The 576,716-nt window shown below is 36.0% G+C and overlaps 1 protein-coding gene and 1 long non-coding RNA gene across 10 annotated transcripts; one reads left to right on the forward strand and one right to left on the reverse strand.

Annotated features, from left to right (window-relative positions):
• Positions 1-12,520: 12,520 nt before the first annotated feature.
• Positions 12,521-472,227, reverse strand: ESRRG (estrogen related receptor gamma). 9 transcript variants are annotated; one of them, XM_087963929.1, is made up of 9 exons: positions 472,120-472,227; positions 464,740-464,861; positions 198,081-198,157; positions 160,627-161,042; positions 141,702-141,818; positions 78,976-79,086; positions 71,134-71,295; positions 24,028-24,297; positions 12,521-16,415 (listed from the first exon to the last, which is right to left on the reverse strand). In XM_087963929.1, the coding sequence occupies exons 3-9, from the start codon at positions 198,152-198,154 to the stop codon at positions 16,171-16,173; spliced, it is 1,395 nt and encodes a 464-aa protein (XP_087820055.1). In that variant the 5' UTR covers positions 198,155-198,157; positions 464,740-464,861; positions 472,120-472,227; the 3' UTR covers positions 12,521-16,170. The 9 variants fall into 9 exon arrangements, with proteins under 9 accessions (XP_087820055.1, XP_087820051.1, XP_087820071.1 ...); XM_087963925.1 differs by lacking the exons at positions 464,740-464,861; positions 472,120-472,227 and adding an exon at positions 440,404-440,531; XM_087963945.1 differs by lacking the exons at positions 464,740-464,861; positions 472,120-472,227 and adding an exon at positions 205,399-205,606 and having other exon boundaries at positions 198,085-198,157.
• On the forward strand, positions 205,672-222,106 carry LOC148132799 (uncharacterized). The gene is made up of 3 exons (XR_015749329.1): positions 205,672-205,753; positions 210,388-210,430; positions 215,321-222,106. It is a non-coding gene; the product is annotated as an uncharacterized LOC148132799 (long non-coding RNA).
• Positions 472,228-576,716: the final 104,489 nt, after the last annotated feature.

Below are 576,716 nucleotides of genomic sequence, written 5' to 3' on the forward strand. Positions count from 1 at the left end.
AAGTTAGGTATGATAGAAAACCCAGATTAGAATCTTAATGCTACAGTAGCACAACCGCTGTACTTTTTAATTTTAAATATAATTACTGTATGATTGTACCTTGCAGAAAACTGTGAATCTAGCCACTGTCTGCTTTGTAATCTGAATCCAGCAAGTGCTTATTTTAAAAAAAAAAATGACACTTTTTTAACACTTTAAAGTCATTTTAACACTCCATAACTGTTCTTTACAGACAGAAGAGCACAGACTTTTCTAGTTCTAATTTTGCCTCATGAATGCTTGTTCAAGTATTTAGTTTTTAGTGTTTAGGGAAAATATAAATGTCAAGTAGACCTTTAGAATAATAGCTACCATACTGGTAATGTACAAATCACTTTTAACAGCCACTATTACTATGGTAAAGAGAAGCTTGCTAACTGCTCTTTAATTAAGTACATTAAATGACCTTAAGGGGGATTAGTAGACTTGTCTGATAATCAATAAGCATGGCACGATTGCTGTCCCATAAACTGGGGCTGGAGAACAAAATTAATCTGTGCAGATTAGTTCTCCCTGGTATGCTTTCTTTGTTGAAGATTGGTTCGGAATTGCTACGGTGCAACTCATTCATCAGAACTGCAACGAAGTCTTTTGCAAGTGTGGATTCCCATTTTTCACTTGCGGTGGCAAAACAATATCGCAGCTCAGGAACAAAGACAAAAGCGATTTCGCAGGATGTCTCGCAAAGCCATAAAACCTCATTGCCATTGGCTAAAAAAATTAAGGGTGGCAGCCAATCAGATCACAGTAGTTTGCGCAGATTCTTCTCAGGATTGTGTATCATTGGTCACAAAATAGCATTTAATTTTTCTCTCTCTCCAAATCAATAGCTCAAATACTGACCAGTAGATTTAGTAGATCCAGGTGGCTTACAATGCTAGTAGCTCATTTTCTTCTTCGCAAATGGAAACTTGCAAAAAAGCAATACAATCTATTCACCGTGCTTTAATCCCGCCTGTCTAGTTCTACACTGGTCCTCCTTTAGTGACATACCAGCTTTTTAAAAAATAAATAAATAAATAAACGATAAATATAAAATCTCAGCCTTTTTAAAAAAAATTCTTACATTTCGAGCCCGCACGACTCCCCAAAGACTTTGAGCGGCTTACAAATTGAAAGTTACCCACAATGCCACGTCACTCCGAGTATTTAGCCTGTCTCTGCGACGTCTTATTCTCCACACTGTGCTCCGCTTACTCAAGCTATAGCACGCGGTGGAAATATATCTGTCCTTCGACTTAATCCACCTTCGCCACCAAAGACGAAGAGCATTTATTTATGCTGCCCAAACGAGGCGCTTTACGAAACCTGGTGCGCTTTAACAAACGGGGGAAACCTTACTGTGCTCTTAAAATCCGGAAAACCTCCGGACTGTCATAATTATCGACTGACAGTTACCGCAGATGTATGACTTATCCACCTCAGCCAAGTCCTTGAACGATAGCCAGCCTGAAGTAGCAAGCACACTAAATATTCCTTCCCGCGTTTCCTTAATGGGGCAATTATTCAATTACTTAATTAGTATGTTTAGCTCCGCCTCTGGTTTCAGGAAGAGGATCCCTTTTCTTTATCTATTTGCAGCTAGAAAACAGGCCGACCGTTCCTCTGAAGTTTGAGAAGGGGAAAAAAAAAGAGGTGGCAAAATTTTTCGGTCCCCACCGGATACCACTTCAGCTGGTGGAATGAAAATCTCTTCTCTGCTTGGCTCCTTTACCTTGCCTACATATCTTACAGGAAGGAATAAAGGCACCAAATAAGAGTTCAGGGAGGAAAAAAGTTTTTTTTTTCTTCATGAGTTTTTCAAATTGCTAAGCAACTCAAAAACTCTGGAAAAAGCCGAATTATTGGCAGATTTCTTACTGTTTTTCAACCTCTTTTTATCCAGGAAGAGTCTCTAAGCAGAGGTTTTGCTGAGCAAAAAATATGTTTTCTTAAAGTGCACAATGTTGAAAATGAGTGGGACCTCATTCTCAAGGTAGTCCCCCTTTCTTGCAATAATGTTGCATTATTCTAGCTGTTGTCTTGTTACTTTTGTTGCATTTTTCCTAATAGGTAGTGATCCCATATTAGACCCCCGCAATGCCTGCCTCCCACTGCTAGTGATGGATAATTTATGCCGACTTGTATCATTTTGAGGAAACTACAAACTTTTACCATTTTGAGGAAACTACAAAAATAATGGAAGGAAAGAAAATGAAAACATTATAACAATATACACAACACTAAATATTGACATTAGTTTTAATTTGCTGGTTGTTTTGGTTTTTCTATTCATGCAATACATGAATAGTACTTTATGAATACATGAATAATACTTTATGCCCCCTTATGTTCTTGTGAAAAGGTTTTGTGGTGGTAGTACTTGACTTTTGCCTTTTCACACTGGGAACAGGAGGGTTTTTTCTCTTCAGTTTTCATGTTCTAAGATCCCATTTGTATTCAGTATGTATGTTACAAGTGTCTCCCTCCACATATTATTTAGAGGTAGGCACATTTGATCTTTTTTTTATAGGAAATGGATTCTCTCTTTCTATCCGCCCTCCCCTCTCTCTCTTGCAAGGAGGGATTATAATGATAATTATTAAAGTTGTATACTGCCAATTCTCAAAAAGGGAGAAACAAACAATAAAACCAATAACATATAAAAACAAAAGATGTACACTGAAATGAAGGGTCTCAATCTCCCTTGCTAAAGGCCTAGGATGGAGAACCAGGTCTTTTTAGCTCTTCTGAACAACAGCAAAGTCAGGATCTTAAGTTGCTGATACAGAGAAGGGTTGCTTGTGAAGTTCTGCTTAGAGATGTTACTTAACCAAAGGAACCCAAAGTGTGACAACCTTGCAGGACTGAATTCATGAGGCAGATGCTATGGGAGATAGGAGAAAAGGGATGGCAGAATATCCACAAATTGCTACCTTAAATTATTCCACATTAAATTATGTGTGAGTAGCCATACTGTCTAGCTTCATATAGAGGCAATTCTATACGTTTGATTAATAATACTTCATGTTGGTCTACTTCTCTTCCAATGCAGGGATAAAATATAAGTACTGTGAGGGACAGTTCTTAACCTAGGAAACGTCTGTTGTATTTTCACCTATTTTAAGGAGATGATATTATGGCCCTTCCCCAAACTTGGTGCCCTACATTTAATAGTATGTTTCAGACCTTGCACCTGCACAATACATCCCAGTTATTTATTAAAGCAATCATTTTTTCAGGGTTTGATTCAAGCCTGAAAAATAAAAAAGATGTAGCTATGTTAAAGTCAATGAGATACTTAAAGTAGCCACCTCTTGTTATTTCCTTTTTTTCAGGCTGATATGGATACTGAAAAAGATTTTAATGAAAGACAAAAGTTGTAGATGTGCAGCCTCTAAATGAATTTTCCAAATATTTGTTGAAGATCTACTAACCATAAATGTTTACATCAGTTAAGGATTTTTGCACCAATAGATCTGATTACTACTTTTCATATAAATGGCATTTAACAGTAAAAAATGTTCCTGAAGCTCATATTTTTTTTAAATGTTCCTTTGCAAATTAGTAGGGGTTTTATGGTCTATTTAATTCTCCTTCCATGAATTTCATTTTTCCAGAAGTCCTTCACATCATAGATAGTGCCAAAGATGCTGTGAAAAATAATCAGAGCACACGGTAAAATGATTTGGACAGTGCTGGGAGTGAGAGTTCAATGTTCTTCCTGTTAAACTGATTCCTATTCATTTCTCTCTCCCCCTCCATTATTAGTACAATTAGGAAAACCAATAAATTATTCCCACAGGACTCTCCAGAAGATAGTTAAATTGTAGAGTGACTTGTTGGTGATATATTAGCTATAGAACAAATCATTGTTGCCAGAATAGCATTTATAGGGACCATCAGTTAAAAGAGATTTTTCTATTTCCAACACTTTGCCATATCTAAGAATATGGACAAGCTGTTGGAAGTTATATAGGACAATGTCTAGATGGAAAGTTACTATACTTAAGATGCCTTATTTAATGACTGACGGAAAAGATTCTTCAAGTTCAAAACAATTACTATTTTTTTATCTTAAGATGCTTTGGTAAATATGGGCCAACATTGGTTTGTAAGAGGAGCAAGAGTGAGATGGCTTCTCAGATTCTGAAAATCCATGAAGACTGAATATTGATATTGTTGGAATCAGAATGGGCCACTTTACATTAGAGGAACATCAGTTTTATTTCATATAAGAAAATGATAGAAAAAAATAGTTTGCACTCACAACAAAGCAGTAGGGATTGATTAAATACTAGAAGAACTGTTTAGAACCTTACAAGATGCAGTTAAATACTACTTGTTTGTGGTATATGAAAAACACAATAATGGCTAAGGAACTAGAAAAAATATTTTTTAAAAAACTCAGTGCTAAAATTTATTTAATCTACCAACAATTCAACTTCCTAGGAAAAGACCACATAAGACTTGCAGATTTCAACAATGCATGAAACAACAAATGTGGAACTGAGAAAAGTCAGAGGTACAAAAGATAAGAGAAGATTAGATAAGTTGATGATAGGTGGAAGTGAGGAAGACAGAGAAGAAACTGAAGTGGTAAATTCACATAATAGTATCTGTAGCCATGAAATAGGAATCTGCAGATTGGGAGAAAGCCTATAAAAGATCCAGACAAACTATTAAAATGCAGGGACAGCATATTGTCAAGAAAAGTACATATTGCCAAGACTATATTTTTTCAGTTGTAACATGTAACTGAAAACTGGGTCATCAGAAAGGCTGAATGAAAGAGTGATGTCTTTGAATTGCAATGCTGGAGCAAACTGTTGAAAGCATCCAGTGGTGGGATTCAAAATTTTGTACTACCGGTTCTGTGGGTGTGGCTTGGTGGGCCTGGCAGGGGAAAGATACTGTAAAATCTCCAGTCAGAGGTGGTATTTGCTGGTTCTCCGGACTACTCAAAATTTCTGCTACCGGTTCTCCAGAACTGGTCAGAACCTGCTGAATACCACCTCTGAAAGCATCATAGATTTCAAAAACAAGAAATCGCTACTAAGGAAATAAAATCAAATTACTGATTGGAAACACACCTAAAAGTGTTTATTTGAATCTTAAAACACATCTAAACAAATTTAAGCTTTAAAATTCTTAATATATATTGTAAAAGCAAGAGTCTTGGGCAGGGGTATCAAGGCTGTGGACCAGATGCATCCCATGCTGGCCATGCCCACCCCCAGTTTAGCAAAGGGGAAAAAAAGTCACAATGATGATGATGTGATGATGTGAGTTTGACATTCTGGTCTTGGGCATAGTCCTTGTGTTTTGGCAAATCAGACAAACAGAAAAGAGACCAACATAAATCTAAAGTGGCTAAATGTCTATGGAGATTCTCAGTCATTCAGTTCATGGTTCTTCCAAAGATGCTTTTTAAGAAACAACTGAATTTTCTTTGTTTTTCCTTAAGACGTTTTGGTTCTCATATAAGAAGCTGCTTTAGCTGAAGAAGCTTCCTGGATGAGAAGCAAAACATCTTCAAGGAAAAACAAAGCCCAGTTGCCTGTTAAAAAGCACTTTGGGACAAGGTGGCTAAATACAGACCTTGTTGACACTGATGACACAGGCATGAATAAAGAACTCAAAGGAGGAGCTAATCTCAGGTAGATTTCCCCTAGTGACTTTTGGAGATAGATGCTCCTCAGAATGAGAATTATGTTATATCCTCCTGTGTTGAGAATGTGATTGTATGAGTGATAAGTGCTTGTTTCCTGGCTGGGCAGAAAGTTTTCAGAGTAAAGAGGGGAAATCAGTGGTCGGATTCAAAACATTTTACTACCAGTTCTGTGGATGTGGTTTGGTGGGTGTGGCATTGTTTGGTGGGCGTTGCTTAGTGGGCATGGCACAGGAAGGATACTGCAAAATCCCCATTGCCTCCCACCCCACTAACCTGCTTTCCAGCTCTGTTCTCCTGTGCAGGGCAACAAAAGAAGAGCCAGCCAATCAGCTGGGACTCGGGAGGCAGAGAATAGATGGGGGCGGGGCCAGTCAGAGGTGGTATTTGCCAGTTCTCTGAACTAATCAAAATTTCCACTACTGGTTCTCCAGAACTGGTCAGAACCTGCTGAATACCACCTCTGGAGGAAATGCAGGAAAGTCTTGAACCTCCAAAACAGGACAACAAAGACTAAATTTGTAGCCAAAGGGTTTGACAGGATGAAACAAAAAACAGAGGAGAAAAGTAATGAAACAATCCACAGAGGCACGCACCAAATTACATCATTTACTGGCAGATCCATGTGGCTTCATTTATATCTCATTTTTCTCTAGCACAATATACCAAAAGATGGCCATATTGTTGTTTGATGGTATAGTTCCCCAGGAAGTAACAACCAAATATTGTATTTTTCTACATCTCATGCTGCCTCATTTTTATGGCACAATTAATTATTTCCTTGACTCTCATTTACAGGAACCGAAAGAGTCCCGAAGCTTTCAGACCACGTTCATATTTGCTCAATCCCATAACCATCCTATTCCTACAGCTGTGATTTCTGTTAATAAAGAATATTTAAAAACTGGCCAGGAATCTTAAATTTGCAAAATTGCTGTTTATTTCAAAGATACTCTGGAGAAATAATAATGCAGTTCCTTTCCCGGTTTAATTTAAACAGGAACAGGCAAAACAAATCTCGGTGGAGGGCATTCAACAATAATAAAATATTTCTCCCAGCGGGTGAGCTGGTAGCAATTCTATTGCTGCCATCAAAGACCACGTTGAAGCAGGTCATTACCATCATAACAAGCCTTTGGACCAACTGGCATGGACATGCAACATTGAGCCCCTGATGGGCACATTATTTCAGACCTTTAACTTCACCAGGAACAAGACAAATCATCTAGGGAAAAGGAGGATTATGTTTTAAAGTTCTTTTCCTTCTTTCTCTCCGCCTTCCTAACCCAGTGTAGCATAATAATAAGACGCCCCGTGTAATCAATCGGCTGCTACTTGCGAGATTGCTCCCTCTCTCTCTGTTTCTACACATGCACGAAAGCACACACACACACACACACACAGTATTCGCACATTATGGAAATCACAGTTTTGAAGCTTAATAAAGATAGTAATTCTCATGGATCAGTTTGAAGCTTGTAGGAAAGCAAACACAAGTAAGAATGAAATCAGAAAGCAGGCAAATAATGTGATTATTTTTTCATTTAGATTTCTGAGGAAATTTAAACAGTGAAATGTACCGATGCTGAATGAATTCAATTTTTTATTAAATGTGAGACAGTTATTTGATTCCTGCTATATGCTTGAAGTGGGTTCTCAGAGCTTATTTTCCATATTATATTAATCATGCTTTTTAACAGATAGATTTGGATTTTTATTTGAATTTTAGGTTTGAATTTTTATTATAGCCCAAATGAAATTCTCTACTAAAATGTTTGGCTAGTTTTTGTGGATTAAAGAAAATCTCTCTCCCTCCCTCCCTCTCTCCCTCTCCCTCCCTCTCTCCCCCCCCCTTTCTCTGTGTGCAAACAAATTCTCCAACCAACACTTCCAATTTTCTTCTAGAATATTTTCTTCCATGTCGGACAAACCAACAATAGAACCCTTTATTTCTGGACCATTCCGAGAAGATGATGTTGGTTACTAAACAATGAGAACAGCTTTACTGCCAGCACTTGTAAATTGCCCCATTATTTTTACCAATTTTGAGGGGATTGGGGATTTTAATTTTACTTAAAACTAGTTCAACTATTTCTATACAATAAGATAGGTGGTTAAAAAGGTAAATGTTTATATCTGGGATATTTTCTATGGCAAAATATGTAAAGGAGCACAGTGAAATAAAAACTACCAGTCTTTCTACTAAATTTAATAAGTCTAAGAGTTGGAAGCTGCAATCTTTTTACTGTTTTTTCCAGAAGAGTCCTTGATTAAATTTAGTGGAATGTACTTGTGTATAGACATTTATAGATTAGGATGTAGGTCTTGATTTTGAAACTGTATTTCTTTGAAGTAGCATGTGCATGAAATATATCAAGGATCTCTACAACCTGGAAAATTAAATGATGATGATGAGGATGAGAATGCATTGGCTGCCCAACCCCAGTGACCTTTGTGGAGCTTTATCCAAATGCGGCTTTTGTGTGGCTATGTCAGCATTATCCAAGTAATACTGCTGGTGAGAGGATTTTCTATAATCAACATTTTTCATAGCTGTGACTACATAGATGTAGTCAGTCTGTTACTTTGGAGCAACATCAAGCTGCACAGCTTCTAGTTATTGTTCCTAAGTTGTTATGCATGGAGAGAAGGGCAGAGAGAGTCTTTTTTCTGTCAGTATATCTCTGCACAAAGCAGAATATTAGTCTTTTCTCCTTTATTGAGATCTGGGGTATTAAAGAAAGCAGCCTTTAGTAATCTGCTCTATATCAATGGCAACACACTGCAAATCTGTACCATTGCATAGTTTCAGTGAAAGAAGGAATGTCACAGCTCTAAGTCTGCTTTTCACTTGGGTAAAGAATATCTCTCATGATACTTACTTTAATAAGCTTATATACGTTTTTAAAATTGGTTTTAATATTAAAACCACAGTCACATAAAATTACAGAAGAAAATTAAATGACATTGTAGAAAGCTACCATAGTTTAGCAGCACAAATGTATATAATCCAATGTTCACTTTATCTTGGAGTTTTCTTGAATCCTATAAATTGCTTTGTAGCTGATATGAAAAAAGAAGGTTGGATGGTAATATTTGTAAGAGTTTCAGATCCTGCTTGAAAACAGTCAGTTTTGGAATGTTGTTTTTACTTTAACATTTCTGGCTGTTATATCCAGAGCTCAAAAATTAGGGATGCATACTGTCTACACCTACATAGATTATATCAAAGGCAACTTATTTCTGTGTTATATTCTACTGAGAGAAACTTAGAACTCATTTAATGTTCATAATGGGGTACTCACATAAGCAGCAGGTAACGGTATATTTTTAAAAACAAAGAAACTCAAACATAACCTGGAGTCATAATGACCAAATAAATGGCAATACTCTGGATATTTAAGCCCTCATTTTGAAAACTTGGTGTCATAGGAAGAAAAAATGGGTCTCTACTGTTTTATTTGCATATTCCACTATTCACTATATTTTCCTATAGGAATAGTTTTCTTCACTTGTAAAAGTGCAGATACCATTCCTAAATTGCCAAATAAGTTTAGCTTAAAAACTAGTATAAATAAGGTAGATATTCCCTCCAAGGTTGTATTATGGGAATTGAAATATGAATCCTATTTACCACTCCCAAACTCAAACCTATATGCTGGTGAAAAATGGAAAATTAGGAGTATAATAGAAAGTCTGTAACACTTCAATTTAAAGCAAAAAAACAAAACAAAAAAAAAACCCAAAACAAAACAGCAAGACAATACTTACACTTGCACACTTGATACTAGATTTATTTTGAACCAATTCAAGTGCTCTTATTGCCTGTTTCCATGTTAACAGATAACAGATAATCAGAGTTGGAAGGGATCTTGTAGGTCATCTAGTCCAACCCCTGCACAAGTGGGAGACCCGACACCATTTCTGACAAATGGCAGTCCAATCTCTTCTTGAAAGTCTCAAGTGATGGTGCTCCCACAACTTCCGAGGGCAAGCTGTTCCATTGGTTGATTGTTCTCACTGTCAGAAAGTTTCTCCTTATTTCCAGGTTAAATCTCTCCTTCTTCAGTTTCCATCCATTTTTCTGGCCTACAGGCACTTTAGAAAATAGCTTGACCCCTTCCTCCCTGTGGCAGCCCCTCAAATATTGGAAGACCTCTATCATGTCTCCCCTGGTCCTTGTCTTTACTAGACTAGCCAAGCCCAGTTCCTGCAACAGTTCGTTGTATGTTTTAGCCTCCAGTCCCCTAATCATCCTGGTTGCTCTTCTCTGTACTTTTTCTAGAGTCTCAACATCTTTTTTATAATGTGATGAACAAAACTGGAAGCAGTACTCTAGGTGTGATCTTACTAAGGCTTTATCGAGTGGTATTAGTACCTCCCTTGATCTTGATTGTATCCCTCTGTTAATACAATTTAGGATTGCATTAATTTTTTTGGCTGCTGCTGCACACTGCTGGCTCATATTTAGCTGGTTGTCCACTAAGACTCCAAGATCCCTCTTACAGTTACTGCTATTCAGCCTGATTTCACCCAGTCTATATGTGTACTTTTGGTTTTTCTTGCCTAAGTGTAGGACTTTACTTTTCTCTACATTGAATTTGATTTTGTTAGATAGGGCCCAGTGTTCTAGTCTGTCAAGATCCATCTGAATCTTGGGTGTTAGCTATTTCTGCCAGCTTAGTATCATCTGCAAATTTGGTAAGTTCCCCTTCTATTCCCTCATCTAAGTTGTTAATGAAGATATTGAAGAGTACTGGGCCTAAGACGGAACCTTGTGGCACCCCATAGTTTCCCTCCATGTAGACTTAGATCCATTTAGGACTACTCGTTGAGTACAATTTGTCAGCCAGTTGAGAGTCCATCTAGTGGTGGTGCTATCTATTCCACTTTTTTCTAGCTTACTAAGAAGTAGGTTGTGGTCTACTTTGTCGAATGACTTGCTGAAATCTAAATATATTATGTCCACAGTATTTTGCTGGTCTACTAATTTCGTCACTATGTTGAAGAATGAAATAAGATTGGTTTGGCATGATCTGTTCTTAACAAACCCGTGCTGACTGCTAGTTATTACTTTACTTGTTTCTAGATGTTAGCAGATCTGTTTTTTTATTATCTTTTCCAGTATCTTCCCAGGTATTGATGTTAGGCTGATTGGTCTATGTTACTTGTACATACTATTTCTTTGATCATGTTTTTGACTGACTTGATACTCAGTGACACTGGCTGTCTGATTCTAAAATTTATGTTGCTCATCCAATTTTATGAAATATACTGACATGTAATTTGTATATTTTATTCCCTGTAGAGGCATTATTGGTAGCATTTTGCTGTTGTGTAGAACTTTTCTATTTAAACCAAGGATAGGTTTTAGGTATTAGTGGGTAGAATTGGCTATTTTCTGTGTTTCTCCTTTAATCTCACTCTTCACATTCACATTTCTATTCAATATTTTTGTTGTGAATTTTAAAATTCTGTTCTGTATTTTGGGCATGATTCACTAAAAAAAGCAAGATAGAAATACATTAAAATACCTTCTTGGCTTGACAATTATTTATTAAGTTAGAGGAATATTAAAGGAAATACAAGATGTCATGAAAGTGGTTTAATATGGGCAACTTTGGAAAAAAATTATATAGAAGTGGTCATTAAAATTGGAAACATGCCAGCAACTGTGAATGTATGCTGTTTCATTTAATTTAGCAGCACCTGGAAATTAAAAGTGACATTATTTCTCTAGATAAAATTTATTTCAAAATACAAAACTACATGGATTTTATTATGCTATCTCTTTGATTTATATATTGATAATTTAACTCAGTTTTGTTTCACAATTATTTTATACTGCATAGATAATAATGTTTTGTCTTGAAGACAAATGCAGAACTGAATTTGAATAGAGGGCTGTAGTAGCTTCTTATTAGTACAGTTACATGAAAGATGTAATTTTCTTATTTGCCAGTTAATAATGCCAAACTTAATATTATATCCACATAAGTCCAACTACTGCTAAAGATGAAACACAGCAGCAACTTTCCTGCTTTATTATATAAGGGAGAATTATATATAATATACAATCTAAATGAATATATCGATATCATGAGCTAATTTATGATTGGTAACAATTCTCAATAGTGTAAGAGACACAGGGAGAGGTGATTGTCCTTAGGAACATACTAAGTGTTTAGAAAATACATGTCATTGAAAATGACAAAGTTGTTGAATAAAGACAGTGGTGCTATATTAGCAGAACAGGGCTCAAACCTCTAAAATTGTATGATGATTCCAGAACTTTTCATAAGCAGATTATGACTGTTGAAAAAATTACAACTTTTCTGATCAAGTATGCCATTTTCTATCCTGATACTTTTAATTTTAAACTCTTCTTCTGATCCTGGAGAAGTGCTAGTGATTATAATTAATAGTTGCCTATATTAGCTATCTTCAAACTCTAAGCAGTCTTATAATACCTTTATGAATGGAATGAATTCAGCTGTTGATGACATTGTAGATGGTAATAGAATCTTAAAATTGTGAAAAGTTTAACTTCTATGCTAGAAAGATATTGATTTTCAGTAATGTGGTTTAAATGTGGAGATGTTTTAAGATTAAGCAAGTGCTTGTCAGAATGAATTTTGTGCCAGTTTGAATATTTAAGTTTATGCAAAATGACTATACCACATCAAAATTCATTTTGGCAAGTCTTTAAACAGCATAGGGCTACATTAACTTAGGGGTGTACAGCTTACCACTTTTCTAAAGGTGGGGCTTACTGATTTCATTTCTTCATATAAAAAAATCAAAAGAAAACAAAATCCACAACACAAAAAATTAAAAGCAATTAAAAGTGGAAGCTTGTTTAATATTGCTCTACCATCATCCTGAAAGGCATAATAATTTGAGTTACACATCTGAACTGATTGGAGTTACAGAACCATTATCTCCTTTTTTTGCATTTAACAATATATACAATATAAAATAAATACATTTACACAAATGGACATTGTTTGGAGCACACATTATGATACACATCACAAAAATATACAGTTGATTGCTTTACAGATGTGAAGCCCATCTACAGCTTTAAACATGATTTTTTTTTCATTTGTGTTTTTACTACTGGTTATTATGCAACTCCTGGATTATAATAAACAGCTTAGTTAGGTTTTCCCCTTCTTTTTGAGATCTTTGCACAATAAGACTGCCATAAAGTGTTTTCCTAGGCAGGTAAACAGAGACGTTTAAATAATTAAAATACAATTACTAACACCCATTTTCTCTTCTATAAGAAAAATAGCAGTTTTACTTTTTTTTTTTAAATATTTTTTATGTTAGCATTTAAATGCAAAATAGTGGAATAAATACAACAATCTGATTTGATTGAATCAAATGTGCAACTTCCAGGAGTCACACAATCATATTGCTTTAAATAAGAGAGAAAGAAAAAGAAAACAGTAGCCCAGGCTACAATCCATCTGGAATGTCTGCTGCACATTGAATTGAACGGACAAACTGGATGAGAGCTGCCACCGCACCCTTTCATTTCAATTGCTTGTGCAGGAGAAATGCTCTATGGATGTTATGCCCTGAAATGAAACATGTTATACTAAAACATACACCTCTTGAAATTCTTCCCCAGTTCTTCACTTTAAATAAGTGGTTGTGGATGTTTATTTCAGCAAGGTTTAAGAAGAACATTATTCTAATGCCTGTGCAGTGTATCTATGTTTCAGTTAACATTTGTACAGCCACGACATATTTGTTCATTGCAGCTCTAAAAATTATTGGGGAAAAAATCAAATTAAAAATTACACTGTGTTCCTTTAATGTATCTCATTTCCTCTTAAGTCTTGGTAGATTTGTCCTTCTTTCTGAATACGATAAGGGGTTATTAACCCTACAACCCAAGTTCCTCAGTGTGATCCAGTGAAAACAATATTTATATTAGATATTTATATATACATATATAATGTAGGTAACACTTGCAACTTAAACCCTGCACAAATTTTCTGGAAAATAATTATCTTCAACTCTTACATATATATATAAATAATTTTATAGAATCACGTTTTTTCTTGCCCCCCCACACACCCAGGAGTTGTATGGTTTTACCATATTTCAAAAGGGAATTCCAATTTCCAAACTCCTATCACACCGTGAATTTCAAGATATTTGGCCAACTGAATGAACTGCTAATGACAATTTATCTAGGATCACATAACAGTCACTTCTCTACTGAGAAAAACACAATCTACAAGAAAATTCCCATACAGCTAATGAAAGATACACAGTTTTTCTAGCACAAGGTTGCTGCAGTGTTAACTGCAGTATTTTGTTTAAAGCACACAAGTAGCGATACTTTTGGAAACATGTCTGCATTAAAAAAAAAAAAGACTCAGCAACGACACAGAGCAAGTTAATAACTTGGGAGAGATGAAAGCTATATTTACAGCATTTAAAAATTAGACTTACCTATAATTTTGCAATATTCAAAGTTTATTTCTAAGCTATACATATTCTATATTAAACTGTTACAGAAATTATCCCTTGTTTTGAAAATATTTCAATGTGACATTTGTCCGTAATGAGTACTTGGTTGGATTTTGTTTTTCAGTTTCTTAATTATTACTATGAAGAACTTTAGTTACCAGAAGGAATAGAATATACTACTGTAGTCTCCTGAGGAAATTTACATCCAATATTGTCTCTAATTCTACCCTGTGTCTATAAGCACACGCCACAAGAATCCAAACACCACAAGAACAAGACAACAGTCCTTGAATGCAACTTAAAAAGTTCCAAAAAGCACAGCAAACATGAAACATTGAGAAGCTGAACTACTTTTCTTTTGTTGGTTAGGAATACAATTTAATTACATTTGTGTACATAGAATAGGTTGTTCATATAGCACAGAGAGCAGCTACTAACACTGGTGCATTGGCATAGCATTGGAAGGAGATTCCTGTTCCCAGGTTTTTTTAGTGACTGTACTTTGGGTGGGTGGGTGGGCATCTAATTAATTTAAATATTAGATTATACCTCTTAGCAGTCTTGAAATTGACCAGCTTTCATGTCCTGACAATAATGGCTGAAAAAGTAGGTATACCAGTTAGGCTGTCTGTTTTAAAAATGGCATTTCTACAGTTATATAAAATATAAAGTTTTATAAATTGATAAATAATGTGTACAAGTGCTAAGTCCTAGAGGTTGATCAGAGGCTGACTACTCTGATTTTTCTTTCCTTATTGCTAGACGGAGTAGGGTGGACTTTATGCAGAAGTCCCAGTTTTGTAAATGATAGGCCACCTTATAGAGTAACATAGAATCTCATGGCATAATTATGCTTGGCCATACAGAAGCACTTACTAACTCCTTTTTTAAATTCCTATTTGACATGACATATATAAACTATTTGGAAATGTAGGTGTAATCTGATTTGTTGGTTTCACTTGGTTACATAGAAACTGGAGCTCATGCAAAGAAATGGGATGTCCTAGACCAAACTGGCACAAAACATAAATTGCATCCGTGATAATATGCACCTTCCCTTCAACTATTGCTTGATTAAGATAAATCCCCACATTAAGAAATGGCTGAAACGTGGTAAAGCTGGTAGAAAAAAAATATTCCATTAGTAAGAAGAACTAAAACATTTTTTTAAAAAAAATCTTCCTGCAGGATTTATTTGTCCTTAATTAAATGTTCATAATTGTTCACGCCAGCACACAAAAAAGCAGTATTTATCTTTCTTTTCTTTAGTATTGCATGAATGAATAAAGCTCAAACTATTCCCTGAAAAAGTTATATTGTAGCTAACCTAAGAAATAGCTGGAAGACTTGAAAAAACAATGAAGGAATCAAATGGCTGTAACTGATCAAGATGGAAATGCAATGATAAGGAAGAGCCAAAATGTTGCCGTAGAAGTTGTCTAATTAGCGGCTGCTCTTGTGAAACATAATACTGCATTCAGTCAGTTCACTGTGTTGTACTGTACTGTTAGTTATGATGCTTTGCTTTTGATTCCTCTGTCATTGGGGTATGGTGATTCCCAAGAAGTCCACTGGCATATATCATATATATACCATACATACATATATATATATATATACACATATATATGTGTGTGTGTGTGTGTGTTATATATATATATATATATATATATATATATATATATATATATATATATATATATATATATATATATATATATATATATATATATATATATTCAGCAGCAAAAGGGGAAAAATTACAAATAAATGAAAACTAATAACATTAAGAGAAATGAAGGAGAACCTCATCAAATAAGACCAAGACTAAAAAGAGATGCTGCTACTCATTCTTGCTGCTTAATGATCAGTGCAGTCAGTTTCATTGCCTTAAAGTAACGCTAAAGGTTCTTTGCCACAGTTTTCCCATTCGGTTGTCCCTCTGGTTACGGTTTCAGCATACCCAACTGAAAGGACCCAAAATGTTGAGGTCAGACCTTGGCCTCCAGCATTTCCAAAAATAGTTTGTGCATGGGGACTTTGCCTTCCAATTTAATATTGTAGAAATGCTGCACAGCCTTGGTGGAGGTTTGCCTAAGTAACGGCAGAGTCATCAGCATTTTGCCGGCCCGACGTGGATCTTCCATGTGCTGTCCGGCTTCATAATCCTGCAGTGCCTCATGTAAGACGTCTTGAAGTTTTTGGACAGCTTCAACATCTTCTATATGCATAGAGTCTACAAAACAAACAAGAGTTATAGCAGGTTATCATGCCAGAAAGAAGGATTACAGTGCCAGAACTCTTTTCTATTACCTGAATTGTATAACCTCACTTTCAAAAAGCTGTAATTTACATGGATTTAACTACCATTTGCTGAGCTCTTTTACATATGCAAATTAAATAAACAACATATTACCATATTCACCTTCTAAAAAAGAAGTTTGGTATAGTTACAATCATATGCTTACTTCTTTTTTTATATATCTTGTTTATTTAACTTAAGATATAACTTTGAAATCTGCAGGGATAGTTTTAAAAAAGTATTTCAGAGAAATGCAGAAGGCTCAGAACAGTAGAATGGTTTTTCACAAGTATATTTCCAAGAAATTATAACTACAGTTCCCACGTTAGCTGGGAATTCTAGGAGTTGCAATCCATCATGCCTGGAGAGTCTATTGTCTAGGGAATATTATATGAAAGCTTGCCTTCAGAAGTGATGGGTGCTGTATCACTGATGGCTTTTGAAACGAGACTGGACAACCATTTTTCTCAAATAATATAGTATCTCTTGCTCAAGCAGGGGATTGGGCTAGAAGATCTCAGAGGTCCTTTCCAACTCCATCATTCTATGTTCTATCATCTAACTCTTAGGGCATAGGAAGCTGCAAGTGATCTTAAAAATATCTATGGAACTTTGAACTAAAACCCATATCCCTTGTGGCCATATTGGAGGTTCTATTAAAAATTATATAATCAAAATTACTTCATTAGAGCTTTCTAACAGAATTAAGGAATTAAAAATTAAATGGGTTGCACATAATAGTGTCTTATGGGGATTCTGTACATTTAATAATTAATCTGTAACCATTACTTTTAAAATTTAAAAAGGTATTTAACAATTTAATGTTAAAAGTTCTGACCCAGAACAGGAAAGACTACAATTAGGATAAGCCTTGTTATATATTAGAAACTCCTGGAAAGCAGGGAATAAATCACTATTTCTTACAACAGAGAGAATGCTATTTAACTTCTTCATAAATGATCTTGAGTTAGAAGGTCAATGGTGAAGTAGCTAAGTTTGCTGATGGCACCAAAATACTCAGGATGGATTAGAAATCAGAAAAGCTCACACAAAGTAATATCTAAACTTGGTGAATAGGCAGCAAAATGGCAATTAACTTTCAACCTAAGGGTAAAATGATGGCCACTGAGATTAAATAAAAAGACTAGGAAAAACTGACACAGTAGGATTTCAGATTGCCACATATCAATTTTCACCTAATGTGGATAATTAATAAATATGTTTGACCTGGAGGTGGAAAAGGTAGGATGAAAGTTTATTGAATTTGCAGATGAATTTGATAGCTTGAATAACATCCCACTTCTAATTCTATGAATCTCTAAGAACTTCATGCAATAAGTAATTAATTCATGGAATTTGCTGCTAGATGTGATTATGGGATTAAAAATGATTCAGTGACCAAGTCATAATAACCATACAGAATCTTTGCAGTATATCAAGTTGTTACAGAATATCAGTTTTTGGATACAACCAAGACAGTGAAATAACAGCTGGCTATGCTGAAAAATATAATGTAAAAGACATTATGTGTCTTTTACAAGAGACATCAAAAGTGATAAGGCAATTTTTTTCCAAGTAGTTTATTTTACTGGCTGTATGTTATGATAAGAATAGTTCAAAAATAGCCATGTGGTGCTCTGTCCATCTGCAGGACCCATTTATTTGGCATCATCATCCAGTCCACTTCAGCCTTTAGAGCGCCTCAGAAATTTAAGGGTTTTATGAAACTGCTTACATTCCACACAGAATATGTATGAAAGATCTGCCATATTCACCACTAGAGATGTCCCAAATATTTAAATTTTAAGCCATTCCGTGGGATGAGAATCCAGAAAATACTTCCTGAGTGGAATATATAGAATAGAAGATTCTATGGAGAGAACAATCAGCAACATGTCCGGGACTTAAACCATTTATAGCTTTATCAATCCACTTTATTAGCATCACTTTAAATTGGGCCCAGAAATGAATCACTAGCACAGGTAATGAAGCACTGTGGTAAATCCTTCTAAAATGGCTGTCTTATATCAGGAAGCAAGCAAGCTGACACATTCTGTAGTAGCTGAAGTTTTTGAGTCATCTTTAAATGCAGCCGCAAGTAGAACAGATTGCAATAATCCAGTTTGGAGCTAATGAGGACAAAAGTTACTGCCATGGTCCTTTGCACCAAAAATAGCCAAAACAGGTCAAAGGCTCCTATAATACCAGGAGAAGCCATGTATCCTGCTGAAACCCCAGACTGTGGGCCTGTTCCTTCATGGAAAGTTTAACCTCATTAGAGCTAATACTGGTGTCAGCGTTCCAGCAAACCTCCATATTCCAATCAGTAACTCCAAGACAAGCATAATCTCAAAAGTACGTTTATTAGAATAACACCTGGCACATCTGTGGAATCTTGAAACTAAAAATTTTCCGGATTTCCCACAATGTCCCAAATTACAATCCATTCCCTTTTTGCCGTCATCACATCACCTGGACCAATCATGATCCATCCAAGAGTAAGATCCTTTTTCCCTCCTGCACCACACTTAACCCTGAACTAATAAAAGAATTTTATTTTGTCTACTTAGAACTATTCAATTGAAATCACCCCCTTCCCACTTTCTCAGGCTATGTGGCAGCATGGAATATGGCTTCCAAAGCTGACAACTGGTATTAACAATCAATTTAAAAACAAACAAACAACCAAAAACAAAGAAACAAAAAACCCTATACATTTGGCTTCCTGGGATTCAGTATAAATTGGTTTTGTCCCATCCAATCTCTTATAATCTCCAAACACCAGGTAAGAGTAACTGAAGCATTTTCAGTACATTTATAGGTACAACTGGGCATGGTATCTTTTCATGATCTGTTGGATGATCTCTGTGAGTAGTTTCATGATCTGTCCCAATGATTTAGATGCTAAAGGACATGGGAGGGTGGGTGGGGAGAGATTGTGTTCTCTGACACCACATAGATGGAGTTGCAAAGGACCTGAATGTTTTCCCTCTATGATTACCAAATAAAATCACCTGCTTAAAAAAAGAAAAAAACCTCCCATCCCTTACAGGTAGTCCTGAAGGATGCCATGGTTGATGTTACCTTTAATAGGACTTGGAAGGAAGTATTTCCCACAACTAGGTTGCCCTCAAAAATGTTATCCACTATAGAGACCAATGCTGTTTCTATCTATAATCAAGTAATCTGACTAAAATGGGTTGCAATACTTTGTCCAATTCAAGTTTCTATGTAATTGGTATTCCCACTGCCTAAAATCTTTTCAAATAGAAAGACTAAAATTCAGATAGAAATTATTCAATACAGCCAGATCCAAACTTTCTTAATCTCAGATTAAGTTGGGATTAAGAGTCGCTTTCAGAGGCATTTGAGATTAAATCACAGCTGATTACTCAAACAATTATTTGCATTAGAAAATAGTGTATATATACATATGTGTGAACAGGCTGCATCTCAAGGATCACAGAAAGTTCAGTATAATTGACAATGATCCTTTTCTTGGCTGCCTATTCTGGATGGAATGATCTATCCTGTTCTATTCTAATGACATCTTATAAGCAAACACAGAAGCAAGGACAAGCAAAAGATTGTGGTCACATCACAGTCACAGTAGTAGTTCAGTGTAAAAACTAAAGAGAAAAAGCAGGAACTGGAGACAGTGTAAATACTGCAAATAAAAACAGGGCAATGAAATTAAGCAACAGTAGCAGACTGTGAGGAATCATCATAAGTCAAAGATCTGAGAGTTTAGACATGAAGAAGTTTATACAAGAGTTGGGCAATTAGGAAACGTTAGGGTTATTATAGCTGCAGCTCAGCATTGGTCTGTCCCAACTAAAGACAAGCAATGATGGATTTACAAGAGCAGCATACACTATATTATACTGGCCAGTATTGTTAATAACTGGACTCACTGGAGAAGAGCCTAATGCTGGGAGCGATTGAGGGCAAAAGAAGGGGATGACAGAGAATGAGGTAGCTGGATAGAGTCACTGAAGCAGTTGGCATGTGCTTAAATGGATTCCAGGGGATGGTAGAGGACAGGAAGGCCTGAAGGAACATTGTCCATGGGGTCACGATGGGTCGGACACGACTTCACAACAACAACAACAACAACAACAATATTGTTAATAACCCTCACTATGGTCCATCAAAATTATCCTTTGAACTGTGTCTCAGACTGCTGCTACATACATATAAGGAAAGCTCTAAAGTGGTCATTGAATAGTTTATTCACATAAGAGTCATAAACAAAACTTGTTACTTGTTATAGATGGGTAAAACTAATGCAACTGATAAAAAGTCTCCAGTGTGTCTATGCTTGTAGTAATATAAAGGGGGGGGGAAGCACTTTTCTAGAGCCTGAATCAAAGCAACCTAAATCTAGAGAGAGGTAGCTTGTTTAGATCAGGGGTCCCCAATCCCCAGTCCGTGGCCCGGTACTGTGCTGTAGCCAGTTTGGAACCGGGCCATAGAAACATGTTCATGAGCTCCATTTGTGCAAGTGGCATGCATGCATGTGTTGCCACTTACATAAAACTATCCCCCCCCCCTTGCAGGTGTGGCAAGCCAGAAAGTTTGGGACCGCTGGCTTAGATTTTCTTAGTCCAGTGCCACTAGCTAGCCTCTTCAATGTTTGCCTGTATTATAACTGTTCACCCCATCTCCATATCCCCTCTTCTGCAGATATTGAGTCTTTAGATTATTTTCCCACCTCCTTACTCCAGGTAAACTTACAGCATTCCAAGATGTTGCTTTCATAAAAACCCTAAGCCTCTCCTTTTTAATGTTCCAGTAAGGAGCAGCATTTTAAAGGGTTCAGTCAGTAGGGAAAGATACTACAGATTAGGTGAGCAGAAAGAGTTAGAAATTCCGTGGCAGTTCAGCTGATTGGGACACAAAGTCTTTTAAAAAGCCTCTAGCCTAAAAGTACAAATGTCTGCTTCTTGATGAAATAATTAAAAGCAAACAAACCTGCGAACCTACAGTCTTCCATTTGGCACTTCCCAATCAATACATGGGAACACTTAGTAAAAGCACTGCGACAGAGAGAACACCTTTTATTACACAGCAGAGTTCACCTGCCTGAAGTAATTGCTCCATACATGCTTTAGAAAATATTCAGAGATATCCCCCCCCCCCCCACTCTCTCTTTCTGTGAGCAAGCAGAGCACTCACTGATGCATTGGGACTTCTTTTTCCATTTAGCATTTTAAGTACCTAATTAGAAACCCGGCATATGAACCAAAGAACACATCGTTGTTTTAGGTTATACAAAACCATCAATTATGATTATTACCAATGATATATTAAGAGTATCAGGTGATGGTTTTTGCTAATATCTTCCCTTTTATCAAAATAAGATTAATTGGAGATGATATGAGATAGAATGTTTATTTCTGAGTCTCAGAAACATAATAGGAATTCCTATTTTTGGAGAAAACATGAAAGAGCAGCAAGGTTTTGGTTTTTGCCTGAATCCAGGACTTTCAATATTCTGTTCATTGCACCTTATTTCTTAGATACCCTAGATTTCCTCTCAATTCAATAATTGAAAATCTGGGTTCAGGATAAGGGAAACCATTAGAAGAACATCTGCACCTCTTTATATTCTGAATCAGAGCTAAATTCTGTCTTTTCAGATATCCCTTAGTTGTCTTTTTATTTCAAGTTCCTATGAATTGGGGCTATAATACTGGTGATGTTTGTTCACTTTATCTTGTTTTATCTGTTTGCGCATGGTACAATACAGAGGAAGGGGAGGCAGGAAGGTTACTGTTAAATCAGTTCACTGATTTAGAGCACAAAAGAGCATTAATTATTATTGAATCAAGCCAGATGTTTATGCAAAGCTGATGATTTTAGTGAATGTCATTTTAAATCTCTGCAGGTCAGAGTAAAATACTCTCTCAGTCATTTCCAAATGTGCAAAGGTTTGCTGTCATTCAAAATGCTTTTAAAATGGGTATTTTTATACAAACTGTGCATGGTTTCTGACTTATCTATTTTATCAGTAAAAATAATGAATTATGACAATTATATGAACATCTCATCATGTTTTATAACTTTAATTTGGAGAAGGCTTATCCAAATAAGATGAGAATCTGAGATGACCACTAGAATGTGTATTATGACAACAGCTGCTGACACCTAGGGCAATTGATTAAGGCATTTATATTTCTTATGGATATTTTTTATTCTTCATTTTTGTTTGTTTTTCAATTAAAACACTAATTAAAATGCAAAATGCTAGGTCCCATTCTGAAGACAAATCGGAAAGTACAACTTCATTGTTGAAAACAATTTTCCTCCTATCAATCTGAAGATTCATGTGTCAATATTGTAGATGAACTGTTAATTACAAAATCAATTAAAAAATTATTTCTAAAAACAGTCACGCATCCTGGCTCTCGTGGGGACAATTTGGGCAGAAGGCCTCATCTCACTAGGACCGCACCGAATCACAAGTCGTCATCCACAAGTAAGCAAAAGCAATCTGGTTTTTCATTTTTCAGCCCGGCTGAGCCCAGCCTGAGATTGATCGTCACATATGGCCCCAGAAAACAAACTGTCAATACCTTGAAAGCTGCAGAATTTGAACAAATAGCCATCCGCCCATTCAAGCCACTCATTGCATCCCATTTAACAGATTTTATTGACAGTTTCCTTCTTGTAATTAAAGGGAAAACTACTGGCCAGCAACCAAGATAAAGTTCAAAGATAGGGTCAAAACAAAAGCAGATGGAGGGGCACCGTGTGACTGTCAATGGTACATAGCATCAGAGCATGTTATCGACACACAGGTATCTAATGATCGGCACATCATTACAGAGGGATCTATCATGAACTTTATGCAAATGCTAAGAGGGACTTAAGACCACAATAAAATGTTAGAGAGGCACAAAGGAAAAAACAACAAAGAACAAACGATTTTTCACTTATCAAACACTGGCTCATGGCTTCAGCACTTTTGAGTTCAAATGCAGAGAAGAATCCTTTCTTGAATTCTTAGCCCCCTTCTGCACAAGTTACATTAGGCATTTAACCAACTAACATAAAACAGTCAAATCTATATAGTTTCTAAAAGGTTAAAAAAAATGACTTGCTCTCTTTCCTAATGAAACCAGAGTTCACCTTCGGTATTGAGTTCATGGCATTTAGTAGCTAGATTGAAGTAGATCCTATATTACATTTAGTCATGGGCCCTTCCATTCTATTGGGTTTTAGCAGACTGATTAGACTTATCTGGATTATGAAATGGATTTAAACAGAATGACATTTATGTTTATTGAAAAGCATCTTTGCTGTTAATACTGCCTGAATTTTATAGCATCTTTTAACCAAATTGGAAACTCAGTATAACAAATATTTATAATCATAAATCCTCCCTTAATTTGAACTATCTTGTTTCTAGCCATTCAGCCCTATTCTGCCATAATATGATTAAGAGTTTCTTATTCTTAGACAGTTGTATTTAGAAACTGTCATGCAGAAGGTATTAAAGGAAGGGGGAAAATGACATGAACCATCATGCCAATTTGCCAACCTGAATTAGCAAGCGCGATAGCTTTGAGGGTGACAAACTCTTCTTTCTCCAGCTTCATGCTCTTGTATTTTTTTACCAGTTGCAGGATGGCATTGTTGAGGTCAAGAAGGCCTGCTAATTTAGACTGGTCTTCATCCATAATATAGTCTTCAGCATAGACAAGCTCATCCTCAAAGGAAAGTGATCGGTACACTACTCCCAGAATTAAAATCTCCATCCAAGCACTCTGCAGAAGGCTCATCTGGTCAGCAAGCGATAAAGTGGAAAATCCTAAACCGGGAAGGAAAGTACACAGAAACATAATTAAAATTGTACTGGACCCTCATAATTCTGCATTATAACTTTACCCTTGTGCTTGTTTTTATTATGTAAGTCAGCAATGTGTATTTACAGATTCTTCCCTCTCAGGTCGCTCCTATCAACAGACATAAAATAGTTAAAACAAAAGTACTTCAGATAAAAGCAATTCAGAATATCTTAGGCTTGTTGTAATTTTAAGCCTGTTGTATTTTATTCAGTATTTAAGAATGTATTTCCTCAAATAAATTATCGAGACACATTCAGTAGCATCTAATATGGCCTATATCAAATCTGGAAACAATAATTGCCATGGCTGTAAGCAAAAGAATAAAAGGTATGACAGCGCCTGTAATCTTATCTACACTGTTACTTACCACAGAATTAGCCTCACTGAATTCAGTTACTTCTGCATAGGCTTCATACCATATTTTAAAGATTTCAAGGTCTCCTTTAAAGGCAAAGTGTGTTTTTAAACAAAAATGGGAAAATCATTTTAAAGGAGAGGTAATTTGATACCTTAATAGAATTAAGTGATGATCACAACAACCAAGCAAAGTGCTTTTTGAACTTCAACCTCAGTAAGACCTATCCTTTCCAGAAAAGACGCTAATTACTTCTATAATAGCTTCTCCCTCCACCACACTGCTCAAATAACAGAATTAAAGTGCCAAGTGAATAGTAATCACACCATCACTTTGAGAGAGAGAGAGAGAGAGAGAGAGAGAATATATATAATAACGCTTCTTAATGAATTTAGGTTTTTGCTTTTGTTTCACTATCTTTCCTTTCCTTTTTAATAGGATCACTAAGGGCAAAGCTCTATAGCCATACCTTTTCAGGCACCTATTTACGGTAGCTGTTAATTTATTATCTCTGCCTGACAAAGCTCCTATCACAGGAGGTCCCAGTGAAGGAGAGATTTCCTGGCCTATCCATGAAATATCGTACTTTGCCAGTTGGCACCTGCAACCACCCAGGAGTTAATAAAATCATCAAAAGGGATTAGTCAAGCTTTTCTTAAGGGGGTGGGGTGGGACTTAAGACACGTCTAAAGCTCTCTGTGTGTGACTTATGGAACTGCTGACATGCGCATTGACAGGGATCTTACAGAAAGAACAGGCCTTGGTTGTTGCTGCTCATTTATCTTAAAACACACATAATTTTGCCAAAACACTGTGGTGAAAACAAGAGGTACAAGAATTAGACATCAATTTAGATTCAGCCTGCTGCAAAACTTGGAACCAAATGCCTTCCAATTAAAAGAAATCAAAAGTCTCCCCAGGCCAGGAGACATGCTTTAAAAGTGAGGGACTTTATTGAAACACTGCCTCCATTCCTTTTCATTATTTCTTAATTCTTATTTACATTTCCCATACTGTATTCTGTTCTTTATTTATAAGAGGGCATGTGTCATGTCCCCAAAAGGAGATCAACCACATCAAAGCCAAGCTCTTTGAAAAATGACAAGGGGCTAGCCCCACGCTTCTTATGGGAAATGGAAGGAAATGAAACAGAAATAATAATTTGAAAGGGTCTTAAAATGGAAGGCCTATTTGCAATTAGCTCCAGCCTCTCTCTCAAGAAGCAGATGGACAGAGAACGTTGCCTGCAGCAGTGTCCTGTGTGACAGGCCCATTCTCCCTCCCAGACACTGCTGTTAGTAAATAGATTTACACATTCTCCAATCTCCACACATCTTTCTGCCGAATAATTAAAAGCAGGGATGATTAGTTTATTGAGTGGAAGGAGGAACTTTTTTATTGAGGTCCGTCCATGATTTTTATCAGGGCCAGCACTTTTACGGTTGTCATGAGGGTGCAGGCATCCAATTTTTCTTATCTGCCTGATTAATACAAACGCTGTTTCAGGACGCATTAATTAACAGATACAAATCTACGTTCTCATGGAAGGATCAATAAAGAGAAGAAAAGAGGCATCAATGTGAATTTAGTGCTGATGATGGAGAAGGCACTCTATTGACATATACGTGCATGGAAACTTTAAACTCAGGAGAGTCCTTTGTCCCTACGATTTACAAAGTAACAGTGCTTTTTAACTATAACCATGTTTCACACACTTCAGGGGCATTTAATTAAGCAGATAAATAAATAAAAAAGCTATAAAATCTCTAAAGAGGTTTCAATTTCAATCATTTTCCTTTCTATTCCTTCCAAAGCTTCTCCACTTTCCTGCTTTTTATTTATATGCTAATTTGTGCATTTTACTTTTTATTTTTTTTTAATTTAAATTACAGCGGGCTTTGCTAGCAATTACAGTAGCTAACAGGCATTAAAACATTAAAAAGAACCCTCCAATGCTAACTCCATTTCTTTATGAAGGGATATTTGGTCAGACTTTTAAAAAATGTGTAAATGGCTTCTCATTTTTTCAGTTTTTCATATTTCTACACAATTCCCCAGGACACCTTTTTCCTCCTGCAGGAAATACTTTTCCCCTAATTGTGAATAAAACATTTTGTTTATGACAATAGATAATACACAGGTGTGCACACATGTGCAGTTTCTTCCTTTTTCATAAAAGGAAATAAAAGGGAGGAGACAGAATTGTGGAAATGTGGGATTTTTAGGCCATGTTCTTTAAGTATGTTTAGTAAAATCATATTTTATTACTAGGCATTCAATATAAACCTTTATTCTTGATGGTGGTGGTGATAGAAGGGAGATTTTTTTAAAAATGCCAGAGCTGTTGTAGCTATATTTGTGTTTTAATTAATAAAATGAAACTTAAAACATTTTTCTGTTGTTTAGAAAAGCAATCAAGAACCACAACAATTTGGTAACATAAACTACTGTTACTGAAAGTAAAAAGGGCTGCAGAATAAACCAAAGTGAGGGTTCATTTAAATATGCTGCACTCTGTGAAAAAATAACCAGCCATTGAAATAAACCACTGTACAATAGGGGGGAAAACCAGACATCCATATTTTCATAAAAAGTGATCTTTTAAAACTGTATATAAAATCTCCAAACACTATATGAACCCATTTCCCATTCCCACTTAACATTTTCCAGCCACACAGCCCTGAGCTCTCCCCAAATCTAGAAGATAGTGCTTTACTAGTGTTACCCTGAATTTTGAATTTTGTCACACTCGGTCTCTTAATCCCTAGCATTTGACAAGTCATAATTTTAAAATGTTCAACTATATTATGGCTTTAAAAAAATACATTTCAATACACGAGGGTGCATTCCCCCCACCCCCCAGTGCAGACCAATTCCATGCATGCTGCTGACAACTTTGATCCCTCTTCATCTCTCTCTTCATGTCAGTGCCATTTAATGTATCTCAGGCATTTTGCTAGCAGAATGGCTCTGTACCTTGACCTGCAGTTAAATAGCATGTTTATTTGCGAGACAGTGTGCTCCGAGTAAACCAGATGACAGTTTGGAATAACATCATTTGGAAGGATTGAAAAGCTTCTCAAGAATCAGGTAGCCAGAGGTCATAGGCTGGAAGGAAGCATGTGCTGTGCCAACCCCTCCTGCCATCTTCTACTTGAAGCTCATATATTTGATGGTGATGCCATGGGCACTTGTCAAGACAACCCAGCCCTTTACCCATTCTTTTTCTAGCTTACTTTCTACCCCTTCCTTCCCCCACCCCAAATCCCCCACCATCTCTCTTTTAGTCTGGCAAACTGATGCTCTTTGCAGTCAACTTAGAAAAAAGGCTAAGCATTTGAAAGTGTGAAGGGCAAAAAATATCTGACGGCTAGTCTTCAAAAATACACTTCCATTTCACAAAGCATAAATGTTTGTTTCCCAAGTCCAGTGTTGACAGAAATAGGCTGCAGTGCAGGCATAAGAAGTTAACCCCTACAAGGCATTTTCTTCCATTTTAACTATGCTGAATGCAAACCACTATCATTCTATGAGGTTTCTTGTAAATAGCCATAAAACAAGGGCAATGATTTGTGACTATCTCTCGCCTCTCCCATCTACCTCTCTTCCTCCATAGATTGCACTGTTGCTATAAATAGAGAGTTCTGAACAAAAAAGGACCTTCCACTTTGTTGGTAATTAGAACATAATGAGTCTCCGTTATCACAAAGTATGCATGGAGGGGAGGGAGGCAAGTTAGCAACTTGCCTGATTCTTTCCTTCTGTCTTTATTTCCCTATATTCGTAAAGCATTATAAGAAAATAAAATATACCGGGTAGATGAAAACAAAGCCCTTGATGTTTTTACCACATAAACCCTTCACAATAATCTGTCTAGTGAAATTAATTCTTTAGCTGCTGTGTATTTGTGTGTCTATATACTACATATTCTTTTAAAACAGACTGTTTTGTCCACTTGCTTTTCATTTGCTTCTTGCATAGCAGACGTCCCTAAGATAACAAGCCTAAATCATTATCATTCCCAAAGACACTCTTCTACAGTCTGTTTAGGATTTTATAGACACTGGAGGCATATTTGTGGTTTATCTACAGTACCCTTAGTATGCCATTTTTTAAAAAAAACAATTATACTGTTACAAGAGCACTGGCAAAATATTATGGTATCAACAATTGGAAAGGAATGCCAGTTGCTGTATTCTCTGCCTTTGTCTCTGATCCTTTCCATTTATTTGAATTCTTTTGTTCCATTCTGGAAATAAAATACACTACAAGCATCTAATACCTATTGGTCACAGTCCAAATCCTCAAAGCGTGCAGAGAATTCCTGCTTTTTTATGTGAGAGAAAATGCTCTGCATGAGCACAAATTTGTATTGTGTGCACCACATATTTGTCTACTAACAGAATAGGTCTATGTCAAGTATAATGGTAGGTGCCATTTAGATATTTTAAATGATAACTTTAACCAGTTATATTTTGTCTTGGTTTTTTTCCACCGGAAATACAAGGATTAAAAAAAAAAATCATTTAAATAACAAGAGAACAAGTTACTTCAATTCTCTAAATAAAAAAAAAATCTAACAGAATCATGCTATCTAGACAGTGTTGTATATTATTTAATTTGCCCAAATGTGTTTAAAAAAGTAGAATCCTAGTTTTCTGTCCAGAAGTTTTGTTTTCATACGCTATTGACCTGGAAACAATGCAAAGAGTATCTAAGCAGTAGAAAATCAGGAACCTGGTAAGCACCTTTTATGGCAAACAAATTGTATTAAATGACATAGCTTCTGTGAGCTGTAGCTCACTTCATCGAATGTATAGCCTAGAGGTTCCGTTTCAATTTGGAGCTTTCCTGACCTGTTTCTATCAAACTATAATATTTATAAAAAGAAATGAGATTTTAGATAAAATGATATAGAAGAGACATATGAGATTCATTTATTTATAAATAGATGTTTGAAATTGGGTCACCAATGATTGTCCCAAAAGAAGCAGTTGGAATTGAAAATATTTATGTTATCACTTCTTCGAACTCAGTCATTGAAATAATTATGAAATGATTTGTTCTGAGGAGTTCTGTGATTATGTTTCATGAGCTGCATCAGCTAGCTATGTTATGCCTAGAAACGTATTTATTTTATGGAAAGTAGCAATGAGTTAATCCTTTATATCCTTGGTTCAGGAGGAGGGACATCATGAAACTTTATTAACTTTTTAAGTACAAAATTCTAGCTATACAAGAATGGTCCGCTCCTTAAGAGCTCTCAACATTGACAATTTCATCTTCATGTGTCCAAAATGCATATATATACACACACACACATTTCACAAAGTATCAGCCAGCTTTCATACTTACAATAGTATGTGATTTTGTATATGTAACATGGTATAATATTTAATGTAACATGCATAATATTACATACAGTCAGGCACAGAATATTGCTCTATTAAGAGATCCTAAAATCTCCTTGTATAAGCAGGATCCATTTATATGTCAATCACTATTTGATAAGTAAAAAACTTATCAAAAACCTACAGACAATTATTATTTAGTAGCTATTTACCTAATAGTCATTTCTGCATTCTGAAAGTATATCAAAATTAATTGAAAGATAAAGGGATAGTATTCTTCTACAATGTTGTAGTCCAGGGCTCTGGATAGGATTGCACCTATGCAGCCTCTCTTAACTCATCCCTTCTGACTCTCCCAATGGTTCATGGAGGAGTTGTAGGTCTTAAAAGGGGTTAACAGATGCCTAGAGCCCTGCTAAAGGAAAATTAAGGAGGACTCCAACCAGATACAACTTAGAGCCACAATTAAGGTCTATCTTGTGGTGGTAAAGGGAGAAAAACAGCATTATTTATCTGCTTTTATTGCATTTAACAGAGTGTTGCCTCACAACTCTGTTCTGGGTCACTGGGTCCCTTCTGGGAAAGGAGAGCTTACCTGACCATCTTCAGAATCACACAGTGGAATCTGCTGAACACCTATTGGACACAGATTTGGAACCCACACATGGTACAAGTCCATGTGAGATGCCCATAGAATGGTCTTGCCCAGTTATCTGGGAACAGTTTGATCCTGTTGAAATGGACAGGGTCCTTGATGCTATCAGTGCGACCATTTGTCAATTAGATCCTTATCCTGCTTGGTTGGTGAGAACTTCCAGGATGTTGACTAGCACGTGGGTTCAAACAGTGATAAATTCCTCACCCTGCAGGGGACATTCCTCTGGCCTTTTAAGGAGACCCTGGTTTTGCACCTCTTAAAAAAGCATATCTTGACCCCCCTGCATTGACAACTTTCATTCAGTTTTCCATTTCCCATCTTAGGTGCTTGCCTGGCAGCTTCAGAGGGCACTGGATGGAATGGCTTATCTGGACTCCTTTCCAGTCAGGATTCAGGCCGGTTAAGGGACAGAAATAACACTGATCACACTTGTTGAAGATCTTTGGCAAGAGCAGGATATGAGTAGTGCAACCATCCTTGCTCTTCTTAATCACCCAGAAGTTTTCCAAACCATCCACCACAGTGCCCTTTTGGGTAGACTGCCAGTTTGTTTTCATCCAACAAGCCCAGAATTTTGAAGTTGTAGTATGATATACAAAATAAATTCTGTCCTCTACATTTATCTTTCAGGAAGCACATGATAGAATTGTACAAAGCTTCAAAAAATTCTCAAAATGTTTTCATGAAGAATCCATTCAAAGCAAAATCTTTCTACCAAAATCACCATTATGCTGCTTAATTTCAGGGTCTGATTCTTCCAGTTTGTTACTAGAAGCATCAGAGCAGGCTCATAGTATTTAGACTTCACACTGCAGAATTCTTCTAATTATTACAATTATCAGACAAGGCTGTAAGATGATGAAACGTACTTTACCAACAAGAATATTGATCATATTCGTTGTGTCATATCTTTGCCATTATATTACCTCCGAGGTATGATACCACTGTTGAAACACAACCAAAGCCATCAACATGGCCAAGAGATTAAATACACTACACTATAACAAATTGAGAGCATAACAAACCAAGATCACTAACACAGTTACAGAAGATGTTTGCTGGACCTTTGTGATTTCTAGGAAAATCACAGCTTTGGGAGATGAAGAAAGTAGGGATTTGGTTACTGGATCTATTGATTAACTAATGTGTCCTCAGTTCAGAGTCATGATCGAACTGTTTGCCTTTGGGACGAGTGGTAAGAACACTCATGGGAAAGGCAGTGACTAACATTGGTCCAAGTTCATTTGGAGAACTCTGGGCTCTGACAGGACTCAACTGAGCAGTGAAGACAGATTTCCTGGAAGATTTAAAACGTGGAGAACACGAATACAAATACCTGCAAATAGAAATAGAATAACTGTGGCAAAGCAAGCAAAGATGTATCAATAATGATAGATGTCTTAGCTGCAATCCCAAAATATCTGGAGCGTCACTTGAACATCATTGGCAATGACAAAATCACCATCAATCAATTGCAAAAAGTTAGCTTTACTCAGAATAGCTTACATCTTCTTCTTCTTCTTCTTCTTCTTTTTCTTCAGCGTTTGTCTCGCGCTCTGGCGAGGTCCGCTAATGTCCTTGAGTACTGCTTCCACGCCTCTCTATCTGCCACGTATGTCGGGTCTGCCTTCGCGATCTCTAGATCGGCCTTGATCGTGTCCATCCAGCGTTGCTTAGGTCTACCACGCGGTCTCGCTCCTCCGACAATCACCTTCATCGCAGATTTGATGATGGATTCTTCCTTGGCGCGACTCACATGGCCGAACCATCGTAGCCGGGACTGCCTCATGACTGTGGGGATGGGCACGACGTTGAACCGTCTGCGCACTTCTTCATTCCTGATGCGATCGAGTAGGGTGAGGCCTACCGACCATCGGAGCATTCGCATCTCCATTGTCTGGAGTCTGCTTTCGACTTCTTTGGTCGTCGGCCAGCACTCTGTGCCATATATGGCCACGGGGCGCACCACAGAGTTATAGATTTTCGCCTTCAGGCGCATCGGCATCTTCTTGTCACAGAGGACGCCCGTGACGGACTTACTCAGAATAGCTTACATCCTGCAAGAATACCTTTAATACCATCAAACATCAGCCTTGATAAGGATTCCATAGACAAGTAAAAATGTCATATCCAGTTTAAACAACTAATTGACTATGTGAGGAATCATAACAAATAAAAACCATTAGAAGAATTATTTAGATTGGGAAATAATTTATATAAACCCTGATTGTACCAAGGTTACCGTCATCTGAATATAGGTTTATGCAAAGAATTATGAAAAGAATTCCTCCTTTCTTGCACAACTGACCAGCTATTTCACTACTCTTTTAAGATGAAGCTCTCCAAACATGAAGCTCAATTTCTTCAAAATGCTTTGACTTAAATGAGTGATTAATTAGGCATTGCCAACAAAGCTATGCACCTATCTACTTAAAAGATCAACAACACAATATAGTAATGTTAAAAGAGTGAACTTTAGTGTAATATACAGGGTTTCCCCCCCCCCATCATTATGGGATGGGATGTTCTAATGATCAAGCCCTAACTACTTCTCAGTAAATAAACAGGGGAGAGGGGTTCTCCATGAAAGAGATGGATTTTTATAACAATACAAAGAATTATTCTGTAAAAATGGTGAACTATGCCAGGACCAATTTCAGGCAAAATGGATTATTCCTAGAATTCTCTATTTCAGTTTTAAAGAAAGTTGGATGATCTTTGTAAAGTTCTAGCAGAAAATAGAGAAATACGATTACCATTACCATCACTTCCTTGTCTATAATACATAAAGGCAGAATGGCTGAGAAATTTGCTTGGTAGTTATGTTCTTAAAACATCCAATAGAAATGTGAACCAGAAGATACCAATATACTGAAATATCACTTTTCCAAAGCTTGTGATTCAAACAAGAATTGAAAAAGTGCAAAATAAATTATTCATTTAAGAAGGTGTGTTCTTAAAAAGATGAATATTGGGGAAAGACAAATTAGATGATAGGAAATTGCTTCCAAAAATATGTTTTTTTAAAAAGAAAATGCATACACCCAAAATGTATGTTTTATCAAATTACATAGGAAAACCCATATACATTTTGTAAATGCCTTGTTTACAGGGGGAAAAAACCTAATACGAAAATGAAAGCAACAAATGTTTACTTTAGAAAATGTGGAATTGAGACAACCTGATAATTTTTCCCCTAACCAACCTGATTGGAGTTGTTTGGATTTGAATAGCTTTTTAGAACCACACAAGACACCCAATCATTAACTCTGGAATCAATTGCCTACTGAGCATGTACCAAGTGTAATGTCTGAGCAGATGAAACATAAACACTCTCTCAAATTCAGGTTTTTTTCTGTGATTTCTTGGCACATCCATGTAGGGTTTTTAAAGCAACAAAACAAAAGCAGTTCGCCATTGCCTCTTCTGAAATAGTCCCATCCTCCCCCCAGCTTCTCAGTCTAACTTAGATCCTGGGATTCACTAGTGATCTCCAAGTAGCAACAGTTCAGTCTTATTTGGGATCTGCCAGACAGCTGACACCTGCCATAGTTTGAACATAGTAATTCTACATTAATTTGAACTGAACCAAGCTTTATTTAAAAGACCAACTCTGATAGATTCCATTTGCAAGTGAGTATAGAACTTGTAGTTCATCATAACATTCAGTGCACATGCTTTCAAATTGGAGATTTGGAAAAGGGCATTTGCTCCTGAGCCTTTTCAAAATCTCTCCATAATCCCAGGTAGTGGAGCATTAGCTGGGCCAAATTATTTTGTGGTTTTAAGTGGAATCTAAAGGACATTTGTCATCTCCTAGGCTTTCTGCATAAATAAAGTTAAACGCCTGATTCAGACACTGAATCCTAACCATATATTTATCTGGGGAAAAAGAGGGACCAATTATTTGGGATTATTAATATTAATATTACATGGAGGCTTTTGATCATTTCATTCAGGACATAAATGTTATAGTAAAACCCTTTATCTCAAATATATTTCACACAGAGTTTAAAAGTCCAATTGTGTCATGGTCTATTTTTTATAATCTAAAAACATGGTTTATATCCCTTTTTATTTAAATTGTACCTTTATGGGTCCTTTCATCTTTCTTTATATGTAGGTTCACAGAAAATATAAATGGTTTCTAACAGAGACCAGGAAAACTTCTGACCATAAACACCTTTCCAACAAGCCCCACAGCAAGTGCAACAAAAGAGATGGAGAAACCCAGGGCTTTTATCGCCACACGATTTTCATCTCCCTGAAACAAGAGCAGAGAGCTCGTATGGCAATGAAAATGCATTCGCACTGCACGTCCTTCTCATTCCATTAAGAACAATGGATTCTCACTAAGCTAACATCCACTTGTCAGAAATATCTGCAACAGTGAATTCAGGCAGCAGGACTAAGTAAGGAAGATTCACAGCAATTTAAAAACAGCAAATTAGACATTTACGAACAGGTAAGACGCTTGGCTAGCATGATCTCTCACTCTGGCTGTACAAAAAGGTGTTAATGTAATTTAAATTCCAGTTAGATATATTTCAGTGGACACACAGACACAAACCTTCTATTAAGACTTACATAACAAACTTCAGTAAGAACAACTTGGAGAACAATTTGAGTGTTGGGGAGAAAAGGACAAGGAGGTGTCCCAAATATGCAGCATTCAAAGTTCATATCGATATATTAAAAGTTGGATAGCATAGCTTCATGCCTAAGTCCAGCTGCTGAGGTCCTTTGGGTCCTCAAATAGCATAAAAGCAATTTTAAAAAGTCTATTTACATTATTTGCTTTTATAAAGAAGCTGTTTAGGAAAGGAGGGAATTACTTCTTCCCCTTCTCTTCAGAAAGGAAGATTTCAGGCTAAATATCCCTGTTGTTCTATTACAATGATGCCTATAAACTTAAAAGTGCAACAACTCCTAAAATACCATTGTCTTTTTGTAATTTAAACTGGACTATTTTTAATAGTGCCCTGCTAAATGGAAATTTCCCCTACCCAGTTTGGCTGATTTAGATAGTAGGCAGGGCTGATCCTGATAAATACATCAATGGAGAACTGGGACTGGGAAAATCTGGGTTTGTGGGCTGCAATTGAAAGTTGGAGTAGGGGGACCAATTTTGCTATTGGGTCTGCATGGAGGAATCTATATAAGTCACCATGAATGGAGTATGAGTTAATTCATTTCATTGCAGTATTTTCTAAGTGCTTAAGACTAAAAATTGAACAGTACTTTAACAGAATTATTATCTGAGAACAGATTTGAATTTATTAATCTCTGAGTCAGGAATTCATAGGGAACGCTTGTTGTAAAAAATAAGATAGGGTGGTACTATGAGCAATTGGCTTTAGAAGATTCGTGTTATCCTGTCTTCTATTAAGGAAATGGTTCCTCCAAGGGATCTAAGTTTTAATTTTAATAAGATTAAATTCCATTATTTAAAAGAATTAGTCTTTAAAAAAGTAGAAAACAATGTTCAATATAGGTATAGCAGAAGTATACTTATATTAGCTAAGTTGCCAAGAAAAAAAAAGGAAAATGTTTTTGTTTCCAAGAAACAAAAGCAAATGTTAGGATTGGCTGATGAGCATGCTGTAAATGGACCACTTTTCAGGCATGGTCTTTCTCCTGGTCCTCTCTACCTCATTTTCCCTGCTCCATTTGCTGTCTCCTTGGTAGAGGCCCACTGGTGGCAGATATCTCCAGTAGAATTCAGAGACAGATACTAGATTGTCTAATTTATTGATTATTTAGTGACACAACATTATCTTGTGATTATGGGTAGAAGATCTGCCTTATGTTTCCATGCAATACATCACAATATCTAGATAGCATTTTTCTGTGGCTGGATTTCTGCTCATTTGTATGTATTGGCACAAAACAGATCCTCATATGTTTAAAGACAAACATCCTTACTTATTCTAAATGTTCTGGCCAACTCCCCCACCCCTTCCCTCACTAGATGAAGGAATAGGAAGATGGAAGTAAAGAATGGGACCAATTTTCATAAATTTCAACATCACGATTTAACAACTTCATAGTTTGGAGATATTAAAAAGCCACCTTACCAATAATCATGATTTGTGTTCTAAACTATAATACCATAAAAACCACTACCACCCCTTGATTCTAAGACAGCCCCATTCTAAACTGTTAAAATAATCTTAATGGACTGAGTTACTTTTGACCATTGACCCAGGGGGGATTAAATTAACCTTTTTTTTTGTTTACCTGGTTTTTAAAAAATCTTCTACGTATAAGCCTTTTTAAAAAAAAACAATAAACTCTATAGATTTTCTAAGGACTATTTGGTAAACTTCACAGGAAGAAACGAGAAGGATCTTTCAAATAACTTAGGCTTTTTTTCAGTGATTTCAGGAAGACTAGGTTACATTAAAAAAACAAAACCCTGTTTAAATGTGGTGTAGAATTTCATCGCTCAGCATCTGCATCTCTAATTTCAATTCTGAGCTCTGGGCATCCCCTGTTGGAGACCAACCCTGTCTGACTTGTTAAGCTACTTGAGAAAGGAGAGTATCTGAAGTCTGCAACAGTTCAAGAAAAGAAAATGTGTGTATGTGTGTGCCTGTGTGTGAGTGTATGGAGGGGGGAGCAGCCTGATTCTAATACACCTAATTAGCCATTGGCAGACTCTTAATTGCATACATTAGGATGATTCCATAGTGGAGATTAATTCTAAATATACCCAAGCAGCTGGTTAAGATGCCATGGATTACAGTGTGGACTGTACTTTTCCACTTAATTAGATATCAAAATTAAGCAGCAACAAGCATTTTGACATAACGGGGATCAAGCCGCCGCTCGGCATCCCAGAGCTGCACTAAAGTGACCGCTAAACAGAGCCGCACAGATGGAGAGATATTAAATGCCGCACTGGAAAGTAATTTCAAATAATAAAATATCAATATTTACATTTTAATTACCCCTACTGAGAGCCGCTCTGTCATTTTCACTATTGCCGACACAGCAAGGGGTAGTGGAATGACATTGCAGCTCTGACAGCAATGACTATTTTGTTTCCATTAAAGAATGACAAGTGTTTTAGAGGCAGTGACACCCAGTAGGTGAACAAGAATGACAACCAATCAGAAAATTCCTATTAAGGGAATAAAATGATTCGACAAAAGAACTTCAAGCAGCCAACTCCTCGATGAACCAAGCATTTAATCGGTTCTAAATTTTCTGGCAAAAGTTTATAATTAAAAGGCACCCAAGGGAACCCTCAGCAGAGCACAAAATATTTAAAAAACATAACACATATTATGTGGAATCCATAACAAATCACCAAGAGGAGGAGGCAGTATTCTAGGCGTTGAGGAATGCAGATGGCTCTGTTTTAGAAGCAGGAGAATTTCAATCTCAATAGTGTACTTCACAGGTTCTTCATTTGAGTTTCTTCAGTTTTATTACCACCTCGATAAGTTCCTTTCAGACTTGAGCCATAAATTGATTTTTCAAATGGTCACACAAGAAACCCATCAATATAAATGTGACAGGCTATAAGTTGTTTTAAATTATCATTTTTAACAATATCTAGACAGCACATATTTATTTCTTCATTTATTTTCATTTGCTGGTCTTTCCTCATGGCTCAGTTAAAATACAGCATTTTAATAAAATCAAATTCAAACCAATGATCTTCCCTGACTTCAGTGTCATCGTGTAGATAGAAATAGTGCTTGGCATCATTCTACTCTTCTCTATCACACCTACCAGGAATAAGATTTAAGCTTGCAACAAAGGACAGAAATATCAGTTGAAGACCTCTGCAGGATGGCAGGATAGGTCCCTTCAGGAGGTCAGATAAAGAGAAATAAGGCAGACAATAAGAATTATGGTACTTTATAGCTATGTTTTAATTCTTGGAGGAGGCTTGGGGAGGGTGAAAAACGGGCCTCTCCGAAGTTCAGGAAGGCTGGAAATGGGCCACTTTCCAGCTTCCAGAGAGCCTCTGGAGCCCAGGCAGGGCAAAAACGCCCCACTCACCACGGTGCAGGAGGCTGGCTAGGCCACGCCCACCATGGCCACATCCACCGAGCAACTGGGCAGAGAAACCTTTGCTAAATGTTTTGAAGCCCACCCCTGGACAAAGGTGTGGACAAGCCCACCCTTGTAGGTTAGCAACAAAGCCCCACAGCAATTTGCAGAACATAGCTGAGTTTCACTGATCCACCAAAGCTAAATAATAACTAACCCAGGCACAACCTGGATGGGAAACCACTAAAAAAATAAATAAATCCCAAGGCTCTTGACAAATCTGGAAGGTTGAAATAGTATTCCTAGATGAAATAAATCCCTTCTGGCTTATTGCCAAGAAGACAACACACATATTAGTAAGACCACACCTGGAATACTGCATCCAGTTTTGGAGACCACATTACGAAAAAGATGTTGAGACTTTGGAAAAAGTGCAGATACATGCAGAGCAACTAGGATGATTAAAGGCCTGGAAATTAAAACGTTTGCAGGAGTTGGTTACAGCCAGTCTAGAGAAAAGAAGGACTGGGGTTGACATGATAACAATATTCCAATATTTGAGGGACTGCCACAAAAAAGAGGAGGTCAACTTATTTTCCAAAACACCAGAAGGCAATACAACAAACAATGGATGAGAACTAATCAGAGAGAAGCAATCTGAAATTAAGGAAAAACTTCCTAACAGTGAGAACAATCAACCAATGGAATAACTTGCCTTCAGGAGTTGTGGGTGCTTCATCACTGGAAGTTTTTAAGAAGAGACTGGACTTGTCTAAATTGTATAGGGTCTCCTACTTGAGCAGGGGGTTAGACTAGAAGACCTCTAAGGTCCCTTCCAGCTCTATTCTGATTCTGATTAGATCATCTTGAGGAAGTTTTTTTTCTTTAATGTCAAACCTTCCAAACTTCCATAGCTTAGTTAAAAAAAAAAAACCATATAGAAGGAGATGTCTCTACTTCAAACTTTCAAAGTGTAAAACGTTTCCCAAATCCGTCACTCCTACAGGGATTGATGCCATACTTCCCAAGATCCCATTCACCACACTAGCTCACAATTCAGAGAGTTGTGCCCCCAAAATATCTGCAGGGTAACAAGTTCAAGAAGGATGGAATAGAGATTTTTAAAAATGGTTCAATAAAATATAGTGCATAATTATACAATTTTCCCATACTGTGTAATGCCTTAGGTAATATTAATGCAACTGAGTTACAAGTGTGACAAATTACCAGGCAAGACACGCAGTTAAGATTCCAGTCTAACAGGGTGGAGGGAGAAACTTGCTGACATTTGCTTTGATAATTTTCAAACAATGAATATAACTTAATCTGAAGAGTAATTCATGGATGCTAGTTCCCTACAAAGTTAGTTACCTAACTAGTATTGTTTCACTCATTTTACTTCATGGAGACTGTACTCAGGAAGTGCTTCAAAACGACCCTTAATGCTTTTAGAATTAGATATTCCCCCTTCGCTGTGTTTTCAGCCACCAGCACCTTTAATTTCTGAAAGAGCCACGGTTGAAAATCTTAATTAATTGTTCCATACTGCTTCAGGATCATTATGCAATGTAATAAAGGCTGTGTAATTATGAAATTTTACAGCCATTACCAAGGCTGATGGCTCGTATTTCATCCTCAGCTGGACCCAATGGCTTTTAGCCACTCAGCTTTTCTTTGATGAACTTAGACAGATCTATCAGGCCCAAACAAAATCCAAGGCAAGGCAACTATAATAGCTACCTATGGATGAAGCCACAGATAAAGATAAACTATAAATCTACACACAAATGCTTCAAGATGACAGAAGGAAGAGAATGCAGTATGTACTTGGAAAAGATTTCCAAAACCATAACTTCAACCTTTTTTCTTCCTTTTTTAGTCATTGTAAAATTACTTGGAGTTCTGACACTGTGAATTCCTCCAAAAGTTCTCTAGAGTAAAGTGAGGTGGGAGGCAAATAAACAATTTTTTGGATATATTTCTGATGGGGGCTTCCTCATAGAGTAATGAAGTTAGAATGGACCTTGGAGGTCTTCTACTCCAAGAAGGAAATGCTGTATTTTATTTTATTTATTTATTTTAGAAAATTTATATAACCACCTACTCACTCACAGCGACTCTAGGTGGTTTATAAACATTTGGTCTGTAAGCTCTAGGCAGCTTACATATCATTTCAGACAAATGATGGTCCAATATTTTCAGTATATATACGTACAAATATGTACTGTATGTACTACCTTTAAAAGACCTGAAAACCTATACACAATGGAGAATACAAAAGCCAATAGAAATAAACACTAACATAACTAGCCTTTGTAACTTAGAGCATTTCCATATTTCTTGCTGGCTAAGTGTGGTAAATAAAATATAGCATGAGACAAGGCTATAAAGGCCACTCAGGAGTAAGTTGCTTTGAGGAGGATTACAGAGAATGGAAAATGAGCTAAACAGCTAAAGCTACAACTCATTCATTCATTTCAAATTATATATGAGGCTATTCCAATGTAACCAATGTCCATCAGACAAGTCAGGTACTGCACATACTCAGAAGTGGATTGCCTTTGAACACCTTAGATAGTTACAGGGAAATGACCTTTTCTGAGGCTTTTAAATTGACAGTTTTTATTAGAGCTATCATTGATAAATAAATGATTTAGTACCTTCCTTTGCTATGAAAACTGCCAATACCACAGACAGACCAACTACAGGTTATATTCTCTGTTATGTCAATACTGGATGAGTCCAAAAACCTTTGGAAAAACAACTTTTTTTTGACCAATCAAAATTGGGTTACATTTACCAAGCATTCATCAAATGACTTCCAAAGACATCTTGAAACTTTCCTCTCTTAGAAGAAAGCATATGGGCTTCAGTTTTGTTTAAGGACTTAAATGTTTCTTGCGGATTTTCTTTTATTGTACATATTCTGATCTAATTATCCTGGTCAAGCCAAATCTCCTTCCTAGCTATCAGAACAAAATGACAACACTAACAGTTGAACAGCTGCTACTACTAAATACTTGTAAATAGAAGTAAGTATTGCACTGTTTATTGTTATGTATTACCAAATCAGTTCAATGTATTATTTGGAAGTTAATGGATAAAGTATCCTAGAAAAATATTTTTGATATATTACAGTTACTATAAAGCTTTGACAATCGGTATATTATTTTTAATATCAAAATCATTATATCTTGTTATAGACATTAACACTAACTGAATGGCTTTGGGAATTTAGCAGCACCAGTTATCTCTCTACATATCTCTTGCCAAATCAATCTTTATAGTTTCTTTTCATTTTATTTTGATTAATGATGGCATTAATGATTTTCCTATTAACATAAGGCCAAAATATCCCACAAAGATTTTTCTGATCTCCATGAGATGATAGTTGATCATCTGTTATCTTTTTTGTGTGGTGACTGACCATAATAGAGATAAAATGATAACTTGTGAGTAGAATAGGCAGATGGGGAGTGATTTTTAAGCTGGCAGCCCTATTGGAGTACACACCCACATTCTAGCTCAATGTATTTCTTTGCCCATATCTCACTTTTCTTTAATGGTTCCCACATATCTTAAAACTAGTGCCTTCTATAGTTTGCTGCCCATTGTGCACACTCATCAATGACTCCATGAAAATTTACAAGAATTATTAAGACAAGCACAAATAAATAAAGAAACAGGGAGGGTGGAGGTCTTTGATTTATATTCTTCGTCAATAAGGATGAACAGCAGGTCAAGTGTGTGCATATGTTTCCACAGCATTTCTTATTCCGCTATTACTAAAAACATGAAAATTTGCATATGATTGTAAATCTTTTCCTCTCCATACCACTCTCCAGTAAATTACAGACTAGATTGCTGCAGATTCAAAACCTCAATGAAGTCATTTTAAAACATGCCTCAGTGATTATTCACTAAGCCATTATTTACTGATACATATGAAAACATGTAAAATACCTTGATGTTAAGACTCTGAGTTGCAAAGAAACTTAGAAAATTTAGTAATAAGAACAGACCTATGGAAAAAAACTATACTATTCAAGGCTCTGTGCAATCATTGGGCTATATTTACACAGAATATTTTTCTATGGGTTCTGTCTTGGCCAAAGGAAGAATCTAGATAGAGAAAGCCTCACATTTGTCTTTCCTTCCTCCCACTCCTATTTAAACATGTGCCTTTCAGTCTGTATTGGCATGCTTGATTTCAAAATATGAGATTTTAGAAGGATTTAGAAGTTTGACATGAAAGGGCATGGCAAATATTGAGCCATTTACTTGTTTCTTGGTCTACCGGGCATTGCAGTGGTTTGACCAAGCACACTGAAAAAATTGTAATCCTTCCCATTAAATATTAAAATACATGTGACAAGTTAGAACCACAGTTTATCATTTAATCCTGGCAAATTTTGACCATCATATGCATATGACCTTATCGGTTTCAATATGATAAACCCATAGTCAATATAAGTAGAATCCTAGAATGTGATTTTGTTGTAAATTATTTTGAAATGCAGTTTGCTCTTGTATGACCCATATTATCTGAAACAAAATATATTTGTTTGGGGAAAACATTTCTTTGTTTATCAACATTGGTCAAATTGTATTATTTTGCTGATGCAGCCAATTGGGAGTTTGATTTAAACAAAGGCACACATGAATGATCCACAAATGAACAACCGTAGTTAACTGATGTGACATTTTACATAATCATGCTTTGGTTTTTATTCAAATAATTCTTTCTTAACATACACGAGGCCTTTATCACCTGTGGCATGAATCAGAAGTATTGTAATCACCATGAGCAAATATTCTTCTAACAAGCAAGGAAAGTTGTGCAGCAAACTAAATCTTGATCGAAATTATATGTTCAGTATGTCTGATGCAGATGTCTGCAGCTCTTGTAACTCTTAAGCTTGTGTTAAGAACGTTTTACACATCTGATTTTATATATGAAATATGCCACAACTGAACTATTTCTAAAATATGCAGTGATTTCAAAGCTCCATGCTCCTTCTCTCCATCAGCAAATCAGCAGTTTTTCAAAGATATCTGGATAACCTAGGAATATGACATTCACATTCACCACTGTGTTGAGATTCAGGGATTCTCTTTTTGGAGACAGCACCATTAATAAGAAAGATATGGTTCACTATCTTGGGTATTCTTCGAAGTGTTATTAATTAGGTAGAAAACGTTTCCCTCTGGGATACAGGAAGATACTTGCTACCATTATGGCCCAGAAACTACAGCACATTTACAGCAGCTAAGTTAATTGTTACTCATTGCAGCTTCCGTTATCAACTTGCCAAAGAGAAGTTCTGAAAGGTTTTTAGATTGTGATCTTTTTCACAATATTTTAATTGTGCTTTGTAATCTGCTAAATTAAAGAAGACCTCTGCTATCTTATGAGATCATGGACAAAATGCAGATTGTATCCATTTTAATCAAAAGAAGAGCAATTTTTTCTTCTTCTTCTATTAAACAGGGAATTCAGGACATGTAGTAGTGAAATCTAATGAGACCAATGACCCCTCTAGTGATTTTCCCCAAGCCTAGAATCTTCCAGTTGAGTACAGATATTACTACAGGTAATCCTAAACTCACAACAGTTCATCTAGTGACTGTTCAAAGTTACAGTGGAACTGAAAAAAAGGGACTTATGACCATTTTTTACACTTACGACCACTATGGCATCTCCATGGTCACGTGATCAGAATTCAGAGGCTTGGCCACTGGTTCATATTTATGATCACTGCAGTGTCCCAGGCCCAGTTGGACAAGCAAAGTCAATTGCAGTAATTCACTGAACAACTGTGGCTTTATTAAAAAAAACTGTATGAAGAGAAAAGTATATATATTTCTCTGTGCATATACAGTATTTGGCAAATGTGTGTGTATGTGTGTGTCTGTTCACGCATATGTGAGGCAGACAGAACATGTTTTTTTAAACTCATTTCAAAATAAGCTTGCAACAAAACTGACAAAAAGCAGTGCAACAGTGATATCTGACTATTTTTGACATCTTTGGAGTCATTCTGATCTTTCCAAAAGAAACATATTATACTAAAATTTTATTTATATCCCTTATATTTTATTTTAAAATGTTAAAAATGCCTATTATTTGCCAGGGTACTTGGAATATCTCCTGAAGATTTAAAAAACAAACAAACAAACAGAAGGTATATATTATCTCTGTGAATAAAAATACCTTCAAATATCCGTTCTGGTCTGTTAAGTAAATACATATTTATAAATAGCTTCTAAAATGTATATTATTTACCCAGTGGACTGCAATGGCCCATTCCATGCCTGTATACTTAAATACATAATTACCCAATGTTATAAAGCCATTATAATAGTATTCTCGGGGGGAGAGAGAAAACAGTAGATGCCCATAAAAATGATTTTAACCTATTATTTTAATTTTTGCTTTAAAATTTATGAAATATTTGCATAATGATAGACCATCATTTCTAAGTTTTCAGGCTACAGCAACAAAAATCAGACTTAATATTTTCCATTATACAATGGCTGAATAGTTCCAATTTGACTTATTCAAGAACAAAGCTTTATCACAAGTTCTTACCACAAAGATGTCAAAAAAAAAATGTTGAGTTGATATTTCTGAAAAGCAAGGGCTAAAATACATGTTAGAATGATTCACATTGCCCTACTTTTCACTACATCCTGACAAAATCAAGACTTTGGGTCACAGCAATGTGTCAAATTCTCCAGCACTATCTTCTGCTAAATCACCATCAGCTAGGAAGAAAGCCTGGCATATTTTGGTTGTGTTACTATGCAAATACAATTCTCCCATTATGTGATAAAGCAGATAAATACATCAGAAAGGATGGATATGGAATGAATGATGAGAAATGGGCTAGTGATTGAGCAATGATTGAGGGAAAAAAATAGTAGAAACACTTTTGTATACTTCCTAGTGCTAATGTGAGCTATTAAGCACAGCACTCATTGATATGTAAATGTGAATCTTTATTTTGAAGACCAGATGATTAATTCATCCTGTATGATGATCATTGTATTTAAAGATACTATACCAAATGAACCATTTGGTTCTGTACATATTGTACAGGAGCAGCATTATGATACATACTTCTTGCACAGTTGAACAGTATTTCTGAATTCCTGGAAACATGAGATTAGTATTCAAATGTATGTGTTTCTGCCATTTTTTTCAATTAGGTTCATTATTGATTTGATGAAAAAACAAATTAAACACACTGTGGTGGTGTGTCAATTGGTTAGATAGTGAGCAAAAGGTTCAATCTCTGAGCTTTCTAACCACATGATTTTATCCTTTTTTTGAAACTATGTTTTTACAGATTTTGAGAAATAAAAATGGAAATTCAAGATGCTTTTATAGTCTTAATTGAAGAATGTAACATGAGGTTCAATTACCTGAAAAAATGCAGAGTGATGTGAGGTTTTGTTGCAGTAGATTTTATGTATGTATGTATGTATGTATGTATGTATGTATGTTTGTTTGTTTGTTTGTTTGTTTGTTTGTTTGTTTGTTTATTTATTTATTTATTTATTAGATTTATGTAGCTGCCAATTTCTCAAAAAGTAACTCTGGGTAGCATACAACAATTGGATCAAACCACAAGTACATATAAAAATCAACCATTACACCATATAAAAATCATCATTAAAAAAAGAAAATATAAAAAAATTAAAATATAGGTGAAACTCGAAAAATTAGAATATTGTGCAAAAGTTCATTTATTTCAGTAATGCAACTTAAAAGGTGAAACTAATATATGAAATAGACTCATTACATGCAAAGCAAGATAGTTCAAGCCGTGATTTGTCATAATTGAGATGATTATGGCTTACAGCTCATGAAAACCCCAAATCCACAATCTCAGAAAATTAGAATATTACATGCAATCAATAAAACAAGGATTGTACATAGAACATTATCAGACCTCTGAAAAGTATAAGTATGCATATGTATTCAGAACTTGGTTTGGGCCCCTTTTGCAGCAATTACTGCCTCAATGCGGCATGGCATGGAAGCTATCAGCCTGTGGCACTGCTGAGGTGTTATGGAAGACCAGGATGCTTCAATAAGCAGCCTTCATCTCTTCTGCATTGTTCGGTCTCATGTCTCTCATCTTTCTCTTGGCAATGCCCCATAGATTCTCTATGGGGTTCAGGTCAGGTGAGTTTGCTGGCCAATCAAGCACAGTAATCCCACGGTCATTGAAGCAGGTTTTGGTGCTTTTGGCAATGTGGGCAGGTGCCAAGTCCTGCTGGAAAATGAAGTCAGCATGCCCATAAAGCTTGTCTGCGGAAGGAAGCATGAAGTACTCCAAAATCTGGACTTAATGAAGCACAGTGGACCAACACCAGCAGATGACATGGCTCCCCAAATCAACACAGACTGTGGAAACTTCACACTGGACTTCAAGCATCTTTCAGTGTGTGCCTCTCCATTCTTTCTCCAGACTCTGGGTTCTTGGTTTCCAAATGAAATGCAAAAGTTGCTCTCATCAGAAAAGAGGACTTTGGATCACTGAGCAACAGACCAGTTCTGTTTGTCTTTAGCCCAGGTAAGATGCTTCTGACATTGTTTGTTGTTCCGGAACGGCTTGACAAGAAGAATACAACATTTGAAGCCCATGTCCAGGATCCATCTGTGTGTGGTAGCTCTTGATGCACTGACTCCAGCCTCAGTCCACTCCTTGTGAAAGTCCCCAACACTTTTGAATGGCCTTTTCCTGACAATCCTCTCCAGGCTGCGGTCATCCCTGCTGCTTGTGCACCTTTTTCTTCCACACTTTTCCCTTCCACATAAATTTCTATTAATGTGCTTTGATACAGCACTTTGGGAACATCCAGCTTCTTTTGCAATTACTTTTTGAAGCTTTCCCTCCTTATGAAGGGTGTCAATGATGGTTTTCTGCACAACTGTCAGGTCAGCAGTCTTTCCCATGATCGTGATTCCTACTGAACCAGACTGAGAGACCATTTAAAGGCTGAGGAACCCTTTGCAGGTGTTATGGCTTAATTAGCTGATTAGAGTGGGACACTTTGAGCCTAGAATATCTAATCTTTTCATAATATTCTAATTTTCTGAGATTGTAGATTTGGGGTTTTCATGAGCTGTAAGCCATAATCATCACAATTATGACAAATCACAGCTTGAACTATCTTACTTTGCATGTAATGAGTCTATTTCACCTTTTAAGTTGCATTACTGACATAAATGAACTTTTGCATGATATTCTAATTTTTCTGAGTTTCACCTGTATACCAGCTACAGAGAGAGTGCAAATATGAACTACAATGGAACCATCTCAGAATGTTTCCAGTTTCCTGGAACCGTCAGGCCTTGTGACAAAGCCAAGTCCTGAGGGACTTCCAAAATAATACCAAAGTTGGAGCTAACCTGACTTCATAGGGGAGAATGTTCCCTAAGATGGATGCACATCAAAGAAGGCTCCCCTCATGGGACCCTCCAAATATTAAATTGCTGGCAGACAGTACCAACAATATGTATTTTCTGCCAAATTCAATGGTGTAGACTGAAATAATCATGGAGAGACAGTCCCCCATGAAGGGCTTCAATGGTTAAAACCAGCACCCAACTGAACCTGAAAACAAATGGCAGCCAATTTAGCTTATGGAGCAGAGATGTAATATGTGCTGTTGTAGGAACACACATAACTGCCCGTGTCACTGTATCCTGACAGTTGAAGGTTCCATATATTCTTCAAGGACAGCCCCATTTCGAGTGCATCACAATAGTGCAATATGAGAAAGACTAGGGCAGGATTGAGCAGAAATTCCCAATTCAGGAAAGGGGTGCCACTTCACACAAGATGAAGCTGTTCAAAGGTGCTCCTACCAAAATTGCCAGCTGTTCATCAAGCAGGACTTATTAGTCTAGAACCACTCTCACATTGTGCCATGGATTGGTCTGGGACCCTTGGGCCATCCCATCTAGCACCAAAGAGAGCATAGTTGGCACTAAATCCCAGAACCACTCTGTCTTGCCAGGGATTGACCATGAACTCACTTTTCTGAAGAGCCCTAGTGGCACAGTAGTTAGAATGCATTATTGTAAGTTAACTCTGCCTTCACACCAGGAGAATTCAAACCTGACCAGCTCAAATTTGACTCAGTCTTCCATCCTTCTGAGGTCAGTAAAATGAGGACCAAGATTGTTGGGGGCAATATGCTGACATTTATAAGCCTAAGGAATGGTATATAATGCTATTGTTATTTGTATTCCAATTAAAGAAAAGACAGAAAGAAATATTTTTTCAAGGCAGCTTGAATGGTTTCTTCCAAAAAATGGATGAGTAGATTTATATAGGTAATAAATATCCTTGCAGCCATCCAAAGATCAAAAGAAAGGCCATTAGCAGTCCTTCTATTAAAATGAAACTGTACTAATGCAATTTGAAGCCACCAGGTCTGGGGGTCAGGAGGTGTGGCTGAACCTATATAATAGTTATGCTGATTTGTCCCTATTGAGTTATGTTTTTATTGTTTATGCATGCATTATTTCCTGATTATTATTTTTTTGCTTTTTTAAAAAAAATATTGTCAGATATCCAGTCCTGAATTTGAGATGGGCATACATATAAATTTAAATAAATAAATAAGAATACGTCCCGTGTTTCAAATGTTATGCATGTGGATATTGTTTTTCATATAGTTTAAATGGCTAGGAAGCAGAAATAATCCCGCCTGTGGCTGACAAGTAATTCTTCACACTGTTCCATAATCTACTTCATTGATACAACTGCTTTGCCAGGAAAACAAGGAAAACATCCTCGTGCCAAGAATGAATTACAAAACAAGGAAAAATTTCCCTATGCCAAGAGTGAATTACATGCAGCATTTGTGGAGCAGTTCACATTTTCATAGCTGCAAAGTCTATATTCTATGTCCCTGACATTTCCACTGGCTAAAGGACTCATTGGGATTTGGCTTCCTAAAGAAGTGAACCCTCCTACCATAGAAAACTTTTACCTAATTTACACTTAATTTATTTTGAAAATCAAATCAAAAGGCTGCTGGGCCCAAAATTACCCTGACTGTGGTTGCTGCTGCGAATATTTTTTATTTTTTGTTTGCAGTATTTTGCCAGCATGTAACCTACCACATATGTGTGTTATTTATTTTTTTCTTCCAAATGGGGGATGAGAACAGTGAATGGCATGACTGCAAAAGAATTGTATCAGTGGCTAGGAAAATGTACAAATAGAGGATTCAAACTTCAGATTGATTTATCAATTTCAACATATACCTTTCTGAAGGTCAAATATAGAAAAACCTAGTTTCAGTTCACTAATAATCTGTGCTGGGGATGTGTGATGCCCTCTCAAGGAATGATCCTAAGCATGGATTTCTAAGAGAATCCATCACAAAGCACTGTCTTTCTGGTTATATCACAGTTTCCCAATTGTTCACACCCTGGCTGACTTTTTCTATGTAGGCTCAGCTGCAATGCAATATCTTCTGTATAGTGCTAGATGTACGGAGAACCTAATTCTCAATTCCACTGAAGCAAATCAATATTTGTGGAGATAGGTGATATTTGAAATTGGGAAATATGATCAGGTAAACTTGAAAGTTAACAAGTCAAGCAAATAAATATGTAGCCAGAATGTAAAACTGGTGCTTCAGTGTTTCTGAGGATGCTTGATTATTTCCAGATTAAAATATACCCTCCCAAAAGTGATACTGTATTGTAGAAGAACTACATTCAGGGGATTGTCATACATTGATAGAACAAAATTTATTATAGACATGCACATTTTTAATTATTCACAAAATAATTCAGCCTAAGACTAGGGAAAGAGTGTAAAAAAAAGCATTGACTGAAGTATGTAAATAAGTGTTGGCAATAACATGCTTCAAATCATAAACTCAAAAATTCTTAAAAGTTTACCAAGTAATTTTAAAACAGATAAGACAGGGAGTCTAGAAACAGCATGTGATATTAAAAAGACAGTTTAGGTTTTAGATAAAAAATATATCCATATGATTCTGTCTAGTGATGCACATTTCTCAGTGGGTTAATTAGTACTTATGAATAATTGAAAAATCCAGTGACAATTGCAGCCACCCATGTCCACATGGATGCATGTATTGTTTCTCCAATGGCAATAAGATGGTTGTTGTAGACTCCAGTTACAACTCAGAAGAGAAAAATATTTATAGGTTTCTGGTTATATAAGCACTCACTTTCTGCTGTGTGTTTTGTTTGATAAAAGGGATGTTCTTTAGCTTGTTTGTTAAGCCATTGGAAACATAATCTAATCAGAGTAAATTTTATTTTAAAAAGTTAAAGTCTAGAAGATATACTTTGGCAATAAGATATATATTTTGCATCAAGGACACAGAGAACAGGAATCTATTCCTTTCTAAATGTTGCTGAATTGCAACTTCTCAAACTCGCAACCACATAATTAATAGTGTGAGATGCTGAAAGTTATACTTTACAAGTAGCTAATAGTGTCAATGGAGAGAGATATATTTGGATACCAGGGTCCATGATTACATAGAAAGATGGAAAGAGCATCTTAGTTCTCAGGACCAATTTTTTCAAGAAATATTCTGAATTTTTTTTAAAAAAACCAGTAAGTCACAGAGTAGATTCGACAGAAAAGCTAATACCAGTTACAGAGAGCAGATCAAAGTGCAAGCAGGAAAGAAAATAGTTGGTAAAATCCACTGGAACAAGAAAGCAGGAAAATGATTGCAATAACATAGCAGCAGAAGTGAGGCTCTAATTCAATGGTAGAGTACATGCTTTGCATGCAGAAGATGTTTGTTTAGTGTTTGGCATCTCCAGAATGCCATTTACAGGTGAAGGATAAGGTACCTGCTTGAGAGTCCGAAAAACTGCTACCGATGAAAGAGAATAGTATGGAACTATATAAGCCTATGATCTGACTAAAGGAATGAAAATATGCAAAGCCTATGACTTGAGAATCTTTGCCCTCTAGATATTAAATTACAAGCCCCATTATTGCTAGCCCCCATGGCCAAGAACCAGGAAAGAAAGGTGCTATTGTCCAATGATATCTGGAGGTTTCACATTCTTCATTTAGAAGCTGTTAATTAGAAAATTTGCTATTTAAAGAGGATTTGCTCTGAAATATATCTGAACAAAAGAATGACGTTTTCCAGAACTTTGCCATCACCAGATTCCCTTCAGAAGTACTGTATGAATTAAGCTAATGTGGGAGATTTTCAAGTATTAGCAATTGCTCAAGTTTACTTTACTATTAACTCTATTTTACAATCATCTAGTTTGTACATAGAACAGAATGAGCTGGAGGGGAACTTAGAGGTCTTCTAGTCCAGCCCCCTATTCAAGCAGGAGAACCTTTACCATGTACTTGTGTATTATGCCCCCCCCCCCCATTTTCAGCTCATAAATAATATAAAAAGTACCTGTGCAAGAAGGCAATATATAACAACTCAAAAATTCAGGAAATTCTTTTGGATACATGCCATTAAAATGTTGAACTCCCACACCAATCATTACATCTTATTTGTATCTTATTTGATGTAAGAGAAATCATATTACATATTGACTTATGTACATACAAAATAAATATCAAAGTTCATCACATGACAACCAAAAAAGTAACTGAATTTACTTAATTTACCTTAAGGCAAATGTAAACACTGAATAAAAATAGACCATTTAATGGAAAGGCCCACACACTCTAAGTAAGACAAAAGAGCTATTAATTAATTCTTAGGATGCACAAGAGGCAATCAATTATATCAAATCCCTGATCAATTAGAAAAGGGAAACAATTTGAATTTCTATATCTTTGGGATGGGGGAAGGATGATTCAATTAATATTAGGTCATCTACAGTTTTATTCTGTCTTCTTTATAAATAGCTATATGCTAAATAAGTCGTGAACAAAAGAGAAAATGTATTAGTTAAAAATCTTAATTATCTGGACACTTAAGGCAACACAAAATCACTTTTTGGCAAACATACCAAAACAGATGACATTACCATCTATCATTTTGCTTCAGAATAGCTGACACAAGTTTCTTAATTCAAAAAGTGTAAGTAAATAGACTACTCTCTTCTAAATAAGAAATAAATAAAATAAGACTTTATCCTTTTTTAAAAAAAGGAATACAGAATTATATGTCTCTCTCTCTCTTTGTCTGTGAGCATGGGTATGTATATGTTGTATTTATAGATATGTATGTATGTATGTATGTATGCAATATGTAGGCAATGGACACATACATGTTCATGATCCCAAGCCAATTTTCATGAAATAACATACCCATCAAACCCACGTCTCATTTCTTGATGCAAAAATGTCATTTTCTGGAAAGAGCTTGTAATTTTTTGTGTGCGTTCTCTTTCTCTCTCACACATACACATTAGAGAAAAAGACACGGAAAGCAGTGTCCATTTGAAGCTTGTCTATGAACTTTGCATGAACCGCCAGAAATAATGTAGTGTGATGACAAGCCAGTTATACCTTCCACTAAATTTGCTGTCTGGAATGAACTGAAATAGTGTTTGGTTTGTGTAATTACGTCCATCTATCTTTATATTCCAGCGGCATATCGCAAATTGAAAATACTAAAAATTGACTGTTGGTTCTGATATTTAATGATTGCCAAAGACAAGACAATGATTTATTGGTTACTTACTGATGTGACACATTTGCATCTTATTAGACAGAGATTACTATTCTTTAAAATGCGGATGAGGCCTGATCATGTCTGATGGATTGATTTGATTTGCAAATGTAATCAAACTAATAAGAGGGAAAAAATGAGCAATAATGCCTTGTTTTTCAACTGGCAATCACTCCCCTGCCAACAACCCTGATATCCCTGACTAAGCAGCCTTCACACAGTCTTCCTGTCTCCTCAAATAAACAAAGGGAAGCAAAGAGGCTGATAAGATGATAACAAGCCATCTACCCTAGAACAGACGCTCCAAAACTATACAGAGGCATTAAAAGAATTGTGTTTTGGAAAGGCATGGAAATAACTGCAAATGGCACAATTTTCTTAAACATGAAACCTACTAAGTAGAATTAAATCTCTACTTATATTTTAGAACAAAACCTAGGCTTCCTAGGTGCAGTCAGTAATTTTGGACAAAACAAACTGGTTAATCATATTCTTTCAATACCTTTTGGAAAGAAAAAAAACTGTTGCTGTGAGGGGAATTGATAGGATTCGCATTCTCAAGCCTCAGTTAAGTTTGTATGTATGTGTATGGAGAGGACAGGGGTACATACAGGAAAGTAAACCTGCCATGTTGTTCACTATCTACCATTTCATAGATGTATATGCTTGAGTTTAATTCTAAATGGTTTATAGAACTGATTGTAGGACATGTTTTAGCTGCCACTGTAGATCAAAGGAAAGGCCATTCTTAGATCAAAGGAAAGGCCATTCTTAGCTTGGCAGGTTTACTTTCCAGTATGCATCACACAGAGAACAGCCCTAAGTGGTGAACAGTTAACAACAATTCCTTGTAAAGGTTAAGGTAATGCTTCCCTTGAACTGTCTTCTTTTATGACATTTTTTTCAATTTCCAAGGCTAGCTTATTACCCTAAGTTATCTTGTATCCAAGTATTAATTAAGTCCAATCCTGTTGCTGTTAAAAGCACATCTTTGTTTTTTTAATCTGAAAAACATCCAAGGGTATGAGAAAGGTGGAGGAAAAGTCAGAGCGGTGTAGACATTAAAGTGCTGGACCAGGTTCAGATCTACTCCCTGCAATGATGTCTCAGAGCCATGAGGTTTTTGTAGTTTCCATTTTGTAGTCTAATCTGTTTTACATGGTTCTTGTTAAAGGATTAAAATAAAGAAGACAGAACAATATGTTTGCCTTCTTGAGCCCTGGAGAAAACATAGGTATTAAGTGTTAAGGAATTAAAAAAGAAAAATAAACAATTAAGATAAGATGATAAATTCTGGAAAAACACTGAAGTGAAATTGGATTTGGAACTATTTCAAGTCACAACCTACTTGTGATAAATCATAAAAATGCGTTTACATTTTTTTTCCTAAAGAAATTTCAACATATAAATCTAGTTTATAGTGAAGCAAATTTTGGAGAATGACAATTCTAATCCCAGGATAACATCTACTTTAATTTTTTTTAGCCTATCACAGATGGATCAATTTTCCGAAAAGAAGCTCAAAAGACAGCTTTTAGATGGAACCCTAACCTAGTTCCCCAAAATAACAGACCAATCAAGTGTCAGTTCTCACAAGGCTTTATCACTGAAAATCAACCCTTCCCATCCTAGATTCTACCATGTACAAAATAAGACAAGGCAACCAGAGAGAAGAAAACCTTTCCTCTTACTTGCTGGATAACAGCAGGATGTAGGTAAATACACAATTTAGAAGAATTCTAATTTTTATTACAAGAGAAGACCTAGGGATGATGGCAACCTCTTGCTTTTTTTCTTTTCTTTCATTAATCCAAAGTGCTGCTAATTCCCATTTCCAGCAGCATTCAAAATATAAAGTAATGGCTTTTCTATGCCCCATAAAAAAGGGGGTGCGGTAGCTCAGTGGCTAAGATGCTGAGCTTGTCGATCAGAAAGGTTGGCAGTTCGGCAGTTTGAATCCCAGAATGAGCTCCCCTTACTTGTCCCAGCTTCTGCTTACCTAGCAGTTCGAAAGCATGTAAAAATGCAAGTAGAAAAATAGGGACCTCTTTGGTGGGAAGATAACAGCATTCCATGTGCCTTCGGGGTTTAGACATGCCAGCCATGTGACCATGGAGATGTCTTCGGAAGTGCTGGCTCTTTGGGTTTGTAACAAAAATGAGCACTGCCTCCTAGAGCCAGAAACAACTAGCATGTATGTGCAAGGGAACCTTTACCTTTTATGTCCCATATAAGATCTCTGGAAACAACTGGGCTGGGTTATCATCTTCCAGGATCATTAGAGTCTACCATTCACAAGGTGCATAATAACAAGCATTCAGTTGTAAGTAACTTGCCAAGCATATCTTAGAATTAATAAAGTTTAATAAGATAAGACCACAACAATCCATGGCTCCATAACCATCCATGGTTTTCTTCACCTCACAATAAAACATTCCCTTGAAAAGCCTATTTATTTTTAATTTAATTTATTGAAGAAAGTGATGGTTAATAATTAAGGTAATAAATTGGAGGAGAGGGGATTTTGTAACAGGACTGGGAGGGAGAACTTGGGATAAATTAGTTGAAAATAAGTTGATTTCAGGTGAAATAGAAGAGGGCTGACACTCAATGAAAATATTATTTTGTGAAATTTAAAATTCATATGAAATGTTGGTTTTGGGCCAGTCGTTCTCTCTGAGAGAAACCACCTCACAGGGTTGTTGTTGTGGGGAAAATAGAAGGAAGGAGCATTAAATATGTTTGCCACCTTGAGTAATTTATAACATAAAATTAAAGGTGGGTAGGATATAAATAAAATAAAAAATAATAAGTGTGTAGTGGCTCTCTCTTTTAGTAATGTATGAGTAATCAGTTATATCTCCCCCTTCCCTTACTTTGTGTAAGAGTGACTGATATTTCTGACAATTTCTTTCACAAAAGTTTCTGAGGTTTACCAACTAAGGGGAAGGTATTAAAAAAAAGACACAAATTGAATGGAGAAATTTGTTCCTTCAGATGCGTAATTTAGTGCTCATTATCACATTTACAAGATATTCTCCATACATTGATTTCTGCATTTCAAGTCACTAAAGGAATTTATGTGTGGCTATCAATGTGCAAAGGATAATACTGACTATAAAAAATATTCCTATTTCTCTTGAAATTCAAAAAGTACTACTTTTGAAACTTGTTTGGATGTATTTGCATAAATTATGTCAATGCAAGAGTTAGAATACTGGTAGTCTTTGACTTACAACTGTTCATTTAGTGACCGTTCAAAGTTACAACAGCAGTGAAAAATGTGACTTAGACCATTTTCACAGTTAGCACCCCCATGATCAGGGGTGGGATTCTACAGGTTCGCACCTATTCACTAGAACCAATTGTTAATATTCTAAGCAGTTCGGAGAACTGATTGTTAAAAGAAATTACTGACCTAATCCTGTAAGGAAGGCAGGAAGGAAACATTCTGGTGTTGCTTACAGAAACTGCCTCTCAGTTAACCCTTATTACGTTCTTGGCAGGACTAAACTTCCTGTCTCAGGTACTTCTCTGGAGTTTTTTCCCCCTCCTTTGCTGGTACTTTGCTTGTGTGGAGTGACCATTCAAAGTTACAATGGCACTGAAAAAAGTGACTTATGACCATTTTTCACACTTACAACTGTTGCAGCATCCCCACAGTCAAGAGGCCAGGCGAGGAGATGCGTGCCTTGATGTGAGTGATATTGAGTTGGCCACATCCAGCCAATAACATGACTACCAAGCCATGTCCACCCAGTCACATGACCACCAAGCCATACCCACCACCTAAGCCACGCCCACAGAACCGGTTGTTAAAAAATTTGAATCCCACCCCTGCCCATGATCATATGAAAAGTTGTGTGGCAACTTTTTCATATTTATGACTGTTGCTTTGTCACAAGGTTATGTGATCACCTTTTGCAACCTTCTGCCAAGGAAAGTCAATGGGGAAGCCAGATTCACTTAAAACCATGTTACTGACTTAACAACTGCAGTGATTCACTTAACAACTCCATCAATCAGAAGAGAGCTGCAAGGAATCTTGGAGGTTTTTTAGTCCAACCGACTGCTCATGCAGGAAGCCCTATACCATTTCCAACCAGTGGCTCTCCAGTCTCTTCTTAAAGACCTCCAGTGATGGACCACCCACAATGTCTGAAGGCAAGCTGTTCAACTGGTTAATTGTTCTCACTGTTAGAAAATTTCTCCTTAATTCCAGGTTCCTTCTCTCCTTGATTAGTTTCCATCCATTGTTTCTTGTCTTGAGGTTGTAAAATAGGGCAAAACTCACTTATCAAATGTCTTACTTAACAACAGAAATTTTGGGCTTAACTGTAGTCATAAGTTGAGGACTACTACTTGTAATTTATTTTCACGGAGATGCACCTGGAGGCTACCTGGACTTCTGATTCAAAATATTTACACGTTTATAACTTGTAGACCCAACTCTCCCTCCTCCCCCACATAATTGCTAAGGCCCTTTAATTTAAGTTACGTATCTTTCAATAATAACAATGGCAGCTGTGCCCATATGTGTAGTGTGCCCTACCCATTCTGCATCATTGTCTGCAGCCCTCAAATCCTGCACAACCTTAGCCACAAAAAGATTGGCTATCTTTGAATTAACAGTATGGTTATTCTTGTTAAACAAGAATGAGAATATGGTATGTCAGGTCTTGGGAGAGTTTAACTTTTCTTTATTTGTAATAATATTTACATTTTACTACCAGGAATATGACATATGGTTGTGCTTTTCAATAAATCTAAATCACATTGAACAAGTTATCCCAGAACTTTTTAGGACTGCATTGTTTAGTGAGTTTTGTCCCTAACTTGCAAGAACAAAATTGAAAAGAGTAGTAAGTTTGTATATGTTACCAGCATTATGCTCTGTCAAAAACAAAGGTGACATGTTTATTATCACAGTGTTCTTATAATTAGCACTGGATGGTAAAATAAAAACAAATTATAATTGATAATAGATGAGATGGGGAGAATCAGGTGATAGGTAGGACTCTTTCATGGTAGGTTGGGAAATGTGTTTCAAACTGTAGGCCAAACACTGAATAGTCTTAGAAATTAGAAATAATTATTCTGAAAAGTTGCAATAATTTAATATCTATTTCTTTATATAATTTACAGTTTGGGCTGCCTGATTCCCAAATTATACAATGAAAAGTGAGAGAGGGAATGCAAAAGAAGAGGGATAAATCATAAACAATTCAAAAGCAAACAAACAAAACCTTCCAACAGAAGCTCAACCAACAAATTTCAAATCCCAACCTTATAGCTGGTACTTAGAATTCAACAATTAATTTTTTTCAATATTTATTTTTATTTATTTGCTGGGCTAGGCTAGAGGTGTCATTCTTGTTCCCCTGATGGGCACCTGAGCTGTTAGAGTAGGACGCACCACTTTCTACATATATTGATGACCATATTTCAAGAAAAAGTAGAGTATGGGATGAATAGAAAACTTAAATGAAATTCAATGGTGAGAAAAATATACTTCTACATTTAGGCAAGAAAAAGCAAATGCAATGGTATAGAATAGGCAGTACCTGGCTCAAAAGTAGTAACTGTGAGAGGAATCTTGGAGTCCTAATAGATAAATACTTAAATATGAGCCAACATTATGTTGCAGCTGCCAAAAATGTCCAAGGCTGCATTAACAAAAGGATTCAAGATCAAGCAAAGTGTTAATACCACTTTATAATGTCTTGGTAAGGCCACAGTTGGAATATTGTATTCAGTTTTGGTTTCCACAATATAAAAAAGATGTTGAGACTCTGGAAAGAGTGCAGAGAAGAGCAACAAAGATGACTGGGGGGCTGGAGGCTAAAACATATGAAGAACAGTTGCAGGAATTGGGTAAATTATATTCTAGTTTAATGAAATGAAGGACTAGTCACTCGGGGTGACATGATAGCAGTGTTCCAATATCTAAAGCACTACCACAAAAAAGAGGGGGTCAATCTATTTTCCAAAGTTCCTGAAGGCATAGAAGGAAGCAATGGATGGAAACTCAACAAGGAGAGAACCTTGATTAGAACCAAAAGTGAATACAATTTTGTCAGTCTTTATTGTGTTGTTAGAAAAAAATAGGGTAACACAATTTTAGATGGGCATGGGGATACAATTCTTACACATCAGATTATTAAACTCTGTGGTAGCACTTTCATGAAAGTTGAAATAAGTATGTTTACATTTCCTAACCAGAAAATGTTGAATAGAAAGATGCTATAATTTTTGCTGAGAAGACTCATATAAAATACAAGAGTTCTGTGAGAGAAATGTTGGCAAGCTGGAATGAAATGCCAGTAGTTTTTTCCCCCTTGCTGGTAGAAGTATTCCAAAAGCAAATGAAAACTTGTTGGACTGACCTAAGACTAGATTACCACTTCTAACAAATCATATATTATTGTATTGATTAAATAAATGCAGGTCATTAGGTGAAAAGGAAACTCAATAATTTTATCTGATACTATGACAACTAGATGTTAAAGAATCACAGTAATCAAAGTACTCAGTTTTTTCCTTAAATTTGCTTAGCGTGTTTAACACACTGCCTACTTAAAGCCCCATTTTCTTCTTGCTTATTAGCTTTCTGTTTTTTACTTTCTTGTACTTTGAAGTAAGAATTATTTGCTTATTAATTTATTTAGCAAACCTCAACTTCTATGTGGGCAAATTACTCTTCTAAAAGTAAATAAGAGATACTCTTTAAATCAAGATATATATAAAATTATAAATTGTATATATAAAATGTATATTGCCACCTATTCACCCATGGCAACTTAGGGCAGCTTACAGAATGTAAAAAAATATTAAAAATAAAAAATAAAAACTAACAAAAAGAATCAAATAAATTAATAAAGTACAATAGAACAAAATCTGGAAAATAAATAAATAAATAAATAAATAAAAATAAAACACACACACACACCCAACTCCCAACTCCTGCCCCGACAACAGCAGATGACACGAGATATAGTATTTGTATGTACTATATATAGCAATAGTAGCCCTTAATAAAAAGTGTTATGGGCATCTAGAAGACTTGAAATTCAAGTAATTATTTAATTTATTTATTTATATTTATTTGTCAATCACTTACAAGATAATAGGTATAAGTATATACATAGTTATGAATACATGAAATGGGTACATATAAGAAAAATAAAAGAAACAATAGGACAGGGACGGTAGGCACGTTGGTGCGCTTATGCACGCCCCCTACAGACCTCTTAGGAAAGGGGTGAGGTCAATAGTAGACAGTCTAAAGTTAAAGGTTTGGGGGTTTGGGGAAGAAACCACAGAGTCAGGCAGAGTATTCCAGACATTGACCACTCTGTTGCTGAAGTCGTATTTTCTGCAATCAAGTTTGGTGCAGTTAACCTTGAGTTTATATCTATTGTGTGCTCTTGTGTTGTTATGGTTGAAGCTGAAGTATTCATTGACAGGTAGGACATTGCAATGTATGATTTTATATACCATACTTGGATCAGACCGAAGACAGCGTAATTCAAGGTTTTCTAGGTCTAGAATTTCAAGTCTGGTGGCATAAGGTATTCTACAACGAGTAGAGGAGTGGAGAACTCTTCTTGTGAAATATTTCTGGATTTTCTCAACTGTGCTAATATCAGATACGTAATGTGGGTTCCAGACTGATGAGCTGTATTTGAGTATTGGTCTAGCAAATGTTTGTATGCTCTAGTTAGTAGTGTGATATTACCAGAGAAAAAGCTACGTAGGATTAGGTTAACAACTCTTAATGCCTTTTTGGCTATGTAGTTACAGTGGGCTCTAGCACTTAGATCATTAGAGATGAGTATTCCAAGGTCCTTTACAGAGCTTGGATCATCAACAAGATCTTGACTATTCAGCTTGTATTTTATTTTCTAATTTTTTTGCCAATATGTAAGGCAGAGCATATTATTTGTTGAGATTTGAAGTTGCCATTTGTTTGACCATTCTGATACATGGTCAAGATCTTTTTGAAAGGTAGCAGTATTGTCTGTGGTACTGAACAGCTTTACATCATTAATTAATAATTAATCCTATTACAATCTAAGTTAAATATCTAGGGACTTTACAGTATCCAGAAGAAAGTGGAAGGTCACTAAAATATTTAACTGGGCACTGGAAAATAGACAGTTTCATTCTCCTGACCTAGTCAAGTAAGTATATATCTCTCATTCCTGCAATTAATGGTTGACTTGAGATATTAACCAGGGCTTTACCTAATTACGTTCTTTACCATTATGCTAACAGAAGCATACTAAGGAAAAAACTGAGTGGATAGGACACTTTCTTTTCAAGCAGAAAGTACTGGATATAAGCCTTGTTATTTCTAGTTAAAAAGAATCAGGCAGTCGGTGATAGAAAAATACTTTTTTCTGAAGACCCAAGGGAATTGCTGTCAGAAACTGTAGATAATAATGGGCTAAGTAGATAACAAATAATTTGATCTGATATAATCCTGCATTTTACAATTATATAGATGTGTTTCTGAATAAGTTTAGTTGAAAGGAACATATAGCAGGGGTGTCAAACCCTTGAGGGCTGCATCAAAGTTGTGCTTGACCTCAGGGACTAAGGGTGGCCAGGGTGGGCATGACCAGCTCGACATTACTTGTGTCAGAGGGGCTTGTGGTGGCCCGAGTGCTCTGCCAGAGAAAACAGGCTCCCAAGCTTCATTTTTGGCTGTGATAGCCTCCCGCAACCCTCTGTCAGAGAAAATGGAGCTTGGGAGGAGACGCATGTGCCCTCCCAAGCTCCATTTTCACTGGAAGAGGCACCTGGGGACAGTCCTTTGCTGTTTCCAGGGCAGCCCCATGGGCCAGATCTAAGCACCCCATGGGCTGGATCCGGCCCCTGAGCCTTGAGTTTGATACCCCTGATATAGAGAATGTAAATAGCAGAGAAAAGAGGGCAGGGAGTAAGAAGACAGTGCTTCTCTTCAAATCCTCTGTGTCCACTCAGTTGTTTTGTCTTTATACTACAGCACTGTCAGTACATATCCAAACTTAGATATAAATGTTCATCAAAATGCCTATTCCATTGAAAACAGTGTAGAGAAGTCTATCAACCACAAAATTCATTCATTATTTAGCTAGCAGTACCTCTGCTTTACTTTTAAGTTTTAGCTGATCTTCTTTGGCAGGAGAAGATGGTAAGCCAGAACCAAAAAATCAAGGAGAATTTATACCTGTGGTTGGAAGAAATGTTTCTGAAAGGGAAAAAAAAAACAGTAAAGGGAAGAAACTTGACTGCAAGATGTTGCTTTGCCTGCTCTTGTCATACAATTAAACTGATACTTAAAAATTCAAGCCTTACAAAAGTGTACTAGCAGAATGAAGAAGAAGGGGTCAACTTATTTTCCAAATCAGCAGAAGACAAGACAAGAAACAATGGATGGAAACTAATCAAGGAGAGAAGCAACTTAGAATTAAGGAGAAACTTTCTAACAGTGAGCACAATTAACCAGTGGAACAGGTTGCCTTCAGAAGTTGTAGGTGCTTCATCATAGGAGGTTTTTAAGAAGTGACTTGGAGAGCCACTTGTCTGAAATTGTAATTGCTTGAGCAGAGGGTTGGACTAGAAGACTTTTAAGGTACCTTCCAGCTCTGTCCTGATTGATTGATTGAAATCTGAAAGGCCTCCAGATGCAGGAATGGATGTAATTAGTACACAAACTGATCTGTGCAAAGGAGCTATGAATCTAGAGCTCAGTCCCATCCTGAACTGCACCCTAGTCCCAATGGGGAAAAAGTGTATTTATACTGTATATAACACTGGATTAGTAGTCATCATTTTAACATCAAACACAGTAAGTTGAAAGTCTGAAGGTGTATTGATTCTGGTTCATGCTAATGCAAAAATAGAGGAAGTTCTAAATATGTTCATAGTAATTTATCCTTATTTAAACCATGGCTTGATCAATATTAAAACATCTGGAATAAAGACTGAGGTTGAGATTCTGAGACCTGATTCCATCCTTATATTCTATAAATGTCTTTACAAGATTTTTATTTTAACAGAAATAAAAGTTGGCTTGTTCACAAATTGATGTTCATCACTTGATCGGAAGATCAAGTTGATGAATTGCATATTAATTTGAATAGGCAGTGGGACAGAACACACAATAGTATATTATCACTAGAAAACTGATGTCTTCCAAGAGCTGCTAGTGATCAATAATCAACTTTACATCATCTAGATGAACGAGCCACGTTTTGTCATTTAACTTTTATCCCACCAAAGCCAAGCTCTATTACAGTAAGAACTACCCAACCAAAACATTAAATATTTAATAGTATCATAAAACAAAATCTATCATCTATATAATCACATTTTAAAGGAAAAACAAAAACTAACATAGGCTTGTTTTTATCCTAACCTAGATGGCATCTGCTTTATTTACAATTAATATTGTTTGGTATGGCTGAATGTCTGCTATCAGAATAAAATACAATTGTACAAAATTTAATATGTAGATTTTTTTTTTTTTTTTACTGTTGGCCACAAGAGCTAATGAATGAATCTCTACAATATATCTAATTTTAGAAACCAAGTTTCATTCTATTTGGATAGATACATTTTAAAGTTAGGCTTTGTTTTGGTTTTTCTTTAAGGAAACATGTGTCTCTTCTATGCTTCAGGTCTCCAGCTGCCATGCAATTTATATCTCTCTTTCTTCTCTTCTTTGTTTTTCAGCCATTTTCCCTGAATGTCAAAGTCAATTTAGTGCATTTCACTTTGCCGAATAAATCAGAGACGAAATCCTTGCTAAAAGTGAAAATTTGATTTGCTAAAAGGAGCTTAGGGCAACTATTAATCAATATATCCAGAGTGTCAAAGCTCAGGCCATGATAGGCATGCATTCATTTGGAGATTGGTTGAAGCAGATAAGGGGGGATACTGAGGGAGGGAGCAGTATAATCACCTCTCTCTCTCTCTCTCTCTCTCTCTCTCTCTCTGTGTGTGTGTGTGTGTGTGTGTGTGAGAGAGAGAGAGAGAGAATGAGAGAAATACAGAAGGAAATCACAGATGTCAATATATTGAGTAAAATAAAGAGAATATGAAAAGAGAAGAAATGATAGAAATATTGAAAAGCAAACAAAAATAATTTTTTTGCAAACAATGCATAATCATTTTGGTTGTACAAAAAATTATGAAGTATTGGAATACTGTAATTTGAAAAACATTCAATCCTTCCGTGACAATCCTTTTGTAAAAACATTTGCAATAACAAATCATTAAAGATGATTATGTGGTTTTTTTTTACATTTTTTAAATCTAATTTTTATTATTATGTTTGTTTATATATATATATATATATATATATATATATATATATATATATATATATATATATAATTTATTTATTATATTTTCATTGACAAAAACAGAACTAAGAGGAAGGAATCTCTAGCTATCAAACGCCCCACGCAAGTGCCTATATTTTTCAGCAATCACTTATTTGCAAAATCTGCTCCTGAGAATCATCTATACCCAGGTCCATTGTACTGGTGGGCCATTCACATACTCTTATATTTCACTATATTTCTCAAATCTGATTTACAGATAATTAAATGTATTCTTAAGGTCTGATTTTAACATGAAATCTAGCTTATAAGTCTTAAACTGACTGAAATTTCCAAAGACTTATACTTATGGACTAATTAAAATAGACATTTCAATGCATGATAGGTTCAGTGGGCATTGTTTAAAGCTAACTTCCCATTTAAAAACTAAATACAACAGTAAATCCCTATATTTAAAGTGTATACATATGGATGTTTCCCTATTTTAAAATGTAGTTATATTTAAGCATCATTGCTTTATAAATTGCTGTATTTTCTCATCTGCACTGATTCAGCAATGTAGCACTGTTAAATATTGTCTATTTATTTAACTTAAAAGACGGTTTGAGTTTAGAAAGTCTAAATAAACATTGATTGGTGGCTAAAATTTCTTTCCAGTACAGGAAACCTAAGCCAGCCTTGTTTGAGCATATCTAGATTATATCTCTATCTCTATCTCTATCTCTATCTCTATCTCTATCTATCTATCTATCTATCTATCTATCTATCTATCTATCTATCTATCTATATTTTCAACAAATAATGAACTGAAGCAAGTTTGTGTCTGATAGAGAATACATCCAGAGAATTATTTATGTCTTCAATACTGCATCATTAAATCTGTCCAGGAAGGCCTTATATTGTTCCTAAAATATCATGCTTGGTTCTGAATGCATGAGGGAAAGAATAATCTTCATTTGACATGTTTATATTAATTAAAACTAATTTTAAGGACTTACAAAGTCTTTGGTCCAGGCTGATGAGCTTTGTGTCTGCAGAATGACACGGAACATTTTGTCTCTTAAACTTCCTGTTATGCACATTTAAAGAGCTTAATATTTCCTGCCTCCATTTAGTGAAAGAAGAGCAATGCACATTTTTGCAGAATGCCAATGAGATAGTTGCATTACAGAAACATTGCCTAAGTGACTTTGAAAATGTGGTCAGACATCAGCAGAATCTCATTTAATGAATTTAAAAAGAGAGAGAGAAAACCTTTCATCTTTATAGATGTCCAAAAGCAACTGACTCCTGTAAACACAATGCACGATAAAATCACCCAATGCTTTCTGTATTCAAGTTAGATTCTATAAAACTATCACAAGTTTTTATTTAGGTCAGCTAATGCAGGAGTTCTCTCACTAGGAAAAAAAAAGTGGGGCGTGCGTAGTGCCTTCCTAAATACCTGTTGTATTTTACTAACCGAGTTACAGTACATAAAAATATTTTAATCTGACATAAAGGGCAACAATAGATCTGACTGCTGGGCTGATAATCTTCTTATCACCCTCTGCGAAACCTAGCTCTAATATTTGACAGTGTGAGTTTCCATTACTTTGCATCCCATTCTGTAAAGGCCAACAATGGAGAAAGAATGAAGTGGAGTTTGGAAGAACCTCCATATCTACATAAAAGAGATTAGAGGCGACAGCATTCCATTTTACAGCTCAATCATATTGTGTTAGCATGCGCTTATCCGAGCGCGGATGAAATTGAAAGAGAAATAAAAAAGAGTCAGTCAGATAGGAACCAGAACAGCGAGGCAAGAGCAATTTCCAAGGATATAAAAGGATGCTAATGGTAGGGCCCTGTCATTCTTAAAAAGGGCTATTAGGGCACCATCATCTGTTCTTCTGCCTTTACTCTCTTCTCAAGTCAAGAATTTCCTAATGCTATCATGATCATTCTCTTTTGCAAATAAGAAACGGTCATGTTTCACAGCAACCACTCTTTTCATTTCTTTGATTTATTAATGCAAGTAAGCTAATTCGGTTACTGATAAAGCCTATCCATTCATATATAAATGTTACATTTTTTTTCTGCAGAAGAACAGAAAGGCTTATTGTACATGCACGTTACAGAAGCACGAAACTATTAATGGAATTTATGGACATATTTAATAAGATCAAATAGTAAACTAAAAAGACTCATTCAAAATGTTCAGCACGATGTTCCAAACTTGAAAAGTAGATTTTTATGGGATGCAGATATTTTGTCTAAGTTCAAAATTTTAAAGTCAAAATCCTTTAGATACAAGTAATTACAAATGACACTCTATTATATACCTTCAGCTCCAATCTTATATCTTCCTATCTACAAAAAAGTTCTGTTGAACTTGATTTAAAAAAAAACATCATTATGTATAGAATGGAACAGATTCATTTTTATCATAAAAATTAACAATGTTAACTCAATAGCATATGCATACATATGCAGTGTATGCAATGTGCATTTGTAGCATACACACATTAGGTACACCTAAGAATATATGTGTATACTTTTTGCCATGCTGTTAAAAAACCTTTACTTAAAAAACAAATGCAAATTTCTAAATAAATGATGAAAGAAGGTGTTTTTGTAAAATATCTGACTGTGAAACATTTTGAAAAATATATTACAGATAGAAGGCATCCAAACATAGTTGAATTATTTTGTTCTTTTGTTATGAAAAATAATCCAGCCAGCTTTTCATTATTTTTTTAATTTAAAAAAAAATACTAACAATTTTTGAAATAAAATTTTTAATTTCCAGCAAATGGCCATCATCCCTTGGTAATCCCATCAGCCCTTGGATTACTGTTAACTGGTCTGCTGTTTAAATATTCCACAATAGCTCTCGAAACTATTTCTGATTCTCAATCTGTAATTGAGAATGTCTAAACCAGTTAAAAAATCACTGCCAACTGTAGGACTATGCTGTGGTTCTCTTCTTTCTTTGAGTTACTTTCTTCTATTCCTATAAGCAAATCTCAGCCCTGTATTGTATTTACAATATAAATAAAATTGATAAATACATTTTGCAGTCCCCAAAATGTGTTATTGACTAGCCTCTAGGGAGAATGCCTATTTATTGGTAAGACCGACTAGGCATTGTCTAGAGTTGAAACTCAAGTTCACCTATTTAACTATCTTTGACTTAATCTGGGGTGCTTTATTAGCAACCAGTGTAAGACAAAGTAGCTAGTATAATACAGAGTGATGTTTAAATTAGTTTACAATTTGCTTGGGCTCATCTAGACCCACTCTGAACAAAGCCATTCAGAAATGTCAGCTGTGTTCCTAACCACTGTAACAAATTGTTGCCTGAACGCTGCACACCTAATGACTTCAAATTAGCTTCACTGCGATATTGCCTGACAGTTCGTTACGTCTGTTAGTAACATAGCTGGTGTATCATGACCAATAAATTGGTTTCAGTGTGGGCTGGGAAAGGGGCTTCCATCAATTTGATTAAAGAAATTACTGTAGCATTCAAAGCATAAAGACAAACTAGTTTAAGGAGACAGAAATAAGTTAACTGTACCAGAAAAAACATTGCTCATGATTCAAATGCTCGTTTATAAGCCATTGGTGAAGCAAACTCTGAACAAGTAAATTTCTGCAGCAAAGAAAACATGGAATAGCTTAGGGCTGCTTCCATCCCACCGAATTAGGATTTAGATGTATATTAATAATTGTTTAGTATGGTTTCAGAAAATAATTAAAATAAGTGAGAATTCTATTTTATATTGTTTACATTTCAGTGGGAAGGGCAGTTAGCTAGATCAGCATTTAGATAGCCCTAAAGAGAAAACAAACAAACAAACAGAAAAGCATCAGAGATGAAGCTACACACAAAACTATCAGTTATGTACTGAAAATGTAAGGATAAACGCAATTACCCTAAATGAGTGAGAACTATTTACATATACATGTGGATTTTTCCTCTAACTAATTAAAGAATCACAGAATACAGCATGCATTTTCCCAGAGGAAATTTCTCATCCATGAGATATCCTTGATCAGAGAGCATGGGATGGACATCCTATGCTAAGTGTCTAGTCACAGTAAGCCATGTAACATGGAAAGCCATATAACTAGGTCATGTAGATAACAAAAGCATTAGTGTTACTATCTACATGACATTGTCTACATGTTCTGTCCCCAGAAATCAAATCAAAATTAGTAGATTAATTTTAAATTGTATCCAGTATATGGGAAACTTTTACTCCAGACAGGATTTTTTTTTCTTTTCTTTACTTTTGATTTTTTTTTTTCAAATATTAATAACACAAGTTCTTTCTTTTCCCCCAATTTACAGCTATGCTATCCCAAATGGTGTTTTTATGCTCTGGAACAGGTTTAAGTGGGTAATGCATATGGAAAGGGGGAAAAACCCACCCCAATAGATGTAGTAATAAAAATAAAAAGCAATTTAGTTGTACTATAGTCACTTCACATCCTCAGTAGACAACAAAAATGCTAGCAATAAAATTCCAATAAAATTAAGTAATATAACCCTTAACAAACATATTTTTATTCTATTTAAATTCATCTCATTCTTTCTGAAACAGAATGCTTGACAAGTAGACCAAAGGAATATTACAACTTCCAGTTAAAATATAGAATTCTGGTCCACAAATAAATAGCTAATAAAAAGATCTGAACAATTGGGGATTTTGCAAATCAAAGGATATGACAGTGTTATTGCAAAAATTCTTACAGAAGCAGCATTACAGCAATTTTGATTACACCTTTGCACAAGGACAAAATCTTTGTAAGTAAACATACAGTTAAAACATATCAGTAAAACAGACCATGCCCAATAAATTAAACCTGACATTAACAGTCAGTCCAGCTTATCTCCCAAACGCCTACCTGATTTTTAAATTAAATTAATTTTATTTTATTGCCTGCTTGCAGAAGGATAACAGAGAGGGAACTCAACTATGCTGCTTTGGCAGTTAGCTGCAAAACCTGATAGCAACCACCAAAAATTCCCTTTCCATGTGGGATGGTAGAACAAGAAAATGATCTAGTCTTTTATGGACCTAAAAAGCTGAAGGAGACTTATAATGGCAACCACAACCTTTTGGGTAGGAGTGCTTCTGAACCATTTAGTGTTCTGAATTGTGAACCCTCAGTGGACCAAAGGAACTCCTTGGCAACAAACCCAGTGAACAGACGATCTCTGGTTGGCTCCAAGCATGCTTCAAAATCAAGTTCACCAACAGTGCCCTCTGCTACTTAGTCTTGACCTGCAAAAAGCCTTGAACCAGCTCTGAGTAGTAAGATGATTGCTCTGAAAGTGGGCTAGATCAGGGTTCTCCAACCTTGGCAACTTTAAGCCTGGTAGACTTCAACTCAGCTTTGCTGGCTAGGGAATTCTGGGAGTTGAAGTCTGCCAGGCTTAAAGTTGCCAAGGTTAGAGACCCTGGGCTAGATATCACATAAAGTTTCAAAAAAGTAAAAACTGCTTCACTATAGATTGTTTATCATAAAATTGAGGTTGCTTTTTCTCTTTAAAAAACAGTCTGAATAGATGGAAGTAGAGTGATATAGCTATTTTAGGGCACTGAGTGAAAGGCACACATCCAGCCTGCTATGGCATGAATAGGTATTTCATCTCCTGAATTTAAGATCTTTGAAAAGGGGAGGACAAAAAAAAGGACAGCTCTGCAAACTGTCCAGTCTATTAATTTACTAAGCAGTTAAGGGAATGGAAAGCTATATAATGTCTATGCAGGCTTCTCAATACTCTAGTGGGAAAACGATATCCCAAATCAGAGCTGACGTATCAGCATGTGCATGTCCGTGTGTGGATGGGGTATGTTTGCAAGAGACCCCATCCACAATTCCAGTGAAGGCAGTAAATGGAAAGATGACATTTTTTCCTTACACATCAGTGGTGGGTTTCAAAATGGTTTACCACCAGTTTGGTGGGCGTGGCTTGGTAAGATGCGCTTTGCGTGCACACACACACACTTTGCACGCATGTGCACATACTTTGCAAGTGCGCGCATGTACATATGTTGTACCAATATATGAGCAGAACAGTTGTAACTAGCTTTATTGTCTTGCAAATGGTGGAAATAACATGGTGGGATAAGCTGGAGGAAAACCACATCCACTTTAATACTTCAAGTGCACTTTTACTAGATGTTTCTTTAAAAAATACCATCAGTTAGTTAGATACCGCTAGATTCCCAATAAAACAGAAATATGGGATGCCTTAGACCTATCTTTGATGTCATATTTACAATCCCATTTGTTGTAATAATTATTAAAATAATATGCAAGCCAGGTTCAAGCCACTCTGAAATAGCAAAAGCATACATTGAACAATAATGTCATAAAAACGATAAAAATAGCATTTGAGTAAGATACACAGCATGTACCTGGAATATGTTTAGCCCATCCAATTATGACCACCAGTTCTCTGTCTGCCAAATCACAGAGTGTGGTGAGAGCCTTGATGTCACTGTCAGGCACAGTGGGATCAGGCATGGCATAGATCTTCTCCGGTTCAGCCACCAGCAAATGGGAGACAATCTTGTTATCTGTAAGACAGATAAAACATAAGTTACTCTACTTCTGTAACAACCACAACTGCTGCTGTAAAAGAAATGGGAATTTACTCCCTCCTTACATCAAGACATCTAGGTACTTTGGTGGATAACAAGGTGAATAAGAGCCAACAACATAATGTAGTTGCAGCAAAAATAAATCCAGTCTACAGAGTGGAGTTATGAAGATGGAAATTGTTGCAATTCTATGGATGAAACAAATAAATTGGGGCTTATGCAATAGGCCCATGATGGCAAACCTATGGCAAGTGAGCTGCAGGCAAACTTACCTCACTGTGCATATGAGCACCTCAAAGCTGATTTTTGGCCAGTTTGAGGCCTTTTTCGGCTTCCCAAAGGTTTGAGGAAGGCTTTTGCAGGCTTCTACAAGCTTTGTAGGCCAAAATCTAGCCCCGTTTTGTCACTTCCGGTATTTTCAGGAAGAAGCCTACAGAAGCTTTTCTCAAGCCTTTGGCAGGCCGAAAAAGGCCTCAAACTGGCCAAAAATCAACTGTGAGGCACAGTGCAGGTAAGGGGGCAGCCGGGGGGATTGCGCACACATGTGTAGGGAACATGGGGGCACATTGCCTTCTGGGTGCTGGCACGCAAGCGTGAGCGTGCAAGCGTGCACACAATTTTTGGCACAGGAGTCCAAAAAGGTTAGCCACCACTGTAATAGGCAGTCCTTCCACCCTCCTATGCAAATGTATCCAACACTGCCCATCAGTCAGAGAGAAATGTTGCTTGTCAGCTAAAGCCACAGTTATAAGAAATAACTGAATTATTAAATTTGTGGTGATTGCATTAAAAAAATCAGAATTCTTTACTGGAAGCTCATCCAAGAAAACATTTTGATCCAGGAAATGTTGCCACTGCATTAAGCTGGACCTAATAACACCTGCATTCAAGAAAATTAGTTTGTTTGGAACATTTGAAATAACAGGTTGTCTTCAACTTACAACCCAACATTGAGCCCAACATTTCCATTGCTAAGTGAAACATTTGTTAAGTAAATTTTGCCCCATTTTATGATCTTTCTTGCTACAGTTGTTAAGTGAATTACTGCAGTTGTTAAGTTAGTGTCATGGTGGTTAAGTCAATCTGGTTTCCCCATTGACTTTGCTTGTCAGAAGGTTGCAAAAGGGGATCATATGACCCTGGGAGCTGCAACCATCATAAATATGAGTCAGTTGCCAAACATGTGAATTTTGATCACATGACTATGGGGATGCTGCAATGGTCATAATTGTGAAAAATAAGGCATGTTTTTCAGTGCCATTTTAACTTTGAACACTCACGAAATGGACTGTTGTAAGTCAAGGATTCCCTTATACACTTTTCCATATGGAAAAAGAACGATAAGGATAGATCAGATAAAAACGAACTCTATAATTTGTAGTAACTGCCTCCAATTAGCATTTTCTATCATTATTACTACATTTTACCTAATGTGAAGAATTCTGTTTGTAATATCTTACAGCCCTTATTCTTTTGCTCAATTTCATTTTTAATAAACATCTTTTATTTTGAGCAGGAAAAAAACTACAGCCAAGCTGTGTAAATATACATGATTCATGGTAATTATCATATTATGAACAGAAGACATTATTCTCATATAATGGAAGCTAAAATTAAGAATATGCCAAATGGACACCATCACAGATGCAAAACAAATTGAGTTTAATATATACAGGTCTGTATTTACTAATTATACCAGTATTAATTTCATTGCAGTTTTAGCAAATCCATTTTAATCAAGAGCAAGTATTCCAAGGCTTGGATAGTCATCATGCCAGATAAATATACAACATTTTATGCTTCTTGTAGAGAGATTCATATATCATTTATACCTGCTATTTACAGATTTGAATCAGAACTTATGCAATGGAAATGCTCCATTCCAACGAATGGAGAAAGTATTTACTTCAGTCTATCAATGCTTTCTTCTTTTCAGTTTAAAAGTTCATAAACACTCTTTACCAAACATCTTGGTTATTATAATTTGTTTTATCTTAAACTGTTATTGTTATATCAGTATGATTTTACTTCTTTTACAATAACTAAATACCATGCTATAGTTTGTACAGTATGGTGTAGTATCTCTTCTAATCAGGGGTGGGCTTCAACTGGTATTACTACCGGTTCGGTGACTACGTTTTGCGCATGCACGTGTATAAAAATCTTAAGCTGTGCCGCCCGGACAGCTGAAAAGCACTGCGCACAGGTGCGTAGCATTTGAAAAGCCACGTTTTTCCTGTTTTTTCAACCTCAGCTGTGCAGTGCAAAGCAGCTGAGGTTGAAAAAGCAGGAAATAAAGGAAATAAGAGCCCAGGCAGGTAGGTGGGCCAAACAGCAGCAAACACAGAACCGGTTCGGTGTTTGCTGCTCTTCAGAGCTACCGGTTCTATAGAGCCGGGCAGAACTGGTACCATCCGATCCCAGCTTCTAATCCTTCTTAGATACTTTTAGATTAGATTAGATTAGATTAGATTAGATTAGATTAGATTAGATTAGATAGATAGATAGATAGATAGATAGATAGATAGATAGATAGATAGATAGATAGATAGATAGATAGATGCAGGTCTTTGTATGTTCGGGTCTTTTCCCGTGTAAGATTGAGAGTATCTTGGCGACATTTTGATGAAGTCCCACTTGCCATCTTCAGGCTGGTGCTTTTGGCTTCGTGCTTGTGCAAGCAAAGTGTGATCGGAGCTTCTGTCTCCTGATATATACTGGTGGGGAGTTTGGCTGTGTTGTCATTTCTTGATTAGTTGATGTTTGCAGATTGGCTGGCTTTTTAGTAAGAACATGTGTGGCTGAGGTATTGGCTGTGTGTCTATCCGCCTCCTATGTTGTAACGACCTGGGTAATGCGCTGTGTAATGACCTTCTGATTTCTATTGTTTTGACATCCTGGGTCTTGTGCTGTAATCTTCTGGGTTGTAATGACCTGGGTCATGGGCTGTGTGATGACCTTCTGAGTTCTATTGTTGTGACATCCTGGGTCTTGTGCTGCAATCTCCTGGGTCGTTGGCTGTGTTGTAACCTCCTGAGTTCTGTGTTGTGATATTCTGAGCGGGTGGCTGTGATGTGACATTCCGGGTTTTGGTTTGGCTACAAGTTTGAGGCCTGGCTATGTGTTCATGCTGTGTGTCCATTTGCTTGGTTTGGGGGTCGGGGTGTATGACAGCTGGTGATGCAGCTGTGGTCTGGTTTCTGGACGGTGGTTGCCTTTCGTCTATGGGGTGGGTTTGGGTTTGAGTCTGGTGAGGGAGATTGGTGGTGGCATCATGTGTTGTTTTGGGTCCGGTGTTGGTTTTCGTGGTTGGGACTCGTTTGTTGATAAGGGCTAGTTTCCAGATGTCTGGTAGGTGGGAGGCATTGTCCCATTTATTCACCCATAGACGAAAGACAACCACATTTCCATCCCAATTCTTCCTCATCATTCCCTTTTTTTTTGCATCTTTTATCTCTTTTCTTATCTTCAACTAAAACTCTACCTCAATTCTTCTTTCAAATTGCCTGCCAAACTTCCAGTTTTAACAAATGCCACATGCCTGTCCCCAGTTGCTCTTTTCTCTGCATAATCTGGCTCTAATCTCCTTTGTCTGACTAGTATTCCATGGCTGCTGGACTCATTCAATCAATTCTTCCCATTCATTCAGCATCCCATATTTGATCAGGAAAAGATAATGGAAGTTTTATAATCATCATCCTTCAGGAATGTATGGCTAATTATGTGATCAGCTAACGTAAAAATTCATTTACCACCAGCTGTTATGTGGGGGAAAAAAACCCAAGGGAGAGGTTCTTGATGGTACTTATATTAAGATGCCAGAAGTCCATATTTTAACCTTTGGAATCTGATAATGGTTACCAATTCTAACACTTTCTGAAAGAAAATTTTAAAAATTAATAGAGTTTAAGTTTATCAGTAGGTATTAAAATGTACCTTTGCAAGCTGTTCGCCTTAGTCTGAATCACCAACTATAAATCTAAAATATTTGTTGCTAGCTAACTAGTGGGAGAAGGCTGATGTCTTATTTCTGAACTTCCTAGATGAATTTTATTAGCCAGGAGTGTTCTTCTGTTCTTAGAGAAATCTGAATAAAACCATCATGGTACAACTTATAATATTCAGATCTTTTTAGACATAAAGTTAAATGTAAAATTAAACCACTTTATAATGCCTTGGTAAGATCACACTTGTAATATTGAATCCAGTTTTGGTCACCACAATATAAAAAAGTTTTTGAGACTCTAGAAAAAGTGCAGAGAAAATCAATAAAGATGATTAGGGGACAAAAAAACATGAAGAATGGTTGCAGGAATTGGGTATGTCCCATTTAATGAAAAGAACAAAGTTTATAACAAATATATTTAGATATGTAACCAGTATAAATACCATGAATTGAAAACATTCACAGCTTGGTGACAATAAGGCACAATTGCTGATTGTGTTCAACATTGCACACTAACTGTGATCATCATCTTTATGCTTTTTATTAATTGGAAAGAAGCAAGTTAAGGAAAGGTGACTTAGTTCTCCAACTATTTAACTGATTTAACCAACAACTTACATACATAGGTTTCCACCAGGTTCAGCTTAACTATGTATAGAAATTGCAGCTCATTTTTTTTAAGTGACAAAACTCATCCCAAAAAGGGTTTTTTTAAATGCTCTGTTGTGTAATTTATTCTGGAGTTCTGATCTATTTGTCTCCAGCATTTTACAAATGTGTATGTCAGAAAGGTGAAGTATGTCAGTCCTTTATAAAACAAATGCAAAAGCCAATTGCAAGGCATTGCATCAAACATGCTTTATTATTATTAATAAGGGCTTCTTTGAAATGACAAGAGGAACACTAAGCCTGTAATGCATCACTTGTGAATGCTATTGATGTAGGGGAGGTAATGGAAAAGAGCTGTGTTAAAACTGAGGGTATATTCTACCTATTGCAGATCCTATACTCACATTAACAGAACAGGGAATTAAAAAATGGTTTTAATCATATTATTAAGAAACCCTAGGAGCTAAATGTTCTTATGTCTCAAAACTGCAGGAGGTCTGGCAACAAAATAAATATTCCACCCCACCCATGAGATGTGGGCCATGCTATCATTTTCAAAATTGATTAATGATGAATATTTATATGATTTACAGATAGTGGCATTTCAGCAGTTTCTGAAAACCAATAAAGAGTTTTCCAAAATTTTCAAAGTATTAAACTTTGATTTGAAAAATTTGTAGTGAGATGGGCAGCAAACAAATTTAATAAATAATAAATAAAAACATATATACAAATGGATATATTTTTATTACTATAGTTGATCGGCCTATTATCTAATATTGCTTTTTTAACAGTTTGACTTACTTTCTATTGGTGCGATGGCTCAGCAGTTAAGAAAGCTGTGATTTGCTCGAAAAGGATGATACGAATTTACAATCAAAGTCTAACAATGGTTTGATAGTAATATAATATGATATGAATAGCTGATTTACATAATAAAAATCTTAATTTAAATTTAGGAGGGAAAGACTGTTAATATTGTGCACAAGAGATATGTACCAAGCAACACACTGTATAATGGAAAGATGATTTTATTTGATGTTTTATGTTTGTGTTTGTCTATGTTTGTTAAAAATTAAAAATTATTTAAAAAAAAAGACGCTGAGCTTACCAGCTGGAAAGCTGGCAGCCCAGGTTCAAGACCCGAGTGTCACACAAAGGATAAGCTACCGTCCTCACCCCAGCTCCTACCCACCCAGCAGTTTGAAAGGATGCAAATGCAAGTAGATAAATAAGTACCAGTTCAGTAGAAAAGTAACAGCGCTCTATGAGGGCCACACGGCCAGAGAAATGTCCTTGGACAGCACTAGGTCACTCAAACAGAGACGAGCACTGCCCCTTAAAGTCAGCAACAATTAGTGGAGTAAAATCTGCAGGGACTCCTTTACCTTTATCTACCTACCATCCATAACAAAATTAGCACACAAAAAAACTTGCCAGAATCCAGAAAATCTCTCTACTTATTTGTTAAAGGCCATTTTAGGGTTTCCTTGTTATATTTGCAAGAAGTTGATTCCCCTACAGTTGTGTTTCTATTCCATTGTGAAGTGGGGAGGGGAATCAGGAATCTCTTACATTATGTGAAAAGCTGTAAACTGGCTTATCTTCGTAGCAAATTAGAATTGTACTAGTTACTTTCTTACATATAACACAACATACTGCTGCTCTGTTAATTCCAATGAACCTACAGAGAAGATATCATTTGAAATTAATAGGAGTTGTAAAAAAAGGCTGGTAATATTCTTTAGACAGTGCCTGTTCATTACAGTATGCCTTTCTCAGGACTTCTCACTTCTGTATTGCTCTCTTTCAATCTCCTACATTTTCAATCCGGCAGCATTAACCGAAGTCTGTGCTAAATAGGCTTAATTGTGTGTGCATGGCCGAGCTGTTGGCAATTCAACTCAATGGCACAAGATAAAATAAATAAAAAGCTGGCAATCTGTGCATCCAGAAAAATCCAAACCTCTAATGAAATTAAACACTAGAGCTCATTGAATTTTATTGTATTATCAGAAAGTTTTTATTATAATGCGCAAAATCTGCTTAATGCAACTGTATATTGTATTTACAGAGGGGCAGAACAGCTTATGAGGACTGTGTGGAAGATGCCAGATTGGACAATTGAAAGTATAATCAGCATAATGATTTTTGGAAAGGCAAAATGAAACCATGCCATATGTTCACTTAAGCCTTAATTTTATGTAAAACTGGTTTGTTTTTCCTCTGACATCGCTAAAATGCCCTTTCACTTACAGTTCAGAACCTATTTATTTGCTTTCCAGGTCTCCATATGTCTCATGCGTATTGTACCCAGCAGAGTTCTGCACTGGGAAATGGCAGGTGAAAAACAAAGTACTGCCTTTTGACACAACCAGGTTTGGGCTTTCAGTGCAGCATTTAAAGCCCTTTATTACATTTGTCTCAAATAGGGCATTTGTACCCCAATGGTTTATGCCACTGCTTAGTGGCAGCCAGCCACTAAGTACCATATGAAAGAATTTGTATTTATTGCCAATTCCTCTTTGTATAGGGTATGCAATTGATTTTTATACCATGGAGTGTTATTACATTTTCTTTAGGGAATTAGCATGCATGGATTTGTATAATTTGCAAAATCTTTAATTTTAGTTTATATCTTGCTTTTTAAGTACCATCTGGATGTAAGAAAACCCATACCTGTTTTAACTACACACATGAACAAACCCCACCTTAATATATTATATATTTGTAGCACATTGCTATTTTATTGAAATACAGGTAGTGTTTCAACCTTCTATTGCTATAAATTAATGAGGCTCCTAATGCATTTTCATTGACAGGTTGAGCAGTCAAATTCATCTAGTTAGTGAAAACTACAACATTTCATTCTTGTAAAATCTGAGACTAGAAGCTTCAATGAACTAATGATCCCAGCACAACCCATTTTATGTACCAGTGAAAATAAAGATCACCTGGAAGTGTAAAATTTGTATAGCATAAATTGGGCATTATCAAACTCTTACCCTCAAAGCATATTTTCTTCAGTTATTCTGAAAAAGGAACAAGGTGATAAAAATACTAGACAAAATCATTTCAAATCAATCTTCCTAGGTACTTACATGGCTTTTTGGCTGGCTGGACTAGTTGAGGATTCAGGTATGGACTATTTTCTGCATCTATTCTGCGCTTGTACTTCTGGCGACCACCACGTACTCTGTCTAAGCGCACTCCTAAACATGAAAAAAGAAAAGAAAGGAAGGTTCAATACAACTGAAATATTTTGTGCAATTATTTGAAAAATTTCAATAAATAAGCCAAAATTTCAGTTCACTCCCTATTAAACTACAGCCCTAATTCCCCACTTGAAAAGCACCAAAAGGGTCTGGATATATTGTAAACCTGGAATGTTCCTTGATTTTTTTTCAATGTGAAATGTCGGGAAAGTGCATCAATTTCCCTTTTGTCATCAGTCTTCCAACATTTCCCATTACTCCCTTTCTTACTGCAGGGTGTGTTCCTTATCTGCAAATTCTAAACCATGGTAGTGTTTGGGCATTTTTATTCTGTAGGTAGTTCTGCTTGTTCTTTAATCTTCCCACCGTGAAAAGAAGCACAGCACAAGCATAGGAGAATGGGGGCAGTTCCACTGGTGGTTCCTGTTTATAATGGTTATGATAAGAACAACAGAAAACTGTGACAACTTGGCTCTGAGAGTCTGGGAAATGTTGAAAGACTGATGACAATGTCTTTGGGCAAGTACCCTTTTAGAATTGGCCACATTGCAATTCCCAAATATAGAACATTTCAAATAATCAAATAGCAATGAAATAATAGTTAAAATGGGCTAAAAAACTGTACTCCCAGAGCCTGGAAGAATGAGAACATCTTCAATGCCAGATATCTGTTTCTTGGGACAGAGCAACAGAAACATAAGCAGTGAAAAAGTCATCTGCTTTGGTTGCTGCTTTCATCTCCTCAGATGCTGGATATCCAAAGCAGAGCTTTCACCAAGTCATGGGAAGATGCAACCTGGGAATGTTTTTTTTTTTTTTTCAGGTACCATGGATCTGAGCAATGTAGGACTTGAAAGGGTTTGAATCATCCTTGGAAACTGAAACTGGAAATTGGTTAATTTTGGTTCAGCTGTGCTATTTCAACACTGACATTATAATATTTAAACTCTGCAATAGTTTTCAAAAAGAGCTCCATTGTAATAGTCTTTCCTTAGTATTACCAGGATATAAATTGTAAATCTGTCCAGAGAAAACTACACCTAGTCTCATGATGCTCTAATATAGAGTATGTAGGTCTTCAGTGGTAAAAGTGAAAGTATTTCAACCATGAATGTTTTTGCTCTTCAAAAGAACAAAGTCTTCCTAAAAGAGTATAATCACACCTAAAAAAAAAATTGTGTGTGTGTGTGTGTCTGTTGTCATGTTTGCTATTTCTCTCACAGCTGAATAAGTCAAGAATTAAAAAGATTAATAAAACACTCTACAACTCTTTCTATAGATATAATAAGTGTTCTGTAGGAAGAGTTATAGTATCACAAGGAATGTCCTGATGTCAAGGAAAAGTAGTGGTGGTGATACTCGAATGACATATACTAAGCATAATTCAAAACAGGGAGTCCAGTTGCAATTTAGCCCTGGTGAATGTCATTCTTGGAATTAATTCCATTGTACCATTTTGAAGAAATAAGATAAAGAGGAAATAAGTAAAGTTAGGCATTTCTGCCAACAGCAGTGTATAGCAGAATGAAGTTCAAATTTAATTCACAATTGACTCAATTTAGAAGAAATAGATTTTCGGTTTGTATGTCAGAAATAGTACAGAATAAAAATAATATTTTAAAATTATATCCAATATTTTGGAATAGCATTTCTAGGAGCACAGAAGTGGCAAGTGACTAGCCCTGATGCTTGAAAAAACCAAGATGAAAGGCAAAAATTGCATCACTGATGATGCAAGCTTGAACTTAGAGGTCAAAAATTCAGTTAATCTTGATAAAATGATGTCCATTGGCTGGCAAGTAGAAATACCTGGACAACAAAAACAATTTCCTTCCCTGTTTTTATTAAACTCAAACAAAAATATCAATTTCAACACATTAAAAATATTTTTGTTTGTCAAAAAGTAATAATGAATAATATTGTACATCACCCAGGGTCACTTCCTGTGAGATGAGCAGCCATATAAATTTGATTAATTAATGAATAAATTCAAAAAATTGACATAATGTTAAACAGGTCTGAAATTATTCAGCTCTGCAATGGTAAAACTAAATACAGGTAAAGCTAAGAAGCAATGAAGTTACAAAAAGTGCATATCTATCAGCAAGGCAATTTTTTTGGAAATAGAATCCTAAGTCATCAAAAAAGATAAAAGCTACTGATAATGTTAAAGGTTTCCTGCTCTACTGCTGAATTAACAATTAGCAAAAAGGAAGTTGGTTTCAGTCTCTTGATAGCTATCTGCAGTCTGAAGCATATTAGTAAGGGCAGTGTAAAAATGTGGAGTGCGTCCATGAATGTGTCTATGTACAAAATACAATGTTCAGAGGAGAAAGGCAACAATATTTTTGGAACAAGGAAAAGATACTCATAATGCAGAGAACAATGAAATTGAGTTCAAGACCTAACCACTGGGTTAGGCAACTTTTTAAGTAAAAGAAGATTTGATATAATACTGCACATAACAATATGAAAATCAAATGTTCTTGGAAAAATAAGGCACAATACGGATCAGTTTACTGCATTTAATCTCAAAACTACAGTATGCCATGATATATAATTCCCTGAAATGGAGAAGATGCCTCTTCTTCATCCCAATCACATTTGTTTTACAAGGAGAGAAAGAGAACAAAACCTTTTAACACCCATGTTCTTATCTTAACAATATGTGTTGTGAACTTATTATAAGATATTGTATGTTTGTTTTAATTCTGCTTTCTATTTAGTTTCTTGAAATTTTGTATTATTATTCATTGATTGTTATTAGCTTTCTGGAGTCCATATGCAAGATGAGTAGCCTTATACATTATCTAAAACAATGGAATATCTGGGGTGTTATTTTCAAGTTCCTAGTCTAGCATTACAATGTTGGTATTTTCAGTGGTCTCTTATCCAAATATTAATCCTGTTCAACTCAATATCAGGCAAGTTCAGTAGTTTTTGCTACCTAGCTAAGTGCAAGTCCACATAGAAAAGTCAATGGGACTAACTGCAAAAACCTTCTTCAACCCCACTACTAGGAGAGTATCCATTTTCTAATTAAACACAAAGAGACAGCTTAGGGATGTTCACTGATGCAAAGGAACAAATGATGTGAGCTGTTAATATTGGCCTCCACAGACACCTGTAGGACCTGCTGTGTAAGATGGTTACTTAACTCTTCCTAATGGAAGGGCTGTTCCTGCCAAGATAACTTGCTTGAAGCATGGATGGAAAAATAAGCAGGATAGATTTGATCTTAGAAGCCCTGACAAGGACCTTGGAACACATTGTGCATAAGTAACGATGCTTCTCATATGCACACTTTTCCTAACATTTCCAAAGGGATTACTATTCTACATAATTTCAAAAAGATGGGGGCACGTGAAGCTTGGCATTCTAATCTGTGCCATTTACAATACAAATTAGATCACAAGTAACAGGTGACATGATTTAATTGAATGTCTTCCATCTGCAATGCTGACAAAAGGTAAATGGAAATAAATGAGTCTGGCAAGGCAGCCCTTGAGCCTTATGATACCCAATATCTTTTTTAAAAGAAGAGTTATCTATAAAACTGATGCTGACAGGCCTCCAACATTTTATTCCTGGACAAGATTAAATGAATGTTTTAATATGAGGAAAAAAGGACAAATAACAATGTTGCCTTGAACATGGAGAATTGCCATTATCTCCTCTTTAATGTAATTAAAGGAAAGGCATTACTCGTGAAATAAAATAAATCCTTTTATTATCCAGGAGACCAAACTTTATCAGGTCCAAAATTTACAACCACTGAATTATTAACAAGCAAGCACTAAGATTTCAGTTTTACACCCAGTTCTAATTACCCATTTACTTAGGATGATAAAGCATAGCTGGATTTGTCTCCAGAATTTCAGAACTATTTTGTATAGCTTGCCTGAATTCCATTGGTAAATATTTTTGCCACTACTGGCCAGCTGTTAAATTTATTTTTTTTAAAAGCAAATATAAGCAACCATCTTAATTAATTGCTTTATACAGTAATCCAGTGCAATATTAAACTATGTTAAGAATCATCATAAATGTGACAGACCATTTCCCAACAGATACTTAACAAACCGCTTCACAAGGTTTTTGATGCTATAATGGATACATTCAGGGATTCCTGAATTCTAGGGCTGAAATTGGACTTTTTTTCCTGACCTACAAAATTATGTAGAAATAAGAATATTAACCCTAACTGTACAGAGTAATCAGCCTTTCACTTTGCAGATGTGATTTCAGACACTATTTATCAGAGCCTTTAGTTAATTCCAATTTAATTGGATGATGTAAAAAGAGATGTCAAGCTACCAATGGCCACTAGCCAGGGTAGCTCATGATTAAGAAGTGGTACTGGACTCAAGTCTTGTTTATGACCACTGGAACAACAAAATGATACTGTAAAATAATACAGCTGATCTAGCAAGGGTATTCTTATATTCTTAAATCCAAAGGCTGATGTAACTGCTCAAGAAAAACCCAAAGCAGGATCTGAGTAAACAAGTAATGATAGAGTTGGTGTGGAATTGTTTCCTTCAGACAATCTAACTAGGGCTGTCAAACTCCCAGCCCATGGGCCAGATGCATCATGCTCACATCTGGTTTAGTGAAGGTTAAAAAAAGTCCCAATACGTCACATGACACTGCTGTGATGACATGAGTTTGACACCCCTGATCTAACCGGTCTGGGCATTTCTCTCTTCTTACAGAAGGCAAAATGGAAAAAGACAGGGATCATTTTTTTCTTAATGACTGATGCAAGTAGCTGATTTCACATCTAAAACATTAAGCTTGACATGAACATTCAAGTTTTGATGTGATTTTTGAAATATTCTATTAAATCCTGAAGCCCAAGTAAGTAAAATAAGATGACAACACCCATAGTTATGCCTACGTTTTAAGGTTGATTATCAAAGTTGACGTGAGTCTCCCATGACCCCCACTGCTCTTTCTCTCAAAAAGAGCATGGGTTCACTTGGAGGAGAATTTCTGTTCTCACCACCAGAAATACTTGCTTATGCTGTTGATATCCCAAGCTGACATGTAAACATTTGAAAATATCTCCTTGTTAAGAATTCTCTGCTGGTACCAAAGTAGTACAGTATATTAGAAAGCATTTTAGCCTTTCTAGAAAGCTAATCTCCTACACTGAGAAGGCATTTAAATGGAAGGGGTATAAAGGCAAGTAATTAATCATTTACCCATGTTCTGAAATCAGTGAAGGACCATAAGGTAATGAAGTTGTGTGCATATATTAACTAAGATGTGTCATGAAAGAATACTAGCTAGGCTCAAGAAGCTTTGCTAAGAGCCCATTCAACTGCATGTCCTTTACTTACACTATGATGAATCAACCAACTGCCAATGGATATTTGGCCAATCAGTGATCACAAATGAAAAGTGATACATAATGTAAAATAAACCTTAATCTTAAGATGTTTTTTTGCTACAGTATTTAAACAGAACCTGACTTCTGTTCTTGACAGAAGCCAGGAAAAGCACTAGGGCCAAAACAAGATAACTCCTTCTTGCTTAAAAGTCTGTGCTTACCAATTGGCCCCCATCTTCACCTGAATCTTCAAATGTTCTACCATCATCCCAGCGCCAAAGAAGCCCTCCATCAAGGAACTGAATGACTACAGACCAGTTGCTCTAACATCTGTAGTTATGAAAATCTTTGAAAGGCTTGTGCTGTCCCATCTGAAAATCATCACGGATCCGCTGTTAGATCCTATGCAGTTTGCATACCAAGCAAATAGATCGACAGATGATGCTGTTAACATGGCTCTGCATTACATCCTACAACACCTTGAATCTCCAAATACCTACGCAAGGGTCCTCTTTGTAGACTTCAGTTCAGCATTCAATACCATCATTTCAGACACGCTTCTGTCATGTTTCTCCAACAATAAGGCCTCCACCAATAGGAAGGCCCAGCATATTTTATCGGCATAAAATCAAATTAAGCCCCTCCCCCCCAAATTAAGGCCTATATTAAACATGCAAAATGGGGGGGAATGGTGGGGGGGCTTGCCATTAGGAAGTACTTTTGTTGCATACCCAGATATGGTTCTGCCTGCGTTGACTTTGGCATTGGTGGGGCACTCCGTATCAGGGACCTTCCTCCACTGTTGCTTTCCTTTCTCCCCTGCTGCCACAGCGTTTAGAGCAATGCCGCAGCATTTGGCACAGCCATGCGCAGCCAGGCAGGGTACCTCCCTGCAACCGGAGCCCGGTGGAGACACTTGGCTTCAGGTGCTTCTGTCGCCGCCTTCCCTTCGCCTTCAAAGGCAAAGCCAATTCTTTTAAAAACGACACCCTACTACCGATACAACAAAGCCTCCCCTGCACAAGAGGGCAGCCCAACCCCACGTGGGGAGGCGAATCTACCGGGGCCACAGCGCAGGATTGGCCCACCCCGGGAGAAGCACCCAGCTGCCATCCCTGCCTGATGCCAGGCAGAGTGCGAAGAGCTTTGCCTGGTGCGCCCAGTGCAGCTGACACACGGGCCCTTCTGCCCGGCGGCAGAGCTCTTGCCAAGGCAGCGAGCGCCTCCCCACTGGACCATCTGCTCATCCCGTCAGGGCCACGCCAGAGCCGTGAGGGCTGGGCAGAGCCGGGGAAGCAAGCCGCAGGTGCATGCCCGCCTGCCAAGCGAAAGAGCTGGGCCGACCCAAGCTTGGCTTCCTTCCCTAGTCCCTCCAGCGCAAACCCAAAGGGCCCCTGGGAGAGGCCGCCCGAGGCAGTGATAGCGCCCAACCATCCATGGACAGGGAGGCAAGGCGACGGCCTGCGCCACATCCTCCTCTGAGCTGAGCCCCGCCGAGTCAGTGCCTCTGCCTGATGCCTGTTCCGCTGCAGCGTTTGGAGCTGCCGGTGCATTTGGAGATGCATGGGGATGGGGATGGGCTGGGTGATGGGTGGAAAGGCTGGGAGGCTTTGGGCTCTCTCCGCTGGCCAGGGAAGCAGCGCTGCCATCACCTCGCCTCCCTGTCTGTGGATGGGTGGGTGCTATCACTGCCTTGGGCAGCCTCTCCCAGTGGCCCCTTCGGGTTCATGCTGGAGGGACTTGGGAAGGAAGCCAAGCTCAGGTCGGCCCGGCTCCTTTGCTTGGCAGGTGGGCGCACACCCGTGGCTCGCTTTCCTGGCTCTGCCCAGCCTGCACGGCTCTGGCGCGGCCCTGGCGGGATGAGGGGAGGGTCCAGTGGGGAGGCACTCGCTGCCTTGGTGAGAGCTCTGCTGCCGGGAAGAAGGGCCTGCCTGTCAGCTGCGCTGGGCGCCCCAGGAGAAGCTCTTCACACTCTGCCTGGCAGGGATGGTGGCTGGGAGCTTCTCCTGAGGAGGGCTGATCCTGTGCTGCGGCTCCGGGAGATTCACCTCCCCACATGGGGTTGGGCTGCCCTCTCGGGCAGGGGAGTCTTTGTTGTAGTAGGGCGTCGTTTTTAAAATAATTGGCTTTACCTTTGAAGGCAAAGGGAAAGCAGCAACAGGAGCGCTTGAAGCCAAGTGTCTCTGCCGGGCTCTGGTTGCAGGGAGGAGCCCTGGCTGGCTGCACGTGGCTGCGCCAAATGCCATGGCGTTGCTCTAAATGCTGCGGCAGCAAGGGAGAAGGGAAAGGAACGGTGGCGGAAGGTCTCCCGATATGAAGTGCCCCACCAATGCTGAAGTCAACATGCAAGCTGTCGCCGCTCGCCCACCCGAGGATGCAAGGGGGGGAATTAAGTTACCCCCGAAAGGACGGCCTAGCCGTTTTTTCAGAGGTCAAAAGAAAATAAGGCCCGGCCTTATTTTGTGAGAAACACGGTTAGTAAATTAAACCAACTAGTGGAACCTGAACACACTTGTAAGTGGATCATAAGCTTCCTAATAGACAGGAAGCAGCAGGTGAAGCTAGGCGGAATCACATCCGATACCTGTACAATCATCACGGGGTCTCCCAAGGCTGTGTGCTATCTCCACTTCTCTTCTCCCAATATACCAATGACTGCATCTCAAATGATCCATCTGTTAAAGTACTGAAGTTTGCTGATGACACAACAGTGATTGGTCTCATTCGAGACAACGATGAATCTGCATACAGACAGGAGGTTATACAACTTGCCTCGTGGTGTAACCAGAACAGTCTGGAACTGAACACAGTCAAAACCATAGAAATGGTGGTAGACTTTAGAAGAAACCCTCCCATACTACCACCTCTTACAATATTAGACAACACAGTATCAACAGTAGAGACCTTCAGATTTCTAGGTTCTACTATATCACATGACCTAAAATGGACATCTAACATCAAAAATGTCATCAAAAAAGCACAACAAAGAATATTTTTTCTGTGCCAATTCAGAAAGCTCAAACTGCCCAAGGAGCTGCTGATACAGTTGTGCAGAGGAATTATTGAGTCTATCATCTGCACCTCTATAACTGTCTGGTTTGGTTCTGCAACCCAACAGGACAGACACAGACTTCAGAGGATAATTAGGACTGCAGAAAAAACAATTACTACCCACCTGCCTTCAATTGAGGACCTGTATACTGCACGAGTCAAAAAGAGGGCTGTGAAAATATTTACAGACCCCTCACATCCCGGACATAAACTGTTTCAACTCCTTCCCTCAAAATAATGCTATAGAGCACTGCACACCAGAACAACTAGACACAAGAATAGTTTTTTCCCGAAAGCCATCACTCTGCTAAACAAATAATTCCCTCAACACTGTTCAACTATTTACAAAGTGTGCACTACTATTACTGTTAATCTTCTCATCACTCCTTATCACCCATTCCCTCCCACTTGTGATTGTAGGACTGTAACTTTGTTGCTTGTATCCGTACGATTTATATTGACTGTTCCCTAGTATGATTTGATTGTTGATTCTACCCTATGACTATGATTAAGTGTTGTACGTTATGATTCTTGATTCTTAATGAATGTACCTTTTCTTTATGTATACTGAGAATATTTACACCAAGACAAATTCCTTGTGTGTCCAATCACACTTGGCCAATAAAGTTTTCTATTCTATTCTATTCTATTCTATTCTATTCTATTCTAAAATAAATCTTTGCTTTTGAAAGAATAAAAACTTCCTTCCTTCAGAACTATCAAGAACTCTAACATAGAAAAATCAAGAAAAATAATCTAATAACCATTGAGATGATTTGGAAAGTCAAAACATTCGAAGCTATGATTTTTATTGGTGGGGAGAGGAGATAAAAAACCACAATGCTAAAAATTAATGGATGTCATTTGAAGGACAAGACGAGGTCTCGATTTCAAATGACCTTAGAAAAGTCTTTCCATTGAAAAGAATTCAAGTGATAAGCTAGTGACACCTCAAAAGAAAGAAATCTAACAATTAAGTTCTGGACCATTTACTAGCAAGTCACAAGAGATATGAGGAGATCGAAATAAAATTCATTACAGTAATCCAACTGTGAAGTACTGATAGTATGAAATCAGGATCTCAGTATCAACTCTGAAAATAATATGCAGCTGAGCATTTTTTTTTTTCATTTATAAGCTAGAAGCTTTGGAATGTATTCGTGGATCCAGAAAGGGGGGGGAGGGAGATCCTTGTGATTAACATGAGTAGAAGAGCACCAAATTCATGCTCCCACTACAAAAGTTTAGGTTCAAAGCTCTGTCCAGAAAACAGCACTCACTGCACATAGCAAAAATCTGCTACTGAATTGTCTGAGTGCATACATTTCAAGTAACATATCTACTCTTTGAACATGTATTATATTTATGTACAGAAACCTTTTGAATTTATGGAAAGCCTAAAATTTCTGTCTATATGGAGATCACAGCTTAACTGACCCATAAAGCACTATTGGCCCTGTTTATTTATGTAGTAACTAGAACAGAGTTCAATTGCAGCCTTCCCCTTCCCAAAGGTTGGTTTAAGAAAAGGTAAGAAAAAGTAGAGATGGTAAAATCAAAGTATGAAGCACTGAATAGTATAATTATTCTCATAAAACTTTCATGGATTTGTAGACAACTACAAATATCTAGTAAAGGCAGTGAGCAACTGAAATGATTTTAATTTGTTATATAATTTATTTATGTTCAACTTAGTTTTAATAAAGTACAAAAAATGCCAAGTGCCCACCAATTTGTTCTCAAACTAGGAAAATAAATATCATGTGTATACCAATTTGTTCTCAAGCCAGAAAATCAATATCACTCCACCAGCCAGGATAATGCAGCCATGGCCAACTGGAGCAAAAAATTCTTCATTGATCAGTGCACATAAAGGAGGGAAATGAGGCAGGACATCACAGTTTCCTTTGCCTTTCAATCCCTGCAGTTCCTTCATTAGGATTGGTCAGAAAGCTAAGGGCAGGCAGTAGATTTACTCTTTCATGAATAACCTGGTGGAATCCTTCCTGCATATTTCATTTGCACCTATAAGTAAAATGATGTACCCACATGTCTATTGTTTGTTGCCCATTCAATATACAGTTCCATCAAGATCTATTTATATAAAATAGATAAATTATAACATTTCACTATTGTCATGATTCATTTTACAGTACATCTACACGATCCAATATACAGATCCACCAAGATCTATTTATATATAAATAGAACTTGGGGGATCTGTATATTGGATCATGTAGAAGTATTGTAAAATCAGTCATGACAATAGTGAAATTTTATACATGTGATATAGAATATGTGTGATATAAAATTTCACTATTGTCATGATTGGTTTTACAGTACATTTAAAAAAAGAATTATAGGACAGAAAAACAAAGCTAGAAGAAACATTACACATATCTATAGTCAAAGACAAGAAAAAAAATAAATCAATTGCCAGAATTATTATCAGTTTAATAAAATAAGACTACCTCTAGTAGTAGCATTTACTTATAACTGAATAAATAAGTCAAAAGAATATGCAGTTTGCAATTTTGAGGCCTCTGACTTTATTGCTTTGAAATAATGCTTCAATCAACCCCCTCCTTCAAATTTAACTATGGCAATAAATGTTCATTTCATTTGCATAATATACTGTACATATTCCGAATTGTCATAACAAAAGATTAGGAAGGAAATCGATAGTTGTATGTGAACTATCAAGTTTTATGTAATGAAATATATCTAACTTTACATATATGAGAGATAGAAACAAGTCTTTAAATCAAGGACATATACTCTCACAAAAATATGTTCTATCACACTATCTTTTTCCAGTTAACGTTAGAATGGCACAATTAAAATTATTTTAACATTTGTAAGGCAGTATGACATAAGCAACTAGCTTTATATATAATAAAAATACATTTGACTCAGCACTTTCGTTCTATTATGTAATCATGAATCACAGATTTCATCTTATGAAGAAAAGAAAAAAAATCAATTAAGACAGAATAATAATGAGAACAGAAAGAACTGGAAAAAATAATAAAAAATAGAGACCTGCAACTAAAAATAGAATGTCTATAAAAAGAGAAAGCAAAGCAATAATAATAGGTCCTTAGGTGCAATTGCAAAACATCTGGAATACCACTTAAACATCATCAGCATTATCAACATTATCATCAGTCAATTGCAAAAGACAGATTTACTTGGAACAGCTTTGGAACTACAACAATACCTTTAATACCATCAAACAATAACATCTGCTTATCCCAGGTTTTAGGATAAAAATCCCAAATCTAGTCGAAATATCTGCATGACTATGCAATAAACTATAATAGCAATAGCACTTAGATCCATACACTGCTTTACAGTGCTTTACAACCAGTGGTGGGATTCAAATATTTTTACTACTGGTTCTGGTACTTGCCGGTTTTCCAAACTACTCAAAATTTACACTACTGGTTCTCCAGAACTGGTTAGAACCTGCTGAATACCATCTCTGTTTACAACCCTCTCTAAGTGGTTTACAGAGTTAGCATATTGCTCCCATCAATTTGGGTCCTCGTTTTACCCACCTCAGAAGGATGGAAGGCTGAGTCAGCATTGAGCCTGGTGAGATTTGCCAAAAAAAGAGAGAAGCAATTCCTTTTCACTCAAAGTAAATTACAGTAACTAGGAGAAAAGGGAAGAGGGACAGTGGAGGGGCAGGAGGATAGAGGTGTGCATCACATCCCAAATGAAATGATTTCTCCTTCAATTTACTATTATTATTGTCTCTGTGAGTAGACTGATGTGTATCCTTTCTTTAGCTTGGATTTCTATATTTTTTCAAGTCATAATTTGTTTTCAAAAAAAAAAAAAAAAAAACCTAGCCAAACTCTAATGAAATCTTTTTTGATTTAATTAAGACAGAACTTTATCTATATGGGAGAGGAGTGTCTCTCACACACAAACACATCAACCAACATATTGTAAAAATGGGCCATTTGAAACTTGAAGCAAAGCCTGCTTGATGGCTATTGGAAAACCAGAGATGGTTATAAAAGCATTTTAGGTCTCAATTTGAGTTTCATAGCAGCTTTGAAATTTATAAGTACCAGAGTGACAATTAGTTCTTTATTTTGTCCCTTACCAATAATTTAGAAGGCTTTGCTTTGTGAATGCACTCTTTCCCACACAAAAGAATTTTGGATTTTATATTGGCTTGAAAAAGGAAGATAAACCTTAATGAAGACTAAAATGCAGTAAAAGGAAGCGGGGGGAAAACTAGCCTCTTCCCCAACAAAATATAATCTACTCTAGCGAATGATTTTTATATATATTTTACCACCATTATAGTCTGTCACCATTCCTTTTAAAACAGAAATTTTAGGCAAAATCTTCAATATATTTCTAATCATTTATTATTGTTGCAATGAATATTTTAAAGAGCCTTTCAAAATGTATTGCTCCTGCATATTGATATGCTTTCTTTGAATGTTTAAACTGCCAGAAGCAATCTGGAATTAGCAATCCTATTCTCATGGTCTCTTAAATACATGTAGGAGAAATCAGGATCAAGGTAATGTGAAGACCTATAAAATGTCCAAACTCTAATCACTTATATAGAGTCTTTATGTCTGTACAAAGATTAGATCAAAAACAGTTGGTATAATACTGTCTTGACTTCTGCTTAGCAGTCTTGTGTTCTGCATGAGAGAAACAAAGAGATAGAAAACTATCTCATATAAAACCAAAGTACTGATTCTCATGGAATAGCGAAGGCTATCTAAACTTTCAGATAAAAGTTTTCTCAGTCATATTCAAGTTTTCTCCATATTCTGCACACAAAACTCAAGTTATGACATTAAGCTATGGAGCCTTCGTAGTGATGATTGTCTTCCATTTCAGTTCGAATATATTCAGGAATTATGGATGCTTCTAAGCCTCACTCATACAGCAGGAAACCATAATTTCCTGTTATAGCTCAACGAAATAAAACAAACACAAACAACCCTATTATTTCTTTTGTAATTGCCTTGACATTTATATATAAGCACATGCAGCAAAATTAATTGTTTCTGTTTTGCAAAATGGAAGACTGATCTTCAAGAAAAACAACTTGCCTATTTTATCATTGTTCTCTCACATTACATAACCATTGGACTTACCCCTAAAGTAATAGGAAATTTAGAAGCTGAAAACTTTTGACTGGGGTGTTTATGAATTACAGTCTCTGCCTTACAGACATAAAACTCCAAGAGCATGTTCCTTCTGCTGATGGAAAAAAACTTCCAAGATTGGACTAAGTTGTAAGCCACACAGAGTTGCTCAAGATGGATGGCCATATAAATCTGTTAAATATATAAAGATTTGTTTAAAGTCTAACATGCAAAGTGCTAGGGAGACAGGACTTCTAATGCCAATTCTTCAATGTAGTCTGGCTGGCAATGTCTCTACCCTTCAGTGTGACTGTGATGCTCCTCAACAAAATATGCATCACATTGTGTCCAAATGTCCATCAAAAGCTTACATCGGCCTAATGTCTGATTTTTTTCAACCCTGTCTTTGAATGGCTGGGTGGACTGGACATTAACATTTGAACTACTATAAGTCCATGTATTTGCCATACACTAAATAAATAAATAAAACTTCTAATGCCTCATTATATCTGCACAGAGCTCCCCAAAACAAACATTTCTGACTTCTTTCCACAACATAGGCAGCCAGAACTGGAATTTACTGTGCTTTCAGTGATTTCCATAAAGGATTCTCTGACTTGAACCACAGGGTGAATGCATTGCTTTAACAAAATAAAACCGTGTTTAGCAGCAGTTCTTGGTGAGCATAGCTTTCAGGCAACTAATCTGCTGACCATGGTCATTTAAATTTAAAGTCCTTAGTTTTGCCCTTTCTCTTTTGAACACTGTTGATTCCATGCCATATGGTGCCTCAGAGAACAAGCACAAGTATGATTATGTAATGCCACCCTTACTTTTTCTTCTATATATTTATATGCAGTCCACTTTTTTTATTCCGTACATCCCCCAGGGTCAGTAGGATCACTGAGAAAGCCAGACTCAGAACAACACAAAACATGATTACTCTTCTAGTTTCCCCTAAATGCTCTAGGTAGCCGTCACTTTATCCTGTATACACCACATTCCATTACTGCCCAACCTAATAAAGACTTCTGTCACTGCAATAGCTTTTCATCTTCAGGGCTCCTTTCTCTACTCCTGATAATGCTGCCAACTCCACTCTCTGTAAATGAGCTCATGCGAACACTTAATTTTCAGCTTGTGAAAACAAACAGGCCACTGTTCAGTGCCAGAGCTTGAGGGGGTAATGTTTTGTCTTCAAAGCTTGAACAAAGCATTTGAAATAGGAAGGAAGGAAGGAAGGAAGGAAGGAAGGAAGGAAGGAAGGAAGGAAGGAAGGAAGGAGGGAGGGAGGGAGGGAGGGAGGGAGGGAGGGAGGGAGGGAGGGAGGGAGGGAGGGAAGACCATAATCAAAGTATACCATAATTAAACTACTAGATAACACTCACAGAAGCATGCACTTTTAATCCAGCTGCAAAAATAAGTTAACCTTTGCTATATCTTCATAATGCAAGCAATAAGAAAAATTAATTTTCTTGTAATTAGAAGCTTATCACTTGTTTACTTTTGTAGCAGCATATATTATTTATTTAATAAATTATCAACTGTTTAGTAACTGGAATTCTCTGGGTAGTGTACAAGTAAGTTAACGTATACCTTATTACAAAATATACTGAAAATATACTGAATTCACAGACATAAAATATCTGTCAATTTGTTTCTATCTTTAGTTTCTTTTCAAACAATCTTTTCCCCATATTTTTAAAAAATACTTGGCAGACCAAGAGTCCATTTACCTTGTCAGTTTATTTATTGACAGTGGTCAACTCAGTTGCCTTAGGGCATTTTACAAGTATATTCACGAATATTAACTGCCAGCTTTCAACAATCATTTGCTGCTCAGAATGTATTTTGCATATTGCTATTTATAGTTTGGAGTTCTGGAAGGATCATTCTTCTCACCTCTTGATTTTGAAAGACCACATATATACATATACTGACTTATGTATGTGCAGAAGGTTGTTGTTGTTTTTTTAAAAAGTTATTACATAAACAGTTTGAATCAGACTAATATATTCTTTTCCCTATCTTCATATCAACTGACAATAAGAACAACAAAAGCCTTATAACCTAGGCAAGCTTTGCCATTTTGCATTGTCACGTTAAATACAGAACTGTCTAATGCTTGATTTTCCTCTGAAAAGTGCCTTCCATCAGTTGATAAAGCATTAAAACTGGGACATGAAATCTACATTTAAAGTGCCATAACCTGCAATAGAAGGCTGAAAAAGTTGAGGTGTTCACAGTATTAACAGTAGGTCTACACTGAGAGATCTGATCAGAGGAGCTGAACCATCCACCAGCTCCTTTGAAAAAAAAATACTTTTTATATATACTTCAGGCCAATTTTATGTAAAAGAAGTGATTAAAGACTACTTAGTAAGAAGAAAGCAGAGGGACTTGTCTTAATCCTAACTTTAAAAGATAACATTGTTACTATAACAAATATTAAACAGCAAAAGAACCTGGTTGTGGAATTAAGTTTTTTGCAAGATTATTCTGGAAATGACCATCAAAGAAGTAACTAAGAAAAGCCCAGACAGCACTCAACAGTGTAAAAGAAAGCCAAGGAAGCAATAAGACAAGGTTGGAAAACAACAAAAATTGTATCCTCCCTACCACACCATGATTCTCATAGTTATAAGTATTCCCTTGCTTAAAAACAAGTCTGCTAGTTCAGTTCAAGAAAGCAAGACTCTATTTTCTCCCCAAAGAGGGTTGATGAAAGACTAGGTTCACCTTCCTCTATGTTATCCAGCAAGGTTCCTTATAGCCTTACCTCCCATCAATTATAAAACATGGCAGAAATAGAAAGGAAAAGGAAAAAGCACACCAAATCAGGCTGTAGAGACTACTCCAGAAGCACTAGGAGAGGTCTGCTTACTCACAAGTTCTACAGTTGTAGCTATTTTTATTTTTCTGAATTATATTCAATCCAAATTTGATAAACTTATGCAGGCTTGGACAATATCGGTTGATGGTAGTTGCAGTGTTACAACAACAATAACAACCAATAATGTAGGGTCTGTTAATAAAAATTATTCACGAGCCAGAGTACTTCAAAAGAAAGCCTTGTTGTCTATCCTTCTAAGAAGTTTGCTTTGCTAGGGACTTTACATACTGGAAAGCAGTAAAAAAAAAATCTGCTAAGCAAGCTTCTAATATGTCATCCCAAACATATAGATATTAACAGTATATAGAATTTAATTTTCATTTCTCTGGTTGAAAACTATTGGGCCTGATCCAACTGAATTGTGCAGTTTGAAGTTTAGTAGTGGCCATGGGGAAAGATGGATAACTAAAAAAAAATTCTGTATTGAAACACAGTTTCTGTGACACTGAAGAAGTTCATCCAGGAAAACCAAAAAGGTCAAGGTGCAATAATGTTTTCATTTCAAAAAAATTCTTCATAAGCTAATTTTTTAAAAAATGAAGTAAATAAAAGAAAAAGAATGCAGAAAATTATAAAAGAAAAAAACAACACATAAGCTGCAGAGATGTTGAATCAGGGGAAAAACATATCAATTAGGAGAATTTTGAAGCAGAAACTTCCCAAATTGGGATTTCCAAGAACTCCTCCATCAAGACCCTCCCTAGGGATAATGTTCCTTTATATCAAGGGCTTTATACTTCTCAGAATCTGCTTTCTGTGCAAATACTTTTTTCTATGAATGAAGAAGACTGACTGATATGCTACAAAGTGCCAGCATTCAAGCCCTGATTGCTAATTCCTTTAAAACCTTGGCCTTGTCATGAAAGGAGTGAAGCTTTGAAGATGTAGCATGACTTGAGAAAAATAAAAGAGCTGTCACATTCCAGGAATTGTCAGAGCAAGTTGTCTGTTCAGAGCTGTCCAAGGTCCTGCAACTTCAGCTTCACTGTATCTGTCATAGTCCATAGACTCATTTCATGATGAAGAAAGAACTCTTTACTTTTCCTTTCTGAGCAGCTGTATTGCTAAAACTGGGAACTTCGATGTGTATATTCCATTTTTATAACTTTGTTCATCTAAATAAAAACACTAATTAGATCAGGTTGTATGTGCCTTTCTAATACTTGTGCAGTGCAATTTTAAGCAGATCTGCTAAGAAAAATGTTGCACTATGTAAGTAAACATGTAATTAGGACAACATCGCCTTAAAACTCTGACTGTGACAGAAGTTGCAAAATGAAACTACTCTTCTCCTACTGTTGCCATCTCTCCCTGTAATTTGCCTCTTCACAGTACAGTTGTGTGAAAGAAAAATAATGGGTGGTATTTACAGAAATAAAGTGAAGGGGGAATATGTAGTTTGCCTAAACATAGAATCATTCAACGACAAAAGGAGGATTTTGACCTATGCTTTTCTTCCCATCCATTGCCACCTAAATGCTCCATACTGTTACCTTTTTAATAGAACACACACTAAGCTCTATTTTCTTCCATTTTTAAGTGCAAACTGTTCCCTTTTTCTCCCCTTATTTTTATAAAAGAAAAACTTACTACATGTAACTGAAAGAGAGGGAATCATTCTATTTTAGCTCTCAGTGAGTACAGTTTAAAGTGTCTTCCACATTTTCAGCTGTTATCCTTTTCTTTGCAAAGAGCCTACTTAATAATGTTCATTCTAACAACCTCATTTATTTTCCACAAAATTAACTCAGTTTCAACTCTGATTAATGATTTCATCTAAATGAATCAAATTAAAAATTGAAAATTATATTTCAGCCAAAGGGAAAAAATTGACAATTTCCAGTGAACAAATTATCCTTTCAAATATTAAAAGATGACCAAGAAGAGTATGTGATAGTAATGAAATCTAGCTGGGGCTTGGGGCTTATCTAAGGTTCAGGAAGGAGTAAAAAGGAGAGCAAAGTTCTATGCATTGTTAACATAGAATTGTCTTGGGATACCAAAATGATTTCCACTATGTCTTTGCCTGTAATGAGCCTGACAAAGCAATATAAAGAAATTCAGATTTAATTAAATGGGCAATTGTGGAGTTGCAGTACTGCTAAGAAAGAATAAGGAGGACAAGTAACTGTCTTTTAACATAGCTATTCACAAATACTAATGATATTTAGGATAGGAAACTTTATTTAAGATAAAAAAATCAGATAAAATATGGAAATTAATTTCATACATACACAGGTTAGCAGGCAGAGAAATGGTCTATTTAGATAGGCTGTAAAAGCTGTGTTTAAAATATTCATAAGGAGAACTCGTGAAGAAAATTTTGAACAAATGGAATAGCTTTTTAAATCTATAAATTTGACAAGTTGTTCAATATTCAAATTCATTTTTGGAACCTTGTTGCTTTGATGCTGATATAAAGGATTTTGAAATTATCACTTAATGCCACATTTATAATATAATATAATATATTATATAAAATGCAATATAAAAGTTAAATATGATATGTAATATAAATATAATATACCAAGTACATGTTTCTAAATATTACAATTAGCAATTTAAATCTAAAAATATGATTTTGTCTCTGCATGTTGTGCTTGTGTGTGCACTTAAAATACATGCTTTACTTTAAACTTTATAGGAAAGTTTCTCATTTCCTATAAAATACATTAAAGGAAACGTGTAATTATTTCATGAGATCATGTTGTTAATGTCAACTTGTAAAAAAAAACAATATACAAGAAAAAATAATATGTATAAGGGCATTATTAGTTTGACCTATGAATTTTTTTGTAGATTGGGACTTTGGAAAGAACTTGTCCCATATGTGTCCACCTGAACATTGAGATTATCTTCTGATAATCTTTCCTTCTCAAAATTCTATCTTCATTCTGAGAAAGAACGGTTTATATAGAGTAATCTACTTTTGAGGTGTCTATGGAGATTCTCAGTCATCTAGGTCAGGTCCCAACCACGGTCCGCGGACATCCTGCAACAGGTCCGCCTTTTGTCCCAAAGATGCTTTTTCAAGAGGCAACTGGACTTTTCTGGTTTTTCTTTGAAGACATTTCACTTTTCATCCAAGAAGCTTCTTCAACTCCAGAGCTGAAGCAGCTTCTTGGATGAGAAATAAAACATGGTCAAAGAAACACTAAAAAGTCCAGTTGCCTCTTTTAAAAAAAAGCACCTTTAGGCATACTTTTGAGACTAACAATAAAAAAGTGAAATTTTATGAACACATTAATAAGAAGAAAGGAAGAATTTTGGTGGACCTCCCATCTATGGATCAGTTTTGACAGGAAAACTGCTTCCATCCAATATCTCTATCAAATGACTATCTCAATTGCAAAATGATAATAGGTTTTAGGATGCATTTATGTTACTCTCCTTTACATCTTTGCAGTTTTAACTCTTATTTTTTGGGATGTTTTAGCACCCAAAACATTTGAAAAAAAAGTACAAATACCAGTGTCTGATTGATAGATCTATAGATCTACAATTGTTGGATAAGTATTGTAAATAGATAGTATTGTAAACCCATTGACTTCTAGGAAAATATTCGTTGATTTCAGAATCGTTATATCTCTAGATCAGTTCTGTTGCTACAGATGTATGTACATTGAAGTTGGAATAACATCTAGAATTTTCATAACTTGTCATATTATTAAATATATTTGCCTCTTAATAATTAGTCATCCCAGTTTAATACAATGATAACCCAAACTTGTGGCTATTTGTACATGAACTACTGATATAACAATTTAAAGACAGGAAAAGAACAAGCCTCTCTCCTATTATTTCAGTTAGTGAATGAGGTCTTAAGGATGGTGTATTTTAAAGAGATCTGATAAAGAAGCCTCATGAAAATCCACATGAATACATAATAGAGGAAGGGTAAAAGAATAAACAAAAGACAGCTTGTCATCTATACAAGTTCAAAATGTGTCAGCAGTATAAATCAGGAAAGAATCCTTAAAAGGCAGGCAGGAACACCGAAGTTCCCACTATCTGTGTAATAACATGAAAGTTGATTTTAGTTTATTTGTTTTTCCTTCACTGTTTCATAGATAGTCATCCAAAGTTAAAGGAGGGGGAGAGATATAAAGTGCATGAAAGCAAATTCACATCAGTAGAATAAAACAAATCAGAGGGCAGTAATAAATGTCAGTGCTCTAGCAGCAAAGACGAACCACTGTTTTCCTCATACTTAAAGTGAAATACCCAGCTGTTATCTTTGTGCCTGCAGAGCCTCTCTATTGTAGATTCAATAATACAAGAAGCTTCTTATCAGCAGTCAGGGTGACTGATTGGAGCTGTGATATGTTTAGACAATGCACTGTGTTTAACTGAATTTACAGATGCCCCAACTCAGACCATAGTAGTAAACGCCAGAGACTAATAGGAAATTAAACATGTACAATGGACTAACTCCATTTGCTCTCTCACAATGTAATGTGTTTAGTTAACTTACTCATAGTCACACTTTATCTTTTTCTCTATGGATTCGTTGGGTTATGTTTCAAATTGGTCAAAGATTAAATCTTCCTCTCTATTTTTTGTCCCTCTTTTTATTGCTGCATTCCCTTATTATTTGGCACTCTTTCTCTCGCACAGATAAGCTAAATAAGATGACCCCAGGTATATATTCTTCCAAACCAATTATCAGATAGCCAAGAAATAAAACAAAAAAACCGATGGAAGACAGCAGAGTATTAATATTAATATTAGCAAGTGTGAAACAAAAATGTTCTAAACTAAAATATATGGTGCATTTGAAATTAAAATATGAAATGTTAATATAATGTTGAGTAGCATAACACATATAGAGCACTATGGACAAAGTACAAGATCAGTTTTAAGTGACTGCTGTACCTTTTAATTAAAATAGCTTTCATAAGGGCTTATCTTCATTTAATAAAGATATTATTACAGAACATTATTTAACAGAAATTATATAGTACAAAATATCTTCATCTGGCATGCAGAAACAAATGATTTATTCTTTGATACATTCAATAATTGATTGGTAGATCATAGTAGGGTTTGTTGTTAAGAGGTTTCTTAAACTGAAAATAATATAATAGCAAAATAGAAGACATTTAACATCCTCAAGAATGAAGTGTTTATCTTATTAATGTGCATTAGCTGGAAGTCTTTTTTTTAATATCTCTTCTTTGAGGAAAAGTATATAATTTATTTTAAATGTGTACAAAGTACAGGTAATCCAAGAAAAGAAAACAATATAATTATCTATTCTGTATTTTTACAAAGACAAAAAAATAAAATAAAATATTAAAATAAAATAAATAATAAAATAAAATAATCCTTCCTGATGAAAAGGATTTAATTCCTGTGTGTTAGGATGCAAATCGATTATTTGGGAACTTTAATATTCATGCCAAAGTATCATAATCTACTGCAACTAAGAATTATATGGCAATTATGGACCTATGTCAAGGAATATCTAGTTCTATAAAGAATTATACTGTCAGTGACTAATACTATTTAAAAAGTAGTAAGGTTTAGATTAATTGAAATGCAACTTCCATACAAAATGGATTTGGCAAGTCCTGGTACAAATATTAAAATATTCCCAAATATTCAGAGAGCTTTTCTTACCATTAGAACAAGTTAGGCTAACAAACTCCTATTTAATCTGTGCCATGGGGAAATGACTTAACCAGTTTTACTACTAAAAATCCTCTGCTTCTATCCAGTGCTCCATGGGTTTTCAAAGATCTCAAGATGAAGGGAGCTTCCAGTTTGAAGGGCTTTGGCAACAGACAGAAATCTGCGATCATGCACGGTTTCTGTCTGGGCTCGCTGCTGGAGCACCCCGAGTCGGCTGGTTTCGGGGCTAAGCCACCTCGTAGAGATGGTGAAGAGTGGGGAGACTGCCAGCAGGGTCAAGGAGAGCCACATCTCTCCTCCTCAGCTGGCCCTTTCCCGAAGGCGGTTGAAGCGGTGGTCAGAAATGGCTACCACAAAGAAGAACTCGACCGGAAAAGAACGTGCAGGAGGAAGATAAGAAGTGAAAGTTTTGGCTGACTGGGTTAAATTGTAAAAGTAACAACCAAGGTACCCTGGAATTTAAACTTACAAAAAATAACATCGCTCCCAAAGAAGAGTCGGAAGCAGCGAAGGAAAGTGAAAAGGGAAAGGTTTGGCTTTTTTTTTTTTCTTCTCTCTCCTTCCCTATACTGACAACTAAGAGACTTAAATAAGAAATTGGAAAAATCTGCTTTGGCATCAATAGACAACTAAGCTGAAAATAAAACAAAATGCCAAAGGGATAATAAAGATTTCTGGACATTAAAAACTTTCTTTTTCATAAGCAGGAAGGGAGAGAAAAAGAATAAGGGCAGGATCTGGAAGAGGGAGGAGACTGCCTGGAATTAAAAAGAATCTAAAGTAAAACTTCAACAAGACTTCTAAAAGATACATTTTAACTGAAACTTTGCAACTAAATAGTAACCCCAGGAAGAGAGTGAAAAAAAAGAGCAAAAAAGAAACAGCTTGCGTGTATTTGGATTGTTTGGTGATCTTTGGATTTTTGGTTATTATATTTGAATGACTAAAATCAATTGGGTGGTTGTTTAAAAAATTATACAATGGCACCACTTCTGGATGAATTGAAAATGGAACTTAAAAAGTACAACGAAGATGCACAAGAAGGGAAGGGTTCTTTTGGCTTCGTTTTTCAATTCTTAGAAATGGAGATTTGGAACTATGAGAAACAACAAGAAAAACTGCAAAACAAGAAGACTGGGACAAAGAAGAAGCCATCTTTAATGAACAAGTAATTCTATGTGGGGAAGAAAAAGGAAAGGGGGGAAAGAGAATGGAGAATTTAAGACTTAAAAAAACAACCAAAGAAAAGAAAAATAATTCGAAAAATAAGTATAATACTGGAAAGCAACAGAAAAGGGGAATACAGAAGAGAGAAATAGAGGTAGAGAGACAAGGGGGTAAAAGGGGGAAAGAGAAGAAGAGAGGGAAGAAGGAAAGGAAAAGAAGTTACAAAGGACCGGAGCAAGATATAGAGAAACAGGACCTATTTAGAGATAAAGGGTGAAAATCTACCTGAAAAAGGGATTCTGTAAAGGTACGTAAGATTGTATTGTTATATTAGTAATAGAAATAACTTTAGAAAATTGGAAACAACGTATGATTAAAATGAGGGATAAAATAGCTAGTGTAATTTAGTGAAATGTTTATGAATAAAATAAGTGAAATAAAATAAATGAGAAAATTGAATTAGGAAGGAATGGGAACATTTTAATTAGTTAATGTTTTATAAAATATAAGTGAAGAGAGGGGGGAAATTAACTATGGAAAGCTTATAATTGTTCCCATAGAAGTATGATATTTAATTGAAAAGTAATGTTAAAGATGTTAAGACTTTAATGAATATTAATATTAATGATAGAATTGAATTGGAATGGAATGTTGTTTTAATTATATATATATATATATATATATATATATATATATATATATATATATATATATATATATATATATATATATATATTGTTTTCTTAAGTTTTCGGTACTACATGTATGGTGTTCGGCTTGGTTGTATTCTCCACGTCATTGTAGTTCTTTAAAGTTGTAGCACGTTTCAGCAGAATCTCATCTGCCATCATCAGGCTTCTGTATTGTGTCCATCTGTGGGTCAGACTTTTACAGTGGTTTCAGATTTAAATTGCATCATGTGCAATTGCACCTGTGCATCATGCCCGCCACATACATTGGACAGACCAATAGAAGAATAAGGACCCGCCTGGATGAACACAAAATGCAGTCAAAAAGCTGGAACACACTTCCTCACTAGTCCAACACATGGAAGCTACAGGTCATAGCATCAACTTCAATGGCACCAAAACCCTGGCCACTATGGAAAACCCTAGCCACAGAGTCATCAGAGAAGCCATAGAGATTGAAAAAGACCAGAAAGCATGAACAGAAGAGATGATTCCACCAGGCTGTCAATCATTTGGAAGCCTGCACTCACAACAAAAATCTCCACACCACAAGCCAGGCAAACACCTGGGCACAAACAGATCCCCCTGATACCTCCAGCTCAAACACACCCCCAACCAGGCACCCAGATGAAACCCAGCTTCCTAACTAATGATAGCCGTCCATTTACCCGAAGCCAAGCTGCACTAAAGGCCTCCATTAAAGTAACACAATGCTGCCAGCCAATCAAGATACAAAAAGAGCCAAAAACAGACAGAAGATATCAGAGACACCCATCAAACAGAACACAGCAAACTCCGAGACCAATAAACACAGACCAAGACTCCCAACCAATCAGGATGAAGAAAAACCATTCTGGCACAGCAATAGGCTGCCCCAAATTTAAATCTGAAACCACTGTAAAAGTCTGACCCACAGACGGACACAATACAGAAGCCTGATGATGGCAGATGAGATTCTGCTGAAACGTTGCTACAACTTTAAAAGAACTACAATGACGTGGGAGAATACCCGAACCAAGCCGAACACCATATATATATATATATTCTTTTTTTAAGAATATAGTGTGTATTTTAGGAATGTACCAAGCAGAATCCGAATGGAAGTTATGTATTATATTGAATGTTACAACTTTAGGGAAAAAATATAAAGGTGTCATACTCCAATCAGTAACTACAGGAGAAATTTTGTTTAGTGAGAAAAGATAATAGATAATTGAAACAGGACAGACAAAAAAATTTAAATACAATGATTTGAATTGAGATGAGATAATTAAAATAAAATTGAGAAAATTAAAAGAGGGGAGAAGCTATGCAGAAAATGTAAAATAGTAATAAGATATGGAATAGAATATAAAAATGAGCATGAACCTGAATTTGTGTCTGTATGAAGAAATGTAACCCGGGATTATGCTGCTTTCAAAAAAGATGTTTTATTTGTTTTTGTTTTTTTCTCTTTGTGAAAACTCAAATAAAATTTATATTAAAAAAAAGATGATGAAGCACCACAGCAAATGACTAGAGTAATGGTGGATAAAAAATCAGATTAAATCAGAGTCCATTTATGACTATTGTGTGGCAGTATAGATAGCAAATGTGTCTTCCTTTTTCCCTTGCCTCAATTGTAACAGTACATAGATTCCCAAGAGTTGCTTTGGGTGATTAAGTGGCTATTATACACTAATTTCCAGGGAGGGAAAGGGAAAATGGATCTTCCAAACCTCTCTGTATCATATTTACAAGAGACTTTGCTGATAATATTGCTCACATCTGTTCTGACTTGGATGCTACACTGAAAGCAGATTCTAATTAGATGGCTGAATCAAGTGTTTGTTCAACTTTGATAAATGAGTTTTATTTTGCTCAACCTGAGCAAGTAGACAAGTTCCTTAGAGTGCATCCAGACAGCAAACATATAAAATGTCCTTTCATGTTGTCCACATTTCCAACATACATTTGAAATGCTTTTATACATTCTAGATAATTTCTCTGGTGTCATATACCAATTGTTTTATAAAAAATATATTTAAAATTGTAATGTAATGTAAATTTCAAGTCTTTTAGTCACATATTTTCTCATTGATCCATTAAAACCAAAGTTCTTATTCCAGTTATCATATATTGCTTAATCTGTTCTTTCTGATTCAAATTTCAACAAAAATTTATACATTACATAGTTATCATCATTGCGCAACTGTACTCCAAATTCTATCATTTTAGAATTTTAGAGATGGAAAAATTCAACACTATTTACTATGAAGGAATGGCTAAACTAATTTGTTTGATTAGAGAAAATAAGATATCTACATTTATTGCTGATGGGAAAACTCTTATGGACTTTTGCATAAAAATGAAAAAAATGAACTAAATGATTTATGGTTTTGATGATTAGACAGGACAGATTATAGATGGAAGAATATTATGATGTAACTTTAGAGAGATAGATTAAAATACAATTGCACTTATAACTACTATGAAAACTAGTGGAAGCCACTTCATAGTATTTTTTTCTTTCTTTCCAATTTTTTAAACTTTTTTCTTTTCATTCATTTTTTTCTTTCTTTCTTTTTCTTTCTTCTTATATTACTTTGTATTAGTTTTTGTCTTCTTTTTAAAGTTTTAATAAAAAAGAGGGGGGAGAGAGACAGATAAACAGATAGACAGACAGACAGAAGACAGACTATCCAATCACAAGTTCTTTGGATTTAATTACATAAACTAATAAAAATGGTTAATTGGATGGTAGAAGTTGTAAGTGCTTCTTTGGAATAGAAGGAAGGCAGAATTTAACCCTTTATTAAAGAAATTATCAGGATATCTCACCATATCATTTTAACAACTGCTTGTTCCAAAAATCACTTTTCTCAATGAACTTCTCCAACTTTTTATCAATAAAACTCAGTGGTGGTAATTCTACCAGTTCGGCCCACTTCTGGCAAGCCAGTAGCAGCAATAAGCAGTGGAGACCAAATCAGTTCTCTCTGCTGCTCTGCTGTTGGGCCCATTGGCCCTCCTGGGCTCCCATACTCACCTTTATCCACTGAATTTGAAGTGCAGCTGCTTTGCACGGCACAAAATAACTGTCTGCTTCTGAAGGCCAAGAGGCAGTGACTGGCCCAAGATAATCCAGATGATTTTGTGTTTAAGGTGGGCTTAGAAATCAGTTTCCTGGGTTCCACCTTGATGCTTCAGCCACTATATCAAACTATCTGTCTCTCTTTTTATATATCTGACCTATCACATGCTGACAATAAATATAGTTATATATAATAAAAGCTCCATCAAGTAGTATTGTTTATAAAGCCTTCCTCAATTAACCCTAACAAAACCTCTGGCTATGTCTATTCCAAAGAGAAGGAACTAGAACTAAAAAGGGTTCCATCTGCAGCCACATAATAGGGAAAATTCCTAAGCATCCCTTCCCAAGCCAACCATACATGAAAGGGATACAGTTTTATATGATGATCACAGGTCAAAACATAATATTGACACTCTAAGTGAAACAGGCAAAGGTTCCCCTAACCGTGACTTCCATTTTGACATCAAGCAGTAGTCAGGGGACAAGTCTACATTGCAGATCTAGTCTATAGAACAGAGGTCTCCAAACTTGGCAACTTTAAGACTTGTGGAGTTCAATGCTGGCTGAGGAATTCTTGGAGTTGAAGTCCACAAGTCTTAAAGTTGCCAAGTTTGCTTTAGATAAATGTCACCCATCTATCAGTTAACATAAGCATTATCCCACAAAATGCCATAACTTATACCATTATGTCAGATATCATGATGGACAGACTTAATGATGGCATCTACATATTCATGTGATGCAGTGGTGGGATTCAATTTTTTTTACTACCGGTTCTGTAGGCGTGGCTTGGTGGCATGGCATGGCTTGGTGGGTGTGGCAGGGGAAAGATACTGTAAAATCTCCATTCCCACCCCACTCCTGGGGGAAAGTTACTGCAAAATCCCCATTCCCTCCCCACCCCACTAACCTGCTTTCCAGCTCTGTTCTCCTGTGCAGAACAACAAAAGAAGAGCCAGCCAATCAGCTGGGACTTAGGAGGCAGAGAATAGATGTGGGCGGGGCCAGTCAGAGGTAGTATTTGCCAGTTCTCGGAACTACTCAAAATTTCCACTACCGGTTCTCCAGAACTGGTCAGAACCTGCTGAATACCACCTCTGATGTGATGATGTGATTGGGCATATCATTCTGACACCATTGATTGATTTATATATCATTTTTGTCTACCACTGCAACCTGACAAAACTAAGAACTGCATAGCAATAACAACACAGACTTAAAATAATTACTATAAGAATAAATAACATTAAAAACAAAATTAGTCAACACTAACTGAATGTACCCTTCAGGAATGATAAGAAAGTCAGCAGCCAATGCATCTCCTTAGGAAGGGTTTTCCAAACTATTCATGACATAAGCAGAATTATGCTTGGCACATCCCAGTTTCTACTATAAGCAATTGATTTCAATATTGCATTAGTACTGCTGTAGGGAATTTCTATGAAGTAAAAAGCATTGTCTGTCCAAATATTTGAATGCCCATCTGGGAATGAATTGTTATGTCTTTATTATATCAACAAATACATTAATAGTCCATATAATTCTACTCATCTGTTTTCAATAAATGATAAATTCCTTTTATTTCTTCTGATGGGAAATGAGTTAGTTAAATTTGATTCCACAATAAGAACATGAATTCCAGCTCAACTAAATTAAGCAGTAAACACATGTTCTAGTACTCAGTGCCCACTGAACAAAATTATTGATCAAGTAGAGATAATCCTATAATGTTGGTGTTGGTCAAAAGTAAAACAGTCCATTACAACTATCCTGCACTTCATGGTTTTGCTCTGCTGCTTTCTTTCAAAATCATATGGGTTGAATGTGAGCACATGATAACATGCCAACACTGGAGACTGAAATCCTTTAAATATGTGGTTCATTATTACATACAGCAATTAAATATTACTACTTGTATAATTCTCCAATGATACATTTTTCAGGCAAAATAATATAATGAAACAGGACTGTAATAATGTAATCCTTTCTTACATGATAGTTTATATATATGGTAATCCTCTTTTTCAAGTACTGAGCAATACTATAAAAGTTACTTTCCTAATCAGGTCTGGTTGATATTTGTAGTTTGAAATACAGGCAAATTCTTTAACCAGTCTTTAATTATTCCTGATGAAATAGTTATCATTTTATTTTAATCCCCAAAACTAAAGAAACTGTATTTACATCTTCAAACAATTAAATATCCTGCTTTATTGCTTTTGTCTTTCTAGCTGACATTTTGAAACATTTTTTCACAAAGAACATTCCCATTTTTGACCACCCTTAACGTATTTGTAACTTTTACAGGCGTATCTCTGATTTGCACATCACTACTTATTTTCCGAGGAAGTAATGCATAGCATATTGTTACCTAGTTCCAGCAATCTGCTTGAAAAGGTAAAAATGAGCTTGATAAACCAAAAAGTGCATCCAGATAAGACTGCTAATCACAATGTTTGAAGGTGTTATAGATTTATGTTTTATATCCTGCTGTTTGTAGTGACTGTGTCAATATGGATTTCTGGTTCATCCCAATACTCAGCTTGGATAATACCCAGACACTGATGAACAAAAATATATTAGGGCATGAATATTGTACAACAATAAGTGGGCAAATTCTGGACAAAAATGACAAATACTTGCTAAAATACTTTTCAAAAAAAAAAAAATCAGACATCCAAGAGCAGCTGAGGCTTGTATTTCAATAAAACGAAGTAAAAGATTTTCTTTCCTTTAAAAAGATGCAAAATACTTTTTTATTTTCATTTCTTCATGATGATATTCAAAGGATTTGTGAATCACCATGAAGAAAACTGAAAATTACTATAAGGGTTAATTAAGGAATAGGTGAAAAGAGGAGTGTTGTCTGAGCTGGAGTTCAAACTCAAAGGAGGCATAACTTTAGACGTGTGCTAATTCTATGTTACTTAAACTATTCAAAACTATGTCTTATGTTTTGAGGGACCTTGTTTTGTTTTTATATGGAAACATTTTTAAAGAACATGACAGGTAAAGGGCTGAAAGGCATAGTAATCCAACATCACAAAGAAAAGCTTGCTGGGATTTATGGTTTATTAGAGTCCCTATTCCTCTGGATAGATCTGCAATGTGATCTGAGTTTGATGCATTGAATTGTATTGGGGATAGAAGCTTAATGCCTTTTGAATATCATTTTCAATTTTGAAATAACACAATACTAGAAATAACATTTATCCTTTTTTGTATTCTTTTATAGTTGTTCTGAATTCTTCCCTGGACCCTTGGATTGAAATCTTGGATTTTGATAAGACTTATTTTTTTTATTCTTGCCCCTTTTGATTGAAACTTGATTATTTGCCATAACTGATTAATGGACTACCTCCAAATTACATTTTCTACCCAACTCAATAGTTGCATGTTGATCCTCAGTAGCTCACCCAATTGCATCTTTTCAACATTGCAGAGTCCAATGACTGAAGAAGGACAGGAAACATTTCTTACTCTCCTACATTTACCTTCTATGACTACTTTGGGACAAATTATATGCTGACTAAAAATGCAAAACAGTTGCTATTTAAAATGTTTTCTCTTGGACAGTTATACTATACTGTGCATTCTCTTAGGTAATATATTATACTATACCAGGGGTGTCAAACTGGCAGCCCGTGGGCCAGATGCGTCACGCAGGCCACACTCACCCCAGCTCTGCGAATGGGAAAAATGTCACCAAAAATCACGTGACAGCAATGTGACGCCATACGTTTGACACCCAGGTACTATACCATCAATATTGTCCTCAATAGCAGTCAGTACCAACAGAGCAAGGTTGAGAATGTACGTAAGTCAATATTACATTTTCTTTATTTCTTTTCTTCCTTTATTATGGAAGAAAAAAAATGGACAGCATCATAGTGGATCATTTTCTGTGGCTGCCCTATATTTGGGTTATATTTTGTCCCATCAAATCATCTCTCTTCAATAATAACATTAAATAAATGCTGCAAATAGGTACAATATTTAGTAGAACAGTTTCATTTTATATTTATCCAACATATGTTGGATTATTCAAAAAAAGACTTTGCTTGACATTAACCTCATATTTCAACAAAGAATGGAAACATTTTCAAGTCTGCTTCTAGATCTGCTATGAAATTTCAGCAGGGGAACCTAAGCTAACTACAAATCTTTATAATCAGGTGAAAATATATAACTAGATAGATATGGCAATAGATAGACAGACAATGAGTTTTAGTGATTTGTATTACTACTTTACCAAATTTCAAATGTATGATGATTTATTACAGGATGGCTGAAGCTAAGGCTGGGTACTCTGATGTTTAATCACCATTCACTTGTTGTCATCCTCCACACAAGTGAAGTCACCTGTCACAGAAGGCCAAAGCCATCACTTATGCCATGTATAATACATCTCAGCATGTGTCTACACAGGAGGTATTACATGATAAATTCATTAGCTGCTATCCTGCCCCCAAATTGTTTTCGTTTCTCCTGACCTATAGAACTTGCTACTAACTGTGAAGGGCATATAGTCTTCTGCTTGCATTCCAAGTGACAATTTTGCCTTTGGAAAAATACTTCGGAGTCTTTTTTAGAAGCAAGCCTTCTGTCTAATGAAAACGAAATCTGGAAGGTTGAGGACTGTCTAACCAATACAAACTAGGAATCTTTAAAAAAAATTGTCAATATTTCTTTCTAATATTTATAGTTACACCATAGATTGCTACAAAAGAACAGAATTGGTTACAGCCTGTACATATATGTATTGCAATTAAACATTACCAAATTTCTAATCGAATAGTTCCATGGTAATTCTGATTTAAAAGATCTATCTTGCAGGATTTTCTTCAAATTTGAGGTAAAATTAATTAATTAGAATGATTGTTTTTTCCTTTTAATATTCATGCCGATATAACAGCCAGGAGATTCAGATTGTTTACTACCCAATAACTCAATTCTCAGTCTTGCCTGAAGTATAGAGAAAAACTCAGGACCAAATTTAAAGCTGCTGAGAGGAGTAAAGGGGGGAAAAAAACCCTCAAAAAGATGATTGCATAAGAGTTCTGTTCTCATATTTGATATAACCTGAACAAAACTGTTACAAATAGGCACATAGGAGGATAAAGAGAATGACAAAATTCTTATTTTTATTTTACTTCGCTTTCAACCAAGTGACTGAGGGCAACTTACAGTTCTAAAACAATACAACATTTAAAACCTATAAAACATTCTTAGGAATGTTTATTACTCCTTAAATGTGTGTTTTAATACTTTCTTAGGAATACTGTATATCTGAATTATTTCACTTGAATTATTTCAGATCAAAGTCAACATTAAGAAAGAGAATTTTAACTTTATTTGGAAAGATGGAAACATACTGATAATTGAAAAAGTTTTTTCTTCTGAAGCACCTACATCCTCTAAAATGCTTCTAGGAATTTGAGATCCACTGTACTATTAAATCTATTTTTCCCCCTGTGAACCTTTGCAAGTCTGTCTGTCCTTTTCTTGTTTCTTATCCATGAGAATACCCACAGCAACTTCTTGTCTTGTATTTTGGATAACTTACTTGGATTGACATCAGGACACGGTAGTATTCCATCATTTCAATTATAATATAAGCTTTCTTTTTTATTATTTTAAAGCAGTAGAGCAGCAATTAATGACCAGACTCTGGAGCAGCTATGTGACTGTTACTCCCTCTTCAAAAGTAAAATAAGCTAAATTTTCCACAAATCGAAGAAAAATCAAGAAAATATAATATATAGGAGACATGAGGGGTGGGCTTCAAAAAATTTAGCAACCGGTTCTTTGCCCAGTTGCTGGGTGGGCTGTCCATGGTGGGCGTGTCCATGTCAGCCTCCTGCAATATGGGCGGGGCGGGGGGCATTTTTGCCCTCCCCAGACTCTTTCTTCAAGCCTCCAGGAGGATGAAAACTGCCTCCCAGAGCTCTGGAGGCCAGAAATGGGCTTGTTTCTGGCCTTACAGAGCCTCCAGGAGGCCTGTTTTTTGCCCTCCCTGAGTCTCCAAACTGGCCATAAAATTAACAACTGGTTCTCGCAGTAGCTGACCTGATGTTAATAGGAAACCAGTATACCAATTTGGGGGCATGTAAAAAAAAAACCTCAGCTAATAAATCCAAAATGCTGTGAGCAATTGAGGAAAGTAGTAAATTTATTTATTTATTTATTTGTATGATTTGATTTATATAGCTGCTCATCTCACTTATGTGACTCTAGACAGCTCACATTTCAGTGTAATCAGGCCATTGCAAAGGTAATATAAAGCCAATCTTCATTAGTGATATATTGCTAGTGTAGTAGCTGGATGCCACTATAAATCATTAATGTGGGCATGCCTATTCAATATTATTACTGTAGATTGTTGTAATATATATCGTTATTGTTATTCCAATATTCTGCCATTAGCAATTAATTTTATAATATCCAAATAAATCTTGATTTTTTTTGTAGCTTTTTTTTCAGAAAGTAAAAAAAAGTAAAAAGCAAAAAGGGGAGGGGGAAGGGGAAGAGTGGAGTGGAGTGGAGTGGAGTGGAGAGGAGTGGAGAGGAGAGGAGAGGGGAGGAAAGGAAAGGAAAGGAAAGGAAAGGAAAGGAAAGGAAAGGAAAGGAAAGGAAAGGAAAGGAAAGGAAAGGAAAGGAAAGGAAAGATTATGTTGTTGTGACTGAAACATACTGAACCAGTATGGGAGCCATAATGGTATTGTTAATTATCCCATTATCTTTTTTGAAAATTCATTCTCTGCAGATTTTGATCTTTAAAATTACCACTTTCATGATCACTTATGGGATCCTGTATATTCCTGATGAAAGCCAGCTTGGTGTAATGATTAAAGGCACAGGAGAACTATGACTTTCAGTCCCACTTTGCACACGGGGGTCCTTGGGTCAACCCCTCTCATTTAGCCCTAGGAAGAAGGCAAAGGCAAACCACTTCCAAAAGTGTTGCCTTTGCCAGGATATGCACAGGCCATCATCAGGAATTGAGATTGACACAAAGATACAAAATACACATATTCCAAAAGGGTCGTCTACAAGGCATGTAGTGTGTGAGGAAAGCACTTCTCTCTAAGTGTTAAAGCAGCAGCAACAGCAGCTGCAGCAGCAGTAACCTCTGGAAAGTTCAGTGGAAGCCTTTAATACAGCAGTGCCAAGCCTTCTGTAGGACACTGCTGTTTTAACTGTCCTAGTTGTACTAAGACCCTTTGCCCAATGACCCCACTGAATGCTTTGTGCAGCCCCGCTAAACACCATTATCCCAGCCTCTTCTTTTTGACTTCTTTCTAGAAGCAAAATGGTTAAAGTTTTACAAAGTGCTAAGAAGCTTCAGATATTCTGTTTTCCCCTTTTAAACCTGAATAATTGATAAGTTATTAATCAATACGTTCCTTTACTTATGGCCCTGCTTTTTCTCCAACTAACCTGCATCACGGTATCAGTTTACACAAAGAGCAACTTCCTGTTTAACTACTATCCTAAAATATCACTTACAGGTCCTTTTCAGCTTCACGTGGTCTGTCCTGCACTAAAGGCGAAGCCCGTCTCCCTGATTCTGCACCCTGCTTTACAAAACAAAAACACACACACAAAAAATCCCACACACTGTTTGCAGATCAAAGGAAGACAATTTATGCTTTCATCCCAGCTGACGGATGATTAAATTAAAGCAGATCAGCAGTACAGTGCATGGGCAGGTGGCTTTAGCGACACAGCCAGCCTCAGAGCGATTAAATTGCAGGGAAGATGGAGGGCCTTCCGCTCTTATTCCTCCACTTCCAGATCAAACGGTGACAAATGAGATGTTACTGCTCTTGTAAAGCAAGGCTACAATCTGTCAAAATCCAACATAATTTGTGACCCTCTGTGACATCCTCCTCCTCTTTTTTTTACCCTGACATTTGAATACAGTGATTTGCTAGAGTCAAGTCCATTTAAGTGAAAATAGTCAATTCTATCTCAAGGAATACAGCTCATCGGCCATAACGTGGGAGTTGAATGAATGAATGAATATATGTATAACTAGGTAGGTTGGTGTATGTATATACATACTTAGTTACACTCCTTCCTGCCCCAAAAAGTGCTATAATTTGATGGGATGACAGCTAGAATATAGAAAGCAAAGGTACTGCTTTTAAACAGATTTATTTTTACTCTTATATGTATCCAAATAAGTTATTACAAATCTTTTTCATTGTTGCCAGCCGTTCCCGCACTGGACACTGCTGATCAGATTGTTCTAAGAATTGACTGGGTCAGTTAAAATTGCTTAAATGTTTGGTAAAGTCTACTTAATGTAGCTTTCCTTTTCTTTTGAGCTTAATGGGTGAGCTTCCTGACATGCCATCCATGAACAATGAACAGATTGCAATGTATTAGTAGAAAACATGCTCACACTAGCAAAAGGCCAGGACAAAGCGGGTGTGTGTGTGTGTGTGGAGCGGGGGGGAGGATTGGAGAAGAATAAAGCAACACATTAGTTCTAATCAAATACCTCTGTACTATAAATAGGGATAATGCTATTCTAAGACCTTACAGATATAAACTCTGTATTTGACAGCAACAAACAATGAACATATGGCCATGTGCAATATAGCCATGTATGTCTTTGATTACAGATTCTGTCAACTGTGTATTACTTGGAATAAGAAATAATATACTATTAGTAGATATCAGAACATATCTAATAGGAGATCACCAAGGTTAACAACCCTTCCTTTAAGCCTTCCAAGAATTTATAGCATTCTTTTAACCTTTTAAGGTGTCTACCTCAAAGCAGTCAAAGATCTCATCCAGAAAGGTTTTCAGGCTTCTAGTGACCATTGATCTTTGGATGGACAGCTATATCCCTCAGGGTATTGAAATGGAAGCATTATTATTTGCACAGAATAAAGCAGCATATAAAATTTATCAACTGTAAAACTTTGGAGGAGGGATGGATAGGATTTATTATGGAGACATTTCAAAAGTAAATGCAGAGTTAAGGCATTTGAGATTTATAACTTATTAGGAGGTGCTTTATTCCAAACCTGGAAAATACATTTGTGCACCTTTTCCCTTTTTGTTCTCTACTGCTGTCTGGTTTCATTATGTTATATCCTCTTTTATTTTCTTTCTTAAAAAAAAAACACCCCCATGCTGCATCTAAATATCTTTAGGAGGGGCAGAGGTAACATACATTTAGATAGATCAGATAAAGGGGGAATGGGTGGGAATGTTTAGGAAGTGTCCAAATTCTGCACATCACAGCATCCTTATCGTGATAGACCTCATGCTTGAGGGCCTGTCAACACCCTATTGTTCTCCAGTTATAAAATCAGAAAGCTCAGCCCAGAAGCTACTTTACATTCTTCTAATCTTGCATAATAAAGACATAGCCTCTGCAGATGTCTGACCTGTCAGAAGGGCTCCTTTATACAGTTTACATAGGCAGCAAAAAAAAAAACATTTCAGCTTAAAAAAGGTGCCACAGAGCCCATGAAGGTCAGTCATGTTTTAGAAGCATTGAACCTTGGTATGGGTTATACACGTTAGCCCCAGTGCTATTTTCCAAGTTGATATCAGATGAGACACTTCCAGCAGAAACATACTAAGAACATAATGCCACTCTTATTCTATAGCAGAAGAGAGAAGCTCCACTAATGGAGTTATTTCCCATTCAAATAACAATGGCTAACAGTTCCCTTTGAGGAATTAGCCTGTCCTTTTGTCTTGTTAAAATTATATTTTACTGAGCCTGAACTGTATAGTTGTAAGTAAATATCCCATATGCAAAGAACTCCATAAATGTTAACAAACTTATTATTTATCAGAACTCATTAGCATTAGATAATACATTTGTTAACATTTATGGAGGTTAACATTAGCATGAATTCGGGGGTGGGGGGGAGAGACGGGGAAGAGAGAAGAGCATTAAAAAGCATTTTATTTTAAAAATGAAATAAAATTACAATTCACTCTCTTGACTCCTTTTATCTTGCAGAGATCGAGGTGGTAAAGTGGTCCAACAGCAGGCAAACCACAAAAGCACTAAAGGACTGATAAATATTAACAGAAGTATTTTGCTGCCAGTGATTACCTATGAAAATAAACTGGGAGCCTTTTGTTGGTTTTGCAGTCCTATTGTCATGACAAACAACCATTACTCAGGGTTGCCAACTGGCCCACATTGGGAACAGATTACTAGCTTTTATGAGATATGTCTGGCTCCTGGTTTTGTAAGGGCTTTTCTGCTTTGATAGGATGGCACAAAGCACAGACCTGATCTCATTCCTTCACTTTCCCATTCATCCCTGCTCCTCCCTTCTTCTGATGCAGATTCTGTACTACTCACAGGGGGAGATGAAGCAGGCTATCACCTTTGGCTGTGAGCATGATGGGAGGAGAGAGCAAGGTGGTGAAAATATTATGAACTTAAAACATCTCTCCCCTTTCTCCCCAAATGAAAATAAATCGTCCACCAAAGACATGCCAGGCTAAAGATAAACCATTTCTATCCCTTAAAAATCATTTTGCACATCAGGGGACAGATTTTTAAAAAAATGAAAATAAAAACAGAAGAAAGGAAATGCTATAAATCTGTTACATTTTTTTTTGTTCTTTAGACAAATCTTCTGCATTATTATTACTTTCCTGTTCATTATGATAGTCCAAGCGTGCATCTTGGGAAAAAAATGTATTGATTGTTTTTAAGGGAGAAATAGATACATGCTTAAACTGAGATTTAAACATGGATCCCTGAGCATTTTGATTCTATAGATTAATTAATGAGAGGTTTAAAGACCTGGGTACTCTCTTCCTCTGTTTTCTAAGACAACAAAAACTGAATGTGTAAAAATGCTAATGGGATAGGCAATACAGTATGACTGTTGTTGTTCTTGCTTATAAATAGGCATCACCATTTATAATACACAGATAAAATGTATTAAATGTATTTGCCTCATGATTTGTAATACTAAACTCAGACTGTCCTATTCTGTGTGTATGAAATACCTAATGTCTCCAGAAATAGCAGCCAGCTTGCTCATGACTGTCGTTGCTATCATACAGGCACAAGGGAGTTAATATCACATGCCAACTCATTTGCTCTTACTTATATTTAAGTAGGGAAGTGACGGAGCTGGGCAGGCAGGGAATGGGGAGGAAAAAGTTTGCCTGGACTAAAACTATATCATATCATACTTGCAAAGCTGAACCAAATCCAGGTTGGATTTAATGTACAGTGTACAGTGATGAATGCATGTCTATTAGCAAAATATTCTGATTAAAGGAATGTTTAGCTGTTGGACTCAGCTACATCCAACATTGGTTGTTACTGAAAGATTATTAATGTAAGAGTATTAATGTTGTCACTGGATATATCTAACTTTTGTATACAGACAAAATCAGAATGTAATGTGCTTGATGATCATGACATATAGGGCTTGTTTTATCAACAGTTTTAGGAGCACTTGACTGATGCAAGCCATGTGTTTTTTAATGGTTAATATACAATAAAGAGTGTTGTTAGGAAGAAATAGTCTTTGAGAAGAATGCAACCTTACCAGTGGTGGGATTCAAATTTCTTTTACTACCAGTTCTGTATGTGTGGCTTGGTGGGTGTGGCAGGGGAAGGATACTGTAAAATCTCCATTCCCTCCCCACTCCAGGGGAAGGATACTGCAAAATCCCATTCTCTCCCCATCCCACTAACCTGCTTTCCAGCTCCATTCTCCTGTGCAGGGCAACAAAAGAAGACCCAGTTGATCAGCTGGGACTCTAGAGGCAGGGAATAGATGGGGGCAGGGCCAATCAGAGGTGGTATTTACCAGTTCTCCAAACTACTCAAACTTTCCACTACCAGTTCTCCAGAATTGATCAGAACCTGCTGAATACCACCCCTGAACTTTACTCAAGATTTGAAATCGGGCTTACAAATTGGATACCTCTTTAGTAATTCCACCATGCCCTGCCAGTTGTTTATCCAGAATCCTGGTGAAGCCAAAAATGATGGAGGTCTTTTGACAGAATAGGAGTCAAAAAATGGACTGTCTAGAAATAAAATTGAAAAGAGCACAGTGTCTGGCTCCTCAAATATGTCTGGCTTCCAATGCTGTTGGAATGTGTTTTTTTCAAAGGTATCTTTATCAACGGCTATTTCACATCCCTTTTATAAAGCCTTTTCCCAATATTTCTATTAAAGTCAATGGGACCACTGTTGAAATTTCCAAACTGGCACAAAATATGCCCCCCTAGGCAGCTAATCAGTGCAAGGTTTGGAGATCATATGAAAATCTGCCCTGGTTACTTGCTTCCCCGTTGCTATCATTTAAAATGAGTTGGTATTGACTTATAAAACAGGATCCAAATTTCTCTAGATTCCCAATATTATTAGATTGATGAAGAGAGTAACAATCATCATTATTAAAAATGATTTGAATCCTTATACACAAATCATTCATTTAGCAAATCATTCATTTTGGCCAAGAAGTGGAAGCTATTGACATTTGACTGCAAGTCAAAGGATAGTAATTTTTTAATGACATAATATAGCACTAGTGACTCCTGTAATTAATTCACCTGCAATAAGCTTTATGTTGTAAAACTAAGCTTGCCTTTATTAGTATGAATGAAGTATAATCTGAATTGAAATAAACTCTTAAGGTTAATTTATTGTAATTATACACAAGACAAAAATACTTGGAAAATCAATAGAATTGTTCACTTACAATTTATAGCAAGAAGGCCATGGTAGTTCACTAATGTCAAAGAAATTGCTACCAACAAAACATATGCAGAAAGAATATTGTGGTCTTTTAGTATTAGAGGACCTATGCATTTATTAGAGTACAAACAAAATGAACTATTTTGTTTTCAATTCTGGCTTAGTCTTTTTGCCACTAACATTCAAACTAGAAACTTACTGATTCATAGCTTAATTGCTTAGCTCTATATATTTGGTCTGAAAATTTAAGGGAAAAAAACCTGTTATACTAATATTCCCCTCAGAAGCACAATCACTATAATCTGACATTCTTCTCCCTACCATTTGTTCTTTCTCTGGCACTGTAGATTGCAAGCCTCATTGGTTCATTCATTCAGCCACTGGCTACGCTAGAAAGGCAGGTTGAGAATGGCACAAGCTCTTGCTTTATATCAAGCATTGGCTAAGCACAGGACAGATGGAATTCAAATCTTATTGCTTTTCCTCCTTCTAAAAGGGAATAGTATGAACTTAATGAAGAATATCTGCATGGTGGAAGGAACAGTTTTGACATGTTTTCTACTATACCTTCATCTAGTCCTTAGCTGAATTGTAAACTAGGACATTATTTCATAGAAATCATTGTTTAGGTTCTGAGTATTGTGTAAATATTCAAGGGTAGAATTACTTATTCGAGTACAAGTCCCTTGTAGTGTTTGCAGATATGTAGAACTGAAAATTTGAGAACAGTCATCCAAAATAGGTATTGTGGGAATAATGCTCTCAACTTATCTGGAAGCATCTTGTTGGAAAAGATTGTCCCATAAATACTATTTTGAAATCCAAATTCATTTCCACCCATACTGGAGATTAAAATCACAAAGTCACACATAGACAAACAAGGAATTCAAAACAACAAACTTTCTGTTTTAGGTCTATCTGTGGTGGTTCCCCCCCCCCCATTTTTTTCTTAACCAAAGGGAAGATCACATTCTAAAACCAGATAGCAATAGCACTTAGACTTATATACTGCTTCACAATGCTTTACTGTCATCTCTAAGCAGTTTAAAGAGTCAGCATATTGCCCCCAACAATCTGGGTCCTCATTTTATTGACCTTGGTAGGATGGAAGGCTGATTCAACCTTGAGACTGGTGATATTCGAACTGCCAAATTGCAGGCAGCCAGCAGTCAGTAGAAATAGCCTGTAGTACTGCATTCTAACCACTGCATCACCACAGTTCTTGTTGTTGTTGGATAATTATAGGATGGATTCATGCAATGAATTGGTTTATATCATCTGAACCAAAAGTAGATTCCAAAGATAGAAAATGCCATTGCATATCTATCATTTTGACAGATATCTCTTAGAAGCAGAATAGTCATTTATTCTAAGCCTTATAGCCACTCTTCAATAAATAAGGTGCCTTAATAGTTAGTTGATGATGTCCCTTTCCCATATAGTTTTTTTAAAACTAGGGCTGCATTCAAAAATGAAATATTAGGAAGTAGTCTTACAAAAAAGGAAGCTATTAAATAAATGATGAAATCAGCAGAGTATGTATTGCTTTGTTGAACTTGCCCAATATTATGTAGTGCTTGTCAAGAAGCTCCATCCCTTTTATAAATTTCATGAAGTCACACATATTTACAAAAGGGGCATAGCTTGCACTATTGCATAGACAAAATTGTTGGATGCTGCCTATACTTTTGAATGCAGAGCACATTCATACTAAAAGCCATAGTTTTTTTAAAGAAATAATTTATGAAAATCCTTAATTCTACTAGATTTTTTAAAAATTAGGAATACTGTTCTTATCACAAACACAATGATCTATGCAGCCACTGTTAACTAAATATAAAAATATATTGACTTTTGCTAAAAGACTTTTAAACTTGATGGCACAGTATTTTAGGAGTCACCTCATCTGAGTAAGAAAATAATATCAATGACTAAAAGTTGCAGAATCAATGGTTCCTTGAGTTATTTAAAATAAATTTACCATTCAACGGCTCTTATTCTCAAGGATATTTACATGTTGCACCATGAGACGTGAGATTTGCTTAGTTCAAGCATGGAGGTAAGACAATTTGCCTCCTCAAAGCAATTCAAATCTCTTCAAGACCTCACATGGCAAATTTAGCAGTCGTGAGGTAATTTTGTGGATGTATTGTTCATCCACATAACTTTTCTCTATTGGAGCAACTAGATGAGGGCAACAGAAGTCATAGCAACACAAACTTTGAACCTTCACCAAGCAAAACACCTCTCAGAAGCTTTGTGTTGATCTAGTCCAGGGGTGTCAAACGCATGTCGTCATGTGATGTATCAAGACTTTTTTCCCTTCATTGAACCAGAGATGTGCATGGCCAGTGTGTGATGCATCTGACCCACAGGCTGCAAGTTTGAGGCTAGGCTTGTATGCTACTTTTAACTGGTCTGTTTTTTATCAAGAGTAATCTGCTTAATATGAAAAGAACTGATTGCAATAAAAATGAATATACAACATTCTAAGTTTTGTTCCAGGTTTACACTTTGCTTTGTCAGATTAAATCTTTTTCCTCCTGAGTTATAAAACCTCGTAAGCCTAAGAACATTTATATCCTCTTGGTTATGCCTCAGGGATAATTTTCTTTTTAAATAAAATATACAAATTAATTCCACCATGTACCTCACATATAGAATACTTTCCCTCTCCATCCAATAATATTTTTGGGTGGTGGTGGAAGGACTGACTAAATGCAAAATGTGACAGACCCCCGACTACAGTGTATGATGGTATAATTTTTTTTAAAAAAACACCAAATTAATGTAGTCAATTTGTACAACTGTCCTTATAACAAAAAAGCTCCATTTCAACAGAAATCCTTTCAATGACTGATTGGCAAGGCTGTCCGTTACTAGTCTGTGGTGTTGTCACTCGCCTCCAACATGATAATGAGCCTGTCACTATATTCAAATAGCCCCATGACAGGATGTTTTGTGAGCATGACGTCCACTGCAAAGGGTCTGTCAAAAGCACCTTTCAGAAGATGAAAAGAGAATGCTTTTCTCCCCCATCCTGGTGATAAATCTAATTTCTTCTTAGATAGAGGGCTGAGATACTCCCCACACACATCTGATTATGTCACAGTTGTGTTGTATTGTCATATTGTGAAATGACCCTCCTTTTTAAAATAAAAAGTACAAATAATGTTTATTTAAAAAAAATTAAAGAGAAGGGGAATCCTGAAGAGTAATTCACCAAAAATGCTCCCTAAAACAGTGACAGATTAAAACATGGTTTGTTATCAAAGCTAAACAAAGCTCAGAGAACAGCATTGCTTTTACATTCCATTGCTTAAAGATTTCATTATTTTGCTATTAAAATTCCTTCCCCCCGCCCCCATGTAGTTCTTCTTATATATCAGGATATTATACAGATTTTATCCTCTGAGAAGGAGAAAAAAGAATTATAGATATACAGGCCTTTTTTCAGCAAAGTCAAAATCCATATCTGGTGTACCGGCTATGGTACAATACAATCCACGGTCTAGCTGCCACCAATATCACTGATGATCTGTGAATGGTTTTTAGATCATTCTGGGACACTCAGTGCATTGGTGCAATGACCAGGACTGGACAGCAGTATCATTACAAATGGGAAATAAATCAAGGGAACCAATTTTAGAGGATTCTTTTCTTCACTCCTCAGTATAACTTTTATTATAGCTTGCTGATTCTGATAGTTTCCTGTGCCCCACATCTTTTAATAATAGTGGGCTTAGTCTGTCTGTCTTTTTTTTTTGTTAAAGAAAGGTTTGTGAATATGTGTCTTTGTGTGTGTGTGTGTATGTGTGTGTGTGTGTGTGTGTGTGAGAGAGAGAGAGAGAGAGAGAGAGAAGAGAAATATATAGGAGCCTTTATCCCTGTATGCAACTTTAAACTATGTTACATTAATTTATGAGAAGTAAAGACCAATGTTAAAAAATATATGAAGCCATAGTATTGTTAGCCTTTTACATCAGAAACCTACAACTACATTATTATATATTATTCTACAAACTTCTTTGAACCTCATTCACTTGACCATTCCAATGAAATGTGGATTAATTAATAATAGATTATTATTGGCTGGCTACAAAGAGGGGAGCAAATTAGTATTTGTAGTATTTGAAATTGTGTAACTGACTGCCTTAAATTGCTCATTAACAGCTATACTCAATATATCCCTAAATAAGAAAATCATGTTTACATTTGTCATACAGGAAATATTACTTTCAAAACAGACAGTTTTAAAGCCAAATGGGAAATATTTTAAAACCTGAATACAGTCAGCTTAGATGTATCCAGAGAGTAAACATTATCTTCCAAATTTTTCAGAAATTACTGACTGGAGAATTTTGGGAGCAAAAGTCCACATATTTGCAGTTAGCCAATTTGAGGAAGGGCTGTCCTACAAATTCTCCCCAATTCAGACTGAAAAAATTCCCCTGAAGTTGTTAGGTACTGAATGTCAGATGTTAGGTACTGAATTCAATGCAACACAGACTAATGCTCCAAATGGCCTTTTATGCTAAGACATTATTTGATTTATATTCCATGTTTCATTTTGGTGCTCAGGGAGGCATACATAATAGATCCTTCATTTCCCACCCATACAACAGCACTATGTGGTACTTTGAGAGAGAAAGACCCAAAGTCACCCAGGTAGGTTTTGCAACAGAGAATGAACTAGAACCTGAATCTCCCTGCTTCTAGTCCGGTACTTTTAACATTATACGCCATTCACCCAAGTTTTCTGAAATTCATTACAAAGTAGAACTTCTCCCTAAATAATGTTATTTCTCATTTCTGAAGCCATTCAAGTTAAGCAATCTCTTTTTTATTTGTGTATGTGTTCTCAAAAGTCTGACTCCTGACAACTCCCTGGACATTCAGGCAGATTTCTTGGCAAGGTTTTTCAAAAATGACTTGCCATTGTCTCATTCCTAGAGATGAGTGAGGGTACTAACACAAGGCCCCCTGGCTGGTTTTGTACCTAAGGTAGAATTAGGAATCAGGGTCTCCCAATTTCTAGCCTAGTGCCTTAACCACTACACCAAATGGTGTCTCTATCATTTTTCTATGTATTTGTTATTTTTCTCTCCAAACATTTCTCTACGTACTTGTTATTTTTCTCTCCAAACATTTCTCTCACATTGAGATACAATAGCAATAGGGTGGCTTTGAAACACCAATTTGACCATCTAAAAGGGGGTTTAAGCAGCAAGGGAATCTCCCATTTTATGACATAAAGCAGAGATTATTTTGTTTTAGCAATGTGTAGGCTGCCCAAATCCCAATGGCTGAGCATTTTACCATAAAAAAAGCTAAAAAATAAAAATCATAAACAGCCTGAGGACAGACATATAAACAAAAACCATTGAGTACGGGCTCCACTCTCAATCTACCCCAAGGCCTGGGAGAACAGCCAAGTTTTCATTAGCTTTCCGAATGTCATAAGGGTGGGAGCCTTCTGGATTTTTGGCTTGCAAGCTAAAACCCCAAATTTAATAAAACCGCAACCATAAATATATTTTCTAATGGTAGTGTGTTTATTGAATGGTTGAGTGATCCTTCTATGACAGGATATAAATACTGTTAAGACAAAAATGAGTTTCTGATCCAAGGCAAACCCTAGACTATTCTATTTAGATACAGCAGTAGCCATTTCAGATTCTCATCTTTCACTAAAATCATATACTAACTTGTAGAAGCAGAGCCATCTATCTACTAGCCAAATCTAGTGCTAAAAAATAGAGAGCCATTTTACTGGGATATTTAAATTGGATTCCTACACTGAGCAGAGGATTGGATTCAATGGCCTTAGTGGCCTCTTCCATCTATATGATAAGAAGCAATCTGTTCTTCCCAACAACTTTCAATAGCTAAAAAGAACAAAATAAATTATGAGAAGCGTAGCAGACTAAGAATAGGTAATTCTTCCTTAATGACCATAATTGGGACTGAATTTTCAGTTGCTAAGTGAACTGATTAAGCAAGATGTGATGCAACTGCCACATAACTGCTTTGCTCAACTACAAGCCCAGTTGTTGTCATTAAGTGATCGTGTGGGTTGATGACTCCTGGTAAGAAGTGGAGGTCCCTCTGGCGTCTTAGGAAAGACTCTGAGAGGCTCCATTCGGAAGCTGAAAATCCTTCCTGCTGAAATCCAAGCAGGATTTCTGAGGGAGAGACATTCATGCAGGCCCTGCATGGGGTTTACTACCCACTTGAGATACCCCCACTCCTTACCTTACCACACTTACTCTCTACTCTTTGGTTGGCTTTTGGCACTCCAACATCTCTAGGGTTGGTTGAAAGTGCTGCCTGCCAAAGAAGTTCATCTCCCCTCTGCATGTAGAAGCTAATGTCTTCTGTAGGATACAGTAGAGGGCTCAGGACTTCAGGATCTGAGCTCCATTTCTACATCCTGCCAAAGGAATTCATCTCCCCTCAGCAGGCAGCTCTTTCAGCCATACCCCCAGAGTCAAGAGGAAGTCCTCTCAGCAGATGGCAGCAGCTTGCAATCTTCCCTGTTGGCTTCCCCATTGATTTTCCAGGGAAGCCAGCAGAGAAGATTGAAAATAGTGATCACATGATTGTGAGAAACAAGTTGTGCAAAACAGGTTTCCAAGCACTCCAAATTGTGATCACGTGGGCTTGACATTTTACCACAACCAGAAGTAATGGGACATAAAGCTCTCCTTCCAAGGCCATTGTAACTTTGAATGTCTGTCAAATGACCAGACATAAGTCAAGGAGCACCTGGATTGTCCCCTGCATATACACAAAACAGTGAAATCAATATTTGAAGCACAGCGCAGTTGTTACAGAAAATTAGCAAAATAGATTAAATAGCAAGTGTTATATTTTATTTTGTAACATTTAAAAGGATATAAAGTGATGTTTGGAATGTGGAATGAACAAGAAGCAAATTTTGTATTGGCAAAGATTAAAGCATATAGATATCTCTCTCTCTCTCTCTCTCTCTCTCTCTCTCTCTCTCATTCTCTTTCCCCCTCCCCCTCCCCCTCCCCCTGTCTCTGTCTCTGTCTCTCACACACACCCACACAGAAACACCCACACTCACACCCACTCACCCACAACATACATAGCATTCTGTACATTTTCATCCAGAGGACACACAGCTCTGTCCCTAGGGAACATAGCAACTGGAGGACCCGTTTCCGGAAGTTTCATGTGCCTAACAGAGCATCTGCAGAGGTTTAAGCAAGGGTCATACTCCGTATTTTCTAGCAATAAGGCCTATTTGAAAAGAAAGTGCAAATTCAGTTATTTTAAACAAAGCTAAATGAAGGCAAACTTTCTATTACAAAAACTCTAAGCATGGGCGGCATGAATAGATAATCATCATTTAACAAAAAAAAATATCATTGATTACCTAAAGGGAAGCAACACAGCTAGCCAATGCTGAGCACTGTGGACAGCTGGCTTTGTACAAAACTTATTCTTTGCCCAAAATTTCAAGCCATTCATGCCTCTACATGAAAAAAAAGAGAACAAAAATGAAAAAAGAAAGACCCTTTTCAGATGCACAAAACAAGAGACTTCTATTGTCTCAAAAAGTCATCTCTACCCTGATCCCTCATTACGGCAAGGGAATGGCCAGAATGACATGACGATGAATGCAAACCATTTCCGGCTATCATTTGCTCCTACCATCTCCAAATGAAGGCAGGCATTGCATAATCTAAACCGCAAGGGCTCTTGACAGGTGGATGATTTATGCTCATACTCAGAAGAATCTGAGAGCCTGTGGAAGAAATCAGCATGAACAAGGTGGTGGCAAGGCAGATGATCTCAGTGGGCTTGCAGAGGCTGGCAGCTAACTCAGGTGCAACTGGAGCACAGAGGACTGAACTCTTATGGCTCCGATTCCAGCCCAGTAAGGGTCCATTTACATTATTATGTGCATTGCATATATTTTCAGTCACTTATAAATGTTATTTGTGAATGTTTATCCTCAGGTCTAGTTTGATTAATTTATAATAGCAGCATGAGCAAATGCTGGAGAATATTGTTCTGGAGAGTGGAAAGTGTGCTTCTGATTATTCTTACTTCCATCCTATATTCAATAGCATTTTGCATATAAGATTAGAAGCTGACTTTCAGAAAGATCTAGTTGACAAAGTTACATCTGTCTAGAATAAATACACGTTGTCTGACGTGCTTGTTTAAAATGTGGATTTTTAAATTGATGAGCATACCTGCAAAATAGAGCTGTTCTCTTAAGGTTTAGAAAAAAAATGTCCCAATCCAAAACAGGTTTTTCTCCTTCAAACAGGAAATAATATGAACTCACTGAAGAATATTTGGTAGAAGGAAGAGCTTATGACATGTTTTCTACCATAAATTCATCCAGACTTTAGCTGGATTATAAACTATGGCATTGTTTCACAGCAATAATGAAGTATTATGTAAATATTCAAGAGTAGGTTGACTTATTCAAGTCTTTTCCAGTAGCTACAACTTGGTAGAGCTAGAACTATGAGAATATCCAGCCAAAATAGGCATTGTGCACAGTAGTACCTAATGGATTTAAACAAATAATAATATAGCTATTTTGTAAAATAACTCCCCAGTCTCATGGCTTTGAGTGGAGTAGAACAAAATGAAAATGTAAAATAAAGTAAAACAAAAAACAAAAATAAACAAGGAAAACCAGTGTAAGATTTAAAAAGAGTAATAGTGTGAACAAATGTAACAGACGAATGCCTATAACCAAACACATGGAGCTAAAAGCTTGATGAATTTGGCTTTATAAGTAATAAGCACCACTCCAAAACAGTAACTTCATAATCAATGTTACTCTGCAATGGCAAGATTGTTTTACCAACAATCAGGTTGCTTTCTCCTGGACCAGTTGCAACTTCAAAAACAAATCCAAGGCTGCACTACAGCCTTGCATAAAGAAGCTGTGGTGGCTCAGTGGTTAGAGTGCAAAATTGCAGGTTAACTCATCTGCTCATTGTCGGGATTTCAATCTTGACTGGCTCAAGGCTGACTCAGCCTTCCATCTTTCCAAGGCTGGTAAAATGAGGACACAGATTGTTGGGGGCAATATGCTAACTCTGTAAACCTCTTAGAGAGGCACTGTGAAGCCATCTTCAAGCTTAAAGGGGAATAAAGACACATTAAGCCAAGACCTGGCTCTTAAGCTCAATTAAAGACTGATTCTGTAAGAATTCCTGAATGGATATTGTTCAAGAGATCAGGTGCAGCAAAGATATAAACATAATAAAGTTATATTGAAATACAGTAGAACCTCTTGTCATGAATGCTTCTGACCACAACCAAATTGGGTTCTGACCAAAAAATTCACAATTCCTTTTTGCAGCTGATTTCCTGTTCTGTGCCATTTTTTTTGTAAGTGCCAAATTTCCAAAATTAGGTTTGGACCATGACCAAATTGGGTTGCAACCAAAGTTATGGAACAAATTATGGTCGTGACCAGAGGTTCTACTGTCCTTGGAATATATATTACTGTCAACAAGAATAACATTTATGTTGAGTTTTTTGCATTGATTGCCTGTATGCCTCTGGACCCTTTCCTCTAAAACTCACTAACACCCATGAATGCACTACTACAGATTATTCAACCAAGGTACTGATATTTTTGCAAAAAATGACAGTTTGCATACTCTCTAATTATCTTTTAAAAAATAGAATATCTGCCAAGGTATATCACTATTCCTATTTCCCATAACATTGTTAAATTTACTGACCAAAACTTTGTAGTTCAATTCTATTTTTGGCCAGATTAATTGACCTACTCTCTCACCACACTCATTCTTTATTCCCCTATTCTACCAACCAAAAATAAAAAGGATTGTCAATTCGTTCTGCTGAGTTAAAGATATGGTGTGCCCATGCATGTTTTCCTCCTCTTCTCCCAGTTTTGACTGTCTTTGATTGAGCATTGGCTTGCTCAGAAATAACCAACAATTCCAGAAGAGAATATATGTAGTTCAGGGTTCAACTATGAAGTCCTTGATGCTCACTGAGCTTGGTTGCTTTATTACCCAATTGGTTAACAGGTGGATCTCAACATATGACTGTTTTATGACATTTTGAAGTTTCAAAGTGACTTAGGTCCCATTTTTGAATGTATAACCATCACCACACAAAACCACAGTCACATGATCACAATTCAGATGCTTAGCAACCAGCCTGTCAGCAATATTTTGTGATCACATGATTGCAATTTGAGACCTGGCCAGCTAATTTCTGACAAGTAATGTAAATTGAGGTGGCCAGATTCACTTAAGTAGTGCATGATTCACCAAATGACCATGTGCTTAATCGCTCACAGTTATTCTCTTAATAACCATGGTAAAAATGGTTCCAGAATTGGCTCCAGTCATGTGATGACTTGCTTAATGACAACATTACTTGGTGACCAAAATTATGTTCCCTATTATGGTTATAAGTGGAAGGCTACCTATACAAATACAAAGGAATTAATAGACTAGCTTAGAAATGATTGTTCCTTTACTGATTTCTGTTCCCCAAAATAGATACCAGTGGTGGGATTCAAATTTTTTTACTACCAGTTCCATGGGATGGCTTGGTGGGTGTGGCGTGTCTTGATGGGCATGGCTTGGTGGGCATGGCTTGGTGGGCATGGCAGGGGAAGGTTACTGCAAAATCCCATTCCCTGATCACCCCACTAACCTGCTTTCCAGCTCCATTCTCCTATGCAGGGCAACAAAAGAAGACCCAGCTGCTCAGCTGGGACTAGGGAGGCAGAGAATAGATGGGCCAGTCAGAGGTGGCATTTACTGGTTCTCCAAACTACTTAAAATGTCCACTACCGGTTCTCCAGAACTGGTCAGAACCTGATGAATACCACCTCTGATAGATAATCGTGGCAGTGGAAGAGTATTAGTACCTTTCATTCTACTAATTATTTACTTCCCGTTTTTGCACAGGGAGTTATCAGTCTCTTCAGAAGAAAGTGATTGAAAGGAAATATCAATCTATTGTCAAGTAGTATTCATTTTGTAGGTTCCATAAAGTGAACTTCAACTTACAAACTAATATACCAATCACTTCCTTTACATTTCATGAAAAAAAATCCCACATCTATTTTTCAGCATAGTCACAACTTCTGCTATGACTGTTTTGTTAAAATGGCAAATTTTATTAAATTAAAAAAGTGTGTGTGTGTGTGGGGGGGGGAAATGAACCAAAACAGAATCCTTTCTTCTGATTTGGTCTTTAATTCTGCTTTGCTGGTCCCCACATCATGATGTTATGCAAATACCACTTAAGGAAGGGCGATTCAATCAGCAGCAGACAATCTACAGAATGTTTTCCAAGGAAAACAAAAATGTTTCTTTTTTTCATTGACAGAGCAAAAAGTTTTATTTCCCCACCTCTAGCTTTTAAATTCATTACGCAACTGAAACTACTGCACACTTTGTATTCAAGTAAAAAAATTTTTTTGTTAATTTAACAGTGCTGGTACTGCTACATTTGATTTGTAAATTGTATTGTAATTATTTCTATGGATTTTATTTGACTATATATCACACTAATGGATTATAATAGATATTATCTAAACAATCAAATAGACAGGTTGCATAAGAATAATGTCAGAGTGTTGTCTAACACCAGAATGTAATGGAAGCATTTTTCTTAGTAATAAAGGAAATCAAGATAAAATCATCATTATTATTATTATTTGCAAGGAGTGAAGCTTGTATTATTTGACTTGAATCTGAAACTTTTCTGACTCTCAACACCTTTCCATTTTAACTGATAGGGTCAAAAGTGGAGCTACAGATGAGCATTAAAGACACGTACATCCCTTTAATCAGATAACCCATTCAAAGACTTTTAAATTCCCAAGAAGCCACTTTACAAGGCACGTGACACAGCCAAATCCATTCTAGAATGTAGAGAGAACACTGAAGGAGTATGGGGGGGAGAGAGAAATGCTTATTCCAGCTAAATAAACTAGATTTCAGGGTGTTTTTTTAAAAAAATAAGAAATTAAAGAAATATATGGCAATGAAAGAAAGCTGGCTAGCAATTCAAAATGACTTCTAACTGCACAGTTCTCCCTCGAGAGTAACTATAGCAATTGTGGTTTCACAATCTGCCTTTAAATGCATTTTTTAACTTCATTAAACAGCTTTATTTAAGAACTCTTCATAAAAGTAATTTAATTAAAAATGAGATACTGGTAAAAACATCTCATCTATTTAGATTAGGATATAGAATTATCAAAGAGATGTCCAAGAAAAAAGAGCTTCTTTGGTCTAGCTGCAAAGGCATCAGACTATCAAGCCTGAAACCAAATCCTGCCTTAGCCATGAAGCCAGCTGGGTGACTTTGGGCCTGTTACTGTCTCTTAGCCCAACCCACCTCAGAGGGTTGTTGTTGTGGGAAGAATAAAAGGAGGAAGGTGTGTTGGATATGTTCACTAACTTGAGTTATTTGTAAAAATAATAAAGGTAGGATACAAACAAACAAACAAACATTAGCCTAAAGAATAACATAATAAAAAGCTCCCTCAAATTTGAGAGGAATAAATGAACGTATATTTCCTGATAATAATAAAAAGTTTGCATAGAGACGGTATTTTGGTATAAAGTGACTCCTTATCAGGATACTATATGATTGTGAGATTATCAAGGTAGACTGAGGAGACAAAGGAGAAAGAAAGAAAAAACAGTGAAGATGAAATAAAGTATAAAGCAAAATAAATTCTACTCATTTTATTTTCTGGTAAAACTTCAGAACATACAACACAACTACATGCACTATATTCAATAAATGCCTTTCAAAAAATAAGTATTAATCTAAAAATAGATTATTGACCTATTATTATTGTTATTTGTGGTAATATTTCAAAGGGTGATACTTTTGATGCAGTTCAAAAAATAAAAAAATAAAAACATTCCCAAGAGTAAAAGAAATAGTATGGTAATAATATATTTGGTTAGCTGAGATTTGTAAATTTAAAAAAGTACAATTCTGATCTATGAAGCATTTCAGAATAAACTGCAATAAAAATAGAGAAAGTCTATATTAATATGTAGTAGTGTCAACAGGAAATGTCTCTTTGGGAAGCTCATGGTTTGAGTTATCTAGATGATAGACTACGTAATATGTGTTGTACCTTCCTAAGATAGATAAACATGTACTTTGCCAAAGCATGATTAGAAGAGCTTTAAACTGAATCCTGTGGGGATGGAAATATAACTTCTGAAGTAAGGATCTAAGATAAAGTCTTGTATATTGCTGAAAATCTCTTAAGTTACTAATTGAAATATCAGAAGGAATTTTAGCTCAGAAAGTCCACAGCCATCATTGTCTATAAATTAATGCTCGATGAATGGGACATAGGCAAAATGAACTTGAACTCCTAATAGAGAAAAGCAAATATGATTTAACAATGTAACAGAAACCTGAGGAAATTAGCCTCATTACTAAATTATTACAACTGAAAGATACTGTATAATTTGTTCAAAACAACACAAAGAGTTAAAAAGTTGGCAGAGTTGCACGATTTGTTAAAAATATTATTTCTATTCAGAAATCTCAATCAATGAACTTCATAATGCTAGAGAACTTGGGTAAAAGTAAGCAGAGGAACTAATGAAAGAAATATTGTTGTTGATGGTTATTGTTGTCCATCCAGTGTAGAAGAGGTAGATAATTACTATCTTTAAATGAGGCATAAATTTGTAGTGATATATTTTAATTACTCTGTTTAGAGATGAACTCTGCCAAGCATGGTTCTTCAAACACTCCTGACTGGTCTTGATGACATCTTTTTTCTTCTATCTTCAGAAGATAGAAATTAAGTTATCAATTCACAAAGAAAGTGAATATAGGAGAGAAACTTAAGGAAAAATAAAACTAAGTTTATCTTGGACTTCAAAGTAAACTCAGGGAAATAATTAGCAGATTTCACAGCATGAAAAACTAATGGGAAAAGGTGCTCCTAAAGAAATAGACAGTAAAAGCACAATTGCAAACAAGTTCCAATGAGGGAGAAAATGGAGGACAGAAAAGGAAGCCAATAAGGCTACAAACACACACATACACACACACACACACACACATCTACCTTAGGGCATGGGTGTAAAACTTGCAATGTCAGATGATATATCATCACTTTTTTTCCCCTTTGGTAAACCAGGGGTGACTGTGGACAGTGCAGGCCGTGAGTTTCACACCCCTGCCTTAGGGAAAAATTGAATACAGAGGAAAAAAAGGGCATTCCTAAGAATGGCTTTGGGGTGGGCTCATTAATAGGCAAGAAGAGTCAATGTTATTGGCCTAAATAATGTATAAAGATGGGGGGGGGGCAGAAATCTAGTTGTTTTATTGCTACCTACTGAAGGTATGTAATTCAGCTACAAAAGGATGTTTTCTGTATTCAAAGTATAAATAGTTCTATTCTCTAAAATAAGTAAGAAGAATATTAAAGCAGTTTTCAAGTGAAAGCAACCAAAATTCAAAATTGTCCAGCTCTAATTTTAATTATACTTTATTTGGAGTATTTGCCCTAAAACGAACTACCAGTATGAACTACCAATGACTAGGAATGCACAGTGTGGCATCTTGTTCTTCTTGTTCTTTAAAAAAAAAACACACACAGCTAGCTCTTGATCACAGTACTCATGTTGCAGACTGCAAATAAAATCATAATCTGGCGCAGACAAAGAGTGTCCCAGACGGTGGAAAATGACAGATGCTAGTAACTGGCAGAAAGTCCAAGCAGCTGACTATTGGCTCAACTGAAGAAGTGTGGCTTCATTTGTGACTAGTCCTATTAAATGTTACTTGAAACAGTTTCTATAGTGAGGAAGAGCTTAATATACAAGGAATATCTGAGGGACAGTTCCATGAGATCATACATGTGATATTTACAGCTTGTAATTTTAGTGTTTCTTGATACCCTGTCTGCTTTGATTGATTGAGCAGGTCATGTGTAGTTCCACATCTTTCAGCAGATCTGGTGCCAAGATCACAAAGCTTTGCCTGTTCAAACATTATAAGAAAACTATGCGATGTTACTGATCTAAAGTTAGTCCACTGAAAGAAATAAAGTTCTGCCCCAAAATTGGGTGAGATGTATCTATTTTAATTTTGGGGAATTTGTTGGGCCAAATTATGCCAAACTTTTATGGTAGGGATTAAACACACACACACACACACACCCCTTTGTAACTTTTTTAGTCTCAGAACATGATACATCTCTCTGCACCAAGACTAGTCAATCTTTGAAGAGTACATACACTGACTGGAGGAAGAAGCAAAAATAATTTAGGCAAATAGCTTTCTTCACAATACACGGATGAGCTTTGTTAATCTCAGATATTTTAAACAAATGTGTTTTGTATGCCAAAGATGAAGGGCCAAAGACACTTGTTTTTCTACAGCTTGATGAGAAAGATGTCACATCAAACCAAATCCTGCATCATTTCACCAAGTTGCTGACTTCCCCTTAGTTATCACTGACATAACTGCCACTATTTCTGGTACATGGACAAAAGTTCACTCATTTACTTCCCTCTGAGCTAACTCTAGTGAATATATTTTAAGGAATAATATTTCTTGAGTAAGACAAAAATGCTAATTTTCTTTTTAGCCTGGGAACTGAATATATAACAAATGGGGATATTCATTAAATCAAACAGGGCCACTATATTTTTGTTAATTAAAAATGATGGACTTCTAACAGTTATATAGTGCAAAAAAGACTTTTGAACCCATAGAAGCTTACATCTTCTAAATTAAAGGAGAAAAATAAATACACAACGTATGGAATAATCACAAAGGAGAAATACATTAGAGAAACATCTGACCCAAATTAAATACATTTTCTTCTCTACAGGTTAATTTGAAGCAAAGCTCCTTAATCAGACACTTCTTTTTTAAGATCTATGTTAAATAATTCTTGCAATACATCAGCAGTTTGCATCCATTTTCTACCACACTGCCACCCTTTTCTTCCAAACCACAAGATTTGTACCAGAGCATAAGTCATTTAGGGACACAAAATAGAGCTTAGATTGTCTAAATTGGTGTTTGCTAGTTCACAGGACAAGATAAACTAGATTATTAATTTCTGTTATTACAAGCAAAATATAAATCAAACTAAATATAAGTTAAACCCAATTATTATACATTCAGGGCTTGCACTTAAAGGCAGATACCTTTACATCTACTGGAAACTAAGAATCCCTCCAAATTAAAAATGCATTACTACTTATTATTTTTAAAAATGCTGCATTTATTACAGGGAGACAATATAAAAAATATCAACTGAAATGAATTTCTTCTTTTCACTTTAAAAGTATTGGAAATAGTTTTTCTTGGATATTATTAAAAGCTTGTGCTTTCTCTTCCTCTCCAGTTTTGAAGGCCACAGCAAGTTACTCTTCCTTGCACAACAACTTCTGTTTTCTTCTTAGCAGAGTAATGTTATTAGTCCATGAAATAAATCTGCCATTGAAAGCTATTACACACAAGTTCCTTGCAAAGAAGAAGGTTGGCCATCCCTGGTAGAGATAAAATCACACAATCACTGAATGCTTTGCTCCACTCTTTCTCAATGTTGCTAGTAACCAGGAGAAGACTTCTGGATTTAATTGCACATGATTTCTACAGCTAATTACACTGGAGCATACATAAAATCTTTGTCAGGAATTACCAATCAGAAAACCTCTATGTTCCATAGAGTCATTTGGTCATTCTACATAGGATTTTAAATGTCTGGGGAAGCACTTTCCATTTTTGTTTTCCTATACTCAATATTGTGTGCATACACACACAAATATAAATATATCCCTTTTATTTGCCACTCTCTGGAGTGTTTTAAGTGGTAGCTGCTCTCTAGGATCTGAGACACATACATCAGGCCAGCTTTTTTGTTTAACCTTAGTAATGAAAACTGGCAACAGAGCAGTATTCCCAGTTAAATTGATTGTACTGCCCATATTTAGAAAATCTTGTATTCCATTCAGAATGGAATGATAATACCTGCATATTATTAATCCTGTGTGTTTTAATCAGCAGCAGAGCTCTTGGAGGAATGCTGAGGAATAAACAAAAACAGAGCTATTTTTCTCCTGTCTCCATGCTGATTGATTATCAAATGAACTTATGGTATACCATCCAATTAGTGAACATGCATTCTTCAGTTAACAAATGAGCCTGACTAGGCACTAAGAGAGTTCTCAAGAATTTCAAATGACAGCAGAGCATAAGTAATTAAAGATAAGCAATCATAGATGCTGCAATGCTAATACACATGAAATATCTTGGCAGCAAAAAAATGTAAATGATTAGTCTATAGTTAAAGCAGGATGAAAAAGACAAACCTAGTAAACCTGATATGGGGTGTGGCATTCTTTCATTCTGAGGAACCACGGCATGTGAAACAAGGCTGTTCATGTTGGACAAAGTCAGAGGTTTAAGCGGAAAAACTTACAATGTTTTGCACTGTATGCTCCCTCTGCCTATGTTCCTTACAAAAGAAGCAGTGTGTGTGCTCCCACTGCCTATGTTCAATGCCTTTCTCCCTCTGCTGAAAAGAGGCTAAGACCCATGGAACCACAAAGGGGCATGCATAAGCGCACAATCGTGCCTACCATTCCTGTCCTATTGTCCCCAATTATGAGTTCCTATTGCTTGTATTTAAATTTATGTTTATTCTTGTTTCTATTGTATTGTAAGCTTTTGACAAATAAATAATAAATAATAATAATAATAAAACTCCCCTCATCCCCAATTCTAAACAATATTTGGCTTGGGTTTGGACTCTTGGCGCTCACCTCAACTTGCCTGTATATTAAGCTCAGAAAGAGGGATCCTTCACCAGATGTTTCTGCCATCTGAGGTGGGATAAGGCAGAATGGCAAAAGGCCCATTCATGCTGGCTATTTTTAATTGCTGATCTTGCTTATTTATGCATGTATGTCTATATCACTTTGTTTGATGTTATTTGCCTTAGAAACAATTGGTGGAAGGCTGTTGCATTCATCTACTAAATACACAAACACTTGAGGGTTCCATCAATAAGGAAATTTATTTTGGACTATGGAAGCCAAAACAGTAAATCATATAAAATGACTATCTTTAACTTACTCTTTTGGTTATCAACACATTAGTCACAATAACATTGTTTCAATGCTATTTTCCTTCTCTTTTTTGCATTTACTAACCTTTTCTCTTTCATTTTTATGTTCTCATGTTGTGAGAGGCATGGCAACATAGAGGGGTAAACTTTCTAATAAGGAACTTTGTGGCATTCATTTTGACAAAGTATTTTCTGATGGGACCCTAAGACAACAATTCATGGGGACATTTTAGATCAGCGTTTTTCAACCTTGGCAACTTTAAGATGTGTGGACTTCAACTCCCAGAATTCCCCAACCAACTTTAAATGGTTGATGAATAACAAATGGTATTTCTCCCCAAACCACAAAGATAGTGTAAGGTCCAAAAGAAGCCTAAAATGTTAAGAAATGCACAACCAACCAACCAACCCAAACTTTTAAGAAATAGAAAAGATCAGTGGTGACCAACATGTTCAATAACCATTAAAACATGAAATTGCTGAGCAGGGAATTGTATATATATATACAGCAGCAAATGCTACTGTGCTATGGATGTATACATCTGAACATTCAGATATTCATTTTCTGACCACTGATTATAATTGCACACTTTTGGCAATAGCTTAGGCCAAAACACCTATGCCCACAGACTGAGGTCTCCGCATATTTCAGCATGTTTATGTAAGACTTTAATGTCTTTCAAAAAATCATCAACTTTTTAAAAACATCGGAGAGATTTGTTGAGCACAATAGCAATGAGTGACAAATATCCACAAAAACAACATAGCAGGCTGGCTGCCTGGAACATAGAACAGTAATATTTTAGATAAATGCAAAGTCTTTCTGTCTGTTGTCTATATAGTACTGGCAGAGGACTTTGGGAACTTAGACTCTGCCATGGAAAGGTCAAAACCTGGCATTTTACAGCAGCATCTGCTTGGACACTGAAAACAGATTGTTACTGTACTTGTTTGGATATAGCAAGGCTTCTGCCTTGTTCACACTAATTTCTGTATTAATAAAATGTTTACATAAGTACCATATTGTCCAATATGCTTATCTATTTTCCATGAAGGAGATACTATGTTTTTACGAAAGCTAGAGTAATTCAAGTCTTGCAACCATTTTTTTATAAAGTAAATAGATTTAGGCTGTCATTTTTTATTCATACTGTGCCATCAGCATGTAGCAACTGCTGTAGCCAACATGAAGGTTGCAACAGTAAATTTTATTATAGACTGGTAATTTAATTGAACAGATTTACATTTGAATAAATGGCCTCCTCTGGCATGCTGCATGGGAATAATTTTTTTTTAAGTATACATTAAAAACAAACCTGAGACATAGCTACTCAATCCTGTTCTACAATATACCCAAAAAGGGTTATAGCAAGAATAAATATGCTTGATTTTGTAATTTTGATTTTGATTTTTTTGATTTTGATTTTGATTTTGTAAGTACCCCAAAGTAGCAGAAGAACATATTTTCCATTTTTGTAAAGTACAAACTTTCATTGTACAGTATTTGCTTCTTAAATATAATTTAATGACTACCTTTATTTCACAAATATTAAACATTTAATTTACTGAGCATTGAGTAAGATTGAATAAAGATTAAGGGTGACATCTCCTGTTAGCCCCTGAAACTAGCTCTTAATATGTTGTTTAGTTCAAATCTGTGAAACTTAAAAGATAGTTAAGAAATCTCTGATGATAGGACAGATATTCGCAATAACTAGCTTTTTGAAGGAATTTCTAGCATTGCTAATGAGCCTCAACTGATTAGTTACCAAATATAAAACTATTTCTTTGAGTAATCAAATTGTACATTGATTCATATTATAATGAGTTTCTTCCACTTCTCTGAAAATTGGATCAAACAATTGTCTCCCTGAAGCTCAGTTAAGGAAAAAAAAAAACAATTCATGGTAAGATTTGGAAATCAACCATTTAACAAACAAAATAAGTCAAATAAAGGTAAATTCCTGCACATGCCACATATTGTCCTCAATTTCATGTTGCCATCTCAAGACTAGATAATTAGAACTGCTGAACACTCTATATGGAACCAATTATACATATCTGAGATAACACACTTTAAAGTTGTATTCAGCCTAAAATGAAATAAAACAAGAATTATTTGTTTTGGGAACCTCCATCAGTCTAAAAATTGGTATCTGCAGAAGCATACTCTATCAGGTGCCAGCACCTACATAAAGAAGGAAAGGAAAGTTGTCTCAAGGAACATGGGGGATAATTTTTGCCACGGTTATCTTATTGTAACTTCATTTTTAAATTTCATTCTGTTTTCCAAAGAAGAAAGAGATTAAACAGTGAGTGTTTAACCTTCAATATTTTCCTAGCTTAAATTGCTGTTTGAAGCTGTCATTAGCCATGCTGGGGGAAAAGAAAGGCACGGTTAGCACTTTTATTTTCAACTGTGAAATGTCGCTTTGTTGTTTGATGATGGGAGATCCCTAATCCCTAGTTTGGGGTGAATTTTCTATGAGAATACTTATCTTGAAGGTAGAGGACAAAAAGCCTTCTATTTACAAAACAAAACAAAAGAGGAACAGCAACATAAATAGCTTGAGGAAAAAATCAGCGTTGATCACTTTCACAAATCTTGGTTACTGAGATGACAGGGAAAAACAAAAACCTATTACATGAAGGAAAAAAAATGGTACTATGACTCAATCTGCACAATGCCTTTTTCCTTCAGCTGGACAAATAGATTTAGCAGTAACAATTGACTGAAAAAGACTCATACTCAGGATGTTGTTCATGTTGACTTCGTGTTAAGCTTCCATTAAAGGTTTTTGCATTATAGTTTCATAACATGAAACAAATTAGGGTTTCCATATGGATGAAGATCCAGATCCAAATAAAAAAAAGTGAAATCCCGAATCTGTTAATGAGGTAGAGTCCCCACTGAATTAGAAAGGAATTTATCCAGCATAAAACTAAAGGCAGCAGGATTTGGCTCACAGGACCATCATGCCTGCCAAAGCAACCATACACAGAATGAGGTTTATTCTAAGCAAGTATAATCCAATAAGAGTATGTTTGAAAGGGTGTGATAGGCCTAATTTTTCTGCTATTGCTCAGTTAGTTCATGTTTGTTTATTATATAGATTTGTAAGGTCACCCAACTCAGGAATATCTCTACACGCTGACTTGTGAACAATGGTCATAGGGAAATTGGTTTCTGAGGAATATAAAATGTGAACTTCAGTTTCTGAATAGAAAAATCAAACCTATTTTCAAACTGCATTTTAGATAGATGCTTAACCTACATCATGGCCTTTTGGGGGTATCTCAATATGGATTTCTCTTGATAAGACTGGAAATTTGTGATACTATATGTAATTGCATCATATTTGCCTGAACCAGGCATACATGAAAATATAAAATTGCATTCTTCTTGAGGAATACAACCTAAATCCCAGTAATAAATCTAAACTGCTATTCTATAGGTACATCCAGCAGTAAATTCTACTTAATTCAAAGGCATTTCTAAATAAACCTGTAAATGACCAAATAGTTAAAATCTGTAGTTCCCATTTTTCTTAACTTTTCACCAATACCAATTGCTTTTTTTTCTAGGACTCTCTTTTTGTAAGGACTATTGAATTGATGGATCAGAAATCTATTAAGTTACAATCCAATGGAAGATTAACTGAAATAATTCTAATATTTGACAAAGAAGCAAATCATGAAAATCATGTCTGTGGAAAAAAATGGGTCCCAATCTAAGAGATGGGAGGCTGCTGCTGCAGGATGATAGGTGCATTACAAACAACTTTAGATTTCAAAACCTCAGGTTGACCCACTGCTGTGGGAGATGTGTAGATTATATCATACTACTCAAAAGAAGGCAAAAAATAGTGTCTACTTATTCAATATTTTTATATTTAGGCAAGCACAATCAAAATATGTCTTAAAATTATAGGAATTATGTATTGAATCCTTAATAGCTGAACAAGCTGGGTTTTGAAGAGGCAGAGAAACCAGAAATTAAATTGCCATATTCACTGGATTATGGAGAAAGCAAGGGAGTTCCGCAAAAACATCTACTTCTGCTTCATTGACTATGTATTCTAAAGCCTTTGATTGTGTACTGTAGATCACAAAAAACTGTAGCGAGTTCTTAAAGAGATGGGAGTACCAGACCACCTTACCTGTCTCCTGAGAAACCTGCATATGGGTCAAGAAGCAACAATTAGACATGGAACAATTAATTAGTTCAAAATAGGGAAAGGAATATGACCAGGCTGTATATTGGAAAAGATGGAAGGCACAAGGAGAAGGGGGTGACAGAGGATGAGATGCATCATTGACACAATGAACATGAATTTGGGCAGACTCTGGGAGACAGCAGAGGACAAGGAGGCCTGGTTTACCATGGGGTCACAAAGAGTCAGGCACAACTCAACAAATGAACAATCTGCTATTCTGATTTCGCTAACTTCAGCAGTTATAGGTTGAGGACTACTGTAACTGCCTGAGTTTTTAAGAACATTATGTACATTGTATGAAGTATTTTCCCTCAGACATTCATTTTATGGGTATTTCTATTGTATAACATTTGAAAATGTACAAATATCAAACTATAATGTTCAGCTGATGTATCAGAAAAGAAATACAGTATGCTTGCATTAAAATGAAGAAATTGATCTCCATCTGTTTGAAGCATTTATATTTTATTTTTTTAAACAATCATAACATCTGAAAATGATACATTGCATTTCTCAGATTAAATTATAGGTCTAACAGTGTTTATGAACAATTCTATTAAAGGGGTTTATCAGCCTTACCTTCTTTCAGCATGCCAACTTTTAGACACTTCATAAAACGACAAGCTTGACAGGATTTGCGTCTGCGCTTTGTGATTTCACATTCATTTGTTGCTGGGCAGCTATATTCTATGTTACCTAAAATATTTAAAGTACATAAAAAGAAAAGTCCATTAAGAAATATCAGGATTAATTTTGTAAACCAACTAGAAGAAATACAACTGTAACTGTAAATCTAAACAAGAAAACCATGAAATTGAAAAGCAGCTGGGCTTAATTTTTTTTTACATACTTTCTTTTGTTTTTTTCAAACAGTATCTTATTCTAAAGAAACCTGTAAAAATAGAATATTAAAATCACATATCTTGACACAGTTTAAAAGTTTAAATGAGTTACTGCTTAGCATATTTTTTCCACAAAATAGTAAATGCAGAGTTGTGCACACCTAAAGGCAGAGTTGTTCTGCCTAAACATTTTAAATACTTTGCTATTGTATACTTCTCAAGAAAATCTATCTGTTTCTGCAAACTTTTATTCCCCAAGGTTTTGATGTGAATGTAGCACCCAAATATGCTTCAGCCAGAATTCATGGTGGAATTCTTAAAAAGAAATTCACTATACCTTCAGAGATTTATATAACGACATTTATTTATTTATTTTATATTCCTGTCTATTCGCACATGGCATTCAAGGCAGCTTACAGAATATAGAACCTCTTTTAAACAATAAAACTAATTTAAAAAATAAAAAAAAAAATAGTATAGTATAATATAATAACATAAATATAACATAAATATTATATAATGTAATGTAATATAATGTAATATAAATCACCCTCACTTCTGTCCTGGCGACAACAGATCACATGAACTATTTAATGGGCTCCATCCCGCTTTGGGTTCCCCAGGTATGCTGGCAGAACCAGGCCTTTAGTGGCTTCCAGAAGAGTGTTAGAATGGGGGCCATTCTAATCTCTGAGGGAATGATGTTCCAGAGAAAGGGAGCCACCAGGGAGAAGGCCCATATTGGGCTGGATAGTACAAAGGAAATATATATAATCATTAAAGGTAGAGAGAGAAATTTTCTCCTATTTCTAGACTTCAGAATCAAATACTGGAAGAATTTCATTTAACTTATGGAATTCACTGCTATCATATAAAATGGTGATAATTGCTTAATATGTTTAAGAAGGCCGAGATGCATTCAGGAAGAAAAGTTATCAGTGTCTTTTTATTAAGATACATTTTGTTGAGAAGGGAGAATTGGGTTTGAGAGGCAGAATACAACTGAATATCACTCCTGGTGCCAAAAAGCATGAACCTTTTCTTGATATTATATTCTGTTTAAAGAATTCCTAAAAGCATCTGACTTTATGAAGTAGGAAAAAAATTCTGCATTTGCCAGAGCATCTGTCTGCTTCTGTTTCGATATCATATGCTAATTCAAGCACAGGAATAGTATTTTTAAGATGAATTTAATTGTTTGACTAATATATGTGTTCATACTGACTTGGATATTCGCAATTACATTTAGCAGGTGAAATCTGTAGTGGTAGTTGTACTTCATGGAAAGAATAAAAATGCTTTTCCCCAACAGTGTTTCCCCATCTTGCTTTAGAAGTATTTGTTACTTTCTAACCCTTTCCCCTTGTGATTAAGTGCATTAGTATCTTAATGAAAATGCATTCTCTTTATTGCTCTCTTGGGAAGTGGCAGGTCATCACACCAAATGCATAAATTGCCATCAGAGACAGCCCAGGCATAATTGCAATTTTGCTGCTCCATGTTTGCTGCACTCTGAGCCTCAAGACGTCCCCTGAAACATGCACAGATTCTAGTAATTAGCATAGAGTATGCCTGAGACCAGAGCATTGATGAAATATTTCAGAGTTAATCACACTTTGTAAACACTGATTTATATTGACTACCTTTCTCCAGACTGATGTCTCCTCATTAAATATCACATTAGCAGGTTGCAGGATTGTACAGATTCAAATTCTCCACAACTGCTAACTTAACGAGGAGTAATACTATGCTCAACACTATGTCTGTCTGTTATAACATATAAATGATGAACTAGAGTAAAAACAATGCATTAAGAGGGAATTTGGTATCTACTGAAAGAGCACAATTTAAAAAATATTGCACTGGTGGCATCAAAAGTTTAGACTGAACTACATAGTCTCGTGGATGCCCTAATTTCCTATTTTGAAAGAAACTGTTTACATATATATTACAGCATTTCTATAAAACACTAGAAAAATGTACTCTTAAGAACACCTACATAAAACTGAATTCCACTAAATCTAATAGATACACCTGTGTATTTATTAAATATAGCAACAATGATTTCAAATATACAGTCACATCTTTGTTTTAAAAACAAATGACAGAATACTTGTACCAAACCCTAGCAATGCTGTCTGTCCTTTTTCTGCTTTGATGGACAGACAGACAGACAGACAGACAGACAGACAAGCAGGCACTCCTTTGTCAGTAAAAGTACTGCTTTAAGTTGAAATGTGTTACTTTGATTTTTGTACCAAGGATTAGATGTTATATTTAATACGTATACTTATTATCTTCATCTCCATCTCTACAGTAATCATGATGACTGTTAGTCCATGCACACTATTAGTTAGAAAGAAAACCTGACAGAAATTTCAACATCTGAAGAAGTCATTTAGGCTATTAAGCCCAAATCACTATTCAGTATTGGAATCCAAATTAGAACATTCCAGACATAACCTACCATAGGATAACTGAATTCACCATAGGCCTACCATTAAAAAGAGGGTTTTTTAAAAATGATGTTAAACCTAAAATCTCCCTTTCTATATCTCAAACCCATGGGGCATGATGCTTAGTGGTTAAAGATGCTGAGCTTATCAACAGGAAAGCTGACAGCCTTGGTTTGAGATTGAAGCACCGTGTGACAGGTTGAGCTCTCCTTACTTGTTCCAGTTCCTGCCAACCTAGTAGTTAGAACACATGGAAATGTGAGCAGATAAATAGGTACCACTTTGGTAGGAAGGTAACAGCCCTGCTGGTCACATGACCATGGAAGTATCTTTGGACAATGCTGGTCCCTCAGCTAAGAAATAGAGATGAGCTCCATACCCTAGAGTCGGGCCAGATAGGACAGGGAAAACTTTTACTTTTGTATCTTAAATACTTCATTCCAAATCTTGTATTCTGAGGTGAGAAAAAACAAGTCTTAATCTTCTTTAATTGACACGCTTTCAGATGTTTAGAGTACGATTATATCCCTCCCAGTCATCTTCTTTCAATTTTATACTCTATTCCTTCAGTCTCTCTTCAAATGGTTTCTCACAGGAAGCTTATAATTTCTTAACTCTTAAGAAATTAACAATGTCTTAATTCATTGTTAATCATCTCTCAACTTTTTCTAATTGTTCTGAATCCTTAAAATGTAATGTCCAAATATGGAATTCATGCTCAAGGTGGGAGATGATCAAGCTTAATTGAACAGAATATAGTAGATGGGTTAACATCAGGGGTGGGATTCATTTTTTTTAACAACCGGTTCTGTGTTTGCATGGCGTGGCTTAGTGGTCATGTACCTGGGTGGACGTAGCTTGCTGGTCATGTTATTGGCTGGGTATGGCCAATTCAATATCACTCACATTGAGGCACGCATCTCCTCGCCTGGCCTCTCATGACTGTGGGGATGCTGCAACAGTCGTAAGTGTGAAAAATGGTCATAAGTCACTTTTTTCAGTGCCTTTGTAACTTTGAATGGTCACTCCACACAAGCAAAGTACCAGCAAAGGAAGGGAAAAAAACTCCAGAGATGTTCCTAAGACAGGAAATCTAGTCCTGCCAAGAATGTAATAAGGGTTAACAAACAGGCAGTTTCTGTAAGCAACACCAGAATGTTTCCTTCCTGCCTTCCTTACAGGATTAGGCCAGTAATTTCTTCTAACAACCAGTTCTCCAAACTGCTTAGAATGTTAACAACCAGTTTTAGCGAATAGGTGCGAACTGATAGAATCCCACCCCTGGTTAACATATAGAATAGTGCAGTACAGGTAGTCCTCAATTTACAATAACAATTGAGCCAAAAATTTCTGTTGTTAAGTGAGACATTTCTCAAGTGAGTTTTGTTCCATTTTACAACCTTTCTTGCCCCAGTTGTTAAGTGAATCACTGTGCTTGATAAATTAGTTGCCTGGTTGTTAAGTGAAACTTGCTTTCCCATTGGCTTTGCTGATCGCAAAAGATGACCACATGACCTTGGGACATAGCAACGGTCAAGAATTTGAATTTTGATCACATGATTTTAGAGATGCTGCAAAGGTTGTAACTGTGAAAAATGGTCCTAAATCACTTTTTTCAGTGTTATTGTAACTTCAAGCAGTCAGTAAATGAACTGTTTTAAGTCAAGGACTACCACTATTCAGATGAAAAATGGGCAAAGCTTTAGATCATTGTCCTTTTCAATAGTGTCTTAAAAATGAATCAATAGACTATACTGTAGTTTCTATAGCCGTAATATAGTTATATAGGCCTATATAGTTGTATACTAAATTATTGCATGGGAAAGAACAGAAGTCCATGTTTAGTTCAGTAAGGACAATTGTCCTTGAAAGTCCTCCTGGATATATTTTTTCTTGGCGTTCTATAAACGAAAAAAGAAAACTTGTACTAAAAATGTGCTGTTCAAGCACCCGTTACTATTACATCAATTTTAATTAGAGTTCACATTTCAAGTACACTAAGAATCAAAGGTTCCTTGTGTTATTTTTCCTTCTTTTTTATTATTAAAAATGTTTTTAAATTCCCAGTTCCCAGATACATACAGTATAGAGTTTTATAGAGCTTGGCATTTTCCCTTTATGCTTTCAAAGATAAAAACAATGGGATCTGAGAGAGTATATTTTTAATCAAATATACTATATTATTTGACGGGGAAAGTTTTAATGATAGAAATTGGAATTTGCCTAGTTTTTCTAGTAGTTGGAAAAATGTTCTGTAAGGAATAACATATCAGCCTGGTAGCTAAGGCTTTTAATTCAGGAAACAAGAATGACAGTAGTTTATAATATCTTCTGATTGCTCTTTAGAAAACTTAAAGTTTAAATTTAAAGTTATTTTCAGGCAATATAGTTTTCTCATTTACAAGCTTACATATAACTGATTGAAAAAATAACAACTTATGTGTAACTGAAGTGCAAAGGCATAATTTGCATTTTATACTTTGGCAACAAAAAACTCAGCAACATAAAATATAGTGTGATGTTTTAAAATGAAAATTCTTGCTTCTTGCAGACAGTACCCTGATAAGATTCATGTCAGCCAGAAGTTTCTATACTTAACCCACATAATACAGGAAAAAGAACTGCCTTTGTGGGCTTTCTAGAAATGTTACTAAACATACAGCTTTAAAATAATACAACCAGAGATAAGCTTGAGGAAACAAATGAAAAGATGTTTAAAATGTCTTCAATCTCTCTAAAAGTGCCAAAAGAAATAACATTTCATGTACCTTATGATAAGCTTTCCTCTCATTAAGGTCCATAAAGTAATTGTTGACTGTTAATGACCATATAGATAGATCTTTTCCAATATAAATGGCAAAGCTACTATTGAGATCAATGTAAAAGCAATCCTAAAGGGTGTTGACTTTTAGATAATGAGGAAAGTAGGTCATTTCCCTCAGACCCACAATTATTTTATACATGTGGGTACATGGGTGTGTATATGTATATTGAGGGTGAGACACTTATTTTTTTTCTGAAGTAGCCAAGTTTATATAATGACAGCAGACTAAGGAAGGAAGGAAGGAAGGAGGGAAGGGATACTATCCTCTATTTTATGTCTAATAAGCCTGTATTTGAAGGAGGATATGCTTCTAGACTATATACTGATACCTCCCTTATCATAAGCCACTTGGAACATTATGTTATTTTAGGCTCCAGAACAGCTCAGTTTACTAGGCAGCTCATTAATTCTCCTTGATCTATCTTGGTTATCAATACTTTCTGTGATAAAAAGAAGTTGGTAAAATAGATAAGGAAGTTATCCATATTATAATGTAAAGAAATTTCTTTCACTACAAAGGCTCCAGTAATGAAGTCAGCTACTATGAATAATGTATATGTGAAAAATAAAAAAGAGGCTTTGATAACAATGTTGAAAGCCTTAGTGCCACATTAGTTAGATGTGTGATAAAATCAAAAAAAATGAAGCAGTGCTTACATTTAATTAGGGAGAATATGCTGGATCATGGGTAGATTGCATCGATATCTTACGCTTTTTGTACTAACAAATGACATGAGAAAGGTATGCCCCCAAACAAGAAGAGTATGAAAATAAAATCTGTTCAAGTCATATTTTATCTTTTGAATGATACCCATTCAAGTTAGTATTTGCTAGAATTAATAGTATTAAAATTATTGAAAAAATGTATAAGGGCAAAGTGTAGATTTGGTGATTTGCAACACTAAAATCAGTGCTGGGCATATAATTAAGCACTTCACCCTTCTATAAACAAAAAAAAGTATAGTTACTGAAGGAAAATATCCTTCAATATTTAAGAGCAATTCACTGAATTACAGAATGTATGAAATGGAAAGGATTCTATCGGGCAGAAGAACTGATTGCTCAGCGCAGGAATCCACTCAGCAATCGCCAACAGCTGGCCATCCAGACCCATCTGAAAATCTCCAGTGAAGGAGACATCAACATTTACATGCAGATTGTTCCATCACTGCATGAAAATTATTAACAGGAAATTCCTGCAAATTGTACAATGGGTAAATTAGAATCCCATTGTGCAATTACAATAGTAACTGATTCAATATGTGTGGAAAGGCTATCCTTATCTACCAACTGCAAAGTATCCCATGAGACTCTCATTTGATCAGCTCAGAAATAACCGGAGCTTCTAAAAAAACCTCAAAAGTATAACTATTCATGCCATTAGGCAGAGAGAAATCGGCACTTGAGCAGCAGATACTGAGAGGAAGAAAGTAGCAGTTCTGTGTGTATGACAGGAATAATATTCAGGTATGGTGGAAAATATTGTCACGTGTCTAGCTAAAATAAGATTCAATTATCTATTTCCCTTCTGGATATGAAAGAGAGAGTGGCCATTTCTGCCTGGGAATTATGGTCATCTTATGCCTTTTGAAAGTTTTTGTTTCCTTCTGCTTGTCCATCCCTTAACTCTATCAGATCCTCAATTTGAAGAGCTAAACTGTTTTTTCCTTAATCTGTCTAGGTTGCCCTTGATTTACAACCATTTGTTTAGTGAGCATTCCTTTACAATGGCATTGAAAAAAGTGATCTAAGGTTTTGCACTTTACTACCATGGCAGCATCCCCATGGTTATGTGATCCAAACTCAGAAGCTTGGCAACTGGTTCATATTTATGGAGTAATAGGATCACCTTCCACAACTTCCTGACAAGCAATGGGGAAATCAAATTCATTTACAACTGTGTTACTAATTTAATGGCAGTGATTCACTTAACAACTGTGGCAAGAAAGGTCTTAAAATGGGTCAAAACTGACTTAACAACTGCCTCACTTAGGAGCAGAAATTTTGAGCTCAATTGTGGACATAAGTCGATAACTATCCGAATAGGTAAGCTATACATGTCCATTTTAGGATACATTTTCTACATGACTATTATGTAAATATTTATTTATTTAATATTCTGCCTTTATTATTTTTTACAAGTAATTCAAGGCAGCGAACATACATAATACTAATGCAGACTCCAGGCTACCACACAGTGGCATTTTGCTCGCAGTGAAGGAAAGAGACTGATAATGACCTCAAAACACCATAGAAACCAGGGAATAAAAACTGCCCCTTTGTCCATTTCCTCTTTCTCTTCATTGTTTGGCAAAGCTGAACCCAACCTTAGTCTAGATTCCAGTTTGATTAATGCCACTTTCTCAAAGATTGATGAAAAAAACCAAGATATTGCTAAAGACTATGAAATATTTTTCTCAGTTTTAGAGAGCATTGAGATTAAGGGAATATTAATATATACATTTTAAGTCATGGGTAGAACAGGTGCAACCTAGGAGCAAATAGAACCCACAGCATGTCTTTTCTGGTCATCCACAATGGATGTAGGGGGGGAGTTTTTTGCATTTTGAGATATTTAGAGGGGTTTAACTGGGGGGGGGGGTATGTTACATCTTGCAAAGACATGTATTTTATCCCAGCTGTGTGGATAATTGGTTGGATGCCAGATGCTATGCAATTTATGTATATATTTTATTTATTTATTTGGTTGATTAGTAAATAATGCTTTGGATGTCTGATAAATGCACGACAACCGCCTCTACCATAGAATGAAAGAAGACTTTCAGAATCTTTTTTTTCAGATTCTTATATAAACTTGAAGAATAGTATGGTTGCTTGAAGGAGTAAACTCATTAAAACTAATGTGAACCAATAAGTAATCACACAGAGATTGAATAGCAAAGAGGTGTTCTATTTAGATATATGGGAATGTCCTGAACATTGGGGGGAAATGTTATTTAGTAATGAGAAAGAAAATACACACAGAAGAATAATTTACATAATAATTACATAATTTACAGTCACCCACCTGTTATGCGTTATGTAGCAAGAGGATGCCAGTCCCAATTTGAAAAATGCTGAACTAAATAATAATTTCTGAAATAATTGATGTTTACTGTATTACAGGTAATAGCAATAATACTTATCTTTTCTGAATTAATTTATTTATAATAACTTATAAATTATAAATTATCAGCTAATACAATCTTACAATCTTAGGGGAACATTCTTAGGGAGGAAATGGACAGATAGCAATTTATTCTTTAGCTATAAAAGCTTCACAGATAAGGTGACACCTAAATCAAGTGCCTCCTGCTTAAATAAGAATTTAAATATTTAAAAAGTATTAAGAACATATTTAAATACCTCTAGTTAGATTAATGACTTGCAGTACACTAAGCCAGTCCAATGAATTTCAACAGGACTTTTGGTAGGTTATATGTCTATGAGGGTTAGTATATTGAATGTACGATGTATCTATATAAGGGCTTTCTTTATTAGAATACTTGTTTATATCTCACTTGTTCTACAGTAATTACTAAAATTTAAAAATTTAAAGAGGAGGAAACTTGTTTGGTAGTTGGTTAATCAACTTGGAGAAATAGGGCAAGACAGGCAAAACAAATCTGTCATTTCTTCTTTAAAAAGTTATTCGAAGGAAATGCTGATGCAAAGAGGTTTTTTTTAAAAAAAAACTTATATAAGGAAGGTGAATAATTTAATCAGGTAATGATGAATTCAGGTTACACTTTTTGTCAGGTTCATTGGACATCTGCCATGTTTGTACTGAAGCTAAGAATGAAGTATGGGCTTTTCTTTTATTTAAAAATATTACTTACAAAAATCTGCAAACCCAAAACTCTGATTTAATTTTTATGTTCTTCACAACAATCTTTTAGACTTACAGCATATATCAACTGATCATTGTGTAAAAATAACTTTTGAAAGATATAAAAATTTTTGAAGACAGAAACAAAATATTTTCCCCTCATTTCAAAGTGTTTTTCCCCTTTTTCCCTTCTATTCAATCTTGTCCTGTTCTCAAAGACTGCCTGGATAAACCCCTACAGATTTCTTTGCAAGGTTTCTTCAGAAATGGTTTGCCATTGTCTCCTTCTTAGGGCTGAGAGAAAATGACTAACCCAGTTAGTCCAAAACTAACCCAGTTAGTTTTGAGCCTAAGGAAAGTTGCTAGGCATCTGCCAAAACTCTGCAAAGTCTAAACTCTATTTTAATTGACCCATTCCTGAATTAATGCTGATATAGAAAATGATAATTATAAATCCACAGTTTACACTAAGTTCAGAGTGGCATCTACTTCCCACTATCACATCTCAATTTGTATCAACAATTGGCTTAACTTCCTCAATTGTTACTTTCTAAAGTCAGTTTTTTGCACTTTCCCTATGTCTTGAAGAATATTTAATGATTAACAATGGACTCATTTTAACTAATCCAGGCAACACTTTGAGTATCTGTCCCATCCTGTTTCCTTAAAATGTATTAGACCATACCTCCCATAATACAATAACAGGACAGCAATATAGACAATATAGTTCTAGATTTTGTTTTTCCTTTGCCCTGGATATCAAGGCTAGACTTCCCAAAGGAAGGAAGGTATTCCATTTTTCATAAGAACTTGGTTCTTCTATAGTCTAGGGCAGTGATCCCCAACCTTTCTTATGCCGCGGCCGGGTATCCCCAACCTTTTTTATGGCGCGGCCCGGTACCGGCATTAGCTGGGCGCCATCTTGTTTTGATGAAAAAGTGCTTCCGGTGACCTCACGGAAGCACTTTTTCATCAAAAAAAGATGGCGCATGCGCTTCGGTGAGCTTTTCCGGGTAGAAATGGCTTTCTACCCGGAAAAGCTCACCGAGCGCATGCGCGCCATCCTTTTTGATGAAAAGTGCTTCCGGTGAGCTTTCTACCTGGAAAAGCTCACCGGAAGCACTTTTTCATCAAAAAAAGATGGTGGCGCCCAGCAAACCAGCGGCCCGGTAGGACTTGTTCCACGGCCCGGTACCGGTCCGCGGACCGGTGGTTGGGGACCCCTGTTCTAGGGGGAAGCAGGAGGAAGCCTGAAGAATGGCATTTGAGGAATGGGAACAAGTATAAACTAAAAGCATTTTTCTTACATCAACAAACCATGGATGGGAGAGAGTGGATCTAAATGATTATAGTTTCTTCAATTTAATATTGTAAAAATTGGTAATCACTAAGATATGATCAAGCTGAGCTTGAGGAACAAGTCAAATGTGTCATCAGTCATGAATCCCTTAGCGCCCACAAGAAATCTAAGTCCAGTCCACCTTGAATTCCTTTTACTCTTAACTCCCACTAATTTCCCTTGGTCATTAGTAGTTCATATTCTTGTAGAGAGCTTAAGCTTGCAGTAAATATCTATACCCATTTGAAATGTTTGGATGTCTTGATTTTCCTGGCACTTGACATTAATGTACACCTAAGTATTGATGTCCCCTCCTGCCTCCAATGATGCTGCCCATATCTTTCTAACTGCTATTGCCAGTGTGCTGCTCCAAGAAAGGCATATGTGGGATACATGCAGAGGTGGCATTCAGCAGGTTCTGACCAGTTCTGGAGAACCGGTAGTGGAAATTTTGAGTAGTTTGGAGAACTTGCAAATACCACCTCTGGAGATTTTACAGTATCTTTCCCCTGCCACGCCCACCAAGCCATGCCCACAGAACCAGTAGTAAAAAAAAATTGAATCCCACCACTGGATACATGGGGAGATTATTAGTTTATATGCATAGTATGTAAGTAAACAAGTAAATAAATAGAGATAAATCTAAACAAGATGAAAACTAACAGAAGATTTTGGCTCCCTTTGTGATCTGCCACCAAATTGCCTTGCCTTGCCCTCTACCAGTTTGGTAGGAACTCAAGTGGTAGTCCTCCATGGCAGGGTGCAGATTAGCTATTCTGGGTGAGGAAATCAATTGGCCAGTTCACAATGGAAACATTGGAGCCAAGATTTATTTTAAGTATGAATAATACAATTAAGGAGAAAAATTGGTTCTATTGAATTTCTTTCGACAATAACTGTGTCTTTTGTTTATGAAATCAATAAGTAGTGTATCACACCCACAGAACAGAGCTAATCAACAGTAGCATAGCAGGAAAAGTAATCTCATACAGGACATAGTGAAACACACTACATTGGCTTATATATTGCTGTCTCATACCCAATATATATTTAGCACATGATTTCCATGCAAGAAGAAACAGATTATATTGTTAACATCTCAAGGTAAGGTTTGGAAAGATATTTGCTGTAAATCTGGGAAATTATTTGGTAATTACTACATATCAGTTGGAGTTATCCAGATATTTGGAATTACATTAATCAGCATTTTCTTTACACTTGATAAAGATATATGAGAATGATGGGATATGTCTCTCACTCATCTTGATGGCTGCTATAAACAATATAATGTAATGTAACATTGACAGGGTATTATCTGATTAACAATAGTGTATCCTCCCAGATTCCACCTCTTAGGGATGTTACCAGCCATGGAACCATTGTCTTTTTTTGCATGAAGAACAACACTGCCTTGCAGCCAATGAAGTAATCCACATGCAAGACAACAAACTCTATCAGTAAGTTAATTTAATTCCTCTAACACCACAGTCTTTCCAATATATCAGCTTGTAAACACATGAAGGGTGATCACAGACTTACAGAGCTTAAATGGGGCAGCACCAACTAAGATGGAAACATTTTTTCTACTTTCTACAACTCAGTTCCCAGTGTGCAAATCAATGAATTATATGACAATACTACCTGACTGAGCTGTATCAATGAGCTTAAATAGGACAAACCTTGAAAACAGCCTTAGATTTACAATAGATACAAAGCTACAGTACAGAAATTAATTGGGATGGATCATATGGAAAATATACATACAAATATGGATCATGTGGAAAATACAAATTTAAATTGTTCTGACTGTTCCTGCACTTTTATGCATGAGCTGTGTATGTCATGTTTAATAAATATAATACTTGGATTATCAAAGAACTATCATCTCAGTAGGGATTTTTTTTTTATCGATGAATCAAATTCCTTCTTTCTCATAAGCAGGATTCCATTCATCTAACATTCACAAAACTAATGAACGTCTTCTAATTAGAACCATAAAGAGGACATCAGAATCACCATGCCATAAACCAGTTCTAATATGCCTGCCATCTGCAATGACTATAAAGTGTTATTTGGATGTAGTTTATTTATTTTTTATTTATTTTATTTATTTATTTGATTTGTCAATTGCTTACAAGATAATAGGTATAAGTATATACATAGTTATAAATACATGAAATGGGTACATATAAGAAAAATAAAAGAAACAAGAGGACAGGGATGGTAGGCACGTTGGTGCACTTATGCACGCCCCCTACAGACCTCTTAGGAAAGGGGTGAGATCAATAGTAGACAGTCTAAGGTTAAAGTTTTTGGGGTTTGGGGAAGAAACAGAGTCAGGGAGAGTATTCCAGACATTGACCACTCTGTTGCTGAAGTCGTATTTCCTGCAATCAAGTTTGGTGTGGTTAACCTTGAATTTGTATCTATTGTGTGCTCTTGTGTTGTTAAGGTTTAATTGAGTTTAATTGAGGCAATATCACTACAGGGATAACTAAATATCCATATACTATGTATTTTATATGGATGGGAGTAGATAGGAAGAAGTAAGATTATGGGTGCGTGGAAAGTGAACCTATTGGTTTCCATGGCTTTATTAGCAATTTCACTAATCTGGGGTTAGGAAAAGTGACAAGGTACAAATAAAACAAATAAATATATCAATAACTATACATGGACCATTAATGGCACTAAAGAGTTCACAAGCTCAAAACCCGTCTCCCCGAATAAGCTTAAAACAATGATTCTAGCTATTTCATCCTGCGAAATTATCAATTTTGAGATTTCATATCTGAGGCGCCTCAGGCTGTGGCAAACTTCAACAATGAAGCCTAAGCCCAAAGATAACACAGTGATATTCACTTGAGTTCAATTCTTTATTTGCTTACACCTAATCAACAGAATCTCACCAGAGTAAAGCTATAACCTTCTAACAGATATATGCTGGGAAATTATAGGTTGAGGCTACCCTGAACCTTTTCCTTCTCCCCCATCCAGTTCAGGACTGCAATGTCTCTTGTCTTGGCATCCTGTATGCCTCCCTGGGAAGCCATGTATTGCTGGCATTCTGCCCCATTCTTTTTCTAGCTGCACATTCCATCACACCACTTCATCCAGAATCAAAATTGTGAAATGTTATCTGGATGAAACGAGATTGTGAAAAATTTGCCCATACTCTCCTTCTCTCCCCCTTCTCTCTCTCTCTCTCTCTCTCACACAGAGACACACCAATTTGGTCAATCAACTAAAGATTGATTTTATAGCATCTGGCAAAAGTAGGAACAAGCTACCATGACGTTTAAAAGGCTGATTAGAAGATCTGATGTTAAGTCTGCCATGAGAACTGTTCCATTTGGCATGTAAACATATCCACCGACTTTCATTATACAAAGTTATTTCCCTAATTATGTATCATTCTGTTAGTTCTATCTAATTAGTCTTCTGACATGCCCAAGAACTAGAATGTACCTGTATCATGATTTGCTACTGAAACTACTGTCAACTTTAACTGGTCACTACAACATAAAAGGTCATAAGTTCAAAGCTCACTTAATTAGGTGGAGCTAGTTCTATGAAATTAGCATTCTGTAATAAAGGGACATCTTTCTCTGTTATAATTCTAGGGCATTGTGTTTTATACTTACTATCTGTGAAGAGAAAATTTGAATTTTATTTACTTCTTTATTTAAAGCATGCCATTTTTCAAGTTTCTACCAAATACAGATAAAATTGATAAGCTCCAAAAATCAATGTACTATTTTTAGAACTTTCTAGTTTTTACTTTTCTATGATGTGCAGTCATCATACTTTGGGTAAGATATAAATTGAAAGGATTACACTACAATATATTTTGAATAAATGGGATTACAATCATAGATTGTATGCAGAAAGAGATGCAGAAAGAGAAAGGAAAATAATATATTGCCTGTAGAAATTTTTGGTTAGAGCATGCAACTTTGGGTAGCCTTGATATAGTCACTTTTTTGCTGTTATAATAGGACATAGTTAATTTGATTTATTGCTTTTGTTTTCAGAGAAACAAAAGTTGAACAAATCTAGGTAATTAATGTGGCACAAACTATTACAATTCAAGAAACAAATGGTCCTTGGATGGGATCCTTGATGCTCTCTGAACTTGGTTGTTTGCTTGCTGTTGCTTTATTGCCCAGCTAGAGATCATCATACAAGTTAATGTCTGTGAGTAATCAACCAAGTTTAAAGAGCATCAAGACTCCACACTTTAATCCTGAGTATGCTGTCTGTCTGTCTCTCTCTCTCTCTCTCTCTCTTTCTCATATACACATTAAACACACTTGTTAAATAGGAATAACGATCAGATGATTCAGCTATCTTTATCATCTTATGCTCCAAATTATAAAATAACAGTATAATCCCATACTGTTAAAAACTATCCATAAATACAAGAACTAAAGATTCTATTCATACCCTTTATTGAACACAACTTTTATCTATAAAAAAAATGAGAATTCAATATTTTTGATGTTACTCTGCATTTAGCATGAAAAACCTGGGCTCACAATGTTATTATTTCTACCACTGAAGATCTGTTTTATGCTCTGTTTTATTTTTGATGCCTCCACTTGAATTATCAAGAGCAACATGTTCTCTGCAGGGATTTTCTGCAGCTTAGCAGGGAGAAATCATAGCTCAATGACAGAACATATGTTCTGCATTCATAAAGTCCCAGGTTCAATGCATAGCATCTGTAGCTAAAAGTGTCAGGTAGCAGCTGATGGCAGATCTTTCCATGAGCCCTTGGATAATTATTGTCAGTCAAAGTAAAAAACACTAAGTTAGATTATCAAGTAGTCTTAAGCAAGTGTCCTATATTTCTTTTTTTTTGAGGTTTTTTTTTCTGGATTACCATCTGATAGATGGCCACATTAAAACAATCTGATGACTTTTGGTTTCTTTTCTAACTATATAATTACACAAAAGATATACTAGAATCTATAAACATATACTAAACTGTCAATATTTGATTAGTGACTGGAAAATTGTAGCCTAATTTAGTGGGCTTACCAAAATGTGACAGTAGGAATGCAGAGAATGTAAACTAGTATGTATTATCAACAGACACTACAAGAGCTACAGATAAAAAGAAATGTTTTTTTTCTCTTCTTTGATAGTGGCATTGAAAGAGAACATGAAGGGTGTGAGAGCTGTCCAGGTTTAAATTCTGAATGACCATTCAGAATGCTAGCTAAGAAGTTTTCAAGTAGTGTATGCACTACCATTTCTTAACATGCAATAAAGATATAGTTTTAGCAATGTTCATCCTTGTCTAAGTTAGGAATTGATAGTCACCTAACAGTTGGGTTGGGAATATATAAACCAGGATAGACATTTAATACTGTTTCTTTAAGGGAATGCTAAAGTGTAATTGGGTGTGGTTCCTAAAACGGCCATAAGATGGAGCTAGAAACCTGGGTTGTTTAGTCGTGTTGCTGCTAGTTGCTAGTTGGTCGATGTTCTGATGTTCATTGTTTTTGGTTCCTGAATTTTTTCCCTATTTACTGTTGCTGATCGTTGTTCTTCTTGGATTGCTGTAAGTCTGTTACTGAACTGTTTATGATACTGGACTTTGATATTTGGATCATCCCTGGACTGAAAAACTGACTGCTTTAACTGTGTATGACTTGGACTGCTTGTTGAACTTTGCTTAACTGTTTACTAGAAGTAAAAACCTACATTTTACTATACAATGTATCTGTGTGGTGGTTGTGTGTTATTCCTCACCATTTTCACTACGTCTCCCTGTGTGCACTCATTCTCCTAACGGGGAATTACCTCAACAGTCTTTATCGGAATCTGTGAACATTTTCTTTCTTGTTACTGTCATTTAATAATTAAATAGAGAGCAGTATTTTTCATTAGTAAGAATGTCTTAAACAGTGAAGCAGTAAGCAAATAAACTGAAACTCTACATATTTCAGATGGGATACTATTGTTTGATTATTTATTATTATTCAATAAAAACACTTTTATAATCTAAGGTAATGCCTAATATCCTCAAGGAAACCGCACAACAATCCAAAATCTATCTTACCTGAAGATGCAAAAAGATCTAGGACAGAAATAAATAGTACTAGTACTGCACTATAAAGCCTTAGTAAGACCACAGTTATAATACTGCATCCAGTTTTGGTCACCATATTATAAAAAAAGATTTTGTGACTTTGGAACAGTGCAGAAAAGAGCAACATAGATAATTAGAAGGTTAGAGGCTAAAACGTATGAAAAACGGTTGCAGAAATAGGCTATTTCTAGTGAAAAGAAGAACCAGGGGTGACATGATAGCAGTGTTCCAATATTTGAGGTGCTGCCACAAAGAAGAGGGAGTCAACCAATTTTCAAAATCACCAGAAGGCAAAACAAAGGGATGGAAACTAATCAAGGAGAGAAGCAACCTAGAACTAAGGAGAAATTTCCTAGCAGTGAGAATAATTAACCAGTGGAGCAGCTTGCCTTCAGAAGTTGCAAGTGCTCCATCACTGGAGACTTTTAAGAAGAGACTGGATAATTAGCTGTCTGGAATGGTATAAGGCAGGGGTGTCAAACTTGCGTCGTCAAGGTGGTGTCTAGTGATGTGTCGGAACTTTTTGCCCCTTCACTAAATTGGGCATGGACATGGCCAGCCTGTCATGCAGGGGTGGCATTTGGACCAGTTCTATAGAACTGGTTCTGTGCAGTTCTTCATTCTGTGCAGTTTGGAGACCTGGCAAATCCCACCACTGGCTGGCCCCAGCCCCTCCCCGCTTACCCCTCCTCTCCCTGCCCAGTCACTCCTTATCTCACATGCATACCATCCTACTTGCCTGCATTATGCAAGCAAATTTTATGTGACAGACTCAGGCAGCAGATTTCAGAAAGATAGATCTCTGAGTGAATCTGTGCTTCTGCAAGCAACTCAATCTGACTGACTGCTTTGCCTGATTTTGGGTAAAAGTTGTTCTTTTTTTAAATAAAAATTCAATATTTACATAAACATTTACAATGTTTAAATACAAGCCATGCCCAGCCAGTCACATGACCACCAAGCCACACCCACAAAACCGGTTGTTAAGAAATTTGAATCCCACCCCTGCTGTCATGCATCTGGCCCATGGGCTGCAAGTTTGACAGCCTTGGTATAAGGTCTCCTGCTTGAGCAGGGAGCTGGACTAGAAGACCTCCATGGTACCTTCCAACTCTGTTATTTTGTTATTCTGTCAAATTTCATGAGAGTAAAATCTCATGTGATTGTTTCCTTGTGATTTTTGGCAATTTCACATAAGAATTTGCCTGAATTCTCACAATATTTCTTATAAGATGCCTGAGCTAGCATAATTGCTTGATGGTACAAGAGCCAAAAAATTGTTCATCTCATCATAGCCTTTAATACTCAAGCTGTACCATTTCTATAAACAGAACTACTTAAGGTAGGACATGAAATTACCTTATAAATAAAACATAAAAAAATTACACAATAACCTGATTCACACAGTATATGATAAACTATACCATATCTTATTTGGTTTTGACTTAGTGTGTTATGTGATCTGAATGATTACTCTTTATAAAGTATGATTTAAAGCTTAACATCTTATGGAAACGAAGACAATGAATGAATGAACAATGACAATGAACTTAACACAATGTGAAAGCATATCAGTTGTAATAGTAGGACAGCAATCACTACAAACATTTTAAAATTTAGCTAAAATATGTAAAATTACTTACAAGGCTTATTTGCTTAACTAGCAACAAAGAGGTAAATCAATGTGTTAAATGTATTTTGGAACTGGTCATCTTATTGTTCAAATATGCTTTTCACACACACACACACACACACACACACACACGACAAAATGAAGGCTAAGATATGCATGACAGAGGGTATCAGGAGTTATTTCTAGAAAGTTGTATTAACTTTTGTTAAAGAGTCTCCTGCATCCAAAGAAGGCTGATAAGAAAGAAAGATGCTTCTATGGATAAGACATCTTAATCTAAACTTTTATATCAAAATGAAAACTGGCAACGTAAACCGTGCAGCCTTCACTCACATAACCATATCAACAGACTGTACACAGGCATGATTTGACTCAATCCAATTGTACAAAATGGCTCCATAGAAAACAAAGGGAAGGGGAAGGAGAGACAGAACTGTGCTGTGTTTTTCTTCAGCTGAGAAAAGGGTAATCAAGCACTGACCTTGAATTGTCCTCTTGAAGAAAGCCTTGCAGGCCTCACATGAAGCCACACCATAGTGATACCCTGATGCAATATCACCACAAACCAAACACAATCTTTTGGGCATTGAGTTCAGCATGTATTCACACTTGGTTTGTGAATCTTCAGCAATGGTACTAGAGCAATCGTCGTATCGTTTCCTGACAGACCCATTACCCCCAAGACCAGGGGCTGAAGAGTAGAGTGGTGGTGAATCTAACCCATTCTGATGTCCATTCATGGTTGAACTGTAGCTTCCACTGGCGTCAGAGGAGCCACCAGGGCTGTGATGGTTGATGCTGTCCGTCAAGGAGGCGGGGCTTGATGGTTCCGTCTTGATATATGACGAACAGCTAGAATCAATGTGTCGATCCTTGCTTGACATTCTGCAAAGAAGCCTGCATTGTAAAGAGAATGGGAGAGAAAGAGGTTTCTGTGCATTAAAGACAATGATCTTTAAAGGCTGCAAGAGCTAAAAACTGTACATCATTCATTCATTAGTCAATACCTCTTGTTTTACATGAGATAAAGCACATGACAAAGCTATAGCAAAGCATCAGACTGGCTGTAGACAAAAATGTTAAAATATATAATGCAATATTTTTCTTTTAAATCACCTCTCCAAATTCTAAAATCGTCATAAAGAGTAATAAATGAATTCACTGCCAAATTGTTCTTAAAACTTCTTTCCCCTATGACAACACATTTATCCCTTCTAGTAACAATAAAAGCAAAGAACATCAAAATTGTTTCTATATCAAATGAATGTTTTGCTCAGTAAAAAAAAATTGTCAGCAAGTTTCATAAAGCATGACTGTACTTTCTGTATTGATTGAATTTCAGTATGAAGGAATAAATCACGTTTAAAGAAATTTATAAAGAGATTTTTGATCTCAGATTACAGTGGATAATTAAGCTTGATTTCTGTTTCACGAAATCTAAATGGAATAATTCATAAGCTTTGTCTGCAATTACATTTTAGCTGTTGTCCATAGAATTAATCAATGATAATGTAAGCATCCAGTACAACTGGAAAACTAAATGACATGAAAGCTAATATTTGACTATTTGGGGGGGGGGGGATGCTGTTGTTGAAAGAAAGAAACAGAAGTTTTACTTGTCAGATGATAAGATCATTGATCTCTTCTTATTAAAAAGGAGACATTCAAAGTAGTAAAAAACATCTGAACTTGCACATTTTCTGACTGTGAAAACTGGAAAAAAATTCTGCTAAGTGGCAGATTGATTGCTATGTGCTATTTAACTGAAGAGACAGTGCTGTCATGGCAAACACCATGCTAATGTACTCTTTGAAAGATTTTCAAGAATGCAGCAAAATCTATTTCACTCATGACAGAGGTAAATTTGAGTTGGGTCAATATTCAACAAAAAAATAGCTTCTAATCCTGAAGAACATATCAATCTGTCTGATTCATCTATGTCATTCTTATACTAAATTTTAGGTGAAAAATATACTTTTGGATAAATCGGCAGAGTTCTTGACAGGCTTCACGAACTGTTACCAAACTAGAACACGTTGCCTTCTTAAAATATGAGTATTTAATCAAATTTGGAAAGGAAATGTTGCAGTGAATCTCTTAACTATCAGAACTTCGGTTCTATCATCTCAATTAGCCAACCATTTCTTGTCATGATATTTTATATTGGTTGATTTCAGTAGAGTCAAAGAAATATATTTATCTTGTTCAACACATAGACAACATATAAACCTAGAATCCTTTCCAAAAACAGAAGTATAGCTTTTGTTTTGCATTTGTTAGATGCATTTGTTAGAATTCTCATATTCTTTTACTAAATCAAGATTATTTAAAGGCTAAATAACACATTTATTATCATCTATTTACTAACTTATTAATTTAGCAGTCCTGCTAGCTCAACAGATCAGTTTGAGGCAAAGATATGCACTACAGTAGCCTAAATCTATTACCTCAGCTTGGAGAAGAACTTAAGAAGAGAAGCAGTTTCTTAACTTGTGAACTCCAACAGGAAATAAAGTAAGTCCCCACTTTTGCCCAATCTTCTAACAAAGAACTTGAAAGGAGAAATAACCTTTTAGCAAGTTCATTTAGAGATTTTAGAGATTTTGTTAGTAACTAATAAAACCCTGTCCTAAATATTTCCAGTAAACAGCTCAAGAGGAATATGTTTTCTTTACCTGCCTGGTTATTGTCTTAAGGCAGTGTTTCTCAACCTTGGCAACTTTAAGATAGGTGGACATCAATTCCTAGAATTTTTCACTCAGCCATGTTGGATGCAAATTCTGGGACTTGAAGTCTATCCATTTTAAAGTAGCCAAAGCTGAAGAACACTGGTCTAAAATGTGATTTTCTTCTGTATTGCCTGTGATAAAAAGACAGCCATAAAACACAGATATTCCTTTTAAATTACCTCTTCGGGTTTCTAAGGGTGATTTTTCTTTAGCAGTTAATAACTTATTTAACAATATGGTTTTAATAATTAAAATTTAATCTGAAGTTTATTTTATTATCTGTTTGGTGTACTGTCCAAAGCTATTTGCATTTTTAAAAATATGCATGGATCTGTAAGTATTTGCCACATCCCCCTCAATCATTCTTCCCCAAAATAAAAGAGAACATGGGCCAAGAACATGGCACCTAGAGTATCAATTTTGCTTAGGGATTCCAATAAAGATGCAAAGGCTGGAATAGATTTTCAAGTCCAAAGTCAATGCAAATTCTGATTGTTAATCAGAGAGTTTGTCATCAGATACCTGGAGAAATATTAAGTTAATAAAGAGGAAAAGAATCAATATGATATCCAACTAAGGAAAAAGCCCAGCCAAAAATATACTTTTCCATGGTTTAGAGGAAATAAATATTTATTTATTAAATAAATAAGTATTGTATTCAACTGGGTTTCCTCTCCATTATCTACGTTATGGTGACTAGTGTAATTAATACAACTATAATTAATAAATCCCTCATTTTCTTATTCTCTAACATTTTCTCAAGACCATTTGAAAGAATTACTGAATTACTGCAATCTTATGAATTTCTTTCAGTGTAGTCTTTACAAAAATACCCCATTTATTAATTTATACTTGTTTGACAGCTCTTAAATACATTACAATCTGGGATATAGCATGAAATATCAGGCTACTGAAGCTTGGCTTTCTTCTTGTTGTCTGTCAGAAAGAAGTCTATGTCTTCATTCTGACACAAGATTTTCTATGTCCATAATTAAAATATCAAATAATTCTCTCACAATACAGAACTTGACTGTAAGGGCTGGATGCCTCTGAATAACATTTCTCTAGCTTTGAAAAAAAATACAAACTGTTTTAAAAATGTTTAGGAATTTATAGCTGTGTTCTTTTTTTTTATATATATATAAAAACTTCATATCCCACCTGCTTTCTTTTTTAAAAAAGAAAAGATTTGGTATGAGTGAAAATTTAGGGCGCTTAGGATGAATTTTCTTTTGTCCTGAAAAAATGGATAAAGAAAAGATCCTGTGCTCAGTTCTCTGGAATTGGGCAAATTAAACTGGAAGAACAACTGCATGATATTTACTTTATATATCATATTGTTTGATTCTGGAGATGTATATCTGGCTCCTCCACCTAATTCCACTTTGCTATTCTAATAATCACACCAACCACATCTTGCAGGAGTTCAAGAAAGAGAGGTAACACACATTCCTTGAAGCAATCTGTTGGAAAAAAAAAATACTATCTCTGGCTACTGAAGGAATTAAGTGCTACATTAGAAAGTCCATTAAAGCCACGTGTATTTCCTTCTGTTTAAAATTCAGGTAAGACTATTAAAGCAGCAAAATGGTAAGTTCCACTTGTTAGATATGAAATCTTAGCTACTGTAGTTGGGGGCTTAGCATTACCTCGAAGCAAACCTAAACCATGTCTTAATCATAAATATAAATATGTGTGTGTGCGTGTGTGCGTGTATATATATGATGATTTTTTTGTTTGTGAGTGCAGGCTTCCAAATAATTGACAGTCTGGTGGAATCATCTCTTCTATTCATGCTTTCAGGTCTTTTTTCAATCTCTATGGCTTCTCTGATAATTCTGTGGCTGGGGTTTTCTATAGTGGCTAGGGTTTTGGTGCCATTGAAGTTGATGCTATGACCTGTGGCTTTCATGTGTTGGACTAGTGAGGAAGTGTGTTCCAGCTTTTTTACTGCATTTTTGTGTTCATCCAGGCGGGTACTTATTCTTCTATTGGTCTGTCCAATGTATGTGGACAGGCATGATGCACAGGGGACTTCATATATGCCTTGGTTTTCCAGGTCAATTTTATCTTTGGGGTTTCTAAGGTTGGCTGCTATTTTTCTGTCTGTTTTGAAGGCAGTCTTGATGTGATGCCTGTGTAGTATCTTACTGATTTTGTCTGTAGTACCTCTTATGTAGGGCAGGACACCTGTTCCATAGGTCTGTTCATCTTCTAGGTCTCCATTATGTCTCAGTGTGTTTTTGTGGATCAAGTCAGTGATTTTGCTTTTGTGGAAGCCGTTGGCTGTCAGTACTTTAGTCAGGGTGCATAATTCAGTCTTTATGTGTGTCTTGTCTGCCAGGCGTTTGGTTCTAGCAATTAGTGTTTTGGCCACGGAGTTTATCTGTGCTGGGTGGTGGTGGGATTGGGCGTTGAGGTAGCGGTTGGTGTGTGTTTTCTTCTGGTATACTGTGTGTCCTAGTGCGCCATCTGTTTTTTTGTAGAGTAGTACATCTAGGAATGGTAGTTGTTTGTTTGTTTCCGTTTCCATGGTGAACTTGATTTTGGGGTGTGTGCTGTTTAGGTGTGTTAGGAAATTGTTTAGGTTTTCTTTTCCATGGGGCCAAATCACAAATGTGTCATCGATGTATCTTAACCATAGTTTAGGTTTGTGGGTGGCGTTAGCCAGGGCTCTGGATTCGAATTCTTCCATGAACAGGTTTGCAATGACGGGTGACAGTGGTGATCCCATAGGGACTCCTTCAATTGGAAAAATACCTGAACAAAGCTGAATACCATACATGTAAGTACCCGCGAAAACTTAAGAATATATATATATATTTCCATAGATTTTCATGGGTACAGGTATGCAGGTCTTGGCGTGTTTTTTTCCTGTGTAAGACTGAGGTCTTGGCAACGTTTTAGCGAGATCCCACTTGCCATCTTCAGGCTGGTGCTTTCGGCTTCGTGCTTGTGCGAGCAAAGCATGATCGGAGCTGCCGTCTCCCTATATATACTGGTGGGGAGGTTGGCTGTGTCATCATTTCTTGATTGGTTGATGGAGTTGATGTTTGCAGATTGGCTGGCTTTTTCATAAGAACATGTGTGGCTGAGGTATTGGCTGTGTGTCTATCAGCCTCCTGTGTTGTAACGACCTGGGTAATGGGCTGTGTAATGACTCTCTGAGTTCTATTGTTTTGACATCCTGGGTCTTGTGCTGTAATCTCCTGGGTTGTAATGACTTGGGTCATGGGCTGCGTGATTACCTTCTGAGTTCTATTGTTATGACATCCTGGGTCTTGTGCTGTAATCTCCTGGGTCGTCTGTGTTGCAACATCTTGAGGTTTTGTGGTGTAGCCTCCTGAGTTCCGTGATGTGATATCCTGAGCAGGTGGCTGTGATGTGACGTTCCGGGTTTTGGTTTGGCTCTGAGTTTGAGGCCTGGATATGTGTTCATGGCATGTGTCCATTTGCTTGGTTTGGGGGTCGGGGAGTGTGGTCAGCTGGTGATGCAGCTGTGGTCTGGTTTCTGGACAGTGGTTGTCTTTCGTCTATGGGATGGGTTTGGGTTTAAGTCTGGTGAGGGAGAATGGTGGTAGTGTCACATGTTGTTTTGGGTCCAGTGTTGGTTTTTGTGGCTGAGACTCATTTATTGATAAGGGCTAGTTTCCAGATGTCTGGTAGGCAGGAGGCATCATCCCGTTTATTCATGTTATGGAGGTGTTTCTCTATTTCGATGGCTTCCCTGATTATTCTAGAATAATCTAGAATAATCCCGCCTACCAGACAACACGTGACACCACCACCATAAATGAATATATATGGTCCAAAGTTACATAGCCAAGGAAACCCGCTGAAACTATTTGGACCAGTTACTCAGTCTCGATCCAACCTAGTTCACATACATACATACATACACACATACATACATGAATATATGTATGTATACATGTATTCAATTTACATCCTGGCTTTTACTTAGGTGTACTCTCTTCTTGTATTTTTCCCTACAGCCACCAACCTGTGAACTAGGTTGGATCGAGACTGAGTAACTGGTCCAAAGACTTTCAGTGGGTTTCCTTGGCTATGTGACTTTGGACCAATCTCTTTCTGACAGCTTATCAGACAATTACCAGTATTCTGGGAAAAATGGAGAGAAAAATATATAAACACAGTTACAGGAGATATAGACTACATGTACATATCATATTAAGGCATAGTTTTATCGTGATTTATTCAATAAGCTACCATTAATTCAGTTCACACAAGTTAGATCAACACGAAGAAACAACATTTTGGCCTGGTACAATATATGAACCTAGTCACACTGTCCCACTCCAAGATACTCTAGGGATAAATGGCAGCGGAAATATACTAGCAGTAGCACAAGTATATCACTAAAATAAAAGGGAGGGAAATAAAGGCAACAAAAAAGGGAATTATAATTCAAAATCACCACTGTTGAAAATTTTGTCTTGCTCCCTGAAAGTTAATTTATCTCTTTTCCCTCTGTTTTGTTCCTGTAAATGTTGAAAAAAACCATTCCAATTGCAACTACCAGTAGTTAGCACAATACTAATATGCATATTCCCAACCTTGGGGATGATATTTCTATTCTGTTGTTGCTATAAACTGTTAGCACTCATTATTTGAGCTTGTTATAAGATGTACAGTATTGACAGAGCAATTATTTCCTAATCATAACTTACTCATTACATTTCAAGTTGTCTTATTAACCCTTCCCCCCAAAAAGTGTTTGATTCCCATTTCCTCTCTTTACCAGATTTCCTGCAGCCTTTTTATTTAAGTCTGAAATATTAACAATTGTCTTTAAATTCAACCATCAGACAGTGATTTTTATTCTAGACTTCACTTCAATCTAAAATTAAAAGCACTAAAATTCATATTAAGTCTAAGAGGAATATAGTGAATAGAACTTTATTTCAAAAAGAACACTTTTTTTCACAAAAAGCTAATCTTAGAATGATGACTTTATCTTCAACCTTAATTTTACATTGTACTGTTTTTATAAGGGGATTTTGGTCATAGGAGATTAATAAAAATATATAATTGTAGTTAACATTTACAATGAGAAATATGTCTCTTATTTAAGTGCACATTATTTATTCTTAAAATAAATATAAATAAAATAAATATAAACATAAATTATTATTTTTATTTAATAGATTGTACCTTTCAGGCATACCTCATAAGGACTGAAATCAATCCTTTGTTCTGCTAGCAAAGGAGCAAGGAAATGGACTTTTGAATAATTCTGTCAAATTTTTGGAGTTATTTTGTAAGTAAAATAAATTTACAGCTTATTTCAACAAATATTTGTTTTAAATCTTCCTGTATGAAAAAGGGAATTTTAATGTTGTGTTTGTATATGTAATTTGTTTTCTATGATGTATCTTGCAGGGTATTTTAATGTTGCTTCTTTAAAATAAAAGACTGAGAGCATATTGTAGGCCATTAGGGAAGATCTATGGCAAGGGTCTTCAAATTTGACAGCTTTAAGACTTGTGGACTTCAACTCCTAGAATTCCTTCTCCAGTCATGTTAGCTCAGGAATTCTGGGAGTTGAAGTCCACAAGTCTTAAACTTGCCAAGTTTGAAGACCCTTGATCTATGGGAAAACAAAATATGTGAATTAACCTATCTTTATATGTAGCATTCTAAACAGGTTTTATGATTATTCTTACAACACAAAATACATATGTTTGTAAAAACAAGAATGCATTAAGATACTCCTTGACTTACAAAAGTTTGTTTAGTAACTGTTCAAAGTTACAATGGCATTGCAAAAAGTGACTTATAGCTGTTTTCCTCACCTAAGAAGATATTTGGCAACTGAGTCATCTTTATGTTGGTTGCAGTATCCTGGGGTCACCTTTTTGCAACCTTTGGACAAGCAAAGTCAATGGGAAAGCCAGATTTACTTAACGACCATGTTACTAACCTAACAACTGCGGTTATTCACTTAACAACTGTGGCAACAAAGGCCCTAAAATGGGGCAAAACTCACTTAACAAATGTCTCACTTAGCAACAGAAAGTTTGGACTCCATTGTGGTCATAAATCAAGGACTACCTTTACAAACTATTGTAAGTCTTTTTCTTCCCAGGTTCTATTTTCCATTTGAGCCTTGCCACATTTTATACAGTAAAAGATTTGTGTATGGAAAGAAGGGGTGTTTTTTAGCTCTAAAGATTAGTTGGGGACATTTTGAGTCATGTTCTGACTTTCACCTGTGTTAGGGATAACATTGTTTACCCTAACTGGTTTGGGTAAAAAATAATAAATAAGGTATCATGGTTTGTTAGTTAAAGTGTGTGTAACTTTAACTGCAAGAATGTAATTAAGGGTGTGGTTGTAAAAGCACTATATAAGAAGCGAGGCAATTCCAGCTCTCTCTCTCTGGCTTACTGATCCCTAATTACTTGATGGATTGATGACTGCGTTCTTGCCGAAGGAGTGTTGATTCTTCTCAACGGAGAGAAGATAAAGATTGGACAGATTTATTGTAAGTGAACTGACATTGGCTATTCAACACGGTCTTTGCAAATAGAGTATCCTCGACAAGACTTGACTGAAATTGATATATGACTAATGGACCGTTTATTTTACTATGCTATAATTCTTAAATGGAATAAACTATATTTTTGATAGCACAAGCGTATCTGTATTTTTACTGCGTGTTAACTAGAAAACTTATCTCACACATTTACCTGTCTTTCTATCTGACTTCGCTGCACATTCTGTTTAGTTTGTTTTCCTTAACACCCGTTGGGGAATCCAGGCTTAACAACCTGTACTGACCATCAGTTTCTTTTCAGCATTTTAACTGGGCAATAGAGAGAAATGGCAAAAGTTCAACCAGAACCCGTCACAAGAATGTGCACTAATAGTGAGCTATAATCTGATTTCCTTCAGACTCTTAAAAGAATTAACTTGCAATCTGTACCGACAGCCATCAGCCAGATAATACAGACTATGTAATAAACAGATTTTATCATAATAAAGTAGCATGGATCTGACACTGTAACACAAACAACTACACCAGTAATCAAATTTATTTACCAAATATATTTTAAAACTTATTTATTATATTTATGTCTTCTTTCTTCTGACAATGCAAAGGAGTTTAAAAAGTAGCTGATGCTTTCATGGTCTGAATAGAGATGGGAAGAGATACAAGAACAAATTTAACTACCGTAGTCACTGCAGAATTTCTGGGAAGACATTTCTGGGATGACTTCATGAACCATGCTAATAGAGAAGCATATATTCCATCCTTGATCGCCACTCAGAATTACTACACGCTTCCAGGTACAATGTAAATGGTTGTATTAACCTTTAAAGCTCCCAACAGTTTAAGGTCTAGCTTTGGGAGACTGTGTCTCCCCCCCCACCCCCCAATTACAAGCTGGTCTGGGCATTCAAATTTGCAGGAGAGACACTTCTGAAGACAGTTTTAGAAGTCTTTCCTAGCAGGCGCACAAGGAGCATAGGTTCCAGACTACAAAATGCAGCTTTGCTTTTTCCTATTTTCTCTCAAAAAGCTAATGTTATTGTTTCCAGGGGACATGGGGGAGGGCCTGCATGGAAAATTGTATTGTTTGGCTTTATAAGCCACCTTGAGTATTCAGCTTGAGCAGAAAACATTCATAGAATTAAGTAAATGTTTTATTTATTTTAATATGCTATAGTTTCATTTAAATGCCACCCATGAAAGTGACTCTAGCATAATTTGAAGAAGAGGAAAAGAAGAGGAAGCAGGATCTAGTTCTAGGGCTAGAGATTTCTCCAGCAATACAGAATACATGTGCATCTCTAAAATATATTAAGGCAGTCATGGTACACGTATCTAGCCCAAATAAGTTGGACCAGTATCTCGTCACCCACAGAATACTATTCATGTTATTTATTTACTCAACGAATATCTCATTTTACTTCCAGACAAGAATGGGAATGTGGTGGAACTGCTAGAATGGTGATTATATTTATATATTTATTATTTAATTATTGAATGTATATGCTACTTATTTCACTGTCCCAAAAGACCTTGGGTGCTTTATATTTAGCATAAATGCATAAATATAAAAACTTTAAAAGTATTAAAGTTAAGGTTAACAACAATTAAATAAAAAGTTAATACCAAGGGTATGGATGGTATAGGTATGGAGTTTTGTATGTCTCTCTCAATCAACCACGTCCAGCATAGCATGCCCCTATCAGGGTCCTAAGACAACTAGCAAAGCCAGGTTTTAAGGCCTTTCCAGAAGGCCAGTAGAGTGAAGGCAGATCTCACCTTTGGGGAAAGAACTTCCATCCTCTGCTGAGAATCAAGGCAGAGAAGACTCTTCTCCTTTTGTCCATGGCTGACAGGGTCCAAAGAAGGCCTCTCCTGCCAATGTGAGTGGGAATGGTGAATCCCACTTCAGTAAGAAAATACCTCAGATAACCTGGTGAAGGGCTTCAAAGGTCCCACACCTTCAATTGGACAAACTGGCAAACAATGCAGCTCACCTAACAGCGGTGTCAGATAGGCCAATCTGTACTAGTAGTAGCTTCTAAATACTCTTCAAAGGCAGCCCCGTATAGAGCACACTGCAGTAATCCAACCAAGATATGACTAGGGCATGAAACAGTTGGAGCTAAATAGGTTCAGAGTTCAGTGTCTGTACTCTCAGCAAGACTAAATCTCAAATTAATCTACAGTAATAAAATACAGACACATCACTATTGAGTAAATTAAAACAGGATATATATTTTAAATTTCTGTTGCACAAATGAGGATGAGGAGGTGGCAGCGGTGGGAGTAATTTGTAATTTATGTTTGGAAATAAATAAAGCCAACAATGAATGAGAACATGGAGAAGACCAGAATCCAAAGGGAGTGATTATTGTACTTCTTGTGAGAAAAAGCAAAATGTCTCAAAGTTGCCTCCTCTGCCCAAATACGTTGCTCACCTCAAGGCACTGATTCACCAGCTCTCGTTATGGAGTTGAGTTACAATCTCAGCTGAGCTACTTTACAATGAGTCTTTTTTTTTCTGCTTCAGCTAATTGCACTCTAGCAAAGTGGCAAAATGTGAATCACTTAGTAGGAAAATGGGCACCAGCTGCTATTGTCAGAGAATGGCAATGCCGAAAAAAAGGAAAGCGACTGAATGAAGTGTCATGTCAGAAATCAACGGTGCAACGTGTGATTTGAGAAAACATGACTACTTTACAGAGACAGGGTGTCATTATGGCATCACTGTAATACGATGCTTTGACAACTGCTGTGTCTAACATATCATCATTGCATTAAGGTGCACTGGCTTAGTTGAGAAAGGAATAGAAAGTTTTTTCCCCCCTCTTTTAATAAGAAAAATCTTAAGAGGTCCCTGGTTAACCTTAATGGATGGGACGATTACTAATCATAACAAATCCTATTTCTAAAGGACATTTCACTATATTAAGGTTGTCCTTAATAAATATCTGTACAGAAATAAATAGGAATTTTTTTCTTATTTCATTTGCATGTGTGTGTGTGTTTGTGTTTGTGTGTGCATACACACATACACACACATATCCTCTCTTGTGGGAGATTCATAACATCCCTTTCATACAACTATACTGAAAAGCAAGAATACTGCATTACACCCTATGTTAGTATTACAAATGAACACTGAGGAGACAATAGACCCCATTAAAAAGAGGGCACATAAAACGTTTCAAAACTATCCTTCTCTTCACCCTATTCAATCTCTCTCTCTCTCCTTCTCTTTATCTTGTAACACTAATTAATGTGGGGACAGTTTCAAAGTGTTCCTCAGATGAAAAACACATTTGTAGTTGGCACACAAAGGTTATCTCAAATAAGCAAGGATGAATCCATCCCATAACCACAAGAAAGCGAGAATCTAGTGTGATGCAACATCACAGGATTCAGAAAATTAGGAACCACAACAATATTGTAGCAGATATGGGTTAAATCAAAAGCAGGCATAATTTGTTTTCAGTTAATTTCCTTGGCCCTCTTTGTCTTCAGATTTAGTTTTGCTAAAACCTATGGTTGCAAATAAATGTTTCAATCAATTCTGAATTAGCTTGTGTTTATGCACTAAATGTTACATGTAAACAATTGATGGATCAATGCTATTGTTACATGCATAATAACAATATGTAATTATCTATGCAATGTTTTATATGCATAATTATCCGGCAAAAATATTCATCAACATAATTATTTGGCAGTAGTGAGAATCTATATGCCTACAAACCATGCACATTTTATATATATCAAATTTACAAAACTCTTTTATCTATCATCTCAGTTGGGTTTTGGCATTATATGGAAAGAATAAGAAAGGGAGATATGTGTTTTCTTTTCCTGCCAAATCCAGATCAATTCTTATGTCATTATTCTATATCTGATGTATTTCACTTATAGTCGCCATTATCCTAATGACTTTTAAGTAATGTAATAATTGAAAAAAATACACTTGCATTACAAACTACTGCTGTTTAATCAATATTAGTGAGACAAAGTGTTTTAACAAGTCTGTACATATGCACTAATGTAGCTTTCATTAAATGTGTCTTCAGATATGCACCATCACTGTAGTTGTTGGGGCAGACAGATCTTTAAAGGCCATGACATGATGCTAGATTTTACTTGCAAGGTCAACATTAGCAACAATAGTTCCCTGTCCTTATACCACACAAATCATGACTAGGTCAATACAAAGAAAACCAAATTACATGGCTTTATGCTTACAGTGGGGGAAGAAAATTAAGGCAATATGCAATGATTATGTCTTTATGATTTAAATATAACAACCAATATTAAAATTAAATGTAAACAGGTAGTCCTCACTTAACAATGCTATTTGGAACCAGAATAATTCCATCACTAAGCGAAGAGGTCATGGAGCATGACATCACGTACGTGTACTACTTAGTGACAGAAATTCCAGACTTCCAGTTGCTGTTGTTTAGCAAATCACCACGGGACATTAAGTGAGGACATCAGATGATTGTCATGTGTAGCCCTCAGCCTGCTTCCCCATTGACTTTGTCTGTAGAAAGTCAGCAAAGAAGGTCACAAATGAGAGGTCTTTGGTGCTCTCTGAGTTTGCTTGTTTTCTTGCAGATGTTTCATTACCCTAACTAGGTAACATCATCAGTGCTAGTAAGGAGTGCAGTTTGCTGAGAGTTTATATTCTAGTGTCTGCGTGAGTGGAGGTGGTCTTAAAGATTATTTGGTTGGGCTGTTTACTGATGGCTCTTTGGTAGTTTCTTGACTGGGGTATTGCTTACTTGATTGTTGGTGTGAAGTTAACCTTGGAGTTAATCTATGCTAATCTGAGTGCCAATTACTGGTGGAGGAGTCTTTTTCTCTTTTTCTTTAGGCTGGTTAAAAGTGGCAATCATATGACCAGTACAACTAATATAAATATGAGGACTGGTGCCTTTGTAAGTTCAATCAGAGTGGTCAATAAATATTTGAATGGCATTTCATTTAGATGCATGCTAATTCATCTCTATGGTGTTAACATGCTTCTTCTGAGGTTTTTTTTTTTTTTTTGTAATTGTAATTGTAATTAAACATTAGCTTAGAATAAGGTATAAAATACATTTTCTTCATTCTGTTTCATGATTGTTTAAAATCAAAGCATGATTTTACATCACAGTTTAAAATCAAAGTTTCACTTATTCTCATCTGGTTGCATGAGAAAATATGATGAGGAAACAAATGTCTAGGGCTATGAAATGATTCCTATATTCATAGATTTCAATTCTGCACTGCAGAAAAAGTTCCCTTTTTTTAAAAAAAAAAAGACAACCTAGGCTTTCAGTTTCTTCCTTTCCTTGCCCCCAAAATAATACCTCAAAGAGAATAACAATCATGCAAACAGTCATCTGGCATCTTTTGTGATATCTGGATTGCCCAGTCACACAATACAGGCCAGCTATCAAAGGTGCCTTCTGCCTTTTGAGCATAAAGCTAACTGATAGATACATCCAAGAAAAAAGATTCAGACAACTAGGCTTTTCCTAGAATTAAAAAGAAACTTGCAGAGATCCAGTGATCTTCTGATCCTTCCCATCCTTTCCCCATCTTTAGAGAAGCGTTGCCTTTCCAATTGTCGAGTTTGTTCATAGTTTGGTCAGTTCAAACACATATAGCTGGGTTAAAGAATACATGACCACTGATTTATAAAGCAATTTTTGTGCAGAAAGGAATGTGCAGGATCTTGAGTCACATGCACTTTACTGCATTCAGTTCCTTTAAACTATTTTATCCCATGTCATGCTGTGGAAAAAACAGCCTGCAGCAACTGGGGGGGCAGATTTCACTCCTTTTCTCTGCAGGCATCTTTTAGTATAAATAGTTAACCTCCTACAGCTTAATAGCCAAAAGGGCATTCAGGTGTTTAATAAACATGCACAGCTTTAAATTCACTGCATCACAACCATGCATTGGGCAGCAATCACGAGGAGGAATTCGGACTTAAAGGTCAGGAACATTTGTGCATAGACCAGTCTGAGTTGTAGTATAGGTGGTTACTACACAGTAGTATGAACAACTCACGTTATGCAATGTTCATTCCTCTTTGCCTCCCTGTTTATCTAGCATGTTGCTTTTTTACATTTTTTTCAGTCAAATGTTTCAATTTTTTAGCCATATTGCGCTGCTCCTCTTCTGTATCATGGTAAATAATTGGGAGCAATCAGCAAAAAAGTTCAGTTTTTTTCCAACCCAAGTCAGCATGTGCCTCCTCTTCTTTTCCCCTCCTGCAGGCTCAAAAGTTCACCTGCTAATTCACAGATGCACACTTGGAGCAAGGAGGAAGGATAAGGATAAATCTTATAAACAAAGCTGAAACCCTGCCCCCCTCAAAAAAAAAAAAAAAAAAAAAAACACCCTGCTCACCCTGCATCCTTTTAGACAGATGAAAATAGCAGAAAGCAATCCAGCATTGCATTCAGTCAAGAAAACAAAATAAAGATACTACAAAAATAACGGAAGATTTATTTTAGGATGTAACAGGCTTTTCAAATAAGGATTATATTGAAGTGATTACAACATCAAAAGCAGTTACTTGTGCCAGTCACGAATCTGATGCTTTGGATCGTGTGTGCCTATTTGTCTGTCATTTTCAAAGAAATAAGAAAAGAGCAATAACATAAAGGAGGAAAAACAGCCAAGAATCTCCAGGCTCAAGACTTTAAATTTCAATTGTTTGCACTTTTAAAAACTGTTATTATCTACATATTGGAAATATTAAAGAATAGTTGAATATTATAATCATCACCCCTAGTTATTTACTCTGCCCCCCCGTCAAACTACATCGTGCATTTATTTTATCTATTTATGAAATGAATCAAATGTATAAGCTGTCACTGTCTATCACGACTATGAGTGGCTTAAAAAAAAATCAAACAAGACAAAAAATGCAAATATAAATAACCTAAAATAGAAATCCAGAAAAATAAGCACAATCTGATAGACCAAAACGTTGAACAAAAGAACCAAGGCCCGTATATGTTAAATGCTCTCTTAAGAACCAGTTATAACAAAGTAACAGTATACCCATGAAATAAATTGTTTTAACAGAAACATAAAACAAAATCATCCCCAAAAGTGGTCAGGATTTATCCCCAAATACTTTTGTCTACTTCCCTATTCTTAAAAGGAAAAGAGGAAAAGAAATAGCTGGACGGGAGTAGGGGAGAAAAAGAATGGAAAACTAGCACTTGGGAAGTTTGTAAAATGACGTTTTCCTGCAATCAGCATTTAAGTGAATGTTTGCCCCAGTATGCTACACCATGCTGTCAGCAAGCAGCAGGGAGTCGTTGAGTTGTTACTACATTTGATTTGACTGCCAGGAGGGAGCTTTATTTCCACTAACTGTTAGTTGCCAGCTCTGAGGCTATTGCCTTCACATCTTCGGAAAGGATTCCCTCCCTGTTCTGTATCTATTTCCCTCCCACTCCCCACTTTCCCTTTGCTTTCCAGAAATCATCCCAAATTAGCCAGACAAGGCATCCCACTCTGGCCAAGTGTAAACTTACTGTAGTGTTATTAGCACCCAGGGGGCTTAAAAGTGGATTTTCCCTTTATGAGAAGAAGCAACAGAGCTCCATATTTACCAGTGACTTGGTCAAAATAAAAATAAGGCAAGTTCGTTGTTTACTGTTCTTTCTTCAACTCACTGATTTTGATCCTTAAGAACTAATTGGAATAGATTTGACAATAACTGCTAGCAATGAAAAGCATTTTTTTTTTTTTAAGAAAAATGATAGCACGTGTATCTGCAAGGGGAAAAAAAATTCCTCCTAGGAGACAAGACTAAAGAATTCAGACTGAATGGAAAAGTAATTAACACTAAAGAGCTATAAGTGTAATTAAAGACATTTTATTAAAGGAAGACAGGTGATCCTGCTTTCCTAAATGCGACAAAGTGCTGTATAAAAATGAAAGAGAAGTCAGTTTCAGTGAGTGGAGCCGGAAAGCCATGTCTTTAACCAGATCAGATTCTCAAAATTGGCTGTCAAGACGGGATTGTTGTGATTTGTACCCGTCTATCAAGTGCATGAAACAGAAAGAAGGAGAGAAAAGAGGCAAAGCTGCTGTCGCTCCCATTCGCAAAGCACCTTTAATTTCCAATACACCATCTGTTACAAAATCTAATTCATACTCTCCCCACTACTCCTTTAATCTGATTTAGTCCTGTAATACTAATTCTTTTACTATCCTTATGAGCACGGCTCTCAAGGAAAAGCTTTGGTTCTGGGTTGCAAAGAAATTGAATATTCTGTAGTTAAGGTTCTAGTGACTTAAGTGAAGCACACCCTCCATTAAAATGCACCCTGGTAAAGAGATTTGTCTCCAGCCAATGCAGAGATACTGAATTTCTTGCAGTTGGGAAGAAGGAGGAGGGAAAGACAGAAGGGGGAAACACACAAAAGGGAATAAAAATTATGACAGGAAAGTAGGTTGGGGACATGAAAGCAGAGGTTGTCATAAAATACAATTGTTGTCAAGTTTAGTCACTTTCAGTCCTAGCTATAAAATCTCTTTTTCTATGGTTTCATAAAGAAAACCTAAAACTGAATTTTCATTAAAGGAACAAAAAAAAATGAGTTGTAGATATAATAACAAGGGAGTAAGAAAAAAAATGTAACTTATCTTATGTGGCATTTTGAAAATTGTTTTAATTGTTACGGGACCCAAATCAATACAAGAATTATTTGTACTGTAATTGCCTCATGTACACCCAGGCAATAACATATAAGCTCTACTGTAGGAGCCCACAATGAATGAAGGGAAGAAATCCAAATCCAGGACAGAAATCCAGGATGCAATGTTCAGTGCACCTTCTGGCTCAGCCAGTCATCTAAGAAGATCCCTTCAAGCTTCTTTTATACTTAATGGAAATGTCATGTCAGAAATATCTGAGGATTTACAGTTCCTCAGTAACTGTAGTGTATGTAGAACTGGGAGATGTTTAACTGCTTATAACTTTTTCAAGAAGAAAGAAGTATATAAAGTGATTCCCCAGCCCCCAGTGTTTGGCCAAAGGTTACAAAATTTGATTATCAAGTTTGGAGGTGACAAAAAAAAAATAAGCATGCACCTTAGAAGGCAGTTATCACAATACAGAACGATTTTGACTCTGTGAACAGAAACCAGAATGATTGAATTTCAACAGGGACAAATGTAAAGTCCAACTTTTGGATAAGAAAAATTGAAGGTGGGGTGGAACAACACTGGGGTAGCAATATGTGCAAGTAAGATCCCCTTCAGGGATCATAAGCTGAACATGAACCAACAGTGAGATGAAGTTAGGAAGAAAAGCAAATGCAGTCCTAGATTACATTGATGCAGGGGGTAAGATTAAGATCGCTCATTATTCCTCTTATATTGCACTGATCAGACAATAACTAGATCATTATATCCAGTTCTGATACTGAATTTTAGGAAGGACACAGAGGACAGCAGAGGACAGAAACCAAGATGTCAAGGTACCCGAGAGGAAAGATTTAAGAAGAATGGTTGGAGATATTGGGTATGCTTATCCTTGAGAACAGAAGGCTCTGGAGAAGACATGACATCTGTCTTCAAGTATCTGAAAGGAAGTCATTGTAGAAAATGGTGCAGCATTCTTCAGAGCTGTTTCAGAAGTCTAGACACAAAACCAGTGCAAAGGACTGGATCTCACAAGCACATTACCCAGAAGCATACTTTGGGGCATTGAGATAAATGTCCTTATTCTGAAAGCTGTTCAGCATCAGCACAGACTGCCTCTAGTGGTGGTAGACTATATTTAAAAAAGAAACTAGGTGGCCACTTATCAGGAAATCCTGTAGAATCTGTGGAATCCTGCATCTGGCAGGAGGTTGGAGAACTCTAATGCCCCTTCCAACTCTCACACTCAGTTATTTTAATGCAACTCAAAACATCACATCTGACAAAATAATATTAGCTTAGTCCAGAATATCAAAGATTGGGAGACAGGAGAATGAAGAATATACATACAAAAAAAATATTGAAATGTTGAAGAGCAAAAAATCAGATATGGCATCACCAAGGAGTAGAGCCTGATCTGGGATGCAGAAGGGAAGTGAGGGATAAATCATAAAGAGTACAATGCATCATTTTCCAGCCAAATCCAGTTTGTGGTAGTAAATATGAGGCATGTATTATGTATTCTTTATAGAATACATCTAGCTAAATAACTATCCATCCACAATTTGTTTTCTATGTTCCATCCCAAAGAATATCCCATGAATATATACTTTTCCATAGAAATGCAAGGATTTAAAGAACTAATCAAACTATCTGTGATATATTTACCTAGAAAGGTTCACTGATCTCCACTGAGTCTTAAAATATACACACATATATGTGGAGGATTACAGGAGGAGATACCTACTTTGTCTACACCTCTTTATTGAACAACTCAATATTTGAGGCCAGTTTTTTTGCAATTTTTTTCTATTAATAATCAGCACCTGCTTGATTCTTTCTCTTCAGCCATTCCAGAATCTGTTCATCTTGTACCTTTATATGACAGCCATTTAGAATTATAATTTCAATCATTGGCTTCTCCAGGGCTATACCTTCAGATCATTTTTCAGCTTGCATTTTATCATACTCTAGATGTCCCCTCCTAGGACTAACAATTTGCTAAAGTGGTTGAATGCTCACCTGCTGATTTAGACCTAGCAATCATCACACCTGTCTTCAGAACTTTTACTCTTGCAATGTATTCTGAATATGGAGCTCTTGCCAAAAACTCTTTAAAAGTTGCAGATGATACAAAATATCATGTCTTGCATCTTAGAATGGATAACCAAGAATATATGACATCAGAACTGTATCGTGACGTACAATTTTACAGACGCACCTGTGGTAAATAATCAGGGGTGGGATCCGACCGGTGTAACTATCGGTTCGGTGATTTTATGTTTTGCTCCACACGCATGTATATCATCATCAGCTAGTTGCCTGGACAGCTGAGCAGTGCTGCGCGCGGGTGTGCAGCGGTTGAAAAAGCACTTTTTTCCTGCTTTTTCAACTGCAGCTGTGCCACGCAAAGGAGCTGCGGTTGAAAAAGCAGGAAATAAAGGTCAGGTAAGAGCCCGGGCAGACAGATGGGCCAAAACAGCAGCAAACATAGAACCGGTTCTATGTATGCTCTCTGTCTGCTGCTATTCAGAACTACTGGTTCTACAGAGGTGGACAGAACTGGTAGAATCCCACCCCTGTAAATAATGTTATATGCACTTTCAATGAATGGCTTTACCATGGTTTAGCTTGTATCCTGAAAGACTGTCATATATAATCACAGCACGTAGGAGCAATAGTCACATTCTGCCCCTGAACTATGTATATCTCTTATTCAAATTTATGTCACAGCTTGAACTTTAAGGGAATTAAAAGAAAAAAGCATTTGGGATAAGTGTGTTTCTTTTAACAAATCTATAGTTTCATTCTGAATATATGTTAGGACTCATGTTCAAATCTTTCATCTGAAAAATAATTCCTGTAGGAATTATACATATAATGAAGTTCTAGCACACACGTGTCAAACTTGCCACATCACATTGCTGTCAAGTGACATTTTGCAACATTTTCCCCCTTTGGGGAGTTGAGGTGGGCGTGGCCTACGCATGATGCATCCGTCCCACAGTCTGCCAATTTGACACCCCTGTCTAGCACATGTGGCAGGGGGGGGGACGGGACTGGATACACTCTATATTAGGGAAGGGCACAGTACAGATGATGCTTTGCTGATTCAGTTCTTAATGAATTCTGAAATAGTCTTTGTTTGGGATCATTCTAGAAGTGAAGTAATCCTGAAAATGGACTAGTTTGTAAATTGTAAATACTGTAGGGCATTGTGGAGAATCTTGGTTTTAAAATTATAGTAATTATGGAAATAAATCAACCAAATCAAAATTTGAAGCCATTAACGTACAAATGACATAAAAGTGTATGGCCAAATTTTACACATTTACCCCATAGGGGTAAATGCTGAAAATTTTCTGAGAATGAAATACCATTGTTTTTAACTGAAATGTTTTTTGTTTTTTTTCTTGCAATGGGTAGTCAATGTAATTTATTCTCTAAAAAAAATTCCCAAACAAAAGCAACTAATGGCACAAGAAGATATAATTAACAGAAACTTGTCAGCAATGTTGATCCATGTACAATCCAAAATGTGTGTATGTGTGTGTGTGCATAGCCTATGTATATGCCAATGATGGCTGGAGAATTCTGGGAGTTAAATTCCATGTTCAGGGTTGAGAAACACTTAAAAGTGTATGCCAACTGTGTATATACATACACATAAGCATACATATATACCTGTAGTAGTGTTTCTCAATCTTGATCATTTTAAGATATGTGGTATTTATCTCCCAGAAATCTCCAGTCAGCACTGACATATGCATATTGTAAGAAATAAATATTTAATAGGAACAGCATTGTGGATAAAAAAAAACTGTTCAAGGAAAATAGCAGATCTGCCCACTTAACACTCAACTACACAGAACATCAACATTTCTTTGCCTTCGTTGTCTGACTTTTAAATTGCTGGAGTGTTTGATTGTATTAATTGTGTATTTGCTTCAGAAAAAAAAACAAGTAAACTTATGTATCATAATAGTGATATTTAATGTGACTATTTTAATGCTATAAGGATTGTACTTCTTTATGTCTTGGAAGATCAAAATTGTTTATAATAGTGAAATGGATTCAGTCACAAGGGTTTTGTATATAGGAAAAAAATCAAAGCTAGTTTATGCACCTGACGCTTTAACTAAGTTGGCATATACTTCTCAGATCTCATAAATTGACTGTAAATCACATTGATTTCAGTTTAACAGTCAAACACATAACTGCTTGTGCTCAAAACTTTAGAGGTGAAACAAGCAAACAACAAAAAAACACAATTATCAAAAAGGGGCTAGTATATAATATTAAATATGGGCATGGCAAATGACATTTAATTGAAGAAAGGATTGATAAATAGATAAATAGCATGAAACTTTATAACATTCCAAATAAGGCCATAAATTGCAAAATCTTCCAATACATTTGCAAATACACTTAAAGAAGCAGCATTGAAATAAATTGCTAATGATGTTACAAGTTCCTATCTACCCAAATGTTACCCACTGTAAATAATCTTTCTACCTATTGTCTTCTAAATAAACATAATAAATGTAATCTGAAGACATTCTGCATCTTCCATTTCATTTACATCCGGAAAAATCCAGATACTAAATGAGGTATCTGATATCACTGTCCCAATTCTCATTTTGAAGTCTACTTAGCAGATGCATACACCATCAAATTCAGAATTAGACTATAAATATGGTCTCTTTCCGTTGCCTGGCTGTATCAAACATGCCATCAAATTTAAACGGGGATATCTTCTAAAACATCTGTCACCACAAAACAAATAAATGATAGCCAGATGATGGTGTGTGATTGGTTTACTCTGCATTACAGAGAGATTGCTAGTCTAAAGGTTTTTATTAAATATGAAAGCTTAAGATTTATGTTATGGGTGATGAGGCCAAGAATGCTGTGAAAGTGAAAAAATATGGCAACAGTATGCAGTACATCACTGGCAAGATAATTATTTATATAAAAAGTTGGCATTCTTAGACTTCCAATACAGAAGAGATGAAATTCATATATTCAAAGGAGACATAATAATAACCTGTCGGATGGTAGTGATGGATATGTTTTTAATCCAAATGGCCACAATCTTCAGTCTACCTGTCACAAAGGAACAAGGGAAAATGGATTTTTTCTTTCATAATTCTTAAAGTTGAAAGAGAAAAATCTAGAAGCATGATAACTAGGACCATTCCAGTGGACAGATGGACAGGTAATAGCATAAAATGAAGAGTTCCAGTGCCTTCACTAACCCTGTTTCCCATCTTATATTCCTGACAAATATAATGACAGGAATAGCTTTCTTTGCAAACAGCACCATTGTTATTAAAGCAAACCAGACAAACATTTAAATTAAGAGTTTAAGCAAAATATAATTAAAATATTGGAGTACTGAAATGAAGCTTCTCTGAAAAGAAGAACAGAAAATAACTTCAGGTGATTTTCTTACTAGTAATGTGTGGCTTTGATGGTCTCCTTTGAAGCTTCAATCTGCATGCTACTGGACTGACCTCCCATTCTTTCTTTAATTAATCAAATTCATCCACTTAAACAGGGCTGATATGTACTATGCATATTCTTCAAATTCCCTCAAGAGAAAGGAAAGGATTAAGGCTCACAAGTGTTCTCATATTCCACCCACACACTTTTCTCCCAGAGGAATTCACCCACTCCTCACTCTTCCTCCCTCCTTGTGTAGGAAAAATATTAACTGAATCCAGATGATCATACCTTGGTTTAATAAACTAAGATATGACAAAAGCTTCTGTTTGCATGAGCAATTTCTTCATTGTTCCCTTTATATGAATCCTTTGAATTTGCCCAACTAGAAAAGAATAGTCTATTGGTGTCATGCCCTTGTTGGAGTCTGATTCTGAGAAGGAGATTGAGCAGCTGACAGGGAATGGGAGTGTGGCTCCGGTGGCTGTGGGAGAAATGGGGGAAGGGCACAGTCCGGCTGGGTATTCAGAGGAAGACCCAGGGTCACCCCCTCTTCATCCTAGGGCACTCAGGGAAGAATGGAGAAGGGAGCAATGTGGCTTACGAGAGAGAAGAAGGCCCTGATCCCTTTCATTAGTTGCAGCTAGGAGAATAGGATATAAGTGGGGCGTTTGCACATGGCTCCTTGCTGGAAGCAAAACGTGCATTATCTTGGTCGAGGCTTATCTGGGTTTTGGCGTCCTCCCAACTGTGGGTGCTGCATTATCCTTTGAAAGTCTGCAATTTATCATCGTGGCCTGTGGTGTTAATTACTTGGGTGGTTTGTGTTGGCTTTTTATTTTACTTTGGGTTCGGACTGCATTTCTGCCCTTCGTAGACTGTTTTTTGAAGAGTTTGTTATCCAGCTGAGGATAATTGGACATTGGGACAAAGGGAATTTATTCTACTTTTGTGACTTTGTTATTTTTGTGTCATGCCCTGGGTCATCACAATTGGTTTTAATTTTAGCTTGCATGAAAGGGACTGTTATCGTTCGCTGGCAGCCATTGCAGACAGCAGAGGTATCAGACAGTGAGGATGAAAGGGAACCAGTCAGGGAGTCTGGCGAAGACTTGGACAAGGGTCCTGCATCTGATGCAGGGATAAGGCCAGGACCATCTGAGAGTGGGGTGCTGCCTTCAGAGCTTTTGGAGTCTGGCAGCAGCGAAGCAGTGGACCCCGGGGAGCCTGTTCACAGTGCCCATGTACGCAGAGATGCTAAAAGGCGAGAGCAGCTGAAGCAGCAGGGGCAACTCGGGAATAAGGCTGGGAGATTGCCCCTCCCATCAAGGATAAAAAGTCAGCCCTCGGTAATGTGCTCTTTGCAGGAAGCAAAGAAGTTCATTAGATTCTGATTCCTCATTGAAGCCCTGCAAACTCTGGTTTGTCTTTGCTGGAATTTCTGTCGGTTTATATTCTAAGTAATTGGACTTCTGTTTCTTGGCAGCTTTCTACAACCCTGAAAGGCGTGAGCTTATCTCAGAAAATTGTGTCTTATGAGTTTCGGCTGGGAATGCAAGAAACCCCCAGCGCTGCATTAAAATAGGTTTGATTTTACACTCATTGTGTTTCCTTAATTTGGACAAAGCCTGGGTAAGAACAGGGACTTATGGGTAAAAGTGGTCAAGACATTATTGTCTGAATAAAACCATGATCTGTAGGAAACAAGAGATACATTTTTCCTATTTAAAGTTCTCCCTATTTTAGTAAAGAATTGTGAGCAAAACATTTTAAAGAAAAAAGATTGTATTTTCCCATTTGTTGTTATATCACTTTCATTGTAAATTCACAGCAAAAAGGTATGTTCTTTTCATATTTGTAAGCTACAATAGATTTGACCATAAAAATAATATATATGGGGGAGAAAAATCATCAGAATAATCTGAAATAGGTTTGGGGAGGTGGGATTCAGCTAAGATGAATGAAAACCTCCACCATTGGATGGCAGTATAATTGCAGTTATTGACATTTTTCTGAGGTAGTATTCTGATTTTCTGATTAATCTTTCAGGCATCCAACTACAAATTATGATGGATTCTTAAGTCATTACAAAGCCTTTATGCAAAATGAGCAAAGACTTTGCTTTAGTCCAAACAAGCGGAAGATACAACAGAAATTAATATTGCTCTATACTAGTGGAAACTATTCTTCTCTACCTTGCTTTTCTCCCTCAAATTATTATGTTTTTAAATTAGTGAATATGAAAAACATCACTAACTATAAATTCAGGTATCTCCTTGTTTTCTCAGTATTCAGCTCACAACAATGCGCTGAAACCAACCTCAAGATTGGTCCAAATAGCTTTGTTTGCTGAACTACCTCCTGCTTATACTCTTCACTAATTTCTGAAAATGAATTCAGCAATTAGAAAAAGTGAGAGATTGGCAACATTAGAGATGCAGTATGCAGAAGGGAGAAAAAAATGTGTCCTATCCCAAACTAATTTTTAATATGACTCATTTCTCCTGATGGAGATCAAGAGCAAATGTGTCATTTGAGGTAATACACCCATTTGGTCTCCCAGAGAAATTAACTACTCAGTTCCTTCCAAGCTTTCATTCAAGAATGGCTAACAAGTAAAATAGAAGGAAGGAAAGAAAGAAAGCTTTATTCTTATTCATCTGGTCTTTCATCTGACCACTTTACTTGTTATTTGCTCTTCTTTTTATCCCAGACAAACTTACAAAATCAAAATCACATACACTTGAAATATTTTAGCACTCCACGCTCCATGCTAATGGGGAACATGTATTTCTAAAAAGGAAGTTTGAATATATAATATCATTAAATTTTAATGTATGTATGTATGTATGTATGTATGTATGTATGTATATATATGTGTGTGTGTGTGTGTGTGTGTGTGTGTGTTTTCTTACGTTTTTGTGGGTACTTACATGTATGGTATTCAGCTTTGTTCGGGTATTTTCCCACATCATTATAGTTGTGCTTTTAAAGTTGTAGTAGCAACGTTTCGGCAGAATCTCATGATGGCAGATGAGATTCTGCCGAAACTTGCTACAACTTTAAAGCACAACTATAATGACGTGGGAAAATACCCGAACAAAGCTGAATACATACATACATACATACATACATACATACATACATACATATATAGTATATAAATAAATAAAATATTATTTTGCATCTCTTCCACAGAAAATTATTCTAATTGTAAATGGTTTTTTTAACTAAAATAACTTGAAGTGTCCTGAAAACAAAATTGATTATCAGGTATCTCTTTATATTTATTTAGAGATATTTATTTATTTTTCTTATTCAAACCAATCATTAAGTGTTAAGAGGAGAAATGAATGTCCAGCATTTAGATCCAATTGTATAATGGAAATAATGGAACACTGTGTAACATTGTTAAGTAGTCCCACAGATGCTGCATAATCTTATAATTAATAAATAATGTCAATAAAGAGCCATATTAATGCTGACATCAGAGTTAAAAGCGAGCTTTTAATGCAGTTCAAACTGACTGCAAAAGCTTAAACTTAGTTGTTACATGAAGCCTAAATAAAGCGCCATTGTTTACATTCATAGGAACTTTGTGCTCTTAGCTAAAATGTGTAGGTAAATTTTAAATCCTTAATTTCTGCTTAATCTTCAGTGTTTCTCTTCAAGTATAAGAAAGTCTACAGTGTGCAACTAATAGTACAATATATCTATATAAAACTGTGCTAGATGAAAATAAGTATGGCTTTGTTATTTCGGAGCGAAACAATCTGGGAATTGCTTATTTTAATTGCTCTATCATAGCAGGCTATTTTGGGTATTCTGCATTGCCCTTCACCCGTAGGCTTTGTCACCTAATTCCCATAAAATGAAAAAAACACAATAACAGAGCATGGCATCTATCTGATAGAGATGCATATATTATATATATATTCACTTGTACATGCATACAGTATTAAATATTCTTCACGTCCTATGTTAAGTATTATTCACCATATACATATGCATACTTACATACATACATGAAAGTCATTATTAGGCTTTTTTGTAGGATGCTGCTTGCCAATATAACAGATCTTTCCTGTTTGTTTGCCAATTGTAGCCACAAAACTAAGCATTAATAAAATCAAATAACTACAACAGTTACATTTTCCAATATAACAGCTCTGTTAAAAAAAGTTTAATTGGTTATTTGAGTATATTAACAGAATAAGTAAATAATCTGTGGTGTGGATGCAATATCAGGTATCCCAAATATTTTATGGATTAAAAATTACATGAAACTTGCATAGCAAATAATTGAAAGAATAGTGTTTTAATTTGAAATAATGCAAGTAAATTCTTGGAGTATTTTTATGCATGCTACTGGAATCATTCTCATAACTATTTATTACAAGTATGTGAAGTTATCCTAATAATAGCTACCATCTTATTGACTTTAAACAACATTAGAAGAGTTTTGCATAAGAACTGAAAATAGATTTGACAAGAACTAACCTTAAAAAAAGAAATCCACTCAAAACCCTTTGAAGACTGTGGCTGAATTTCATGCAAATCTTAGAAAAGTAGGTAGGCAGCTAAGACATCAAGATACTATGTATTCTTTTATGTTTGGCTTGAGAAAAAAAGCCAAACAAAATTAGACCTGGGTGGGTATTGCTAAAGAACTGAAATTTCTCCTGTTATAGAAATGCAACATCTGAGCTGTCTTCATTCTCTGTGTCATAAAAATTACATTAAACAAGTTTTGTTTTTAATTAAAATTGGAAGAATATTTTTACAAACTTCACAAATAAAGCCAGTATGTCAAATATACCTAATGAAAATTTGCATGATTTGATTACAAAAGGATAAGTAATTAAAGGTGAACATAAATCGTCCAATTTTGCAGGTTAATTTTAGGAACTCTTTTGAGCTGATTATATTATAACCACTCTATTACAATTGTTCTGCAATTTTGTCACTTAAAAAAACTATTAGCTTACAACAATCGCTGAATTAAATTATATCAGGAGGTAGAAATAAGATTTTAAAAGACACGAGAAAAATAAAAAATCTCTGATACTTTTTCCCAACCGAATTAGCTTAAAATAAGGGTAGCCAGGACCATTACATGAGTTATAAAAGCTCTAATACCTATAAAGTCCTGGTAGACTAAGATCTCCCCATAGCTCTTAAATTGTATTGGTTAAATTAATTCTCTAAGTGTGAAATTTTAGCAGCTTTACCTGGACAAACGCTTGCAATCTTTTTCACCTAGGAAGAGGCTACATTTTAATGGTTAGCCAAGATAAAATTCATTAGAGTGTTATCTTCATAATCACCTGTACATCTCAATCTAGATGCGAATCAGATGCTCTCATGCATTAAACAGATTCCAAAACATTCCATAACAAGAGGTTCTTCCCGCAAAACACCTAACCTTGCCCCCTCCCCTCACACTTTTATTTTCCTTCCTTTATTTACACTAGAGGTACCTAAATAATTCACACTGCCTTCTTTTCAGGCTGAACATTCTTCTGTTGAAGCTTGCAATGAGCAATTGCAGTAAGCAGATGGACACATGAATGGAGCAGGTGGGGCAGATGGCAGACCGCCCTGTCTGACGCTGGCTGCCTTGGCTTGCACTGCCTTTTCCTTCCAGGTACATTATCGTCAGCGTAGCAGAAAGGGGCATGCAAGAAAGGAGAAGGGAAAGGGAAGAGAGAGAAAAAATCTATGTACAAACCTACGGGTTACGGTTAAATAAGCGACCAGCTGTTCGCTTGCATTTTCTAACCAAATTCCACTTTTTTTTAATTTCATGGAAGATTCTCAGATGCCCTCCATAGCCTTTTACTGACATATTTAGCAATAGAGTTATCACATAAGAAAGGGATAACTTAAAACCTTCACTGGCAGGGAAACAGCTGATGCATTTGAACTAAAAAATGCATGCTGTTGTTTCCAGCCCTGCAATGTATTTCTCCACTTACAAACTATTCTGCATTCTGTGGTGTCAACGGATCGCTTAAAAAATGTACTGGGTTTCTGCCTGAAGTGCACTGCTTGTTAGAGTCAAACCCCAAATCCCCGCTGATTTCAATAATAGTGGATTCAGCGAACTTCCACGTTCAAGATACATAGAAAGGAAATACTGTAACAATGCAATTTTTAAAATCTCAAAATGCAGGCAATACATTCAAAATGTACTGTAGTAACACCACGCAATACAACAAGCACATACAGCTTTTTCAGTATTGTCATCAAATCTTTTTCTCTGCTTTTGCTCATGGTATACCTTTGGCATAACCAAAAGGTGGCATCAAAAATTTATTTCAAATCCCATTTATGTCCATATTTCTGATGCCTTACTTGATTTTTAATGGCCTTAAGGCCCTTTAATGGCCTTAAGGTATGTACATTATGTTTATATTGAGAAATAAACTCTATGCCTACATCCTTAATCACTACTTCTCTTGAGATCTTTACCAAACACATAAAGCTAATTCCTGTCTATATGATCAGTTATTTTTACGTGTTTATCAATATAACAAAATAGAGTTTATTTCAAGCTTCTCCATTCAAAGGATGCAGGAAGCATTTTTGGACTACTGTAGGAACAGGAGATAATCCCAAAGAGATAGGAATTGATTGCTTTATAGTTGATCTGAACTGGCCAAAGCATTTGGGAAAGTGTTTATTCAAACTGTATCTTTGCATTATATATAAGAAATTATTATCAGGAAGGATTGAGGATTAGTAAAGAAAAATACTGAAATTCTTGGTGTATTTCTGATATGACACAAACAAGGGTCTATTTAAAAATCTCACAAGACAGTCTGCTCTCATAGGATTTGCAGTCTGATTTCGAGGCCAGAAAGGTTAAGCAGTTTGGATAAGCTTCAGATAAGCATGCAAACTGTTACATACTTATGTCCAAAACTTGGTCCACAATTCACTGCATGGTAAAACAATATGGAGGCATACCAAAAATCCTTTGAAGGGGATGGGAAATGTGTGCAGAAAGAAAAGGAGTAACTTTATTTGATCTGAAAAATCCATCTTTCAAAGTATTCTTTATTCTTACAACTAGAGGTCAATATTTTTGGATATTAATTAATTCTAAAATTAATAATAATTTTAGAAAGTTTTGTCCTTGCTTCTCAGTTTTTCAATTTTTAAAGTGCTTTGGGAGGGTTTTTGCTTTTAAGAAACAAGTAACATACATTAAACAAAAATGAAAACGGGAAGATGAAAACACCTGAAATGTTAGGAAATGTATCCTTTTAAACATGGCCAAATAAATAAATAATAAATAATCATTTCTGATAAGGCAAAGCTTTTCCTAGCAAATTCATATTTCCTACATGTTGCAAGGACTATGTGTATCCCTTTTTCTACATCTGTTAATCTATGTATATTAATTAAAATCCAAGTAAAGACTTAAAAAGACTTAATTGCTTTTAAAATACAGGATTTAATCCAAAACTGGAAAACTGAATATTGCATTTTTATATATGGAATATAGAAGCAAGTCCATATATGAGAATTATCTCATAATATAGGTGCTCCATGTGATTTTTTAAAAACTCTTTTAGCCTTATAAAAATACATTGTTCCACCATCACAATTCATATTTCACAAATATTTTGAATACTGTATTATATTCAGATAGATTTTTTAAAAAGTATGTATTGTATTTATTTATTGGCATTCTATATAGATTATGTTTCAGATGCATATAAATGGAAACTTTTTTCATTTTGTACAGAGCCAAAATACATATACCCATTGATTGTTCAAATCGCTATGCTTCTGAGTAGAAGAACATTATTCATGAAATTCTAAATTTCGCTAATTTATTTACTATGCATATTTCTTCTCCCAAATCACTAATGTATTTAAGTGGCACTATAAAATGTCCCGAATACATGCACTACATTGTAAAGATCTGATAGCATGTCTACTCTATAATTCTGTGCAGGATTTTGTTTTTTAAGTAAATCCACAGAGTCCAATGGGACTTAATTCCTAGATTTTAGAGTTTAACAATACAGACTCAACTCTATTAACTTAACAATGTTTTCAGGCACAAATTATGAAAGCTAAGAAGAGATCTGTCTGATCATAGATTATATTTAGAATTGTGTATACCAGTGCTATCACGTTCAGGTACAGCGAAAAGAACATCGTATTTGAAAAAAAATAATTCTTATTGTCCCCGTGCCATTTTCAAAAAATGAGATGTTTCCACAGGATGGGAAAAGAGCTGTACTTTTAAATTAGCTACATTGAATCTAGATACCATAATTCACCAAAGTGCACAGCTGCTACGATTGGGGTCAGAATTTCAAAGGCGCTGAAACTCAGCATCCCTTATTTTTTTCTCAATGGGAGCTGCAGGGTGCAGAGCAATTTTTAAAACAGTGCTTGCTTTGTTACCAACCTGATACACAATATAGCTGAGTATTCTCCAAAACCTTTCCTTATATTCTAGTCTTGAAATAAATCTCGTACAGGGGTTATCAAGAACACTAAGAATTGTCATATGGAAAAATAATACCTTAAAAACTGTGTATTTATATATCAGGAAACACAGACATCAAAATAAAATGGTCAGCGTATATTTTGTTCCATACATATAAACTTAGTAATGCTAAAATGTGAAATTAACCACTAAGATTTTAACATTTATTAATTTATGATGTTTTTAACTTCCTTGCCAACAAAATTGTGCACGTGAGCTGTATATCTATGAAATCTGTAATGATAAAAGCATTTTAAAAAATAGAAATTAAGAGCAGTAACATATACATGGGGGGAGGACCAAATCAAGCATAAAATAGCTCTATCACAATGTATTCCCATCATTGCTTTTTTCTCATTTACATGTTCATTCTGAGAACCAAGAGAGATAGCCACTTAAGACGTGTGAAATAAAAATAAATAAAAAACTTTGACTATTGCACAATTTAACCTTATAATATATGTAAACACCATTAGTCCAAATAATAATAATAGTAATGATTTCTATTTCAGACTATATTTGCTTCTGACAATATCTTGGTTTCCCCCATTTAACTTAACTTCTATGGGACTGAATATAATTATACTTTGGGATAAAAGACCTAATGCTAAATTCAGAGAGGTCCATTGACTCTAAGGGTGCTTGAAGTACAGACTACTCAATGGTGAGGACACTTAAAAGCAGGTATAAAAAAAATACTTATGGCAGCAACTGAACAGCATCGTTTACTTAGCTTATTGAACAGTGTTTAGTAAACTGGATGTGCATGGCATGGGACTGTTTCTATTTGACTTTCCTTCTGCAGCCAAGGCAGGGCTTCTGTTTTTACTGCACACTTTGGTTCAATGCTAATCCTGTTTTATGTTATTCACACCTGCTGCTTACTGATGGTTTATGGTTTGTGCTGCTCTGGGTATATCTATGCTAACCCCGCCTAAATTGTCAACAAAAGTCATTCTGCTGAACTAAAAAACAAAAGCCATTTTTTTTTTTAAGTAGCATGCATATATTTGAAGTGCACATGTATTTTTGCAATGATGTTAGTACAGTAACGTTTTCCTTAAAGGCTAAAATCCTTGTTGCTGTTCATATATATTCAGTATACATTTTGTCCCAAATATGGAAGTTTCACTCCATCAGAGACCTCATTCTTTTTCTATAAATATTTTCTGAGACGTAAACAAATATATGTATCCAGCAATCTCCTACTTTATTTCTAAGTGTTTCTTTTGGTGATCACATCTTTTCATACAGAATTTTCTTATGATAGTTTGGGGGGAAAAATAGCAAGAATAATGAAAATTTTATATAATTATGCATCATTATAAATACTTACATTTCATATAAAACTTGAATCTATTTTCAGTTTCAATTATAAAAGTGTTATTTAAAAATGAAAACATACCATATGATTTTTTGTGTTAAGTCTTCTGAACATAGATGGATTTTTTTTGTTGCTTCACATTGACATAATGGCTACCAAAATCAAATCTTATATGTCTAATCAGTCTGAACATTAAAGAGAATGATTCTATGGAATTTAACCTAGAAAGTATCACTGCTGTTTTAAGCAGCATAAGGTTTCTCTGATATGGTATTAAGAATTTCAGCAATAACTATAAAAAACGAACTATTTTTGCTGAAATGTATAACATTAAAAACCGTAAGTAGCACTTTTTGTCCTTTGTTCCTAGGTCACCAACCAACCCCCAAGTTTTGTTTTTCTTTTCCTCTTTCCCTGGGATCCAATACACCACCGTTCCCACTGCAATTCTTTAGCAAAGCCAAGAATTACAAAAGAGAAGTGACAGCACTCATCCATCTTTCTTGGCATTATTAGTACCAATAATGGGCTAATAGGCTCTATACTAGTGCTTTAGTTTGTTCTCAGTTTGAACCTCAAGGATCACTACCATACAACAGCTGCAGAACAAAAATGTAGGTAGTTTTCCTAAGAATTCAAAACAGTGTCATATCCTGTGCTAGATCAGAGCGCCAAGGATCCTAGATTCATTTGTGGAATTTGCAAATAGTCCCAGAACCAATTTTATATGTACTTTCATTCAAAAAGTCACGCAGTATCCCCTAAATTAGAAATGAAATTTAAAAACAGAATGATTTTAGTTTCTGGTATTACCAGTATTATGACATATGTAGTTAGAAACCTAAGCTATTTGCAGGAAATATCTCTGTGTTCTATCACTATAACTGTACATTATAATGTACAATAATAATCAATACAGTACATTATAATCAATAGCCTTAATGAAACAAAAGCTGGCTATAGCCTTCTGGTTTTGCAAATGCCACTACTTCCCAGTTCTAAACAGAAAAATTCAAAACTGGCCCAAGGCCCTGAAAAATAGGTATTATAACTCAGCCCTAACCTACAGTATACTGCTATTGAACTCTTTCAAACAGAGAGCCAAGAATTTATTTGGACATATATACTGTTTGGAAGATGGTTGCATAACAAGCTTTCTGCTTTAAAGAAGAGCTGATTGTACCTCACTTACTTCCACAGCAGTTCATTTTTGTGAAGTGACTGAGTTCAGAACTTCACAACTGACTGTTAAGAGTCCCCACAACTTTAAAAGTTTAAATCAATCCACAAAGTAAGAACTAGATAGGCATTTATGACTGATGTAAGTGCAATTCTGTAGTCTGTATTGGAGTTAATGCAATATATTCCTTCTGAACTGCAGGAGTATGGAATGACAGAATTCATTCTTAGCTAATTCCTAGTCTTTCCCTAGCCATATGTGAAATTAAGAAAAACATAGGTGTTTTTTTTAAATAGCATTAAAAAGACCAAAAAAATTGAGAGGTCTTCAAAAACTTCTCTTATGTATCTCAAATTGACTATGGTTTAAAATCTAACCATGTGACTAGGATCTGAATTCACAATCCTATATAATAGCCAATTCTGGAAAAAAAATCCAGGAATCTAAAGCATTATTTAATCAATCAATCAAATTGTAGTATAGAATGTGAGGTTGCTTAGTTACATGTTATATGCTTCACTGGGAATACCATATAATTATTTATTGATATATGTGGATTTATAGAGTATTGTTTTCTTACAGTTTTCTCTAGAACTAAGGAGAAATTCCCTGATATTTAGAACAATTAATCAGTGGAATGACTTGCCTCCAGAAGTTTAAAGTCCTCCAATACTAGAGGTTTTTAAGAAGAGACTGGATAACCATTTGTCTGAAATGTATAAGGTTTCCTGCTTGAGCTGGGGGTTGGACTAGAAGACCTCCAAGTTCCCTTCCAACTCTGTTATTCTGTTATTCAGTGTGGTTGAAAGAAAAGTGTGGCGGGTCCTATTGTTTTGACTCACTATTTCCAAATGCTTTAATAGAAGGAAAGATTTCTCTTTTATTTTTCATGGCACTATTTTCCCCAGGCAGGGAATTTTATTTCTGTTTGAATCTTAAACTGCTGTATTTTCAGTGATGCATTTTTATATTTACAGTTGACATCTTCATAGAATGAAGATTTTCAGCGATAGCTCAAAAGCATGAAGTTTGCCTCAAGTAATCAAATTACTTTACACTCAAATGAAACCAGTGATTTTTAGCTAAAATTTCATAAATCTAACAAAATGTTTTTCTTTAAATGCCTTAAATTGCAAAAATGAACCTACCAATAAAATGTGTGCATTGAAAAAGCGTGCTGAATTTAGACAAGTACAGCTGCTTAATCAACATGTCAACATTTTGTTCTCAAAGTCCCTGTCTCAGTTAGAGGTACAGAACAAGGAAGTTATTGACATAAATGGGTACAGTGATTTTACGGAGTACAATGAATAAAAATTCCAAATCAATCTATTGTGGTTTTCTCTCCAATTTATCAACCAAATACACCAAATTTATCTGCATGATTGAGAAGAAATTTAACACTGTTAAAAACACAATATTACAACAGTCTCAAACTATCATAGTATCTAAAAGATATCTAAGTCAGAAGCAAAACATGATAAATATTATGTTTTTATTATACTATCATGGAAAGTGAGTCAAAATTCTTTTAAAAATGATAATGCATTCAGTTTACTGTCTCCTCTGTTTTCAGATTTTTTTATTTATTTTCGTATGTCTTTAAAAAAAAAACCTAGGATATATTTTATTGTCGCCACTAAAATTAACCTAAATAAAATCATATTTCTGCTTTATTTTCCTTTAAATGCAGCATTTTGTTGTGGATATCAATATATTCAGCAGTTTCATATCAGATACTGATCAAAACTTAATTTCAGATCTCATATATTAAAACACAATGGTGAAATTTAGAATTATGAACTTAATGCTCCCCTATCAATATGGATATGCACTGAACAGGATGGAAGTGAGAAACATTCTAAAATGTTCTGAAAACTACTTTAAATAGATATATTCTACTTCCAAACAGCTCTTACTGTTACAAATAGGCCTCTTTCCCAATATAATTTGCAGTTTAAAATAGGTAATAAGTTCTCTGCTTCATAACTGCATACTTAAAAGTAACCTACTATTCAATTTAAATGAAGGGGGGGGGAGTCATAACTGGTTTTAAACATTTACTTTTGCTAATGTAAAAGTGTTGGCATTTTGCTCCATTTCTGATAAGCTGGTGCCTATGGAAATGATTATACTTTCCTTATTCAAAACGTATCAGCAGTCGAGAGTACTCTCAATCTTATCAGGTGTATGAACAGCACAGCTACTGAAAACAGATTGTCCTGTTTTTCTCTCTTTCTGCCAGGCTATCAGATAAACCCAGCTAACTAACTGTATTTACACACAATCAAACACAAGCTGTATCTTGGAAGAACTGTTGACTGATTTCAACATGCCACAAGTTTACTGTTTGATATTAGAATCACAAAAATATGGAGAATGTGTACAGTATCCCCAAATATTCTCAAATTACAGCCAGGAAGAAATCTATATAAAAAGAACTACTGACATTAGAATAGAGGTGGGACAAAGGTGGCATGAATGGAGCCAGAATTGTACTTCAGATTTAATCCGATTTTCCTATAATGGGGACATACCAACACTGTTCTAAGTTTGCCATATGTGAAAATTTTGGTGTATCAGCTATGTTTGTATGTGTTGTTTTTTTATTTTGTGATTGCCCTATAATTAAAAAAAAATATTGCAGCACCTTAAGTAACTTATTAATTTTGTTCTGAATGTGTCACAAGTTTTTGACACATTTGCTTCAAGGTTCTGACTCAACTTACAGTTTCTTCAATTTGTATATTTTTTAATTCACTGATGAGTAAAGAAAGCAATTACTTATACCATAGGAATATATAGTCTACAGTCATTGTTCCACCAAATACCAAAGAGAATGGAGAAACTACTTTATCTCCAATTACTCTGAACTAGTGTTGTTGTTTTTCAGATTAAAGGCTGGGACATGATCTCACTTGAGCAGAACTCAATCTTGTGACTTAGTCTCAGGAGCAGAGCAAGCCATTCTCTAGATTGGTAGGAAAACAATGAGATGAATTAAGCCAAGTGTGCAGTGCTATGTAATTCACATGATTGTTGTTTCTCCATCTGTGAAACTATGGTCCCTATGATTGATGGGACAGGTGTCACTCATATTAATGTAAATCACTAGCTGTGGGCGTTAGCTTTTACTAACATGACCTACTTCTTAAGTAGAAATCATTCAGTGATATAACCATACAATGCCTAATGTATGTCTTTTAGATGCTAAAAATCTCATCTCTCATTTCTACAGTTTTTAGAAAAATGTTTTATAAAGTGTACCTTAATTCATTAAGGCCATTTCAGATCCAAGGATCATACCTCTGCTATGAAAATGTTAATAAGAATAAATGTTGTAAGTTGATAAAGTAAATACTTCATAATGAAAAAAAAATATTAATACACTAAGTTGGAAAATATATGTCTCCATGCAAATTTTATACAGAAAATATTGACCATTGCATTTATCTGCATATTTATATAAATATGATTCAAAATTCATTTTCTTATCTTTTCCTTTTTTCTGTCTTTGCTCAACTTAAAGTAAACAAAAAAGAAAACAATTTATTTATTTGTTGATTCACTAACCTACATGGACCAGGCTTGCCAAAATGAATTCCTCTGGTGTATATTTCAGCCATAATACCCTTTTCATCTGACATCACCTGGGAATATTTAAGAAAAAAAGAGAACCTTTAACTTACAAATCAAGCTAAAACCTACAGCAAGTCCCAAGATATTACAAAAAATGGAAATGTATTGGAAATAAACAAAATAGGCAATTATATATACAAACAGAAAAGTCAGTGCTTGCTTTCTGATACTTATATGCGGAACATTTTTAAAGAGCAGATTGAACAAGCTATGTCATCCATGATATATTATTTTTCTAATTTTTCAATATATCAAATGGTATAAAACTCCTATAAAACGTTTAAAACATCACAGATTTTAGAAGAGAGTAAGAATTGTCTTCAGTATTATTTCTATGAGGAAACAAAGGAACAAAATCCCAAACACCTTACTTTTCTTATTCACTTGCATATATATTCAAAAAGGAATTTAATTGTTGCCCAGAAGTCGGTCAACTTTATTCCATGTGCCTTTTCTGATTATTTCTTAGTGTCTCTAGATCTGACTTTTTAAAGATCAGGTATGAATAGAGGTTTTCTAGGTCCTGAGTTCCTATTTTTTTTTTTCATGAAGGCTGAAAACAAGCCCCTACACATTGGCAATGTGTTCTGATTCTAAATAGCCACAGCCTTCAATCACTGATCACACCTATTAAAACTCTCTTTGTAGCCCTTACAATATCCTGCAACAATTCAAACAGCTGTTTAAGGAAAAGTCGTAGGATAGAGCAAAGCTAAATTGACATATCTGTGATACTTCAGATGCCCCACAGCATGGCTAATATTAATTTGTTTTCTTTGGCTAGGTAAGCGCTGCCAAAACACATTACATATGGCATGTAGTTCCAATCAAAATGATGAAAAGAAGATGTGCATTTCTGTCTCACTCTAAACTTGAAAAGACACAGAAGAATAAGTGAGATAGCAGCTTGCAAACTAATACAAATGTTTTTCCCATTTTCTTCAGGTGGATTCAACAAATAATGTTTCATTTATTTCAGTGGCTTGCATCCAAAAAATCTACCACACAGGTGGAGGAATTATCCTATATGTGGATGTTACTGGTTGCCCATCTATTTGTGCCCTTCCTTTATGGATTTCAGAGGCATTCCTGATCAATCCTCTCCTTATACAAACACAGCATCTTATATAATAAGTAATTTGGGTCAATGTTCATATAATTTCCAAGTATTTATGCTTACAAAAAGTCAATCTTTTAGATTAATCTTCAGTTTGATGAATGTACTGTACAAATTCAGCTTGGATAAAGAACAGACTTACTTAATCTCATATATTTTGGTTAGGCATAAAAAAGGGTCCCTTGGACTAAGTTGCCATAAATTGCTACCACAAGTTAAGCTCCATAAGCAAACATGCATAATTATGAAGTAATAACATCTATATTAATAAATTATTTGTGGAAAAAGAGCCTCTGATTTGAAAAATCTGAAACTTGACATTCAAAGTCAAAAGTGTGTGGACAAAGCTTTATTTGCACATGATAATAAGTGAACAGATTAACAAACTAGTATATTTTCCTCTTCAAGACATGATTTTCAATACAAACTTCAGTGAGAGACAATTAAAACTCCAATTCAATAGATGTCTTATGCCAGAACTGCAAATAAAAGAGAAAATCATAATGCAGAAGTCTAATATACCCCCAAGCACACAAGACGTATGTGTGGTGTGTATGTGTATTACAATTACACACGCACACATATTCTCTGTGGTATGTAAGCACATACACATTCAAAAGTAATTAGCAACAGAATAAAGCAGAAAACTTAAGTAACAATACTTAAAAAAACAAACTCTAGGCAAAAAAATTATTTTAGGAAATTAAAATAAATTATAGAAATAAGCCTATGTTTAAACAACAGACAATAGCTGTTTCACGTGTTTCCAATTAGAATTGAAACAGTGTTACAAAATATTCTTTAGGGTCTACATGTTATTTGAATAAATCAAACTCTTGAGCTCTTATTTCCTAGTATAAAGTTTAATTGTAAATTTGGTGTTTTAGAACCTACATTTTTTCTTTTTGCTTTTTTTACAAAGCATTTAGAGTTTAGGCGTACAGTAAAAAAAAAATACAATTTTATAGTTTAATTTTAATTACACTTTACAATTTGGAGAAATGTAAGCAAAATCTTACAGTTGATTTTCTTTAGAATATGAAAACAGTAAAAGCCAATATGTATCAGAATATTAACAAATGTTTGTTTGTTTTTTTGTTCAAAAAGGGATTTTCAATTTTCCTTTAGACCAATGTTTCTAATATTAAACTAATTGCACATTGGAAAAGTGATGCCTTTTATTATATCTAGAAAGTGCAAAGATAAATATCCTAAATTTTGTTGTACAAAATAATAAATGTGAAAATAACTGAATCTGGATTACCTATCTAAAGGAATGCACCAGCAATTGGAAACAAAGAAAGACAGAATCAGGATAATCTAATATCTACATTGTTCTTGCAGAGTTTATTTTTTTAAGATAAAAAAGTTTCAAAAAATGTTTGCACACACACTCTGTTTATAACACACAAATATAGGCAAACAGATATAACAGTGAAACATGCACAGAGCAAGCAGCCACATGCTTATGCAACCATTATCAGCTGCGATAAAATGTGGAATTGTTTTATATCAATTTAAATAGATGCTGATATGCCTCAGCCAAGTAAAACTGGAATTCAAGGAAGACAGAAGGAGAATTGGTTCCCAAACGATGGCAAAACTTGTATAATGGAGATGTCAGACTAACAGGGATTGCTGGTTGTCATTCCAGCGCTATCAAACATGTACATATGAGTATGATTTGAGACAGAGAAGTTAAATATTTCACTGTCAAAGAATGTCAAGAACTGCAATTCATTTCCCTCTCTCTCTCATGTGCTCTAGGACAATGACAATTTAATACAAGGCCAATGAATGTAAAAGAGATAAAAACCAAACCAGCCTAGCATAATCACACATTTCCTCTTGAGAGCTTGCTAGGGCTAGAAAGAACTAGACAGAGACCAATATGTTTTTGTCTCTAGTGTGTATGCTATAAAGCAAAATCCAAACTATATGGAAAATAATCAAGTTGTTTTAAGCTTCTAGAGGAGCGTATCCAATTTACTTTAGATATCTTATCTTAACATTCAGCATTTTTGCTGATTGGTAACAGGCTAACAATATTCATAAGAGGGCATTCATTTAAGACTGTCAATAAATATTAGTGCTGTTCATTTCTATTTGTTTTTGCACCAAGACAAAGGTCACTGTGCATCAGAAATGTTCAATACCAGGACATTTGCCAAGCTATTTGTGTGCTGTTATTTAAACAACACAAACCAAACCAAACCTTGTGTTATAAGAATGTAACACAATTAGGCTCGGTTTTGAGAAGTGGCTTCAAGAATTACAAAGATAATCACAAGCAAGTTATCTTCTATGTTTGATGTACAGTTCCATGTGTTTTTAAATAATTGCAAAAGTGAGGTTTGGCTAATGAGGCAGCCCTTATCTGTCCTCAGCAGTCTAAGCAGAAGCATTATTTTCCTGAAGGCTTAATATGTTTTTTTTTTCCTTCCAGTGCACAAAATGTTGTCCAAAGTAACTTCAGATTCAGATGAAAAGAATAAAAAATTATCTCCTAATTTATGATGGTCATGAAATAAAAAAATGACAGGAAGGGGGGGTCAGCTTATACTGATTGTATTATTTTTTAAAAAAAATAAAATAAACATGTATTGAGCTCTTCCTTCTTGCCTGACATACTTTCACACAACTATTCAAGAATGCTGTTTTTATTACTGTTATTTTCAAAAGCATCAATTTATCAATTTTCCAAAAAATTTTTAAAAAATCTTAAGAAAAAAAATTAAACTATGTCAGGGAAGGGAAGAAAATAACAGTGAAAGAAAATGATCATCCATTCAAGAGAATTAATGAATATCCACAAGGGCTTTGCTAATAACACAGGTTAATTACTGCTGGAACACACTAGGCTCAGTAAATAAAAGAAAAGAACCATAAACACATTAAAATGACTTTGGGAAAAAAAAGGTTAGGCCTAGCAAATAAAAAAGCTGTCAGATATTTCAGCACCAGCTTTTGCACTTTTGTCAGCTGCAAAAATTTTGCAGGAAACATGTATGAAAAACAGAAACCAGAAAAGTTGGGAGTTTCGTAATGAGTCTATAACAAGGTCTATTTAAGTAGACATATAAGGATCCATTTTGAAAAGCCCTCCAAAAAAATCTCACTTAGACAATTGCCATGCTAATATCTTACAGAATTACAATACATATTTAGATTTTAAGACAATGGTTTTTAAAGTAATTTTTCATGTATAAGAGTTACATATTATATTAACAGATCGGCAGAAATTGTGTCACCTATATTAGATAGAGAGATTTTATGTAAGGAGAGGTGACAAAACAGTTTTAACTTTCTCTTCACTTAATTACCCCTCTGTGCCAAATATTGTTCCTCTTTCTTGATCAAATTTTAAGATCACTGCAGCAAAGGAGGGGATATTAAAACAAAAACAAAGAACCTTTAATAACTATTTAAATAATATTAAAGCAAGAAAAAAACCTATACAGCAGCTCTCAAATTAATACCATTTTAAAAGCTAAATGTGCTAAAATCTGTGCACAGTTTTTGATTCCATGACTCTAAAGCATCTTTTGTCTCCTCAATTGTGACATCAGGGTTCACTATTGAAACCATCCGAAGTTTGTTGGCATCTGTGCATTTTATCTTCTTTACTGATGACATTCACAGTTGCTTTGTTTCATTTTAGAACTGTTGCACTTTGGTAGTGTGATAGAAATTGAGGATTCAAATTAATGAAAGGATCAGAGGAAAAGGTAACGTGCACAATACAGAGAATATATCTGAAGTCACAAGCCTATTTGCTTTTGTATGCTTAACATTCAGAGATCATGTTTAAATGTACTATACGAGATGTCCCCCTGCCCTTTTTTGAATGTTTCAATTGTCTTTCCTTCTTCCAACAGCTGTGACAACTGTTAAAACAGTAAAATTAAGTCTGCTCTAGAAACCTTTAGCCAACATTACATTTTAATCAGAGGTTAGATGAGGTTTTGTGTTATGATGAGTTTCATTTATAGTATTTAAAGTCACATACATATGCATACATCTGCACATATAGCTGTTCCATTCTCTTATTAACTATTTTTTGAAATTATTTGCGTTCACTCTCTCCTTTTACTGAAAAGGCAAACGTGAGGGCGACAGATGGCTTTAAGTTTTTCATTCTTCAAATGTGGGCTACCTAGAATTTAAAACATGCTGTCTTTTTATCACTCCACATTCTGTAAGTATTCTAACAAACACCCCCTCCCCAATGCACACACAATAAAGCTCAAACTCTAGAAATATTCGGCTTCTTTATTTCATTCTTGTAGCTTAATTCATAGTTTGGTTTGTATAATGTACCACAAAGCCAAAGTAAAATTACCAGCAATATTACTAGTAAGAGTTTGTGGTTTATTAATTGAGACACACACACACACAGAGGGAGAGACCGCTGTGCTCCTGGGCACTAGATAGCTCTGCCTGCCCGCTGAACCACAGATCCGTCCGGAAGACTTTAAAGGGGGGGCAGAGAGAAATGGAAGTAGACAGCTAATTGTTGCAAGGTGGGAGGAATAATAAGACCCTTCCACCAGAGCTAAAAAGGCATATGCTCTGATTTCATTTAAATACATCTACTTTAAGAAGCTTATCAAAATTAATCATTCAAATTCGCTCTAAGAACAAAAATCAAGAAAGGTCTCTGAAAAAAGAGCATCTTCCTAACTTCAGAATCTCTCTCTTCCTCTCTCACCTTTTCCACAGGAAAAAAAAAAGCTAACCATTGCAAGTTGGAACAGTGACAACTGCACTCAGCCACAAATTAAGTCATTTTAAATCACACTGTACATCAACGGACTGATCTAGAAACTGCATTTCAATTACTATTCTAACATAATTTATTTACATTCTTCTGCAGATGAATAAGGAATCCTTTCTCTTTCTTTCCTTCCATGTATCCAAACATTATAGCACCCATTAGCATACTCTTTTTGTGTGTGTGTGTATCTATACATTTACCAATGTCCAAGACTCCTTTTACACACACCCCTCAAATTTGTGACTTACTAATTTAACATGCAGATACTAATGGCAGCTAGTAACCATATATCTAAAATATAGAGTCACTCCTGTGTATTGTCATGGTATGCATTCAGTCTAAGGCTGAGCCCCTTGCCAGCTTCTGCCGCGTCGGGTTTTTTAAGGCCAAAATTAAGTTTGCAGGCTCTCAAAGTTGTGAAGTGAAATCCTGGTTTGGAAACCTTCTCCCCCTTTGGTTTAATTAGTTCAGATATCTGAGAACATGCATGCAGTCAATAATATTAAATGTGTTAAATAGCCCAAATGTTTATTTTTATTTATACAAAATATTTTATTGGATAAGGTTGCATTAAAAAAATAATAATAGCTGCTTTTAAATTCCAGTCAAAAGCAAACAAAGCTCACACTGGCTTTAGAAGTGGCACACACACATGTGCACATATGCACAGACACCCCTACCTTTGCTACTTAATGGACCTATTTATCAGTAAATGACTGGAGCCTTACATTAAACCTTAATTACAGAGCACTATCCTTAAAGTGGGATTAAACTCTTGAGCTGGTCCCCCACTCCCAACCGGGCTTGGCAAGAAACCTCAGAAAGAGGAAAGATCAAAAGATTATCTAAATCTTGTTTTAGACCGGAGCTTTCTTCCACTCTTCCACTCATTTCAGGCAGGAGAAGGGAAGGAAATGTATCTTTCTCAGAGATCTGCTGAAACAATTCACTCTGTCTTTGGGCCAAGCCAAGTGCCTATTCTTAGTACCTGAATAAGAAATGATTGTCACTCGCACAGCTGTTTTACTGACAGCCACGCCGCTCCCCACTCAAAAGGTAACGTTTTCGAGAAAAGAAGAAGGAAAAAACAACAACACACACACAATTCCTCCACTTACTGAATTAGCAGATAAAGCACAGCACAAAAGAGACAAGACGAACACATACAGCTCTACTCATGCACGCAAGACGCCAGGAGGCATTACCTGAAAGCGGCTTTTCACGTTGTTTATATATAGATATATATTTATTATTACTTCCCTCCCCACCATTAGGAAGAAGGAAAAAGTGCGGGGTGGGGGGGAGATAAGAAAGGAAAGCGGAAGGGGGGGGGTATAAGAAGAATGGTAGGTACCTACTCTTCTTCGTAGTGCAAGGAAAAAGATTCAGGAAGGCAAAGTTCTACCGAATCCATGTGCGCTCGGCAACCATTATTTGTGCACCCCAGCTATAAATCAAAGTTTCCTTGACACAGGCACAGTGCAATTAACACAAATGTTCTCCTGGTGACAAGCCTATGGGCACAGCCAGTTGGGACCAAAAGCTCACACGCTCCTAATCAAGGACTTAAAGCCCCGATTGGAGCTTATAAATATGAAGTAGGGCTTTACATATGCATTCCCTCTGGCCCAGACAGAAACGCGATTGGTAGGGCGTCGGCCAATCAGCGCCAGCAAGGAGCAGAGGCTGCACAGATTGAGCGCCGCTCGGCAGGTACAGACGGGCGGAGGGGATTGGAAGGGGACGGAGCAGGCGAAGCGGGCGGGCGGGGGAGAGAGAGAGAGAGAGAGAGAAAGGGAAAGCGACAACTGAGAACGCGCCGCAGACCTAAAAGACGCAGCGCCTTAAAAAAAAAAAGTGGTTTGCAAAGCAACCCCGGCGCGGTTTCAACTCTTAACGGGGGGAAGGGGGGGTACACCGGGGCTTGGGCAGGAAGGTGTGCAGCCTCGGGTTTTTATTATTATTATTATTATTATTTAAAGAAGATATCGTCATAAGGTATAATTTTGTACTGCTCTTCTCTTCCCTTTTCTCTCTCCCCCTTTTTGTGTCTCCTGCATGTGTGCGTGGGGTGTGTGTTGTGCGCGGCCAACTCGGGATGGTCTGTTTGAACCACTCTTATCCACTCCCGGTTCACTCGGAGAGTAGACTTACTTGGAAAGGTGGAAGACAGGTAGAACAAATCCCCCACCCCACCCCCAAACTTAGTGACACTTCCTTCTGAGGAAGCCTGCATACGTTGCAGGTAGCTCCCGGACATATTTCTGTATAAACAGGTCTGACTTGCTCGTCTGTTGACTTAAGGATCTTATGGCTAAGATCGGACCGTTAATTTTTGTCCTCCCCACCCCAACCCAATATAATTCACTTCCATTCTATTTCACCTTTCTGAATAGCAGGTTGAGGAATCTAAATAAGTTTACATTACTGACCTTTATAAACATAAGGTTGGCAGTGTTTGCATTTCAGCACTTGTGTGTGTGTGTGTGTGTGTGTTTTACAAAAAGTGTGATAAAGAACTTGAGAGAAATTAATGTTTGAAATCAAACATAGAAATGGGTGCAATGCATGAAGGGGCAAACTGATATACTGCTGGGTGGATGTAGACCCATAGCATATAAACATCATGCAAGATACAACAGGTATATTTTAATTGAAATAATAATAGACCCACTGTGTTTTGAACAATTAATTCTTTGGATATTAACTGTCTTAAACCCCACTGATTACTTCCAGGAATGCAGTAGATAAGACTTTTCAGCAGTGTTAAAATTCAGTGCTGTGTAGCTTTAACAGAAGTGCCACTAAAAGTCAAGATTCAAATCCAATTCTGAATAAATGAATAAATTTGATTGTCTTAATTGTAGACATTTACAAACATGCCCCCACACACACACACAAAATCAAGGATCAACATGGATGTAAATATGTTACATGATTTACATCCGTCTGCAAAATTACCCAACCTTCTAATTCCCCACTTCTGGCTGCCTTATGCCAGAGCTGATGACCTTCTCTGAATACACTAATGATGTAAATAGTGTAAATATTGGCCAACACTACCCGTTTTCTAAGAATCTGCAAAAACGAAGGGATGGGGGAAGAATTTGTATTCTGAAAGTGTCATTAAAAATTAAATATAGCATAATTATTCTAAAGCAAGAGTTCTTTATATTTATAAAAATATCTCATACCTGGTGATGAAATAATTATTTTAATCCTGGAAAATACTTTGTCACTAAATCAGCCGAATTGATCCTCCCTCTCTCCCCCTCTCCCTCCCTCCCTCCCTCCCTCCTCCTCCCTCCCTCTCCCCTCCTCCCTCTCTCCTCTCTCTCTCTCCCCCCGTGAAGCACTCTGATGAAAATAACCTATTTTTTAGATCAAAACTAATCAGTGCACCTCCTCTAACTGTAATAATGACATTCACAAATGGGAATACAACAGCTGTTTCCAAATCTATTTGATGGCTTGCTTTTCACGATAGTGAAATGACAAGTATTTGTAAAAGCACAGGACATGTTTGCCTCTCTTTGTTTTATTGAGCTTTGTAGCCTGTGAGATCTTTATCCTATGGACAGTTTCAAGTCTGCTTTTCATACATGCAGAAAATGCAAGTATTGGGAGGGGATCAGAAATACACATGGCAAAACTAGAGTATCCACCATTAATAGAAAAGCAGGTAATAAAATCTTTATTACCAGCAGCATTTTTTCTATGTACGGAGACTCTAATTAAGATGTAAATTTTGATTTTGAGCAGTGAGACAAAACCATGCTACAGATATACTAAGCAAGTCTCTCCATACTATATAAATGAAGCACCTTGAACATCATTTGAAGCATTTTAATGAAAAGATTGACTTTGTAACATGGATACTGTTTGTCTTCATATCAATTACAATAAACATCATAAACTTTTGCAAAATAAGGATGCACTATCCTGTACCATGGTGTAGGCTTATTCCTTGGATTCTAATTATATTTATTTACAGCTCCCTTTTTTTCCTCTCAAAATCCTCATAATATATACCACAATGTGACATCATACTCATTAAACTGAAGTGAGAAATACAAATTTACCTCATATGTTTATTATACTCTGCTGTGAATAGTCTTTAAATTGCTGTTTTGTTTTGTGCTCCCCACCCCTCACAGCTCAGCTTTCATTGTCTACAGTCCTTTTGCTCATCCATATCATTTTGTGTCTTCCCTGTCACCAAATTAACTATTGCTATCTTTCGGCCAGACACCTTACAGACATGGATCTTCGCTGAGGGTAGTGCTGCTTAGGGGAACACAATCATAGTATTATAATTTATGCATTCATGAAAGGCAATTGGTCTTCTCCCCTGAGACTTAAAATGTCACCTCTAGTAGACCTGGGCCTGGAATTTCAACAGCATTCTTCAACTTGGGTATGCTGGTTACAGTTCAGTTATTTTATTAAAAGAGAAAATAAATGAGGCAAGTTAGAATCTATTATTACAGCTCCCTTTTTTTCCTCTCAAAAGAATGCTTGAGGAGGAAAGAGTTGTGAAAATAAAATCAAGGTGAATGCTTATTTCATAATCTCTAGGTTATGGAAAATACAACACAGAATAGTGCATGCATTCACCTTTTCTTCTTGCTCTTTGCCAGAGGTTGCAATATAAAATCTCACCCCAAAAGCCTGCACAAAACAATAGTTATAGAATCAGGCCTGGGGAGGTTGAAATAAGTCAGTAAGTACTCTGAATGGAGCATATATCTTCACATCTCTTCTATCTTTATCAGGATGCTCATGTAAGATACTGTGCATCTTCAAACAGGAAAGTGAATTTGTGAAGTAAATATATATTTTTATTGATGCTTGTATCCTCAAAGGATATTATAGTCTTTTTATACCAGCTAATCCTATCTTTTTAATTACATTTGGAAAAAAAACTGTTAAACTGATTTTTGATTATATGACATTAATCAGAATAACACAGTTGTTATGGCTAGCTTTAAATATGAGAAGGTTAGATGGAAACATGTCAGAGAATGGTATTTTTAAAATACTATTTCTGAATAAAAAAGGGCTTATGTGCTTCTTTATAAAGGCCCAACACATAACCAAATCCTGTATTCATTTATTTGCAAGTATATATTGTGCCAGCTTTTTAAAGAAGAAGTTGAATGAAATGTTTGTTATAAAACCACATTTCCTTCAGAATGTACAGCATATCACTGGTTACAATATACTTTTTACACACACACACACACACACACACACACACACACATTTACAAAGGAAGTGACAAGCTTACTCTTTGAATTTCTTTTCATGCTAGCCTACTCTTCAGTAAATGGTAGTAGATTACTACTTTAGAACCATCTGCTGCTTTCATTTATATTTAGCAGAAGTAATGACCACCCTGCCTGAATTTTAGACAAGCCACAACACTCAAAACTGCTTTTCAATATAAGTGATACTTAAGCATACATATGCATACATATACATGTAATTCCCCAAACAGCCTTTTTATCCTTTTAGATCAAAAACACAAAGTTTCTCCAAAATAACATCACAATAATTTTATCCTATCAGCACAGTACAGTGAATGAACCACTAGCATCCTGCATCAGTGATTATTCAGGTCTGGCAATCTCTGTTTAAATTGCACAGTACAGAATCTATATATGGTTCACCTTAAAATCCTGGCTATAGTCTTTTGTAGAAAGTATAAATGGGAAAAGGTTTTAAGTGTAATACAAAACCCATACTCTCTCCCTCTTTATGAAACTCTTCTGGCACATGTTTTCCTTGGAGAGCCACATGGTGTTACTGTCTAAATAAGCCAAGGCAAAGATGATTGAGGGAATTCAATCACTCTTTAATTAATACAGGATTATTTCACTTGCATTTTGTGGAGCTAATAATACGAGGTGGAATGTCAGTAAAAATTAAATCGTAAACTAGTGGAGGGCCAAGGGAGCAGCTCACTTTCGTTATGGAGTTTTCCCACTAGATATTGTGAAAAATCTTACAGCTATTTACATTGGTAATGCTGTTCCATGGAACAGTAAAAGATTTCAAGAATCTGAATGGCACGGGCATATATCACAGAACAAGTGAACATTTTCAGATTATCTATTAATAAGTGAATTGAGGCAAGTTGTTTCCTGAATGTTAAAGGACCACATGTTAAATCGAGAAGTACACTCAAGGTCAGCACTGCATTTTGGACTATCTCAGTCTCTGTGATATTATGGTAATCATATTTAAAATATTCGTGGAGAAAGAACAAATTAGGCTTTTCACTAGAACGATTATTATGATAACAATTCTGTGGCAACAAATTCATATTGCTTTCTTTCCCACAGTAAATTACAACTCCTTATTGGGCTTGTGGTGCTTCTAAATAGGGTGAGTACATTCCTTCATTTGCCTTGCTTTCTTTAGAGGAAATATATTCAAAGGGAAAGTACGATAGATATATAGACAGACAGACAGACAGACAGACAGACAGACAACAGATGTAGTTTCGATGAAAACATTCTGGTTCATACAGAAATCAGAAAAAGTTAACCTCACATAAGCTGCTAATGTGAAATAAGATGAGAACTGTAAACCTAAGCAATTGTGGGACAAGATTAGAGGGCTGTTGTTCCCTTTTCCCTCCATAGCTTCCTACCTAACTGGAAGCTCAAGGCACTAAAAATAGAAAGACGATGGAGTGCAAATATTTCCCCAGTGAAAACACCAATAATCTTTACTGTGAGTTGACACGAATTGCTTGTTACACTGCCCTAGGATATCATGACCTGAAGCAACAATGTATGCACACATACACAAAGACATACATACAAAGTTTCTCAACATCTCTCCAAAGCCATGGAAATATGTTTGTATATGCACATTTACAGTATCCAAATAGAATCAGACTTTTAGCTAATACCTATTCAACAAATCCATGACTTGGAGACCGCCAGGTATTCCCTCCCCTCTTCAGAATGCCTTTACTCACTCACTCTAGTGTTTTTATTATTAACATTATTGTTATTATTATAGTTCAAGAATAAGCTAATTCACTAGAGACTTAACCCCTGAAGCACTAAATTTCTTCACATCTACTAAAGACACAGATTTGTTGTTACCTTTAGCAATATCCCAAGAAAATGAGTGATGGTGGTGTCATATTACCATATTAATGACTTAATTTATTGTGACATCAGGGGTGGAATGCTACCAGTTCCTCCCGGTTCTATAGAAGAGCAGCTGACACGTTCAGTGTTTAGCCCACCCACCTGCCCGGGCTCTAGGCTATCCTTTATTCTCTGCTTTTCCCTCCTCAGCTGCTTTACGTGGCACAGCTGAGGTTGAAAAAGCAGGAAATGAGGATTTTCATGCAGCGCTTGTCAGCTGTCCAGGTAGCACAGCTGATGATTTTTTTGCAAATGCTGCACACACGTGTGTTATGATCACTCCATTGGCTGGCCCCTCCCCTCCCCGCCTACTCACTCCTTACCTGGCATGTGAGCCATCCAAATTGCCTGATTTGGTAAGTTGCTATTTTTCTTTCTCCCCCCCCCACCCATCAGCTGTTCTGCTCTGCCAGGAGATTTAGATTAGCTAGAAAGCAGGAAATCATTGCTTTCTAGCTAATCTAAAAGCAGAACCTAACCTTCCTTAGGACCGAAGCTTCTACTTTTTAGTGCAGACTAAGGTAGCTGATTGCAGATAGATAGATCTCTAAGTGAATCTGTGATTCTGTGAGCAACTTAATATGTCTGCCTGCTTTGCCTGCTTTTGGGCAAAAGTTGCTTTTAAAAAAATAAAAAAAAATGCAATATTTACATACATGGTGTGTTGTGAGTTAATTTTGTGAGTTTGCTTGCTAGCAAATTTCATCAGTTTGCTTGCAAGCAAATTTTATGTGACAGACTCAGGTAGCCAATTGCAGAAAGATAGATCTCTAAGTGAATCTTTAATTATTTGAGCAACTCAATCTGCCTGCCTGCTTTGCTTGCTTTTGGGTAAAAGTTGATCTTTTTTTTTTAAAAAAATCAATATTTACATAAATATAATATTTACATACAAGCCATGCCCACCCAGTCACATGACCACCAAGCCACACCCACAAATTAGGCCACACCCACAAACCAGTTGTTAAGAAATCCACCCCTGTGTTACATCCAGGGAATGGGCACCTACAAAGATTTACAAACAAGTCATTAAACTACATAGAAATGTATATTCCCATTTCCTAATAAGCTTATCACCAGGATCAGACTGGAAACATTTTCACTTACCTTCTAGTTCTAGTTCTATATAATAATCCCCCATGTCATGCAATTATCCTTTTTTATTAGTTGAATTCCCAAGATAAAGTATAACTGAAATGATAAGATTTTTATAACATGTTACTACTTGGTACTTTTCATGTTTCTTGACTTGAACACATAGCAGGTTGAATTGTTGGACAGTGCAAACTTTTTAGTATGATCATCCCTGCATCCAAGACAGAAAGAATTCTTCCTTCAATAGCCTTTTCAAATTATCTAACATCAGAGACTAGTATCAAAACAACTTTTTAAAGCTGGGAGGTATGTTTGAATGTTATCTGTAATGTTGAGTGCTAAACATTATATACAATAGATTAAATATAGTTGATCCATGTTTTCAAAATAGTTTACTTGCACCCAACAGTGTGTAATGGTTCTAGGATTCTGGGATTAGGGTTCTTTTTTATTTCTCATAAACTAAAGTTAGACAACTTCCTCTGTTATAAGAGAAAAGTTTCTCTATTCAGTCAGACCAAGTGATAGAACAGTTCACCATCTTCTCTTCCAGATCAATTCTCACATTAAAGCAGAAGAATGGAAGACTTTCTTAGTTCAAGGGTCCAATTAGAAATAGTCCCAAATGCTGCATTCCAATGTTTCAGAATAAAATACAAAGTGCACGTCTCAAGGTGGTTAGCTATCGCAGAAACAATTATAGACACTTCCACTATTTTATCAAAAATATATCTGCAGGGCTCCCCAAAACAGCAACTGAAAACTCAAGGGAAGAGCAATTTTAAAATGCAACTTAAAATTTTTCTTAAAAATAAGAATAGGCATCATATAAATATCATAGTCCTGTGCATGTTTATTCAGAAGTACATTTGAGAAGCAATTTAAAATCCAGCCTAATCCACATTTACCCAGAAATAAGATCAAGTATCATATGAAAATCCCTGGCTTGTAACAGTGAGAAGTAATATCCTATCATAGTGTGCTTATTTGGAAATAACAGTGAAAAGGAATTCAAAATCCCCAAATAATTACGGAAGCAGGAGCACTTAATATTGATTGCTGTACCAAATACCAAGAAGCCACTGCCACTTAGGAGGTGCAGAGCACTTCAGCAGATGCAAATTGATCTGGCAATCTCCACTTTAAAGATCTAAGGGTTCTTTAACATTCAAAGACAACAAAGCCACTCCAGAGAAATAGATCCACTCCGGAGATTAACAAAGATTCAGCAACTTTTTGGTCTCTGAAGTACATGAAGCAGCAGAGAAGTACAATACTTCATGAAATATATGCAGCACTGATCTTGTAAGGTATCCAGAATTAACAAGTCACATTGTAAGAACTGTGTAAACAGGAAAATAGATGTAACAAACATTTTTTTTGAAAAGATACAGTATTCCCAAGAGACACCAGAATGACAGGGTAAGAGTGGGATTACAGAAAGGGACTATGTATAGTAATTCTCCCTTATCTGGGTTGGGACTCCAGAGAGATCTTTGGCCTAAATACCCTTCCCATACTTTTCAAAGTCTTCCAGGTGCTCTCATTTCTTTTTTATTTGCTTCTCTATATTGTGTTGCCCATGTACCAAAAACAGAAGTTGAATCATGTGGATTTGAGGCAGAATACATTCTTTAGACTGTGAAAAAAACCAGAATTATCTCCTTACACTCCTGTTATTCACATCACTTCTTAGTATCAACTAAGAAATTAATATTAATGGATAAAATCTATTTTCATACAGGACTTTTAATATGTCAAACAAAAATGATGTAGATAACACTTTTTCCTATTTTAATTTGTAACTAATCCAATAAACATCTTTATATTTTAAAAATCACATTAGCAAAAATGATTAAATGAAACAATATAATTTGATCTTTTGTGGCTAGATATTTACATTATTTATTTCCATCGATCAGCTTGTTAATCTTATTATTTAATGGCAATTAAGAGAATTAGTTTTATGTGTCAAACATGTCATATGCCTACTACTTTGGGAAATAAACTATTAGCTTCTATCATTATGAATTCCCAGGTTCTTTCTTATTTATCAATATCTATCTATCTCTATAATCTACAGTTATCTATCTATCTATCTATCTATCTATCTATCTATCTATCTATCTATCTATCTATCTATCTAAAAAACAATTGCTACCAACCTGCCTTACATTGAGGACCTGTATACTGCATGAGTCAAAAAGAGGGCTGTGAAAATATCTACAGACCCTCTCACTTCCTGGACATAAATTGTTTCAACTCTCAAAACAAGACTATAGGGCACTGCACACCAGAACAACTAAACACAAGGACAGTTTTTCCCCCCCAAATGCTATCACTCTGCTAAACAACTAATTCCCACAACACTATCAAATTATTTACTAAGACTATATTACTATTATTCTTCTCATCCTTCCTAGTATCTATCTCTTCCCACTTATGACTATAAATATGTTGCTTATATCTTTACAATTTATATTGTTTTATTTGTTTCCTGGTATGATTTGATTGCTTATTAGTGTTGATGAATATATTTTTTTTAGTTTTTCTTTATGTATGCTGAGAGCATATGCACCAAAGACAAATTCCTTGGGTGTCCAATCACATTTGGCCAATAAAGAATTCTATTCTCTTCTCTTCTATTATCTATCTTCTACATTTTCAGATGTTTATGAAGACGATATGACTTTCAAAATCAAAAACAAAAATAGTAAAAAATAAGTAGCATTGTCAAAAAAATTATTAAAAGATTTTCAGAGGTAAAAACATTAATGATCTTAAGAATGTTTCTGTTTTTAATCAAGAGATGCTACAATTAATGGTAAAAATACCTGTATCCAACCTAGGAATGACCACAAAGAGGGATCAGAACATGAAGTATGGAGACTGGGACCATGTGATAAAAGTCCTGTTTCTTTTTATAAGTTGTGGAACATGTTAAAAAAGAAATAGCATTTCAATTCTGAAGTTGCTGAAACCAATGTGACTTTTTAAAAACTCTTTTCTCTCACAGATGCATCTGATGGAACTTGATGTAAGTATTAAGACAAAATGTTACCTTATGCAGTTGACCTCTTTCAAATATATAAACCATATTAAGTGTTTTTTTTAATATTTCAAATTCTAGCCAGGGCCAACCAAACCTCAAAATCCAATAGCTTCCTTTGTATGGAAAACAATATGGCAAATTGATAAATGTCCTTCCTTTAAGGATAAAATCAAAGCTATTGCCTTTCAAACTCTTTTGTATAGCTACATATTAGAGAAACTGTAGTCATGTATCAATATACTACTGTATTCCTTCCCTTCAGTGTTCTGCTTGTTGCCATGTTCCTTCAACTTAATATCATCAATCAAAAGAGACCTTTCTTAAGCTATGTCATCATCAACTCTCAATTGCCCAACCCACAATATCCTTCTTGGATAAAATTAGAGGTTGATTTTAAAATGCAAACCATTAGCCTTTTGACATAGTGGCAACAGAAACTGTCTGCCTTTTTTTCTACACATACCAAAAATTGACTAGTATGAATACAACACATAAAACATGAATAAAATTTGGTGGAATTTCCAGAAGTAATTGAATTTAAAACCGTGCTTTGTATGTTATACATCTCTAAAGGTGTGCTGGCCAACTACTTGATATAATTTCAGCAAAAATATAAACAACACAGTTTATTTCTCAAGGAATTGTAACTTCACTTTTTCAGTTTAAGGGTTATTTTTAATTCTATTGATTTTTTTAACTGTGAAATTGAAATGTTTTATTTCAATGTAATTTGAAAAACTGTGCCATACATAACTATTGCAAAAATGACTGTCAAGATCCATGCTATATTTTAAAATATTATTTCACAGTATCCATTACCATGTTCTGAGAAATTAGTTCAAATGTCAGGATTACCTTGCTTGACTAATATGAAGATAATATAGATATAACTCAGCAGAGAGCATTAAACAATTTGTGAGCATTTTTTTTCATTTATCATCTTATTCTTTTTCCCTTTCAGTTCTGTCATTTGATGAGCATCCTTATCTTTTAAAAAATATTGACAATTTCTACATAAACTATTTATGGAGATATGGTAATAAATGTAACTGTAAAGCAATGCACACACCTTGTGACCTTCTGGGTCTGTTTTGTTTGGAGAACAGTTCTAAGCAATGGCCTGATCACAGTGGCCACCTGATCACAGTGGCCCATGCTGAGGTATCACGAGTCCTCCTACATTTATTAACAGAGTAGCTTTCCTATTCCTGTTCTAGTTGGAATTAAATTCTTAAAACCTTTTTTCTTTTCCACATTCAGCCAGTGAAGCAGCAGAGATCCAAGTTGAAAGGGTTGTCTTGCCATTTTTTTTTTTTTTTTTTGACTTACATGGTACCGTTTCTTTATTTTCCCTGTAGACATATTTGCAGATCAGGCTTACAGCTACACTTAGGTTGGGTTTCTGACCTCAGTTAAGTTACTGTATCCCTGCTGAAGTACAGCCCTTTAGGTCATAGACTTGCTATTATTCTGTGGTTAATAGACCCGATCGGGGTACACATTAGAAAGAATTTGGCTATAGTCCTATCCCTAGTTTTAAATGTAGAGGTAACTTACACAAAAGGTCTACTGATTAATGAGGAACAAACAGGGAAGGAAGGAAGGAAGGAAGGAAGGAAGGAAGGAAGGAAGGAAGGAAGGAAGGAAGGAAGGAAGGAAGGAAGGAAGGAAGGAAGGAAGGATTTCCAGCATAGTGGAGGATATACTCTTCATTTGATAATGGACAGTTCATATAGCACTCTGCAGATTGTACAACTAAAATCATTACCATTTAAAAATCAAGGCATCTTGTGACAAAGGTTCGTTTCAATCCTATATCCTGGAAAAACAAATATTGACACTTACGAGAATTTTCTTACACATAGGAATCCTGTTGGAGAAAATGACAGTGCCAGGCTCACTCTCCTGTCCTCTCCACCCACAACTACAGTACCCTAACCCCTTATGTCACATTTGCATTTCTATTCAACTGAACTGCCTGACAATGAGGCAAATGGTTTTGCCTTATCTGTACAATTCTGGACAACGGAGATTTCTATGCCATACAAAAGAACAGCCTTACCATTCAGCATTTCAACAGTTTCTACTGAAGTCCATCAATATACCTTAGGGAATCCTGCCTTATAAATACGTTTCCTTGATAAATTATTCACCCCCCCACACACACACATTAATTGTAAAAATGAAGGAAGGGAATGAAGTAAAAAGAGAATCTCCTGGGAGACAAAACTCCCAGAATTAATTCTGTACTTTGGAAATATACAGTCTATTGTATATCTGTAATATAATTGAATAAACAATGTCTAGAGGTCGAGGTGCAGAAAATGTTTTATTTTGAACTCAGAATAAAATTGACCCTCTTGAAGTATTTCATCAAAAGGACAAAATGATTCAAATTAGCTCCATTCTGACTGAACAAAACTGAAAAGAGGTTGTGAGTTTCATATTTATCAGAACAAAGCATGGCATTTTTCAACTGTTCCAGGTTTCGTAAACAATGAAATATACTGCTCAGTTACACCGGTCTTGCTTTTTCCACCAGGGTTACAAGAATATTTGAGATGATGTTCTGTGCTGAATACTGCCTACCATTCAAATTCTTGAAAATATGGCCAAGAATATGATTTTTAAAGAAATTTTAAAACATTAAAATACATCTAAATAAGAAGCTATGAGAACACAATTTTGTTCTCAATTATGAGAAAGGAATTTGTTATCACCTTCTCAAGAAAACAGAAAATATTCTAATTTCTTTAAACCGTTAAACCTCTTGGTCCCTTAGTCAAAGTTTGTAAGGACAAAGAAAGCAGCAAATTCATTTAGTTTCAATTAAAACATCACTTATATAATTTTTCTAACATTCTAGTTTTTTTCCCCTTGGTTAATTTTTCTATAGTTGCTAATATCACAATTATTTATTAAAATCCAAAAATATGTCTGCTGTTTCTTCCCCCATTCTGTTTTCACAAGCCCGTCAAAAAACAACAGTATTTTTATATGCTGATATTTTCGCTTGCATAGAGGGATGGCTGCTGACTACAAAAAACAGACCCGTTATTGCTTCTTAACAACATAGATTAATAAAACACAAGAGTACGCATATTACACATACATGCCAAAATGCAACAAGTCAGCCTGAAAATCAAAATTAACAAGATACAAGTGCACAAGACCATGCAAAAAGCTACGCAAACACTAAGGTTACATTAACCAAGCAACCAAATCAGCACTCTGCAATTAGTTTTTACAACCTCAGTAGCATTAGTAATACTTCTGAGTGAAGCACAGTTATGCACAACATAGGCACATACCTGTTTGCATTATTTATTGCAAAATAAAGGCATAATACAACATCCAGATAATTCACCCACAAACTTATGGTGTGGATCTAGCAATTTTTTTAAAAGTATGATGGATCTCTGCTGCTATATTTGTTAGGCAGGAAAAATGGAAAACAGCACCTAACTGCAAACAACAGCACAGCTGAAGTGATTGGAATACTAAAAGCCATGCTGCTTTATAAGAGTCAAGTTTTGTTTAACATTTAGTACAAAATAGCATCTTAATTAAAGACACTCTAAATTAATTTTTACAATGTACATTTGTTGAGTATTTGGAACACTTAAAATTCTTTGCATCCAAAAATCTTTATAATTTTTAGCATTTCATTCCCATGTGCAAAAAACATTTCAAATTTCAAATTAATTCCTTTAAAATTAACACCCTCTTACCAGAACTGACTTATGAGCCCCAGGCAAAGCAGTTTCCTTGGGCTCCTATGACAACTACTCACAGGAATAAAAATGTAAATGGTCGATAAAATTAAACATATATTTTCATGTTAGTATTAAGAAAAAATGCAGTAAAATGTAATAAATATGTTGCTGTATTTATATGATACAAGGTGCATTGAAGGGTTAACAATTAGTATGGGGCCCCTATGCTTGTGGGGCCCATTAGACCCATGCATTAAGAAAGCCCTGCTTCTTACTGATATGTTAGTGAACCCAGATGAAATCTCCAAATGAGCTTGAGATTTCTATCTATTATATAAAAAGCTTACAATTTATAAAAAGCAAAAGAAGAGAAGAGTTCTTTATGCAATAGAATATCTCTATAAAATTCAGAGGATGTCTTGACAATTTTTAGCAATACTGAACCTATCAAACATAATTTGATGAAATAAGTAGATTGTTTTAATAAATTACACCATAATAAGACAGGATCTGCTTTCTTTTACTAGATCCCATGGCTTTATGGGATGTGAGGGATCCTATGGCTGTCAAGGATTTGGAGAGCCATAAACCTCTAACTCTTATGCTATAGTATAACAGCTAATTTATACGAGTGTCCTCATGACAAAAAAAAGCAGATAAGCAGTAAAGGAACATTTCAGTCCAGAGACTAAAGTGATTCCAAAGAAGGCATTTCCACTTTAATCAACCTTTCTTTGGATAGACTAAAACATTTGTCCTGCCCTACATCAATGGGACCAACTAGAGCAGAGGTCTCCAACCTTGGCAACTTTAAGCCTGGAGGACTTCAACTCCCAGAATTCCCCAGCCTGTTTTGCTGGGGAATTCTTCAACTAGGAGTTGAAGTTTGTCAGACTTAAAATTGCCAAGGTTGGAGACTCCTGAACTAGAGAGTGGATATGCCTCCTGTATTTAGTTGGTGGGCTCAGACCACCATCAAAGGCTATCTTACATATGTTCAGCTGAAATTTATAATTACTTCACATGATCAGGAATTTTATCCAATAGAAGTTTAGATATAAGCATGGAAGATACTTTACAATTACAATTAGAGTTTGAGAATCTCTAGAAAGAAGGATTAATGGAGGAAATCATAAATATTTAGGTTTATTTTTTACCTTTTTGGAATTTAGAATCATTGTTCTCAAACTACAATCTAGGGAATTGTGCAATTCTTCAGAAACCTGCTTTAGAATATTTATATGAAACCATAAATAGTCATAAACTTTCCTGGTTTATTAACCTAGTAATATGCAATAAGTAGAAAAAAACTACAGAAGACAAAGTATGCCCATGACTATGAGAGGCCCTTCCTCTGTCATTTTCAAAAACTTATTTCCTATCTCTATTCTGTCCATCTTTAAGCAAAAAAAGTCAAGATATTTTTATAGTTTGGCTTTTTAATTTAGCCTCTGAATTGCTTGAACTAAGATTTTAATTATGTTTCCTTATTTTATTGCATTATTATCCACCTTACGCATTAGTGCTGAAGAGAAAGATAGGATACAAATCTAATAAATAGTAATAGTAATAATTCTATTGTTGATGCTATAGTTCAACAGAATGTTCTTTGGGCTCTCTGAGAATTGAATCAGCACCATCCACAGAACCAAACAAAAAACAAAAAACAATGAAGAATACATTTAAAAGCAATATCAACTTAATATAAATGTAAGCATCTAACAAACAACATTCCCAATAACTGAGCCAGGTTTTAATGGCCTTCTGCCAGGTAATCAGGTTAGGTCTATCCAGATCTCCAGAAGAGGTTGTTCCGTAGGACAAGCATCATGACAAAGAAGGTATTTCCTAAGTCCCACAACATTGCAGGAGGCCATTCTTTTTTGATAATTTGTGTTTAATGCTAAGAATCCAATATTAACTTGCAAAGTTCTCAAAAACTATTATTTTTAAGAATATTACCTAAAATTGCTCCTTTGAAACTATGAGACAATCTATACACCGAAACCATCCTATCCATTTCAGTTTTAAATATTTTTTCTTTGTCAAAAGATGAACTGCTTATTAATTAATCAAATTAAATGCATAATTTGAATTAAGGTAACATCAGGGGACATATATAAGAGTTTTTAAGATGATGAATTGCACACTAACTATGTGTATGATGTATTTTTTGTTGGTAGGTTGGCTTAGTTATGAACAGGTGCCATTTTCTATCTGCTGCTTTGCTAGCTTATTTCTATTACAGTTTCAGTATTTCAGTTTTTAAGATGTCATTCTAGTTTGCTTGTTTCATTTATTTTGTTCTCACTATGGCATCCAGAGGTTATCCCTTTAGTGTTCTTCTCTGTAGCCTTCTGTGACTGTTTACATGTTTATTCTGCATTTCTATTCCATTTATCATTGAAACATATAAATGTTAATATTGTATGTATATTTACAATTGCATGTGAATATTCTAATTTCTTTATATAATTACCTAGTCAGGTAATTTCATACCTCTGTTTTCAGGTATCTCATAATCAAAGAAATGTAGATTTTCACTTTATTTTCATTCCTCTTCAATGATAATTGTTAGATAATTCTCAGAAATGTTTACTCTGAGTATTTTAATTATTTCACTCTGAACGGGGAAGTATAACATCAGATTTTTAAAATTGCATCTACAGTTTGAGTTTTAATTCATTTAAAACTAAAATCTCACACTAAGGACTAGATATTGAGAACAAATAACTGACCCAAATTCTACCTTTAGCTGTTTTGCAATATGTGGGCTTACTATAATGTTTGTCTGAGAATAGTAGAAGCAAACCAGGTGACAGTTTTTATGAGATAAATGCTTGCCAGTTAACATCACCAAAAATCTTCTCAACTTGATACAGCTGGTCCACAATTGTGTTAAGGTTACAAATCTTGAATTTAAGCCTGTTTTGTTCAACTCATTTTGACAAGGCTAATTCAGTTTAAATGAAAATATTTTCTCTCAACTGGATTATGTATAGAAATTAAAGAAAGATGTTATGTTCGTGAAAAAGTTGCCTGAAGTATCATATTTTGCACTAACATATAAAAACAGAAAAGAGGGAACACTTTTTCATATGAATCACAAATCATACTGAGGTACAATACAAGGAATAAATAGCTCTTAAGAGCTCACCCAGCCCAATTCTCAACATTGTTACTGCTTAAAACCATAGCAAATTGTCAAGATAACTAGTAATGATTTAGAGTTCAAACTGAAAAAAAAGTATTGTAGACAAGCTCAATTCACTGACACAGTTTTGTGATTCCAAATATAAGCCTACTCAGTCTTTGGGTACAGAAAACTAAATGTAATGACAACTGAGTTTCAAGGTAGGAATGAAATGTTCAGATAAACTATTTCTTGTTCAGTTCAAACTGTAGAATATGTGGCCCACATATAATGCACTGATAAAAAAGCATATGAACGGGATGCGGTCTACATCAGAATTCCCCAGTATTTGGGGACCAGTAGTGTTGTGAAGAGGGAGAATTGTGGGAACCATCCAAAAATGGCTAATAGAGTGTCTATGATTTGGGTACAGACAGGGCTATCCATCAATACAAAGGAAGGGATAAATAGTCAAGTGAGTTCACAAAAAATAATATGTAAATCAGTATTTTTCAACCTCAGCAACTTTAAGAAGTGTAGACCTCAATTCCCAGAATTCCCTAGCCAGCATATTCTAATATAAATGATACAAATAGCTGACACAAATTGTATAATTGTATAAGATTGTATAGAACTGTTATTTGTTCACATAATTTCCACAATGATGTTATGATGCACATAACATTTCTATGGTTTGCACCAGCCAGCCATGTTTCAGACATCTGATATCAGACATATAAAAACCAAAATTATAGCCAGCAACCTGAAAAGGTACAGAGAAATTACTTAGCTAGAAACTTAAAACAAGGTAGAAAAGGGTTTTGAGTCAAAGAAGAATAGAATAGAATAGAATAGAATAGAATAGAATAGAATAGAATAGAATAGAATAGAATAGAATAGAATAGAATAGTTGGAAGGGACTTGGCGGTCTTTAAGTCCAACCCCCTGCTTAGGCAAAATCCCTATACCATTTCAGACAAATGGTTGCCCAATCTCTTAAAAACTTCCAGTCTTGGAGCATTCACAACTTTTGGAGGCAAGTTCTTCCACTAATTAATTGTTCTAACTGTCAGGAATTTTCTTCTTAGTTCCTGACAGTTAGAATAATTAATCCATGGAATAACTTCCTCCAGAACTGGTGAATGCTGCAATAAAAATTGCTAAGAAAGGGGGGGAAGCTGCAGATGCTTGTACATATACACACAAAAAGAAATATGACAGTGACTCACATCTACCAATATGTATACACTACACAAAAGAGATACTATACCAAAACAAACAGATAAACTACCTTCCATTGCACCACAACAAGTACAGGATTGTCGTCTCCCAACCTGCCAACCAGCTAAAGCTTCTCTCCAAATTCCACAGCCTTCTAGGAAGCTCCCAACATCTGCGTGTCAATCAATCTTTTCTTTCTTGTGTTCTTTTCAACAAAGCTGGTCCTGCTTCAGAATGGATTTGTGGACAGTCTGTTTTTGCCAGGAGACTACACATGGAGTCCAGAAGCAGTTTAGAACCAAGAGTGACTCTGATCTGCTGCACGCTACATTTCTTTTTCTTTTCTTTTTGTTTAATAAACATCAGAAAGCCAAGAAGCCTGTCTAATGTCAAAGAGGTTTCACCAACTTACTTTCTGTGGAAATCTCACCTTTAGATTATCTCATTGCATTTACTGTCAATAGTGCCTATGAACATAGCATTTCAATAAGATGACTATCAAATAAGATAACATTTGTAGAAAGACAAAGCAATGGTAAATTATGAAGCATGTAGCTTACACAATAATGTAAGGATCCTTCCAATCATGTTGTTGCTATATATATATATATTTAATTGCCTGCAGTTCTAGGTAGATAACATTTTTTTTTCAACCCTTTGGCAAGTTTTGCAATAAACCAGTGAAACAACTCTCTTCCAGATGACTGAAATACAGCTCTCCTCCTTTGCAGCCAAAATAGGTGGTATTTTCCAAAATCTCAAAGCTGTTACTTCAAACCAGGTAGCATGAAATGCTGCAATGCCTTGGGATCTGCTATCAAGTACTTGGAATTCTTCCTCAGACAACCTTATATAGGGTACTTATAAGTGGTGGGATGCTGCCGGTGTAACAACTGCTTCACTAATTGCTCACTTTGGACATATGCGTGCCTGACACGCACTGCGTGTGCATGCACAGCTTTCAAAATTACTTACCTTCGATGTTACTTCGGGGAAGTAATACACCAGAGGCATGGCAATCTGCTCTGCAACGTGAACCAGCTGAGCAGATATAGGGGAGTACAGCATGAGGGGAGTACAGTAGGGCCGGGCCCACGTGATCGTTCAGATCATTGGAGCTAGGAGTTTACCCGAACCAATCCAAACCAACAGAATCCCACCCCTGGTACTTATGTTTATATGATTTGAATATAAATAATTGGGAAAAAGAAAAACTTTTATACTTCCCATATAAAAGTTTAGGTTCATTAATTAAAGGCCCTACTGCCTTTCTCTTCTTTGTATAAACATTCTATTTCCCTTATTTCGTTATTTTTGGTAGCAGCCCATGGTTTTGCAATTGAGTGCCATCATGTGCAATGGGGTAAGTCCTTCCTTATTGACCCATGCTACATATTTATTTGTATTGTCTCCCTGGTTCAACAAGTCTGCATTGATGGCACCTGTTAAAGCTGCCTCAGCTAAGCTGTTCCGCATTTGTCTAGCTGGATTTGGGTTTTCTGGATCCCTGACTGAATACAAAGTGAGCAGAAAAAACACTGTTTGGCAACAAGCACAGTAGGGGATATGCTGTCTGTTGGTATACAAATGCGTGAATGTATTCCTCATAACATTTCTAAGGAAGCGTGCTGCTTGAGTCTCGTTGCTGTTGAGATCAAAATGATCTCTTTTGTTGTCAGTTGTTTAACAGCAGCTGTTTAATGTAACTTCAAATGATCTGCTTGAATGAAGTTGTCATTTTTGCATCCATCCTTAACGTGGTTGGAAAAGCAAAAGCTCAGCCACACTATAGTATTTGTCTATTGTTCTCTGAAAAGTTTTATACTTTTTATACATTTCAGATATCCCAGCAAAATAACAGTGACCAAACAGAAGTATTAAAACAATGTTTTTTTTTTAAAAAAATGTTTTTCTTCTGAAAGCATAGTGTAAACAATTTTGGGTTCACCTCTAAAAATAAATATGCCAGAAATTACAAGTGTTACAGCAACGTTTTCTTAATACATGTTGTCTTAAATTTATTTTTTCATTTTTTAATACAGCACAGATTCATTGATTTTTTTACTATTTTTTTCAGCACAGGAGAATTTGGCAAGGTTTCTGGTTTACCTGGATAATGAACCAATAGCATATTGTAGTACCTGGTCTTGAAAAATATTTGCAATCCTCTAATGAACAATAGAGGGCACTAATGCCTCTAATCTGGAAAAAAAAACCTTGCACATCATAGGAAAGAAATAAGAAAACATCATATGGCTCATAAAACTTATTTGCCAAATATGTGTCTGTGCATATGAATGTATATGCATGCATTTCATTTTTTCTGATGTCGTTAACAATTTTCCTTGTTCTCTGAATGTTTATCTTTCTTAGGGTAACAAGAGGATTATTGCTTGTATCATTCCAACATTTTAAAAAGTATTTTATATTACCTTTTTTACTCAATATACTCAAAAGTAATCAGAATATTTTCTTAAACCATTCTTAGCCAATATCTGCAGCTCTTATTGTAAAGTTGGTGTTGTTTAATACAAAACACAGTAGGTGCTTTTCATAAATATATGTAACATAAAGGCCATTCAGAACAGGGTGTGTTGTCCTTTTTTCATGGTGCCACTTGCACTTCACAAGCAAATAAAGCTGCTCTAGAAAAGTGATGCCTATAGAGCAGATGGAATAGTTTAACATAATAATGCTGTTTGGACAGATGCAAAATAATAAACACTATTTCATACCCTTCCTATTATTAGTATTCTTTGGGGGGGGGGGAATCAAGGTAAGCATTGCAAGAAAAAAAGTGTTACAAAAATTTAGATATTCCTGATCATCAAATAGTTGTATTCAATTTGCTTTGTAAAGCACCTAAAGGTCCATATTATAGATGTGAAGCAACATTAATTTTTCACAGTGACTAAAGTATTCTGCTTCTGTATAGCAACTCAAGATACCTTGGGCACAATTTTTGACATCAACATGATCCATTAATTTTGGGGGCCCTTGCTACTTCCTGTAAAATCAGTATTTAAATCAATTTACAACTTTAGCTTCATCACAGTGCAAAAGGTGCGTGTTGTCCTTTTTTCATGGTCCTAATCCATGGGTACTAATCATTGTGTGTTTCATTAACTTAAAACAATTTCAAAAGAAAACTTCTATATTTTTCTTTTTTATGGTAGCATGCAGTATGTTGGTTTCTGGATGTGTTTGTAGCTTTCTTATGAAAACTGTGTTTACAAGTCTTTAAAAATAAATTGTTGAATAAACAAGATGAAAATATGCACCTTGTGGCTTTTTGTTTTACTGAATTAAAGCAGAGATGGTGGCTAATGGGATACTAATACATTTGAACACTATATATGTAATTAATAACTATTGATATTACATATCTTACACGATCATTTTTCTTCAACATGCCCATTTTAACTATATTTTTTTCAGAAGTAATGTAGGACAAGAGCATAGGTTGGTTCTTTGTGTTTGACCACAAGTCTACAATAGCTGACTAGCTACAGAGTGTGAGCCTTTAGATTGGCAACTATAGATGTACCTGACAATGCCCATGTTGCACTTGCACTGTCTCCTAATTTGCTTTGGAATGCAATTCACGATGCTGGTTAGTATCTACATAGCCTTACATAAAATTGGATCAGGGTATGTGAAGGACCACCTTACTCCCATCATTTAAACCCTCCCGTTATATTAAGGAGGAGGGGCATGTCTATGGAGAGTCTCAGTCATCCAAGGTCATGGTTGTCTCAAAGGTGCTGTTTCAAAAGGCAACTGGACTTTGAAGAATTAAAGAAGCTTCTAGGATGAGAAGCAAAATGTATTTCTAAAGGAAAAATCAAAGTCCAGTTGCCTTTTCAAAAAGCACCTTTGAGAGAAAGAGTATGCTTTGGGACCCATCTGTCATCTAACAGGATACAAGAAATGCACCTTTCAACAGATGCTCTTGGTCGTATAGTTTTCCATAATCATTTTGAATCACTTTCTTTTTCTCCTCATTTTGATGGTAAAGATTTCCTTCTTCATCCATTAATTGATGTATCAAAAAAAATTCTCTCTCCTTTTTCAATTTGTATGCCAGCCATTTTCCTGGTTTATTTGCATTTTCAAAGAAATTTTGTTTAGCGTTTTTAATTCTATTATATTTAACTTGCGTTTTATTAATTCCATTTGACTTTTTAATTTTTTTGTGGTTCTTTTTGTAGTTTTGTCTCTAATCTCTACATTCTTCTTCTTATCTCTTTTGATTTTGTTTCTTCTTATTATTTTTCTTTCCTATACATGTCATGACTAAACCTCTAATAGATGCCTTGGCTGTATCCCGTACATTTTGTAGTGAGGTCTCTTCTTCTCTCTTCTCTTTGAAGAAAAACTCTAATTCTTTTTGGCCCCGACTCTGCTCAACTTTCAGAAAGCTTTAAAGACATAAATGCTTTTCTGGGAATGAGGGACAGGGGCATAATTAAGCCCCTACTGTTGGTGTATAGTGCCTTTGACAGTCACTTTGTACTGTAGTTATGTGTCATAACTAAAAGTATATTTTTATTGTATTTATATATTTTTAATCTTCAATAGCAGCAGGGTAATATTTGTGAGACAGGCAGCCATATAACTTGATTTAAATAAATAACTGCTCAAACAAATACCACCAATAATGAAGAGGCATAGAGTATTAATACTAAGTCCAGTCTTGACCAAAAAGTAAATTTGTTGGTTCAAATAATGAACATCTCTGAAATAAAAAAAACAAATAAATTTAGTGTGGAAATTTAGTTACACACAATTATAACTTCCACGAAACTGTAAAGCACAGAAATATTGACACTTGGGTCTATGCAACTGTCTATCACCTATTTAATAAAACACAAAGCCTCTACCATGAATATTTATTTCTGATTTTATCATAATTATATACTACCAAGATAATCAGACTCTGGATGATGCATGACACTAATAGAACCCTGACTAATCCACTAACTCACATTAAAACATCAAACCATGGTTCCCCAGAATTTTTAATTAAGAGCCAAAGACCTATTGACAAACATTGAGGTTGAGTATCTTCTGAAAAGAAAACAAGCCCAGAACAGCAAGAGTTAAGTATACTTCTGGGAGAAGTACCTTCCCCAAATACAGCCAGATTATAAAAAGCCAGTTCTCATGCTTATGCAGGGTACTGGCACTATTTTTAAAGGCATTGCTCCTACATAAATATAATTCAGTTACATATTGGAGTTCATTGCTTATTAAATGAATTATTTACAAAATGGAATAAAGCATTACTTCCTAAATAGTAATTTAAAATACATACAGTAACTATAATTAGTTTGAATATGTTTGGTCTTCTATTACTTGAGCCATCCCACTCTTTTAATGCCTTTTCTCTCATATTAGATTTTCCTAAATTCTTCCCTGTCAAAACCCTCATAAACAGAAATAATGCTGTACCACAAGCATCCAGAAAGGCCCAAGAAGAAATAAACAATGAACATGCCTGATGTCATCGTTTTGCAAATGCCATCATCTACCTACTTGCAAAGACACTGACATTCAAGTATACAATGATGGCATTTATTATCTACATTGTTTGCTTTAGATGCTACTGGGTTGCTTTCGGGGGCTTTTACCTTGGAGGGTAATTGTTTGTTTATACTTTTGTGTTTCCAAGTCTCTGTTAAAACTTTGATCTGAAGAAACCTTCTGTCCATGGGAGGCATGACTATATTAGCCATTGTTTTGGTCACTTTAACCAACAGATCAGAATGATATTTGTCCTGTTTCTGCTCCCTCCAAGCACAATGATTTTAAACTTAATTTTCCTGTCCTATTGAGTTCCCATCTCAATTATTCATAGCCAACAAGCAACCATCTTTTTTTTTAATCCTCCCCAGTATTTTCAAGCAACTTATTTGTTGGACTCTTAATCATCATAACTGGAATGCTACTGTACTTTATCATATCCTAGTCCAGCTTTTCCTAACCTGTTGTTCTCTTGTACTGTTAGTGTTAAATTACCTTCAATAATTAGTTTTTGCTTAATTATGTCCACCATATTTAGAGAGTAACATTTTCATCAAGGTAATCTGATCATTTTTAACTCAGTATGCATTCCATAATTGTTTATGTCTTCCAAATCCAAGTATCATCCAGTTTTTTGCCTACTTATTCATATTCCAGTATAACTTATTTTAGCTAATACCAAGATTGCTGGATCAGTAGTTGAAAAGAAACAGCTTGGACAACAGACTACAAATATTAGAGGCTTATTCCCTTTTTCTATAGCCATCCTCCCCTCCCTGTTCTACATTTAATATTGCATTTTGATGTTTGTTCTAGTAATTTACTGCTTTCTAATGCCAAGGTGGGAAATTGACTTGAGTGATTTAAACAAGGATCACATGTTGTTTTTTGTTATTCAATTCTTTATGGTTTTTTTTTTTTACTAAACTTAATGCAAACTTTAATTTCTTCACAAGAATTCTTCATACAAATTAACTTTTTAAAAAGTAGTGGTTGGACTCATTATATAAATTACTTTAATAGTTACATATATGTATCCTTCAGGAGAATCTTTTTAAAAGACTGGAAATACCCACTTAAATTGGTTGGTGCAACAAAGATAAAATTTTGTAAATAACATTTCCATTTCAAAAGGTTTCCAGTGGATTTTAGGAAGCTGCCAGGTTGAACAAGAATAACCAATTTAAGAAATGTTTGAGTAGATGCTAACAGCTGTTAATTGTTTATATACTACAAGAAATCAAAACCACACACAGAAGCTGCTATAAAATATGAAATGCAGTACCTTCACTTTATAGTTTGAACAGTAAGAATAATTTTTAGCTTGAGGAATCTTTTTGCATCCTTAGAAAAACTAGGAATAGTTTTTCAAAATTAATTTATTTCAATAGTAAACTTTAAAAATATACAATATATGACACAAATGTAACCGTGTGCAATTGTTTTCATTAGCCCAACTAATGAAATTAGTTACTATACTTATTATAATGGTATAAAAGTTTTCACACAAAAAAATTGAAAATCATCCTTAGTATTGTGCACAAGATATTTAGTCCCAAGGCATATCAAGCATATAGGAAATGTTTTAGAATATAACATTTAAAATGGATTTCTAATGTACATGTGTGAGGTAATGCTAGATAGAGATCAGTTGGGTTTTTTTTTATTATCATTAACAGGGAACTACCATTAATATACATTATTTATGTAGTAAGATATGAAAAGAGAGGACAGAGGATGCAAAATTGCTTCACCAGAATTATTTTCAATAATTAGCAAAGTAATTAAACAAGAATCCATAATTGATAGAAATTTAAATTTTGAAGGAATGTCTTGAGAAAAATGGAGAAGCTGCTGCTTTCATAAGGCCAACATTTGCACAGCAGTATAAAATAATAGCTACAATAATAACGGAATCACATAAAATTGAGGTTTCCTAAACTTGTCTATGCAACATAAATTCTTTTTCCTGGCCTTCAGCAGCTCAGCTATGTATGACTGCTCCTACTATTATTATTCTATATGTCATTTGGCTGTCTTGCCATTGTTGCTTGGAGGCCCTATGCAGGTCAGAAATTATACTGGTTTTCAGTGTTAGTCTTTTCCCTGAAGTCATAAGTGCGGTAAAAAAAGTAATTTCATTACAAAACTGCAGGATACATAAAATCATAATTTTGAAGGACATACAGGATGACTCATCCATACAATCTGACCCTATTCCTCCTTTCCTCCCAAGGCATTGTCCACCACTTCTCCATGTGGATCAGCTGTCTACCTCCATCTCAATCACAGAATGACACAATGTTATTTTCTTTTCAACCCACAGATTTTAAAAAATAGTGCATTTAAAGTAATGCAGAGACCAATCTTCCATAGTCACTCAGACTCCTACATCGTGATGGCATTAAAAATCAATTCAATAAATTCACCTCAGATTGTATTAATTTTATCCCAAGCAACTGCTATGTATAATTATAACATAAAATCTTGGGATACATAAAGATTACAATATTTCAAACTATATTGGAACCAGCTTCCAATGAAATTTAGCACCTTTCAGATACATTTCTCAAGATGTACTGATTGCTCCAAAGGGAGAAATATGTCTTTTTAAAATCCCACTGCAATCCCTATACTGCATTACCTAGGATATTGTTGGCAACAGCAGAAGTCTTATGAATGGGCAGTAGTTTAGTCTACCTGAGGGCACAGAGAAAAACTAATTAAATTGTCCTGTACTATACTGCTTTCTCTTATTCTCTTTTCTCTTTTACCAAACAAAATTTAACTGGTTCCCAGAATGGGTCTAATCTGGCTAGATAACACCCCTGCTTCATAGTGGACTGGAACAACTTAATACTCCTATTGGGAATATTCTTTTTCCAGTGAGTACATTTTACATATTTAAATTTGATTTGTTTGTGCTTAAGTTTTCTTGCATAAATCAGATTTATAAGCCGAAAACAGTCCTAACTTTCAGTGATGTTGGAATATAGCCAGTGATGAAATCATCAGACATACATATCCAGCTTTGTGTGTATTTTGTCTCAATTCTTTCTTCTCTAATTAACTCTATCTCCATTATTGACCTACAGTAATTCATACTTTGTTCTCAATGTTCTCATTTCTTCAACTTGTAGTCTCTGATATGCCTCAATTTTCAAAGTATCTTCTCTAGAGAGATAAAATTGTTACAATCTTTGAAAGTCCATTCTGAAACTATTCCTTTTTGTGATTTAAATAATAAAATAACTATTACAGTAGTTGGTTTAAAAAAAATTAGGGCATATCTATCATCAGCAGGAAGGAAAGAGCATATATCCATGAAAATGTTTGACACTTTATTTCAGTTTTTGAAAGTGACACAATTCTTTCCATGCTCAATTGGGGAAATACAGAATTTCTTAATCTGTAAACATTTAAAAGGCCTCTGGCAGTGTGTGTTTGTGTGTGTGTGTGTGTGTGTTTGTTCAGTCTTCAAAAAGAGACATATAGTGTAATTGGGAAGAAGCAGTTCTTTAGTAGCTTGGAGCAGTTACTTGAATCAAGAAATACTATAAGCTGAGGTTGTACCACTCAAAAGGTCAAGAAGTAGAAGGTAGCACTGATCAAAGACAGCTTTTTTCAGGACCCTGGACAGCACTCAGAGAAGAATCTACTGCTAACTTTTCTAAACTTGAATATCTTCTTCAGGATATATCTTTTGTTATACAATGGATAACCTTAAAAGAAATAAAATTATCTCCATAATTCCTTACCCTCTGCACAGAAGGAGAAAATGATTCTGCTACTTTTATTAATCTAGTCAGGGGTTGTTTTCTCTTAGATTTTGACCTACTGCATTGATGTTTGAAACTATTTTGCCATTTTCTTCTAATTACCACCAAAATGCCTGCTAAATCTGTAGATCATCAGAGTGAAGTAAGGATGTAATCTGGGTTTATTGCTATTACAGAAACTGAGGCAATATTTTCCAGAGCAATTACAGAGACACCATCATTTGTTAAGTTGAAGATCTTTGAGTGAGCATTAAAAAATGTTTGGTTGGCTCTTCAGATTATTGGACTAACTGTTGGACTGTACAAGAATTTGAGAAGAACAGAATGAAAATTATTCTACTTCTAATTCTTCTGTTATTGCCAGCTATGGCTGCTATAAGATAAAAATTCATTCACACACAATTAAACACAAAGAAAAGAAACTGGACACTGTGATAGAAATTATACCTATGTGGCAAATGTTCAAAAATAAAACTTTTTTTAAAAAAATGGGCTGAACATTTTTGTGTTTGGAGAATTTTATGAGATATTTCTTCATTTCCCAGGCTCTTTAAAAATAAACATTAGTATATAAAGAATTATTTTTTGAAACAGTAATATTTCTTTGTTTTGATGGGGAAAACATTATTTAGAGGAGTGTATGTGTACAAGTTAGCAGTTATGTATACGGTATCTGCTCCAGATTAGTCCTGCTTGAATGGCATCATAAATGGGTCCATTCCTCAGCAGTTGCCTACTTCAGATGGAAACTTGACAACCTCTACTTAATATGTCTTTCATAGTACACAATGAAGTGTAAAACTGTTACGAAAAAGCCTGTGTTTCAAAACAAACCATCTCTGTAATAAGCACTTAAAATATTTTCATTAATATATTTATGGATATAAACAAAAACTTAATATCACCATAAAGAAGCCAGGATAATGGTGGAAACAGGGACTATATTTCAGGTTTTATTAAGTTCTATATATGTATTTAAGATGGTTTTGGCATGTCTGCTTAACAGTACAGAATTTTACTAACGTACACACTTATACTTTAAAGCTTAATCAAAATTCTAAATTAGTAAATATTGAATTTAACCATGTTTATATCTCAGGTATTAGCAAATACTTTTGGTCTATAGAGATACAGTCCTTTTAATCTTTATCTGAATTTGCAATTAAGACTTCAGAGCTAGAGATATCTGTACACAGTTCTATATGCAGCTCTGCTCTCTTATATTTAAACGAGGGGTCCCAAACCATATCAGCCTCCCAATGCATCAAAAAGTAAATGTCTGATGTCTAATTGAACTAAGAGATAACAGTCTTTTAAGCTACGCTATGAATGCCTAGTGCAGGATTCCTTTGCCCAGAAAAAAAAGAGAGAGAGAAGATAAAAACATGCAAGAAATTGTATAGTTACAGAGTATATTTAGCATTTATTTGCCCAATATTCAGTCATAATAAATGCATGGAAGGAAGTCTCCTATTCATTTTACTAATTGTCACCTCCAGGAGGACATTGTAGGAGTTTCAACATGAGCACTTAAAAAAGTTTTCTTTTCCAATCTCTTGTAGGCTTATATCAGTTTATCACAATTGAACAATTTTGTTGAAAAAGCCTCGGTCTGTTTAATGTCATTAGTGATTGTTCTATAGAACAAACAGCCGCTCTGGCATTCTGCTTATGTTAATCTTAAATCTAAAATTGGCGGCACTTGGAGAGAGTCTCAAACATCGTTTGTTCTAACCAACGCATGTCTTTTAATCTATTGCAAGTCAAGGCTCTTATCTTTTTGTGCTCAAGTCAGAGCAGTGCTTTCTTTCCCCAAATACTAAACAAAACCCAGTTAATGTATTTGAAGTCTTTTTTTTTCACCTGAAAATCCTTCCACTTCATATAATCATGCACCAGACTTCAGTATAATCTGTATAACTTACAGACTATATATATATATATAAGTTTTCGCAGGTACTTACATGAATGGTATTCAGCTTTGTTCGGGTATTTTCCCACGTCATTATAGTTGTGCTTTTAAAGTTGCAGCAACGTTTTGGCAGAACTCATCTGCCATCATCAGGCTTCTGTATTGTGTTCGACGAACACAATACAGAAGCCTGATGATGGCAGATGAGATTCTGCCAAACGTGCTACAACTTTAAAAGGACAACTATAATGACGTGGGAAAATACCCAACAAAGCTGAATACCATTCATGTGTGTGTGTGTGTGTGTGTGTGTGTGTGTGTGTGTGTGTTATATATATATATATATATATATATATATATATATATATATATATATATATATATATATATATAAATTGCAAAGTTAAATTTGTTGATGAGCTATGGGGTTATTTTATAGAACTAGCTCAGTAAGGAATAGTGGTTCTTAAGGAGCAACCTCCAGAAAGTTTACTTATTCATGTTAAAAAATCATTTACTCAACCCAAAACCTAGAAGTAAAGGCCAGTGCAGAAATGAGACTGTGCATATTTATAGATAAAGCTAATACTATGGGCACCCTGATTTAAAATGTCATTTACATTCCTAATTCAGAAAAGTAAACTTTTTCCTCTCAGGATGTGACTTTGTGTCTCCATATTAATTCAAACTAACATCATAGGCTTCCTATGAAACCCATCATCCTAACCCACCATCCCAACATATATGCAGAAGTACCTACAAGAAACCGAATTATTTTTTCATGCTAACATGCAATTAATCATTACACAGTCTAGCCTTTAACATGATAATCTCCTTTTCATCTTAGAAATGATTTTATGTGCATATAAACATTAATTGATCCAATATTTTTCTCAATCCTATAGTTTACTGTAGGTTTTTACTTTAAGTGAGATCTTTAAAAATCATTTCTAATAGTTTCAAGGGATGAAACTAAAATACTCAGTTTATCATATCAGTCGCCTGGCTGACTTATTTGAGACAGCTGCCATCCATCCAGCCATAAACATATATTCCACATACTACTACCTCAAATACTAATTCAGTAATGAATACATCGTTAATGTAAGTGTTTGGGAAATTACAATATAGAAATGCTATCATATTTCACTCCACAAAGATGATAAAAACTTAGTGTACACTGTAATTTACATGTTGATATACATTTATTCAGTTTGCCTTGGTCTTTCAGACCAATAGTGGATTGGGAGAGATGTATCTTGGCAAAATCTCCCTGATGCACAATTTATGATGCAATCCCGTCCCAAAATTCTAACTAGTGTAATAAATATCAAGCATTTCCACAACCCAGTACTCTTCAATATCTTAATGACATCTTAATGACTTAGATGAGGGAATAGAAGGAGAAATTACCAACTTTGCAGATGATACTAAGCTAGCAGGAATAGCTAACACTCAAGAAGATAGGCTCAAGATCCAGAAGGATCTTGACAGACTAGAACACTGGACCATATCTAACAAAATCAAATTCAATGTAGAGAAAAGTGAAGTCCTACACTTAGGCAAGAAAAACCAAAAGTATACATATAGAAACAAGGCTCAATAGCAGTAACTGTGAGAGGGATCTTGGAGTCTTAGTGGACAACAAGCTAAATATGAGCCAGCAGTGGGCAGCAGCAGCCAAAAAAGCTAATGCAATCCTAAATTGCATTAACAGAGGGATACAATCAAGTGAGGTACTAATACCACTCTATAAAGCCTTAGTAAGACCACACCTAGAGTACTGCATCCAGTTTTGATCACCACACTATAAAAAAGATGTTGAAACTCTAGAAAAAGTACAAAGAGCAACCAGGATGATTAGGAGATTGGAGACTAAAACATATGAAGAACGATTACAGGAACTGGGTATGGCTAGTCTAGTGAAGAGAAGGACCAGGGAAGACATGATAGCAGTGTTCCAATATTTGAGGGGACACCACAGAGTGGAAAGGGTCAAGCTATTTTCTAAAGCACCTGTAGGCCATACAAGGAATAATGGATGGAAACTGAACAAGGAGAGATTTAACCTGGAAATCAGGAGAAACTTTCTGACAGTGAGAACAATCAACCAATGGAACAGCTTGCCCTCGGAAGTTGTAGGAGCACCATCACTTGAGACTTACAAGAAGAGATTGGACTGCCATTTGTCAAAAATGGTGTAGGGTCTCCTGCTTGGTCAGGCAATTGGACTAGATGACCTACAAGGTTCCTTCCAACACTGATTATCTGTTTTAACCATTCACAATCATTTTATAGGACCAGTTCTTCCACATCTGAAGCAAATTATTTGCAGCCATATATGTAGCTTGCATTTTTTCAGTTTATATCTAGTTGTCAAACTCTAACAGACATTTCTGTTTGAGATCATTCATTTGTAGAGATTTGGCCATGAATGCCATAATAGCATGTGAAATAGAACAAAGTCTTGGCTCCAGAACACATATGATAATCGGAATAATCTAACCTTAGTGTTTTTTAATATTGAATTTGCATGCATTTTTAAGAAGAACAATATATCAGTACAGTTTGAATATATGTGGAAAAAAGCAGGGGTGTTGATATTCAAGAACCATTAACAGAACAAACAAACAAACAAAAAGACAATAAATAATATCTCTGCTTGGGGAAAGATTGGAGTGGAAAAAAAAGAGACTTTAAAAGGGGAAAGAGAGAAACTCTGGCAGGCTTTCATGATTCTGTTTTTATATGTTATACTAATAGAATTTCAGTAGTCCTTGCAATATCTGTTTCCTAGCCTAGCCTACCTCAAAGGCTGACGATAAGGTTCCACAATTTAATCTGGAGCTTCTAGCAACTGTTAGTGATGTATGTTCTTCTTCCATTTAGGGAACTACTCAGCACACACCTCTGGTTAAAACAGGAAGACTTTCAGTCAGAATAGCTTCCAGAAGCCAAAGTCTTTTCATACTTCTCTTTACGTATTATTCTCCATTTCATTATCAAAACTATAGCAGCAGAAATAAAATACTGTTAGAAATAAAATATATGAGAATTCCTCAAAATGGGAACATATCCTGAAAAAAACCCATTGCCCAACCTGTTACCCTCAGATGTGGTAAAATCCAACTTCAACAATCCTAGGTTAATCTAATCATTCACTCTATTCTCAGGGGATTACTGTATAGAATTGAAATTCAACATATCTGGAGTGCAATAGATTGGTAGGCTATTTCATAAAAAGGTTGAATGTATTCAATCTGATCGGCTCCTGTTCAAAAACATACTGTACAATAATTTGACCCTGACAAGTATTTCAAAGGCATAAATCTTTATTTGTCAGAGACAAAAACAAGTCCCTTTGCTTAAGATTTCTGATATGCTAACCGCAATCTAATCGCATGTAATGTCCAATTATTGCTTTGTTAAAATAATGTGATAAAAATATTCCAAGAAAGCTACACTAAAATTCTATAACACACTATGGACTGTTCATTTACAGTGTATTTAAAATAACATAAAACTGGATTTATTTGCATCAGCTATTATAAAATTCAAAATATGAAATGAATAATGTTCCAAATATTGTTGCCATAAGAGAATATTTCATAGGCACAAACTTAATTATGTCCAATTTACAGTAACCTATGAATACAATTGTTTGGAAAGCTAAATATCTAACACTGTTAGTTTATAGAGCATAACAGCAACTTCCCAGCAAAAAGCAGCAGGCAAAAGGCAAAATCAACTGGTTAAACAGTTTGTAGATCAGTTGAAATCCACCGTGGTATCTATTATAATAGCAACATTAAACTATAAAAAAATAAAATAAAATGGATTCCTTATTTCAATTATTTTCTGAGGTAATTCTCAAGGGCATAGTTATTGTCACTGTAGCTTAAGGTAAAGGTTGATATAGCTTAAGATAAAGGGGGATATTTTCAAATTCATAAATATGAATACATAAAAACAATCCAAGGTAGTCTAAATTTGATTTGGGCAGGCTAATACTACTTTCATGAGCTTTTAAGCCTAAGAATTATGCACTATTTTGTGCTGATAGGATAGGTTCAAGTCTAATTTTATAACATAATTCCAAATAATAGTGATATATAAAGCAGAGACGAAAACATACTTAGATAAATTGATGTCAGGAATCAATCTAATTGAGATAAAGCTGACAAGGTTCTTGGAAGGCAGAAAGAGCTATATATCTACTTAGAACTCTGTAACAGTAATTTTAAGAGGCTTACATCCTTTTTTAGGTTTCTGTTCCAACAATCACAAATATTCTGCATATATACAGTTGCTTGATCTCTACTTCATTTTCCAAGAACAGAATATCCTGTTGTCTCCATGAGGTCAGCTAAGAGGTAATGGTATAATAAAATGAGGAAGATTTTAATTCATATTCCACCTTCTTGTCTATGCAGAAAAGTGGAATATAAATCCAGAAGGCAGTCAAAGAAAAGAGGTTAAGGGAGAAAGACAGACAGACAGACTAAATATACATGCAAATGCGCTGGATATTTAATTTAAGAACTAATCTGTATTATATAAAAGCCTTTATAATTAGACACACTGAAGGTCATAATGTTCAAATCTATAGATCTTGAACATTACTACATTTTCTGCAAATAAAAAATCTGCATGGTTTGTGTGAAGGATTAAGAAAACAAACAAACTTGCCACTATGGACCTTAGCTAATAAAAACAAGGGGTCTTTTGGTTAAAATAGATGCATTCGTTCTGCCACTAAAAGCAGGCTGATCTATATTGAAGTATGTAATGAATTCCAAGACCCAAAGAGAATTTTGGTTTGTACTTCTCCAGAAGTTTTTCCTTTCAATGGTACATGAAATATTACATGAAACTTAAAATCAATTTTATTCTTTCTTCTGATAAAGTTTCCCTTGTCTTCTTTTTAGAAAGTCCCCTGCTCACACTGGTTATGGTAATTTCCTTACCCTCAAGAGAGGGTTTTGGGAGGAGCTGATGGAGATAGATTTGCCAGAGGATGAAGAGGCTGGAATGTCACCTTCTATCTTCTGGCACATCTACAGATCAAAGCCATTATAAATCTAAATATAACTACTACATCATCATTATTATAACCTGCTGTTTCATTGCCAAAAAGGTCAAAAATTCCTGGGGCATTCCTAAATTAACACTTCAGTAACTTTTTATCAGAATTAATGAACTAGAAGAAAAAGTGATGAAAGACAGAGAAGACAGAACAGGTGAATGTAAAATAAGTAGTAGCTAATTTTTCTCTCTATATAAACAAATTGTCCTAAGTAACAAAATCCACAGTCTTTGAAACCAGGATAGATCTAATTCCCTTCAAATGTTTTACTGAACCTTGAGAATTTTCTCTTTAATTTGAAATAATTAAATTTGAAGAGGAAGAGATTTAGGATAGTCACTCTCTGGAATGTCCCAGGGTATACCCATTACATTAGGGAGGTATAGATTTAATCTGGCAAGTTTCTATTTATATGGTATATGCAAATAAAGAATTTTGGCTGGATTGTTTCACATTGTTCTTGGGCTAGGTGTGACATCAATCAATCTCTTGCCAAGATCCAATCAATCTCTTGCCAAGATCCAGTTCCAGTCTTTCTGTCTCACCCCCACCCCAAAGTGTGATCCTTTGCTTCTGAAAACCTGCTGCATTATTGTAGTCCATCACATCATCTCCTTCTTCATAAACACATTCTATCACAGTAACTGGGGTTAACTTCAGTTTTCTACCAAAAGAGTTGCACAAAGAAATAACTAAAGCCAATGTAGGGTGAAATCCCAAAAAGGGCCACATCACGAATGACATTAGGACCGATACATCTTTCACTTGGCTTTCTATTGGAAACACTCTGGTGCGTTGCACTTGCCAATAGAAAATCCTTTTTTTACTTTGTAAACATCATATTGTTGTTGTCTATAAAATCTGAATGAAGATTAGCAATTTACTTAAAGTGAGTAAGACAAAACTCACTTCAATTTACAGGTAGTTTGGCCATTCCGTTTCATATGTTCACTGTTTCCTTACTATGTGCTGATGAAGAGCTGCAAATAATACATGAGTAAGTCTTCTTACAGAAATGGGACTGTTACAGTTAAATGTAATTATGCCAACCCAGACAAAGGATGGATGGTTATATAATTCACTTCAGCTTTGGCCTTAAGCAATTATACAGTCCTCCATTATTTTAAAAAAAACATTAGTACAAAAAGACTAATTATTAGTCTGAAGAGTTTTAATGCCACTTTCTCCATAACATGTTTCAATATAAGAATCTTTCATTAGCAAGCACTTCACCAAATCACGTCCTGTTTTTAGTCTGAAATATAGTTAGCCCAACAGGTTTATCTTTTCATCTTTGAGTTGGGAGAGGTAGATTTAACTCATAAAGCAAACATATATTTAATGTGGATCCTTATATGCAGTACATGTTTTTAACATTCAAAGAGAACCAGATAAGTATTTTTAGAAAAAAACTTTTTCTAAAGAATTGTTCAGAGTTGCCCATTTGTTATCCACATACTTAGCAGAGGCAGTTCGATCCTGAGACTGTAGTTCCTAAAGTTTCACATCATATTTTATACTCTACTTTACTAAAATGGAAATTACTAAGCTAGCTCTGCCAGGCTTACAGCACTTATCACTGTAGGAAAGCCATGTAAGTCTCCTACAGAAGGAGTCTAGTAGCATTTTTTCTGCTGAACAGGTTTTATTAAAAGGCATAAGCTTCTGTGAGCAGTAGCTCACAAAAGCTTATACTTTTTAATAATTTTTGTTTGTTGTAAAAAGCACTCATTCTGTAAAAGTAGAGCCAGGGCTGCAGAAAAGAGCTACCCACTTTCACTGGCACTTAATTATTCCAAGCTACTCATCCTAAACATGTTCAATTAATCTTTTATCAGAATTTGAAACATTAATTTATCTGGTTTGGGTTTCAGTTCTAAAACCCCAACCTTGATATATCTTTGACACCTATCAAGACGCCTGATTAAGAGCAAAAGTGAGGGAGTAAATCAGTAATCTGTTCCTTGTTTATTTACTCTGTTTTAAAAACACAGTCACTCTCTGCTTTTATAAATGAGAGTATTACTCTGAATTATCAGCATAAGAGAACATTACAAACATTTTTTTTTAAAAAGGCCTATACGCAGGTAGAACAATTTGCCACAATGGATAAAGTATACTTAGGCAAACAAGTGACTTCAATCTTTTCATTTTAATCTGGTATAAGTTGCCGCCTTGTATTTCTCAAATCAAAGATATGGAAATCCATAGACTTGCTAGATGACCCAAGACTAAATGTATTACAGTATTTGTTCTTTTGCTGAACTCTTGCTTTGTTTTTTTTTGTGACTGTCATAATAAGATATAAATGAAATGATTGTATCAACATCTCATTGAGTAGTTATTTCTTAATCAGTTTTATAAAATAGAGTTGGTTATATCACACTGGGGATTTTTAAAGGGTGGTTGTTTCTTTTTTGCAAGTTGTTAGTCTAAGGAAATCATTTTTAAAAACATCATTTTCTTGGAAAGTACTGAATTCTGATTTTATATCTCAAGGAGGTGATCAAAATCTAATTTAGGTATTTGTTCTCTTGATAACTGATCCTAGGATACTTATGTCTCAAATAAATCAAACACAGATATCACTGCAATGGAATGGGCTGAACTGGGATTTTCATTTATTCTTGATCCTGGAAAGGGAGACCTGAAGATTGTCACATTCTTGTTTCATTGCTTGATCTCCCTGCCTCCTGTAAAGCGTATTTATTCTTCACACTTCTACATTATCCTAAGTGACTGAGGGTGGTTTACAATAAAAATGTCTTTTTTATGCCTTGTTTATTAGACAGAAAGGTCTGCCGGAACAAATAACACTCTGAAAACAGGATAAACATACATAAGAAATTTATTTTTCCTTCTTCTGAACTCCCTTTTAAAAGAGAAAGAAGAAAGTTGGACAAAACTAACTTTCAACTAACAAGAAATATGCCTGCAAAAAAAAAAGCATGAAATTAACTATGCTCAATTTCATTGAATTTTTTTAAAGATTTTTCAAAAACATCTACCAACATAGTCCTGATAGTAATCTGTACAAATATTCACCCCCTAATTGTGATAAAGAAGCATTCTTAAAAAGTTCTCAGTCTCTTCGGTGGAAAGCAATAAATCTCATGGCATTACCAGGTTTCCTTACACTTTTTAATTTAGCTTTAATTCAGTGACTAAATAGGGTAGCCGCAAAACAGTGTCACTGCAGTAATATGCAAGTTATCTCAGAATGTTTTTAATTTTAAAACGTACCATTTTTTACAAGTTAAGTTACAATTAGACCATCAAATATGATGTGATTTATTAAAAGTTACTAATGGGAATGCTAGCCAGCTGGGTTCAGAATGTACAGGAAAGGATAATGAATGAAATGATAGATTCATAGTTCATTCAATCAACCAATCCTAGCAACAGCTGCAATGACAGTTTTGTAAGAGGCTGTGCAGTGAAGCACAATTAACAAACAATAATTTGCACATCTATAGCACCAGGCATCTTGAAGTTTTCTCCAGCATGCATAAAAATAAAGTAAAATATTAAATCAGCATGTGCTATAAATTCATATCCTGGTTACATGTGAAACTTTGGTGTTCATGTTTCTTAACTAAGTAGGTTGTGACATTACTAGAGCCACATCTTGAAAATATTTGCTGTCTAGTCCTTTTCATTTTGGCTGGAAATATAAAAGCTATTATTCTCAACAGGATGTATTGCTAACCAAATGGCATAGAATTTTAGCTTAAAATTACAGTCCTAAACACACTTAAAATAAGTACAGCCCATTAAACTCAGGAACTTACTGTATGATATTTCTGTATTAAAATAGACATTTAAATGATTGAATCATGACTCAACATAGATTTACAATACTTTATTTTGGAGGCCTGTAAGGTAATGTTTTCAATCTCAATCTGCAAATGATTTTTCACAGCTAACATGCCACCATTTGATCTACAAGCTTAGATATAGCTTTCAGGAATTTTGTATTATCTCCATGAGAAGTATAGTTGTTCGTCAACTTGTGACTACAATTGGGACCAGAAGTTCCATTGCTATGCAAAGCAGTTGTTAAAAGTGAGTCATGTCTGATTTTTATGACCTTTTTTGCTATATACGGTCAGCAAATGAATGTACATAAGCAAACACAAATATACATGCTGCAACTAGAACTACTATATTCATTTACAAGGTTCTTAGGAATATACCCTTAAGGGATTGTCCATGCACTTAGGAACATTTCTCATGCCTTCTAATTTCGGTTGACCCATGCCTATTTGTTGTGATAAAGCCATTTATGTTCTTGGCTATATTCTTTTTTTTTTTCTTTTCTATTTTTTTCTATTTTCTTTTTCTTTTCTGATCTTTTATACTTTTTAGTTTGTATTAGTGTTTTATCATTGTGATTGTAATTTTTAATAAAATTATTATTAAAAAAATAAACCCATCAAGTTACTGGGATCACTATGCTTTATGATAATGAATTCCACCAGTTAATTATATGTTATGTGCTCTTGTTTTTTCTTAATTTTCTTCTAATCAACTTCATTCACTGGCCCTGTGTTTCAAAAGAGGGAGAAAAAGATATATTCTTAGTATCTTTATTTTAAATCCCTTTCCAATGACCCGTACAATGGAATAACCCTTTGTTACAACTGTCATGTATTGAGTTGACATCTTTGTTGATCTATTGTATTCTTTATCCTCATCACATCAGTATATGTATGAAGTTAAAGGTTTACATTTATTTATAACTAAACCACATTTGTCATTTGGTTGACCATTTACTTAATTTAGAGATATCCAGCAGGAGTTTTCACAGTCATTTTTGTCTTCATTCTTTGAATAAACTTGGCCAGATCACAGATTACTTTTAAGCCAAGATCATTTAGAAACAAATTAAAAGATACTAGTCTCAATAAAGATCTAAAACCATTTTGGCTTGCTGCTTCTATTTCGCTTTTTGTTGCTTAACCAGTTACTAGTTCATAAAAATATACATCACAATATATGGCTATTAAGTGTGATGAGGAGCTTTCAAGGTGCACTCTCTCAAAAACTATTTATACAAAAACTATTTATACTCAAAAACTAAAAATTCCTGAAAGTTGGTGAGTTAGGATTTATTTTTAAAGAATTCATACCGCTTTCCATTTAGCAATGCTTGTTCTTTTCTATGCTTATTGTTCTTCTTCTTTGCTTTCCAAATGTACTAGAACAAATGGTATAATATATAATTTCTTGGATCTCACTTTTTATTCAATTTTAAAAACTGATATCACATGGGCTATTTTCCAGTCTTCTGGCACTAAGTCCAATTTCAGAGACATGTAATTGCTAGAAGGTAAACAATTTCACATTTGAGTTCTTTATGAACTCTAAAATGGATGCTTCTAGGAACTTGTGATAAGTAAACTTTTAAGATTTCACCATATTTATCTTGAAACATCTTTCTTTTTAGATTTTTTAAAATTCCATCTTTATTTTTAAAAATAACTCAAGGTGGCAAGCATACCTAATACTCCTTCCTCCTCCTATTTTCTCTACAACAACCTGTGACTTAATTTGGACTGAGAGTAATTTATTCCTGAAAAAATCAGCACAAGGTCAATTATTTTTCTTTCAGATCTTCTGCAGCAAAGACAGATGCAAATAATTCATTGTATGAATGAATTTGTATCTATTTGAATATCCTGTTAACTTTGTCATCTAATTGCCCATGACTTCTTTTGAATGATTTTCTGTTTCCAATACTTTTAAAGACAGTTTGCATTCCCTAAAATTTGCAAAATCCTGATGTGAGATATCATTGCTATGGAGAAAAGCTAGTTTGATGGATTATAGCGAAGCAGCAGTTTCTCAGGAAAAAAAGAAGCACTCTATTAGAGTGAGAGTGGTTTAGTCTGGCAAGATTCTGTCTATTTTGTGTATGCAAAAAAGAGGAAAGAAGGAACATAAGGAAGCATGAACAGGGGAAATTATACTACAATGAAAGCTTAGATGAATCAATTACAAATTGAAACCAGTAAGTTTAAACAGGCTGGAAAAGCTAGTTTGGACCATTTCAATCAGAATATCATACTGTTCATTATTCAGGATGTGAAAAAAAACCCACAAAAACCAACAACACTGCTTCCATTTTCAGGAAGGATATAGCAAGGACTATACTTGTGTACAATGAGGTCAATTACAGAATAATAGCAATTAGACTTTGTGGATAACCCTTTAATTTTTAAATCTATCCATATTTATGCTCCAATCGCTGATATAGGAGGTTCTACAACTGACCATATTTTATTGTCAAATTCAATTTGCAAACATGCAAGCAGTATATGCTGATGTACATGAAAACCTGAATACCAAAGATGGAATTCATATGGAGGGAAATATAGTTTGTTGTATAGCCTGGTAAACAGAAATAAATCAATTAGGTTAACAGCCTGTATTGTTAAGCTTCATCAGGGAATTTCAATATAATTACATTAAACTGTAATGTAAGCTGAACTTTTCTAGAGCCCCAGGTTGCAACTGTATGTCATTGTCATCACCACGATCATCATCACTACCATCCCAAATCAATCCATTTACATGATGAAGCTTCTCCATTGGGTTATTATGGACTATAATCTACCATGCTGGTCCAGTATAGGTTGGTAGTCAAATATTTTTTCACTTCCGAGCTTAAGGTTAAGAGAATGCCACTGGCTGAAAATCACCCAGCTAGGACTAGAACCTGTGTCTTTCTGCTCCTGATGCAGAACTACTTCATCATATTGGTAACCTGTAACAGTATATAAAAGTATAAAAATTATGTACATAATCAGACTAATTTTGATGTAAATACTTCTGCATTAGAAGTATTTAGAAGTAATTCCACTGACTTGAGTGAGCTTACTTCAAATAGATATGAATAAGAACCACAGCTTTTATGCAACATCTCTTTTCTGTTTCATTGTGACAATTTATGACAAAATAATTAAAGACTGCTTGACCAGGTATAAGACATATTATAATTATTATAACTGATCTGAAGTTCATAAATACCTTTTCACAGACTGCTCACAATATACATAACATATTGGGTTCTTGTATGTAAGCATAGCACTTAAAGGAATAGAGCAAATGCAACAGCAGATGGAAACAATGCAACAGGAAACATTTTAGGCATACATACTTTGATATTCCATCTCTCAATACATCCTAATAAATATGTATGTTTTTCTGTTTCTGAAAGAATGTGGGTGCTTTTGCCAATATGAGCCCTAAAAATACCCTACTTACCTATTATTGTTAGAGACTTATATGTAATGTAACTCATTGTGTTAACATTTTTCCAATGTTTTACATAAGTAAAGAGGTAGGGGAAACAGATGGAGAATACTATAATGAAATGAAATGTTCTATTTAAAAACTGTTTGTCAGCTGTAGTTAAGTTGATACCATCATCATAGCAACAAACCACAACACTCCACATTGTGGCATATGTTTTAGTTAGCTACAAACACAGGAGTGGTTGGAACTTAAGATCCAAAAACTCAGTAACTGGAATGGCTTAAAAAGTTGGGAGTAGATAAAATGGCTTATGTCTTGCTGGCAGTAAAATGATCTTCTAGACGTATAAGCATTTGTCCAACTTAGTGCTATATTTGCTTTCCTCTAGAACCTCTAGTCTCATGTTATTCTTAAGGATCCTCTGCTCTAAAGACCCATGTTTGGATCAAAAGCTGGTAAATGTTGAAAAATGGCTATGGTGTTGCAAATTTAGGAAGCAAAAGAACTTGTTCACTATTTATAATCATACTTATGTAGAAAGGATACACTGAAAAACCATTTGTTCTTTGAAGAAAGGGATTTAAACAAAGGATTTGTCATATATAAACTTCACAAATAGATTGAAGAACAGTGACTTGATTTATTAAATCTTTAAATAAGTTCCATGCACTAAAGATTGTCCTAAAGAACATCACACATTTTTTTTAGCAACTACTGAATTCCGTGTACATAATCCAAATGATCTAGAACTTTGTTAGCTATTCTAATGCATTGCAGGGATGGCTAAATGACTAACTGTGTATACTAGTGCTTTAAACAAAGAAATAAAACGTTCAAAAACAGCTTTTTCTTTTTCTTAAAAAAAATATATCTGAGAATAGAAGAAAACCTTTAAAGATTACCAATAAGTACAAAAAATATCAAAAGTAGTGTAAACTGAATTCAAGTATATATTTTCCTGAATTCTTGCTGTTTTTCCACTTTTCCTTTTACATTAGTAATATCAAGCTAGGAACATCCAATTCAATATCAAGCTAGGTCCAATTCAACAGCTTTAGGGAATGGGCAGCCCCAGGCCTATACTTAACTTCCTCTCATGCTCTATAAAACCACCAATCACTTTTTCACTAACAGCTTTTAATCCTGATTTAAGTTATTTCCTCTCCACTCTTGCCAACTCATTTCATATAATCCATAAATATTGTCATGCAAAGCAATTCCAAGCAGGTTTTCTCAAATCTATTTAGTTCAGTGGGACTTACTCCCATGGAAGCTTGCACAGTAATGCAAGTTAAGCAATTCTTCTTGCTCAGTACGTTCTGACAAAAAATGTCATTTTCCCAAAGGAGTTGGTCAACTTTTTCTCTGTCATGCTTAGCCTAGAAAGACACATATTATATGTCAATATATTCACTCATGTTAACAGCCCAAATAAATTATGCAGGCCATCTAAAACTATACAAAACATTATTAGGTAGTCGGCGTGATGTTTTGGAAAGTTGCATTTGGAGTGAGACATTAATTTGAAATCTTCTATGAAGCATTAATAGGCATGATTACCTCAAACAGTTGTAATTTAAATAAGTACAGGATAGTAATATGTACATGAATCTCTCTCCCCCCCCCCCAATCTCTCTTTCTCTCGTTTTAAAGTAGAAATTATATTCATTACAGAAAGCAGTATGGCAATGACTCACAACTGCAATCCTGAAATAGCATCTTGGAATAATTATTTTCACAAAGAACTAGATTTATGGCAAGAAAAAAGGGAAGAAAACATGGTTAAGATAAAAAAAGCCAATTTCTGAGAGCCCCTGGTTATGAATATACGGATTAAAGAAGTTAGAATTGCATAGAATAGTATGTAGCACAAATGAAGTATTTTGGGAATTGGCAGGGAAACAAATAATGTATCTTCAGTAGAAATGTGCATGCCATGCTGATGAGAACAAGATTTGGTGACTTCTCAAAATGGGAAAAAAAGTTACATTCCTCTTTTACAGTTTTATCTTTATTAGTCAAATTCAATATAATAAATAGTGGGGTGTGTTTTTCCTCACATTTCTAATAGTAACATAGAACTTTTTGTCGTTTGTTTATCAGACTCATCACCAAGATAAAAACTACAGAACTACATTCATGTACTCTGTTATCACCTCATGGTTGACCTACTACAGCTGATCTCAGAATAGCTAAGTCAGGTTGGTATGGTAGATGAAAGACTAACAAATGTGAGGACTATATGGGATGACAAAACAACACCCCTGTATAAAACAATGGACAACCAATTCAGTATGCTTATGTAAAGAAAGTCACCTTCATTAAATGACCCCATTTAGAATTGTTTTCAAAATTATTTGGAAAAAGAGTATGGACAGAAGATATTCTTGGTGTCAAAATATGACAACAGTGGCACTGGAAAAAGCAGTCATTCTGTATGCTGCCCTGCTCCTTGCACACACATGGCAAGAGTTCCGAACCCCCAAACAGATCCTCGGAAAGCACCTTGTTGCGCATTTCCAAATTCCAAGCTCGGTACAGCAAGTCACTCAGTAACCGAGTCCTATGGGCACACACAAAGTCCAGGAAAGCAGGCCAGGAGTCAAACAGGCCAGGATACATGGCATAAGCACCCAAGGCTCAGAACTGAGCACATTGCTCCAGCAACAATCAAGTCCCCAGGACAGGGTAAAGTAAGCAATGCTGGTGTCAGCCTTTCATGAGAGGTGAATTTGCCTCCTCATGAGTGAGTCTAGATGACTGACATTGTGCCTGTCTGCTTTTGGATCAGGAGGAGGTGTGGACTTCATCTCCTCCTCACTCTAATGGGCAGCAGCTGCTCCCAGTCCTCACCTAGAGTCTCCTGGCCAACGTGCTGCAGCTGTGGCTTGCCTGCCTCAGACTGTTGCTTATCTGATCAACCTAGCTGAGACTGCTCCCTCAGGCTAGCACGCTCTGAAGTCTGATCCTGAGCAATTGCTCAGCTCCACACTTGCCTCTGCAGTCTCAAACTCATCTTCCTCCTCTGAATTTGCATCTAGAGATGGGTTGGGGCAGAAGTGGTATTCAGCAGGTTCTGACCAGTTCTAGAGAACTGATTGTGGAAATTTTGAGTAGTTCGGAGAACCGGCAAATACCACATCTGACTGGAGACTTTACAGTATCCTTCCCCTGCCACAGCCACCAAGCCACGCCCACAGAACCAGTAGTAAAAAAAATTGAATCCCATCACTGGTCTGGGGGCAGATCCATGACATTCGGGATCCTTAACACTGTTTTTTCTTATGAATACATACTTCCAATCAGAAATAAAACATATTTTTCAATTATTTTAAATGACTTTATATCATATCTTCTTCCATACATTTATATTTACTGTCCTTGTGTTACCCTGATAATGAAGGTTATGGAAAGATAGTAAAATTAGGCTGAAACATACAAATGATGCAGGTCTACCACAAGTAAACCCAAGGATGCTTCTAGATACTCTGCAGGAATGAACTCATAAGAACATAGATTTTTTTCAAAGAAGAAAACTTAAGAAAATAGCACATCATGTAGGCCCCTATAATAAAACATTAGAGTTAGACTGTTGGGCCCTCAGGTGCTTCCCTTAAAATATGCATCCTTCATTTTATGCTTCACTTGCACAAAGATTGCTTATCTGTCAAAACTGTGAACACTGACTTGGAAGAATAAACTAGAAGGAATAGTTCAGTGATGATCTAACTTTTCTGAAAAGTGCTTCAAATGAAGGGAACATTTACAGCTGTCCTATCATCAGAAAGGTACGTTATTAAATTTGCCTTAATACAAATCTTAACATCTTTAAAGTAACAGGAATGATTTTGACATCCTGTGCTCTGTCTCTTAAAATAATCTCTATGCCAGATGAATAGCTTAATCAAGATCAATATTAATCAAAGACTGACTGAATTAGGGGTTCAAACAACTTTCAGAATAGCAATATTGGCTATTAACCACGATTAAAATAGGAATAGAAGTTACATTAAGATAAATAAAGCTGTTGAGAAAGAAACTGGTTTAAAATTGGGGAAGAATCTTAAGTGAAAAGAAACAATGAAGCCCATTTTCAATTTTGTAGACTTTCACAGAAATTATGAGCATTACTGTAGCTCTACAGTAGGGTTATTTCAACAAGAAAGAACATTTTTTAAAAAGTAAAGGTTAAAAAAAACCCAGCAGAATATAAGATTATATTTCATGTTAAATATTTATGAGTACGGAGTTGAAGGAAAGAATACATGTTAAACACTATTTTAGGTTTTTGTAAAAACAAAAGCAATGTTTTCTAAATTTTAGCTCATTTTTTTCACAAAATGGTTACGACAGATCTGATTTTCACATATGAGGACATATTCGCCTTAGAGAAGATGGTTGCAGAACATTTAAAAGGGAATTGTGAATTATGCTTATCTATGAGAAGGGATAAATACACATGGCATCATCCAGTTATATGTCTAGATAAAAGTTTCCTGAAAAAATTATACGAGAATCACAGATACCAACGCTTTTTTAGGGCTTAATAAAAATCTCTGCAGTACTGTGAAAAATGCAGCAAGTTGTTTATAAAGCAAGTTGCACTTCTGAGGAAGCTAGCCTTGAATCCAAACTGTTCTACATTCCAAAAAGCACTTTGGCACCGTAAAACAGAAATATTTCATTTATATATAATACTGTATTAGGCTTGCTCATCATTATAGTGAATGACTCATCCTGATCACCTCATAATTGGCACTGGATTATTTTTTTTTGAATTCCCTGAAAGAACTCTTGGTGAGTACATTCATAACACTGATACACCCAAAGGAGCTAGCTGCCAGTTTACCTTGTGCCAGCCTTCCCTTTCTCATAAATTAATCCTGCAAAAGAAAAAACTAAGGAACATCTAACAGCATTGAAGAAAGCTTTCTGTTTAAGAACAGAACCAGAAATCTCTTTCATAAACTACTCTGGAAGAACAATAGATATTTCATCTAAACATACATGCCAGAGAAAAATGTATTGCACTATCGCAAACTTTGCTTAGGCTTGTAAAAGCACTAACACCTAGACTTCCTTGTTTCCTGAAAATACAACCTACTCCGAAAGTAAGTCTTAGCTTGATTTTTGCATGTGTGCCCAATATAAGTCCCCCAAATAATCCCTAATTAAGACCCCATCCACTCCAGGGTGCACAAGTAAAAATTAAGTTAGGATAGGGTTGGGGTAGTGGAGATACCCTATTTACTTTCGGACAGTTGCAACCAGGCGTTGAACACCTAGGTTCATTTCTTCTGCAACTGGCAATGCTTTCCTGAGGCCTCTATCACTGATAACAGAGCTCTGAATTGATCTGGAGCTCTGTTATCAGCTACAGAAACCTTCAGAAAAGCCTTGCTAGCATTGCTGGCCTTGCTGGTGGAAGAAGTTCCTGAAGGCCTTTAACAGCAAAAAGGAGGCCGGGGGTGAAACGTGCAAGTGAGGTGAGTCAGTGGATCACACACACACACACACACACACACACACACACACACACACACACAAGATAAGACCTGGTGCCTTTTTTATTGGCATAAACAAGGTCTTATTTTCAGGGCAACATAGTATATACCACTTCACAGTGCTTTACAGCCCTCTCTAAGTAGTTTACCGAGTCAGCATATTGCCCCCAACAATCTGGGTCTTCATTTTACTGACCTCGGAAGGATGGAAGGCTGAGTCAACCTTGAGCCAGTGAGAATCGAACTGCCAAACTGTTGGCAGCCAGCAGTCAGCAGAAGTAGCCTGCAGTACTGCATTCTAACCATTGTGGCACCACAGTTCTTAGCAGTGTATTGTCTTAAACAGGAACTTTGGGAGGATAATCACCTATAACAAACATGGTGCCATTTCTAGATAGAAACTAGCAAAGCTGGGTTGGTTGTTTTTTTTGTCTAACAGGTGAAAATGGTCATAGTTTAAAATGTCACAGATGACTCTCGAGCCAAAGAATTGATTCTGTGATATCCTAGATTGTTAAATAAATTGACAGGTATGGACACAAAAAAAAATGATTAATTTATTTGCCAACCTTTAGTGTGATAATTAAAGATCACTATATATTATCTTCATGATCAGAATGAAGTTGACACTGTATGCTATCTTTGGCCTTGTGTGATCTTGAACCAGCATAGTTTCTATGTTAGCATTGTATGAACCACTCAGGATGGCTTTTTAATAAATAATGGTTAAAGCAAAACTTCAGTTTAGAGTGACATATAGACGCATGTGCCTTTTAATATTGACTGTTAGCAGACATGAGCTCAAACTCAGATCTTGCTTGTGGGCCTTCCACAGGCATCAGTGGATATTCTGCAAGCAAAATGCTAGACTACATAGGTTTCTGATCTTAAGCATTACATTCCAATGTTCTTAAACTCAGGGCTTGCTGAAAAATGAGGTAGAGACAATAAGAAAATATTAAACTAAAAGAAGAAAAGATTAAACCATGAGAGCTGAGTGGTTGTTGGAGTACATAGACTGGGGTTTTCTTAGAACAAGAAACTAAGAAGAAAGGAAGAGTTCATTGTTAATATTTGTTTAGTTTTGATATGTTGTAAGGAAGTATACTTTAGAAGGACAGTATAACAAACACATTGAAACTGTCTTGTTACCACAATAAATGCTTTGCATCTGAAAAATCCATATTTTTCAGCTTTTATATATTTACAGATGGGAAATTTGAATATATATCACTGCTATGAATATTAACTAATTTACTTTTTTTCCCCCTACCCCAGTCATCTCTGTTCTTCCCTTTGAAGTCAGGTTCAAATCATATTCTTAGCTGCAGGATTCTTCTTGTGTGCTGTGTGATGACATAAAAAAAGATTCACAGTGATTTTTGCAGTTGAAACCTTAATGTGAAAAGGCCTAAGTGTTCTGAATGTGTATTGGAAATGTGTGTTTCATTTCCAAAATTATTCTGTCAATCCCTATTTTTTTTTAATCTTGCACTTCTTGACTCTGTTTAGCAGGCAATGTCTTGTCAATATCTCATTCAGGTGTAACATGGAAAAGCCGAACTACCCCGGGGCTAACAGCCAACCCTCCCTATGACTGACGCTCACTTAACTGAGCAAAGAGTACCTTTGCTTGAAGAAGGAACTTGACTACACAAGAACCAGTAGTGACAGCAACGGTATAGACCTGAATTCTAACATCACAGTTTGCAGCTTGTGCTCAAGCAAGTGGAACCAGTACTTTAGCTGAATGTTAAAAGGCTTCAGTGCTGTGCTTTATATGAAACCAGGGCACTTAGTAAAAGCAGCAGGACAGGTGCATCATTCATTCTGCTATAATTTAAAGCAATTACAATTGGATTAATTTTTTGATTGCACACACTCATACTCATTAAGTTATGGATATAAATAAGCCACTGCTATTTAAACAGAAATCATAATTTATTTGTAAATGTTAGAAAAGAAAATATGCAAAACTGATTAAATAATATATCCAACTAAATGCTACAATTATCAGTTATTCTATACAGGCAATATATTGTAAGGACCAAAGTCTAGAAGTTTTTTTTACTCCAATTTCTGTAAACATTTCCAATATTTTCCAAATTGTGAATAATAACCAGCATTCTGTATAATGACCAGCATTCAAAAAGGAACATAAAATAAGTTAAATGCTCATTCTGGAAAAAACATTATGTAATGATGATGCTTCTAATTAGTCATACATATTTGGAAATATACAAAGTTTGCTTTTTCAGATGTAATAGAGGAAATATCAGAGAGCTTTGAAATCATGATAGTGAATAGAAGGCAGAACTCTTTGTCATTGTGTGGTTTTTATGATCTGCCAAACAGCTGGTTCTCCACTCTTCCAAAGAGTGGAGCATGATTAGAGAAATCAGGCTTCTAAATTATATGGAGAGACTTCATGGTTAGGGGAAGCTTCCTATTACAGTCATATTCCATATATTAATGGGATGCAATGGGACAGAGGTAGAGCCACTTTGGCTTGTAGAATATCCCTTCTTACTCTAAAAACTCTAAAAAGGAATCATGGAAGGCCAGAAGGTTTTAAATTTTATGAAAGAAATAACAGATACAGATAATCAGAGTTGGAAGAGACCTTGTAGGTCGTCTAGTCCACACACCCCTGCCCAAGCGGAAGACCTACACCATTTCTGACAAATGGCAGTCCAATCTCTTCTTGAAAGTCTCAACTGATGGTGCTCCCACAACTTCCGAGGGCAAGCTGTTCCATTGGTTGATTGTTCTCACTGTCAGAAAGTTTCTCCTGATTTCCAGGTTAAATCTCTCCTTGTTCAGTTTCCATCCATTATTCCTTGTCTGGCCTATAGGTGCTTTAGAAAATAGCTTGACCCCTTCCTCTCTGTGGCAGATGAAATAGATGAGTGTTACAGGTAGTTGTTGACTTACGACCATGATTGAGCCCAACATTTCTGTTGCTAAATGAACAGTCATTAAGTGAATCATTGCAGTTGATAAGTTTGTATCCTATTTGTTAAGTGAATCTGGCTTCCCCATTGACTTTGTCTTGTCAAAAGATCACAAAAGGGAATCACATGACTCCGGAACACTGCAACGATCATAAATAGGAGTCAGTTGCCAAGCACCTGAAATTTGATCACATGACCATGGAGATGTTGCAACAGTCATAAGTGTAAATAATGGTCCTAAGTCACTTTTTTCAGTGCCATTGTAACTTTGAATGGTCACTACATGAACTCTTGTAATTGAGGACTACCTGTATCTTCTAAGGACAGTGCATTTAAATTAGACATATTGGAAAGAAAAGCTTATATGGCATCAATAGAAAATTTACATAGCAGAATATGTGAGATGCCCGAATGTCTAAGATACACCCATATTTCTCTGTCACTGTGCTTCCACTGTGAAAACCAACAGTATGAATGGCATTACTGCACAATTCTTATTCATTTCAAAAGGAATTTCTCAAAAAATATGTAATGGTTGTGTTCTCCATCATATAAATGTAGGTCAAACCCACTCTGTTCTTCTAAAGTTACATGGAAATATACTTCAGACCAAAATAAATATATTAATAGAAATGATTAGAAAGACAAGGGGTAGTTCTGAAAACAATGTCATTGTGTCTGGGCATCACATAACCTGCGGAGCTCTCAAAGGTGGTTTTGGTTAAGTGGTGAATTTACACCTGTATTTTAAACAGCATTGCAAGATCTGGAAAACCATTTTTCCCTCACCCTCTCACTCCTCCATACCACTGGATGCACCTGCATCTGCTCCGTGTCACTGAATGCTCCTGAATTAAAAACCATATGCCAAATGTTGTTAATAAGCATCCACATCCAAGACCGAATTCTAAGAACTCTGTTTTCTGATATTTTGTGCAAGCAAGTCGAACTGTCACATGCGATGCATGCTAAAGGCCATCGCCTTTGTCTTTTCCAAGTTCTGTCTGTTTCAGAGGCTAACATGCTGCAATTAGTCTAATTAATGTGAAACAATGAGCTGTGTTACCACTTATCAAATTGATTGTTCCCCTATCAAAACAAAACAGGCTGGCTTTTTGATGTAATTTCAAGAGATGATTTGAAATGTCATGTTGCTGCAAGCCAATTACCTTATGACTGCAGTCACGGTCAACAGAATACATAATTAGCAAGAGTTTGGGAAGGCTGCTTACTGCTAGTATGCTAATTAACTGTCTTTTGTCATAAAACAAAAAGGTTGTAGCTAGGGTTGTGAAATAGGTCTTTTTTATTTACATTTCTTTGTGCTTATCAATGTGAGGCATGACAATGCAAAAGAATAGAAAATTTTAATTCTGCTACTTCAAATTAATACTGAGCCACAAGGTCAGGCTTAATGTGGGGCTACAGTAACATTCAGGCTCCGTTTCATGCAACACTCAGCTGCATATAATAACAGTCACAGGGGAAAATTAAACACAAAGTGAAGCTCATCCCCAAATCTCTCTGAGACTCACCTAATGAATCACAACATTAAACCAGTATAATACTACCCCTCCCCAATTGTCTAAACATCCTAAAGTCTATCCTGCCAGTTCCAAATTGTTCTGTCATGCCCTTGTTAGAATTGGACTCTGAGGGAGAGGAGGAACAGCCTATAGAGAGTGGAGGTGTGGCTCCAGAGGTTGTGGAGGAGGCTGGGGAAGGGCAGAGGCCGGCTGGGCAGTCAGAGGAAGAACCAGGCCCATCCCATCTTCATCCTAGGACACGCAGGGAGGAACGGAGAAAGAAACAACTTGGCTTACGAGAGAGGAAGCGGCCATGATCCCCCTCATTGGTTGCAGCTGGGGAAATAGTATATAAGAGAGACAGTTAAAACACAGCGTTTCCAGAAGCAAAGCATGTTTTATTCTGGGCTGAAGTTATCTTGGCTGGTGTCTTTCCAACAGACTGTGCCTTGTTATCTCCTTGAAGTTGGTAATTACTTATCCTGGTCCATTGTGGAAATTCCTTCATTGTAGTTTGTTTTGGTTTTTTATTTCACCTCTATCTGCTCATTAAGTTCAGACTGTATTGCTTTATTTTGAAGACTAACTTTGAATAAGTTTTATCTCCAACTGAGAATTATTGAACAATTGGGCCAAGTTGGAGGCATTAAAGGACATTTATTTACATTTTGGATTTTGTTACGTTTGTGTTACACTCTGGGTCATCACATGTTCAGTAGCTGGTATCCAAACTGCTTTTATTACAGAACATAAAATAGCATCTTGATTTTGTATTCATTTCTTTTTCAAAGGTCTGTTAAGTAGCTCTCCCATAGAAATTTCCCAAACTACAGATTCTTGACTTATTACAGTTTGTGTAGTGACCATTCAAAGTTACAACCATACTGGAAAAAGTAAGTTATGGCTGCCTTTTTACGTTTATGACCATTGGAACATCCCCATGGTCACATGATCAAAAACCAGACCCTTGGCAACTGATTCATATTTATGACGGCTGCAGTGTCCCACAGTCAGGATCACCTTTTGCACCCTTCTGACAAGCAAGTCAATGAGGAAGCCACATTCACTTAATATCTTTGTTACTAACTTTAACTCCTGCAGTGATACACTTAATCACTGTAGCAGGAAAGATCATAAAATGGGGCAAAATTCTACAACTAACAATTGTCTCACTTGACAACAGAAATTTTGGGATCAATTGTGGTCGTAAGTTGAGGACTACTTGTACTGACTTATTCTGCAGTTCAGCCTTTGGGCTGTGTATATAAATTTTAAACCATGCTAAAACTTCAGCCTATATTTATATTTAATGCAAGAGAGTATTTTTTAAAGTACAAGCCCTGATTTATGAGTTAGCATCTCAGCTCATCGCACTCCAAGCATCTATTTTTTCGTGAAAGGGCCAGACTATGTTACATTAATATCAGTGATCAAATCTCCCTTAATTTTCTTCTCAACACAAAAGTTATGCCACAGTAAATTGGGGGAGACTTGGGAACAGATGTTAAATATATTCTTGTCACATTTCCAATCTAAAAGCTTGGTTCCCTCTGGACAGTTTTTGTATTATTCTTAGTGGTTTACCTAACTGTGGATATCTTGCACCTAAAACACAAAAGTACCATTTCTGGTACTATAATAAGATCATTATATATAATATCATGTTCATAATGAAGGTAAAATGAAATATAAGATGATCCAGATTGTTCAAGAACCACCCAGGTAGGTTCACTGAAGGCACATTAAACATGACAATATCATGACAGAACATAATATGGAACAAAACACACAATTTTTGGATTGAATAGAATTAAGGTGTTCTATAATATAAATGGAAATACTAGGAAGGTCGTACCTTTTGTATTAACCAATTATGCTTGTATAAAAAATGGAACAAAAAAAGGGCCCCAATCACAATAAATGCATAGATTGATAGAGAAATGAGACTGTTCCTGAGATATTCAGAAGCTGGGCTTAAGGGTTTGAAAGGGCATTATTGACACTGTGAATTTTGCTCAAACCTGTAACCAAACCAAACATTGCAGGATAATATGGCCCCAGATTCTTCAAGCAGTTTTCCCAGTTTGAAAAGCAGTTTAAAAAATTATTTCTGTGAATGAGAACCTCAGTGCAGTGATATCTAAATAATTAATTGTCCAAAACAGTGGCTAGAAGAATTTCAATTTACTTCATTGTAGTCATATAATACACACACACACACACACACACACACAACACACAAGGTTGTATCATAAAATTGAAGGAGTCCTTTGTGATTCTCTCTCTCTCTCTCTCTCTCTCACACACACACACACACACACACACAGAGAGAGAGAGACAGACAGACAGACACACACACACAAATACACACACACACGGGGGGGGAGAGAGAGAGAGAGAATAAGAAGGTTGGCCCTTTATGAAACAATTATTACTATTTTGAAAAGTTGTGCTTAATTTTAAATTAAAACATATTCCATTTCAGGTACCTCTTTCTTCAGTACTTAAATATATGGATATATATTTAAAGTATAAATATAAGATCTTCCTGTATTTATTTTTCCAGTTCCTTCATAACTGTCTGTTCAACTATCTGGAAGTTTTTTCACCTCCAGGTTTTCATTTGAAAACCTATAACTTAACACTAATTTATCCTGCTGCTGTCATTTACTAAATATAATCTTTTCTGCCTTTAATGAACAGAAGTACCAAAACTAATCCAAATTTCTACAGAGTTAACTAATAATGGGTAAAGAGATAATTAGTTTAACTCATTTTTGTTTTCAGTTTATATTTCATTATGCCATTACTCTCCATAATTTTAATTTTTATATTCCACGAAAAACTTTTTAACATAGACATTAAAGACATCAAATGCTTATTACATATAATCAATCATAATTAAGAAAAGTCTCTTGCGCCAAATCATAAATGTAAGCAAATCTTACTTAACAATGTTTTATTGACATTTGTATTATGATCTTTGTGTTCTATCTGCTCTCTAGAATTGGCAAACATTACAATACATTTATTTTTCTCTGTAACATTAGGATGTTACTGTATTTTTTTTTGGTAAATTTGTGGCATTAATGTTCTGCTACCAGAATAGACTTGGAGTAACACCAACATTAAAGGAATCTGATTCTAAGAAAAGAAGAAAATACATAGACATCTTGGCTTTCAGTCTCACGTCTATAACAGACATAGTGTTCAATTATATCTATCTAATACTATCATGTATCTGCTGGTTTTATTTGAAACAGCTTCATACTGTAGAACTGAATTAGTATTTGATCACAAATAGCTGAGCTTCTGGAGATATGCAAATAGAAATCAATTGAGGATTTAATTGTATGTGTGTGAGAGAGAGGGGGGGAGGGAGGGAGGGGGGAAGGAAGGAAGGAGGGAGGGAGGGAGTGGGTGGGAGGGAGAGAGGGAGAGAGAGAAAGACACTATTTTTATGGAAACTGCTGCAAGAATTAGGGTGATCTGGGAAAGATATTAACAGGAAAGCAGCATTTCGTTTATCTCTGAGTCCTTGAGGTAATTCCCTTTGGAATGTTGCTCCCTTATGCAGCTTCAGGACAGCCAATTTTGATCTACTAGTTCCAGTTCAGTGTTGGCAAACCTTTTGGGCTCAGCGTGTCAAAAATTTGGAACACGCCTAACTTAACTCTGCTGTTGTGTCGCATACATACTGAATGTAAGAGAAACAATTATCTATCTTCCCCCTCCCCATTCCACACATCTAGGACAGCCTTAAGTGACCCTCGGCAGTGATGCTGAAGCTAGACCTGAAGTAAGAACTAAAGCTTCAGCCATACCACAACCACTGCCACTCAAAATGTCCACATTATGCCATTCATGAGTCTTGGAGAATGGTACACTAGCTCAATGGCCCAGCACTCCCCACCCCAGTATCTGCCATGAGCTACTTCAGGCAATGCTCTCTTTCTATTCAAGGCTCCCTGCAGTCTACTCATGGCTGTTCAGGTCACACAAGGCCTTCATTCTTAATGCAGTTTTGGTGAATGCTTTCCTATACCCTCCGCAGTTTCTGAAAATCACACAAAACATACCCTGTTCTCTTATGATTTAGAGGGTCTGGAGCTCACATGACAGCATACCTTATTCCCATGCAGCCTTCAGTGCTTCTGAAAATCATGAGAAAACAGGGTGTACTTTTGAGAATAGTTGTTGAGTGTTGATGAACACTGGCATGTTACCCAAAATATTGTGGCATGTCACTTTTGACACATGTGCCATAGGTTTGCCATTACTGTTCTGGTATTCCTGATGCCTACACATGGTAGCTGATTCACAACTTGAAGCTCACTACAGAATCCAATGTAGGTTGGTCACTGGGACCAGAAGTTTAGTCTTCCACGCTTTCAGATTCATGTTGGAGCTCACCCACAGGGAACTTCTCTCACAATTCTGGTGAGAGAGAAGTTCCCCAAGGATGGGCTCCAGCATGAGTCCAAAAGCTTGGAAGACTAAACTTCTGGTCCTGGTGATTGACCCTGACTAGATCCTCCAACATTATCCTGAGACAAGTATATTTGTCTTCATTCGTTGAAGCTCATACTTTCTCAGTTCTAGAAAGAGAACAAAACAGAGGTGGTATTCAGCAGGTTCTGACCAGTTCTGGAGAATTGGTAGCAGAAATTTTGAGTAGTTTGGAGAACCGGTGGTAACCTTCCCCCAGGAGTGTGGACAGAATGGAGATTTTATAATATCCTTCCCCTGGAGTGGGGTGGGAATGGAGATTTTACAGTATCCTTCCCCCACGCCCACAGAACCAGTAGTAAAAAAAAATGAATCTCACAATTGGAACAAAAGCTAACATAAATGTTTTTCTCTGCTAGCGTCAACTAATGCTCGTGGAAGCAAAGTTTTGTATGAAGGACTATAAATGACTGTTGCCTATAGTTTCATTCTTCACTCACAGAGTGTAAGTAAAGTAACAATTACTAAAATTTTCATTTCAGATATTTACCTCTCAATAGTTTAGAATAGATTCTTCCTGTTTGGTAGCATCATTGATATATCATTGATCATGATATATCATTCTTTAAATAGGTAGGAAAACTTTCAACTAAACCCATATACTTTGAAAAGTCATGCTTTCAAATTTAAAGCAAAAGCAAAATAAACAAGTAATATGATTGCTCAAAATTCTTTTTAAAATAACCATTTTTTTCTACCCTTTAAAAATATGTCCTCTTTTTCCATTCTAGATGTTATTACTACTCTCATTATGCTCTTGTGGTAACCATAGCCCTGTTAATAGAAAATATCCTAAAAATAGTATTTGGGCTTTTAAAACACCTGAAAGGTTAAGCAAAAATAAATGCTAAGTCCAGACCTATGGCACCATAAGCCCTGTCTAACAAAGTGTTGAGCACTAACTCCCAAAGGACAAACAGTGTTTTCATTGTATAGATTAAACACAAGTACTCACACAGGACACAGAGGAAATATGATGGGATAAGAAGTGAACAATCCCAGAAGACAGCTTGTTGAAATGTCACTCAGACACAGTGCTTCCACCACCTTTCACAGAGCTAAAGATCTCTTTATGTCAGAACAAATTGGGCAATTCTTAAATCTTTTTGCATTTCTCTGACTTCAGTATGATGAGTGCAGGGAATGAGAAAGATTGGAGGGGGCTGGAAAAAGAGACAGAGAGAGAGGGAGTGTGAAGAGACAGTTCAGTTCACATGAAAGCATTGTGACACAGTATAGGCCTGAATACTGATATGGACACCTCATACAATCCTATTATGAAGCTATATTAAGAATAGCAATTACTAATCTTCCTATAACTGAATCAAATTAGTTCTATGTTTTCTAAATGCTCTAGAGATTTCTTCAGGAATATGTTCATTCTGTATAAAAGACCAAAAGGATACTAATACATAATTTATATTTCTTTTGTTCTATTTTCAAGAATTCATATCTAAGTCTAATATTTGGCACTAAATGTGGATTGTAAAATCCCAGATATTTTTCAACTTCATAAAAGCTTCTATCTCTCAACCTCAGCTCCCTCAGTTAATCTAAAGTCATATTATTATTTACTGGCCTTAAATGTATTGCAGTAATTGCTGAACAAATATAAAGTATTGTGGAAGTTGTGACTATTTCCAAATCGTCTATAGGTTAGTTTTAGACTCAGATGCACAAATGTAACATTTGTTTCAATCAAGAAAAATGAGTTTAGATCTAACCCTAGGATTTTGTCTAGAAACACCCAAGTAATGCAGATAGGTAGATAGATAGATGATAGATATTTGATTGACATCTTGACAGTAATGCAAATACTTGACAGGGAATCAATATAGACCACTAGACAATATCTGAACAGAAGCTGAATGATCAGTAATAAATAAGAGAGTGGGCTTTTAAAGTCCTGGCAGTGTCATCACTCGAAAGCCATGCAACCATGATCAGTTCAGGTAGAAATTATGCAAGAAATATTTTAACATATTTCACAAGGGATATTTTAACATATTTCTGTTCTGCCTTGCTTTCCTGAGGATATAAATTCTGTTAATAATCTACAGAAGACTTTAAGAAACTAAAATAATGACCAAATTATAGTTAAATAAATATAAATGGAAGTAACCCAATAGTTTATATAATCTACAGGTATAAGTAGTTTCAATGCATGGAAATGTTTCTATTTAAAACTTTTGAGTTTTCAGTCTTTTACAACGTATTGCTTATTTTGTTAAGAATGATTCATTCTTAAAGTTTCATGTAATGATTCTTTCAAAATGAATTTATTCAACTAGGAAATTGTTAAATACCTTCACATCTCATTTGTAGTTGTACAGCCATTAATATTGACCAACAACAAAAACAGCATATAATAAACCATGCATGAATTCTGGTTTTCTTAAAAGAAGAGTCTTTATAAACAAAACAGCATTCATTTGGCAGGTGTTTAACAAAGATAAGCTGAAAGGGGAATGTCTACTTTGAATTTGGTTATGGCAAAAAAAAATTGAAGATGCTAAAAATTCTTTAAAAATCATTATATAAAGAGCATAATGATATAAATAACATTTCTCATAGTGAATAAAAAGGGAATAAAAATATTCCAAAATTCAGAGTGATGCCGGAGCATTGTATTTAACTATTTTATTCTGGAATACTCAAAAATGATGTGCCACTTATTTGTCTGTCTGTTTTTAAATCTATTTTGAACTTATCAAGACATAGCTACAATCCTGAATAGGAATCAATATACATTTCCAAGAAAAAGAAGCATTTCAAAGGGAAACCATTTATTTGTCCAGAGAGCCTTGGTTATTAAGCTATGTAGAAAATGGTGTAAACTAATAAACAACACGAAACTCTTTCAACTTCTTTGGATAATTGAACAGGAGGGCTCCTGTACTTCAAAGCTAGTAGCAAGAAACAACACTTTTGGATTCATTTAGAATTATCTAGCTTTCTATTTTTGATAACAATGACCGAATATATTACCACACTTTCTAACAAAGAAAAAAAAAGATATTTTTTTTTTAAAAATCAACCTATGAAAAAATTCACCTTAACTATCACAGTAGGCTATTTTAATTAAACAAACAAACAAAATGTGGTGAGGCAGCCAATCTACACCATTGTTAAAATGGACTTCATGTACAGGTAGTTCTTGACTTAACAACAGTTTGTTGAATGACCATTCAAAGTTATATGGCACTGAAAAATGTGACGGGGGACTATTGTTCAGAGTTACAACTTTTCAAACATCCCAATGATCATGTGATCAAAATTTATATGCTTGGTAACTGGTTGATATTTATGCTGGTTGCAATGTCCTGGGGTCATGTGATCTCCTTTTGCGACCTATTGACAAGCAAAGTCAATGGGGAAGCCAGGTTCATTTAACGACCGGCTGACTAACTTATCATCTGCAGTGATTCACTTAACAATGGTGGCAAGAAAGTCATAAAATGGGGCAAAACTCCCTTAACAAATGTCTCACTTAACAACAGAAATTTAATATGCATTTAATATTATCCTTTTTTTTCTTCGACAGAATTGTCACACAAGTTCATTTTCATTCAGATTCTGTCTTCTACCTGCAATTTCCCAACTTCAGTCCAACAGAATTTGGGTTTGGTGTAAAGGACTGCCACTAATAGGAGGGAGGGAAAAATGAATGTGATATCTGTTATTGAGAAAAGAAAAAGATGACTTCCAAGCTAATGACGTTAAAGTAGAACAAAATGCAAATAAATAAAATGAATAATCCTGGAGGAGAAATAAGACTGAAAACAGACAGCTTGTTCAAGACATCCGACCAGTTTCATGAAGGCATGGAGTTCTCTCAGCTATCCAAGGCACAATATGAATTCCTGCCACTGGAGAGCAGTCCCACAAGAAGTAATATGCTTCATTTCATACTCGTCCCCTTCTGCCTTCTAGCCCTTTAAATCCAGAGCTTATCCTGTACTTCTAAGTCTGCCAGTGTTTCATCATAGTTCAATTTCAATTAAACCACTTTGCATTTAAGGGCAGCAATGTAACTGAAAGTAGATTGGGGCTCATTATCTCCATAAATCTGAAGTAATATACTAGTCTCTCAAGACATTACTTCATTTTCATAACTAGGAGAAGATTTCATTTCTGTGGATTTGTGTAAAAAGTAATTTGGAAACTTTGCAACATATTACTTACCATGAAATCTAAGTATCATGAGTGGCAACTTCATGTGTTCTTTGTATCTAATTCTTCCATCTGAATTACTGAGGGAATTAAAGTGCGCTGTATTCTTAAGCACGCTAAAGAATTAGCTCATTTAAGAAATTGGTGAGAAAATATTGTTTCAAAATAACCTTTTTACTTTCCCGTTTCCATTTTTGTTCTTAAAATTATGGCCTCTGTGTTTGTATCAAGGGACCATATATAAACTGCGATTTATAAATATGTTTTCATAACAGGAACAAATCTGGAAGTTCATCACAATCCATACTATGATTTTATTCCAATAATTATAAATAAAGAATAGATAATTTCTTGTACTGCTTTTGAAAAATTGGGTAAAACCCCCCGATTAATCCACAGTACTGTACCCAAAAAGCAACAGTACTATCTATAATATACTTTATATGGTCTTAGCATAAGCAGCTGGTGAACCGCTTATATATATTTGATTTCCCTGATACAGGATTATTCTGTTAATTCCAGTTCTGAAATTAGATACACAATTTAAGATATTCTAATCATATTATGGTTTCTCCCTCCCCTTTTATAACCAGTCTGAGTGAGGTTTCAGATATGCTATTCTTGAGTGAGCATCAAGAATTGAGCTAATTAAACACATACTATTAATATAATATTGAAAACAATTGATCTTATATTCCTGGAAGACTAGTTCTTGGCATTAAGAATTGGTTAAGCCTTTTGGAGTTGATAAACTCTAGGATCTAGTCACTAAATAATCATTGAAACATTGAGAGTAGATGTTCTGTGAAATTTAGCAAAGATAACTGATATTCTATAATTTTTATAATTGGAAAAAATGAAAAGGAGAAATATTGGAGAGAAAATTAAAATGTAATTAAATATGCACAGAAATATGAAATTAAATAGTATTGAGAAACTATGTTCTTATATTTATTAGGGTTCTGTTACTGTCATCCATTGCCCTAAGACAGTGATAGCTAACCTTTTCCTTGTCGCGTGCTGAAAGAGTGTGTGCATGTGCACACACGTGCTTGCACCCATAATGCAATGCGTGTGTAACTCCCACCCCTGCGCATGTGCATGTGACCCCCACGCATGCACTGCACACCTCTGTGCATGTGCATGCGTCTCCCACACATGCATCTTCCCCTGCACATGCATGGCAGATACGCAACAATCAGCTGGCTGGATGGCGCACACACTCATGCGCAGTGGATTAGTTTTGGGCAACGGTTCCTGTACCGGCAGAAATGGCTCTGCGTGCCACTTCTGGCATACATGCCTTAGGTTCACCATCGTGGCCCTAAGAGGAACTTTATAATGAGACTTTAAAACTTAAAAACATACTGGGTGATGGAAATTTTTGGTTCAAAATCCACATCCAGTTATAAGGATTGCTAACTTTAATATTATTTTGAAATTAGATTAAATAAATTTAATCCAAAAAATGATGAAAAAAAAACAGTTTAAAGGAGAAAGGGGATTTTCCCATTCCCACTTCCCAATTTAAACTATTATCATCTGTCAACTCTCAGACAGCCTTACTAGCGTTTGAGAAACAAAAGATCCAAATCCCATTAGTACATGCAATTATTTATGAAATTATTTATTACAGAATTTTAGCACAATTTCTCAAATTATGCTTGTCTTTCCCTCAATATGACTTTTCTGAAAAGCACCAGAAAATACTAGACTGTTTTTTATTATTATTATGGTACCCTTTGTAATGTTGGGACATTTATCATAGCATCAATCTGTCTTGTTACCATCTTCTTTCCCCTGTGAAATATAACTTTTTTCCCCTTCAGTTTCTTTATTCCCCTTACAGTAAAAGACCAGCCATTCATTCATATTCATATATTCTCTTCTGAAATCATTGTTATTTGTCTACCTGCTATAGATAGATTAAATATTTATCTCAACTAGAAATTCAACATAACAGCCCTGTTTGAATTAGAACTATGATATAATTTCAAAGGATATTTTTGCCACAGTCAATACCTATTTCAGTTTATTCCTTTTGCATTTCTCTCGTTCAAAAAGGTCATAAAGCACCATTATTTAAACTGTAACAAAAATCTATGTTGTTGCTGCTGTTGTTTCATCCATTCTCTGTGTTAGTAACTGGATAAAGACTCACCTGCGTGGTTTATGGAGTACTGGTGGTCATGAAACTCAAGCTACATAGAAGAAAGCAGTGTTAAATTTATGGGGTATTGTCAATGTAATGCCCATGCAGAGCTAATTGGGAGGAACTATATCTTAGTGAAGTGTTTTCCTAGTAATGAGGAAATATTTTTTCAATATTAAATCACTGATGGAGGCAAAATATCTCATTGAAATCCAGGACAGTGGAATCAAGATTCAGTGCTGATATATGACCTGATATATTGACCTGTTGGGCCACTATTTTGACTTATATGATAACCATTAGTAATAATTAGATTGAAAACATTCTTGTAAATGGGATGATATGTATTAGTAGAAATACATAGGAATTGTAAATTGGCATTGAAGATCCTATGACATGATTGTTGCACCTACTATTATGTTGCACAATATACTATTTTTTCCTAAAAAAAATCTGTGATCCTAGATGCAAGATTTTCAGTTTTGGTTTGCTTTCCCATCAATATGTAATATCAATATCTAATATTGCCATTTTCCTTGATGGGCTTCCAAAGAGTCTTAAAGGCATAGATCTTTGAGAAAGCATTTGGGGACAATGAGTATTAACTTATTTCAATGGGTAGCGACAGTAGCGGATGCAGTGATTTTGATGAGTGTGGTTTTATTTTAATAGATGTTGTTGTTTGATTTAAAACCACTAGAACTGTTTGGAGTTAAGTGTCATATAAGCTATGGGGAGTAAACAAACTATATTTAGATTAAAACACTTTTCCTATAAAAGCTGATCTTTAACAATTTATATATCCCACTGTTAATTATAACAAATTATGTATATAAGTATAGTTAAACTCTTCACATATTTATACTTCAGATACAATTGGGGTGATGTGAAAATAAATTATTTAATCTGTTAGTTTAAAAATGCACTAAATAAATATGTAAATGTCAATAGAAAATCGTTTTTTAAAAGAAAAAACTGTAATGATAAACACATAGATGCTATACTCCAGATATGTTTTATGATTTCCTCTACTAATCAGAAACTGCTTTTAACCTGAATAAGGAAGTGAATGCTCTCTTACATGAGAAAAAAATGATGTTCTCTTTATGTCTGTCTGTCTATATTTTGAAATTTTCTTCAGGATAAATACTTAGCACACTATCAATGCTATTTTGGATGGTCAACACAGTTTAAAATTATTGGTCTGAAAGAAGTGGGCAGAGCCCTCAAACTGTGCATGCAAACACTTGTTTATTATATCCATCTTATTCTGGCTGGTTATGGCATCCCAGTGATGCACATTGGGTCCCAGGAGTAGCAAATTCATCCTTGAAGAACATTTTGTCCGTGCTTAAGGATGCAATTATCCAACCCACCTTAAGGAGACCTCATTGTATATGACAGGGTGAAATAATTTCCAACACAGCTCTTTATTTTGGAAGAAAAGGTAGAAAGCAAGCAGCTTCAGTGGGCCTTGGAGAAAATGGACTATGTGGATCTTTTCAGACAGTTTTCTGACCTAGGCACAGTAGGTCTGAATGACAGCATTAACTGTACTTGTAAATGACCTAATGATGGACTGGATAGAGAAGTGCAGCTATACTCAGGGGTGGGATTCTACCTGGTTGGACCAATTCTATAGAATTGGTTGTTATGATCCTGCACAGTTTGGAGAACCAGCAAATCATGCCACTGGCTAGGCCACCCCTCTCCGCCTGCACCTCCCCTCCCCTCCCTGCCCACTTACTCCTTACCTGGCATGCACGCCTTCCAACTTGCCTGCCTTGTGCCTTCACCTAATTTTTGGTAAGTTCCTATTTTTCCTTTTTTTTCCCCGACCATCAGCTGCTCCGACTAGATTAGCTAGAAAGCAGGAAATTATTGGATTTCTTGCTTTCTAGCTAATCTAAAAACAGAGCTGAACCTTCCTTAGGACTGAAGCTTCTATTTTTCAGTGCAGGCTCAGGCAATAGATTGCAGAAAGATAGATCTCTGAGTGAATCTGTGATTCTGTGAACAACTCAATCTGCCTGCCTGTTTTGCCTGATTTTGGGTAAAAGTTGCTTTTTTAAAATAAAAATTTAAATATTTACAATATTTGCAATATTTACATAAGCCCTGCCCACTCAGTCACATGACCACCAAGCTATACCCACAAATTAGGCCACGCCCACAGAACTGGTTGTTAAGAAATTTGAATCCCACCCCTGGCTATACTGACTTCCTTTGTTCTCTTGGGGAAAAAATATCCTTCTGAATCAGCTCAAGGGATTAGGAAAGGAGGGTTGGCACTATGGTGCTTTTGTTACTTTCTTCAGGGCAGATTCCATAGTTGTTGAAAAAGGGGAAAGATCCAGCCTTGACTCTTTCTATAGAGTATCTCAGGGAGCAATTGTCTCCTTGCTTTCATATAAAAACAACATGGTGGCACTGAGTAAGGTATTCAGTATGAGGTTGGGTATCACCAGCATCCTAAAATGTTGTCTAATTATATATCTCATCCTCTGATTGCCCAGATGAGGCTGTCAGGGTTTTGATTTAGTGTCTTAAAGTTGTGAAAGTCTGAATAGGGAGAAACACACTGAGGCTCCATTCTATAAAGACTGAGTGACCATAGATTTTGAGGCCTTCTTGGTCTGGGGATTTCCTCTCTCTAGTTCAGAATGTAGTTGTACTCCTTTAGACAAATCCTGTGAAGAATCTGGAAGTCCTCCTAAATTCACATCTCCTGGTAGAACAGGTGGCAATCATGGCTTAGAGGGCATTTGAATAAATATATCTTCTGTGTCAGCTGTGACTATTCCTGGTTTGGGATTGCTGCTCAGATATCAGTCCTTCGTTGTTCTATTAGACATATAGGTAGAAGAATATTGATATAAATAGCCACTCTTTCTTAACCTGATATCAATTCCATTTCCACAGAATGAAGATATGGGATAGGGAAAGAAAACACTCAAAACAGTTTTTTTCATTTTTTGAAATTTCATTTAATACCAAAATAACTGGTATTATTATTATTCAAAAGATAAAATTTGAATAAATTGAATTAGTAAGTATTCCTTCTCTATTTCCTATAAGAAAAACTGTATTTAAAAAAAGCAGGAAAGGACAAAACAAAAAATACTGGAATGCAATATAGTGATAACAGTGTCAGTTATAAATATTAAATGGACAAAACATAATAAAGCTAAAGAAAAAGGTTAGCATGACTCATTTTCTGAAATCTTTTCTGATGAACTTGGAAGTGTTTTTGTTATTATTATTTATTATTATTTTCCTCTGTTATTGGTTATTTCACTGTATTAATCACTTTCCCCCCCTCACTCAGAAGTATTAACAGGACCAAATCGCAAAATTTAGTCTTTTTCCCATTTAATCCTAAAGCTAGAAGATTTTTTTTCCACATATAATTTCTCAAATTAAAACTGGTTCCTAAAGAGAAAAAGATATTCTGAAAGAGCTTTGTGTTCTGCCAGCTTCCTTTTAACAAAATGCAACTCAGATGCATGTGCTGCTGGCTTGTATGCGGTATTTGGAAAAAGACATTTCAAATCATCCTGAAAGTACACCAAAGAAGATGTAAAAGCATCTTGAAAAATTAATTAAAGGCACATTGCTGTTAGTGCCAAGAAAATAATAAAAGTTCAGAGATTAGGAGAGAAGCATATCTTTTGAATTGTAAAATAGGTTTACAGATCTTCTAATAACAACTTTCACTCAAACCTTACATAAATAGGCTTATGCGGTACAAATATTACATGGGGTAGGTGGAAGCTACAGTGGCCATAATCATGTTTAGGGATTACTTGGCAGAACAGAGACATTTCATTTCTATTGGACCTGGGGATTACAGAAAAGAAACATCTAATATTCCATTTTTTAATTTCATGCATTTTTTATTTACTTTTAATGATGCTGTATATATTCATCATCCTGAAATATTAAAACAGTATAAAAAAAGTAATAAATTGGTGGAAAATTTAGGGAATGGGAATGCAACAGCACGCAAATCATACACTATCAAGTGCTTTATACACATTTAAAATTACTGCCTAGGACGGCAAAGCCAAATTCCTGGCAGATTTCTGAAGCGCAAAGTCACAATAAGAAGATCAGCAGAACAGCCTGAAATAATAGAATATTCATCCCCCTAATCCATATGCAATTCTTTAGGGCTTTTTTTTTTAAAACAATGCATATGAGGTCTGACTGTATTCAGGATTTAAATAAGTTGTCTCTCTCTTCCTCTCACATCCCCCCCCCCTTCCCCTCTCTCGCTTCTTTCTCACACAATCACACTCTATTTTTGTTTTAAACATGTATATACAGTTATCAATTCTGCTCTGCTGCACTTACAATGACAAGGTTAGCATATCTTCTCACATCTGAAATAAAACAATAGCTTTTTTAAACAACAAAAGTGTTAAAAGGAATACATTTATTCACTAAAAAAAAGATGGCTCTGTATTCATTTCTGGGGGAAAATATTTTCTTCTTTCCCAATAATTAGAAAACCATGTAATATTTTAATTTTTATATTCAGGTTTTTCTTTTAAAAAATTGGGAATAAACTCCTATGATGATTAATATTTGCTTGCCTTTCCAGTTACATGTCATTTTAAATATGGTTTTAAGGGAAGGAATAGAGGCCTAGAGAAAAAAATAAATCCAGGAAACTCAGACATGCCAGCACAGTAAATATCAGAGTGGATATAAACACAATAAAGCAAGTGATGTTTGTGTGGCATAAATATATTGTTGCTCTAGATCTGAAAGGAAGAATGAAATGTGCCCCTCCCCCTAACCTTTCCTTTTCAATTTTCAAAAGAGATCCTAGAGCTAAACCTCAAATTCAGTTTTATATTCATTGAGTGATCTTCTTTCATTGAACTAGAAGTATATTCAGCACTAGAGAACTATTGGTCTGGTCAGCTCAGGAAGATTTCCATGAAACATGAACAAAATGGGCAGTTACCAAAGAAAAATTGTGAAGAATGTATTGTGAGTCACAAACAGTTAGTGGCAAAGCTGTCATGGATTGCTATTGAACACTGCTACATGCAACATTTTAGATGGGAAACATATTGGTTAGTGAAGTGGGAGGACTAGGCATGACACTTCTCATCTCCATCTTGGTCCTACGCTTTTGAAAACAATGTAGGACCAAACAAAGAAAAGACAGATTGGGTTCTGCTTACAGATGGTGAGTAAGTATCAAATCAATCAAAGATTTTTGAAGATTAGCAACAGAGAGCACACAAAGTCCAGGAGCCAGCCAGAAAATATAGAAGGAAAACAGAAAGAGCAGCCTATATAGGAATCCCCTTACTTAGCAAGAATCACAGAATTATAGAGTTGGAAGAGACTATTTAGGCCTTCAGACGATATTCCTGTCCTGGCTACAACATTTCTGCTCAGTGGAAATGTTAAAAGAGAATATGCTTGTCTAGTCTTTAAATAAGTTAATAAAGTTAAAAAATTTACAAGTTAATAAATTCCATTATTGAACTGCACTTACAGTTACAAAGTACCCCAACTCAATATTTAAGAAAACTGCCTTCCTGTAACTTAAATCCATTATTCCATGTTTTATGTTCTAGAACAAGATCTAGATCTAATCCTTTCATGAAAGTGCTATTGTATTTCCCCTCCGTCATCTTTTCTCAAGACTAAACATATCCTCAAGGCTTAGTCTCTAGTTGCCTAATGTTGCTTGTTGACTACTCTTAAACTATCCCATTTTTTATTAATCTTTCTTTATCTTGGCACTGTTCACAATACTTGAAACAGAGTCTGACCAATGCATTCTAGATTGGAACAATTAGTTCCTTTAAGTTAGAAACTATATTTCTGTTTAAGGGGGGGAAAAGCTTTAAAAAAATGTGCCTTCAAGTCAGTCTTGATTCCTGCTGGCAAAAATCCAGGCAATTTTCATGACAATATTTTTAGGAGTGGTTTCCCAATGGCTGCTTCCTGGGCTGAGAGTGTGTGTCAGGCCCAAGGTCACCTAAGCTTGCTTTGTACCTAAGATAGGACTAGAACTCAGTCTTCCTGGGTATTTGTTTACATATATGGTTTGTATATAGCCACATAACTCACAGAAGAAACTCTCAACAATTTACAAGATTAGAAACCAACAACACCCCAAATATAAACCGCTGACATACCTAGTGTCAACCTGCAAAACAACTGCACCCGAAACCATACAGAGGTGGTATTCAGCAGGTTCTGACCAGTTCTGGAGAACTGGTAGCAGAAATTTTGAGTAGTTCGGAGAACCAGCAAATATTACCTTTGACTGGCCCTGCCCCCATCTATTCTCTGTCTCCTGAGTCCAGCTGACCGGCTAGGTCTTCTTTTGTTGCCCTGCACAGGAGAACGGAGCTGCAAAGCAGGTTAGTGGGGTGGGGAGGGAATGGGATTTTGCCTTCTACTACCATGCCCACCAAGCCACTCCCACCAAGCCATGCCCACAGAACCACTAGTAAAAAAAATTGAATCCCACCACTGAAGCCATACTTATTTCTGTTTCATTTCTTGGTTGCCATTCAGGGGGAAGGAGGAAGAGGGGAACTCAGGAATGTAATATCTCAGCCAGCTAGCCATAATATCTACCTGCCAGCATGAGAACCAAGGTCATGTCAATGGACACCTGTTGAAGTTGAATGGGAGCCTACATCTGCACTGATTGGCCCATGTGACCCAAGAGGAAAAAAGGGGGTGGGGAGGTCTTACACTTTGAACTATCCCTAAATGTAGGGATAATTTAGATATAGCTTCACATTTCTAAGTGCTGGTATGATGTACTCAGTAAAGGATCTCTTGAACCTGAATAAAGTATCAGGGTCCTGACTTTCCTGAGTTCATTACTCGGAATGATGACACCTGGGCAAAAGTGAAAGTAGATAGGCTTGTTGTTTCCCACAAATTCCCTGCTGTATTGATTACATCAGGAGCTACTCTACCATGACAAAGGCACCCTTATCCAGTGCTGCATGCACCAATTTTCTTTGAGATACTCCATGTAACTATTCAGTTCAGCCTATCAGGTTGCTACATAATGCAGAATGAGGATCTTAAAGACGATTGAGAGCTTTACAATGCTATGAAAGAAAACACAGATACCTTGTCCTGCATTGTGCAGAGAGGTAATAGTATTTTCAAGCAACCATGTGTTGGAATCATGGTAATGCCAACAAACATCAACAATTGCAAGGGATCCTGTGGCCCATAAATTTCATGACCTAAACAGTGTAGTGTTTTTACCCCAATGACAAATATCTTCTACTACTGAATGTTAAATAGTGATTCTGTTCCCCTATGATGGAAACTAATTTTTTTTTGCAGTTCCGGATTAATTTTCTGGCTAATGTTCAGAAAGGTGACTTTTGGCAGTGAGCACACTTGACCAAAGTAGCTTCAAGCTAAGTAATGTCTAAGTATTTGTAAGGATCGTCATACTTCTTTTTTTAGAAATAGCATTTAGATTAGATACAGGGCTAATTTATTGTCTTGTAACTCTTTTTTGAGACTTGCCTGCACTATCTGAATCACATATAAAAGAAAACTGTATGCATGTCAGGTTTCCAATAGCTGATCTCATCCAGGAATCAATGCCAAATTATCTAATTCCATCTGTAAAGATGGAGGTTAACTCCTTAGGCTCACAGTTCTTGCCATTCAAAGTGGTTTTGCTGCTGATTTATGCTGATTTAGTATTTATTTCCACTCAGTAGCTAAGATACTTTCTCCTTCTGGATCAGCATAATCTCTGATGGCATACTTCACTATAAGATCTTTATGGAACTTCTTTGATTTTTCAAGATGCTCCAAATACCTCTGCTGACACTGTAAAAGGAAACAGGAAAGATCTTTGTAAGCTATTTGTCAAAGCTCAACTCTTCTGATAATGAGCATCATTCTAGCAGCCTAATAGCCTTCAACCTCAAGGTTCTACTATGTTGACTTCAGTCAAAGTTACTCATAATGTGCGAAGAGAAAAATCAGTTCCAATATATTCACTGATCTGATAGAGATCAGTGTTTTGTGTAATCAACATGTCACAGATCAGGGCTGTCAAACTCATTGGCCAGATGCGTCACGCCCACACCTGGTTTTAGTGAAGGGGAAAAAAGTCCCGATACATCACATGACACTGTTGTGATGCCATGAGTTTGACACCCCTGTCACAGATTATCAGCAGTTGAAGAAGTTGCTTCAATCAGTTAGCCATAATGTCAGAATAGATCTATAGATTTTTTTTATTGTAATGTTATCTGTGTAAATTCAGTCAACTACGTTTGTTCAGCTAATTCTCATTTTCATTTTTTTTCATGTGAATGTATGAATTGCTATTTTTTTTCCCAAATCCTATTGCTATGTTCTTGCTAAGACATTTTTTTTTCAGACCTAGTTGTCAGGACCATATGCCTACTAACAAAACCTTGGATAAATCAGTCCTTAGTATTTCATATCTTTTGTTCCTAGATTACTTATGATCAGTAAATTCATTTTCAAAGGTTTCAATAAGGTCAGTATGAGGTCAGCTGCTTTCATAGAGTTTGTCCATATTTACGTCTATGTAGCAAGAGTCAAAATTATTTGCTTGAGAAAGAAAATGTTCTATGAGTTCTTTCCATATGTACTTGAATATTTTATATCTGGATAAATACCTACATTATTGACTAATTCTCCAACTAGATTATACTTTGAAGAAAGTTATTTGAATAGTTTTTAAACCAACGTGTCTCCTACTGTGAGGCTAGAGTTAAATAAGTACAAGCCACCAAAGGATTTCCTGTGTATTAAGTAAGCTAATCTTATTAAAGAGCAATGATTAAAATAAATTCTCTGTTTGTTTATATAGTAGTATCAGTGCCTTTTGAAACATTTCAAAGCACTTAACTAAAGCAAACAAGCACCTGAACTTCAGTTATCTAATAAGAACAACTATTGATAACTATGACTTTACTTATAAAATCTTAGTCATCAGCAACTGTAATTCAGAAGTTTTCAGGACAATTTGGAAATTACTAGCTAAAATAATGCAGACTTATATTGACACTGTGCCATCCAAACTCACATAGAAAGGCTGCAAAAAAACTAAGACCACTTGATGGATCTTAGTGCTTGTGTCTGTGCATGCAATTTAAACATTTTAAAACAATACACTTTCCAGTATTAATGCTTATCTGTTCCTACCCAATGGTCAATTTTAGGACAATTTATAAGAACCATCTTAACAAGTTTCACATAAACTGTTAAAACACAATCCATAATTTATTTATTAAATCAGTTTGTATGGTTCCCCCATCTCAACAATTCTAAACCATAACCACTGAGTTCACAAACATGCAAAGGCATGCCAAATCAAATTATGGCTTAGTACAGTGGATCAACCCACTATATTAAATAGATTAATTTGTAACTGAAGCCTATATTTCAAATGAAATCAAAGGGATATTGAATGTTGTCGTAGTATTTATGAGCATTTTTTAAATTAAACATAACTATCAAAAAACAAAATTCATTCCTGCTATGATAACATATTAAGATTCATCATGCATTTTACACACACACGCACACACATTATATATATATATATATATATATATATATATATATATATATATATATATATATATATATATATATATATATATATATAATGCGTTTACAGACCAAATACTCTTCCTAACCCCTATGCACAGTTTGCAGCAGATATTTTCGCTTTGCCCAGAGAGAGAAATATCTGCCCCTACCTAGCAACAAAAGCACAGCCTCCCGATTGTGAGAGCTCTATGTCTAGGCCATGATGCTGCTCATACCATCTGATTTACATTATTGCATCTTTTTTTTCCAGCCAAGAAACAGTTTTTAACTGTCCTTGAAATATTGGCAGAGGTTACCATTCAAATTAAAATGAATGATTGTGAATCACCATTTCAGGCAGTATCCTGTCAGACCATATGTTCTATACAATCCCTGCTTTAAAGAAGAAATGCAACAGGTGACCCCCAAGATTCTCACAGCATGCAATGAAAAGGACTGAGTGGAGACACTTACTGTCGAAGAGCTTTCACTATAACCCCTCCTGAAGGGGTTTCCTGACAATAAGGAGGTAATGTATACAAGACAATCTAGTTCGGTATTCTGCCTTTTACATTATATTCCACGTTCTCCCTATTACATTTGATAATTCTCAATAAAAGATGACTTTATATTACTAGGGCTAACCAATAAGTTGAAAATATGTTAATTCTTTCTTCTTCTTGGACTATACTCATATTTATACATATTAATATATCCATTCTGAATTGTAATTTAAGAAATTGTTGTAAAAACTTCTTGGGGTAGTTGCTACCCTTTATCTTTCAAATGCCAATTCAATATAAAAATAATTTATTTATTTATTTATTTATTTATTTGATTTGCCAATTGTTTACAAGATAATAAGTATAAGTGTATACATAGTTGTGAATACATGAAATGGGTACATATAAGAAAAATAAAAGAAGAATAAGAGAAACAATAGGACAGGGACGGTAGGCACGTTGGTGCGCTTATGCACGCCCCCTACAGACCTCTTAGGAAAGGCGTGAGGTCAATAGTAGACAGTCTAAGGTTAAAGTTTTTGGGGTTTGGGGAAGAAACTACAGAGTCGGGTAGAGTATTCCAGACATTGACCACTCTATTGCTGAGGTCGTATTTCCTGCAATCAAGTTTGGTGCGGTTAACTTTGAGTTTGTATCTATTGTGTGCTCTTGTGTTGTTATGGTTGAAGCTGAAGTATTCATTGACAGGTAGGACATTGCAATGTATGATTTTATATACCATGCTTAAATCAGACCGAAGACGGCGTAATTCAAGGTTTTCTACTTCTAGAATTTCAAGTCTGGTGGCATAAGGTATTCTACAACGAGTAGAGGAGTGGAGAACTCTTCTTGTGAAATATTTCTGGACTTTCTCAATTGTGCTAATATCAGATACGTAATGTGGGTTCCAGACTGATGAACTGTATTCGAGTATTGGTCTAGCACATGTTTTGTATGCTCTGGTTGGTAGTGTGATATTACCAGAGAAAAAGCTACGTAGGATTAGGTTAACAACTCTTAATGCCTTTTTGGCTATGTAGTTGCAGTGGGCTCTAGCACTTAGATCATTAGAGGTGAGTATTCCAAGGTCCTTTACAGAGCTTGGGTCGTCAACAAGATCTTGACTATTCAGCTTGTATTTTATTTTCTGATTTTTTTTGCCAATATGTAAGACAGAGCATTTATTTGTTGAGATTTGAAGTTGCCATTTGTTTGACCATTCTGATACATAGTCAATAATGTTTGATAGTAGCTGAACACGAGGTATTTCCACTTCTAAGAAGGAGGCAGTGGTGATTTTTACTATAAAGGGATCATTATAAAGACAGGTATTCTATCATTTTGAGGCATCTAAAGCAGTGAAGTTATAATAACTAGTTTTCTGCCATTTTTTAAACACACCAACTTTTTTTTAAAATTGATTGCTTCATAGCAGAATTATTAGTCAGTATTTTATTCAAAGAACTTGCATACAAAGCGGGGAAAGAAGAAAATATTTCTGCTATATTTTAAGCTCCCCTCAAGCTCCTTTTCATCTGATGAGAAAGAAAAATACATTTTGTGTGGATAAAGTGCACAAGAAATAAAATAAAACACTACAATTATCTATCATTTCTTCCTCATTCATGCTTGTATTTTTAACACATATCAGTGATTACTGATAAGATACTTACAACTTTTTAAGAGCTATATATTTTACAGTTTGATTTCATTAGTTATTTAGGAAAAGAAAATATAAATGTTATCACAAAAGATAAAAATGATTTCGGTTCTTCTAATGTAGCTAAACACGACAAACATTATGCTAATGGAATTGATTGTGGAATTTGGCAACTGGAGTTTCACAGGCTGTCCACAAATATTTTTTGGGAAAACCCACTTTAAACAATTCTCTAGACATTTCTAGAAAGGTTTGCTACATGTATCTAATGTTTGAGGTTTGTTTTCTTTTACAGATCACACAATTATGTTTCCTAGTTTGCAAATATTTTATCTGGAGTTCACATTGTCAAAATGTGACATTGTCCTTTAGGACTCTTTGCCAAAGAATTATTAAAGTTCTGAGTGAGCTAAGAAACAATTCTCAAAATGTAAAAGAAATGTAACATAAGAAAGGAGAAAGAGGAGAATGAGACTAGCCAACAGAAAGCTTCATTGTTTATCACCATTTTTTGTTGTTGTTGACTAGAAACTTTGTAGATTATTTCAATATATTCATCACAAGGTGCTATTAACACAGAGCTCACTTCAAGTATTACCAATTCATGGATAGATTAGAAGGAATATTAATAATATAGCTAATATGAAGTGTTAGAGCCTTTAAGCCAATGACAAATACAACTCAGCCAAATTTCCTGACCACTGAGGCCATGGAGAAACAATTTGGTAGATTTCATCAACAGTCCTAATTATGTTCCTGTCAAGTTGAGAACAAAGCAATCCATAACTGGAGGGTCTGCTTAGAGACAAAGTAATTTATGCCTGAGACAGAGGAATTTTTCTATACTTAGTGTGAACAAAGCTCGACTAACAAGTGGGTTCAAACAGGAATTTGTTGGGGAAAGGAAAGAGTCTCCAACCATTTTCGCATAAGCAATTGTAGGAAGCAATTTGAGGCAAGAACATCTAGGTAAGCTTTGCTTCTAGTAATGTATATCTTACTATATTGCAAGAAGCAAAATTTCAGCTGCATGATTCATACAAATAAAGTGTGCAGGAAAAAAAACTATTAACAAGGCATTTACACATAGCAAAATTGGTTCATAAAGGTGACTGTAATAGGACATCCGTCCAGTTACCCATAGAGACATGTAGAAACACCCACCTGCTACATATGCATGAAAAATATTCTATTAAAAGTCCATTTGTGAAGATTTCGTAAGATAGTATCACAGAATATCACAGAATATCACAGAAACAATATACTGTAAACCAGTTTTATCTGTAATGCCCAGATGAAATGCACAAAGGGATTTTTTTGTCATCTGTAAACCAAAGCACCATCATATAGTTTATACATTTTAGCTAAACTGAAGAGAGTGTACAGGAAAGAAAGGAGACAACAGGATAAAATGTGCTTGTGTAATTTGAGTAATTTTCCACTGTGATCTGTGCTGGGTTGCAGTTTGTGTTCTTTCAGACAGGGTAATTTTATAAATGATATCCTTATTAGATTTTGTGAAAAAGGCAAAGATGTCTCCTCAGTGTGAAAAAAAAGGGGGTATGATTAGAAACCTAAACAAGGTTAGGAATTTTCAATTTTTTTTGTTTGTTGTTGGCAGAAAAATATTCTTAACAAACTAAATTCAGAATAAAAGCAAAAATTAAAGGAAAAATGAATAATTGAACCATATTCTAATCTGTCTAACAATTAGGGTATGTTGCTTATTAGGATTTTTCTATATTATTATTATTATTATTATTATTATTATTATTATTATTATTATTATTATTATTATTATTATTATTATTATTATTATTATTGCTATTATTGCTATTATTGCTATTATTGCTATTATTGCTATTATTATTATTGCTATTATTATTCTTCTTCTTCTTATTATTATTATTATTATTCACAAAAAACGACGGTGTACACAGCAAACGAGATAACCATGCTGGGTTTCGTATCACAAATCACTAGTCGAACACTTCCCAAGTGTTTAGGACTGCATGATGTATCGGCGGATTATGCGAGCAGATCCCAGTAAGGTGAACTTCTGCAACTGACCAATGGTGATCTTGTCAGAACCAGTTGTTTTTATGTGCTTGCCTGGATCTTTAGGCACAGCACCCATTACTACTACTACTACTACTACTACTACTACTACTATTACTACTACTGCTGGAATTTTCTGAGTCCATTTAAAAAAAGGCTCCTAGGTATTTTTTTACCATTTTAGAGTTTAATCCATGTAACAAGTGTATGTGCTGAATAAAAGCCAAGAAATACCGGCAAAATACAGCCATTAGAAGTAGTCCTCAATTTACAGCAGTTCATTTAGTGACCATTCAAAGTTACAACAGCACTCAAAAAACCCGACCATTTTTCACACTTATTGCTGCGTCCGCATAGTCACATGATTTACAACTGGATGTTTGACAACTGGTTTATCTTTATGACAGTTGCAGTGTGCTGGGGTCATGTAATAATTTTTTTGCAACCTTCTGGCAAGCAAAGCCAATGGGGAAGGCTGATTCACTTAACAACTGTGCTACTAATTTAATAACTGTAGTGATTCACTTAGTAACCATGGCAAGAAAAATTGTAGAATGGGGCAAAACTCACTTAACAAATTTCTCACTTAGAAACAGAAGTGTTGAGCTCAATTGTGGTCGTACGTTGAAGACTACCTATAGTGACTAGACTAATAACTAGTGAAGATCATTCCTTGCACAGGTGAATGGTGCTTTTATATGTATTTACAATTGTGTGCATATGCCTGTGTATTTATTTTCCATTTTAACTGATTTGATATTATACGTATTATTATTTGACTATTGATACATACCTGAATATTGCCTAGAGGCTTACATTAATAAGTTTCCAGAATGGTTTATTGAATTATCACTGTTGTTGAGATTCACTTACCATAATAAACAACCAACAAGCAATTTAAATTTACTATAGTGTATAAATCTGAGTATATCAATGAATAAGGTCCATAAATCAAAATAGGTGTTATTTTCAAATAAACATACTCAGCATTAGATTGCATGAAATGTGTGTCAAAAATTTATTAGACATAGTATACAACCAGTTTTGTGCAGATTTTGTGGTTGAGTCCACATGACAAAATTTCAGAAAAATTGTTTCTCAACAGATTTTGAATGATGGGATAATGAAGAAATTGATGCAAAATGTACTACCAACATTATCTTGCTTTTATCAAGAACATGCTATCTTTTCTAGATGTCCTTAAATTAATTATACTAATGATAAAAATTTCATATCTTCCTTTGATTCTCAGCTATGATGTTTTAATCTATATGGAATGAGTGTGAGGATCCATTGTCACCCTGATCTATAATCCCTCCCCCAAATTGGAACAATGGTCTAAAAACACATCTTCAAAATCTACCAGTCTGCTCCTAAGATTTTTTTAGTAGTTCATTAGTCATTTCTTACATGGTATATTGGTTTGACTACAATTTTCAAATATCCATTCTGGGTTGTTGTTTTTTAGTATGTTTAGTATGTTTCTTTAAATCTTTGAACATAAAAATTATTTAATTAACTGTTCCTGAAAGAATTGTACTGCATGCAATTTCATTTACTTGAAATTGTTCCTTCTGTACAAAAGACATGATGATGCCACTAAATGTCTCACATCTGTGTGACTAAAGACTGAACTGATTTGTGCTCCATTTGTATGTAGAGCATAAACTGAATACATTTGCAGATTGAGTCATTCTATGTTTTATCAAAACTAATCAGACACTGCAAAATAGCCCAGACATAGTGATTAGGCTACTACTCTTAAAAGTACAAGTACAGACTATTGAATCTTTGTCAGTTTTCCAAAACTTTCCTTTGTTATTATAAATTAGATAAATGTAAAACCTTTAAAATTGAAGTTCTACACTGTTTATGAAATATTTATTATAACTTATAAATGTATATAATACATACATATGTTCACAACTGAATTCTATTCAAACTCACTTAGAGACAATCCCTATTAAGTTTTGGTCACTTCTCAATAAATATGCACAGAATATTGTGATGTATAAAAAAGTAAAATTAAAGATAACAAACTGAATATTGGGCAATAAAATATTTTCACATTTTGTAATTATAAGAAATCTTTAATTGTGTACATCTTTATTATTTAACTGTAGCCTTATTTAGTATTGCACAGAACTCATTATATTTAAACCACATTAATGTGAATGGAATTGGACACCAGCCTTTGCCATTTGCCACATGCCAACCAATTTCTTCCCTTACCATGTTGAACAGAGAGCAGTAAGCTTCTACTTTCATTTGCTAAGGCTCAAATAAACAACCCTCTGAAAAATCTGGAACTTAAATGATATAGTATTCCAGCTCTGGGAAGATTTTTACTTGTGATCCAAACATCAGTGGATCCCTTTGAAGACTTCCATTCAATGCGAAGAAGATATCAAAAACATTCCATGAAGTACAGTAGAACTTACTCCTTAAATTAAATGGTATACCAAATTTGGGAGGAGACACAGCATGCCAAACAAAATCTCTTACAGCAGGGGTGTCAAACTCGCGTCATCATGGTGTTGTCACTTGATGTATCATGACTTTTTTCCCTTTTGCTACACCAGATGTGGGCGTGGCCAACACTTGATGCATCCAGTCTGTGGCCCGCGAGTTTGACAGCCCTGTCTTACAGGAAGCTGGTAGAAGAATAATATAGACAATTTCAGAAGGCAAGAGGCAAATTAAGAAAAATCCTCCCTTTTTCTCTAATTCAAGGGTCTCAGCCAGAACTTCCTTTCAAGGTAGCCACTAATAATTCATTGTTTAAGTCAAGTAAATAAGAATTTCAGCATCACTTATCTTGTAGGTCTACACTTTATAATGGCAACAGAGGCAAACATTTTGGCTAATTGACAAAACAACATAAAAAATAGAGACTATTGTCCATTAATGTGTTGTTGTTTTATGCCTATCACTAAAAAAAGTTTCAAAAAGTGGAAAATAATATTGAGAGTAATACTGAAATAGGGCCAGAGGTGGTATTTAGCAGGTTCTGGCCAGTTGTGGAGAACCGGTAGCGGAAATTTTGAGTATTTTGGAGAACCAACAAATACCATCTCTGACTGGCCCTGCCCCCATCTATTCTCTGCCTCCTGAGTCCCAGCTGATTGGCTGGCTCTTCTTTTGTTGCCCTGCATAGGAGAACGGAGCTGGAAGCAGGTTAGTGGGGTGGGGAGAGAATGGGATTTTGCAGTATCCTTCCCCCAGGAGTGGGGAGGGAATGGAGATTTTGCAGTAAACTCCCCCCAAGAGTGGGGTGGGAATGGAGATTTTACAGTAGCCTTCCCCTTCCACACTCACCAGTCATGCCCACCAAGCCATGCCGCGTCCACCAAGCCACACCCACAGAACCCGTAGCAAAAAAAATTGAATCCCACTACTGAATAGGGCTTATCAAATTTCAAACAAGGAAGAGTAGTGTAGTGTAGTGTAGTGTAGGGTAGGGTAGGGTAGGGTAGGGTAGTGTAGGGTAGGGTAGAGTAGGGTAGGATAGGGTAGGAGAAGAGAAGAGAAGAGAAGAGAAGAGAAGAGAAGAGAAGAGAAGAGAAGAGAAGAGAAGAGAAGAGAAGAGAAGAGGCAAATTAAATTTTGAAAGTCATTTAGGAGAATTCATTTAAAGCCATGATGTTCATATGACATGAACTCTGGCAATTGCTTCTAACTCATATAGTGATGACCTGCAGGATCACCAAAGAGGAAGCAAGTTGTCTTTTTGCGAGATTAACAATTTAAAAGTGCTGAAATTAATTTTGTTTAATAGCAGTGGGTGCAAACATTCCTTATAAAGAAGGTTGCAAGGTCATGAAGCTACCGATAGCCATTTAAAATGTAGCTTTTTAATAAGGGCAATAGATTTAGGGTGGCTAAAATGTTAAAAAGCCTTTATAAAGCACTGAAATTATAATGGGTCAGGTTTGTACCACATCCTGTAACTTGGTTTATATGTTTATGCTTTTTCATATCAGGAAAATTCTGAGAAACAAAACATAGCAGTTGTGGTCCTGTGATAATACATAAACTGGCATACAATGAAGGAAAGTAAAAAGTCAGAAATGAAAAGAATAAAAATAAATATTTAAGTATTTAAAATAAATAGGCAAATTCATTAATGGCTCTCATCTTCCTACATGAACAAGAATGCTAGCCTCACTCTGCTATTGCAAAATCATTTTTTCAGCTCCATATTCCAAACACAATATTGATTTTTTCCCCCTTATTTTTTCTAGGAGAATATACAGTATGCTTCCAAAATTCAAATTTTTAATTTTTTTATGTTACATGGTGATGCAAAATCTTAGGATATGATATTGGATCATATGGAAAGAGTAGTACTGTAGTGCTCTTAATGGAACCACAAAAGTGAAATTCCAGTTTGCTGCTTTAATCATTGTTAGGGGACTTTAATGAAGAATGCTTCCTTTTATTTCAAGTAAGGTTGCTGTTCAAGCAATTGTCCTTCAGAGTTGTTTTGAGGGGAATTACATGAAATGGATCAGGATCTTGATGGAAGAAATATAATCCTTTCTACTACCTTCATTTGTTGAGGCACAGTGGCTCAGTGACTTAAAAGATGCTGGAGAAGGTCTATACTCTGACGATTTGAGCCTTACTCTCTTGTGATGGACTGAACTCTCATCCCTTGTCCAACTCCTGCCCATCTTGCAGTTCAAAGGCTTGTGAATACAAGTAGATAAATAGGTACCACTTTGGCGGGAAGCTCCATGTTTCACCACACACTCTGCACCGCAGCATGATGTCATGCTGTCCACGTGACCTCAGAAATTTCTTTAAACAGTGCTTGCTCAATGGACTAGAAATGGAGACGAGCACCATCTCCCAAAGTTGGCTACAGCTAGTAAAGTAAAACCTGCAGTAAAAAGTTTACCTTTTACCAACCTCATTGCAACATAAAAGTTGTATTTTTTTTACCTAGAGCAAGAATGTATTTACACCCACCATAGAGTGCAATTTTCTAAAAAAGAAGGGATAGTGGGGAAGGATTAGTTACAGTTGTTTCTCTTATGTGATAGACAAGGAAAACTCAGTCCAGATCGGGAGAACAAAATGAAGAGAATGAAGTAGATAATCCAGCCATTCTTACAGCTCCACTACTACCTTCTGAATCAAGCCCTATGGCCAGTGCCTATCCATGCTGTTAAAGAACTTAGTATTTCAAGGAGTATAAGCTAAACTAAGCAGCACGTATCATTTGTGCATGAACTCATGCCCAGAAGTATATAGGCAACTAATGAAGTCTATCATGAATTACTTTGTTTATTGTGTTAACGCTGAAAAAGCAGTTGCACTGCTGCAAGTCTCAAGCTGTTTTCCAGACCAAACTATTAAAAATACATTTCTAGTGATCTCTCTAATATCGATTACAATATCAAAATTTCTTGATCATTCACTAATGTTATAAAAGATTAGCTGTGGCATGCTGTTATTAATTTTCAGATGTAGAAGCTATTTCTTGACAGCGAGGCAACCTGCTGGTCATTAGATTTAAATTATTTTGGCTGCAAGCTCATTCCTGATAGTGTCCAAATTTGGCATGTGAACCATTTTTCTCTATCTGTCCCACTTGGACACAGAACAAAGAAAAATGAGACTCATAGAAATCATTAATGAAGTCACCACAAGGAAAATAATGTTAAACTATTAGTAAATATCACTTGTAATGCTACATATTACTTGCCATCTTTGTTCCTTTTCCAGCTATAAGTCAGTTTCATATCCTCATCCAACAATTCAAAGAAATCTCATTTTGCTGGTCAGCAAGGACTTTCTTAAAGGTAAGCTTGATGCGGGTCCTTAGGGCATCTCATCCATCCTGTGGTCGGATGGCATTCGACACCAAGGGACCCCATTAAGAAGGAAAGGCAGACTGAAATCCCAACCCAAAGCATTCTGAAGCAAAGCACTAGAGTCCTGGCAAATACACAAAGGATGTGATTCCATTTGTCTTCAGCAAATGGGAGCCAATATATCAGCATCAGTGAACTCAAGTATATTTTCCAACCTTGTGGTGTTCTTAAAGCAATATACACACATCTGCCCCTTCCACCTGGGACTGTGGCAGCAGAGCAGTCTAAGCTTTGAGTTAAATAGGTTGATCACTTCAGTGCAGTTTCCCAATGTTGGCAGCTTTAGGATGGGAGGACTTCAATCCCAAGAATTCCCAAGACAGCAAGGCTGGATGGAGAATTCTGAGGGTTAGAAATTCACCCATCTTAAAGATACCAAAGTTGAGAAACAGTACTATAGGCCAACATTATGACGGAATTCATCAAAGATCCAATTCTTGCTTTTAGATTTGCAAGCACTCAAAAGACCTCCTTAAACATAGTTTGCCAAATCTATATATATAGAAGTGAAATACCACTCATGCATCATCACAAAATTTCTAGAACCATAAAGCCTACAAACTTGAAATTTGGCACGTATGTTCCTCTTGGCTTCTAAGTGCTCACTAAGAAAGGATTTTTTGAAATGACCATCAGAGCATTAGTATTCCATATATTATTATTAACACGCTCTGATGCTAAGGCGTTCTACTCCCCCTCCCCACCTGAACAGAAATCTGTTCCAAATGCAAAACACAAGCAGAAGAGAGGAGTTTCAGTTTCAGTTTTAGTTTCACAGCACCGAGCAGCTTTAGTATAGAACAGTTGGCTAAGCCACGCCCAGGCTCCTTGCTGTCTCCTTCTTGCTCACACAGCAAATACTGTTTCAGTTTCCAAACAGCCCTCAACTCTCTCACACACTGACAGGATGTTAGCCAGATGAATACCGTTGGATGCTGGTAGGCAAACACATAATTTTTCCCCCTTATTTTTCTCCCCAAAACAAAGCCCAACCACATAGTTTCATAGTGAAGCACGGGTATCGAGTTAGTAAATGGATAAAAAGAATCACATAGTCTTTAATTCATGTTTAACATGGCCAATAGCTCTGGTGCCAGAAATGATGAGATATATAGTCATGCCTATCTGGAGGCAGGGAGGGTGGGAAAGACTGCTTTAAAAAAGGCAACGCTTTTATTTGTATTTAGGATATAACTATTGTTTCAAAAATTTAGCTAAATTCATATACAGTAGGTAAAATGTTCTATGCAGAAAATTTTAAAACATTTAACACATATACATAAACATACACACACACATCAGCAATATGGCTATTGTAAAACCACTAACACTAACCACTTTGAAAAGGCACATCTCTCCCAATGAGACTATTTGGAACATCTGGAACAAGGCAAGAGAAAAAATTCCCTTATGTGCCTGATAAATGAACCTCTGAAAGTGGCCCTATCATCTCTGCTTCAGCAGAGACAGGTCCACAATTGGACAGGTCTTTAATGAGACAAGCAATGTCTAAAAGCATTCACTCTCTATGGTAGCCTTCCCTAGTCTACCCAGTGCTTTCTAGAAGTGCAGAGAAGTGGCAGAGGTGTGTTGGAATTGTAATGCAACATATCTGGAGGGCCTTAATCAGGGAACCCCATACGAAGCCCTTGAAAAATTCAAACACTGGACTCTGGCTCGAAAATAATGAGCAACTATGCAGCCCTTCAGTATCATTCAGTATCACTGAGTACTAGATACAATTTAGAGCTTGTCACCTTTTGAACTCCATGAAACATCCCATTGGTTCTTCAGAAGGACAGCATCTTTCAAGAAGCCAAAGATAATCCAACCAAACCGATTTAAGAGGAATCCAAAATGACATGCAAGAAGTAAGCCAGCAAATGTACTCCTGGCTGTCCTCTGAACATTAAGGGTATTGTGAAACCAGATCATTCAAGGTGAGGGGAACATCTTCCAAAATAGGCTGAATCTCACTTCCGTAGCTAACATTTATTTCAGCCAAAGTACCTCCGCGCTTCTCCTTTTCCCTCAATTTCCTTTCTTCTTTCAAACAAGCTTCTTTATAGAATTGTAATAATGCATGAAATGGAAGGAGGTGGTAGAAAACTACTTTTTTATATAAGACATGTTTATTATTCATAGGACAATTATGAATTAAATATAATTAGAAAAGACACTGGTGTTCCAAGTATTATGGATTATGTACCTTAAATATTGCATAAGTGTAAAAGAAGCTCTTGTTCTACAGTATTTATAAACCATCCTAATAGAGATCTATAAATCAAGTACATAGCTGCTAAAAACATAACACATTGCATAATTTCAATTTACCAAAAGAGGGCCGAATCCAGCAGGAAGTAATTATTGTGTTATTTCACATTAATCACAACCCCATCTCATCATAATATGCAGGGCAATTCTTTCTATGTTTGCTCAGGAGTAAGCCCCATTATGTTCAAGAATATTTCCTCTCAGACCAATGAGCACACATAACTACTGGTTTCCAAACATAAATAAATAAAAAGTCAAATTCAAAACTGTTTACTAAGATTCTTACTATGTTGCAAAACTGAGCACTGTAAAAACCAATTATCTTGGTTAATCCAATGAAAGCATCCTGTCAGGATGCAAGCCTGCCCCTTTGGTACGTCCATCATGATATCACACAAAGAACTTTCAACAGCATAATTCACTTTTATAATTTTGACATTTACGGAATACAAGTATCCCATACATTAAACGTCAATAACATCACTGGAACCAATTTTAAAAGCCCGGGTTTGCCTGCTGTATGTAAATACTAATTTACAATCAGAAAAGCACGTCAGCTCTCTTCAGTAAACAAACAAAAAAATAGAGAGCCAAAATGAAAACAGCAAAGAACAAGGGCAAATAAATTTTAACTAGATTTTATTTTCTTCAAACCAAGATAAAAACACCATTCAGGAATTAAGTCTGCAATAGAAAAATAACTGCGTTCTAGTGATTTAACATTTTGAGCACCTCTCTCTCTCTCTCTCTCTCTCTCTCTCTCTTTCTCTCTCTCTCTCTTAGAATGAGGAGACTTTCAGAAGCTGATTTTATTAAAGCAGGACAAAGTATTTTCAGCAGTGTTTTACAAAATATTCCATCAGCAGAAGTGTGAGGCAAGTCGGATAGGGACTAACTTTTGCAAGGTATTAAATTAAAAGATGTTGAATTAAGTTAAATGCCCCACATTGAATTGACATTTCACTTTTTTAATGCAGGCTAAGATTGATGAAAAATACCACTTATCTACATTAAGGGTCAAAATATCCAGCAAAAGAAGCCTCTGGTTCATTGCGTCAGAGCAAAGGCAGTCTTACATAATCCAAGGACCAGGACGCGGATCACATTCTGATGATCCAATTAATGGTGGCATACTTTGCAATCAGCCAGGAAGCAAGGCCCCTAACAGATTGTGGGGCTGTAACATCAATTTCTTAAGTGCATTTAAAGGATTACAAATGTTAGTTCTGCTTGAGATTGAAACACCTATCGAGGTGCTCTGAACCACATTACAGTAATTGGGTACCTGAATTAATGCCATTTCTTCTCACGTGAACTGAACACCTTGGAAATACTGCTGTCCCTCTTCTCCAAAATGAACACCTTTCTTCAAAATAAATCTTCAAAAGTATATCCTTTTACCTGGGTAGCTTTAATTGCAGAACCAGAATACTATTCTAATTTTATCACGACACTGTCTGAGTTTGTTCTACTTACACACTTATTATCATAGTATATAGCTATTAAGATTCCTTGAAGGGGGGGAAATGAAGGGGGGTAAAAGGGCCCAAGGGAAAAGCAAAGAAATTGACTGTTTTCTCTTTTATATTTCTTTATTCACACACTACATGCCATTTACAATATTTTGTACCTCTGGAGGGAAAAAGTCAGCTTGCTTCAATTAGTCTCTTGCTTTTACTAAAGTTGATCCACATAAAAGTCTTCATCATATCAAAAGAACAAAAAGACTTACTGTCCAGCTATTTCAATTTAGTAAGTTAGTAAATTCAAAATGTAGCAAATGTTCATCGTGGTATGAAGATACATTTGTTGTTGTTTCTAGATGCTGCATTACAATTTCTGCTATGAATCTGGACGTGGTGATCCCATAGATGTTCCTCTCATTTTTTTATATGTTTGTCATCAAACTGAGGTGGTGGTGAGGCAAAGGTTGATAAGGTGATGAGGCAAAGGTTGATAATGATCCTGGGCTTTTTGATCTTAGTGTATTTGGTATGCAACATATCTGACCTAGCCAAATATATATATAAATATTGATATATAGCTTGCCTAATTTCCAATCTAACCATCTGTAGGCCCAGGCACAAAGGCTACACAGCAACATCCAATCAAGTTCAATCCTTTATTTGCTTATATCTAATAGACAGAATCTTGCCAAATGAAAGCTACAACCTTTTAATCTATTAGATATATCCTGAGAGATTCTAGGATGTGAAGACCCTGAACCTCTTTCCCTTCCCCTCCAGCTTGGGTCTTTGTAGTCTCCTACTTTGGGTCTTTCTCTGTGTTGCCAAAACTCTCCCCTACTATTTCTCCAGGTGCAGATTCCATCACATTATCAGTTTTCTGCAAGAGGTTAAGTGCACAAATTATTCTCTTGCTTTAAGGCACCATGCAATCATAATATTTAAGAAATCTGCCAATATTGTATAGAGTTATCAAGTCTGGCCTTCAAAACTTTAGATTACCATGAATGGCAAAGGAAAGAATTTTCTGGATCTCTTTGTGACCATCAAATGCACCTCCAGATTTCTCCCAGATGTGGGAGAACTTAAGCAGGGAATGCAAATTCTGCTCTCAAAGTACTCTCTAAGCATATTCAGTCTTTCATAGTAGCACATTAATGGCTTCTAACAAGGATCGTGTAGAAAGCAGAGCATTGTGGTTTAGAACAAAGCCTGACAGACATTACAAATGGATATTCCCATTTCCTAGTAGTTTTTGACTCATTAGACCATTCTGATTGAAATGATTTACATATAGATAATTAACATGAAAACCCCAAGGACTACTTAGCTGTTTAGCAGTGTATGTATTATAGATAACCATTTCCATACATCTAGTTCTAAATCCATTAACAAAAATTAATTTCTTCTCAGTGCATTACACGGCACAGCATGTTGCAATTGTATGCTTGCTAAATTACACCTTTTCATCACTTCTCAAGTGACCTTATAAACAGTTAAAATTTTCTGTTTGGGAAATGGGAGCTACTAGTTTTGACAATGGATATATTTACGAGGTAATATATGGCAGATCCACAAACAAGCTCAGAAATGTATTAAATCTGCAAACAAACATCACTCCTGAGAGAAAATTCATATGGTGAGTGTTGAAACTGAGAGAAGGCAAAGAAAAACAAAAACAAAAAAATCTCGGCAGAACTCCAAAGTTTATAGAAGCATATAACTCCCTGGGCATCCCAAACTCCAATCAATGTAGCGTTGTAGGCAAAATATGTAAAATGATCTCCCTGCAGAAAAGAAACAGCAGAGATGAAGAATAGAATGGAGTGCTAAAAAGGAGTCATGCAAAGTTCTATTGCAGGATCATTTCTAACAAGCATACTACTATATTAATTTCTTTACCTTTCTCCTTATGCCCTAAATTGTCTTTCCTCAAGCACATCAAGATCAATCAATGCACATTTAAAAAAAAATATGAAAATGGATGTGATAATGAGTGGGATCAACACACATGGCAAGCAATAAACATTATGCAGAAGCCCCAACTTTCATATAATAGTGTAAATAAAGGCTTTGTTCTCATGGATGAGAAGAAGCCATGCTATCCATTGTTTCAATGAAAGAACTTATCATTGCAGCATTTCAGTCATACAATGCATTTTTTAAAAAATGCAGATGATATTTTAGTTACTTCCCTAGTTGCAGCCCTAACAGAACACCTATTTGCCTGGCTTACCCTAAACCTGAGAATTTTTTGGAAGGTCAGATGTCGACTTCCATGCTTCAAAGGAATAAATGGCAAATTGTGTTCTTATATTCTGGTCTTTCCCATTAGTGACATAAAAAGCCTGGCCAGAAACTTTAGACTCAAGCCAAGCTCTTTGCTTTATTGGACTTTGAGCTGCATCATTGGAAAATGAAGCTGCTTCACAACACCTCTTCAAATTAGAATATCAAACCATATTGCTTTGATTGAAAGGGGTCTTTGCATATACACAGTATAGAAACCTCTTTAATCATCTAGTTGATTTAGTTCTCAGATACCGTAGTATAGAGAATCACAGAGATTCTCTATACACAGAGAATCACAGAGATTCCCTTGGAGAAGGAGTACAATTGTTATCAAAATATGATTTAAGCCTTGGAAAAGAAGAGAATATTAAAAGATAAATTTAAACTGGATAGCAAAAGCACTAGCACTTAGTCTTATATACCACTTCATAGTGCTTTACAGCCCTCTCTAAGCAGTTTACAAAGTCAGCATATTGCCCTCAACAATCTAGGTCCTCATTTTCCTGACCTAACCTCAGAAAGATAGAAGGTTGAGTCAACCTTGAACTGTTCAGAATCTGTTGTGGTTTGCCGGCAGCCGGTGCAGACAGCAGCACAGTTGGTCTGTAGGGAAGAAAGGGGACCAGTCAGGGAATCTGGAGAGGACTTGGATGAGGGTCCTGCATCCGATGCAGGGATGGGGCCAGGACCATCTGGGAGTGGGGTGCTGCCTCCGGAGCCTTCGGAGTCTGGCAGCAGTGAAGCAGAGGACTCAGGAGCCTGTTTCCAGTACGCGTGTGCACAGAGGTGCTAGAAGGCGAGAGCAGCTGAAATGGAAGGGGCAACTCCAGAGTAAGGCTGGGAGGTGATTGTCCCTCTCATAAGGGATAAAAGTCAGACCTCAATGACAAAAGCTTTGCAGGAAGCAAAGTAGTTTGATAGATTCCGAGTCCTCCTTGAAGCTCTCTGTACTCTGGTTGGTTTTTTCTGGTACTTCGGTTGGTTTCTGTTATAATTAATTTGGATACTTCTGTTTTTGGCAGCATTCCACAGCACTGAAAGGCATGTGCTTATTTTAGGGAACTGTTTAAGATTAGTTCTGGCTGGGAATGAAAGCAATTCCCAGCGTTGCAATAAAATAGGTTTTGCTTTTAAAACAAGTTTGTGTTTAATTACATTTGACAAACCCTGGGCCAGAACACAATCAAACTCCTGGAGTAAGCAGTGAGTTAGTCTGCAGTACTGTATTCTAACCACTGAGCCACTACAGCTCTTCTACCTTAACTCTCTTTGATATAAGAGGGAAATAAAATACAGTCTTTCAAGATTCAGTTTCCTGTAGCTTATATCAATAAAATAGGATTTCAATATTTCTTATGGAGTGTGTTTCCTGTGCTGGTCTCTAACACCTACATTCCCAGAGTTCCATTACTACATCTATGTCATGTATGCTCTCAATAGCTACAGTGCTATAGGAGAACATATGTATACTGTACAAATGGCACAGTTATTCTGAGCGCTTCAACTTTAGACAATATGTTTAAGTGAAGAAAATCAAATGGAGTAATATGTAGGAGGAGGAGGAAAAAGAAGAAAAACCTGTTTCCTGATGAAGACCTGGGGAAAGGCAGCCCCTATGATGTAAGACTACAGAGATGAGATCTCCAGAGCCATCCTTAAAACTATTAAAACATTTAAAATTACATTGGAAAAAGATCACCCTCCCAGCTCACCTAAGTACTCTCAGAAAGGAAACTACTTTGCTTTATAACTTATATGTAAGAAAAAAGCAAATTATATGATAATATATTGTTACAAATAAGCACAGAATTCATTGAAGCTTGATTTTAATGGATCCAGATTGCCTCTGTAGTGAAAAACCTTTGACATTATAAGGACAACAATTTTAAAAACCCTTTCATGAACAATTTCTATCTGTGGTATGTTACTTTATGATCAAAATGAAACAGGGAGAACAATCCACTGTTTACGCTTTGAATTCTACATGTTCCAGTTCCATAAGAGGACTATAGCAGGGCCATTCTTAATGCTTATCTCAAGTCTTAATAACTAGCCAGACAACTGACTCCAGAGCTTGGCTTATCAACTATAGTTCATCATATCTACAGGAGAGAACGCAAAAAATGAAGAATTTAACAGTGCTGTAGTAATCATTAATATTTAAATGTTTGAAGTCAAATGCTGATATGAAACTGTTTTTGGCACTTAATTCCACATTATTAGATAGCAACATGAACTAAACATATGATATGATATCTATATTAGCTGAATTTAAAAAACAGTAGATCAAAGGACTTCCTTTTGCTACATTTTCACTTTAATATCTAAAACGAGTCTTTGTAAACAGCCTTTAATATGGAATTTAATATGGAATAATTATTTACTAAGAAGCAATATGAAATACAGTCTCTGAAGTCTGTAATCATCTATTCTGCTTCTCTCTATATCTTATCATGAGGCAGCATCCCAGATTACTTGTGAGTTATAATTTAAACAATAAAGTATGATCACAAGTAATGAGACACGTATTATCTTTTAACTATTAATAGGCAATTGTCCTTGGCAGGTGGCATTTCCTCACCAACTGTGTCTAAGTAGGCTCATGTCTGTTGGTACTTGGAAATCTTAGGGCTGTGGGCTAAAGTAGGAAGGTAATATATATTGAAGGAAACCATTGAAAACTATTTCTTTATCAATCAATATACATCATTTGGCTCAAAGTTCAACTTAAAGGGAACTTTATGTTCCTGTTTTAGTTGATAGGATCCAAAAACATACTATTCTCCCATAAAAAGCAGAGGCAATAGATCAGAAAGGGAGATAATCATTTATTTATTTATAAAATGTATGGGCTACCCACCTTACCATGGGGTAACTCATCAATATAATGATGATATTTTCTACCAAAGGAAATTTCCAGACTATTTTTAAATAATCTAACTCTGCCTTAATTTTACTAGGTATAAACTGATCTGGATTATTCCTTCAGTAGGCTTTCAAGATTAGATCCTTCTCCTCCTCCTCCTTGACCAGAATTAAGTCACCTTGGCCAACAATATTATCCTGCTAGAAGGAAATATATTTCCAGAAATCTAAGTACTAAGTACTGTATTTATTTTACTTCCCAGAGGGCAACTGGACTTTGTTTTTCTTTGTCCACAGACATTTGTATTTATTTTCTGAGCTTGTCAACCTTACAGGGCTTCATCAAATTGGACAATGTTTTCTACCCACCCACCCCCAAACTCAGTACAGTCAGGTGGGAATGGAAAACTAAGGATCTGCATGAAAGAAATGCACTTAGTCTTTCCATGAAATAACCCCTCTCTGGTTCACTATCCTCCCCTTTCAATTGTTAGGGAGAATCTAATTATTTGTTCTTCTCACTGATAACCTGATGAGGCTGGGAAAAATGGAGTGGAGAATGAGGCATTCAGCAGCTCCGTGCACCATTAAGATGCAGTCACATGAATCCCACAGTAAACAGGAAAGTATTAAAGAAGTGTTCAGTTTTGCATGCAAAAGATCTTGGGATCAATCTGTGACATAGTCATGTAAAGGTCTCTTATACTCAAGGGAGCAACTACCGGCAAATGCAAAATATTGGAACAGATGGACAACCGATCTGGCATTGTGTAAGTTGAATTTTGTGTGTGTGCACTCTCTACTTATTTTCTACCTACAACCAAATTTTGAGTCTTCTGAATCCAAATTAGTCTTAGGAAATTTTAGATAATTAAATGTATTTAAATTTGATGAATTGCATACATTTCCTGGTATGTATGTAACTTCTCAGCTCTATAACAATTAAGAACTTTGAAAAAAGCAAAACTAAAAACTTTGATCACTCTTTTAAAACTGTGTTTGAAGACAATTTAACATAAACTCTACTGTTTAGAGGGAACTTAAACTGTCTTTGTTGACTTAGGTCTTTCAAAGTTATCGTCTTAATTCTGTGTTTTATATTTGTTATGCTTTTAATACTGGCTTATGGGTTTTGCATTGCATCTTTATAAACCATGCCGAGCCATTATATGATTGAATGACATATAAATTGTTTAAATTCTACATTAATCAAAAGTGAGTCTTGACTAAAATATATATATGCTGATTTTAAAGTAATATTTTTTAAAGATTTCAATGACTAGTGCATTTTTATGGACAGAACATCTAAACATATATATTTAAAAATACATTTAATTGATTTCAGAAGTGCTTAGTATCTTACTCTTACATTTGTAATTCTAAAACTAAGCATTTACAGCTTCTGGCAATGGCAGAACTGTAGTTACATTTCTTCTTAATATATGATTTTGACACAACTCATTAAAGACGATATACTGTATATATATACTGTATATATCCCAGAAGAAAGAGGACCTCTGTCAATAAGAGGTCAGTAATACAGTGTTTTGCTTATTGGTTAAATTGTTATATACACTATTATTTAAAAGCACATCCATTTATATTAATAATTAAAGGTTTTGCTCTGAGTGTTCAGGGTAGAAAATAAAATTAAGAGATAAAAATATATAGTTTCCATGCTTATAACTACAATGTGACAGTGCAAACCTAAATACATATAATATTAAACTATGGAGCATATATAAGAAAGGGGCCTGGTACCCCTATAAAGTTATGGGAAGACATATTTAAAAGTGTGCACAGCTAGACAAGAAAGAGAACTCAACTACCAATTAGAACAGTATTTTAAAGCCTTCCCTTGAGCAGATTCTCTTGTCAGAAGTAAACCCCACTGGAAAGGACTGTTTTTCCTAAGATGAACACATCTATTGTGGCTTTAAAATAAATATCATAGATGAAGAATCTGAAAGATAGCAATTATTTCCGATCCCTAAACTGCTGCATCTTATATCAGTTCCATGACCTGCCTTTAAAAGAACTCAGAGAAATATAGGCTTGCTTTCATTGTCATTACAATATGCTCAGTTCTACAACTTTGTAATCAGTGGTGGGATTCAAATATTTTTACCACCGGTTCGGTGGGCGGGGCTTGGTGGGACTTTGCATGCATGCATGTGCCAAACGTGCACTTTGCGCAGGCGCAGAGGCGTTCTAACTCATCTCCTGCAAGCCTGCACAATCCCGGTCGCTTCAGCAGCTGCTGCGCGGCACTCTTCTGTGCCGCACAAAGCAGCTGTGCTTTAAATTCAGAGGATAAAGGTGAGCCCAGGCGGGCGGGCCCAACAGCAGAGCAGTGGAGAGAACCGGTTTGGTCTCCAATGCTCATCGCTGCTACCGGCTCTGCAGAACCGGGCCGAACTGGTAGAATACCACCACTGCTTATAATGTGAAAATAATTTGCTTCCAGAACAATCTACACAGAATTGAATCCTTCCCTGGGATCTGAATATTCTTTAAATGAAAATGTTTAATGCCAATATCATGTGTATTTACAGTGAATTGCAGAAGGAAATATTGCGAAGTGGTGTGGTAGGGGGTATAGATTTCCAATAAAGGTAGTCCTCATCTTACAACCACAGCTGAGCCCAACATTTCTATTGCTAAGTGAGCGAGTTAAGTGAAGTTTGCCCCATTTTACAACCTTTCTTGTCATCACTGTTAAGTGAATCACTGCAGTTAAGTTAGTAACATGGTTGATAAGTGAATCTGGCTTCCTCATTGATTTTGCTTGTCAGCGCACCAACCTGCCTACTGTCCCTGTCCTATTGTTTCTTTTATTTCTCTTATATGTATCCATGTATTCATAACTAAGTTTTTACTTATACCTATTATCTTGTAAGCAATTGACAAACCAAATAAAATTAAATAAATAAATAAATAAAAAATAAAAGGTGATCATATATGACCCTGGGACACTGCAACTGTCATAAATATGAGTCAATTGCCAAGTGTCTGAACTTTGATCATGTGATCATGGGAATGCTGCAATGGTCGTAAGTGTGAAAAACTTTTTTCAAAGCTATTGTAACTTTGAATTCACATATAGACTGGGTGAAATCAGGCTAAATAGCAGTAACTGTGAGAGGGATCTTAGAGTCTTAGTGGACAACCAACTAAATGTGAGCCAGCAGTGTGCAGCAGCAGCCAAAAAAGCTAATGCAATCCTAAATTGTATTAACAGAGGGATACAATCAAGATCAAGTGAGGTACTAATGCCACTCTATAAAGCCTTAGTAAGACCACACCTAGAGTACTGAATCCAGCTTTGGTCACCACATTACAAAAAAGATGTTGAGACTCTAGAAAAAGTGCAGAAAAGAGCAACCAGGATGATTAGAGGACTGGAGACTAAGGCATATGAAGAACGGGTGCAGGAACTGGGCTTGACTAGTCTGGTGAAGAGAAGGACCAGGGGAGACATGATAGCAGTCTTCCAATATTTGAGGGGCTGCCACAAGGAGGAAGGGGTCAATCTATTTTCTAAAGTGCCTATAGGCCATACAAGGAATAATGGATGGAAATTGAACGAGGAGAGATTTAACCTGGAAATAAGGAGAAACTTTCTGACAGTGAGAACAATCAACCAATGGAACAGCTTGCCCTCGGAAGTTGTGGAAACACCATCACTTGAGACCTTCAAGAAGAGATTGGACTGCCATTTGTCAGAAATGGTGTATGGTCTGCTTGGGCGGGGGGTTGGACTAGATGACCTATAAGATCACTTCCAACTCTGATTATCTGTTATCTGTTATCTGAATGGTCGCTAAATGAACTGTTATAAGCAGAGGACTACTTGTATTCACATAATGGATCATGTATCTTTGTTTATTATATTATCTATGTATTTATGAAATTGTTCGCTGTCCACCTTGCTGTAAGGCTTCACTAATATAACTAATATAAAAGCAGATATTCTGGATCATTTCCCTTAACCATCTTATTGTTTTTTCCAAGCTAAAGAGTCTCGAACATTCTAGCCTTTTCATATAGGGAAAGTATTCTTAATGAATAATAATAATATTAGATAACAGTATTACTGAATGTTAAGTATTAAATAATTTCCTCTGATTATTTTGGTTGCCTTGTCTATACTTTCCCTCTCTCTCTTACATCTTTTTTCAAATGTGATGACCAGAACTCAATAGAGCACCAGAGGTAGGCATATTGTAGAATTCTATAAGAGCATTATGCTATTTTTATTTTATTATATTGTAATGATCTCTAGTTGCCTTCTTCCTGAAGTTTGCTGACACTGTTTTGCATTCTGGTAAACATTCTATTATTGAAGTCTGAATTAATCTCCAGATCCTATAAAGTGATTTGGCTTTCAGTTTTGAGAAACTGCCCCTTTTCAACTAAATGTGAAATAGGAAGGATGAAATATTTACATCCTTTGAAACTAGATGCTACACAGTAGCCCTTGTCTATCTCTGAGGATTTAGATTAAAAAGTATTTTCCACTTTTTTATGCTCTGCACCAGAAGCCTGGTTTCCTATTGGAAAAAGTGGAACCAGTCTCTCTACTGCAGGTTTGGCTTGTTCTAAAAGCAAACCTAAATCCTTATTGGCATGTTCATGTCATCCACACCCCTGAGCATTGTCTGTCTAGCTAGTCCTGCACATGGAAATTAATGACCTTTCTAAGATGCTGCCTTGGCACTCCCCAGAACTTCAAGATACCTGCACTTCAAATTAGTTAAACGATGTGACCTAAAAATATCAAATTCTATATGCTCTTCTTTCCCTTCTTTGGAGGGCTTTTTCTCTTTTTTTACAACAAATAAAATCTATAAATCTCATCAACAGCATTCTTCCAAACAATTATCCATTCACTTAAACAAAACTCTTTGGCAAATCAATTTCAACTTGAAATTATAATGTGTTACCATTATAGATTTGAATGGTCTATAGTTGTAATGAACATAACTATCATATTATATATCACTACTGTATTCTAAACTGACAACTGTGTATATAACAAACAAAATTAACAGTAATACTCAATCTGTTTGTTTTTCCTCTGTGACACTATCCAGGTTCTCCTACTTTATCAGAGAAACCTGAAAGAAAGGACATAGGTACCTCTGTGTATCATTATGTACAGTATCATTCCATATCGTCCATCAATGTAACACCTCCTTGAAGGAACATGCCATTTAATACCAAATACTAGTAAGTTAATTTTTCCTTATGTGTCATTTCTCAGCTAAATGCATTAGGGAAAAACCAACACAAGATGTACTGATAAAAAGAACATTCAAGTGGAAAAACCTCTACAATCAGTCCAGGTCTGTTTACTTGTATGCCAAGCAGCTACCTTTAACTGGAGGACATGTGAAGGGCATGACAATAAGTTAACTCAATAAAAAAACAAGAAACAAATGGTGCACAACAGTAATGGTGAAGTCAGTGCTTATATATGAAATTTCTAACATAATAATAGCAAAAAAAAAAAAAAAAATAGGATCACTTCAGACCAGAAGTGGTATTCAACAGGTTGTGACCAGTTCTGGAGAACCATTAGTGGAAATTTTGAGTAGTTCAGAGGACCAGCAAATACCACCTCTGACTGGAGATTTTACAGTATCTTTCCTCTGCCATGCCCACCAAGCCATACCCACAGAACCGGTAGTAAAAAAAATTGAATCCCGCCACTGCTTCAGACATTAAAGTTTGCCAAATGATAGCGCTCTATATGGAGCCCATAATCTGCAATTCATTTGCACACATCAAATGGTTGAAGTTTCTATGCCAGCAATATGTATGGCTAATGAACAGCAAATACTAGAGTTTTCATACATGATCTAAGCTTCGTGTAATAATTAGTGCTCATATGACACTAAATATAAAAAAAATCAGTTTTAGGAGGACAAGAGTTTGATTGAGAAAGCAGCAGAAAGGCACCAAATGAATGAATGAATGAATCAATCAATAAATTAATCAACAAAAATTTAGTCTTAAATATGTACTGATGTTAACATTTCACCTAAGAAATCCAAAGATATTTTTAAGTCTTTGTGCACTAAGAGTAGAAGAACTAAGTTTAGAATTCTTTATTGGCCAAGTATGATTGAACACACAAGGAATTTGTCTCCAGTGCATAAGCTCTCAGTGTATAAGCAATGTGATAAATTGTGATCATAAACATACAGAGTCAGCATATTGCCCCCAACAATTTGGGTCCTCATTTTACCCACCTCGGAAGAATGAAAGGCTGAGTTTTATTTATTTATTTATTTATTTATTTATTTATTTATTTATTTATTTATTTATTTGATTTGCCAATTGTTTACAAGATAATAAGTATAAGTGTATACATAGTTGTGAATACATGAAATGGGTACATATAAGAAAAATAAAAGAAGAATAAGAGAAACAATAGGACAGGGATGGTAGGCACGTTGGTGTGCTTATTCACGCCCCCTACAGAGTTCAATCTTGAGCCTAGTGAGATTTGAACTGCCAAACTGCAGTCAGCTGGCAGTTAGCAGAAGTACCCCACAGTATTGCACTCTAACCACTGCACCATTGCGGATCATAACACAGATAAACACACACACACACACTTCAATATCTTGTTCATATGTCTAATCAAGTGTTTGTCGATAAGGATAGTTGATGACTATTATAACATAAAAACAGTTCACAACATAAGAACATCCCTTTATGAATATAATATGTTGCCTCACATTAAATTAAAAAGTAATTGTTAGTGAGTTCTACATTCAGCTGAATGCAAGCAAACCTGCAGTCGTTAATTCTAGATAATTTATAAAAAGTACACTCCTGTGAAATCAGATCTAAATAGGTCTTAGTCCAAGTGCCAAACTAAAGATTGGGTTACCAGCAATTTCCTTCTTTAACCAACAAATAATTATCCTGCTATAAGCAATAACAGTTTATTCAAGTGATTGAATAACTTTTCAGAATAACATCTGCATGTATTTTCTTCAGCATATTGCCCACTGACTGGCAGCTACAAGCTCAAACATCTGGATCCCAGATAGGCACAGATGTAGCTTTGAAGTTGTCAATCCATCTCCACAATAGGCCAATCCTTACAAATTTAACAGTGTTTGAAGTATCAAAGTGACAAAGTTACTATTCCAAGGATACCAAGAAGCATATTTTGTAATATTTTGCCTCCTAGTTTAGTCAAACTTAACTCCATATACAGTAGGAAAAAAATGTCTCCCTTGGCTCAAATCTGGACAGTTTCCCAAACATTTGTTCACACACGAAAAACATTAAGTAGCACATATCCATTCTTGGAGATGTCTTTTTGGCTAATTGCCTTTTGTTAATCCCTGTACTAGCTGATCTGAGTGTTATTTTGAAGAGGAGCTTTACTAATGAAATTTTATATAAAATTCTCACTGAAGATGTACAACATAAAGAGATCTGTTTCACAAATAGGGAAGGTTTTTGATAAGCTGCCTCTATTCAATATCAGGTCGCCAGTTTTTCTCTTCTTTTCTTTCCCTTCTTAACCTCCCTTCACCCTCACACCCCCAAATTTTCTCTGGAGAACCTCCATTGCTCCAGTAAAGATTTTGGGGGGTAGGAGGATGTAGAGGTGGAATTCACTCAGCCATTTCTGTTGTCAGATAGACACTACAGGATTCATCCCTTGATCTAAATCACATACAACTTGTGCAGGGCAGGAGGAGAGAGGTAATGCTCATTTTCAAAATATATTATTATATAGTGTATGGAAATGAGTTCAACCCCAATATGCAGTAACTGATTATACAAAACAATAAACAATACTTAGCACATTAAATGAATGCTATAAGGTGCTTCATCCACAAAACCCAGAATCTATTGATGTAAAATTAAAAACAATCTTCTTTAGCAGCAAAGAAATTGAGGCATACACAAGTAAAACTAGTTTAATATTTGAAAAACTATCCCTGGAAAGCAGAGTACAAATCTGTTTCTAATTTTTTTAAAGGAAGGAAGGAAGGGGGGAGGGAGGGAGGGAGGGAGGGAGGAGGAAGGGAGGAAGGAAGGAAGGAAGGAAGGAAGGAAGGTAGGTAGGTTTTCAGGCTGTTTTCTGATTAAAGTAAGATAGTTTGTAGCTATTTCTGAAGAAGTAGCTAAAAAGCCGTATAAAGCCAATTCAGATGTTAATCAAGCTGAACCCCCAACCATACTTACTGTAATACATCAATTACCATATCTTTCCTATTTTTAATAAATTCCAGTTGACAGCAGACACCTTATTAGGGGGTTGCTAAAATGATACAAGTAAAAGGCTATTAATATTGCTTTCCCCCCCTGCTATTGTCTTGCTGCACTGGTCTGCAAACACATTCCAGCTGCATTACAATTAATGCCAGTGGAACTCCTTCTAACGACTTCCAGCTTTTTACGCTAATAATAATAAAAAAGGGCATTGCTATGCAAGAACAGCCCCTTTTTATCATGCTCACATGGCACGCTAGAGAGTGCCTGCCATTGTTCGCCTGAAAGACAATTAAACTCAGGAACATCAAGCCCCAAAATGACAATCTGCTAACCAGCCCTGGGTATTGCTAGATTCTTTCCTCTATTCTCTGAAATATTATAGAACAATCCTCCTAAGACATTTTTCTCTTGCACGTATTCATGTTTTTTTTAAAAAAAGGAAGTAGTTTAAAAAAAATATCCATGGTTGATTTATGCATTACTGTTCAGAATTTATTAACTGTCTAGGACCAATTTCACACCAGTACTTGCACAGCCTCCAGGTCTAAATTCTGGACACATTTCAAAAAATGCACCAATAATACTGTCCATATATTTAAAGATAAGCATTAAAAAACCTCTGGTTCATGTTTTTCTGAAACACAATATAAAACACCCAAGGGAAAGGTAAATGCCAGAGCTGCAACAAGTTTATTTCTCAGAGACTTCTAGCAATGGAAAGAGTGAGAGTAGGAAAGTATCTACCATGGATTGAAAATGATACTTAAATACCTTTAAAAATACGTGTGCATGTTTCGAAGACATGACAAAACATATAAAACATGTGATGGTGGGAAAATGTACAGGATTACATCTTGAAAAAGTCAAGTATCAAAACAGAAAATATGCTGACATCTACACATTAACCTTAACACTCCAGGATTTCGATTCTGAATGGCTTCTAGGTTGACTCAACCATCTTTCTGAGATTGGTAAAATGACGACCCAGATTGTTGGGGGCAATACACTGACCCTGTAAACCTCCTAGAGGGCTGTAAAAAACTGTGAAGGGTATATAAGTCTAAGTGCTATTACTAAAAGTAGGTGTTAGGGATATACCCTAGCAGAATGTGCACAGCAGTCAGGCATTCAGGCAAATATGAGAGAAAGCGTTTTTTAGTTTACACACTCAGTAAAAACGGATACACTGTCTTAGTTGAATAGTTTATTTCATTAAGAGTTTAGCAGGGTCAAACAGTCCAAATATCATTCACTAGTGTTCAGTCAGTTCAGTCCGGAGATTGTTCAATTGCAAAAATCCAGTGTCGAAAAAAAAGGTCAGTTAACTTACAATGTCAATCCATAAATCAGTCCAGTAAATATCTTCTCACAGTAGATTAGATATGCAGCATTCAAAACTCTTTCCTCCTTCGACATCAGCAACAGGGAACACGCAGAACAATCAACCATCAATCCAGTAGTAATCCAGGTTCTCTAGCTCCCTCTTATGGCAGTTTCTCAACCGCACCCAAATTATATCATTTAGAGTTTAAAGTGAAAAACACACTTAAACTTTGCTATCATGGTTTATATATTATTTACCCAAACAACGTTAGGTAACTATGGTTATTCCTAACAGTAGGTATGAAAACCAAGGAAAAAGGAACTTGCCAAATCTGAAAGCTTAAAATTAAATAATAATAATAATAATTTAAGTGTCCATTTCAAAATTTCTTGATTTATAATTTTTCTGATCTTAATTTCATTTATTCTCATTTCTGAATGTGGATGTTATTAAAAGAAATATCTCCACAAAAATCCCTTTCTTCTTTGATTGATTTATTCCTTAATGTGTGCATTTTTTACAGTTTTCTTTAATAGCATCATAGTTCTTTATTTTACTAATATCTATCTATCACTTTTTCTCTATGTCTATGTCTACTTCTACACATACACATACATTTCCCTAACTTTTTCTAATCATTTTTAATTGGTGAAATACTTCACAATATTTAGGTAAAGGTAAAGGTTCCCCTCGCACATACATGCTAGTTGTTTCTGGCTCTAGGGGGCAGTGATCATCTCCGTTACAAAACCGAAGAGCCAATGCTGTCTGAAGATGTCTCTGTGATCAAGTGGCTGGCATGACTAAATGCTGAAGGTGCACGGAATTCTGTTACCTTCACACCAAAGTGGTCCCTATTTTTCTACTCACATTTTTATGTACTTTTGAACTGCTAGGTTGGCAAAAGCTGAGCCAAGTAATGGGGGCTCATTCCGTTATGTGGCGCTGGGATTCGAACCGCTGAACTGCCAACCTTTCTGATCGACAAGCTCAGCATCTTAGCTACTGAGCCACCATGTCCCTGTTCACAATATTTAGAGATGTGAAATTACTGAATTATAATGGTGTTTTGGTTCGTACATTGTTTTGAAAATGTGAATTACAAGGATTCATAAAATTGCCTCCCATCTCTTCCTGAACTTTGTATCCATAGACATTCTACAGAATGGTGCTCCTATCTTCCTGTCACTTAGCAAGTGACAGGAATAAGGAGATGTAATAACAACTTCTTCTACATGTCTTCTGCAGGTCAAAAGTGTCCAAAATACAGGGGTTATCAAATATACGTTCCTACTGAACTTATTTTGTTGGCCCTCTTCATTGCTATTTGAAAGGTATCAAGTGGCATAATTTCACCCTTGAACTTTATTAAAGTTTTCTTGTTGTCCCGAGTCTTTCCAACATCTCTCCCATTGAGAAAAGGAGTTTAATTTCCAGCAGTGCACTGCAGCATTTAGTTTTATCAATAAGTCTTTACAGGTCCACCCATGTCATAACATAACTTGGATATTCTGAACTATTGGCGGTAGTGGGAGATGGAAGTTAAAGAAGAGGGCCATTCAGTGGCCTACAAAACACCAGACCAATTGTCAAATTCTTATCAATTATTATTTCAATACTAAACCCCATTATTATCAGCATATTAAAATATGTAAAAGAGTAAGGTGACTATCTCAGAAGATTTTATCCCTCTAGGTGCTACTTACTTTATCTTTTCTCTTTAGCCAAAGTAGGGAAGACCATAAATCTACTCTGAGTGTTGAAAGTTGTGCCACTTTTCATTACAGAAACAGCACAATAAGAATACTGCTATTGTAGTAAACAGAGAAGGAAGCTTTGCAAAGCTACAAAAATAGTATGTTGGTGCATCATTTTAATATAATTGTATTAATAGCTCTGTCTTACCTGATACTATTACATTACTTACTTTCTGTAATAAATCATTCTACCCACCGCCACACTGTTTTTGGATTTACATATTAGCAGTGGCACTTTTCACGTAGAGATGAATAAAACCCATCTGTCTATAGGAACAAGAAAGGTGCAAACAGAAATACTGAATTCTAACAGATCTCACAGAAAGAGTCTTTCACTGCACACTTTATGGGGGATAAAATTTACCTTCTGCTGCAATGCTTTCTATAAAAAGGGTCAGGGGCATTCTTAATCTTAAAAACAACGTAAAGCCAACTTTTGGTTTAATGTGCATTAAAACTGTTGCAATAGAAATTTGTGCCTCATTTCTCTTTAATGCCTATACCACTAAAATGTTGCAGTTACCAAGTATAAGTAATGTAAGATGCTTGTCACATTAACTGAAAGGAGAAGAGAGAAATAAATAGAGACTTTTTAGGCAGCATGACAATTCTTTAAAAAATAAGTATAGTACAAAGAATGTCTCTAAACCAACCTTATATATTAGGGAATTTTATGTGGCAAATGAGTTATAAGAATATTTACTAGTATCTGTAAAAAACATACCTAATGAATAAAATATCTCTCTCTTCTTGTTGTTAACTTTGTCAAGTCTAGCTGGCAAAATCTAAACTTGTTAAGTTTAAGCAAATGGCATGTATGTGTGTCATAAATGAGTAAGGAATAATTGATAAGATGTATTAGACATAAACATTAGTATGAACAGTATTTCAGGAACACAGTTGCATTTACCTTGTATCTGAATTCTATTGTGACAACCAAAACCCAGAGATGAGTTTGGGCATCATCCTAATTGAACAAATTAACTCTGTATGCCTCTCATATTGTCAACTGTCCATTTATCCATTGATAAATACAATTCACACAGCACAAGTTATTTATATAGGAGAGATGACAGCAAGAAGCTGACTTATCCTGAGTAAAAGTATTAGTCCATCTATTGCAGAACATCTATTGTCAAAGCTGGTCCAAGACATGTTATATTACTTAAGATAGTATAACATACTTAATCATACTTAACCAGAAAGAGATACTTAATCAAAAGAGGGCTGAGAAAATATTTACAGACCCCTCACATAAACATATAGACATAAATTGTTTCAACTTCTCCCCTCAAGATGCTGCTGAAAGGGTATTGTATGCCAAAACAACGAGAAAAAAGATAGTTTCTTCCCCCATGCCATCACTCTGCTAAACACCTAACTCCCACAGCACTTTCTTATGCCTAAAGATATTTACCCATGTATTAAGTTGTATTGCTATTATCCTTCTCATCTTCTCATCTTTCTTACTGCCCATCTTTCCCACTACTTTCTCTTATTGGTATACTATGATTTATCAGTTGTTGTTTGTATCTTATGATTTATGATTGTATCTTATGATTTATGGTCTATGACTTATCACTCTGTTGTTTGTGTACACTGAGAGTTTATGCACCTGAAACAAATTCCTTGTGTGTCCAATCTCACTTGTCCAATAAAAAAATTATATACTATAGCAGGAAACCATCCCCAGGTTTCATAGTTCATCAAGTCCATCACATTATATTGATACATAAATTTTAAAAAAACTAATCGTATTTCTTTTCTCTTCCATAAAGTGACACAAAAATAAATTATATAATTAATAACTTCCTGTCTAATAATGATATTTAATAATGGTTTATAATAACCATTTATTACTGCTTTATTATAGCAACTGCCTCAAATGTTCATTATTCATTTTTTCTCATTACATGTTTCAACATAGGAAAGTGCTTAGTAAAATAATCATAACATTATATGGAATATGAGAAGAAAACAGACAGTTCTTAGGAGTGAGAGACAAATTGAATACTCGTGTTGCAGTTTTAAATGTACATTAAATTTACCATTTGAGCAACATTATTTTGAAGTCAGCTGCACTGAACTTTTCAGTAAACATGTATAGGCTTAGTTTGCTCATCAAATACCAGACAAATATTGTTAATCCCAATATCAATGTTCAAATCATTTCTGTTTTTTTATTGAATAATAAAAGAGTGGGGTTTTTTCTATAACAGATATATCATGCTCAGGAAACATGCCAACAGAATTTCTGTCCATGACTCTGTATGCAACACATATTAAGCTATGGTTAATATAAGCCAAAACTGACTATAAAAAGGTGAAATACCACTCACACATCATCACAAAATCTCCAGAACCGTAAAGCCTACAAACATGAAATTTGGCATGTATGTTCCTCTTGGCTTCTAGGTGCTCACTAAGAAAGGATTTTTCTAAATGACCGTCAGAGCATTAGTATTTCGTATATTATTATTAACACACTATGATGCTAAGGAGTTCTATTTCCCCTCCCCACCTGAAAAGAAATCTGTTCCAAATGCAAAACACAAGCAGAGGAGAGGAGTTTCAGTTTCAGTTTCACAGCACCAAGCTTTAGTACAGAGCAGTTGAGCTAAGCCATACCCAGGCTCCTTGCTGTCTCCTTCTTGTTCACTCAGCAATACTGTTTCAGTTTCCAAACAGCCCTCAACTCTCTCACACACTGACAGGACGCTAGCCAGGTGAATACTGATGGATGCTGGTAGGCAGATGCAGAATTCCCCCCCCCCCTTATTTTCCTCCCCAAAAACTAAACCTGACCACATAGTTTCGTAGTGAAGCACAGGTATCGAGCTAATATATAAATATAATTAACCCTGTCTTCTGCAAAGATTTAACAGAGTAGTAGTTTACAAAATAGGTTTTATTTTCTTCTTAAATTAAGCACACAGGTTTATGCAACTAAGACATAATATGATCTGTTTTGTTTTTCTCAACTTGATATACAGACCTAATTGCCACGGTTTTAAAAATAGTTTATGTTTAATGTTAATCTAAACCCAGCTATAAGTTTGATGTGTGAACATAGGTCAGGTTAGGTTAATGTTCCATCTCAAGTGCAACCAATTAAAGGGTTCGTTCTAGAAGCATCAAACACAAACTTTGATTGGGTTTGGTCAGATTATTATGTATGAAGCGTGAACTCTTGCAAATTATGTTTCTGTCAGTAACACTTAAACTTTAATTTCAGAGATGGGCCATCAGCCAACCAAGGGATCATTATTATATCAAGATTATTTTTCATTAGAGATGTCTTGGCTTATAAAGAAAAGTTGCAGAGGAAGACTCATGAAACATGGAAGTAGGATAACTGATGTCCAACAACATTTATCCACCAGCAGTATTTGTCCATCAGTAGGAAAGTCATATAACTTTCCGAACTGATCATCTGACTCCGATGGCATTCTACTAATGGGCTGATCAGTTAATTTATGCAATTTTAATGTTAAACCTCACTGCAACTCTTCAATTTCAAGTGCATTTCAAAATTATATCTTTTAAAATTAGCACACTGGAACTGTTGATTGTACTTTGTGAAACCTTTTCTTGGCAGTCTTTAAAATACCGTATTTTTATGTTGATTGAAAAAATGCATAATTTATTTGTATGCAGCAAGGCTTTAAACACATTGAAGTCACATAAAACAAGGAATGGTTAGAATAAGAGGAATTCTTAAAATGAGAAGAAATATTTAAAGTAATAAAGTAATGGATAAAATAAAAGGTAAAGCTGCCCAATTTGTGCTTTAGCTCAATCTTCCCTGAGAAGAAGATTTATATCCCAACCAGGAAATTGTGAAGAGAGGTTTAGAGAGCAGGATTCAAAATCTAACTTACATAATTACTGACTTTGAATTAGTTCCAATATCAGGTGCAGCCGGATTGCATGCCTGACTACTGATGGCAAATCTCTCTCTCTCTCTCTCTCTCTCTCTCTCTCTCTCTCTCTCTCTCTCTCTCTCTCCCTCCCTCCCTCCCTCCCTCCCTCCTTCCCTCCCACCTTCCTACCCACCCCTCTCTCTCTTCAGGAACAAAAAATATTCTTGAATAATCATGGATGCTGCTATTCTGTTTCATATCATGCAATCTTCCTAGGGTTTTTTTTTTTTTAATTAAAGGGCTTTTGGAAGAGATGATAAGGCTGAGCCTGAGGAAGGGGTCAAATGCAACATCAGTCGCAAGTTCCTTCATACCCACAAGTGACCTAAGTCCAGCCTATTTTGAATTATTTTAACTGCTACTAACTTGCTTTGGCAGTTAATAGTTCAGATTCTTGTAAAGAGCTTAAGCTTGCAATAAATCTTTATACCCTATGAACTGCCTGACTCTTCTGATTTTCTAGGTGCTTGATAAGTTTCTTTAAAAAAAATGAGATGGTCAGGAACCTGAGGAATGCCAAAGGAGGCATCTTTGGGTACATTGAGATTGCTAGGCATCACATGATAGGATACCCAAGCTCAGTGTAAACTTTTACTCAGACATGGTCTGTGTTTATTCAGATTGAAAAACTACTGTAACTCTGGCATGTATTACTCAGGGAGGTTCCCATGGCAGCTGAAATGGTGCTCTCAATTCTTAACCTGGTGGTTAGGGGCCATATCTTCAGATAATTCTTCCTTACAACCTTAAATGCAGACATCTTATTTGCATTAAATTGCTTTATTCTTTTAGTCAGAGAGTTGCATCCCTAAAAACTGTTCTGTTTAATATAATAATATGTTTAATGAATAAAATAATAACAACAATGTTTAATGAATAAGAGATAATAAAAGATAGTGATGATGATGATGATGATGATAATAATAATAATAATAATAATAATAATAATAATAATAATAATAATAATAATAATAATAATAATAATAATGTACTTGGTTGATACCTAGGATGCTGGCAGCAACCTGTTTCAACCATTAGCAGCAGTCAATAGAATAGAATAGAATAGAATAGAATAGAATAGAATAGAATAGAATAGAATAGAATAGAATAGAATAGAATAGAATACTTCATTGTCCAAGTGTGATTGGACACACAAGGAATTTGTCTTGGTGTAAATACTCTCAGTATACATAAAGAAAAGGTACATTTGTTAAGAATCAAGAATCATAATGTACAACACTTAATGATAGTCATAGGGTACAATCAACAATCAAATCATACTAGGAAACAGTCAAATGGGAGGGGATGGGTGATAAGGAGTGATGAGAAGATTAACAGTAATAGTAGTGTACACTTTGTAAATAGTTGAACAGTGTTGAGGGAATTATTTGTTTAGCAGAGTGATGGCTTTCGGGAAAAATTTGTCTTGTGTCTAGTTGTTCTGGTGTGCAGTACTCTATAGCATCGTTTTGAGGGAAGGAGTTGAAACAGTTTATGTCCGGGATGTGAGGGGTCTGTAAATATTTTCACAGCCCTCTTTTTGACTCGTGCAGTATACAGGTCCTCAATTGAAGGCAGGTGGGTAGTAATTGTTTTTTCTGTAGTCCTAATTATCCTCTGAAGTCTGTGTCTGTCCTGTTGGATTGCAGAACCAAACCAGACAGTTATAGAGGTGCAGATGATAGACTCAATAATTCTTCTGTAGAACTGTATCAGCAGCTTTATATTTTTATTGACTTACCTATTCTGCCTTTTCTTTAAACATTCAAGAAGTCCTTCATGATTTTTATCTTTACTGTCAACTTTAAATCAAGTAATAGTTTTGTGATCTCAAACTCAGTATATACTGCATATTTGATCAATTTTATAGAGTAACACACTGAGTAAAAATACAGAGACATCCTATACATATCCCTAAAACAAAATAGGCAGAGTACTTGCTTCTATTCTTAGCTTCAATTATGTGCATTGACAGAGTCATGGCTGTCTAATTATGGCTTTTTCAAAAGCAGGGCAACACCATTAACTCAGATCCATTGCAATACACACACACACACACACACACACACACACACACAAGTATACCACAACATAAGTAACATCATCAAACATTTAAAAAGCAATTGTGGTTCTACCAGTATGTAGCCTATTTAAATGGTATTTAAAAGAGAACATAGATTTGGAGCATAAGAGCACACATCAACAAAGGAGATAGAAAGGCTATTGAAGTGAAATGAGTCCAATAAGACATATTTTCAGAAGACAAAAGGTTTATGAAATGAAATGCCCCCAGGGTAGATTGTACAACCGATTGTGCTCAGCGTTTAGTTTTCTGATGTAGAAAGTAGAATCAGCTTAGGATATGGGAAACAATATGGAGGAAAATATGATTGCTTAAGGATCTTGTACCTGCATGCAGAATTATGGGGGGCTGGGTCACAAGCAGGCTAGACTATAGCTAAATTGTACCTTGCAAAGAAGTCATCAGGCAGGAGTTTCAATATACAGTAGAACAGTAGAATGCACCGTATCTATTGCATGGCATTGTGGGGGGGAAGGGGGCTTTATTTTGTTATTTCCATTGCATCCTCAGTTCATTGCCTAGCATCAGTTAGGGATTATTTGGAATTGGTTATGAGGTGGCCAAAACTCCAAGTCCCCACAATCCCATGTACTAAAATTACTGAGTATTCTAAAATTAGAATTTCTCACTCCCACTTTTAATTTCCTTTATATCACAGTGAATTAAAATGGAGAGGAGAGAGAAGTTATACTGAATACATTGTTCAAAGAGTGGTAGCTGTATCATCACTCCAAAAAAATCCTACTTTGGATCCAAAAGTATATTGATTAAAGAACAGGAAACAAAATGTTGCCTAGTAGCACATTCTTTTCTTTTCTTTTCTTTTCTTTTCTTTTCTTTTCTTTTCTTTTCTTTTCTTTTCTTTCCTTTTCTTTTCTTTTAACAGAAAGGTATTTGAGAAATTAGTGATAATCTAGATCCATATAGCCTTGCTTTACTTAGATGCAGTCCAATTTCAGATTTGATTTTGAATTAAGCCAACATTGGATCCCTTAATGCAGCAGCATGCCTGAACTTCCTGGCAATTGTATCAAAAATTATCAGAACGAACCATTATATACCTCTAAAGCCACTGAGTATAAAGCTTCTGAAAAATATGATCTGAATATTGTATTTTTTAAATCTGAGAACAGCACCTGGATGCTGAAATGAACTAGATAAGGTATAATAAACTAAACTAAACTGCAAATCCAGCAAAGCAGAAATGTAGAATGTGGTATAATTCTGGCTTCAAGAATCAGGAAACTTGTCTGAACAAGACTATACTCCCTCTGAAGACTTACAAACTTGGTAAAAATAAATAAGCCGTGCAATGACAAGGAACTGATCTAGGTTGGTACAGCAACTACTATATAGTAATTTGTGAACAATGAACACTTATCCATAAGATTCATGTACTGGAAACCTTATTTGTTGATTAGCATAATGACCTCTACGTGGCGCTGTACGTTTTATCTTGAAGCAAATTTTAAATGGAGTTTATTTTTAAGAAATGAAATACTTCCACAACACTGTTAATGAAAGAATTATATTAGCTTCTAGTTTGCCATTAAGCAAGTATTATAATGCTGAAGTTATAGGTGCACACTGTTGATGTTATTATATTGTTCTTAGTAATTATTATTATTTATCCCACCCTTTTTAGATATAACCCAAGTTGGTGAAGATACTTAATGCTCCTGCCTCCTATTTTCTCCATTTATTTATTTATTTATTTGATTTGCCAATTGTTTACAAGATAATAAGTATAAATGTATACATAGTTGTGAATACATTAAATGGGTCTTCTTGTGAAATATTTCTGGACTTTCTCAATTGTGCTAATATCAGATACGTAATGTGGGTTCCAGACTGATGAACTGTATTCGAGTATTGGTCTAGCAAATGTTTTGTATGCTCTGGTTAGTAGTGTGATATTACCAGAGAAAAAAGCTACGTAGGATTAGGTTAAATACTCTTAATGCCTTTTTGGCTATGTAGTTGCAGTGGGCTCTAGCACTTAGATCATTAGAGGTGAGTATTCCAGGTCCTTTACAGAGCATGGGTCATCAACAAGATCTTGACTATTCAGCTTGTATTTTATTTTCTGATTTTTTTGCCAATATGTAAGACAGAGCATTTATTTGTTGAGATTTGAAGTTGCCATTTGTTTGACCATTCTGATACATAGTCAAGATCTTTTTGTAGGGTAGCAGTATTGTCTGTGGTATTGAACAGCTTTACATCATCAGCGAAGAGAACACAATTGCTCTTAATATGATCACAGAGGTCGTTTATGTAGAGTATGAAGAGAGTTGGTCCTAGAACACTGCCTTGGGGAACACCACTATTGACAGGTACTGGATTTGATAGGACGCTCCCGATTTTGACCATTTGACGCAGCATAAGGAGATTGGCCTGATAACAACCATGTGAGGTGGGTTGGACTGAGTAACTGGTCCAGCTGACTTTTATATCTAAAGCAGGACCACAACTCACAGTATCCTAGTTTCTCAAACAGCTCCAAAACCACTATGCTAAACCGGCTTTCAACTTCTATACCATTTCAATTCTGAAGATTTTGAATGGCATTTTGCTCTTTTAATAAATATGTATACATTAATATTACTGTATTAATGTATATTTATATTATTATTTATTAATATCAGCCCACATCAATCTATGGCAGAGTAAATACATCTGGTTTGAGGTTTCTGACCATAATCTACCATTCTGTGCAGGTTGGTAGATAGATTGGTTTTACATTTTCCCCGCCAGGGCTGTCAGACAGCAATTGGCCTCAAATTACCTATGACTCTATATCTAAGAGAAGATGGGTGGTTAAGAAATATGATATATAAATAAATATAAAATAAGTAAGATTAGAAGTTGGGTATGTCTACTCCTTGTCTAGCACTCTATGTGTATGCATATGCTACAAATATTATACAAAATGAAGTAAGAATAAACAGAATTATTGCCAGAAAAGAGGGTAGTCTATTTTGTTTTGCAGGAATCTGACATTTCCTGACAGAACAGATGGAGATACCACTGAACTGTAACCAATAATATTGACTGACAGTAGCAGGGTTACATAGCTAGGCTCTTAGATGTCTTGAAAATTTTGTCAATGGCTACGGTTACTTTTTTAAGCCAAATTCTGCCAGAATGTAACACTTTAATTATCATTAAACAATTTTAACTTCCTGACTCAAAATTACTTTAAAAACAAAAAATGCACGAAGCAAAATAATTCAGCATGAATTAATATAAGATTGCAACCTTGTGCAAAGGTGCCCAAGATTAGGTACCACTGAAATTCTATATTTAGTTTATTCAGAAATGGGGGTGTTTTTTTTTTTCATTCTTAGTAAGCAAGTTCTCTCTTCCCCAGAAAGAATATCTAGCATCCCAAACAGCAAGTGAGTGAATGGAAACCCAGAAATAGAACACGGTAGATCAATAGATTTGACTGAGAAAGTGTTTGCATTCTCAGGGGTAGAGATCATTGTGTTTCTAAGTGGATCAGAGATATGATCCCTCGCCACTGTGAATGGAATGGAAACTGATGCCATCAGAGGGAGCATACAAGTGCTTATGTGGTGAGGCAATACTGCAGAGAATAGAACAGTGGAAGGAATGAAAGGCTACCTAGAAAAAAAAATTAAATAAAGTAAGCCTTATATTATAATTCCTGTAAAGAAACAGAGATAACATTTTTATAAAAATGCATTTATGCCCTCAGTACTATTAATCATGCCAGTTTTAGAAAATTCTCAACTTGTTCTTTTTTTTTTTTTTTCAACACTAAGAGTAATGGAGCAACTAAATATTTTTTTCTAAATAATACTTAAAGGAACTGGTTTTAATTCTAATACTCCATCAAATACAAAGTATGGATCATATGGCTGACAGACACAAAGGGAGGAATAGTAGTCACATAAAGCACAGAGTATTAATTCTGGAATGACAATAGTCCAATTGGACAGGCAAGGGGCAGGCCAGAAGTTAAAATATTGACCTGGTGAAAGCCTCATCTTAAAAGAAACAGTTTTGAAAATAACTGAATATGTTGCAATTAAGTAACAAAACACTTTTTTTTTTCAATAGCAATGTTGCTGTTACCATCACTGCCTGGAAAATTGTATGTTAGGAAGCATAGAAGAATTGAAATTATTTGGACACAATGCCTTTGGCCTGAAAAACTGAGCAATTCAATCCTGCTGATCAATTCAATCCTGTTGATCACCACTGTCAGATATCTGAACATTAAATAAACACCCCCAATCAGGAATTTCCCGACTGAATCTTATCTCTGCCATGAAATAACTGGGTAGGCTTTAGGGCAAGATACTCTCTTACCTAAAGTTAATAATATAGGCTTGGAAATACTTTGAGCAACTGAACATCCTAAACTGAAATACTTTGAGCAACTGAACATCCTAAAGAAATTATAAGATTTTATTGAGTTGTTAAGTCATTTAATGGGGCCCTCAACAGCCATCGGCTTCATTGTACATTGGTTCCAAACAGAGTATATTATGACTTTAGAACTGGAATGAAGAAAAATTAGAACTGGAATGAAGAAAATTTTTCCTACTAAGCCTTCAGAGCTCAGTCGTATCAGTCACAGATTCAGCCACAATAACACGGAATGTATTCTACTACTAGATTCTGACTGAATCAACCTCTATTAAATATGTTTGTCTTTGGGGGAAGAAATATACATTTAAGGATGCTAAACATCTAGATGCTGAGGCTACAAATATGAATTTTATGAAAACATATGAAAGTCTGTAAGAAACTAATATTTCTTTGTTACAAGATTGTATAGGGTTTTTATCCTTTGATAAGGCCAATACAAATCTATCTTTTCACTATAGCATGCTGTTTGCCAGTGGATTAGAATGTTATAAATTCATATGCAAATTTGACAAAATAGTCTACTGTTATCATCTTTATTAGATTTACAAAGACAGTCCTGATTATTTTCTTTTATTTTCTTAATCCTTTTCATCATTTAATAGCTCCAAAAATAATGGGTTTTCTGCAAAAATAAGAAACATATTACAATCAAGCCTGTTGCACTGTTGTATGCCATTTTTCCTCTTTCTGCTTAACTAATGGAACTTTTTTTTCTATAGAATTTCAACTGAAAAATATTTTGAGTCTATGGAGAAATGTGCAGAATATAGCATTGACCTGTAAGACCACAATTACAGTAATCTTCTTCTTCTCTGGGTCATCACCTATTGCATTGTAAAATCCATTAATCACACAGGGTTATATGACTATGGCTGGGTATCATTTTAAAAAGCCAAATATTGCTCCAAAATAATTGGGAAGCCTGGTAATAATTATTTGTCCGATGAGTAATGTGATGTCCTTTAATTCTCTCTGCATAATACTCAATAAACAAAAAAGTCACATTTATTAAACATGGGTTTGACTAATTAATAAGAACATTTCTCTGAGAACTGGCAAAAGCCAGGTATCTTGTAGTACTACTACAGAGAAATAATATAATTGTATTCTTTTTCTTCCTCTTGGAAGGATGCCCTTACTCTTGCTTTTGGGGTCTTACTGGCAAATATAAAGGAACTTTTCTCAACTGTTCTGAATCATATCAACCATCAAATAATGGCTACTTTTGAATAAACCTAACTGCTAATTGACTGCAATATGGGTATAAATTGGGCTGGGATTTTATCAGGGCTCCTTTATTGTCACTTTCCATATATATTCCTCTCCTACTATTCCATCTTTTTTCTTCCCATCGCACATATGTTTCAAGGAGTAAAAGGTACAAAAAATGCAAGGGTGTCAAGATGGCGCCGATGACGGCTGCCTCAGTGAAATGCTCTCTAATGGTTTCTTTATTCCTTATTATTATCTGCAATTCACTATGGATTTCATACTCACAAGACCATCTGTTAAGAATTAGGCAATGTTTCCCTAAGGAGCAGCTTTCTGATTCCCCACCCCCACCTGTCTTTGCAAAAGTGGAGGAGATTCTAACCAATTCTCCGGTGGATTACAACAAAGAAAGCAAAGAAGCGACCACGTCGGAAGAAGAGATGAGGTAAACGAGCGGGAATTTTAAACAGACTAAGGAATAGGGGGGAAAAACTCCTCTTCCTTCAATCTTTCTGACTAATTTACGCTCACTGGCTAACAAGATGGATGAAATTCATCTCTTAAATAGATGGAATTCTGATTTTCATAATTCAACTGTTCTTTGTTTTACTGAAACCTGGTTTAATCCACAAATTCATGGGGACAACACCATATACATCCCAGGATTTCAGACATTTAGATCAGACAGAATTGAAAAGACATTGGGTAAAACAAAGGGTGGAGGATTATGTGTATATATCAACAACAGCTGGTCTCAGGATATAACTATAATATATAAGTTTTGTGATGAATACTTAGAGTCTTTACACATCAACTGCAAGCCATTTTATTTTCCACGTGATTTCTCCTCATTTCTCCTAATAGCTGTGTATGTTCCTCCACAAGCCTGTGTAAACAAGGCATTACAAACTCTTGCTGATCAAATTATGGAAGCTGAAGCCAAACACCCAGGTTCCCTTCCCATCATTTTAGGAGATTTCAATCAAGCGAATTTAAGGAAAGAGCTCCCAAAATATTTCCAGCATGTAAATTGTCCCACCAGAGGCAAAAATACTTTAGACCACTGCTACACAACAGTAAAAGATGCTTATAGGTCTTTACCACGAGCATCTGTGGGACACTCTGACCACTGCATGATTCACCTTGTACCTGCCCACAGACAAAGACTAAAAACCATTAAACCAACAATTATCAGTGAAGACTTGGTCGGATGAGGCAAAGCTGAAACTCCAGGCCAGCTTTGATTGCACTGATTGGAATGTTTTTGAAGATGCCTCTGCAGACCTAGATGAGCTCACAGATACTGTAACATCATATGTTAGCTTCTGCGAAGACTTATTTGTACCAACAAGGAACCTGAAAATATATAGTAACAATAAACCTTGGTTCACAGCTAAACTTAAGCAGCTACATCGTTCCAAAGAGGAAGCCTACAGAAAAGGTGACAGAATGCTATACAACCAGGCCAGAAACATATTAACAAGAGAGATCAGAGCAGCAGAAAGAAGCTACTCTGAAAAGTTAAAGAATCAATTCTCAACAAATGAACCAGCAAACATGTGGAAAACTCTTAAAAGCATCACTGGCTTCAGCAAACCTCCTTCCAGGCAGAAGGAAATCAACAACTAGCAGATGACCTGAATGTGTTTTACTGCAGGTTTGAAAAGAAACTACAGCCACCTATCTCCACAACCCATATCTCAAACACACCAACAACAGCCAAGTCTCCTACAACTGGCCCCAATCCATTTGGCTCACAACCTCTGGTGATCACAGAAAAAGAAGTGCAAGATCTATTACACAGACAGAAGCCAGGAAAAGCACCAGGGCCAGACAAGATAACTCCTTCTTGCTTAAAAGTCTGTGCTGACCAATTGGTTCCCATCTTCATCCAAATCTTCAATAGATCACTAGAGATGTGCTATGTTCCTTCCTGCTTCAAATGCTCTACTATCATCCCAGTGCCAAAGAAGTCCTCCATCAAGGAACTGAATGACTACAGACCAGTTGCTCTAACATCTGTAGTTATGAAAATCTTTGAAAGGCTTTTGCTGTCCCACCTGAAAACCATCACAGATCTGCTGTTAGATCTTATGCAGTTTGCATACTGAGCAAATAGATCGACAGATGATGCTGTTAACATGGCTCTGCATTACATCATACAACACCTTGAATCTCCAAATACCTACACAAGGCTCCTCTTTGTAGACTTCAGTTCAGCATTCAATACCATCATTTCAGACACTTTTCTAAGTAAATTAAACCAACTAACGGAACCTGAACACACTAAGTGGATCATAAGCTTCCTAACAGACAGGAAGCAGCAGGTGAAGCTAGGCGAAATCACATCTGATACCTGTACAATCAGCACAGGGGCCCCCCAAGGTTGTGTGCTATTTCCACTTCTCTTCTCCCTATATACCAATGACTGCATCTCAAATGATCCATCTGTTAAAATACTGAAGTTTGCTGATGACACAACAGTGATTGGTCTCATTCGAGACAACGATGAATCTGCATACAGACAGGAGGTTATACAACTTGCCTCGTGGTGTAACTGGAACAATCTGGAACTGAACACACTCAAAATCGTACAAATGGTGGTAGACTTTAGAAGAAACCCTCCCATACTACCACCGCTTACAATACTAGACAACATAGTATCAACAGAAGAGATCTTCAAATTTCTAGGTTCTACTATATCAAATGACCTAAAATGGACATCTAACATCAAAAACGTCATCAAAAAAGCACAACAAAGAATGTTCTTCCTGCGCCAACTCAAATTGGTCAAACTGCCCAAGGAGCTGCTGATACAGTTCTACAGAAGAATTATTGAGTCTATCATCTGCATCTCTATAACTGTCTGGTTTGGTTCTGCAATCCAACAGGACAGACACAGACTTCAGATAATAATTAGGACTGCAGAAAAAACAATTACTACCCACCTGCCTTCAATTGAGGACCTGTACACTGCACAAGTCAAAAAGAGGGCTGTGAAAATATTTACAGACCTCTCGCATCCCGGACATTAACTGTTTCAACTCCTTCCCTCAAAACGATGCTATAGAGCACTGCACACCAGAACAACTAGACACAAGAACAGTTTTTCCCCAAAAGCCATCACTCTGCTAAACAAATAATTCCCTCAACACTGTTCAACTATTACAAAGTCTGAACTACTATTACTGTTAATCTTCTCATCACTCCTTATCACCCATCCCCTCCCACTTGTGATTGTAGGACTGTAACTTTGTCGCTTGTATCCTTACGATTTATATTGACTGTTTCCTAGTATGATTTGATTGTTGCTTGTACCCTATGACTATCATTAAGTGTTGTACGTTATGATTCTTGATTCTTAACAAATGTACCTTTTCTTTATGTATACTGAGAGTATTTACACCAAGACAAATTCCTTGTGTGTCCAATCACACTTGGCCAATAAAGTATTCTATTCTAATCTATTCTGAAGGGATGTAGTTAATTTCACTAGGCGTGCTCCATCTGGAAGCACTACACACTGAAATGTTTATGGAGATTCTCAATCGTTAAAATGATGGTTGTTCAAAAGGTAGTTTTCTAAAAGGCAACTGGACTTTCTTGGTCTTTTTTTTTTTCTTTTGAAAACTGAACTGAGCTGAATAGTTCTCCAGAATTGAAGAAGCTTCTTGAATAAGAAGTGAAATGTTTTCAAAGGAAAAAAACCAAGAAAGTCCAGTTGCCTTTTGAAAAATCACCTTTGGGTCTACACACTGAAATGGTTTATTCAGCAAACTTTTCAAACAATTGTCATCCATTTTATTTCACAAATTCTACTTTAACCACAACTTATCACAAATGGCTTCCCTTTGAAATATTTCCTACAGCAAACTTTTTACTTTAACTTGAATAAGAATTCTCCTGTAAAAATTGCAGGAGAAATTCTCTAATATTTACTACTTTATTATTTTTAATTCTGATTTGTATGATATTAGTTTTAATGTTGTTCTCACTCTTGCCATTACATTTTTCATTATGATATTGTCAGAAGAATCAGATTTCAGGTAAGTACTGTAATTCTTTATGTAGTTCTAATGTAGAAATCTTATGTCAAGTACAAGAGATAGTACAAACATTTTGATGTCCAAATCAATAATACCACCAATGCTAGCCATAAACCAATTATAAAATACTGTATAAAAAATAGCAAGGGCTCATAAAAAGATTGTGATTACACAGAAAAAGCAACTTTTTTTTTTTTTTTTTTTTGCAGATAGGATGTTTAGTGCAGAAACATTGGAGATAGCATTCACTATCCATTATGTACAGAGAGAGAATATCTTATCGGGTTTTCACGTTTCTGTTATTATATCCTGCAAAAAGAGGGTTCCGTTAAACCTTATGGAATATGTTTTCAGATCTCACCTACCTTGAAACACTGACAGTCGCTAAATATGGTCCAGTTCTGCTAATACTCATTCATTCAATCAGCTCCCTTTGTGTAAATCTTTATTTACTCTGATCAAACCCCAGGAAGCAAATAAGATGTGTGCTTGTTCCAACTGACTTTGTGAATGAAATTAGTTAGTTGTTTTCAGAACTGGGCCCCAAGCCCACTAAATCAATCCTAGGGTTGGATTGTTTGTAGAGACCTGACCAATGAACGAGCTAACAATTCCACTCCAAAGCAAGCAAAAGAGGATTATCATTCAGGCATGGTTGCTCTCTAGTGAACATTCCCAACAGATAGATTTGTATAAGACTGATTTTGTGATTAGTGCAGAGATACAAATGCCTCCAGATATAAGAATGAGATGGAGAGGGGGAGAACCAGTCTTCCCACAAATTGAAATGCAATACTCCAATTAAAACAAAATGCTTGTGATCTGCAATTGATTCAAGGCTACATGATATTGTTATTTGTTTTATGCCAAGTTTAGTAAATGTTTCTACAATGCCCACTCACTTGGATTTTATGGAAAAATTGACCTTTTCACCCAGAACAGGATCAAACTAATTTCATTAAAGATGTTAGGGATTTCCACCTTCCCCGAACATGTCCATTGCTAATTCTGGCATTGCATCTCCATATTTTCACCTATAGCTAGTTGTTTGGCAAAATTGTTCACATTGTAATGATTCCTTCTTTTTTCATGCCTATAATTGTCATGTGCTGGGTTTAGACCGTACCTCAGAAGTGGAAGAATAAGTATAAGAAATATAGTATTTAATATCTGGCTTTTCTTCCACTATTCCTGCAGAGATCCTGTTTTTTCTACTGCACAGATCAATCTTAAGAGTATGCTGGGTTCATAATACAAATCCCACATGAAACTTTTTCTTCAGAAATTTCCAAAGTTTTTCCATTTATGATACTTTTGTCCTTAGATTATTGAAGTATGTCACCTAAAATTATTTATAGTCTGGATATTTTTTAAACAGCTAAAAGGTTGGCCAGTTTGAAAATGCAGTACATAAATAAAGAAATAAACAAGCACACACAATACTGGGTTCAAAAATTATGCTCACATAAGGAAATTAAATGCTCAAGAAACATTATCTAAATTTATTGTTGAACTATATTAGATTTATAATATGTTTGAGCCTTTTCATGATTCTTGTATACATCTCTGATATTCACTAGGATGAAGTGGAGTTATTAAAACTCTAGTTTTGTGTGGTCAATTAAGAATAAATAGATAGATTTATTTTTAATAAATAGATTCCTATATTGTTGGTAATGGGAATATATTGTGTGATCTGTATTGAAAAGATTCTTAGATGTACAGGTATTCCAAGGGCTCATTCTTTCGGTCTTCTCCGTACACCCATCTCCCACCCCAATTCTTCATGTGGAAGAAAATGAAACTTTTATGAAATACACAAAATTTCCACATGGGTCTGGAAGAAAAAGTATGCCTAGCATCACTAAGCTTAACAGAGTTGTATTTTGTATTTTGTCTGGAATAAAAAATTTCAGTAAGGTGTGGCTTGCAGGCTACACAACATAATAAACCCTGGGCTAAGACTAGAGATTAATTTAAAGCTTTAATTCTACAAACAATATTAGTAGAAGCTGTTGAGAGAACTCCTGCACAAGAACTTGAATAGTCCTGGCACTGAATGTAGTCAAGACTGCCATGATTTCTGTGCAGACTACATTTTGTCCTTTGAGCTCAGGATATTAAGACAAAAAGGCCCCAAGCTTTAGAATTATATTACAATGTATAAGGCTCCCTTTCTCACTTTGGACATGTCAGTATAATGAAGTACAGTGGTAGGCTGCTGCCGGTTCGGACTGGCTTGCCTGTACCAGCAGTTATGACCCTGGTGCTATCCTGTTCTATATATCTGGCTCGCTCGCCCTACCCATGCAGCCTTGCCCACTCTACTCACTGCAGCTGCCACCCATAGGAAATCCCTGTGTTTTTGCAGCTGTGCAAAGGGGCGTGTGCGCGCCAGTGGTGGGATTCAAAAAAATTTACTACCAGTTCTGTGGGTGTGGTATTTGCTGGTTCTCTGAACTACTCAAAATTTCCACTCCCGGTTCTCCAGAACTGGTCAGAACCTGCTGAATACCATCTCTGATGCACCCTCACATTTTTGGTTCTGCACTAGGCAAATTGGTTGTTACAGTATGTGCAGCCCACCTCTGGTGAAGTATACTGATAGAAGACACATTCATTTGAGATGTCCCCACTAACTTCCACCTGATGCTGTGATTGTGTTCCAATTTTAATCTGCCAGTTCATGTATATGCAGTGCTTTTTTCCTTAAAGTTTCTTAAATGCAGGAGGGAAGTGAAAGAACTATTAACTAGTCAATTGAGTTGATTCAGAAATGGGAAATATATCAGCTACAAATTTATCTGATTACTTATGTTAAATTTGGTACAATGTAGGGCCCAGATATGCATTATGTTAGTTGCCATCCCTCATCCAGACATCAAGGTTTTTTTTCCTGCTTCTTCCTCAAAAACATTTAAGATGACTTTTGCCTTTATACTGTCCTGAGGAAGAATCTAGAAAAACATGCATTGTACTCTAGTTCCTTCTTGGCTAATTCACACACATTCATAGATACAATGCAGTCAAATGGTCAGAAGCAGACCTGATGTTAATTAGCAATGAAATGAGGAATGAACTGGCATTAGCCTTGAGACTAATCAATGGGAAAAATCACTCCAAGCAGTAAGCTTAATGAAGTACTATACAGCTGTTTATTTTTAGACTTTTTAGCCCAGAAACAAAATCTCTGCTAACTTTAAAAAAAAAACCTACCTCTTACTAAATTTTTTTTAAAGAAGTCATCTAGTTCTGATTTAGCTTTTCTATTAATGATTTTATTCTTCAGCTCTACTTAACACTTAGTTGCCAGGAAAATGGCATTGCAGATATTCAATATATGAAACATCACTCCACGAGCTTCATCAACTGCCTGTGTATTTCTGGGTGAAATTCAAGTGCTGGTTGTCACCTTTTAAGGCACTTTTGTGGCTTGGGACTGGGTTGCCTAAGGGACCATGTTCTCACAGTTGTTTAAATCCAGCAGGTTGGGCATGTTAGGAGTCCTATCAGCCAAGGAACGTTGGCTGGTGGGAACTAGGAAAGGTGCCTTTTCTGCTATAGTAATTCCTTTCCCTCTGAAATATTCTTCTTCCTGGGATCAGGATAAGCTTGAAGGGCCCCATTTCCTGTCTTTATTGAAATTTCTGATGACTATTTTTCTTGGCTACTATATACTGTACATTTATTACTGTTTGTCCTATTGCAATTGTTTTTAATTATGTTTTTTTTTTACTGCCTGTAATCACTTGTTTGAAATGGGCAACTATAGAAATAAAATTAAGAAATAAGTCAAATACAAGGGAAATAAATTATTTGCACATGTTGCATATTGTGCCCAGCTGTTATCAAACAGCCTGTTACCTGCAGCCATGGATAATAAAATATTAAGTATTTATTTAATATTGCTTAGTGCTCAGATCATTTCATATGTATGATTTTAACCTTTACCGATATATTCCACAAGTTACTGGAACTTAAATATTTGGATTTAAATTATCAGAATTATCAGCTGTAGATCTATGGGACTGGCTGTTTCAGAAGCCTGTAATTTCCCATGTTGCAAATGTGAAATTAAACTGAAAACACATTAGCAAGCCTATTTCATTTACTTGTAAACCATGATTCCATTAAAATTGAATGCCAAAAGAATAACCAATAGAAATAAAAAACAATAATAGAATATCTAAGGCCAACCACAATCATGTTGCTAACCATTACAAACCAGGCTCGTCAACTTCCTGGCTCAAGTCCACGAGAAAAGCCATCCCAATTATGGTCACCAGTTGGCCTGCACCAGAGTCTCCCTCAAAAGAATAGTATTTTAAACAGAAGAGGAAATAGAATACTTTATTAGCCAAGTGTGATTGGACACACAAGGAATTTGTCTTGATGTGAATACTCTCAGTATACATAAAATTCCCATGTACTTCATCACCCTCATGTCAATATATTTAATATTTGCTCTTAACTGTTTAAAGAAATGGCATATTTACCATGCACCACTTCAATTCTGAGCATCTCTCATGTCTAAATTTGTCAGTGTTGTCCTGTGATTGCAATAATGTAGCAACTGAATTTCATAAAATAAATATGCAATTATACAGGTAGTCCTCAACTTACAACAGTTCATTTCGTGATCATTTGATGTTGCAATGGTGCTATAAAAGGGATTTATGATCATTTTTCACACTTACAGCATTGCAGAATCCTTGATCAAAATATTGTGTGAAAAACGGCCAAAATTAATATACTTGGGAACTGGTTCATATTTATGACAGTTGTAGAATCCCGGAGTCATGTGATCCCTTTTTGTGACCTTCACTTAATAACCATGTTACTAAATTAGCAACTGCAGTCATTCACTTAACAATTGTGGCAAGAAAGGTCGTAAAATGGGGCAAAACTCATTTAACAATTTTCACTTAGCAACATAAACTTTAGGCTCAATTGTGGTCATAAGCCGAGGACTCCCTGTACTATCCAGTGATAGAATATATTTCAGTGTATAATATCGCCCATTTTATCACACTTACTCATTTTATTAAGTTTCAACTGCTTTAATTATACAGAAGCCTTTTTGTCAGTAACATTAGAACAAAACACAGGAACTTTTCTCAAATCTGCAGCTCAACCAGCCTTTAAACTCTTACCACCAGGGACATCTTTAAGTCAATTTCACCTCTGTAAGATGAAAACATTACTGTGAGAGCATTAATTAGGTCTGGGCTGACAAGTCTTAATTTAAATGTACTGTTTGCAAAGAAGAAGTAGAAATTTAATATAAAGTAGGGGGAAATATATAGGCCTCCGTTCAAATATCATATAATAAGCAAATCTGCAATAAAATTGCTAGAAGGTAGTAATATGAAATTGCTGCAAACACCCTGTGTTTTCCAAAATAACAAAGCACTAATGCATTTTGAAATAACTCCCCTCCATTTTAATGGAGCTTATATCAAGAAAGGATATTTAGGCGCACCATCTCAGGAGAGAATTTTCAAAGAGAGTAAAGATTTGTTTTGAAAAGGAGATTTGGGTATCTATCTGAAGCCTGTCTTAAAACACTGCATTAAAACTGAATGTTTAGAAGTCTGACTAGAATCCAATGAAAGTAGGTCAGTTAATTTTCAATATTCCCACATCCATCCTAATAGAAGTCAAGGCTACAAATATTGTAGCACGTCAGAGAGAGAGTGTGTGGTTTTTTTTAAGGGGGTGCATTTAAATTTCTCTAAGAGCAATACTAAGTGGGGAGAGAGGTCAAAGAGGAGTACTGACCATCACTTCCAAAGTCCTGTTAGGTCATACCAGCCAGGGAAAAAAATGCAAAAGGATTTTTAAATGGATTTAAATAAACTAAGCTTTAATGTTTAACAGTTATAATAAAAAACACCCAGGAGTTACAGATATTAAAAGGCTGCAGTCCTATGCATTTGACTGTCAACTTCACTGAGTTCACAAGTTAATAATAAAGTACAGGATAAAACTGGATATCTACACTGAAAATAGGCTTTATTTATACTACATTGTTACAGGCGTGGGATGTCAGGTTAGGTTTAGATAATTTCCTGAGAAATTAATACATTGCTTTAAAATGCTGCTTCCTTTTAAAGCAAATGACCTTTGTAAGTGATTACACAGCTTAATTTTGTGATTTGTTTTATTTATGTCTCTTGAACTAAGGGAGTGTCGTGAGTGCAACTTGACTCTTGGGGACTACACATATATATCCATGTGGCTTCCTTAGCAACAGTGGAGAAGTAAGTTTGTCATTGCTTCCTTCCATGATGTTCTTTCAAGATCCCTGTCTAGCAACACCCCAGAGGATATCACCTGTCACCTGCTATTACTTTAAATAGTTTTATTTATTGATCAATTAGAATTATATCCTGTCTTTCCTTCCAGAAGTCAAGGCAGCATATACAGCACTTCCTCCTCCAATTTTCTCCACACTATCACCACACCGAGCACAAAGTCAGCTTCTACGGATGGGAGTAGACCTGAATCTGGGCTCCCCAGTGCTAGCCCTACAGTTTAACCACTGCACCACACTGAGCCTCCAATTGCTGTGAACTAAATAAAAGTTACTGCAATAAAAGTCCTGCTGGGAATTTAAAAGCAAAACAAATAATACATGCATTATGAAAGAAGTAAAATAAGAAAAAGATCACCATCCAAGTAATCTCAGCTTTTGGGGGTAACTCTGTGGCTTGTGGGAATCAAACTCAGGTACAGAACTGGGCAAGGCCAACAACAGGCATGGAATTGGCTAAAGAGTTTGGAATTTGTTAGCAGGAACTGCAAACCGCAGATATCAACAATGAAGGTTAAACATGATAGTCTTTTCATAAGAGAGAGAGAGAGAGAGAAAGACACACAGAGAGAGAAAATAAAGGAAAAAGGACAAATTACCCCCAAGATCATATTCTTTAAATCACTGAAGCAGAACATGTTTATTTGATTTGTTTGTATGCCTATTACAAAAATGCTACTTTGGAATTCTAGGAACCCAGCCTGTCAATTTTTCAGCCTATGCACTTTCATGGTTGCTTAGAGCTGTTTAATGCAAATACAGTTCCAGTAAGAGATTTCATGCCCTTAAATTACACCCAGTTAAAGGAGAATGAAAATGTAAGGTAAATAACTATAATCAGGCATATTATCTTTCTCTTGGCACCTCTCACTTTACAGACATATTTAAAGATATCTCAAGGGTCCTATCCTTTTTAAGAAGCAGAAGAATAGTTCCTGGAATATTACTTACGATGCTGTACTGTGAACATGACACAGGTTAAAATGTCATCTAGAGATCTTTGTTAAAAAGGAATGAGAGAGAATGAGAGAGAAGAGACTCTCTGCTGCATAGCCATTCTTGTTTAGACACATTAAAAAAGAGAAATGAAAGAAGCATTTCCAGTGTGAGAAATAAAATATGATAAAAGAGAATTTGAACAGGACTTTCATGTACAGACTGCTCACAAACAATGATGCCACACAAAGGCATTGCACAGGAACTCCAGAAAGAAAATTAATAATAATAAAAAAGATGATTAACCTGTGTTCTGCAAGCCACACAACTCCAAAAGCTTGAACTCCCATATTATTCATCAGAATATAAGGCCGCCACTGAAGACTGTATAGATGAGCTTTGTTCCCACTATGGTCAGATTCTTAACTGAAGGCCTCACATATGACATTACTTTACTTTCTTGCTTGCTTCTCGCTTATATTCCACAATGATGAATAATTCAGAGGGATATTGACTCTGCTATTAAAAGGAATGTCATAATATAGTACAAGTGCTGCATATGTAACTTTTCTAATGTTATATTTATTTTTGTAACCTCTGCTAACTTTTGTTCTTTATTCATTTTTATCTTAAAGCAGTATACCAGTGATAGGAAAATGATATAAAGAAATTCACAAAAAACAGCCACAGGAACTCATGGATTTGTTGTTTCATTTTTCTTTTTTAATTGTAATCGCTAGTGGAGTTGAGGGCTTGTTGAACTTAGAGGTGGACTCTAAAAGTAAGTATCATGATACAAAACATGTATCACTTTGAAGTGTTGAGTGTTTGGTAAAAGCCAGGCAGACCCAGGGAAGGAGTCAAGCAAGAAATTAGTTTGGAATTCCTATGTGGGCACAAAAGAGCAAAGTCCAATTTTCCTTGAATGATATTGAACCTTATCTAGTCCTACTCAGATGCAAACCATTGGTCTGTGAAGAGTCCTGTGCATAGGCTTGAGCAATAAGTCATCTAGTTGAATTCTTCATGTGTGGATCTAGTTGTTTGCCCCGATACAAATAAACCTTAGAAATTCCTTACTTTCTCCTAAATTTGGTCAGTTAAGCAGCTTGGATATATACCATGCTTTGAAGGAAGAGTGTAATCTGGTCAAATATAAAATAAAATGTTGTGCCAATATTTGAAAACTGCATATAGGATAGAGAATTAAGAGGGTTATATACCTTAGCTCTAAAACATGTACATTTCAGTTGGCTCATAGCATGCAAAAGATTTAAGAAGCAAAGGGCCAAGTCTGTAAGAACCTAAGGAAAAGCCTGAAATGTCAATAAACAGAAATAAACAACAGTGGCTCACATTTTTTTTCAAAGACTAGAGGGTAATTGCTGAATCTTCATGCCCCTTAATTATGACTCATAAGTAAGATGTCCATTAGCTCTAATGACCTGGAATAGCATCAGTTTTATAGTCAATAATCTTTAGGTGCTTAACATAAAATAAAATCATGCGTGTCATGGGGAAAGTAGCCACATAGAAATGTCTCTTCTCTCAAAATACTAGGTCCAGGGGTTATCTAATGAAGATGATTAAAAGAAGGTTAACCACACACATATTACTGACTTGTGGAATTTATTACCATGAGATGTGATAGCCACTAACGTGGATAGTTTTAAAAAAGGATTGAAAAAGAAATCATAGAAGACCAATCTACAAAGGGCTATTAGTCCTGAAGGCTCAATGTTACCTTCAGGGCAGAGGCAGCAGGCCTCCAAATGTCAGTTCAGGGCAATGGCAGTGAAAAAGAGTTATGTCTCCATCTCCTGCTTGTAAGCATTCTAGAGGCATCTGACTGGCCATCACGAGAAACAAAATGCTGGAGAAAGATCCAGCAGTTGGGCTATTTTGATGTACTTAAGATACTTCATCAATGAGGTATTATTTTTTATGCAGTTCTATATGCCAGCAGGATAAGTGAAATGGGATAATGCAAGGATGCAGCAAACAGTACAAATCCACCTACTGTGTATTTGCTGGTAGAGCAATTTTGGGATACCAACTTCCTTTTATTCCAAGATCAGCTATGTATCAATCTAACATGTCGTTTCTGTTCCAGTCTTAATGATGTGTCGTTGACAAAATGACAAGCTTAGGACATAAGTTTAGGTCAATTCGTTCCAGATTATTCCTATTGTTGAATGAAATGAAGCAGCTTCTTTGTTCGTTGTTTCATTATTGCACTATGCATTTGTTCTCTATGATACTGAGATTTAGTGTTCTTTTTAAGTCAGAACCCTGCTTGAATTGAATACTATCTATTTATATCTGGTGGTGAAATATACTGGACACCCATAATAAATGGAACCCATAAACTGCTAAAGGCAATTGCAAGCTTTCTTTGGTTTTCATCATCTGTCCTTGTATAAACTTCTAAGATTATTGTATAACACATTCAACTCATAGGCATGATGCACTGTTTCTAATCAAATTGATATTAATATTAAAACTTGTTATTCTCAAATGTAAACCAATTAACAACCGCACTTGAAATTCAACTCTGCTTCCATAGTTTCTTTAATAATTGCTTTAGGATCATTACTATTTTTGCTGCAATAAACTTTGTTTAATACATATAGAATATGCAATTCTCATTTCTTATCAGTCCTATAAATTTTATAGTGCACATGTTGCTTAACAATATTATGAGCACTTATCACATTTCATAATGTAATTCAGAAATATCATCCAGCATGTTAAAGAACTATGTTCCGTTCTTCCCAGTTAGGATGGAATTCAATTCTTCTCTTTATTATTTTGTCTAAAGCTGCTGCCACATTCCATATATATTCTTTAGGGTTTTTCTGGGATCCCAGACATAAAATTTGGAAACATACTCCAAAACAAGAAATCAAGGATGAGCCGTTGGCAAAAAAATCTTGCCTCATCCCATACCCTGGGATTCAAACCATCTTCTTTTCCCTTGTTGCAACTGCCATAACTTTGGGAAAAATCATGAAAATGTTCATTTAATGAACCAAAAATAAAAAGGGGAATGAAAAAGAAGCACTAATTGGACATACTCTCACACTGGTCAGTTGGAAAGAACAACTACTGTACAGGTTCCCAACTATTAAATTCAACATCACTGAAGATAACCATTTGTTGGTTTCAAACTATTGTTGAGGTACTGGGAACAGAGAAGTTGAAATGGTAGGGAAATGCAAATACTCTAAGTGCAGTACAATGGTAAAGTGGTTTACTTTACACTATGCGAAATTTATGTATGAAATCTGTTGAACATAAAGATCAATAACTATAAGTATACTGATTCCTGTGACTCATCATATTGCCTACCTCTGGCCCAAAGAGAAAGCATGGAAGCAATAGGGATTTACCATTGTGAACTGGCTTGTTTTTTTTTTTTAAAAAAAAAAAACATTGCTTGCACACAGTATTGAAAAATTGATAATTGCACAGAATACAAGCGGTGCAAATAAAATCATACTTTATGAATGCAAAAAGACAAGCAAACTTGCCTATATACTGAAGTTTCAATTTTCCTCCATTATGTCTTTTTTGCAGGGAATTTTTCAAACAAGAAGGCTTGGCTTTATGTGTTATATGGAACATAAGAAGTTAATATAAAAATCTAGAGATCAGCCCTTGAAAATTATTGAATATATCAATTAATGCCCCATGTCTTGAACCCAGTCAGTTAAAAGACATGTGTTCTACTAGGGTCTATAAATACAGTTATAATCTAAGCTTTATTTATTTACTTATCAAATTTGCATACCATGATGATTCACCAGAATTAAAACATTCATACTACCGTGTTTCTCATATAATAAGGCCGGGTCTTATTTATTTTTTGAGCCCCGAAAAAATGGCTAAGCTGTCTTTGGTGACTTAATTCCCCCCCTTGCATCTTTGGGTGGGCGGGCAGTGACGGCTTGGATGTTGACCTCGGCGTTGGTGGGGCACTTTGTATCGGGGTCAATGCAGGCAGCACCATATCTGGGTATGCAACAAAAGTACTTCCTAATGGCAAGCCCCCCCCACCATTCCCCCCCATTTCGCATGTTTTAATATAGGCCTTAATTTGGGGGGAGGGGCTTAATTTCATTTCAGGCCTATAAAACATGCTGGGACTTCCTATTGGGGGAAGCCGTATTGTTGAAGAAACAGGGTATATATTTAGTAAGTAAGATACCCAACAATACTTCACAATAAAAATAAACATAAAAAATTAAAACTTGAATACATTACTTCCCTCTTAAAACAATTTTTACTGTATTTGTCAAGAAATTGTATGTTAAGAAATTCAGTAGACTAGTCAAGGTATTTTTATCACTGAAAACATTATGGAAATCTAAAAGGCTTTCTGAATGTAGCTGGAAGCTCAAAAATATAAAAAATAAATGATTTAGACTATAGTGAAATCCATACTTTCTTTCTCCTTTGAAATAAGAGCTACTAGGCATAAACTTTTTCTCTCTCCTTTTTCTACCAGCAAGAATAAAGAAGACACTAAGTTGTTTACCAGGAAGTAAGTCAGATCTCCAGCCCAAAGAAACTATAGGCAAGGAATGTAAATCCATCTGTCTGTATGTGTGTATGAGTATGTATATTATATACATTAAACTAATTAAATCCATCTGTCCTTACAATTCTAATTAAGAAGTTCATAGGTACTGTTGAATAGTGGATGTTTAGTTGTGCTCCCTTTTTTTACTGCATTTTTAAAGCTTCTCTTTTACTGGATGTGGAGAAAACTCTATTCTATGAATAGCACTGCATGAAAATCAACTTGAAGAACATAAAGAATGAAGGAGTTCGTATCAGATATTATAAATCACAAATCACTTCAAGCTTTAAAGATGCACCAGTGACCATCAACTGAACCAAGTCTGCTAATCTACAGATAACTCTTTGGTGATTATTGAAACACAGAATAGCAACATTTTAATAAAATGCTTTATATAACGCTGAATCTTAGTATTTAATTTCTGAATATATATCACTCATAAAGATTCCTGTTATTTAATATAATTTGAGGATTTGAAAAATGACTGTAAATGCACTAATCCTAATAGAGATTTAGTCTACATGACAGTTTACATTGATGGGTGTTTTTGCTTTTTAACTGGACTGCAAATTGCAGACAGTTCTTACTGCACAACCCTTTGAAGTTGCAATGGCCTTGGAAAGCGTGTTTTATAGCCTATAAACTTCTGGCCAATCACACTACTTCCCTGGAGTCATAAGACTGCATTTCAGGGTGCTTGGCAACCAGCTTACCGGTTGCAAGGCTCCACGTTCACGGGATTGCAATTTGCAATCCAGCAGAAATGGCAAGAAAGTCTCATTGGACATGTTAGGTTTGCTTAACCACACATGGTTTGCTTAAAGATAATGGGGACTCACTTTATGATTGTACAATTGAGACAGATCACATGGTGACCTGCTTAATGATTGCTTCTACTTATGATCAAAATTCCAAACCCATTGGTTGTTAAGCATAGATTACCTATTACTTATAAATGTAATCTTTACTTTGTTGATTTGTAATTACTGCTAGCTACCCAAAGTTATCATGATGAAATGGGCACCATATAAATTTAAATAAGTAAAATAAATAAATAAACTCCAGCTTTTGGAAACAGACATATTATTGTACTACAGTGAGCAGCAAAATACTGAAATAAACCTTAATCTTACATCCTCACCAGCCTCTAATCCTAGATCTAAATCACCGAATCACAGATCAATAGGATTATACTTTTTGGGACCCAATCAATTCCATGCAGCAGGAAAATAACACTCTTAATGTGTAACTGAGAAACATATCTCCCACAGAGGTACTATAGTCAGTTCATCAAGATTCATTCATAACCAATAGTGGTAATAATGGTAATGGAAAATATTAGGAAAGTATTTTTAGAAATACTTTAGAAAATACAGGGGACTTCCGGTGGCAAGGCAAGACGAACAGAGGTGCAGAAGCCCGTCTGTGGTTTCAGTTAATCTCTTTTTGCGGTTGGCGCGAACCTTTGAGGCTGCACGAGTCCCGGAGAGGTTTGTGTCGGCGTGGGGGAGATTCGGGTTGCAGTGTGGGGAAGGCAACCCCCCCCTGCAGTGAAGAGGAGCCCTCCAGAGCCCAATGAGCAAGAAACAGCCCCCTATCAATGGCGGCTCCGAAGTCCGGACTGCCACAGATGTAAAGAAGTGAGTGAGTGACAGTTTGTGAGATCATTGGGGAAGAGTGTGGCAGAGAAAATTAGTGGCGGAAAGGATGATTGGAATGCCATAGACTTTTATAAGGCTGTTACAAGTGTCTGTCCGGAGCCCTAAAAGAAAGTGCCCAAAAAGCGGATGCAAGGCAAGTGAAAGTGAAAGGGCTCGGCAGACAGAAGAGAGAAAGAGGACAATAACAAGTAAAAAGGGAAGTTTACAAGGTTGGAAGACTAGCAGCTGGAAGGTGCCTGGAAGTTGTGGAGGATTTGGACCATCTCATTTGATTTTTATTCTGAAAGACTTTATTAAAGCGGAGACGGGAAGAAGATCGGAGCTGACGGAATAGAGACAGTGTGGCGCCACAGGTGATACTTAGAAACCCTGAAGCTATCGTAACAATATAACTGATATAAACCATTTAACAGCCCTTTAGGGAGCATACTGATCTAATTGAGGAGGTGGCTCCATCTGAAGAAAATCAGGAAAATTGAACTTAGGAATGCTAAGACAAAAAGTAATAGTGGAAGCTTCCGAATGTGTGGAGATACCGTGTAATTCAGTGATCCCCAACCTTTTTGACGCATCAGCTGGGCGCCGCGGCCAGTGCACCGCATCAGCTGGGCGCCGCCATCTTTTTGATGAAAAAGTGCTTCCAGTGAGCTTTCTACCCGAAAAGCTCACGGAGCGCTAGCGCCGCATCTTTTTGATGAAAGCGTGCTTCGGTGAGCTTTCTACCGGAAAAGCTCACCGGAAGCACTTTTTCATGAAAAAGATGGCGGCGCCAACAAGCCGCGGACCGGTAGGAGTTGTTCCGCGGACGGTACCGGTCCGCGGACCGGTGGTTGGGACCCCTGGTGTAATTGCAGTCACTACTCAGCATTTTTTACCTCCCCACTTCCGGTGCATTTGGAAAGCTCTCAAACTTAGAGACGGAAAGCTAAAAACTTACTTCAAAATTCCTTTTTCCGCTTTTTTTACTACCTTTTCTGTATACATTTGCTCAATTTTTTTTCTTCTTTTTCCCCCACCACCCAGCGCTATGATGAACTATATCTCCTTCTTTATTCTCTCTTTATAATGATTATAAATATGTATACTGGGGAAAAGAAAATTGATTGTTGTAATCGATTGTTACATAATTGAATTAACTGATTTAATTGATTTATTAATAATAGTGATAGTTATACTTTGATTAGATATATATATAAGGAAAATAGTAAGAACATTAAGTATTATTTAATTAATAATTATAGGATTTTAAGTATTAATATTATAATTTACTGTGTGATCACAATTAATCCACTTGGGGACAAATACTGTTTGTGTTTAAGAATATTTAAAATAAGGTTAGATAAATACACATATTTATTTATAATATTTAAATATAGTTGGATTTGGATAATACACACACACACACACACACACACACACACACACACACACACACACACACAACATATATATATATATATATATATATATATATATATACATATACATACACACACACACACACACACACACACACACACACACACACACACATATATATATATATATATATATATATATATATATATATATATATATATATATATATATATTACGTGAAGTTATGTATAGAGGCTGAGCATAGACCTTACAAAATTATATATGTGATCTAGAAATTGGATTTAAAATAACACAGTGATAATATTTTTATATATAAGAACTTATACTCCAGTTACCAGCAAAGAGCACAGCAATCTAGCAGATAGATAGATTAAGTAATTAGATACTGATCAATCCTAGTATAGAGATTCTATCACTGAATGTTAATTTGGGATAATATAGTTAATATAGTACAACAACAGAAACAAATCTTAAAAGAAATGACTTCCACAACAACTACAGCTCTGAAAACTGGAAGAAAGGTCACCCCGACGTTAACAACTATGTCGGCAGCAGCTTCGCCCATGGTACAAAAAAACATAGAAGAAACATTACCAGTGGAGAAACAAGCTAACATCTCGAATGCCAACATCCACTCAATTTTGCTGACTTTACAGGAATCGATGACGAAGCTGCAAGAAACAATGATAAAAAACTATAACGAGATGAGAGCAGATATCAATGAACTAAAAGAGGAGATGGGGAAATTAAAAGCAGAAATGACAGCGGATATCTCCAAAGTAGAGGAAAAAGTTGGATTATTACAGCAGGCCTTGGGGGAAAATGAAGCAACAATAAAAGAGGTAGAGAAAAGGACTGAACGAACTGAAAGGAAATTAGAAAGGGTAGATGAAGAATTAAAGAATGTGAGTAAAGAAATGGAGGACTCACTGGTCTACCTAGCGATGGACAAGGCTGCTACATACTTGAGATTCCAAAATGTAGTGGAATCCAAAGAAGAAGACCTGGAACAACTAATGGCGGGAATACTGGCTGGACTATTGGAAAAGGATAAAGATGACATCTTAAGGGAGTTTGATGAAGTTTACAGGATTAGCACTAATTATGCGAGATGCCACAAATGCCCAAGAGAAGTCCATATACGATTTGCAAGAAGGAGTGTCCGGGATATCATATATAGGATGTCAAGAGATGAAACAATCACATATAAAGGCAAAGAAGTCTTGATTCTCAAACAAATACCAAGAAGTGGTATTCAGATAATATGGAAGGGTAGGGAAAAACCCAAGAAAAGATGGACGTTAAATACTCAGTTAATAAGAGAAAAAGAATATACCAACAAACTCAAGGAGGAATTAAATTATTTCTTAAAGGAAAATGATAATGGAGCAACTATGAAACAAAACATTTGGGATACAATGAAGGCACTAATAAGAGGTATAACAATCTCTTATAATGCCAAGAGGAATAAGGAAAAATACGCCCAGCAAAACAAATTACAAGAAAAAATTAAGGAATTAGAAACTCAATTACAGAGTACCCCAAAGGATTCAAAATTGCAAAATCAGATAACAATAAACATAAATTGAATTTAATTGAACAAGAGAGAATGATTATAAATTTGAATATAACTAGACAAACTTATTTTGAGCATGCTAATAAGCCAGGGAGATGGCTATCATATAGACTTTAAAAAGGAAAGAAAAGAGATTGATATACCAGCTAATAGATGAAAAGGAGATAGAACAGAAAAAAGAAATTGCCCATAAGTATTTTGAAGAGTTATATAAAAAGGAAGAAGTTAACGAAGATAGAATAAGAAACTATTTAGATGAAGTGAAGGATAAAGCAATTGGGGAAGAAATGGAAGAATTATTAAACAAAGATATTACTTGGTTTGAATTGAAATCAGCAATAGAGAACCAGAAAAACAATAAATCCCTGGGACCAGATGGGATTCCAGGGGAGCTGTACAAGGCAATAGCAGAACGAATAGGACCTCTTATGGTGGAAGTTTTTAAGGACGTCTTATTGGCAGCCAGGATGCCGGACTCATGGAGGGGGGTATTGATTTCGCTAACCCCAAAGGAGGATTCGGATCCCCGATATATACATAATTATAGGCCAATTTCACTGTTAAATACTGATTACAAAATATTTACTTCTATTATAGCAGGTAGACTAAAAAGAATGTTAAATGAGCATATACATGAAGATCAAAATGGATTTCTCCCGACCAGACAAATCAGGAACAACTTAAGAATAGTACTAGATGTCTTAGAATTTTACGAAGCCCACCACGAAAAACAAATTGCACTTATGTTTTTAGATGCAGAGAAGGCCTTCGATAATTTAAATTGGCGATTTTTAATCCAAAAAATTTATAATATGAATTTAGGCACCAAATTTGAAAATATTATAACAACCATTTATGATACACAACAGGCTAATATTATAATAAACGGGGAATATACCCACCCAATAAAAATAGAAAAAGGAGTCAGACAGGGCTGCCCACTCTCACCCCTGCTCTTCATATTATCATTAGAAGCATTACTAATGTGAATTAGACAGAACCCAGACATAAAAGGATTAAAGGTTAAGAAAGAAGAATATAAGTTGCAAGCGTTTGAGGATGATATGATTTTTTTCATTGAAGAACCAATAGAAAGAGGACAAAAATTGATGAATGAATTAGAACAATTTGGAGCAGTAGCAGGACTTAAAATTAATAGGAAGAAAACAAAATTAATGACTAAAAATTTAACAGAAAAACAGAAAATAGAACTAGAAGAAGTTATGGGAATACAAATGATAAAGAAAGTTAAATACTTAGGAATATGGTTAACAGCACATTGTAAGACACTTAAGGAAAATAATTATGATAAATTGATGCAACAGGTAAAGAAGGATTTAGAAACATGGGGCAAGCTGTAACTTTCATTATTAGGCAGGATTGCTGCTATTAAAATGAATATTCTTCCAAAATTCCTATATATATTTCAGACGATCCCAATCAAAGTACAAATTTTTTTTTTGAAGAACTTAATAAAATAACTGTAAAATTTATCTGGCAAGGGAAAAAGCCTAAAATAAATTTAAAGGCAATTCAGGATATGAAGAGCAGGATATGAAGAGAGGAGTTGTATTATAGTGCAGCCTCTTTACTATGGTTGAAGGAATGGGTGAATTTAACCAATAAGAGAATATTATTCTTAGAAGGCCATGACTTGCAGAGGGGGTGGCATGCTTTTTTATGGGATGTAGGAAAAATTAGCCAGAAATATTTTCACAGACACCTAATCAGAGACTCATTATTAACTAATTGGAAGAAAATACGGAAAAAACACTATTTAAAAATACCAATTTGGATTTCAACAATGGAGGTGATGATTCCAAATAATCTGGATATCATCCAAATAATCTGGATATCACTAAAATGATTAAATAAGGACCTATTGGATATGCAAGGAAATTTGAAATCGCGGCAAGAACTTCAAGAGCAGGGACTAAAAATTGATCAGTGGGCATATCTTCAAATTCAAAGTAGATATAAACAGGACAAGAAAGAATTTGGAATTAACAATAAACTCCAGCAATTAGATAAAATTTTATTAGGATCAGGCAAAAAAAAATAACAAAATTGTATAATTATTTATTAGAAGTAGAATTAGAAGAAGAAATTGTAAAAGGGAACATGATAGCCTGGAGTAGGAATATAGGACGTAGCATCACCATAACAGAATGGGAAAAGGTCTGGGGTAGAAATAATAAAATTGCAAAATCGGTAGCATACAAAGAAAATGCCTATAAAATGTTTTATAGATGGCACCTTCCATCTTAGAGATTAGCGAAGATGCACCCCAATATGAGTCCGAATTGCTGGAAATGCAAAAAAAAAAAAGAGGGACCTTTTTTCCATATGTGGTGGTCCTGTACAGAAGCTCAAAAATATTGGCAGAAAATTAGAAATTGGGTGGAAGAAATGACAAGAGAACAGATCGAATTCAAACCAGAGTCCTTTCTGTTAGGGATCTTTGATAAACAAATATCAAAAAAAGTGAAATATATAATAATACACATTTTGACAGCAGCCAAATTGGCTTTTGCACAATGTTGGAAGCAGCCTCATGTTCTATCAGAGGAGATGATTATTCAAAAAATTTCAAGTTGTGCAGAAATGGACAAATTAACTTTGGCATTAAAAAATAAAGACACTTCAATATACTACAACAGCTGGAACTGCTGATACAAATGGATAGACCAAAGATAGACTTCACACTAAAAGGCAAAAGAGGATAGGATAGATCCATAGTAGTGATATACAGGTATATGTAAGGATTAGGTGTATGTATATGGCATAAAATAAGGATAAAAAAGAGGTCTTACAAACTGTTGAAGATGAGAATGTTTTTAGTTGTTTTCTATTTTTCTCTTTCTATTTTCTTCTTTTTTTCTTTTTCTCTCTTTCATTTATGTATGTGTTATTGGTTTGTTTTAATTGTAAAATCAATAAAATTTATTTAAAAAGAAAAGAAAATACAGGAAAGTGTTTTCTCCTACCAGTTATGAAAAAGCTCAAAAATTGGACTCTATCAAAGGCTTACTTTGAGTGTTGTTTGCCTGTAGTCTCACCAGAAAAGCAAATATTATAGATTTTGAAAGCTCAAATTGCAATGTACAATATGCAATGGTACCCAGGGTTACTTACTTTCTTAACTTACTGTATTAAGAAACTTAGTATCATACAATAGCAGTTCCTCCCCGTTGATCTGATTTGCAATGCACAATTATGAGACGACTAAAACTATGTGCAATATTGCAAAAATAATAAAATCAATGTCCTTGAGGCATGCACAGGATAAAACCTCCATCTGCATTATCAACAATTTATGAAATTCAAGGTAAGCCAGTGGTAAGAGAGACATCTTGCCATGACCCCTGTCTTAACTTCCATTCCTGTTGGCACATTGGGTAGCATTGCTGAAAACATTTGAGTTTACATTGCTTCCATATGTAGTGCACTGTGACCACAAGATGACAAATGTCACTGTATTTGTCAGTGGCAACCTGGAGTAAAGCAGCACCAGGCCAGCACTTGATTTTCATTGGTATAGAAGTTCCAGATCAGCTCTTCTCTTTCACTTGCACTGTGTCCAAACTACTAACATTAGGAGGTCCTTGCAGCCTCTCGGTAAAAAATAAAAATGCAGTATAGTGTAGTAGTAAAAGTGGTATTTCACTTTTCTGCCCATAAAGCACTTTAAATGGCCACCTATTTATTTACTACATTTGTGTCTTGTCCCATGTCAAAATTCAGTACCAGTCTGCAATCCTTCTTATTCATGCTTATGTATTTTGGATGGTTAGTTATTCCAGGAAAATATCTTGCAGCTGGGCCATTTTAACAGGTAGAAGCCCATGTTGCAAACTGCTCATGCAGCAGGACTGAGAAAAAGGCATTTCCTGGACGCCGGCTGTTCTTGACTACAAGAAAATGAAAATACAGCATCTCTGCACCTGTTCACCTGATGGTGAAGGAAAGAAAAGCCATTATCAAGTGACAGGAGACAAAAAACCAAAATCTACTTCAGCAACTCATCCTGGCGCCAGTGATTAATCTCAGACTCCCCCAGCCTGATGCACATTAACCAGATAATTAATAATTTCTTTAGGGACCACAGCTCGGCAACTGCTTGATCAACCTGCAAAGCCTTCATAAAAAGATGCTGCATTTCTGATCAAACCATCAAAAAGAAACTGGTGCCTGCAGGAACTTGAAGCAATCTGTTTTTCTTACTTATATGCAAATAATGAATCTCTGCTTTTCCTAGCTATAATTGTGTACCAACAAAAAATTCCTTAACAGCCAGAAATTCAGGGAACATTAAGCATTATCATTTCTTAATATAGTTCAATTCCTGCCATTTTCAGGTTCAGGTTCAGAGATTCAAACATTTCACATTCTTGCAAAAGAGCATCTCCCTGTCCCGTGTGTGTGTGTGTGTGTGTGTGTGTGTGTGTGTGTGTGTGTGTGTGTGTGTGTATTCTGAGGCTCAAGAGACCATCAGGAATGACTTGGACTATGGCACAAAGTCACACCATAAGAGTAACATGAATGCATTCAGTCTTTAGTTCAAAGCCTTTGTCTGAAGCTGGTCAAGCTTATACAGGTTTACTCAGAATTCGCTGGGGCTTGCTCCAAGAAATTTCACAGAAGTACTGCCTTGGTGTTAAGTTACAGTCAACCTAGAGAACATACAATTCATTAAGTTCAAGCTGGAAATAACTTATTGAGTCTCTGCTCTGCCACTATACATGGTTAATAGACTGTGATTGGTTTGGTATGTCACAAGTGGCACAGGGTTGATTTATACTTAAGGTGACCATATTTTCTTGGAAAAAAGATAGGACAAACCTGAAAAGGGAGCAAATGTGAAAGGTTTAGAAGGATAAAGAGAATTAATCGTTTATGTTTATAATGGCTTTCAAAAGGAAAATTCAAGATCAAAATTAAAACAAACTACAAAAACATAGACGCTAATGACAATAACTAAAATCCAACAATATATGTAAAATTACTTTAAGCATACAATTCAATTTCCATATTTTTCACAAGAAAGTGGAAGATTGTGAATTAAGTCTTAATTAGTTAAGCATCATTTCTACAGTAAAAGTTAAATGACCAAAATAAAGGACAATAGTACATTTTTAAAAAATAAATAAATTTAAAGGATTTTCTAAAATAAAGGACTGTCCTTTCTAATAAAGGACAAATATTCACTGCACCTATATACGATTAATTTTTATGCTGGAGTATATAGTAGGCATAGAAGGCAGTTTACCTCTTTCCTGTTCTATCCTCTTGAACTGAAAACATTTCATTGTAGTGCAGATAAAGTTTACATTCGTATTATATATACCTATATTTGCTAAATTTTAAAAAAGAATGTTAGTGGTTTCCAGTTTTTATGCCAAAAATATGCAGATTAAAATTGTATTAACAATGGTTTGCTGCAGCATTATAACCTCAACAGTTCCATTTTGTAGGAGGTCTTTAAAAACACTCAATTACTGTGATGATGTGGCAAGGGACAGATTTATGTGAAAAAACAGAAAATGATACTTCTGAATTATGCCAATTTAGAAAGAGAAAAAGGTGAGTTGGGGGAGTTAATTACAATTATATCCATACATAAAACTTTAATTAACTTTAGTCCAATCCTCACGCGAAATATTCCATTGTTATTATTTCATAAGAGGAGAAATAGTTTGTTTTCATGGAGGAGGATTTTAATCCAAGGATGGCTCAATTCCATTATATGACATCTATGCAAATGATGTGGCTTTAGGATGACTGATGTATACTTTCCAGCCTGCTGCTCAAACTGTTGAGCTACTGTATCATGAAGAAGTCTTGGTGAAGTCAGTTTGAGAGGTTCTCCATATCACCCAAATGGAAATATATCTCTACAAGAGAGAAATACACAGAAAGTACTCCTAACAAGGCAGCCTTCAATAAGACACACAGCCTCCAATTTTCAAGTACCAGATTCAGAAAGTTGCTTTGGTCTCTTTAACAAAGTACCTTACTAATGGTTTGCACAGTCTTCCTTTATGTGCAGCTGAGAGAATAGATTCAACATTTTGACATGCAAAAGAATGATTTTAGAATAAAGAATGGTTTTCTGCTATAGTTTTAATTCTAAGAGGTTTTGGGAAAATCATATGGAAGTAGTTCCTCCAGTTCTGAATCTCACTGGGGGAAACAGAGAGAGAGAGAAAGCAAATTTGGGAAGTTGTTCCTTGAGTTTTGAGAATGCTTTAAACTAGTTCTGCAATATGACAGTTTATTATAATAAATTATTCTCACTTCTGTGTTCTCAAATGGTACAGTCCCTCCAGGGACTGCATTTAGTTAGGAAGATATTTCATATGGAAATAAAAATATTAATATGAAACTGAAATTGTTGGAAAAATATATTTATAGGCCTCAAATAGTAGTCTTGATCTTGCTGTGAACCCTTTATGACCAGATCAAAGTTTTTCAGAGGAAACAGAGAATGGCAGGAGCTTCATCTGTATGCATGAGAAAGACCAAATCCCAACTGTTAGCTACTTTTTGAACTATTTGTCAGGGGAGGAAGACTTTTATTTGCTTTTATATGTTGCTTTTAAGGACTTTTATTCATCTCATGGGTTCTCCCATCCTCCTTCCATTAAATAACATTCAACTATTCTTTTTCTTTCTTTCTTTTTTTAAAAAGCCTGGATTCAAATATTAACTTTTGATGTAACATTTTTGCTACACATCAGAATAGATATATTGAGCTTCAAAAGGAAACTGAATTCAAAAATGATAAAGATGATTTAACTTCAAACATGAACTATTCACAGATTATTTTTTTAAAAATAATTCATCACGTTCTCCACACTGCACTGATTTTCCATCCTTCTGCTTCAATTCTAGGGGGCATTCTTCAAAACTCTTCAGCCTGCCAACATTGGTAAACGTATGTATTTGTGGGAAGTGTTTTCTCCTGTCATTACTGTACCTGGGTGGTGGGATAAAGATGGGACTACAACAATGTTTTGACTAAAACATTGTGCAGTGGGTTTTCTACAGACAGAATTTGGTAAAGAAAGAAAGCCTGCTTTTCACCCTGTCTCTGATTTTATATACAGTATAAAATATGTATAATGTAATTTCATAATATGTCAGTTTTTAACTATTATTTAACTATTATTTGCAGGGCTCAAGCAGAAGGTGAACTATAGGGAATAAAGAGGACTTGCGTAGTCCTTTCTATATGTGAACTGTTCTTTTGAGCGGGAGGAAAAGGTGTTTCTGTTCGCACCAACATAGACTTTCCTTTCAATAAAAATAGAAGCTTCGTGGTGCCAATAGTGTAAGTTGTAATTGTTAAACAAGCTCTCTGTGACACATAGAGATCCCTCCCCCTTGCATACTAGTAGGTTTAGTATAGACTGCTCTTCTAGCAAGGGAGGGTAGGAAGTCACAGTTTTCAACATGGGTGCTTTAATTAGATGTCAAAAGTTCTCTGGTTACTAGCTTACCAAGAGAAGCCAATGTTGGAATAGGGATATTTTTCTTCCATCACTCGTATACTATGATACAATCTATATTGTGGCTATAGCTGCCAATCTGATCCCAGTGATCTAGGATTTGTAATCTCAATATTATTTCACTTTAAACTCACTGTATGGGGAGAAGGAAGAAGATATAGACTTGGCAAAGGCATTCCAAAATTATATTGGCATCGATGAAAAGGCAAATATGTTGAAATTTTACCCCTGATTTGTAGTGGTATGGTTTTAAATAGTTGACATGATTTTAAATGTTGCCTATTGAAATCCTGAATGTGTAAATATCAACAGGTCACATTTCTCACACATTTGAACAAGGATCAATGCACAAAAAATATGAGGGTGACAAGACTGCATAAAGATAAAGGAAAAATTCAAAAACAATTGTTGTATTTGGTATCTGTATTTAATCTCCTTTCAAACATTTCAGACAATTCCTATATCAAGGACAAAATGTTATTAAGTGTAATTACAAGTAGCAACCTTTTCTAAAAATCAAATATATGTACCATAGGTAACTACAATTTAACTAACATTATACTGATGTTTCCAATGATATCTCCTTAATATAAAATGCTGGCCAGAAATACTGATTTTAAATATAGTTGTATGTGATCAGTTTTCTTCCTAACTTCCTTCTATTGACAGACACCATTGTTTGATCTAATTGTTCATATTTCTAAATCTTGTAAAAAAAATTGTTCATTTATTTTAAAGAATAAAAACACAAAAAATTGTGAATCCCTTAAACTTTCTTTACAGCAACAATGAAATATTCCAAATACCAAAATATGTATTAATTAATGAAAAGCATTGTGCCTATGGTGCTATACAGTATTGCTGTGAGGTTTTTTTGTCCAATCTAACCAACCATTTTATCTCTTTCTTAACTAATGCATATATCTGTATATCCTAATTCTTGCTTTTGGGAATAGGATATGAATAGGATATACAGAACCTCAGAAAAAGCAGTACTTAGAAAAAAAAATATTGCCAGAAAGAAAAGTTCCAGAGCCAGAAAATCAGCCCTATGTACTAAACAAAGAAATTCCCTTGTTCCTTCAAGTCACAACAATTGAACATTGCCAAAACCACATTACTGAATGTACATTGTTGATCTGATTATAGCAAAGATAATGTACTTTTCTGCTACCACTGAATTTCCAAATGAAACATAAGAAAAATTTGAAGTGATAAAAAGGTACAATTGGACAAATGGGCCCAGTGGCTGAACTGGGAAAACCTTCTGTATGTGAGAAATTTATGAAGCCTCTGAAAACAAAGCCACATAGAACCTAAGGCAGACTGTGTGAATTCAACTTCAGCTCCTGTTGCCTAATGGTCAGGGCAAAAATTTACAAAGAATATGGCAGTCACACTTTGGATGCAGATCAAGAGGGGTACTTTGGATCCCTATGACCCTTTCCCAAAGCCAGGGTCTTCAAGCAACTGAATTCATCCTTCTTCCTGTTGTAGTGCTTTCAATGCTCCTACCTACTTAACTGCCACATGAAGCCTTAGCACAAAGCAATAATTAATTTTTATTTATTTACTAATGCCACAGTGACATGTAGCAGAACTGCTCCGCAACGCTTGAAATTTAGACAAATACACAAGAAACAGGCTAGTCTCACAAGCACATGCATATGCATGTGCATGTGTGTGAATGTGAGTGTATGTGCAAATATTATGTATATACCCATGTAACAAAGATGCATACCTAACCTCCATCCTGATCTCTGTCTCTCTTTCTGCCTCTCCCTCCCTCCTCTTTCTCCCTCTCCCTCTCTCCCTCCCTCTCCCTCCCTCTCTGTCTCTGTCTCTGTCTCTCTGTCTCTGTCTCTGTCTCTCTCTCTCCTCATATGATTTTTCACATCCTAGAAAATTAAAGATATGTTCCAAACACACAGTACTGCCAGGGCAACTGTCTGCTCAATGTTTTGATACAGTAGCTGAGAAAATCAGTACCCTTAAAATACTGAATAGCTTTATGTGGAAATAAGGCTCGTTTAGCTTAAAGATCCCAGTCTAAAGGAAACTGGCATCCCTTTCCTTATTAGTGCTGCTGCGATGCCAGTTTTCTGCATATTAAAATGAGTGATTCTGCAACACACAGCTCAAGTCTTTGAAGTTCTCTCAAACATTATGTGGAGTGTCACTGTTTATTAAAGATAACTAATACCCTAAGTCTTTATTTACTTGTGTTTATTGCTGTTTTAGCAAGAGTCACTAGAGAATGACTATGTTTTGGGTCCACCAGGATTCTTTAATCACTGTTAGTAGGTAAAATCATCTGTGACAACTAATCCAAAAAGCAGATTATATTTATTTTGGCTACAGTGGCTTGCAGTTCGTTAAAATCAACAAAGCCTTTTCATTAGCCCCCTGCTGATATCCCTAAAACAGACATTTCAAGGGTCTCAAAGCACAGAGGTTCACAAATGCAGAGAAGTTGGGTTGGATAGATTTTTTTCCGTCATTCTTCTTGCAAAAAATTGATTAAAGGATTATTAAATATTGTTTTGGGGAGTTTTTTGTGACTAAAATGAACCCTCAAATTCAAAATAAAAATCATGCAGGTGACATTTCTTAAACACATCAGTGTACACAAGAGACAGTGAAATATTTGTACAGGTCTTATGCATGTAAAAGTAAAAGAATGAGATTAGACTAAACCAGTGAAATTTTTTGCCTGATAAATGCTGCATATTTGGAGTACAGTTGACAGTAAATTCTAATTTGTTTCACGCCTTCTACTTTTCATTACTCCCAGTGACTTCAGAATAGAAGTCAATGCACATCTGAACATCAAAACAATGTTCAGTATAATATTGGACACATGCCGTCCATTTCTCCATCCATCCATCCAGTTCGAAACAGAATTCACTTGATTAAGAACTCCATATGAAAAGTCTTGCTTCATAATAAGCAAGAAAAGCACAGTACATTCAAATTAAAAAGACAGATTTAAAGATAGAGGTTCAAACATTGGTCTGTAATCTCCACTCATAGGAAATATAAAAGCAGAACTTTTGGGTTGAGTAGTTGCTTCCATGTATTCTGACTACACAAAAAGAGGTTTTCTTCATGTGGGCTAATAGTTCTAACCTTTACTTATTTTGGGACATCTATTTTCAATACATTTCACCATTAACTTAAGCCAGAGATTTTCATAATATGCAGACAGTACACCAGCGTAACCAGAAACAGGTAATGACCTTCTCACATAAACAAGACTTGGGTGGACCAAGGGATTTTATTAATCTATTTTAAAGTTGGGGTGCTTTCTTAAAGTTGGTTTGCTTATTTTATAGCTGAAATCAGTCTAGTTGTATAGTTTTCCTGTCTTTATTAAGAAGATCTTCTCTACACAAACCTAGGGTTGAAAGCTATTTGCATAAGTTTGTGTAGAGAAGATCTTAACAAAGACAGGAAAACTATACAACTAGACTGATTTCAGCTATAAAATAAGCAAACAAAACAATTATCAGATTTTACACACACACACACAGAGATAAACACACACACATACACATGTTACTATATAGTACCTCTTTTCTTATCATCATCATCGTCATCATTTCTATTACTATTGCTATTATTATCTCTTTTATTCATTAAACATAAAACTCAGTCAACTGAACATTTAAAAATGTATCACAAATACCAGTGACTGGTGCTAATGGTTGATATGGGTTGTTGCCAGAATCCTAGGTATCAACCAAGTATTTCTTAAAATACAGATGTTCTGAGTAGCGCAATTTTTTGCAGTTCTGCTAGTGTTATTGCAGGAAGCTGCAATTTCTTGATGTGTTTTGTAAAGTTCTTGGACATGGTACCAAGTGTCCTGATAACAATGTTTCATCCATAACCGTGTAGTTCCAATGGCCAGGTCACGATATTTCATGATTTTTTCCAGTTCTTTTTCTTCGACTCTGGTGTCTCCTGGTACAGCAATATCAATAAATTGTATACTTTGGCCTTCGACAACTATAATATCTGGCTGTTGTGTTCCAAATGGCGATCCATCTGTATTCGAAAGTCCCACAAATCTTCACCATCTCATTTTAAACAACTTTTTCCACTTAATGTTTCCATCACTTTTCAGATACAGGTAGGGAGTATTTTTTATACAATGACCAGTGGATTAATTTAGCTACTCGATCATGTTTAGCTTTATAGTCAGTTTGCGCGGTTTTGCTGCACTCACATATTAAGTGTAAAACAGTTTCAAATTTGTCATTGCAAAGTCGGTAGTTTGGATTGTCAGTGGATTTTTGTATCTTCGCTTTCATGGCATTAGTTTGTAGTGCTTGTTCTTGAGCAGCAAGCATTAAACCTTCTGTTTCTTTCTTGATGGTTCCCATCTTAAGCCATGCCCATGTACAGTTGTCATCACATTTTCCTTCAATGTTTTTCAAGTGCTGTCCATGCAAGGTGTTGGTATTCCATCTATTTAATCTGTCATCCAGCTGTTTTTCCTTATATTCTGCCTTTGTTTCTGTTGTTTTTATAATGTTCTGTTCACAGCCTGTAGCAATTTTTCTGTACTTTGGTTCACATAATCATTCAAACTTCATTTTTCTTCTACTACAGTTTGATGGATTTGCAATAGCCCTCTGGCCCCTATTCTTCTTGGCAGGTATAACCTGTCAATGTCACTTCTTGGATGTAAAGCGTGGTACAAAAGTTTACGCATTTTCCAGTCCAGGTTTTCCAGTTCAGCCACACTCCAGTTGATGATTCCAGCTGGGTAGTGTATCACTGGAACTACCCATGTATTAATGGCTTTAATTATGTTTCCAGCATTCAGCTTTGATTTTAATATTTTGCTGACCCTCCTGATGTATTCCTTTTGCGTTGACTCTTTGACTTTTCCATTCAAGATATTATCTGCTTCCAATATGCCTAGGTATTTGTAACCATCATCCTTTGCTTTCACACTTCCATTTCCAGTTCTAGTCCTTCTCTTTTTTCCATTTTTCCTCACTGCATGGATAATATAGCACATTTTTCAAGTCCAAAGTTCATTCTGATGTCATTGCTGAACAGTTGAACTGTGTTGAGTATTGATTCAAGTTCAGTGGGGCTTCTCACATACAGTTTTAAGTCATCCATGTATAGTAGTAGATGGTTTATCTTGCCATGTTGGCTTGAGATTTGGTAGCCCAGTTTTGTGTTTCATAGGATTATTGTCAGTGGAATTAATGCAATGTTGAACAGTAGTGGCAAAAGTGAGTCCCTTTGAAAGATTCCTTGTCTGATGTTGAGTTCATCTTCATAGGGGACTTTTGCCAATACTGTTTAACATCACATTAACTCCACTGACAATAATCCTACAAAAACACAAAACTCAAATCTTAAGCCAATGTGGCAAGATAAACCATCTATACATGGATGACTTAAAACTTTTGCGAAAAGCCCCACTGAATTTGAATCAATGCTCAATACAGTTCAACTGTGTTCACAGTTTTTATTATTATTGTTGTTGTATTGTTGTTGTTGTTGGTTTTCCACTGCCTTGAGTTATCAATTTAATATGGATACTGTATAAATTTTCTAAGTAAATAAATAATACTTTTAGATTAGAATCTCAATCTACAGGTTATTTTCCAAAGCAGCACTATTCCATGTTCATTGGAAGAAAACCTGATTTCATACAGTTCTTCATTTTCTATTTCTGTTATTGAGAAAACTTTTCATTGAGAATTTAGACTTCAATATTGTGGATTCATGGTAAGAAGAGGAAGCAGAAGATATCATCTACTATTTATTGTATTGGAAATCAACCTTAGAAAATAGAAGGAAATTTTTGAAAAATTATTTATAACTGCAAAAGATTTGCATATATTATGTTCATTAAGATGGATCTATTTGATTGGCTGCTTTAACAGGTGGAAGGAGTTAAGAATGTACTTGAAAGAAAGGGATGTGCCTCGAATTTCCGGGAAACAACATACATGGGCGGTTTGTAGCAGAACAGCTGTTTCAGCTGTTACAAGGAAGCTGCCTATAATCCCCCACACACACACACACACACTTTCCTTTCCCAGCTGAAAAAGTTAGAGTATAGATGTGGCTGCTGAATTAAATACATGATCTCATAACTTCATTAGCAATATCAGATTTCTTCATCAGGATCAGCAGGGCCAGCAATATAATCCAGTGTCAGAGAACTGAGAAGTTGCCAATGGCCAAATTGGAAGAGTGCTGTGAGTGTACAGGATCAGGTCAAGAAGAAACTTCCAAAAGGTTTTATTTTAGTGTAGATATGTAAGCTTATTTATTTATATTATGTAAGCTTAATTCTGAACATGATTTCTCTTAGTGCATTACATCACAGCTGAACACGCTGGAGTTTGGAGAACTGAATATCCAAAAAACCAAAATATTCCCAGATATAATATTCCAAAATATTCCATTAGCTATGCAATGGAATAAGCTAATGGCATGGATACCCTATGACTTGTGGGAATATTCCTAATATATCACACAGTAATATCACGAAGGCAAAGCACACAATGAAGAAAAATGGTTACTGTAATGTCTCATATGTAAAATATACTGGAAACTGCAGGAAGTGTAAAAAAATTGAGTTGGTGGGACAACTGGCACATAATGTACCTATATTAAGAAAAGCTAGAAATTGCTACTGTAATAAATATAACAGTTTGACACAAATTACCATTTAAGTACAGGTTGTCCTGAGGTTATAATGGCAATTGGGACTGGAAGTTCCATCACTAAGTCATGTGACTACATCACTTAGCAACAGCAATTTCCACAGTCTTGATTGCCATTATTAGGCCAGGACATTGTAGGTTATTAAGTAAGAATCTCACTTGATCACAACTTCCAACTTCCTGTCAGCTTCTCCCCTGACTTTGCTTGTGGAAAACCAGTAGGCAATGTCAGAAATCATGATCATGTAACCACAGCTTGGTATGACATAATCGCAAGCCAGGCCCAACTGTAACTTTGAATAGTTGCTGAACAAATTGGCTTACCTGTGTAAGCTTTTTGACATAAAGGCAAAGAGCAGAAACTTTATTAGTGAGAACTAGAAATTGTAATTACTCTCTGCTGTTGTTCCATCAACTATTCGAAAACTATCCATAGCATTTTCAAGCCCAACCTATTTTGAAACTAAATATTACTGTTTAATCCTAAACTAATTTCATTTCCTATTTAAAGGACAACTAGGATTAGTTTTGGACTAGGAATAGGGAAGCCAAGTTTCAAGCCCATCAGTATTGCAAGTTCATTCAGTACTTTATCTTGCAGATCAATCTACCTAGTAGGTTTCAGAAAATACTTGGAGGAAGGAATACCATATACACCATGTGGCTTCCTCTTACAGCAAAGACAGGAAAAATATATAAGATAATGAAAACAATAATGAAGGAAGTTGGTTAGGAATGAGAGGGGGAAATCAGTACATGCACATCATCCATTAAACATGGTTCAAAAATAGAGGGGTTTGATAATTCCACCATGTCTCTTTCTTCCCCCATTCACACTGTCACTGAATAAAAACCAAAATTAGGATCAGTTTTTCTAAAAGTCTTTTCCTAAAATTCAAATTATTTCCCATTTAGTAAGAAATGGAGTTTAATCATTTTTTTTTTCAGAAAACATTTTTCTAGAAAACTTTCTGATGTTTTTCTTCATCTAATTCAACCCGTCCTGCTTTTATATTCACTTCAGGAAAAATACATCTGAAATCAATTTGAATTACTGTTTTCCAGAAAAGAAATATATATGTATGTGGAATATAGTGGAAGGGAAGGAAGGAAGGAAGGAAGGAAGGAAGGAAGGAAGGAAGGAAGGAAGGAAGGAAGGAAGGAAGGAATTATTGATTAGCTGATTCCTTGCCAGTCACTGATTGGTCATAATTATTTAAAGTATTCAGTAAAGTCCCGACTGCCATGAATAATATGCAAGGAGGGCACTTTTTCACACCCTTAGTGACAGATGATATCTGTTTTCACCTAGGAGTTGTATTTAAGAGCTACTGAAGCTCAGCAAAAGTGTATTCTGGCTCAAATGAGCTGAAAATTGCATTTGATTTGAATTTCAAAAAAGAGGAGAGGGGAGGGAAAGGAAAAATGGCCACCAAGAAAACAATTCTCTGTTACCACTTCCTGATTCACAAAGACTGTTTTAACCAACTATGTTAAGATCCAGTATATGATGATGAGAAAAGAGCATTGTTGGAAAGCAGCCAGTCAGGTTTAAAATAAATGTTTAATTGTCAAGATCAAAGCAAACCCTGCTTTTATGTATATTAGGAACTGTATGTTCAGGGGGGGGAAACCAATCTGTCTAAATAATTGAGGAGTAGTTATTTCTTTGTATAGCTTACCGAACTGAAAAACTGAACTTTTTCCATGAGGACCTTCAGAAAATTGACCATATTAAATAGAATTGAATTCTAGCAGAAATGAATTTTAAAGACAGGTAAACACTGATGACCTGTACTCCGATTATCAATTATAAAGCAGGATTGTGATGTATAATCTCCTGTAAATTCTGTGTATTTTATTTTTTTACAAATGTATATATTTCTATTACCAACATTAGATCTACCTATCTCTGGACTACACTAACATAGCTTGTGATTTTCAGATAACCCAAGTACTAACAATAGACTGTTTATCAGCCTAACTGACAAATGACCAATACTTAATTTAGTATTATTCAAAATTTTGATATTCCCAGACCTGTTTTTTCCCAATTAGGTCACAGAACAATGGGAAGCCAATTGAAAATGGCTGCATTAACACATTGTCCTGGCAGCTTGTCTTCATTTTTTACAATTGGGCAGTGTCCAGAAGGAGAAATTATTCTTTATCAATAGGAGTTGTTTCAGCTAGGCTGTGCAGAGGCTTAAAAGTGGTACACGGAAGCATATTCATAGCCATTCTTTTAAAAGCAGCTGCTTCAGATATTGCTTCCAGCCTATTCTTTATGTCCATTCTTCTTCAAATACCACTTAGTTCTGTCATAAACTGCATTAAACTATTTTGCTGTAACCTTGCTCTATCTTCAGGATATCTCTGGAACAATGGGTCCCTTGAGGTGAGATCCATCCCCATCCTCTTGGCCTTCCAAAAGGACCTTAAAACCTGGCCTGCCATTTGGCCTGCAGCCCCAAAGGGTAGGAGGTGGTCATTGGATTAAGAAGATCCCATCTCCACCCCATTGTATACTGGTTCTTATCAGCTAATTTTGTCAATTTTAATGTTAATATTTAGCATTTTAAGCTTTTCCTGTTTTATATTGTTATTTTTATCATATTATAAGCCACCCAGAATCACTTGATAGTGAGATGAGCACTATCTTTTTATATATTATAGATTGTATATATTAAAGATCATCTTTAATAAATAAATAATTCCATTGTCCATATAGTAATTGTTTCCTAAATATTCTACCTAAATGTGAATGTCTGTTGAAAAATAAGTAACTGACACACCAATTCAAATCCTCAGATTTATTCACATGGGACAGGACATGGAAAAGCTTCCTTTTTGTTGGCTGACTTGGTGAATGAAACATATCTGTCACAGAGATCCAATGACATTAAAGGTGGGGGAGCATGTTCAGCATGGTTTCCCCTTGCAGTAAAATCTGACACAAGTTGTTCTGAGAGCAAGTTGGGACAACTTTGAATCTCTTGGATCCAAAACGTCTTTGCAACCTATGGCTATAAAAGCAAATGCATACAAAGCTAAATAAGGGCCCTTGCGATTCATACTTCTTTAATTTGATCCTGGCACTCTTTAGATCAGAACCACACGTTGCCTCCTTATATTCCCAGGGTCCAGTGAAAGTGACCACTGAACATGCTCTTTGCTTTAGCCCCCTTTTTTTTAATGAAAACTAAGGCTCCCTTATAAACATGGCAATAAGGTAAGTGTACCTGTAGGTGGATAAGCATTGTTCTTTGTCCCTGGATTCAGAAAATATAAATCAGAAGATACCTTGGATGTCTTCTAGTCCAACCCTCTGCTCAAGCAGGGGACTGTATGCAATTCCAGACAAGTGCCGGTCCAGTCATTTCTTAAAAAAACACCCAGTGATGAAGCACCCACAACTTCTGAAGGCAAGCTGTTCCATTGGTTAATTTTTCTCACTTTTAGGAAGTTTCTCTTTAATTCCACATTTAATTTAAATATGATTGAGTGACACCAGTTTGTCCCTTTCAGCAGCCAGAATGTCATATCACTAGTTCCCCTTGTGTCAGAATTTCTTTCCAGATCAAATTTGCTTCCATACAAAAAGCTATGTATGTTACTAAATTGTTAAAAAAAAAGACTTTTGTGATGAGCACCACAGGAGAAGGACAGGCAGACAGGCACAAACATTCCAGAGAAGTCCCTAATAACAGGGACTTTTCTTGATGGGAGACTTTGGATGAAAGATTCACAGAAAACCTATACAAGAGAATTACAGAGACTGAAATTTTGATAATATTTGAACCAGTCCTCTGCTCAGATCTGCAATGCAGGATGTGATTAGAATCTTTGTGCCAAATCTTCATTTGGTGCAATCCTTTACTAATTCCTGAGCTTGGTTATTTGCTTGTAGATGTTTCATTACTCATCTTGGCAACTTCATCAATCTAAGTGAGTGTGGAGTTGTGCTCCTTGTTTATAGTAGCTTGTCCTACCTTTATTGGTGGGGGTCCTTATTCAATTGTGATTTATCAAGTTAAACAGATTAAAGTTCTATTATTTAACAATCTTAACATTAATATACTGATTGCTAAACTTTTTCTTTATGTGGGTGACTACATCACCATGAACATATTTCATAGGTCACCACAGTATAAGTAGGCTACACAGGAACTGTGGGAAGCATAATATGCATGATTCTTTCAGATGACATCAAAGAGATCACTTGTTTAAAGGATAAAAACCTGAAACTTACAAAATCCCATATGTCCCCATGTAAAATCTTACAAGATTTCAAGTAGAATACCAAAATCTCACAAAATGGACTGCGCATTGGAAATTACTGCATTTGGACATTTTTCTTGATATATAACCAAATATAATTTCTAGTGTGGCAGCATTTATTATCATGGTCAATCTATTTTTGTTTCTTTTCTAGACTAAATACAGCTTTTTATAGGCTGTTCTTCTTCGTAAGCAGCACTAGTCCCTATCCAAAATGTTTGCACTATTCACAGGAGTACAGGCAATTAAAAAAAAAGTGTGAAAAGTCTGGGAAAGAAGGAAGAGGGCAGGATTGGTTAGATATCTCCTTTGAGTGGTCTTTTTAAAAATTAGCCTAGGGAGTGGGAATGACTGGATAGATAACGTTGGCTTGACTCCTTTTTAGTGATAGAGTACCAGTTCCAAATCTGAAATCAAAATGTCCATCTCTGGTTGGCAGTATGGCATTGTATTGAAGATGATTTATTAAGAGCTCTTAGCTGCATGAGACAGATTGTAATTAACTGCTTCCCTTTTTCTTAAATATTAAAAAAAAACCTTACATAAATGAAATCGGAGCTGCTAAGTGCTGGGTGTTTACATAGCATCGATGAGATCATTGGCAACTGACAGTAGCCCATGGTACAGAATAAATATAGGGGAGGCTAGTTGGCAGGGGTGGAAAGGCAGAGTATTTACTCAATAAGTACCTATTTTCAGAATTTCCTTTGAGCTGGCTTGACTCAGAGCTATCAATTATTTAAAATACGTAACATGATTCTTCCTTTGTTGAGGCAAATCTACAAGAAGGCCCCAAGAGAGAATAAAAAATGAATTAGGCAGAATTTATTAGTTGCCAGAAGGTAGCAGAGGTTCAGCCATTAAGTCTGACTTTGGGTTTCAAAAAACAGCACATATACCTGCTCAGGAAAGATAATTTCTATTTCACCTTCTGCCCCAATCTACACCTATTTTTCCCATATTTTCTTTTAAGCAGAGCATAACTATGAAAAAGACATCAATCATTCTTTAAACTCCTTTTTTAAAAAAGACTTGGATTGATATACTGTCTTCATTTAAATTACAGATATACTAATCTAGAGAACTGTTTACCAAGCAGCATATTAAATAAAAGATGCAAAAAAATGCACCTCTCATATTTTAAAAAATATTTTAAACTCATGGACTCATAAAGCAAACAGAGGGTATGCATATTTGGCTTCTAGATTTCAGTCTTAGCAAATTAGTTTATGAGTCTTTCGGATTAGGACATTACTATTCTGAGGATCAACCTGATCAGCATGAACAGACCCAAAACCAGTACAAGATTTTTGGCAGGCTATCAATGCTCAAAGATGTACTATATAAAGACTGATGTTTAAAGCTGGCAAAAATCGATGTTTTAGTTCCTGAGCTTCAGCTAACAAAAAAAAGTGCTCTGTTCTACTATGATATTGCTAAAAAAAAAAGTCAAACTACAGATTTTGCAAAATGACAAGCTCTTAAACTTTTATAGATGACTCCTTGTACTCTACTGAAGTCACCAGGCAAGTATGCACAATCTTTTTTTTTAATAAACAAAGAATTTTAGTGTAATGATATATGCAATGATTAAGGCATCAAGCTAGAACCCAGACCATGAGTGCTAGTCCCATCTTAGGCACAAAAACCAGCTGGGTGACTTTGGGCTAGTCATAAGATTTACCACTACATTATTACTTATTATGACAACAGTGTTTATTATTTTTATTACTGTTCATCTTATTGCAGTTAATATTCTATTAGGAGCAGACACAGTTTTCCAGGAACAGATAATCTTGCAAACATCAATACTCATATTATTTATAGTGCTTCAAACTAGGTTTTCGACAATAGCTTAGGTACTATTTCTTAGGTAGCTCTAGTACCTTAATATAATCATATTACTAGGCTATCTGTTTATAATTCAAAATAAAAGGTCAGTTTTGGTAGACTGAATACATTATCTTTTGCACTGTCAAGAAACATGTTGTCAAAATGTAATTTCTAAAGTATGTGCTAGGCCGGAGTGGAAGTACTGTACATATTTCTATTTCTGAACAGTCACTTGAAACTGTTATGATATCTCTGTCACTTAGCTAAGTCAGTTTTAACTCTTGCTTATTTAAAAACATAAAATTTAAACAAGGAGCCACATGATATAGCATATTCAATCTTTTTCCTATTTAAAATCAGACATAGAACCTAGCTCGGATGTCCCGACAGAGTTTGATTTCAGAAGAGGCTCTGCATTGTGACTGTATGACTGTAACTTTGTCGCTTGTATCCTTACGATCTATACTGACTGTTTCCTAGTATGATTTGATTGTTTATTGTACCCTATGACTATTATTAAGTGTTGTACCTGATGATTCTTGACTCTTGACGAATGTATCTTTTATGTACACTGAGAGTATTTGCACCAAGACAAATTTCTTGTGTGTCCAATCACACTTGGCCAATAAAGTATTCTATTCTATTCTATTCTATTCTATTCTATTCTATTCTATTCTATTCTATTCTATTCTATTCTATTGTCAGCCGAATCCCTCTGTTGAGGAACATGGCTCCTCAGAAGTGTTTTTTTAACAGAGAAGAGAATTCATCCAGCCCAATAATAATATGGCTTCCCATCCACTGTAATGCAAACTGGAAAAAAATATAGCTGAGGTGTTCTGCCACTACATTTTTCCTAGGAACCAATTAACAAAACTAGCAGCAGCAAAGCAGGTATACCATTATTAATATGACTCTTCATCTTTGTCCATAGTTTTAGTCCAAACATGAATAACTAAACAGAATCCACCTGGCCCAAGAAGAACTGTTGAAGAACATCTTATCTGGAAAAGCTCTTGTTCACTTAAAGGAGTATCTAAGTTTCAGATTCTCCAATGCTTCATCTATAATAAACCATTTACTTTCACTGTAATATTCTCTAGCAACAAACACATCAGTTACAAGTTTCTGAAACAGATACACCCATCCACAAAGATCTATAAAATTGTGAGTATAAAATCAAGAACCTTTATTCTCATTTCACTGCAAGTTAATAAATATATCCTTTTGTATTTCCCTTCCTTGTATGCATGCACAGAGACACAGAAACATACATGAGTTATAAAAAGAACAGCTACAAATACAACTGCTGGTAAAAAATAATCAGTAGGCCTGAATTTACTATGTGATTGGCTGATTATTTAATCAAAACTGTGTTGGGGTTTTTATTCTCTCCCCCCTCCCCCAGGCATCTCATTAGGATTTCAGTGACAAAAGGCATCAAGCAATTAATCAGGAAACCTTCAGACCCAGAAAATCTTGCTCTGAAAAGCCTATATGTTTTCATCAAATAATCCTCTGCTCAGGGATTCAGAAAGCACAATTTGTTACATTTGTTACATAGTGGATTTGTATTTGCTCTGAAGTTCAAGGTACCATGTTAAGGAGCTAGTGGCCCTCATAATGAATTGCCAGAATTGCAAAGGATTGCTTTGAGGATAACCAGCAGCCAAACAAGGCCATGGTTTACAATAAATATTCTGGTGATAAATGAGCAGTGTGATCATGGTCATGTATCTTAGAATGGTTCTGAACTTTATCATCTCTGAACCTTCAAGGCATTTTGCTTTGAGGAAGGAAGATGAGAACAGAATGAACCCTTGAATGCCACCAAGGATTAGCCTTAGTGTTTGTACCAATATGTTTTTTTCTTAGCATCATTACCGGAACCTTCAATTATTCTACATGAAGAAAGCAAAATTTATGCAAAGGGAATGGAGAAGGGCCAGGAAGCAAACCCCTTTTAACTAATAAGAAGCAAACAAAGAATAATTTATCTCTGGGTGATACCTTGCCACTCTAGACATTAAGATGACTACAAATTCCACTGCATGCTTACTTCTACACTAAAAGTTTTTTCTGTTCAAAACACTGCAACTCTGTATAATGGAATATTTCAAATTGAGCTTTTGAGTTCAACAAAATGGAAGATCACATTCTTTTTACATTGAAGAAAGAAGAATGAAGAATTACCTTAACTCTCATTGAGACTTATTTTGTCTTCTAAAAATAGTTCCTCACTAGTCTGGATTAAATACTAACCACTCACAATGATGGGCTTATATGTGTAGGCATCTACAGACACACATGGCCACATTATTTATAGATTGGTGTACTATGTAACAGAAATAAGAAAATGATGAATTGGCTGATTGCACTTTCCTTGACAGCTGGGTGAAATGGTAGCCAGGGTGACCAGGGGATGTCCTACTTCCACCTTGTGGAAAGGTATTCAGCACACGTAATAATTATTCATCCATTTGTTCACACTAAAGACATTGGCAAAGCAATTTTAGCCTGATAATCAAGACCATATGACAAAACCCAAAGCCATTAGGGACCAATTTCAAGTATTCTGTGCAAGACAATGATTTTCCAACTGCACTTACATATGCTGCATACTTACCTCTGCATGACTGCACCTGCTCTCATTTATGTAACTCTCCAATATCAATTCATTTTTGTGTTAAAATGTTTTTTTTTAAACTAAAGAAAAGTTTCAAAAGCTTTGCTAGGTCCTTTATATGAAAAAAATTTAAACTATGTCAAAATATTATTTCTCTGCTATATACTGCCATAAAGAAGTTTTCTACTATTACTAAGTATCATCTTTTAAAATATGGTGTGTTTGGGTTTTAACTGCCAATTGTTTTGCACATATTATTTAAAATAGAAATATAATAGTTACACATTTCTATAAGGTAGACATAAAATAAGGATTTTTAATGTTGCAAACAAAGGTTTAGTCATTCTTTGTCAAACTGTGGGTTTCAACGCATGTATCCAAAGAGAGGCTGAGACAAACTCTACCGGTATATACTCAGGGGTGGGATTCTACAGGTTCACACCTATTCACCAGAACCGGTTGTTAACATTCTAAGCAGTTCGGAGAACCAGCTGTTAGATGAAATTACTGGCCTAATCCTGTAAGAAAGGCAGGAAGGAAACATTCTGGTGTTGCTTACAGAAACTGCCTCTCCATTAACCCTTATTACATTCTTGGCAGGACTAGACTTCCTGTTTCTGGAATGTCTCTGGAGTTTTTTCCCCCTCCTTTGCTGGTACTTTGCTTGTGTGGAGTGACCATTCAAAGTTACAATGGCACTGAAAAAAGTGATTTATGACCATTTTACACACTTACGACTGTTGCAACATCCTCATAGTCATGAGAGGCCAGGTGAGGAGATGCATGCCTCGATGTGAGTGATATTGAGTTGGCCACACGCAGCCAGTAACATGACCACCAAGCCATGCCCACCACCTAAGCCACGCCCACAGAACTGGTTGTTAAAAATTTGAAACCCACTCTTGTATATACTACAAAGTTAAGCCTTACAACTTTCTAAAAAAAAAAACTGCATTCATGTCCATTATTTTATGCAGTTGTTTTTATATTCAGAATAAGAAAGCAATGAACATAGCAGGTATAAAAGTAAATATACACTTTCATTCAATATTTTCCTTTGGCAGAAGCAAAACTTCCAGATACTTCCTGTAGCTTTTAGAATACCCTTCTACTTTTCAATGCATTCGTTTCATTTCTTCTTTACAAATACTGCATGTTTGAAATCTCACCTACATTTTCCATAACATTCAAGTCTGGGGATGATGAAGGTCATTTAAACCATTTATCTTTTCTCCCAGTAAGCACTAAATAGCTGATAAAGAGATATGGTTTGGGATGTTGTTTTGCTGAGATATCCAACTTTTTTTCAGCTTCAATTTCTTCTCTGGGACAAATATTTTATCTCCATATTCCCGGTTTACTGATTTTGAGTCTGTAAATTAAATACATGTAAATTTACAGACAGTTGTCATGTTTGACTTTGTATTACGAAGAGGTTCACTTAGAATTTCACTGAAGCATAGAATTCAACTGGGGTGCATAATACTAAATCGGATTTGAAAATAAACTCATAAAAGTTACTAAACTTGCATAATTTTATTGCAAATTAGCAAAAAGCCCAGGGTTTGAACAGACAGGGTGCTTATCTATCAGATATGCAGAGAAGGAATAGAAATACCCCATGTGCCCACTTAAATACAAAGCCATCTCTGGTGACAGCTAATATAGTGCTTTGGATAAGGGACTGTGTTGTGAACCAAGAAAACCTGGCCAAAATCAGTTCTGTGCCATGCATTTACAATAAAATCTTCAATGAACTACCATTGTTCCTCCTCTGATTTTATTGTATGTAGCATAGAGACAATAACAGTGATGAGTGCAACATTGTCAGAAAGATTGCTGAGTTATTACTTTGTGTGTATATATACTTACACATACACACACAGCATTAAGAATAAATACTGAAGAATTGTTCAGATTAAATGTTTGTATTTTATATTTTGCATCAAATTTATTTTCATTATTACTGCATGTGTTCCTTCTCTCCCCCCCCCCAATGATCTTTGCACAACTTACACAACAATATTTGGCATGTTTCCCATTATAAGTTCAATGTTATTTATAAATTACACACTTACATCAGCTATTTCCCCACACAATGATGAAACTTCCCAAACATAATACCATGATTAAAGGACATGGCAGCTTGTGCTGCAAATATCCTTTCATGAAAGTACTGGGAAAGAATATCAAATTATTCATCATAGTACTTAGAACTGGACATAGTACTTAGCACTGGATATGAAATAAAAGGAGAGAAAAGGTATTACATGATATAGTTGTGATGAAACATATTCACATTCTGCACACAGTACATTCTTTAGCAAAACTACTCAAAGGGAGATAACATTATATTTTATCCTTCCCCTAAAATAGTTTATACAAACTTGAGGTTTCTAACATGGATAATACAATTTATGTCATATTATGTAAGATGCAGTTTAGGGAAATTTAATGCAAGTTACTTTCAGAGATAGAATTTAAATATTATGAGCCGTTATTTAATTGCAGATGAAAATATAAGCAAAAATTAATAAGCAAAAATCTATTAAGCCAAAGTTATAACTAAAAGTAATCCTCTACTAATGTATACATCTGAAAATGTATGAATCCCTATTTGCTATGTAATTATTTCTTTTGCAATTGAAATAACTCAATTGCAAAAACTTTTGCAATTGAAATAACTACTAACGTTTACTAATAATATTATTAGTAAAAATATCTGCATCAGTTCTAAGTAGAGATAATTAACATCTCTGTCAAAAGAATGTGAAAATGCAAATGTCAGTATATCATCATATCATATCATATCAGAGATATTAATAGCATTATAGTAATAGACTTATATACCACTATACAGCACTTCTAAGTAGTTTACAGAGTCAGTATATTTCTCCCAACAATCTGGGTCCTCATTTTACAAACTTGGAAGGATGGAATACTGAGTCAAACTTGAGCCCATGAGATTTGAACTGATGAACTGCCTGTGGTACTGCATTCTAACCCTGTACCACCACAGCTCTTAATGTTCATTCTTAGTATTATGATGGGGCAACTTCTACTTAATTATAAAAAAAGTAGGAACCTAGCAGCAGTGACCTCCAGTCTGTTAACTGGCGAGAAACAATTGTGGAGTATATTCCAATTCACAACAGGAATTCTATAGTTCCATTTTTAATTGCACTTCATGGCAATGAAACTTTGGTGAGATGATTAATGGCATTCCAGTAATTAAGTAAATTACAACATTTTTACTGACTTTTCATGCTGGAAATTTTTTAGAAGAAACTTGTTCTGCTTTAAGTTTTCTAGTATTTCAGCTAAATACCTAAGGCTATGTTTCTAAAACATCTTTCTTATGAAATATCTGGAAATACAGTATGCGAAAACTGGGTGATGAAAAGTGATCTGATTATAACATAATCTTATGCAATTATACATGCACTTGAAATAGTTTTGATTTTGAACCGAATCATTTTGTACAAGATCAGATCTTATGAAGTTGGAAAAAGACACACATTTATTGATAATCAAGATAAACTGAACCATCAATTTTCATTGTTTGGACTCAGAGATATCAAAATTAAACCCAAATTGTCCCAATGGAACAGTATGTTAAAACTGTTAAAACAATGAAATGCAACACAATTGTCTACAGCACAGGAATGGGCAATGGGGTAGGAAAACCACCATAGGGTCATAGCATGATGAAATCATGAATATAATCAGATGATTTCTAGAAGAATGTAATTGACCTGCCATGATTATTAAACCATGAATGAGAACTGAAGAAGCTTCTTGGATGAGAAACAAAATGTTTTCAAATTAAAAAAAGCATGTAACTCCAATTACCTTTTTGGAAAAAGCACCTTTGGGACAACAAGGACCTGAATGATTGAGAATGTTCATAGACACTTGTGACAAAATGGGATTGTGAGCCTACCAGCATACATAGTTTTTTTTTAAAGACAGAAAACTGATGTTTGCTTACATTTGTTATGATAATTAAAAAATGAGTCTCTGTGTCTTAATGTCCAATGACCATACTTATTGGATTATCTGATATTAGTCCATTCAGTAAATTTGTATGTGTTTGTATAACTAATTTATTTCACAATTTGTTGGACGTGAGCTTTAATAAAAAATTTCCAATCTCAGTTCCATCAGAAGTAGCCAGGGATTTCTAATTTCTGAAATTGGATAGAATGGCCAATTTAAGGGTCATGAGTTCAGTATCTTTTTTCCCCAAGTAAATGTGGTAGCGGAACTATTCTCTCCAAATCCTCAGAACAGGCAAAATTATCTTGCCATAATTCATCTACTCTGCTAATGAATTTCAACAAAGGAATTTCAGCCATGAGGAACAGGAGCCCTTTGGGAGGCAACTCTTCCCCATCCCCAAATTAGAGAACTTCAGGCCCCCCTTTTTCTAAAAGTACACTTGACTCCAACCCTTCTTGCATTCTAGAAGGTACTGAAAACTATTGTATTTTAGCAAGCTTTTGGCTCATAGTAACTTCTATTGCCATCTGAGTTTAGTTGTTAGAAATATGCTTTAATGTGGTTTGGTTTAATAATGCCTTGTGAATCCTTGCTGTGAACTGCCCAGAATCACATTTCTAGCATGGTTTGCTAAACTTATAAATAACTTATAAAATAAACAACATTTCAGTAAAATGCAGCATACTGTGGCTAACCATAATTACTAAAAAAAAATTAGTCATTTTCAAGCAGCTTTACAAACTGATTCCTTTCAAATAATCAGAGGCATATTCATTTATAACCTGGACTGTAGGAAATACATACAAAACTGAAGTAGAACTATTCCATTTCCTCTTCACAATTACCTCAAGGAAAGAAAATGAATGAGAAAATATCATGGCTTGATATGACTAATTCTTATAATCCTAATTAAACTATAGTTTAGCTGAGCCTTACATTCAAATTAAGTCAGTGTATATATTATGAAAATATATTTTTCTTATATACATATATGAGGATAGGCTTTGCAGCTCTACTCAAAGCTACTACAGCTGGCATTACTGCAATAACTACTGGACTTTCTATTTCATCAATCTTAAAAGACAAGAAAGACCAATACTGGGAGAAAAAAAATCTTCATTAAGTTTTCTAATTCAATTGAACCAAGAGGTCATTGCCACATCAGTAATTTCTCTCTAAAGGCATTTGGCTAAATCTAAACAAAAAAACCCAAAAAAAACCAAAAAAACCCTAAATTGGAACAGAATGTCCTCTGGAGACTGTTCTTATTTTTTAAAAAACACAAATGATATATTTTTATTAGACAAAAGAGCAATTGTGAGTGTGATAGTATAGATATATTCAATATCCAAATTCAAATGTTTTAGACATTTACCATGGTAGTTCAAATAAAGAAGATTATGTATACAGCATGAGCAGGCTTATATAGTGTGTTGTGTATCCACAGACAGCTCATGAGAGTAAAAATAGCAATAATACAAACATATATAAACTTTGATTTAGAAAATGTTATTTTATTTATTTATTTTTGTTGGATGCACTTGATTTAATAAAACTGTAGAATCCAAAATCTTAATAGTCAGCTGCTATTTAGCATCTCAGCTTTCTAAAACAAGCAATAGTTTATGGAGATAGACAAAAAGGTATTGCTCATACAAAAAGCTGCAGGCAGATATAATATTAGTTTACATATTTGATTTAGAGCCTAAATTAAACTGTAAAAAAGGAAATATGAATCTTACAAGTCTCAATATAAAAGCTCCTTAGTACTCAAATATAAAAAATACATTTCATAAATAAAGACCCAATAGAATTTTAATAGTACAATAAATTCCAGCTATACTTCCTACTAGGCAGATTTCACACTGTCTTTCATGAAAAGAAATTCAGTTCATAGTCAGATTTGGAAAAGAAGACTGGTGTAAAAAAAAAATCTTTAAAATCTGATTTTTAAAGATTCAACTATTTAACTATAATTTTAAATCATTTTTTTTTAATTCAATAGCTTAGTCAGCATTATACTAATACTGAACTTTAAGCCACGTAGAATGTTCTAAAAATATATTTCATAGCAATTGAAGGTAAGTTATTCTAACTTCTCAATGCAGTTTCATTACAGGTAGTCCTTAACTTATGACCACATCTGAACCCAAAATGTCCATTGCTAAGCAAGACAGTTAAGTGAATTGTGCCCTATTTTATGACCTTTTTGCTGCAGTTGTTAATCAAATCACTGCAGTTGCTAAGTGAATCCCATGGTTGTTAAGCAACTCTATTTTCCCAATTGACTTTGCTTATCAGAAGCCATCTGGGAAGGTAACAAATGGTAATCACAAGATCCCAGAACAGTGCAACCATCATAAATACATGTCCCTTTCCAACTGCCTGAACTTTGACCACATGACCATGGGGCTGCTGCAACAGTTGTGTTAAAACTGATCATAGGTCACTTTTTTTTCAGTGTCATTGGAATTTTGAATAGTCACTAAATGAAAGTTTGTAAGTAAGGACTATCTGTACATTATTGCTTTCTTTTCTTTTACTTTTCTTTTTTTCTTTCTTTCCTTCTAGCCCTGTCCAGGCCACCACAGATGCCCCTGACATGAGTGCCATTGAGCTGAACATGCCCACCTGGGCATACCCTCCACCCTCCCTGAGGTCAAACACAATCCTGATGTGGCCCTCAATGAAATTGAATTTGACACCCCTGGTCTAGGCAGTCACCAGAAGTCAATATGAACTTAAAAGCAAGCAAGCAGGGAAGGTAGTCACTGATAAACCTCAATAATCTCAGATCTAAAGGGTTAAAGTATCAAATTCAGCTTCAACCCCCAAAAGCTCCAATAGAAGATAATATATGTAGCTCAGGGTTGAACTGTGAAGTCTTCGGTGCTCTCTGAGGTTGGCTGTTTGCTTGCAGACATTTCATTAGCCAACTAGGTAATATCATCAGTGGAAGTGAATGCAAGCAAACAACCAAGCACAGAGAGCACCAAGGGTTCCACCTTAAAAAGAGTACAGCTTGACTGTCTGCACATGTGCTATTTCCATTATGAATCTGCCTGGTTACTAAAAGAGTTAGAAGAGGTGCTTTGACAACGTGGATATACAGTATTTGGCAACACATGTCACTGCTTTCTTCCAAGATGTTTACAGCCCTAAATTTCCTGGTGACTCTAATCTAAGTAGTCACCATTTTTTGGGAGTTTAAGCAAACTCAGTTGGTGTTGCATAAATCTGGTATATTGGTAACTTTAATACTTCTAGTGGCAGAACATAAACCCTAAAGAAATAATTTCTGTAAATAAATATAATCTACTAGTATGTTAGAACAAAATATGATTGGAATACTAGTAGAATTATAACAGAAATGACAATTGGTAAGCAAGGTTAATTGGCAGTTAATTTCAAGGAGAAATTCAGCCTTAGATCCTTGAATATCAAATGAGTGGTTTCATTTTAAATATTTGTATATAAATTTTAACACTGATCCAGCATATATGGAAACAATTGAGGTGCTATTTTATTAAAGAGTTGATTATCTTACAACTAATTTCTAATATTCAGAATGTAATAATCATCCAGAAGTTTATATTTCAAAAAACATAAATGAAACATTAGACATTTTAAAATACGTATATATTACTATGGTAAACAATCCGCATCTGAGAAAAATCCAACTTCAATCATACAACTATATTTTATAAATGTCCTCTTTTAATTTACTTCGGATCTAAGACATATATCATTACTTTTCTTCCTTTTTGCTCAAAATCTGCAGTGTGAATTATTTAGCAATGATATTTTCAGTTGAAAACAGATTTCAGACAGTACAAATATTGACAAAGATGCAGAAGATCAATGACTTGGGGAGTTATACTAATACTAAGAATCTTGAATAAAATTCTTTTTATTTCACTTGCTTTCACTCGAATACAGTTCATCAGTCTGGAACCCACATTACGTATCTGATATTAGCACAATTGAGAAAGTCCAGAAATATTTCACAAGAAGAGTTCTCCACTCCTCTACTCGTTGTAGAATACCTTATGCTGCCACCAGACTTGAAATTCTAGAACTAGAAAACCTTGAATTACGCCGTCTTCGGTCTGATTTAAGCATGGTATATAAAATCATACATTGCAATGTCCTACCTGTCAATGAATACTTCAGCTTCAACCATAACAACACAAGAGCACACAATAGATACAAACTCAAAGTTAACCACACCAAACTTGATTGCAGGAAATACGACTTCAGCAATAGAGTGGTCAATGTCTGGAATACTCTACCCGACTCTGTAGTTTCTTCCCCAAACCCCAAAAACTTTAACCTTAGACTGTCTACTATTGACCTCACCCCTTTCCTAAGAGGTCTGTAGGGGGCGTGCATAAGCGCACCAACGTGCCTACCGTCCCTGTCCTATTGTTTCTCTTATTCTTCTTTTATTTTTCTTATATGTACCCATTTCATGTATTCACAACTATGTATACACTTATACTTATTATCTTGTAAACAATTGGCAAATAAAATAAATAAATAAATAAATAAATAAAATTTTGTCAAGATGTAGTTCTTTGCAACACTATGGTTCAAGTATTTATCAATTTGGCAATTTAAGTTCTTTATTGTGGTATAATTGGCAAAAATCAATGACATGGCTTTTTATCAATATGAAGTGCAGAGTATATCATGAGCATTCTGTGAACCCTAAAATAATTGAAGAGAGCCCAAGTTGGAAAGCTGAAACCTGTCACATGAATAATATGTGCCCCTATCAATTCTGTATCATTTTGCTGTCTGCAAAAGCCCTTCCTCAAAAATATTAAAATATTTAGTGCTTACCACTAAAGTAGGTTTAACCTAGATTTCCTTATTGTCCTGAATAAAATAATGTTTATTATCAAAACCCTGAAAGAAATGCACTTTCTATCCCAGTCCTGTAAGTGATATCATTATTTCCTTAGCAAAAGCAGAATCTTGAAAAACTGAAAGCTGGACCAGCCATTATTTATGAAGAATCTAAGTAAGATTCATTTTAAAATGGGAATGAGGAGTTGGTCTTTCATCAAAGTCTCAAAGGTGCTTTTTCAAAAGGCAACTAGACATATTCCTCAAGGGGGAAAAACAGTCCAGCTGCCTTTTGAAAAAGCACCTTTGAGACTTGATGACATACCAACTCCTCATTCTCATTTTAAAATGAATGTTACCTAGAAACTTCATCAGTTTTGACTGGATGGTGGGGGAATAGAAGGATAGGCCTGATAGGATGGGGGTGGGTGGGAAGGAAGGATTGTATTTCTTTGTAGTCATTTGGTCATTAGCAGGTTCTCTGAGAGCCATTGAGGCCACTTGGCCACTTGGAACACAGATAAACCCCACAAATGGCCTCAACATTTCTTGGATGAGAAGCAAAACATCTTTCTTCCTCCTTGAGGAAAAAAAAAGTCCAGCTGCCTTTTGAAAAAGCACCTTTGAGACAACTATGACCTGCATGCCTGAGAATCTCCATAGGCATAAGTCACCAAAGCTTTCTTTGTTTCTATGGATTTTCTCATCCCTTTCCATGAAACCAAAGCAGAATCAGTAGAATAGAGACAGAGAGTTCAAATGTGAGAGCTCACTGAGAATCAAAAAGGCTTGTCTTAGAAAGAACCATAGTACATGTAAATAACTAAAACATTTCTCTACTTCTGTTGAGATTAACTGCATGCCTATGAGAAACCACCACAGCACCCTTTCCAATGCACTTTCCTAACAATAGCATTGGTTCTGATGGATGTGAACCCTCTTTATAGTCTTATCTCAATGAATTCATTTCTTCTCCTCAATAGCTATTTGGATGCATTGGATACCTCCATTTTAAATATACAATGGGAAATGCACTTATAACTGCAAACTAAAAAATACAAATGTTGTTGTGTTTACTTTCCCAACAATTCTCAAGAGGAATGAAATTTAAACTGTATTATATACAGATAATGATGTATCGTTACAAACTGCACACTTATGCTTCCCTGATCCTCAGTAACTCTGTATGATGGGCATGTGATACAATTGTATTTACTGTGCTTAATTAAATCACTATTCTGCATCTCTTTCCAACTTGATGCCATCTGGAAATGAAAATACAACCTTCAAAAATCTCAGCCAACATGACAAAGAATTTTGAGAGCTGTAGTCCATATCGAGACATATCTAGAAAACCAGACATATCTAGACATATCTAGAAAACCAAATTAGAGTGATATATGATACATAAGTCTTCTGTAAAATCTACCTTGCAGATTCATTTTGTAAAAATTCTCCTGCAGAGAATCATCTCTGAATCACAACCATCATTGTTTTACATTTCTTCTCTTCTATCAATCATCTTTTGCTAGCAATCTTATATCTTATTTTCTAGCAAGAATTATTACTTTCTAATTTTTAAAAGAGATTTAAAAACATATCTACTAGAAAAAATATTCTTGATCAATGTGTTATATTGGTTTTTTTTAAAGTGTCAAAATGACAGAAATATTCTTCCAAATTTTACATTCTAAGCATTAACACAGCATTTTCAATTTTTTTTTTCAGGTTAATTTATTCTTATTTATTTAATTCAGTAGAGAAGGAAATATTTTTTCACACCTACTGTAACTTACTCAGGAATGATGCATTAAAAGATAAAGCAAAAAAGAAACCCAAATGGAGTTTAAACATGTATGATATATGTTTAAACTGTTGACTGCATCTGTTTTAGTTAGCAAATTTGTTTTGTGTCATTTTTAATCAGAAGACTTATATTTTTGTTTCTATTATTGATTTTGCAGCTATGCCAGTTAATATTCTAAATAAAAGCAGACATCAATTGGGCACTCAAAAATGAGATAAGAACTCATTTTCTATAAGAACTCAAAAAAGTAACTTCTTACTCCATCATATATTCTTTTTTCAAATGACCCATCTTTCTTATCCTTTACTTTAAAAATTCGGTTAACAGGACAAATCAAGGACAGAGAAAAATTATCCCCTCCTGAAAACAGATTGTTTGGAGATATAAAATAAATGAACGCAATGACAATATGTTTCACATAAAAATCTTCTCATTTACCAACTGATACTATCATCAACATAAGCACCATCATTTTATATCATCTTTATTCAGATCACTGGATCAATACGATTATGAGAAATGGCTATGTAGTTCATAAGTATTACAGTATGTATTTCAAATATACATTGATAACCTATTAGAAACTAGGATCAGGGTTATTCCTGCTAGCATCCTCCTTGTTTCATGGAACTGGGCTTTTGAGATAGTGATTTCAGTGTATGGTAATGATTCCAGACTTCCACATAAGGCTGTCTGACTTATGGTATCTCTTTACCTTTTTTAGCATTCAACAACTGAAGGTCATATGGAAGCTTCTGGTAAGTCTTTAAGTATTTCTTAAGTAAGTCTTTTAAATAAGTCATAGAATAGAATACTGTAATTATGAAATCCCTAGTGACCACCTCCTAATTGTCCTCAGGATTCAACATTCAGCATTCTTTCATAATTTGAAAGGTTTTATACTCTAGGCGAACATACTGGTTTAAGGCTGTTTTGGGGTTGTACTCCAGAATCAGAATAGAAGAAAGTATAGTTTAAGTGAAGCATCAAACTATGACGTAATAGATAAAAATGGAAGCCAAAAATCTACTTACCTGCTATAGTGAACCATTCCATTATCTAATTCCCATAAGTACAAGTGGTAGGGAAAATTGGATATCAGCCATCAACAGGACTTCTAAAGCCCAAATTCCAAGCAACAAATTTCATGGTATGAAATTTATCATGCATGCCAAACCTACATAACACACTTTTTAAAACTCCCCTTAAAAGTCTTATCATATGGCATGGGATCATAATGGGTGTAGAATGAAGGCACTGCTTAAAAAAATGCAAATTCTTTCAACCCAGTCCACAATCACAATTGTTATTCAAACTGTTATCATTGTCATCATCATTAACATCATCTCTTTTTCCTCCTCATTGTGGTGCTTATCTGCAGACCACCTTGATACTCCAAACACCCAGAGTTTTGAAAAATGAGAATTTTTATGGGACTGCAATAAAAGATACCAGAAAAGTCCAAAAAGCTGCCTTATCTCAAGCAGACTAATTAATATAACAAAGCAAACATTTTAGTTTCACAATTCTGTTATGGGCTAATAGGCTAAACGCTCTGCTAAGAGATTCCAGGCTGTATAATTTAAGGTCGAATGAGAAACTGCAGTAACATTTTATATTACGTATTAGCTATCATTGGTTTTCTCATTTCATTCCCACCAGTGACTTTTTGTAAGCATACTCTTAATGAGATTGTCCCGAATAGTCAGTTTCCTGACAGTGCCTCACACAGAATGCTTTTCAACAAAATCTATGTGCTCACATCAAATAATTAAATGCTATAGAAATATGATGCCAAGTAGTATAGAATTTACATACAGTACTAATACGTCCACGAAGTACTTCCATAGTGAAAGGATTTGCTGGGGGGGGGACACACCCAATTGGAAGCTCCTTTTGCATCCCTGTGAAGTTGCCCATTAAAATGGTACCCATTTATCTACATGCAGTAGCCTACTTTTGAATCACTCAGTTGGTGAAGTATATGATGGGACCTCACCCTGCCCTGCAACAGCAATGGGTCTCAAACAAAAGGCTGGTGATTGGCAGCCCAGCATTTTAACCTCATGAAGTCATTGTGTTCGTACGCCATACAGTATTTCTTACGAAACATAATTTTTACATATATAATATATTGAATTTTAAACGTGCTTCATTCAAAACATGAAATGATAATGCTAAACATAAAGAACCTAGTACAACCAGAGATGCAATTTCTTTCTTTCAGAGAATTTTATCATGCTGAAAATCAGTTGGATTTAGAAATGCTTATCTTTGCTTCCTTTTATTTGCTGCTGAATCATCGCCAAATTTGTACTTATTAATTCTGTCTCATAAATATATTGAGGACCTTGTATGAAACAAACCAAAATAAATTTGCAAAATAAAAATTGAGTTTAATGAACTGGTGTTAGTTAGGCAACACTTTCTCTGCTTATATTGCAGTTCTACATATTTCTATTTAGAAATAAGTATTGCTGAATTGAATAGTGCTTCAGCCCAAAGAAGTCCCAAATTAAAAGTGATTAACTTGATTAAGTTTTGTAAGATCTATTAAATGTAAAGGATAGCAAATATTTTAACACTATAAACATTTTCAAATATGAGAATTAAATATCTGAATCTGAAATCTTCTTACTTCCCCGGATTTGTGTATTCAGAATCTTCCTGGTGTTTAAAAAAAATCCTACCACACAATATGCTTTGAAATTCCCTATCATAATGCACATTGAATTTGTCACCTTTGAATTTGAAATGTCATCCTTGAGATTGGCAAAACTTAAAGTCCAGCTAATTACTTTGCGGTATTTGTTAGCACTTCAGATGGCATCCTAAACAAAAACATATATACACTGGGTACATACACACACACACACACACACACATGCATTTTTAAATGTAGCAAGACGGGCTATTACATGAACTTTATCACCTTTTGATCATTCACGCATTTCACTGTTATAATACCATTGCTGATTAATAGCTATTTCTAAAAACTTTGATACATGTGATTAACAGAATGTGCAAAAAAAATTGTGACCACAGAAGCAGTACAGATCATGTTGCACACTTTTTCCCAATAATTTTTCACTGTGTTCATGTTTAAAGTGTTATTTTCAGCTTCACTGAATTTTTAAGGTCCAGTTATATTTTTAAAATGAATTGCATTCTGTCCAGGTACTCATATAATTACCTAGTCTACCTTGGCTCACATGTTGTAATACCTGGATAACTAATTCAACACTTTAACAGTTTTGGAGGGAAATGGTATCCAATTTCAAATAATCTGTGTTTTTCTCAATTGTCAGATTGTGTTTAGTTGGAGGAGTTTAACAGGCTGTATGTCTCCATTGCTCCAGATATACACAGAGGGGAAAAGAGATTATAAGGGACAGGGACTTGGATGTGTAGATAAAATAAACATTTTTGAACAACAAATCCTGGCCCTCTGTTCTCAGCTAGTCCTGCCATCTCTAAAGCATGACCAAATGATTAGTGGGGACTATATCTGTGTATCTCAACAGTAATGGAGATTCTTTTTTCCAACTGTCATGTACTGAAGTCTGAGTGCTCCATTGGTTTGTGCATTTTCAGTTTGATCAATTCATTATTCTCTATCTTCTTCTCTCACTCCTTCAAATCAGAATGTTTGCCAAATGGCTGGCAGCAGTGGTGGGATTCTTTTTTTTTTTTTTAACTACCGGTTCTGTGGGCGTGGCTTGGTGGGCATGGCAGGGGAAGGATACTGTAAAATCTCCAGTCAGAGGTGGTATTTGCCGGTTCTCCAAACTACTCAAAATTTCCGCTACCAGTTTTCCAGAACTGGTCAGAACCTGCTGAACACCACCTCTGGCTGGCAGATAACTTTTTGTGTATTAATCTACCCTTAATATTTGTTTCCTCTGATCTTTAATTTTAATAGAAATTCCACGGGTCATATCATTGGATTTGGGTATGTATCCACTTCTACATACCTATTGCACTTTTCCCTTTCAAAGTAAGCACGACTATGCAAGGTGCAGAAATGGAGTAAGAAATGGTAAATGCATGATGTAAGAAAAAGAAATGTAGCTAAATGGGATTTAAAGCAACAGTAGTTGTTATACTTTTCTCTACCTTTATATCTTTGCTCTGCAAAGTCCCTATATTGGCTTTTGTCCAATAATCCTCCTATCTCTTTCTTTTGGAGATTTTTTCAGTAACTCTATTAAATCATGACTTTCTCAAGCAGCTTCTTCCTTCTGACCCATTCATTCTTTCTTTGCATATTTGTTTTGCATTCAGATCCTGGTTCATTCTCTATATGATCAATTCAACTAAGGTATATTCCTTTTGTATTTTCTGTTCAGTCAGCACCCACTTTTGATTCTACTTTTTATTCTTTATGATGAAAGAGTTCTAAAGTAATTTATTCCCATTGCATTTGAGTTAATTTTTGTATTTTTCCTGTTAAAACCATGATTGGCTACAAAGGTCAATATCTATGATACCACCATGGCATATGAAAGATTGCTGCTTGGAATTTAAGGGGAGTAAGTGATAAAGAGCATCTGTTTAATGCATACTTCAATATGCATTTAATTGGTTATATTGAGAATTTGCAACTGACAGCCAAGCGTGCTTTATCTCAGTTGACAAATGCTTTTGGCAAGCTTTCCTTTAACTCTCTTTTTATACACTTTTCATTTTTTCACTTTTTTCTACTGAGCCACAAATTTCATTTTCAATCTTACCTGGAAGTATAACTTGTAATTAACTTCGAAATCATTCCAATTTATCTGACTTGTTTGGCATCGAGTACAAAGATAACTAAGGTACATTGGATCCCACAAAAGGTAACTTATGTCTTTCATTGAATTATCAGGAAGCTCCGGAGGAAGAGCAGAACAGGGAGCAAACCAAGAAAAAGCAGTTGTCTAGGTGAAGTCAAGGAACTAAAAGGCTGGCATCATAATTCTGAACAGTATATAAGAGATACAGCAATTTCATTTAATAAAAGAAATTACACATATTTCAAACAAATATGTAAGATGACTCAAACCTACAAATATTTCTGCATGATTTATGTTAACCATATATAAATAATTCGATGGGGGTCACTGTACAGGTAGTTACCGTTTGTTCAAAGTTACAACAGCACTGGGGAAAGTGACTTTTGACCGTTTTTCACACTTATGACCATTGCAACATCCTCATGGTCATGTGATCAAAATTCAGAGGCTTGGCACCTGATCCATATTTATGATGGTTGCAATGCCTCGGGGTCATGAGATTCCTTTTCATAACCTTCTAACAAGCAAAGTCAGTGGGGAAGCCAGATTCACTTAACAATTGTGTTACTAACTTAACAACTGAGGTGATTCACTTAACAATCTGTGTGGCAAGGAAGGTTGTAAAATGCAGCAAAATTCACTTAACAAATGTTTCAGTTAGCAACAGAAATTTTGGGTTCAATTTTGGGTCGTAGCTTGCATCATATGTACCCAATATGAAATCTGGAGCATTACTGACTACCTTTTATATGCTAGTTTAGCATATAATGAATAATTATTATATCCTAATCCATTTCTGAGATTACTAGCATTAGTAATTCATATAGTATTAGTAATTCATGTTTGTTTTTCTTTCTCTATTTTTAGTATAGTTGTTTATACTCTAAGTGTCCCAAAAAAACACAAAGTAAAGTTCCTTATTGTAACTTTTAATTGTCTTTAACAACTCTCGTAATTCAGTAAGCTTTAGTACTCAGAATGATCTACCAGGGTTTTTCTCTATACAGTGAAAATATTATAATATACAGTATAATATAAAGCTGTCATATTGATTAAATTTCCAAGTTACCAATACTGTAATATGAAGTATTTCATTAATATGCATGCACATTATATAGCAAAGCAACTCAAGCTGGGGAAAATCTGACTAGAACTTCCTATTGGATATATTAAAAATAAAAGTATTCAAAAATTAGTCACTCTACTACACTTTTAGCATTGAGAGACTTTAAGAGACAACAAGAAATCTTTGAGACATATGAAAATTAAATAATTCTTTTGAAATTAAATTCAAAAGAAACACATAAAAAGCTAATTGAGCATCTGAACTAGAAGAAGGCAGAAGAATGAACTGTATCTTAAGAGTCTAATTTTAAGAGTATCTCCTTGGCTGTGAAATAATTTTAAAACAGATAATTTAGTGAAAATTGAATCCATTCAAAAATACAGTTCCCACACAGCTAGATGGGCTTTTAATAGCTACAGACTGCATTTAACATTTCTGGTTAGGGTCAAGAGACAATAAAGCTGATACAGCAATGTCTACATAAAGGTGAGATTTTGGAAGGAGATGGTACCTAGTTTTGTGAAGGTATAATCCTAATCCTATTTTCCAATCCTTTAATACTAGCTCTGCTCTGGCTCAAGAGATTGGGAAGGAAGTTGGAGAGGGGCTTAGAAAGGAGCACTTGTCAATAGTCTGAGCTGATATTTAACTACTTCTGAAGGTTTTCTCCTTCATTTTGTAGCATCTAGTTAGAATCTGGTTTTTCTTTGGCCAATTTCTTGCTACTCCACACTTAGTTCCAGTAAGTTTGGTTTTTAGGGAGTTATCCTGATGGACAAAGCACCTTCATATTTATTTCTAACATTCTGTTGCATTGGAAAGAATTAAAAGAGTAAATCTCTATGTTATTTAGAGGTTGCATGAAAATACTAGTAAAACTAATAGAATGAAAAATAAAATCAAAATATTAGATTTTACTTTTCTGTAAGACTACTTTAGGTAATTAAAATTGATTTAATTAAAACTAATTTTAATAGCTTAAATCCAGAAGACATATTGCAAATCTGTATCCTCATCATTCAAAATATATGAACCATCAGATCTAAGATAGTTCTTCCCAGAAATTAATAAAAACTGCATTTTGATTATTAAAAGTTACCAGTTACATTAAAGCCATATACATATTCAGTATGTATATGACTGAACAAGAAAAGGATTAACTGAAATAGACTCCATTGCTGTAGGGAAGAGTCTTTTATATCCCTGTGGAACTGTTCAATGGTAAGTTTTCCCAACCTTTTTCCCATAGCAACACTGACCCCAAAAAAGAGAAAAAAGATTGATTTCAGGCATGATCAAAACATCAAAAAAGGTAAGTTAAGAAGCTCACAGAACCTTTATTTCACAGGGAAATGAGCTTTTTCATATAAGAGTGTTTTTTACTTTGAAATGGAAATATCAACATCTAAAATTGAAATATATTAGAATCCATACTAGGAAAGCTAAAATGTAACTCAATTCTTTATTTATTTTAGTACAAAGTTTTGGATGTAAATACCATTATCATTTTTTTATTTGGAACCAATAACACTGGAAACATATTTTTTTAAAAAAATATTTTGTACTATTCTTTGCAGAAGTCTTCTAATGTCCAGTAGTAGAAAAAAACAAAACATCAAAGCAATCACCATTTACTTACAGAAGAAAACAGTTTACAGAAACATATTTATGCATTTTTATTTCCTTGGATTAATGTCCGCACATACATCACACATTTTTATTTACAAAACATATACAGATGGTCTTCAATTTACAACCATTATTTAGTGACCTCTCAAAGTTACAATGGCACTGAAAAAAGAGAGTTATGGCCATTTTTCTACACTTGCATCCACTGCAGCAGTCTCTTGGTCACATGATCAAAATTTAGGCATTTGCAACTGGCATGTATTTATGATGGTTTCAGTGTCCCAGGATTCATGCAACCTTCTGACAAATGAAGTCAGTGGGGAAGCCAGATTCACTTAACAATTGTGTTACTAATGTAACAACTGCAGTGATTCACTTAATAATTGTGGCAAGAAAGGTTGTAAAATGAGGCAAAACTCTGATTTAGTACTTCCTCATGGGCCAGTTGGAGGAAGTGCTACATACCTCAAAGAATGTGAAGTTAAAATGTTCACCAAGTCCTGCATAATAGCATGAAAATGTTATTCATGGTGTGTAGGATTTTTTTTAAAAAAGGAGTTATATGGAGTGGATTTCAAGAATTTAATGAAAACATGACATAAAGTAATTATTTTTCTTTATGAGGCAATTTTCCTAAGGTCCTTTCAAAATAGGGCAGGAAATTCTGTTAGAATTCAGATTTTTAAAAACATCACAGATGAATAGCCTCACATTTTCATACTGTCTTTTACAAATCACTAAGTTTTCTTAGAAGTTGGAAATTCTTGAGATTATCAGGCACATGAAATTTCACTTCAAAGATAATCTGTTCATGATTATTCATTTCCCTACATTACATAGCTTCTACACAAACCCTCCCAATTAACAGAAGAGGAAAAAAAATATCAGCTAAGCCTTATCCTTAACACAATTGCTTAAAATCTTTTCCTTATATTCTACTGCAGCATTTCCAGAGGAAGAGAAAGGGTCAATCACCATACACACTGTATTTTTTTCCCCTAAACATACTACTAAAATCATGAAAAATATATATTTTTCCCACTATGTCTTGAGAATCATCGAAATTTAATTGTGTATATTTCCATGCAGTGTGCATACAGTTCCTTACATATTTCTTGCATAAGATAATGGTTACAAATTGCTATATTGTTTTGGCGTGTGTGTGTGTGTATGTGTGTGTGTGCTCATGGGTGTGTGTGTGTGAGTCCCACTTTTATTATTTTTATAAGTAACTCAAGATGGCCAACATATCCAACAGATCTTCGTCCTCCTATTTTCCCCACAATAACTCTGTGAGGTGGATTGGGCTGAGAGAGACTGGCCCAAAGTCACCCAGCCTGCTAAGGCAGAATTTGAACTCATAGTCTCCACTTTCTAGCCTGGTGCCTTAACCACTGGACTAAACTCACCATAAAAAGTGGTGCAAATTTCTTTCCTAAGCAACTTCCCCTAAAAAGACTATTCATCTCAAGTTGATATTAAACCACATATTGCCTAATACATGCTAATCATTCTCTCACATTTTCAGGAGTAAGTTCCCATTTCATATTTAGTGATAAAATATTGCAAATAAAAAAAAAATATCCACAGAATTTATATCACTGCATTAACAGAAAGTTTTTCATTTCCTTAAAAAACTTTTTGTAATGCTATACATATCCCCAAAACTATCACAGATCTACAAATCCTTGACACAATTACAGGAATAATGTATATATACACTCACCCCATAAGTTCATTTGCACATATTTCTTATGAGAATAACTGCATCCTGATGGCAGAATCAAGTGTTGTTATGCATTAAGCTCCAATATATCCTCAACATTACAATCTAATTCCCACATTATCATTTCTGACTGATACAGTAATTCCAATATCTTATCTCAGGCAGATGTCTTTTGAAATCTTTCCATCGACATCTTCTCTACATTATTTTGTAGTCCATAGTAACTGAAATTGCTGCAAATATCAGCCTGTAAATAATCAGGCCTTCACTAGTATGTTTTTTATGAGAAAGGACATAAATTATATATTTTACATGTTTCATACCTATAATGAAATCTGTGTATTCTGCATATTCCAGGATCACAACAGGAGCACAAAGTATCTCTTTAAAAATTGGTTAACCGTTGGGTTAATGCTTCACTGTGGGGTTCTGAATGTTCAGCCAGCTAAGCTGGCCTCAGGGTTCTAAATATTCAGTTTACCAAATATAATAAGATATTTCATGCAGTCAAAAATACTTACAAAAATTAAGTTCTATAGACAAGAAAAATCACACCTTAATCACAAATATTTCAGTTTATGAAGCTATAGATTTATTAATCAAAGTTAATTCAGAGTTCAATCATATCATGCACTCAAGTTCTAAGTTTGATATGATGCATTTGCCTTGTATCACCAAATGGTAAATAAAGCACTGGGTGGTATTCAATATTTTCTCATGTATCTGAGGTTTTTTTTTTTTAAAAAAAACAATGTACATAAGTTATTAGAGAACTGGTCATACCAAGTAGAATTAATTTCATCTCCCAACTTGGCACTTTATAAGATATAAAATAATAAATACAAAATCCAATCATTATTAAAAGGTTTTTTAAAAAAAAAATGGCACAAGAAATTTAAAATGGAATATTGAAAACATATTGAAAAAAAATCTACTCTGCCTATGCTAATAATATCATTGACTCACGGCATGACCATTGCATCTATAAAATGGTGAGTCAGCATTATAATGTAGGATGTGGGTGGCAAAGTTCTGAATGAGTATCCCTCTGGGATTCTTAAAATTGGGCAGCAGTGATTTTGAAGAAAATAAAACTGAAACTATTGGAACTTCCGGTTTGTCGGCTTCGCGAGCGGCAGGGATTTCCGAAGCTGCGCGATCCTGCCGCGCTAGCCGTTTTTGGGGCTCCACCCAGCTGGGTACGGGAGCTAGGCTGCCCTGCAGGGGCAGCTGAAGGTAGGGGATCCGGAGAAGGGTTTGGGGTGCTGCAGACTCCCTCCCTGGCGGCAGAACTCCCTTTTCCCAGGACGGTGCAGCGGCGGTCTGTAATGGCCGCCACAAAGAAGCTGGCAGCCGGGTAAGAATGCGCAGGAGGAAGTGGAGAAAGTGATTGAGAGGAGAAAGTTTTCTTGGCTCCTAGGACTCTAAGACATATCTAATAAAATTCCTGAAAAGTATGACTTTCTGAATAATACCTGCCAGAAGAAGAAAAAAGCGGCTGTTTAAAGGTGCTGAAAGGATAGCTTTCCCTCTTTTCCTACGGAATAAATAACTGGATATTAAGAAACCTATTTTTTTTAGGTGAAAATTGGTTTTAAGCGATGAGTGGGAAGAGAGAGGATTAAAAAGAAAACATTTGTATGCTAAGACTTGTTGGAGCAGATGCCTTAAGGATTTGAAGACTAGAATATATTGCAATAAGATTTTAAACAGATTTGGACTTTCTTTCTCTTGGATTGATATTACCCCAGAAGGAGAAAGTGAGAACTCTGCCTTAGTTTGGACTGACTGATAACTTTGGGACTGTTTTATTTTTTTATTTTTCTTTTGAATATTCTGGTTGTTGTAAGAAGAAAGAAGGGGAAAAGAAAAGAAAAGATTTATAATGGCTCCTTCTGTTGAGGAACTAAGAAAAGAATATGAACAAGCAAAAAAAATGGTAAAGATGGGGTGGAAGAAGCTTTCCTTTTCTTAGAAATGGCGCTTAGTAATTATCAACAAACTTTACAACAGATGAAGACAGCAGAGGAGCAAGAAAGAAAGAAAGGAGCCATTTTTAATGAATCTCAGAACTTGATCCAGAAAGAAGGAAGAGAGAAAGAAAAGAAAAGAAGAGAAAAAAGAAAATTAAAGGACTTAAGGACTTAAGATCTAAAAAACATTTAAGAAAGGGAAAAATAAGGTGCAAAACCAATATGATGATAGTAAACAAAAGGGAAAAGGAATACGACAGAGAAGGGAAGCTGGCAAGACAGAGGCTAGAAGAAGGGGGGTAGAAAGGTTTGTTGGGAGAAGAAAGAAAGGGAAAAGGTGGAGAAAAGCTACAATGTTTTGAAATTAAATGAAAAAAATTTTTTTTGGATAATGGATAAAGTATAATTTTAAAAAAAAAAGATTTTGCAAAGTACATAAGATGAGATGGTAGTATTGTAATGATTTAAGAGTTGATAAGAGATTAAAATGTTAAAATGTTTAAAAATGATTGGCTTTAAAACTTAATAATAGGGAGGTTTAGAATATTGTTTTAATTGAAGAGTTTAATAAGACTATGGTATTGATGTTATTATAAAATTTTTATTATAGTATCTTTTTTTTAATATTTAGATTTATTGTCTAATTATGTACTTAATTATGTTGGATGTATTAGTTAGATAGAATGTACCAAGCAAAATCGGATTGGGTATTAGATATTATTTTAAAGATTAATTTGATTAACTTAGGGGAGATAGAAAGGCATCATACTCTGATTAATGATTTCAGGAGAAACTTATTTTCTTTTTTTTATAAGGAATGAGACAAAGGGATGATAAAAATGGACAAAAGATATAAATATAATGATTCAAATTAAGATGATTAATTAAGATAGAAGTAAGAAGTGTGAAATATGTGGGGAAGTTAATATAGAAGGCTTAGAATGGTAAATAAAATGAGTAATGATATGTAAGATGAGCATGAATATAATTGAAGTCCATGAAGAGAGAGACACCTGGGTCCAAGTTACTTTCAAAAAGATTTTTATGTTTTGTGTGTTTTGTGTATATGTCTTTTTGGGGGAGAATTAGTTAAAAATTGTAGAAATATAGATTGAGAATAATGGTAACTAAGTCAGAAAGAAACAGATGAAATAATAATAATGATATTGAATAAGAGTAAAGAGAAGTAAAGAGAAATTGAATAAGAGGTTTTGGTATGTTGTATGGAAATGGTTTAAAATAGAATTATAATTTATCTGACTTGTTAAATTGACAATGAAAAAAGGTTTGAACATGTAATGAATAATGACAATTTGTGTGTTTTAAAAATTAATAAAACTTGTTTAAAAAAAAAAAAAACTGAAACTATTGAAAACTGCCTTTGTTTTATTATTATAATGCAATAATGTAAGTACACAACAGCATCCAAATTCCACTTTTAGCATGGGTTCTTGTATTATAATAAGAATAAAACTATTTTTCAAAAATATTGAGAAGGAATTTTGAATATCTTTCTGGGTTCCTTGGGATAAACATGTGAGATAAAAAGTATTTAACAAAGACTTCGTGGAAAACAACAAAATCAAAAGAAAGTCACACAACCCACAACTCAGCATCCAAACCTTCTTCAACCAATCCACCATCACCCAAGACTAGGCACGCCAATTACCTCAATTCAAACTACAACTGCCCATAAATGCAAGCTACTCAATGCAAGAAGCCTTATAAATAAAATACCTGAATTTCTCCTCTTACTAAATACGGCTAAATTTGACATCATATTTGTCTGTGAAACATGGCTCAACGCATCTCTCCCTGACTCCATTATCTCAGTAAGAGACAATCATGCTTACCGACCTGATCGTGAAATCCGTAGAGGAGGTGGTGTTGCTATCTTCTATAAAAAGTCCCTACATCTAAAAAACATCCAAGTTACCCAAGAGCTTGCTCTTCCTGAGACCGTTATCTGTGAACTGACCTTAAATATCACATTTTGGTTCTTACTATGTTACAGAGCCCCTGATTATGACATTGAACATGTAAACAAGCTAAATGCACTACTAACATGGGCAGCATCCTGCCCACACACTTTTATCTTTCTTGGTGACTTCAATCTACCTCATATGGACTGGACCCTAAACGAATGTACAACTGAACCCATACATGCAAACTTCTACAATGCTGTAACAAATCTGGGACTGGAACAACTGGTAACCAACAATGCTAGGCTTAAGCCTTGATCTCATCTTCTGCAATAGTTTGAATTCAATTTACGGCATACAAATTAAAGAACCCTTTTCCAACAGTGACCACAACATGATTGACTTTTGTCTCAACATACGTCCACACTAAAATCATCACAATGACAAAATACCCAATTATAACTTCAAAAAAGGCAACTATGATCTTATAATCAACGATCTCTCATCCCTTGATTGGCAATTTCTATTCACAGGATGCAATACTGCTGAAGACCATTACAACATATTCTTACTAGAAATCAAAAGAGCCATCAAACTATATGTACCAATAACAACTCCCAAAACCAGGAAAAACAGATTACCCATAACAATAAGGAAGCTTCAATCCAAAAAGAGATCACTTTGGCGAAAAAACAAATCTGGTCATGTTGCCAACTTCAAAAGCCGATATAAAAATCTATGCCACCAGATAAAAACTGAATGCACTAATTATCACATTAAACAAGAGGAAAAATGTTGAGGTAATTCCCCGTTAGGAGAATGAGCGCATACAGGGAGACGTATAGAGAGTAGTGTTTGAATAATACACACACAGTACACAGATACACTGTACAGTAAATGTAGGTTTTTACTTCCAGAAAGTTTAAGCAAAGTTCAAAATAAGCAGTCCAAAGTCATTCACAGGTAAAATCAGTCAGTTTTCACTCCAGGGATAATTCAATAACAAATTCCAGTGTCAAAAACAGTTCAGTAACAAACTTACATCAAATCCAGAAATATCAGTCAATTAGGAAAAATGGAAGAACGGCAATACTTTCCAACAGAAGGAAACAGAGATACACTCGCACTTTCTTCTGAGACTCAGACTAAACAACCCAGGTTTCTGGCTCCATCAATGACTTCTGTGATCATATAGAGAGCAACTGCATTCTCTTTGCTGATGATGTAAAGCTATTCAACACCACAGACAATACTAGTACCCTCCAAAAAGACCTTGACTATATATCAAAATGGTCAATCAAATGGCAACTTCAAATCTCAACAAATAAATGCTCTGTTTTACATATTGGCAGAAAAAATCAGAAAATAAAATACAAGCTGAATAGTCAAGACCTTGTTGAGGATCCAAACTTTGTCAAGGACCTTGGAGTACTCATCTCTAATGATCTAAGTGCTAGAGCCCACTGTAACTACATAGCCAAAAAGGCATTAAGAGTTGTTAATCTAATCCTACGCAGCTTCTTCTCTGGTAATATCACACTACTAACTAGAGCATACAAAACATTTGCTAGACCTATACTTGAATACAGCTCATCAGTCTGGAACCCATATCATGTATCTGATATTAACACAATTGAAAAAGTCCAGAAATATTTCACAAGAAGAGTTCTCCGTTCCTCTACTCATTGCAGAATACCTTATGCCACCAGACTTGAAGCTCTAGACCTGGAAAACCTAGAACTACGCCACCTCCAGTCCGATCTAAATATAGTATATAAAATCATACATTGCAATGTCCTACCTGCAAATGAATACTTCAGCTTCAATCATAACAATATAAGAGCACACAATAGATACAAACTCCAGGTTAACTGCACCAAACTTGACTGCAGAAAATACGACTTCAGCAACAGAGTGGTCAATGTTTGGAATACTCTACCTGACTCTGTGGTTTCTTCCCCAAACCCCAAAAACTTTAACCTTAGACTGTCTACTATTGACTTCACCCCCTTCCTAAGAGGCCTGTAGGGAGCGTGCATAAGTGTACCAATCATGCCTACCGTCCCTGTCCTATTGTTTTTTTTTTATTTTTCTTATAAGTATCTATCTCATGTATTCAAAACTATATTTGTTCTTATACCTGTATCTTGTAAGCGATTGACAAATCAAATAAATACTAAAACTTGCATGTAACATGGAGGTCTGTACATGGAAGAGCAATTGTAAGATTTTTAAAACTGTTATGCTAAACTGTAGCCATTGAAATTTGAAAAGAGGAAGGCATTTCAAATACCTTTTGACTCAGGCATGAAGCTAATTTTTTGATTTACAGATTTACTATATCTAAGGACAAGAATAATAACTATGGAATATACATTATAGAAACACTGAAATACAGATACAAGCATAGCCTAAAATTGTTAGAAGTAAAATGAACTGGGCTCAATAAGGTAGCAACTGAAAGGAAATATGAGGTATCTCCACACATTCTAATTTATTTGAAGAAAGAGATTCTGGCTAAGAGATTCTAACTGCTAAAACGTCCATCTTTGGAATATTGAAATGCCCTTTTCCTTCCAGAATACACATTTCTACAAAGTTTCTGATATCATTGTAAGCAAAAACCTCTTCTGCTTTGGCAAAATATTAATAATAAGGAAGACATGAAATGATGGTTGTAACTATAACAAATGTCATTATAAGGCAAGGTTGCATCATTGGTTTAGCTACAAGGATATTTGTTTTCTTAGTAGTGGAAATATAATTGCCATGAGAGTTAATTCCCCATAAACAATGTTTTAAGTTGTGAATGTTGTTCCTCCAGTAAACTGGTTAGAGGAAAGGGAATGTCTTTTGAATGTTTGAACTCATTTTGTGGATTAGAAACATCTTAAAATTTCAGATTTTGTTTACACAAAGCCCCACTAAATTGATATGGTTGAAAAGGCTAATACTTGTTTTCCCACCCATATCATGGTAAACCCTTTCAATCATATAGTTTCTGATAAAAGCTTAAGTCCATGCCCTATTGCTGTATGACTTCAACAGATGACTAAATGCAGAAGTTTGATGGGGTGATTCAATTCAAAGGTAATTCAATTGAATCACTCTATCGAAGCAGATCCATTAAACAAGGCAGCACAAAGCTTTTAGTTCCCTGATCTGAATAGCTGCTTTGCTTCAGCTGCTTCTCTGACAGTTCTGTGATCTTTTGCAGATGTGCAATACATGTGCTAAAGCCGCCTGCATTGCTGTTCATACACAAAAGTCACTGGTCTCAAAAGAAAGTAACTAGTTGCAGGGGATTGCCTCATCATGAGGTGTTGCTAAAAAAAAAAAAAAGCAACTTTAAAAATAGCAATTGCAAGCAATCGCACTTGGAGTTATATACTGCTTCACAGTGCTTTTACAGCCCTCTCTAAGTAGTTTACAGAGTCAGCATATTGCCCCCCAAAATCTGGGTCCTCATTTTACCTTTCAATACGCAAAAGATGGACATTTTAGCAGTTAGAATCCCTTAGCCAGGATGGAAGGCTGAGTCAACCCTGAGCCTGGTGAAATTCAATCTGCCGAATTGCAGTCAGCTGGCAGTCAGCAGAAGTAGCCTGCAGTACTGCACTCTAACTACTGTGCTACCATAGTTCTGTGATTTCAACATAAAACCAGAACTAGACCAACATGGCCATGAAACTTACATCATTGTTCCATCCATTGTGGCCCTTGCCTTTACCATCTTTCCACAAAATGTCCAGCATGACCAAAAGTCACCAATGTATTCTCCAAAATCAGCTCCAAAGAAAATGGATACAATGATTTCATAATTCTGTAGATTTACAAATAAAAGGTGTGCAAACATTTTCCCCCCAAAAGGAGATGGTTGCAGAATTGAAGTTTTGCTCATATCACTAAGGAAGTAGGTAACTGCAGGAAGCAAAGTTGCAGCAAGAAGAATGTTAATAATATCTGCTTTAAATACTTACATATTGATCTTAAGGCCAGAAGAATCCTTGTAATACTAGCAGAATGTTAAGAAAATATTTTATGATATACAAAATATGAATAAAATTTGAAAAACTCCACCATCTAAACCCATTACTAAAACAAGCAACTACCATTTTCAAATCATAATTTTTACCCAAGCCAGTTTCAATTACTCAATTTTTATTTATATAAAACAAATCCAGGAAAGTTTGTCAGACAATTCACACTTTTTTTCCCAGCTGCCAATGTAATGAACGGTAACCTTGATAGTGCTGAAAAAGAGCAGCATCTCCACTGAATAAGCATGATTTCAATTGTCTCATGGGCATCCGGAATGTCTACATGGTGTTAAAACAGATCTAATTCTGCCACCCTCTCAGTGAAGTTGCAAAGATGCCAATTCAGACTGAATGGCATTATGAGATAATATGGTTCTTGGTGCCCTGATTGGATGAGTGAGGTCAATTTGAAAACTGTAATCAAATGGTTTAGCAGTCTACACCGATAGAATCAATAAAAAAAAAATTAGCAAAATTTTATAGCCATTAAGGGTCGCTTTTCAGACTGATTTTTTTTTAAAAAAATTATATGTGTTTGATCCTTCTTGCTTTTGTAATATTGACAGTCACAATCACACAGAGATCTTCATTTATGCTAAATTAAATATGGATAAAATACAGGCACCTCTGTTACCATAACAGGTTGGTGAAACACGTTCTTTCAAAAATGTGGCTACTCTGGCTAGCATATTATATGGTTAGACAAATTTATAGAGAACTATTCTATCAATAACTTTTAGTAATCATAAACTAAATAGATTCTCCGTATTTACCAATAGCTTCCTAATTGCCCTACAAAGCAATTTTCTCTTTATGCTACTTGCCAATAGCATCTTATCTCAGTGAGATACAACTAATGCTCATAATACATTTTTTCTAGATACCTAAATTTAAGTTAACTTAGAGAGAATGAAAAATATTACTTTTTAACAGCTAAAATGGAAAATGAGTTAATTGTACTTTATTCTAGTGGTTGGAAGAAACTGTTGAGGGAGTGTCTATGCTTCAGAGCAAAGCTAAATATATTTAAAACAGAAAACAGAAGTTATCCTTCTGAGAAAATCAGTGAAAGACATATTTATCACCTTAGAAAACAGATACATAATTCTAAACAAAAGAAAATACTTTTATTTCATGAATTAACCTGTCTTCTCTTCTCTTATAAAAGCCCTGGCTTTTAAAGCTTAAATTTTACCTCTTTTTGACTCTATTGACACATCAAGAAAAATATTTTCTGAATAATTCTCATGATCCCTAGAAAAGCTGAACTAGTCACTATCATTGGCAGGTTGAGAATGGGGCCAACCCTATGTACTACGACCAATTGACTTTTATTTAGAAATAGCACAGGGAAAGTTCTTGAGATTAAAAAATGAATTTATCATGCTAATATGTTGAGGGATAAATATTAGGAAACAAAACAGTGACAACTGCTGCATTCAATTGCAACCATCAAAATGGTTAGGAATTATATCACCACAACAAATGGAAGGTCACATTTTCCCTATTTCTGGTTTAAAATATTAACTGGGCAGAATCTTTCCTTTTTTCCTTTTTTAAAAAAATGCATATTAAAGTAGAAATTTCCATAGTTAGAAGAATTTGCAAATATTCTATGAAAACCGCAAAGATAATGCTTACATTTCCATAATTTGCTAAAAAGAACCTTTAAATAAAATGTATCCCTAGGCAGAAGGATGCAGGTGCATTTGTCTAAAACTAGCTCTTTCACTTTCATGAGATCACAGCAGATGCAGAAAAGTTAACAGATGTCCCATTGCTGGATGCAATTAAACTTGAATTAAGGTACTTTTATAAATATAATAGACATCTTTATAGCTCTCAACTATATCATTTCCAAATTTGCTTGTAAAAAATCCTTAAAACAGTCTATATCCTGATACTGCATTTTTTAGAAAATGCAGTAAAATACATTGTTATTCAATACGGTAATACCAGAAAACCAATAAATGGTTTCAATTATTGAGGAATTGGATAAAAATAGCCTATTGTCATTTTTTTCAGGACGGTAAATCAATAGATGATGAAAGGTTTTATTTGTTGTTACTACTGGAGTGTTGACTCTAGCAATAAGTGGGATGTGGACTGGAATTCAGGGAACAAGCATTTGAGTGATATGACGGTGGAATTTAATGTTTTCAAAACTTAGGAACACTTGACTATGTTTACACTGCAAACATAAATGACATTACCTATAGAAGGCATTTGCTTTCCTCAAAAAAATGTTCATGGCTCTTTGTGAGAGTCTTGAAACCCTCAATAATTATTAAGGATTCTCAATAAAAATGGCATCCCTCTTTTGGGGGGAAATCGTCACAGTAAAAACAGTATAAAATTAATGCAAGTTCATTGTATATACTGTAAGTATGGATATATAGTTAATCACACACAGCCATGCTCAATATAAAATAAACTAGGAAATATGGGTTAAGACACATTTGTCACAGCATAGCAACATTAATGTAGCTACCAAGCAATAATGGGAAAAGTTACAAAGAAATTAATTTGTCTTAATGGTAATCTGTTTATAAATGATACAACTAAGGATTGTTTAAGGAAGGAAGTCTAAGGAAGTCACAATAATTTTAGCATCAATGAGAAGTCTGAGGGTGTTTAATTGCAAATATTCCATAATGGATGTTGAAACTGCAGTTTAAACACATTTACTAAAAAGAGAGTTCAACCAAATTCATTGAGATTAAATTCAAGTAAGTAATACAATACACCACAAAGAGAAAAATAAGAAAAGAGAATAGGAGAAAAGGACCAAAAGACAGGAGAATGATAAATGTAGTGGTGCCAAGTCACAGCAACATCAGGAAGAAGGAGTGTGAGAAGCTGGAGATGTATTAGGGTGTGAAGGGTAATTCAAGGGGTTTCCTTGGATTGTTCCTCCTCCTGCAAAGGGACTCAGGGATGGACAGATGAAAAAGAGGCAGCTGGCTGGAGGGCCAAGCTTGAAACCTCAGTTCAATGATAAGTCAAAAACTCAGTTCTATTATTCCCATTGATCCTGTGCTTTATTTATTTATTTATTTATTTATTTTTATTTATTTTTATTTATTTATTTGATTTGCCAATTGTTTACAAGATAATAAGTATAAGTGTATACATAGTTGTGAATACATGAAATGGGTACATATAAGAAAAATAAAAGAAGAATAAGAGAAACAATAGGACAGGGACGGTAGGCACGTTGGTGCGCTTATGCACGCCCCCTACAGACCTCTTAGGAAAGGGGTGAGGTCAATAGTAGACAGTCTAAGGTTAAAGTTTTTTGGGGTTTGGGGAAGAAACTACGGAGTCGGGTAGAGTATTCCAGACATTGACCACTCTATTGCTGAAGTCGTATTTTCTGCAATAAAGTTTGGTGCGGTTTACTTTGAGTTTGTATCTATTGTGTTGTTATGGTTGAAGCTGAAGTATTCACTGACAGGTAGGACATTGCAATGTATGATTTTATATACCATGCTTAAGTCAGACCGAAGACGGCGTAATTCAAGGTTTTCAAGTTCTAGAATTTCAAGTCTGGTGGCATAAGGTATTCTACAACGAGTAGAGGAGTGTAGAACTCTTCTTGTGAAATATTTCTGGACTTTCTCAATTGTGCTAATATCAGATACGTAATGTGGGTTCCAGACTGATGAACTGTATTCGAGTATTGGTCTAGCAAATGTTTTGTATGCTCTGGTTAGTAGTGTGATATTACCAGAGAAAAAGCTACGTAGGATTAGGTTAACAACTCTTAATGCCTTTTTGGCTATGTAGTTGCAGTGGGCTCTAGCACTTAGATCATTAGAGGTGAGTATTCCAAGGTCCTTTATGCTGATTAAAATCTGTACTTGTCAGAATGTCTTTCCTTTGTTTTACTAGAGTTCTTTTTGGGGTACGTTTATTTTTTGTATTCTATACCACAAAATTGGGCAGATTCTCATTTAATGTAAATTTGTAAACTTTAAGTAGATACAATTTATTTAAAAAAAGAATAGCCTTCTTTTCTCGTCTTCTGTTATTAATTTATTATTAATTTTTCAGAGAGTTTGCTAATGTTGACATTTTTCTTATATTGTTTGTCCGTACAGGCATGGCATTGTTTCTTCATGGGAATCACATTTCTTTTTTTCTGTTGCTGTGAATCACTGAGCAAAATAAAACTCATTCAATTAAATTTTATTCACTCATTTGTAAAATTGATTTTCCCCCAATCCTCAAATGTTTGCAAAATGTCCAATGTGGCTCTCAGATTGAAAACTTTGAAGAACCTTGTTCTAGAACATCTATAAGCATGACAAAGTGTCTTATTTTTAATGAGCAAAGGCAAGTATCCCAAATGTGTCTAGTTTTGCTTCAGTTATAAGGATAATTTATGATCCTGATGAGGAGTTGCAGGGTGAAGTGAGTAAAACAAGACACAAGGAAGTATTTTTAAAAAGCCACCAGGTAACGCAGCAAGTACTTGCTGATTAGCATCTTAAATCATGGTAAATTACACACTGGATGCTGGTGACTGGGTCATGGGAAATTATAGTGCTACATGATATCTCATTTCTTGAACTGAAAACAAATATAAATAAATTGCTGTAAGAATATCATTTATACTTAGGAATTTATCCTACTGTCTGATACGATGGATTTTTTGCTTAATGACAACTTTCAGAAGCTGAAAACAAGAAAAAAAAATTTTTTCTGCATTCAGCTTAATATATTTCAGTAAACTTCCAATATAAAGAATTTAAAATAGAACGAAACAAGGAAGCCCCTCACATGTAAGAACAAACAATGAATGAATGCAATGTGTTTGTGTGTCTGTGCATTGTCACACATATTTATTTAATTCATTCACCCTTTTCTCTTCTGATTAGAATTCAAAGCAGATATCAAAATTCTAGAGATATACATAGCTCTACTAAGCAGAATTTGTTTTTATTTGAAGGAGAAACATAAACAGAGAAATTGGCATAGTATAAATAAAATTTATTAATTTAACTGTTTCTAGCCTTGCTCCTTGCTGCCCAGCGACACTTGTTTGTGAGGTGGGCAGCTATAAATAAAATCTGATTTCATTCATATTCTTACTTTTAAAGCTTCTTAAATTATCCTTCTTATAGTGGTTGGGAGCCACTGAATCTATAAAATAAAATCCCAAAGCCAAAATTGTGCCACAGAAGCAGGGAATAGGCTCATGGGTACCAAGCATTCAGTGTCTTTCAATGGTGATGTCAAAGAAAAGGATAGTCGATAAAAGTTATATCAAATAGCAGAATTGGACACTTATTTTAAAAGTTGAAATAATGGCTACAGTCCTTGCAACATTCATACTTGCCAAGAAGAAAAATAAAATCATTTAGCTTGTCATCCCTGTATGATAACCTGTAGCCAACCATACATTTGTATGTAGTCATTAAAAGATCAGAATTTTATTTATTTATTTATTAAATGTAAAGGTCATTTCATTTCATTTCAAAGCAACTCTGAACAGCTTACAGCATAAAAGCATTGAAATTGTACAACATGAATATTCCTAACTGTGCAAAATAATAATACAATCAAAATAAAATTCATCGTCACAAGATGGAGAAGGAGGAAGCCGGATGCATGGGGGGAGGATTAGTTCTTAATTAAGCAACCACTACCTCCAGTGTGATGCTTCCCATTATAGATATATAACACGTGATTGTGTCTTCTTTTTTTCTAACCATAAATTCTGACAAAAATCCCAGCAATGTTGGTCAATCCTTCAATAGAATACATTATGGACACACACAAACACACACACAGAGAGAGACAGAGAGAGAGAGAGAGAGAGAGAGAGAGAGAGAGAGAGAGAGAGAGAGAGAGAGAGAGAGAGAGAGAGAGAGAGATAACTAGCCAGCATCCATCTTTAAAACCAATTTAAAATCAACATAGTTAAATTAACTAATAACAAGAAACAATGTATTTTATAAGTAAAACATTGCTGATACCAGAAAAAAATAGAAATAAAAAAATCTATATCTTAGGGGAAAATAATTTCTAACAATTCCTAAACTGTAGGAATGCAAAATTGAAATGTAAGAATTGCAAAATGTTTCTTATATTTGAAAGAAGCAGTTTGAAATTCTTACATTTCAATTTTTACATTTATCAAAGAAAGTTCAGTCATCTTATATGGTATTCTGACATGCATTTGATATCTCCTGATTTTTTTATAATGATAGAAAACTGGAAGATCAATACATTTATCTAACTCCTTTTAATAGCCATTCCATATGGTGGTGAGTGCCATTTAAATTGGTAGGATGAAATCATAGACAAGTTCAAAAGTTTGTTTTATTTAGAAATAGCGGAAATGCTGCCATTTTTATTGTTTTTTATTTATTTTTATGGTTATTTTTATTAAAATCCTACATTCTTACTTTGTTTTCTTTTTAATCAGTATATAAAGGGGGAATAGATGAGAATAAAAATAAAAGAATTGGTATTAGCAAATTCTCACACATACATAGACAAACATTCTGATAACAGATCTGATAACCAGTCAGGTAGAATCCATCAGTCCAATAAACCAGGGGTCTGCAACTTGCAGCTCTGGAACCACATGCAGCTCTTTTGGCGCTCTGCTGTGGCTCCCTGTTGGCTGATCCCACTACTGGCTGGCCCACCCCTCCCCTCCCCATCACTCCTCACCTGGCCTGAAAGATAAGGGTGATGGCGGGGGATAGAGTCTCACTCCATGTCATAATGCTTTTATGTCTTCATCTTATCACAGTTGCTGATGCTTATAGTGCCACTTATAAAGCGGGGTAAGCCAATGTTACTTTTGGTTTTTTTTTTACCACTTCTAGTTTATTTGGGAGACTAGGAGCCCAATATTATATTGAACAACAAGCTAAAAAAATCTTAGTTTGTTTAAGTGATTGTAGTTGCATCTTAGCTTACAGCTTCACGTCACAGTCAGTGGTAAGCCAAATCCAAATAGTTATAGCTATGAGCAACAGGAATCCATCCGATGTGGTGTAAAATTACATGACTACTAGGATCAAAGGAGACTCTGGCTCAAACATCCATTGAAGTATGAAGCTCTCTGACTGAACTTAGGATCAGTCAACCTGATTTATCCCACAGAATTGCATATATATATATTCGTCGAAAAGGCTGTGAAAGTCTGACTCACAGACGAACACAGTACAGAAGCCTGATGATGGCAGATGAGATTCTGCCAAAACGTTGCTACAACTTTAAAAGCACAACTATAATGACATGGGAAAATACCGAACAAAGCTGAATACTATATATATATATATATATATATATATATATATATATATATATATATATATATATATATATATATATATATATATATATATATATATATATATATATATATATTAAAATTAAAAATTCATAACAAAAATATAAGAAACAAAAATTGCTTACTACTAACAATAATTTAAGACATCAATTCCTGGAAAGCATTGTCTCTCACTTTTGTTCCTTTCCATAGTTTCTGAGCTGTAGCGAGAATCTCTCTTTTCTTAATCAACATCACATTTAAAAAGCATATTTACATGTAAAATCCTAGTCAAATTCTTTACCAAATTCTCTGAAATACTATTAGGTAGTAATAGTTTTAAGATGTAGTATTGCATACTTAAAAAGTCCATAAACCCTGCAATTAAAAAAAAAAAAGATTTATCATCAGAAACAAAGAAAGAGGTACAAAACTTTGGGGGCTGTTTCATTTTAACCAACATGTTGTCATCTGATCCAGCAGCTCTTTCTATCAGAGATGGGATATCTCAGCAATTTAAGTACTATTAAAAGCTTACTTTACACTGAGCTTTGCTGAAATTGTACATTTGATGGTATAACACATACTGTTGTTCACTTGCTCTGTCTAATTCATAATGCTATAAATATGTTTGCCCTTTCTACTAAGCCTGCCTAAGGGATTAGCAATCCCCCCCACCCCAATTCAGTTTAATATTAACTGCATTAACTTGGTAGACTGTAACATCCTGTTACAAGTCAAACAGCCTAGGGTGCAGTATAGATGACTTGTTTAATATAAAATTTTCATGCAAAAATTATTTTCTTTGGGACTCCAAACACAGCTCTAGGAAAAGGGGCAGACTTTCTTCACCTTCTTTAGTGAAACAAAAACAAAACTGAATGAGTAGCTGGAACAGCTCAAAATTTCATTCTCTGAAGACAAACAAAAGCTGAACAACAGACTTTTGCTGAGAAAGAAAACTAACAACTCAATATTATGGATATTTTAATAAATCACAGTTCAATAAGATTGACTCTCATCTGCAAAGGATACATTCAAAAAGTTTCATCCTACTTTTTTAAAGTAAATTCTATTTCAATTTGTTAAAAATAATGAATGTTTTTGTTTAATATGTATTATTATTATTATTATTAAACTTTATAATGGGTGGCAGAATTCTCATTTGCAGAGAAACAAATGAGGAAAATATAAAGTTCACAGGGTAAAAAACATACACAGTATACAACTCCCTGAGTTTATCAACACAGAAAGCCAAATCCCTTGAATTGCCTCACAGATAAATATCATCCCATTCAGAGAAGCCATCTTCTGTTTTTCCTAGCAATATTACTAACAATCTAGATGGATACAAATATTTTGCATATCACACACTAGTTAACCACTGTTGCCTGGAAATGATGTGCTGGGAAGATCCTGTGGTTAGGCTTTCAGTGTGTAATGCTAATAATGGCTCCTCCAAAGTTGTGGAACTCCTAACATATCCAACCATTGGCCATGCTTGCTAGGGATAGCAGGGCACACAATTCAGCAGCAGGAATGCCATACTTTACTTATATATTTATAGCTGAACAGCAAAAGGAAAAATGTGAGCAGTTGCTCTGGCAGTCCTTATCTCAGTCTCACAGATGTTCCACATTAACAGAAGAAAAGTGGAGAGGGATAATCATAATATTTACTATCTTACCACTTGTCTCCCTAATATGGTAATGAATCAGTGTATCCAGAATTTTGTCTTCATATAATTAGAACCAGGTTATGTTCAGCTGCATACATGCACGTGAAGAACAAGGGTAAATCTAGAAAACATTGTCTCTAGATATAATGCCATCACAAATGCCAGGAACAAAAAACTGTCTCTGGTGCCAACACAACTGTTTTCTGGAGCCTTGCAACGACAGTGAATTTGGTCAAGTAGATTTTCTGCATTAAACTTCTGCTTCTGAAATCTCAGCAAAAATTAAGGGCTGTGATACTGCTATGATTTTCTTTTTAAAAAAATCTAAACAGCCTCTCAATCAGTTTTTTGGATCAAATCTTATTTGCATGTCCCTCTCTCCCTCCCAATGAAAATTATTTATAGTTACTTCAACCTATTGATTCTACTGTGAATTTCTGGGAACTTCTTTGGATCTGAAGGAAAAAAATGTGCATTGCCCAAACATAGGAAGCTAACATCTTTTTTTCACCTCTTTAAAGTAGGCTCTTAAAATTCTCCACCTGTCATCTTGAAAAAGACATATTTGGTACTATTTTCCTTCCCCATGCACTCCAAAAGACATTTGATCTCTTCATGCCAAACCATGTACTAGAAGAACTTCAATAAACCTTATTTTTTATGTTAGTCTTCAAATTCACCTAATTTAGAAATTATGATAAAGATTATAGCAGTAGTATATTTGAAATAAATTCATTGCCTTTTAAACTGCAGCCCCTAACCTTATACCTTGTTTAGACAAAGAGGATAACACTTGTAATCTTTAGGTGCTATAAATTTTGGGTTGGGTTTTTTTCAACAATGAAGATTTTGGAGACCACATTTATGGAGAGCATATTTTAATCAATAGTTAGAAAATTTAGCTAATGAGGGAGGATTTCAAGTTCAACTGAATGCTTTAATATATCTAAGATATTTGTACTCTGTTTATCTAAAGTATCACTCAGTGCAAAACTCAAAAAGCAGGGAATATTTTTCCACGTTCCTAAAAATGATCCTTTTTTCATGATTTTAAAGTAATGCCAAACATAGCACTCCTAGTTAAAGCTGCACTTACTTGCTAACTCACTGAAAGGCTATGATTTACCTGCATAAATAGAAAGAACTAATTTACTAAAGAAATCCCCATGGGCAAACATGTTCCAGCTAATGAAATGTTCAGGTTTTGCACGATTAACCAGCTGGAGGGGGTGGTGAAGAAATACATGGCATAAACTAATAAGTAAAAAAAATACATTAGTTCTCTTTTTACACTCTTCCATGAAAAATGTCCTTATTTTAATTTGGTCTTTGTTAAATGAATGTTCAGAAAGGAAAGATTTGAATAACTTACCAGGTGGTGGTGGGGAATTTAAACCAAGTCAGGCAATTGTTCCTTGACAAATCACATCACAAAAATGGCTCAGGTAAAAAGAAAGATTGTGGTTAGCTTTTAGAAAAACTGCCTTGCTTACATAACAGATACTGTCACTTGTCATATAGTTACCATCTCAAGCAGAATATAGCAAAATGCCTTATCTAAAAAGTGACTGGCCTTTATGACATGTCTTTATGATGATCGCCATTTTTGATCTTCCCAGGGGAGTTTCTGGCATTCAAAATCAATGGGGGAAACCCATTTTGCATAACAACCATGGCAAAAGAGTCATAAAACTGGGCAAAACCCCATTGCTTAGTAACAGAAGTTATGGGCCCAAGATAGTCATAAATTGAGGACTACCTATATGGTATAATTTTAAAACTCATGAACAGACTCTTAGGTTCCCTATTCAATTCTATACATCAAATAATGGTTGGTTTTCCAGAACAAACTTTTTACTGAATTTCTGTCTGAAACAAAAAAGCCACATTTTAACATTTGGCTTATTAAAGTAAGTTGATACTGTTTAAAAGCAACCCAGTTTTACCCTCCATCCATTCCCTATAATTACACAAGCATGTAATTTAATTGGGAAAATGAGTGATTGTCTGATTCTTTCCAAAATGTACTCTATTAAAATTACTGCATTAAACTTAATTAATTATGAAGATAAAGATTTTCAAGAGGAACAATAAATGTTGGTTTCAATTGCCATAATATTTTAATCAACCAATAATAAACATGTATTTTTATTCATTGTTCTTTACATTACATGATGTTGTTTATTCTTCATTTTAACTTTGCTATAAAATTTGTACCTGTGTTTCTTGGGTAAAAACCAAATTATTCCTCTGAAAGAAAAATAGGAGTTGTTTATATACCTGCTAAATTGACTACTATAGCAATATTACTTTTTCTATACGATGAAGTAAACAAGATATCTCGCCATTCTACTTAAAAACAATAACAGGAATAATAACATATTTAGTCGGTATGTATTTTTCTCAAGCTTATGAAGTAACATATTTATACCATACAGTTGAGTCAAGAGCTTCAATAACTTTTAGAGTTTCCATAAACTATAAAATCTGCAAGAGACATTTCTGTTAGCCTCAAAAGATTATTTCTGTTGCCCATAAAAGCACAAAGAACTTGCTGTTTCATTTGAAGACATCCCATTAATTTTAATTAATATTTTTCTTTTACTAATCTTTTTAAATGGTTTGCAAGTCCTCCCATATTTGGCTGAGCATGCAATCCATAAAACAATTAGTTGTTCAAATAAACATAGCTTCCCTTATTATTCATGAATAATTTGCATATACACCTCTTCCCAATTGGAGGCACAGATTCAAGGAAAGGATTAAAATCAAACATATATTGTACTTGGCAGCCATGTATAGTTCCTTTCATTTGGATGCTTACCATATGTGCAATTGAGTTAGAGTTTTACTTTCTTTTCAAGTGTATAAGGCTTCCGTGCTCTGAAGTGAACATTAGAATTGGTCTGCTTGTTAATTTGAAATATATACTTCAACCTGAAAAGATAGTCTCTAATATTGCCTCAATATTGCTTTCACTGGTGCTCACTATGTTCATCACAATATCATGGAGAAAGCCCATCTTTTTCTAAGCAATGGAGAAGGGGGTTCTTAGTGTTTTTCATCCCTCCAAGCACACTCAAGAAGTACTAAATAAAGAATGTTCCCAGACTGAAATGTTTTAGGATTACCAAATGATATTGTGCAAGTATTCCGCCTTGTTATGGTGCAGAGAACAGTTTGAAAACATAGGAGGATTATGAATGAAATGTAACCATTCCCAAACACCAATAAAATTCTGTCATTGAAGCAGGGCAATCATTTTAATAGGTTCATCTCAAAAGAAGTCAAGTCAAGCAAATAGCAAAGAGTATACATACCAACATCATTTAGGTCCAGACCAGGGGTCGCCAACCTTTTGGACCTCAGGGACCACCAAACTCATAATTTTAAATCCCTCAGACCAGACACCCTGGGAAAATCCCCCCAAAAGCCTGCAGGAAAATCCCCAACCCTGCTTTCCGACCGACCGATTGTTCTTTATTTGGGATTGCAGGATACCGTCTCAGCTCCATTCTCAGGGAGAGAGAGAGGGGGGGTTTTGGCTGCATGCAAGGAAAGCAGCAGAAGCTGCAGAAGTCTTTCTTTCTCTCCCCCAAACTCCACCAGAAATGAATCTTTGCCAGTGAATCTTGCAGGATCCCAAAGACTCATTTCTGGCAGAGTTTGGGGGAGAGAAAGAAATACTTTGGCTGCTTTCCTTGGGTGCAGCCAAAAGCAGAAGAAGAAAGAAGCGGAAAGAAGCAGCCCGATGGCCAGGCCAGGCATGTGGGGTGAGTGGGGCAAGTTTCCCCCTCTGCCCTTTCCCCCCTCCCCTCACTACCTCATTTTGTTTGCAGTGCAAGCAACGCAAACCTTGTGTTCCCGCGAGCCATGTGGGCAGTGCAGCCTTGTGTTCCCGTGCAGCCTAGATTAAATGCTTTGGGGGGTGCTTTGGGGGTGACATTTCTCTGCAAACCACCAAAATTTTCTTGCGGACCACCAGTGGTCCCTGGCCCACCGGTTGGCGACCACTGGTCCAGACCATTGTTCTGTGTAGCTTAGTAATACTACTAGCTTTCCAAGATTTTTCTCAATCTCAACTGCCACCAACTGCCAGTAAATTCTAGTAGTTAAATTGTTGGATTTGCATTGCATGATCCACTTTTAATCTCTTCCTTGGTAACTGCAGGCTAAATGCATCATTTACTTTCAGACCAGCTTACAGGTTTGCTATGGTGGGAAAGTAATTGGGAGAACCCCTATACATTTATTGCATTTAAATTCTAGTGAGAAACTAGAATTTAAATGCAATAAATAAAATTTAAACTGCCTACCTAGAAACAAGAGACTATTATCAAGGATACATTCAATCCCCACCATCCAGTCAGAGCTGGAGAAGCTTCTTGAATGAGAAGCGAAACATCTTCAAAGAAAAACCAGAAAGTCCAGTTGTCTCTTGAAAAAGCACCTTGGGGACAACCATGACCTGGATAACTGAGAATCTCCATAGACATTCAGTCTATCTGTCTGTCCATAACACACACACACACACACACACACACACACACACAGTCAGAATGGCATACATATTCCATGAATGATACAGAAGTCTAATACAGAAGTCTAACTGTAAAAGTTACTGGAATTAAAAAAGAGCACATAATCATATAGGGTTGTTTCTGCAAAATACAGTTTACCCCATCTTCCCTTCCAACTTGCAATGGCAATTTAAACCTGGCTTTTTCCCATATTGGCTTTCTTTCAAAATTGTGCATGTTTCTTTAAAAAAATAAGATGTAGATGTGTAAGGTATATTCAACACACATTAACCTCACTAAACTGCTTATGGTAAACATGGCCAGTTTTGATTCAAAAGAAGGGTCTGTCATCCCCTGCCCCCATTTTCCCAGCACTCTTTGTGTTCCTCAATCACCCAGCTGAAATGAACTGAAATGACCCTTCACCCTTATATAGAGGCGATAACTGAGACCTTCTAAAATTGCAGACACACACTGTGACTGATTGGGGGTGTTTGTAAACAACTATGGAAAGATTTCTAACTATAGTCCTTTGGTGCTAAAATTAGAAGGTCAGTCAGTTCTAAAGTGGTTTAACTAAGTGAGACAAGACAGAAACTATTAACATAGTGGTAAGAAAAGAAGTCTGATAACATGGAGAGATGAACTGAACCACCTGCCATTCAAATTTCTACTTTAATGATATTAGTACTTTAGAATTTATGTGCATGAGGAAATAACTAAATCTGATTGCTTGTTTCTGCTGCTTTAGAAGGCCATTATCCATTAAGATAGTACATTAGTGTATATATGAAGCGACAACTTTTTTGTGTTTAAGGTAGTAGAAAGAAAAAGAGAAAGTAAGTGCATTGTGCAATCCTAGTCAGGTCTCCAAATAATAAGATAAATGGCAGAAAATGGGCAACAACTTTTCCCCAAACATACATAAGCATCCACAGAATAGAACAAATGGATGTGGAACCTTCTTGGAACTGCTTGAAAGGACTGTGTTGTAAATAGTCCTTTCAGCATTTGCACTATTTGGGTGACCTTGAGGACACAGAAAAATCTCCAAGTGGTCTCAACAACTTTCAGAAAGAGTGCTAACGGCAGATGATTGCAAGGAATAAAAATCCTTCCATTCTCCACCATTCAGTCAGAACTGAAGAAGCTTCTTGGATGAGAAGCAAAACTCTTCAAGGAATAACAATGAAAGTCCAGTTGTCTTTTGAAAAAAAAACATCTTTGGCTTATGGGGGAGGAAAGGGCCCTGATTCCCTTCATTAGCCACACATGGAATGAGAATTTAAAAGAAATGCATGCTGAGTGCTGCAGCTGCTGGGAGCAAACGTGAGTTTATTTTGTGTTGGCTTTGCTTATTCCTGGTGTCTTTCCAACCATGTTGAGTTACTGCCGTGCCTTCACATCTGGAATTCTTGCTCCTGCCCTGTAGGAATAATTACCTCATTTTGCCTTGATTGGACTTATAGTTACAGTTTTTGTTGACCACGTTTTTGACTTGATTCTCTGCAGCCAAAGGCTGTTTCTGGGAGTTTTTCTCCAGCCAGAAGGTAACCAGGACATTGGAAGCAAAATTGGAGTTAATAAAGGGATTCCTACTGATTATCTGACTGTGTTGCCTTTGTGCCATGCCCCAGGTCATCATAGGTGACTAAATGAAGATGTGGGCTTAATAGAGCTTTCTCTTTCTCCCACTTCAGTCCAATTTAACTATTTGTTGTTTATGAAGAGAATTTTAACTATTAGGCCGGTTGAACAGGATCATCTATCAGTGAATTCTTGCTAACTTCATTTCAATCACTGTTGAAAATTGTGGTTTTTCCTATTACCATCAATGCACAGCTGGATCCATGATTTAAATTTCCCATAATGCCCAACAGAGAAATCATATTGTGAGCATTTGGGGATTTTAAAAGAGAGGCTAAATCTATGTGCAAGGTAGCAACAATACTGAAAGTAAGAAAAGAGAGTGGGTGGCCATAGGCATCCTGGCCCTCAGTGTAATGTTTCTGGCATTTTCCATTATGGAAGAGATACATAAGCAGAAAATCACACAATCAGATTACAGCACCTACATTCCCTCAATCATATAAGAGCTGCTCCCAAATGAGCACTTCATGTAAATTCAAAAATAGTTTTCCTAGTTTGCTCTTTTGTTTTCCATAAGTGCAGCCACCACCGGTGCCAACCATTGCAAAGCTTAACAAATTTCGGCTGGTAGGGAAACAGTAAGAAAAATTCTGATTCCAGGAGAGAGAAGCTGGTGGCAAACAGTAATTTGGCAGCCCATTGCTTATTGCTTAAAACCACAGAAGAAAGGCTTTACAAAAACGTAGTGCAATTTATAACCCCTAATTAGCGCAGTCATTTAAGTAGATGTTTCTGTAACCATTTAAAGGCAAGGGGTTTCTTCAGTGCTTGGAATGGAGCTGGGACGGCTTCAGCATGTGAAAAGAGACTGTGGCACTTGGCCAGGTTACCCAGCTGTTTTCTAAGTATGACAGGTGCCCATTTTTTCCATTTGCTCGTGGAATGCAATATGTCTTCAAACAACATTTTTGCCAAGTGGGCTGATGCAGTTATATTTCAAAGATCCAACAGGCTAAAATGTATACTTCACATTGTTTTGCTTGACATCGACTTCAGTCACTTCCCTTTTGAATGCAATCCTACTCCTTAGCACTTCAGACAACAAATTGTGAAGATAATAAAAATGCATTCTTAATGAAAGGAGGCAAGCTTCAAACAAGCAATATTCCACCTTGGCATTTCAGAAGGCACCCACAGTCCTCACAAAAATGGCAAAATCTTTCGGCTTGCATATAAATACTATCCAACAAAGTTACAGTCCATCTCAGCTTCCCAATACACAGTAAATACATTAAGAAACATGATTTGTTGAAAAACTGCATATGGGATACCTGTTGTTTTTTGCAGAGGTATTTTCAAACCATGCTGGTATCTGAAATTGTCCCCAGCACCAAAAAGACAACAGGTGCATGACTTTTTGCATAATTTTATACAAAACAAATTTCCAACCAGAGGGAAAAAATCAGAACATTGAACAGCAGTAGTCCCATTTTCTTGAACAGAATGTTCACTAATCTGGGACATTTTACATCTTCCCGTGGCACTATGGCTACCGCTAAAATAATTCTTCAGGTGTTTGTTTATTTAATTAATGTATTACTCACTGAACTTGCCAAAGCAATTCTTGAAATGTTTCCGTATAAGCTTGTGGGCATAAAAAATAGTGGCAAATGTGCCAACAAAGAAAAAAATGTGGGTTAGCCTATTTAATGCTACAATATATATAAAAAAAAGGTCATACCTTGGGAGGATGGAGAGTGGTAGTTAACTAAACAAATACTTTTTTTTAGTTAACAATTGTTGTTTATCAATTGTTTCAACACATTGGTATATATTCTGGTTTGTATTTCCCCTTAAGGGATCATTAAACCAAAAATCTCAAACCAGACCACATAAGTTTTACAAAGTTTAGCTACTTCCACTACATGCCATGCCTTGGCATGCCAAACGTATATTCTTACGTACGATAGTAAGGATAGTGTCTCCAAATATGGCTTATTGATCTATAAAATAGTTGCCATGTAACTTTTGGATACTTTGAGTAATAGAAAATGTAAACTTAAAAAATTAAAGTATACATACATTCAAAAACATATCATAAGAATCTATGTAATCACCTATTTATTTATGCATTAGATTTATACTCTTACCATTCTGCTCTAATGGGTTCATAATCCAGTCTTAAATCCTCATGCAATTAGTTAATAATGAGATCCCAATCATTATTTTTAAAGTACATAGGAGATGTACAAGCTATTCCTGTGCTGGCAGCATAATCCCCCCCCCCCAAAAAAAATTGTAACTGTAAACATGAAAACAATGTGAAAATGACATGTGTAAAATGCCAAACGTCTAAATTACAGGGAGAACAAGATAGAAAGCTAGTATAGTATATTGTTTCATGTTAAAATTTAAAAACTGAGCAGGTTGAAGTCCACCTTCAGACATGGAAACTCACTGGTTAAGTTTGGGCACAATACTCACTGTTGCAGGGTCCTTGGTACACTGTGAGCTTGGTAGTTTTCCTGAAGATGTTTCATTACCAAACTAGGTAACATCATCAGGGTTAGCAGGGAGTGATTTATATACACTAGTATATAAAATAAAAGCAAACTTCTCTCTCTATTAGGACTGATGATAATGCCTAGTTTGGTAATGAAATGTCTGCAGGAAAACTACCCAGCTCAGAGAACCAAGGACCCCACAGTTCAACCATGAATTACAAATATTCTCCTCTATCAGTAATACTCACTGTTGCCAGGAAAAATTGGCAACAGGAGCATACTATGTGCACTACCCTATGCTCCTAAAGTAAACTGGACAGGGAGAGAGGGAGGGAGAGGAGGGAGGGAAGGAAGGAAGAGGAAGGAAGGAAGGAAGGAAGGAAGGAAGGAAGGAAGGAAGGAAGGAAGGAAGGAAGGAAGGAAGGAAGGAAATCTTTCCATCAGTGAGCAGAAAGCAAACTAGCTTGATAATGCAGCAGGTGCTTCATATAGCATTTCACTGGCTGTGTACAAACCACCCATGTGTAAGTGCTACAGATACTGCAAATTTAGGCATGAATGCTCTAGGCCATTAGCAGGTGCTTTGAGCAGTCATCCAAATCAAAGCAAGACAGTGGAAAAAACCAACGATTAGTTAACAGAGCTTGCAAAAAGCATAATCTCCAATAAGGGCACACCAAATGTTTTGCCTACTTGTAGAAATAACCTGACATTTGGCGGGGCGGGGGGAGCCTACTGCTGTGGAAAGATTTTGATAGGATTTTGCTGTTTTGTTCATAGGGCCCAAGACGCAACTCTTGCTAAGAAGCTGAGATCAGCACTGAAATGTCCTAAGGTGGTTAGTGACAAGACAGGAAAGAACTTCGGGCACTTGGGAAGAATACTGGAGCCATTTGATAAAGCTCTGCTTGAGCATTTGAGGGATGCCCTATGGGTGTTATCCTAAAGGAAGCTCCAGGCAAGAAAGCTGATTCATCACTTGTCACAACCAGAAGATGCATCAGTTAATGATTACACTGACTCTTCAGAGTTTTATTTTATGCACAGCTAGATGTCAGCTCCTTCCAGAAATATTTAAAACACACCAATATTGAGAAAAACATATGGATAAGCATGCATGTGTAAGTTCTAGTCTCTGTATTACCACTCAAAATATACTTGTAAGATTTTATTAACCTGTATTTTTAATTTCCCATGAATAATTATATTTTGGTCATTTTATTTTTTAAGCATTTAAAATTAAGTACATTACACATTTATCAAGCAGCAAATACATGCTTAATGATGGTGTCAATCTCTATACTCACTGATTTAGAAGAAACAAAAAAAGGTGAGTAAGAATCCCTTCAAAATGTTCAAGGAAAGGGAGTCTTCTTGTATCTATGCAAACTTGAATATTTTGTACATATCTGCTTTCTTTTGTCATTAATGGCACAACCCGCACAGATGTTCTTTGTATGAAGTGAAAAACACACAACCTCAATCTTTGCCTAACTTATACTTTCGGTACAGAGAACTATATCAACAAATCAAAGGAAGACTCATGGTGTCACTCCTTTCAGGACTCATAAAAGAGACCATAATGCATTGCCTAGACTCACTAGCACTCCCATGCACACAACCTAAAGTATGGATCTGGTAGGTAGATGACATCTTTTTCATAATAAAAAAGGACCAACTAGAGACCAACACACACAAAACTATCAACAACATCTTCAAAGGAATAAAATTGATAAGGGAACAAGAAAACAATGACGTTATCCTTCCTGGATATCTGGACAGATTATTATGAGCATGTGATTTATTGAAATTATGGCTTTTCCAAAAGCACATAAAACAGTTCTACTGTTATAGGTAAAATCCTACAATGCAAGTGTAACGTAATCTGAATTTCTTGAAGGAAGAATTTCTCAGAAGTACGTACTGTTGAGTTCATATTTCTTTATTCTGTAAGACAGGATTGTAGCCTTCTATCATACTGAGTATTAAACAACGTTGTGGAACTCCAGATGATATTAATTAATTATTTAGTATTCCAATTAAGAAATGTATTAAGCCTCAATAAATATTGCCAAATATTCTAATGGTCGATTAAAATGATAATACTCTAGAAGTCACCAAAATAACACTCAATTACTTTAAAGGAAATTAACAAAGCAGTCATTTGTTTTATTTGTGCTCCCCTACAACAGATTTTGGAACACATTGGTCTGTGCAGCAAGTCCCACAAGAGAACAGTTGGCATTGCCAAAAGAGATTTATAGGCAAAAATAAACAGGTGGCATTCTGATGGTTTTCCTCTTTTCTTGGACCACAAACAAGATAATGTTAGAACAAGGTCAAGTCATAAATATTTCCCTGCCCCCATCCCAACAGACAATATAAAAATAAATACTCATTTGAAGGATTTTTGCAGTATTAAACTAAAGAGGGGAAATGCAAGAGAACTTAATGTGACATTTTTAATATGCCAATTTGAGCACCCAAGATAGTTAGCACTTCAAAACAGTCAGTGAAATGCACAAAACAAACAAATGTATGTATACTACAGTACATCACTGAAACATATGCTATAATTGCTCATAGCAGCTTAATATTAACTTAAAAAACAGAAGAAACAAAGAAATATGTCTCGATGTTAATAGTTGTATAATATATTCAGGACAAAGTAAACTATCAAAACAATCTGCTGAACTATAAACCAAACTTCATGAAAATAATGTTCTTAAGGACAATTTACAATGCCCAAGGATAAAGCATCCCTTAAGTGAAGAGTGCAACTGGGTTGTACACTAGCCCCTTTTCCATTCATCTTGTATTTAAACCTAATACTCCAGGTGCATAGAAACCCAAAACAATATTTCACATTTTTGGCCAGTGAAGCCATGCTGACTAGGAATTCAGGACTTAAAATCCATGCCTCTGGGTTTGCTAAGTGAATTACACATGTCACATTCTACTGTTCTTTCAACAAGGATTCTCAACCTTTTCTAAGCAAACACCCAGGTAGATCAAATACACTCAAGTATCTTTCAACTTCTTTTAATAGATATAAACCCAGGCACTACCTATGAAATAATGGCATTTGTTTATAAGAGTTATTTGCAGGAGTGGGATTCTACCAGTTTGCACCTATTCGCTAGAACCGATTGTTAACATTCTAAGCAGTTCGGAGAACCGGTTGTTAGAAGAAATTACTGGCCTAATCCTGTAAGGAAGGCCGGAAGGAAACATTCTGGTGTTGCTTACAGAAACTGCCTCTCCATTAACCCTTATTACATTCTTGGCAGGACTAGACTTCCTGTCTCAGGTACTTCTCTGGAGTTCCCCCCCCCCCCTTTGCTGGTACTTTACAATGGCACTGAAAAAAGTGACATGACCCTTTTTCACACTTACGACTGTTGCAGCATCCCCACAGTCATGAAAATGCCAGGCGAGGAGATGTGTGCCTCGATGTGAGTGACATTGAGTTGGCCACACCCAGACAATAACATGACCACCAAGCCATGCCCACCAACTAAGCCATGCCCACAGAACCAGTTGTTAAAATATTTGAATCCCACCCCTGGTTATTTGACTATAACTCTTAGGGGAGAAATGGCATCAAAGGTGCTATAAAGACAGGCAGGCAGGCAGGCAAGCAAGCAAGCATATAGGCTTAAATTTAACTTCACTACAGTCATCACTCATGGATTTTAATTCTTCTATTTCAGTGCTTGCTGTTTGTGTCTGTTATGTCTTCTTTTTCTGTGCTTTTCTCTAATGTTTTCTCCTGAACTGAACTAAGAAAACAGGGATAATGAGACAAGCAAGAAAATGGCTGAAATGCAGGTAAAGGAGAGAAAAACATCCTGAATTGCCTTACTCTCAGGTAGTAATGGAAATGAAGGATTTGTTCTCCATCACCATCCATGTACCCTTACAGTATTATTCAATGGAGCTTTCCTGTGAGCCACAATGTTTTTGAAATTTAAACCATAGAAAGATACAGTAGAGTCCTTGCTAGCATGCTGCAAAACTTTAGAAGACAGTTTGAAAATAAGCTTGCCCATATAGAGACTTCCATAGATGTTGTAGCAAAATTCAAGGATATCTCAAGTATTATCTAGTCTGGTTTTTATGAATAACTTTGAGTTAATAGAGTTCAATAATGTGAACAAGATGGTTGGCTGAGTTTGCTCAAATATATGTGTTCCTTATGGCAGAAGGGAGGGCATGCTCAGTAGCAATTACAAGTGCTTTATTGAAAAAGCAAATGTTCCCGTTTTTCCAAAAGAAGGCATATTTTGACTTTCCTAAAGAAAATAAGCTTGTCCTAGATGAGATTATTAATTACAGACCAGTGACTAATATTCTTTTTGTGGGCAAAGTAATAGAGAGTATGGTAGCTTAGCAACCCCGGACAGTCTTGGATATCTAAATTCATTTCAAGTTAAAATTATGCTGAGAACTACATTGAGAAAAAGACAAATGTATTGCAATTCAGTTGATATTTTGAACCTCTGAAAGCTATCAAAAAACTCCAACTTTAGAAGGAGTCGTGTAAGCTATCAACTCCAACTTTCTGCTTAGTGCAGAAATCTGAATTAAAGCATCCCTGACAGATTATGTTCCATGTCTGCTTAGATGCTTCCAGCAAAAAAGAAATTCACTGTTGAACTGTTCCTAGTTACATAGATTTGCCCATCACTCAATTAGTATCTGCTTTCCCATAATTTAAGGCTATTATTTTGAAGGCTGTGCTCTGGGATAGAAGAGTCCATTTCTTTTTATAGCTTATATCCCTTCAGGTATTTGAAGAGATAGTCTCCTTCCTCTTAGTTTTCTCTTCTCATGGCTCAACATATCCAATGGAATTACTGAAATTATATTTGAACAACTTCTAGTGAGACACTGATTTCCTCATCTCTAATTTATGTACAATTGCTAGAAGACATACAATTCAGAGATTTAGTCTGAAGTGTCAGCAGGATCTGAATGACACCCATGTCTGTAACATTGGTTAAACATGAGCAGTAATAGCTATGAAGAAGCAGCTGCATATCACAATGGACTGGAGAAGTAGTGTACTAATGACTTGAGATTCTAAGCTAGGTAGAGGCACTGTTGATTGTCAGTTCATCCAACCAAATAAATAGTATTCAGCATGTTTTATATGTGACACTGAATTCTACTAAATGATCTGGTTGCAGTCTGCGTATGCCTTATGATCAAGTGTTACCATGGACGTTTAAGCACATTGTAGCAGCTTACTTCACAATTAAACATTTTGCAGAATCTTCTCATTTTGACTATTACAATGCAGTAGATATGATGGTACTGTTAAAAATTATTTAGAAACTGCAAATTGCCCAGAATAGGCCCCTGAGATTAACAACTAGAACCGTAACATTTACCATATTTTTCTCACTAGAAGATGCACTTTCCCTCCCCCCCAAAAAAGTGGGTGGAAATATCTGTGCATCTTACAGAGCGAATGTTGCCAAAGCCCTGCCCACCCACCAGCCCCCACCCACCGGCCTCTGCCTCCCAGCAATTTGCCTCCTTGCAGCAAACAGCAAACAGCCTGGACAGCTTCAGCACAGCCTGATTTAGCATGAGCAGCTGATTGGCGGTTGAATCGGTTTCCCGGAATACCGCCAATCAGCTTTTCCAGGCTGAGGGGACCGCTGCTGCCCATCGCCACCATTTGTTGCCACCAATTGCCGATCACCACTTTCTCCTTCTTTCACTCTTCTCTATCTATACCTACCTACCTATCATCTATCATCTGTCCATCCATCCATCTGTCCAGTCTGGTGCAATAGTTAAGGTTCTGGGTCTGAAACCAGAAGATTGGGAGTTCTAGTTTTCATTTAACAGTAAAAGCCAGCTGGATGACTTTAGGCCATTCTCTATTTGTCAGTCCACCTCATTTCACAGGTATATTGTGGCAAAAGGTAGGAACATTAATTACTTAAATTGCCTTGAGTTAACAAAAAATGTAGGCAAGATAAAAATTAAATGCATCCATAAATGTCTTAAGCAGAGGTTCTGCTCCTAGAATCCCTATCTAATAAACCAAAATAGGTAAACATGAGGTACTTTTTGGTTTCAGTCCCTAACTGAAATAAGCAACCAGGAGAGGTTTGACTGGTGCTATCTTTCTAGTCAATAGTTCATTTAATATCAAATATTTTATTCATATAGTCCTTATAAATCACTGTTTCAGTATATAACACCTGTATTTTAATCTGCTTTTGCTAAAATGGCATTTTACATTGTACTTATACTTATTTATTATAAATAATCAAGATGGTGAACATATCTAATACTCCTTTCTCATTCTATTTTCCCCACAACAACAGCTCTGTGAAGTGGGTTGGATTGAGAGAGAGTGCCTGACCCAAAGTCAGCCAACTGATTCCCATGGCTAAGGCAGTCTGTAACACACAGTCTCCTACTTTTAATGTTAGTATCTTGAACCAAGACCAAAATGGTCTAATTTTGTAATACTCCATTAAGTTCCATGATTTGTGAATCAGCCATTGCAATCTGTTAAAATAATATTAACCAGCATAAAGTAAATAAGTACATGTGAGAATCTTTGCATACCCCAACACACACACATCCCGATAATAATACATCTGTTTTTCATGCAAGACAGGTAGCAAAACAAACTTATCTAGTATTTGAAAAATCTTCTTTTGGTTGTGGAATGCCTTTCGCTTCATGAGTCACAAATTATATTGTTTCAATAGAAATAAGATGTTCATAGTTTGTGCAATATGGATGTTGAGCATTCAAAAAACGAAAAGCAGGATAGCCGTATAAGTTTGTTATAAGTTTCAGTAGAAAATGATTGCTTTTAGAATACATAAGACAGCATTTTTCCTCACAACATGAACAAAGATTTCCTTGAAAGTTATATGATTTTAAGTTTTTGGAGGTCAAATGGTGAGAGCAGCATCATAATATGATATTGTTGAATGCATGTTCGATAGGAATTTAGTATTGTACCTGAATTGTCTGTGACAGACATGAAGAGTATTTTGTAACAGTCCTTCAAAGAGGAGCTAGGATTGAAAGGAAATGAAGCAATCTTTGTTTTAAAAATTATAGCATTAACTGTATGAGTGTCAGAGGGAAAGGGAGAATGAGAAAAGGTAGTCTTCATCGGGAAGAAGCATCCTAAGCAGCCAGTCTAGTTTAGTAGCAGATGTTTAATATGACTACAGTAAAATGCATTCCTAACCTCATTACACATGGTTAGCCAACATGGGACATGAATGGACATAGCCCTGGCAAGGGCCTTCCTGGCAGTGGCATTACTTTGGAATCAATAAAACAACTGCTGCCCGGGAACCATTTTGTTTCCAACCTGGTACAGGATTTCCTCTTTCCAAAACTCTGTAATAGCAGTAGCCTTTTTATCTGCCTTGTTTTATACAGTTCAGCTTGTCAGCTGACAATTCTGTTATCAGAACAGTTACAACCTGACACATGGGCAGCATCAATAAAAGGGAACATTCTTTAGTGTACAGAATTTGGGAGAGTTCTTTATATCTTGGTATTGGAATTTGTTTAGAGAAAAAAGGGGTTGTTTCTTCTTGTTGTTGTTGCTGTTCCAGATATCCAGACCATATTGTTTGTTGTTAATAAATTCAATTTGAAATATATATAATATATAAGTGCCCTTCTTGCGATAAAGATGATTACATGCCATGAATGTGTTGATTCTTAGCACTCACATAGATTTTCTCCATGATGATCTGTTCCTTCAGCTCTTCCAATCATTCCTGTAATTGAATCTATCCACCTTACTGCTGGTGGTAGCCTTCTTTTTCCTGTTACCTTTCCCAGCATTAAAGCTTTCTTGGGAGAACTAGATGTTCACATAATCTATCCAAAGTAAGGTAAGTAATGTCTAATGAATACCCCTATTTTTCTGTCTTTGCATGGGGTGAATTTGGGTATTGCTCAATATCATAGACAGTAGCAGAATTGGAGGCAAAACCTCCTGACTGCAAAGGTTCTGATCCAACAACTGCTTCCCAGAGAGACATGTATGTGACACTCATTAACCTTAAGTTAAAAGACAATGTGTGCAAATGCCCTTCAGTTCTTTTTCCCCACACAATTAGTGGTGTTATTAACCTCTCCTGTACATCTTATGGTGACAGTAATCAGTCACAGATTATTTTTATTTCTTCATCTAATTAGCATTATCTATACAAATTGATATAGGGTACCTTTATTCATGGAGGTCCACCCTCATAGATAGGAAATAAACAAGCCCAGAGTTCTACTTGTTTGGGTTTTGCCAGTATTTTTCTAACCTGGGAACTCTGGAGGAAGTTCATTCCATTCTTCATTCTTTCTGTGTATCTGGAGGTAGGGTTGGGGCGAATACAGTAGAACTAGTATTGCAGAGAAAGCAAAGACTGAAGGTTTTTATTAAAAATAGGGAAAGGTCAGTATTCTTTCCCCAAAAGGTACTGTGAATGCTTGTAGAAATTATTAAACCACAGCCTTTCCTTATTGAATTCAGTGTAAAAAAGAAAGCAATGGAAGAGGGGAGAATTTTTTTCTATCTTCAGGCTTCTTGAAATATTTTTCAAATGCAGGAGGAAAAAAATGGAAAACTAGGGTATCTATCAAACACTTAAAATCAACAGTCTTCAATGACGGCGTAGCAGTACCAAAATTACTGAACCTAATGAGATTAAAATTAATCTGCAGTAATACACAACCATAGCAATGTTTTACATTAGTATGATTTAAATTACATATGATAGTTGGTCTTTAGTAAGTCACTATTTTCAGACTTCATCCCTACTTCAATGATATAAATTGTTGGTCCTTATTACACTGGGACCTAAAACTAACCTTTTTACTCAAGATTTTTTTTCCTTCCTAAATCAATGAAATGCTGTAGAGAAATTATACAAAGGTAGTCCAAACTCTGTATCCCCTTTGGACTGTTTATCCATCACCAGGGTCCTCAACTTATAACCATTAGTTTAATGACTGTTTGAAGTTACAATAGCATTGAAAAAATGCTGTTACAACTTATGACTATTTTTCATACTTATGACCATTGCAGCAACCCTATGGACACGTGATTAAAATTTGGATGCTTGGCAACTGGTTCATATTGATGATGGTTACCATGTCCCAGGGCCATGTGATCACCTTTTGCGATCTCTGACAAACAAGGTCAATGAGGAAGACAGATTCACTTAACAACAAACAACTGCAGTGATTCACTTAACAACTATGGCAAAAAGGTCGCAAAGCAGAGCAAAACTCACTTAATAAATGTCTCACTTAACAACAGAAATTTGGGGTTCAATTGTGATCATAAGTCAAGGACTATCTGTACATCTCCAAAATTTAACAGAATAGATTACATTTTGTGTGTCAGGATGGTCTTTAAAAGTTTATACTCATTTTTCAATATTCTATCTTTGATAAAGTCATACATTGCCTTAAGATATATAAACATCATATTAAATGCGATGGAAAATGGAGTATTATTAGAATTTGTTTTATTTAAAATTATTTTTTCTCCCTTTTTTAAAAGAAAGACTTATTTTAAAAGGAAAAAAGTCCCCATTAAAAGTGTTTAGTTGTTCATGAGTAGCACAAAACTAAATGAAAGCTTTAGAGAAAAAATCAAAAGACGGATTCAAGAAACTGGTAAATAGTCCCACAAGGGCTAAATATCTTCCACTGTGAAGTAATATTATCTGGGCTATAGATACATTACTCAAGTATATCTGTAGCACAGATAATTAGATTGAAGCACTAAAATGCCATGTGCTTTGAAGTGAGCATGCAGTTGGCACACAAATCTTTTTATTTTCCACGATAGCTGAAATTTCACCATAACTTTGAACATATTTGTAGGCTCATGACCTCCACCCTCATTAATACATCAGGCAGTCATATTGGAATGGCTGTTAGAGGCTTGTATACAAGTTTCTCATATGCTAAAATAAAATATTTCACAATTTACAGTGTTTTAACAAACTGCATCACTGTTCGGTTTGGTGGTAACAGTGTCTCAGACAGAAGGTCCATACAAAGAGTGGTAAGGACAGCTGAGAAGATTATAGGAAGCTCGCTTCCCATTATTCAGGATACTGCTTATAAACGCTATGTGCTTAGCACTCAAAGCATTGTTAGAGACTCCACACACCCACTTCATGGTCTGTTTCTGTTGCTTCCCTCTTGGAGGAGGTTTCGAAGTATCTATAGAGGACTACTAGATTCTGTAACACTTTGTTCCTTATGCTATCCAATTGTAAACTTGCAGGATTCTTTTCTTTGCCATGTATACGTATGCATTCTAACTAGACTGTGATGTTTCTGTGTCATATAGGTGTGTGCATTGATTTTATGCATAATGGTTATCTTTTGAAAGCTGAATATAACAAAATTTCATTTTTAATGTATGCTAATTAGTGTACATTTAAAGTGACAATAAAAATTTTATTCTAGTCTAGTTATTCTAGTTTATTCTTATGAAGAAGCAGGATCATAACTATTTGCCCTGCGTTTAGGAATAAATAATCATATGTTGCCAACTTCAGAAGGAAGACATTTCCTTGTGCCTCTCCTCACTTGCAAATCCCTTTGTGTATATAGTACTGGCACAGTGCATCTGGTTTTCTACCCATACAGCAGGGTTTTTTTAATGCATACAACAGATACTGAAATGGGAAGAACACAGCGATGTACATCTGTGCTCTCTTCTCTTTTCCACTCCAACATAAAACAAGAGCATGCACGGATCCCTGAATATGAAATAAACAGCTGCTCATATGATAATAGGTTTGATCCAGAAATACATTGAGAAATATTTGTATATGCTTCGATGGAAATAAATAGGTTTATTAAGTTAGAAACAGACAACATTTTAGTTTTTTCTAGATAGCTGACATATGCCATGTTACGGCATTCATCCCACTTCTGCTTCTGCTTTTTTTCCCTTTTGATTTGTTTTTATAAAAGCCTCCTCAAAGGGAAACAATAGATATGTGACAGTTCTTCTCTCAAACTGCTTTAAATGCTCTTAGAAATCCATGATCCATCCATAGCTGCAAAAATACAAGAAGAGAAGCACTGGCTTTAAACAAAACCAGTAGATATATTTTAAGCATGTGAATTAAGTAATATGTAATGCAGAGATTCTCCCCCAGAATCCTTTGCAATGTTGCAGAGGATGCTGTCATGGCATTCTCAGATCATGTGCCTCTGCGACATTGGACCACTGCAAGCTGGAAGAATCTCTACAGCTGCCCAAGCAGCTATCAAGCAGATAATGCGGCAAGATTACAAAATAGAAGGGTATGGCAGCCCACCTCCTTCTTGCATCTAGAACATTCATAAGGCATATGAGTCATCTTGGCACCAAGGAGCTCTTTGAAAATTAATTCTGTTTTCAGATGTCTGAAATTGAGGGTGGTTTTTTTTTTCCCCTGTGGTGAAAAAAAAATAGCTTGTCAAGTCTCTCTCAAGATCTGAAAAGGCTACGGTAACAAACTTATAAAATCATTGTTATACATATTGTTTCAAGCTGTTCAGAATACTAATTTCTAACACAGTTCTTAAATTCATTATCATTTTCCATCTCAATTCAATATTGCAGTCTAGGTACCTATGATATATGTTGGTAATAAACTGTTCAAGGCTAACTCTAAGGCAAAGTTTAGATCTGAAAAATTATGCCATCACCACTACTGTATAATACAAAGCTCTGGTGATCTTTTGCCTATAGATCATGGAGTAAAATAGGGCCAAAATGATTTTTGCATATCTAAGAAAAAATATAGATAGCATAACAGTTGGTAAATTAAACACTGGGGTTAAGAATATAAAGGGAAATTAACCGAGCCATGGAATGTTGAGGACATCAACTGTAATGGAGAAAAGAGGAACAGCTTTCTTAGATTCTAACATTTTTTTACTATCATTGCAATCAAATCTAGGAGAAGACCAAAGAGGGATATTTAATTCCTTTCTCCTACACAAGAAAAAGGAAATGAAAATGATTTCTTCCTCAAGCTGCCACTAGAATCAAAGAATGGAAATTGATCCAACATGATAGAGAAAAACGTAGATATCTCTAGACAAACCAGGAAAATCCACCTAGCTGTCTAATTGATTTTTTATCCTGTATTAGAGCTCATAAAATAATTTCCTCGCAGCTATAGAGGTTGGAAAAGTAAATGAAAATTTCTTCATAAGCTTAGGAAACTACATTAAAAATGCCTTGGTGCATGTAATCATAATTTGACCCTATGCAGAATCTGGGAAATGTTAACTTTCCTTAAAAGTCCTAATCAAGATCATACCTTTCATAGGTTCCATCTGCACTGAGAGCAATGTTGCTTGAAACCAACAAATGTTCCTCTTCTAGCACAAAGCAGAAAGTATTTGTGTTAAGTATTAAAATAGCTCTTGGAAAGAGAGATGAATTTGATTCGGAAAATTGATTTAATTTAGAATATTGATGTAATTCATAAAGAAGAGAGGGTTAGTATACACACAAAATCTGATCAAGCTATTAAATCAATCTGGAATTAATTTGACAGTTTCATTCAGAAACTCAATTCTGTTTGGAGAGTTAACCAAATTTGTCTTCTAATCAAACCTTTGAATCAAATATTCACATACACTTATTAATTTTCAAAAGCCATTTGTTGTATGGATTATATCTCAAGCAATTCAGCCATCATGCTGAAGGAAGAGTCATAAAACACCTTATAGGCCAAAATACAGATTTGCTCTCATGCATCTGTAACTGCTGGGATTTCCACTGGTAACTACATTTGTCTTATGCATGATTTGGGGACAAGCACCGTAGCCAAAGGACTGGGGTGTGACATGCCACTAAGTCAATGTCTGTTCTGGATCTGTTCTTTTCTATTACTCCTGCTACCATCTTGCGGGATGTCAGGTCTGGAAGAGCTGGTTTATCCTAGTGGATGATCACACAAATATGAATCATCAGTGTGGGATAGCAGCCAAAAAAGCCAATACAATCCTTGGTTGTATAAACAAAGGCATAGAATTAAAATCATGTGAAGTATTAATTCAGTTTTATAAAGCCTTAGTAAGGCCACACCTGGAATAATGCATCCAGTTTTGGTTACCACATTACAAGAAAGTTGTTGAGACTCTGGAAAAGTGCAAAGAAGAGGAACTAAGATAATTAAAGGCCTGAAAAGTAAAACATGAAGAACAGTTGCAGGATTTGGGTTTGGTTAGACTACAGAAAGGAGGGACTAGAGGTGACATGATAGCAGTATTCCAGTATTTAAGTGGTTGCCACAAAGAGGTGGTGGTCAACTTATTTACCAAAGCACCTGTAGACAGAACAAGAAACAAAGGATAGAAACTAATTAAGGAGAGAAGCAACCTGGAACTAAGGGGAAACTTTCTAACAGTGAGGACAATTAACCAGTGAAACAGCTTCCTATCAGAAGTTGTAGGTGCTTCATCACTGGAAGTTTTTAAGAAGAGACTGGACAGTCACTTGTCTGAAATGGTATAGCGTCTCCTGCTTGAGTAGGAAGTTGGACTCTCCATGGTCCCTTCCAGCTCTATTCTGATTGATTGATTGATAACTGTCTAGCTAATAAGGCAAACTACAGTAGCAATAGCTCTGAGATTTATATACCATTCCACAGTGCTTTTACAGTACTCTCTGAGCTATTTATAATATCAGCATATTGTCCCCAACAATCTGGGTCCTCATTTTACTGACCTTGGGAGGTTGAAAGGAATAAAGAGAAACAGTAAAGAGAAACTCTGGACACCTACTGAATTTGGTAGAATATGCGCTACAAGTTAAATGATGTATTTCATTTTTAAGAAATACACAGAGAAATAAGCTTCCTCTAAGCCTAAATTTGAGTGATGTTCATTGATAACAAAATATAAATCATGCATTTTTTACTCAAAATAAAAACTAATTACATCAGAATGTAATTTATGCCTCCAGGGAAGAGGAATTAGATGAAGAATTTAGAGGAATGAGGAATTTAGCTTATAAGGCTAAAATAACTAAAAAAATATATTAAGAAAAATGATATATACTGCCCAGAGCCACTTTGCTCCCTAGAGAGTTAAGTGTTTACAGGTAATTCTCAATTTACAACCGTAATTGAGCCCAGAATTATGGTTGTAAGTCATGGCAGTCATTAAGTGGGCCACCACATGACCATGCCTGATTTTACAAACCTTTTTGCAGTGGTTAAGCAAATACCAAATCATGAAGCAAATATCCTTATATGAACCTGTTTTCTTCAATTGTCCTTAAATGAAGCTGTTTTCTTCAATGAGTATTTTATTTTTGCCAGAAACTGGCAAAAAAATACCAAGAATTGCAATCTTGTGACTGGACATAAATCCAATCCGGTTGTCAAATACTGAAAATGCAGTCATGTGATCAAGGGAGGAGTACTAACATTGGAATTCCAGAACTGGGTCTTAAGTAGCTTTGGGGAGGTCTGTCATAACTTTGGTCACTCATTGTTAATAGCAATAGCATAGCACTTAAGACTTACATATTGCTTCACAGTGCTTTACATCCCTGTCTAAGTGATTTACAGAGTCAGCATATTGTCCCCAACAATATGGGTCCTCATTTTACTGACCTTGGAAAAATAGAAGGTGAAGTCAACTTTGAGCCGGTCAAAACCGAACCGCTGGCAGTGGGTAGAATTCATCTGCAATACTGCCTTTGAATCACTGCACTACCACAGCTCTTAACTGAGGACTACCTATATTGTTTACTGCAAAAATAATAATACTTACATATACATCATGATCTCAATATGTAATCCATACAAGGCTTGGAGTGGGAGAAAAGAACATCCAGCAATCTCCTTGGTAAATTCTGAGAATGCTATAGATAGAATTAGTTTTGATTTCAGCAGAGCATATGACAAAATACCCTCAAGGCTTTACTCAGAAATTATGGACAGGATGGCATGAATATTAAAATGAAATTTAATATTTTAAGGTCATGCCCAAAGATTGCTTGTCAATGGCTCCTGATCAGCCTAGAGTGAGATATCAATTGAGGTAACACAGGCCTAACAATCCTGTACTTTTCAATGTTTTGATTAACAGTTCCAATGAGGTGTGAACAGAATACTTATTAAATCTGCAGAGCATACAAAAGTTGTTGAGATAGCTAATACCATAGAAGTCAGAAATAAAAAATTTTAATAGGTTGGAGAAATGAGTTGAAAATAATATAATGAAATTTAACAGAAATCCAATGTTCTTCAGTTAGGAAACAGAAATTAAGTGAACAGATATAGAATGGGCTCTATCTGGCTTGGTAATTATACCTGACTTATAACTAAGAACCTGGAATGGTAGCTGATTACAAACTGAATATGAATCAGCAGGGTACTCAGGTGGCAAAGGAAACAATTTTAAGCTGCATCAACAGAAGTACAGTAAAGGTGCAGAGAGTTGCATTGCTTGACTATATTTCTAAACAGGTTTGCTGAAAAATGAGCTCCATTGTCTTCCAAAATTATGAGGAAGGGGATATTCTTAGATATATACTACAAATTGCTAATAAAATTTCATTAGGGGATTGAATAGCAGAATAGAAGAGAAAATTTTGAGCTTTTTAAAAAATAAATTGTAGTTAAAATAATTTGTACATTCTTCTCTTTAGCTAAGAATTCAGCATGATATTTAGAATTCTCTTCCTCCTGTCTTTTCCAGTTTCGTGATAATACAGGTAGTCCTTGTTTAATGTCCCTCATTCAGCAAATTTTGAAATTACATTGGTACTGAACGAGGGACACTTATGATGGGTTCTCAAACTTGTGGCTGTTGCAGCAGCCTCACTTGTCATGGGATCACAATTCAGACACTCAACACTCAACTCACAATTATGAGGGTTGCAGCATCTTGCAATCTCATGACTGCCATTTGCAACCTTCACTGCTGGTTCCTGAAAAGCAAAGTCAATGAGAAAGCCAGCAGGAGGTCACAAATTGCACTCAAGGAACACATAAGGTTCATCTAACTACAGCCACTGAGACTGCCAGACCTGCTGTCCTAAGTCAGCATGGTCACATGACATTGCATCTTACTTAACATCACTTAACAACAAATTTCCTGATTTAAATTTATTTATTTATTTGTTGAATTTATATTGCTACCTATTCGCCCATGGCAACTGATTGCCCATGGCAATTGTCCCTCACCTCCCACCCCCCTGCCCCGGTGACAGCAGATCACACGAACCATTTAATGGGCTCCATCCCACTCTGGATTCCCCAGGTCCGCTGGCAGACCCTCTGCTGAGAAGAGTTTAAGATGTTTGATTCTTGTATTTTTTTTAAGGAATTGTTCTATCAACTTTCTATACATTGCAGAGCAGTGAAACATAATAAAACAAGTCTGATAAGTAAACTAAGGTACCAACTGAATCAAAAGCTGTTCTCACCTCCACAAATCTACAGTGAGTTTAAGTAGCCCAACTTCTTCACACATGCAAAAGTAAGATTTAATTTTCTGAAAGATTACCCTTGATCATTACAAAGCTTCCTTTAAAAACTTACAACTGTAGAATCCTTAACAACTGATCTTTTATCCATTTTGGTTCTGCATGCCACGCACACATCCATATCAAATATGGTTCATCAATTGAATAAGGCCAATACATCACCCTAATTTCTATACCTACTAAAAATAAGTGTATGTGAACATCCATACTGTATTAAAGGCTCAAATAGGCAGGTTGGCAAGATTGCAATCCATCTATTTATTAGCATGCAAATTCTGAAACCAGTTTTAATATGAAAGTGTTTCAGATACATAGAATCTGATATGATTCCACTGGGGGCAAGAATGTACATTTATTGACTGTAATTATTGGCTTGAACTCCTGTTTTCCAAAAGCTCATCGGCCCAATTAGTTCTTCTTGGTGGTTTTTCATCAAGGTGCAAAGTTTGGTCTAATAGTTAAGGCAATAGGTCAGAAACTAGGGGACTGTGAGTTCTAGTTCTGTCTTAAACATGAAAACTGACTGGGTGATTTTCAGCCAGTCATTTTCTCTCAGCCCATTTCACTTCACAGGATTGTTGTGGAGAATATTGGGGAAGGAAAGAGGTACGTTCACCATCTTGAGTTATTTATAAATAATGATTAAGATAGGATAAAAAATCTAAATAATCTATAAAAAAACTCAGTAAAATGTGCTACTGTGACCTGTTTGATCTTTCCTGCCCCCAGATTTTAGAGAAAGCTAAAATTGAAATCCATCGAAGAGTCCCGGAAGTAATGAGAAGCTTAAATACAGACTAAAAAGAAAGAATTTAGAGCCAGTAAATGTTCCAAATAAATGTTGTTTGCTACAAAATACACATTACAATATTGCACAAAGAAAGATATATTTCTCCCCAAAGATATTTGATAACTGAAGTATAAAATAATAATATACTTAACTTCAAAAGTATTAGACAAGTACAATATAGTTTCTAAAAGAGATGCCATCTGGAAATGTGTTCTCTGATAATATGGCCTTGCACTCAAGAATACAGAATTTCACCATTTTGTACCAAAAGTTGAATTTAAGTACTTGGCCATGTTTACACATGAGTAAATTCCACTATTATCAGTAGGGCCACACTAAGCATTTATCAAACTGCAGCTTGAATTCTATAAATTAAGAATGTCAAGTTAGGTTGCCTTATTTTGTGTAAGTTATTCTGCAACACTCCCTTTCTTTATGAAAAGAATAAGAGAGTTAAACAGAGCAGTAAAGCTCAGAATATCAAACCTCTGGTTCCGGTGATCGACCAAAATTGGATCCTGCAACTCCACTTCTTAGCCAACCTTTGGAGTGGTAACTAAGATTTATCTATACACTTTTAAGAATTAGTTCTAGTAATTCTGTATTTTTTTTAAAAAAAAAAAGATTGATTTGATAATTGTCAAAGCAATTTAAACTGGTCAGTGTAAGAAATGATAAATCTGCATTGGTCCAGAATGGATTTTTTATATTAATTTTGTACTTACTAAGGTAGCAAACCCAAAATTCCTGGAAGAACTCACTTTTTCAATGGATCATATGTCACTATGAATCCTATAGATAAGCATTATTTAAACTGAGCCTTGTGATGGGAAAATTGAAATACTTTTCTTTTAATAATAAATAGAAACCAGTACTACTTTATCATCTGACCATTACTATAATTTCTTCCAAAATCATTTCATGTCTGGTTGCCTCTGCCACCCTGACTCATTTGTATTGTTTACAGCCAGACATTGCATTCGGTAGTTAAGTGGCCGATGAATCCATGGTTGCTACTTTTTAGTTAAATGGAATGCAAATTCCTCTGTGGATTTTATGGAGAACATGCTTAACAAATCACAATTCAGCTATCAATCAGACTAACCTGGGATACATTTTATATATAAAATGATTTCTATTAAACTTTAATTTTAAAAAGGAAGGTTTTTTATTAGTTAGAGCTGCAAGCAGGCTGTGCTAAAATATGGCATTCTGATCATAAACCAATTTCATTGGAAAATTATCCCCCCAACTGAAAGTGCACTTTTTAAAGAGTAAGTGTAATGAGGATTCTGTTTTGTGGATTGTCTTCATCCATGCAGATTCCTTTCTTTTCAACAGTTACTTTTTCCAAACATTAATTCTTTTTTTGGAAAGAAAAAAAAAAGAATGTCCCTGAAATGCAGACACAGAGTGTTTCAGTACAGTTTTAATAAGACTGCAGTCCAAGCAAAGAAACTTAGCCAGGATAGTCAAAACAGACAAGAGTAGAGCTCCGTTAAAAACAATAGTTATAATTTACCAATAAAATAAGATTGCCAACACCCAAGTTTCAGTGCTAATTAAGGTAGATGCTAATGGAATGCATTTGCCTCATTCATTTACTGTTTGTCTGAAGTGGCATATGGAGAAAATTGTCTCTTGTTTATTAGGTAGACAAAAGCATTTGTTTAAATTCCAAACAATAACATTAAAAGACAAGAAGCTGAAAAGTTCCCTAGAGCTTATTGGCTACCGTGCCTATCTCATCAGCCTCTAGAAAGCAATGAAGAGTTAAATCAAACATTTTACCAGCTCATCTACTGCAAAGTCACTGTATCAGAAGCCTGAATTGATTTGTTTCCTCAGAACGAATTGAGAATGAATGTAAAATAATGTGGGAAGAGGGAGATAAAAATCCCTAACAGAGGGCTAATCGGATACTGTACAATAGTTGATTGCAGGTTTGCACCGTGCTATTGTTGCCTAAATCATACTCACAGGTTCTGGGTTCTTCCAAGAGTTTGGTGCAGTTTCAAGGACAAATGTCTTAAGGATGCCTTTTCTAGTCTGCAGCAATGATCTTGACTCTGATCTGATTATATAAGCCAAATGCAAAGTCTGACACTATTTAAAAAAAGAAAAGGAAAGGAAAAGAAAAGATGATGCTTCTTGTGTGGAAAAGAAACCTTGAGAAAAAGGCTGCCTAAAGTACAATGGCTGATTTGCTCCCTAGTTGTAGCAGCTGATGCCTGCTTGCAGCCCTGCAGAAAGAAACCTTTACTGAAAAACCAATGGCATCACATTTCAGTGAAGCTTATGCCGAGCTGTACAGTGCAAAGCATCTTTTTTATAAACTTCATAGAATTCAAGTAAGTTAAGTTTACAGCAGCATGTATAGAAAACACTTTTAGATATGTACTTTTTATAGATAGTTGCACAGTTCTTATGCCTCCCTTGAAGAAAAAGCTTTTAAGTATGATAGTTACAGATACAAAGAGGAATCAGGAATTCTGTACTTTAAAAGTTACAACAGATAGGAAATTCCAGGAGGAGCAATTTCTCTATCCTAAAGGTGGAAAGTTTAAAATATTGGAGGACCCAGAATCAAGTTCTCACTCAACTATGGACACTAAATGGTCCAGTCTTTCTCTGTGTTCCTACCTCATAGGGTTGTTATGTAGAAACACTGGATAAGGGTATATTAGGCGTACCACCTTGAGTTCCGGAGGAAAGGCAGAAATCCAATATTTAAAAGATATGTCTTAGCTTCCATCCTGTGACATGGCTCAAAATGACCAGAGGTGCAGGAAATTCTTCAATTTATTTCCTGTCCTAATTTAAAAATAGGAATTTAATTTATTCAAAGATAATTAAATTTAAAGAATTTTGAAGCTGTACCTTTAAAGTCTTAGGAATGTTTTATATTCCTATTCCAAATCCATTCATTGAATATCCCACTTACTTCAATCAGTGTGAAGAGTGATTACATCAATGCTGTAATTTTGCTTTTTTGGTCTTAAGAGAAAGCTTCTTTCTATAAGAATTGCAGGTTTACAACAAAGTCAACCTACTTGTCCCCATTTTGTCTTAAGAAAAGGTGGAAAAAACATACAGATTATAACAGAAAGATGGTGATACCTAGGAGCTCATAAAACACCAGGAATGAGAAGAGCAAGGGAAAAATAAAAGCCATGGCCAGAAGCAATCTAAGTTTCATAAAAACAATGGAACCAATTTCTGTAAAACCAGAAATAAGCCCTACCATGTCTTTGTGGTTTATCCTCTGGTAAATATGTATGGAACAGTCATACAGAGACTGAAGCCCCAAGGCAGCATGAAGCTATCAATAAACTATTATAGTTGTTAATGTGACAAAAGATGAACACTCTGAAATAGATTATTGGAAGGTAGGTAACCATATGTATTATTGAGGTCATGCAATATTTTGGATTTGGTTCCAAAACACCATGCAAATTGTTGCATATTTTTCTGGGATTATAGCACTTTTCTGATGGTAATTTAAAAAGAAGCTAACATTTGTATCGCTGAAAGAAAAGAGCGTCTACATCAATTTTTTTTTAAAAAAACACTCTTCTTTAACCACCTTCCATTATTTTCACAAATCTCTTTCCTGTATCAGACTTAGAAAGATTGCTATTATTTTTGTTATTATTAATTATTTAAATTTATTGGCCATTAAACTCCAGTGGACTTTGGGTGCCATACAAAAGTAGAACAAACATAAAAATATTAAAAATATTAAATCAGATAGCCCAGACTAAAATAATCTAATAGACAGCAAAATAATCTGTTAGATGAAGAAAATTAACAAAACAAAACAGTGCCACTAAACAGTAAACATCAACCCCTGGGACTAGATGGGCAGGCTCCAGAACACTATGGTAGATCCAGAATTTGATCTATGGATAGACAGGACTTCTTACATTAGTAGGCATCATGACCATCTCCTATGCACTTAGTAGCAAAGGGCAATGTTGTTGTTAGTTGCGAAGTCATGTCTGACCAATGCACCAACTTGTGCACAATATTCCTCCAGGCCTTCCTGTCCTCTACCATCCCCCAGAGTCCAATCTTGCCCAGCATTAGGCTCTCCTCCAGTGAGTCCTTCCTTCTCATTAGGTGGCCAAAGTATTTGAATTTCATCTTCAGGATCTGGCCTTCTAAAGAGCAGTCAGGGTTGATCTCTTCTAGGACTGACCAGTTTGATCGCCTTGCAGTCGAAGGGACTCGAAGGAGTCTTCTCCAGCACTGTAGTTCAAAGGCCTCAATTCTTTGGCACTCAGCCTTTCTTATGGTCCAGCTTTCACAGCTATACATTGCAACTGGGAAAACCATAGCCTTGACTATACACACTTTTTGTGAGCCATCTCTGATTTATGAAAAGAACCATATTTATCTGAAAGAAAACAACCCTGAATTTAAAATGATTGTCCCTCTATTTTAAAAAAAGACGATGCATCTGGTATAATTCCTAGCTTCTTAGTCAATTTAAAAGTGACTATATCTAAAACTGAAAAGTAAATGTGAGCATATACTGCAACTGCATGTGGGTGTGTATTCACACACTGACCAAAAGTTCCAAAAATGACAGACAAGACAAAAAAAATGGATTAATTGGATTAGGAACCCCTTTTGTTAAAACTGATCTGCACTATATCTACATTTGTAGAGAGAAAATATTCTGTCCTCACACACATCCCCTCTATAAACTGGTGTAGGCTTTCACAGCCCATATCTCTTGGGCAATATTGGGTTTAGTGACCAAACTCTAGAAAACAGATTTCCTGATGTTCCACCAGCAACTGCAGCTGGCATCTGCAGGGAGAAAGCTAACTCAGCAAGGATTGACTGGGCTCCTGTCTTCACAGCCAAGGCAGAACTTACAGAAGTCATGACACCTGGTTATAAAAATAAAAGCCCAGACAGACCCTGCATTGCACCGATCACTTTGCCTCTGAAGATGCCAGCTAGAGTTGCCAATGAAACACCAGGAAATCTGTTCTCTAGACCATGGTCACTAAACTCTGAAGCCCAACACATTCCCCACTCTGTCTTTCCAAGAAGAATAGCAGAAAGAGATAAGGGAGGAAGGAGATAACTAAAATGGGAAGGAAAGTAAAGAGAAATTTGAAGATAAAATATGACAAAGATTAAGCAACAGGAAATAGCTATATAGAGAAAGAAAGAAATTTTGTTGCCAAATTCCCAACAGGTGTTTGTGGGTTCAGAATGCATAAACCTATGTTTGCTTACTCTCCAGAAAGCTTCACTGAGTTCAATAGCTCCTACATTCTTGCTAGATTCTTGTAACCTTGGAGCCTGGAGATTAATCCTTGTCACCAGTGGCCAAGCAATCTTCATAGCTAAATATGCCAATTAGCAGCAATAGTTTCTACAGAAGCTACCTGGATAGGGGAAATTTTGGCATGGTAGTTGGTACACTGGTAACATGAAGATGTAACACTGTTTATATTGCGCTGCTCATATAAGCTATACAACTTGTTCACAGTGCCATATTGTGATCTGACCTATTTTTAAAATTGTTTTCTGCTTTATATTGTTTGGTGTTCTAAAGTTTTTAAACTTCGGTTATCGTGAAAATCATCTTGGGAGCTTTCTCTGAACAGAAAGGCACATCAGATACAATTAGGATTATGGTTTCTTATTGCATAACTGCTTTGGTTCCCACAGTATCATACTGTCATTGTGCCATAGGGATGGTATCAAGTTATGGCTTAAGAAAGAGAAGTCCCAGCTACTTTGCTATTGATGCAGGAGTATAAAAGATGATAGATAGATAGATAGATAGATAGATAGATAGATAGATAGATAGATAGATAGATGGATGGATGGATGGATGAATGGATGGATGGATAGATAGATAGATAGATAGATAGATAGATAGATAGATAGATAGATAGATAGATAGATAGATAGATAGATAGATAGATAGATAGATAGATAGATAGATAGATAGATAGATAGATAGATAGATAGATAGATAGATAGATAGATAGATAGATAGATAGATGACACACACTTGTGGGAAAACATTAGAAAGAAATAAAAAGAGCAGCTGGATTAGGTTTCACAATTCTTCTCTACACTTGATTGTTCATGAAATCATATATGAAATAATATATGAAGAGTCAAGTATATCTATTTGAAGAAAGTCAATTGTCATGTCTTAGGCCATATGACAGTACACAAAATCTGCCTATAGTCAAACTTAATTACTGATGATGGCAAATCATTTCTATATATATGCCATTTGGAAGTTACAGCTGGGACTAAACATAGAAGCCAGAGCAATGATGGGTATCTGCCACTGCTTAGGGAGCTGTTTTGGCTGCTAGTTAGCTTCTGGGAGCAATTCAGGATGCCCCCTATAAGGCCTATGTCAAGCATCCATAATTATGTTCCAGGTCTAGTTACCTGAAAGACCACCTTTTTCCATATTCATCTTCTTGTCTGATCAATTCAAATTCCCTCTAGGTTCCTTCTTTATGCAATTGCTGTTTGCTAGGACTCAGAAACAGGCATTAGGAACACTATCATCTGTTCTATCTAGCAAAAGAAGGAATGCTGTGATTGAAAGTGGGAGTGGGTTATTTTCCTTTTTTTTCTTATGGATATATATTTTGTGATGACATTGTTCATCACTTAGAGCAGGCCTGTCAAACTCGCTGCCCGCGGGCCAGATGCATCACACAATGGCCATGGTTTAGCAAAGGGGAAAACATTGCGGTACATCATGTGATGCCACCATGATGATGAGAGTTTGACACCCCTGACTTAGAGTCTTTGGTATTGTGTGGCATATTAGATGGAGATGGAGTAAATGATGTACATAATTCTGCATACAAGTACCATATGTTTCCATTTTTTTATCAAGAGATCACACCATGCTATATGTGATAATGTCCACCCTTAAAACAAATAAGTACTGTATATTCTACAGAATTTTTCCACTGAATTCTTACTTTAAAGTAATGAATAAGTACAATGAAATAATAAAAAGTGGTGGTGGTAGTGTTTATTTTTTAAAAAAGTAAAATTCCCATATATTTAATTTATAATTACAAGTTGCTTTTAGGTCTGGAATCCTTAGCAGTATATGTTATAAAACAAAATAATCATCCTAATAATAATAATGACTATGATGCAGTTGGAGCCTATGTGAATATTCACATACAGATATTTATGTATTGCATTTATTTGTAAAATGTAAATGCCATCCTACAACCACGGCTCTTAGTTATTTGTAATAATAATTATCTGTATATTTAAATTATTGCATCCAGTAGAATCTGAACCAAGAATGATGATTGAGGATGAGCAAGAAAAAACCTATACTCCTGATGCCCTAAACACTTGGGATTTTAATGCTATTCCCTAGCCTAGGAATCCAATATAGTTTTCCAGCCATGTAGGAATGGCATCCATAAATTGGAGGATGGTGCTTAGGAATTTGGGATATCCACTGGAGGCATCCCATTTTAAACAAACATAAGCATAACTTTAAACGTGCAATGTTTGCCCTCTGTCTAAAAATATTTCTCCTGATTTCTTTGTGTGAAACTGTCATGCCGTTTGAAATTTAAAATTACCTGCACAAAAAGCAAATAAAATATTTGTAAGACTGGAGCTTCCCCTTCCCCAAACACACACACACACACACACACACACATTAACAAAGCACCCCTTCTCATCCTTCTGTCCTAATGAAATCTTCAAGGATCAATAGAGTTAAACTGATGGTGCACCATTCCCCTTTTCTCCATGCATCTCTGCTAGTCAACAGTTGTTCTCCTATTTTCCCTGCGGGAAATTACCAGGTGCTCCCTATATAGGAATAATCAGGAGAAATCTAGGTCAAAATCAAAAGAAGTCTGCCCTCTTCACATGCAACCATCATGGCAGTGGAAAAAGAAAGGAACTTGTTTTTCAATTATAGTATATCCATAGACACTCTATGGGTAGAGTGAAGAAAAAGATGGTTGGTTTTTTTAAAAGGGTTATTTTTCCAAAGGCAATTAAAATCAATAGAAACCTGCAATATTAGAGAAAATTTATAATCATTATTCAAATAGCTGACTTGAAACGGTCCCTTGTTCATGGGGAAATCTTCAGTTAGTTTTTCAAGTACCAGCAGTTCAGTCAAAAGATTCAACCAACTGCCCTCTGGAGAAAACTGCACATCTGCATTTAAATGGAGATATATTGTTTCCAAATGTGCAGTATCTGGAAGGCAGATCCTGTCAAGGTTTCTTAGTGAATGGATTTTAAATTGCACCAGATAAGTTTCATTGCTGTAACCTTTATTGTTTTATGCCACAGTAGCTTTTTCCTCATTATTTTGTCTGTGAATATTTTTTCTAATAACGTAAAATTACATCATAATCCATAATAAAGCTTTTGCGACATGAGATGTGGACATGACGATACTCATCCTTGTGAATACAGCTGCAAACTAAATTTAAATTATTTTTTTGGCAAGTTAATTGAATTATATGGACTAAAGTCATAAAATATTTTACATACATTTTTTAAAAAAATTGCAAAAGTATTTCAAAGATATTTAATATATATCCTCTGGCATGTAACTGAATTATTCACTTTGCTTTACCTTATCTCACCTCACTTTATTTTATTTTACTTAAAAAAAATTAAGTACATTTTAACTTTATCTATATTTTAAAACATATGTGTAAAAATAGAAAAAAAATTCCCCATCTCCAAGAAGAGTGTGTAATTCATGTAAAGGTGAAGATGACATAACACCACATCTGTATACACAATTCTGAAACTTCTAAGAATATTTTAAAGCGTCCCAGTTAATGTCACATTTTAATATACGTTATGGTTAATCATTTGATAACATATTGAAAATCTCCTCCAGATCATATTGCACATATATACAGTATTTCATGTGAATATATATGCATCTTCCTTTTTAAATTTATATCCTTTATTAATCAGATTTGTATAGCCACTCGTCTCATTTGGAACAGTTTTGTGTAGCAGTTAAGGCACATATAACATTCACAAAGAAAAACAACAAAAACACTCAGACATTAATCTTGTTGAATTGCAACAAAATTTCCCTGTAAACAACATGACAGAGAAGAGATCAAGCTATCATTTTCAGGGATGCTTCCTGGGGTGGCCTTCTGGGGGTTCGCAGGGGTTCAGGAGAGCCTCGGTGGTGCAGTACTGCAAGATTCTGTGCAGTTCAGAGAACCCCCAAATCCCACTCCTTTCTGGACCTGCCCACCTTGCCCTGTTCCCCCCAGGAGTCCCCACGCGGTCTTTTGGATGCAGATAAGTGCAGGGCACGCACAGAAGCTTGGGAGGGTGAAAAATGGGCCTCCAAAAGTTCAGGAAGGCCAGAAATGGTCCTGTTTCCGGCTTTCCAGGAAAGCCTCCAGAGCCCGTGAAGGCCAACCCCTCCCACCCCGCCATGGTGCAGGAGACTGGCTAGGCCACGCCCACCATGGCCATGTCCACGCAGCAACTGGGCAGAGAATCTTTGCTAATATTTTTGACGCCCACTCCTGGACACTTCCATCAGAAACTTTTCAGGTGCCAACTTATTTTTCTATCTCTTATCTAAAGCGCTGTGATTCCAGTGTTGATTCAAATTCTGGGATTCAAAATAAAAGTTGGAATATCTTTAAGATCACTTCATATCAAAATAATGATGCCATAATCAGGAGAAGTAGGGACATGATGGATACAGAATATTTTAGACTTAACTAAACTTTTCACTTGGGAAACAAAGTATGATAGTATCCATGCTTAATAGAGTTATATTACTTACTTAACATTTAATATATTAAGTACAGTTGCAAATTACCATTGGACATATATGATTGTAGATAAGATTTGTTTTTCTTTGGTTCAATCACGTCCAATTGTTGGAAACTGCCAGGACAAATTCCTGCAGTTTTCTTGCAAGGTTTATTTTTTTTCCCTCAAAAGGATTCTAAGATTTATCAGTGGCTATCTTTCTTGCTTAGTATTTGCTTGGTGCTTGTTTGCTTGCATGTTACTATTGATTCTTGAGAACTGCCTGAATTAGTCCTTAAAGTTTTCTTGGCAGGATTCTTTACAGATTTGCCATTGCCTTCTTCTTAGAGCTGAGAGAGAGTGACTGGCCCAATGTCTCCTTGCTGGCTTTGTGCCTAAACCAAGACTAGAAATCATGGTCTCCCAATTCTAGCCTGATGCCTTAACAACTATGCCAAACTGACTCTCATAGGTAAGAATATGAGGACTTAATTACAGATTATCATTACTCCACTTACATACTGTTATGTAGACAATGTATCAAACCTCTACATTATTAAAATAACTCCATATAGAATTAGTATATTCACCAACTGAAACAATCCTCCTCTTAGATATTATTATTGGTGTTCTTATTTTAGTTATTCGTTTAATACATTATATAGCCACTCGTTTCATATATATGATTTTGGGTGAGTAACAATTAAAAGCAAAACAAGATAAAACAACCAAAACTGTATTGGTTATTATTATTACATTTATAGTCCAACTTTATTTTGTACATCTCAAAATGATGCACATAATGTTCTTGCCTCCTGTTTTCACCACAGTATCCCTGCTACTACTTGGTAGGCCACACAATCTGCTATGACCTTCAGCACCCATATGGTCATCAAATGCTACTTGAGGGTTCCATACATGTTCATGGTGAACATATTCAGTAAAGTCATCATGCTTTATGTGTCAAATAGCTGCCTCTAAAGGCAGAAAAATGAAGAATGGAGACTGCAAATCATTTTAATTTCTGAGTTTTTTTCCCTTTAATATAACAATTGAACTAATGATACACCCATAATCATGACCCACAAGGGAAAAAGCAAAAACTTCTTGAGTCCTCACCTAAATAGGACATTAAAAGCAAGGTTTATCAGCTTGATTGTTATATTGTGCAATTTGGGAGTTAGCCAGAAATTCCTACCCCAAATACACTTTTATTTGGGCAGTACTACAACTTTCAATCTTCCTCTCATGTACACTCTGGAGAGAGAAAAGAGAATTTTGTGAGATATAATATACTGGATTCAACAGAGATTGCTTCCAGGAGATTTTACTGCAATCTTTATTCAACTCAACTGTTACATGCCTTGAAGTGGGATCTATTACAGAAGAGTAGCAGTCCATAATGGCATCTTTCACCAGTTGGATGCCTTCTAAATGGGAAGACTGTAACTCACATACTGTAATGGTATGTGAGAATAATCGTGGGGGATAAGAAGAAAAGCTGCCTAGGAGACAAGAGGGGGAAGGCCACGGTTGCTGAAGACAGAAAGAAACTTAAGAAAACCCGCCCTAATGGATCAAGCAATTAAAAGTGGCAGTGGGAGATCTGCACCTTCAAACTTGCAAGATTCTGTTAATGTGGCTTTTCAATAAAGTACCATTAGCTCATCTCATTGTGTGTTCCTGCCTGGTTTACTGGGAGGACTAATATCGGTAGTCCTCCACTTATGACAGTTCGTTTATGACCATTCAAAGTTACAAGAGCACTGAAAAATGTGACTTATGATGGTTATGCAGCATCCCCATGATCATGTGATCAAAAATTGGTTCATATTTATGACCTTTGCTGTGTCCCAGGGTCACGTGATCATTTTTTGCAACCCTCTGACAAGCAAAGTCAATGAGGAAGCCAGATTCTCTTAACAACCAGGATACTAACTTATCAACTGCAGTGTTTCACTTAACAATTGTGGCAAGAAAAGGTGTACAATGGGGCAAAACTCACTTGATGAATGTTTCACTTAACAACAGAAAGTTTGGGCTCAATTATGGTCATAAGTCAAGGACTACCTGTAACTACATACATAACTCAATCTAGACCTACAAATGTGGGCTGTAAAACTCCAGAGAACTACTAGAGACATCACAGGGCTACGGAAAACACTGCCACCCAATAGCCCTCTGGCATTTTGCAGGAAGGGTATGATGAAACCCACATCAATTAACATAGCTTTAGAGAAAGCAGTTTAAAGGTTTCCTTGAAACCTTTTCACATGAAATCTGTACTGGCTCTTTAGAATCTTGGCTCTTAATTATTACTATTCTAATGTAGCATCTTCAGTTAACATATCTCATATATTATTATTTGAAAAACATTGATATTTTATTTACTGTTCTCATATACCTGTAAAGCTATATCTATGTTGAAATAAAGCCAATGTCAGCTCTTCAAGGTAAGTCAGGTCAGGATACAGAAATCTCAAGGACTTACTGAAAATCTTGTTATAGGACAGTGTTTCTCTTTACTAGTTACTTTAAGATGTATATCCCAAAGGTGCTTTTTCCAAGAGGCAACTGGACTTTCTGGTTTTTCTTTGAAGACATTTCACTTCTCATCCAAGAAGCTCTGACTGGATGGTGGGGAATGGAAGGATTGATCATTCAGTCAAAGCTGAAGAAGCTTCTTGGATGAGAAGTGAAATGTCTTCAAAGAAAAACCAGAAAGTCCAGTTTCCTCTTGAAAAAAAAGCACCTTTGGGACAGACAACTATGACCTGGATGACTGACTGAGAATCTCCATAGACTTTAAGATGTATAGGCTTCAACTCCCAGAATTCCTCAGTCAGCCTTACTCTCAGAATTTCCTTGTTGGCTGTGGGAATTCTGGGGCTGAAGTCCATACATCTTAAAGTTGCCAAGGTTGAGAAACATGATGTAGATTATAATAACAGAGTCTGGAAAGCCTGTCAGAGTCCTCCCTTACACCTTGTAGAACCAAGGTGGGTTATTTGGAGTCTCTTTCTCACACTCCCTGCTTCCTTAGGATGAAGTTGTCTTTACTTTATCCTTATTACCTCCTAATGGTTCTGCTAACAGTTCTTGTAACCCTTTGCCAGAGCTTTCCCCTGCAGCCCATTTCATAAGGCTTATAAAATACACAAACCTGAGTAATCACCACCCTTGACCTCCTCAACCATCACCATCATTTTTCCTTTGGAGCCCAATACAGCAGTCCATGGGTAACTTCCAAGTCCAATTTCATATGAAGATTTAAAAACCATTAACCAAAAACCCTCCTTTCAAGTTACTCAGAAGGTAGAGACAAATGACCACATTGGGTTTCCCCTAGATAAACAAAGGGTGTTATCCTTTGCACGCTTGTTTATTTCTTTGATTAATTACTGTACACACAGATGTGATCTGAAGTTTGAGATTTTAAATAATTTCCTTTCAGTGTTAGAAAAGTGTGAAACCGACAGGTTAAAAATGTTTTGAACTCCCATTTTTGCACACTCCATGCCTATGTTGCACTGTATGTAAATTATATACATATCAAAATGCATGCTTGCATATCATATAGCACCCTGACTCCAAAGACTCCACAGAAGGAAGGTACTTATCTCCCCAACTCACATCTCATAAAAAAGGGTTCACTGTGCATGCACACGTACTTTGTCCATCTTTTCTTTCTGCTTTTTAGAGCAGCAATGCTCTTCAAATTAGTACAAATAAGATATACTGTGCATCGGAGAAGTATGAAGATATATTGCCACTGTATTAATATGCGTGGTAAGGCCATTTTTTTTGTCCATGTCATACCATAAGCTTTTACTTTAGAAGGGGGTGTAAGAACTTCATGCTAGAATCCCACCCAACTCTTGATTTTGTGAGCAGCTCTGCACCATTGTCAGCGCTCAATCATTGTCTCCCTCCCTCCCTCCCTCCCTCCCTCCCTCTCACACACACATACACTCACAAACCATACACACACACACACACACACAACCAAGTCCCACTTCAGAAAAGCTTATTCTCCAGTGTACAGCTCAGTTCATATTAAGTTGAAAGCTCATTGCACTGAATGGTGTTTATTCCTCAGTTTACAGCACAGAAGCCTAAACAGCCTCAGACAAGCAGCGTCATGTAGCAAAATCTTATTAATAAGCAGAAGAATGGAAAGATATATGGAGATAGACAGACTGTTAGATAACAAATGATAATAAATTTCCTGGCATTAACTGGCAGGCCTCTTTGGCTCTTATAAATCACTCTTACAAAGTGTTTTAAGAAAGAAGGAGAGGAAGGGAGGGGAGGGAAGACAGACGTTACTATCTCTTCCCGGATTACTGGCCCCATTCGTAGTTATTCGTGCACTGTTCCGCGTACCAAGGTCCTCGGACGGACCGCGCTGCCCTTGGCAGTAGTGGAAGAGAGACAGTAAAGGTTGCAACCGATTGACAAAACTGGAGGGAACGGAACTTCTCAGATCTTTGAAAGGAGCTCAAGGAGAAGTGGGACGGGTACATTCCGGGCAGCAGCACATAATAATAAACAAAATCACAGGTACGATTGCCAGCATACCAAACTGGTAGTAGCTTTAAAGTCGTCCTTCGCTCCCATCCTGTTAACCCCACACACCCGCACTTTACCCCCCCCCCCCACTCTCACCGTCCACCCCCACCGTATGTTTAATAAATCAATGCTTTTATCACAAAGGGCAAAATCGGGGGGGGAAACCAGCCAGAACCGAACCTGTCAGGGAGACACATAAACAACAAAACAAAACAAAACTGCGCTATCCCTTAAAATGGCAAAGAGCGAGGGCGAACAGTCAGAGAGAGAGAGAGAGAGAGAGAGAGAGAGAGAGAGAGAGATCAATAATGCCTGGTTGACAGCTTTGACCCTTTGATTTCCCCGAAAAAGAACTGACTCCTAAGCAAGTCCCACGCAAGAGGGTATGGGGGTAGAAGCGGAGGAGAGGAAGAGGACTGTTAACAGCGCTATCAGCTTCTCCAATTTATAAAGGGGGGGGGGGAGGAAACAAAAATGTTCCGAGTGCGATGCTTGCTTCCAGATTTGTAAGATGATATAAGGTCTGGACTCGCTTTACCTGGTCAGGGCAGAACCGCAGGCGGGTTAATCAGGTGAGTCGCCGGGGATTGAAAAGAAGCCGAAGCCGGGTTTTTTTTTTTGCTAGGAAAGTCTACAACCCCATGCAGGGACATTGCAAAATCTTTACACACGCCTCCTTTCACTGGGCTTCCGCGACCTCAGCCGGAGAAGGGGGGAGATGCTGGTCCGAGGCAGCCCGAGCCCCCCTGCTCATGCAGCTGCCTGGGGATGGGTAAGCTTGCCTGCAGGACAGGACCCATTGAAACAGCTGCTCCGCACCAGGCGGAGAGGCTGGGGAGGGGAAGAAAGGCGGCGGTGGGCATCCGAGGAATACACGGGCCTCCCTGTTTCCTTGGTAGAGTCGAGCCGCACTCAGTCTGACCCAGGACGTCACTCTGCCTGTCTGTTTTCTCAATGATAACTTGGCAGGAGAAGGGAAAAGCTGCGATCTTTCCCCCCACTTCGCGCTGAGATCATGGTTTGGTATGTGTATTTTCTCGCATGCATTCCGAAATATACATACGTACATGGTCGGTGTTTTGTTTTAAAAAAAAAACACGGTTGTGCATATTCAGGGGATCATGAGTTACTTCTCGACTGTATTTGCGTTAGTTTGAGTCTGCCTGCCTGTATCTGTGGTTTCCTTGCTGCTGTCCTTAAAGGAGCTGGGCAAAGAGCTGGTGGTCCTTTTATAAATTCCATTTTCTTTGAAATAAAACAAAAAGATGGATAATACTGTCAATTTGTTTATCTTATCTATCATTTTTAAAGACTTTACTTTATAGCCCATAACTATAACTTCTCAAAGCATCCAGGTTTATAATGGATCCTTCTACACCCCACAAACAGAACCTACACAATTGCAGTCTTCCTCCAGAAACACCCCACCAGTATCCAGAACTGTTTGTAAATTTCTGTTCCACCATGCACATCTGAGCAACCTAGTTTGCCCTCATCCAAGCTACCACTATATATTTGTTTGAGAAGTCCAGCACCTTTCTGGATAGAAGATGGAAAGCAGAAGTAGTTGTGTACATTGAATTGCTGGCTAATTTCCCAATGCACTGTGTACATTGAAAATCAAGGAGAACATCATTGTATTTAAAAAGCAGGGGACCAAACTGGAACTTCCTTGTATAAAAATGGACAGAGCATAGAAACTTGCCAACATACCCTTTTGATTTCACATTGACTGCAAAGAGGTAAATTGGGTCTCAAATTCATATATTCCCCATTGCTATTCTGAGAATTCTAAAATATGTTCAGTGGAGAGAAAGGTTATTGGCCTGAACTTACTTCATGTTCAAGGGGATTTGAACCTAGTTCTCTAGTTCTAGTCTAACATTTAGACACCTCATAATGATTTACATTATTGGAGCATTATTGGAGCATTGGAGACAATGCTGCAGGAATATGGCCCTACTCCAGAGAAAGGTGGGTCTGTCTACTTGCCTGAAGAAATATTTTATGTGTGGTGCCCCATCCTCACAATGTGTATCTAAGTAGTGATGTCAACTTTAACCATTAGATCCACAAAGCAAAGATGTACTGACTTGTAAGTTATTGGCAGAACTTTATTTAATAAAAGCTTTATATATTATAAGAAAAAATTAAACTGGTCATCATATATGGTACAACCTATAGCAATTGTAATGTGGTTATCCTGTATGGTACAACTTGTAGCAATTATAATGTCGCTTTCAGCCAACTCCAGCTCCAACTCAAAATGGGGGTTGAAGGGGAGAGAAAAAGAGAGATAACAGAACAAGTAAAAAAATCCAAATACTGGTATTAAATTATTGCCTATCAAATGGGAACTGTTACAGAAGATCCTCTTATATAATACATTTTCAGAGCCTTGAAATCTAGCCGTACTGGAAATACGAATAGTTGGGTATAAGATGCCACTTATTGCAAAACAAAATTGCTTCATAAATGGTCTTTGCTTTAGACCATCCAAATTATATACTACTAAAACTCTCATGTCTGTTTGATTATTTGTAACTTTCAATTGGGCAAAATGGTACATTGTAGGGGAACAGTTTTTGAATCAAGGTATCTTAAGTGGGCTAATTTAAAGAATGGGTCCAAAATCTGGGACCAATCATTCCCAAGGGATTGAAAATGGCTGCTTTAGTGCTGCCATGACACCACACTTCTGTGGTCAGCCACAGTCACACAACCATCATTTTGGATGCTTCTTGACAAAGAAGACCAATGGAGAAGCCAGCAGGATGTTGGAAATCATTCTCTCTCCCATGCTTTTTTGCTCATCCATGGTCATTCAGTTTCTTTGTTTAGTTAAGGAAATATCTCTGAAACAATATCCCCAAAAGGTCATGGGTATGTCTAATTTCCATTAGCATGATGAAAGAGAAATGTCACTCTTAATTTTTTTATTATTAATCATATAGTTTAACTTATTTTGAATTAACTGATGGGGGGGCAGGGGGACAGCTGAACATTTAAAAATAAATTATGGAAATCAGTGCTGTAAAAGTTTTTTCTTATAATGTTAGTTTCTTTATACTTACTATAAAAGTTATATTAGTTATATTAGTTTAAACATCAGTTTAGAAGCTGGTGTCATCAAAGATTATCTATATATTTAAGTGATAAATGTTGGAATTATTCAAGAAATAAGAGAATATGCAGTGAAATCCTAAGAATTCAGAATACAATGGGATTTTTTTTTCTGTATCACAAGAGCTACTGTTATTAAAAATGTATCAGATTTTTTAGTTTTCAGACTGTTTAATGTTTCTAAATATTCTCCAGTATCCCAATATACCTGTGAAAACAATAATCAACAACATATTTAAATATATAGTTTTATTTAGAGCTCCATTTGACAATAATGTACATAGAAATACATTCCTAATGAAAGTAAATCACCCATATTAAACATATATCTGTACATTTATAATCTAATCTTCATTGACCTCCACTGGTAGAAGCCAATCAATTTATCTGTATCACCTATGCATAATATTTCATATCCTGGAAAGTAAGATAATTTCTATAAGTTCAAACTAACAAATTACAATGATTAATAAACAAACATTGGTTACCTTCAATTCACATGGTTTTATATGCAACAATCAAAAATTTGATGTGAAAGAAATCATAAAATGTGTAACTTCTCAAACTTGTGTATGGTGAACAATAGTACTTAGGTATTCATGATCAAGAATGTAGAAGACTGGAACCAAAAATTGTAAGAAAGCTGTATGTACTGTAGCTCTGTTTGTCCAATGGGGATTTGAATTCATATCTCCATGCTTCATTGCTTTGAAACCTGAAAACAGTTTCTGTTACAAACCTGAGCATCTGGTGCCTCAGCAAAAAAAAAAAAAGTTAAACATCTTGCTGGATATATGTTATATTTTGGCTGCACTTATAGCAACTGTCTGGACAAAGACCACACAAGATGTTCACAGAAATAAAAATGTGAAGAAAACCAATTAGATCCAATTTGCAGATGTGATGCCAGTACTAAAATTTGCCCATGAAATCCAGTTACAACCGTTTGGAACAGAATATAGATATCTGCATATGAGTAGTATTTATGTGGAGATAGACTATATGTACTGTATATCATACAGGTACAAGGAGAAATGTTTTTGTGCAGGGGTCTTTGGACTGAAACGTATATTTTCTAAAAATATATATATTAATGTCAGAGGCAAAATGTGTGTTGCAGTAGATAGAATGCAAGAAAAACAGTTTAAGCAAGCACCTTTAATATTTAAGTGGCCTTCATGAACATAATTTATCAAAGGTCAGTCCTCATTGGTCTGTTTATTTCCTTGAGATATATCCATATTTCCTTTTCATTAAGTTAGGGCTGGCTTTGGAATATTCACTGAGAATTATACTTTTAAGACATCAAATACACTAGTCTAAAAATATAGACTCTATTTACAATTTGTACACTGTTTCACTAGAAATTGAGATATATAACCAAAGCATTGAGCAGGTGGTTGCTTCAGTGAGGAACTTCACAGCAATCTGAAGAAAGGGTTTAGAGAAGAATGCCAGTGGAATACAAGAGGTTTTGCAGTATGAGATTAAATTCTGACAAAGTGGAATAAGATTGCTGAAATCAGGGAAGTATTGCCATAGTGAACAAGAGTTTGAATAAGATCAGTGTCCAGCTCACATAAACATTGCTTAATGGGAACATTATAAAATTGGAAGTCTGATTCAGTCTAAAGAAGAAATCATTGGCCACAATTTAAAGCACAGTAGAATCTTTATTAAAAGCATGCTGATGTATTTTACACAGTAATCAAACTTTAGTAGGAATTATATATTTCCAGAAGATGTTAAACAAATCACTAGAGTTAAATTCATTCTGAAAGGGAATGAGTGTAAGAAGGGAGGGAAAGCCTTCACATGCTACCTGTAATGCATATTTAAGTTAGAGTAGAGATTATCTTATAGAAGATAACTACATTTTTATTCAGTTATCAAGCATTCCGCAAGCAGTGTATTTTCTTCATGGTTAAAGAATACATAACAGAAATCAACATTTGTACAGCACCACTGAAAAGGTTTCAGGTTTATAGCAGTGTACTTTCAATCTCTTAGCCCCTAACTGTAAATTGATAATGCTGATTCCAATGCAGATGCTTATTTGGGAAAATCCTGAATAGCTTTATAGATATTGCTGTTGTAGTTAGCGTCTAACAACACAGATAAAAACAGACTATTGCTAATGGCTGCCAATGTTAAAGAAAAAAAATCACTTAAGAGGTATGTGAAGATGGCCTTGCAAAAGAAGCTACTGAAATCTGAAACATGCAGTAATTATACATCTCTTAAATCCATTTAAATTCATTTCTTCATTACAGTTTCCTATGTTCAGAAAGAAGTTCTTGCACAATCAGCTAATTATCAGAAGAACCAAATAATGGATGAAGCCAGTTGACAGCCAATGAAAGACTTAATTTACTGAGACAAACGCTTACTGTTTTTCAGAATTAGTAGGTAAGTTTTATTATTTTTTAATACATACCATCCAAAAATTGAACATCTTAATTAGTTGGATAAGAGAAAATGAACAAAACTTGAAAAAGCTTAATAATGATAATTATAGTAACCATAATATAAATATATCTAAGCACAATCTCAAATAGAAAGTGTGCAGCTGTGCAGCCTGTATATTTTAACTGAAAATAACTCATGAGCCTTGCAAACTCTTAAAAAGCCACGTATGTCATTAAATGGGCTGTAGAAAGTAAAATCAAGTAATACTGAAGAGAGTCTGTGAAAATGATGTGAGGCAAATACTTTGCAATAGATGTACAAAACAAGATGATCAAAATATAGAAAAATAGGGCAAACATTCAAATAATTAAAATAGGTAAAGGAAATATAATGACTTTAAAAATATGTTGGTTACACTATACCAATGTGTGGCATTGTTTAAAACTTTAAATAGCAATTTTATTTACCACAAAAAGTGAAGTCTTTATTCGATTTTCAAGGACACACAAATCCATTGTGGCTTACACATGAGAATGGAAATAAATCCCTGTGTGCTAGGGACCTACATTGTTTTATTGTATTGGAGAATAAGATCCATATTATACCAATGCCTGACTGTAATCAAAAGTCGAAATACAATGGGATACCTACATAAGCGCTAGTTGTAGAGACTATATGAAGTTTCTCAGTTCATCTAGCCTTGTCTGTTCTGACAAGCAGTGGCTTTCCAAATCTTAAGCAGATGTGCCTGTCAGTTCTGTTATCTAAAAGCCTTTTATCTTTGGATGCCACTGTCTTAATTTAGGCTTGACTGCATACAGTCACATTACGTATCTGATATTAACATAGTTGAGAAAGTCCAGAAATATTTCACAACAAGAGTTCTCCACTCCTGTACTCATTGCAGAATACCTTATGCCACCAGACTCTAAATTCTAGACCTAGTAAACCTAGAACTATGCCGCCTTCAGTCAGATCTAAGTATAATATATAAAATCATACATTGCAATGTCCTACCAGTCAATGAATACTTCAGCTTCAACCATAACAACACAAGAGCAAACAATAGATACAAACTCAAGGTTAATTGCACCAAACTTGATTGCAGGAAATCCGACAGGAAAAGCAACAGAGTGGTCAATGTCTGAAATACTCTACCTGACTCTGTGGTTTCTTCCCCAAACCCCAAAAACTTTAATCTTAGGCTGTCTACTATTGACCTCACCCCCTTCCTAAGAGGCCTGTAGGGGGCATGCATAAGTGCACCAATCATGCCTACCGTCCCTGTTCTATTGTTTTTTTTTTATTTTTCTTATAAGTATCTATCTCATGTATTCAAAACTATATTTATTCTTATACCTGTATCTTGTAAGCGATTGACAAATCAAATAAATACTAAAATACTAAAACTTGCATGTAACATGGAGGTCTGTACATGGAAGAGCAATTGTAAGATTTTTAAAACTGTTATGCTAAACTGTAGCCATTGAAATTTGAAAAGAGAAAGGCATTTCAAATACCAAATATAGAGATGTTAAGAAACACATAACTGAATAAGTTATGAAACTATGAAGGACGTGCGTTTAATCACAAAGTATTCTGTGAAATTAAAACATTAAAAGAATGAGGAAGGTATTGTAACAAGGTAGATCACGTCAATGTTATGGGGTAAAAGAAAAAAAGAAAAGAAAAATATAACCAATGCTCAATACCTGCTGCAAAATGTATATATGTATATATATTTGTTTATATGTTTGTTTCTTTTTAAATGTTTTAAATATATGAAACTTAAATAAACTTTATTTTAATTTTTTTTAAAAAAAAGAAACACATATCAGATATATATTGTTTTATGCCAAATTTCAATAGTTCGAGGAAAAAGTAAATTACCCTCCTTATGTCTACAAATTCATAATCCACATATAAATGAACCTGCATTAAAATGATTCGGCTATATGGAGAAATCCTGTTTAGGATTCTAATCATTTACCTTTTCTAAAATATATGTTTACAAATAACTGGAAGTGATGAAAATATCCAACACGCCTTCTTCCTGTTTTCCCCACAACAACAACCCTGTGAAGTGAGTTGGTCTGAGAGAGAATGACTGGTCCCAAGTCACTCAGTTGGCTTTCATGGCAGCAGGACTTAACACATGGTCTCCTGATTTCTAATTTAGTGATGCCTTATCCACTAGACCAATCTGGCTGTCATAATCAACCTATAGTCAGATTATCTCACTATAATCATCCCACTATAATCAATGTTTATGTACTTTTGTGACAAACAGAGAGGTACCTGGAACAACAAATAGGTACAAATAACTATTGACTTAAAATTATGTATCACACAGATGGATTAAAACTCAAAAATTAGACTGGAAGTGATATTGTGCTCTTTGCCATTAAATGTTAGGGGGGAAAATAATGATTATTGGCTAATAAACTTTCATTATTTTGATAACATTCCATATAAACTAAAATGGCGGGTTCTACTCTATGCTGAAAGAGAAACCAGAAGCTAGTGCTTAGTGTTCTGCAATGCTCTATAAAAATTATTTTCATATAAAAGAAGAAGAAATACTTAGGTGTGAACTTTGCATATCATGGTCAAGCTACATCATTCCTATTGGCAAGTTTCTTCCCTCAGAGATAGAATAATATGAACCATATTATGGTTGCACTACTTCCTCAAAGTGATGTGGGAAGAAGAATTATTCTGTTAGGTGTAAATGGTGCCTTTAAAGATAAGGAATAATTAAATATATACTTTCAGGGACCACATTGCTTCTGTTATTGGCAAGAAGATTATGAGTCTTCAAAAAGGATCATGGAGATAGATTTGATTTGTATTGAAAGGATGACCAAAAATACTTGTGAGATGTTCTCTTTCAAGTATTTTTTTGGGGGGAGGTTGGCATTAGGCATAGTGGACCTTCACTTTGGGGAGGGATTTGCTTCCTTACATCAGGTAGCAAAATATCTTGAGCCAAGACCATCAGAAATAACACAAGATCTTTTTGTCTTTGTGGAGGCTGAAAATTATGATTCTTCCTTAGCATTGTTATAGACTGAAGGTCATGCACACTTTCCCAGAAAGCTCAATGGCACATGAACACATCCTTTGATATTAGCAAAAGTATCCTTCCAAACAAATGTGTCTCACCTTGATGCCTTGTAATTTATAAACTTAGTGAACATGATGCAAATATAATTTGTTGTATATGACATGGATTCCTTAATTGTATTTTCTATTATTGTATTTTCTATCCAGGTAAAAGCCTATGAGAAAACAATAGAAAATGAGGAAGAAACAGAAACTATCTTCTAGGACTAAATAGGCAGTTCTGTCCTCTATATCTGCCATCTCCAAATAAAGATGCAACCAAGAATAATAAGTTGAATGTTTAAAGAGACATAAAAATGTTACAAAGCATGGCAGCCTTCTTCAAGCAACATGGCCAGCAGTCACTTAGGAAAGCCATGGGAAAAAGCATATGCAATCCATATCCAAGGCAAGTGGAATAACCCTATTCAGAAAAACACTTCTACTTTCTTTCTGAGATTCCACTTCCTTCTCTATTCTGGGTTTCTATGCTTTCTCACTCACCACAAACTTTCTATTATCTTTGTTTAAGCAGAGCTCTCAGTGAGCTTCTTTCTGAGTTTTATTTTGCTTGTAGCATTTTTTTCTTCTAATATTACCAGCCTGTGCATAGAGCTTCTTAATTTTAAAGATTAAATTCACCATATATTTGCAAAAGCATATTCTTCAGTCCCTATCTTTTCAGGTAGGAAATAACTAGGATCTCTACCTAGGTAGGGGCTAGGAGGTCATGTTGTGCTGTGGTTTATTCTAATTGTCTCACCTTTATAGCAGCTTTCCTTAAGGTTTGGATGGTACCTATCCCTACTAGCACTTAAGAAAATAAGTCTCCTATCTGAGCAGGTGTTTGGACTAGAAGACCTCCAAGGTCCCTTCCTGCTCTATTCTAATTGAAGTTAAAAAGAACTCTTCCATAGGATCAGCTCTTTGGGGTAGACCACTTCAGGAAACTGACATCACAAGGATTCCAGTAATGCTACTGGAAAGCTACATAGGGAACAATGACAGAATACTGAAAACCTGTCAGAGTTTCTCTCTGTTTGCCCTTAAAGCAAAAGGAATCATGGTGGACTTAGTTTGAACTTCTTTCCTTTGGCTTTCTACTTTCCTAGGACTGAATTAGTTTTACTTGCTTTAATGGTTTCCAAGGTCATCTCTACATCTCTATATACATAGAGTCTTAGATTTGTAAAGATTGTTGCCATATGCTGAGTTGGATTATGGTTTTCTTGTTTTAATGAAATAATAGGGCTTGTTTTGGAATGTGTTAGGAATGTAAGTTACCTAACAGCTATTTGGGTTGGAAATATATAAACCAGGATAGACATTTTAATACTGTCTCTTTAAGAAAATGCAAAACTGTAATTAGATGTGGTTTCTCAAACAGCCATAAAATGGAGCCAGAAACCTGGGTTGTTTAGTCTTAGTCTCAGAAGAGAGTGTGTCTCAGTGAGTCTCTGTTTTCCTTCTGTTGGAGAGTATTGCCGTTCCTCCTAATTGACTATTATTGATGGATTTGATGTAAGTCTGATACTGAACTGTTTTTGATACTGGACTTTGTTATTGGATTATCCCTCGATGAAAACTGACTGATTTTACCTGTGAATGACTTTGGACTGCTTGTCTGAACTTTGCTTAAATGTTTCTGGAAGTAAAAATCTACATTTACTGTACAGTGTAACTATGTGCTGTGTGAGTATTATTCAAATACTACTCTCAAATATGTCTCCCTGTATGTGCTCATTCTCCTAACAGGGAATTACCTCAACACTGGTTATGGGCCCAGGCCATACCAGGCTCAGATAATTAAGAGTTGGTGTGAATACACAGTACTGTATACAGACAGCTGTTTACTGTTTAATTGTGGTTTACTATCCTGGTAAAGATGGCACAAGACACTTCAACAAGTCTATCACTGATAACCCAGTTGGATGGAACAAACTATGTTTCCTGGTCTATGAAGTGCAGTCTACTTCTGTGTAGAGAAGGTTTATGGAATGTAGTTCAAGACCCACCAGATGTAAATGCTTGGGATCCAGAAAATGAGGATGATGGCAAGAAGCTTGCTGACTTTAAACAGAAAAATGAATGAGCTCTTTGTATAATTGGACTAACACTGAGTGACCAGCAGCTAGTCCATATTCGTGGAGAAGAATCTGCTGCTAAGTGTTGGTAGAATTTGAAGAGGATTTATGTTCGTGACAGTGTAGGTACACACATACATCTTACACGTAAACTGTTTAGAGCACGTCTTCTGAAAGGTAAAGATATGTTAGCTCATTTGAACTTCATGAAAAGATCTTTTCAAGAGCTACATGAAAAGGAACTGATATTTTCAGAGCTGCATCAAGTTTACATCATTCTTTCCACATTGGATAAAAGTTATGATGATTATGTATCTTCACTGGAAGTCCTACCCAGAGATAAACTGGCATTGACTGACATAACCGGAAGGTTGCTAGAAGAAGCAAGAAGACAGCTGGATAGGGACCAACTGAGGAAGGAACAACCACAAGAAGAGGATTTGTCTTCAACTGCCTATACTGTTAGGAAATGTTTTTCTTGTGAGGCTAGGGGACACATAGCTAGATTCTGTAAGAAGGAAAAAAGACAGAATACTAGTAAACATCAGAAGGCCAAGAAGAATGTTAGTTTAGCTATCTCTAGCAATTCAACTGTAAACCATGATTTGTGGGTTGTTGATAGTGGAGCATCGCAGTGCATCACTAAAAATAGAAAAAAGTTTGTAAAGATGTCCACAAGTAAACAACATGTATCATTGGCGAATGGATGGAAAATTAAAGCATCAGGTGAAGGTACTGCATATTGTTCTTGTATAAACGAACATTTAACTATGTTATATGTACCTAAACTGAAATTTAATTTGCTATCAGTAAGGGCTTTAGTTAATCTTGATTATGTAGTAACCTTTAGGGGAGATAAATGTATAATAGAGAAAGAGGGTAAAAGTGTTACTGCTACATTAAATAATGATTTATATGTAATACATGATGACCAGTTGAAGATGGCTAACTCAGTTTATAACAATGTTAAGCCACATGATGAATGTATACATTTACTGCAAAGATGAATGTATACATTTACTGCAAAATTTCAAAATGCTCAAACCAATTGTTGAATTGTCAGAGGGAGTAAAATTGAAACCCTGTAGCAAGTATTTTATCTGTAATGCTTGTAGTCAAGAGAAAAGTAAGGTTACTCCTGCAAAAAGACTAAATGGGTTTAAGACCAAAGAACCTTTAGAGGTTGTTTTTTTTAGGAGGTGCCTGTTATATTTTGAGTATTATGGACCATTACTCACGATACGGTTTCTGCTATCTTATGAAAAACAAAACAGAAACATTCCAACATTTCTTTAACTGGCTAAGGTTTGCTGAGAGAAAAATGAAAAGTAAAGTAATTACTTTAGTTACTGATAACGGGACTGAGTTTGTTAACAAAAGATTCCAAACTATGTTGAAATTGGCTGGTGTTGAGCATAAACATTCTGCACCTTACAAACCACAACATAACTCGTTTATAGAACGAAGAGGGCAAACATTACAAGCCATGGCTCGCACTATGTTATCTGATTCAGGTTTGCTTGAAACACTATGGAGTGAGGTCATAATGTATAATAATCATGTTTTAAACAATGTAGTTAATACAACAACTGGTGAATTGCCATTCACTCGTTGGCATGGGAGAAAACCAAATTTAAGTTACCTACACACATTTGGAGCTCCAGCATGGGTGCATATTCCCTCACAAGTAAGACTGAAAGGGCAACATAGAGCTAAGAAGTTATTTTTTGTGGGTTATGAGGCCAACCATAGATCATTTAGATTCTGGGATCAAGGCACAGCTCATGTTTATTGTAGTGCTAGTGCAAAATTTCTCGAGAACGTTGGGTGGGATAAACTGGAACAGGAATCCAGAAATGATATTATTATTATTGACACCCAAATAATCCCTAAAGATAAAATAAGTAAACCACGAATAGCCATTACAGAGGAAGAACAGGAGGAGGTAGAAGAACAAAGCAGGTGGCACAGGAAAGTCCACCAGTTAGCCCTGTATTACCAAGACGTTCAACCTGTGTAACATGACCACCTGATAGATATCAGGCTAGTGTTGTATGCCAAGTGTATACAGTTCCAAGTAATTATAGTGAACTAAAAATGTATCATGCTAAGTATCAGACTCCTTGGCAGATAGCAATGGATAAGGAACTGGAATCATTAAAAAAAAACTGGAGGTATATGAAAATGTTAAGTTACCACCAGGTAAACATGCCATAGGATGTAAATGGATATAAAAACTTAAGACTAGTGTAGATGAGACTGTTACCCATAAAGCCAGGTTAGTAGCACAAGGGTTCAATCAGACAGCAAATGACTATGATGAGGTGTTTGCACCTAGTCTGAAGGCTACTCCATTAAGAGCAGCTTTAGTGTGGGCAGCTAAGGAGAAATACATTATAAATCATTTGGATGTAGAGACGGCATATCTGCATGCACCATTGCAACACACTATATATTTAAAGAAACCTTTAGGTCTCAAAAATGATAATACAACTGATTGCTGGAAATTGAAAAAGAGTCTTTATGGTTTGAAGCAATCAGGATATGAGTGGAATCAATGTAGAGTTAAAGAATTAACTAAGATAGGTTTTGTAGCTGGCATGGCTGATCCATGTTTGTTTAAAAGAGAAAGTAATGGTGTAATTTCATTGTTGCTATTGTTTACTGATGGCATAGCAGTAATCACCAAAACTGAACAAGAAGCTACTAAAATAACCTCACTGTTAGAGAAGAAATTTAAGATAAAACAGGAGAAATCAAACAATATCTTGGTTTAAAGATAGATAGAACTAGGGGAGGATACAAGATCTCACAGGCAGATAAAATTAACCAATTACTAAAAAGTTTTAAAATGGAACTTTGTAAGCCGGCTAAGGCACCAATGAGCCAGGAGTTTAGCCATAGTGATGTACAAAGTCCTATTTTTGATAAAAACATTTATCAGTCCTTGATTGGTAGTTTATCTTATCTCAGTAATTGGTCAAGGCCAGATATCACATACTGTGTTAATCAATTAGCAAGATTTCATGCTGAACCAACTGAAAGGCACTGGCAAGCTGCTAAACGTGTGTTAAGATATCTGAAACAAACAATGCATTATGTATTGTATTTGGAGCCTAAAGATGAACTGAGTTTAACTGCATATGCTGATGCAAGTTTTGCTACAGACATAAATACACAAAAATCTACATCGGGTACTGTAGTATTATTGGGAAAGGCATTGATTGGATGGAGGTCTATTAGACAGAAACATCTAAGTTTGTCAACAATGGAGGCTGAATTCTCATGTTTGTCTATATTATGTACAGATTTAGTTTTGTATAAGCAACTACTAATTGATATGGGAATTGATGTAACAGATTCTATTGTTGTTTATGAAGATAACCAATCGGCAATACAGATGGCTTCAAATATTGCTGTTAAAACAAGAAAAAAAAGATTTAAGATATTTAAATGTGAGACAATGTGTACAAAGTAAGATGATTAAGCTAGAATACTTGATGTCAGAAAACAATATAGCAGATCATATTACAAAGGCCCAAGGCTCTATAAAGCATAAGGCTTGCTGTGAAGATTATGGACTTAGAATGTAAGGTTGTATATATTGTCCTACCCAAAAGGGGAGAATGTTAGGAATGTAAGTTACCTAACAGCTATTTGGGTTGGAAATATATAAACCAGGATAGACATTTTAATACTGTCTCTTTAAGAAAATGCAAAACTGTAATTAGGTGTGGTTTCTCAAACGGCCATAAAATGGAGCCAGAAACCTGGGTTGTTTAGTCTTAGTCTCAGAAGAGAGTGTGTCTCAGTGAGTCTCTTTTTCCTTCTGTTGGAGAGTATTGCCGTTCCTCCTAATTGACTGTTATTCATGGATTTGATGTCAGTCTGATACTGAACTGTTTTTGATACTAGACTTTGTTATTGGATTATCCCTGGATGAAAACTGACTGATTTTACCTGTGAATGACTTTGGACTGTTTGTTTGAACTTTGCTTAAATGTTTCTGGAAGTTAAAAATCTACATTTACTGTACAGTGTATCTGTGTGCTGTGTGAGTATTATTCAAACACTACTTTCAAATACGTCTTCCTGTATGCACTCATTCTCCTAACGGGGAATTACCTCAACACTATGTGTCCAAATATTAAATATATGCTAGTCCCAACTGTGGTAGCTAAAAAGAACTTTCTGTATATGGATACCATACATTCTGCACTGTCCTTGTTCTGCTCGTTCAAAAGAAATTCCAGGGCTCAAGATTTCTTATGTGTAATCTGTTTTACATAGGTTTTACTTGGTGTCTCACAGTATTCTAATAAAAAAAGGAAAGTACATTTTATAAGTCTGAAACTTGCCAAATGCCACTGTAGAAGATGCAAGGAAGAAAGCATGGAAAGAATTAGGAAGAAACTTATAAAGTGCTGGGTTCAATAAAGTAACAAAATAACTTGGATATTAATTTTAAATGGATATTACAACATTGCTTCTTTATTTCTCTTCCAGATTTTTCAACCAAATGAAAGGCTAAAACCAGTAGCAACCAGACAACAACTTCAGTCTGACTTAGAGTAGCTATATAAATAAAGCTGAGGAACATAGTTTAAATTTCTAACCCCAAATCCATTGCATAAAATGTTCAATTTGCAGCAAAAATCAGTTGGTTCCATTTTTTAGATTTTTTATTTAACATGTTTAAAACCCAAAATGTGATTTAGAACGAATATAAACACTTGTCTTAGTTATCATCTATGGACAGCTGTTAGTTTTGTCTTAGGAGAAATACCCATGAAAATATCACTCAAAAGCTACATGCCCAAGGAACACAACAAGCAAGTTCAAACTTTCCCTTCAGTTAGAATTTCCTTTGAGAAAATAAATTAATTGTGTTAATTTATCTAGGCTTTGTCTAGGCTTGTTTCTGATAGGTTAAATTGTCTTCTATCCAGTTAAGGAACTGTTTAAGGAGTAATAATGTATGTCTTGCTGTGAATGCTCAACTTGGGTAGTTGTAGGTTAAGGCTGAAATTTTCTTTTATAAACCAAAACCATAAAATTTCCCAAGCTTAAGCATCCCATATGTACAGTAGGTGGCAGTTATCTGGAGGACCAGTAGATAGCTATAAAATCACATAGAAAATTCCAATCTCTGCTGCCATTGATTGGTCACCTGAATTTTTGTGGTCCAGATATGTTGGCCTACCATTCCTATCCCACTTTATTTTATTTTATTTTTATTTATTAAAACTGTATGCCCCTCCATCTCACTATCCAAGCTTTAAATCTTAGATTGAATTTTTTGTGCTCAGATTACTTTTGATGATTTTTGGATATAGCCAAATGCAAAAAATATGTTAATGGATTTATATTGGGATAAAATCTTAAGCCCCCAAATTACTAAGCACAATGCTTCTTTGTAATTCTACATCTAAAATAGTTGGCATCTATCAGATATATGTATCTGTCTAGGTACCTAGCTATGATAGTCAACCGTCTAAATTATATTTAATTGGCAGCCCTGAATTCTGCTAAACTCTTGAATACAAGTAGTAACTTTGAGTCTTTAGTGCCATAGTTAACTTTCTGTAGTGGGGGATATCCATGACCAGGATGTTCCTCCTACCCATATCAGTGAGCGATTACATGCAGATGCAACACATACCATATTCTGGAGTGAAAAGCAACCTGCTTCTATTTTTAATATACAAGAGTTATTTAGACTATTAAAAGCTTCTTTCTAAAAGATATACCCATTTTTGAAACCAATTAAAGCTTGGAGAAAATGTGATACATATAGGGGGGAAATTAATAAAAAGAAACCCTTTTCCTATCACAGATATACAGTATATTCAATTTTATAAGAATAACCCCATGCAGCAATGAGGATAACTGGATATGAAATATATGGGTGGATCTCTTGCTGCTGTAAAGGAAAAATAATAATATTTGCTATGTCTTATTGAAGCTCGCATTGACTAAAAGAGGCTGCAGCTAATGTTGAAGTATTCAGAACGCAGTGACTCAAAAAGAACCATTTCTTTGGCTGCCCTGCAAAAATCAAGGAGTGCTGGTGCTAAAATTTGCAAAACAGAATACAGGAAATACTTGTTAAAATATGAATATCCCCTCCTCCCCTGAAGCAATACAAACAGAAATCTCATATACTTTAGTCTATTTTGTTTGGGATAAATTTGAAGACCACTTTTTTCATGGTGCTAGGCTTGAAGTATAGCAAGCAAAGAATCAGATGTTTGAAACTGTCTGGTATGCTTGAGATAAGTATTTAGGGCCTTCTTGACATCAAACAATATTATAAAGTGCAATATTATAAAGGATAACACTACAAAATAGGGTAAAAAAAGTTGGTGAGCTAATGCTTACATTTTGCTTCAAATGAAAGCAAAAATAAAACTGAAAGCAAGAAAAATATAGGATGGTAAGAGGGAACAAATAATAGCATGTCACAGAAGGGTTATAAATAACATGTCAATGAAACAAATTAACCAAGTAAACATTATAATGTTGATGCAAAGACCTGTAATATTACCATGCTTTCTAGTTGAAGCTATATAATATGAAGCTCAAAATTTATTTTATTGTAAGTCTAGAAATATCTTTAAAACCCATGTTAAGGAAAAGAAGAAGGTATTCACAAGTCTGATATTCTGTCCTTTTATATTTTATATCAAACAATGTCCCAAAGAAGCTTTTTCAAAAGGCAACTGGACTTTCTTTGCTCTTGCTTGGACACATTTTGCTTCTCATCCAAGAAGCTTCTTCAGTTCTGGATGAATAGAACCATCCAGAACTGAAGAATCTTTTTGGATGAGAAGTGAAATGTGTCCAAGCAAAAACAAAGAAAGTAGTTGCCTTTGAAAAAGCACTTGTGGGACAACCATGACCTGGATGACTGAGAATCCCCATAGATACTCCATACCAAACGATGATTTCCTATTACATCTTATAATTGTAACATTAACACACGTATCATAATCGGGGGGGGGGGGGGGAACCTTCCAATTAATTTTGATCATGTGTCATGAATTTGTGTCAACTTTTAGCAGCAAGTAAGCATCTGTATTGGGCAGCAGTGATATACTGTAAAAAGATGCTGGAGGCAAATAAGAATGACAAAGACTTTCTGCATATTCCATCAATAAAGACAGAAGTAGAATCCAGATATTGTTGATTCTGCTTTTATCTGAATGAAATATTAGCCTTATTATTTTTATTAATATGAATGAAATATTAATTTTAACGTATCGTTTCATAAAATATCAGTGGAGTTATTTTCATTTACTAAGGCAAAGATTGTGTCTAAACTCTGGTTAAAATCTGTGGATTAAAATTACAGGAAAAAAAGTTTCCAAAAGTTTGCAGCATTTACTATGCACATAGAAAACATCTAATGGCAAACCACAATCAAAGAACAAGCAAGGTTCATCTCACTTTCTTAGCAATGTTGTCATTGCGAGAGAGCAAGCAGCACAAAGAAGCAATTTTAACTTTGTCCAGAAGAAGGAGTAAAAAAGCACACAACAGTGGCAACCAAGATGTGAAAGGAAAATGTAGACTTTTATGCAGATTAAAACAATGAGATAATAAGTACATTTTGAATGCAGCAACAATTATATTATGCTACACATGGCAAAGTGATGTAATATAGACAATTTATTGCTGTCACCTTTGTAATGTCTCATTCCTGCTTTGCTTTAGGTTTATAGATTAAGTGGGATAAAAATATAATTTCAACCCTGGAGAGTTTTCGAATAAATGACCTCATACTTGGAATGTCTAACTGGAAATGGAATGGTCCCAGTCCCCAGAATCAATTATGTGTGTGATATATCTCACCTTCCATTATGCTGTCCAAAGAATTAAATAATGATCTGTAATGAATTATACAAATGTAAACTTCTTTGGGGCCAGTGGGATTAACTTAATAATCATGTTGTATTATAATAAAGTATGAAAATAAAAATAATAACATTACTTTCTATTATATATAAACACACCTAGTTTAGATTAGCCATATTGTATACTTCTTTTGGCTCACTGTATATTAAAGAACAGAAACATAGAAACATCAATAAAGGAAAATATTTGTAGCTCGGGGGGGGCTACAAATGAGGGGTCCTTGGTGCTTTCTGAGCTTGGTTGTTTTCTTGCAGAAATGGGTAGATTGGATAATTAAATATCTGCAAGAAAACAGCCAAGCTCAGAGAGCACCAAGGACCCCTCACCCTTGAAACATAGAAAATTGACAGCAGAAAAAGGCCCAGTGGTCCATTGAGTCTGCCCTATGAGGGTTTTTTTTTTTATTTATCAAAACCACATTGTATCATGTATAAAAATAGTGCAGGTAGTCTTTGTGGCTTACAACAGTTCATTTAGTATCTGTTAAAAGTTACAACAGCACTGAAAAAAGGGATGTGATCATTTTTCACACTTATGACCTTTGCAGCATCCCCATAGTCATATGATCAAAATTAAGACACTTGGCAACTGAGTCCTATTTATGAAGGTTGCAGGTCTTGTGATCACCTTTTGCGACCTTCTGACAGGCAAAGCCAAATGGGAAAGGCAGGTACACTTAACAACTGTGTTACTTACTTAACAACTGCAATGATTCACTGAATAACTGGGCAAGAAAGATTGTAAAATGGAGCAAAACTCACTTAGCAACAGAAATTTTGGCTCAGTTGTGGTCGTAAGTCAAGGATAACCTGTACTAGATGAAAACGGCTAATAAGTTTAAAGGTTGTTGCTAATAAATATTTTCTCCTGACCCATATTCCTCTCTGTTGATTCAGACTGATGGAAATAAAATGGATACCCTTTGCAATTCTCATACCACATGGCATATTGAATTTTGTGCATTTGTTGTGTGCTTCAGTGTATGTGTGTGTGTGTGTGTGTGTGTGTGTGTGTTGCAAGGCCTCAATTTAGATATATAAAACCTTTCACTTAAAAAAAGTTTAAAATTCCATATGCATTTAAGTTATTTTATCTATATCTGGAGTTCTTACCAAAATTTACAGATTGATCATTCAGAAATTAAGTGATCTTTTGTCCAATGGCATCAGTCATATTCAGCAATTAGATGCAATTATTTGAAACTGTCCAATTGTCAAGCCAACAAACATATCAGCTCTATTTTGTTTCCATACCATATATTTGCAATTATTATAGCACTTGGTAAACTCCTCCATACAAATAGCATGTACAGTAATGGTACACTTTGAGGTTCCTTTTCTTCAAAATACCCACTTGTCCTCTCAGTAAGGGTTTCCAGTAATTCATTACATGTTTTTTGGCAATTCAGTAATAGGAAATTTTCCACTAATATTAGATTTTTATACTGGATATTATTTAATCATTTCATGAAAAATCCCGGGCCCTCCAGAACCTCTGCCTTTAAACTTTTTTCTTTTAAAGAATTTTTTTACTATATTTATCTATGCACTTTTAGCCAATATTATGCAGTCCTATTGGTTACATTTAAAGACATAAGAAATCTTTTAAAAAAAACATATTGGTCATTTGGAGCCACGTGTACTGAGTCTGAATGTTGATTTGACAATATACAGGAATAAGAGGGGAAAAACAAAATTGTATGATGGATTCATTTACAAAATTTGGAAATTTATAAAAATTGCAAGCATTAAGTATTCTGGTTGCCAAAATAAAAGCCAGTTATTTTGTTCATTTGTTGGACTTTGAAGGCAGATTGCCAAACATAAAAATTGTGTGTGTAATTGTAAAATGCCTCAGATAAATATCAGAGAACAGTTTTATATACTGCTCATTTGTGATATTTGATTGAAATATCTTACTTACTTCTTGGTTATTGAATTGATAAAGGCAGACTAAATTGCAAAAAGTATGCTTTTTTATGACATTGCTTGCTATAGAAACTTCTGAAATAATTCCCTTGGTTTGGGGGGGGGTGTTTTTTGGGAGGGGGGTTGGTGAGAGAGGGAAGGGAGCACATTTGTCTTACTTTTGTGCCTCAGGACATAAAATGAGGAATGAGGAGGCTTGTTTTACATTCCAGTTGACATTATGACTGAACTTCTTTTTAAAAAATTAGTTTCTTTTGAAAAAAAAATTCACAAAAAAGTGTTCCACATATTTATGATCAGCCATCAACAGGTTCTAAGTAAAGTTTGTACACCACCCCCAACCCAACAAGGGTCAATTTACTGACCAATCAGGATTACAGATGTGACCACATGACATGGACTACATTTCCTAGGATACCTTAACTATATTTACCATGACCTTACTATATTTACCATATTTAACTCCCCCCCTTTAAGGGGACAGCTCTCAATTTCTAACTAACTATCCCAAATCCCATTAAACTGTATGGACAGTACATAAAAACAAAAATAACAGCTGGACAAATGAGAGACCTTTGCACTTATGTCTTTCTTTAAGTGTTAATATCTCCTAAACACTTTTTCCTGATTAAGTGAAGAATACCTTATGATAATTCCACAAAATATCTCTTCACCCATGTCTTTTCATTTGAACTCATTGGATTATACATGCATCACCACACATCTTACAACATCCAACACATCTAACTTAATATCTTAATAATGATACAAAGTTATAGTTGTACATGTGGGGGGGGCATAGTGCTGTATCAATCTATAATTTTAAATGTATGAAAAGCCCAATATTCCAAACCCCATACATTCAGAATGGTCACACTAAAAAGTTTACAAACATGTAGAAGTGGATTGTTGATGATAGAATAACTGTAATTATGTTCCTCTGATTCAAGTATTAAAGGTCTTGAAATGCACAAATGAAAACCGCCCTTTGAAACTGCCATTTGCCTTGGGAGGGGAAATTTTAAGTGATTGGAAAAAGGATGGCTTTTTAGGAACTGATTTTAAAATGGAATAAGAAAAGGATATCATGCAAAGAGGAGGAGGAGGGAATTGGAAAGGACAAGCTTCCAAGAAGATTGATAAATTTCTGCAGGAAAACCAAAGTTTTAGAAAGTCGATCAAAAGGGATGGAGAAAACGGAGAAGAATTGGCAAAGATTACTACTAACATGTATGTAAAATAAGAACTAACAATTGGAAAGTGAAATATTTTGTATTGGAGGTAACCTGATGTAGGGAATCACAGAAATGACTTTGGAGAAGATATAGAGAGAGATTGCTGTCAGCCCTTTCAGGGAGGCCAGTTCAGGAAACACATCACAACAAATAAAGGCATCTATTGATATAGGCTAGAGTAACAGCAACTTGAAAGCTGGCAGTCTTTCTCATTTGCTCCTTTTTATATCAAAGAGAGTCAAAGTAGAATCATTTTAAATTTCTTTTTAATGCCTTCTTTCCTTCCCAGGCTTAATTCGTATTTTGCTAACAGTCTCTGCATATGTTCCCCAAGGTTATCTCTTTGCTTCTTTGCACTTTATTACAAATTAAAGATCATCTGCTCGTTGCACAATAAAATTGTAAAATTGCCCCCAATAACAGGATTGCATGTAATCACAAGAGGTTGGGTGGGCTGGTTGCACATGTATGTCAGCAAGCAATGAATACATAAACCTTCCAATAATACTTTCCTACTGTCCAACGTCACATGGCAACATATATCAGTTGAGAGAAAACACATTTGTCTGTAAGTCATTAACATTAAATCAAGAAGAAACCAGAAATAGCTTAAAAGTTTGCAAATATAGTTAAAAGTAAGAATATATATTTACGTCTTTAAAAAGCACAAAAGATATATACTGAAAACCTTTCAGAGTTTCATTTATCAAAATAAGTCATTCTTGTGACTTTGTATTGAAAGTTGACAAAAGGATGGAGGCTTAATGGCTATATGTCACCCATCCCATAATATTTGCCTGCCACAACTCTGGACTTACACTTCACTCGTGTTTGGGCAAATCTGAAATAGTATTAATTAGATGCTCTGCAGCACACAATACTTAGAACAAAAGTTACTACAATTTTAACAAATATTGGACCACATTGACTTTGTATTGCTAAATAAGAATTAAGGGACAATTCTTAGTTAATCTTTAGGATGGAGAGTTGAAAAAAAAATCTTCCAAATGGAATCTAAAGGCCTTTTCCTCTGCTGAATTACACTGCTATCCACCTATTCTTTAGCTGGCAGAAAAATGTACTGGCATGAAATTTGCTGTTCCCACTTCTGATCACTATCCTGCTTCTATTTACAGTTACTGCCAGTCACCTGACTTTCTTCCAAGGTGACAAAACCTAACAGATCTTATACACCTTGAGGTTGCCCTTGTACATTATTGGAATGAAGGAGAAAATAGTATTTTAACACCAGTCCAGCTAAGGACAATTGAGACCATTGGCTGCAGATGAGATAAAGGCAAGCTCACTGGGTCAAAGCAGAAAACAGGCTTTTCCAGGGCATGTTTGTGCCATGTTTAGGTGCAAGTGGGGACATGACCTCAACATCTTGTTCCTTGCCTGTGTACCCTAAGCTATTTTTTTTGGGGGGGGGAAGAAACTATGCAATTTGCTTTATTAATTTTCCTTGTTTGCTGTAACCTTTAGCTTTTTATTGGTAAAACAGAGAGTGCTATTTACTATTCTATATATTTCAAGTTGACATGCTTACTTTCCATCCTGTCTCCTTCAGCTTAAGAGAAAAGGCTACTCACAAATCCACCTTGTTTTGCCATCCTACTAAAATGTAAACGTTTATAATGGATGGCCCTGACAGCTAGATGTCTATACCGCAAGACAGACATTATTACTAATCCTATCAAATGGCCTCATCCTATTTAACGCCAGTACAACGCTAAGAAAAAAAAGTATTGGGCTAGGAACTATTTCATATGATAACGAGTCTTTCAAATAAGATCTCCCCATTTCATCCCTGTGAACCGTCGGGTTCTCTGCGTTATAATCTTAATAAGGGCGACCCCAAAGATTCGCGAAAGAAAGTTTTGCCAGAAGCCCGGCTTCGCCACTCTTAACGGGTCAACAAACACCCCGGCTTCGCGTCCTCTCCACCCGAGAGAGGACAGGCGAGGGCTCGCAGGGGGCCGCGGGGAAGCTGAAAAGGCTGCCTGCTCGCTCGGCCTCCGCTCACGGAAAAGGAGGCTTTTTCCGTCGCCTATAAATGGCCTTGGAGCGAAGTCACTTTTTCCACTGGAGGCAGCAAAGTTCGAGCGGAGCCCCAGCAAGTTGCTGCTGCTGCTATTTTCTGGGACTGCGCTGGCCCCTCCGCTATGCGCCTAAGGCAGGAGACCCTCCTCCCGCGCGGAATGCCCATCTCGGGAGCTGGTGGCCGGACCTCGAGCCCAAGCGAGCCCCATCCCCTCGCTGGCCGAGAGCTTGCAAGAGAAGCACACGGGCCGCTCCAGCCGCTTTTGAGAGCTGGGCTGGGATCCAGGGCACCCTGCCGCTCCTGGGTGGATTTTAGGTCAGGCTCAGCTCAGTGGGCTGCAAGCCCGGGTCCTTCGCTAGCAGAGAGCCACCCCGTCCCTCCTTTCCCCAGTCCAGGGTTGGCAGTTCCGTCCCACGCCCGCCTTGACCAAAGCTGCATTTCCCGGCCCCTGCAAGATTTGCATCCCCTCCGGTCTTTCCCACGCGCAAACCGGCAATGTGCATGTAAGACCGACAGCGAGTAAGACCCACAGCGAGCACCTTCGTGCCCCTTGCCTGGAAAGAGGCACTTTAATGCCCCCTTCTTCCTTTTTAAATAAATCGTCCAAGTTCCTTAGCTAAAATTCCTTATCCTGCCTTGTAGCTCCCATCCCGGGGCAGCTTTCTTCAAAGGTTCTGATGTTTTTTTTTTCCAGCCCTGTGACGTTCGGTTTTAAGAAGTGAAAAGCTCTGCTCTTGGAAACTGCAAACTTTGTTGCAAGTATGCAACAATGTTCGGGCTAATTCTAAATCGATGTGGATTCTGGATAAAGCATTTCGCTTCGCAAACTTCCTGTTCGTCCCCTCCATCCCCCTCCATCCCTCCTGCTCTGCTCTCCGCCACGCTGCTTCCCGACTAGATCAAAGCCAGTAGCCGCGCTGTTTCTAAACGTCGCTGAGGGCACCGCAAGGAAGAAGTCCTAAAGTCAAGTAGGAGCGCGAGCTGCAAGTCAGCGCAAGATCCGGCGGTAGATGGCGGAGCTGTACTCACATGACTGTGGGATGAGCAACTTGCCTCGGCCCGGAACCTCTGCAGCTCTAGGCTTGAATGGGGTCGTGGCTCCTCCGAGCTATTTCCGCAGCGAAGAGGTGACAAAGCTGCACTCCCGGTTACTTTGAGAAGGGGAAGAAATACGGGAAGATTGATTATATTCAAGGTTCTAGCAAACTCTATTTTTGCACTGCAAAAGGAGAGAGAAAGAATTATTTTGCGGGGGGGGGCGAGAGAGAGAGAGAGAGAGAGAGAGACTTGAACTAATGGCAGGGAAATGGAAATTTAGTGAAGTAATTTTGGGGTTTGGGGTGCTCCCAGAGTTTGCCAACTGTTGTTCTCGTGTCTACCGATTATTAGACAGTACAGCTTTTTAAAACATACAAAGAACACTATTGTCTATCTGAACTAAGGACAGGAAAACGGGGGGAAATTTAGTGATGATATTTTGGGGGTTGTGGGTGCTCCCATAATTTGTCAGCTGTGATTCTTGTGCCTACAGATTATTAAATTATACAAAGCATTCCTTCATACTTTTAAACTACTACCTCTCTACCTTGTAACCTTCCCTTCTTTAACCTTTGTCTGTTCTCCCTTGGCCCCCTAGAGAGGAAGACCTAGAAAATCCCCAGATGTGCTTCTGGCATCTGGTTGAACTATTGTGATTTATGACCATGCTTATAACCAAGCCTACTTTTAGCTTGGCTATATTTATTAAAGCATCCCCCCCCCCCACTCAACACTTCTAAAAATAAATTTGAATTAGGAAGCCAAGAATAATTGGGAGTATCCCTGATTTATCTCAGAAGAAGCAATAACAGAAGGATCAAAATAGATCTGATGCCTTTCTGGCAGTGGGGGAAGGGTTAGAGGGCCAGTGGCTAATGGAACAAACTTTTTGCTATGCTGTGCTGTAGTTGTTCCTTGTTGAATCTGGGAAAACATGACAGGAATCCCACTGAAATGTAACAATAGGCCCACAATCTAAAGGGAAAAGGATAATAAAGGAGTAGAATTTGAAAGACGGTTTTGGGGGGAGGGAGGTGTTTACCTGAACCCCTGAAGGGATGAATTCAAATCTTATATTGATTTAATTGAATTCACTGTGTGGTCATTCAATCTGTAAAACGGGGTGAAAACAATATTTGAGGGGCTCCTACAAGGATGAGGGGGGTCAGACTATTTTCCAACTCACCAAAAGGCAAAAGAAGAAACTAACCAGAATGAACCTAGAATTAAGTAGAATGTTCATAAAGGTGAGAGCAATCAATCAATGGAATAACTTATCCCCAGAAGTTGTGGACGTCCCATCACTGGAGGCTTTCAAGCAGAGAATGGACAACCATTTGCCTGAAATGGTATAAGGTTGCCTGCTTGAGCAGAGGGTTGGACTCGAAGATCTCCAAGGTCCCTCCCAACTCTACTATTCTATGTTCTATACCTCATATGGCTATTATAATTCTGGCCTGATCCTTCTTAATTGCTGCACTTATTTAATGCACCCAAGAAGTGAAGAGGGGGGAGAAAAGATAATAATGTACAACTAGACCATTGTTCTGGTACTGTAAAGCATAAATATATAACATACCGTTATGCACCCATTATTAGCCAGACAGGAAGGAAGTTGCTGCTAGCTTGAGTGTGATTCTAACTATATTTCCTGTCCTTTTCATTCATGGGGGGAGGGGGGGTGTTTGTTGATTCTAAGGTTCTGGAACTTAGGGATCTAAACTGCATTTTTAGAACTTGAGAGTTTGGTGTTCTGGAGGTATAGCTACCAAAGATCAAGCTCTGCAAAGAATTTCCTTCTCCCTCGGGCAGGAAGCTGTCAGAGATGCCAGGCAAAGAAGTGCTGGCCCATCAGAGAAAGGTGACAGCCAGATGCCAAATTCTCTGTGAATTTGGCATCTCTGTGAATTTGCCAGTTCACTCGTTGAGACTCTGATCCAGCAGAGAAATGCTGGAGACTGTCTGGCTTTGTAGCAGCAGGAGGTGTATATGACTGGAATGCTGCCTGGCACCAGGTGGCCCTGACTCTCTTGGAAATGTCCACCCCAACAGAACAGGGCTCATAGAGTTTCATCAGCAGTTGGCCTGAGACCCCAATCACCCATTCCAGTTGTGCAAAGTCAGTGGAAAAGTCTTTGAAAGGGCTCTCCTCCCTTTTAGTTTTCAGTGTCAATTTTGTTCATTCTAAAAAGGAATCCCTTTTCTTTCTCTTGTGTTCCACTTTTCTCATCTTTCCTTTACCTTCCTCCCTCTCTCGCTTATCTTTTGCACTTTTAAAAAGTTTTATAGATCTATTTTTCTGTATTTTTGTCTTCTCTTAAGTTTTTTGGGGGGGTTTCTTCATTTTTATTTTCTGCCTTAGATAATTTCAGTTCTCAAGTGAAAGAGATCCTGTACTTGTGTGCTGAATTACTGATGTTATTACTCTGCTTTTGATTGAGGTCATTGACTAAAATATTTTAAAATCCCTAAACAGTATGATTTTAGTTATTTGGTTATGGCCTTGTCATATTCCTGCTTCTTAGTAATTTACCAGAATTTTTACAACAAATGTACAAAACTAGGAAGGAAGGAAGGAAGGAAGGAAGGAAGGAAGGAAGGAAGGAAGGAAGGAAGGAAGGAAGGAAGGAAGGAAGGAAGGAAGGAAAAAAAAAACACTTGGGGTTATTTTTTTTACTCCAATTATCAAATTAAATTATTTCAAAGTTGTACTTCTGTTGCAAGTACTTGAGGTTTCTAAACAGGATTACAACCTGAAAGTAATTTGAAATGATTGGATGACACTTACTAAGAGTTTAACATACATAGCAAAAGTGTCTGGGTTGGGAATCAGAGAGAGATAAACTGCTTTTAAAACAGTTTATATGTGGAATATTTAATGAAAAAAAAAAAAGACTAGAAGGGTCTTTTTTCTGTAGCTGCTAAAATGAACATGCAAGCAAGATAAAACTTGGTAAGAGATGTTCTAATGTGTTCCTGTTTCCCACTATATTTCTATTTATATCTCCATTTTCTCTCTGATTCAAATTGGAACTTCTGCCTATATGGCACTAACACTGAATAATATATGTTCTGACCCTCTTGTATATAAGAGAGTTGAAATTGGTAAAAAAAAAATGTATTTAGTTTAAATGTAAAATTATTGTGAAATTCTAACTTTTGCTTTTAAAACTATCCTTGACCACTTTGTTCTTTATTTGTTTAATAGTATAGTATATTAGTTCACACATATATTTTTAGTATGCAAAATACATGCATAATTTTGAAGAACAGGGAAAGGGAGGGAGGTAATAATATTGACAGTTCTAAGTTATCTAGCACGAAGTTATCTTTGGCATTACTGGAAAAGTAAGTAATGGCACCAGAAAGACATCAGACCCTTTCTTTCACTGAAAATTCTGCTTATTGTAATCTAAATATATGCTGAACTATCTATAGTTATTACGTCAAGAGGCTGCAAAAGTAAACTAAAAGGCAACTTATAACTCTGAAGAAAATGCCACCAGTTCCAAGTAAACAGATTTCTGTTCCTTAACTAAAGCAGTGTTTAAATCTTCACAATGAAACAATGTGCATGCTTCTTCCCACCTTTGGTGTTCACCTTTTTCCTTCATCCAGGAACAAACTTAATCTCTATGAAGCATCCTTGTACTCTTTATTTACAATTTCAGTGAAGTTGTTTCTCTAGTCATGTTTTATCATTTACAAGATTCAGATTAAATGCATATCATCTCATAACACCTGGGAGATGTATAAATTTTGATTGATAAGCTTACAAAAGAAATGGCCTATTAATCTGTTTAGTTCAAATTTAAAAATGCATAGAGAACTTTCTTTATGAAACCTACATTTTAATCCCCTGTACTGTGCCAAGACAACATAGCCCTAACAGAAGCTGTATATAGGCTGATATTTACAAATAGTATATGAGGCCCAATAATAACATTTCTAACAATACTTATTTTTATCAGCAGTTGAAAAAGCAGATACTTTTAAAAGTACTTTGCCATGCAACATGAATGGATCAATACTTGGTTGATCTGTGAAGAGAAAAAAAGTGGGGGAAAACTAGGAAGGAAAAAAAAGTGGGATGAAACTTTCCTGCTCAAATGGACAAGAGTTATTATGAGTGGAAAGACCACTTTGAGAGTGGTGGAAATCTACTGTCAATCTGATTAACTAATGATCAAATAGGATGAATAGCCTAACCCAGTGTCTTAAGAGATAAGAGGCTGAGGGAGGCAACTTCTCTTGGAAAGGAGAAAGCATGGAAATACTGAAATAGACAAATGATTCGAGACAGATCTAGATGGAGTAGTTTGTGGAAGGGGTAAAGGGAAAACAATGTGCTACATGTGAAGATTGGGCTAGTATGTGAAGAATCTTGAATTCTGCGAGGAAGGAAAACTGGAAGAAGGTTTGGTGGAATTAGAGGCTACTATCTGGATTAAATTGAATCTAGTTATCAGAGATTAATTCCATGTACAGACATGCACAAATGCTGAAAAAGGCAGTCCACTACAACAAACAGTACTCAAAGTTGTTCTGTTTGAAAAAATTAAACATATTGTGTGTGTGTGTGTTTCTCTCTCTGTGTGTATATACACAACACACAGACAGATAGATAGATATATATGTATTATTTCTACAGTTATGCCTAATTTCATGGTGTTTTAACTGTTGTTAGTGGTCCAGAGTTATGAATATGAAAAGGTGGGGTGTCAAATATATACATTGAAATAATACATAAATAATAAAATATTGATGAAGTAAATAATGAGAAATCAGACTAGAACGTGCATTATACAGTTATACAGTTATAAACCCATTATATTACAAAATATTAATTATTCTAAATGTTCTGAACCACAAGGAGAGTTTTCTGGGAAGGCATATAGAATATTCCAGTTTCATTTTGTTTACCAAGATAATCATTCTAATAAATTTATAACTAACAGTAGAAAACAAGGTAAAGAAACATCCTTTGTAGGTTTAGGAAATTAACTCTTGATAACTAATACTTTACAATTTAATGATTAGTTGTACTCTTCCTATAAAGAATTAACTTGAAATCTATTTCCTATCACTGTCTTCTTCCTTATACTTCAAAAATCAACCTATTCTTGGGAATTTTTAAAAAAACTTTTTAATCTCCTAATTTACATATAGAAAAATATACCTACTATTCAGCAATTTTGCTCTGAACAGGCTTTACCATTGGAAGAAACTATGAAAATGGCATGGATGGAACAACTAGGAAAATTATATTTTGTAAAATCTTTTCCCACACAGAAATAGCTGCATATAGAAATTCTTTTCAAAATTAGAGTATAAAAACACAAAACTGATTTATTTACACATTTCAGTTGGTTAGGAAATAACCATATACTTTCCCAAAACAACTTTATAGTAAAGGCAAAACTTTTCAGATATGCCAAACTAATTTCAAACCCTAGTTTAATTTGTAATCACCTTCAAGCCCAATAAAGTAGCTTCTCAAATTAAAGCAGCAGAATACAGAACAAAGATCTGACTGTAAATAATTTCAGTTGTCTGAGCCCTACTGCAACTGTATTGTAAATGAAAAAAAAATATTTTATTGGGGCCAAACAATTAAAACTCTTACTTTCCTACAGTTAAACAGTAATGATGTAAATGATTTAATGTTGTCTCCCCTTTTCAAATATTATATAAGGGATACTCTCCCATCCATCTCCCAGGTTTGTGACACTGTTTCTCTTTTGACACTATCACTCTTTTACATTACTCTTCAAATTTTGATGATGGAAGAAAAAATGTGAAAAGAAAAAATAAATGAAGTGAACTTGAAGGACTCTTTGTTTCAAGAGAGAGCATCTGCCTCCAAGATACTGAATGAATTGCTAATATGCTTTCTTACTTTAGAAAACCTGATGAAAAAGAAGTGAGGTCAAAATACAAGATATGGACCACGCAGCCCTATTTATAGAAGACTTTCGAAAAATGGGTTAATATCTCTAACGGTTCAATTTTATGGGTGAAAAGTGGGGTCGATAACAACAACCTTTTTAAAAAAAGATCTCCCCATTTCTGCCCCGTCCTTGGACAAAAATCTTAATAAGGGCGACCCCAAAGATTCGCGAAAGAAAGTTTTGCCAGAAGCCCGGCTTCGCCTCTCTAACGGGTCAACAAACGCCCCGGCTTCGCGTCCTCTCCACCCGAGAGAGGACAGGCGAGGGCTCGCAGGGGGCCGCGGGGAAGCTGAACAGGCTGCCTGCTCGCTCGGCCTCCGCTCACGGAAAAGGAGGCTTTTTCCGTCGCCTATAAATGGCCTTGGAGCGAAGTCACTTTTTCCACTGGAGGCAGCAAAGTTCGAGCGGAGCCCCAGCAAGTTGCTGCTGCTGCTATTTTCTGGGACTGCGCTGGCCCCTCCGCTATGCGCCTAAGGCAGGAGACCCTCCTCCCGCGCGGAATGCCCATCTCGGGAGCTGGTGGCCGGACCTCGAGCCCAAGCGAGCCCCATCCTCTCGCTTGCCGAGAGCGTGCAAGAGAAGCACGCGGGCCGCTCCGGCCGCTCTTGAGAGCTGGGCTGGGATCCAGGGCACCCTGCCGCTCCTGGGTGGATTTTAGGTCAGGCTCAGCTCAGTGGGCTGCAAGCCCGGGTCCTTCGCTAGCAGAGAGCCACCCCGTCCCTCCCTTCCCCAGTCCAGGGTTGGCAGTTCCGTCCCACGCCCGCCTTGACCAAAGCTGCATTTCCCGGCCCCTGCAAGATTTGCATCCCCTCCGGTCTTTCCCACGCGCAAACCGGTCTTTTTAGCCCGACTCAAGTGAGGATCTGATTAATTTGTGGTGAAGCAGTTTAAGGAATTCCCGAGAAGGAAATATTACAAATTTATAACAACCGCCAATCCATAAGGGGGGGGGGGGGCAGTAGCTAATTTTTTCAATCTTCTACGGGCTCTCTAGGGCCCTCTGTCTACATTTAAAAAAAAAAATGAAGTAGACTCCTCTTCTTTTAGGCTGCTTTTCTATCTGCTTGTCGATCTTATTGGGAAGCAGCTGTCCACCAATCACTTTTGTCTGGGAATCGCAAAGATCCTTTCCCTTCTGGTTTGATTCCCAGACGGATCAATCCAACCCTGTTTGACTTTAGGGAGAATCGCTAAACGCCACTCTTCAGATAATTGAATCTGAGGGACACCCTGCGACAACGGTGGGGCTCAGTCTCAGCCCTGTTCTCCTGCTCGAAGTCTTTGTTCCTCCAGTTGTTTGGTCCTTAAAAAAAAAAGGCTCCCCTCCTTCTCCATCACAATGGGTTTTCCTAAACGAATCTACAAATTGTGCGGGGAGAGGAGTGGGGTGGGTGTTGGGGGATCGCGGTATGGTACTTACGAGGTTGTGCGGCGAGCGCGTTGCCCGGACTCCCTGCAGCTGGAGATCTGTTCCCAGCCTGCTTTGATTGCAGCTCGTCCTCTCCGCTGCTCCGGCTGTCCGAGAGGCAATCAAAAGCTGCGGCACCGGTCACTTTGCAAAAGGGAACAAACACGGGAGGGTTTGCATTACTCCAGGTTCATGTGTGTAGCCTATAAATAGCGAACTTTTTGATGGAATCAGCTAACAAATGAGAAGAGAAGGCGTAATTTTGCGCAGGGAGCCCCCCTTTCTCTTCGGAAGATTAACACCCCCCCCCCCCAAGGCAGTTGCCAGGGCTGAAAAGTGTGGGTGTACTGTACGCAGAAGGATTTAGTTCGGCTGTAATTGTGCTTATGTTTACTGTGTGTTGTTAGGGCGCTGGTGGATTCTTAATTGCCCACATATGCTTGGAATTGGCTTGCCTGGGCTACTGAAACCTGGCTAGGGTTACCAGCGGTCGCACTCTATTTAAAAAAAAGTTATTAATTGGGCGGTGTGTGAGAGTGATATAAAGGAAGTTGGAGTAGAAGAGGCAGATCGCGTATAGGCAGCGACGCACCTCTGGTGCGGATCAGATTTTGAAATCCGCCTCCTTTACATCTAGCCCTTCAAACCTGGGCATCAGGATGGACAACTTATTTTTATAGTCCAGAATTGTTTTACGGTTTCCTATAAAACCCCTTGCCGAAGCAAAATGGACGGGATAAGCGGCGCTTTGAGCCACATTCCTCTGCCCTTTTTGCTCCAATAACGCCCAGACCATTCGTGACAAAAAAAAAAAAAATGCCCCTCGGCGTCGACTAAACGTGAGGAGGAGGCCGACACTCACGTCGTCAAAAGGCAACCAGACGCGCTAATGTCAAGGGCGGTCAAGAAGTTTGCGCAGGAATCTAACGCTTTTCTCCAGAATTGCAGGATGGTAGAAAGATACCATAGACCGGGCTGGAGGAGACCTTTCCTCGCCCCTTCATTGGCTTCAGGGCGGGCACTCGAGGGAATTTCCCTCGCCACCAAGGCCTATGGATTCGGAGGGCCACTGCGGGGACAGGCCGCAGTTCTGGCGCTCGGCAAGAGCGTTTCTCACACCCTCCGGCAGGAACTGTCAGAGCTGCCCGCCGAGGAAGTGCTGACCCGTCGAGGGACCGGCTGCGTCTCTGCGAATTTAGCAGTTCGCTCCGAGAAGCTCTCACCCGGCTCGGCGCCCTGAGAAAGTGGCGGGAGATTTGTGTGTGTGTGTGTGTGTGTGTGTGTGACTGAGATGCCGCCTGGCGTGAGGTGCGCCCTGACCCTCTGGGTATGGCTTGCCCGGCTTCCTCAGCCGTCCGCCTGAAATCCCAAGCGCCCCCCTCCCGGAGAAGTACAAAATCAGTGGGAAAGACTTCGACGAGTTCCCCTCCGCTCGCCCCTCGCTTTAATGATCAACTTTGCTCCTTTTCAAAGCTTTATTTCCTCTTGGAGCACCCGGTTCTTGCTTTTCTTCTGAGGCCATTTGCCTCTCTCCCCCATCGCCCTTCGCCCGTCTAACGCCCTCCAGCTTCCTTCAGCCTCTCTTCCCGCGGATTTTCCCCCTTCGGCTGGGCGCTCCAGCCCGGGCGGCTTCCCTGAGGCCGCGGAGTTAGTTCTGGAACACCCACTCGGGGGCCGCTTTCTCCCTCCCTTCAGTGCTTATTGCATCTTCCTGAACTGTCCCCTCGCGTCCCGACAGGCTTTCGTCTGCCATCCTGTCAGTGACGCCCTGGATGTTGTCTTCATCCGGATCGTGGACACATCAGTGGCCAGCCGACAGCTCCCGATGATATACAATGGAAGGGTCGCTTGCTGCTGTGCACATGTGATCAGAAAGGGTGGCCTGTGAGGTGTCTAGCATATAGGTCTCGTTTCTTTTGCCCCCCCATAGGGATTCGGATTAATTAAACACATGCTGGACACCCAAGGGCAGGCAGACACACACACACACACACACACACACACACACACACACAGCAAGGGTTTTACCTGCCCATCCACTCCACGTTTGCAATATGTGTGCATCTGAGGTAGGAAGGGGCTAAAAAGTAGCTGGAAAAATGCATCGATTAAACCCTGCACCCCTCTGCTCAAGGGGATATTAAATGGTTACTTCTGGCAGGCTCCAAGAGGCTCTCAAGTGATTTTGAGGACGGTGGTGCTCAGGTCTATCCACATACATTTCCAATCTCATGGCTCATAAACTATTAGCAAAAGGATTTCATTATTCACCTTCTGCATCCTACAAAAGACAAGGGGGTAAAGTAGCACTCCAGTTAGAGCCAAGCAAGGTTTAAATCTCAGAGTGCTGAGGAGGTAAGCTGCCACTGCCTTCCTTTTTATTCCCTAAGTCCATCTATCCATGCTTCCTTCAGAGGGAAGGAATGCTTTACAAATGGCACTCCTTCCCTACAAAGGAAGGAAGAACTTTGCCTTTTAGTTATTAGAGACACAGGAGGGGCTCTGCAAGTGGACCATGTCGCTGATCAAAAAAAAAAAAAGAGCACAAGAAGCTTAGGCAACTATCACTAGTCTTCCAGGACTCTGACTGACCTTGAAGGCGTGGATCTGAAAGATCCTTCGGTGCTGCAGAATTCTTGCTTTCAGATTATTACTGCAAGGATAATTGTCCAGGAAGCCAAACCAGAGGAATGGGACTAGGAGGTAACTGGAATGTCATTTTAAGGACTCTAAACTAGCTCAGCTGTGCATTTGGATTATGCCACTTCTAGGAAGTAATTGGTTTGTCTTCTGAGCGAGAATCAGCAGCTAGGTAGAACATAATGTGATGGGGGGGGGAGAGAGTAGAGAAGTATCTTGGATGCTTTGATGCTGCAGACATGAAGAGTAGGATTGTTGACCACTTCTCTGTTTCGTATTTCAAAAGATTAGCATTGAGCACAGTAGTTCTGTGTTTTTAGTTAGCATAGTCCTGCTTGGTTTCCTTATTACCGAGACTGATTGCCTGATACAGAAAGAGAAAGCATCATTCTGTATACTTTTTCCCAAAAGATCTTGTAACACATCATCAATTGACAAAACTACCATACAAGAGGATCCTGATGGTAAAATACCAAGGTCCCAATTTTAATTTCCCTTTTCTTTTTGTATCTTGTTATATTGGCTTTAAAATTGTTGCAGGGGTCGTTAGGAGGGTTTAAAATAGAGAAAGAGAAGGAGAGATGCATTAACATGTAACAATTTTGACACCATGCAACAAAATTATTTGAGTGAAGTCTCAGGTCACTTTCAAGGAATAGGCCAATGTTCTTGGCTGTTTAATATACATGGTGTGGGAAATGGTAGGAAAACCCACAGCTAAGAGCTTGAGTCCTACAGAAAAGAATTCAAATTACTACTATATATATATATATATAGTGTGTGTGTGTGTGCATGTTTGGAGGGCCAGACAGGTAATGAAATGAGGTATTCTTCAAAGATATAATTTAAACTTTACATAATGACCTTCTTTGCAGATGGAATTGGATGTAATTTAGAAAGACCAAGAAGGGGGTGAAGTAATGAAGATTTTGTGTGCATTACTGCATTTTTAAAATCCCAATAATTATGTTATTATTTATAATTAACAAATAATTGTAAATCCAGTTATTATTAAGTGCACAAGGGATTATGTACAACTCGGTTTTTGAAATCACCTTGACTTGAGGAACGTCTGCATATCAAATACGTATAAGTCCCACACATCTTTATCTGATCTGGGAACAGCAAAATACCTTGAAAAGGATACATACACTTTGTCTCCTATATTCACTTAAAGAAAAAAATAAGTTTTGCATTGATTAATTGGCTGAGTCTTAAGTCTTAATTACATCATAATGTTGCACAGTTCCCAACAAATTCATATGGAATTTACACTCCAAGAAGAGGGCTTAGAACAGAAGCCTCTTTGCCAAGTATAGTGACCTGCTGACCCCAAAGTTAGATCAAGATTAGGACAATCAGATCTGGGCTGCAAAATTCTGGATGACTACTAGATGGCAGCAAAGAATTACAGAAAACTTCTCAAATCGGACAGGACTTTAGTCATTTCTTCAGCACTTCTCTGCAGTAAAGCTCCATAAACTGACAGGACCAAGAAGGTCTGTCCCTGAGGTCTGCCTGTCCAGCCAGAGCAAGAGGCAAGGACAATCTCCAATGGCTATATTTCATTCCTGCTCTAGCTATATTGCTCTTGTGGTCAAGCTTTTTTACAACACACAAGCATATACACAAGCTTAGATTCAACAACATGAGGGAAAGCAGTGGAAAGATTAGCAGACAGCAATTTATTAGTTAATTTATGTGCAGCATGCTGGCTAGCTTTACCCTAGAGGAGAGATGGAATTTGTTTGTCACTCTACATTCCTTTTCCGAATCCTACTACCAGTTCATCCCCTGACCTGAAAAATAAAACCTTTATGCCCATTTTCATGGGGCAGACAATACAATGCTAAGTAAAAGCCCTTCTTGGAACCAGCAGGTTTTTTGCAGCAACAGCTTTACCCCATACTTTCCAAGACAGATTTTTATTGTCTTTTTGTTTTTATCCACATTACCTAAGCAGCTGAAGCGCATTCCAAATCACAACTAGTTATTGGAGTGTATAACTCAGGAGTTAAATAGTAACAGCTCTTGGAGGTAATAAGTAATAAAGCCTTCTACTTCATTAGAAATGTGTGATTATCACCCCCTTCCATCTACCTAGAGGTTTATCTGCACGCCACAATATTATTGCAAGCCATATATTTGTCATAGTATTAAGATGCAGAATTAATCAATTGTTGGTGTAATAAGATTCTTGTGGTGATAACTTGACCATAGATTCCAAACATTATTAAGGATTATACTTGTTTTTTATATATATAAATCTGTGATGTATTTATTTCAATTTTTTCTTTTGTGCCACTGCCAAATTGTAAATTGTTAAGTGTAATACATATTTACATAGTAAAGATACCTGGGAAGAAGAGAAGGAAAAAACAACTGATCTCTCTCTCTCTCTCTCTCTCTCTCACACACACACACACACACACACACACACACACACACACACAGAAATATAACCTATCGTCTTTTCACAAGTACATATACAGTCACAGATTCAGATCCATAGCACAAATTAGGGATCTGTCTTTGTAAGTCTTTGTATAGGAAAACTCCAGGATCACCCTAATGTTGCAAGTTTTAGGGGCACAGACTCACCAGAGATCATAAATTAATCTTCCAGAGAAACAGAATATATCCAAGGAGAGACAAGTGCTGTTAAGCTCCAGCTGATCCCCCATTTGATTTACTTCAGGTTATTAAGAGGTATGCTGAAGTGTTTTCATGACAAGAAAAAAAAAAGAGTCAGCAGTTTGATATGGGAAGCCCTTTGTTGTTGAAAATAGCTGCACATTTAAAAACATAGGCATTTGTTGTTATTGTGGGTATTTCTAAACGTGCACTCTCCGCTGCATTGCTCTGGCTCATCAATTATTGTCAGCAGTTAGCTCGTTTTTGAGACAGTGGCATGAAGTTCTTTAGACAGCCTGTCCACTCCAGGCCTTTAGCACCTGCAGTTCAACCACTCCAGGAAATTCATCTTTGGCGAAGGGTTTTGAGAGCACTATAAAGTCAGCTGCTCTGATTAAACTAGTCACCTAGGAGAAGCATCTGTTTTCCATGCAGTCCCAAAGTTACATTGCATCACAGGCCTCCTGTTAGATCAGGATCTTGCCGTTCTTATAACGCAAGCCCTCGTCTCAGCTGAATATATTTGCTTTATTGAAAATGTTCATACATCAATACAAGACATAGCTTTAAAAATGAAATACTTTGTTTTCTTTTCAGCTTTTAAATTTTACCCATATCTTTATTTATCTCTTTCTTTGTCCCATAAAAATGCACATAACCAGGAAATACAATATCGAACATTTCTATCATATACAGATATGCTGAAATATATAATGATATCTTGTACCATTTCATTTTTCAGTACAATCATGAGGAATGAGGAATCCATTCCATTCTGGAATCTAGTGTTCCCGCTAGCTTTGAGAAAGAGAAACTGCCATGGACATTTTCATGGATGACTTACAATAGGGAGAGAAGAAATATCTCCTACATCTTTCAGAGGCATCGCAAGGATACAAATATAGATGCTTTTGAGACTGGATTTGGGAGCTATTAGATATTTCCTTATTCACTTTTTAGCCCTTAAAAAAATACTACACCTCAATCTTATCCGTTACCCACTTAAGCATCTCCATAAAACTATTGGGTGAAATGAAGCAGACTGAAGTATTACACAAAAGCTGTTAATAATTTAAAGAAATTAGAAGAAATACTGAACTATAGGGGCAATCTCAAGGTGTATGAGGGCAAACAAACTGAAATTTAATCCAGACTAAATTGAAGCACTATGAATGGGAAATCTATGGTTGTAGAATATGGCTTACAATTTAAGAGAAGTGGAGTTCACTCTAAAAGGTCAGTATAGAAGTACTCTGAGCATTAATATCTTTATTGTAAGCCTAGGTAATATTAGCACCCAGGCATTTAATCAGTTGTGCTTATTGTTACTGAAAAAGACACATCTTCCATCAATGGCACATGAAATATTTATATCCAGGTGTAATTACTTGTAATGCAATCAGTGTGGAATTCCAAGAGATGGCAACTTTGATATGGTAGTAGCATTATTCTTGCTGGCCAGTTGAAAATGACTTAATGAAGCTAACAATAAACTACAGTGAGTGTGGATATTAAAAAACAAATTGCTTTTCCATTCTTAAGAAAAGTTGTAAGGACATGGTTAAATCATTTAGACATGTTTGGGTCCCAAAAATAAGCCCCTCTGGGATGAAAGTTGCCCCTCTGGTTAGTTGGGAAGAATGTCAAACATTCACAAGTAGATTTGGAAATAATTATATTGCCAGACCAAAGTTATACGAAAATCTGATCCCTGTTGAGGCTAGTGTTGATAGAAGAATTTCTTATTTTACAAAGGTGCACACAATTGACGTATGGAATGTAATATTAATGATCCAAGGAAAACATTTTTAAAGCAGAAATAAAGCATATTAAGTTAGATGTTTCAGGGATAGCTAAAGTTAGATGGACCAAGATGGGTCAGTTTAACTCAGGTAATTACATGATATTTTCAGGGCATGAGAACACTTGAAGGAATGGAATAACAAAGGTGTTCAAAAAAGGACATAGCTAAATAAATGACATAATGGTATGAGGGAATGACTTTGGAGACAGAGCAAAGACAACTGTCATGCAAACAGTAACTCCAGCCACAGAAGCAAACCTTCCCTGGATTTCTGAATAGTAAAAATAAAGAAAGTGGGATAAGTGGTTTCAAACTTATTACTGTAACCTCAAAATAAGGGCAGTGTGGTTTGTGGGAAACTTACGAAACTGATGGTTTTTGTTCCTTGTCTGGACCCCATGGAAGGGCTTAGCTATAACCAAGTAATTTAGAGCACCATGTCTTTTAAAATTTGCACATATTCACTGGCTATCAATGTTGTGGTAGAAGTCATTTACTAACTCTCATTTGGACTGGTTAAATGCTGTATATAAATTAAGAGAATCCTGCAGAAAATGTTTTTTTGCAAACAACTGTTTCAATTTATGTAAATTCAGATTGTACACATAGATCTCACTGTACTTATAATATCAGAAAAAATGACTATGGAATAGAAAACAGATGTTATAAAGGTAGCATCCAATCAGCCGAGTCTCTTCCAGATGCAGATTGTGAAACAGACAATGAACTGCTGGCATTAAAAATATAGGTTAAACATAGTAGATTAAAGAGACTTAGAGAATATTTAATTAGAATATAAAATCAATCTAAGGAATAGATTCAGTATATTTAACCTATGTAAAAGAGAACTTAAGGAACTATGGGAATGAATAAAAGAGCCTGTAAAAATTGAAGAAGAAAATTTTTTGCCAAAATTTCAAAGAGAATAACATCCAAGTTGTTTTTAGACAATGTATCAGCAATAGCCAAAGATAGATAAAGTAACAAGAGAAACAAGAAGGATGTATAAAAACTAGATGCAGACTTCTGCCAACAGATAAGAAAGGATGAAGAAGTAAATTTCAATTAAGAACATCAACAAATAGAGAAAAATAACAATAAAAATCACAAAAAAAGAAACCCCACAGATCATTTTCAGATCAGAAAAATCACAGTAAATTACTGCTAAAGTGGAACATTTATAAATAAAAGTAGAAAATATCTAATAAAGGCAAATGGAACTAAAGAAAGTTGGAAAGACTGCGTTCCAACGGCTTATAAATATTACTGTACAGTGACAGTGTGGTACAAGATGAAGCTGGCAACTATGAAAGTGCCTAGCAATACCGAGGTTGCACTATTGCACTATTTAAAACTGTAGGAGTGAAGTCTGTGAGAGTGCTGATAACTATGTGTCAACAAATATACAGCAAGATTGTGTGGACTAGGGATTGATAAAGATTGGATACATGCCAATACCATAAAAGAGAGATGCAAGATAATTTGCAAATTACAAAACCAGTCCACAGATTCTTTGGCAAAGTTTTTTTTCCACCCTGAAGTTTTTACAAAGAAAAATACAGTAATATATTGAGAAATGTTTGCTAAGTGAAGAGGCAGGTTTAAGGTAGAGACCAGAACTAACATCCGATGAAGGGAACAAGAGAATTTAAAGTGTGCCTCTGATTTATTGACTTTGAATTCAGAGATCATGTCATGAATGGGGGACTATAAGACTAATGGGTGTGCCAGAATATTTGATTATTTGATTATTCTAGTAACCTTTAAAATTAATATGAAACTATTGTAGGAGCTATGTTTGGGGAATCAGTGTGGTTCAGAATTGGAAAGGAAGTAAGATAAGCACATGTAGTATGTTGTTCCCATGTTTACTTAAAATGTATAGGGAGTTTATGTAAGATGACAGCTACAATAAAAAAATTACAGGAAACACTAACAATTTGACATGAAGATGATACCACTTGCCATTTACAATGGGAATTGCAAAATTAGAATTAATGTTAAATACTAAGAGTACAAAAGTAAAATCAATCAGCAAATTTAGTTAACATAATTTACAGCAAACAACTGAAAATGATAATTTTGTTTTCTTTTGCTTAAGATGGATTGTATACTGAAGAAGTAAATAAAAGATTAAACCTAGGGAGAAAAGCAATTATAAGATTATGAGAAATATGAATATTTCTATGATAACAAAGATTAGAACAGTTAAAAAATGGTCATTCCGGTTATAAAATACGATGTGAAAACTGAGCACAGAAAATGAATGGTGAAAAAAGAAAGATATTAAAATTATGGAATTTGAATCTAATTGTAAATTCAGTGAGGGTTTGCCTTTAGAGATAACCTGGAAGCCTCAGCATACAATATAGTAGCAAGAACATATGTAGAAGCCAGATACTTATGTTATTATATCAGTTTTGTACCATTAAACTTATTTATTACATTTATAATTTCATCTTATTAATAGTGTTTAGTTTTACATTGGCTGCCCATTCATATTTTTTTTGTGAAATTTACACTGCTAATATATATCAGAATATATACTTGCTAAAACTTCAGAAAAGGCATCCATAACATTGTTTTCTCTTTCACCAGTAAAAGTGGTTGAGTAGAAAAGTATTAGGAACAGCACTATTTGTGTGAAAGCCCTGTATTTCTGATTTGCCATTTTCTTCCTCCTTTACAAAAATATTTTAATTCTATACTGCTTTTACGTTTTTGATATCATTTTACAAATGCACTCTATTTAAATAGGCAAAAATGATACTATAGTACAGATTTGTAAAGATGACAGTGGAAAGTTTTAAACTAATGGTTTTGTACCATTGAGACATATGGCTATTTGGAAAGGTAAAGGTAAAACAATGATGAGGTAATATATATATATATATTTAAAAATCTCTGATGATATTGATTTCAATAGAGACAAGTCTGTGCTATGCTTAAAATATTTTTATTGTATTTATGTTAATTGCTAGTAATGTTGAAGAATATCCTTAGGGAGTTAATGCTAGCATTTTCAATTATTGATAACCTAATATTGTTTAATCAAATATTATGTCTTAACAAAACATGAGACATCACAAATGTCAAAAGCAGTAGAGAAAAATAAAACATGAAATAATTGAAAAATTTGTTTTACTAATAAGAAATTAAAGATCTACCATTCAAATCTCTAATGAGATTCATAAAATGTACCAAAAATTATGCAAAGTTCTAATATTTTAAAACATGTCAATGAATTAAGGATTAGAACAAAATATACTGTTAGGAATGCCCTCATTCACAGACAAGCAGACAAATGTTAGTTTGCAATTCACATATCAGATATATGTCATGATAATTTTCCTTGTGAGGGCAGCTCTTTAACAGTTTGAATAAATTTTATCTCTTTCACTTTGTCTTTTAAAATGGTTTGATTGACATTACTTTCAATGAATATACTTATAGATACTGCTAGGGACAGAACATTGAGTATAAGCACTGGAAACTACAGAACTTTAACTACAACTATCAGAATTACAAGTAATGCACACTTTATTGTGTGGTAGGCTGCTGTTCAAGAGCGTAGCAGACATACGATATGCCATTCTAAATACCATCTCTGATTATAGCACCTGTTGTGGCTTATATACCAAATCTTAAAATATTACATATCTTTTAGATTCTAATGTACTATAGTACTTCTTTCTTACAGTATAGCTCAGGTTTAAATATAATCAGGGGTGGGCTTCAAATAATTTAACAACCAGTTCTCTGCCTGGTTTCTGGGTGGGCGTGGCCACAGTGGCCATGGCCTAGTCGGCCTCCTGCACCATCCTGGGAGCAAAAACAAGCTGCAGGGGGACGTTTTCGCCCTCGTTGGGCTGTGGAGGATCTCGGGAGGTCAGAAATGGGCCCGTTTCTGACCTTTGAAAACTTCCGAGAGGCCCATTTTTCACCCTACCCGAACCTCCACATGGGCCCTGCACTTACTTGCAATCCAAAATGGGCTGTGTGGGAGGGGAGGGCAGGGCAGAGCCAGCCAGGGGTGGGATTTGCTGATTTGCCGAACCAGCATAAAATTAAAAATCGGTTTATCCAAACCGGTGCAAACCAATAGCAGCCCACCCCCGAACATCATCCTAAGGTAAAATTCTGTTTTTTTCCAGAAAAAAACTTTTGATACATAAACACAGGGCAGGGGTAACATGTGGAGACCTGTACTTTGGGGAAACTAAACAACCACTTCACAAACACATAGCAGAACACAGGAGAACAAACTCAACAGGACCAGATTCACCAGTTCTTGCTATATCTGAAAGACAAAAGTCACTGTTTTGAAAACAGCAAGTTTCATATTCTGGACAGAGATGACCACTGGTTTGAAAGAGGAATCAAAGAGGCTATCTATACTAAAATTGAACAGCCTTCCCTCAACAAGGGGGATGGGAAGGATATAATACCACCTATCTCCTGTTTACAATACAGGTCTTTCAGCAGTTCCAAAAAGGTTCCACATCCATTTGCACCCTGATTCAGGTGATTCTGAGCATACAGATAAATCCCCAAGTGGCCTTAAGGACTGTCAGAAGCGCTAATGACTGAATGACTACAAAGGATAAGAGTGCTAACAAGTGGATGATTGCAAAGAATATAAATCCTTTTATTTCCCACCAGTTTAGTTAGAACTGAAGAAGCTTCTTGGGTAAGAAGTGAAACATTTCAAAAGGAAAAAAACCCAAAAAAGTCCAGTTGCCTTTTGGAAAAAAAATGATGACCAAACCATAATAACAAATGCATAGAAAGTCAGAATTTAAAAAAAAAAAAAACAGCAAAAGCCAGCAAATGTCATCTGTGCAAAGAAACTGAAGAAACAGTGCACTACCTAGTTCAGGGGTATCAAACTCATGTCGTCACAGCGGCATCACATGACATAGCTGGACTTTTTTCCCCTTCACTAAATTGGGTGTGGGTGTGGCCAGCGTGTGATGCATCTGTCCTGCAGCTGAACCCTAACCTAGTTAGTTGCTGCAAGATCACACAAGCAATGACTTGACAAACTATCAATAATGGTGCCTTGAAATACTATCTGCTAGAAATACCACTTGCCCGAAAGCAAGAACTGGCTGGAGTTCAATATAGACAAAGTAATAAAAAATGAAGAAACTAAATGTTCTGAGAGTTTAAAATTCAGACAGACGTAACAATTATTGATAATAAAGACAAAAGGATAGTGGCCATTGCAATACCTGCAGACAGCAGACTAAAGAGAAACTACTAGAAAGTTACTACACAGAATATAAAGATTGTCAAATAGTAATGGAATGACTTACATTCTATATTTAGACGTTTAATATTATTAAACAGCAATTTCTTATCCCTGATTCACTATATATTCCTTTCTCCAAACTTCTCATCCCTGATTCTTGGGAAAGTCTTGATAGATAGTAAAAAAATGCCAAATCCAGGTTTAAGATCTGATTGACAGTGTAATCAACCATTATATCACCATTACATATATATTAGCTTTATCACAGAACCAAATATAAATTTAAGACTAGACATTTATCTGCTGACTGTTGAAGTTTGGAGATTTATACAAGCTGAAATAGTAAATGAAATACAAACAAACACAGGGAAATCCCAATATTGTACTTATAACATTCCCCCCTCCCTTAGTTGTTCATAAATAGACTATTGACATTCACTGGGTTAAAGGACTCATGTAGTGATTAAGTTTGGAAGGCATAATTGTTCTTGTCATGCAAACTCTGCTTGCAGTCAATATATTTTTATCATATACATTTTAATCACATATTAATAAACAAGAAAATGTGTTTTATTGATGGCTGGATTAGATTATTGACCAACTCAACAACTCTCTACACTGATTCAGAAAATATAAACAAGGTCAGCATGTAAAGATAGGGTAAAGTATATCAAAGATGTAATTTCACTTAGGCCTTTGTATGATTTATTTATTTTCTATGCAGTACTTCAATACAGTAAATAGTTTCAGGCATATGATACAATTCAATTCGTTCTATATATTAGGTCATGGCAAAGAAAAACTAAAGAATGAACTTATACTAAACCTATACCTCTCCAATAATTTAAAGTAAAACCATCTTCCAAAGGAGGTTACTATTTCCTATTAAAAACTATTCCACAGTTGATTAGAAGAATTTTGTGGACAATATCTAATAATAACTTCTTCAAATTCTCTTGGTACATCTTTCAGATATACCATATCCATGCACATGCCAAATGGGTATCCATCCCTATATATTTTACTACCTTTCTGGAATTAGAAATAAGAAAAATCTGAAATCTGAAATCCAAATCTCTTCATTTATCAAATCATTTTTTTTATAAATAATACAATGCATTTTCAAATCTTCTTTAGGTTAACTCCAGATATTAATTTAAAGACCTAATAGAAGTTTTACTTGATTCTGTACAACAACCTGTGAAAGACATACAGAGGTTTTTTTTCTTCACTGTGGCAGTTTTTCCTCCCCAAACTCTCAAAAGCTACTTGAAGGCATAACATCTTTACTTCTAGTTTAGAAACACTAAGAACATGGAATGAAGATCACTGTCTGATCTCGAGATAACAAAAGACTCCCATGCCCACTCCAAGCTAAAATGAAATAATTTAAATCATGTGCAGCACCTTATGTACACCCTTAGTTTACACTGAGTACTTTTGTCTCATGGCCTATCCAAAACTCTCAGTAGTTCTGTTAGTGGGGAAACTGACAATCAAACCACTTTTCTCAAATAAAAATTTGCTAGCACAACTGCAGTCCAGAATCACAGAAGTGTAACAAGACATGAATCTCCAGTAATGGTAGAAAAGTTGCCTGCAGGATTCAGCATAGAAGAAGGAAAGGTCAACTGTGTTTATTATCAAAGAGATCACTGTTGAAATTAAATCTAATCTGTTACTTGTTAGGTGGTTCCCCACCTCTCAGTCTCTAACAGTCACTACCACACAGGTCATTTCATCAGACAGGCCTAGAACTGATTTTGAATGGGTATTAAGTCTTTGCGTGAACATGTCCAGAGTGGTGTTAACTTATTGTCTGTTATAAATCAGGTCAGTGATGTAATTAAAGTATTTCTGAATGATATAGATGGATGTGCATTTCTTAAAAAATAAATTATTTCTTATTTCCATTTCTGCTATAAATGTAAAGGGCTATTAATTGCTACCTATATCAAGATTCTGTTAAAATGCTAAATAAACCTTTATGATAATTTTGATAGAATGATAGTCACTAACATTTTATTTTAAATAACATTTTGATGTAGTGATATTTGAGAAAAAGTAGCTCAACTTTCCCAGTTCTGTTTTTTCCCCCTCAGGTGGCTCTTGCCAAGACATCCATTGTAACAGTTAAAAAGAGAGAGATTTTCTATATAATCTTGATGATACTGCTACATAATGTGTGGGCCACTAGTCAAGGCGAACACTTAAGATCTTTATATACTAAAGTAAGAAAAGCCTTGGTGTAATGACAAAGAAAGAACTACCAGTGTAGAAAGTTATTAAACATTACCAGTAGCCCAAGGGCACTGTAGTCTTGAATGGAGATCTTTAAAAAGGCAGAGGTGCAGAGAGAAATGTGTACTCGATTAATACCATGAAATACAATAAGAAGGGAACTCAAACATAAATGAAGAGCTGGATTGCACTGCACATTGCTACAATAAATATTCTTCTGACAGAAAACAAAAGGTGAAGCAGAAAGATATCTATGCCAAATGTAAAAGAAAAATCCACACATTGGCTAAACTGTTCATCCTTGCTAGACTGTGATCCTTATAATGCTGCCAAGTGCACTGAGAGATACTGTGTTACAATTGCCAGTCATATATGCTAAAGCTACCTGGAGGCACCATTAACTGGCACATTTCTCCTTGCCAGAAGTTGTCAAAGTTTTTATTTGTTCTGGCCAAGGTATGTCATTTTATGGCTGTTATCATATTCATTGGGCTGAACATCTACTATCCCAATAGGCAGGTTTGCACATAGCCCTTATGCTTTCATTAAAATCTAATGAATAAATAAAAAGAAAGATAAGAGACATGTTTGAAGAAAGGAATATATAGTGAAATCATCATTTATAAAAAAACTGCACTGATTTATCCACTGCAATTTTTGGAAGTAAGATTGGAAGCGCAGCTATAACTTTATCAGTGGCAAGGAAAAAGTGGGATATCTCAGAAATGGGATGTGATGACATATAACTATTTTAATAATCTAGGGGGGAAAACCAGAATATGTTGAAATATGTTGAGAATTAAATCCTAAGCAGTTGCAGATGTTTCTCTCTGAGAATGCAATGAAAAAAATATCTGCTGCAAACTTTGGCCAATCTCAGCTCCATCCAGTCACCACAACTCTACCCCAAATTAAGGAATTACAGAGTCATAAAAAGGGAGGGTTTTTTTTAAAAAAAGAATGCTGAAGTCTCTCAAGGGTTAATGTTCAGATCTATGCTTAATGTTGGCCACATTTGCAAAAGATGTATATTCTGGCTGCTAAACAGCAAATGTAAATATAAAGAACTTCAGAAGGATCTCTTCAAAATAGATGAATGGTCAATGAAATGCCAGATGGGATTCAGTTTCAGTTAGTGTAAAGGAGTGTGCATTGGGATAGAAAATACTAACTTCACCTGTACAGTGATGGAATTGAGTATGACTAAAAAAGAAAAAAATTGAAGGGTCATTTTGGGTATCTCAGTGAAGATATCTATTCAACATTAATCTGTGTTGTTTGCACCTGGAAAAGTTTGCATAATTTTGGTGGTCATATTTGTGTGTTTCTGTATTGTGTGTCCATTCTAATATATAAACAATGGTTTGAACATTTAGGATTGTTTAGGTTGGAAAAAGCACCAGGGCCAATAGTTATCCAGTGAAGTTTATTGGAAGAAATTTTGGAACAGATAAAAAATTATAATGTATTATTATAATATAAACATATAATTAGCCTGTGGCGTTCACAAAAATTGATGACCACATGGATAGATTTAAATGGCAGCTGGATAAATTAATGGCAGATGTGTTCATTGTGAGCTGTTAGTTTTTCAATAGATTGTCTTTGAACATGGGAAAATGTGCAAGACAAAGTGTTAGAATGTTCGAATACTTTTTTTTTTATTAAAACAAGTTTTATTAATTTTTCAGAAACAAACAAATCATCATTAACCATTACATACTTGAACCTTTTTCCATTATAAATTTAACAAGTCAGATAAAACCTATAATTCTATTTTAAACCATTTCCATATAAGCATACAAAAACCTCTTATCCAGTTTCTCTTCACTTCTCTTTACTCTTATTCAATTTCATTATTATTATTTCATCTATTTCTTTCTGACTTGGTTACCATTATTCTCATTCTATATTTCTGCAAGGTTTTATTAATTCTCCCAGAAACATAAACACACAACACACAAGACATAAAAAAAAAAAAAAAGATCTTTTAGGAAAGTAACTTGGCCCCAGATATCTCTCTCTTCATGGAGTTCAATTATATTCATGCTCATCTTACATGTCATTACTTATTTTATTTACCTTTCTAAGTCTTCTATATTAGCTTCTCCACACCTTTCACTCTTGCTTAATTCTATCTTAATTAATCCATCTTAATTTGAGTCATTATATTTGTATCTTTTGTCCATTCTTTATTGTCCCTTTGTCTCGTTCCTTATAATAATAAAAAAAAGAATTTCTCCTGAAATCACTAATCAGAGTATGATGCCTTTCTATCTCCCCCCTAAATTAATCAAATTAACATTTAAAATAACACCAAATACCCAATCCGATTCTGCTTGGTACATTCTATCTAAATAGTAAATCCAAAATAATTAGATGCATAGTTAAGCAGTAGATCTAAATATTGAATCTTATAACATTCCCATTGCCTTTTCCAAAAACAAATGCTATAATAAAATTTTTATAATAACATCAATACCATAATCTTATTAAACTCTTTAATTAAAACTCCATATTCTAAACAATCCCTTTAATATTATTAAATTTTAAAATCAATCATTACTAAACATTTCAACATTTTGATCTCTTTTCAACTCTTAAACCATTTTAGTTTTCTATTTCTAATACAATGCTACGATATCATCTTATGTACCTTGCAAAATCTTTTTTGAAGAATTTATACTTTACCCTTTATCCCTAAAAAAGATTCCTTTTTTCCCATCTAGTTTCAAAACTTTGTGGCTTTTCTCCACCTTTTTCCTTCCTTTCTTCCCCCACCAAACCTTTCTACCCCCCCCCCTTCTTCTAGCCTCTGCCTTACTGGCTTCCCTTCTCTGTTGTGTTCCTTTTTCCTTTTGTTTACTATCATTATATTGATTTTGCACCTTATTTTTCCCCTTCTTAAGTGTTTTTTTAAATCTTAAGTCCTTCATTTCTCTTCCTTTCCCTCTTCCTTCTTTCTTGGTTAAATTCTGAAATTCATTAAAAATGGCTTCTTCCTCTCCTTCTTCTTCTGCTGTCTTCATCTGTTGTAATGTTTGTTGATAGTTAGCAAGCGCCATTTCTAAAAAAAAGGAAGGCTTCTTTCAAACCATCTTTACCATCTTTTTTTGTTTGCTCATATTCTTTTCTCAGTTCCTCAACAGAAAAAGCCATTATAAATCTTTTCTTTTCTCTTCCCCTTCTTTCTTCTTGCAGCAACCAAGATATTTCAAAAAAAAAAAAAAAAAAACAGTCCCAAAGTTATCAATCAGTCCAAGCCAAGGCAAAGTTCTCACTTTCTCTTCCTGGGGTAGTACCAATCAGAAAAAAAAAAGAAAGTCCAAATCTGTTTCTTAAAGTCTTATTGCAATATATTTCAGTCTTCAAATCCTTAAGGCATCTCCTCCAACAAAATCTTAGCATACAAATATTTTTTTTAGTCCTCTCCCTTCTCCCTTATCACTTAAAGCCAGTTTTTGCCTAAAAAAAAATAAGTTTCTTAATATCCACTTATTAATTCCGTAGAGAAGGAGAGTAAACTTTCCTTTCAGCACCACCAAATTGCCGCTTATTTTCTCTTCTAGAAGGTATCATTCAGAAAGCCATAATTTCCAGGAATTTTGTTAAATATATCTCAGAGTCCCGGGAACCAAAAAAACTTTCTCTTTTCAAAAGCTTTCTCCACTTCCTCCTGCGCATTCTTACCCGGCTGCCAGCTTCTTTGTGGCGGCCATTACGGACCGCCGCTGCACCGTCTTGGGAAAAGGGGGTTCTGCCGGCCGGGAAGGGGGTCTGCAACACCCCCAAACCTCACTCCGGATCCCCCTTGTCTTCAGCCACCCCTGCAGGGCAGCCTTAGCTCCAGACCCGTCCGGGTTGGAGCACCAGAAACGGCTAGCGCAGCAGGGATCGCGCTGTATCGTGAATCCCTGCCGCTCGCGAAGCCGACAAACCGGAAGTAGCCGAATGTTCGAATACTTTTGATGAGAAGCTCATGGTACTCCAAGATCTGACATAAATTTGCTAGACCAATACTCGAATACAGTTCATCAGTCTGGAACCCACATTACGTATCTGATATTAGCACAATTGAGGAAGTCCAGAAATATTTCACAAGAAGAGTTCTCCACTCCTCTACTCATTGTAGAATACCTTATGCCACCAGACTTGAAATTCTAGAACTAGAAAACCTTGAATTACGTCGTCTTCGGTCTGACTTAAGCATGGTATATAAAATCATACATTGCAGTGTCCTACCTGTCAGTGAATACTTCAGCTTCAACCATAACAACACAAGAGCACACAATAGATACAAACTCAAAGTAAACCGCACCAAACTTGATTGCAGGAAATACGACTTCAGCAATAGAGTGGTCAATGTCTGGAATACTCTACCCGACTCTGTAGTTTCTTCCCCAAACCCCAAAAACTTCAACCTTAGACTGTCTACTATTGACCTCACCCCTTTCCTAAGAGGTCTGTAGGGGGCGTGCATAAGCGCACCAACGTGCCTACCGTCCCTGTCCTATTGTTTCTCTTATTCTTTTATTTTTCTTATATGTACCCATTTCATGTATTCACAACTATGTATACACTGTTAGGGTTTGAGGAATTAACCTCTAGCAGAGTATTGCAGCAGTAGTCAAGCCAGGCAGCCAAAGGAGAGCGGAAGGGCCCCAGAGTATACACACACTGAACACAAATACTGTTTGTAGTTTAAATAGTTTTTAATCCAGTTAGAGTTTAAGCATTTGTCATTCAGTCCATTAAGTCATTCACAGTATTTCCATCCAGTAAGACTCACTAGTATAGTTCAAGTCAAGAGTCCTTGCAATATCTTTATCAGCCGATAAAGATATCTTCTCCTCCTCCGGTTTCACTCTCCAGAGAAACAAACGCTGGATATTCAGTAGAATTACGCAGTAATCAGCAAACAGTAGCAAACAATAACAGTTCAGTCACAGGCACTCACAGTCAGTAATCTCAGTTAGTCGCAGCAGCACACAGTTACAGACAGACAGTAACTCACAGAAAGCTTTCCAGCTTCTAATGCTTCCTTATATTGTAACTTCTAACCGCACCCTTAATCGGCTAATTGCCTGCTGCATTGTGCTTAAAGTGATAAGCACTTAAACCATGATATCTAAGTTTTATATATTTATTCACCCAAACCATATTTGGTATCAATGTTATACCTAACATACTCCCTTTTGGGTGAAATAAATATATAATACCTTACAATCTAATCCCATATTTTCACAACTCTCCTGGTGCTTACTGGCACCTTGGGCTTTAGTAAAATTATCAGCTAAATTGTCCTCCGACATACAGTACTCTAGCTGAATCATCTTACTTCTTACAGATTGTCTCACGTTTAGGTATCTTAGATCTGTATGCTTGCTCCTTGTTTTTACTCCAATATTTGTGGCCATTTGAATTGCTGCCTGATTATCTTCATGTATAATTATAGGATAATCTACTGTTATACCTATATCAATTAACATTTGTTTATACATTATTAATTCTGTACATAACAATGATAAACAGGAGAATTCTGCCTCCATAGTAGACAAACTTATATGCTGTTGTCTTATTGACTTCCAGCCTATTAATGTCTTACCCAGCATTATGGCTGTTCCTGAAGTCGACTTTCTAGTGTCTCTTTCTGATGCAAAGCTAGCCTCTGCATATGCACACAGAATTAAATCACCCTTTGGTTCTAAATACAATGAATAATTCATTGTCTTTTTAAGATATCTTAATATCCTCTTAGCTGCATTCCAGTGTCTTTCACATGGTGCAGAATTGAATCTAGCCAACTGATTCACGCAATACGATATATCTGGTCTAGACCAATTACTAATATAACTCAAACTACCAATTAAAGATTGATAAATCACCTTATCAAACTCAGGGCTTTGTACATCAGTGTTGCAAAACTCCTGACTCATTGGAGTCTTAGCCGGCTTACAAAGCTCCATCTTGTAATCTTTTAGTAATTTGCTTATCTTATCTTCCTGAGATATCTTAAAACCTTTCCGTGTTTTCTTTATATTCAAACCGAGATACTTCTTTATCTCCCTAATTGCTTGATCTTTATTCTCTTTCCTAATGATGCTATTATTTTATTTGCTTCATCATTAGTTTCAGTTATCAATGCAATGTCATCTGTGAATAGTAATAATAATGATACTTTCCGATTTGTCTCCCTCTTAAACAGACATGTATCGGCTAAACCAGCTTTAAATCCTATATTGTCTAGTTCCTTTACAATATACTGGTTCCATTCATAGCCTGATTGTTTAAGACCATAGAGGCTTTTCTTTAACAACCAACAATCATTATTATCCTTATTTTCACTTTTAATACTAACAGGTTTTTTCATATAAATAATATGTTTTAATGGGGCGTGCAAGTAAGCAGTTTCCACATCTAGATGGTTAACTATATAGTTTTTACTAGCTGCCCACACTAAAACTGCTCTCAAGGTTGCTGCCTTAAGACTAGGTGCAAACACCTCATCATAGTCATTAGCATTCTGCCTAAAACCTTGGGCTACTAACCTTGCCTTATGGATTAAATTACCATCCTTATCTGTTTTTACCTTAAATATCCATTTGCAGCCAATGGATTTCTTTCCTACAGGTAATTTGGCATTTTCATACACCTTCATATCTCTTAATGAATTCAGTTCCTTATTCATTGCTGCATACCATTTTTCTTTTTCCTTAGTAGGATACTTTTTAATTTCTTCAACAGAATTAGGAACTTCATTAATCTGGCACACTGTGTTAGCCTGGTACCTATCAGGCGGTCTAGATACACGTGTAGTTCTTCTGGGAATTACAGGGCTTACAGGAGGACTTTGTTGAACTACTACCTGTTCATCTTCCTCATCCTGTTCAGCTATTGAATCTGTTTCTTCCTTTATGGGCACTATTTCATCCTGTATTTGTCTCTTTACTTTATTTTTAAAATTACAGGGATAACTAATGGGATTTCTATAGGATTCAATAATTACATCTTTATTGGCATCCTGTTCTAATTTCTCCCATCCTTCATGTTCTAGAAATTGGGCACTAGCACTACATAACACTTTAGATGTGCCTTTCTCCCAAAATCTATATGCCTATGGTTTGCCTGATAACCAACGAAGAAAAATCTTTTAGCTCTATGTTGCCCTTTTTTTCTGAGTTGTGCAGGAATATGCACCCATGCTGGTGCACCAAATGTGTGCAGGTAACTTAGATCAGGTTTCCTGCCATGCCATCTGGTAAATGGTATTTCACCTGTTGTTGTATTAACAACGTTGTTCAATATGTTATTAGCACACATTGTAGCCTCCCCACAAAGAATCAGGTAACCCAGAATCATTTAACATTGTTCTAACCATTGCCTGTAGTGTTTGGCCTCTTCTTTCAATAAAAGCATTATGTTCTGGCCTGTATGGAGCAGACTTCTTATGCTCTATTCCAGCTACTTTAAGTCTGTTCTGGAATTTGTTATTAACAAATTCCGTGCCATTATCTGTCACCAGGGTTATCAGTTGTCGTTTAGACTTTCTTTCAGCAAACCTAAGCCAATTGAAAAAATGTTGATATGTTTCAGTTTTGCTTTTCATTAAATAGCAAAACCCATATCTAGAATAATGGTCCATAATGCTCAGTATATATCTAGCACCCCCATACTGGGTTTCTTTGGACCTATTATGTCTGCAAATACTACTTCTAAAGGTTCTTTTGTTTTGAAACCATTTAGCCTATTTGCAGGCAATACTTTGCTCTTATCTTCACAGCAAACATTACAACGCAAATATTTATCACAAGGTTTTAACCTTATTCCTTCAGATAACTCAACTGTACGTTTTAGCATTTTAAAATTTACATGCCCCAAACGCCTATGCAATAAATGGATACATTCATCATGAGGCTTTATATTATTAAATACAGTTTGAGCCTCCCCTTTCTTACTATTATCTAATACATATAATGTTCCATTTAAAGCTGCAGTTACCCTTTTGTTATCTTTTCAATTATGCAATTATTATTTTTAAAAGTAATTACATAACCTAATTTATCTAATACCCTTACTGAAAGCAAATTAAACTTTAGTTGCGGTACATACAACATTTTTATATCCTGGTTTATGTACGGACAACGTGCAAAACCTTGACCTTTAGCTTTCAAGTTCCAGCCGTTAGCAAGAGATATATGTTGAGAACTTGTAGACATTTTTATAAATTTTGTCTTATCTCTTGTGATGCAGTGGGATGCGCCACTGTCAACCACCCATAAATTATTCTTCACATCAGAGTTGCTAAACGTGGCTAGTTCAAATGCTTTCTTTGGCTTTTTATATTCTGGCTTTTTATCTTTTTGCAGAATCTTGCCAAATGTCCTCTGCCTCCACAATTAAAACACTTTTTAATTGTGTATGCCGTTGAAGATAAATTCTCTTCTTCCGGTGCTTTACTTTGCTAATCTGGTTTCTTTCAAGCTTTGAAGATAATTTCTCTTTTTCTTATCTTCTCTCAGCTCGTCACGCTCACGCCTTCTTCTGGCTTCTTCTAGTAGCCTGCCTGTAATCTCGGTTAATGAGAGGCTTTCTTTTGGCAATACCTCTAACGAAGTCACATAGTCATCATAGCTTTGATCTAATGAAGATAATATTATGTAGACTTGTTGCAGTTCATTAAATATAAGCTCTTTTTCTTGCAAATCTTGAAAAATGCTCTTCATACAGTTTAAATGAACTAACATATCTCCATTCCTCTGAAGATGCGTTCGAAAAAGCTTCCGTGTAAGATTTATATGTGCTCCTACACTGTCCCGAACATAAATCTTCCTGAGGTTCTCCAACAGTTTGCAGCATTTTCTTCTCCACGAATATGGACAAGCTGCTGATCACAGAGAGTCAGTCCTATGATGCATAAAGCCTGCTCATTCTTCAGTTTAAAGTCTTGTAACTTTTCGTTATCATCATCATCAGCAGGATCCCATCTACTCACATCTGGTGGGTTTGCTATAATGTCCCACAAACCTTCTCTGCGTAGAAGTAAACTACATTTCATTGACCATGAAACATAGTTTGTTCCATCCAGCCTGGATATCATGGAAAGTTGTGACAAATTTACTTGTGCCATTGCTCTTCAGATATTTTGACTATTTTAAACTAATTAAAACAGTTTGTTTTTACAGTAATGTGCAACTCACACCAACTCTCTCTGCTATATCCTGGTTAGTTAGACTATGCTGCTGGGCCCATAACCAATGTTAGGGTTTGAGGAATTAACCCTAGCAGAGTATTGCAGCAGTAGTCAAGCCAGGCAGCCAAAGGAGAGCGGAAGGGCCCCAGAGTATACACACACTGAACACAAATACTGTTTGTAGTTTAAATAGTTTTTAATCCAGTTAGAGTTTAAGCATTTGTCATTCAGTCCATTAAGTCATTCACAGTATTTCCATCCAGTAAGACTCACTAGTATAGTTCAAGTCAAGAGTCCTTGCAATATCTTTATCAGCCGATAAAGATATCTTCTCCTCCTCCGGTTTCACTCTCCAGAGAAACAACGCTGGATATTCAGTAGAATTACGCAGTAATCAGCAAACAGTAGCAAACAATAACAGTTCAGTCACAGGCACTCACAGTCAGTAATCTCAGTTAGTCGCAGCAGCACACAGTTACAGACAGACAGTAACTCACAGTAGGCTTTCCAGCTTCTAATGCTTCCTTATATTGTAACTTCTAACCGCACTCTTAATCGGCTAATTGCCTGCTGCATTGTGCTTAAAGTGATAAGCACTTAAACCATGATATCTAAGTTTTATATATTTATTCACCCAAACCATATTTGGTATCAATGTTATACCTAACATACACTTATACTTATTATCTTGTAAACAATTGGCAAATCAAATAAATAAAAATAAATAAATAAATGATTTACAAATAATGATACAATTTCTTCCCTATGTGCATATAAAAACTTCAGACAAACCGCTAGTGACAAATACGTTGCTATTCACATCTGTAATAAGCCTGATAGTTCTAAAAAAAATCTTCAGATCATTCACCAAAAAATATTATAATGCATTCTTATAAATTCAACAAATGAATTTACACCACATTGCAAGCATTTTTAAGTGTGTATTTTTACTTATTCAAACTGGATAATCAAATCAGATCAATATGATTCAATTTTAGTAAACCCTCAGTTTAATCAATTAATGAGAAAAAAGCTATGTCTATTAGAACCAAATATCCATTAAATGCACTGACATCTACTAAACTGAAGTCTTGTAAATCAAGAGTTTACTGCACTTAACTGATAAATCAAAAGGAACATCAGTTCATGCATGGAAATGTCCAAAATTGTCTGAGTTAGTTTGGAGGCTTCAGTTTAACAGTCTGAATTGATTTTCTGATTCCATTCAAAGAATTAGTTCACTTTGGAAACACAATCAAACTGCTTTTGAATAGAACCTGCAAACTAAATATTCACACAGAACTTGGGACTAGAGGGAATGTCAGTCATCTATGGGAACTACTTGAATTTTTGAGCTGTTATAAAATACCAAGCCACCAATTTCGGGAAAAAAAACCTTCGTATTTTATTATGTGAAAAATGACTGATGTACATTATTCCACATTCTAAAGATTAATAGCTTGTTTTACAGATGCATCTGTTGAAGATAGATTATAGCCATGATGTCATTTCAACCAGCCAATCAGATTAATTTTCTGTCATTTCCACTCATCTTCAGGAATCCTAGAATACTGAAGAAAACTACCAATTGGTGCATTCCATGTTTTTTAAAACAGTGTTAACAGTTGACAAATATGATGATTTATAAATGTGATGATTTATATCAGAGATGGGAAACCATGGCCCTTTTATGATTTGTGGACTGGCTCAGGAATTCTGGGAGTTGAAATCCATAAGTTATAAAAGGACCATGATTCCCACTCCTGATTTTTATGAAATTATTTTCAGAAACAAAAATGGTTGCTTGTGATGTCTATGAAAGTTAATCAGCCACAATAACCCAAGTTAAGAAGCACCATTTGCAGTACATGTATTGGCATCTCTTTCCAGATCCAACTAATTTATTGTGGTTTGAATTTCTGATGTGTGACAAAAATCATCCCTACTAACTTTTGTACAAGAAAATAGGCCTGATCATAGTATAATTATAGAATTATTTATACTCTTAAAATATCAGTTAATGTTCAACAACTGAGAAATAGAAACTTTGAAGATTCCAGAACATTTTGGCTTTATGAAAAATTGAATATATAAAAAAGACCCAGCAAAAGCCTAAAATGAAAAAAATATGTTTCATTCTTACATCAAAAAAAAACCCTCCTTAACACGTTAACTGTTCCTGTTCTGTCACCTGTTTTAAAGTTAACAATTGCATGACATATAATAGAAGATTTATAAATTTAAAAAACCACCCCTTTTAAGTAATATTCTTTAAATCTTACTTTTTGACATTCATACTATTTGCTCAGTAACTCTAAGAGGCGTATTTTTTTAAAGAAAATTGTGAATAAAAACTGACAAGCTATCAGGGGAATCTGAATGCATAATTGATAGAGGCATAAATTAATATGATTAGGCCTTTATTGGGCACTGTTACTGCCAGACCTACAAAAGGGGCACAGAATAAAACTTGGGTATGTTCCCTCTGCTGATAGGCATCAATATGTAATGCATATGATCTCCAGCCTTCTCATGAAGCTTGCTTATGACAGCACTCACCCTAATTGAATTTTTTATCTTTCTCCTGCATACAGACAGTTCTGACTAGCAGCTTGCATGGATACAGAAAGAAAATCTAAATGACCCCAATGAAGGTTTCTTTAGAGGCATGGATTTAAAAAAAGAATCCACACAAGTACCTTTAACATTTATTGTTTACCTTAACCTGTTAAGGATGATCCTAGTTATGCTTTCTATATTAGAAAAAAAAATACTCAAGGATATTATAGATTTCTGCATAAAATGTATATGCTGCATTCATAATGTTGACTAAAATTATAATTGCATTTACATTATATTAATCTTTAAGGGTTGCTGTGAAAACAGAGATTGCCGTTATGAAGGACTAAGCTGAAAGTGAATGCAGAGGAGTTTGAAATAGTCTTGTCTAATGGTCATTTAGTAAGAACACTTGGGACCAATGAAATAGTCACTAAATGAAACTACAATTGTATTTATGATCCTACTTCAGTTTTCCTTTGCTTCACAGGTCTGCAAAGATCAAGCTGTTATATTTAAAGCCTTTCATGAACATAGGCATCTTCAGGAACATTTTCATTCAATTGTCTCTATCTACCTGATATCATATAGAAAAGGCTTTCTTTAGGAGTCTTACTTTCTGGAACCTCTGGGGTAAACGTTTTCAGTTGTTGCTCCCTTTTTTAAAAAAAATAGTATTTCTCTGTAGCTGAGTATGGCTTTAGGAAATCTATTAAGTTCTGACTTTTCCAGCAAGCCTCAGGGATGTACATGGCATGAAGTACACCATGTTTCAGTGTATTTCAAATCAAGCATGTCCCACCAGAGTCAAATGGCAATTCACTCCAGTATTTTACCAAGAAACACTGGAAGCTGACCCTCACACCTCTTCTGTCCTACCAGAAGCTATCAAGGAAAAGCAGAGGGCAATCACAACTAATATTTGTGCATATGATGTAGCTCAGGGGTCTCCAACCTTGGCAACTTTAAGACTTGTGGACTTCAACTCCCAGAATTCCTCAGCCAGCATAGCTGGCTGAGGAATTCTGGGAGTTGAAGTCCACAAGTCTTAAAGTTGCCAAGGTTGGAGACCCCTGATTGTAGCTGCACTGAACAATTATTGTTGTTACGTTGTTGGTTTGAGCTCTGAGCTTGGCGATTTGGTTGCAAACATTTCATCCCCATTCAAGGAGACATCTTCAGTGTGCTTTAGAATATAGATTGTGCTTGTCTGGGGGAGCACTGGTCTTTAAATACCTTTCTGAGTCCTGGGTTATGTGATTGGCTGGCTGTAGTTACTGAATCATAGTCCTTGGTTTTAAGTACCATCTGTGTGATGTAAATTGGTCCTGGTGTTGTTGTTCAGATGTCAAGTGCACTGAAGAGGTTTCGAATGGGGATGAAATGTTTGCAACCAAATTGCCAAGCTCAGAGCTCAAACCAACAACATAACTACCAACCCGAGCTCCTAATATTCAAAGACACGTCAGCTATTGTTGCCAAAGGCAAAGAGAAGTCTGATGCTGTACAGAAATCTATATTAATGATATGTGGAATGTAGAATGGAATACTTTATTGGCCAAGTGTGATTGGACACACAAGGAATTTGTCTTGGTGTAAATACTCTCAGTATACATAAAAGAAAAGATACATTTGTCAGGAGTTGAGAATCATAAGGTACGGCACTTAATGATAGTCATAGGGTACAATAAGCAATCAGTCATACTGGGAAACAGTCATTATAAATCATAAAGGTACAAGCGACAAAGTTATAGTCATACAGTCACAAGTGGGAGGGGATGGGTGATAAGGAGTGATGACAAGATTTAACAGTAATAGTAGTGCAGACTTTGTAATAGGTGAACAGGTTGAGAGAATTATTTGTTTAGCAGAGTGATGGCTTTCGGGGAAAAACTGTTCTTGTGTCTAGTTGTTCTGGTGTGCAGTGCTCTATAGCATTGTTTTGAGGGAAGGAGTTGAAACAGTTTATGTCTGGGATGTGAGGGGTCTGTAAATATTTTCACAGCCCTCTTTTTGACTCGTGCAGTATACAGGTCCTCGATTGAAGGCAGGTTGGTAATAATTGTTTTTTCTGCAGTCCTAATTACTCTCTGGAGTCTGTGTCTGTCCTGTTGGGTTGCAGAACCAAACCAGACAGTTATAGATGTGCAGATGACATGTGGAATGTAAAAACTGCAAACCAAAACAAGCCTGATGTTGTATCTGGAGAAAAAGTATCAAGACTGATCATGGATATTTATTATTGGACTGGACTGCACTGGATCATTTAATATAGGAAAGCATCAGATAATCCACTGGAGAGAAGAAAATCATAGAAAAAATAGAATAGCCATCATTATTAATAAAGAAGTGTCAAAGTTAGAGCTCAGAGACGAGCCTCAAAATGATTGAATGATCTCAGAGTCCAGTGCAAGCCAATCAATATTATGGTGATCCACATCAATGCTCCAATCACAGATACAGAAGAAACAGGTACAGAATGGTTTTTCAGCCACCTGCAGTATCTTATTGATACAACCAAGACATCATATTGACTATAGGAGAGTGGAATGCTAAAATTGGAAGTAAAATAGCAACAGAGAAATATCATGAATTGATGGAAAAACCTGTGTTTCTCTTGAAGGGCCTAGCCATTACCTTATTTGGAGAACTGGCCTCTTTTTAAGGTCTCAACTGAAATGGAAGCTATGGAGACATGAAAGAAGGGAAGAGACAAAGAAGAAAAAGAAAGGGGATGCTGAAAAAGATAAAATGAGAAAAGTGATATATCTGCCTGCAAAGGGTAACAAAAGAGTGGCAATGGCTGGTCGGTGCAATATGGAACTAAGGCAACAAAATGTCACATCTGATATCAACTGACACCCTCTTTGCAACCCGAATGCATGCTGGCAAAGTGAAACCAATGGAGCCTAAAAAGACTTGGGAGATTTGGCAACTATGATAAAGCTTCCCAGTTTCTCCATCATAACCAGGCTTAACCAACCCTTAAACAACTGAGATGTTGGGTCCTTAAAGATGACTCAGGAGTTGGCAGTTGAGTGTGGTCTGAATGTAGGCATTTTGGAGAAGCTGAGCACTGAAAACTGGAATCTAGGAACAAGCAAGACATGTGTATATAGCCTAGGTGCTGGCATTCTGAAGGATTGAATGATGGCAGAAGGAAAATCTAGGGTGGCACCTAGGTTGTAGTCTTCCAGATTACATTATGATACTAACAAGTGGTACAGTTTCTAACTATTGCCAAGATGTATAGGGACACTTGTAAGCTAGTTCTTAATTGCTTGTCAATCCAAGCAGTTGTTACTTTTCAATTAATAAAGACCTGGCAATTAAATATTCAATGATTTAAGATATGCTTTTTTAAAAAAATGATATAGTCAGAAATGGAAAATGGACTCTTTGACACCAGAAAATAGGCACAGCTTTAGAGGGCTCACTTGGTGGCTCTTCTGCAAAGAAAATGACAAAAGTTTTCCTTCCTTGGTAGCATTGGACCATTCAAAATATGCAAGTCCAAGAAAGTTTCTTGGAAAATCTTCTCAGTTTTTAATATTTTCACTCAGTAAAGCCTGCCAAGCAATTTAACACAGTGACAAATCCATAATATCAAAATGAAAGATTTTTACATGTTAGTTAAATACTCTAAACGAATCCATGCTTTTGCAGGCATCATTTACCATTTATGGAAAGTTGCTGAGTAAATCCTTTGGACTTTATACCATCACATTCATCCTTGTTCCAACTAATGTAATTCAAGCACAGTATTGATATTTCTCTGCAGGTTTTTAAAGGAGGAGGAGGTGCGGCCCATTAAATGCAAGCTGGTGGCTAGGCTACATTTGATGCAAGTTTTATATTTATCTTCTTATAGAAGTATGCAGAAGATGTACTTAGCCATATTGATCTTTGAGGAAATGTAGACAAAATAGATAATGTGAAACTTTTGTTGTCATTACTGACTGTTATATAGGATCTTAGAAAAAAATAATAAAGCCATTTAACAAGATTTGTTGTAATGTAACTTTTGCTATGTTACTACAAAGGAGTTAACCTGCAGCTGCCAAACTAATTTCCCTGAAGCAGCACATTATAATAAAAAGAAAACTGTATAAAACTAAGTGGTTTAAGAATGTTGAGATATATGGGCGGCGCGCCCCTGGGGCCCCGCGGGGCTGGGGGGGGGCGGGGTGGGGGCCCCCTGGCGCCCTCCGGGGGGAAGGGGGGGGAAGCTGGGGCTTTGGCCCTGGGTGGGGTCTCAAGAGAAAAAAAAGGGTGGGGCTGGGAGCCCCCGCGAGGGAGGGGGGTGGGGGCGGCTTGGCGACAAGGCTTAAGCTGGCTGGACCACCCCTGGAGGGGGTGCGGTGGGGTGCCTTCCGGGTGGAAAGAAAAGGAAAAAAAAAAAAGTGGCTTTCCTTTGGCCTAGGGGGCCAAAGCCCGCAAAGATGGGAAAAGCCGAGGGGCCAAGCAGAGATATATTGTATTTAAAATGGGAATAAGTTAAATAATATATCTTTACAGTGGAATATCCTGCAAAAAAAGGAAGAGATGGTAACATCAATTTCTTTGATAAAATGTTGTTTTCAAATAGATTCTAGAAAGACAAATCTCCTTTTCAACACTGGAAATTAGCAAAAGAAAAAATACTAATAGACTTTAAATAAAAATAATAACTTTGATGGACATTGCTATACATTAAAATGAATTTCCTCGGATTTTAACAGTCCAAATAAATAAAAAGGCCAGTTTATTTCCAGGATAACTATAAAATAAAATTATAGTTACTATTTTTTTGCCTTTAGTGACACTCTTCAGTTAATTCAAGATCCATTCTCTCAAGTTCAATGATTTAACAGATAATCAGAGTTGGAAGGGACCTTGTAGGTCATCTAGTCCAACTCCCCACCCAAGCAGGAGACCCTACATCATTTCTGACAAATGGCAGTCCAATCTCTTCTTGGAAGTCTCAAGTGATGGTGCTCCCACAACTTCCGAGGGCAAGCCATTCCATTGGTTGATTGTTCTCACTGTCAGAAAATTTCTCCTTATTTCCAGGTTAAATCTCTCCTTGTTCAGTTTCCATCCATTATTCCTTGTCTGGCCTACAGGTGCTTTAGAAAATAGCTTGACCCCTTCCTCCCTGAGGTTGACCTCTTCCTCCCTGATGGATCTTTTATAATTAAAGTGTTCTAAAGATGTAAGCCTCTTTCATAGATCTTGGACTAATTTAAATTTCCCCAAATTTGAAACCTTAAATGTGTTGATTTCAGTTTCAAGAATTCTCAGCTATGATCATTTTGACCAAAAGATTGTGGAAACTTAAATCTACACATTTGGTGGGTATTATGTTGGGGAAAGCTAGTTTAAAAAGCATAGACTATATATTGTTTTATAATCATGCACAAAGCAAATAAAGCAATTCTAAATAAATGTGTAAACTGGCTCCATTGAAAAGTAACATGTTTAAGGCATTTGGAAGTTGCTTATTTTGTTTGATTCATAATGATTTTCTCATAAATTGCTGGAGATTTACTATTAACACATTGTTAAAGAGATAGGAAGGCACCTTATAAAAAGTTAAATCACACATATTGTTTGCATCAACCTTTAGTGATCAAATCTTTAATGTTTCAGCAACTCTATCAGAAGTGCAGAGACTGTACTTTGGCCCTTGGCCCATTTAAAGCACATCCCATAAACCTTCCTTCTTGATGGAACAAATGCTCAAAAATGATAAATAACACTAGATCATGTTAAGATGTTCAAGCATTACAATAAAGTACATGCATTGATGAGAATCTATAGAAAAGTGACCAGAGAGCTAGACATGAATTACATGGCCAGTCAGTATTACTGACTGGCCATGGAACTATAAAATTCATTAGGTGGCATTGAGCCAATTACTGCTGCTCAAGATCAAACAATGTTGTAAAAATAAAAATGAATGATCTTATAGTAGATATGCCAGTCAGAAACAGGTAGAATGCAATTATAATATTAGTCATTGCCATTGTTACATTTTTTAATATCTCAAGAAGAATCAGTAATCATTTAAGTTCATTTTAATATTAATTATAAATAAATAATGTATATTAAGGATGTGATGGAGATGAGGTGTGTTCTTATTAATGGTATTAAAAGCTTGCAAATTATTTTACTAGTCTTAATGACAACTGTGAAATGTTTATTTAAAAAACAACAATAAACTGTAACTTGTCAAATTAGATGGATCATGTTCAAGACTTGTCTAACAGCTGAGAAAGATATATCAGAGCTAAACTGTAATTATTTTAGCAAACGTATGTTCTCACCAGCCCCACATTTGCTAATATGAGAGTATGTATTGGTATGGGATTTGTAGGGAAATGAAACAAACAAATAAAATAAACTAGTGAACTCTTAGCAGAGCTTCTAATCATTCCTCAAAAAATTGGAAGGCTTTTTATTGTGGTGGATTTGTCCTGAAAATCTTTATCCCACATATCGTCTCCATATCAGTCCCACTGTTAACATAACATTTGCAAAGATTTGGATACTTATTTACTTCTCTTATGATCGCTTAATAAAAACAGCACAGAAAGCTACATGTTTTCCCTTTTGTAGCGCATGTAAACTTGAGCAAGTGAACAGCTACTCTCATTTAGTTGTTAACTGTCACAGCATACACGCTTCTTGGCAATATTATAGGCAGGATGTTTTTAATACAGATAAACAGCTCCTGAACTGTTCTTATAATGCATGAAGTATGAGGATGGTCATGTTCAGCATTCTTCACATTTATCTATTGTCAACCACCATATTTCTAGTGACTATTAAATGGTGAAAAAAAAAATCCCCATCCGTCTAAATGTTTGACTTCCCTCTGTCCTTTTTATGATATCTCAGAAAAGTGATGGAATGATCTTTTCCAATGCGATTTATCTTTCTTTCTTTCTTTTTTGTTCCAAAAGAAGACTCCCTTTAGGGTGCTTTCAGATATCATATTGCATTTTTTAAGTGCCCCTTACAATGAAAGCAGTTCTGGGAATTTCTATTTGATTTGATGTTTATTACCTGCACAGCTGCCTTGGGTAGTCCTTGAAATTAACAGTAATCTTACATCTTGCCTTTTGAGAAAGTAGCCAATGGTCATTTATATTTATAGCCAAATTGGGCTCCTTCATTAGCGGCAAGCCATAATTAAAAAAAAAAAACCAGAAAGGGCTAAAAGACGACTTACAGATAAAATCCAAAATATCCCAGATATTACATAATGCCATTCCAAGCATATCCATCTACCCACTAAAGTAAATTGGAAATACAGGCTTAAAAACAAACACCTTGAAACTCGGTGTTTTACAAACTTAGATGCTGCTTGAGAGTTAGATTTGTTCTAAATGCTATGTGAAAATCAGGACATTGTTTTCACAACCACACCAATTGCCATAGTCCTATGGAATCCTGTATTCAGTGAGTTATGGCTCAACTGGACAGTTGAAAAAAAGGCCATACTTTTTGAGAATAAAAATCTTTTTATAAGCCTGTGACTGCACCTATCCAGCAGAATAATCTTCACGATGATCAAAGGGCACCTATGGATCCTTTCTTACAGTTTTATTTTTCAATTAAACTTTTAAAGTTAGGAATATTCCAGGAACATTACTAAGACCTCCTTAAGCGGTGACCAAGGATATGAAAAGCATACCTAAGCAATCAACTTCCCATATGACAAAGAAGGCCTCTGAGGTTACTCAGAGCTGAAGAAGCAAGAGGGCTTTGAATCCAACAAGGATATGTTCACTATAATTGTCACTTACTCCTTAAAGAACCTATGCCTTTTGAGGGGGTCACAGAGTAGCTGTGACATCCTAGAAATAGATTATAGAAGACAGACAGACAGACAGACAGATGATAGAGACTGACTGACTGACTGACTAGCCTCCTCACGGTGCACCCTGGGCAACATGACTTTGTCACAGCTAATAGGCTACACATTATGGCTACTGGACCTCACAAGGATCTCCCAGCAAGAAGCAGCAGCATGAATACCAAAAATAAAAACAACAGTAAACGCTGTACAGTATTCTGTTACACCATATGAAATACAAGAAAGCTCGTTAACCCAAAGCTGCAGTTCCCTGTAATCATGCAGATTCTTTAAGGAACTAGTGACAAATAACAGCAAGCACACCATGCTGGACTGAAACAGCTGCACTTCCCTGGCCCACACAAATAATCATCAGACAGCACTTTAAGATCCTGATACACACAGTCTCCAGATGCAAACAGGACCTTACCTATTTCATTGACAGATTACATTTGTCTTTGTCATTATATGTAACAGAGAACATAATCCAAAATTGTTTAGGGCTTTATATGTTTAAGCAAAAGCCTGCATCTAGACAATATGCGCATTAGTGATAAATAGTTTAGTCATTTTAATATGCATGTGTATAACCAAATATATGGCTCAGGAACCTAGTCTCTTCAGATTGCATTACCTGTAGTTTCTGAAACAAGGATATGGTGGTATACATGATAGTAATCTTAGTACTACATTACCAGTATGTGAACAAATAGTTAGGCTGGCACAGTTGGTGTATCAATCAAAGCTAATCAATAAATGGGGGCTTGGATCAACAATGTTGCATATACCATCCTGCAGACCTGAACAGCGCCTTGGTATGGATGTCCTTCATTGGGCCTCCATGAAAGTCATGAAACCCAAGTGCATACTTGTTCTTTCAGAGGGACTACAGTCCCATTTAGAACAAGCAAACTATCCCACAATTGCTTTCTCCAGGAATCACTCATTCACAAGGTCTTTATCTTGTTGGGATTCAGTGTCATTTTATTGTTCCTCTGTTGTTTAAATTGGCACTACTGGTGCTGCATCATGATTGCAAGGTCAGATCTTATCTCCTCTGGTTTTTTCCTCCTTTAACTTATGTGTGACTGCTCACCCAAATGTTTGAGTCACATCGCCATTATTCAATCATTTGCAAACTTGCTAGTATATGATTGTTCAGTCTGGATCAGAACAACTTTCCAATTCATGGAATTGATCCATGACTATATCATGGTCAATAGTATCAAAATATTTTGAATGACTAAGCATGAACTCGGGGGGATAGTAGAAAAATTCAATGGATTAAGGACAACTTCTTCAGAATTGTTTCCTTTGAGATGCCTTTTGGGGAGCCTCCTGTAATATCAGGCATAGTTAAGAATTTTGAATATGACTTGTGTATCTTACAATAGCTAGATTACATTCTATTCTCTTATTTACTTACCCAATTGAGAGAAACAATATTATGTACTGTATATTCAAATAAAGGACACAACTTTATGTCTGTCATAATTTTTGCGATAATAAACAGGTCCCGTTTATAACTTCTGGCAAAAAAAATATATAAGAAAAAGGCTATTACTTTAGTTAGAAAGGAAACCTAACCTTAAACCTAATTGCCACACTGCATTAAAACTCAAAAGTGTAGCTGATCTGGGCTTAATAATTTTCAAATAAAACAATACTATGCTATAAAAACTACAGAATAATGATTAGTAGCTAACATGTTTTAAAGGTTTGTATACATTCCACCAAAGCAGGCAAAGAAAAGGTTACTATGTTTATCATTGCAATCTCAATTATCCTACATCTATTGAAGTATGGATGGACAACCTGTATCCCAACAGCTCTTAAGTGGCCTAAACTCTAATTTATTGTGTCCCTTGGCCTACTTTCCAGAGATAAGGTCAGACTTCTGTTAAGAGATTTTAATTTTCTCTGCCTCCCTCCTTCTGTTTCTCCCATAGTTTATTGTTCGAAAGATAGAGATTAAATGTTGTGTGAGAGAAAATTAGAAAGAAAATGAGAAAATGTCTGAAAGAGGGGGAAAGTGGTGTTTCTAAACAAACATGAATGTCCCCTGCCACTTTTACTCTGCCTGATCTAATGCTAGTTTCAGCCCTGGTTAATATATAGACCCAAACAGATGTCACCTAAAGGAATATGTCAAATCTATTTGAAGTACAAACATTATAATTTAATGGACTTCTCAGGAATGCCATTCATTGGTCTGAATCCAAAATCTGTACAGCTAAGTCTGTATGCTCAATGAGACATTTAAGTTGTTAATCATCCAACAAAGCCTTCCAGTTTTGAATGATAAACTCTTGCTTGATAATGGCAAAAGTCATTTCAAAAGTAGCCTATATGTTCAAAAGGAGGAAAAGATCCAACTACGTATGTCAATCCCTTGAATCAACCTAAAGAAGTTTGAATATATGGTTTGAATATATAACAAATAACAAATATAATTATAAGCTTATTCAGTTTCAGTTTTCTATCAAAATCAAGTACTTTTCAAAATAATCTTCATTTTAGTAACAGAAAGAGAAAGCTCACTTCTCTACTTCTGTGATCCACATATGGGATCTTAATTTTATCAAACTTTTGTGTGCCACATTAAGCTGCAATTCATATTATGTATTCAAATAAGATGGGTTATATTATTGTACAACAACAATTCCCATGTTATTGAAAGAACTTTTCTGAACCATAAAATTTGTAAACAATAATGCACAAATAATATATATGGTAGAAGAAGTTATAGAATATACATTTAAATGACAGTTAATTCTGCAAAGATATACAGGTATCTTGAATTTTCAGTATATATATATATATATATATATATATATATATATATATATATATATATATATATATATATATATATATATATATATATATATATATATATATATATATTCTGAGGTTCTCAGCGGGTATTTGTATGTGGATCTTTGGTTATTCGGGTTTTCTCCCGCGTAAGATTGGAAGTATCTAGGCAACGTTTCGATGAAGTCTCATTCATCATCTTCAGGCTTCTGTCTCCAACTCTGTGCTTCTCAGAGTAATGTGAGCTTGCAGCTGCTTCTTCCTTTTAACTGCTAGTGGGGTGTGACTTGATTGGGTGGGGGCTTGGCTGTGTTCTGATTGGGTGGGGGGTGTTCTCATTGGTTGGGGTTTTGGCTGTGTTCTGATTGGCTGGGGGTTGGCTGTGTTCTGATTGTCTGGGGGTGTGTTCTGTTCAGGTGGGGGCTTGGTTGTGCTCAGGTTAGTCTTAGTTGCTGGGGGATTTGAGCTGGTGAGCTGTGATCCTGCTGTTTGGCTTCGCATTAGTGGTCATGCTGCATCTTCATGGTGGACGTCAGTTCCCTTCATGTATGGGTTGGAGAGGTTTGAAGCAGGTAGTGATGCAGCTACGGTGCGGCTTCTGGTCCATGGTCATGTCTCATCTTCTGTGTGGGTGTGAGTCTGCTTTTTACATGGAAGTGTGGTGGTAGCATCTTGTGTGGCCCTTGTGGGTGTGGGTCTGGTGTCATTCTTCATGTTAGGTACTCGTCTGTTCATGAGGGCGGGTTTCCAAATGGCTGGTAGGCGGGAGGTGTCATCTCATTTATTCATGCTGTGTGGGCGTTTTTCTATCTCTATGGCTTCTCTGATAGGTTGGTATGAAAAGAGATAGAAAAACGCCCACACAGCATGAATAAACAAGATGACATATATATATATATAAAATAAGTTGAAAATTGTATAAACTATAATCCATGAAATAATCAAACCAAAAAACAGTAATGCTGGCATGAAAAGTATTGCAAAATGAATAACTCAATAGCTAATAGCAAATTAAAACAACCTATTAGTAAAGGCTAAAATGTTGAAGCCACAACCTTTAGCCAAATGTGGGTGAGGTGATTGCTGATTTGTGGATATGCCTGAATGAAACTTGAAAGATGGCCAAAAAAATATTGAAGGACCAGGAACAGAGAGAAATAGTGTGTCCTCAGGGAATGAAGACTAGCTCAGCAGTCTAGGCAAATTTCTATCTTTTGATACATTTTTATTGTGACTGAAAGTTCATGGCACAGGTATTAATGTCTTGGTAAGAAACAATATTCTTTATGAACTTCATAAAAAACATGGGGAAACAAACAACCTATCTGAATAAAATTTTCATGCCAGCCAAAATTCCTTGGACTTTTGAATACCCTGGCAGATCAAGTTATCAAGGGCTGCTTTTACTAGAGTAAGGCAACAAAGGTACAATATTCAGACTTAACAGGATAATTGGATGGCCTTTTAATTTTGAAATTTATTAGTAAACTCAAAATCATATCTACTTAATTGTCTTTTCTTATAATTTTGACAGTATTCAAGAAATAATTTTGGGGGGATAGGTTTTTTTTGTTTTGCTTTTTGTACAACATGCCTCTAATTTCACATTTCCCATTTTTAATTTCAGTCGATTTCAGTTAAAAAAAATCAGTAATATTGTCAAAAGTGGATGTTTATATAGGCTAGAATACAAGTCTGATGTTTCTGTTGTCCCAAAAACAATTTTATTGAACTGGTAATCTTACCCTTTAGCTTTTTATTAATATAATTTTAAAGGAATTCTCAGATTTTTGTTGGTAACTGCTCACTTAGGTTTAAATGTAATGCACTTGTTGGCCAGGCTGCCCCAGAGGGACTCCCATAAGACAGACTTACTCAAGCTTCACTTGAACACAGAAATGAAAATCAATAAACAATTTGAACTTCTCAGAAGAGAATTTTTCTCCTCTAATGAATATACAAGCTTGGTTACAGCTTAATTTAAAGATTGAATTTAGTGTGTGTTTTTCCCTGCACTATAAGCATGACAAACACAAGTTGCAAGTGACATGTCCCAGAAGGGGTCTTATCATTTAAAAAAAAAACCTACCCTCAAAATAGCGGAAAAACAAAAGCTCAATTGTAAGCTAACTTATAAAGCACAAAATGTATCTGTGCTGAAAAAAAAAACATGTGAACTATATTTCTACACTATTGTGTTTTAACTGTTTGGCATCCCAACTGCTTTTGAGGACAAGTAACCAGTTTCAGAAACAATTAAATTAACAAATCAAGGCTAAACAGATTATTCTTTCTATTTGATTTATTAAAAAATCTTTTTTAGTAACTAGCAGACAAAACCATATCTATGCTGCCAGTTTAACTACATCCAGTTTTTCACTATTTCATCTTTCTTTGACTCTTTTATTTATTTATTTATTTATTTATTTGATTTGCCAATTGTTTACAAGATAATAAGTATAAGTGTATACATAGTTGTGAATACATGAAATGGGTACATATAAGAAAAATAAAAGAAGAATAAGAGAAACAATAGGACAGGGACGGTAGGCACGTTGGTGCGCTTATGCACGCCCCCTACAGACCTCTTAGGAAAGGGGTGAGGTCAATAGTAGACAATCTAAGGTTAAAGTTTTTGGGGTTTGGGGAAGAAACTACAGAATCGGGTAGAGTATTCCAGACATTGACCACTCTATTGCTGAAGTCATATTTCCTGCAATCAAGTTTGGTGTGGTTAACATTGAGTTTGTATCTATTGTGTGCTCTTGTGTTGTTATGGTTGAAGCTGAAGTATTCATTGACAGGTAGGGCATTGCAATGTATGATTTTATATACCATGCTAAATCAGACTCTGTTTCTTTATCATTTATTATGCATTAGAATTACAAATATAAATGTATTTGTAATGATAAACCTCCATGAACCTTCATCCATGCCTCATAAGGAAAGAAAGATATCTGTTCTGACCCAACTCGCCAAACACGACAAACCCTCTGAAATGAACTCAAAAGATTCCTTTACTAGGAGGGCCAGCAGACCTGGCAAAAAGTTTCTCTCTAAACGCAGGCTAACAAGTCCAGCCAGACAGAAGATGAATAGTTGTCTGCCACACCGATTCATCTCCACTCCCTAACTTTTATCCCCAGAGCTGGGGGGGCGGGGGTGGCTCGCTAGCAGCAATGGCTCTTCCTTCCCCAGGATCAGCCCACGGCTTTCCACTGCTCTCCTTTTCTCTGCCTTTTGTGCAACCGTGTGTCAGGCATTGGACCCAGCTGTTCCTCCTATTCTTCATCAACCATCTCTAGACCTGAGGGCTGTTGACTCTCCATCTCAGGGCTGATGGATGGCCCAGGTTCCGCCTCTGTCTCTCTCTCTCTCTTTCTGCCAGCTCCATTCCCCCTTCCCCTTCAGAGCTCTCGCGTTGCCTTGATGCCTGACTCCCATGCCTCCTCCTCCTCTGATTTGGCTGTTGGAGGGGCCAGTGGTCAACAGGCCATAACAATGTCTCAGACTCCAAACGTTGGTTGTCTTGTCTCTCACTCTCTAGCCTTGCCTCCTAATTATTATTATTTTTTAAAACAAATTTTATTTTCAAGACAAACAATACATAAATACACATAAACACAAAACATAAAAAATCTCTTTTCTGAAAGTTGCTTAGTCCCGGGTTAAAACTCTTGGTACAGACACAAATTCAAATTCATATTCATTTTACATACCATTTCATATCTTATTAACATTTTCAATTTTCTATATGACTTCTCCTCTCCTTTAAATTTTCTCAATTTTATTTTATTTTATTTATCTCCTCTCAATTCGTATCATAATATTTATTATTCTTTGTCTGTTCTATTCCAGCCAACCATTTATTTTTCTTCTTTAAAAAAAGAAGAAAAACTTCTCCTATACACTATATGGAGTATGATGCCTTTATCTCTTTCCCCTATATTTATAATACTTAATATAAAACACATGACATACATTGGGATTCTGTCTGGTACATTCTAAAATTATACTATGTTATCAAAAATAATACAAATCTATTCATTAGTATTGATATTCATTCATATCTTAAGCGTTTAACTCATTGCTTTTCAATTAAATCACATACTTTTATGGGAGCCCTATTTTCCATAATTATTCCCCCCACATCACATATTATAGCTCAATATTTCATTAAAATGTTCCTCCTTCTTCTACTTCAAATCTCTCATTTCACAAAAAATTTAGCTAATATACCATATTCTAATCATTAATATTAACAATCATTTATATCTTAAACGTTTTATCCATTTCAATTAAATATCATGCCTTTGTGGGAACACTTATGCTTTCCAAAATTATTACCCCCCACATCACAATCTTGAATCATATTTCATTACAGTACTCCCTTTTTCTTAACAAAAATTTCACTAGTTTATGTTAAATATTTTATCACATTTTAAGTTACATATTATTTCTAATTTTCTATGATTACTTCTAAATACAGGTATAAAATGCAGTCTTATGTACCTTTCTAGAATCCCTTTAACAATAAGATTTATCCATTATCTCTAAAAAACTTTTGCTTCTTATCATCTTGCTCCCCACCATTAGGGCTTCTCATGCCTTCCTTTCTCTCTTGCTTCTTCTTCTCCTTGTCCTCTTTAACCCCCTGTCTCTCCACCTCCCTTTATTCTGCTTTCCCCCTTTCTGTTGTTTCTTAACATAATGTCCCCTTTTCACCTTATTCTTCTCTTTTTTGGGCTGTTTTCCAGATCTTAAAGACCTCTTTTCCTTTTTCTCTTGCTTTTTCCCTTCTCCAATCAAAGTCATTTGTTCATCAAAGATGGCTTCTTCTTCTTCTTTGTCCCAGTCATCCTGTTGCTCATTCAGCTTTACATAAGTACAAACCGCCATTTCTAAGTATTGAAAAATAGTGCCAAGACCATCTTTCCCTCCTTGTTTTTCTCTTTCATATTTTTGATATATAAGTTTCAATCCATCCACAGATGATGCCATTGTGTAGAGAAAAAGTTTTCCAAACAACCACCCAGATGTTTTAATCAGAAGTAATTCTCAAAGGTTCCAAAATCACCAAACAATCCAAACAGACTATTTCTTTTAGATACCTTCTTCTTCTTCACTTTCTCTTTCTGGGGTTAAAGTAATCACAAATCCTTTTCAAATATATTTTTGGAAGTTTTTAATGTTTAACAATTCTTTGTAATTCTAGGCAATCTTCTCCTTATTTTCAAATTTTGCTCCAATTTTTTCCCTCTCCCTTCCCACTCACAGCCAAAAAGTTTTTTTTCTCCGCTGTCACTTTAGGAAGGAGAGTAGAACAAAGAAAAACTTTCCCTTTAGAGTATTCGCAGCTTGTAACTCTCACAAGGAACAATATATACTTAGCAGCCTTCAAGGTTCCAGGTCACTTTCTCCCGTCTTGTCCCGGTTAGAAGCAACTTTCACTGTTCTTCCAGCTTTCTCCCTCCTGCACTTGCTTGCCCGGCTGCAGCTTTCTTCATTGCTGACCGCCGTTCCTCCGCCTCGGGAAAGGGGGGTTTAGCCGGCTGGGGAGGGGGTTTGCGGCACCCCAAGCCCCTTGCCAGATCCCCCCTGTCTTCAGCTGCCTCTATGGGGCAGCTATATCCCCAGATCCAAATGGATCGGGGGAACCTTGATGACGAACGCAGCAGGGATCGCGCGCGAATCCCCTGCCGCCGCCGAAAGCTTGCAAACCAGAAGTTCCCTTGCCTCCTAATTATTGAGCCTGTCTTCATGACTAACACGTAGCAGTCTTTCTAAACAAAAGTATCTAATGATTCAATGTGCTATTACCAACCTTCTGTCCAGAATCTTAGTTCCTGAATAATGGGCACGAAGCAGGTTGAAAATGATGAGGAGATCAGATCAACTGTGAAATAGTACAGCATCCTTTCTGAAAGATTACATTGTAACTCCAAATGAAGATTCTCTCTAGCAAATTCACTACAGAGAAGGCACATTTATTTTGTTTTGAATGAACAGAATTTTCAAAATACGTAAGGATAAAATGCCAAAACACCAGCTCATTTTAACCACAGAGCTATTTCTCAAACTCTTATAATATTATTTCTGTACTGAAAGCAAGTCCCCCTATAATATACTTTAGCCTCCAGAGTTATGAACTCATCATATAGTTTGGAAACGTATTGTTCATAGGTTGTCCTGGACAATGGGGTTCTGTAACATATCATCTGTCAATCAAGGCTACTGTACAGCACAAATATTGTGTCCTGATTTAGGCAGAACTCTCAGAATATGGTAGAAGACTTTGCACCTGCCATCCCATTCAGATGAAAGCTCTCCATCATGTAAAGCACTGTCAGTGCTTTCTAAGCCTTTGGATCATGCTGATATCTGCTTTTCCTGATTTCTATCTAGAATGTGACAGCTGCTGTCATGTCGAGAGCATAGATCACTCTTAAGTTGAGTAAGCATAACTATTTCAACACCATTTATGACTGTGGAATAATTCCTTTGCAGAAGCATATTTCAGCATGTGCACACTTCCCCAGGTCCACGAGGTGCTATATTTTCCCCAGTTTATTACCTTAGAGAATAAAATAAAAATAACTATAGTGGAAAATTCTGCAATATTCCTTCAAAGGTATCTTAAAGTCAGGAACATCTCTGACTCCAGTAAAACTAAATGCTTTGATCCTGTGTACATTCTTTTCCAGAATTATAATCTCAATCTCAGTTAAAGTGATTTCAAAAGCTTTTCATTTAAACTACTATTATTCTTTTGTCTACTGGGAGCTAGTGCAAAGATAATGTCCTGTGTGCAAGATGCAAGCAGACTGAATAATAATTAATCAAACCTACTTAATATTCTAAAGAAGAGGAGCAACAATCAGTTGTGAACCTCTATGTATTAACTGGCAGATCATTGTTATTCCAGGAGGCATCATAAGGCCAAATGCAGGTTGCAACTGGTTTAGAAAATCTCATTAATTAAGATACATGAAAGTCTAAGTCTCTCATTATAAATATCTTATTGGGAATATAAAAGACATAATTAAATGGCAGTGGCATAACACTTTTATGTACTAAAAGGTGACGAAGTGAACTTGGAACCATTCATTCGTTTGGGAGGTGAAAATATGCTTTTACATTTAATAATAGTGCCACCTCTCCTAGCCCCATATTTCCATAAAACCTGTCCCTCATAATTCTGTTTCAGTTCCTTTGGCATGTATTTACATTCCTTTACATATACCATAGACCTATTTCCATGCAGATTTTTTCCCCCTAGGGGGTAGGAGCTCACACAGATGTAGTGTTCCCAACAGAACATACAAGTTGTTCCAAGTTAGATATTGCTTGTTTTGTCTTGTATATAGGAAGCCTGTTTGGAGCAGATAAAAGCACAGCTCCTTTGGTGCACATTTGAAAGTGACACTGAGATCAATGGCAGGTCATCGCCACTCCAGGAACACATAGTCGTTTTCCAATAGGAGCTGTAGTTTTTCCAAGCCTGTAAAAAGATGGCATTCTTCAAATAGACTTTATAAATGACTCTGGGTGGTTAACAAGATTAAAACAATCCCATCAGGATCAACCAGGTATCTATAATTTTAATTTGTTAGATATATTTAGATATGGCACTTTGCCTTAGGGTGAGGAGGCAGGAAAAATTGAACTTCAAGAATATTTGTCCTATTGTAGGCAAGCTTAAGGGCAAATAACTGAAATAAAAGTGTGGGGTTACTTTAAAATATGCAAAGAGCTCAATTATGAGTATTGAGCATCCTACTCAAAATAGAATAATACCAGCAAGATGCCCTTCCATTGGATATCCCGCTCTTCCATGAATGTAAAAAAGCAATAATCTGAACAACAATCGCCTTGGAAAATTCATTTCCCTGTATTTATTTCCCTCTTTTTTGTTATCTTCTTTCCCTGAAAGTTTGGATTATGCAAGGGATACATCCTCATGCATATCTAAGATGTCCTGCAAATTAATAGTGATTATGACATTAACAATACTGTGTTAATATTAATGAATTATTACAATAATCATTAAATATGTAATCATTATGATACAAAATAGCTTTGGCCAATGTAAATCTGCTATTTGGAAATTAAACTCTGAATAATTACTATTGTGCTTTAAACGGATGTTATATTTGGATAAAAGAGCATTGAACAGTCGTGTCTGTATATACCTGCTTACTTACAATTAGTAAACAAACAGGCAGTGTTGGATTTTTACTGACAATAGTCTCAAAATAACAACAGATTTCTGAATCCCCAAGAGTGCTCTTGCCAGGCAGGTGTGAACAGTTAAAATTATCTTTTCTCTCCCTAGACAAATTCAGTACTGCATCAGAGAGTCTGCAGTAAAACCAACTTGTGATAAAGGTTAGAATGTTGTTATTATTGTTCCTTTTTAAGGAATATAGAGAATCATTGTGCCTATTGTTTTATTCTGCCTGTTGCTAAAAGGGAAGGGGATTAGTACAGATATAGGCAACTATTGTTACCTTTACAGTACAGCTTCATGGTTGAGCAAGCTATGGACTGCAACTTCTGCCAGCAAAAACAGACCTCAGGATGGCTGCCTGCAGCCCTTGTGAGCTCTGTTTTCACTGGCAGAGGCACCACAGGCTGGTCCTTCACTGTTTTCAGGGTGGCCCCATGGAGCAGATCTAAGCACCCCACAGGTTGGATCTGGCCAATTCTGACCAATTCTAGGGAATTCCAGGACTGTAGGAAAGACTGATAAATATTTTTTTTTCCAATTAAAAAGTAATTGCAAACAGTTGCCATAACAATATCAAGAAAACAACATGAAAGCATGGCTCATGCACAAGTGTTTAAAATCCTAAGCACTTTTTCCTTTTGTCCCTTTTAAGCAAGCACATTGTTCTGACCTAGGCTTCTCCAACAGCACAAAGCTGAGTCCTCGTCCTGATAAACCTCCTTTATTTGATTTACAATGAATTTCCTATCCAACAAAGTTTTGGCCAACCATCTTTCAAAATAGTTTCCAATTACAAACCTTTATCAAGCTTGGAACGTGGCCAGGCCAATATCTTTCAGATGCAGCAATACTTGGCAGGCATGCCGGAAGGAACTAATTGTCTCCTGCAAAGCCTCATTCCCCTTTAGCTTCTCTTTTATTCTCTAGGGGAAGAGCCATTCACTATCCACCTGGCTTTACTCCCAAGTCGGCCCTTGTTCCTCAGCTGTTCCCTTCATCTGGCAACTCTGCACATGCGCACACTGGGAACAGGCTTCAGCTCTTCTGCCTCACTGATGTCTGACTCTGAAGGCATCTGATAACTATCAGACCGCCCTGGCCCCATCTCTGCCTTCGATGCAGAGCACTCGTCAGAACCTTCCCCAGACTTCAGGACTCCAGGACTGGCTCATGTTCCTCCACAACCTCCTCACTGTCCAAATCTGCTGCCAGCTCTGCTGGCCACTGTTGAGCCACAACACACATACTGCCTTCTATATGCTATTAAAAGTAGATTCATTCCTTACCTGTATTTAAGTTAAACAAATTTTACAACCATTTAAGCAATAACATTTGCCTGAAGAGTCCCTGCCAGTCATATTATTTCACATGTTTGCAAATCCTCCTGTGTGAGAATTTTCTATATCTCATGTGTTTGGTTTTACTTCTTTATCATGTAGGATTGGAGAAAGTATAGAAGCAAGGAGCTTGATTTGAGAAAATTAATTAAGCTAACCTTATGTTACATGACTGGATTCAGACAGATACAGGTTTGCTGGTTTAAGCCATTGCTAAGTATATTTCTCCCTGGAATCTGTTTTTTAATTCTTAATATACCAGTAAGGCTGGGAAAGTAGTAGAATCCAGTGTTTTTCCAAGTTTGTCTATCTACACTATGAATGAAAATACTTCCCCAAAAAAGAAAATTGTCAAATACAGTTCTTCTTGGCTAAGCTCTATGCTATTCAACATCTTTATAAGTTAACAAAAGGATAGTATGGAAGGAATCTTTATATCAGATTTGCAAATGAACACCAAGCTGATTCCTTAGCGGAGAAAAATCACAATTCAAAATGACCTGAAAAGGCTTGAACATCATTTCATACAAGGTGATGTTCAGATGTGACAAGCATAAGATCCAGCATCTGAATAAGAAAAATCAAATGCATAGCAACAGGGCTGCAGAGATTTAGAACATACCTATAAATGAATCATTAAACTCTTTCTGTCCCCAGGTCATGCTGGCTTGAGTCTGGCTTGGTTTTAGGAAATGACTCTCTGGAATTGTCATTCTGGCAACAGCCAGTAGAATACTCCTGGATTGCAGATTGCTGCTTCTTTTCATTGGATGGTTCCCCTGTGATTTCTCACAGCCTTCAGAAGGCAGCACGGGCAAACCACTTTTGAAAACCTTGCCAAGAAAACAGCAGGGACTTATTCAAGTAGCTTTGATAATTGGATATAATTGAATGAGGAAATACACACGGGCACACACAAACCCAAAAGTTAAATTTATATCTGCAAGTTATAGTGTCAAATGCCCATATATCCAGGCATGGTAACCTCCTTTAAAATAAAAATTTCTTCTTTTTCTCCTTGTTGCTTTCTAAAAGCTCTCGTACATGCCTTTATTAACAGTGCAGAAATATTATTATGGCTATAACTTTTCTTACCATATAGAAACTTGCCAATTTCAAACACTTCCTCTTTCTGATATTCTCTTTTTCCAGAACTATCTCCCACCCAGGACTTTTTAAAAATTACTCCAAGAGTGCACCATATCATTCTCCAGTCATTTGCCCTTCTGTGAGCATTTGAACCAACACTTTTCTAGAAGCTAGGCAAAGGTAAAAGTCACTGTTCTGTTTCAAGAGTGCTAATAAGGGAAAGCTGTGGAAGATTTTAAATATCAGGACAACGATTCAGTGGAGGAGGCATTCTTTGTTGTGTGTACAGTCAGTGATATGCAAGGAACTGCTGCTGAAATTAGAATATAAGAAAGTAAAATCCTCCAACCAAAATGGGAGTACTTGAAACAATGTAAAGGGAAAACAGTAGTTTAAAGCCAAAGTAGGAAAACATTAAAGATGAGTAGAGAAAGAATACAACGTGGTGTAGACTGAAGACTGTGGGAGAGAAATTTTGTGAATTACCAGATGAACATGCTGCACTAGTAAAATTCAGCCAATGCAGTCTCCATTAACAGAAATATTATACTGTATTTAGATCTGCAGAGCTAATAATTTCATTGTATTCTGAGCAGGTTAGGCTTTATTTAAAGTAATCTGCCAGTTAAGAGCACCATAGTTTAAAAAGCATGTGAAAAAGCTGGAATGTAGAAAAGTAACAGAAGAGTAAAAGATACATACACCAGGCTGCATAAGAAATAGTTAAAGGACCTGAGCATATTACCTTGCAAAAGAAGAGGAAAGATATGATAATGGGTTTCCAATATACAAAAGGCTGCCACTTTCAAGAATGTGCAGACTCGTTCTCTGTTGAAACTGAGAACAGGAGAAGGACCAACATTTTGAAATTAAAGGAAACAAGATCCAGACGGAATATGATAAGAACTATTAAGCAGTACAGGGCAGTGGAGTATGGCCTCTTATTAGGTAGCCACCAACCAGCTATGGTTTAGTACAGGGGTTCCCAACCCCTGGTCCGTGGACTGCTATCAAACCACGGACTGTTAGAAATCGGGCCATGCAAGTAAGCAAAACTTCATCTGCTTCATCTATGTGTGAGATTGTTGTGGTTTGCCGGCAGCCTGCGCAGACGGCAGCAGAATGGGACACTGGGGAAGAACGGGGACCAGTCAGGGAGTCTGGAGAGGACTCGGACAAGGGTCCTGCATCTGATGCAAAGATGGGGCCAGGACCATCTGGGAGTGAGGTGCTGCCTCGGAGCCTCTAGAGTCTGGTAGCAATGAGGCAGAGGACCCAGGGGACCCTGTTCCCAGTGCACATGCGTGCAGAGCTGCTAGAAGGCAAGAGCAGCTGAAACAAAAGGGGCGACTCAGGAATAGGCTGGAAGGTGATTGCCCCTCCCATAAGGTATAAAGGACAGGCAAAGATGATGAAACCTTTGCAGGAAGCAAAGTCACTCATTCGGTTCAGATTCATTCTTGAAGCTCTTTGTACTTTGGTTGGTTTTTTTTTTCTAGTTCATTTGACACATGTTATTGGCAGCACTTCACAGGAGAGAAAGGTGGGTGCTTATCTTGAGGGATTCATGACCCATGGGCCATTGGTTTAGTGGATTCATGCAATGAGAAGCAAGTTGGATTAGATCAGGCCTGTCAAACTGGCGGCCCATGAGTTGGATGTATCACATGCAGGCCACGCCCACCCTAGCTCTGCAAAGGCAAAAAATGTCATGTTATATCACAATATGTCACATGATGCAATTGAGTTTGATATCTGTGGATTAGATGAACTAAAAGACCCCTTTCATCCTATATATATTGTATAAACAAGCTTGGAATGCTTAAATCACTCTGAAATCAATGGGATATGTTTCAAATAAACATGTAGACTAGAATAGAATAAAAGAGTTGGAAGGGACCTTGGAAGTCTTCTAGTCCAACCCCCTGCCTAGGCAGCAAACCCTACACCACTTCAGACAAATGGTTATCCAACATCTTTTTTAAAACTTCCAGCCTTGGAGTATTCACAACTTCTGGAGGCAAGTTGTTCCACTGATTAATTGTTCTAACTGTCAGGAAATTTCTCCTTAGTTCTAAGTTGCTTCTCTCCTTGATTAGTTTCCACCCATTGGTTCTTGTCCTGCCTTCAGGTGCTTTAGAGAATAGCTTGACTCCCTCTTCTTTGTGGCAGCCCTTGAGATATTGGAACTCTGCTATCATGTCTCCCCTAGTCCTTCTTTTAATGTGTAGTTTTAAATATTACAGGTCTTTCAGAAACATAATTTTAAGAACCCAAGCTTGAGAAAAAGTGGTGGTATGACAAAGAGGAGAGTAATGGTTTTAGTTTCCATGAGGCAATCTTACTTTTTTTTATTTTGCAATTTTGACATATTAAAATATAATCTGTTCTATGTACAAATGGAAATGTGTCCAGCATTTAAGAGGTGTGTTTCTGTATATCTTACATACAGACACTAATAACACACCCAAATATTACAATTAGTTATATTGTATGAAGAGAAAGTTCAAAAAGCATTGAGAGTTTTCTTTTAAATAAAACATACCTAAGAAAATAAAGAAATTCTTCATTCAAATTAATGGTGAATTATTTTGTCATGAGAATAGGAGTTTATATTCATTTAAATGAAAGCACACAAATTGTTCTTGACAAAAAAAAACAAAGCTAGCCTAGGGCAGTATTTTCATGATAGAAAACGGCACGTGTCCATGAATATCTAGTATAATATTAACAAAAACTATTCAATTAGCTATTCATGCACCCATTGTAATGAATATTTATTTGCATAGCAACTAAGTAACATCGATACCTTTTGTTTAGGAATTTTGGAGTTTCAAAATGAAAGGAAAATTCTTCGTAAGAATGTATAGAAATTGGACAAAAGATTGCCAAGTATATCTTTCATTTAAAGTTCTCCAAGGAGTTGATCAAGCCATTGACCTGTCTTTATGAGATCTTTTTCTTACTGAAAATTGTAGAATGTTTTTAAAGCTACATTTATTCTGAATGGTGAAGTCTCAAGAACATTAAATTAAGATAGTTTTTGCTATATATTCTGATAACGACAACATGCTCAGTTTAACAAATGTGTGGAATATTTTTCTGCAAACAGAGGGTCTAAGCTATGTATTATGCTTGTTATGTAGAACACAGCTCACATGGCTCATTAATTCAGGAATTGCATGGTGTCCTAAAACTGGCTGCATCATGCACATGGGCTTTACTTCAAAATCCTCCTCTCCAGCCATGAAAAAAGGAAAAAAGATCTACTAATGGCATCAACAGGAAAAGGCATTCAGAATAAGGGAAATAACAGTAGTGGGAGGAAAGGAATTTATAGATGCTCAAGTCCTCCAAACTATAAGATTTCCTGTGCCCTCTGTACAGAGAGAGCTATGTTAGTTGTGTACCTTGTAATAAACATTATGTATAGTCTGACTCTGACTGAAAAATAGAATGTGCAAAAAAAAAAGGTATTCTGAGCTTGGTAAAAGAGCCAGTCCAGCATGGGTTATTTGAGAGCAGGAGGGTTGGAAATCTTGTCTGAATCCTGCAGGCTACAAGCTTTTATAGTTAATTTACAAGGCTGAAATAAGGACACTGAAAGAATTTTGATTTGCTGGATTGTGTTAGGCCTCAAAGATGTTTGGAAATATACGTTGCTCTGAATTAGGAGCTCTAAGTGTTGGAATAAACATAATAAATTAATGTGCCCAAAATCTTTGAACAAATCATGAATAAAACTGATTTTGAAGTCCAGACATGCAGAGTCTGCCATAAGCAGGAACCAAACCCCTTGCATTAACCAGAGTTTAAGTTTAAAAGGTATTTTAAGAGTTTGGTAGAGTTTGGTGGCCTTTGTATAGAGTCAGTTTTACATTTCATATGTTTCTTTTTGTTCAGGCTTCATGATGTATGGTGAGAATTTTCTCATCAATTCTCCTACAAGCATGGATAGTCACAAGAGTAGTGTGTAGCTTCAAAAGAAGCAGCCTATGAAATCCCAGGGCCAGTCTTGAGCGTGGGCCCAGAGTTGAGTAGCATCCAGTTGTAAAGGAACAGACTACAGTCTGACAGAAAGACTAAGTACATTAATTCAATGGCTTCAAAGGTTGAGCTCAACTGAAAGAAAACATAAATTCTAATATTACTTTGAAGGCAGTGAAGAGAGGAAAGAGATTTGTCTGCAAAAGAAAAGTAAGCTTGCCATTTTGCAAGTCTGGAGCAGACAGTTTTCAGAAAACCCTTGTCAATGTATTTCTTTTTCCGTAAAGTTTTAACTCCTAGTCTGATCATGTCCAAGTAAAATTAGCCAAACTATTTCCATTGATTGAGTTGTCCTTTCCTCTTTTTTGATGAAGCATCCAGCATAGAATGATTAGAGCTGCACTCCAACACAACTGGCAAATAGCTGGAGAAAGCTGCTTTAACAATAAAACAACTCCGCCAGTAATATGGGGCCCTCACTTGGATTTTGTTAAGGATGAGTTGGTCCGGTTTTGTCTTTGAGGCACTAGGTGGCAATAACCATGAACGATTAAGCATGCGCTAATTTACATCCCTGCTTCTTCTCTTCTTGAGATTCTTCTTCTCTTGAGATTTCCATATATTTTAATGGATTATTTTTGGCATCAGACAAGAAGCACATACATATCTTAGATAGTACTGATAATCCTTTGTATTGTTAATTATTGCATGAAGATTTTGATTTGTAAAGATATAATTAAACCAATTCATATAAAGTAAAATGACCAAGCTGAGTTTGGTCTTCGTGACATCTTCATGATAACTTCATGAGCATGTTCATGCATGATCTCAACCACAGAATGGAACTGGTTTGCCATTCCCTTCCCCCAATACTTACTTCCCTGCCTAAGCTGCTTCCCTCCAGTCTTCTGTAGTAGTCCCTCCTTCAAGCTATTCAGGACTGACTCAACTTGATTTCTGAGACCAGACATGGCCAGCCTGCTGCTGCCACCTATTGACCCTTATTCAAAAAATGTAATTAGAAAAATGACTTAAAATTATTACATGTTTATTAATTATTAAAGCATATAGTAATACGTATGACAATCATTATCCAGTTGTGCAAATGGCCACTGGCTACATTAGGACTTAGATTCCCATAACAGCTGCCATTTAAAAAGTCTTCAGAAGAAACAATAGTGCTCATAATAATTTTGTTTCCGGAAAAAATATATCAATCATTCCTAGAACCGGAGAAGTGAGGAAGACTTATTCCAACCCATGGTTATGAATCAGAACACTGAAGTAAGGCCTTTCCATTGGAGCAAGTCATAAATATAAGATAGGTATAAGCCTGGCAGGACTTCTACTTCTCATCAGAAAGCAAAAGGGGCTAAAAGGCTGAATTATTAAAATATTTTATTTAAATGAAACCTCAGACCTTATATGCAGGTATATACAATACCAGCCTCTTTCGCAGCTTGTATTACCCTTCTTGAGCCACCAAACCTAGCTGTTCAGTGACTCGGTGTCTCTTGCTCTGCAAAGGAAAACCCTCTATTTGCAAAAGCCCCTTTTTTAAAAAAAAAAAAAAAAGCTGACGTCAGGATAGCCTAAAGCAAGCTGTGTGCTCTCACAGGGTCCTGACCTGAATGCAACTGATAAAGGAAGAAAAGCTCTGGATAGTAGACAAAGTCACTTTTAAGTTTTCTTTTACTTTTTCACATTTAAAGAAGCACCTGAGTGCATATTATCCAGAGACTTAAAGAGTTACTACAAAACCTTTAACCTCCCTTCCCTCTACGTTCTATAAGTTGTTTTGTCACTAACTACGAAATCCTCCTCCTTCCACATTGATTTATTTTATGTGCATATACTAGTCTACTTTTATGTGCATTACTCACTTACTTTAGATCATAACAATTTCAAAGAAATATGCTATTCATGAAGGCCACGACTTCTAAAATAAGTTACTATAAATATGAATACTTTAAGAAAAGGAAACTGGTTTACAATGGCATAACTTTGTTGCCGTTTAATTTTCCTTCCTTATTTTGTCAGACAAGAGTACAAATTAGGCAGTGGTGGAAGTTCTTAGTGAGGGCAACATACTTGGGATTCCTTTCCTATTACAATGCTAGAAAGACATTTGTTAGAGATTAAGTGTTGTCAACCTGGAACCTCTGATCAAGGGACAGAGCTATAGTGATAGAAATTGGCTACAGTTGAATGAAGGAGTTTCCCTCCGCCCACCAGTCTTTCTAGTCTCCCATGGAACTCCAGGGAAGCAATTTGAAAAAAGCATGGCCTCTTCCCAAACTATTAAATGCCCTTGCCCAACAAATGTTTGCTCCTGTCTTTTCTACAGCTATGGAATCTGGATTGACTGCAGTATTTTAGTGAAGCAGTCCTACTCCAACATCTATATTGTCATTGCAGGAAAATCCTGTGAAAGAATGTTTTAATGTTGTAGTTCAGCTTCTCTGGAAGGCATCAGGTTAGAGCTGCAGTAAAGCTCATCAGAGAGATATTTTAGAGAGTAATCTAAGAACAGTAGCAAAGACATCAAATCTCTCTGAGATTTCTTGCTTCTACAGATGTGGCTTGTTGTATCTCAAACTGTGAAATCTTTGAAGTTCCAAATAGTCAACCTCAGTGTGTGAATAACTTTTTGTTTCCACCCTTAGAGATGAAAACTGTGTTTAAATGGGGATTGTAGGTTGCCCAACATGGTAGCAAAACTAAGTCTGTAACAATCATAGCTGGAGCCTGGAGGTTTTGGTAAATAGTTATTGTAGCACATAGCAGACAGAATGCTTGCAAAATGTTGTTCAGAGGTAGCAGAAGATACTAACTCACTGGTTCTTAATCATTTCTGGAGCAATATAGATGTGTCTAGCTGACTAGTTAGCTATTTCCTGAGATACACAAGCCAAACTCAAGAATATCTTTGTCTTGGCAGTGCACAAAGCGGGTAGCCATTCATCCATTTTGATTCCTGTGCTAATTCGATGGTTGACCCTATAGCTTAAACATCCCCCTTCAAATCTAAGATTCTATAAACTGGAAGTTCTTTTTGCATCCTATAATTTCCACTGTCAATTTAATCCAGACCTTCTGACACAACACAGAAGATAAAGGCACAACAATTATAATATAAAAGGTTTGCAGTGAGTTGATAGGGAGTTTGAGAATTTCTGATATTCGTCCCCAAGAAAGCAGAATCCTCCCAAAGGAATTGGATGGACACAACAATGTAGCTAGGCAGAGGCTAAGATTTTGCTCTACACTGGAATCCAAAGATGGAGTGAATACGTTCATGGGGTGAGACAATTGTGCAGATAGATGGATAACCAAAACTACCAATAAGAATTGCCATATCAAATATGCAAAATGTAGGCTTCTAAGGAATTATTTATGTTTAGTTCATACTAAAACTATGTTTTAGTATGTTTCACCAAGTAAAATCCACAGGGACAGGAGAACAAACATTTGGGCAATCGCCATGATTAGTGTGAGTAAACACTGAGAATGCAACAGCTAGCGCCATACTACAGAAATGAATGAATGAATGAATACACTATAAGCACTTCATTCTTCTCACATAATTTCTTCTCAGTGACATTATTGAACAGGCTGTAGAAAACAAACATCGTTAAATGAGAAAAGAAGAGCAGGCACCTGCTTAATTCCCCACTGCAACATTTTCCAGTGACGAATGCTCCCTAAATGGATTTAGCTTTTGAAAAGAAGTCAGAGAGAAATTTGATGTGGCCCCCTGACCCCTGGTAAGCACATGTATCTTCACCTGTCACATAACACACTGGCACTTGCTTACTTTTCTGCAAAGACTATTGATTTTGCTTATTGGCTGCAGGCTAGTCCATAAAGAACAAATTACAAAGTCAGAGGTCTACAGTTAGCAATTGCTTGCATGATAACAGGGAACTCAGCAGTATTTGTACCATGTGGTATCCACAAACTCACAAATGCAGGCAAACCAAAAGCATAGGCCACCCATGTAATGATTTTTCTTTTGTTAAATAAACAGTGCACACCCTCTTTTGTTCTCCCTTCTCAATAAACTAGATCGGTGGTGGTTTAATCTATGCCCACAGTTTAAAAGAAAGTGACAGCGAGAGATTAAAATCTACACACACACATGCATGCACATAATAGAAATGGTTAAGATACTTTAACCTGAATCATTCAAAATTTAAATATTTTCTCAGTAGATTTGCTATGCCATTTGTCCATTGTACAAAGGCCAGTGAGAGAAAACCAGTGGATTAAATGAATACAAATATGAAGTTTTGGGTTAATTACATTTTCTCTGAGTTAGTATTTAGAAAATGCTGAATCAAAAGCTCACATCTGAATGTTTACCTCTGCACAGAAATCAAACAGATTACGTATCTTGCAATAGAGATAATGAAGCATTGCTTTGAGAAAAAAGAAAACCAAAGAAAGAATTCAGGTAACCTTATTGTGTGTTATTGTACTGTATGTTACAAGGATGCATAGGTGAGAAAAAATAATCAGGTTTGTAGCCATGCATGTATTCTTACCTGGTCATGCATGTATTCTTACCTGGTCCATGAAAAGAAAATCCTTAATTATGCATAACTAAAGAAGGAACCACTTCTTTATTACATGATGTATGAAACTATGAGCAGGTAATCTTCATTTCTCAACACACTTTCAAAACAACATCTGAATATGTGTGTGTGAATACATACATATATACATACATACATACATACATACATACATACATACATACATACATACATATCTCCTATGAACGAATTTGGCTTTTTTTTTTTCAAGTATGCATTGGTAATGATTTGCGTTCTTCTCTCTCTTTTAGCATACACACATATAAATACTACTGTATAGATTATTTAGAGCACTAAAATGAACTGAATGCAAAAGAGAACAGAAATCTCAATGTGAAATAGTGCAAAATTCCATTTACTTTGATTGTACTTTGCACAAAAGCATGAATGCAAATAATTGTACCCAAATCTGTGCAGAATCTCCTTACCTATCTGTAAGGGGTCTAAATAGTCAGAAGCCACACTTTTCTCAGTGTCATCATGTGTTTAGTTTGCTTATTTAGAAATCCCCATCTCAGAATACCTCTCTACAAGTGAGAAGGAGAAATCAAGCCACATAACTGCTTTAGATTTCAATACTGTTATCTGTAGTTATCACATTAGAATTCCTCCATAAACACCATGTCAGAAGTATGAAAACGTTATCTGTTGCTTACAGATATGTGATGCCTTTGAAAGATATGTAATGAAATCTATACCCACATAATATAATTTATGTCTGAGATATTAAAATAACTACTTGCACTCTACATTCTGTTTATTTGATCTTATTTATAATATTTTGGACAGTCAGTTAAATGCAGCATTATTTATTGTACTCTTATTCCAACTAGACAGATTGACCTACATAGCTTCATTATCAGTAGGCTTGGGCTGAATCTGAAATTCTTAAGAATGCTTCCATTCAAGACACAAATTCTATAATATTTTAAATTGTGCAACACATTTTATATAACACTTACATGATGAGTACCTTATTAAATTCAAATAATATTTTGCTTTGAAAAACAATATAGAGAACAGAAACTTATAGTTAGAAAAACAGATTTTCAAGGCATTAATGTGACCTACCTTATTTTTCTTTCTGTTTTGATAAGTTCATGAATGGAGGTGCTACTTTTTAATCATTGACAACCGATTTCATTGTGTATGTTAACCATTACAGTATATCAGTGACTGTTGCTGTATTGGACTTTTCCCAGAGTGCTCGTAAGTGTCTCCTTAAAGATATAGACTTGACATTTCCATGCAGTGTATTATTGGCCGGTGCTGGCAGAAATCAAGGGATCATGCATTTGTCACAAAAGCGAACGCTTGCAGAGCATGATGTAAAAGACGGAGTGCTTGTGAGAGGCTGGCAGCATCTGCTGACTGCTTTATATGCCAGCTGGAAAAATGGCTCAGTTACTGAAGCTACTCATTCCCCTGGTGAGTTCTCCCTCCCTGCGCTCACTTCAAAACCAATAAACTCCAACTCGTGGCCTTTTTCTGGTGTCAAATGGATGGAACAAGTTTGTCATCACCTACTACGAGGCGCAGCCACGAGTTGGAACATCTTCCACAATGATTACTGTTACTAATTCTGCTGAGAAATATGCAGAGCATCTGCACGGGGAATTCAATGAAGTGTAGCCAAAATAGAACTTGCTTTTATGCCCAAGCTCCTGGTGCCCGGGTTAAGACAGCACAAGGCAGATCATATGACTTGAGCCATTTCAATTCCTCATCACTTTTCATGGGAGAACAGCAAAGTGCTGATCCTGGAATAAATCTGCTGAGGGAATACAGATAAAACAATCTGCAGGTGTGACTTTAAAACAAGCAAAGCATTAAATATACAAGCCTGTTATTTTAACAGGCTGAAATTATGAGAGAGCAAAGACCCTATTAACATTTATCCAAATAGCTCAAACATTGTAAGATGAATGATTCAATCTAGGTTATCAAAATCTGTATCATTATTAAAGGTTAGTCAACTTATGCAGAAAGTGCAGATCTCTGAGAAATGCAATACACATTAGTGACATGTAACAGACAAGTGTTATTCCTGCTCATGAGAAACTGGCAGGTTTGAATTATATATCCAACCCTGCCTGTCTCATCCTTGGAAAGATTTCTAACCTTTCATGAAAATAGATTGGTAGCTCCAATCAATGTATGTGCGTGCAATATAACCACAATCACTTTTATCGGAATGGCCTAGAGAAAACACAAAACATCGGGATAATAAGAAGTTCAGATAAACATAATGATTATATTCAGATGAGGCTACTTTGGGAACACTCAATAACTTTGGGCCATTGACATTTAAAACACAGGAGGTTAGAATAATAGCATTTTTTTCTCTTTCATTTGTGATGTAAATGTAGTATACGTACACATTTCTGAGAAAACCTTCAACTGATGCAGTCAATTTGTTTCTACTGAGTTTTAACTCCTCCTGCCTTTTATATAGTATTATGGGTATTTTCAAGAGCTATTTAAAAATACACAGAATTAGTATGAAAGTATACCACAGGGCCAGGCCACTTGTGGCATCACCTTTATCCCTTTATTTCTGCTTACTTTACCAGATCTAGCAGAAAGGGCAAGCTCTGGCACTCTTAGAATTAAGCAATGACATCTTGTTGGATCCAGAATTGGCAGCAACTGCCCTGTGGAACATCCATCCCCTCAGTGATTTGGTTGGTCTCCATCTCATTAGCCATTTGCAACGCATTATAAGACCTGGCTGTTTCCCCAGGCATTTGGGTGGGACTCTGTTGCTTGTCAAGGTGCTCTTTTTCTGTGAATGGGTTATTGTTTATCCTTGGGCACCCATGGTTATATGTCATGGTTTTCTATGTTTTAATCCTTTAAATCAGTGGTCGCCAACCAGTGGGCCGGGGACCACTGGTGGTTCGTGAGAAAATTTTGGTGGTCTGCAGAGAAATGTTACCCCCAAAGCAATTAATCCAGGCTGAGTGGGAACACAAGGCTGAGCCTCCCACATGGCCCATGGGAACACAAGGCTTGCATCACTTGTATTGCAAACAACACAAGTGTTATGAACTAACATAAACGTATTTAATAAAGTTTAACAACCTTAATAGAAAAGCAGGCTCGTAATCCTGCACTTTTGATTGGTCCGTGAATAGCAAGCTGGGATTGGTCCTTACGGAGCAATCTGATTGACTATTAGCGGAGCGTCTCTCATTGGGTACAATTTAAACGTTTCAACGGAAGTCATTGGTTAATGGGACAGCAGCCAGCCCTATAAAAGAGCTGTTGCTGCCCAGGGTTTTTACTCTGTTCCTGATTGTTAATAAAGAGTTGAAGTTCACTGTTCACAGCCTTGTCTCCGTTCCTTGCGCCCATGCTCAGAACTTAACACTGGCGACGAGGGTGGGATGCGGAGACATCAGAGCTGACTGAGCACTACAGAGCAACGAACAGAGCACGTGGCTGAAGAAGCACCAACAACGGCAAGATGTCCGGCGGTGCCATACCACCCGCTCCATTTGACCCAGCTAACGAAGACTGGGACTCGTATATGGATCGGTTCCAGATGTTTCTGGAGACCAACAACTTAAAAGACGCTACGACCGGCAAGAAGCGAGCAATATTTCTAACCCATTGTGGGCCTGCCATTTTTAAGATGGCGAAAGCACTTGCCAAACCGGCTGAGGTGAAGTCAATGGATTGGGACACCCTTGCGCCCATCCTACGAGCCCACTATGCACCCGCCGTGCCAACACTGGTTCGAAGACACAAATTTTACCAGAGGGACCAACGGAAAGGCGAGAGCGTTGCAGATTTCATTGCTGACCTCCGGAACCTGGGTGGCCTCTGTGGGTTTTCAAACCTCGAGGAAGCTTTGCGAGACCGCATAGTTCTGGGATTAGATGACAACACGGTGCAGAGCAAGATCATGGCAAAGGGGGACATTGATCTTGCCGATGCCATCACAGACGCTACTGCAGCAGAAGCAACCAGGAAGTCGGCCGCCCGAATGCGCCGCACCAACGTACTGCTCCGTAAACTCGAGAATGATACCTCGCCTCATCCAGAGAGGCCCTTAATGACGGCACACCATGAGGACCTCGAATCCACATTAGATAGTGAAGAAGAAGAGGTCAACTGGCTCCGGTCTGAACGCGACCAACGAGAACAACGAACCCAAAGATTACCACGCCAATGCACTGGTTGCGGGGCAAACCACCCGCGATCAGATTGCAAATTCCTCGACGCTCTCTGCCGTTCCTGTGGGAAAAGAGGCCACATCGCAAAGGTCTGTAGAAGCAAGCAAGGACCCAGCTCAATCCAGAGGGAGAATAACTACCGCCAGACCACAAGGAATTGTCCTGTGAGCCGGGATCACCTGAACCACCAATGGAACAACCACTCCTACAGAAATAAAGCACCTGCCACTTCAACGAGACGAGAAGAGACACACCAAACCATTACCATCGGCCACGCTTCATCCTTAGATGCAAGAAAGATCCGAATAAGGGTCACCATCGAGAACCAACCTTGCGTGATGGAAGTCGACTCAGGGTCGTCCCTCTCGATGGTTTCCTGGAAGACCCTGAAACAGCTAATTCCTTCCATCCGTCGTCAGGATCTCAGCCCCCAAAGAATCATACTCAAAGATTACCAGGGCAACAGAATTCCAGTCGTCGGCTCCAGCCTAGTCCAAGTCTTCTTCAAAAATCGTACCGCATCACTACCACTGACCGTCGTCGATCGCGACTGGCCTAGTTTGTTAGGCCTACAATGGTTCGCCCCGCTCGGGATAGAGGTAGCCGGTGTTCACCGAGCCGAGACCGACAACTGGGAGGAGTCTCTCGTCCAAGAATTCCAGGACGTTTTTTCAGAAGAGCTAGGCAAGTACAAGGGGACCCCAATATCGTTTAGCCTTAATCCCGAAGTAACTCCCATCCGCCTTAAGCCTCGTCGGGTGCCGTTTGCACTCAAACCAAAGATCGTCGAGCAGCTCGATAAATTAATAGCCCAGGGTGTTTTAGAACCAACCGACCATGCCCGTTGGGAAACCCCAATAGTAACACCCATCAAACCGGATGGGTCGTTAAGAATTTGTGGGGATTACCGGGCCACTTTGAACCACGCACTTCAGCAGAGTGCTTACCCGGTGCCGGTGGTTCAACATCTTCTCCACTCCCTGGGTGGCGGGAAGATATTCGCCAAATTGGATTTAGTGCAGGCTAAACTAACAGTTACCCGTAGATGCGGAAACTGCGGAAGCACAAACTATTGTTATGCACAGAGGCACCTTTAAGTGCAATAGACTCCAATTCGGAGTGAGTGTAGCCCTGGGAATTTTTCAAAGCCTGATGGAGAGACTTTTACAAGGCATAAAAGGAGTCGTGCCATATTTTGATGATGTGTTAATTGCCGCCCCGAATAGAGAAGTTTTAGAAAGGCGTCTAAGAATGGTTCTCCAAAAATTCAAAGACGCCGGCCTCAAAGTTAAAAAATATAAATGTCAACTGTGTACTGAAACGGTGGAGTTCCTTGGATACCTTATCGATAGTCAAGGAATCCATCCCTCTGATAACAAGCTAAAAGCAATAAAAAAAGCCCCGACACCTAAGAATAGAACAGACCTCCAAGCCTTCCTGGGGCTCATTAACTTTTACAAAATCTTTTTGCCCCAGAAGGCGACCATAGCTGAGCCCCTACACAGACTTCTCGACAAAGGAGCAACCTGGGTCTGGGGACATCGAGAGGAATGCGCTTTCCGACAAGTGAAAGACTTACTAACTTCCGACGCTGTATTAATGCAGTATAATGAGACTTTACCTTTGACTATTACATGTGACGCTTCACCGTTTGGAGTAGGAGCAGTTTTAAGTCATGTATTACCAAACGGAAATGAAGCACCTATTAGCGTTTTTCTCACGTACATTATCAAGGGCGAAGGAACTATAGCCAACTTGATAAAGAGGCTCTTGCTGTTGTATCATCTGTAAAGCGTTTTCATGAATACGTGTATGGACGACCATTTACTATAATTACGGATCACAAGCCATTGCTTGGTATTATAGCGGGAGACAAACCAACCCCCTATATATTATGGCCAAGAATGACTCGCTGGTCAGAGTTCCTAGCTGCCTACAATTATCTACTGCAACATCGCCTGGGGAAAGCCATTCCCCACGCTGACGCTTTAAGCCGTTCCCCACTTCCGGAAGCCGTCAACGACCCAGCTCCAACCCTCACAACACTCCAAATTGAAACGCTACACTCGCCGCCGCTCACGACAAGAGACATCGCCATCGAGACTAAGCGGGATCCTGTCTTAGCATGAGTTCTCAGCTGGGTCAAATGAGGATGGCCACTCGACCAACTCCACGACAACTTCGTGCCGTTCAAACACTGGCAGACAGAACTTTTCTCCCAGAAGGGCTGCATTCTCTGGGGAGATAGAGTCGTCGTCCCAGAGAGGCTACAACAAACAGTTTTAGAAGTACTGCATGATGGACATCCGGGCATTGTGCGTATGAAGTTGCTCGCACGGAGCTACGCGTGGTGGCCGGGCATCGACAAACAAATCGAAGCCTGGGTAACCACGTGCCGGAAGTGCCAAGACGTCAGCAACGCCCCACCTAAAGCAGCACCAACCGAGTGGGAAACACCTCGGGGTCCGTGGTCCCGCATCCACATTGATTTTGCGGGACCCACCAAAGGACACACTTTTCTACTAACAGTAGATGCCTATTCCAACTGGCTAGAAATACATAAAATGAAGACAACCACAACTGAGTCAGTCATTAACAAACTGAACAAATTGTTCGCAACGCATGGACTACCAGACGTTTTAGTTTCTGATAACGGGCCGCAGTTCACTGCTCTGCTTTTTGAACAGTACCTAGCAGACCGGGGCATCTGCCATGTGCTAACCTCGCCGGCACACCCTGCGGCCAACGGAAGGGCGGAGCGAATGGTACAATTCGTCAAAAAAACACTACAAAAAATGGATTCTGGAGACATCGACGACAAGCTGAACCGGATTCTGCTTCCTCAACACATCACCCCACACAGCGTCACGAATAAAACGCCTGCCGAACTGTTAATGGGACGAAAACTTCGCTCCCACCTCAACCGTCTACATCCTTCTTATTCACCAGAAAAACCCTTCGGGTCTAGCAGAAAGTGCCGCGAATTCAAGGTAGGCGACTTGGTGTTTGCTAAAAATTTCTCCAGTGACCCATTGTGGGTCACCACAACCATTACCCAACCCACCGGCCTCAGATCCTACCGCCTACAGACTAATGACGGGAGAACTTGGAAACGCCATATAGATCAGCTTCGCTCCAGATTGCCACCCATTTCCCGCGACTCCCCTTATTCGCAAACTGAGGGGGGAGGGGATATCGAGGGGCCCGAAAACGGAATAGATAATGATGTAATCAGGGAAACCCAGCATCCAACCCCACGAAGCGCGCCAACTGAAGAAGAATCAGGGAGCGGGGTAGCTTCGCTGCGGGGAAATACCACGAGGGAGGCAAGCCCACGGAACCCGGAAATAACTCTTGGGGACTGGGATAACAACAATGGCAGCCACGCCGAGTCCTCCCGTACCGAAACGGAACCAACCGTACCAGAAAGACTTGAAAGCGTTCCACCAGAATCGGACTGCAGACAGAAACCGGTGGAACAGCGAAAATCAAACAGGCAGGTGAAACAACCTGCATATCTACACGACTATATCACCACATCCCTCAAACAGAACCTAGGGGGGAGGGGTGTTATGAACTAACATAAACGTATTTAATAAAGTTTAACAACCTTAATAGAAAAGCAGGCTCGTAATCCTGCACTTTTGATTGGTCCGTGAGTAGCAAGCTGGGATTGGTCCTTACGGAGCAATCTGATTGGCTATTAGCGGAACGTCTCTCATTGGGTACAATTTAAATGTTTCAACGGAAGTCATTGGTTAATGGGACAGCAGCCAGCCCTATAAAAGAGCTGTTGCTGCCCAGGGTTTTTACTCTGTTCCTGATCGTTAATAAAGAGTTGAAGTTCACTGTTCACAACCTCATCTCCGTTCCTTGAGCCCATGCTCAGAACTTAACAACAAGGTAGTGAGGGGAGAAAGGGTGGAGGGGGAAACTTGCCCCACTCGCCCCATGTGCCTGGCCTGGCCACTGGGCTGCTTCTTTCCATTTCTTTCTTCTTCTGCTTTTGGCTGCACACAAAGAAAGCAGCAAAAGTTTTTCTTTCTCTTTCCCAAGCTCCACCAGAAATGAGTCTTTGGGACCATGCAAGGCATCCTGCTCCAAGAAGCTGCGCCAGCATGACAAGTCTCACAAAGACTCTGACGGAGTTTGGGGGAGAGAAAGAAAGACTTCTGCTGCTTCTGCTGCTTTCTTTGCATGAAACCAAAAGTCTCTCTCTCTCTCCCCCTGAGTTCGGAGCTGGAGACGGTATCCTGCGACCCCAAATAAAGAATGATCGATCAGTAGGAAAATGGGGTGGGTAATTTTCCTGCAGACTTTTTGGGGTTTTTTCCCAGGGTCTCTGGTCCACGGGATTTAAAATTATGAGTTTGGTGGTCCCTGAGGTCCAAAAGGTTGGCGACCCCTGCTTTAAATCCACCCAGAGTTACAGTACTTGTGTCATATGGCTACTATGTAAATAATGGAAGTGAAGCACATCAAAATTTGCAATGCCATGCTAAAACCAAATGTTTTCAGAAGTTGGCATGAGCTCCTCGCCTGCATGTCACTGTCCCCACATGTGACTAGAAGTCAGCAGAAACAGTAAATGTTACATCAGGGACCATGGTGAGAAGGAATATTTATAATATTTACATACTGCATGGTGGAACATTCCAGCTCACCCTTCCAATTATCCAGTCATTCATTTTCCCCAGATATATTCTTTATTGGATTTTACTTGCTCCCCAGACCTTAGAAATTAAAACCTCACAACTACCACCAAGATTTTTATTCCATATTTTCCAAACCTTGGGATTTTTCTGACTGCTAGCTTTGAATTTTGAAATAGATAGTTCTGTTTGGGATCCATATGGAATGCTCTTGGAAAATTAGTCCATAAACAAGAAACAGATCTGATTAGAAATGAGAACTTTGTGTGTGTTTTGGTATGTGTGTGTGTGGGTGTGTGGGTGTGTATAATGTATGTATACATAGAGAGATACATACTGTATAATTCAGATATGGTAGTAGGGAATTATGGAATACAGGAATGAAATTACCTGTTCTTGAGTATTGCTTCAATAACTTTGACTATCATTTTTCCTTGAGTTTTATTAGCTTTAATTTCAATTCCTGCATTCTGCCTCATCTACAACTTTGGCAAGTATTGGCACACATGTTCTTGACGCTTGGGAAGGAAGCTAATCTGTTTCCCCACATAGCAAAGAATTCTGTAGAATGGCGGAGGAGGAGGAGGAGGGATGGAGTGGGAGGAGGAGGAGGCTGGATTGAATCTTTTTTTTTTTTTTTTTTTGCCATTAAGGCTATTTGTTGCTCAGTTGAGATAATGGTACTTAACAGCAATCAAAAAAGCAAAATATTTAGTTCACAGAGCCATAAAATATCAGAATTCTAACCATGTGTTGCAAAAAGCTCAAATAAGAGAGTGCAAAATTGCCTAGTCTATCCTAAAAAAGCTTCTGTTGAAAAAAAAACGTACATGGCGTTGGATTCAGTTTAAGTCTGTAACGGGTTACTGATAGTCCTACAAAATAATGATGGGTAACTTAAATCCCATTGGTTTCAATGGATGTACTAAACAAATCTAGCAGCCAAATGATTTGGAGTTGATAACTTCAGAAATATTGTAACCTTTCCTGAAGCAAAGCAAAGAGACCATCTCTGTCTTCTGGTTTTGAGCAAATGAAAAAGTTTCACTCAAGTCCTTTACAACTAACTTTGAGAAAACTAATACATTTAATGGCCATGCACATGAAAAGGCTTGATATTAGTGGTCATTAATAACTGGAGTGAAATTTCATTCTATTGATCATCAGTATAATGATAAAAAATTACTTTCTAAAACCAATTATCTTTTTGTTTCAGTAGGTGTTTATTTTTATCTTGGTACAGAATAATTTCTTTGATATGAAATATTTCCATATTATTTTAGTCATTGATGGTAGGTGGTAGCAACTCCCCCATTTTAGACACCAGTTAATCAGGTGGGGCTCAAAATATCTGACGTGAAGTCAGTCTGTCCTGATAATATTTTTGATCTTAATGCTTCAGATTTGCTCCAGTGATTTTTGCTGTAAGATACAAAATATGATCTTTATTAAAACTGATAAAATAGTAGAATTGGAGACTGCAAAACAGGTCAGGAAATTCTTTTTTAGCAAAAAGCAATGCATAAATGTTGAGAGATCACTCTATTTTGTCCTGTCCAAAAAGAAAGTTTTCCTTTCATGCACAGGCAGATATAAATATATTTTACCTCAGCTGAAATACAGATTCTATAGCACATGCAGTTTTTTCTTTGTTTACTTCCTTGTTTCATTCTATATTTGGAGACTCAATTTAAACTTCCCAGGAGCAATAAACATATCTAAACTATTTGAAACCATCTCCAGTTTGAACAAAGGAACTTTTCAATAAATTTATTGATTAAAAGATTTCTGCAACTTACAGCAACGTTTCGGCAGAATCTCATCTGCCATCATCAGGCTTCTGTATAGTGTTCATCTGTGAGTCAGACTTTTACAGTGGTTTCAGATTTAAATTTGGGGCAGCCTATTGCTGTGCCAGAATGGTTTTTTCTTCATCCTAATTGGTTGGGAGTCTTGGTCTGTGTTTATTTACCCGGAGCCAAGCTGCACTAAAGGCCTCCAATAAAGTAACACAATGTTGCCAGCCAATCAAGATACAAAAAGAGCCAAAAAAACAGATAGAAGATATTAGAAACACCAATCAAGCAGAACACAGCAAACTCCAAGACCAATAAACACAGACCAAGACTCCCAACCAATCAGGATGAAGAAAAAACCATTCTGGCACAGCAATAGGCTGCCCCAAATTTAAATCTGAAACCACTGTAAAAGTCTGACTCACAGATGAACACTATACAGAAGCCTGATTTGTTCGGGTATTTTCCCATGTCATTATAGTTGTGCTTTTAAAATTGTAGCAACATTTCGGCAGAATCTCATCTGCCATCATCAAGCTTCTGTATAGTGTTATTCTGTGAGTCAGACTTTCACAGCCATTTCAGTTTTAAATTTGGGGCTAGCCTACTGTTGTGCCAGAATGGTTTTTTCTTCATCCTGATTGGTTGGGAGTCTTGGACTGTGTTTATTGGTCTTGGCCATACATATATATATTTTCATAGATTTTCACGGGTACAGGTATGCAGGTCTTGGCATGTTTGGGTCTTTTCCCATGTAAGATTGAGAGCATCTTGGCAATGTTTCGACAAGGTCCCACTTGCACCAGCCTGAAGATGGCGAGTGGGACCTCGTCGAAACTATAATGACGTGGGAAAATACCCGAACAAAGCTGAATACTATATATATATATATATTCACTCTGAGAAGCACAGAACTGAAGACAGAAGCCTGAAGATGATGAATGAGATTTCATCGAAATGTTGCCTAGATACTTCCAATCTTACGCGGGAGAAAACCCGAATAACCAAAGATATATATATATATATATATATATATATATATATATATATATATATATATATATATATATATATATATATATGAATTCCTATCAAATTATATGAAATTATATGAATTATATGAAAAAAGATGTATCATAAACCTTTGTAAGCATATTCTGAAGTAATGCAGAGTTTCTGTTTTCAGGCTCATCACAATTTGAAGTAGAGTTCTCATTTTCCTATTCTTGTGCTAAATTCACATTCACATTTTTTTTGCATTCTTTCTCATAATTTTACTACTGCTTTTTTTTCATCATTTCTGTATGACATAGTTGATGAATGACTATGTTTATGGAAGGAAATAATTTTGATGGTTATACTGATCCATCTACCATAATTCTTGTTTCTTGATTTGACAAACCATAGCCTAGACACTTGTATATAACAGCAATCTGACTTTCTAGACAATTACTTTCTAATCTAAGACGTTTGTACGAAAGCTATGCAAAATTTTAAGAAGAGAAAAATCTAAATCTTAGAGTTTCCAACAAGATGCCTTTTAATGTTTCTGGTTTTCTAAGAATGAAATAAATGTTAATACATTGAAAACAGAGCAATGTTCTCTATTATTTTTATCATTACATTTTTTTCAAGAAAACTATAAAATGGGAACAAGAACTTATGATGATTTAACATAGCCAGATTTCATTTCAGGGAGATGCCTGATGAATGGAATTCTTAAATTAATTGATTTTCTCTTCCTTATTATATGAAAAATGGATAATATAACGTTCAGTGAAACCCTTTTAAACAAAAGGTCATTTTGTGTCCATTAAAGCAAGCATAAAATACATTGCGATGTTTAATTAATATACTATTGAAATAACTGCTTTCTAGTTAATAAGTTTACAAAATATTTTAAAAATGAAGCAAAGGAGGCTTCCTGAGATATCTAACCTTTATCCTGAACTGATTACTTAATGGAACTGCATGGCAATCAAACTTGACAATGAAATTCGATGGCTGTGTCTTTAAACAATAAATTTGCTACACTGGCTCCTTTCCTAGTTATGCAGCTATGCTGCTTCAGTATTACATTTGCTGAATGTATAGAGTGATTTGAAAATGACAACTACCTCATCAAAGGCAATATCAGTCAGTCAGCCTTTCGGAAAAAAATCTATACTGACCTCACCTCCATCCAACTCTCACTGACACTTATCATTCACACTGTGATATCACATAAGCACTTTCCGATCTGCAGCTTAAGTTTTTGTAGAAGGGCAAAATTCTGTTAACTTCTGACCCACCTCTCAAATACCCAGTCTGATGCACTTCTATTCGCAAACCACTGTCACATTTTCCAAGCTCCTGAACTGTCTCTGCTTGCTCTAGGATACTTGGATTGTACACAGCCATGTATCAGTTACTTGAAATGAAATAAATGAAATAAATGAAATAAATGAAAATATTATTATTATTACCGTATATACTCGAGTATAAGTCGACCCGAATATAAGCCGAGGCACCCAATTTTACCACAAAAAACTGGGAAAACTTATTGACTCGAGTATAAGCCGAGGGTGGGAAATGCAGCAGCTACTGGTAAATTTCAAAAATAAAAATAGATACCAATAAAAACTTTCACTAGGACAGTTGAGAATAAGTTTGATGTTCACAATTTCCTCTTTGAAAGAGACCAGTAAATAGGGAACAAGAAGATGAAGAAAAAGAAGTGTGTTTTTTCACACTTTTCACACTGCAGTGAACAAAAATGGCATCGTAGGAACAGGCTTATTCTCAGTCCAAAGGTTTTTTTGTGATTTCTTCTCTGATTTAAGGGAAATTTGGGAAATGATATCACTATCATGAAAGGTTTAATTGATTCACTAACCCAAAAGAAGATGATGATGACAGTGGGAGGCAGGAGTCACTCTCTCCTTGCAAGAAAAAGCAAGAGCCGTTCTTATGATCTCTCTTCTCTCTCTCGTAATACAGTCAAGCCCTTTCCAGCACGCTGGATCTGCCACCGCAGCTTTGTACCTTGCAAATGCAAAATCCCGGGTTTTTGCATTTGCAAGGTGCAAAGCGGCGGGGAGGATCGCGCATGCTGGAAAGGGCTTGACTGTATTACGGGAGAGAGAGAGATCATAAGAACGGCTCTTGCTTTTTCGTGCAAGGGAGAGTGACCCTGCCTCCCACTGTCATCAACATCTTCTTTGGGTTAGTGAATCAATTAATTTGGGAAATGATCTCACTATCATGAAAGTCAGTGTTCTCTGCCCGTGGGGCGTTTGGAAGAAAACGCCCCACGGCATATCCACGCACGTGTAAGGGGAATCAGAAATCCCCGCGTTCAACGGCTAGCACGCAGCTGTGAGCAAATACTGGGAAAACCTGATTGATCAGAAGGAAGGAGGCAAAAGAGGGAGGAGTGGTGGTGGACGGAGGTCCCACTGGTATTTGTGAAACACTTGGTCGGCAGCGCTTAAAGTCAACGTCCTGGCTCCCACCCACCCACCCACCCAAAGCCACAAAGTCCCCCCAATTGCGCAGCCCAGAATCGCCCTCCCCTCGGGGCAGCAACGACGCCGTGCAATGAAAGCGCCCTGGCTCTAGGCTCTAGGCTCATAAAACAACGCGAGCCGAGGTCGCTTCGGCTCCGCTCAGCTTCGTTTCCTCAGCCCCAGCTCTTTCAGTCCGCTCGGGAGGACGGGGAGGAGGTGGTGGCGGCTGCTCGCGTTGTTTTCTGAGCTCTAGGCTCATAAAACAACGCGAGCCGAGGTCGCTTTGGCTCCGCTCAGCTTTGTTTCCTCAGCCCCAGCTGCTTTCAGTCCGCTCGGGAGGAGGAGGAGGAAACGAAGCTGAGCGGAGCCGAAGGTATTATTACTATATATACGGTATTATTATTATTATTATTATTATTATTATTATTATTATTATTATTATTATTATTATTATTATTATTATTATTATTATTTGTGGTCACAGACCAAAACACAAGTACAACAAAAGAAGAACATGGGAAAATTAGTCATGAACAATTGGTCACCAACAACTTGACTAAGGAGAATTAGAGCGTTCTCCTCTGATGGTTACAGCTCTTAAATTTTTTTTGGAAACCTGAGAAGTGATGTATGAGGAGCCATCTCCTAGACAATATAAGAACAAATTACTAACATTACTTGGTCTAGAAGGGTCTGTTTCAAGGAGAGACAGTAACTTAGATCTGCCTGCGCTATACATGGGGCAATATAAAAGGACATGCTCCACAGTTTCAACCTCAGCTCTGTCACAGGGGCATAGCCGCTTGTTAATCCGGAGCCTCTTAAATCGCCCATCCAGTAGTGCTGAGGGCAAGACATTAAAGCGAGCTAGGGATAAAGCTCTTCTATACTTGGGAATGGTTAGAGTGTAAAAATAGGAAGCCATCCTCAGTCCGTAATTATTAAATTGGCTGAAGATCAGAGGGGAGCAAGTTTTGTTAGCTCTGGCTCGTAGATATTGCAAGTCAATGTCCACAAGCTGTTGGACTACCGTAAATTGGGCGTCCTTAAGGCCATAATCTCCCAGGGCATCCCCCGTAAAACCTAGCAGGTGTAATTTCTTCATCAGCTCCCTCTCCCAACGAGAAATATGAGAGTCAGCAAACGCCAGGGAGAGGTAGCTACCAGGAACGGCCAGAAAGAGCACCCGAAACCACCATTTAAAGGTGTTAATCCACACCGTACATTCGACTGATTGAGTGCCCAGTTCCAGGTACATCGGAGCAAAACCAACACAAGGAGGAAGACCCAGAAGTTTTCTAAGAAAGACCGCCTGGGATAAAATGAAATTAAAATTAAAAATATCTCACTTCACTTCATCCAAAAAGCTTCTTCAATTCTGAACTGGATATTTTCAAAGAAAAAACCAAGAAAGTCCTGTTGTCTTTTAGAAAAGCATCTTTGGGTTCACTTGTATAAGAAGCACTACTGTATCAGACCAAGATTCATTTTTGTCTTAGTAGTTTGTTGATCACTCTGACCAGTGGTGGGATTCAAAAAAATTTATTACCGGTTCTGTGGGTGTGGCTTGGTGGGCTTGGCAGGGGAAGAATACTGCAAAATCTCCACTCCCTCTGCACTCCTGGGGGAAGGTTACTACAAAATCCCATTCCCTCCCGGTAACCTGCTTTCCAGTTCTGTTCTTCTATGCAGGGTAATAAAAGAAGACCCAGCTGATCAGGAGGCAGAGAATAAATGGGGATGGGGCCAGTCAGAGGTGGTAGTTGCCACTTCTCTGAACTACTCAAATTTTCTGCTACCAGCTCTCCACAATTGGTCAGAACCTGCTGAATACCACCTCTGACTCTGACCAACCACATACCTCTGAGTGTTGAAAGTAGGACATGGAAACTTACTACCACCATTGTTCTCCTACAACTACAGTAGGAGGAAGAGTGCCCCCAATGTGGAAACGATCTTGACTGTGAATTTGTGAAATCCTTCATTACTAATTAATTTCACAAAGTAAATATGTGGTGTGTTAAGAAGTACCTCCTATGATTTAAAACTCCTTTCAAGCATTATTGGAAGGCTTCTGATCTTAATATTTTGAGAGAGAAGAAAAATATATCCCTATCTATTTTTCCATGCCATGCATAATTTTGTACACCTCAATCATGTCCCCTTTCAGATACTGGTTTCTAAGCTAAAGCTTCACAAACATTCTAGCTTTTTCTTATTGATAATTTGTGTTGCCATTTTCTACACTTTTTCCAATTCTACTATACATTTCTTCAATTTAACAATCCAGACTTACTGCAGATGCATAGATACCATAGTTTGTTAGGACATTTTTATTTTAATTCTCTTTCCTAATGATCCCTTGAATATAATTTGCCTTTTCCCCAATTGCCAAATATATCTAGCACTGGATCATGGTCATTAATTAGGAGGGTGTAGGGTGGCCTCTTCTCCCTCTGAGCTCTACCTGTCTAACCATAAGAAGAATGTGCCATCATATCCTGCTTTTCTAGCCTCCACATAGCTCCCTATCTCTTTTCTCTTGGATAATTCAAATGGCAGTGCTTATCTCATTGCTTCTCAATATATATAGATTGGCCACTGCCTAGCATAAGTATCTTGTTTATTTGTCCTTTGCCCTAAAAATCTATTTCTGTAAGAAAAGTTCAATCATGTTTTATGATTAAAGACTAAAACAGAATTCAAAGAAGGAAAGGTTTAATGTAGTTCTGATGATACACCATCAATAAAATTAAGAACCATTTGAAGACCTTCTTTTGAGCTTCTGTTTATATTCAATGAAAATGTACCAATAAGAACTGATCATTGCATTTATATGAAAAATATGGATATAAATTGACAGGCTGTGCTCCAAACCCAATATGCTTGGAAAAAATACTTTGTTCTTAATAATGTTTTCCTACCTGGATGTCAAAAGAAGTGTTTGCACACATTTTTTAAAAATCCAAATAACAGCATGTAGATGATGATGATGATGCAATCCATCAATCAATCAGAATAGATCTGGAAGGGACCTTGGATGTCTTCTAGTCCACTGCTCAAGTAGGAGATCCTATACCCGTGGTGGTGAACCTATGGCACGCGTGCCAGAAGTGGCACTCAGAGCCATTACTGCTGGCATGTGAGCACTTGTCCAGAAAAGGTGTACTGAGCATGCGCGCATGCCATTCGCCCGACAGCTGATTGTCAGGTATCTGGCGTGCATGTGCGGGGGCCTGGCGGCACACAGGAGACACTCGTGCATGCGCAGAAGAACATGGCGCATGAGTCATGTGGGTCATATGGGTTGCACATGCATGGGAAGGAGGCATGGGGGCCCACATGATGGCACGTGAGCACGAGCAGGCAAGCATGCGTGCAATTATTGGTACGGGATCCCAAAAAGGTTAGCCACCACTGTCCTATACCATTTCATAAAGGTGGCTGTCCAGTCTTTTCTTAAAAATGTCCACTGCTGAAGCATCTACAACTTCTGAAGGCAAGGTGTTCCATTAGTTAATTGTCCTCACTGTTAGGAAATTTCTCCTTAATTCCAGGTTGCTTCTCTCCTTAATTAGTTTCTATCCATTGTTTCTTGTCTTGTCTTCTGCTGGTTTGGAAAATAAGTTGACCCCCTTGTTTGTGGCAGCCCTCAAATACTGGAATACTGTTATCATGTCACTCTTTGTCCTTCTTATCTCTAGACTAGCCATACCCAATTCCTGCAACTGTTCTTCATATGTTTTAGTTTCCAGGCCCTTAATCATCTTATTTGCTCTTCTCTGCACTTTTTCCAAAGTCTCAACATCTTTTATGTCCACTGTATGCAATTAAAGCTTGCATGCTAACCTTGATGTTAGATTCTTCTCAGAAAGAAAAATGAGATGCTTTATATAAGCAAACTGTTCATTCAGCAAGTGTTTTCAGCAGAGTTAGGACATGGTTATATTCTTCCTTTTCCTCTTTCTCCTTTCATATTCTTCCCTTTTTAATACAATAAAAGATAAGTAGAAAGTTCAGGTCTCCCGCTGTAGGTATTATATCATATCAATATCACCATAATATATCATATTATATCATATCAATATCACCATTTCATATAGATTATATCAGTACAAAATCAATAAATGTATGATGATTATGTTAAAAATTTTACTAAGCCAAAACATGTTTGGTTTGGTTGTGCTTTATTAAGTTATACAATCTTGCCACTATGGGTAGTGACTTCATGTGTGGGGAAAACCCAGGTAAATAACTACTTAATCAATAAACTATGGTTAACTGTGGCTTAGTATGATGTGTAAATGCAGTTTCTCCATGTAAACTTATAAATGACAAAAGACAAAAATGAGGAGACGGAGAACGGCAGTGCATATTTATAAATTTAACCCAAATTTAAATGTTCCTTGATAAAAACAGAATTCTTCAATAGTGTAATATTTCTATGGAAATAATGTAATTGAGATGTACTCAGATTTAGCCCTAGTATCTGGGCCTTGCTTTGATTTCAGTATTGCAGTTCTAGGGGAATTCTACAATGAAACCTCATTTTAGCAGAGTTATTAGCCTTCCTTCCTTCCTTCCTTCCTTCCTTCCTTCCTTCCTTCCTTCCTTCCTTCCTTCCTTCCTTCCTTCCTTCCTTCCTTCCTTCCTTCCTTCCTTCCTTCCTTCCTTCCTTCCTTCCTTCCATCCATCCATCCTCATTCTGTTATCTGAATTGGTTTCTAACCTGTTGGATCTCACCAGAGAAAATTTCAGAATAAAAGCCTCCTATCTGTAGAAGACAGTAAGAATGAGAGGCAGCTTTTGCAGTTTTATTCTGTTTCTGCTATATTTTTCTGATAATTTTGTCACACTTGAAAATTGGTTTTAGGTTTTTAGTTAGTTTTTTTCAAAGCACTTCTCTTTTAATAATACCTGTGCAGTAGACACAGATAGTGGAATGCAGTTTTCTAATGTGGGATTAATGTGTCCTGGAACAACCTGAAAAACCAAAGGAATTCTAAAGAAAAATTACCAGAGAAGGTACAAGAACAGAAGGAATTTAGAATCTACAGGCTGAAGATATATTCTGTCTTCTCCTAAGGCATGGAAAATATAAGTCTGAAGTGGCCAAGCCATTACCCAGACAACAAGAAGACAAAAGTAGAAAGATCAAAGCTCTTTCAAGAAGGATGCAGCTGTCTACAATCCTAATCAATGAGCTTTGGCATTAAAACAGATCACATAGAAGAGCTTTGTTTTGCTTTGCATATTTGCTTAAATCCAGTCTTAAATGAGTTAAATGGTCTGTTTAGGTTACTAATGGCACTTCAGTTTGATGGAGTCTAGACTGAACACTGTAAAAAAAGAAAGAAAGCACTGCCTTGAAACTCCTATTTTCCTTATGTGGCCATGTTTTGCACATGGCATTATCTTATAAAAAAGAGTTTATTCCATTTCTCTCCTACATTGCAATTAAACAGATTTTTTTATTATACTAGCCACATACATATGTTATAATAACCTTTTAGTTTTCCAAAACAAACAAATGAGCAAACCTAAGAAAAGTTACTGTTGACTAGACAAGATACTTCAGAGTGTTCCAGCTTTCTTAAGCCAGAATATGTTGTGATTCCCGGCATCTGCTACAGGTTTTTTGAATGACAGCTCCAGCGAGGAGGACTTATATGAATCAGCAAGTTCTAACGATGAGGAGGAGATGAATGCATTTGATTTGCAAGATCGGCTTGAACCTTCAAACTCTTTCCACCCTTCAATTAGGTGGTCAGCCGGGAACGGGTGATAATGAGGAACAATGTTATCTTCAGGTGAAGAAGATGATAATTTGATGGTTGCTGGGTAGATGTCAGGGACAAGACGTCTCCTGACAAGGAGGAACCAACGAGGTTACAGTAGGAGAGCAGACCAGCAATTAGACTTAATTAGTTACTCTATAAAGGGAGAGATATGACTTTGCACTTTGTCCGGAACAAAGTGTCTATTTGCAAGAGAGAACTGAAGAGCACAGTTTGGAGGATTTTGATCTGAAATATCTTGTTGGGATTTGATTTAATTCGTTGGAACTTCTACTTATTGGAATTATTTTGTGAAGGACTTTGATCTGAAGAATCTTGTTGAGTCTTGGATTTAGTTCGTTGGAACTTTTACTTATTGGAGCTATCTGTGAAAATTCCTGTTTGCTGCCTTTCTTTACAAGGACTGTTGCTTTCAGCCTTATCTGTTTACTTTAAAAGGTGGGACATAACATTTTCCTGTTTGCTGCCTTTCTTTACAAGGACTGCTGCTTTCAGCCTTAACTGTTTATTTTAGAAGGTGGGACATAACAGAATATGACATGTTGTTTGTATCTGTCTAGTTCAGGGTATCTAAACTTGGCAACCTTGAGACTTGTGGACTTCAACTCTCAGAATTCTCCAACCAGCATGGCTGGCTGAGGAATTTTGAGATTTGAAGTCCACAAATCTTAAAATTGCCAAGTTTGAAGACCTCTGGTCTAGTTACTTTCTCCTGCCTTTGTAGGCAATATCCCCCATCCATTTTTGGCATAGGAGTATCCACTAGGCACTGTCACAATAAAAATTAAGCATGGGTAGGTAGTGATGGGTTCATATTCAGGTTGTACTGGAAAAGAATGGCTGGGAAGAGCATGGAAACACTCTGAATATGCAGTTGCTACAGTCAAAAGACAGCATAATTGGAGAATTACTTCACTGGTCTGTATGGATTTTTTTCATGCATCTTCCCTCTCTGAGCTGGATTCCTGAAAATTTAATTAAATTGCAATGAAAGCCAAAACAGTTAGGAAGATATTCCTCATCCAGATTGTAAGAGAATATAATTCAAAAATTATTGTAGCAATTTCTTCATCATAATGGCCTGATTTTACCTCATTCTGTCAGAAAAAAACCCAAAGGTTATATTCACTTTTAGACATTTCTATCTTTCCTGTGGTAGATAATGAAAAGGTAAGGCTTCAGTTTTCTCAAAACAATTCTCTAGAACAGAGAAACTTGGGCCTCCTAGACCCATGATGGCGAACCTACTGCACGCGTGCCACAGGTGGCATGCAGAGCCATTTTTGTGGGCACGCAAGCCCCAGCCAAACTTACCTGTACTTCACATGTGCGGGCCTCCTAGCTGATTTTTCAGCCCATTTGAGACCTTTTTCACCCTCCCGGGGGCTCAACGGAAGCCTCTGCAGCCTTTGGAGACCAAAAAATGGGCCCGTTTTTCAGCCTTCAAAGGCTGCAGAGGCTTTCTTCAAGCCCCCGGGAGGGCAAAAAAGGACTCAAATGGACTGAAAATCACCTGGGATGTGCGCATATGTGCAGTACAGGTAAGGGGGATGCACGCATGCACAGGGGGGCACATTGTATTGTGTGTGTCGGCACGCGTGCATGCTTTCAGCACACCACAACAAAAAGGTTCACCATCACTGTCCTAGACCAAAGTAAGATAAGTTCTTGCATAGTTTTAGTTCACATATCTGGCTGACCTAGTTTATTTTAATCATTGTTTATTGAACAACCTATAATCAAAGAGGTTGCACATGAAACAAACAACATGTTAAAAAAGTCATGATATTTACGTAGTTACTTACCAAGCACATCTAAATTATATTAAAGTAACTAAAATATCTCTACATCACCCCAAGGCATGTCACAAATATTTGAGCACCCTGGAAATTGAAAGTTGAAAAATTTGACACATACTCACAACATACTAACATAAATCATTGGCTTGATTCATAGAACATGATAATCAAAAATACACAACCCATCTTTTGGTGCTCAGGAATGTGCACATGCTATTAAGATACTTTGCTTATCTAGCAAAGAGGAAGATAGAGCAGTTTGAATAACTTGGCTTCTTATCGTCTTATTGAAAGACCTATATTTGGCTCCACATGTTCAATCAAGTTCTGCTATTTTGTTTTTTCTTTAGCCATAAACTTGTCTAATTAGCTATATTGTATTTTCATTCTGTTTTATATAAAAGGTTTGCAAAAAACAGAGAGATATGGTGTAGTAGGGAGATGTATTTTTCATTCAGACCAGAACAGCAGAAAAATCACACACACATACACATTTTGACATTATCTTCGGCTGTCCATACATAAGCATTGACCCTTTGGCACACTGTTTTAATGGGCAATGATACTGACATCAAGTGGATACATTAGTGAATTAAATAGCCGAGCTTTTGTGATAAAGAGGAGCTGCTCATGTCAACAGAACACTTGATTATACAGTGGATGCTGAGGAACTGACTGCCTCACATTCTTTTCTACATTTTGTAAAACTATAGAAAACACCTGAATTTGGAGTTTTGAACAATTTCTAGCACTTGATGTGAATAACTTTTAGAATAACTAAGAATAGTAGAGGACCCAGTTTTGTATAGTGATTAAAGGCACAAGCAGCCTAGTCCTGCCTTAAGCATAAAGCCAGCTAGATGATTTTAGGTCACTTACTCTTTCCCAGGCCTAGGAAGAAGACAAAGGCAAATCACTTTTGAAAATGTAGCCAAGAATATTGCATAGATTTGTCCAGTCGGTTGCCATGATACAAAATATACACATACAAAAAAGAAAATTATACAAGAAAAATAGCGTGTCCTTCCTTTCTTCCATCCTATCCTATCCTATCCTTTCCTCTCCCCTCTCACTCCATCCCATCCCATCAATTTTGCTTTGGAAATACACCAATTTTTCATCAGGAAATATCTGGTTTGAATTTCACTTTATAGTACTGTAAAACTCATAGATTTCAGCAATTATCTGCAGTTCAGTGAATTAACTATTATCACCATCTCTTTTTTTAAAAAATACCTGATTACCTGGTCCATTCTTTTTATTTTGAACTACAGTTCCCAGAATTCCTTCCCATTTACTATGCTGATTAGGATTAGTGGAGCCAAAGTCTCAACAATTTATAGCAGGGATCCCCAACCTTTTCGACGCCGCGCCCGGTTCCGGCGTCAGCTGGGCGCCGCGGCCCGGTTCCGGCGTCAGCTGGGCGCCGCCATCTTTTTGACGAAAAATCACTTCCGGTGACGTCACGAGTGATTTTTCGCAAAAAATGAGCGCGCTCAGCGCTTGGTGAGCTTTTTCGGGTAGAAATGGCTTTCTACCCGAAAAGCTCACCAACGCTGGCGCCGCCATCTTTTTGACGAAAAATTGCTTTTTTACCAAAAAGATGGCGGCGCCAGCAACCAGCGGCCCGGTAAGGCTTGTTCCATGCGCCGGTGCCGGTCCGCTGGACCGGCGGTTGGGGACCCTGATTTATAGGATAACAAATTGTTACCCCTTTCTTATACTATAAGAAATCCTGCTGTAGGACTGTGCTGAGACCTCGGCGGTATAAACATTGGCACAAACAAACTTTCATATGTCTAATAAAGAGGAAATAGTATCATATCTGCAAGTTGTACTGTCTCATTTGGTCTTGTTAGAAAAACTATCGTGGAATTCTATATGAATCAATAATTTATTTCATTCAAAGACTACAACATTTCCTGCAATATGACTCTTGACTTTATAAATTTATTTCAGATTATTATTCTTCCTCTTTATCCTTGTGCTCCTCACAACAACATAGGCCAGACAATTGCCATCTGAAAGAACTTGTGCATATCATTAGTCACAATAAGCTACAAGAACTGAAGAGCAGTTTTGAAATTGTTCTGTCACTCAGCATCATTCTTAAAGAAGAAACTTGCTCTTTCTTCCACTTCATTTCTCAGGTGGAAGTAGAAAAACAATCCAGTTTGCTACTGGACCTTCTGTCACTCCTAGGAATAGTCCACCTAAACTATTCAAGGATGATAATACTAGGTATCAACATGTATAGTTGTGCAGGTAGTCCTCAACTTACAACCACAATGGAGCCCAAAATGTATGTTGTTAAGTGAGAAATTTGTTAAGTGAGCTTCGCCCCATTTTATGACTTTTCTTGCCACATTTGTTAAGTTAATCACTGCAATTGTTAAATTAGTAACATGGTTGTTAAGTGAATCTGCTTTCTCTATTGACTTTGGTTGTCAGAAAGTCACAAAAGGGATCACATGACTCTGGGACACTGCAACTGCCATAAATGTGAGTCAGTTGTCAAGCATCTGAATGTAAACCACGTGACCGTGGCGATGCTACAATAGTCGTAAGTGTGAAAATGGTCATGAGTCACTTTTTTCAGTGCTGCAGTAACTTTGAATGGTCTCTAAATGAACTGTTGTAGCTTGAGGACTACCTGTACTTGTTTAAATTATTTTTTTCCTATAAGCTGAATATTCCACCATTGTTATATTTCAGTTATTTTTAATCTATAAATAGGTTAGCAATTTTGCCTGGTGAACTGACATGAAGGAAGTGAAATTTATTTCTTTTGCAAGTGGGGCTTGCAATTGTCTTATTTTAAAATATTCAGATTTTCACTTAAAACATGTGAGCATTAGGGCAATATAGCATGTATGTGCATGCACGACCATGCACACACACACACACACATCAGAAAAGAGCAAGGGAAAAAGAACGATGTTACAAGCAGACTACAGAAAAACAGTGCAAAACATCTAATCACAGCAGTGCCACCAAACTTGAACCTGTCCAGAAGGATCCCGAGCTCTCAGTGTTTAATTGCTGTTGATGGCTCCGGCTCAGTCATGCATGACAATGCGTGTGTCACGCTGCTTCCTGCCTGTGTTCATTCCTGTCAGCTTTCACTCCAGGTGACAGAGCACTGCTTTTCTGACCATGTTGGAAAGTAGGGTGGGGGAAGGGAGAAAGGGAACTGAACTCTGGAAAGCCCAGCCAAAACTAAATGGTACAGACTCCCACCCACCCACCAATGGGGACAGGCACGGCTGAGGGTTCTAAGCACAACCACCTTCTTCATTCATGTTTTTTAAAAATAAAAAATAAAAAAAATATGATGGAGCATCTGCGACCTCCAGCATCGCAATTGGCCCTCTTTGAGTTGTCTGTTGAATGCATTCTGGAGGCTGCAGGGGGGGGGGGGGAGCAATTTGAATTACAATTGAGGACCAATGAAAATTAGCATTTTTGGTAAACTGGTGCTTCAGAACTGCTGATTTAAACAGCTTGCAGGAAAAAAAGAATGCTGGGTTGGGAGGAGGAGAGCAATGGGATACAAATCATCTAAAAACTGCATAATAACAACCTACCCCTTGTCTGAAAGAGAGTGCTTAATGCTTTATAACATGTTTATTTCTACACTTAGCCGAGTCCTTAAATATGTGAGTTATTTTAGCTATATATGCATTATTTCAACTCAAAGAAGCAAAGTTTTGTCCCTTTTTGAATTTAAGTGATTTAGGCTTTGATTCTAAACCTGGGAGTGGTGTTCCAATCTTCAAACCAATTTGCATATTGCAATATTTGTGGCATTTGTGGTCCTGCACTGGAAGACAAATTCCCAAGACAGATCACATTTCTTTGCAGTCCTCTCTTTTTTTAAAAAAATTATTCTATGTTTTCAAGTTGAGTTGACATTTAGAGATCACGTGGATAGAAGTTATCTAGGATCAGCTGGCCCTGATATGGCCCTTCAGATCTTTCAACAAGTCCCCTGTCACCATCAAAAGCACATTTATCTCCCTTGCTGTTGGTGGGCCTCATCTTTTCTTTCCTTCCATCTTTCCCAGCATTATGGTCTTCTCAAGGGAGTAAAACATTATTGTAAATGTGTTCTAAATACAATCATTTTAATCCAGTCATTTGTAACTCAAGGGGAAACTCTGGATTCTGGGATCGGTTTGTTTGTTTCTGGTTAGGAAACAAGAAGCTTGTGTTGCCAAGGTCTTCTCCAATACCAAAGTTCAAAAATGTCAGTACTCTTCTGTCCTGTTTTTTCAAGGTCCAAGAGAATCATATTGAAAACCATCACTTGAACAATTCTGAGCTTTGTAAGTCTAAATATATCACAGCATCCAAATATCTTTTTCAATGTCTATTTGCTACCCTACTAAGTGTTAACCTGTGGTGTAGTTCTTTACAGTTTGTTCCCTTATATTTCTAGTTAATCCTAAAAGGCAGATACTATCCAGCTCCTTATTATCTTGATTATCAGTTCTAAGACTGGTTGTTGTACCTGCTGTCATTAATTTGTATTTAATTATTGTTCGATTTTTTTTACAGTATGGTCCTTGACTTTTATTATGAGAGCTTCTAAATCACTTGTATTTTGAGATAAAAAAGTAGTGTCATCATTATAGCATAGATTCATATTACTTACTAGAATTTTAAAACTGTTCTCATCTTCTTCCAATTCAGCTTGCCTTGATATACAGTATATTCAGCATAGGGGTTGAATAAATAAAGACAGTTTCTCACACACAAGCTGCAACTTATGAGACTAAATGCACAGTAGGCCCTGCCTTAGGGTGCCAAAGCACTAATACTTTTATTTGTTTGTTTGTTTATTATTTCCTGCCTTTATTATTTTTACAAATAACTCAAGGCAGCTAACATATCCAACACACCCTCCTACTCCATTTTTTTTCTTCACAACACTGTGAGATGATTTGGGCTGAGACAGATTGACTTGCTCAAGGTCACCCAACTAGCTTTCATGGCTACAGTGGGGCTAGAACCTGCTTTCTAGACTGATGCCTTAACCACTAGACCAAACTGGCATATTGCCCTTCCTTCCAAAGGATTCTAAAAATGCAAATCTTCACATCATCAGGAGGTGCTGCTATCAGTCAGTGTGGCCTAGGGGTGCCATGCAATCCTTGAGTTGGCACCGACCAGATGAATCTTCATGAAAGGTGGTTAATAAAAGTTAGTTTGGTGGGTAATTAGAAAGGGACTAGTAGAAAATAGAGAAGTAAAAGGTGTTATAAAAAAGGAATGGCATAATATGCAAGATAATGTAATGTAATGATATTATATAATTGAATATAATGAAATGAATTGTATGTTCTCAGATTTATTAAAACAGAGATTTGCTCAATGAGAGTTATGTGAATTTGTGGTTGAGTCTAATAATGATATAATAATAATACAGTATGATATGTATAGTTGACTTATGTAATATGAATATATGTTTGGAAGGGTAAGACTGTTGATATTATGACATTGAACAAAAGAAATGTACCAACCGACACGCTGTATTTTGGAAGATGGTTTTATGTTGATGTTTTATGTTTGTGTTTGTTAGTGTTTGTCTTTAAAAAATAAAAAACTTTTCAAAAAAAAGAAAGGGACTAGTAAACTTGGATTTCAGTCTTTTAGGTAGGCAGGCACAAGATAAAATTTAGTCAATTTAGTCAAAAGCCAATGAAATAGCTAGATATCCTTTTACTTCTGTGCATCCACAGCAATTTTTGACAATTTAACTTCCTTTAAGAGGAGATGAGTGGGCTGCCTCTCCTATTTAAAAGTACGAGGCCCAAGGAACAGCAGATGAACAAGTTCTGGAGGGCAAGGTGCATGGGTGCCAATTACAGGTTTTCAGAATGGGAAACATGCCTATGGAGTACAGAGTTGTTATAAACAATTTTGACAAGAGTTCAGTTCCATTGGTTTTGCTGATAAGAAACATAGTATCTCAGATATTGTTCTGATATTTAGTTCATTGTCTGATGATTCAAGGATAACAAGTAAATAAAAAGGTCTAATTGGAAGAGCACCTTGAATGTAAATTGAGATCCATTATCTGAGATGAAGGGGTGTGATATCTCTGCAGTTAAAGACACGGAGCTTGTCAGCAGGAAAGCTGAGAGCCCAGGTTTGAGACCCAAGAACTGTGCGATGGAGTGAGCCCCTGTCTTGCCCCAGCTCCAGGCTACCTAGCAGTTTGAAAGCATGCAAACAAGAGTAGATAAATAAGTACCACTTCAGTGAGAAGGTAATGACATTCCATGTGCCTTGTGTCAGGTTTCCAAGTGATGAAATCCTTTTAAAAAAGAAATGAATCAAGTCCATCTTTACAAACATGCTGGCCACATGACCACGGAAGTGTCTTTGGACAATCTGGTTCCCTCAGCTAAGAAACAGAGATGAGTCAGACATAATTGGTCAGGGGAAATGATCTTTCAAGTCCATCTAGCCCCTTAAATTTCAAAAATCAACATTCTAGTCCTCTTTTTGTTGTTTTCCAAAATTTTAAGCTTTTTTTTGCTGCCCCTTAAACTTACTTAGAGCTTCTTTTGTTCAATATAGAAGGAAAATCTCTCAGTGTAATACAACTTGTCTTTTGAACAGTTCTTAACATCCAGAAACTCATTAACAAGGAACTTCCTAAATCAGTTAAGAGAGGGAATAGACAAACCCAGTGTTCCTTTGAACATGCTAAATCACAGTTTAGACACCCCCCACACCTCCTGCACCATTTGAACACCATCAGCATTGAAAAAAGCCCATCAGTCAATTGCAAAAGGCAGTTTTCTTGAAATAGCTTAAATCCGATGATGTTATAAATCATCAGCAGCTGTCTATTCCAGGTCTTTGGGAAAGACTTGATAGATGGATAAAAATGCTAAGCCCACTCTAAACATCTGACTGTCTGTATGACCAACAATAATAATACATTCATAGGCTACTCCATGTAAAATACTCCTGTCCAGGGAGATCTAGTAGTATAGTAATGAAAGCTTCCTGTTTGTCTATCATCATCAGTGTTCCTGAATATGAGACTTATCTGTAGCTGCCCTCTATCTTTGGAATAATTTATCTTCAGTGTTCTAGAAAGCAGATAAGAACTGGCTGTTCTTCATGGCTTTTTGGAAAGACATGAATACTTGATAAAGTGATATCTGGTAATTCGTAATAATTAAATATGATTTCTACATTTTCTTTTATATTATCTTGTTTAGCCCAATTGCATTATAGAGTTGACAGCAAGTTGTTGAGAGTTGTTTTTTATTGGAATGACATATAAGCTTTAGTAGGTGATTAAGTAATTAAAAGCTTGCTCAAAGAGCATATTACTACACTGGTGATTTCTTAACCAACATATTACTACACTGGTGATTTCTTGAGCCTATATTTACATTGCTGTGAGTTGATTGAGAAATCCCAGATGTTTTGGCAGTACCGGCATAGAAAAATAAAATCCTATTAGACAAGAAAAAACAGAGCAAAGCCTTCTACCTGGCAAAATAAAGAAACCAAGACTTGAGAAAGTAAAAGAAATCCAAAATCACATTAATTTTGTCGTTCCCAAAGAATTCTAACTGGAAGAGAGTTTAATGAGGTTATAAAACTCATTGGCCAACTATTCATGTTAATATCAGAAAGTTATTACACCACTCTGTCCCCCGCATTCCCCATGTACAAAAGTGAAGTTCGAATATTAGATACTTTTGTAAACAGTCTTCCAAATTCTTAAAACCATTCTTAATAAGATGGCTTCATTTTACCATCTGGCAGAACATGACCATAGAATGGATTAATTTAGTTACTTTCTAAAATAGATGACTTTTGATGTTTACTTTGTTCATTTAGTACAACTTCTGATTGCAGTGGTGGAATAGCCATTCTTATGAATAAGGGAAATATACATGTTCCAGGATCCTACAATAGCCATTCGGTTTATCAACAGATTCATTTTCAAGCTGGTCTACAGAATGTGCAGCTTATAGGATAGGAATTAAAAACTGGATTGCCCTACCCTAGATTTAGCATGTGAGGGAGAGAATCTGAAAATAAATCAAAAGCTGATGGCAAGACAAATAATTGGAGCTAAACATGAATCTCCTTGGAAGGGAAACACCACAGAGGCAGGCAAAGGACTAGCTACTTTTGGCACCCTGTCACTGCAACTGCACCCTGACACATAAGCCTTTAGGGTGTGGTTAAAAAGAACAAATCTCCACTGTAGGAAAGGGAACTTCAGCAACCCTGCTCATTTTTCTCTCATATAAAAACTGACAGGCATGTCAAAGGTATGATGGGATAGTGAATAAATAATCAGCCTTGACAAGCTAGACCTTATCATGCTGTTGAGCCTAAGGTGAGGCCACAGCTGGAGACAAGGGCTGGGGCAATTAAAATACCCAACAACTCAAAACTTTAGAAGAATGAGTTATGAATATAGCTCATGTTTTGTCATCGCTGGTCCCTCCAGGTTCAACTATTAAATCCAGTGTAATGGGTTCAATGTTATGACTTAGTTAAAATAAAGAGAAGGGATGGAAATAAGTGCTGGGTGTTTGTGATGTGAACTAGGACATGCTCATTCCCGCCCCCCTTTTTTTAGTTTCTACTGGTTTTTAAAAACAAACATAAACAAACAGAACATAAAAACATAAAGCCATCTTCCATATGTATATATACAGTGTGCCGGTTGGTTTACAATTTTTTTTGTGCTTCCATTTCGTAGTCTTCAATTACAATTACATTGCATATAATCTCGTATTTTCAATCAAAAATTAAATACCTTAGTATCATTATTAATCAATCATTTGACTATACTTTTATTCATTCATGTTTTACAAGATAATCATAATTTACTTAGTTTGTTTTATAACAGTTCATATTATCATCCCAAATCTATCCTAAAATCATTTTGTAGATATAATAAGAAAGAAGTACATCTTTATATATTTATTATTTTCTAAAAGTCTACATATTTCATTACTGTATTTTAGTGTCTAACCATTGATAGAATAGATCCCAAATTTTATAAAATTGTTTATCCTCTTGTTCTCTAATTTCAAATGTCAATCTACTCATTTCAGCACATTCCAATATTTTCTTAATGATTTCCTCCTGTGTTGGTGTTTTCTCATTTTTCCAGTTTTTGGCAAATACCCTAGCTGCTGTTAATACATTTACAATCAGATATTTCAAGTCTTTACTATATATTTCAGGTAAAATTCCCAATAAAAATTTCTCTGGTTTCAAGTCTATATGTTTTTTTGTCATTTTTTCCAACCACATGTGGATTTTAGTCCAGTATTTTTTAGCATCCGCACAAGTCCACCACATATGGTAATATGAGCCAGGTGTCTGATGACATTTCCAACATTTTTTGGATTTATTCTTGAACATTCTTGCTATTCTTGTCGGGGGGAAATGCCACCTGTAAAACATCTTATACAAATTTTCTTTATATGCTGTTGACATTGTCATTTTATAATTTTGAGACCACAATTTTTGCCATTTCTCTAGATCAATCCCATATCCAAAATTCTTCCCCCAAGCAATCATAGTTTCTTTAACTTGTTCTTCTTCTAGTTTAATTTCTAATAAATATCCATACAATTTTTTAATCACCTTTTCATCAGTACCTGTCAAAATCTTATCTAAATCAGTCAATTTATCATAGAAACCTTCCATTTTAGAATCTTTATCATACCTTGAATGTATTTGCGCATATGAAAACCAATTCATCTTTATACCTTGTTCCTCTAGTTTTTGTATAGATTTGAGTTCACCCTTTTTATTCAATATTTCACCATATCTAAATGTTTGTTCCTTTTTGTATATTATAGGATAAGAAAATGCTTCAATAGTCGATAGCGAGACTGGAATTTTCAAATAACATTTTCTTTTAATCTTCTCCCAGTTTAACCACAGAGACTCCCGTATATAATGTCTTCTAAAATACCCCTGTGTTTTAGTTCCTTTATACCATAAAAAAGCATGCCATCCCAACAACAAATCATGTCCTTCTAATGTCAACAATCTAGTATTTCTTAGTGTTATCCATTCCTTAACCCACATCAGATTTGTAGCTTGATAATACAACTCCCAATTAGACAAACCAAATCCTCCTCTAATTCTAGCATCTTGCAAAAGTTTTAACTTTATTCTCGCTTTCTTACCTTGCCATATATATTTCAACACAATTTTAATTAAATCTTCAAAGTAATCTTTTCCAAGCCTAATTGGAATTGTTTGAAACAAATATAAAATTATGGGTAATATATTCATCTTGATTGTTGAAATTCTCCCTATTAGTGACAGTTGTAAATTTTCCCATTTCACCAGATCGAGTGCTATCTGCTGTTTAAGTTTGATATAATTATTCTCTTTTAGTGTACTACATCTTGCTGTCAAATATCCCCAAGTACTTGATCTTATTCGTGACCTGAATTTTCAATAGGTCTGCCAGTTCTTCCTTTTGTCTTAATAGCATATTCTTTGTCAAAATCTTTGTCTTATCTTTATTTATTTTCAAACCAGCCACTTTTCCTTATGTCTCTATCTTTTCTATCAATTTTGGTGCTGTTTCTAGAGGGTCTTCTAAGATGAAAACCAGATCATCTGCAAATGGTTGCAGCTTAAATTCTTCCTTTTTGATTTTCTATTTTATTTATTTTATTTATTTATTTGATTTGTCAATTGTTTACAAGATAATAAGTACAAGTGTATACATAGTTGTGAATATATGAAATGGGTACATATAAGAAAAATAAAAGAATAAGAGAAACAATAGGACAGGGACGGTAGGCACGTTGGTGCGCTTATGCACGCCCCCACAGACCTCTTAGGAAAGGGGTGAGGTCAATAGTAGACAGTCTAAGGTTAAAGTTTTTTGGGGTTTGGGGAAGAGACTACAGAGTCGGGTAGAGTATTCCAGACATTGACCACTCTATTGCTGAAGTCGTATTTCCTGCAATCAAGTTTGGTGCGGTTTACTTTGAGTTTGTATCTGTTGTGTGCTCTTGTGTTGTTATGGTTAAAGCTGAAGTATTCATTGACAGGTAGGACATTGCAATGTATGATTTTATATACCATGCTTAAGTCGGACCGAAGACGGCGTAATTCGAGGTTTTCTAGTTTTAGAATTTCGAGTCTGGTGGCGTAAGGTATTCTATAACGGGTAGAAGAGTGGAGAACTCTTCTTGTGAAATACTTCTGGACTTTCTCAATTGTGTTAATATCACATACGTGATAAGGATTCCAGACTGATGAACTGTATTCGAGTATTGGTCTAGCAAATGTTTTGTATGCTCTGGTTAGTAGTGAGATATTACCAGAGAAAAAGCAACGTAGGATTAGGTTAACAACTCTTAATGCCTTTTTGGCTATGTAGTTGCAGTGAGCTCTAGCACTTAGATCATTAGAGGTGAGTATTCCCAGGTCCTTTACAGAGCTTGGGTCATCAACAAGATCTTGACTATTCAGTTTGTATTTTATTTTCTGATTTTTTTTACCAATATGTAAGACAGAGCATTTATTTGTTGAGATTTGGAGTTGCCATATGTTAGACCATTCAGATACATTTTCATTCCTTTTATATTCTTTTCATCTCTAATATTTCTGTTTAGCACTTCCAAAGTTAACACAAACAACAAAGGTGATAGTGGGCACCCTTGTCTTGTTCCTTTTCTTATATTGATAGAGTCTGTCAGTTCTCCCTCTATCATTACCTTTGCCGTTTGCTTATAGTATATAGCTTCTATTGCTTGAATAAATTTTCTAGCAAAGCCCATCTGTTCCAACAGTAATAACATGAATTGCGAATTCACATTATCAAATGCCTTCTGTGCATCTAGAAATATCAGAGCCATTTGTTTTTCAGGATGTGTCTCGTAGTATTCCAAGGTGTCCAAGATTACTCTCATATTATCTTTATTAGTAGAGAAATAGGTCTATAGTTCTTAATTTGTAATGGATCGGCCTCCTCTTTTGGAATAAGTGTAATATAGGCTTCTGACCATGATCTTCTTCTTTAACATAACTTCATTCATAACTTCTAGCAATGGAAGATTCAACGATTCTTGTAATGTTTTGTAAAATTCTGCCGGAAGTCCATCTGGGCCTGGTGCCTTTCCATTATTTTGCTTCTTGAGTGCTTCAGTTAACTCCATCATCATTATATTGCTTTCTAACATTGTTTCAATCTCTTTAGGTATCTGAGGTAAATTAGCATTCTGTAAGTATTGTTTAACTCTTTCCTCATCAATATTCTCTTGCATATATAGTTTCCCACAGAAGTCTCGAATGATTTCCTTCTTCTCTTTACTACCATAGCAAACTTGGCCTTGGTCATCTGTTAATTGCAATATTTTCCTTGATTCTTTCTCCTTTCTCACTTTGTATGCTAACCATCTACCTGGTTTGTTTGCATCTTCAAAGTAGTTCTGTTTAGCACCTCTAATTTTCTGTGCTAATTCTTCTTTTTCTATTTGACCCATTTTATGTTTAACTATATCCATTTTTAGCTTGATGTCCTTTTTCTGTGGCATTTTCTGTAGCTCTTTTTCAAGTCTTTTATACTCATCCTCTAAGGCCTTAGAGGCTAATCTTTTCATAGTATTTATTTTCCTTGTATAGTCTATTATCAAGCCTCTAACATATGCCTTCATTGTATCCCATACATTCTGAATTGATGTATCTTCTTTTTTGTTTTCTCTAAAGAAAAAAGGCAATTCTTTCTCCCTCCACTATGTGAAGTCTTTTTCCTTTAAAATAGTATTATTTAACGTCCATCTAGATCTTCTTTTTTGTCCTTTCCATTTAATTGTCATTGGATTGTGATCTGCCCAAGTACTTCAATATTTATTTCTTGAATATTAGTTATTAATTCTGTTGACATCCATATCATATCTATTCTGGACCATGATAAGTGTTTATTTGAATAGAAGTGTATTGTTTAGTTTTAGCATTTCTTTCTCTCCATGTATCTTTTAAGTTTATTTCATCTACCATTTTAAAAAAAGATTTAGGGAGAGTCTTTCTATTTTGCTTTATTGTTTTCTGTGCTGTATAGTCCCATTTATTGTCTACAATTCCATTAAAATCTCCCATCATAATTATATTAGCATAGTCCAGTTCAATTATTTTCATATGTAATTTTTTATAAAATTCTTCTTGTTTGTCATTCGGAGCATAGATTGCAATCAGGAGTGTTTTCATATTATTGTCCATTATTTCCACCATTAGTATTCTTCTGTCATCATCGGTATAAATCAATTTTGCTGGGATGGTCTCTTTAATATATAAAACCACTCCTCTTTTCTTACATTGTGTCAAGGAAGTAAATATTTTCCCTAGTTTTGGCTGTATCAACAATTGTTCATATTGTTTTTTAATATGTACTTCTTGTAGACAAATTATATCAAATTTTAATTTTTCTAATTTATGAAAGGTTTTCCTTCTTTTAACGGCTGAGTTAAGTCCATTTATATTAATTGTAATCAGTTTTTTCTCTTCCATGGTTATATTTTGTAGTTAGGTTTAGCAGCTCTCATAGATCTTAGTTCACCTTGTTCTTTGGCTTCCACCTTTCCACTTACTGCACCTTCTTCTTTTTCAATCACCATTTGGCAATCCTCTTGGAATTCAATTAGTGAGATTTCTTTTTCTGCTTCTTCCTCTTTCCCTCCAAAAAATTCTGTATAAAATAATTTCGCTTTCTCAATTGAGTCAATTCTATGTCTCTGTTCTTGCCATGTGAATATTAAACCTTCTGGAATCAGCCATCTATAATTCACCTCTTTTTTAAGTAGCATTTTAGTCAGGAATCGGTATTCTCTTCTCATCTCTCTCACTCTTGTGGGTATTTGTTTCAAGACCACAATCTCCTTGTCTTTATATTTCAATGTTTTCTCTTTTGCCACTTGCAATATTTGCATTTTAATGGCTTTCTTTGTAAATCTAATGTGAACTTCTCTTGGTAAGCTATTTCTCATCACATATCTTGTGAAAACTAGATAAACCTCATCTATTCCATCCATCATCTTCTCTTGAGTTATTTCCAAAGCTTCAGCCAGTATTTCTATCATTATCTCAGCTAAGTTTTGTCCTTTTTCTTCCTCTATGTTTTGGAATCTAAGATAGAATTCTGATCTATCCATCTCCCACCTCAACATACCACTTTTACCTTGTTCAACCACTGTTAATCTATTATCAATATCTCCAATCTTCTTGTCTCTTTGTTTATCTTCTTCAATTTTTTGGAATCTCTCATCATACTTCAACATCATTTGTTGGATGTTCTCCACTTTTTCATCGGTTTTCCCTGTTCTTTGTTCAATGTTCTCTATTCTTTGTTCAATGTTCTCTGTTCTTTGTTCAATGTTCTCTATTCTCTTTTCAATATTCTCTGATCTTGCTTGAATATTTTGAATTCCTTGCATAATCATCTGCAGAGCCACTTTTTCTTGTTCTTTTTCTTGCTTTAACATTGTCTGTATTGAACGTTGTCCTCCAGATGGTGGAGAGGAAAAAGTAGAAGTTGAAGAACCAGGAGCTGTAAATTTCCTATTCATTTTAAGCAATTCAAAATCTTCAGGCTCTTTTAAACCTTAATCCAATTGTGAAATAACCAATTGTAGTTCGAAATAAAAATAGTAGAAAAAAGAAGCCAAATAGTAATGATAAAAAAAGGAGGGCAAAATTTCTTCAGGTTCTTGTATACCTTAATCCAATCAGTAGTTGGATGAAGAAAAAGGCTTGGGGAAAAAAAGGAAAGGAAAAATTATTTGGGTTCTTCAACACCTTAGTCCAATTGAGAGGCCTCAAATAGAAAAGAGTGCATAAAAATAAACCAGAAAGGTAGATGAAAAAACAAAAATACCAGGAAAGGAGAAAAAAAGGCTATTCCCTTAAAAAAAAAGGAAACATAAAGCTTTCCCTTTAAAATAAAAAGCAAGCGTAGACTTCAAAAGAAAAAAAAAGAAAAACAAAGACAAGCTCCAACAAAGCCAGAGATCCAAATAGCTATTGCAAAAAAAAAAAAAAAAAGATAAAATGAAATAAAATAAAGCTGGTGAGGAGGGATAGCACAACTTAGAAAAAGTAAAAAGAGCACACTGCACTTTGTTTAATTATCCAAGGCTCTTATTATAACTCTCTTCCCCAAAAACTTATCACCTTTTCCCCCCTAAGTTTCAACACCAGATTCCAGCTGTTGACAGAAACCCAGAAGAGCACCTGCAATAGTACTCTCCCATGCTCTTCCCTCTATCTTATCAAATAGCAATGTCCTTGAAAAAAAGCCTCAGTTCTTTCTTTCTCAGCTTTGTCTGGTCACAGGAGAAATAGAATATTTCCAAGCCTCTAGTTGGCAGTGTTACAAAGTTTCTTTGCTTTCACTTTCCCCCTCCTTTTCCAAGCAGAATAAAATAAGAATTAATAAAAAGAAGAAAAAGATATTTTTAAAAAAGAAATAACTAAAAGGGAGTCTCTAGCCTAAAATGTTACAAAATCAAAAAGGAGGGGGAAAAAGATGGAAAAGAAAAAACCAGTCCAGTTTCAAAATATAAGATCATATATAGAAAATCCAGCAATGAGAAAAACAAAACAAAACATTACTTTGACATTCCTGTTTAAAATCGCCGCTTAATCACTTCTGTCAAAACTTTTACAGATTCTTTCTTTTCCTTAGGGTGTCCTTTCAGATCTTAGAATAAAGAAAAAGTTCTCACCAAACTGGCACACTCTCTCTTTCTGTTCTCTTTCGTTTCGAGCTGTCCCAACTTCAGCAGCTTTAATGGCTGCCTCTTTGCCGCTGGCAAGAAGAGCTTCTCCTGGATCTACCAGGGACTTTGCGGTATCCCTGGGATCGACAGGATGCGCTCTTCACTTTCACCATCTCTTCGGGACGGTTTAGATCCGATAGGACCGTCCAGGAGCAAAGATATCAGCAGCGATCTCAGACCTCCAAGATCGCATGCCGTATCGTCGCGATACCAGCTCCGCCCTCCTGCTCATTCCCCTTTTAATGTAGATATGAGCAGTTCACATTTGATTACTTGAGTGATTTCCAGGATTTTAAATCAACATCGCTGCTTGGTTCTCAAAGGTGAAGAGGCAATTATTTGTCAGCTGTCCTAATTTTGGGACAGCCATAGGTCAACTTTCATAGAAGGAACCAGTTCAAATCTCTTTGCAAAATGATCTTCTAAATATTTTCTAAAATTTCTTATGAAACCTTAGTTATGGGGGAGGGGGGGAACCAGATTCCAGAACCCTAAAAGTTCCCCCAGGGAACACAGCTAATTCTTAAACAGAATCTATGCAAATTATTTTTGCTGTGTTTTTAAACATTTTGTATGATTGTATTATTTTATGTTATTATAGGTAAGTTAAATATGTATATTTATTTAGATTCATAATTTATATGTATATATACATATGTATAAACATATATATTTATTGAGTTTTGTCTCATGCTTTTCAAAGTTAAGCTCAAAAACTATGTATTATCACTTTAAAATCCCTGGGAAATAATAGCAAAAATGCCTAGTGCTGAAAAGATAGCAAGATCAGGCAAATTTATCTGAGAATATTGTTTCTAACCAGAGTTCCTTAATGCATATATTTCAACTGATTAGTACAGAATTGATTAAAAGCTACATAAGTTTTGGTTTATCCATGAAACTTAGATAGCCATTAGTCTTTGCATTTCCTGATCTTTTGTTTTTCTCCTAATATCTCTCTAAATGGTATACTCCCTTTCTGCATAACCAACTGCATAATAATGAAAGTCACCAACCATATAGTGGAAGCATAAGAAAATACTTTCTTAATGGTTATTAGTTATTTTAACTAATGCCTAGACTTTGGAACTCTTTCTAAGAAGGTCAGGCCATATGCTTTCTGCCTTTCTTCACCATGAAGGGAACCATTTTATTTAGGTAAGCTGACGTGTAAAGAAGAGGTATTCAGCAGGTTCTGACCAGTTCTAGAGAACTGGTAGAGGAAATTTTGAGTAGTTCGGAGAACCAGCAAATACCACCTCTGACTGGAGATTTTACAGTATCCTTCCCCTGCCACGCCTACCAAGCCACGCCCACCGAACCATTAGTAAAAAAAATTGAATCCCACCACTGGTATAAAGATGCTTTGATTTGTCAGGTGTTGGTAGGTGTGTGTGTGTGGGCGTGTATACAGACACACACACACACCACACACACACACACACACACACACACACATATAGTATTCAGCTTTGTTCGGGTATTTTCCCACATCATTATAGTTGTGCTTTTAAAGTTGTAGCGACGTTTCGGCAGAATCTCATCTACCATCATCAGGCTTCTGTATTGTGTTCGAAAAGTCGCTACAACTTTAAAAGCACAACTATAATGACGTGGGAAAATACCTGAACAAAGCTGAATATCATACATACCCGCGAAAACTTAAGAAAACAATTATGCTTAAATTACGGTTTTAAATAAATTGTTGCTATTTTTAATTACTAATTAACATCCCTCATTAAACCCTTGTGGATACAAGGTGGGATATTAATGCATGTCAGTCAATACATCTCCCTGTATCTATGTTTTGCCTTTTTCTTAACAAAGTTTTTATAATGTGTTTTTCTTCTTCGAATTCACCACTGTAGTCTTTTCTCATTTTCTCAGTATTGCTTTTTAAGGAAATAGCTAGTTTGGCCATCACACTAGGAATGCAGATTAACTAATATGTTATTTCTTTATGTATTTTTACAAGTATGCTCACTGTAAAGTATTGCCAATTTTCGATTTCCTCATTGTAACCAGAATGACATACAGTACAAATCTTCCATGCACATACCTCTGAAAAGTGTGTTAATAACACATGATAATATTACTGCTGATAACAATTAGATAACAAAAGAACTGTTTATTGAAGCTTATTCTCAAATATACATACATAAGACTTCAACCCTGATGCTTTTGTTTGTTTTAAGGATAAGATCCGGACTGTAATTTAGGATTTAATCTAGTCTGTATGTGGAATCTTCATTCCCTGTGAATCACATCCATTTGTATAAATTAAAATATTTATATTCCTAGCTTCATATATTTCATAAATGAAATATGAAGGAGAATCAAAAGTCATCTTGGAAAAATGTAAAGACACTACCATACCAATAACAAACATTTTGAGAAAGCAAAAGTATGACTGAACATCAAGACAAACTGTTTTGATCAAGTGACAATTGTTTGGGAGGTGGATTAAGTCTGACAGAAAGCAAACATACTTCTTTGGAGTTGGTGTGCTGCTTCAGTTATCTTTGTTTGAATCCGGGACTGCACGTGGGTTACAAGCCTGTTTTTGGGGGGGGTTTGCTTCTGGCTGAAAATGGATGCTTAGTTTCCAACCATTTTGAAATGTAATGCAATCCCTCAAATAACTTTGGCATGGCATAAAAACAAAGCGGTCTCCGGCAAATCCAAAATCTTCCATTGCCATCTTCAGCCATATACAGTATATGACATGGCTCCAAATCCATTTTCCATCATTGCCATCTTCATTCACTGCTGTTCTCACTTTCTGCAGCTTCAAGCATGGTCTCCAACTACCGAGAGTTTGCCCTCCCTACACCTAAAGCAAATCATGCCAGATACATATGTGTGCTCAAGCAGCCTGTGACAGCTGCTTTTCTTCTGGTGGAACAAATGCTTTCTGTTAGACCTAGGTGACTTCTGTGGTCTCAATGTTTCTCCCTTCCCCCTACTTCTCCCTTGCCAAACTCAGAAGAGGCTTCTGTGCAGGCAAGGTGCCCGGGCAGAAGATTTTCCTGTTTTGGCAGCAGCCTGTTAGAAGAGGCAATTTTGCAGCACTTGCCAGAGCTTGGGGGAAACAGTGCCAGAGGAGGTGAGTGGAGCATCCCAGCTCAATGTTTGCCAAGTACTTGCTTGGCAAGTGCTGTAACAAAAACTGTGCTGAGGGGTGAATTGCAAAGTAGAGCTAAGTGAAGCAACATAGGTACTTCACTCCATGAGATAAAGGGATGAGGTCGCTTCAGAAGCCAACTTCAAGGAAGCATTTTGCATGAAAGTTCTTGAAAGGTTTGCAAGGCCCTAATTTCTGTGACTCTGGATAGCAACCACACCATTTCTGGGAATGATGCCAAGAGCGAAGCAGAATCATATATTTTGGTGTATAGCCAGTGGGATGAGTTGCAACAGACCTGAAAGTGAGGAAATGGAAAATAAATTATATTTAAAGGGAAGTGTTTCAGTTTATTTACTGGCTTTGTTTTTGGAGAAGTACAGAATCAGATGGATTTAGTTATCATATCAGTTGTCTATCCAGCTTTCAACTTTGAATCTGTCTTTAGGAAAAGATTTACAGAGGAATGTACGGGTTGCCAATGATATTGTGATTAAAAGGCTGAATTGGATCAAAGCACACATTGTAGAAACCACTCATGGAAGCTTATTTATGACTTTGGATCAACTACTTTCTCTCAGCCCATTCTATATCACATCTGGATAAAAATAGCAATGACTCTACCTAAACCATCTTCAGCACTTTCAAGGAAAGGTAAAAGATAGATATTATGTATGTGTGTGCATAATTTCGGCATCCTGTGCCAGGATGTGTTTTGGTACTTCTCTGTGTTAGTCAGAAAAAGTGAAGTATTTCTACCTGTGTAGATGTGCACGTAACGTTTTATGTAATTAAAATCTCCTGAACTCTTCAAACAAATTTTGCTCAATAATTAGAAAATGAGAATCATGCAAATAAGATAGGAAGAAAAGTAATAGTCATTGCAAGAAATTCAAAAGGGTGTAAGGAGGATGGGGGAGAAAAGGGCTGGAACAGGAAAGGATGCAGGAAGCAGAATAAAAGTTGGAGTAGACTTGGTGGTTGGAACAATCAAGGATTGAATTTAGCCCAGTCTCTGCATTTTGACTATGAAATACATAAGTTTTAGGACATGTCTGAATGTTGGGAATTGGCAGGAGATATGGATGAGATAGTTATAGTTATGGGAGAAAAAGAAAAGAAGGGCAAAATTCAGGGATAATTATTTACAAGAGATAACTCTAGTATCTTGTCTGCTATGTAGCAGCCACCAAAATGATTCTTCTCTTCATTCTGAGCTGTAGCCCAGGATTTGGCATGTCTGTCAATCTATTAGGGAAAAGAGAATATTACTTCCAACAAAGAAGTCTAAAATGCCAGCAGTTTTTGATTTAGCAGGAATAAAAATGACTAAGATGGGGTCTCAAAATGATGTAGTTTGGAGCCAGCCAGTAAAAGTATTGGGAGTAGAATCACGATCGACAAAAAGAATATTTCTTCACTCAGTGAATTATTAATATGGAATCAGTTGCTGCATATTTAAATTTGGGTGGACCAGAACATAGAACTAAACGGTGCTTCAGTTAGACAAATTGGACTTATACCCATATATAAATAAGGTGTTTATTTCTATGTGGGTTTATTTTTAGGGTTTATTTATATGTTTATTTAGCCGGTTTTCTCTATGTATTCAGCAACACAATTCATGAAAGCAGAGCCTTTGGATTTAGGATTTCAGCCTGGAAAATAATTGTTAGGGTTTTAGAGATATCCAGTGTCAATCTGAGTTTCTGGTGATGTCCATTGTAAGAAGCAGATCCTCAAAATGGTGAGAATATAAGTTGGTTCATATTATTTGGTGTTAAGATCAGCTATCAGAAAAATTGGTGTATTTTAGGTGTCAAAGAAATCAATATCAGAAGAGGCAACTGCTAACCCCTGGGATAAAAATTATTTTCCTTTGTAAGGTTGATCAGCATCCTCATCTAATCCCACAATTATTTCCCATAAGTATATTTTGGGAGGTACAATTGGGGAGTTAAGGTATAGGAGAATTTTGCTATCAAAAACATACCTGGATTTAATTGATGCAGAATTTTATCAAGCAGCAGACCATGAGGACTGGATTAGGCATTAAAGTCTCTCCATTGTTGGTCTTGTGCCTGGGCTTTTTGTGGCTGTGACAGCATTAGCAATTTCCTGATTGAGTTGATTGCCACAGTACTGAATACATGGTAAGACTAGATTAATTAATGGTTTTTCTATGGAGCGTATTGTCACCAATGTTTGTCTCACTTCATCTAATCTCTGGATGGTGACTGCTTGCTCCGAATCTGGCAATGAATCAAATGTGTAAATCAACTTTTCTTCCGGTGAGTTCTCGGCATATTTACTAGCTGTGAATAATGCTGTTTGATGATTAGACCTCTTCTTTCTCTAGATCATTGCTGGTGGAATATTCTTGAGATTATTTGGATTCAAATAGTTACATTTAGATTTTAAAGAAGTAATACCTTTGGGGAAGACTTATCCAAAAATGGACGAGCTTTAGCTAAATGGACATGTACTGGGAAGATTGAAAAGGTGCTTAGAAAAAGCTTAATTTTGAAAAGCAGGCTAGGAATTGCAGATCGCCTAAATGTTAGTAGAATTTTCATGCAGCCTCTTCCAGATGGTAGCCATTCAGCATGTAATAGATCTATCAAAAAGCTTTTATCATGGAACAGATTGGTCAAGGGTAAAATAACTGCCCTTTTTGAAATCCCATCACGCTCTGTTCATTCTGTTTTTGGAAAGAATGAAAGAATGATCCAATTGGTAATAATAATTGGTAAGTAATAATTGCACTTATCTTGTCTCTGCCCTTCTTCTGCTTGAGATTTAAGCCCTCTCAGTTCTCTCTTTCTCTCCAAGTAGCTTCAGGACTTTTTGAGTTAGCTGCTCATTGCTTGTTTTGGTAAGCTTTTGCTGTTTCATTTGGTGATTCTTGGTATGCTTTACAAAGTAAAACTCTCCTTTAGCAGATCAACCTTATTTTTGACTGAAGTCAAAAGTTTGACGATCACGATCACAGTTTGCACTGTGAACAGTAGTTGCCTAGTTATGAACTCTGTTATATTCTCCCTTTTTAAGTTCATATCTTCCTCATCTTTCATAAGCAATGCAATTGCTGAAGAAAGACCAACAGTCTGAGGTTCTGGGGAGGAGGGTGGTAGGTAATCCTTCCACCAAGGAAGAAGAAAAATCTATAATCTGTTGATCTTCCATTTCTGACTGTAGATCCCACTCCAAAAGAGTTATAAGTGTCATTCTATCCAGAGAGTAAGTAGGGTCAGAGTTACTTAGTGAAGTTGTATGTTTGTTTACTGTGTATTCACCCATTTTCTGCCGCTTCAAAGGCTTGGTTAAAGTCTACGTTGTGGAGTGTGCATGCTGTCTCTTCTTCCTTTTACTCATTCCTGAGTCCTTTTTTATATTTTATTGAGTTGTAGCTGGAGCAGATAGATGATCTCCCAAGCATCACACTTAATAAAAATAATAATGTTGAAGTATATAAAAATTAAAACAGCAAGTTGAAAGCTAAAGTAAAATCAAATAAAACAGAGAGCATAAATTCAGGGAAGCTCACATGGCATCCCTCAGAATGAGAGAGAACAGGTAGGTCTGAACCTGCTCACTGCATGCTTAAATCCCACCTAGATGTCCCTTATTACAAGATTATTCTCAAAAACAAAATATTGCTTAAAAGTTAAAAGTCCCGGAACTAAAATTATTTCTTTATTCATTAAATTTATACACCAGCCATCTCACTCTAAAAAGTGACTCTGGGCAGCTCTGCAACTAATATTGTAAGAATGGATAAATTTTGCTTTGGAGAGTTAGCATAAAGCAAGCTTATGATGACAGGGAGGATAATTCTATTCAGGAAATAATACAATGACAATCACTTTCAATGTCAACTAGGATTGTGAAGCAAACACTTTGTATCTATTATTGAAAAAGTTTACTCTGATGCAGCAATGAGTTAATATCGTTGCTAATTTTAATAAGTAGGCAGCCAACATTTATTTATATCCCATTTTTATTATTTTTTAAAATATCTCATGGTCACCAACATATCCTTCTATTACTTTCCTTCTATTTACCCCACAACAACAACCCTGTAGGGTAGGTTGGGCTGCAAGAGAGAGTGACTGGCCCAAAGTCACCCAGCTAGTTTTCATGGCTAAGGCAGGATGCGAACTCATAGTCTCTTGCTTTCTAGCCTGGTGCTTTAATCACTAGACCAAACTGACTCTCTTACCCAAAAGTATCCTTACTCTTTGATGATGATGACATAAAGGACCATGCTGGGTTTGTATAAATCCACCAAGAAGTTATGGATTGATCTCTTTTCCAAAATTATCTTGGAAGTAGTTTTTCAAAAACCTGTATCATGCAGTAGTTTATTAGCTTAACAAACACTGTTATACCCAACTACATTATTTTAGAAGGCAAAATTAAACTAAATTAAGGCAGAAATAAATTATTTTAAAATATAACTAAATAATTTAAGACAGAAAATTTGACAAATGCTTCTCCCAATCTCAAGCACTAAAATAATACAGATAATAATCTGATCACTTACAAGAAACCTCACACCTTTTAAGTGTTAAGACTCAAAGTAACAAATTATTTTGGATTTGACTATACACTGACATAAAGATGGAGAGCTGTGCCATCAAAAATGCCTAAGCAATGAATTCTGATCTACAACTTTTGTCAACCACAACACTCTCAAAAGCAGTATCCCAAAGATGGCTTTTCAAAAGGCAACTGGACTTTGTTTTTCCTTTGCTTCTCATCCAAAAAGATTCAGTTTTGACTCAGAACTGAAGTTCTACATGTTTTTTGCTTCTCAAATTAAGTCCAATTGCCATTTGAAAAAGCACTTGTGAGACAACCATGACCAAGGATGACTGAGTATCTCCATAGACATGAAAAACAGTCATTGTGAGCTGAAGAGAGCAGTGACACAATGGTTGTTCCTGGGTCATTGGTAACTAAGGGCTGTCAGTGGTCATGAAGAGGCCCTCAAACTAAGCTACAATATTTCAATATTTTATATTCTTTTAGGACTCTTTCAGCTTATAAATATTAATTTAAAGACCACCAATAAGGACACTAAAGAATTTCATTTTTAAAAACTGTTGAAATTTCTGAATTTCTAATAGTTCTACATTCTCCCCCACAACATCATGATGGAGATGCCTCAAAGAATGACAGAGAGTCACCAGCTTGTTCCTTCCAGAAGCCAAAAGGAAGGAAGGAAGGAAGGAAGGAAGGAAGGAAGGAAGGAAGGAAGGAAGGAAGGAAGGAAGGAAGGAAGGAAGGAAGGAAGGAAGGAAGGAAGGAAGCCTCTTTGCTAATTCTACTGCCATGGAGTAGGATTACATAGGGACCTTAAAAGTTTTATTTTATGTTCCTGTAAATCAGAAGTGTCAAACTCAAGGCCCAGGGGTCCTGGAAACAGCAAAGGACCTCCCAGGCTCCGTTTTCACTGACAGAGGGTTGCAGGAGGCTGTTGCAGTCAGAAACGGAACTCGGGAGCCTGTTTTTGTTGGCAGAATGCTCAGGCTACCAAAGGCGCCCCCAACACAAGTGATGTTGAGCTGGCCACACCCCTGTTCAAGGTCAGACACAACCCTGAGGTGGCCCTCGATGAAATCAAGTTTGACACCTTTGCTCTAAATCAGCAGTTGCCAACCAGTGGGCCGCAGCCCATTGGTGGGCCGTGAGAAAAGTTTGGTGGGCCGCAGAGAAATCTCATCCCCAGAGCACCCCACAAAGCAATTAATCCAGGCTGTGCAGAAACACAAGGCTGCGCCTCCTACATGGCCCGTGGGAACCCTCCCCGCCCACTCACTCCTTCCCTGGTAAACTTGCCTGCTAAATTGCTATTTTTCCTTTTTCCGACCATCATCTGTTCTGCTCTGCTGGGAGATTTAGATTACCTAGGAAGCAGGAAATGGTTGGATTTCTTGCTTTCTAGCTAGTCTTTAGATCTTCAGCACAGCTGAACCTCCCTTAGGACTGAAGGTTTGCTTGCAAGCAAATTCAGTGCAGACTCACGGCAAGCAAATTTGAGAGACTGAGCTAGCTGATGGGAGATAGATAGATCACTGAATGATTCTTTGAGCAACTCAATCTGCCTGCTTTGCCTGATTTTGGGTAAAAGTTGCTCTTTTTTTAAATACAAAAATTCAATATTTACATGCATGGTGTGTTGTGAGTTAATTTTGTGAGTTTTCTTGCTAGCAAATTTTATGAGTTTGCTTGCAAGCAAATTTTATGTGACAGACCGAGCTAGCCAATGGCAGATAGATCTCTGAATGAATCTGTGATTCTGTGAGCAACTCAATCTGCCTGCCTGCTTTTCCTGATTTTGGGTAAAAGTTGCTCTTTTTTAAAAATAAAAAATCAATATAATATATTAATATATTATATAATATAATACATTACAATATTTTATAATATTATATTATATATTATATTATAATATAATATATTTATATATTTATAATATTTACATACAAGCCATGCCCAACCAGTCACATGACCACCAAGCCACACCCACAAATTAGGCCACACCCACAGAACCGGTTATTGGTCCCTGAGATCTAAAATTATGAGTTTGGTGGTCCCTGAGGTCCAAAAGGTTGGCGAACCCTGCTCTGAATGGTGTCTAACAGAAGTAAACTAAGGTGCTCATTTAACTTTGCTGAGGAGAAGAGGTTGCTTAGGAGCATTAGGTCAGCTGCCCATGTCATTTCCATGTTCCATAGATAGAGCTACAACCTGTTTCTCAATTTCAACCACTTATATACATAGCTGCTTCTTACAAGCAACTAATCAAGAGTGGAGTAGTAGTAGTATTTTTTCTGTGATGTCTCACTATTGCTTATTTTACACTATTGATTTTTTTCTGTATTCTTTTCATTTAGGAGAGGCCATTCCTTTCATACAAGCTATGGTGTTTCTTAGTAGTGATTCTCATTCTGCAGTTCTTTTTGTATCTGATTTGCTTTTTATGTGATCCATACTTAACCATCAATTTTTCTGACTCATTCTGGCCAGTTGCTTTCTTTCAGTCTCTTTCATACTTCTTTCATTCTTCCCATTTCTTCTTTGTATTGGAAAAAAAACCTTATTTCTACTACCTGTATGGTCTTGTCTTGATCTGTGCAAAATGACTGAATTTTATTCATTGTGTGAAGGAGAATAGTAGCAAGTTTTCCAATTATGAAATTTTATTAGGAGACATAAGCTTCTGTGAACTGTAACTTACTTCATCAGAGGCATAGAGTGCCAAGACTCATTTAGGATTTTAAGTGGAGTGAAGTGGGCTTGGCAGTAAGGAAGGAGAAGACAGGTTGGTTATGCATATGCAGAGTACATATGGGATAAATTACAAATGCTTATGCCTCTTGATAACATTTATTAATCAGGAAAAAAGCTACCAACTTCCTGATTTCTGACATCATGAACTAAAATGGTTCTCCTCCAACAATGTCTTCACTATGTGTGAGGCAGAGGTGGTGTCAGCCAGTTTGGACCAGTTCTGGTAGCAGAAATTTTGACCAGTTGAGAGAACCGGCAAGTACCAACTCTGACTGGCCCTGCCCACCAACCCCTGATGGTATCTCTTCTATATTTCCTTGCTTTTTAGCTCAGCTGATTCACCCAGCAGAGCAGATTGCTGCACCTCAGCTGAGCTAAAAAATAGTTCAGGCAGCTCAGCAGCATTGAAAGAGTTTGTTATTTGATCCCTGCACGTGTGTGAGAAA

The sequence above is a fragment of the Notechis scutatus genome, chromosome 1, assembly GCF_049901735.1.
Source record: "Notechis scutatus isolate UNSWTSFEM ecotype Mainland chromosome 1, rNotScu1.2, whole genome shotgun sequence".
NCBI lineage: Eukaryota > Metazoa > Chordata > Lepidosauria > Squamata > Elapidae > Notechis > Notechis scutatus.

What these genes read in the sequence shown, in the direction of transcription:
- ESRRG (XM_087963929.1), bottom strand. Translation starts at nt 198,154, where the DNA reads ATGTCAGATGAAAAGGGTATTATGGCTGAAATATACACCAGAGGAATT. An exon ending in GGCAAGCCTGGTCCATGTAG is followed by an intron (nt 161,043 to 198,080) that starts GTTAGTGAATCA and finishes TTTACAATGCAG; the next exon opens with GCTTCTTTGCAGAATGTCAA. An exon ending in CCAGCCAGCCAAAAAGCCAT is followed by an intron (nt 71,296 to 78,975) that starts GTAAGTACCTAG and finishes TCTGTCTTACAG; the next exon opens with ATAACAAGATTGTCTCCCAT.